This window comes from Balaenoptera physalus (genome assembly GCF_965194825.1).
Source record: "Balaenoptera physalus genome assembly, chromosome: 10".
Lineage (NCBI taxonomy): Eukaryota > Metazoa > Chordata > Mammalia > Artiodactyla > Balaenopteridae > Balaenoptera > Balaenoptera physalus.
This window is the reverse complement of record NC_138889.1, coordinates 11,377,757-11,948,776: the sequence shown is the minus strand read 5'-3', so window position 1 is coordinate 11,948,776 and position 571,020 is coordinate 11,377,757. Positions and strand designations below refer to the sequence as shown.

At 40.8% G+C, this 571,020-nt stretch overlaps 3 long non-coding RNA genes and 1 pseudogene across 25 annotated transcripts; 1 reads left to right on the top strand and 3 right to left on the bottom strand.

Moving 5' to 3' along the window:
• Positions 1 to 109,976: 109,976 nt before the first annotated feature.
• LOC309637018 lies at positions 109,977 to 387,199 on the bottom strand. 22 transcript variants are annotated; one of them, XR_014250347.1, is made up of 14 exons: positions 363,923 to 369,500; positions 299,419 to 299,536; positions 235,866 to 235,943; positions 219,591 to 219,742; positions 208,832 to 209,106; positions 207,858 to 207,933; positions 199,233 to 199,295; positions 175,932 to 176,022; positions 175,406 to 175,492; positions 126,235 to 126,459; positions 122,609 to 126,108; positions 121,494 to 122,309; positions 112,788 to 112,936; positions 109,977 to 112,665 (listed from the first exon to the last, which is right to left on the bottom strand). It is a non-coding gene; the product is annotated as an uncharacterized lncRNA (long non-coding RNA). The 22 variants fall into 22 exon arrangements; XR_014250345.1 differs by having other exon boundaries at positions 207,858 to 209,106; positions 363,923 to 369,505; XR_014250349.1 differs by lacking the exon at positions 208,832 to 209,106 and having other exon boundaries at positions 363,923 to 369,499.
• Positions 227,468 to 235,854, bottom strand: LOC309637032. Its single transcript, XR_014250382.1, has 2 exons — positions 235,436 to 235,854; positions 227,468 to 235,140 (listed from the first exon to the last, which is right to left on the bottom strand). It is a non-coding gene; the product is annotated as an uncharacterized lncRNA (long non-coding RNA).
• LOC309637029 lies at positions 335,651 to 344,482 on the bottom strand. The gene is made up of 3 exons (XR_014250380.1): positions 338,477 to 344,482; positions 336,798 to 338,379; positions 335,651 to 336,498 (listed from the first exon to the last, which is right to left on the bottom strand). It is a non-coding gene; the product is annotated as an uncharacterized lncRNA (long non-coding RNA).
• A 152,374-nt stretch (positions 387,200 to 539,573) lies between the features above and the next one.
• Positions 539,574 to 540,176, top strand: LOC309667823 (transcription elongation factor A protein-like 8 pseudogene; annotated as a pseudogene). Its single transcript has one exon. The product of its transcript is annotated as a transcription elongation factor A protein-like 8 pseudogene (transcript).
• Positions 540,177 to 571,020: the final 30,844 nt, after the last annotated feature.

Here is a 571,020-nt window from a genome sequence, read left to right as displayed (position 1 = left end):
CTCATACAGAGAGAAAGTGAAGGGATGGAAAAAGATATTCCATGCAAATAGAAATCAAAAGAAAGCTGGAGTAGCAATACTCATATCAGATAAAATAGACTTTAAAATAAAGACTGTTATAAGAGATAAGGAAGGACACTACATAATCATGAAGGGATCAATCCAAGAAGAATATATAACAATTATAAATGTTTATGCACCCAACATAGGAGCATCTCAATACATAAGGCAAATGGTAACAACCATGAAAGGGGAAATTGACAGGAACACAATAATAGTAGGGGACTTTAACACCCCACTTACACCAATGGACAGATATCCAAACAGAAAATAAATAAGGAAACACAAGCCTTAAATGACACAATAAACCACACAGATTTACTTGATATTTATAGAACATTCCACCTGAAAGTGGCAGAATACACTCTCTTCTCAAGTGCACATGGAACATTCCCCAGGACAGTTCACATCTTGGGTCACAAATCAAACCTTGGAAAATTTATGAAAATTGAAATCACATCAAGCATCTTTTCTGACCACAATGCTATGAGACTGGAAATCAATTACAGGAAAATAAACTATAAAACACACAAATACATGGAGGCTAAACAGTGTGCTACTAAATAACCGAGAGATCACTGAAGAAATCAAAGAAGAAATTTTAAAAATACATAGAAATTAATGACAATGACAACCCAAAACCTATGGGATGCAGCAAAAGCAGTTCTAAGAGGGAAGTTTATAGCAATTCAATCTCACCTCAAGAATCAAGAAAAATCTCAAATAAACAATCTAACTCTACACCTAAAACAACTAGAGAAAGAAGAAGAAAGAAAACCCAAGGCAGTAGAAGGAAAGAAATCTTAAAGATCAGAGCAGAAATAAATGAAATAGAAATGAAGAAAACAATATCAAAGAACAATAAAACTAAAAGCTGGTTCTTTGAGAAAATCAACAAAATTGATAAATCCTTAGCCAGACTCATCATGAAAAAAAGGTAGAGGATGCAAATCAGTAAAATTAGATATGAAAGAGGAGATATCACAACTGAAACCACAGAAATACAGAGGATTATAAGAGACTACTACAAACAACTATATGCCAATAAAATGGACAACCACGAAGAAATGGACAAATTCTCAGAAAGGTACAATTTCCCAGGACTGAACCAGGAAGAATCAGAAAATACAAACAGACCTATCACAAATAATGAAATTGAAACTGTAGTTAAAAATCTTCCAAAAAATAAAAGTCCAGGACCAGACGGCTTCACAGGTGACTTCATGATCATCTCAATAGATGCAAAAAAACCTTTTGAGAAAATTCAACACCCACTTAAGATAAAACTCTCCAGAAAATGGGCATAGAGGGAACCTACCTCAACATAATAAAGGCCATATATGACAAACCCACAGCAAACATCATTCTCAATGGTGAAAAACTGAAAGAATTTCCACTAAGATCAAGAACAAGACAAGGATATCCACTCTTGTCACTCTTATTCAACATAGTTTTGGAAGTCCTAGCCATGGTTATCAGAGAAGAAAAAGAAATAAAATGAATACAAATTGGAAAAGAAGAAGTATAACTGTCACTATTTGCAGATGACATGATACTATACATAGAAAATTCTGAAGATGCCACCAGAAAACTACTAGAACTAATCAATGAATTTGGTAAGGTTTCATGATACAAAATTAATGCACAGAAATCTCTGGTATTCCTATACACTAACAACAAAAGACCAGAAAGAAATTAAAGAAACAATCCCATTTACCATCACAACAAAAAGAATAAAATACCTAGGAATAAACCTACCTAAGGAGCCGAAAGACTAGTACTCAGAAAACTATAAAACACCGATGAAAGAAATCAAAGTTGACATAAACAGATGGAGAAATATACCATATTCTTGGATTGGGAGAATCAATATTGTGAAAATGACTATACTACCCAAAGAAATGTACAGATTCAATGCAATCCCTATCAAACTACCAATGGCATTCTTCACAGAATAAGAACAAAAATTTAACAATTCGTATGGAAACACAAAAGACCCCAAATAGCCAAAACAATCTTGAAAAAGAAAAACAGAGCTGGAAGAATCAGGTTCCCAGACTTCAAATTATACTACAAAGCTACAGTAATCAGGACAGTATTATACTGGCACAAAAACAGAAATAGAAATCAATGGTACAGGATAGAAAGCCCAGAGATAAACCCACGCACATATGGTCACCTAATTTACGACAAAGGAGACAAGAACATACAGTGGAGAAATGACAGCTGCTTCAATAAGTGGTGCTGGGAAAACTGGACAGCTACGTGTAAAAGAATGAAAGTAGAACACTACCTAACACCATACACATAAATAAACTCAAAATGGATTAATGATCTAAATGTAAGACCCGGCACTATAAAACTCTTAGAGGAAAACATAGGAAAAACACTCTTTGACATAAACCACAACAAGATCTTTTTGATCCACCTCCTACAGTAATGAAAATAAAAACAAAAATAAACAAATGGGACCTAATGAAACTTAAACGCTTTTCCACAGCAAAGGAAACCATAGCAAGATGAAAAGACAACCCTCAGAATGGGAGAAAATATTTGCAAATGAAACAATGGACAAAGGATTAATCTCCAAAATATACAAACAGCTCATGGAGCTCAGTATCATAAAAACAAACAACCCAATCCAAAAATGGGTGGAAGACCTAAATAGACATTTCACCAAAGAAGACATACAGATGGCCAAGAGGCACATGAAAAGATGCTCAACATCACTAATTATTAGAGAAATGCAAATCAAAACTACAATGACATATCACCTTGCACGGGTCAGAATGGCATTATCAAAAAATCTACAAACAATAAATGCTGGAAATGGTGTGGTGAAAAGGGAACCCTCCTGCATTGTTGGTGGGAATGTAAATTGATACAACCACTATGGAGAACAGTATGGAGGTTCCTTAAAAACCTAAAAATAGAACTACCATATGACCCAATAATCCCACTATTGGGCATATACCCTGAGAAAACCATAATTCAAAAAGAGACGTGTACCACAGTGTTCACTGCAGCACTATTTACAATAGCCAGGACATGGAAGCAACCTAAATGTCCATTGACAGATGAATAGATAAAGAAGATGTGGTACATATATACAATGGAATATTACTCAGCCTTAAAAAGAAATGAAATTGAGTTATTTGTAGTGAGCTGGATGGGCCTAGAGTCTGTCATACAGAGTGAAGTAAGTCGGAAAGAGAAAAACAAATACCATATGCTAACACATATATATGGAATCTAAAAAAAAAAAATTGTTCTGAAGAACCTAGGGGCAGGACAGGAATAAAGGGGTAGACATAGAGAATGGACTTGAGCACACGGGGTGGGAGGGGGAAACTGGGGTGAAGTGAGAGTAGCATCGACATATGTACACTACCAAATGTAAAATAGCTAGTGGGAAGCAGCCACATAGCACAGGGAGATCAGCTCAGTGCTTTGAGATGACCTAGTGGGTGGGATAGGGAGGGTGGGAGGGAGGCTCAAGCGGGGGGATATGGAGATATATGTATGCATATGGCTGATTCACTTTGTTGTACAACAGAAACTAACACAGTATTGTGAAGCAATTATACTCCAATAAAGATCTATTAAAAAAAAAGAAAAATACAATAGCTGAAAATAAAATTCGACAGAAGCACTCAATAGATTTGCATCAGTAGAACAATCAATGAACTTGAAGGTAAATAAATTGAAATTATCCAATCTGAGGAAATGGGGTGGGGAAAGAATTTTAAAAAATACAGAGTCTTACAGTCATCTAGGACATCATCAACAATAACGTGAATAATGGGAGTTGCAGAAGAAGGAAGAAAGAGGAAAGGAACAGAGGATAATATTTAAAGAAATATGGTTGAAAACTTCCCAAATTGGATGAAAACCATTAATCTACACATCCAAGAACTTCTACAAACTTCTAGTAGGATGAAGTCAAAAAGAACCATACCTAGACATATCATTATCATATTGTTGAAAGAAGAAAGGAAGGAAGCAAGGAAGCAAGGAAGGAAGGAAGGAAGGAAGGAAGGAAGGAAGAAAGAAAGAAAGAAAGAAAAAGAAATATCTTAAAAGCAGCAAGAGAGAAGTGATTCATTGCTTACAAGGGAGCCTCAATAAGATTAACAGTTGATTTCTCATCAGAAATCATGGCGGCCAGAAGGCAGTGGAATAACATATTCAAGGTGCTGAAAGAAAAACAAATAGAAAAACCTGATAACCAGGAATCTATAGCCAGAAAAATTATTCCTCATAAAAGAGGGAGAAATTAAGAGATTCCCAGATAATAAAAAACTGAGAGAATTTGTTGCTAGATCTTCCATACAAGAAATATTAATTGAAATCTTTCAGGCTGAAATGAAAGAATACTAGACATAATGCAAATTCACATGAGGAAAAAAAAAGACAATATAAATGTATTATTGTTTTTAACTCCACTTTTCTCCTACCTGATTGAAAAAACAACTGCATAGACCAATAATTATAAATCTGTGTTTATAGGCATACAATGTAAAGATGTGTAAGTTGTAAAAATAGCAGCATAAAGAGGCGATAGGAATGAAGCCATACAGGAGCCAAGTTTTTGTAAATTGTATTAGGTCTGCTTAGGTTGCCATAACAGACTGTACTAGGTGGCTAAACAACAGAAATCTATTTTCTCACAGTCCTAAAGGCTAGAAGTACAAGATCAAGGTGGCATCAGAATTGGTTTCTGGTGAAGCTTCTCTTCCTGCCTTGTAGACAGCTACCATCTCACTGTGTCCTCACATATCATTTACTCTGTATACACAGGGAGAAAGCCCTCTGGTGTCTCTTCCTCTTTTTATAAGGATACCAGTCCTATCAAATCAGGAACCGACTCCTATGAACTTACTTAACCTTAATTACCTCCTTAAAGGCCCTTTATCCAAATACAGTTACATTGGAGGTTAGGCCTTCAAAATATGAATTTTGGGGAGATACAATTCATTCAGTTCATAACATATACTATTGAAATTAAGTTACTGTAAATCTGAACTAGACTGTTTAAATGAGAATGTTAATCCCTATGGCAACCCCTAAGAAAATAACTCAGAATAGTAGAAGAGACAAAGGAATTAAAATAGTATTCTACAAAAAATATTTTTAACATAAAAGATGGCATTATGGAGGAATGAGGAACAATAAAATTTATTAGACATAGAGAAAACAAATAATAGAATGCAGACATAAGTCCTGCCTTATCAATAATCTGATTTAATGTAACTAGATTAAACTCTTCAATTAAAAAGCATAGATTGGCAGAATGTATTTAAAAATGATCAAACTAAGCCTGGAATTTGCTGAGCTTATGGTCCAGAGGCAATTCTCCTTTCCCAAGCATGTTCTGCTTTCCATCCAGAATGAATTTTTGATCTCTCCAGTCCTTCAGTTACACATTGAAAACTCTATAATCCTCTAGTTGCCCTTTTTACCACGACTGGAAAAAAGATTAGAACTACATCTAGCATCCACTCAAAGAAATTCTCTTATCCTAGGTCACTGTTACAATTAGTTCTCATTCAGTTGTATTATCTCTTATCTATCCTGCCATGTATGTATGTCTGTATGCATGTATATAACATATATCGAAAGATACAATAAAACTGCATTCTTTATCCCCTGGGCCCATCTTAAAAAAAATGATCAATCTATATGCTATCCACAAAAGACACACTTTAGGTTCAGAAATACAAATTAGTTGAAAGTAAAAGGTTGGGATTTACTTTCTAGCTGTACCTAAAAATGAACAAATAAGCCAAGTTTCCTCCAAGCACCTAAATAATTTCTAAATATATTACTTACAAAGATTAATTTATTGTTTCAGTCTTACTAGTTTCTGTATCTTAAAACTGTTCAGTGTTACTTATCCCATCCTTATATTACACATCCACTGATAACCCAGGATTTTCAGAAGAGAGTGGAATAGAAGAATCTTTAAAGTTTTTTTTTAAAATAAATTTATTTATTTAATTTATTTATTTTTTGTTGCATTGGGTCTTCATTGCTGCATGTGGGCTTTCTCTAGTTGCAGTGTGCAGGGGCTACTCTTCATTGTGATGCACGGGCTTCTCATTGTGGTGGCTTCTCTTGTTGAGGAGCACGGGCTCTAGGCACACAGGCTTCAGTAGTTGTGGCATGCGGGCTCTAGAGCACAGGTTCAGTAGTTGTGGCCCACAGGCTTAGTTGCTCTGCAGCATGTGGGATCTTCCCGGACCAGGGCTCGAACCATGTCCCCTGCATTGGTAGGTGGATTCTTAACCACTGTGCCACCAGGGAAGCCCAGAATCTTTAAAGTTTAGATATACACACGTATATCACATCCACTCACCCCCCTCCACCTCCCCACACAAATGAAGTACAGGACAAATGGGAGTAGAAGAACTAAAATATCTTTTTCAAAAATAAATATTTGAGAGATTCAAATGGCAGAGGAGTAGGAGGACGTGGAGTTCATCTCTCTCCATGGACACATCAGGAATACATCTATAGATTCAACAATTCTCACAGAACACTGGCTGAAAACTAGAGAAGACCTTGGACACCGGAAAGGGCTATAAAGATCCCTGCATAACTGGGTAGGATGGAAAAAAGAAGGGAGAAGGAGGAGGTGAGAAAGCAGGACAGGACCTGCACCCCAGGGCAGGGGAGCTGAAGCAGATGAGAGATTCCTGAAACTCTTTCCAACAGCCGTACAAGCTGCAGATTAAATCCCCATGATCAGCTAGGTAGACCCTGCGTCTATGGAATATTTGAGTAGGCAATGAGTGTTCCCACAAATGAGAATGGTCTAGTTCTGGCAGCTGTGGACTTTGGGGGCAGCACATGCAGGAATTGGGCCAGATCAGAGTCTGAGGTGTCCCCAGAGTGCCCACATCAGGTCCAGAGACCAGCCCAGAGACAGAGGAGAGCCTCTTGGGGAGGCAGAGGTGGGCTGTGGATCATGGCGTGTTCAAGGACACTTATAGCAGAGACCCCAGGGAAACACAATTATTACTATTAATTTTATTATGTTTTGATTCATTCTGTCGTTGGTTCTGGCTTTTTTTTTTTTTTGGTCTTTCTTTTTTAATTTTTTTGTGTTGTTTTAGTAATTTTTTTATTTAGTCTTTTGGGATCTCCATGTTTTGTAACATATTTTTTATTTTTTAAATATATTTCTATTTTTACTTTGCTTTTCTGTTGTACTGTGTTCTTTCCCTTTTTTCTTCTTCTTTTGCTTTAATATATTTTAAATATTTTTTTATATTTCCATTTCTACTTTGCTCTCTTGCTGTGCTGTGTTTTTTTCCTTTTTATTTTATCTTATTAATTTTTTCTTTAATCATTTTTATCGGTTTGTTCTGTTTCCTTGCTTTATTCTTCAGTTGGCACACTGCTTTGGTTTTGTTTTTAGGTTATGTGTTTTTGTTAGTTTTAATCCTAATTGTCTGATTTCGTTTTTGAGTTCTATTTGTCTGGTTGTTCTCATGCTTTCTGTTTTATCTGGTTCTGTTTTGTTTCTTTTACGTGTGTGTGTTTCCTTGTTTCTGTTTTTGTTTGTTTGATTTTTTTTTTTTACCATTTCTCTGGGGTTTTGTTTGTCTTTTTTATTTCCTTTAATATATTTTCTGTTTTTTTTTATATTTCTATTTCTACGTTGCTTTTCTGTTCTGTCTTCTTTCCCCTTACTCTTTTTCTTTTCTTTTTAATCATTTCTGTCAGTTTGTTTTGTTTCTTTGCTTCATTCTTCAGTTGGCACTCTGCTTTGGTTTTGTTTTTTGTTTTTGTGTTTTGTCAGTTTTCTTTTTAATTGTTTCATTTCATTCTTGGGTTCTTTTGTTTGTCTGGTTGTTCTCTTACTTTTTGACTTATTTGGTTCTGTTTTCGTTTCTTTTGTGTGTGTGTGTTTCCTTGTTTCTATTTTTGTTTGTTTGATTTTACTTTTTACCATTTGTCTGGGGTTTTGTTAGTTTTTTTTTTTTTTAATCCCCTTTATTGCCAGGATGAGTGACTTGTGACGTCTTGCTTCCTCTACCGGAAGTTGGGCCTGAGGCTCTGGGGTGGGAGTACCGAGTCCATGACACTGGGCCACTAGAGAATTCCCAGCTCCAGGGAAGATTAATCGCTGAGAGCTCTCACGGAGGCCTCTATCTGAATGCAAGACCTGGCTCCACTCAACGGCCAGAAGCTCCCAGCGCTGGACTCCTCACACCAAACAACAAACAAGACAGGAACACAAACCCACCCATTAACACACAGACTACCTAAAGTCATACTAAGCTCAAAGACACCCCAAAACACACCACCTGACACGGCCCTGCTCATCAGAGAGAAAAGACTCAGCACCACCCACCAGAATACAGGCACCAGCCCCTCCGTGATTCAGGAAGCATACACAAGCCACTGTACCAACCTCACCATTGGGGGTAGAGAACAGAAGCCAGAGGAACTACAATCCAGCAGCCTGGGGAAAAGAGACCTCAAATACTGTAAATTATACAAAATGAGAAGACAGAGAAATACCATGCATGCAAAGGAACAAGATAAAAACCCACAAGACCAAATAAATGAAGAGGAAATAGGCAAACTACCTGAAAAAGAATTCAGAGTAATGATAGTAAAGATGATCCAAAATTTCAAAAATAGAATAAACACAAGAAATGTTCAACAATGACCCAGAAGGACTAAAGAGCAAACAAACAGTAAAGAATAACAGAATAACTGAAATTAAAAATACTCTAGAAGGAATCAATAGCAGAATAACTGAGGCAGAAGAATGGATAAGTGAACTGGAAGATAAAATGGTGGAAATAACTGCCAAGGAGAAGAATAAAGAAAAAAGAATGGAAAGAATGGAGGACAGTCTCAGAGAACTCTGGGACAACATTAAGTGCACCAACATTCGAATTATAGGGGTCCCAGAAGAAGAGAAAAAGAAAGGGTCTGAGAAAATATTTGAAGACATTATCATTGAAAACTTCCCCAACATGGGAAAGGAAATAGCCACCCAAGTCCAGGAAGAGCAGAGAGTACCATACAGGATAAATACAAAGAGAAACATGCTGAGACACGTATTAATCACACTAACAAAAATTAAACACAAAGAAAAAATATTAAAAGCAGCAAGGGAAAAGAATCAAATAACATACAAGGGGAACCCCATAAGGTTAACAGCTGATCTTTCAGCAGAAACTCTACAGGCCAGAGGGAGTGGCAAGATATATTTAAAGTGATGAAAGGGGAAAGCATACAACCAAGATTACTCTACCCAGCACGGATCTCATTCAGATTTGACAGAGAAATTAAAAGTTTTACAGACAAGCAGAAGTTAAGAGAATTCATCAACACCAAACCAGTTTTACAACAAATGCTAAAGGAACTTCTCTTGGCGGGAAACACAAGAGGAAGAAAAGACCTACAAAAACAAACCCAAAACAATTAAGAAAATGGTAATACGAACATATATATTGATAATAACTTTGAATGTAAATGGATTAAATGATCCAACAAAAAGACACAGACTGGCTGAATGGATACAAAAACAAGACTCATATCTATGCTGTCTACAAGAGATCCTCTTTAGACCTAGGGACACATACAGACTGAAAGTGAGGGGATGGAAAAAGATATTCCATGCAAATAGAAATCAAAAGAAAGCTAGAGTCACAATACTCATATCAGACAAAATAGACTTTAAAATAAAGACTGTTACAAGAGACAAGGAAGGACACTACATAATGATGAAGGGATCAATCCAAGAAGAAGATACAACAATTGTAAATATCTATGCACCCAACATAGGAACACCTCAATACATAAGGCAAATGCTAACAACCATAAAAGGAGAAATCAAGAGTAACACAGTAATAGTAGGTGACTTTAACACCCCACTTACACCAATGGACAGATCATCTGAACACAAAATATATAAGGAAACACAAGCTTTAAATGACACATTAGACTAGATGGACCAAATTGACATTTCTAGGACAATCCATCCAAAAACAACAGAATACACTCTTCTCAAGGTCACCTGGAACATTCTCCAGGATAGATCACATCTTGGGTCACAAATCAAGACTCAGTAAATTTAAGGAAATTGAAATCATATCAAGCATCTTTTCCAACTACAATGCTATGAGACTAGATATCAACAACAGGAAGAAAATGGTAAAAAATACAAACACATGAGGCTAACCAATACACTACTAAACAACCAAGAGATCACTGAAGAAATCAAAAAATGCCTAGAAACAAATAAAACTGAAAACATGACGACCCGCTCTTATGGGATGCAGCAAAAGCAGTCCCAAGAGGGAAGTTTATAGCTATACAATCATACCTCAAGAAACAAGAAAAATCTCAAATAAACAACCTAACCTTACACCTAAAGCAATTAGAGAAAGAAGAAGAACAACAACAAAAGAGCCCCAAAGTTAGCAGAAGGAAAGAAATCATAAAGATCAGAGCAGAAATAAATGAAAGAGAAATGAAGAAAACAAGAGCAAAGATCAATAAAACTAAAAGCTGGTTCTCATAATTCAAAAAGAGTCATGTACCAAAATGTTCATTGCAGGTCTATTTACAATAGCCAGGACATGGAAGCAACCTAAGTGTCCATCAACAGATGAATGGATAAAGAAGATGTGGCACATATATACAATGGAATATTACTCAGCCATAAAAAGAAACGAAATTGAGTTATTTGTAGTGCGGTGGATGGACCTAGAATCTGTCATACAGAGTAAAGTAAGCCAGAAAGAGAAAATCAAATACCATATGCTAACACATATATATGGAACCTAAGGGGAAAAAAATGGTCATGAAGAACCTAGGGTCAAGATGGGAACAAAGACACAGACCTACTAGAGAATGGACTTGAGGATATGGGGAGGGGGAAGGGTAAGCTGGGACAAAGTGAGAGAGTGGCATGGATATATATACACACTACCAAATGTAAAATAGATAGCTAGTGGGAAGCAGCCACACAGCACAGGGAGATCAACTCGGTGCTTTGTGACCACCTAGAGGGGTGGGATAGGGAGGGTGAGAGGGAGGGAGATGCAAGAGGGAAGAGATATGGGAACATATGTATATGTGTAACTGATTCACTTTGTTATAAAGCAGAAACTAACACACCACTGTAAAGCAATTATACTCCAATAAAGATGCTAAAAAAAAAAGAAAAATAAATAAAACCTGGTTCTTTGAGAAGATAAACAAAATTGATAAACCATTAGCCAGACTCATCAGGAAGAAAAGGGAGAAGACTCAAATCAATAGAATTAGAAATGAAAAAGGAAAAATTACAACTGACAATGCAGAAATACAAAGGATCATGAGAGACTACTACAAGCAACTTTATGCCAATAAAATGGACAACCTGGAAGAAATGGACACATTCTTAGAAAGGTATAACCTTCCAAGACTGAACCAGGAAGAAATAGAAAATATGAACAGACAAATCACAACACTGAAACTGAAACTGGGATTAAAAATCTTCCAACAAACAAAAGCCCAGGACAAGATGGCTTCACAGGCGAATTCTATCAAACATTAGAGAAGAGCTAACACCCATCCTTCTCAAACTCTTCCAAAATATACCAGAGGGAGGAACACTCCCAAACTCATTCTATGAGGCCACCATCACCCTGATCCCAAAACCAGACAAAGATGTCACAAAAAAAGAAAATTACAGGCCAATATCACTGATGAACATAGATGCAAAAATCCTCAACAAAATACTAGCAAATAGAATCCAACATCACATTAAAAGGATCATACACCATGATCAAGTGGGGTTTATCCCAGGAATGCAAGGATTCGTCAATATACGCAAATCAATCAATGTGATAAACCATATTAACAAATTGATGGATAAAAACCATATGATAATTTCAATAGATGCAAAAAAGCTTTTGACACAATTCAACACCCATTTATGATGAAAACTCTCCAGAAAGTGGGCATAAAGGGAACCTACCTCAACATAATAAAAGCCATATATGACAAACCCACATCCAACATCATTCTGAATGGTGAAAAACTGAAAGCATTTCCTCTCAGATCAGGAACAAGACAAGGGTGCTCACTCTCACCAATATTATTCAACATAGTTTTAGAAGTTTTAGTCATGGCAATCAGAGAAGAAAAAGAAATAAAAGGGATCCAAATTGGAAAGGAAGAAGTAAAACTGTCACTGTTTGCAGATAACAAGATACTATACATAGAAAATCCTCAAGATGCCATCAGAAAACTACTAGAGCTAAGCAATGAATTTGGTAAAGTAGTAGGATACAAAATTAATGCACAGAAATCTCTTGCATTCCTATACACTAACAACATAAGATCAGAAAGGGATATTAAGGAAACACTCCCATTTACCTTTACAACAAAAAGTATAAAATACCTAGGAATAAACCTACCTAAGGAGGCAAAAGACCTGTACTCAGAAAACTGTAAAACACTGATGAAAGAAATCAAAGATGACACAAACAGATGGAGAGATATATCATATTCTTGGATTGGAAGAATCAATATTGTGAAATTGACTATAACACCCAAAGCAATCTACAGATTCAATGCAATCCCTATCAAATTACCAATGGCATTTTCCACAGAATTAGATCAAAAAAATTTACAATTTGTATGGAAACACAAAAACCCCCGAATAGCCAAAGCAATCTTGAGAAAGAAAAACAGAGCTGGAGGAATTAGGCTCCCTGACTTCAGACTATAGTACAAAGCTGCAGTAATCAAGGCACTATCTCCAAAGAAGATATACACATTGCCAACAAACACATGAAAGGATGCTCAACATTACTAATCATTAGAGAAATGCAAATCAAAACTACAATGAGGTATCACCTCACACTGGTCAGAATGGCCATCATCAAAAAATCTACAAACAATAAATGCTGGAGAAGGTGTGGAGAAAAGGGAACCCTCTTGCACTGTTGGTGGGAAAGTAAATTGATATAGCCACTATGGAGAACAGTATGGAGGTTCCTTAGAAAACTAAAAATAGAACTACCATATGACCCAGCAATCCCACTCCTGGGCATATACCCTGAGAAAACCATAATTCAAAAAGAGTCATGTACCACAATGTTCACTGCAGCACTATTTACAATAGCCAGAACATGGAAGCAACCTAAGTGTCCATCGACAGATGAATGGATAAAGAAGACATGGCACATATATACAATGGAATATTACTCAGCCATAAAAAGAAACAAAATTGAGTTATTTGTAGTGAGGTGGGTGGACCTAGAATCTGTCATACAGAGTGAAGAAGTCAGAAAGAAAAACGAATAGTGTATGCTAACACATATATATGGAATCTAAAAAAAATGGTTCTGATGAACCTAGGGGAAGTACAGGAATAAAGATGCAGACGTAGAGAATGGACTTGAGGACACAGGGACTGGTAAGCTGGGATGAAGTGAGAGAGTGGCGTGGACATATATACACTACCAGATGTAAAATAGATAGCTGGGAAGCAGCTGCATAGCACAGGGAGATCAGCTCGGTGCTTTGTGACAACCTAGAGGGTGGGATAGGGAGGGTGGGAGGGAGGCTCAAGATGGAGGGTATATGGGAATATATGTATACATATAGCTGATTCACTTTGTTGTACAACAGAAACTAACACAATATTGTAAAGCAATTATACTCCAATAAAGATATTAAAAATAATAATAAAAAATAAAAAAATAAAAGATTGGAAAATACATATTCCATGCACATATTAACCATAACAGAGCTTGAGTGAGTACACTAATATCAGAAAAAAGTAGACTTTAAGACAAAAACTGTAACTAGAGACAAAGAAGGGTATTTATAATGATAAAAATGTCCATCCATCAAGAAGATATAACAATTATAAACATATATACACCTAACAATAGTGCAAAGACTAGCATAATTTAGGGAGAAAAAGACAATTCAATGATAATAATTGGCAACTTCCATACCCCAATTTAATTGATGATTAGGACAACTAGACAGAGTATTAGCAAAAACGAGATGACCTGAACAGCACTATAAACTGACTAGACCTAACAGATACGTACAGAACACTCCTCTTAAAAATAGCAGAACATATATTCTTCTCTAAGCACATGAAACATTCTCCAGGATAGCCAGATGTTAGAACACAAAACAAGTCTCAAAAAATTAAAAAGGAGTGACATCATTCTCTAACCACAATAGAAATTAGAAATCAGCAACAGATATAAATTTGTAAATTCACGAATATGTGACAATTAAATTACATACACCTAAATAACCAGTGTGTCAAAGAAGATATCATAAATGAAGTTAGAAAATACTTTGAGATGAATAGAAGCTAAAGCACAACCATACCATAACTTACGGGCTGCAGCTAAAGCTGTTCTTAAAGGAAAATTTGCAGCTGTAAAAATCTACATTATAAAAGAAGAACAATCTCAAACCAATAACCTAAACTTCCACTTTAGAAAAACTAGAAGAAGAAAAGCAAAATTTGCCATGTTTTGAGAGACAAACCCCACATGTCAAGGATCAGAGAGTGGCCTTTAGGAACTGAGAGTGGTTCTGATCTATAGCTAACAAGAAAATGGATATCTCAGTCATACGACTACAAGGAAATTCACATTTCCAACAACTAATGAGTTTGGAAAAGGATTTTAAATGTGCCTCAGATGACTTTGTAGCCCCTGTAAACACTTTGCTTGCAGCTTTCTGAGACCCTGAGCAGAGAACCCAGCTAGCCTATGCCAAAAATCCTGATCCATAGAAACTGTGAAGTAATAAATGAGTGTGTTTTTAAGCCATATAGAAAGAAAATCAAATTAAATCCAAACAAAGCAGAAAGAATAATAAAATTAGAGCAGAAATTAATGAAATAGAATATAGAAATACAATAGAAAAAAATTAATGAAACCCCAAAGTATGGTCTTTGAAAAGATCAAGAAAATTAGATAGACTAACAAAGGAAAAAATTGAGAAAATTGAAATTACTAAAATTGGTGCAGATATCACTACTAATCTTTTAGAAATAAAAAGGATTAAAAGAGAATAATATGAATAATCAACATAGATAAAAACCTAAGCAGCCTATATGAAATGGAAAAAATCTTAGAAATGCACTAACTACCAATAATGACTTAAGAAGAAATAAAAATCTAATCTATAGACCTATAACAAGTGAAGAGAATGAATTAGTAACGAAAAAAATTTCCCCCAAAGAAAAGCCCAGTCCTAGATGTCTCTACTGGTGAATTCTACCAAACATTTAAAGAAAACTTAGCATTAATATTTCTTAAATTCCTCCAAAAATAGAAGAGAAGGGAACACTTTCCAACTCATCCTGAGTCCAATATTATTCAGATACCAAAAGCAGAAAAAGACATTGCCAGAAAAAAAAAATATATATATATATAGACCAATATCCCTTATAAATATAGAGACACAAATTGCTCAATAACACACTAGCAAACTGATCCCAATAGTCTATAAAAAGGATTACACACCATGACCAAATGGAACTTATCCCTAGTATGCAGGTTGGTTCAACCTATGAAAGTCAATCAACATTATATCAGTAGAATAAGCATGATAATTTCAATACATGCAGAAAAGATATTTGAAAAAACCTGAACAATTTTTTCATGATAAAAACCTTAAACAAACTAGAAATACAAGGGAATTTCCTCGAACTGATACAGTGCATCTATGAAAAACATGCAGCTAACATAATATTTAATGGTGAAAAACTGAAAACTTTCATCCCTAAGATCAGGAACAAGACAAGAATCTCTACTCTTACCACCTCTATTCAACACTTCTTGAAGCTTCTAACCAAATTAGGCAAGAAAATAATATAAGGCATTCAGATTGAAAAGGAAAAAGTAAACTATTTTTATTTGTAGATGACATGATCTTGTATACAGAAAGCCCTAAGATCTATTAGACTTAATAAATTCAGTGAGGTTACAGGATACATGATCAATATACAAAAATTAGTTGTATTTTTATACATTTGTAGTGAACAATCTGAAAATTAAGAAAACAATTTTAAAATAGCATAACAATAAAATACTTAGGAATAAATTTAGCAAAAGAAGTTTGATAATTGTACACTAAAATCCACAAAACTTTGTTGAAAGAAATTAAAGAACACCTAAATAGATACCTCATGTTTCAAGGATTGGAATACATAATACTGTTTACACAGTAATACTCTCCAAATTGATCTACAGATCAGAGGTAATCTCTATCAAAATTCCAATGTCATTTTAAATAAAAATTTACATGAAAATGCGAAGGAACCAGAATATCCAAAACAATTTGAAAAAGAAGAATAACACTGGAGGAGTCACACTCCCTGATTTCAAAACTTACTAAAGCACAGCTATACCAATCAAGACAGTGTAGCACTGGCATAAAAATAGACATGTAGATCATAAACTACAAATAAGAAATAAATCCACATATCCATCATCAGCTGATTTTCGACCAGGGTGTTAAGTAATTGAATGGGAGAACAAATGGTGCTGGAACAACTGAATACCCACATGAAAAAGACTGAAATTGAACCCCTACCTCACACCATTTACAAAAATTAATCCAAATACATCAGACCTACACATAGAGTTAAAACCATAAAACTCTTAGAAGAACACATAGATGTAAATTTCCATGACTTTGGATTAGGTAATGGTTTATTAAACATGTCACCTAAAGCACATACACCCAATGAGGTAACAGATAAATTAGGCTTCATAAAAATTAAAAATGTTTGTGAATCAAAGGATACTATCCACAAATTGAAAAGACAATACAGAGAATAAGTAAAAATATTTGCAAATTGCATATCTGAAAAGGGTTAATATCCAGAATGTATTAAGAACACTTACAATTCAAGAATAAAGAGACTAACAGCCCCATTTAAAAATGGGCAAAAGCTTTGAGTAGATATTTCTCCAAAGAAGATAGACAAATGGCCAGTAAGCACATGAGAAGATGCTCAGTATAATTAATCATTAGTAAATGCAAATCAAAATCACAATGAGAGGGCTTCCCTGGTGGCGCAGTGGTTAAGAATCCGCCTGCCAATGCAGGGGACATGGGTCCGAGCCCTGGTCCGGGAAGATCCCACATGCCGCGGAGCAACTAAGCCTGTGCGCCACAACTACTGAGCCTGCGAGCCACAACTACTGAAGCCCGTGTGCCTAGAGCCTTTGCTCCACAACAAGAGAAGCCACCGCAATGAGAAGCCTGTGCACTGCAACGAAGAGTAACCCCCGCTCGACACAACTAGAGAAGTCCATGCACAGCAACAAAGACCCAAAACAGCCAAAAATAAATAAAATAAAATAAAATAAATTTTAAAAAATCACAGTGAGATACCACTTCATGTCCATAATTTTTTTAAAAAAGGAAAATAAATGTGGCAAGGACACGGAAAATTGGAACCCTGTACATTGCTGGTGAGAATATAAAATGGTGCAGCTGCTGTGGAAAACTTTTGGACAGTTTCTCAAAAAGTTAAACATAAAGTAACCATATGATACAGCAATTCCACTCATAGGTATATATGCGTGGCAACGGAAAACATGTTCACGCAAGAATCTGGACATAAATTTTAAAATGTGGAAACAAGCCAAAAGATCTACCAACAGATAAATGGATAAACAAATTATGGTTCATCTGTACTCGAAAAGCTACTCAGCAACAAAGAGGAATGAACTATTAATCCATGGAACAACACAGACTTATCTCAAAATAATTATGCCAGTGAAAGAAGCCACCTTAAAAAAAAAAAAGAGTACATACTCTGTGATTCCATTTATATAAAATTCTAGAAAATGCAATCTAATCTCTAGGGAGACAGATCATGTCATTGGTTGCCTGGGGATGAGGGCCAGAGATGGGAGGTGTGGAAGAGAAGAATTATAATGCGTCAAGAGGACACTTTTAGTGGTAATAGATATATTCATTATCTTGATTTTGGTTATGGTTATATACATCTGTCAAAACTTACCAAGTTGTATACTTTTAATACATGCGGTTTACTGTTTTTTTTATTACACTTCATTAAGCTGTTAAAATAATTAGAAGAAGACAAAAGGCTCAATTAAAAGATGGGTGAAATATTTGAACAGATACTTCACCAAAGAATAGATACAGATGGCAAATAAGCACATGAAAAGATGTTCAACATCATTAATCATTAAGGAAGTGCAAATTAAAGTCACAATGAGATACTGCTAGACACCTACAAAATGACTCCCCCAACCCTACCCCTCCGCCAAAAAAAAAAGATAAAAGAAAGGGTTGGCAGGAATACAGAGCAACTGTAATTTTCATACATTGTTGGTGTGAATGCAAAATGATATAACCACCTGGGAAAACAGTTTGGAAATTTCTAATAGTTAAACATACATTTACCATACAACTCATATTTTTCACTTTACACAAAGATCTTTAGATTATTTATAACAAGCTGAAATCTGGAAACATTCCAAAGTTTGTCAGCTGGTGAATGGATAAACAAACTGTGGTACATCCATACAATAGACTCCTCAACAATAAAAAAGAACTATTCATAGATACAATAATATGAATGTATTTCAAAAGAATTATGCTAAAGAATATACAAAAAAGTTTTATATAATTCCATTTATTCTGGATAAAGCAAAACCATGGGTAAAAATATCAGATCAGAGTTGCCAGGGGTGAGGATGTTGGGGAAATGGACTATAAAGTGTCAAAAGGGAACTTTTTGTAGTGCTGAAAATATTCCATATCTTTAATGTGTTCGTAATTAGTAAACTGTATACACTTGTCAAAATTCTCTGAGCTCTACACCTAAAAATCTAAATTTTACTGTATGAAAATTATACTTCAATAAATCTGATTTTTTAAAAATTCATCATTTATTCTTGATTTTAAAAAACCTCAATAAATAGGGGTAGATACCTTCTTAATATAATGAGATATTTCCTTCTTAGCCCCAATCAAGCATTCTTAATTGCAAAAACAGAGAAATTCGCATTAAAGACATAAAGAGGATGCCCATAATCATCACTATTATTAAACACTGTGCAGGAGGTACCAGCCAACACAATTGGAACAGAGAAAAAAGTTAGCAGTACAAAACTGGAAACAAGGAAGAAGACATACAATCAGTATTTGAAGGTGTTTAATGGTAACCTGGAAAACACAAGAGAATAAACTGAATGAAAGTATAAACTCAAGAAAACAAATTAGGGGGGATATACAATTAATATGAATTAATCAATGATTTTCATCAATGTAAACAACAGCCAGTTGGAACATCTGATAGAAGAAAAAAAAATCCCATTTATAATAGCAACTCAAAAAGACAAAATGTCCAAGAAGAAAATTAACATAAAACATATTAAGGAAACTTCATAAAATTAACTAAAGATAGTAAAATTTAACAAATGGAAAGACACACATATTTTACATAGGGAAAACAAACATCAAAAAGATGTCAATTTTATCTAACTTAATTAAAAATAATGTAATCCCAGTAAAATTGACAATATTTTTAAAAAGCTAGATAATTTTTTAAATTCATGTAAAAAAAACAATATTTAGAGAATTTTTGAAGTGGAAAAACAAGGAAGAGAAATGATCTATTTGATTTCGAACATATTATAAATCCATGACACTAATGCATGAAGAGACTGACATAGTCATGGAAAAAAATAGAGAAAGTTCAGAAATAGAGCGAGAGAGAGAGATTATATAACAAAAGTGGCAACTCAAACCAGAGGGGAAAACATAGGGTATTCAATAAAAGTTCCTGGAACAATTGGATTTACATATCACATTTCAAACAAGGATAAATTCCAAATGGATCAAGATTTAAATATAAAGCATGAAACCATAAAAATACTGAAAGAAAACATGGAAGGATTCCATCCTAGGCCTGGGTAGGGAAAAGCCAATCTAAATATAAATCAAAATCCAAAATTTTTTTAAATTGTTATATTCGACTACATAATACTAAAAGAAAATTTCAGTGTGAAGACATACCATTAAACAAAGAAAATATAAATGTTAAAACTGAGTTAAAATATTTGCAACAAATACCAAAAAAGGAGCTTATTTCCCAAGTGTATAAAGAGCTCCTACATTTTGAGCCAATAAGAAAACGGGCAAAGAATATAAAAGGAAATATAAATTACTTTTAAATACATGAAACTACTTATAAGTGAAATGCAGTTTTAAGACTACACTGAGATACTATTTTTCACTTATCAGATTGTCAAAAATCCAAAAGTGTGATGCAATCTCTTGGTGAGGCGGTAGGAAAAGAGTCACTTTCATATATTGCTGGTGGGAATGTAGATTGTTACAACCCCAGGGGAGGGCAAGCTAGTAATATCTATTAAAATCACAAATGCATATACCCTTTGACCCAGCTATTCCACTTCTGGGAATGTATTCTAGAGTTATACTAGGACAAATGCAAAATGATATACACGAATATCTATTGCAGCATTGTTAGTAATAGCAAAAGATTGGAAGCAACCCAAGTCTTCCATCAATAGGAGACTGATTTTTCATTTAGCTTGCTTTTACAACTTCAAAGTGGAAAAAAAAGCGAGGCCCTGCTCCTAAGGCTAGAGATGAGCTGGTCTTAGTCATCTACTCCATCCCTCATTGCCCTGGACTGCCCTCCAGCCCTACGTGCCCTTCCAAGGTAGCAGAGCCCTCCCAAGTGGGAGATGGCCTCAAGCCGGCTTGAGAACATCAGCGTCATGAGAGGCATGGTCCGAAGAGGGAGCAATGCAAAAGAACTCCACCTTCTACCAGTTATTATACAAGAACTTTTCTTTACTGCGTAAGTTGAGGGGAGAATAGAGAGTAGGGTGTGAACTTGCCCTAGATCTAGGATGTTCCACCAATACTTACTTTTTAAAATCTTGATTATCTTTTAATTAGGGCAAGATATGACTAATACTGCTTAAGATTTATGCTTGTCTATTTCAGTAAAGTGGTCCATTTTTTCCTAAAAATTATACAACTGGGAGGAAATGTATGATGGTTATTTTTCCCCAGGTACTAATGTTTACGAATAGTCCATGAAACCATAATCAGGGCAAAAATACTTGCCCACTGACAGCTTACTAACCTCAGACAAAATATCTAGAAGATATAAATAGTGTTCTGAGTGAGGCTGTGCAAAAACTAAGACTACAAAAATGCTGGAAAATGCTAAAGTTAGATGTTTTTCTTCATCTACATTTACTTCCATTTCTTTTTAATAACTACAGGATTTGGGTAAAATTTGTTGCTGTTTGTCTGTTTGTTGTTTGTCTGCTGGGTTTGATTTTTAATTTGGGTAAACAAATTCTTTAAAAGCCGTTCAGAGGAAAGGAGGGGAATCGCCTTGAACCATAGATGCAAGAATTTTGCTGGATGGTCCTAGTCTGAATAGAAACCACTTTGTGTAAAAAGGCTCATTTTAAGTGGGTCAATCTGTATTCGTTGCACCACTTGAAACACTGAAGACACACTTTTGTGTATCTAGTGTTTGGGGACTTTTTGGGAACACACTATATTTATACCCTATTAAACTAGGTCAGCTCCTTTGTTGGGACAATCCCAGAGGGAGCTATACATTTCACCTAAAGATAGCAAGAGCAGTTCTGGTATTTTACTCATTTGTCTATCCCAACTCATCCTACTAAAGTCTAATCTCGTAATGTCCTATGTTCCAGTGAATAAACAGTGACTGATTCATTTAAAAATATTTCTTTAGTGTCTAGTGTGAGTTGTTCATTGTGCTCAGTGTTATGGGAAATATGAATTCCATCTGTCAAGGAGACCTCTCTTTAAAAGGGTAGTAAGGCACATATTCATAACTATAAAAAGGACAGAAAGATGAGTTAGGTAAGGCTGTTGAGTCAGAGGTGCAGACAAGTTACTCAAGAGAAAGTGTCCTGCAGGAAGGTAGAAACTAAGACATGAGAGAGCTCAGTGTGTGTGTGTGTGTGTGTGTGTGTGTGTGTGTGTGTGTGTGTGTGTGTGTGTGTGTGTATTAATTTTTGGTGGTAGCAGAGGAAACTCTAGAAAGAAAAAAAAAAAACACAGTATCTTGACTCGCACATAGATTTTCCTGATTAAAACAAATGACAAACAAGATGTTATTTCTGACATTTTCAGCATACTTTAACTCAAAAGATGATTTTTTATAATATTCATATAAATAAAATATGTGTTAATCACCAGAACACCATCAAAACTATAGTGATGAACTAAACTTTGCATGTAATAGGTTGCAGATTTAGGGAATTAGAGTTCACTGTTTCTTGTGGCATTTAGTTCCACATACTCAGGGAATAATATTGAACTCCAGTTTTGTATTTTAATTAGGTCACTAACAGATGAACAGATTAAAGCAGGTGAAGTGTCTAAAAATCAGGTTATGTGAAGAATGCCAATCCAAATGAGTTGTTCACCTTTGAAAAGAGAAGGCTTAACCCGATGAGGACTATCTTTAAATAACTGTGGTGGATCAGTGTTATTTATCATTATTCCAGAGACCAGAAATAGGGAAGTCATAAGTGAAAGTTCCAAGGAAGCAATGCGCAGCTTACCACGCAGAATGGCTTACTAGCAATTACAGCTGTCCAAGCACAGGCTAAGGTGCTTTGTGTATTTGTGAGCAACTTAAGGAGCAGTTGAATGACATGTGATTAGAGATGCTACAGATGAGATGCTTCTCAAACTCGAAGGTGCCTTTGAATCACCTGGAGTCTTGTAAAATGCTGCCAGTCACCGAATATACTATGAGCACCAAGGAAATAGAGAATTTTCCTTCACTGTATACAAAGTTTTGAATTAGAGAAATTTAAAATCCCTTCCATTTTGACATTTATTTGCATCTCAATGCAAAGTATTTGCTAGGTGCTACGGGGCTAAATGAAAGTCAGGGTCCCTGAAGTATTATGGTAAATTTCAGAAACAGGAGAATGCATAGCACATTTGGAATACAATAACTTGATCACAAGGAATATTTCTGGTAGGAGAAGTGTTGTATAAACGGCTTAGAGGCAGGCCAAGTTTCTGTAGTGAATATTAAGTTAAGAACTCCCTGTATCCTGGAGGTAATGGTATCTTGGTCCAGATTTGCATTCACCTGTAAGTAACATACCCTCAGGATAGTGGGTTAAATATATAAACGTTTATTTGTCCATGTAAATAAAAACAGTACAGAATTAGACAGTCCAGGGTTGGTATGACAGCTCCACGAAGTCATCAGAGACTCAGTCTCCTTCTAACTTTCTGTTTAGCCACCTTCAGAGCTAACTTCCACCCTGGAAGATTATCGTAAGATTCAGGACACTTGCTGGAGTTCCAGCAATAGGGTCACATTCCAGCATCGGAAAGGAGGATGAAGAAATTGCTCCTTTTGAAGGAAACAATTCGAAAGATCCATAACCTGCTGTTTACATCTCATGGGGCAGAACTTGGTCACACGATGGAATGTAACTGCAAGGGATCCTGGGAAAGGTGGGTTTCTGAGCTGAGCACATTGTCTAGGGTTTTGTTTCTAAGAAATAATGAATGGATTGGTGGACACTGGGAGTCATCTAACAGTCTCTACCACAAATTGTGAGTCAAGAAATAGTTTTGAGTTGAAAGATGACACCTGCAAAGGATTATTTTTGAAAGATCAATATGGAAGCAATACAAAGAATGAAATTGAAGGCTGAGAGAGTCTGTAGTCAAGATGGCTGGTTTCTAGATGTAAAGGAATCCTGGGGATGTTGGACTAAACCAGAGTAATAACAGATGAAGTGGAAAGAGAAGGGATTATAGGATGGTTGTTACAAAGCTATGATTGAGGGAACTTTATGGTTGATCTGGGTAGAAAGGGAGAGGGAGGAACCGAGACTACCTGTGAGGTTTAGAAGCTTGGTGACTTGGAAAATGATGAAATCCATAGCAGAAACAGGAATGGCAAAAATAAAGTCAACATGATGAGGAGGAAAATGAGTTTTGTTTCAGATACACTGGGTTTGCTGTGATGATGGAACGTCCAAGGAGAGATGTGGAAATGTCTAGACCTTTCATGGTTAAGACTGTAGGACTCTAGCTCAGGAGACAATTGAGTGCTGAAGGGATGGCTTTTAAGGTTTTTCATATAATCCACACTTCCCCTTGGATGTCTATTAGTCATCTCACACTTTATGTGTCCAAAGCAGAATTCTCAACCACCTTTGCTCCACTCTAGGTGTTGAGAACACAGAGGATGTTGGTCTGTTTTAATATTCATTCCAACAAAAATATTAATGCATAGGCAAATATGCTGAAAATGAGTTAGGATAAAACTCTAAAGCCAAATATAAATATTTGATATTATCTACTCTTTAAGAATAGGCCCCTCTGAATTTTGAATTATTTCCTATAATCCAGTCTTCGGATGCTTCAAATTTAATTTCTCCATCTGCTTAAAGGGAATGATAACCCATGAAAGCAAAGTATACCAATATAACCAGCTTCCACAGCATTTTCCTCATGGACACACTCGATTTTCCAAATATCAACTCTATATGCATCTGTAAATTGAAGTGTAGACAAAGTTTCCTGCCTTTTCTCTGGCTAAGAATCTGATTTTCCCTTGATAATATATTCCTAATGCCAGAGGTCAAGGCTTATATTAACCCATTCTGAACCTGCCTTCAAGTGGTTAATGAAAGATCCCTAGAGCAACAGCCTTGACCTTAACCTGAGCTGCATTTTCTTTAATTGGATTGGATTCTCCCCTTCCTTCCTTTGTTCCTTTCGGCTCCAACCAGAGAAAGAAAACAATTGAGCTCCTGGGATATATTAATTACAACATGTTTTGGCCAGCCATGTCTTGATTTTCCATTCCGTTCATGTCACCTTCTTATTGTCCTACACCACAGAACATCACATGGATCAACTCTCCGGGAGTCTCCTATTTGCTTTTAGCCAGTAGAGGACAACCTACCTCATGTAGATGGGAGAGCTCCTAGGATGTCAGGTCATGAGACAGAGGATTCCCTTTCCACATTCCTAAAGCTGCCAGGTGTGCACGACATCCCACAGACAACTGGATAAATGCCAGACCATTCTCCATAGGAGTTCTGGTCTTTGGGGGAGAGAGTGAAACTTGTTGCCAAACCAGAAAGCTGGAAATGTTTTGAAAAATCTAAAAATACAAGACAGCTTGCTTATTAATAATGATGCTTGCTTATAATGTCACACTGATGCACAGAGCTTTGTGATGAACAATGTGCTCTCACTTTATACTCACTATCCTTTAAGATAGGCATGGTGAGCACTACGTTCGTGTAGAGATGAGAACGGGATGCTGAGGGAGCTCAGTGACTTGTTCAAGGCTACACAGCTGACACTTTAGCAGAACTGAGACAGGTCCTCCATTCTTCACTTCTCTCTTCTCTTCCCTCCACTAAAATTGTCTACCAGTGTTTACTTACCTACCAGGCGGTGTAGTAGACTGCTCTAAGCCATGGTTGTCAAATATGTGGGATTCACAGAATTGAAATGCATGTCTGAATTTATTCTACTCCTTTCCCCCACTCACACAAACAGCATTCCCTCCTCACCCCCAAAACACCTTCAGTCTAGGCTAGGACTTCAAACACTCTCCACTCCCCAGATGGTATATGCCATCTACACATGGCTGCCAGATTGCTCACATTACTCCTTGCCCTGCTTCTTCCTTCCCCACCTCATCTATATGCACCAAAGCCTATTGTGCTCTGTCTCTGTGCCGTGAAGTTGTTGCTCTTTCCTTATAACTCTCCTAACATCGTGTTTAATCATGTACTCATATTAATGAGGTAACAGACCTAGGGAGCTAGCACAGAGTCTAGGACATTGTGTGTATTCAATACAAGTTATCGATGATGACGATGATGGTTCTTCTATTAGTATTTGAACTCAAATGTAAAGGATATTTTCTTTGTATTTAGCACTATATCCATCACATGGTAAGAAGTCATTAGCTATCTTTATTTAATGATACATTATCTATACAGGTATTATACAGATAGTAATAAAGGCAACATTTATATTAGTTTATAATGGAGCATGGAGAGATGGATATAAATAACTGCAGCAGTGATCATTTTAAAGTCATGTAGCTAAATCACAAGTGTTTATGAGTTTGAAATGACGTCGGAGAGCATCTAGTCCAGTGTTCCTCAAAGCATGGGCTCCCAACCAGCAGCAGTGCCTGGGAACTTGTTAGAAAGGCCAATCTCCAGCCTTGCTCAAGATTTCTCAGAACACTAACTCTGGGTGTGGGAGCAGAGATCTGTGTTTTTAAGAGCCCTCTGGGTGACTGTGAAACACAGTAACGTTTAAGAACCACTGATCTAGTCCAATCGTCTAACTTCGACAAGAGAATAAAGGCACAGTGAGTTCAGTGACAGAGTTGGAGGTCACACAGGTAGTTAATGGCAGAAGTGAAGCTAGAACAGTAATCTCCTGACTTCTTGACCTTAATATCCGCCCCCATTACTAGTCTATTCTTTTTTCTGAAGGTTCTTTATCCAGTTAATAATAGAATAATTGTACTCAAAGTTCTGCTGTAGCTATCAGTGCGTGCTAGAACGCCAGGGAGCCTTGGCACCAGGAACCCCGAGTATGTCCCCCAGCTCACCTGTTGCTCTCAGAATAGCTATCTGTGGCAGCCCGTCAACAGAAAACCTGCTGTGAGGAATGCAGTCAGCTGACAACCTCCGGCGGCAGTGCCTTTGGGGGTCCACCTCCGCGTTAGAGCCAAAAACGTGGGTTCCCAGCTGATGACTAAGCGCGGCGTGGGTACTAGGGCCTGGCCATTTCTGCCCACTGCGAGGTTCCTCTCCTGTCGATCTTTCCTTCGGAGCTGCCTCGGGGCTGGCTGAGATCGTCAGAGCTGCTCCGCAGTCTGAGGCTGGCTCTTCCCACCCTCTGTCTTCTCACAGGTGTCAGACCTCCACTGTGGTCTGGAGGCTTCCTGTGCCTGCTCCCTCTTCCCTTTATGTTTCATGGAAACTACCCCCCCTAAATCTCATCTGCTTCTACCTCCACCATGGCATATAACTCTGCGATGACCCGAACTGACACGCTAGCATCTCTGAGCCTCGGTTTCCAGATGAGGAAAATGTGGCTGCAAGAGTTCATTCCTAACACACAACTGGGAGATGGTACATAGTTGCCAGATTGTTGGTAGTAGCTAGAGTATCAACCTTCCAAGGTCATTAGGCTTAAGTGAAGACATTGACATAAAAGTGTGTGGCAGAGACATCTTTTGCTTATGGAATATCCAGGTGACCACCCATATTTTCACCCCAGGTGGGCGATGTGACAGATTCTGGCCAAGGTGCTAGGAGCAGAAATGATGCATTTTCAATTTAGGTCAAAACACAGAAGAATAAATGTCCTCTAAGGCTGGCACAGCAAACTCCAAAGGCATGTGTTAAGATGACGGTGTTTTCATCAGCCTGTGATTTGTGAGCTAATGTAGAACCCAGCGCCCAGCTAACCCACATTGGATATATCATGTGACAAGAAATAAAGCTTTAGTGCGTTAAGAACTGAGATTTGGGGATTAATTTGTTACTACTACTTAAACTATCCTATGCTGACTAAAACAATATGTTTTGCAAAATGTACGGCACTGTGAAAATAAAAGACATTTTCACTTTAACTGCTTACTTTCTAGCATTATTCTTGCTTGTACTTGGGAGGAAATGTAAAACTGAAGATATAATTCAAGACAGAAGAAAAAGAAAACTCGATTTAGGAATAAAATTCTCAAACTGAAGGTAGGAAAAATCAGTCATTAGGGGGAAATCTTATTTGAAAGTTCTTACTGGAAAAAAATCTTAAGAGTTATACTTGAAAAAGAATCCAGAGTTGATTATAAATTAGACATAGTCAGAACCGTTCACGAGCTTTATAATCTCATGATGTGGCAGAGGGTAGTTTTTTCCACTTTAGTTTGCTAGAGTGAAATAATCAGTATTATTCAAATTCCTTAATTTTTTTAATTGCACCAAAACTAGAACAGGATGTTTGTAAAGTGGGGCCAGTGTCTGTGTAAGTTGACGTGTGTACACTGGAGGTGGCTGTAGGGAAGAGCAGCTGTTTTGCCCTTTTCAATAGTTGGTATGTTGATTAGGTGGCGATTCTTCTCTTCCAATCCTTAGAACACAACCAACCTGCAGAAGGGGCTGGCAATGACCAGTCAGTCAGAACAAGGAATAATGAAAAGGTCAAAACAGAAGGGCCAGACTGCACAGCCTGGAAAACATTTGAAGTTTCACCTCCTCATTGCCATTGGACAAATGGCAAGGAATAGAAGTGGTTCATGTTCTGCCTTTCCAGGGACAAGATTTCAACCAGAAATATCTTGGAGGGAGCCAATATCTTGGATTTGGAAGCAGAGAAGTGAATGTTTCTACGCCTCTTTAGATAGAGGATAAAACATGGAACTTGCAAATGACATAACCTAGAAAAATCAGTTTATATAGGTACTACCTTTTAACTACTCTTGGGCACTCATAACTTAACACTGGAGAAAGCAGTACTAGATCACTCACTTTGTGGTCTGCCATAAATTGAGGAATGAACTGCAGTTATTCTTATGGCAAAAGTGGAGAAGGAATGAATTCAAGGGCTCTGAAAGCCAACTGTACTAAATAAATATTGAAATGAAACAAAGATGTAGTAACAACTTTTACACAGTGAAACGGCAGTAGAATGGGGCAGTTGTAAATCTGTTGCTTTTAAGCTAAAAATCTGTACTCAATCTAGTTTCATTTTTAAGAAGTTCTGTATAAAATGTGTAGCATCTTATCTGGGTACAGATTCCACAGAATCTAATATCTTCAGAAACAACTGCTCTCACCATCCCTCTTCCTCATCCCTCCTCCCCACCGTGCCTTCCTTTATCTTTTCCTTCCTTCCGGCAGGATTTATTAGTCTGCACAGCTGTTTACTAATGTGTTTCTATCTTGAAGCCACTGGATAATGTGGTCAAACTATAAAATGGGGAAAAGATGACAGGAAGTTTTGCTATGTTAGATACAAAACAGAAACAAAAATTAAGCTAAACAGAAACAAAACCTGATGATTGGTTGTCACTTTATGTTTTCATTTGTTTCACTTGGTACTATATTGACTTTAGAAGTTAGAAAACATATGCCTAACTCCCAGCTCTTCCACTGATTTCCTAGGCAACTGGACTTCAGATTCAGTGCAAAATTTAGTTGCACTTTCCACGTATGTGCCAGGTATTAATCCAAGTGTTTTCACATATGCCATCTTATTTCATGATTTAAAAAGTTCAAAGAGGTTAGAGTAACTATAGATCCTGGCTTGCCTAGGGCAGGGCCCACTTGCCAGCATCCCATTCGGGGAGCACTCCTTTTACTCTTCAGAGTGTCACATTTGGAAAATGAACAACACAGTCATCCTACATAGGGCAGGTGTTACTAGAACATTCTATTTATAGGCCTCTCTGAGTCTTAGTTCCCTTATTGATAAAAATGGGATGCTTGAGTAGAAAACGTTAAAAGTCCCTTCTGGCTCTAATGTCTATGATTCCTTGCACATTTATAGATATCTTTGCATCAAAGCTTTCTATCTGCTTGAAAAGTCTATTAGGGTAAAGACTCTGCCTCAGCAACCTGTCAACACTGAAAAGGGCAAAGGGATCCTCCACTATGGTACAAGAAATAAGAATTTCTAGGGCAGAATGAATGGTGGAAAAAACGCCTACTGAATTTACATGCATTAATGATGCAGCACTGCCTGTGAAGTCACCAACAGTTTACATAAGATACACGGAAGAGAGTATACCAAAGACCACAGGGCGATATATACCTAAAATAACTGGTTAATATCTGTTGAGTAATCATATGGTAAAATCTAACGCATTTCAGTTTAGAATCGTTGCAACAATTAAGAATTATGAACAGTTTCCACTGTCGGTTACTCGTATTATGTCTTTTTGTCCTTTCATATGTCTGCTAATGCTAAATATCTAGAACATAATTTTCACTTTGCCCACAGGCAACCTCCTGGGAAGCATGTTTTAGTGAAAGAGCTTGGGCTTTGGAGTAAAATATCTGAGTTTTAATCCTGGCTCTGCCAGTTATTCAAATGCATGCTGCTTGACCTTTCTTTGAGACTCAGTTTCCTTATTTATAAAACAGGAACAATCCAAATTTAGAGAATCATTCTGAAAATTCAGTGAGGTAGTGCTGACACACTGAAGGCCCTAAGAAGATATCTGTACTTCTAAACTGTCCCCAAAGAGGTGTCTACATGAAATGCATCAAATAAGTATTGCAGCCTAAATCTTGTCATTATGAGCCTAGATCTCTCATGGTTCAATGGCTGCGCAAATACCAGTAAGTGGAATTTCACTTGATGATGGCTTTATGATTAGCAGCAAGTGGCAGCTTGGTTTTCAGCTTTGTTGTACATGGCAGTTCTTAAGGGAAGATTCTCTGCCTTCTCCAAGGCTGTCTATAAGTTTGTTGATGCTCCAAGGCTGAACATAATGTTCTATTTACAGAGGGTGTTTAATAAAAGCAATCTGTCATCAGTGTCTCAAGTCCAAAATAGCTCCCCAACTGTAATCTACATGACTTTCAAGCTAAGAGAAAGCTAGGATCAGACCTCACCTGTGGTATTGGATTTTGTTCTAGATACCGTACTTTAAAAGCATCACATGTGCAGTCTTAGGATTAATGGGCCTGGAAGGATTAGAGAGTAAAATCATGAACAGCTGTAGCCAGGAAGAATGTTTAAAAGTGTTTTGGGATAAATGTTACTCTGATGGGAGCACTTTTTTTTTTTTGGCCTGGAAATGACCAATTGTGAACTAAAATGAACAGAATATTCTTTCCTTCTGGAAACACAATACAGATAGAACATAGAGGCATCTGAGGAAGAGACCGAGAGACACAGAGACAGTAAAATGCAGAAGCACTTAGGGAGAACAAATCATTTCCAGAATAAAAAGTAATTGGTAGCAGACACTTCACAGGGCATATCAGAAGTATTTCTCTACACCCACTGTAGGTCTTGCTATTTCAAGTAAATGTTAAGCAACTGCTTCAGAGGGATTGATGGCATTTTGCATATTTTTTATAATCAGTGTACACCCAATGCAGAATTGCCTAAGACAAAAGTAACAATATGAGGAATCAGAGTAATGGTGGCTCCAATGTCTTGGTGGGAGATTAGCTTATACCTTCCCAGAATCTCCATCACTTTCTTAAGCTACCCTAAATAAAAATAATAATCTTTGATATGGACAATGGGTAATTTCTTAATCTTAGGTGAAGTGTGACCAAAAGTATCTTTAGAGAACCTTATTACATTAACTATTCTGTCATATACAATGTAGGTAAAAATATAATAAACTATGCAGAGTTTCAAGACAAATCCTCTAGTTTCTCTTTCTAACCTTATTGCCCTCCCCCACCACCCTCGACCCAATCTCCACTAAGGACATTCTGAAACCACTATGGAATCTCCTAGATAATTCTCCAAGCCTCCAACAGCACTCCCACGGTACTGACTGGGTTCCAGACTGACTGGGTTTGATCCTCACAACAAATGACAACTAAGCATGCTCATTATCAAATTTATAGCAAATTGTATGAGATTTTATTCTACTGTATGTATTAGTGGATCCCATTTAACCCCTATCTTTTTTTTAAGATTTTATTGATTGATTGATTGATTGACTGATTGCTATATTGGGTCTTCGTGTCTGTGCGAGGGCTTTCTCTAGTTGTGGCAAGCGGGGGCCACTCTTCATCGTGGTGCGCGGGCCTCTCACTATCGCGGCCTCTCTTGTTGCGGAGCACAGGCTCCAGACGCGCAGGCTCAGTAGTTGTGGCTCATGGGCCTAGTTGCTCCGTGGCATGTGGGATCCTCCCAGACCAGGGTGCGAACCCGTGTCCCCTGCATTAGCAGGCAGACTCCCAACCACTGCGCCACCAGGGAAGCCCAACCCCTATCTTTTTTAATCTTATTATTTTTTTACTTTTCTAAAGCTCCATTTAAATTTAAAAATGTTAGAGATAGCCATATACTCTTAATCATTCCAGTCTGGATTCTGATGCCAAAGTGGAGAAATTTCCTAACATCCCTTCCAAAATGTTGTAGGTGTATAACTCAAATGCATAATGAGTCACCAACTAGAATGATAAGGCAAGTCAAAACTATATTCTATAATTAATGATAGAAGGAACTAGGGATATTTAGCCCAGAGAAGTAAATGTTCCTGGTAGCTATTTTAAATATCTGAAGGGTTATGGAGTAGAAGAAAGATTTGGATTGTTCTAAGTGACACTAAAAAGTGAAACTAGAGTAAAAAGTAAAAACTACATTGAAATATATCTGCTCATGTAAGGTCTATGTAATAGTATTAGCAAAGATAGAACTGGAAGACAGAACTGGAAGGCAATGAGTTTAAGGACAGAGTAGGAATTTGGCAGAGAAGGTGTATGAAAGTTTCAAACATCAGACTGATGCGTGGACCATAAATCGATTGCAACCTGAGAGGCAATAACTCTAAGGGAATAAAATGAAGATGAGGATCAAGGTATATAGCAAGTTCATTTGAGTTACAGAACACAGGAAAGTATAATGTTTAAGGAGGAAATCCATAGAATTGTAGAAAGGTTTTCTGCTAGAGAAGACACAAATCACACAGAGATGAGAAGACTGATGCTCCTCATGAATAACACCTAATGCACTGGGACTGGGCAGTCAGGCTCTAACACTGTATATAAAGCAAAAGCAATTGAACACTAAGAAAGAGACATACAGTGGTCTGAATAATATAAAGTCTGAGCACGTTAATATTTCTGTCAATGCAACCAAGAATGTTATGGCATATATGTTGCTAGGAATGACAGAAGCTATTACTGCAGTGAGATTAGAATCTTTTTGAAATATCAACAGAAGCATTATAGTTGGTAACATTCCCATCTAAAATAGATGACATTGATATCCAATCGACATACTAGGGGGAACAGCATACAAAATTACAGATGAGATTATTTTGTTCTATACTGATTTTTCCCTTAGGAGTTTTAGCTTAGCTGTCAAATCAATTAGCTTTCCTCAATCCCAAGTACAATATCAAATTTCTCTGTTTTTTGTTTTTCTGGGGTTTTTTTGGAGTGAAGTGGGTTATGTCTGGGTTCCCTTTTATGTATTATGACCACCAGGGTGTAAATCGATTGGCCAAGCAAATGGGTAAATGAGCTGTAAGTAATGCCCAGGATTGGAGTGGAGGTGCTCCTTCTGTCTCATCTTCCCAGCATTGGTCAGGGCTATCTTGCTTCTCAGCTGGGTCAGTGCAGTGTGAGTTCTGTGTTCCAGGTTTTACAAACCCCTTAAGAAGCAAAACATAGTAGGAGGATATTTTAAAATTGAAGTCTGTTATCTTCACCATCCTTTAATGATTCAAGCATCATCAAGAACTTGCTATAATGCTGCCTTTAGGTAGAGCTGATAGCCAAGAAAGAGTTAAATTCCTCACTTTGGAGCTCTTATGTAAATTTGGGTAGATCTAAAGTAGGAAAAAGTGAGCTGGAAGATAGAATGGTGGAAATAACTGCTGAGGAGCAGAATAAAGAAAAAAGAATGAAAAGAACTGAGGACAGTCTCAGAGACTCTGGGACAACACTAAATGCACCAACATTCAAATTATAGGGGTCCCAGAAGAAGAAGAGAAAGAGAAAGGGCCTGAGAAAATATTTGAAGAGATTATAGTCAAAAACTTCCCTAACATGGGAAAGGAAATAGCCACCCAAGTCCAGGAAGTGCAGAGATAAACCCTAGGAGAAACACAGCAAGACACATATTAACCAAACTAACAAAAATTAAATTCAAAGAAAAAATATTAAAAGCAGCAAGGGAAAAGCAACAAATAACACACAAGGGAATCCCCACAAGGTTATCAGCTGATTTTTCAGCAGAAACTCTGCAGGCCAGAAGGGAGTGGCAGGATACATTTAAAGTGATGAAAGGGAAAAACCTACAACCAAGATTACTCTACCCAGCAAGGATCTCATTCAGATACAACAGAGAAATGAAAACCTTTACAGACAAGCTAAAGCTAAGAGAGTTCAGCACCACCAAACCAGCTCTACAACAAATGCTAAAGGAACTTCTCTAGGCGGGAAACACAAGAGAAGAATAAGACGCACGAAAACAAACCCAAATCAATTAAGAAAATGGTAACAGAAACATACATATCAATAATCACCTTGAATGTAAATGGATTAAATGCTCCAACCAAAAGACACAGACTGGCTGAATGGATACAAACACAAGACCCATATCTATGCTGTCTACAAGAGAGCCACTTCATACCAAGGGACACATACAGACTGAAAGTGAGGGGATGGAAAAAGATATTCCATGCAAATGGAAATCAGAAGAAAGCTGGAGCAGCAATACTCATATCAAATAGACTTTAAAATAAAGACTATTACTAGAGACAAGAAAGGACACTACATAATGATCAAGGGATCAATCCAAGAAGAAAACATAACAATTACAAATATTTATGCACTCAACATAGGAGCACCTCAATACATAAGGCAAATGCTAACAGCCGTAAATGGGGAAATTGACAGTAACACAATAATAGTGGGGGACTTTAACACCCCACTTACACCAATGGATAGATATCCAAACAGAAAATAAATAAGGAAACACAAGCCTTAAATGACACAATAAACCACATAGATTCACTTGATATTTATAGAACATTCCACCTGAAAGCAGCAGAATACACTTTCTTCTCAAGTGCACATGGAACATTCCCCAAGAAAGATCACATCCTGGGTCACAATTCAAGCCCTGGAAAATTTAAGAAAACTGAAATTGTATCAAGCATCTTTTCCGACCACAATGCTATGAGAAGAGAAATCAATTACAGGAAAAAAAAACTTTAAAAAAACAAACAAATGGAGGCTAACAGTGCACTGCTAAATAACCAAGAGATCACTGAAGAAATCAAAGAAAAATTTAAAAACACCTAGAAACAAATGACAACAAAAACACGACAATCCAAAACCTATGGGATGCAACAAAAGCAGTTGTAAGAGAGAATTTTATAGCAATTCAAGCTCACCTCAAGAAACAAGAAAAATCTCAAATAAACAATCTAACCTTACACCTAAAGCAACTAGGAAAAGAAGAACAGAGGAAACAAAAAGTTAGTAGAAGGAAAGAAATCATAAAGGTCAGAGCAGAAATAAAGAAAACAATAACAAAGATCAATAAAACTAAAAGTTGGCTCTTTGAGACAATAAACAAAATTGATAAACCTTTAGCTAGACTCATCAAGAAAAAAAGGGAGAGGACTCAAATCAATAAAATTAGAAATGAAAACGGAGAAATTACAACTGACACCACAGAAATACAAAGGATCATAAGAAACTACTACAAGCAACTATATGGCAATAAAATGGACGACCTGGCAGAAACAGACAAATTTTTGGAAAGGTAACCTTCCAAGACGGAACCAGGAAGAATCAGAAAATATAAACAGACCAATCACAAGTAATGAAATTGAAACTGTAATTAAAAATCTTCCAACAAACAAAAGTCCAGGACTAGATGGCTTCACGGACAAATTCTATCAAACATTTAGAGAACAGCTAACACCTATCCTTCTCAAACTCTCCAAAAAATTGCAGAGGGAGGAACACTCCCAAATTCATTCTATGAGGCCACCATCACCCTGATACCAAAATCAAACAAAGATATCACAATATCACTGATGAACATACATGCAAAAATCCTCAACAAAATACTAGCAAAGAGAATCCAACAACACATTAAAAAGATCATACATCATGATCAAGTGGGATTTACCCCAGGGATGCAAGGATTCTTCAATATATGCAAATCAATCAATGTGATACACCATATTAACAAATTAAAGAATAAAACCAGATGATCATCTCAATAGATGCAGAAAAAGCTTTTGACAAAATTCAGCACACATTTATGATAAAAACTCTCCAGGTAGTGGGCATAGAGGGAACCTACCTCAACGTAATAAAGACGATATACAACAAACCCACAGCCAACATCATTCTAATAGTGAAAAACTGAAAGCATTTCCCCTAAGATCAGGAACAAGACAAGGATGTCCATTCTTGCCACTATTATTCAACGTAGTATTGGAAGTCCTAGCCACAGCAATCAGAGAAGAAAAAGAAATAAAAGGAATACAAATTGGAAAACAAGAAATAAAACTGTCGCTGTTTGCAGATGACCACTGCACCACCAGGGAAGTCCCCATGGCAAGATCTTTTATGACCCACCTCTTAGAGTAATGAAAATAAAAACAAAAAGAAGCAAATGGGACCTAATTAAACTTAAAGTTTTTGCACAGCAAAGGAAACCATAAACAAGACGAAAAGACAACCCACAGAATGGGAGAAAATATTTGCTAATGGAGCAATGGACAAAGGGTTAATCTCCAAAATATACAAACAGCTCATGCAGCTCAATATGAAAAAGAAAAACAACCCAATCCAAAAATGGGTGGAAGACCTAAATAGACATCTCACCAAAGAAGACACACAGATGGCCAAGAGGCACGTGAAAAGATGCTCAACACCACTAATTATTAGAGAAATGCAAATCAAAACTACAATGAGGTATCACCTCACACCAGTCAGAATGGCCATCATCAAAAAACTCTACAAACAATAAATGCTGGAGAGGGTGTGGAGAAAAGGGAACCCTCTTGCATTGTTGGTGGCAATGTAAATTGACACAGCCACTATGGAGAACAGTATGGAAGTTCCTCAAAAAACTAAAAATAGCACTACCATATAACCCAGCGATCTTACTACTGGGCATATACCCTGAGAAAACCATAATTCAAAAGGACACATGCACTCCAATGTTCAATGCAGCACTATTTACAATTGCCAGGACATGGAAACAACCTAAATGTCCACTGACAGATGAATGGTTAAAGAAGATGTGGTACATATATATAGTGGAATTATTAGCCATAAAAAGAAATGAAATTGGGTCATTTATAGAGATGTGGCTGGACCCAGAGTCTGTCATACGGAGTGAAGTAAGTCACAAAGAGAAAGATAAATATCGTATATTAACACACATATGTGGAATCTAGAAGAATGGTACAGATGAACCTATTTGCAGGGCAGGAATAGAAACACAGATGTAGAGAACAGACGTACGGACATGGGGTGGGGGGAAGGGGAGGGTGGCATGAATTGGGAGGTTAGTTTTGACATAATTACACTACCATGTGTAAAACAGATAGCTAGTGGGAACCTGCTGTATAGCACAGGGAGCTCAGCTCGGTGCTCTGTGATGATCTAGATGGGTAGGATTGAGGGGAGGGTTTGGGGAGGGAGGGAAAATAATAAAAAGAATCAGAGAGGAAAAAACTTCACCTCACTTATAGAGGAAAAGTGGATAAGAAGTACATGAGACTTCTCTTCACAAATCAAACAAGCAAGAAGCAAGTAAAGTGAGATATTTAAAGTATTAAAAGAAAAAAGCCCACCAACAAGAATTCTGTGTCTAGTAAAATTATCCAGAAGTAAAGGAGAAATAAAGACTTTCTCTGACAAACCAAAATTTGGGAAATTTGTTGCCAGTAGATCTGCCTTGTAAGATATGTTAAAAGAAATCCTTCAGAGAGAGGAAAAAGGATAGAGGTCAGAAACTTGGACCTACGTAAAGAAGAGAAAAATATTAGGGAAAGAATAAATGAAGGTAAAATAAAATATTTTATTTTTCTTATTCTTAATTGATCTAAGAGATAACAGTTTGTTCAAAATAATGATAGTGTCAATGTGTTTGGAGATTATAGTTTACCTATAAGTGAAATAAGTGAAATAAATGACAGCAATACTATAAGGGACAGGAGGAAAGAATTAAGAATACTCTGTTATAAGGTACTTGCACTACCCATGAAGGAGTATAGTATTATTTGAAAGTGGATTTGCATTAGTTATAGATGCACTTTGTAAACTTGAAGGCAACCACTAACAAACAAACAAACAAAACCCCACAGTTATATATACCGTAAGCCAGAGAGTAAGGAAGACTATGTGAAGACACTAGGACTCATTATCTGAGAACAGTTTGATCAAAGGAGGAAGAAAGGGTGGATTAACAGGCATGCTCTTCAGTGCCTGAGAAGTAGCCCATGTCCCAGCTGTGGTCGGAAATAACAGGAATAACAGAAGCCCTGACAGAAATACCAGACATGCAGACAAGCTGTTCTGATTCCAAAACAGAAGGCATCATTTTCTAATTTGCCCTATGCAGTCTGGGTGACTGCACACTTCGTAGAGAAATTCCAGGTCCAACATGGCATTTGAGTGATAGAGCAGTGACCACTGAAGCAAATCAACAGGTGGATCTGAGAATAGCTCTGAGTCCCACCAAACAAGACATGGCATGAGAAAAGCGGCTGGGAATTCAAAGCCACCCAAGAGGAGCCTCACTGTTGGGACCAGGGGGACACAGGTGCACAGAATTTTTAACTGGAGGCCATGGAGAGACGGTTGTCAGTCGTCATAAGTAGCAAGTGCTTCTGCTGAATTTCAGTTTCCGTTTGCTCACAACTCCAGGGTATGGCTTCACTCTACTTCATGAGCTCTCTCTGTGTCTCCTTTCAGAATTCAGCTCTTACTGTTAAAAGCTTAATCTTCTCCACAACTCCCAAGACTAACTGCAGAGCTGAGAGGATCTTATTAGCTTAGCTTACTCCTGAGTGGAGAGAGATTTCACAGGCCACTTGCTGGCCTCAAGTCAGTTAATCGGACTTGGTGAACCTGGACACAAGACCACTGCGTTGAGAATATGGCTGTCCAGGGTGCCCCTTAGGTCCTTCAGGAAGTGCTGTGTCTCCCTGAGAAAACGCTGTGGGCATGGCAGGCACGATAGTTGACCCTGACTCACCCAATGATAGACAGATAGGTGGATTTCAGATAGATATCAAATCAAACCTAGCCTGTAATCAATAATCTATAGTAAAAGGAAATCATAGGTACAAAAATAATAATGTAGTAAGGTTTAGAAGTTATGGTGGTAGTACTTTTCTTTATCCTTTTTATGTCGTTCCTTACACAGTTCACGTCAATATTAACGATAATAGAGACTAATATTTGCTGCACGCCTACTATGTGTTTGGCCTGCTGTTAGATGCTTTATATAAAATAATTAGTTTAATTCCCACAACAACCCTAAGAGGTGGGCACTGATATCTCATACCACTAATGAGGAAACTAAATCTGAGAAGCTTAGTAATTCATACATATAACCTTTCTGCTTATAGGAAGCAACATTTGCACTTATCTTTCCTCACAAAATGCCCTTGGTTGCACTTGGGAACAAATTCATTTGCAAGAGCAAAGATAAAAGGGTAATTTAGAGACAAGAAGAAAGAAACTAAAATAAGAAGGAAAAAAAGCCTATCAGAAGCTTATTTTAGATATAGTACTATTATAAGAACAATTAAACTTTGATTGGCTTGGGGGAAAGAAACCTAAGGAATCGTAGGAAGCTTTAACTGAGATTTACAGTTCTACGAGATGTGACTTTTAAAATCTTGATCTGTCAGAAGAAGTTCATTGGGGAACAGAAAAGTTGGAGTTTTTGCTCGGTTTTGTAACTTCCTGCAGAACCTTTAACTAAGTTCTCTAACCCTTCTGGCATCAGAGGCACCACCACTAATAGGCCTTCAGCAAATGCTTTTATGAACATGGAATGATAAATAGGAAGGGATTTGATATTTTAGATGAGCAAGTGTGAGTCCTTAGCTTGAAGACCAGAGACAAAGCGTTATGCATGTCATGTGACAAGGATGCAAAAGTAAGAGTCCTCGTGAGTCCTTAAGGAACCCACTAACTAAGGTCATGAACACAGAAGTCCAATGCATGGCCTGCTATACTGGAAATCTTTGGTAAATAAATAGGAGAGCAGAATCGGTTCCCCTCCTCCTGCCCCGGCCCATTGGTAAAGGCACAAGGGCTGCAAATAGGATTCATCTTGTGTGCCAGTTCCCATCAATTGCCAGCAGCCTGGTGTCATGTGTAGAGAGATTGGTGACTTTGTCCAGGCCAAGCAGGAAAGAATACTGCAGGCTATCAAGGCTGTAGGAGAAACAGGGCTTGGGTATGTGGGTAGAAGAACCTTTCAAACTCCAAGATGGATTTGAAGGTACACAGAACTGGGTTGGAAGTCTTGCTTCGTCACTTAACCATGTGACCTAGGACAGCCCAAGTCTCAGCTTCTTTAATGTATATAACAAAGTATCAAATGCCTACATTATGTGCTATTGTAGGCACGTCATTGTATAAAGCACCAAGCACAGTGTCTGACAAATAGTAGTTGATCAACATATGCTAGCTGCCTTGACTGACATCCAACTTCTTCAACAGATTCCACGGTAGCCAGGACGTTCTTGGTCTAGTGATCATTGTAAACGAGGGTTCAGCAATCATGTGTCTGTGAGGACCCTAGACTCCTCTCATTCCTGAAGACATCCCCTAATACTTAAATTTTTGCCATTTCATGTGCAACTTCACCCCTTAGATTTATGTATTTCCTTATCATCTTCTTCTGCTCTCCTTCCCATACTTTTCCCCTGCTTTTTGGATTTCTATATCACTGGATGGTACTAACCTTTACCTAGAGACTCAACACATAAAACCTGGGGATCAAGGCTGCCTCCCAAGGCTCCCATTTTGATAAAAGGAATCTGAGTACGAAATGATAAAGGAAAGGCTGTCACAAGGTTGCCCTACTAGAAATGTGCTCTATTCTCTCAAGAACCTGTACCCAGTCCCCCTGCAGCTGAGTCACTCACAAGCTTCCAGATCACCATGGAAGTCTCGAGTAGCTATTTTGAAGGCCTTCAAATACTCACTTGACAGTTCAGCTCCATTGTATGATTGAATTAATGGAAACAGCCAAATGTTTCTTTTCCTTTCCTTTACATGTGGGTCCCCCTAGACCTCCTGGCCTCTCCCTGCCCTGTGCTGCATGCGTGAACAGAAACAGCCTCTCAGAGCAGATCTGCAAAGGAATTTTCTGGCTGAGGCAACCTGAGGTCAGGAAACGACGCAGCTGTCAGCTCACAGTTACGGTCTGGGGGGAAGAGAAGCCTGAGGCTTGGGTATGAGGCTCCCACTCGGTCAACCTCCTCACCAACATTTCAGCTGAACAATAACCGTGATTGATATAAGAAAGAACAAAGCGACTTCCCAAATATTTCTTTCTTTCTTTTTTCCTTTTTTTTTTTTTTTTCTTTCTGCCCAGTATGCCATGCTTCCTGTTTCTCTAGTAATGAAAATGTGTTCATCTGTCAAACGGAAAGCTGCCCCACTGTCTTAGGTGCAGAGAACTTCAATCACAGCAGCTGCTGTGACCAGACCCAGAGCCAAGCTCCTCATTTGTTTTGGCTAACGCTGCAGAATCAGTTTAGGCATCCCTCTAGAACAAAATGGTGCATGGGAACAGAGCCAAGCTAGGGAAGAGAAGCAGCAAAGTTGCAACAGATTATTTGTCTGCTAAAACAGAAGGAGAAAGATATCAAAACCTGGATCCATTTGAGTCCAGCCTCCCTAACATATTCTTTATTTGCAACACAGATGATTTTCTCTAATATCATTCAACAGGTGCTAAACTGTAGCTTTTCTAAAGATTAATCATTGCAGCCTTGGCAATGGAGAATTAGGACGGAACAAGGCAGCTCCTGGAATTCTTAGTGTATTTCTGCTGGGTACCATATATATATGGTGCTTGTTAATGGTAATCATAATGAGGAAATTATCATCGCCCTCAGTGTTCCCAAAGCATGCTGCACATACCTGTATCTCAGGTATAAACTACATGGATAGGAAATTATGTTTACTTTTGTGTCTTTTACTTAGACTGTGAGTGCCTTAAAATACGTTTTTTACTTAATTCTAGTTTTCAAAAATTAACACACAGTGGGCACCCAAGAAATACGGGTTAAATGGTTTATTTGTTTAACTAAATTGCATAAGTGTATAACACGTCCGTCTTTCAATTTCATTAGGGAAGTCTGAATAAGTATGTTTCTTTTTGGCAAATGTACCAGAACTGTTTATCTGAAAAGCTCCATCTATATTTCTACTTTCACCCATTTGAGACAAAGACCAAGACTACCCAGACATAAATTATTTAATGGGGTCATTAAGCCAAACCCACTTTGTGGCTCATTTGGCCCGGCTAGCGGAGAAAAGAGTAGAGCTTGGAAACATAATATGGCTTCACGTTTTTTCCCCAGATTTATCAGAAAATGGCTAACCTTGAACGTCCATTTGAATACTGTAGATCTGATTAGAGAAGGGGAATATGAAGTCAAACTCTAAGCAGGCCAAAAATGGAATTAAATGAAAATCTCAGAATATTTAAATGCCTCAACCACTTTGATGGTGTTATCTCGAGTCTGGACAGCTTTTACAGGATTATTCTCCTACTGGTCAGCCTGTGCTGTGTAGTCTTGTGTCTCAGGAAATATCTCAATTAGGTACTTCTCTAGGACAAGATAAACCAGCACCCAGCAGGAGTAGACTGTGGATGGTGTGGTGGTCTGCTGCCTGAATTTCCAAGTCTTAGGTTAAGGTAGTGATGAAAAGTCAATGAAGGGGTCATCCCTAAAGCCTGGAGTGTTTCCAGTATGTGCTGAGACACTGGCTGGAAAACTGAGGGAGGGAGAAACCTTCCCTATAAGTCAGTAGTTAGAACTACCTTGTATGCCTCTCTTCCAAAACCACAGGCCTGGCTGGGTTGAAGGCATCACAAGAGAAGCGTCCTCTGTAGAGTCAAAGATAAGAGTACCAGTGTCCCTGTTCTGTTGCTGGAGGTAGCCAGCTCTGGTCAGACCCTCCTTGGAGGAGGAGGAGAGAATTGAACCTCCTTTGCCTTGCCCAGTATATCTCGTGCTTGTTTCCCTGAGCCCCACGCTCCTTTCACATTATTTCAACAGTAAAATAGTCAATTTATTTTGTTTGGCACATTGTGTTCCACACACAAACTGATCTGATAACATTTGGTTGAGATTATTCAATTGAGCAAAATATTGGAGGAGGGTTGTTTATTTCTGTGGTGCCATATAGTTTGATCAAAATGGTTTTCATTTCACATTACTTATTTCTCTTTTTCTACAACACTGCAGCATCTAGCCATAAATGAAAATAGTTAAACATCCAGGTAATTTAACTCCATCCTATCAAATATTAGATTTAGGAACATTGGGATAATAAAATAAAGGTTTCTTACCTCCAGATGGATATTTGGCATCGTGTAGTCATAGCCTATGTAGGGTAACACTTTAAGAATTAACATTATTGGAGCAGAAATAGAAGAATGATATGACTCTTCAGCATAAATGTGACATTTATGTCAAATAAGCATTGGATTGAAATCAACCAATTCAATTTCCAAGGGCCTATTGCACTTAGCAGAAAATTCTGCATAATGCATGCAAACCTGTGACATTACCCCAGAAGCCAAACTCTTTGAATTACTACTGAAGATTTCCATCCAACCCAACCAAATGCATTGTATGTGCGTGTGTATATGCGTGTAAAAATCTGAAGCCTCTGAGACAAAGGTCTTAAACAACATAGCAGGTGTCAACTTTGCATCAAGACAATGATGGAAACCCTAAGTCAGAATAGTACATACTTAAACCAACTTGTTCCAGCGAAATACACTGGAACAAGCAAGTATCAAATGCTTATTGGAAGAGAGACCACATATGTCTTTTCTCTGGAAGTCTGTCCTGTTTATTTTCCCTCCTTTAAGTATGCCCTGGTGTCCCAAAGTATTTCCTTAAGACTGAAGCTTAGCTATCTGTGGTATGGGGATGGGACTGGGAAGAACTTGACCCAGTTTCTTCAGGGATTAGTTCTTGAACTCCTGAGAAGCGTATTTAAAGTGGCTTACAAACGGGTGAGAATTCTTGCCTGACATTTGAGATTGAAAACCCGTGATGGGAATCAGTTTGGACTCTAAAGCTACAACTCAAGAGTATTAACACTAGGTGCCTCCTCTTAATCACCAGGCGAGAACTGTATGTGAATTCAGTGCTGCAGTGGTTGGCCACATGAATAAAATTTAAGATGCTGGGAAACATATATTAGCCTTGAATACCATGTCTAGAGTAGAGTCTTGCTAAGTTGACCACACAGAACCCTGCAACCATACTCAACTATAAAAGCATTGTAATGACCATTGGCCCTCTCCCCATGTAGGAGCTCCATGACCCTTGGAGTGTGATGTATTATAATGATCAACAGGTTTCATTATCAGTAAACTTTGGTTGAGACTTGACTCTACCTCTACTCAAATCTCAAGAAAGTGACCTTGAAGGATGTCAACAGCTCTGAAGCTTTATGTACTAAGATAGTGGTTCTCAAACTTTTCTGTATCAGGACCCCTTTACAGTCTTAAAATTATTGAGAGCCCCAAAGAATTTTTCTTTATGTGGATTATATACTTTGATATTTAACCATATTAGAAATTAAAATTAAGCATTAAAATTGATTCATTTTAAAATAACAGCAATAAACCCAACATAGGCTACCATAAAACATAATTTTGGAAGAATAACTATTTTACAAAAAAATAGAGAATAAGATTGTTTTACAGTTTTGCAAATCTCTTTATTATTTAATAGAAGACAGCTAGAGTCTCAAATGTGCAACTGCATTCAACCTATGGTGATATCACACTTCATGTCGTCTTGGGTAAACTCCACTGTACATTCAAGGAGTGAAAAAGACACACAACAGTTTGGACCGCTTGGGCTGCCTGCAAAAGGGACCACCAGGGGTCCCCAAACCACTCTTTGAGAACTACCGTCCTTACAAGCAAAATGGAGGATAACAACAGCAGTAATAATTACAGCTAATAGTACTTAAATCCTAACTCCGTGCCTGGCCCTAACTGAAGTGTTTTTCATATAGTATCTCATTTAATCCTTGTAGCAACCCCCTGAGGTAGATATGATATAGCCTCGTTTTCATTTTCCAGATGAAACAATTGAAGCAGAAAGAAGTAGAGTACCTCTCCCAAGATCTTATAGCTCATAAACGGTGGAGTTAGGATAGGAACCCAGGTACAGTCCTGTTATAAGATCAACATTAGCTGTAGTAGTAGTAGTAGCAGTATTTAACAGTTATGAAGTATTGACTATGTAAAATGCTAGATACCATACATTATCTCTTTTTGCCCTCAAAACAGATCTCTGATATACTTAGTATTATTATTATCATTTCACAGATAAGGAGACAGTCTTGACTAAGATCATATTTAGTATACGGGAAAATTATATAAGCTCTCTAACTATAAAGGTTTGCTATTTAAGTAGGGAATTATGCTAACATTAGGTGAGGTGGTCTGATGCTTCATTTAACTAGCATCATCGCAGAATGAGATACAGTTATTTCTGCAGAAGTAAATTTTCCAGAATAGCTCATCTGTACTACTTTGCAGGCCTAAATGTTTGAAGTATCAATAAAACTATACGGAACGAAGGAATCATTTTGAACATTAGCTTTGATTCTGCTCCTTCCTTTGGAGATGCATTGGAGGCTACTGAGGGGGGGTAGGCCTCTATTTCCTTATTAAATAATCCAAGGATGCTTTATGTGTTGTATGTGGGTTTTCTTTTTAGAGTCTGTAGATTTTTACTTTCAAATTTTTTTCTGTCTTCTCTTTGTCAAACCAACAGTATTTTTTTTTTCTCAAAAGAATCCTTGGGCATGTTTCTAGACACCTCTCTTTTGGTGACCTTATACCTTACTGTTCATATTCTGTCCTCTTAAGAAACTAGGCAACCAAGTTTGCTTGTATGCTGTATAAAATAAGAGCAAAACGTATCTGAGTTTCTGGACCCTTCACATCTGTTTTGATGGTTCCAAATGCTTCCTCCGCTCACTTGCATCTGATTGGCCCTGCCCAGATAAATAAGGGTGTGGCATAGGCATTGTTCCTCTAAGTGAGATGTTCCTAAGAGATCACAACTTTTGATAGTTTGGAAGTTTTAATGCCATTTGTTATGAAGACAATTTGCTTATGGGCTTTCTTTTCATGTATTTTTACATTTGGGATCTCTGCTCTTAACTCTACTTTTTAAAAATCCTTTAGAGGAAACCAAATATGCCTTGTTCCAATTCCAATAAGGTTGCTTTGAATGTTTTGAACTTGTAGTCATGGTTGAGACGACCTAATTTAAAACACATTTGGAAGTTCAACTGAGCCTAACCTAGGTAGTTTCAATGTTTTCTCTTATGAGTTCACTTTTTTTGTTGTTGTTTTTGTCTAAATTCATGCCCCAGTGTAGTTTATGTCCTTTGGTAGTTGAGATATTGAGCCGAGGAAAAGTAGCAAAGCCATCAAAATCATATTAGAAAGAGGGAAAAGAAAAATAAGGAAAAAAGAGGAAGAGATAATGTTTGAGAAGGAAAAGAAACATATATCATTGTTGTACTGGACTAAAATCAGTTCAATAAACAATGATAAGTGCTAAGGACTAGTCTAAGGGATAGACATGTCAATCCTTCCAATCACTCTCAAAATAAAGTTCAAGTTCTGGGACCTGTCTCCTGCCTACCCCTCTAGGCTCTTCTCCCACTCCTCCTGGCCTTGTAATATGTGTGCTAGTCCTCCAACGACCATACTGCAGCCCCCCTCCAAGTCTGCAGGTGTGGTTCCTCCGTTTTGAATGTCCTGATGACCTCTGCCTTGTTTGTTAGGCAAACTCTTAATCATCCTTCAAAACTCAGCATCTTTGTACCCTTACTTTACCTTCTGGAGTATTCTTCTCACAAAAAGACATTCATATGTTTGCATGTTTATTTCTCCGCTAATTTGCAAGCTCTTAAATACAAGTGTCTGCATCCTTACTGCTATCATGATGCTGGACGCATAATGGATGAACAAAACATATAGATTAAGTTTAAATTTGAGTTGTAAGAGAGTTCCTGCTCTCTGGGAACTCACAAACTAGTGGTGATACAGATTCATGCATTTGAAACTCTAGCTTGAGATGGGCTATCACCAATGTTCTAATAGCATGAATGCATTGGCTCTTAGATCGTCTATGGAAAGTTTATACAACTTGGGTCTTGATTTGAGAGGCATATCTGCTAATATCAAAACTCAAGCCAACTCAGAAATAAACCCTTACATATATGGTCAAAGATTTTTGATAAGGGTGCCAAGACCATTCAGTGGGGAAAGGACAGTCTTTTCAACAAATGATGTTGGGAAAACTGGATATCCATGTGCAAAAGAATGAAGTCGAACACTTACCTTATACCATATATAAAAATTAATCCAAAATGCAATAAAGACCTAAATGTAAAAGCTAAAACTATAAAACTCTTAAAGTAAACATAGGAGAAACTCTTCCCGACATTGGATTTGGCAACAATATCTTGGATATGACACCAAAAACACAGGCAACAGCAAAAAGAAAAATAGATAACAGCAACTACATCAAAATCAAAACATTTTGTGTATCAAAGGACACTATCAACAGAGTGAAAAGGCAACCCATGGAATAGGAAAAAATATTTGCAAATCATATATCTGATAAAGGGTTAATATCTAGAATATAGAAAGGACACCTACAACTCAACAACCACCAAAACCAAACAATCCAAATCAGAAATGGGCAATGACCTGAACAGACATTTCTCTGAAGACACCAATTAGCCAATAAGCACATGAAAAGATGCTTAACATCACTAGGAAAACACAAATCAAAACCACAATGAGATACCACTTCACATCCATCAGAATGGTTACTACTAAACAAACAAACAAACACAAAACACACAAGAGAAAATAACAAGTATTGGCAAGGATGTGGGGAAGTTGGAACCATTATGCACTGCTGGTGGGAACGCAAAATGGTCCAGGCACTATGAAACACAGTATGGTTGTTCCTCCAAAAATTAAAAACAGAGTTATCACGTGACCCAACAATTCCACTTTGCGATATATATCCAAAAGAAGTGAAATCAGAGACTTAACAGATATTTGTATGCCCATGTTCATAGCAGCATTATTCACAACTGCCACAAGGTAGAAAAAAACTCGTGTCCATCAACAGGTGAATGGATAAACAAAATTACATAAATCAAATATTATTCAGCCTTAAAAAGGAAGGAAATTCTGACATATGCTACAACATGGACGAACGTCTAAGACATCATTCTAAGTGAAATAAGCCAGACGCAAAAGGAAAAGTACTGTATGGTTCCACTTACCTGAGATACCTGGAGAAATCTAATTCATAGAGGCAGAAAGAGGTAGTTGTTGGTCTCTGGAGGGAGGGAAAATGGGGAGTTATTGTTCAGTGGCAGCAGAGTTCCAGTTGGGGAAGAGGAAACAGTTCTGGAGATGGATGGTGGTGATGGCACAACAATGTGAATGTACTTAATGTCACAGAGCTGTTCCCTTAAACATGTGTAAAATGGTAAATGTTATGTTATATATATTTTACCACAATTTTAGAAAATGTAAAAAAAAAGAAAACAAGCAGGCATATCCCTGCCGTTATCACCCTCTTGTTTACTGGTGATCTTATAGGCTGGATGCATACACACACTGGAGAATCTGATAAACAGCTGACTTCAGTTTAATTATGTTAAACAAGGCAGAAAGAAAGGAATCCACTTGGTGCTACCACGCTGGAGATCTGCTGAGAAATCTCAACATGGAACCCAGGTGAACTGGCTCTCAGCCCTGTGCAAAAGCCCAAGAGGCATTAGCATTCCCCAGCGAAGAGCAGGTAGACACTTGGAACGCGTCTAAGCACGCGGCTTTTCCGCTCCGGGCCTGGCCCTCGGGAGAAGACACCTGTGACGCGACTTGGCTACGGCCTCTCCTCCCCCGACTGCTGAGCGCCCGCGCTTACTAAGCGCCTTAAAAGTTATCATTCCACAGCCAGAAAAGGGATAAACTCATCTGGCTGTAATTCAGGACCGAAAAGAAAGTCTCACCTTCACCCTCACCAGCGGGCGTCCTTCCACCTTCTTCCTCCACCCAAGAAATTCAACAAACTAGCGGCTTGGAGATTTCTTTCCTCCCCACCCCCATCTCCTAATGAAGTGCAGGTGCGGGAGCAGTCCATCGAGGGGCTGAGAAGGGGGGTGAAGGGCGACAACATTCCTGAGACATTCAAGCCCTTAAATCCACTTCTCTTCATTTGCCAAAGAGTTTTTGGTTATATTAGGGGATCAGCAAACTTTTCCTGTAAAGGATCAGAGAGTAAATATTTTAGGGTTAGGGGGCTGTAGGGTCTCTCTCGGAACTATTCAGTTTTGCTCTTACAGTACAAGAGTGGCAGAGACGATACGTAAATGGCCATATTTGTGTTCCAATAAAACTTTATTGGTAGAAATTAAAATTTGAATTTTGTATAATTTTCACGTGTCTCAAAATATTATTTAAAAATTTTTTTTCAACCATTTGAAAACATAAAAACCATTCTTAGCTTGTGGGCCTCACAAAGAGGCAATGAGCCATATTTGGCCTATGGTATGTTGTCTGCTCACCCCTAGTTTAAATACTTTTAATCTTCCTCCTTGAAAAAGTTAATGTAGCTCACTTGTTCTTGAAGGGAAGGGAACTAATAGTTATGGGTAATTTATTCAACAAAGTTCAGCAAACATGGTGGTTAAAAGCATAGGCTCTGAGAACAGAATGGTTGGGTTTAAATCCGAGCTTCTGCTGTGTGACCCTGAGGAATTTACTTAAACTCTCTAAGCCTGTGTCTCCTCATCTGCAAATTGAAGCTGACGAAAACAGAACCCAGCTAGCAAGGTTGTTATGTGGCTTAAATGAATGGATACACGTTGAACGCTTGGATCAGTACCTGGTGCCTTATAAATGTCAGCTGTTGTCTGCTCCACGATGCCAAGCCTGGTATTAGGTCCTTTATTTCATGAGCTCATTTAATCCTGACAAATGGATATGCTGACCATTTGATAAATCAACAAATTCCATATAGTTAAGGCAACTTGCTCAAAAGGATGGTTTTAAGCCAGGTGATCTGCTATGGTCCAGGTTCTTCCCTTTCCCTCAAACCGTGCTCCCTTCAAAGATACTTCTGCAGTTTTTGATACAGTGGACCCTATATTTATGACAAATCTCCTTTCTCTCTTGGTTCCATGATTCTTCTTCCGTTAGTTCTCCTCTGATTTTCTCTGCTGTTCTCAAGGGTTCCTCTTCCTCTCCTTATCTCTGAAATGTTGGCCTTACCCATTGTTCAGGTCAAAGACATTCACAACATTCCTCTAGCGTCTCATTCATGGTCGTGGCTTCAGTTATGAACAATCACCTTTCGTAAACGAGTCCCACAGCTAGCCATGACCTATCTTCGCAGCCCCAATTCCATGTGTGCTGGACTCAGATATTTCCAGAGGGCAACATGACAGATGGATTGCAAACTCATGCTGATCTGGCTTCGCCTTAAAGCACTGCCACTCATCACTGTGGCATCCTGGGAGAATCATACCACCTCTCTGAGCCTTGGTTCAGACATCAGAAAAACGGAGATAATATAAAGAACCACCAAACAGAGTTGTTGTAAAGATAAAATACGATGGGTATGATGAAATTGAGGGCTATTCATTCATTCTTTTATTCATTCATTCAACAAACATCTATTGAACACCTCCTATGTCCTACTAAGTGCATTCCAAGTGGTGGATGATATTACTAAAGCCCCAAATCTCCTCACTTCAGCATCTCTCCTTGGAAACGTGCTCTTCTCTATATTTGCCCTTTGCCCACCTTCCGGTCTTCTGGATTTAAGCCCATAGTTCTTAGTAATGCTACTTGCTGTCATCCCTACGTTCCAAACATCAAATCTTGCTTCTCTTATCCTTTCTTTCCCTTTTCTACTGTTACCATTCCCAGAACTAAGCCCAGATCATCTCAAACCTGGATTCTTCTTTCATGCCAATCCTCAAATTTTGACTTTATTTCAATGTGGAAATAGGGAAGGAAAAGGATCAGAGCTTAATTTGTACTCCATGTGAATTTAAGTGGGAAGAGGCCAGCAAGGAGACATGCGAGTTTTTAAAATTTAAATATAAATTGATGAAGTCTTGAAGTAAGGTGCTGACGTTAGGTATGGAAAGGAGAAAGAGGAGGTTGTGAGAGGGATTTGGGAGGCGTCTGGGTGGGAGTGAAGTAGGTGTGGGCTTTCAAGATGTCACCCCAATTTAGAGCCTTGGTAACTAGGAGACTAATGATACTTTTTCACAACTTCTGCAACACCTGTTTTTCATCTCTGCTGCTCATATGTGTCTTTTCACCTACAGTCTGGTGTAGGTTATTTCTTTTGCACGTATTACTGTCTTTCTCTTCAATTTGGTTATGGGCTCCATAAAGCATGGTCGATGTCCCTTCATCCTTTTCTTTTTATTTCAAAATTTGCTTAGCCTGAGTATGGGCAGTGCTAATAAGTGTTTAAAAATATGAATCGCTAATTGGCCCATTCTTGTGAGTATTTGGATGGTGTTCTGGGGTAGGTGGCAATTCTCTTCCCCAGAGAATTAGAGTTAGGTCAGCTATATAAGTTTACTGCCAAACTAAGTCTACTCCATAAAGAAACATGTATATTCTCAGTCAAACATTTAGATTATTTTACAACATTTATTTTTATTAGTGACCTATAACCCTCATGAAAGCTCCCTCAAGAACCTGGTTATCTAGTGATATCGAGCCTCAGAGAGAGGAATTAACAGTGACTTTCTAAAGCCTGAGACCTCAGCAAACCCTCTCGATGGAAAGGGCTGCTCATTTTTCTGTCTCCCTTGTCCTCACATGTATACTCCATCTGCCTGGTGCTTTCCCCTCTTAATTGGAAAATAAACAAGCTCTGCACAAAAAAGAGGCTCGTTCCTTGACCCACTTCCTATAAGACAAGGTCAGTTCATGCTGTATTTAGGTTATGTAGTAGGTCCAGGCAAATGCTCTTATGATTCCTTGAAGCTCAGCTTCAAACAATGTGGCATAGGTACAAGGTCCTGGAAACCCACAGCTGCAGGCAGAGCAGACTGGTCTGTGGCAGGAGAACACGTGGGCATGTCTTTCTGAGCAGCCTTTGAGCAGATGGCCAGTCTAAGCATCCGGGTGCAAATCACTCCAGTCACATCTGAAAACCAAACAAGATTTTTTAGAACTGTGAAGTCTGGAGAGTGTTACGGATTCTGTGATATCAGAGAAATTGCTTCACATCCTTCCTTCTGAGTAGGAAGAATAGAATAAAATAAAACAAGGTAATAGGCAGAATCAAGAAGATCAAGGCTAAGAAATAAGCATGGTATCGGTGGGAGGCAGGGGTCCCAGAAAAGAGAAGGTAGAAGTCTAGATCAAATTAAAAAAGTAAAGAGTTCTCTGTTAAACTAGGAGTAAAGGAGTGTACCCAGGGGTAGAACTAGGCAAAATCACAAGGCAGATAGATTGGGGAGAGAAATGATTTTAGGCTTGCTGGCATCTCCCAAGCTATCTTGGGCTGGGCACCTAGTCAACACGAAGAACTGATTGACTTTCCAGAATGGTGTAATAGAGGAATCAGGGGCCCTCCTAGCAGACACAGGCCTAGGTTTAAATCCTGCCCCTACACTGTACCTGCGTGTGACCTTGGAGAGGCACGTCGCCTCACTGAGCCTAGGATTCCTCATCTGTAAAATGGGTAGGATAATGCCTATTCCCAGGGTTATCGTGAAGATTAAATGAATTAATAGATGACAGGCTCAGCTCAGCACAGTGCAGCTTGGCAAACAGAGGACACTCAATCAACAGATGCTCTTCTTCTCTCACTCCTCTTTTCCCAGGGGAGATAGGGCACAAAGGGCCGAATTCTTGTATCGCTGCCTTTAGGTAGAGAGGAGAGAGCATTGTCAAGAACTGTGAAGGGTCTGAAATGCTACGCTCCTATTAAGCTTACAAGTTAACCTGACACGGTTTCATGGATGCTGAACGAATCCGTGAGACTTCTAGATCAGAGATGAAGGACTTGATCACTCATAGCACAGCAAGCAACATGCGTATCAACATATTGGCATTGTTTCCCTGGACCCAAATTCCACAGGGCGATGGGAAGAGAGCCAGGTGATGGCCGATCACACTGTGGGGTGCAGGCCGGAGAGGAGCCTGAGCTTAGAGAAGCCCAGTTCTGGATAATCGGTAGTCAGCATACCTGCCCTGTGCTCCAGGCTAGCTCTTTCTTTCGATGCTATTTGCTGTAGAAAGAGCCTTGAAAAGATGGAAGGAAAGCAGTCACTGCTCCTGCTTGCCAGACGTAAAAAATGTGAGACAGACACATGGAAAACCGTCTCCCCAAAGGCATAACAGAAATAATCCATTTCCTTTCTGTCCTTTTCCCAGGCTCATTAGCAGAGGCAGGCTTTCTGTACAACATCACTTTGCTCTGTGAACATAGGCATCTCCCACATCCCATATCCCCTGCATCCCACTCCTCTTCACTTCTCCCCATCATGTGGAGCACGCCCCGCCCCCACCCCCACCCCCGCCCAGGAACTTTCGGTACCCATCGTGAGCTGCTTAGAGCAGTGGCAGAGCCCACTGCTGTGTAGGCTGCTGGTGACCAGGACAGGACTCTTCCCTGGGAATCTAGTTTAAGCTTCCATGAAGAACGTGAGAAGAGAGGAGTTGAAGTGAGGAAAGTCAAGGGAGAGAACGAGACATCTCTCCTCTTCTCTCCATACTTGGGCAACATTTGATCCCAGCTTGGAGGCGAAAACTGAGCCAAACTGGTGTCACCGAAATGGAACAGGAAATTTCAAGAGTCTCCGATATCCCCCCTCAGGTGCACGGGCCCAGGGCCAGCTGGATGTCTGCAAAGAGCAACAGGCCACCTACATGGAGTTATTTGAGGGACGACATGAGCTCCACCTGTTTCCAAATATCCTGCACCATTATGGTCTTTCCTCCAGGAAAGACGTGATCCAAAAAGGACCCTGCTCCAGTATAAATATGTTTTCTGAGAGAAACAATCTCGACTATTTATAAATGCTCTCAGAGTGGGCCGTGCATTGAACACACACATTTTGAGTACCAGCTACATGCCTGACATCATGTGAGGCGCTGGCCTTCAAGCGTGATCAACTGTAGTCCTTGCCGTCAGGAGCCTTAGGCTAGTGAGGGTCAGAAAGGGAAGAGGCAATTTAGATGCAAAGTTACATGCTTCAAGATAGTGAATTACTGGGTGACATAGCAGCATAGGGAAGGGGCACTTCATCTTATTTCAGAAGATCAAGAGGTGTTTTTTGATGGGAGTTAATTTTAATCTGAGGCCCTATGAGTTAAGTTTTTTTCATCTCTGTTTTAGAGGTGAAGTAACTGAGGCTTAAAGAATCAAAATGGCTTACCTGATGGTACTTGCTGTGTGAGTGACAAAGTGAAGACTCACACATATTTTGACAACAGTTTTAGTGGGTTTTCCCATAAATATATATTTTATAACATAGTGGTTTGTCGAAGCAGGTAGGAGACAGGATCTATGAAAGCTGAATCTTAATGATGGTGGGAGGTGGAGAGAGATCAGGTGAAGACAAGTATGTGGGGTGGGTGTAGGGAGAAAGGCCCAGAGAATGTGACATTGCTTGGGAAAGGCCAGCCCGGTGGTTGGGTGCTGGGGTAGTGCGGGATTCTGGAGGAGATGTAGATGAAGCCTGAAAACAGTGGAGATTGTGATGGAGGCTCTTCGGGTGAAAAAAAAATAGAATAAGAAAAAGTTTTTAAGAAGTTGTGATAGAAAATTTGATGTGAGCAGCAAAATCTAACTTTCTCTAATTCACAATTTTATCCAAATCACTGCTACAAGTATTAGCCATTGCCACTACTCCAGTAAGCAGGAGGCCAGCACTTTCTGAATACCCAGAGAAAAGAGGGAGAATTCAATCAGAGCAGCCAACTCCATGTTGGACTCTTCACAGGAGCTGAACCAAGGATTTCCCTTAGTCCTTCTCCAACATCCCCCTTCTCCATCCTCTGTCAAGACTTGCTCTGTTCCAGAGGGAATTCAAGGAACATTACTTCTTCACTATACCTTGACCCCAAAGGAGCCCGAAGTTCCCCGCAACTGGCCTTGGCATTTGGAATGAGCATAGTGACCTGTGAATGTTAGCAGCAGATCCAGATCTGAAACAATAACCAAGAAAAAAAAAAGTAGAAACTATTTTGAGTTGGACCAGGGTTTATATCATATACTATGGCTCAAAACTTCCTCCCACTCTTAAAGGCAAGCCAAACTCATTTGAGTTTCAAATATCACCATTTAGCAGTTATGGGCCTGGGCCTCCTTCTCTTCTGACTGAACTCTCAGCCAACCTGGGCAACATTTGGATCCAATTTGAGATAGAAAAATTGGGTGAGCTCCTTGCCAAATTCCTGTGAATCTGTGTCAAACTCAGTGATTTAGGCTAAGATTTGGGGTGTGGCTGAGTCCCCAGAGGAGTTCTGTGGTTGCATAATCCACAGGAAATGAAGCAAAGGGTGTTTTTAAAACTACCTCCAAGGAAGTGGGCTGTAGAATCTCAGTCTTACAGGGCCCTAGATTTTAGAGCTTTCACCACAGAATTTAAGTGTTCCCATAGCACTTAATGGTCTTCTAGGACTTGCTTAGCCATCTGTTCATTTTTCTTCCCCATCACCCCCATCCTATATGTTATTACCCATTTTGAACCAGAAGAAGCGAGTACATAGGAATGCTAAATTTCTTACTCCAGGCCAAGAAGAAAATGATGGAACTGAGCTAAAGACCTGACTTGATGGATTCTGCTGTACAAAATCCACCAAAAATTTGCTCTCTGACCCCTTCAAAGTTTGTGAGTTTTTCTTTCATTATAATGGGCAGGTGACTACAGCAACAACAAAGAAGTCACAATAAATATAGGGTGATGGGAATGTCATACATCAGTTCTTTGGAAAACTGACTCCAGAGGGGAGATTTGCATGTGAGGAGTTCTTTAGGAGTGCTCTCAGGAACGGTACCCTTGAGAGAGTAGGGGAAGCAGGACCAGGCAAAGGGAGAAGCTGAAAGTGCTGCATTCACGAGAGTGGGCCTAACTGATCCCGCAGGGAATTCTGGAGCACGGATAGCTCTGAACAATTGTGTGGAATTGTGGCGATGGATCTGGGCAATCATTAGATATGAGCCACATTCGGGGAGGGGGCATGACCTTGGGCAAGGAAGCTTCCTTTGACAGAGAGCAATTTCCAGGGAAGGCTCAGCTGTGGGAAGTTAGCAGGCAACACTCTTGGCAGCTGGAGCACCTTGGCAGGTCCTAAAAGGCACCCACAGCATCCACTATGGGAGGAAAGGTAGAACTATATGCTGAGGACCCAGAGTTCTGGGGCCAATTTCATTGAGGTCATGTCCACAGTGATGAAAAATTGTTCCTAGACCAAGTAATGGGGCCCATAGACATCTTAAGGCTCCAAAGGCTAAGGAGGCAGAGACCCAGAAGATGGTAATGGTACCTAGAGGTAAACCACTCTATGGGTCCTGCATTTTTAAACAGAGAATAACTCAGGTTTGATGGAGTAAAAGGTGGTGATGGTGGAGAGATGTCAAAGAAGGGATCAAGAGAAGACAAAACAGGGCTTCCCTGGTGGCGCAGTGGTTGAGAATCTGCCTGCCAATGCAGAGGACACGGGTTCGAGCCCTGGTCTGGGATGATCCCACATGCCGCGGAGCCACTGGGCCCGTGAGCCACAGTTAGTGAGCCTGCGCGTCTGGAGCCTGTCCTCCACAACAGGAGAGGCCGTGATAATGAGAGGCCCGCGCACCGTGATGAATAGTGGCCCCCACTTGCCGCGGCTGGAGAAAGCCCTAGCACAGAAACGAAGACCCAACACAGCCATAAATAAATAAATAAAAATTAAAAAAAAAAAAGAGAAGACAAAACAGTCTGCCTGTAAAAAGGAATATAATTTAGCTAAGATGCCTGTGGAAATTTCCAGAAATAACTGAAAATCTATAAGGCTTGAGTTATTTTTGCAGTATCCTGGAGTCCCTACTTTCTTCCCAAAAGCTACTCTGAGGCTTCCTGGAGGATTGACCTCGGTGCTAACATGGTACCCCAAACCCAGCCTGTGCAGTGAAAGATCCCTAGGGTAGGGGTCAGGAAACCTGTGTTTGGGGATCCACTTGGCCAGTTGGGTTACTTTGACCTAACCAATTCTTTATCTTTACCTATTTTCCTCATCTTTTCCCAACACTAAAATTATTGAAAGATGCGTACTCATTGTCCTGCACTAGATAACAAAGTGAGGATTTACATTCTTTAAAACATAAGAAAACATGATGGGGGTTCAAAAACAGGCTTCCCCTGTCCTTTCTTTTCTCTCCTTTTCCTGTTCCCCATGCTGATTTTTTAAGGCACAACTATTATGCTATTTAGACACTTCTTTTTATTTGTGATTATTTTCATTTTTATTAACATCTCTTCACCTTGAGCAGATTCTCTTTTCAGACCAGCTCATGGGTCTCTGAACATGTCTGGTGTTTTCTAACCTGTGTGTACCTGCCAAAGGTATTCCCACCACTGGGAATCCCATCCTGTCCATTTCAGAGCTCTTTAAAAAATGCCATTTGATCATTAGGACCTATCTCAATGGCACCATGTACCTGGTCCTGCAGTAACATCACCCACAGTCCATTGTAATTACCCACTATCTTGTGTTCATTCATTCACTAAACCTCCTTTTTGAAATCCTTTCTGCTTTTTACCCATCTTTATCCCAGACCAGGTGAGATAGTCCTGGGCTCAAATTTAGTCTCTCCCAGGGACTAGCTTTGGGAACTTAAATCAGTAATGGACCTGTCTGAGCCTTAGTCTTCTCATCTGTAAAACAGGACCAATAATGGTAACTACCCTAGTGGATGAGATGGTACTTAGTAGAGAGTCTGGTATTTTATAAACCTATGTAGGTTCAGTTGAAGATGGTTGTAGGATGGAGCTGGAGTGCATTAGCCGAGGACTGAATCCCCGTGGCATTAGCAATAGGTCCTGACTCCTTCACACAGTTCCAGGGCCAATGGCCTGGGAGCAGTAAAGAACGTTGAGGTCATTTGTTTGAACTACCAGTGTAACTTCTCTGAAAAGGATAACCTGGTTTTTCAAAAACGTGGGCTGGAAAATTGTCCACACTAATTTACAAGACCGAATTATATTCCAGTCAGCACTTAATTATTCATATGGGCATTTTCCACTTCTAGGTTATCAGTGGAATTCTTTCCCCTCGATTTCAGGCTCCTTCTCTCTGCCACCCAGCATGTGGCTGGGCCACATCCCCCTTCAGCTATTTAGTGTGGGCTTAGGGAATGCAAACTCATTTTAACTTTTTCCTGAGCACAACATCCCTGGGAAGGAAAATCTGAATCCCCAAAAGCCATACAAAGCATTCCAAAGTAAAATATAAGAAACATTTTGATTGTTTTTCTGTTTCGGATTATCTGTGCCACTATTCATTTCCTTTTTTTGTGGATAATCAAGAACTGGCTGTATTATGGTTAACAGGACTTTCAAATTGCTGAGAAAACTCTGCAGGGCATTGAAAAGTTTTAAGGGTAAATTCATAATCCCCAATGTTTACACTTAATAGCACATACTGCCTTGGACAAGGGGAGTAGAATAGGTAGGTATCCAATAGTTCCAACTTCAGATATCTTTTTTTAAGGGCATTTCAGCCTCAGCTGTTTCAAATCATATTAGGCCAGTGCTGATTAAAATCAGATAAGGCCCCCGAGACAGAGAGAAAAGGAAAAAGAAACTCCATGTTGAACTGCAAAGATTTTCTTTTCGATCAACTTATACAAATGTATAAAAAGAAAGAAAGAAAAAATGAAAGATTATAATTTTTTTAGCCCAGGAATTTCTTAGCAGCATTAAGCCAAATGTAGGCTCCATACCCTTTAATCATTTTAACTCCAGCCATCTGAATGTCCTGGATGTGTGCTCCAAGCTCTGATAAGCACACAGCAAAAATAAGCGAAATGGAACATTCTTGTTGCCTCATGATCATTAGAGTCATGTTATTAAGGCACTTATCCAAATATTGCACATGGGTTATCTTTAATTCCAGCTTCAAGGGACCTAAGGCCACCTAGTCAGTAATGGAGAGCTCTGAGATCCAGAGGCAGCTTGTGGTGGACATGGGGATTTGAGCTGGAATTCCGAGCCCTTGGGCCCTTTCCTTGGTTGTATGCTCCCAAGTCAGCTCCAGCAAGACCTTAAAAACTCTCAGGAAAGCAGACTCATTGCTTTTTCCTTTGAAAGACTGAATTCAAGGCAATATAAACAAATTCATTTCATTTGTCTAGTTCTCTGCTGTACTAAGCACAAGTAATTAAGATATGGGATACAAAGATGAATACAATATAATTCCTGCCTTCAAACAGCTCACAGTCAGAAAAGGGTGTTCAAGAGTACAAACCTTAACCATTAACATTACTGTGCCTCTATCCCAAGCACAGCCAAGCCTCTACTTTCATGAATTCCTTTCTTCAGGGGAAATTGACACCCCATAGGAGAAGTCTTGACTCCTCCAGCCCCCACTGAACTTTGTTTCCTTTGCAGTTATTACTGTTATTTTAAACAACAAAAATGACATGATAATAGTGCAAGTTACTCTGCCCTCCTTAACAATAATAACAGCTAAACTTCTTCAGCATTTATGATATGCTAGGCATTTGTGCTTCACCTTTTACGTATATAATCTCACTCAGTGAATCTTCACAACAGCTCTTTGAGTTATGTAATTTTATTAACATGTCCTATTTTATAGATGAGGAAACTGCAACTTGGAAACTTTAATGTGCCCATGGTCACGCAGCTAGTAGGATTGAAACTCATGTTTTTTAATGCAGAAGCCCAAGTTCTTAACCTCTGTGTTATCCAGTCTTCCCAAGAGTGTCATTCTCCCATAACAATATCATAGTTTTACACAGTGCTCTACAAATGCATATGGAGTTTATTCCTTGTTATCTGGTCATTTAATTACAATGGTCTTGTGTTGTTATTTTAATGTTTTGTTTGGTTTTTCTGTTCTCTCCTAGGCAACAGAGATGTGCAGCACATATGAGTTAAAGGAAAGAAAGGAAAAGGAAAGAAGGGAGGGAGGAAAAAGACAATTTTCTGATGGAGAGATGATAGGTCAGAGAGATTAAGCAGCTGGTCTTGAGTTGTAAGAAGTCAGTTACAGTACCAGGAGAAGAATGCTGCTCTTGGATTCCTGACTGTACCATCTTTTCACTGGGTTATTGATTTGGGGGATAAAGGCACAGTAGCTTTTATTTGAATCTAAGCATGGGGTGAAGAGAGATCAGAAACCATATCATATAGGGTAAGAAAATTAGATTTAGGGCAGCCACTAATTCTCTGCAGAAAAAAAACGGTATCTGACATGATAAATTAAAGTCACATGATTTGGGCAGGGCCTATTGTTGTTCATGGCAACAGTCACATACCAAGCATTACACAAATAGGTGGAGGGGGTGAGAGATGGGGATCTCTGAGAAATGCATGAGAAGAATGTGAGAAGTGCATGAGGAAGAAGCATTAAATATCTAGGGTAACAGCAATGGCAGTGCTACTGTGAGTTGGAATGAAATAGAAAAGGCTGATAAAGGAGTCAGGGAGGAAGAATTCACTCTGAATGCCAAGAGAAAGAAAGCTAATGGTTGTCGCTATTAGTCTAGGACCTTCTGGAAGAATATTCTTTGTCCTGCCCCAATACTTAACCCCTAGAACTACTAGACTCTGAAATTCTTTTATAAACACATCTATAATGATCAAAAGAATATTGTGACAGCAAATTTAACAACAACAACAAAAATCACCCATGCATGATGGGAAGGAAAAAGTAGATGTTGTATTAGCAGTCGGTTTGGAAAAAGTTAAGAAGAATGGGCAGAAACGAACGTAACTATACAAGGAAGAATGAAATAGTCAAGGAGAGAACTTGATTGTGCCTGGAGTATCTACCCTTTTGACTTCCCTCACCAAACCTCAATCAAATAGCTCTTCTAATCCTATCCCCCACCTCAGTTTACACAGCCTAATGATTGTCTTCTTGGACATGAAACTGATATAACTATCCTTTACTGAACTTTTCACCCTGAAAATTTACTTATCTTAAGAATATTAATAAGGTAAACATGACCAATGGAAAAATTCCCTAACCTTGCTCTATTCTCTATACATTCTTTTCATTAGATCCATGTAGCTGTTGTCTGTTTTAGATTATAAAACCGTTGAGTGGAACAACTCTGTAATATATTCTTTTAGAACAACTCCCAGCAAAGATACATAAGCCTTTAGACTGGTTCATAATTAGGCTGAAGCAGAAAATGACTAAGACAATCACCATGAGGGTAGACACTGGGATCCCATGAGCCATGGGGAGGATGGCTAGCTTCTAGCTACCTCACAGAGTATAAGGCAGCATGGTGCAGCGATAAAAGACTGAGCTTTGGATAAGAGACCGAGGTGAATTCTAATCTTGTTCCTCTTCATCCTGTGACCACAGTGTAGGGTTTATTCCATGGGTTTACGACAAGACTGAGGTCCACTCCTAGCAGATAGGACCTATATCCATGCCTAAATATTTAAACTATGGGTAGATTTTTAACTTCGCCTTGGAAAGTCTCAGAAGTATTCTCCATGCTTATTAAGAAGACAACAAAACGAAACAAACGAACAAACAAAAACTTTAAAAAAAGCGAATGGCCACCAACTTAAGGAAAAAACAAACAAACCAAAATCAACCCAGACACAAGTCTAGGAGGGAAAATATCCAAAAGAGCATTTCTCTTTCCCCGCCTGACTTCAAGAGGGGGGTGACAAGTGCTCACTGAAATGCATCACTTCAAGGAAGATTCAGAAAACTGGCGCCCGTTACAAAATGTACGTTTTCCTAACAAAAGTATTCCAGGCAGCCTCTCTGCACATGGCACGGTGCATTTTCTGAAAATCAATCAAGTCCTCTCACTCAGTGGAAGCCCAATCGCATTGTCTGCCCCTTCCTCCAGAAGCCGATTTCTGCCAGGTAGAAAATGAAGTTTCCTTTACTCTTCTTTCAGACACAATGCTGCAGCATCACAGAATTGTTGTTCTGTGTGGGAAACCGACTTCCTGTCTCAATAAATGAGCGCACACAGGCTTCTCTGGACACATAATGGAGCCTTTTTTATTTTATACAAAAATCATTCCACACTTAACACATCAATGAAGCCACTTAAGCTCTACTGCATCTGAATTAAAGAGGAATTGTGTGATCAAAGGGTGTGAAAAGAACCACACAGGGTGTTCTTCAGATCCTCTACTTTTGTTACATTTGATACATAACAAACCCAATAAATATGCTTATCCCGGGAGCAAGTTTCATTATCTCATATCCTTAAGCCTGGTGAAAGTATTCCTGTATTACCCTTCATGCTACAGCGTCCAATTCTATACTGACAATTTTGGGAGAGAAATGAAAAATATTGGCATGTTTCAAGGGGCTGGAGGTGAAGTTGGGGGCATAAGTAATTTTCTCTTGTGGTTTTGTTTGTTCCTGTTTAACAGAATACAAATGTATATGTATATACATGTATATAAATGTATATGTGTGTATCTATATATATACCCTCAATTGGTAAAATATACACACAAATATATATGTTATTATACACACACACACACAAAATAACATGGGAACTTGTTTTTTACCAAATAATGAAATATAAAGCAAAAAAGACATGATGAAAATTCTTTAATTCCCAGAATTGAATAGGTGAATAGGACATTCTATAATCCTTTTATAGCTTTTTGTGCTGTGAACATAGCTTCTGCGAAGGTTACTAGGTATTTAACATTCACTGTATTTTTTTTTTTAATATTGTGCATTCTAGAGAGATTGGAAAATTCCTAAAGAGAGTTCAGGCATCCTCATAAGGAATGTATCACAGCTACACATATCCTGAAGTGTATTTTGTGAATAAGGATTTAAGTACTATAAAAAATGTGTCTTCTATGCCGTTGCATAAAAACATGAAATGCAAAATATGCAGTCAATGAATTAAAGTTGATTGAATACATTATTATTTAAATTTATGTAATCAAATCAATATTGGATTGAGATATAGTCCTTGAGCTATCATCTATATAGCTGGAGTGAACTGTTGAACAAGGATCCCAAACTATTCAGATAAAAATTTTCTTATTGAAGAAAAAGAGTTTAAATCAGAATTAATTCATTCAAATAGCATCTGTGGAGTGCCAGTTATGAGTCTGCCATTATTCTAGGCACAAGAAAGTCAATGATTAAAGAGACATGCCTCCTACTCTGCCCGTAGTCCAATAAGAAAGAGAGATGTGTGGACAAGTAATGACAATGCAAAGTGTAACAGCAATTCTCTTGAAGTGCCCTATAGAAGCATAGTGAAGAAAACAACTATTTAGTATAGGGAAGTCAGCAAAGGCATCCCTAAAGGAGTTAATACTTGAGCATGGTCTTAAAAGATGGATGGGAGAATAGAAAGTTTATCAGTCAGAGAAATTAGAAGAAAAACATGTCAGGGACAAGGCATATGGACAAAGACATGCTGAAATCCTGAAAAAGCATAAGCACTTTTAATGGTGCATCATTTGTGTAGTTGGATTATAGAATCCACTTCGTGAAAAGAAGCAACAGATGAGGCTGGGATGATAGGGTGGGACCAAATAACAGAGTGACCTGGAGGCCCTATCAGGGCCCTTGGATTGTGCTCTTGAAAGCAGTGAGGAACCAGTAGGGTCTTAACAGACCGAGTGATCTGAATTCGATTTATATTTTGTCCCAGTGAGATGTCCATACGAACCAACCTTTGAATCATTACCCAGATCTGGCAGTCTATATATCTCTAAATAATTCAGTCAGTTGCATTTTTCTTTTCTTGCTTTCAGTTGTTTGGCATTGCATGTGCCAGCCACGCAGATGATAGACTGAAAGGTTTAGTTTAAATTCAGATGTTTTCGGTGTTGTGTAGACAATCACAAACATTGAAAGAAAAACTATTCCATGAGGGTGAAAGTCCCTGTACCATGCTTCCCAAATAAATCTTTGTGGAGGGTATCACTAATAGCAGTTCAACTCTGTTTAAACACAGTTATTAAGATCAGATGACCATCTGTCTTCTGCCACAGTTTATGTCATGCAAACATTTCCCATGGAACCTAGGCACTGTTCTCTGTTGCATAGACAAATAAAGCTCAATAAACAACCATAAAAATAACAACGTATTGATTCAGTCGTACATTCTCTTTTTGATTAATTTTGGGTAGGTATATACCCAAGGTCCAGACATAACCTTTTGCTACCCAATCTGCCTTTCTTTGTGGAAAAATAAGCCAGTAAGGCTTTTTGTCCCTTCCCTAATCCTGCCCTGGATTTCCTGTCATCTTCCAATTATACTCACATAAAAAATTGATGTTTCATTTTGCTTTTGAATGATGTACAGAGAGTCCCTTTCTTCCATATTTTCATTTGGGGTTTATGTGTTCATGAATTGTATGGCCTGCCCTTGAGGTAAGATTTAAATGTGGTCTGAGGCAGGATCTTTCACTCAACAGTCTGTAAGAAGTTGAATATAATGAAAAGGGAATTTTCCAGTAAACAAATACCTACAAACATGCCACTTGGATGTGATAAGCACAGAAAAATCACGAGTGTTGACTATGGAGGGAGGGAGGGAGAGAGAGAGCTCATGGAAGGAAATGTATCTACTGTTCACTTTAAAGATAATATGACTCTATCATGGATTTTTCAAGGTCTGACCATGAAGAGTTCCATCCACTCATTCTAATTAACACACTTAAGGAATAGAGAGACAAAGAGAAAGATTTTTAGAGGAAGAAAACAACCAAGAAAGTAAAGGGATATGAGGAACAGTAAAAGGATCTGAGAAGCTTTCATCTAGAGAAAAGCATCCAGGAGATCTCAAGAACCAGGTCTTAAAACTCCCAGAATGATGTTGGATAAAAGGATTCAATGTATGTGTGTATACCTCGAAAGGGAACCCTAGGTGGAAGTAACACAGATAAATATTGATTAAATATAAGGAGCAATCATCTAAAATGAAGAGTCAACTGTACAATGGGCCAGTTGAGGAAAAGGGTTTTGTAAGTCCAGAAGCGTTCAAACACAGGTTGGAGCACCATGAGGCATGAATGGGATGATTCCAGAATTAGATGGGCCCTTAGATTTCTAGAGTCCCACCCAGCAATTCTAATTGATCTGAATCTACTGATTTTCCCTTGGCTCAGCCCAAGATTCTGAACTGCAGGGCCTCCCCTCCTCATCATGAGTCTGACCTCTGCTTCTCCTGGCTTGGTCAGCCCTGTGAAACAGACCTCAGTTCTGGATATCACATTTATTTGGAGGCATCAGCCTTATCCTAGATCCTGATATCTGGATTTTTTGTTTGCTTGTTTTGCTTTGATTTGTTTCAGGCATAGCTAGTAATCTGACACCAACTTCTGAATGATGTTCTCATTTGACGATTTGATTGTAGCATTTTTGATCTTGCACTCTATCACACAGAGAAACAAAAAGAAGGACCTCAGCCAGCCCTTCCTTGTATAGAGGCATTTTAAGGCACTGAAAGTTGAGTATGGGGTTTTTACATAGGTAATAAATAATGCAATTCATGATTTGAATTGATGCGTTCTTACCGCTTTTCAAAACGGTCACCATTTTAGTTGAATGTTTTTCTTTTCAAAGGCCTTTGTCCAGTTTTACAACATTTTAGCCTCATGCCATAAACCTGAAGCCAATTAAGGGTGTACAGCAAATTGGGAAAAGCTTAGAAGTTCTGATTTTGATCATTAATATCTTGGGAAATTTAGTCAATTAGTCAGTGACCTATTTCATCTACAGCACAATAACTCTCTTAATACCATCCACCAGCCCTCCCCACCCCCCACCCACAGGATTATTAACCTTTACTGGGAGAAAGTTGTGGGACCAATTTACAAGCCCTTTTGACTTGACAGGCTTGGAATTTCCCTGTAAGTACCCAAATTTTAGGACGTGAGTTACCTCGCAAAAAACAAACATCCTTGTCAAGAAAAGGAAGCTTGAACAGGCATCAAGCACACTCTTGCACCTAAGCATTTTGATGAATGAACGGTAAATGAATCACAAGCATATGAATTACATTACTTTCTACGCACTTACATGTTTCAACATGAAGGGGTAACAAGTTGAAAGCTTTGTTCTTGATTCTTGAAAACCAAACTTATCTGAACACGTCATTTGAGCCCACTTGAAGGTTAACATTCCCTTATTTCTAATGCTGATTATTACCTTTTGTGGCTTTTCATTACTGGAATATTTTCAAATTTCCAGAAAATTCACTTTGGTGCTGATGGGAGTGGATCAAATGACCTCTGAACATCCTTTCGAGAGATCATTCTTTTTTAATTTAAGTAGGTCACAGTGATTCCACACAAGTCTGCTAGGCCATATCCTTAGTATATGGTGGACGGGGGTGGAGGGGAGATTGTTATCTATTACTGATAGAAAAAGAAATCGAGTTAGAAGTTCTTGCATTTTGCAGAGCTAGAAACAGTACTAATTTCCTTAAGAAGCTTTTACTGAAAGCCTAGTAGGTGCCAGGCACTTAAGATACAAAGCGACAGTCCCTGCTCTAAAGGAGTCCTCTGTCTGGCGAGGAAAACAGACCAGGAAGCAGGTCATGTTAATACAGTATGAGACACCATGACAGGAATATGTGCAGGGTACCCTGAGAATACAGAGGAGGGGAATCTAACCCCCAAGAGGGTTGGAGGAGGACTGGCAAGTCTTCCCAGAGGCATTGATGCTCAGGCCAAAGACTCAAGGATAAGAAGAATTTAGGTCAGGAAGTAAAGAGGAGTGTAGGGTAAGGATGTGCAACGTCAGGCAGCTATGAGATACTGGGTGTTTGGAGAGAGTTCAGTATGGATGTTATATAGGGTTTCAGTTTCCGGTTGGGGAGTGGGGAAAGCCGAGCTGGCAAAGTAGACTGGGGCCAGATCACAAAGGGCCTTGTCTGCCAGGTTAGGAAGCACAGATCAGGTACCGGCTTTAGCACACATTTGTCTTCTACTGTTATCACTCTAGTTGAGCTTGTATACTGTTAGCATCTAGGTTAACCAAGTGTTCTCATACGGTTGCGTTTTTCTTTCACCTATGTGTTTCCCTTAGAAATCATGCAATTTATCCTATAGGAAATAGGGGTAGGAGAGGGAGGGAGTGGGGATTTCCTACTTAGTACTGAGCCCCGACAGAAGCATTGTCTTGTTGGAATCTCTGTTGCTTGTTCAACTTGGCCCAGTCCTTTCCCATTCCCGGGCATTGGTTTCCCATCTGGCAAAGTGAGATCATTGTGATCTGTTTCAGATGTGCTTTATGTCATTTGGAGAAAAGTTGTTATTTGACTACAAATCCTCTCGTGTTCCTCATTAGACCATATGAATAATTCACGACCAACATCATCCGGGGCTGGATAATATTTGGAATTTTTATGTGGACCAATTCTCAAGCCAGACTGCTGTGATTCATCACAACTTTTGATGACATGTTTAAGAGGTAAAGAAAAGGAAACACAAGGAGTTCTTTTAGAGATGAAGAAAGAATGAAGGAATAAAACAGTATTAGGAAGCTATGGATATAGACCAAATACACAGTGGGTGATTGCATATGTGTATAAGGAGCATCAATAAAAAAGTTTTGATCGCAGATACAGAGGAAGATTTTTTGGGGGGGGGTCTGATGCCATGGTTCAAAATCCCTGCCCACCTTTTCCTATTCTGGAGGCAATCTTAGTAAATGGTCATGTGTATTGAATACTTTCTATAAACTAAGTGCACTAGGCATTTGTTACACCATCCTTGCAACCTCCCAAAAGGTAGGTTCTTATTGTCTCCATTTTACAGAGATAATTTTAAGGTTTGAGAGGTTTGGCAATGTTGCCAAGGACTCACAGTTAGTGAGTGGCAGCTAGAATTCAAAATAAGGTCTTCCTCTCGTGTACTGTTGGTGGGAATGTAAATTGGTGCAGCCACTGTGGAAAAGTGTAGGGAGGTTCCTCAAAAAACTAAAAATAGAACTGTTATATGACCCAACAATTCCACTACTAGGTATATATCTGAAAAAAACAAAAACACTAATTTGAAAAAGTATATATATGCATCCCCAATGTTCACAGCAGCGTTATTTACAATTGCCAAGGTACGCAAAGCAACCTAAGTGTCCATCAACAGATGAATGGATAAAGAAGATGTGGTATATATACACAATGGAATATTACTCAGCCATAAAAAAGAATGAAATTTTGCCATTTGCAGCAACATGGATGGACTTGGCGGGCATTATGCTTAGTGACATAAGTCAGACAGAGAAAGACAAATACTGTATGACATCACTTATATTTGGAATCTAAAAATATACAACAAACTAGTGAATGAAACAAGAAAGAAGCAGACACACAGGCATAGAGAACAAACTAGCAGTTACCAGTGGGGAGAGGGAAGGGTGGAAGGGCAAGATAAGGGTGGGGAAAAAAGGGTTATTATGGGATTATATGAAATCATGTTTGTGAAATTTTTGAAAATTGTCAAGTACTATAGAATTTAAAGAATCTTTCGTTCAGGGACTTCCCTGGCGGCACAGTGGTTAAGAATCTGCCTGCTAATGCAGGGGACACGGGTTTGATCCCTGGTCTGGGAAGATCCCACATGCCATGGAGCAACTAAGCCCCTGTGCCACAACTACTGAGCCTGCGCTCTAGAGCCCACAAGCCACAACTACTGAGCCCGCACACCTAGAGCCCCGTGCTCCGCAACAAGAGAAGCCACAACAACGAGAAGCCCACGCACCGCAACGAAGAGTAGCCCTCCACTCAGTGCAACTAGAGAAAGCCCACGCGCAGCAACAAAGACCCAACACAGCCAAAAATAAATAAATAAATAAAAATAAATTTATAAAAAAAGAATCTTTCATTCAATAAAAATAAATTAATAAAATCAGAAGAAAAAAATCATACTGGACTAACTACTACTGTTATTCAACAAAATAATGAATGAGTTAAAGAACTATTTCCCTCTGAAACCACTCCCCCCAAGAAAACCCCCAAAAACACATAATAAGTCTTCCTGGATGCAGAGCTCTTTACTACTCTGCTTTGCTGCCTTCACCAGTTAATTGCCTCAGTGACTGATTTTCCAATAAGGGGACAACTTGGGGTAAGGATATAAGGACTCTACCACACGTGAGATTTAGTAAAAAGATCTGAGAAGTGACATCAGGATTTCTGGGGGAATCACAACTTTCCTAGGCCTTTCCATGGGGAGTAGAAACCATTGAGTAAGATGTCCTGATCATTGGTTGACATTTGTACTGTGAGCCTTACGGTACCTTTCTACCCCAACCCAGCCCAGTAGAATTGTACCACACTCTGGCTTCATGACTAAGTATTTCTTCTTTATTTTGGGGGAGTCAGGGCAGGAAAAGAAAAGATGAGTTTTATTCAGTTGGACTTTAAGAGAAAGTCCAATTATACTTCAAAAGAAGCACTTGCATATTAAGAAGGATTTTTCCCATTTTATGGATGAAAAATCCAAAGAACAGTCAAGTCGGGGACTTGTTTAACTGCCTAGTATGAGCTGTTATCAGAAAAAAGATGAAAATATAGGGACTCTGTAAATGGCGCTAGAAATGTGCATACTGAAAGGCCTAGGGATTTCTTTCTTCTTTTTTAAAAAAATTGTGGTAAAAACACACATAACATAAAATTTATCATCTTAACAATTTTTATGTGTACAGCTCAGTAGTATTAAGTACATCCTCATTGCTGTGCAGTCAACATCACTACCCATCTCCAGAATTCTTTCATCTTATAAAGCAAACTCTGTAACTATTCTAACTAACTAACTAACTAACTCCCCATTCCCACTGTCCCCAGCCTCTGACAACCACCATTCTACTTTCTGTCTTTATGAATTTGACTTCTCTAGGGACCTCCTATGAGAGGAATCATACAGTATTTGTCCTTTTGTGACCGGATTATTTCACTTCGCATAATCTCCTCAAGGTTTATCCATGTTGCGGCGAATGTCAGAAATTTTCTTTCTTTTTAAGACTGAATAATGCATTTATATACCATGTTTTGTTTATCCCTCATTCCTTTCTTCTTTTTATCAGAAAAATATTGGCAACCTGAATCTGAGTATTTGGGCTTCAGGTTGCCTTGAAGGAATAGAGGGGGACAGAGAATGTGTCTCCCGAGTTCATTTCTTTGCTCTTCTACTCATCTATCTGACAGCCAGGGCAGAGAGCAGGACCCCATCTACAGGGGTTTGGGTCAGGATCCCTATCAAGCCTGTCTCTTTCCGTGGGTTTCAACACTTCCTTTGTCAGTCCTGCTACCCAACCAAGTATTTAACGGTGGCTAATACAGAGCCGCATACTACTACCCCAATGCCTTTAGACATTAAGCTCAAGTATCAGACTCTGCTAGGGCTTACGGGGAGAAGGGGGAGAGGAGGAGCCAGAGAACAGCATTCAGACTGTTGGGCCTGGAAGAGGCAGTAGGGGAGCCTTTGCCCGTTCCCATGACCCTCACTCCGGACCACATGGATGTTCCCGCTACCTCTGGCCATTCTCCTCTCGGGACTCTCATCTCCTCTGGCACGGTACTCCCAATCCTCCCCTTTCCTCCCTGCCTCACCTAAATTAAGTCCTCTCTCCTTTATCCCTCAAAAAAAAAAGTGAAGCACAGTAAACACAAAAATCTATGATGAATGTAAACTTCAGTTCCAATTCTTCTACACAAAGGTGAATTGGCCTTAAGTTCTTAAAACCAGCTGGTTGACTTCACCTCTATTCATCTTAATATTACAAGAACAGAGGCCATTCCACTGGCGTTTAGGTACATGTGCCAATGCATGGTCCTCCCGTGCTGAGCTGAAACAATTCTCTTTGATGTCTCCCTCGTTTACTTCACTTACCCATCAAGCTTACTATAAAATGATATTATATGAGCAATATTATAATAAGAGTTGGGACATAAGAAGAAGACATGGTGGGAGGGAGGGAGATGCAAGAGGGAAGAGATATGGGAACATATGTATATGTATAACTGATTCACTTTGTTATAAAGCAGAAACTAACACACCATTGTAAACCAATTATACCCCAATAAAAATGTTAAAAAAAAGACATGATTTTAAAAAGCATATATTTCTAGTGTATTCAATATGCATGTGTTACTTAAAGCTATGCTTTACATCATCTGACTAAGCCTCAGTTTCCTCATCTATAAAATGGAGATGAAACTTAATACTCATCTCAAATTGTCATGAGGATTGAATGAAAGAGCAAAACTTAACTGCATACCACCAAGCCTGACACTTAAGTCCCCAATAAATATCAGCTGCACTTGTTTTAGCCACTTTACTCAGTGTCCCTCTTTTTTGGTGAGCAACTGTCCTGATCTGCCCAGACTCTCCCAGTTTCAGGGCTGCAAGTCCCTTGTTCTAGGAAAGCACTCAGTCTCAGGCAAATCAGGAGAGTTATTCACCCTCCATCATATGTAAAGGAACGACAAACATTGATGGTGTTCATTGCATTTTGCAGCACTACTGGAAGACTTCTAAAAATAAAAAAGATGCAAATTAATGGAAAACTATTGTTTAAAGATACTGACTGTCTATACAATAGTGATTAAAAATTATGAGTATGCCTAGATCATATTCATCACAGGTTGAGGATTAAAGTGAAAGAACCCTAAAAAAACCACTGTGCCTTGTTCATAGTTTCCAAGGGAACGGAAGATGCTACATAATTAATATATCATTTATAGTATGTAATATTTATTTTAAAATTAAAGTATATTAATACTTTAAAATTAGAGTATATTAATCAAAATATGTTGATTTTTTAAATGCTAAAATATAGGACAAAGAAAAGGAAATACGAATTAAGCACATGAAGTGTATCTCTTTTTATGTTTGTGGATAACTTTGGTGTGAATCTCTTGTTCAAAATGCTTATTCTCAGGTGGTTTTTAAACAACATCTGATTATAATTCTCTGTTAATATACTTGTTGGCCTGCTTCTTCCTTTGATTTTATAGGAGTCAACTTTATTTTTCTCCATTATTCTTCATTTTTTAACCTTTTTTCTTTTTCTTTTTTGGTTGTGTTGGGTCTTTGTTGTTGCGCGCAGGCTTTCTCTAGTTGCAGCAAGCAGGGGCTACTCTTCGTTGTGGTGCGCAGGCTTCTCGTTGCAGTGGCTTCTCTTATTGCGGAGCGTGGGCTCTAGGCATGCGGGCTTCAGTAGTTGTGGCATGCGGGCTCAGTAGGTGTAGCTCATGGCCTCTAGAACACAGGCTCAGTAGTTGTGGCACAGGGGCTTAGTGGCTCCATGGCATGTGGGATCTTCCTGGACCAGGGATCGAACCCGTGTCCCCTGCACTGGCAGGCAGATTCTTAACCACTGAACGACCAGGGAAGTCTCTAACCATTTTTAAATTGAACTATAGTTAATTTACAATGTTGTGTTAGTTTCAGGTGTACAGCAAAGTGATTCAGTTAAACATATGTATTCTTTTTCAGATTCTCCATCATTCTTAAGAAAGTATCCTCTAAAGAAAGTATCCCTTCAATTATTTTTATTTTTAAATTTCTAGGTAGACTTTACCTACAGAGAGAGTCTCTATGGAGCCCTCTGGGTCCCTGAGAAACTTTCTTCCTTTACACTAAACTGAAATAATTCTGCTCTTATCTATCCTTTTAAGACTAAAGATGTGCGGTGGTATCATTCTGCTTTCATCAATTTTAAATACAGTCTTATGCTGGAGTTGGATGAATAACTTAACAAGTTGTCTTTTAAGCATCAAGGCTTTTGAAAAAATATGAAATTAGCATGTGTTACATAGCAAGTTAATTATTTAATAATTACAAGCAAACATATTTCTTCAAAATGTCCTTATGATATCAAAACAATTGGTCAGTTTCATGAAAAAAAATCAGCTGAACGAGATTGCCTAAATGGAACTGACTACGAAAAACTTTTACTTTCCAATTAGTTGTATTTTCTTCCTGTTGATATGACATAGCCTGGATATTTGGGCTTCAAGGGCAAACTAATATTTAACAGAATTTTTAAATGCATACATTTACATTTGTGTGTATATATGTATCCATTATTAATGATATATACACATCCCCAGATATCAATGAATTACTGAAGAAAAAATATAGTAAATATTACATCTATAGTCGTTATATTTAATGGACCTAGAGCTGTAATATTTGAAATACCTAGATGCAATTTCTCATAAAGTATTAAAAACCAAATATACATCTGTATTTTTTTTCTGTAATATGGCATCTGTTAAAGTGTCATCCAGGACACATATGAAAGCAGCCTGACCAGGTCTGAATTCTTGCTAATCTCAGGGGAAGAAGGACATTTGTTATTGATAAAGCCAGTTAATCTCCAGAGTATAACTTGGGCTTTATGTATTTTTAGATGAGAATCACAGAAATTGATTGGCATTCCCTTCTCATACAAGCTTCAAGTGCCAGCTGCAATGAGCTCTATGACTATGATTCAACGTATTATACTTTCAGTCTCCATGAAGAAAGAGACTCCAAAGCTGATAAAAATGAATTATCTTCTTTCTTTAATTTTGAAAATGCCTTACCAACATTAACTAATGAACAGGTTCATCTGATGAGAAATATACACCATCCTGTAGTCTATCACTCAGAGGGATCTTCCATTGTATGTGATGCGATACATTGCTATACAATGGAAAATTAACTTAGCTCTTAACAATAATTCTGGAAGCTATGTAGAAACTGAGATTGAGTCCATGCAGCATTAAGAAAAAAGATTCCTGGTAGCAAACTACTTTATCCATTACTTAGGCCAAAGACATTATGGCTTCAAAAAAATAACCGAACCATAGTGTTTCCTCATAGCTAAGACTGCTTTTAAAGGTTAGCAGATATAAAATGCAGTAATGATGACTACCAATGCAACTCTGTTTTAAGGAAAGAGAAAGTTCTCTTTGGCCAGGTGATTTTTTTCCTTGAGATAAGTGACAGCTTTCATGTTTCTGGAATGGGAGATTGGGAAGATGGGTTCTCAAATTCTTCATTTGTCCAATATGTAGATAATGAAAATGGTCATTTATATTTACACCTTGACACAGACATAGGTTTTCTCTAAAAGATATTCTATCATGTGTCTAGAACAGTTCATCATGGTTTTTCTAGCACCTAACATAGTATTTGGTGCCCAAAATGTGTTTGTTAAATGACTAACTAGATTAATGACACCCAATAAATATTCATATTTACATTATCAAGGAAGTCTATGTATTTGCAACCTCAGTTTTGATCATGGTTACTAGGCTATTACTAGGTGCTAAATATTTACAAGGCCTAAGAACTATTCACACTAGGAGAACCCTCCAGACAAATTCCCAAATATGTCTGTATTATAGAAATCAGGTTAAAAAAGTACAAGATAATGTATGGTTCAATATAATGGATATATTTTTGGTTCCAGTTGCTTACAGGTTAATGAATATGGATTTTTATTATCTGAACAATAGGAATCCATGTGAATCAAATAAATCCATTTTTGTTCCATTGACCTGGGCACCCCACCTGGTGTCTCACAGATACTGTGAATGATGTTCTCTCTGAATCAACCATATGAATGCAAAGAACAAATCCACTTTACATTTCCAGTTCGTGTAAAGACTGTTAGGTCTATTAGGGTATAAATGACTCTAATTAATTCTCCCACCAGTAGAATTATTCTCTACCTTAGATGAATAACATTCCAAAAAGAGATATAGTTTAGTATTAAAGAAAATAGAAAAACATGCTTTCATTCTGGTTCTCAAAGGTATAATTCCCACAGGCCTCAATAAGGTCCAAGCTAGCCAAAATTTTTGTGAAAAAGAAAATTGATAAGATTGTATGCATAAAACCAAAGGATTGTTGCCCCTCATGATTGCTGAAATCCCATTATACACATACACACATAAAGACACACACTTATATTTACACAAACACACACACATACACACACACATAAAACAAATTTACTAGAGTATAATTACTAAAGTAGTATCTCTTGTTATGAAGAAAGACTTTCATATCTTTTCTTCAAAGAACTTGATGACCAAAATGATTTAGCATTAAAATACTTGCTTACCAGTGATAATTGAGTAATTGGTATAGAACTATAAAACTAGAGAAAATATATGAAATAACCATTTTCAATTGCTGAACAACAGGCAACATAGAACCATGATTACTGTGTGGAAAAAGCTAAATTAGGTGAGCTCCATGATTTCCCTGGCTTTCTGCTTACAGGCATTTTCTGAACTGTAGTGCAGGGAAAGGGAAGTCAGAAAACAATGGTCTTGCTTGGCTAAAGAGAAAGGGAACAGAGTTTGGAGTTCCTGTGTTGGAAATTGTGGGTCAGGATACCAGCTAAAAGGGAACTGTACAGAGAAGGAGCTTCAGAAATCTATATTGGAAGCCCTTGAGTGTTTGAACATGAAGCTTCCCATGTGCAAAATAAGAAACCATGAGGTCATGTGCAGGACAACTACTGAGCAAAGACAACTACTAGGGAAAGAAAAACTACTGAGGAACTGTGAGTAGAACAAATACTAGAACTTGCACAATGTTGGGGGACATTCAAGTTCTAGCCCCAGAGTGTAGAGACCTCCCAGAGAAGTCACAGTACTTAGAAGAGAGCCCAGAAAGGCCAGGCCTTAGGAGAAGGGCAAATTTATCTCTAGAGTAAAGGCTACCCTAGACCTGCCCTAACAAAGTTTAAAAACAAGACCCAAAAGAATCAAGCTGCCTTGATTTAATTTCCCTCCAGAGCAAAATTCAGTACTCAAGAAAGACAATAAAAACCAAACACTCAACAACATACAATCTATAATGTTTAGCAGCAACTCAGAAATGCCTACATATAAAGAAGCTAGAAAGTGTGACCCATAACCAGGAGAAGAATAAGCCAATAAAAACAGACACAGAAATGACAGAGATAATGGAATTAACAGACATGAACATTAAAACAAGTATTATAAATATGTTCAAAGATTTAAATGAAAATATGGATAAAGTGGGGTAACAAGTAAAGAAACACAATAAAGAATGGAAATTTTATGAAAGAACATAAAAAGACCAAAGAGAAAACCTAGAATTAAAAAAAAAAAATCTGAAGTAAAAATTTCACTGGATGATCTTAACTCAGCAAAGGGAAATATCAGTGAATTTGAATGCAGGAAAACAGAAATTAGCTAAGCTGAAACACAGACAGGAAAAGGTTGAAAAAATTGATAGAGTCTCAGTGTAGACGTTAAACGTATGATAGCAATAGAAAAAAAAACAGTGGGGAAAATTTAAGTTCCTATGTTTTACATGAGGTGGGCTGATATTAATTCAAGGCAGACTATGATAAGTTAAGGATTCATATGATAAGTCCCAGAAAAATCATTAAAAAAATAAATAAAATGAGGTACAAATAATAAGCCAACAGAAGATATAAAATGGAATAATAATCACTTAATCCAAAATTAGTTTGAAAAGAGGAAAAAAGGAACAAACTATAGATGGGACAAATAGAAAACAAATAGCAAGATACCAATCTTAACTCCAACCATTTAAATAAATACATTAAATGTAAATGGACTAAATATTTCATTTAAAAGGTGGAACTGTCATACTGTGTTAAAAAGCATGACCCAATATGTGTTATTTACAACAAACGCACATATAATATAAAGACACAGATAGCTTAAAAGTAAAATTGTGGAAAAAATACATACCATGAAAAGACTAATCATAAGAATGATGAACTGCGTATATTAAAACTAGACAAAGCTGACTTCAGGAAAAATAGTTTTACCAGAAATAAAGACAATGATGATGTAAGTGTCAAATTATAAAGAAAACACAGTAATCATAAAAGGTTATGCATCTAATAACAATATCAGAATTCATGAGGAAAAACAGGATGGAAAAAGAGGAAGCAACAGACAAATTGACAATTATAGCTGGAGATTTCAACACTCTTATCTCAACAATTGATAGAAAAACTAGACAGAAAATCAATAAGCATACAGAAGATTTGAACCATTCTAATGACCAACACAACCTGATTTATATGTATAAAACACTCCTCCCAACAGTTGGAAACTTCATATTCTTTTCAAGTGACCACAAAATATTGCCAAGATAAACCCTTTGCTGAGCCATAAGACAAGTCTAAACAAATTTAAAATAATATAAATCATTTAGAGTAGGTTCTTAGGATTAAATTAGAAATCAGTAACAAAAAGGCATTTGGAAAATCCTCTAGTATTTAGAAGTCAATCAAAATACTTCTTATTAAACCACAGGTCTAAGACAAAATTAAGAGAAAATTTTTAACATTTTTAACTAAATGAAAATAAAAACATAACACATCAAATTTGTAGGATGAAGTCAAAGCACTGCTTAGAAAGAAAATTCCAGTTTTAAATGCTTATGTTAGATGATAAAAATGGTTTAAAAGTTGTAACCTAAGATTCCACCTTAACAAGTTAGAAAAATCCAAAAAAAAAAAAGCCCAAAGCAAGAATACACTAGGAAATGATAAGGATAAGAGCAGAAGTCAATTAACTAGAAAACTGGCAAATAATGAAGAAGAAAATAATAAAATCACAAATTGGCTTTTTAAAAAGATTAATAAAATTGATAAGCTCCTACCTATATTAATCAAGAAAAAAGAGAAAATACAAATTATCAATATTACAAATGAAAGAAGAGATATTAATATAGATCATTCAAACTTAAAAACTTGATAAGTGAATATTATGAACAACTTTATGAGAATAAATTTGAAAATTTACATTAAAAGGACAAATCCCTTGAAAATACAAATTACTAAAGCTAACATAAGAAGAAATAAAAAAATCAGACTAGCTCTATATCCATTAAGAAATTGATTCATATTATAAATATCTTTCCACAAAGAAAACTCCAGACTTGGATGACTTCACTGGTAAATTCTATTAAACAATTAAGAAAGAAATAATACAAATTGTACACAAACCCTTACAAGAATGTACAAGGAGGGAACAGTTCTCAATTCCTTTTATAAGACCAGTATTACCCTGAAACCAGAACCACTTAAATACATTACAAGAAAAGAAAATTACAGATCAATACCTCTCATTAGCATAGATATAAAATTCCTTAAGAAAATGCTAACAACCCCCATCCAGCAATACATACAAAGGGAAATACATCATGAACTAATGGGGTTATCCCGGAAATGCAAAGGTGTTTTATCTTTCAAAATAAAATTGATGTAATTCAACATATTGATGGGATAAATAAAAATTATTTATCTTATTAGTTGAAAAAAAAGCATTTAATTAAATTCAATGCCTAATAATGTAATGGTAATGATAATAATAATAGGAGTAGGAGTAGTAGTAGTAGTAGTAGTAACTACCAGAAAATTAGAAATGGAAAGAAATTTCCTCAACCTCATAAAGGTCATTTACTTTTAAAAACACAGGAAGCATCATATTTACTTAATTGTAAAATATAGAATGCTTTCCCCTTGGATAGGAAACAAACAAAGATGTCTATTCTCCTCACTCTTGTTCATTATTGTACTAGATGTTCTAGTCAGTGCAATAATACAATATAAAGAAATAAAAGGCATTTAGACTGAAAAGAAAAAGCAAACCTATCTTGAATTGTAGATGACATGATATATGTAGAAAAATCCTAAGGAATCTACCCCCCCCCCAAAAAAAAAACCCAAAACAACAAAAAAACCTACTAGAGCTAATAAATGAATTTAGTATTATCATAAAATTTAATTTCTATACACAAATGTCAATTGTATTTCTACACATTAGCAATAAAAAATGAACTATAAACATACCACTTACAGTATCATCAAAAACATGAGATGTTTGGGAATAATATAACAAACATTTCAAGAGTTATGCATTAGAAATTTCAAAACATTGTTGAGATAGATTAAAGAAGACTAGGTAAATGAAGAGTTGTACCATGTTCATGGATTAGAAGGCTCAATGTTGTTAAGGTGTCTGTTCTTAAGTTGACCTATAGATCACACAATCTCAATTTTTAGAATCCAGCAGGCTTTTAAAAAATAGAAATTGATATGTTGATTCTAAAATGTATTTGGAAATGCAAGGACTTAGAATAGCCATAATAATTTTGAAAAGTATAACACAGCTGTAGGACCCACAGTACTTGATTTTAATACCTATTATGAAACTATAGAAATTAAGACAGTGTGATATTGGTATAAATAGTAACAAATAGATTAATGGAACAGAACTAATTTTAGAAAATAGACTCAAACTTATATGATCTATTAATATTTGAACAAGGTGGTAAAGTAATTTAATGAGAAAGAAAATTATTTTTAACAAATAGTTCTAGAATGCTGGCTATCTATAGGGGGAAAGAAACCTCTACTTCATACCATACAAAAAAATTAATTTGAGATTGATTATAGACCTAAACTTAAAAACCTAGAACTCTACAACTCTAATATTCTAGAAGAAAACATTGAAGAATGAATTCATTAATGATTTGGGGATAAATAAATACTTCTTAGATACAAACCAGAAAGTACTAAATATAAAAAAGAAAATTGTTAAGTTGATCATCAACTAAAATATCTATCTGTATCTACATTTCTATCTATCTACCTATTTGTCATACATATCATATACATGTCATATATATGACAAAAGACTTGTTTTCAGAATATATAAATAACTTCAACTCAATAATAATAATACAACCAATAAATTGAGTATAAGGCACTACACAAAGAAGACTATATGACTGGTCAGTTAGCACTTGAAAAAGTGCTCCATATCATTAGGGAAATTTGCATCATGGAAATGCACATTTGTCACAATGAGAACCACTATGCACCTGGTAGAATGATTAAAAGACCAACCATATCAAATGTGAGGATGTGGAGCAACTAAAACTTTTATACATTGTTGATAGAAGTGTAAAATGGTATGGATACTTTTGAAATTAGTTTGAACACTTTTCACAAAATTAAACATAGACGTACCCTAGGACCCAGCAATTTCACTTCTGGATATTCACCCAAGAGAAAGGAAAACATACGTACACAAACGGATATGTACAAAATGTTCATAGCAGCTTTATACATGATAGCCCAAAGCTGGTAACAACCATAATGAGTGCCACTGGAAAATGGATAAACAAATTATTGTGTATCCATCTAAGGTGTTACTACTCAGCCATAAAAGAAATGAACTACTGATGAAAGCAACAACATTAATGCACCTCAGAGACATGTGAGTGAAAGAAGCCAGGCCCCAAATAGTACAGATTGCATGATTCCACCTATACCAAGTCCTAGAAGGGGCAAAACCAATCTATGGTGATAGAAATGAGAACACTGATTGCCTCTGGGAGTGGGAGTTGGCAGTTGATTGGGCAGAAGTACGGGGGATCTTTTGGCAGTGATGGATATGTTCTACACAGTTAGTTCTACTATAACACTTGTTTCAAAATGTGAATTTGTTCCCGTGCAATTGATACATTAGGGAAAAATTTGAGTGTGACGTGGACTTTTCATTTGCTTATGTGTGATGCTGTTTGCAAGAAACACTAGGTGAGGGCAAAAAAACTGCATCCAGCTAAACTGAGCTGCTTAGGAAAACACAAATCTCACACAAAGGAACACACCTCAAACATCTACGAGCTGCCTCAGTTTATCTCTTGTATTCTGAGTCACAACCATCCATGTCTGGTGTTACATATTTCTGTCTCATTTCAGGTAACCCTCTTTCCTTCACTTCATAATAACTCACAAATTGCAACCCTTCTGATGCCCACTTCCATAAACAGACTTCAGGTCTTTTTCAAAGTAAAGTGCCATATTTATTATATGAACTTCTTATAATAACTTCTTTATGAACTCCTTAATCACCAAACATGTGTAAAGCTGCACTACTGTTTTTATTAGGCTCTTATTTATTTATTTATTTTTAACATCTTTATTGGAGTATAACTGCTTTACAATGGTGTGTTAGTTTCTGCTGTATAACAAAGTGAATCAGCTATACATATACATACATCCCCATATCTCCTCCCTCTTGTGTCTCCCTCCCACCCTCCCTATCCCACCCCTCTAGGTGCTGATCTCCCTGTGCTATGCGGCTGCTTCCCACTAGCTAGCTATTTTACATTTGGTAGTATATGTAAGTCCATGCCACTCTCTCACTTCATCCCAGCTTACCCTTCCCTCTCCCCATGTCCTCAAGTCCATTCTCTACATCTGCATCTTTATTCCTGTCCTGTCCCTAGGTTCTTCAGAACCTTTTTTTTTTTTTAGATTCCATATACATGTGTTAGCATACGGTACTTATTTTTCTATTTATTTTTACGTGTCACTGACAAAGTGTTTGAATGTTTTACCCTAGTCCCATTTTTTGCATAAGACTTATGATGTGATGCTTCTTGCATGATTTTGCATGGCAATGTTGATTTTTAGGAATGCATAATTTAGCATTGTAGCAGAATTGACTGTATCTTGTTGGGGTATGGCTCATACAAGTGAATTCAATGGTCAAATCTAATCAAACTGTACATCTAAAATCTGTTCATTTCCTGTTAGGTAAATGATACTTCAGTAAAAGAATAATAACATTAAATTAGTATTAACACACTTATGTTTGTTTAAAGTCTACATATTAGGAGCACGTTGGTCCGAGGCTTCTTGTGCATTCCATTTTACCTCTCAGTAAACAGCAAACTACCCACAGTCCCCTGAATGTGATGTACTCTTGTGGCTTTCTGAACTCAAAATTACTTACATCTGTAATGTTCCCTTCCCCCATCTTTGCCAGGTTACATTCTACTAACTGTTTAAACTTTAGTTAAAATACCACTTCCTGCAGGAAGTCTTCCTGGCTACTATTCCCTCCTCGGTCTGATTAAATGTCTCTCCTGTGTGTTCTCAAAGCCTTATGTGCCTAGCTTTATCATAGTTTTTGCCACATTTTGTAGGAATTATCTATCCTTGCTTTGAGATCATAGTTTTCAGGGTAAGAGCTGTGTGTTTTAACCCTGAATCTCCATTCCTCATTCAGCGCTTGGCATGTATTAGACACACAAAATACTATTATCTGAAAATCATGTGAATAAATGAATGAATGTACTATTTCTTGAACTAGTTTATTAGTCTCTTATTCCTAACGAACAAACTAACACAAAATTCGTGGCTTAAAACAACACACCTTTATTATCTTACATTTCTAAAGGTCAGAGTCCAAAATGGGTCTCAAGGGGCTAAAATCAAGGTGTTGGCATGGCTGCGTTCCTTCTAGAAACTCTAGTGGACAATCCATTTCCTAACCTTTTCTACCATCTATGTGCTTCCTGTGTTTCTTGGCTCATGACATCTTTCCATCTTCAAAACCAGCAATCACATCACTTCAGCCTCTGCTTTCTATCACACATTTCCTTCTCTGACTGACTGTCCTACCTCCCCCTTTCACGTATAAGGACACTTGTGATTATACTGGATCCACTTGGATAATCTCCCCATCTCAAGATCCTTAATTTAATCATATCTGCAAAGTCCCTTTTGCCATGTTAGGTGACATATTTACTGGTTCCATGTATTAGGATATGGACCTCTTAATACCTCTGGGGGCATTGCTATGCTTACCACCACTAGCAAAGTACTTACTCTCCTTTGTGCCTTTGCAATGGCTGTTCCATCCACCTGGAATACTCGTATTCCATGTATTCACATATTTAACTCCTTCTTGCACCTATTGTCTTTGCTCAAAAGTTGTGTCAATGAGACCCCCTTTTTGCATCCTATTTAAAATTGCAGCCTGTACCTCTGTTTCTGTTGTCATTTCTGATTACGTTTATTCTATTCTTTCCCTATAGCTTATTTATTACACTTATTGGGGGGGAGGGGGTTGGTTTATTTTCCCCAATAAAATGTAAGCACTATGAAGGCCAATTAGTTTTGTCTGTTTTGTGTGCTCGTATACCCCAAGCACCTAGGGCATCACCTGGAACACAGTAGGGACTCAATAAATACTCACCAAATGAGCTGATTGGATGGATGATTGACTGACTATGCAAGACCCCCTCCTTCTGCGGCAGAGCACGGCAGAAACACGCAGAGACAAGCATCAGAGCTGCACGCATACACAGAGAAGCTATTCTTCGGCAAAAATAAAATGGCAAACATTTCACAAAGGCCATTAGAAATAAAATAATCGTGACTTTATAGCTACAAAATCTGAGCATGGAGAAATTGCAGACCCAGGGACTGAAACTTACCTGAAATGTTGTGACAAGGGAGCCATCTCAGCACAGACTGTCAGGGGGCAAGGACAGCAAGGGACAGCGAGGCAGAGGATGACCGGCAATGGCCGACTAGGTTCCGCGCTGGATCAGGTGTGATGCAACTTCTTGGTTTGTTTGTTTCATCAACACTTAGTGAGAGGGCGGTGGAATTTAATGATCATATTCACAGATTGAATTATCCATAACCTATTGGATATACAATAACACCTAAACTAACTGTGTATTAACTACATATGGTTTTCATACCAAGATGTATGTTCTACCATTTTCAAGTAATCCTTTCACTGTATTCATAAAGTTTTATGTTAAAGAGAATTTTGAGAAATCCAGGACAAGACGGTGGAGTAGAAGGACCTCAAGTTCACCTCCTTTCACAAAAAATTACACACACAAAATTACAACTAACTGCTGAACAAGCATTGGTAAAAAAGACTGGAACCTACCAAGAAAACTTTGAAATATTCCTACAGATAGCTATGTCAAACTTTTTACTATTTACTAACAAAGGCAGGTAATACTCTTATGTTCAGAGTAGTCATTTTAAGCAGTACTTCTTACAGAATAGGGCCTTGAAAAAGCATACTCTTTTCTGTGAGTGCTGCATATTACAAGTGTGTGTGTGTGTGTGTGTGTGTGTGTGTGTGTGTGTGTGTAGCCTGGTACCCACATATGGAGCAGTGTGTATAGGTCTCATTGGTTATGATTATAGTATCCTGAAGAAAATGGAGTAGAACTTTCTGGTCCAGAGCAACCTGAAAATGTAGTTGATATTATAGAAACTTTAAAACATAGACATGAGCGTTAAGTTGTTATAAGCTTAAAAAGTGAGCTGACCTACAGTCACTAGATATACTGATAGTTGTCCTTATTCTGGTCCAGCCTTGGCCCAAAGAAGGCAAAACCTTTCTCTTGATTTTCTCATTGCAAAACTGTGGCAAGTAGGCCCTTTCAAAATGTTTTCATTATATGATAAGGGATGGCAAAAGGAAAATAAACACAGGGTAGAGGGATATAAACAATATGGCTTTAAAATTAGAAGGTTCTGATCCTACCAGGGCTTATTTCTCTCTTTTCTGAAAGCTGTCTCAAAATAATTACATTCTATAGGCTCCAGGGCAGGCACAATTTTGCAAGCACCAAGGCTGTGTCCCTCACATCTTAGCTCCTAACCCACTTCTTTGCACCTTCCTTTTTGACCTCCTTACCCCAGTGTTATTATCTAATCTAAAGCCTAATATCAGTGTCTGTTCTAAGAGGGATGCTTTTGACTTAGTTGAATGACACCTTTCAGATGAGACCTTATTTTATATCCACAGGGCTGGGGACAGATCCTATAAAATAACAAAGGAGGACTCATCTGGTAGTTAAGTAACCGAAATTCTCGCCCTGGTTTTCTTACCAACTTAACTTCTGAAATCTCAGCTACAGAAATGAAGTGATTGCCTTTGTCTGTCTTTCAGGACCATTCAATTTCTCTACTCCTGCTATCATCATTAACACACACGACTGAGATCCTTCTATATGTACAGTGAATCTATCCTCATTTTTCAAAAGCAGATTAAGAAGCTCAGAAAGGTCCGGTGAATTGCTAACACCACGCTCTAGCCTGGATTTACCTCCAGATCTTACCCACAGAACGAATGTCTTTGCCAATACCACACCATGGTCCTTAAGAAAAATGGCTATGGCATCACAGATAGACAAGAAAAGAGCCCATGTGATGGACACTTGGGTGCCAGCACCGCCACCTGTTCCTATGGTCTCCTCAGAAACTGCCACATTTGATAAGCTATGGCAGCTTAGCCTTGGTTGATTAGTTCAGGGGTAGGCATGACCCAAATTAAGAAAGTGGAATCCTTCCACAGGATTTGGAAATGTGAAGGGGAATCAGTCTGTCTGAGGTGATTGAAACCATAAAATGGAAAATTCAGGAGATGTTAGTGGCAATGTTTCTGGCCAAGTGAAGAAAGCCAGTTGTCAGTGCGAGACAATGATGCAGAGGAGGAGGATGGAGAGTTCTGGCAAAATCTGGACCCTGAGTTTTGGTTGTTCCAAAACAACCAGGGTTCAGCTGCACACTCGACCTCCTGCCAGCTTGGTCGTTCTATTCTCCCTTGTATTCTGTGTGCTAATATGTCTCCTTACTGCCTTAATTGTTGATTCTGTTTTGTTTTGTTTTGCATTAACTTGTATCAGTTTCCTAGAGCTATTGTAACAAATCACCACAAGCTGAATGACTTAGAACAACAGAAATGTATTCTCTCATGGTTTTGGAAGCTAGAAGTCCAGAACGTGGGCTGGCTCCTTCTGGAGGCTCTGACAGAGAATTCATGTCTTGTCTATCTCCTAGCTTCTACTGGCTGCTGGCAAACCTGGGCATTCCTTACCCTGTAGACTCATCACTTTAACCTCTGCCTCTGTCTACTCATGACCTTTCCCTCTGGGTGTCTCTTTGTGTTATCTCTCCTTCTTTTCTCTTACAAGGAAGCCCGTCATCAGACTTAGAGCCCCCATGTAACCAGGATGATCTCCTGTTGAGACACTTAGCTTAGTTATTTCTGCAAAACGTTTTATGCAAATTCACAGGTGGACATATCTTTGGCAGAAGCTGCTATGACACTCCAGAAAAAGAGAATCCCAAATTGTAGTGGTGACTAGTTTCAAGACTTAGTGATATCCATCTCAATGAATTCTTTTATGTCTCTAATTACACTTTCTCGACAGCCACGACTGCCCAGATTTTTCTTGTAAGGTCATTTTGACATTTAACAAATATAACACTGTAATCCGAAAAATAATATGGTATTGCAAACCATGTAAATACACCCATGAATATTTTAGATTTACCTTTTCTTGTGTTACAAAGACAAGGAAGAAGATCAGGTGATCTCAGTTTGCTTAGTTCAAATGACGCTGGTGACAGATCACTGTAGATAAGATTAAAAAAAAAAATGTCCTATTCCACTTAGGACTTCCACAGATACCTGAAAATTCATTTGTGCTTTTGTAATTGCTCCAGGACTAGTACCATGACACCTACAAGAAGAACGGTTTACTGGAGCGTCCTCATGTCTAGACACCACATAGGTGGAGTTTTTTTTGTTTTTGTTGTTGTCGTTGTCGGGTTTTTTTTATAAGTAACAAAGAAGAGGAAGTGTGTTGTTGCTTGGTGTTTTAACCAATATAAATTGCCTTCTTTTCCAGGGAAATGTTCCCTATTATGTGAAGTCAATTTCCACGTAACCAGCCGTTTGTTAGGGTAACAAATTTACCCCATCCTGGAATCTCAAATAAAAAATCCATTGTAATGCCATTATATAGCCGGTTTTATGTTTACTAGCAGCTGTCTTTAAATCTTCACTACTGCGGAGTAAAACTATTATACTGGTATTTTTTTAAAATCCCCATAACAACAACAAAAATACAAAGTCCCTGGTTTATGAGAAGTGTTTTATTGGGAAAATACTAAGGGATGGATTCAATAAAAAACAAAACCAGGCCTTCCGCTCAGTATAATCTTATGGGTACCCCTCCATCTTCCAGATCCATGACTGAGGTATTGTTCTGCCTTACAAAGGAGAGTCACAAGGTTTAAACTGTGCATGTTTTGGGTGTTCTGATCCCTTCACAAGGCAGTTTCCCATGGCATACCACCTTAGAAATAAAGTTTGAATTTCAGTGGGAACCAACCTTGAACCTGTCGTGCAGGTCTTATGTCAGATAATAATATGAAATCTTCTAAAATATATACAATGATACCTCGCTGTCAGCCCCCTTACCTTGCTATATTGTACCCAGTGTCTTATGTATTACAGCATACGACTTAGTGCTGTTTTAACAAAGTAAATCCAAAAACAGGCATGCCAAGCTCCTGCCATGTAAAATCTCTCAGTTTGGTGCTAAAAAAGATATAACTTTCAGAGAGTGGTAAAAATGCTATAAACACGTGATGGCAGATTTGTTTGGGGGAGAGTTAATTACTTCCTTGTTAATTCCTGATAGAACTTAGAAGGCTCTTTAACAGCTCACTTTTGGCTGTTGAGTTATCTTTTTATATACAGAGTTGTAGATTATTAAGCTTTTTTTAAAAAGTACACACTTTTTCTTGTAGGTTACAATTGTATCTGATTTTATAATTTTCCATCTTTAAACTGACTTGATCCTTTTTAATGATGCCCATGCCCTTAATCAAGAGTGTATAAACAATCCATATTACAAATTTCATAAAGACATATGTAAACATTTAACGGGCTTTGGAAGACATTTGCAGTTTAGAATATCTGGATGAATTTTTTTTTTTTTCTTGGAGATTATCCTGTACTAGTAACAGGCAGAGAAAATATTTCCCATGCCTGTGAGTATTTAGGAGTTCCTTTGTGTGCCTAGATCTTTTTTTTTTTCCCCCATAAAGGGGAAGTGGTGTGCACTGGGGGTGGGCAAAAGAAAAATGACAAGAAGCAAAAGCTCTGCTGCTATAGGATCAAATTCCAAGCAGAATTCCTTCATACACGTCCATTTCTGTGAAAGTGCAGTGTGGCGCTCCTTTTCACTGTATCTGCTCGCTTAATTGTTTCTGCCTGTTCATTTCATTCTTCAGTGAAAACATTAGCCTAGGGGACATTTGAAAATCAAAAGGTAGGCTTGAAGTTTAACAGGAAATGAAGAGTGGTGTTACTGCAATATTAAAGTAAAAGTTAGAACCAATAGGAAATAGTCACAATTCTAAACTCAATATGTCTTTTCTCCTTTTTGTTGTTTCCTTTTGCTCTCCCAAATGTCAAGATTAAAGAAAAACATTCCATGGTTTCTACATTTTTACACAGCCAGGATATATAAAGGACCCTGGCAAGTATGCATTAATGGAATTTATCTGCAATGTGACGAGAATCAAGAGATTTGAATTATTATGGAGCAATATTTAAAATCCAGGACAGATTTTCTGACAGCTGTAATTATTTCATTCTTTTAGAATTATCCCTCTCCGCCCCCAAACCTCCTCTTGCCAAAATTATCCAGATAATGAAGTGGTGGGAAGGTTAGAATCTGAACCATCTCAAAACCCAAAACTGACCAGATAATTAACCAACTTCCTGTTTCACTTACAGGTAGAAGTGGGATTTCAGTGTCTCCGTGGGTGCTGGTGAAGTTTGACCTATAGTAGGGATGTTGTCTTCAGACAGACGAGAACTTGAACTTCAGAAGTTCATTATTCCTCACCCTAGTTGCCCATTTATTCTCAAGGTGGGAGGGTTTATTTGAAACAAACATCAGTTATGCCAAATCCTGGTATTTTACCAACTTGAGATGAAGTGTCATTATTGTCCAGTTTCTCTCTCATCACTGCGACAAAAGAGCAAGAAAATATTCAGAAACCAAGCTCACTAGATCTCAACTTCAAATACTGCCTGTTTCTCCACCTTAACAAGAAAGTCAAACAATTCAAGAAGAGCAAAGAAATTAGCAAAGTTGTTGAAAATGGCCCACCAGCTACAGATATTTTAAGAGTTAAATAATGAGGTGGAAAATTTCAGACTTCAAAAATAATAAATAAGGCTAAGTATTTAAATATACGAAATTTATTAGACCATTTATTTTTGGAAATAATTTAGGCTAATTCCAATGGCCATGATGCAGAATAGTTAAATAACAAGTAATTACATTTCCCTGCCTTTGAAGAACAATGGATTTGGGATGGATCCAAATTTGTAGAGAGCAATCATGATCTTATATTTGATTATCTAATGGAAAGATGGTCGTACTTTCGCGTTATTTTGCTAACACTATATTTCATAGGCATTGCAACTTGAAGTCATTTAATCAAAAGTTATATTCAATTATTGATCGATTATGTATCCCACTAATTAGTTTTAGGAATAGCAGGACAAGAGAACTGTGGATTATAAAACAATTTCAGGAAGAAGAAGTGGTTCGTTTAGCTACTTTTACAATGATCATCCTCTGTGGAAAATATAATCTTTGGGCTGTTTCTGTTACTGGAGTGGAAGCAGTGTTTGTGGTGGCGGGGCATGGAGGTGCAACGCTAGGTGTAGGTTTGAAATGGGAAAGCAAGGCAAATGAACAAATTGCAAGTTACATACTTTGGGTGGAGGGGATGTATTTTTACAGGTATCAATGATTGTCGTTACAAGTAATAAATAATGCTAAATAAAACATGTAACTAAACGGGCATTAAAGACCTTTTACAGACATAGAAGAAAAGAAAACCTTTTTTTCCTCCTATGCTGCAGACTGCAGGCATTTTCCTCTCCCTCTGTCAAGTGCAATTCTTTCGTGATGAATGACAAGGCAGGATAATAGGCTGTGGTCGCCATGGCAACCAGACAGCAGCACTGTGTGCCTAGCATTTTTTCATCTGAAAATGAAACCAGAAGCAAAGAAAAGCTGAAAATGTAACCAACAGATTAACTGATACAAAAAAAAAAAGAAAAGAAAGAAAGAAAGAAAAAAGGAACAAAAAGGCAAGTTAGATTACAAGCAATTAAAATTACAGTACTAGTCTCTCTGTCTCTTTTATACACACACTCACACACACACACAGTCACACACACACCGACGAGATATTTTAAAATTCTATTTGATAAACATGTAACCATCATGCTTTATCTTTATTTTTCCAAATGCCTCACTTGTTTTTGAAACCTTGGAATAACTGTGTTTTTTCAAAGCGGCTTTAATTTCACTAGACACTGCAATTGATGGAGCTTTCTGTACTGTGTTTGTACTGGAATTTCTAAATTCCTTTCCTCTCTAGTGCCCAACCCTGAACTATCCAGAGACCCAGAGCTTATGCGCAACAGTTTTAACTGGGGACTGAATTGGTGGGGGGAGTAAGGGCAGAAAGGTGACCAGAGCTGAGAAATAAGAGGACAATTCTGTCTTCACACTTGGGGATTCCATATACTTCATCCACTGTATTTACTAAGTAATCACAGTTGCTCTTCTGTTGAGCTAAAAGAAAGCTGCAGTTCTTTTGCGATCTTCTCATTCCTAAACAGCAGAAGGTTCCTGAATCCCTATTCGGAACACTGTCTTATTTTGCCCATGTAATTTCCTTTCATTTACTGATCTCAAAAATCCTTTAGGGCAGCTCTTTTTTGTAGATGTTCTCTGTCCCTACGAATGCACATATAAAAGAAAACAGACATACAGGAGAACTTTCTGAGAGCAATCGCCCCTCTTCATTGGGTATTTGTGGAGCCAAAGGACACTGAGCAATGAGAGACCAGCCCACGGGACGAGGACAGACAAACCGGCCTTGGAATCCACGGACTCAAGTTTGAATCTTAGCTCCACCCTTTGGTGATATGAAAATAAGTACCAATATCTATAAGGAATGAGCCAGAAAGTTTTTAACTTCTCTGAGCTTCAGGATTTTTCATCTCTAAAATGGGCAAATCGTACCTACTTCATGGGACTTTCGAGAAGATTAATGACATCATCTGTTGAGAGTTTCTGGTATATAAGGGGAGTAAAAGATTCCTCCTTCCTGTAATCAACACAGTTTTCTAATCTGTGTAGGAAAAACGTCTGTATTGTGTGTGTGAGAGAGAGAGAGAGAGACAGAGGATACATAACCACCTGTTTCAGGAGGATGTAGACCGAATAAGTTAATTTACATGAGATGCTTTCGAAGTATGACACACTCACGGAAAAGGAAGGTGGTGTCACCCAGGGATGTTGAGAAACTTCTTTTCCAGGAGAATCCTAAAGAAGGTGTCTGACTCTGACCTGAAGCAGAGGGATGGAAGGACTGACCAGCTAAACTGCAAGGGCTCCTATCTCAGGAACCCTGCCCCTACTGTGGATGAGAAGATTGAAATGTAGGAGGCTCACGGGGCGAGTCCACAGAATTCAGCTGGAACATCAGGGTGTCCAGGTGCTGACACGGATCCAATATGCCAGCTCGGAGCCCTCCCGATTCTTCTCGAACATGCCCGGTGGTTTCACCGGCCACCCACAGTAAGGCCTAATAAATCCTTCCTTTGTCCCCATTTCCCCCAACACACACAAATGCAAAGTAAACAGTTGGATCAAAGCTTTTAATGTGCTTTGTACTGTTTTATTTAAAAAGATCAGGTCTGATATTTGAGAGGAAGAGTCCATCTGGCTAGGCTGATCTCAAGAAGCCTCAGACAAATTGTAAACAAGACCAGGGCACAAAGTTCTCTCACGGCGCGAAGGCTGCTGCTCTGCTATCGCCAAAGCGCTGGCCGGAGCTGGCCGGCTTTCCCTGACCACTCATGCAAACGGAACTTAGTGTATTGAAACTGACCCTCTTTATGAGCTTTGCCTAGAATTTTCTAGCATTTATACTGCCCACTACTATGGCCAGTTCTGTCTAAGCTTCTATTGTCCTGAGACCATACTTGTTCATGTTTTTAAATTTTCTAACAGTCAATATCATAGGGCTTTACATACCATTAGGACCCTCAGTTGTTCAAATAAACTCCTTAGTAATTTTAAAAGATGAGGAATAAAGATTTGAGGGAAGAGAAAAATTGTTTTACTAAATGGGATATGTGTGTGTGTGTGTGTGTGTGCATGTGTATGTGTATATATATATATATATATATATATACACACATATATTTTAATTTAAGGCTTGCACATTGTGCCATTGTGGAATACAAAGAAAGGACACATTGGTTACATTTTCTCCATCGCAGCATTTATCATGCTTGCTACTGTTATTTATACAGTCATCTGTTTTCCTTGCTGGATTGTGAGCTCTTACACACCTATGTTTATATTGTAGATCTACCACTCATCTGGCCACAGGCATCTTTACGTGTCTAAACCTGATTTCTTATCTGTAAAATGAGATGACAATTCTTCAAATAGTTGTTGAGACTAATAAATAAGACATGTGTGTGAAAATGCATAGTTTCTGGCCTAACACAGTAGCATGCGATATACCTTTTTAATTCAATACCTTTTGTTGAATTTTTAAGTGAACCGCTTGCCATTCCAAAAGGTCTTTCCTGATAATCTTTGGAAGGTCATCAATGACTGCAGAGGAAACCGTGGGTTCCTGAAAGGATATTCCCCAGAAAGAAGTTGTGTGGACCTATTCCAAAGACCATGTCTATTGCAAGTATAGAAGAACGAATGCCATCTATAATTCACTAGAAGAGGGAAGGTTGCATTTGGTTGGAAAGACCAAGTTGGAAAGTGAAGACAGACTCCTGGGGTTGGCAGCAGATGAGGGACCAAACATAAACACACAGCAGTAGAACAGTTCATCTCAGGAGGACCACCTGTGTATGAGCATCTGGAGACCAACTCACAGACCACAGAACTGGTCTGTGGCACAGGACAAGTGAGATGCACACAGCATTAGCTGAGATCAAAGAGTGAACTGACATTCAGGCAATACTCGCTGAGCACCTACTGTCTATGGGACAATGAGTAGGTGCTTTCATGTATACACATCGCTTAACTTAGGAGACAGTAGCATAGCAGTAAAATATGGGCTCAGAAGTCAGACTGTCCGGGTTTCCGTCCAGACTATTCTGCTTAGTAGCTTCATGACCAGGCGTGTTCCTTAAATTTTCTTATCATGGTTTTTTCACCTGTAAAAGGAACAATAGCACCTACTTCACAAAATTTTTTGTGGTCATTCAATGATTCAATACATACAAAAGTGCTTAGCAGCGGGCCTGCACATAGAAACTACTTAATAAATTTTAACTATTGTGGTTTGATTTGTACTCACTCATTCTTTTTATTAGTTAAGAGAGACTGTGAACTTATGACAAAAAAGAGGTCTAGACCTGGGATCAGAAATCCTAGAGTTAGAAGTCAGTTCTGGGGGCTTCCCTGGTGGCGCAGTGGTTGAGAATCTGCCTGCCAATGCAGGGGACACGGGTTCGAGCTCTGGTCTAGGAAGATCCTACATGCCGCGGAGCAACTGGGCCCGTGAGCCACAATTACCGAGCCTGCGCGTCTGGAGCTTGTGCTCCGCAACAAGAGAGGCCACGATAGTGAGAGGCCCACACACCGCGATGAGGAGTGGCCCCCGCTTGCCGCAACTGGAGAAAGCCCTCGCACAGAAACGAAGACCCAACACAGCCATAAATAAATAAATAAATAAATAATTAAAAAAAAAAAAAGAAGTCAGTTCTGCCACTTACAAGTCTCAGTTTCATCATCCAAAAATGAAAGTAAGAAGATTACTTGAGATCTCACTCAAAAGATGTGTCGTGAGACACATTTATTAAGAGACCACGATGAAGTGTGTCCATTGAGACCACACAAGTGATAAGCAGAGTTTCAAACTTTTGGCAACCAATATGAGGAATATTCAGCAGCTGATCCCAGGCCAGGGCGGCAGTGGTTAAGAGTCCAGGCCCTCGGGGACTAAGACACAGGGACAGGAACACGAGCATCAGAGATGAGAGTTGCCAGGATCAGCACGACAGCCATCTTAACCCCGAGACACAGTGATGCCAAATTAATCTTCCAAACACACCATTCGCATGAGCTCATCATGCTCACCGGCCTCCAATCACTCAGCACTGGCCTAAGAATAAAAAATCTCAACTCCTGTGATGAACATCCAAGTTCTTCCAGGACCTTCCTTCAGTCTCCACTGTCAAGGTCACTGACACGTTGGCTGTTTCCTCTCCCTGCACAGGGCATTCAAAGGAGAGAGACACAAACTTTTGGTCTCACTCTTCTCTCCATCTAGAACACAGTCCCCTCCATCTCTACTTGTCCAAGTTATTGAGAACCTTCCAGTCTCTGCAAAGGCAACTCCCTCCGTGAAGCCTCCCTCAGTCCTCCAAGCCCTACGTGTTCTCTAGCTCGCTTGCGCACCTAGCAGTCTCTGCTTTGTATTGAATCATTTTGTATCTGCCTTTTCTCCCTTTTGCTTGAAAAGGGGCTTAAGCATAGTATTGATAGTTAAGCAATATATGTTTGTCATTGTTTGTTTGACAGCTGTATTAAATGAATGGATACATGAATGAATGAGTGAAGGAAAATGTAGGTAAATCTATAAATCCCTTACCTCTAGCCAGGTTTTGTTTTATAATAAAAACAAGGCTGATCATAGACCTTGATATTTGCAATAATAATAATAACTATGAATTAACATTTATCAATTCCCACTATGAGCTAGGCATTGAACAAAGAGGGAGGGATGCAGTGGTGAGTGAAACATACCACATCTCTCCCCTCTGGAGCACACAGTCCTAAGGAAGGGTCATACATTTATCAAATCATTGCCTAAATACATAATTATAAACCATGAATGGTGTAAAGAAAAACATTACAGCAAGTTATGAGAACACAAACAAAGGAACAGGATCTAATTGCGGGGAGGTCAGGGGAGGCTTCCTTGAGGAATCGACGTTTCTATTCAGATTTGAATGATGATAGCAGTTGGTCATGGGCAGAGTACTGACTTGACAGCAGGGGATTGAATAGAATGGCCATTTAAAGGCATTTCTACCCTGCAATCAGATGTTTCTAGGACTGTGTGAGGATGACAAGTGGTCCAGCATCAGTGCTAATAATTTTGAGTGTGTGTCGAAAACAAAGTAGACAGACAGTAAGAAGAATGGTCCAGAGAACATGATAAAGGAGGAGAGAGACAAGGCTGAGAGGGGGAAAGATAGCTCAATGAATAAATAATAAACCGGAATAAATAGAGAAATAAACACAAGGCAAAAAGCAGGAAATGACAAGTATACCATCGCTCTCCATCCTGGATGTCTCAAATAAATCCTATAAACGTTTAACCTAAAAACATCTCGTGTGCAGTTAAACTTTTTCCATTTAAAACATAAGGAAAGAATTTTGACTAAGGGAAACCCTAACTTGGCCCTTTATGAGAACATGCATGCTTCTGCCTAGGTCCCGGACCGATGTAATGTTATCACCCTTTTGGATGCATGGAAAGCAAAGAAGAGTAGGGGTTACAGGGGTTTAAATGTGAGAGGTTGGAGTCCGTCTCTCTGTGCCTCTGGCTGGTTATCTATTTGTAAACATGCTCCCAGTTGAACTTAAGAAAAGAAATGGGATGGCTAAAGGTTACATTTGGAAAAGTGGGAGAAGGCAGATAGATGACTTCTAAGGTCCATGCCAGGGGTCAAAATTCTCCAGAACTGAAAGAGCAGAGGGAGATCCATCAAGAACTCGGAGACACTGTGTTCACTATTCAATATCCACAGTGAACCTTTTAGGATACAGAATGGAGACGTCATGGATGTGCCAAAAAGGTAGCAAATTTTCCATACCCCGCCCCGCCCCGTGTGGACCAAATGAGCTTTTCTAGTTCTGCTGACACAATAATGATGGAGATGCTTAATGGGAGAGAGACATCCTGTTCCTGGGGCATCACCATTTAAACGTCAGTGGCTTTGGATCGGAAGGCAGGTGGAAAAAATTGACTGTTCAGAGTCCTGCAAGCAAAGAGTGTGGAAAGGAGAAGCTGTGGGTACAAAAGATAAGCTTTGTCTGTTTCACAGTTTTGCCCAGGCAAGTGATATTGAGAAACATGAATAAAAGTGATTTATCCTGGGTTCCCCTCTTCACCCTGCAAGTCTGCCATGGCGTCAGAAAAGGCTGTGATGGGAGAATTCTTCTCTGAGATGTTAAGTCCTTTCAGTGTTCAAGGCTCCTTTACTAATACCCATGGGAGGAACCCACCTTATTAAATAATACCTTAAAGAAGCATTAATCTATCAGTTGTTTTCTATTAGGCACAGAAAGCTGAGCCTGGGACCATAAAGGGAGGAGACAGGTGACAGAGGCAGGAACTGGGCACAGGCACTGGAGAAAGTTCCATCCAGCTTCACGACGCAGTTCAGCCAGGGTCTTGATTGTACAAGTGTCTCTACTGGCTCCCAAAACACAACGCCTGGCCTAACACAAAGTCACTGTTTTCATAGAGGGGACACCTGCGATAGTCACACAGTCAGAATAAAAACGTGCGCATGCTTAGTGTGTTTGCTCTTTAGTGTTCATGGAATTCACACAGGCACATATTTTGCCAGATGCAAGAAAAAAGTGATTACAAGCTACATACAAAATAAAAAACATGCAAAACTTTCTCTCTGCAAGCATGATGACCTCACCCCATGCTTTTGTGAATGGGCATTACTGACGGGCAGTCAGACCATAAGCAAATTGGCCAATCAAAGCTCAGCAACGCCTTGATCCCAAACTGGTCACCGACACAAGAAATGCCAGTTTTCAGAGCCCGATAACAAAACTTTTAAAGTTCTTGATAACAGAACTTTATAAACAACAACAACAAAAAATCAGTTCGTAAGGTGAATTACTCATGGTTATTAGCTAATAAGAGGACTATAATCATTGCAAAAAATCTTGGAGAATGCAAGATGATGAGGAGGCTGAAAATGGAAACATGCTGTTTAAAAAGGCACAAATGAGTGACTTTGGAAAAAAGTGATTTGTTTTTGGTATAAGTCTCTTTTGGGGTTCAAAAGCCACTTCTAAAATTTTTCTCAGCACTACTTCTAAGAGGGTTATCATTTCCTTTCCAGGGTCCCTTGGTTGAGCATGTAATGCACTTGACACCTACAGACTGCAGAACCTCTTTCCTCTTAAAGGTCTGAGGAAGGCCTCGGTGACCCACCCTGGGGGTCTCCAAATCAGCATTTCATCTCAATGTGTTGTGCTGGGGTTGTGCCTTTTAAAAGATACTAAAAAATTAAAACCAAGAAGATAATCTCGCTCCATACAGCGCTGTACAATCAGCTGGTTTGGACTTCATACTCATGAGGCTACAAGTTCAATCCCTAAATAAACCAGTTTTAGTTTCCACTCCACAAACACTTGTCCATCTTCACTAGTGCTGTGATCTCAGCCCAGCCTGGGTCCAGCTAGCGAGGGTCATTGTTTAAAGGTGATGGGACCATTGTTTAAAGAAAGTGTAGGTGGGGCTTCCCTCGTGGCGCAGTGGTTGAGAATCTGCCTGCCGATGCAGGGGACATGGGTTCGAGCCCTGGTCTGGGAAGATCCCACATGCCGCAGAGCAACTGGGCCCGTGAGCCACAACTACTGAGCCTGCGCGTCTGGAGCCTGTGCTCCGCAACAAGAGAGGCCGCGATAATGAGAGGCCCGCGCACCGCGATGAAGAGTGGCCCCCACTTGCCGCAACTGGAGAAAGCCCTCACACAGAAACGAAGACCCAACACAGCCAAAAATAAATAAATAAATAAATAATAATTTTTAAAAAAAGAAAGTATAGGTGGATCCATGTGCATCTTTGTGCATCTTTCAGCTAAAGTTGGGTCAGTCAAACCCTCTTGATATATAAAGGAAAGAACGTATTATTACCTAATTAAATGGACTATCTTAGGGATAGAGACATAATTTGAAGAATGAACATGTTTACCAATTGCTAGTGATTCCCCTGAAAATGTTTTTAATGTACTTATTTATCCACAAGAACAGACGGAATGGAATCACAGCATTCTAGATAATCCAAGTCATTTCTACTTGACTTTAGCATACAGTGTTCACCACTCCTGCACACGCCCACCTTCCTCTTTATGTTTCGCTTAACCTAAAACCTGCATTTACTTAGAGAAGGTCATTGGAAGGCGTTGAACCTGAACCTTTATGCAAATTCTCATCACTGAGTTTTCTCTAGATATTTTCACCAGTCTCTTCATCTTTTTTTCCCCATGCATAAATCAGGCAGAAACTCACACCATTAATTTTCCTGGGATTGAATGCAGTTTAAAGCCAGAGAAGGGCAATCATTTCCTCACATGTCTTTTTCCCCTTATGAGGTGAGCACTTTGAGGACTAGGATCATGTATTATTCATCATTATATTCCCAGGATGTAGTAGGTCCTCAATTAATGTTTATTGAATGAATTAAGTACAAAGTATGTAACAACCCATTAAAATATTTTGCCAGTCGATTCTATAATTTTTTTAACTGTTGGTTTAGCATAGACATTACATTGCTCTGGGCAAGCAGGTAAGTGGCTATTTACAAGGCAGATTTATATATAATTGGATATAATGTATTCTAATGATCTGAATTGATTTGGTTAGTCTAATTTGGATGAAAGACACTCAGTCCATTGGTGTTATTTATTTCCTTGGTGGTAGTAAATGAGATTCCTTCTAATACTTTGCTGATGGCAATTTGTATGTCGGTTGAACAGTTGGAGTCTTTTGCTTTTGCAACAATGGTTTAGGGACAAACAATAGGACCCTTAAAAACCCATCTAATCCAGCTGTATTGTTTCATAAGCTGTCAGACTCTTCATTTTCTTTGTCATAAGGAGAGGACAGAACAGGATATAAGAAAAGCAGAGAGAGGATCATGGGACATAAGGAGCTAAAAAAACTTTGAGATAATATATATAAATAATAACATTGATATGTTGAGAAACTGCTTTCCCTCTAATCTCTCTTTCTCCCTTGGGTTTTTGGAAACATGTAGTACATAAAGCCAGGTAAATGACAAATGTAGAAATTTCTAATTATCATGTACAACAGTAAGATTGTAAAAAAATCAAACAATGCCAAAACCAATGTGTAGAACCAGGTAGAAGGCTAGTTTTCTGTGGTAGGACAAATTGGGGAACAAATCGCACCAAAATTAATATATTTAGTGAACTGAATACCAAAGGTGGGATCACAGTTAAAAGCCACTATTTGTGATCATAGAAATAAAGTTCCAAGTAAAAGAGTTTTAAATTTTCACATTTTTGGAGTGGAATTCTTTAAATAAGGCTTATTTTGGATCTGAACAGCCAATGACAGCTTCTACTCAAAATTAAGTAACTTTCTAATTTTTTTGACAGTATAGTAATAGATCAGAGCAGTTTACCTTATATCAATGAGATGAACTGGACTCTGGGTTTTAGAAATTAAATAAATCCTTCAAGAATTCAAACAGAGCTGCGAACTAGGAGTCTGGAATGCTGAGTTCAAGTCTTTTCCTGCATATCTTTGCGGTAATTGCCCAATATCTCTTCCTACAACAATCTCTCTTACCAAAATGAGATATTATCACATGGATATTAGGCAGACAAACAAGATAATAGATAAGAAAGTACTGCTCTAACCCTTTGGGAGATATGCATCATAGAAACATAAGGGGTTGTTATTTTTATTATGTCAAAATTAGCTACAGTCTTGTATTCAGTTCTAGCCCTCCAGCAAAATATGGATTTGGAAATAGTTTAAAGAAGAGCCACCCTGATGATTAAAAGTTCTGGAAATACATGTTACTAAGGAAGATGAAAGGAAGTAGTATTATTTATTCCATTGAAGAAATGATTGAAGGAGAATGAAACAGGTTTGGAATTAGAGTAGTCGTTCTCAAAGTGTGGTCCCAGGACCAGTAGTAGCAGTATCACCTGGGAACTTGATAGAAGTGCAAATCCTAGGTCTCTACCCCCAGACCCGTTGAATCAGAAACTCTGGGGATGGGACACAGCAGTCTATGGTTTAACAGCTCTCCAAGATGATTCTGTTGCATGTTGCAGTTTAAGAACCATTCAGAGAATAGGAGTGGTGGTCACAAGGAGAATAATGAAAATGGGTAGTGTTAGAAAAAAAAAAAGGATGAGGGTATCCTTAAATGTTGAGTCTTAACCCCTGTCCAAGAAATCAGAGAGCTATAGAAGAAAGTGAGGAAGTAACTTGGGGAAAAAGCACAGAAACGATCCAGGGAGGGCTCCTTTCTTTTCTTTTTTCTCTTTTTTTTTCTTTTCTTTTCCTTTCAAGGAGAGTTCAGAACCCTGATAACTACATGTGGTTTTATCCTCAGATAAAATCTTAACATTGGTTTATTCAAAGATGAAGTCTTGAGAGGATAGTAGCAGCATGAGAAAGCCAAGTGCAGACACCAAACTCAAGCTGTGGCTCTTAAGTGGTTCATATTTAGTGAAAAGAAAATCAGTAAAATAAAAGGACAGAGAGAGAGAGAGAAGGAATGCCAACAAAAAAAGCAAGGAAAGAAAGAGGGAGAGGAGAAAGGGAGGGAGAAAGGCAAGAAGGAAATACAGAAGGGAGTAAGAAGGAAGGAAGGAAGGATGGAAGGGAGGAAGGGAGGAAAGAAGGAAGAAAGGAAGGAAAGAAAGGAAAGAGCAAAAGAAAATGAGGCACAGAGAAATAATTGCCAAGTCTCAGCACAGGAGGAAAAAGAGTAAGAATAAAAAGAGGACTTTCAACGTTTCTGGATAACATTACCATCAGATAGCACAGTACACTGGAGCCTTGCTATAAATTCTGTCCTCTGGGGCCAGATTGTGAAGCTGTTTTATCATGAATTTCAATTCATTTTAACAATTTGAATTGAGTTGAAATACCTTATTATGAGTATCTTCTGGCACTTTGGTAACTAAACCCCTTGATAGATGCCAGACCATACTCACCTTATATAACTCCCTCTCCTCTACAAAGAATTGTTACTACAGTGAAGAACCAAAGGTTTTGTTTGTTTTTTTAAATCATATTTACTTTTACTTTATTATGTGGGATAGATAAGTGCAAAGATGTATGGACATGTTAATATTCTTATATACTGTGGGAAAAAGTTTTCCAACTCCCTTTACCCTAGATCTCCTCTTTCAAGGAGGGTTGTTTACCAACCCAAAGAGAGCAGGAAAGAGGAAAATCCAGTTATTTAAAACATCAACATATGCAGTAGTGATCTCAATTCTTCACAAATGAAATGTTCCTTCTTTTGATTACCTAAAGCAAACTACTGATCCCAAATGAACTTTCCCTTCCCATCTATCATTCGTCTAGATGGCTGGTCCCCAGCATGAGTCATTAATAAGAAAAAAACTAATGTAAGTATGAGACTAAACTGAACCAAACAACAACAACAAAAATTCCAGATTAACTTCACCTCTTTCTTTGACAGTTATTAGATGGATAGTTTTAGTGAATGACATTCCGGATTCTAACTTCAACAAGTCACTTGACAAGGCTTTATGATCTCTTTTGGGAAAGTTTGAGTCAAATATGTGAAAAAGATGACTCTGAGAGAAATATTTAATATATCAGATATCTTAATTAGGATCAAAAAAGATATTGGGAGACAGGATAATGGGCTGAATCTAAAGATGAAGGAAATGGTGTTTGACAGTAGCACGTACAAAATAGACTTAAGTATTTTAATAGATAGTAAGACGATATGGGTCAACACTGCTAATTGGTTGCCAAGAAGATTAATATGAGGTTTTATACATAGAAATCCAGTACTTAGGAAGCATTTTTTAAAGTGATCATCACCTTCTGCTCTCCATTTGTCAGTCCACATCTAGAAAATTGCATTCAGTTCTGAGTAGCACATTAAAAAAGGCAGATAGACAAATTGAAGTGTGAAGACTAACAAGAATAATCAAGGTATTTGAAATAATGCCGTAGGAGGAGCGCTTGGAGGTGCTAGGTGTCTGTAGCCTAGGGAAAAGCAGACTCTGGAAGGAACACGGTTTCTTCTTTTAAATATCTGTAGGACTGATAAGTAGAAGAGATGAGACTTACACTGTATGATCCAAGGGTAAAAACAGGAACGATGGAAGTGCCTCTTATGATTGGATATGAGAGAAAAGTTTTTAAACTATCTGAGTTGTCCAAAGATGGAATTGCTGATTAGTGAAGTGGTCCATTATAGGCTAGCAGGGAAAATTCAGACAAAAGATAAACTAGATGGCCTTTATGGCTTCTTTGTCGTTGAAAGTCTATGGATTTAGACTCCAAAAGGAAATTTGGCTGAAGCAACATCAAAAGTGCGTTCTGTTGAAATAATGCCATTTGCAGCAACATGGGTTGACCTAGAGATTATCATACTAAGTGAAGTAAGTCAAAAAGAGAAAGACAAATACCATATGATATCACTTAATATGTGGTTCTGTTTCTATGAAACAGAAACAGACTCACAGACATAGAGAAGAGACTTGTGGTTGCAAAGGGGGTGGGGGGGATGGATTGGGAGTTTGGGGTTAGCAGATGCAAACTATTATATATAGGGTGGATAAACAACAAGGTCCTACTGTATAGCACAGGGAACTATATTCAATATCCTGTGATAAACCATAATAGAAAAGAATATGAAAAAGAATGGATATACATATATTACTGAATCATTTTGCTATACAGTAGAAATTAACACAACACTGTAAATCAACTATACTTCAATAAAATAGATTTTGGGGAAAAATAAAAAAATAATAAAAGTGCATTCTGTAAAACTATATTAATTTTTTATAACATTGCTTCCCTTATTTACTTGGGTAGTTAAAAGGCAATGATATGTAATCTTGATCACCAGGCTCTGGTGGCCAGTGGGACTTGCGTTCCTGGGTCTCACAGGACTTTGGCAATTGGAGAGATGGTTCTTGGCAGGCTGCCATGTCCAGGGCACTGTGAAGACAGAAAACTGAGGTGCACCCCTGAGTCCTTCTGTGAAGGAGGCCTCTTTGCTTATCCTTGAGCTTTTGCCTGAGGGGCAGACTTCACGTTTGGCACATTTCTGACGGACACAAAGCTGTTTGCAAGAATCTCAAGGAACACAGGCTGAGGACATCATCTTGGTGCTCTCCCTCTCTGCCTCGGTCTAGCTCACTTGTGTCTCCCAGAAAAGAGCTTACACAGGCATACCTTGTTTTATTGCAGTTTGCTTTATTGCACTTCACAGATACTGTGTTTTTTTACAAATTGAAGGTTTGTGGCAATGCTGAGCTGAGCAAGTTTATCAGTGCCATTTTCCCAACAGCATCATCTTTTAATTAAGGTAGGTATATTGTTTTTTTTTTAGACATAATGCTATGGAACACTTAATAGACTACAGCATAGTGCAAACACAACTTTAATATGCTCTGAGAAACCAAATAATTTTTTAAAAATCAAGTGACTCACTTTATTGTGAGTGGTCTGGAACCAAACCCATAATATCACCAAGATACGCCTGTAAACTTGTCTGTAGCCCCAGTTTTTGTGACTGCCACCCAGGAGACACCACCAAAGCACTGGTCAGTAGGAATTACACTTGTGGTCTGACGGGACTGTATATATTTGCATACTTTTAAAAGCTGATGTATGAGGGTTTGGCTTCCAGCCAGATCTGGGTGCTGAGATCCTCCCCTTAGGGACACTGACAGGTCTTGGCACATCCTCAACTACTGGGAACTATTAAAATTATAATAGGTTGCTTGGACAAGCACAAGGATTTGAGAGACGACAGAACTGGGGCAGGGTTGAACAACAAGGTTCATCTCCTACACAAGGCCACTCCTCCAAGACTGGGAGAGGTGGTTGTTTCATCTGTATAGAAATGAACACAGAATGCCAAGAAAAATGAAGAAACAGAGGAATATGTTCCAAATGAAAGAACAAGATAAAACGTCAGGAAAAATTAATAACATGGAGATAAGTAATTTACCTGATAAAGAATTGTAAGTAATGGTCATAAAAATGCTCATCAAACTGGGGAGAAAAATGGATGAACATAGTGAGAACTTCAAGAGAGACATGGAAAATAGAAAAGAGTACCAAATAGAGGTCACAGAGCTGAAAGAGGCAATAACTAAACTGAAAAATACGCTAGAGGAGTACAAAACCAGACTAGACATATCACAGTAAAGGATCAGTCAACTAGAAGACAAGGCAGTGGAACTCACCCAATCAGAACAGCAAAAAGAAAACAAAAAGTTAAAAAGTGAAGATAGCTTAAGGGGTTTATGGGACAACATAAAATGAACTAATATTTGCATTACTGGAATCCCAGAAGGAGAAGAGAGAGAGAAAGGGACAGAAATCTTGTTGAAGAAATAATGGCTGAAAACTTCCCTAAACTGGAGAAGTAAACAGACATCCAGATTCAGGAAGCCCAGAGAGTTCCAAATAAGATGAACCTAAAGATAACCACACCAAGACACATTACAATTGAAATGTCAAAAGTTAAAGAAACGGAGAAAATATTAAAAGCAGTAAGAGACTTCCTGAAACATTTTATCGTATTTCAATATCTTTGTGAAGTAACAACACATTGACTACCATGTTCCTCATTTTACAGAAGAACTAACTCAACTCCAGAAATTTTAAAGGAAATAATTATCAATAGTGTTAGATCTAGAACATAGAACCTTTGATTCACAAAAATTAAACTTTCAACTGTGCCTTTGGACCTTCACCATCTGACATTCCTCCTAAAATTCTCCCTGATGTTGATTGAGATTATTAGTTGATTAATTCAAGTTCATTAAGTGCCATCAAAACTATAAACCATTATTCTATAATCATGGCAGGACTTTATGAGAGCAAGTGTTTGATCATATTCTAAGTGAATGGGGAAGTTGTAAAGGGTCCTTCTCTAGAGGTCTTCAAGATATTGTGATCATTCTACTATGGGCTAGGTCATACTTTTCCATTAAATCTACCAGTTATCATACTATGGGCAGAGTAAGAGAAAACTCTAGGAATCAAGAAATGCTGATGACCTCACTTGTGCACTACAATGCCAGTGCATGTTGGTTTTCTCCATCCCACTACTATAAGCTATGACATCACTTTCCTCAGCACAGTACTTGACCCCACGTAGTGATAGTGGTATGCTGCCCACAAACTCCATGGTAAACATTTACACTGCTCTAAGCAAGAGCAAAAACCAAATGATTCTTTTTAGTCCTTCAGTCTATTTACAAGTTGAGCACTAATCAGACATACCTGATGTCAGGAAATAACCCTGGTCTTTGGGGAGAAGTCTAAAGTGATAATTTTCTGATGACCTAACAAATAATTTAGGTAATTAGGTACAAAGGATATAAGCAGAGCTAAGTTTAAGCCTCATGTTCTGTTTGATTTTTACTAGTACAGACTAATCTGAATAGTCTTGTCCTTGAAAAATCTTCCTCTCCAGGCACATACCTACCACTTAGGGACCCCCAACATGGTGAGACTCACTCCATCATTACATCTCTGTCACACTGTGAAAATTCAGTGGGCTCTGTCAAACCAGGACAACAAATCTCTCAAATGTTACAACAGTAGGTGGTCAATCTATGCAGGAGGTAAGTTATGCAAATAGGTTAATAATAATCACACACACACACACACACACACACACACACACACACACACACACAGAGTCTTTTTCAGGACTGATTTGCCTGGAATCTTGGCATCATGGAATGTCAAATGACTTTAAAATGTGACCATCTGAGCCTCCTGAGTGGAGAGACAATATACTGGCAAAGAAATAGGCATAAGATGATAATTTAACATTCCGCATTTTACTAGCTCTATAGTGTCATCCTCGGGGTTAGCAGATGTCAGCATTCCTAGATAAATTAAACAGAGCACCTCCTCCCCACAGCTTCCTTTATGAAAACTGAATATACTAACAGAATGTTGATAATAGCCAAGATTTTGCTAAATAGCCATTTTTTAAGAGTATCCCTGTTTAAAATGTAGAAACCTAAAAATATATACAAACCAAATGTGATGCATTGCAGGATTTGCCTGTATGATTTCCTCTGCATCTGGTAACTGCATGCTATTAGCTACACTTGGTACAACTCGATACAGCTTGACATATTCTGGGATTTATTAAAATGTAAATGATAAAGCAGAAAAGAATGTTCAGACAATTGGATTACTCCATTGACTGAATGTTCCAATACTGTATCTATTTTTGTCAAAGCAATGGTGGCTCCTGCTGTGGAATGCTGAATGGAATATTCCATTGCAGGGCATGGGGAGAACTTGCATAAAGGAAATTGAAACCTAATCACTGAATTTTTAATTCCCCTCTCCAAAGCAACAGATTGCCAATACTTTCTAAAAGAAATTATGATAATTTTGGCACATAATTATTGGAAGGTTACCATTCACAACTATGTATTCAGCATCTATTATTGGATCTGAAACTTCATTCATGAAAACAATGATACATTTGCTTGTTTTTGCTCTTGGCCTTGGCTTGTTTCACTTATGAACATTATGTGATGAGCATGAATATACGTGATACGGCTGGAAGTGAATACGCGTGATCCAAGAGAGATATTTTCCTAATGGGGACTGTTATTATTTATTCCAGAAAAGAGAAGGCTGGGAGGTAGGTGTCTTTAAGGACTTGAAGGGATTGGGTTTAGAGAGAATGGAGACCAGCTGTTCTTTCTCTCCACAGGGAACAAGAGAAAATGGGATTAAACTACAGCGTGAGGGATTTGGGATCAAAATAAAACAGAATTTCCCAACTGTGTAGGCTCTCAAACACTGAAACATGTCTCGAAGGAAGTATATGGACATTAGTTTTATTTTGATGCCTTAAAAAATGGAAAGGCACATTTTCACTATGTGATCTTATATGGACAAAGAAGAATGGACTAGATAATGTATGGCTCCTGAATTCTCTTGATCTATGAGGAGAATCTAAAAATGGGGGTGGGGGGGTAGCTAAAAGAAGTAATTTTTTCTTTAATAGTAGTTATTTTTCAAAGTCAACATTTTTCATGGGGACAGACTGGCAACTTTTACCTGTATATAAAATGTTAAACTGAATGGAAGGTCATGTAATAGGGTGGGTGGGGACAGAGAATGTGCACTCTTATTTCTCCTCCCACTACCATTTCTGCTCTTGAGTAGTTCAAGTTTAAAAGCAAAATGTCCTTCCTAGTTATGTGTGGAGTTTAACATATGTATATTGATTTTTGAATTTGTAAGAATGTGGTGAGGGCTCCTGGGAAACTGAACTCTACCTCATTTTATATACATACATATATATATATATATATATACATATACATATACACACACACACATTACATATATAAGTATACACATATATATGTATATAATGTATATTTTTCATTTCAAAAAAGAAGTTGCACTTGAACAAAATGAATCTATAGTGCTCACATTTGATTAGCAGAAAATTTTGAGTACATGGGATTAAAATTGGTCCAAATTCAATTATTGCTTTAAAATATTATGACTATGGTGGATGCTGGTTGTCTCTTGCAGATAATTGTATCTTCCATTTCCTGGAGGCAGCTTAGTGTAGCAAAAAGGTCACGTTAGAGTCAGAAAGCTGGGGTCAAGTCTTATCTGAGTCATGAACTGGCCCTTTGCCCTGGACAGCTCATTGACTCTTAAGTATGAGTTTATACACTGAGGAATAAAGAGTAAAATGAGGATGTTAGACAGATGATTTAAAGGTTCTCTTTTTGTCTCCAATATGCTATCCATCATCAATACCAAAAGCTCTTGAGCTTTGCGCTCACTGTAAGATTATGTTCCCATAGGTTAAGTTTCCAACTTAGGCTGCATCTTACAATCACCCAGGGAGCTTTACAAAAAATCCCAATTCCCAGGCTACACCTCCCACCAATTAAATCAAAGTCTTCTGAGGAAGGACCCAGGTATCACTATTTTTTTAAGCCCACCTGGTGGTAGCAATGTGCTGTCAAGGTTGAGAACTCCTGCTTTGGGTACAATGCAGGGAGAGGAACTGAAATAATGACATTAATGTTGTTTCACTATGAACTCAAGAATTGTGTGCATCTTGATTCCCTCCTATATCTTCAGGACCTAACAAAGTGTCTACCAAAAATATAGCAGGTGCTCAGGAAATCATTAACGTTTTCAGTGAACTTTGGCCAACCCCCCAAAAAATAGGGTTTATCAAATCTGGTATCTACTTTGATCATTTTCACTTTGATCTTATTTACTGAATAAGATCTCAATTCTCTACTTTTGTTTGCCAATGAAAACAAGGAAGGCAAGTAAAATAATGGGAAACCCGCTTGCAGTGACACAATTCAACTATCCTTGGGATGGATGTAAGGAAATCATTTATCTCCATATCCTCTAGAGAAGAGGCTCTTGGGGATCTAAAGACATGTCTCCTACATGACCCCACACATCTAGGTGAGAATAAATAAAACAAAATATCTGAGTATCCAGATGTCATTCATTCATTCTGCAGATGTTTAGGAAGTACTTACATTGTGCCAAACACTGTGGTAAGCTATTGTAGACTTTCTCAATGAGGACTTTATGCTAGAATTAAACCTTAATTCTTAATTAAACCTGGGTATCTTTACATGTAATTAATTAATTTCCTTCCTATGCATACAATTTTAGTTATATATCATCGTTGGGAAAATTGAAAAAACAGTCACTGAAATAATTGTTTTGCTCTGTGGTTCAGATGACAAACTTGAGATAAGAAAGGCTGCAATTTTAGGGGATAAAATGACAAACAAAACACAGTATTTGTCTTTTAGAACAGTACTATCTAACAGAACTTTCTCAAGGACGGAATTGTTCCATATCTGTGCCATTCAACACAGTGGCCACTAGACACAGGTGGCTACTGAGCACTTGAGATGTAGCCAGTGCACCTGAGAAATTGAATTTTAAATTTTACTCAATATTAATTTAAATTGTAGTAGCCATATATGGTGAGTGGTTACCCTACAGTACAAGGCAGCTCTAGAATCTCATATTCAAATGCAGGAGACTGTCACATAAATTCTCATAATCTGGGTGATAAGCACTTATACGAAGTAAGCACAGAATGCTATGAAAGCACCTAGGTGAAGAAGCTAGTCTTAGGGGTAGTGGATGGTTGGGGTGAAGACTTCCAAGAGGAAATGCCTTCTAGGATGAGACATGAAGAACAATAGATGGAGTCTGGAAGGGGTGGTAGAGTACCAAGCAGGAGTAGGTGTGTGAGAAAACTCAGAAGATAAGAAATGGCAAAGATGTACGGTGAGAACCTGCAAAAGCAGTGGTACTTGATGAGTCCAGAGAGGAAAGTTGGGGCCAGGAAACAGGATAGGAAGGGTTTTAGATGCAATGCTATTTAAAGGGCAATGGGAAGCCAGTGAAAAGTTTGAAACTGTGGAATGATATGATCATATTTGTGCTTTAGACAGATTTCCCTGGGTGCTACTTGGCAGTGTGGAAGGGAGAAACTGGAGGCATGAGGCAGGAGTCCAGGTGATACGAGAGTTGTCTTAAATAGTTGGAGGATGGGGAGAAGTAGACACATTTAAAAACAGAAAGAAGGAAAAACCAAAAAGATTTACCTGATTGGCCATGACAGGTGGGAAGAGGAAAGACAAGGATCACACCTTGGTTTCTGACTTGAGTAGGTGATAGTGCTGCTTATTAAAGGCAACATGGGATCATTTAGAAATTGCCTCTAAATTGACATTTTCCCACCATATTAGATCATTTGCTCCTCATAGATCCTGAAACTAGCTTTGATACACACTAGTGAAAACACCCAAATTACGAGAGCACACTCTTCCAAGAAATCAACACGAGTTCACAGTTGATGCAACACCGCTTTTATTGGGGGTTCAGGGGACATATGACAAAGTCTCATAAAATGTCAACAAAGTCACATTTTGTGCTTGGCTATGCTTTAAAAAAAAAAACCAAAACCTGTTTATTTATGAGTTCACTTAATGAGAACTGTGTGAGATATGGCCAATGATCATCATTTTGAAAACAGGACGACCTGAGCCACCAGGAGGTCTAAGTGTGACAATGCCAGATATCTAAGCGGACATTTACAACAGTCAAATATTCAGGTCCTTCAAACATCTAGATGCTTGCCCTTAAGTAGACACAGATTAATTGACTCCTTCAAGACAAAATTGCGTTTTGAACTTCTGTGTTCTCCAGCTGACCACTTTATTAATCATTACTAAATGCCAACTGAAGGCAAAGGGGCTGGTAAAGAAGAGTGAGGTTTCCTCAGTTCTGGTTTTTTATGGCTGAAGTATTCTTGAGTTAGTAACAATTAAAATAGCAAATAACCATTGATATTTTCAAAAAATATAAGGACTACTGGAACAGTCGTGTTTAAATATTCATGCAGAAGCTCTTACAAATATATACTGTCCATAAAACTGGTTAAGAAAATGCTCATTAGAAGATCTGGCTTGTTTAGGTGAACTAAGAATGCCAAATAACTTAAGAATATCATTGAAGACATTGCACACGTAACTTGGGCCATTGTGTGTTCTTTGTGGATGGACCATTGACAATTTCTGGAACTAAAGATGTCAGTTTGTAGCTAGCTAATTTTCACATTGAGGTGAGAAGCCAAAGAAGTGCAAAATTGAAGCAATCTACTAGGTACAATGCTCCCTGGTCACCCAGATAGAATGTTTTCACTGATCAAATTCAAGCTCACACTTCATTTAGACAGGGTGGAGAAGTTCAAGAGCCTCTGAGGGCGGCATGGTTTCTGGTCCTAGCTCTGCTACACTTCAGTGTGTGATCTTCCGTAAGTCACTCTAACTTTATGGATTTATCACATCTGTAGAAAAGGACATTGCAATAGATGACCTTTAAGCTCTCCTCACCTCCTATTTTTATTCTCAAGAAGTTGAGATTTCATGCTGACCGAAGTGAACAGTTTCATCAGAGTCTGGCCCCCTCCCAAAAAAAGGTCTAAAATGCTGATAGGCTCTGTCCCCCAATTTTTTTCAATTTCTTCCATGAAAATACATTCCATCATGCGAGTTTAACCAGAAAACTGAAAAATTTGAGAAGCTAATTAAAGGAAATAGCTATTTATTTACCACAGAAAAATATCAAGGAATATAGAAGCGGTAATATTGCAACGTTGGTAGCAATATTGTGACTTAGTGTGTTAGATCATGAGCTCTGCAATCGCAATTCTGATTGTGAACCCTGTATGTGGCAGTTTGGCAAGTTACTTAACCTCATTAAAACTCAGTTTTCTTTGTGTAAAATGGGAATAAAAAACAACACCTATTTGGCAGGGTTGTTGTGAGGCTTCAGAGAGTTAACAAAGAAAATGCTTAACATGTAGTGAGAACTCAATAAATATCCAGTTACTAGGCTAACAGAAAAATCACAAGTCTTCATGTCAGTTGCTTTAATGGAAGAAATATGATTATAATTCTAGGCTACCCCTAGGGAGGGAGAGGGGAAGTGTGTGTGTGCAAAGTCTTCACCGTATATATATATCTATACATTGGCACTGAAAGTCTGGGATGCAGTACACGAGACATGTATATTCATAATTCCCTAAAACCACCACGTAGATGCTTTCCTCTCTGACTTTTCTCACAATATTGCATCCATCTAAAGGCCTCTATTTTCTCCTTCCTTTCCACTTATCTAAATCTTTAACAGCCTTTAAGATTCATCTTGTATTTTCCTCCTTTGGGAACTTTCTTCCCTAAACAGACCAGTTTGCCCAGCTTAAGGTGACTTCTGAGCTCCTTGTTTATATCTTCTGCTTTGTTTTGGTTTTGCTCTTATCAGTTGACCTGATTTGTTACTTATCTTTTCAAAAGTTTATGTGCCTCTGTCTCACTAGATTTAAACTCTTTAGAGGCACTGACCATGTCTCACAGAACCTCGCTTGCCTGATAAAAAGAATGGTTGGTTGGTTGGTTGGCGTCGGCGGGATCTTGTATTTCTATGCCACGGTCTGAGTTCTCACCATTATTTTATCCTTTGGATTGCCTCCCACTATTTCGTTCTTTCAAAAGAACTTTATATTCCTTAAGTCACTCTGAAGGTCAAATTCGGTGTGTGGCTAACATTCAATTTACTTCTGGCATGAACAACTTTCTATTTTAAAAATTGGTGCATTAATAAGCATATTCATTCATACTAGAAAAAAAGTTTTTTTAAAATGAATGTCACACAGAATTTAAATACAAACAGAGGAATACACATGACGAAGGGAAAGTCCTGGGCTCCTTCGAAATCTAGATGTCATTCTTAAGTGTTTCTGTTTCTTGAAAAGCTTGCCTCTTGTTCTGAGATTCTATTGGCTGAAGCTGCAGCATGTGGGTGTGTCGCTTGGCAGGAGAGGTGTCTTCAGGTGATCGCTTTCTTTGTTTCCACTTCACAGTCGGCTTGAGCGTCCATCAGGACAGCAGTCTCTGTGGTCTGTGTCCTTTCACTGGGGAGACATTCCTGAGGAGGGGGGACTATAGGACCAGCTGAAAGGACATCAACACGACTAAAAAAATAACAGAACACATCACAGAAGGTTATCACATTGACTCTTTAATACAAATAGAGGAATGTTATGATACTTTGAGAGCCATGCTATTTCTAACTATGAGTGAAATGCTGCATCACCAGAAAAACGGAGCTTGCTCATTGTTCATCTTGTTCAGGAATCAGTCAAGCAACAGCATTGCTTGAGAGTGTGTGAGAGCACCACGATCCTCGCTCTGGGAGAACGCGCTCCGTAAGAATAACTTCAGGTTTATCCAACAGGCAACTTACTGAAATAGGACACGGAGGAAAACAACAGAAGAACACAGGACATTAAGGACACATTCAACTAAAGCTAAAGACTACATGCAAAATAAAATAAGTATGGGCACATCAGTGCTTAGCAATGTAGGAGTGAACAGAGTCACTAGAATGGTTAGGAGTCGACGTCAATTCCTTGTATGTGTCTTTGTATTTCTAGTGCCTGGCTCAGAGGATGACACATGGTGTCCCTGAAAGAAAGAATGAAAGGAACCACAAAAGGGAGGGAGGGAAAGAGGAAGGGAGGAAGGGAGGGAGGGAGGGAGAGAGGGAGGGAGGGAGGAAGGAGGGAGGGAGAAAGGGAAGAAGGAAGGGGAGGGAACAAGGGAGAGAGGGAGGAAGGAAAGGAGAAAAAGAGAGAGAGAGAGAAGGAAGGAAGGGAGAAAGGGAGGGGAGAGACAGAGAAAGAATGAAGGAGGAGGGAGGAAGAGAAAGTGAGAAAGAAAAGAAAGGTTTCTGAAATGTAGAAGAGGTGGAGAGGCAGAGCGTGCGGAGAGGAAAAGCTTGGGTGAGAGCGTATTCAAAGACCTGGAAGCCTGGAAGAGTGGGCTCCCTTAATTCAAGAAGAGGTTATACATGGTTTGAGAAAATGGGCAGGGCAATTTTCAGGAGGTTTTGAACACGTTAAGATTTAATTTGGGAAGGGCGGTATGTTAATGTAACGACTGTAGGCTTTTGAAGGGGATATTAACATGATATAAATGCATCAAGTAGAAAGGGGAAAATGAAACTCAAAGATGTCAACCCAATGGAAATAAACCAAAGGATACTGCAAGCAATTAATGAAGGCAAAAGGACTAAAGAATATGGTCTTAAAATAGAAAGGCAGGTGCTCCTCTGGGTTTCTTCTATGTTAATGTTGAAGGAAATGGGCTTAGATCTCAGATCAATAAATTCCTTCTCCCACTGTGTAGCTTTTCTCATTCTTCGCCTGTTCCTCTTTTCTGTCCCTGCCCTTCCTGAAACTTCAGTCTTCACTGTTTTAGCATCAAGGCAAAATATGTTAGTAAGTACAGTGCCTGGAGGTTGGATCAAATATAACTTTAAAGGGCAGCTGTTGGTGCAAATAGACTGCGGATTCAAGGGTCCTGAAATTGTTCTTATACCTCTATAAGAATCGCTTCAAAAATTCCCTGCTGGAGAAGAGTTTAGAGACCAACTAATCCAACCCACTTATTTTACAGACAAGGATATTTGGGAAGAGCTGTATTAATGTTTCTTTCATTCTACAAAAGTTGTTATGAATGCAGTATACTTTGCAGGTGGACCTGAAATTAACTAAAGCCTTTATTGTCAGCTTCTTCATTATGCTAGCACAATGAAGATGCATAATGAGTTAGGTACATCGAAAGGGGTTTACTACCACACACCCCTCTTTCTGCACTAAACGCTTTGGACACATTGAAAATGTTGGTTCTCTTTCTAGATGGCAGGTATAATATATATATATTTCCGAAAACCGGTAAAATAACCTACTGTTAAATATTGTTAATAGATATTTTTCCATTCTGATCAAGCATGCAATAACTGATCCTGGATGAGTAATTAAATATACATCTTACAGATTTTAGAACTTATTATTTTGTGAACATAGAATGGGAGGGTGAGGTGCTAAGCTTTTGATACATGTGTATGAGACTCATTTGTGAATCAACTAGAACGCCATTGCAGCAAGGAAGGACGTGTCACAAAATTCTTGTGTGACTCCTTTGGGTAGCTAATAATGCAAAGCTCTTGTATACATGAGCAGATGAAAAGTAAATCAACGTATTGTGTTGGTGCTGCATAGATATAGCCCATGCATAATGTCTCTGGACCCCATCAGCAAAATGAATTTTGAGGAATAAATAGTATAAACATGCAAAGCACCATACTCCAGGTGTCTATTATGAGTCAAAAGTTTAACAAATCAGCTTTCTTTGGGGCCTGTGACTACTTAATTGGAACGAGTAATATCTTGTATCATCTTAACATGAGCCTCCCTTGGAATCCTCTTTGTCTCCTGAACGTATAAGCGTAAATTGGGACCCTTGCATTGCCTTGCTTGAGGTCCCTCTGTGATCTGATGGGGATGATTCTCCAAATTGATATCAGAAGCATCTCCACCCACTGAGCACATAGGAAGTGCCAAGTGCCAGGCTGACCAATCCCCTCACTGTTTCTCTGCCTGGATCGTGCCTTAATGGCTGGACCTTCAGGGGTCAGCTCCTTGGTGTGGTGGGGTCTCCAGTCCAGGAGACACCATATGGAGACACCAAAAGGGAAAGTGATATGAGTGCATAAATGACCTGAGGCAGAGTTTCAGTTATTCATCATGTGCCACGCAAAGTGGAGGAAAAAGAGAAAAGAAGTTGTTTGTTATTGTTATGATTTTGATTACTTTGATTAAATTAAGATTATTATCTCTGCCTAAGGCCATTTCCCTGGCATTTGATCTCATTATTCTAATAAAGGAAACGGATATCTTATGAATACGATTTACTGTTCTAACATTCTCCATTACTTCAAGTTGCCCAAAGTCAAGATGAAGACTAAATCAGTAAAGAACAGCAAATATTTTACGAATAATGCAAGTATCCACAATGATAACCCTTTTAGTGATCGTTAGTTTCCAACATCTAGGTCAGACACATTCATTCTTGCATGAGAACACAGAGTTCTTTGCTTCTTATATTAATTAACAAGGAGTTAAAAAAAATAAAAGCTGACTTTAAAAACATTCTACTCAGGAGCCATTTCAAATGAGGAGAAATGCCCAAGGGGGGGGGGGAATCTCAAGTAGGCAACATGTAAAGCAACACACAACTATATGCACATTAGTATAATTACACATTGCAAATTATATCGGATGTATCTAATATCTAATTTTTTGAAAGCTGATTCCACTTGAGATTTCAATAACAGCATCAACATTTTGCAGGTGGCTCCTTCTGTATAGTATCCAAAGGGAATTATTCCTCTAATGTGCTTACAGCCCTCATGTAAAAGCTGAAGCTCTTCCTTAAAGGACCAATGAACAATGAACATTGGGAATATTACCTTGATGGATAAAGCAAGAGGGGAGGGGTCCACCAAAGATAGTGTTCAGCATATGGTTATTTATTCTGTTCCTTCTGTGCAGAGGATCCTTATTTGCTTCAAGCAATAAGAAAAAAACTTAAACAAGAGCCTCATTAGAACATGTGGGGAAGGCTCCATACATATTCTGAGGCAATGATATGAAAAGCTAAGGGATTGATGACTTTTTAGATCAACTGCTAAAAGAGAAGTGTGCAAGAGAATGGCAGATTACACCTTGGACTGAAAGCAGAGACTGCCCTACATTCAATTCTGCTCTGTTAAAACATATGACTAATTTGTCCTAAAGACGACACAAGGTCAAAGCTCCGTTTTGAAGAATAGGCTTTTGTCCTCATCTTTCTGTATCAATCAATCAATCATCAAATAACCAAATATATATTTGTGATCTTGGAGAATGGAGCATATTATTCAAGTTGATTGGATCCATTTTCTTGACTCCTCCTTAAAGAACTTTCTGCTAATTAACCAGGGTTACTATTGAATTATTTAATTATCTGCACTTTTGTGCAATGAAATATGTTGTCATATCACATACTTTATCACGCTGTTGCTGCTCATATTTAATGATGTCTCTATAGTTAGCAGTTTCCTTTGTTCTGCTCAGTAAGTGGTTTTAGAAAAGGGGGTGGGCGGGGAAGGAGGAGCCTTGGGGTTTGTAAAATACAATCATACAGTCCTGGTGCACATGCAAAACTTTGTGCATTTACATGAATTTCTTTTTCAAAATCAAGTTGCAATTCCATTTGGAATAAGCTAAGAGGCACATGTCGGTGACTTCAAATGCAGCCAGAGCGATATTCCTATACCTTGAACATCTCTCCAGTGTATTTCCACTGTAGTGCAGTGGTAAAACGACGACTTAATTTTTTTTTTTTTTTAATCAGCAAGGAATGTCTTTAACAAGGAAGAAGTAAATTATGATAATTACCCTGAATGGTCGGATCCTTGAGCATTACTAATTAGCATTTATTGCCTGGATTATAGAACAATACATGTGAAACCGAACTGAGATTGCTCTTTTACGTCCAAGAACTGAAAAAGGCAGTGGAGCAAGAGGCAGTATCATCAGTGGTTGAGTCAGTGGTTTTACATCTCCTCGAGAGTGTGCAGAATTCCTCGTTGTTTTTTTTTTAAATATACAAATGTGGTCCTTGATATTTATGGCCCATTCATTTTGTGTGTGAGGCACATATTTACATATGATATCATAGTCATGGGAGACTAATGAGAGGAGAAACATTTTGGCTATGATGTCATTTTGGGACAATTTTATCCATTGTGAGAGTTTAACAGTAAAGAGCGTAAAACTCGCCGTTTCATAAACGTATGAATTTTTCTGTAGAAATTTTGACTTAAAAAGGAAACAAAGAACTCAGTTCTTAGTGACAAAAATTTTACATTCACCTCCCCACTTTCTCTTAGGAGGCCTACAGTTGAAAATAATTGAGAAAAGGCAATTGGTCTCTGGTTTAAGATCCTTTTTTTCATTAGGAATTTGTAATAAATAGGATTCTGAAATTAGAAATAAGTGAGGTATTAATCAACAGACCAACATCACTCCTGTAAATAAACGCCACTCACATAATTTGGCAACTGGAATTCCTAAATAACCCGGTAGGTAGGAGAGAAAGAGGGAGAATTAACCATTCATCATTCTCGCTGCAGACTCACCGTTCTCCTCCACACCCCATTATAGCGAATGAAGAGAAAAAAAAAAAAATCATAAAATAAAGCTGGTACTAAATACAGTCACTAGTCTTCCGAATACCTTTATGGATTCCCTACCCTGATCCTTTTTAGTTTGAAAGAATAAGTTTGGCTAAATCTGTGAGGAGATTAAACAGACTGGTGATAAAAATTAATTCTGCTGAATGAGCAAATGCATTTGGATTGCAGAGATGCAAATAAGATAATACTTTTCTTTTCCTTTGACATACCAAGCGGATTAGTTTAGAATGTTAAATTTGATTTTATTAGAATATATTAGCAGTGTTTTAATTAATACCAATCAAACATTTTCCTTCCCTGGGGCTTGATGTGCTCCTAACGCTTTCTAAATCATCTGTGCTTTATCCATCCAAAAAAAAGAAAAAGAAAAAAGAAAAAACCAACCACCAAATTACCAAAGCCTTTTGTTACATTCTTCATAATTTTACTGTATTCAACAGAAGACTGTGAGCTGTTTACCTAAAGGTGTCTTGCCCATAAAATTAGTTCCCAGGTGCTGGGTTTAAAATGAGTCCTGTTCACTTGTACAGTTGATTTTTTTTTTTTTTTAAGGTTGAATTAGAGACTTGAAAAATAAACATCTTCTGTGTTTTTCTTTTGGGGAAAAATGTTGCAAAAGGAGTTTTGGCTGGTTCATCTTACTCTTGGCTTTATTCTCTGTAGAGCTTCCTAGAGCTGTTAAATTTCCAACTGCATTGGTTTTAAGCTGGCACTTCTTTGGAAACAGAGGTAAAAAAGGAATGAAAAAAAAAGGTGGGGTGGGGGGAATCTAGTTAAAAATACGGTGAACCAGTGTGCCCGGTGAACTGAATTGTAACTGTGTGCTGCAAGGAAGTGCTGCATTGCATTTCACTCCTGATTCCTCTCCTTTTCTCTCAAGCTTCCTGACCTTCTGTGTCCAAAAGCTCCAGTTCACTTCTTTCTCTTTTCTTCCCGCAATACACACCCCCCCCACCAATTTCCCCGCCTTATTTTTTTTTTTTATCTGCCAAGCTGGATTTGCACTTTTAAAGATCAGTATCAATAATGCCCTGCTTGTTTCGGTGGCACTCTCCCTTTAAAAGACAGCCCCCTCTAATTGATGCGTCTGGGCTAGTCTAGACTGGTAGTGATTGAACCAACCACCAATTATGTTATTCATTTCACTGAACTTCACTGATGGGCTTGGTGAGGAAGAAGGGGTGTTGAGAAATCTGCCCTTATACTGAAGCAGTTCCCTGCTGAAATACAAAATCTCGTGTGTCGTTACGCACTCCTAAATGCCTGTGTGATCAATCCTATGATAGCAACCTTAGGACATGAGCAATCCAGGTGAAAACATGTAAAAAAGCCGAAAGAGTGCCTTGCAATATAAACTGTATCACTTGTATTAAATTACTATGCTGTTATCATTTAAAAATCACAGAAGAATTACATCCAGCATGCTTTTATTGATCCCTGCATACAGTTTCATAGAATAAGATGCAGCTATATTTTGACTTCAAAAAGCACCAAATGTTTGGCAAATACTTGATATGAATCAAGTGGTAATATATATCCATAAGTTAAATAGATGCCTTTCCATAATTTCCAAATGCCTATGCATGCACATCAGCTAAGATGGGGGAAAATCATTAATCCATTGTATAGAAACCAAAAGATAACTTGAAAATCAAATAGCTCTTTTCTCTGACGCATATTCAGGCTATCAAAGGCTTGAAAGTAATATTTAAACATTACAACTACTAGGAGGTTTCAACAAAAAGCACAATGCAATTGTTGCACAATTCGTTTTCTCAATTCAGTTTTCTGATACAAAATGGTTTCTTGACTACGATTTGGAGTCAATGACTAAAATGGCAATAAACACTTAAAAAAAGAAAAGCAGGAAAAGAACAGTTTCCTTAACCTTCGGCGACATATAAAACAAGGTTATAACCGACATAAAGTCTTTAAAAGAAGAAAGCATTTGAAGTCAGGGTTGACTTAGGTATTTTCCAAAAATAGAAGATAAATGTTGGCTCAAGAATACTAAAATGGTTTAAATGAAATTGTATACTGGAATTTTTCACAACAAAGAAAAGGTAAGTTACTGTTTCTCTTCTCTAACTATGAGATAGATCTAAATCACCGAGATTCTCGTGGTATCAAAAGTTACAGTTTTAGAAAACTGCAAACTGGGTAATGCTAACAATTATCTTAAGAGAAGATTATTTTAACTGTACAGTTTGGTGTTATAAATAACTTCGTTGGATTATATAAATCCTGATCAATTTTTTCCAATTTTTAAATAAAAAACAGGCATTGATAACTTCTAAATGATACAATAATTGTGTGCATGTGCTGTTTCCTTTTATATGTTTAAAAATATATATTTCCTTTTATTTCTTTCCTTTTATATGTTTAGAAAACACATTTCCAATCCTTATTACTTTTAAACTCATTGTGTATAACAGTTTAAAATAGATGTCAGGCAAGGAAGCTATAACCTCTCCTTTTATTTTATTTTTTAAAATCTTGCCAAGTAATACAAATTTAATCTTTGTTAACACCATAAATTCCATCCTTCTTGTAAGTCTAGCAAGAGTGGAATTTTTAGCCTACTGGTATTTTAGCTCACACTATTGGTTCGTCCCTATTTGTGTCTGTGAGTTCACTGTCCAGCCATATATGATACACATATGTGGGCACTGAATATATACTCTATCCACATGCCCATTTTAATTGGGCACAATTTTAAGATTAACTGTTGAGTTGAAAAGTTGGAGGCATGGGGCATGCTGGGACTTCGGCTGATATGTTCTGAGGTCAAGCACCAGGTTCTGAGGTGTTCTTGTTAGGCTCAGATCGTACTGCGTGTTGCTCTCAAGGAATAGACCAGGGTAGGTGAGTTCCACAAGCCTCAGGCATCAATAATAAACATGCGTACCCATTGCAGCCGACGCGCTATTATCACACAATATATACCTACTTTCACAGAAATCCAGGAGCTGCCACTTTTCTGGTCACCTGATCCCACCTAACAATGAAAACCTCAGAGGTGCACTCAAGCACTTCAGACAAACTTTCTTTTCTTTTGTTTTTGCTTCAGAGAAAAAAAAAAAGTTCCACCAAATTTCCAGGATGCAAAGGCACGGCTCGCAGCTCCCAAGAGCCTAACCCGTGGATTTAAACGGTAAACATCACAAGTTAGGGTCTCAGGGATTGAGAGGAGCGCTAAATTGTTCTTTCTTGAGACAAAACAAAGCAAAACAGGAATGACAAGCAATTTCTGCTCGAGGTTCACGACTGAAAGACAACAAACAGGTGGCAGGATATTCCCTCGCTCTCTAAGCTGCCTTCCTTCACAAAATTTGGATTCCACGTAAGTATAGTAGATACATACAAACGTACGCAGCGTCCGTGGGCGCATATACATACCTGAACATACAATCGCCAGGCTATCAGAGAAAACTCTTTGAAGCTTTGGGCAAAAGAGTTTACTAAAATGGAAAACAATATGAATAGACTCAGAAATGCCCACGTTTTTCAAACCACGGTCTACAATCAAGATTAAACGTCAAAGCTTTAATTTACAACTAGCACCAATGACGGTAAAGAAAATCCGAGGCATCTCTTCCCCCCTGGGCGAGCATGCCGCATGCAAAACCATCCAAATCAGGTTTCGAGAAGGAGAAGACCAAGCAGTAGGATTTGGAGGCTTGGAAAGTATACATACGAAGAGCGTTTGAAACTCACCCATTGGAAGTGGAGTCGGGCTGCAGCCTCCAGTAGCACCGTCCGGGCCAGGGGGGGAAATGTGAGCTGCAGGGCGCTTTGCCTGGGCGAGGTGTTTCAATAGAGGACTGAGAACTGGGCAGGGAGGGGGAGGCGGGGGCAGGAAGCGATACACCAAATCTAGAGACTGTAACTCTGTAGTTTATGCTTTGACGAGAGAGGGGGGCAAAAAAGGCGATTCGGTGGGAGTGGAGGGAGGGACTGGGACTGATCAAATTTTGAGAATATTCGGTTAAAAATTCAAAAAAAAAAAAATGTTTTTCGAAGAATGAGAACCCTCCCCAGGGCTGCTTTTCAAAATTTCCTCCTTCTTTCTTTAGCGTGCACTTTGCCAGTCCTGCGAAGGGCCTCCTGTGCATCAGCTGCTTGGCTGAAGCCAAGGCCAAATCACCCCGAGCCAGCACCAGGCTGTCACTTGGTCGAGGCGAGTGGGAAGGGGTGGGCGCGAGCCGGGGAGGCGCATCTCCCCCGCCCCACTCCCGCCGCGGATCCTTTGAAGCCGTTTGCCAATATTTCGGAGGAATCCGAAGCACAATTCCCCTCCATCTTCGCAGACAGCTACGGGCTCTGTACCTGATAGATCGTCGCTTCCCCGCGTCTGCCTGGAAGCTGGGCTTTCCTCTGCGGAGATGGCTCCTAGTGCCGCCTCCAAAAATGAAACGAAAGGGAGGGGAAGTGGGTGGGAAGATGACTCTTTAAAAATTTTTTTTCTTCCCCTTTTTTTCTTTCCTTCTGTTTCCTCTCCTTTCCTCCTTCTTTTTCTTCTTTTATTCCAGCCTGAGCAAGGTGGATGGATGGCTAGTCAAAGAGAATGACAAAGCAGCCCCTGCAAGGAAGGCACTGGAGGGGGCCTCGGGCACTTAGGAAAAATGCTAAATATTTTGTATATATTTCCATGTGCAACTAAAAACCGTTAAAGTTCCAGGATCTACCCCCCTCTGCCCCCCCACCCCCGCCTTGCAAAACAGAATCATAGGAGCAAGACAGCTAAATTATGTCTTTTTTCCCTCTGTACAGGGTTATTCAACATCCCACCCCCCCCTCCCCCCATCTTCAAGACAACTTTTTTTTCTCACCTCTGTAGGTTCTTCGCAGGCACAATCCTCTGTTCAGTTCAGGGTCTCTCCTTTTTCTCTCCCTTCCCTTTTCCTTTTCCTCTCAGAAAAGCTAGTCCGTCATCATCCTACCTAGCTTCTCTCTCTCTCTCTCTCTCTCTCTCTCAACCTCTCTCCCTTTTTCTTTTACTGTTAAAAACATAATAATAATGGCCCTTTCGACATAGCAGCGTGAAGTGGCTGCCTTTGAGAAAGCACATTTAATCTTTACTGGCTCCCCTAGGCTTCAGTGAAGAAGGAGAAGGCAAGAAAAAAAGGGAGAGAGAGGAAAAAAAGATTGTAAGGGAGGCTGCTGACGGACAGCAAGCATCGGGCACAAATCAGCGACAAGTTGGATTTTCCTAGACCACACTGCCCCCTTTCTTCTCGGCTCTCTCCCTGGGCTCCTGGAAAGCCCGAGAGTGTCTGGTTACAGGAGGCAATGGGTCTCCTTTTGCCAACCATGGTGCGGATTCCTCGCATGCCTGCTTAAATCTCTGGCAGAGTAAGGAATCAATATCCCCCTCTAATCACCTTTAGCTCTTCTAGGGCTTCTGAGAACCCACTTCGCGCTTCTCACCGCTCCCCCGCCCTGCCAGCCTCCTCCATACAAAGCTTGCCGTCGTCCTGTCATTTCTCACTTCCTTCCATATCTTGGAGGCAAGCCTCTCTTCTAATATCCTCTCGCCCGCTCCTTCTCTCTGCTGTCGTGTGTCTCATCCCTGACTCCCAGCACCGGATGCACTAAGGCTTCTGCCTGACTACTAATGAGACCAAAAATACACCAGCAGGTCAGGGGGAAGGCCAGACACTGTATTATACAAATACAAAAAAAAAAAAATCCTCAGCCCTGCTAGACCCAGAGATCAGGTATCACATTTTCTAAAAGGGAAGAAAAAAGGGGGTGGGTGGGGAGGAGTGAAAACGAGAGACCACAGTGCAGACCTCTGCCTAATTGTTCCACATCCCATGGGCATTTAAAACACGCATGCATGTGTAAGTGCAGGTGATGTAGTTGGGGAAGCTGGGTGGGTTTTCTTTATGGACAGAAAGTCAACAATGCCCAAAGACTTCTTTGAAATCGGCATTTAGAGGGATAAAAGAGCAGTGATTCAAATCTATATTTAAAGTACGCAGACACTCTATTAAGGCATGTGATAACTACAATGCTAAAAATCTCTTTCTTTTCAGTGGCTGGGTTTTACGCGTTGACTCTGTTTGCCATGTGTACTAATTTACCACTTACATTCCCTTGGATTTGGAAATGAACTTATCAGTGACTGTAGCTCATCCTAACCCTTCGCTTCTACTGCAGACATTTTTCCTTATTCCTGAAGCATTTCTCTTCGAACGTCCATCGGTTCTATGCACACTTCATTGATCAGCCTAAAGTCCCTTGATCATGATAAGTAATCATTCAGACGACAAAAAAAAAAAAAAAAAAAAAAGTGGCACAAGAAAAAAAACAAAAGACATCCTGAATTGACCAAGGGAGCATATCCTATCATTTCTGCGGGCACACATCTTAAAAGCTCGGCTACAGGAGGATTTTGTAAAGCAGGTAGCTCTCGAAAATTAGGGTCTCTACCTATCTGTACACACAGTGGGTATACTGCCATCTTCACCCAATTTTCGAGGCTAGAATCATGCAGACAACAGGCAGTGCTGTGTTAAATATAATGCTGGGCTCTGTAAGGAGCAAGGAAGGGAGGGAGGTAGCTGAGGATGCAGGTTTCTTCCAAGTCGATGTTTTTAAAAGGTAGTTTCTTTGTGCTCAACTCAGATATTGTGCTTTGTCTCTGACTGTGAGACCTGCAGAAGCACGGCTGGATGCCAAGGAAAAGGAGAAGAAAAAGCACAAATGAGAAGGAGACGCAGAGAGAAGAACAAGGGAGAGGGAGGAGAGGAGAGAGGAAAGGAGAACAAACTGAGGCAAAAAGAGAAAGACCTACAATCATAGTGTTGGGTTTCCTTTAATACCTTTTTTTTCTCTTTCTCTTTATTGGGAAGGAGAAAAAGATGGTTGGCAGAGGTTGGAGACTGGGTTAGAATCTTTTTCAGATTTGGCTAAAAGGGTGTTTGCACTAGACTGATGGAGAAAAAGAAACATGCTAGAATAATCATAAAGGGTGGAGCTGTCAAAAAAAAAATCTTTGACTCACTGGGTGCCTCCCTGTAACGCCAAAATGAATCATTCCTAACGAGAATCATCAATTGTCTTAGTGTCCTTGTATATGAAGTCCAGATTATGGGAATCATGGTTGTACTCATCTTCAAGAAGGAAAGGTAGACGGAGAATGACATTTCCTGAGATTCTCTGAAACCTCTAGATATTTGCAACAGTGGTTCAGCATGATTTTCACACACTGAGCTAATTTGTCCCTGTCTGTATTCACTCAGGTTATCAAGATATACAAATATGTAACTTATAAAAGTTTTGCTATGAACACATCATTTTCTCTATACAACTCAGCCATGTCTTTGGAGGATACTTATTTCAAGCAGTTAACACCTGACCCCAATTTCTGTGGGTAATTAGTGAGCTAGATAACCACACAAAGTGGGTAATTATTTAGTACCCAAGGGTATGCTAGAAGTGGGTAGTGGTTTTGTTAACAAAAGCACATCTCTAATTATTGTATCTATGATGGGTGTTTCAAAAATACCAGTTACTATATCAAGTGAACCATGATAAATAAGTGAACTATTTTGCTGTCCTTAGCACATATATATGTGTGTGTGTGTGTGTGTGTGTGTGTGTATTCTGTTATGGTTAATAATATTTACTGCTCCTGTATGGGGTGTTGTGAAGATTAATTAGATAACATCTGTAAGACTCTCAGAGATGCAATGTGCTAAGGAACTTCTAAATACAGTATTATTATTGCTCTTACTACGTTGATGAATAATCCCAGGATGGGAGAAGCTGAGGGAGTAGATTTCAACTGGATTGAAAATATGCTGAGATCACAAACGTGATGAGTTTGATTACGGGGAGTGGTCTCCGACCTGACCGAGTGGAACACAGGCGGTAAGAGAAAAGAAAGGTAGATGCCATTTCATTTGGATCGGAGGAGCCAGGGTGGGAGGGGAGGAGCTGAAGGCAGGAGTCAGAGATGGGCCGGGAAGGAAGCTGAATCAGCCGGACCACACCCTCGTTCCAAAGTCTGTCTATCCATCCCTTTTGATGAGCAGCAAATAGGCACAAAAATCCCCAAAGAAGACGTCCATGCCAGTCCTGGGACAAATTCATCACAATTACAATCAATCAGCCGGTTATGTAGCATTTATTCTGGAGAAGAACCAGCAGTACAGATTATTTTCACAAATGCAGATGTAGTTCCAAATATTAGCGTGTTGAGAACAGGCACACACAGATCAACTTTAGGTATCTTTAACCCGGGCTACAAACAGCAACGAAGAAGCGCTTTCTAATGCAATCGCGTTTATGAATCATCTGCAGGATAGGACATTATTAATTTCTGCAGAGAAAGAAAGAAAAATAAATAAAGAAGGAAGGAAAAGAAACAAGAAAAACCCATTGCTTTCAGGGACCCTAAATCTGGAGCGCAATCAAGCCTTGAAAACAAACAACAACAAGAACTTACTGCTTCTTTCTCTGTAAACGTCCATCTCCTTGAGCCCGGTGTCTGGCTGAGGCAGGACAGACAAGAGGCCTCTGGGATCCAAATCTTCAAGTAGGCTCACCACATTTTTTCTTTCAAAGCAAGGTTGTCTTGGGGATTAACCCTAGGAGTCTGGGAGATGTGAAGCATGTTGGGAGGGTGATGGGAAATATGCAAGGATATTGTATTCAGCCCAGTTTACGGTCTCTAGGGAATAGGAAAGGGAAAGGGCCCCATTAGTCGGCCAACAGGTACCACTGCTGAAATCTCTGCTTGGAGGACGGCCTCCAGGACACGTGTTTATGCTGTGATTGGAAGCCAGTGGTGCGATGAGCTCATTTTAAGAGTTTGGGAGCAGAGGGAAAATTTCTCCAGAAGCCACCCAAGCCAGGCTTCTGACCTGAAGCCCAGTATTTGTCACCCCCTCCCTGAGCTCAGAACTACAAAGGCGGACTGGCATTCTCCAACCCGCCCAGCTCCTTTCAAACCCACAGACTGTGCCAGACTGGCCCCACCTCCCACTGCAGCAAATTCTGTAGCCCTGCTCCATGCTGCCCTGTAGGGAGCCAGATTTCCACTTTAATTGTCCTACCTGGCCTTCTCCTCTGCCACTGCCCCTGGCTCTTGGTTCCTGGCATGGTTTCAAAGGCCCAATCAACTGCCTTCCCTCCCCCATTGTCATTTTAAACACTTCTACTTCTCCCCTCCCCAAATTTTTAGGTCTAAAATCTTTTTATGTCTTAGAGCTTCTTTCATCTCTGGCCACCACCATCTCCTTTCTTTGGCCTCTCTCACTCTCTTGTCGGACATTTTTTTTTTTTTTTTTGTCATATTAAAATACAGTCCTATCTCATGTCTTGGACTGAAAACTCAAACCACAAGTCGGCTGCTGGCATCTCCCCCAACCCAGTCTTTCCCCACCCACATTAACATAGCCAGCAAGCCAATGCATCTCAGGGCACTTCCCAAAAGGTCACCTAAAAAGAGCTGAAGCCAGTAGAGAATAGGGTGTGTGTGTGTGTGTGTGTTAACTGATCTAAATACATGAATGTAGCGGGAAAGGGTCTGATGTACATGGGTGGAAGGAAGAACAGAGGAAGGGAGTCTGATATATTTGTGATATTTAGGATAAAAGCAACAGAAGCTAATTATTACGAGAACACACAGGTAAAAATTATATTTTTATGTATGCATGCATGTGTGTGCACACAAACACACACACAAATTGCTTCCACACATCCTAATATCCCAAGACCATGTGATTACCTGCAAGGGTATTTACCATACTGTGAACAGCGACAGGAAGGTGATACCTGGTCCTGTAGCTAAAAGCGGAACATGAAAGCCTTCTGGGACGGCTCTGAGGAGGAAGACAAACCTCGACAAGTCACCTGCCCCCTCCACCCTTGCGTGGGCTGGGAGGCTAAAAGAGGTAGCACCTCTCCCTTGCTTCCACCATGATTTTAAGCTTAGTATTGCTCTCTGACCCTCAAAATATTTGTGCTCTTAACCTTACTACTTAGGTACTTTTGCTTTACTGTTGCAATTCTGTTCTCTGTGACCCCTCTAAGCTGTTATTGGGGTTCTTCGATGGGCCAGACACTCAAAGATAACTAATATCTCATTTAACCCTCAAAACAGCCTTGAAAGCCATCACCAGTGTTTTACAGATGCAAAGGGTAAGGTTTGAAATTGCCCCTAGGATTTGAACCCAGGTCTAACTCCATAAGCATGATCTTTTCCTTTGCATCAGTACACTCTTCTATTGCCTGTCTCAGAGTAAATGACACTTTCTGCAGGTAACCCTCTCAAACTAGCCTAGTTTCTCCTTCTATGTAGTTTGCATAGCACCCTACACTTTATCTTAGCATTTGTTTATTCTTTTTCATTTAGTTCATTTTTTTCAATAAATATTTATTGACTTGACTCTATGTCAGGCCCTGTGCTGGGCAGTGTGATTTCCTTAGCTAGAGGAGAGAAGAAGATGCTATGGTATTGGCACTGCCTAAATACTATGCTATCTCCACCTCCAAACTCGAAGGTGAATGAAGACAGGGGCCGTGACATGGTCACGTTTGTATTCCCAGTATACAGCACCTGGCACACAGCAGGAGCTCGTCAAGCAGTTTTTGAATAAACTTTCACACTCACATAAATGTGAGTTTGATTGTAACTTTTGGAGAGGGGGGATTCATGTCTAAATAACCCTGGGAATAATGCTTAGTAAAATGCTACAGAAAAGTAGCATTTAATACATGGTGAATTGCAGCCTTATTGCCCATGATGATACTCTGGCAGAGGTCCCACCTATACTCATGTTTGTGTGTCTGAAAAAGAGCAGATTGGTCTGTTTCATCTATTCTAAAAGTTCCAAAGGTGTGCTGTTGGAAGCCAGATGTACTTTGTCTGAAATCTCACTGCTCTGGGGATTAGGAGGTAGCATCAACTGATAAAGCATCCAGGATGACATGGTTGTGAAGGACTATTCTGAGCTCCGTGCAGAGAGACATCTTTTACACTTTAGAGGGTGTGGGTAAGTCTAGACCTGAGACTGGCAACCCAGTTCAGATGCCCTCATTTCAGAAAAAGAGGTTGAGAAGCTAGAAGTGGTTCATGACCATCTTACCTAAAGGCTCCAGTGTTTTTCATAATGTGTCTTTTGACAAAAAGATTCGACAATTCCTTCTTTTGCCTAAGGAAAGAATATTTAAGTATGTATAAATGGTATCCCAGGCAGGCTAGCTTCTCTGCTGATCTTCATCTGAGGAATCCCTGTCTCTGAATAGAGGGCAAGGGGAATAGGATGGCATTCAGTCTGTCCTTCGACAGGCATCTATGCATGTTCAGGGTTTAGGCACCACCGATTCAGTTACAATCTTCACTAGGCTGGGGTAATTTCCATTATATTAACCCAGAACACAGTTTCTAAAGATGCATCCTTGGGGGCTGGAGGCACCTCTCACGGGAGAGCTGGATGGAGCTTGTCTACTCCAGCCCATAAACTCTAAATGTGCTTTAGATGTGAACTATCTAACTTCTGTTGGCAAGAGACCCTCGTCAATTGACAAAAACACTCCTTACTGTTCTTCCTAGGAAGGTGAGGAAGAGGAAGCTTAGTTATGCACTGTTTGGTTAGCAATGCCCTTTTCCTAAAGCAATGACACTTTGAACTGGTAGGGAGCAGTGTCTGGTACAGGCTATCTGTAGTTCACGTGGTCTCAAAAGGAGTCATCTGGCAGATTTTATACCTCAAACCCGCTCCAAGGGTCTCAGACTGAGTAATGTCAAGCTAAATAGTTGGATTTTGGCTCAGTGAAAAAACAATTTTTTTTTTGCTTTCCTTGAGCCTTTTAGGATATTAGGGAAAATCAATGGTGAGATAATCCTTCAGTATATATATTTAACAACATTGTTTGATATAAATATATAAAACAATTCTCTTGTCTCCTTATGCCTCATCAGATGAGTTTCAGAGGACTTTTCCAGGTTTCTAGCTTAACTCCACAGAGGGGAGTTTATCTGATGGACCCATGTGGTTTGTGAAGTTCTCTGAAAGATAATCTACTGTCCATTGCCTTGTGGCCCGACTCTCCCAATTTGTAGGAAGTACGTCTCAATAGTCTTTAGGGTCTAGAAAAATAAAAGAGAAAATCTTTCATTCCTGTTAATAGTGGGTAAACTGAGAAAGAGAGAGAGGGAGAGGATCAAGACCCTTCTAAAAGGTGAGATCCCTATTACCTGTGCAGTAAGAGAATTGAACCCAACATTATAAAGATCATTATTCTTGGCTTATGTGTGTCATCTAAGAGCCAAGTTCTATTTTGGTCTAGGCTTCCTGCTATTCAGTCATTAGGTTTAGGCTGGCAAGAAAAGAGGCATATTTCCACCCGCTGAGACTTTGGAAGACTGAGATTGCTAGGCTGAGAGTCTAGAGATGATATGCAACCAAGGATACAGGCTAGGGACTTGGTCTTGAGTTTGCATATTTTTTGAAACTGCTACAAAGCCTGGAGGTTGTGAGGGAAAGGAGAGAGGTGGCGGAAGGGTAAAGCTTTGGAAGCCAAGAGTTCTTATCTCACATTCAGTCCTGTGGATGCCATGGTTCTCAGAGTCATCTTTGCTGACCAAAGTCATGCTCTTTAGAAGACTCGGCCCCTTTTATTGTGTTCTGGATCTCTGAGCACCTCCCAGTATACTATTTTGTACTATACAGTACTTTCTCCCTATAAAGGAGAGAGGTATCCATCCAGGGCAATGACCCATCATCAACAAGAGATTGAACTACGATTCAGATTTCAAGGTTTCCAGTCAAGCTCCTAATACTGCCCCTCACCTTTCCATTAATAGTCATAAAGTTAAGACACACTCCTTCTTCACGTTCAGACTTTTCGGATCTTTTAAAGCTGTTTTAGTTCTAAAGATTTAGGACAAGGCGAGGAGGAAGCAAATATCCTCATGTCATTATTCCCCTTTCATAGTTGGGAACCAAGGGCCATTCGTGGCTCAGTACATTTCCCCAAGAAGGTGTTTAGAGCACCAAGAATAGAATCTAGGTCTCTCAACCCAGCTGTTGAGAATGAACCACCGCAAGTTCAGTCAGAGTGAGTTTGTGTAAACCCAAGGTATCGTTAAGAATGATCATGCCCTGTGCACCTTGGTTTCCCCCATTATTAACTAACGACAGCGCAGTCGGGAAGGGTTTCCAAAAGATACGATTATGTCTACTTGAGCATTTGTAAAATAGATGAGTTTCAAAAGCACTGAGCGTGCAGAATTAGTAAAACTGAAAGAATACAGAAACACTTTGAAACACGTTTTGGGGACTGAGGGGCAGCGGCAGTATCAGAATTCCTGCTGAGATGAAAACAGAGAGCGATGAATAGGGAGTGCTCTGGGAAGAAGCCGAGGAATAATTTAAGGGTGGAAACTGCTACCTCAGAGATTTTAAACTTGGCACATCCAACACTTCTCAAGGAGTCTCTCCATGCTACAACGAGCAATGACATGAGGACCACAGAGAACTAAGTCAGAGGGAGCCGGCTCGCCTTCTGCGGTCTAATGCTTCGCCCTCCAGGAATGTTGGATGGTGCGCTCCAACGCAGGCTGGCCCAGAGAAAACCAACTACAATTTGAGGCCAACCTGCATTCCCAAACTAGGGGAGGTTGAGTAAATTCTTTCGGCCTTCCTAGGTCTTTAAAGATTCACTGTGATATTTTGACTATCTACCCCAAGACTGCTGGACTGTTCAGTTTATGGGCCTTGGGGTCTATATGCCCGGCTCTGCAAGGGATTTACCTGCACATGTGCTGATTTTGTTTCTACTATGCTTAGAACTCTGCCTGCCATGTAATAGGTGCTTTACAAATTACCGTTCATTCTGTACTTTTCTGGGAATTTAATATAGTCTAGGGCCATAATGTCATGTAACACAGACCTATCAACTGGTGATACAGAGACAAGCAACCTCTAGTTGATGATTTTCCTCTCCTGCCATGAGCTTAGTGACTCAAAATCCATATCTTAAAATGTATGGAAAAGAGAAAAACGTTCTAAGGTAAGGAAGGAGGAAAAAGAATTTCAAAAATTAAACAAAAAATCTGGCTGGTGTTTAGATTCTATTTAAAATGTTAATAATGCTTTGGGTGTTTCTCGGAAACATCTAGGTACCTAGTTGTCAATGTCTTTTTAAAAGCAAAGTAAATAGAGAAAACAGATCAGAAAACTAAAGTAGGGAAGGACATACTTGGTGAACAGTATCTTCCCTCTAACCACATACCATATATATATATATATATAAAATAAAATAAAATCTCGGAGCCCTGATGACTATTTTTGACTGTGCAGTAAGAAATGATTGAAGGATCAGGAAACAGGAAACAGCTCTGTTCAGACAATTCACGGAGAACAAGCAAGGTAAGACCTGAGTGGACCTGAAGGTGGGGGAAAAATCCTACATAATCCTCCTCTTCTATTGAAAAGGGAGAGATTAGTCTGGAAAATACCACTGCAGAGAATGAACTTTTCTGTGCTGATGAGAAAGGAGAAGTAACACCCCATCTGCTGTCTTCCTTGACTCCTTTGGATGACTTCAGTCTCTCTTTCCCCAGTGGCCCCCAGCACTGGGAGTGACTGTGGCGCACACTCTGTGTGTACCTATCCCACTGTACCATGACTGTCACAAGGCAATCTCTCAGTAAATGCTGAATATAAAATGAGGAAAGTCAACTGGAAGATCAAATTTAAGAACTATAGGATAAAGTGCAAATGCAACCACGTCCATAATAAACACAGAAAGGCGGGAGTTCAATTGGATCCAGTTTCTGGGCTGGGTCTTATGGGACAAGAAGGGGCAAAGAAGAGGCTCTGGCCACCATGAATCCTCTGTCCTCTGTGAAGATATTAAAGCCCTGCTGGCCAAGATGTGCACACAGAGTTGGAATCTGGCCCTGGGGAAAATCAAAGACTTACACACCCTTGTCCGGTCTGCTTTCTTGAACTTCAGGTTCTATTTCTGGTTATAGGGGTCCTGAGACAGATGAACCAACGGAAAGAATACAGAATTGAAAGTTAAAGAGACATGAGTTCTCTGCTTACCTCTGTCACAGTCACCTCGGACAAGACATTTCACCTCTCAGATCATTAGCTCCCACAACTATAAAATGAGAGGATTGGATTGGATGAATTCTGAAGTCCCCTCCAGGGAAATTCTAGAATTGCCTAGTCCCTCTCTCTGTCTAGATTCTATTACCCTACAAGAACATTGTCTTAATGGTTATGATATACATGGGATTTGGATTTAGAAAAGAAAGAGAATATCTTAGCTGATGTTAAAAACAATTTAAAGTCTGAATATACAAAACAAGAGAAGAAAAATGTTGAGTCTCAATATGGGGGAATTCACCATACCAGACTGGGTCGAGAAAAGGGGATGCCCATTAACTTGTCTCCAAAATCTCCTGATCATTGAGTGGAACAAAGAAATTTTGACAAGATTCTTGGGCAGTAAGAAAGCATGTTGTTGGAAAGGGGCAAGAATCAGTATCCATTCCATTTCATAGTCAAAGAAACTGAAGTTCAGAAAGGATGGATAACTCACTCAAGATCACACTGTGAAGGTGAAGTCATGCCTGACTCCCAGGTATCCTGTCTCCACCCAAGTATGTTGTTCAAATTTGTCCATGAAGAAACCATCACTGCTTCCGATAAACATGAGAACATGGCGCCCCAGCCCAGCAGAACTGTCTCCTGGCCACCTTGACTTTCATGCTAAAATCACACCTGCTAAAAATTTCTGTAATGTGGTCACTAGAGAAAGTGACCACACAAATGACACAGAGACTCTTCAGAAGATTTCTTGTGGTCACAGACACTTCCACTGGCCTGGGGTTAGGAAATCTGGTTTACATTCCTTTTTCTCTCATTTTAGGATCTTGTAACCAATTGCCTTCTTTAGGAGTCAAAAGACTTATAAGAGAAACTTATAAAGTGTAAAATGACCCAAATCAATGTATATAAAACATTATGAGAAGAATTTTTTGTCTGGTATTACTAGTTATCTAAAGAAACTACTCTTATCTACTTTTTAAATGTGTGTGTGTACATATACACACAAACACATATATATTTTAAATGTGTGCATATATACTTACACACACATTTTAAATATATATTAAAATATATATGATAGTTTTAACACACACAATATACCATTCTTATAGAATTATATATCTATGTATGTATATATGTGTGTATATGTGTATGTACATGTGTATATATACATATACACATACTTACATATACATATATACATATTTATATGTGTGTGTGTGTGTGTGTATATATATATATTTTTTTTCAGTCTAGCTGGGAAATCTGTTTCAAAATCAACTCCTGCTCTCCTTGGACTCGATATATAGCCAAGCAAGCCATTCTCGATGAACACACCTCCCTCCTGGAAAAGTCACAGAATAACTTTATTGATTTACCTTTACCCTTCTCCACATTTCTCTGCTGAAATGTTGTCTTAACTCTTAAATGTAAAAGGAAAAGGAAAAGAAAATTAAAATAAAGAGATTTGTTTCTTTAGGAGCATCTTTATCTTCTTATATTCTTATCTTCTAAAAAAATTTTTTTTTAAAGAACAGGCTACTTGTGTGGGGTATCTATGTAGTAAAGACAAGACAGGATGATATATTTCCCAAGGTTTTTAGGCAACAGATTTCTTTACACTGAAACCTGTGTTTTACACACAATGCTGGACCCAGTTCTACATAAACCTCTTCTTCTCCTCATTCTCTTATGACTTGGCCAGCCATCTTTGAAAACTGCCAAGACTTTTTGGCAAACAGTCCCTCCAACGTTTCAAAGAGCGTGCCCAATACATCAGAATATAGGGGATGTTTACCTCTCCTCATAGTGTTCTACCGCAAAAGATCCCAACAAGATTAAGTTTTGTAAATGTAGAAAATTCTTTACTTATTAAGATTTTAGGATCGTTGATGCAATTTAGAAGTTTCCCTGATGCAGTTTTAGAACTGTAAAGAGGAGCTCCTCCAGGCAGAGTCTTTTGGCCTCGATCTTTCAAGATTACTGGGGAAGGATAATCCAGAGCCTGCCTCTTATTCTCCTTTCAGCTTCTGAGCTGGCCTGTGCCCTGGATTCTGACTGTGGGGCAGGGGTGGGGTAAAGGTAGTAGAAAGAAACACAGCAGGGGGACACTGGGGGGCTTCAATTAAAAGCTCTAAAAACACCTTTTCCATTTTCTTCTTTTTTTCCCCTCAGAGTTAGCTCTACTTACTCTAATGGCTGAGTTCATAACAGACTAGCCAAATTTTTATTTCTTTCCATTCTTTTTTAGCATCCACAGCTTTTCCATGAAAGTGAAGGAAAGAGCTGACTTATTTACAACACAATCACAATCTGAGTCTTCACTTTTAAGTGAATAAAGATACCTAGTGAAATAAGTGGATTGTGACACAAATGAACTTATCTAGGAAACAGAGGCAGACTCACAGGCACAGGGAACAGACTTGTTGGTTGCCAAGGGGGAGGGGTTTGGGGGAGGGAAGGACTGGGAGTTTGGAGTTAGCAGATGCAAACTGTTACACACAGGATGGATAAACAGCAAGGTTCTACTGTAGAGCACAGGGAACAATATTCAATATGCTGAGATAAACCATAATGGAAAAGAACATAAAAAAGAATATAAATATATGTATAACTGAATCACTTTGCTGTATAGCGGAAATTAACACAGCATTGTAAATCAACTATATTTCAATAATTTTTTTTTAACTGAAAGCTTATGAGAACAAACCGTCACTCAGAAACTTAAGTACAGAAAGAAGATGAAAGCCTGAGACTAAAAAAAGTTAAAATGATGGCAATGCTGAGTGAACAATTTAGTAGAGCGATTATTAACAATACGACAAATATCTACTTCCAATGTACAAATGAAATACACTCAGAACCACAAAAGGACAGTGATGCTGCCCTGAGGTTTAATCACACGACCTTTTTTTTTGAGCAAAATACTTTTATTTTCCATGAATTTGCAAGCTTAAGTTTTAATTAAATGCCATTTTACTTTTGACTAACCCGTTTATCTTCTTTTCATTTTCTCGTTGCTCTGCACAGTTTGAATTAAAGACAGTAATTTGGAAGTGTTGTGGGTAAAAGTGGGTAGAAAAGCATGTTGAGAATTGGGTTATCTTGTTGAAATCAAGTTCACTTCTGTGTTGTGCAGGATGAAGAATGGGGAAATGTGTCCTAATATCTTGCTGTATCTGTCCCGACTCATTCCTTTCATAGGGCCTCAGCAGGGGAATTACATAGCAATGCAACTTGCATCCTGGTTTAATAGCAAAGTCTCTGGAGGACATTTCTAAGAACAGCCCCCCTCATGGCAAAGGAGCCAAGATTGAACACTGTAAGAGAAAACAGTTTCCTTAGGCAATATATTATAGGTTCTTTGTTGAAACTGGCAACAGTACTCCAGCTGCAGGCAAGAGGGTCCCTTCTGCCTCTGGATAAAAAGAACTGCAGAAGTTGGTCTTGTCCAGGCAGTGAAGAGTACATGTTCAGTTTCTAGGATCTAATAAATAGGAAGGTCTTTCTTGGGCTTCAGCAGCACCCAGATAGAACACAACAAAATCACCACAATTTGAAGCTACCATGTAAGAAAGTTCAGAACCTCACATCCGTCCATCCATCCATCCATCCATCCATCTATCCATCCATTTCTTTCATTTATTCAGCAAGATTTTAGAAAATACTCTCCTATGGACTGTGCTTTGCCTAAGCATAGTGTTAGGTGGGAAGGAAAAAGTGGTTACATTCTGCCATTCTTTTCTTCCCAGCTCCTACTCTTCCTATATTTCCCTTGATTTCAACTGCCTACTCAAAAATCTCAACTGAAAACAGCTTCCAAGGGGTCATGTATTTATGCCATTTTCTTCTTTCTTACCTCCATGTGGAATATCATCTGACCCAGGTTAGCATGATAAACATTATTAATTAATTCTAAGTCTCAACAACATACTTCCCTCAACAAATTTGAAGCTCAGACCACAAAGAAGCTATTATCTACTCCTTAAAGCAAGAAAGATACCCATGTTGATCTCTGACATTTAAAAGGTAGGGATGCTTTTTAGATTTTTTTTCCTCCTAATGTGAACAGCTCTGAGAGTATTTGCTACACTTTTTAGTCTGAAAAAACCTAGAGCTGTGGGTGCCTAAGGGAGTTATTCCAACCAAGACTAGAATTTCGAGAGAATTGATCCAGCTCCCTTGTCTGGTGCTTATAATACACGAAAGCATCACCCTCACCATGGCAGACCACAGGGAATGATCAGTGTGAATTGCTAAGTTGTCACCTCAGTGATGCACTGCAAACAGTTTCCCTGGAGAAGTAGCAAGTTCCTGACCACAGTATCGTATGCAAATAAATAAACAAATGCTATTATTGTTTTTTTTTTTTTTTCACATTGGGAAGACCTCAGAAACATCCTGTTTCAATTGACAGGCTGAAATCACAGATAAACTTCTTCCCGTCCCAGTTCTTTGGCTAAGATGTATTGGTAAAATGGTGCATTATTCATCTTTCTACTTGGGAAGAGCTGTGTTATCATAGGCAATCCAGATCTAGGTGACTTACAGAGTACTGTTGTGTTGAGAGAGAAAATAGACTGAAGATAGAAACATCTTAGTTGGCAGCAGCAGAGACGCTATATGATTGGATCTGGTGTTTGACCTATCTTGTACCAACGCATAAGGAGAAGGACTGCATTGTACAAAATAGCCCACAGATCTTTCTAAACAGAACCAATGTGAAACATCCATAAAGGTAAGATCAGCTGTCAGGAAAGATCCTCTTCTTTCACATCAAGTCATGGAAATTGTTTGAGTTATCATGGTCTTGGCCTCTTAATTTCCCTTATGCTATTTGGGTAGGGACTCAGGAACCAAGGATGCCTCCAATTAGCCAGAATGGTGGTAACTGATATCATCAAAAGAACGACAGGGTTGTAGACAAAAGGCTGATGAAGAATAGTGGGAAGACCACAGGGAGTTATGCAGCATACTTTGAGATAAGTCTCTTTTGGACCTTCTATGCTTCTTCTATTTCATGCCATAGGTGGAACATGTACCCAGGGAATATTTTGTAGTTTTTCCAAACTTACAATGATTCCAGTGCTCAATTAGGGGGACCACAGAATATTCTACTCTAGCAAAGTTTAAAGGGAACTTGGGAAAATCCATCAAGTGTCTTGCAGAAAACCAAATGGGCAAAAGTATGATTGAAACCAAGAACATGGATGATGGGATCATTCAGACTTGGGTCTGAAACCCAGATCTGCCACTTAATAACTTTGTGGGCTTGGGCAAAGTACTTAACTTTTCTGAACTTCAGATTCCTGATCTGTAAAATGAGGATGATAATATCTTCTATCCCTAATTATTTTAAGGTTAAATGAGATAAGGAATATAAACTGTTGATCACAATGTCTGGCACATAGTAAGTACTCAATAATGTTAGTTCCTTTATTTCTCTTCCTTTATTAATGCATGCTTTCCAAGTTTCCATTTAACCTCTCTTCTCTGAGTTCATAGAATACTGATTTTTCTGTACTGTGCAGAGTCTATTCAATTTAATAGTTTAAAAAACTATTCTAAATATAAGACATAGAAGGAATATGAACATTGAATAATACTTGCCATTTTTGCAAAAGATGCTCATTGTCTACTGGGGAAATTAGACACATGCTTGTGTAACTATAAATTAGACAACAACAGATGGAATAATTTGATAACTTAAATTGGGATGGAGGGTCATCTATTATGTGCCAAGCACCATAAAAGGTGGCAAAGACTCAAAGATATATAGGATGCAATCATCGAACTTCAGGGATCTTAATTTAGCATAGGAAGAGATATATGAACAGACAACCTCAAAGGAAGGTGGAGAGGACAAATGATACTAGATAAAGTAGTGGCGCAAAGGATGAGAAATCACTTCTAATGGAGGTATCAGGGAAGGTTTCACAGAAGAGAAAATATCTAGGTTAGATAAATAAAAATAAGTAGGTTAGAACGTAAATAAAATTGAAAAATTCACTGAAAAATACAACTTACCAAAACTGACACAGGTGAAACAGAAAATCTAAATAGCCTTATATCTATTACAGCAATTAAATTCACTATCTAAACCTCTCCACAGAGAAAATGCCAGATCCAAATGGTATCACTGGTGATTTCTATCAAATATTCAAGTAAGAAATAACATTAATCTTAGAAAATTCTTCCAGAAAACAGAGAAAAAGAGAACACTTCCAAACTGAATTTTTACCAAAATTGGATAAATAAATTACAAGGCAATTACAGACCAATATCCTTCATGAACATAGACTGAACATAGATGTAAAAATCCTTAATAAAATTTTAATAAAACAAATCTAACAACATAAAAATACATCATTACCATTAGAATTTATTCCAGGAATGTAATAATGGTTTTATTGATACATTTAAAATTCAATCAATGTAATTCACCATAGTAATAGGATAAATGGAGAAAAGCATATTATTATTTCAATAGGTGCAGAAAAATCATTTGACAGACTTCAACACCCATTCATGACAAAAAAAAAAAAAAGAAAAAACTTTCAGCATATTAGGAATAGAAATAAATTTTCTCAATCCGACGAGGGGCATTCTATAAAAAACCTATTGTCAGCATCATCCTTGATAGTTAATTATAAAATTATTTTCCCCTAAGATTGGGAACAAGGTAAAGATGCCTGTGCTTACCACTTCTAGTCAGCATTTCATTGGACATCCTAGCAATTTATAATAAAGCAAGAAAAATAAAAGGCATGGATAGAAAAAGAAGTAAAATTGCCTCTATTTTTAAGGGGCATGCTTCTTGATGTAAAAAATCCTAAAGGCATCTACATAGCAATGACCAGAACTAATAGCTGCGTTTAGTAAAATCACAAGATACAAGATTAATACATACAAGTCAATTATATTTTTATACACTAGCAACAAATCATTGGAAATGAAATTTTAAAAATCCATTTATAAGAGCATCATAAAACATAAACTACTTAGGAATAAATTTTCAAACATAGGTGCGTAGTGAGTTGGATTGTGGCTCCTAAAATATATGCCCACCTGGAACCTCAGAATGTAGTCTTTTGGGGGGAGAAAGTGTCTTTGCAGTTGTAAGTAAGGTAAAAATATTGAGATGAGATCATCCTGGATTAGGGTGGTCCCTAAATCCAACAACAGTATCCTTATAAGAGATAGAAAAGGAGAAGACACTGAGACATAGAAGGAGAACACGAGGTGAAACGGAGGCAAGAAACTGGCTAAGGAACGCCAAGGATGTCTGGCAGACACCAGAAGCTAGGTATGGAATGGTTTCTCCCTCAGAGTGTCCAGAGGAACCAACCTGCCAATACCTTGATTTTGGACTTTTGGCCTCCTGAACAGCGAAAATAAATTTGTTATTTTCAGCCAAGCAGTTAGTGATAATTTATAACAGTAGCTCTGGGAAACTAATACAATGTGTAAGAGCTTACAGTGAAAATGGCAAAATACTGCTGGGAGAAGTTAAAGACCTAAAGAAGTGCAGAGACATACCAGGTTCATAGACTCGAAGACTCCAATATCACTGACATGTCAATTCTACACAAACCTAGCTAGAGATTCAAAGTAATCTCAGCAAGTCAGCCCCCCCCCCTTTTTTTTGCAAAAATTGACAAGTTTATTCTAAAATTAATATCGAAACACAAAGTTTCCAGAATTTTCAAAGTAATTTTTAAAGAACAGAGGTTTTATACTACTTTATTTCAAGATTTACTATAGAGGTATAATAATAAAGGCAGTGTGGTACTGGAGCACAGAATAGACCTACAAACCAATGGAACAGAATAGAATCCAAAATAGATCTACACTTTATATGGTCAACTGATTTTTTGACAAAAGTGCCAAGGCAACTCAACGGAGGGGGTGGAGTCATTTCAACAAATGACGCTAGAACAAGATAACTGTATAGAAAAGAAAGAACATTGACCCTTATTTCATAACACATACAAAAATGATCTCACAGTAAACAATAGACTTGAATATAAAAGCTAAAACTATTAATCTTTTAGAAGAAAATATAGGAGAAACTCTCTGAAACTTTGGGGGTAGGCAAAGATAAGAAAGAGAACACTTTCAAACTGAATTTTTACTAAAATTGGATAAATAAATGACAAGGTAATTACAGACCAATACCTTTCATGAACATAGATTGAACACAGATGTAAAAATCCTTAATAAAATTTTAATAAATCAAATCTAACAACATAAAAAAAAAACCACATTATTACCAATTAGAATTTATTCCAGGAATAAAAGAACTGTAAGAGAAAAGATTCAATGAATTGGAATTGATCAAAACGTAAATCTTTTGCTCTTTAAAAGACACCATTAACAAAAGGAAAATACACACAATAAATTGAGAGAAAATATTTGCCATGCATATAATATGACAGATTGGTATCTAGTTTGTATATATAAGGACCTCTCATAACCGAATAATAATGACAACCTAATAAAAAAGATAAAAATTTAAACAAACTCTTCACAAAAGAAGATATACAAATAAGGACATGAAAAGATGTTCAAAGTCCTTAGTCATCAGGGAAATGCAAATTAAAATCACAAGGATGGGCTTCCCTGGTGGCGCAGTGGTTGAGAATCTGCCTGCTAATGCAGGAGACGCGGGTTCGAGCCCTGGTCTGCGAGGATCCCACATGCCGCGGAGCGGCTGGGCCCGTGAGCCACAACTACTGAGCCTGCGCGTCTGGAGCCTGTGCTCCGCAACAAGAGAGGCCGCGACGGTGAGGGGCCCGCGCACCGCGATGAGGAGTGGCCCCCGCTTGCCACAACTAGAGAAAGCCCTTGCACAGAAGCGAAGACCCAACGCAGCCATAAATAAATAAATTTAAAAAAAAATTAAAAAAAAAAAAATCACAAGGAGATACTGAACCACTACATGCTCATTAGAACAGCTACCTAAGGTAGGCTACAAGGATGTATTGTACAACACAGGGAATACAGCCACTATTTTGTAATAACTGTAAATGGAGTGTAACCTTTAAAATTGTATAAAAAGCAAATAAAAATTAAAAATTAAAGACTGACAATAACAAGTTGTGACAAGAATATTGAGAAATTGGAACTCACACATGCTCTTAGTGGGAATGTAAAATGGTAAGCCACGGAGGACAACTGGCAGTTAAATATATATATCTACCATACGACCCAGCAATTCTACTGGGAAATAAAAACATACGTCCACACCAAAACTTACACACAAATGTTCAGAGCGGCCCCAAACTGGAAACAACCCAAATGTCTAGCAACTGGAGAATGAATAAACAAATTGTGATATATCCATACTACCATAAACTACTACTCAGCAGTAAAAAGGAACAAACTACTTACACATGCAACATGGATGAGTCTCAAAATCTTTATACTGAATGAAAGAAGCCAACACAAAAGAGTACATACTGTATGATTCCATTTATATAAAACTGTAGAAAATACAAACTAATCTATAGAGACCCAAAGCAGATCAGTGATTGCCTAGGGCCAGGGCCAGAAGGAGAGATGGATTGCCAAGGGGCACAAGGAAACTTTTGGAGATAATGAAGATGTTCTATAACTTGATTGTCATGGCTATTTTATGGATGTAAGCCTGTAGAGACTCATCAATTATATATTTTAAATGGATGCACTCTGTTGCATATAAACTAAGTAAATTTGCTAAACATAAAGATGGGGACTGTCAAGAGAAGCACAGGAACAAAGGCACAGAAGTGTGAATGCCTATGTATCTTAATATCTGAGAATAGCTTTCAAATTCCCTCCAAGTAACAACCCTGTCTTGTATTATGTATACAGTCCTCTCAGTGTCCTGAAAAAAGCAGGGCAATGCTGTTTCTGAATTGCATGGAATCTGTTCACTATACCCACAGGTAGCTGTCTAAAGAGTGCTAGATCTACTACTATTGGAGGACTGAGCACAAATCCCAACCCTCTCCTTATCCTTCTGAGACCTGCAGGAAGTCATTTTACCTCTCAAAGCCTAATCTTCAAACTGAAGCTGAGGGACTTCCCTGGTGGTCCAGTGGTAAAGAATCTGCCTTCCAACGCAGGGGACGCAGGTTCGATCCCTGGTCGGGGAACTAAGATCGCACATGCCACAGGGCAACTAAGCCCGTGTGCCACAACTACTGAGCTCATGCGCCTCAGCTAGAGCCCTCATGCCACAAACTACAGAGCCCACATGCTCTGGAGCCTGCACGCCACAACTAGAGAAGAGAAAACCCGCATACCACGGCTAGATAGAAGCCCGCGCACCACAACAAAGAGCCCATGCGCCGCAATGAAAGATCCCACGTGCCTCAATGAAGACCCCGTGTGCTGCAACTAAGACCTGATGCAGCCAAAAATAAATAAAATAAGTAATAATTAATAAATCTTTAAAAAACAAAACAAAAATGAAGCTGATAATATCCCCATAATACAGTTGTCCTAAGGGTTAAAATAATGCCTATAAAAGTACCTAGTAATATTTAAGTAGATGCTACATGTCCATGACAAATAGTAGTGCTTTTAAACATATTTGCTGATTGACATGTCAGTTGCCATCTAGCTATTCATATACTCAAATCTCTTATTATCTGACTAAGTGTTATCCGTATCAAATGATTTTCTTAATCAGAGACACACTTTTCAATCACTTTGGTCAATGAGGTGCTCTAGAAATGAGAGTTGATTTTAATATTAGGTTGGGCAGAATACAATTACCAAGGTAAATCTGTCCCCACAAAAATCATATAGAGCATTCCAAAGTTGGAGTGACCTGGGGATTATCCATTGTTTCTAGATTATCTACGTCACTTGTCTCTATTGGTGCAGTCAGTGGAGAGTAGACTACTGTCTAAACAAAGAATAAACCAACCAAAAAACAAATGGTCAGTATATGTGGTCCCAGTGTGAAGATTTCAAGGAGAAAGGGGAATAATGGGTACAGCAAGGGCACTGACTACAGAAAGTCAAGGCAGGAAGAGACTGCTTAATGCAGCTGCTAAGAAGAGGAAATGCACGTTTAGGAAAATTTCTAGGAGATCGTTTTTAAGAAGTTACCAGACACATTTAGTAAACGGAACACAGGCATCCCTTCTCCCAGAAATAAAATGGATAATATAATCAAACTTCCAAAGACTACTTCATAGGAATGTCTGACTGAAATGGCAAATTATAGATGAGAGCAGTTATATTTGTTGAGAAATTCTGTGCTTGAAGACCTCAGACGAGCTTTGTCATTTCTTCATATTCCTCTGTCTACGGGTGAAGAATTCTTCATCACATATAGGGAGATGTGGGTTGGTTTTTAACACATTTTTGTTAGTAAACAAACTTCTTTCTTTCAGTTTAGGGGTCAGCAAACTACAGCTCTGGAGTCAAATCCCGTCCACTCCCTGTTTTATTGGAATCTAGTCACACCCATTTGTTTTCTCTTGTCTATAGCTTCTTTGTCACTACAAGAGAGTTGAGTGGTTGTAACAAAGATCATATGACCTGCAAAGTCCATACTGTGATATTGTAATTATTTCCTCTCTGGACCTTTATAGATAAAGTTTGATGGTCCCCTCTTCTAGATAATACAAAGTTAGATGCAGACATGGGGATACCTGCACTGATGCCACATCAGGAATAGGGGAGGTTTGCTTACAAGAAAAAGAATGACACATTGGACTTAAAAGAAAAATATCCATGTTCAATAATAGGAATCAACAACAAAAAAGAACAAAGAGAGAGTCAAATATATTTAGCTCTTGGGTCTTTGAACCACCCTGTATTATACAATCCCATTAGAGCCAAAATCTTTAGGGAGACTGATTAAAGGGAAGCTTGTGAAAACGAGAGAGAAGGTACCCTATCAAATCAAGCAAAAATGTCTTGCCCAATTTCCCTTTCTCCAGAATACGATAAACTGAATCATTGTTCACTTAGCATTTTTGTTTGTCCATTTTACATTATTTTCTCTCTTGCTCTTGTATGCAGCGTCTATATGCCCAGAGAGGGCACCCCCCCCCCCCGACTTTTGCCCAGTGTGCGCATCCTTAGCATAAGCACAATCAGGTGCTTAATGAATAGCTGGTGATGATGATGATCAAGAGCTTAATAACAGGGTCATTTCTGAAGGCTGATTAATGGGGCTTCGAGTTAATATCTTTTCACTCTCTCTTTAGCACTCATTTGTGTGTGTGCATGTGGGTGTAGAGAGACTAAAAATTGAACATTCACTGAAAGAAACAAGTAGAATGTTCCATTAGGAGTAGGTAGATAGCTTTGTCAGAATATCTGCTGATGGTTAAAGAATGAGATATCCAAGATTTTATTCCTATGACTCATTCTATGATTTGGACATCATTTATCCTAGCTAACCTCCATTTCCAAGATTTTCACAACCACATTTACCACTGGCAACATCTTAAATGGACCTGCAAGCTTAAGAGATCCTTGGTTCAACCGGAAACAATATTTACTACTTTTACAGTAGTCCACCAATGCACCAGGAAACCAAAAGGGGCTGACAGCCACGGCGATGCTACAAGGCTGCCATGCCACGAAGGGGGCCATTTAAGTTTTGACTTGAGAATAACAATTCCTCAGAAACCCTCTCTCTTTGCTAATGCGGATGATGACTCCTCAGTCTTAGGTTCTTACCGAAGTGTTACACTAAAACAAGAAAAACCAACCTCACCCGAAACAGGATTCCCTTTACCAGCTCCTTTGTTTCTGTCAACTGGGCCGTCATTCTTCGAGATTTAAAATGTGGGAATGGTCTTTTATTTGTCCCTCCCCCTCCCTCCCCAAATCCATTTTTAGTTACAAAGTCCCATTGCTCGTCTGTGGAACATATGTCTTTGATCTGCTCCTTCCTCTTCACTTTTCACTCCTGTGTGTGTAACTTCTTCACCTCTTCACCTCCCGGGTACCTCTGGTAGCTTCCTTGCTAGCCTCCCATCCTCCAGTTTCTCCCTCCTCTGATCTATCTGGAGTTCCATTAACAGAACACTCTGCTTTAAATTCTGTTTTTATTTTGCCATTCCCTAGCCCCAAATCTTCATTGGCAACTGATAGCATTTCATAGTTACAAGACCGTGCATGTGTGAAAACTCCACAAGCAGTAAAACATTATAGAATTCTTGTCTTTAGCAATTATGGTTCTTCCTGGCTTTTAGGACATGACACCAAGTAACCCACCTTCCGTGAAGTACAACCTGATTTGGAACAGCTGGCTAACATGCCACCTCGGGCTCTGGTTAGGTCAGACTCATCACTGTCAAAGAGCATGCCCTGCTCTCCCCCATACCCGTACCCTGCAGAGAGAGACAGGGAGGCTGAATGACAGCCCAACTGGGAGCTTTTTATATTGTGAAATGACCAGACATATATGGTTTGCCGAAGAGCTCTGTTCTTGATCCTGTCTTGTTTATTTCATTAAAGCCTTGGATAAAAATAGATCCGATTCTTATGAAATCTGTAGATATTGAAAGTGGGGGAAAATAAAAGCTGTGCCAGATGACAAGATCAAAGTTCAAAGAGAACTCCAACAGGAAGTCAAAATAAAGAGCACAAAATATGACAGGAATAAATAAGTTTTGAATGCTAGGCTCAAAACTCCAACTGAATTGTGTGGGAGAGAGTTCATATAATAATTATTCTAAAATATTTCCAGGGGAGGAGATCAGAATAAGTGTAAGGGCATTCAAGGGGGCATGGATTATTTATAAGGAAAATACAAACCAAGCCAACAGTTTTGCCTCCAAAAGAACCAAAGCACACACAGGCTGTATTAATAGAATTATGTTGTCTAGAATAAGGGAGAGACTAGTTACATGGTGTTCTCCACTGGTTGGAAAGCTGCAGAATATTTTCAATTCTGGTTGCCATATCAATTGACAAACAAATACATGAAGACTTGTGAAAGATCTGTATATAGATTTACTCATGTTTAATTTGAAAGGAGGACATTAAGAAAGGATTTAATATCTACTTTCAAGGACTGTCTCCCAAAAAGAGAGAGTAGAAATATTCCCTCATAGCAAAGGAGAAAAGAGCTAGACTCATTGGTGAAAGTTTGGAGGAGGTAAATTTTAGGTCAACAGAAAAAAAAAACAAAAAAACTTTTTCTATCAGTAAAAGATATAAATCTGTGGGATAAGATGCTTTGAGAAATAAACTTCTTGTGACTTAGAAGAGTTTAAATATAGATTGAGTGACATCATCACAGGAACTTTTCTGGCATTCTTAGAGTGCAGAGATTTAGGCTAGATAACATGAAGGTTATGTTCTTTTCATCTCCAAGATGTGGTATCGCTCTGCCACACCTGTAATACCCTCTCCTCTCCCATCTCCACACAACAATGATCATATCTGCTCTCCATTTATAGACATCTATGTCCTTCTCACTAGAATGGGACCTTTTTTTTTTTTAACATCTTTATTGGAGTATAATTGCTTTACAATGTTGTGTTAGTTGCTGCTGTATAACAAAGTGAATCAGCTATATGTATACATATATCGCTATATCCCCTCCTTCTTGCACCTCCCTCCCACCCTCCTATTCTACCCCTCTAGGTGGACACAAAGCACCGAGCTGATCTCCCTGTGCTATGTGGCTGCTTCCCACTAGCTAGCTATTTTACATTTGATAGTGTATATATGTCCATGCCACTCTCTCACTTCATCCCAGCTTACCCTTCCCACTCCCCGTGTCCTCAAGAGCATTCTCTATGTCTGCGTCTTTATTCCTGTCCTGCCCCTAGTTTCTTCAGAACCATTTTTTTTAAAGGTTCCATATATATGTGTTAGCATATAGTATTTGTTTTTCTCTTTCTTACTTCACTCTGTATGACAGTCTCTAGGTCCATCCACCTTACTACAAATAACTCAATTTCATTTCTTTATATGGCTGAGTAATATACCGTTGTATATATGTGCCACATTTTCTTTACCCATTCATCTGTCGATGGACACTTAGGTTGCTTCCATGTCCTGGTTATTGTAAACAGAGCTGCAATGAACGTTGTGGTACATGACTCTTTTTGAATTATGGTTTTCTACATGCCCAGTAGTGGGATTGCTGGGTCATATGGTAGTTCTATTTTTAATTTTTTAAGGAACCTCCATGTTGTTCTCCATAGTGGCTGTATCAATTTACATTCCCACCAACAGTGCAAGAGGGTTCCCTTTTCTCCACACCCTCTCCAGCATTTATTGTTTGTAGATTTTTTGATGATGGCCATTCTGACTGGTGTGAGGTGACACCTCATTTGGTTTTGATTTGCATTTCTCTAATGATTAGTGATGTTGAGCATCCTTTGATGTGTTTGTTTGGCAATCTGTACATCTTTGGAGAAATGTCTACTTAGGTCTTCTGTCCATTTTTGGATTGGGTTGTTTGTTTTTTGACATTGAGCTGCATGAGCTGCTTGTATATTTTGGAGATTAATCCTTTGTCAGTTGCTTCATTTGCAAATATTTTCTCCCATTCTGAGGGTTGTCTTTTTGTCTTATGTTTTCCTTTGCTGTGCTAAAGCTTTTAAGTTTCATTAGGTACCATTTGTTTATTTTTGTTTTTACTTCCATTTCTCTAGGAGGTGGGTCAGAAAGGATCTTGCTGTGATTTATGTCAAAGAGTGTTCTGCCTATGTTTTCCTCTAAGAGTTTTATAGTGTCTGGCCTTATATTTAGGTCTTTAATCCATTTTGAGTTTTTTGTGTATGGTGTTAGGGAGTGTTCTAATTTCATTCTTTTACATGTAGCTGCCCAGTTTTCCCAGCACCACTTATTGAAGAGGCTGCCTTTTCTCCACTGTATGTTCTTGCCTCCTTTATCAAAGATAAGGTGACCATATGTGCATGGGTTTATCTCTGGGCTTTCTATTCTGTTCCATTGATCTATATTTCTGTTTTTGTGCCAGTACCATACTGTCTTGATTACTGAAGCTTTGTAGTATAGTCTGAAGTCAGGGAGCCTGATTCCTCCAGCTCCGTTTTTCTTTCTCAAGATTGCTTTGGCTATTCAGGGTCTTTTATGTTTCCATACAAATTGTGAAATTTGTTGTTCTAGTTCTGTGAAAAATGCCATTGGTAGTTTGATAGGGATTGCACTGAATCAGTAGATTACTTTGGGTAGTATAGTCATTTTCACAATGTTAATGCTTCCAATTCAAGAAAATGGTATATCTCTCCATCTGTGGGTATCATCTTTAATTTCTTTCATCAGTGTCTTATAGTTTTCTGCATACAGATATTTTGTCTCATTAGGTAGGTTTATTTCTAGGTATTTTATTCTTTTTGTTGCAGTGGTAACTGGCAGTGTTTCCTTAATTTCTCTTTCAGATTTTTCATCATTAGTGTATAGGAATGCAAGAGATTTCTGTGCATTAATTTTGTATCCTGCTACTTTACCAAATTCATTGATTAGCTCTAGTAGTTTTCTGGTAGCATCTTTAGGATTCTCTACGTATAGTATCATGCCGTCTGCAAACAGTGACAGTTTTACTTCTTCTTTTCCAATTTGGATTCCTTTTATTTCTTTTTCTTTTCTGATTGCTGTGGCTAAAAATTCCAAAACTATGTTGAGTAATAGTGGTGAGAGCGACAACCTTGTCTTGTTCCTGATCTTACAGGAAATGGTTGCAGTTTTTCACCACTGAGAATGATGTTGGCTGTGGGTTTGTCATATATGGCCTTTATTATGTTGAGGTAGTTCCCTCTATGCCTACTTTCTGGAGGGTTTTTATCATAAACGGGTGTTGAATTTTGTCAAAAGCTTTTTCTGCATCCAGTAAAATGATCATATGGTTTTTCTCCTTCAATTTGTTAGTATGGTTTATCACATTGATTTTTTGCATATGTTGAAGAATTCTTGCATTCCTGGGATAAACCCCACTTGATCATAATGTGTGATCCTTTTAATGTGCTGTTGGATTCTGTTTGCTGGTATTTTGCTGAGGATTTTTGCATCTATGTTCATCACTGATATATTGGCCTGTAGTTTTCTTTCTTTGTGACATCTTTGCCTGGTTTTGGTATCAGGGTGATGGTGGCCTCGTAGAATGAGTTTGGGAGTGTTCCTCCCTCTGCTATATTTCGGAAGAGTTTGAGAAGGATAGGTGTTAGCGCTTCTCTAAATGTTTGATAGAATTCGCCTGTGAAGCCATCTGGTCCTAGGCTTTTGTTTGTTGGAAGATTTTTTAATCACATTCTCAATTTCAGTGCTTGTGATTTGTCTGTTTATATTTTCTACTTCTTCCTGGTTCAGTGTCAGAAGGTTGTGCTTTTCTAAGAATGTGTCCATTTCTTCCAGGTTGTCCATTTTATTGGCATATAGTTGCTTCTAGTAATCTCTCATGATCCTTTGTATTTCTGCAGTGTCAGTTGTTACTTCTCCTTTTTCATTTCTAATTCTATTGATTTGAGTCTTCTCCCTTTTTTTCTCGATGAGTCTGGCTAATGGTTTATCAATTTTGCTTATCTTCTCAAAGAACCAGTTTTTAGTTTTATTGATTTTTGCTATTGTTTCCTTCATTTCTTTTTCATTTATTTCTGATCTGATCTTTATGATTTCTTTCCTTCTGCTAACTTTGGGGTTTTTTTGTTCTTCTTTCTCTAATTGCTTTAGGTGTAAGGTTAGGTTGTTTGAGATGTTTCTTGTTTCTTAAGGTAGGATTGTATTGCTATAAACTTCCCTCTTAGAACTGCTTTTGCTGCATCCCATAGGTTTTGGGTCACCGTGTTTTCATTGTCATTTGTTTCTAGGTATTTTTTGATTTCCTCTTTGATTTCTTCAGTGATCTCTTGGTTATTTAGTAGTGTGTTGTTTAGCCTCCATGTGTTTGTATTTTTTACAGATTTTTTGCTGTAATTGATATCTCGTCTCATAGCGTTGTGGCCGGAAAAGATTTGATACAATTTCAATTTTCTTTAATTTTCCAAGGCTTGCTTTGTGACCCAAGATATGATCTATCCTGGAGAATGTTCCATGAGCACTTGAGAAGAAAGTGTATTTTGCTGTTCTTGGATGGAATGTCCTATAAATATCAATTAAGTCCATCTTGTTTAATGTATCATTTAAAGCCTGTGTTTCCTTATTTATTTTCATTTTTTTAAAACACCTTTATTGGAGTACAATTGCTTTACAACTGTGTGTTAGTTTCTGCTTTATAACAAACTGAATCAGCTATACATATACATATATCCCCACATCTCCTCCCTCTTGCATCTCCCTCCCACCCTCCCTACCTCACCCCTCTAGGTAGACACAAAGCACTGAGCTGATCTCCCTGTGCTATGTGGCTTCTTCCCATGAGCTATCTATTTCACATTTGGTAGTGTATATATGTCCATGCCACTCTCTCACTTCATCCCAGCTTACCCTTCCCCCTTCCCATGTCAAGTCCATTCTTTATGTCTGCATCTTTATTCCTGTCCTGCTCCTAGGTTCTTCAGAACCTTTTTTTTTAGATTCCATATATATGTGTTAGCATACAGTATTTGTTTTTCTCTTTCTGACTTACTTCACTCTGTATGACAGACTCTAGGTCCATCCACCTCACTACAAATAACTCAATTTCATTTCTTTTTATGGCTGAGTAATATTCCACTGTATATATGTGCCACATCTTCTTTATCCATTCATCTGTCGATGGACAGTTAGGTTGCTTCCATGTCCTGGCTATTGTAAACAGAGCTGTAATGAACGTTGTGGTACATGACTCTTTTTGAATTATGGTTTTCTCAGGGTATATGCACAGTAGTGGGATTGGATGATCTGTCCATCTGTGATCGTGGGGTGTTAAAGACCCCTACTATTATTGTGTTACTGTCGTTTTTCCCTTTTATGGCTGTTAGCATTTGCCTTCTGTATTGAGGTGCTCCTATGTTGGGTGCATAAATATTTACAATTGTTCTATCTTCTTCTTGGATTGATCCCTTCATCATTATGTAGTGTCCTTCTTTATCTCTTGTAATAGTCTTTATTTTAAAGTCTATTTTGTCTGATATGAGAATTGCTACTCCAGCTTTCTTTTGATTTCCATTTGCATGGAATATCTTTTTCCATTCCCTCACGTTCAGTCTGTATGTGTCCCTAGGTCTGAAGTGGGTCTCTTGTAGACAGCATATATACGGGTCTTGTTTTTGTATCCATTCAGCCAGTCTATGTCTTTTGGTTGGAGCATTTAATCCATTTACATTTAAGGTAGTTATCAATATGTATATTCCTATTACCATTTTCTTAATTGTTTTGGCTTTGTCATTGTAGGTCTTTTCCTTCTTTTGTGTTTCCTGCCTAGAGAAGTTCCTTTAGCATTTGTTGTAAAACTGGTTTGGTGGTGTTGAATTCTCTTAGCTTTTGCTTGTCTGTAAAGGTTTTAATTTCTCTGTCGAATCTCTGTTGAATATGAGATCCTTGCTGGGTAGGGTAATCTTGGTTGTAGGTTTTTCCCTTTCATCACTTTAAATATGTCCTGCCACTCCCTTCTGGCTTGCAGAGTTTCTGTGGAAAGATCAGCTATTAACCTTATGGGGATTCCCTTACATGTTATTTGTTGCTTTTCCCTTGCTGCTTTTAATATTTTTTCTTTGTATTTAATTTTTGATAGTTTGATTAATATATGTCTTGGCATGGTTCTCCTTGGATTTATCCTTTATGGGACTCTCTGTGCTTCCTGGACTTCATTAACTATTTCCTTTCCCATAAGGAAAACTTAGGGAAGTTTTCACCTATAATCTCTTCAAATATTTTCTCAGTCCCTTTCTTTTTCTCTTCTTCTTCTGGGACCCCTATAATTCGAATGTTGGTGTGTTTAATGTTGTCCCAGAGGTCTCTGACACTGTCCTCAATTCTTTTCATTCTTTTTTCTTTATTCTGCTCTACGGTAGTTATTTCCACTATTTTATCTTCCAGATCACTTATCCGTTCTTCTGCCTCAGTTATTCTGCTATTGATTCCTTCTAGAGAATTTTTAATTTCATTTATTGTGTTGTTCATCACTGTTTGTTTGCTCTTTAGTTCTTCTAGGTCCTTGTTAGACATTTCTTGTATTTTCTCCATTCTATTTCCAAGATTTTGGATCATCTTTACTGTCATTACTCTGAATTCTTTTTCAGGTAGACTGCCTATTTCCTCTTCATTTATTTGGTCTGGTGAGTTTTTACCTTGCTCCTTCATATGCTGTGTGTTTCTCTGTCTTCTCATTTTGCTTAATCTACTGTGTTTGGGGTCTCCTTTTCGCAGGCTGCAGGTTCCCAGTTCCCGTTGTTTTTGGTGTCTGCCCCCAGTGGGTAGGGTTGGTCCAGTGGGTTTTGTAGGCTTCCTCGTGGAGGGGACTGGTGCCTGTGTTCTGGTGGATGAGGCTGGATCTTGTCTTTCTGGTGGGCTGGACCTCATCTGGTGGTGTGTTTTGGGGTGTCTGTGAACTTATTATGATTTTAGGCAGCCTCTCTGCTAATGGGTGGGGTTGTGTTCCTGTCTTGCTAGTTGTTTAGCATAGGGTGTCCAGCACTGTAGCTTGCTGGTCGTTGAGTGGAGCTGGGTCTTAGTGTTGAGATGGAAATCTCTGGGAGAGCTTTCACCATCTGATATTACATGGGGCGGGAGGTCTCTGGTGGACCAATGTCCTGAACTCGGCTCTCCCACCTCAGAGGCTCAGGCCTGACACCCGGCCGGAGCACCAAGACCCTGTCAGCCACACGGCTGGAAACCGGTGGTGGATGCAGTAGTTCGGCGTTCCCTCAGACAGCCTGTAGTAGGGATTCCCGTGGTGCCATCTTGCGCTGGAGGATGCTCTAGACTGGGAGCTTCTTGAAGGTAAGGATTCTGTTTTTGTATCTATACATTCCTGGATCGTAGCACAGTTCCCAAGGAGTTGAAGTACTCAATATACTTCACTGAATTTTAAAGTTCTACCTAGAAAAACCCTACCCACTCTTCAGAGTACAATAGGAGTTCCCGCTTTCCACAGGAAGCCTTCCCTAATCAATCCTATAGCTTTTATATTTTGTGTCGCACAACTTGCCACAATGTAGTTCTCTTTACCTTTCCTTGTATAATGTTGTTTAGTGTGTGCTATTTCTATCTTCCCAACTAGACTGTTAGTCCTCAGTGATGAAAAGAATACCATTTAAAAATTATGCCACCTACTTATCACTGTGTTCAGAATGGAATTGATTGGTGCTAATGTGCTTGCTGATTGAAAAGTAATCTCCTAGAAAATTTTAACGTTAAAAAAAACTTCCTCCACTTACTAATCACAAAGAGAAAAATAGTAACTTTATAGTGGAAAAACACGGCAGACACTACCTTAACCAAGTGATCAAAATTAACATCACCAGTAAGATAGCATATAGACATCATTGACCCTGATATGATGTCATCATCTCTTTGGTGGCATCTTTGCCAAAAATGGATAACCTCAATCTAATCATGAAAAAACATCACATAAATCCAAACTAAGGGACAGTCTACAAAATACCTGAGCAGTAGTACTCTTTAATAATGGTGGGGCCATGGAAGACAAAGAAAGACTGAAGAACTGTCCCAGACTGAAAGAGACCGAGGAACAACACACTAAATGCAATGTGGGATACCAAATTGGTCCCTGGACCAGAAAAATGACATTAAAGGGAAATGGGGAGAAATTCTAATAAGGCCTGTAATTAGTTAGTAGCACTATAACAATGTTAACTTCTTAGTTATGATAATGGTACTGTGGTTGTAAAAATGTTAACATTAGGGGAATCTAGATGAACACTCTACTATTTTGCAACTTGCCCATAGGTCTAAAATTACTTCAAAATACCATTTAAATAAATCATATTTTGGTTTCATCAACAAATTAACAAGAGAATAGTGTCTATGCAAAGTTCATACACTTCTCACAGGGAATGGTCATGAGGGATAAAGAACTTGAGTGGGGATCCAAACAACAAAGACAGCTACCTTTAACAAAAACAAGCCACAGTTGATTTCCATTATTCGTGGCAGTTATCTTCTATAGAGCTGCTGCGAACACTGAATTAGTGAATACTGAAGAATCCCTCCTAGGGGAAATACCGGCTTAGTTTCCTGCAAGCCTCTGGTCATGTTTTCATCAACTAATCAGTACATAATTTTGTTTTATGTGTGTTTCTGTTTAGAGACACCTTATTTAATATATATTGTTGATTCATTAACATTGAACTCATGGCCATCAGCACCGTAACTCATATGTGTGAATGAAGCATATCTAACACACATATTTTTTCCATAAGGCGCATGACAGCTTTCTGTGTTTAGGAACACTCAACAGCACTGCAGCACTGCCCCTGGGGGCCATTTTAAACAGTGAAATCTTTGACAAAATGTGCAAAAATGCAAAAAACATGGCACTAAATAAATCCCAAAAAGGACACAGTAAGAGAGCTTCAACAAGAAGGCAGAGTCGCCTTGTTCAACCCCAGCTAGGAGGTTGTGTGTACCAGCAAAACAAATTTTCGCTGCCTTGCACATGTCTCCAACTGACCACAAAAGCACCGCCAGTATTAATTTGGGTTTACAAATAAATAACTTTTAGTGAGTGGGTGAATTTGCAAATATGAGATTCATAAATAATGAGGACTGATCATACCTTTAAACATGTCCAATGACTGTGAAGTTATGTTCTTGCCTTTAGTGAATAAGTATAATATTTGGATTTGAAAAAAAGAATTGAATTCTCAGAAAATTAGAAAGTAACTGAGAATTCTTCACTTATTAGAACCCGGCAGAAAGAGTGGGGCTTCTTCACTAAGACTTGCCCAATTTCAGTATCACACTTTTCTTAGAGATGGAGACAGTGCATGGACATTTGTCTCTGAACTTTCATTCAGTTTGGGGGTACTTTAATTCTATAATTTCGTTCTATCTCAGTTTATGGTCTTTTCCCCCACCCTGGCTACACTGAGGGTCTTTGAGTACCTTGGCCTCATCAAGTCCAATGATATTTATTTCCTTTCCATTTTAGTCATCAGTACACATGGCCACAACCTGAAATTCATCAAAAGCTGGAACTGTTTCAACCTCAGGAAAGCCTCTCTTAATTATCACATATCCACTCCTCACTTCTACTGAATCTATTCAATTTCAATTTGTGACATAGAAACTCCAAAATTCCAACGAATCCCCCAAGCCAATCATTCTTATCTAGCTCTACTTTAGTCAATAACGCTTGTGAAGTCATTTCAATGATGCTTTCACCAGCACCCCAGGATCTATTATCTTTTGACCTTTTACATCTTTTCATTTTCCAAATTATGATCATGAGTAATCACCATTTGTTTCCTCTGCTTTCATTCCTGGCCTGCAAAGTATTTCTGCAAAAATTCACAATACCATACTGTTAAAATCCAAAATGAATTAATTTACCCAATCAACCTTCAACAAATCTTTACCATTCTTATCCATCTACTGTTGAATCCCAATTGCAGAGACAGGATCTGGCAAGTATTCCCTCCCTTCTACACATAACTGCCAAGACTCTAGTTCAGACTGATACATAGATCACCTGTCTGTGGTAATAAGTTCTTAACTAGTCTCCCCCTATCCTGTCTTGTCCACTTTATAAGCTAATTAATCATCTTAAAGTAGACAGTTAATCAACCTACATGCTCCCTACAGCTACCTGGCAAAATTCCAAACACCTTTATATGGCATTAAAATCCCTTTAAGAACTGATTTCAGATTACTTGTAAAGACTTTTCTTCTATTAAATCCATTTTATACTATGTCTAAGCCCAAATGGACTATTTCCATTCCCAAATAGTTCCTACTTCTCTCTAATCAAGCCCCTTATTTATATTTTCCCTTTATCAGAAATATTTTACCCCTAATCTCTATCCCTCAAAATCTTACCCATTCTTCAAGCCCCAGCTCAAAATACATCTCTTCTATGAAACCTCCTCTGATTCAACCTTTGGAAATATTCTCTTTCTCTGACTCACCATAGCATTTTGGAATTGCACTTAATGCATCTGTATTTGTGAAGTAATTATTTTATTCTCCTCACTATATTTCAAGATCTTTGAGGGCAGGAAATATCATATCTATCTTGCATTCATGACAACACCTAGCACAAATGCTCAGTAAAGTACTATTTAATAAATGAATGAATGAATGTGAGATATATATGCAATATGGGTATGGACATAATATATATAATATATATCTGTCTATATAATATGATCTATGTATAACAGAGAAGATTGAAAACATTGTTAATGGCCCATATTATTGATACAGTAAAACTTGAAATAGACATAGGGGAAAAGAAAACAAAACAGTAGTAAGTTATCAGTTATTTGATAAAGTGACATGAAATTGATTGGAGAAACTGATGAGTGGTTAACTATTGTAACATTAACTCTTTAGGTTGTACTGAAATCCTTCCAGATAGCAAGGTTTATTTATTTCATTCCTGGGATTAAAAACTAAAAGATAACATAAGACTAATTGTATTCTATGAATTCTTAAATTGGATAGATGTTACTGTAATGGCACATCACTTAATTTGAAGGACTTTTAAATTTTGATTAACTTAAAAAAGTAACTTGGTATTTATTGTCGATTCCATTTGCACAGTGGACACGAATGAAACAAATCACCATCATTACCATCACTACCACCAGCATCATAAAATATATTCCTTAGTTTAAAAACACTTCAAAAACTCTACTAGAATGTAGCCCAGTAGGAAGCTACAACAACTGTGGAAGCTTAGTAACATCAAAGACAACCATTCATCATCTTCATGACCACGATGGTTCTATTTACACTCAATGAACAATGCAGAAAAGGGTACAACATCAAGGGAGATTGCGTCCCCAGTACTTCTGTCCCATTGCAGGGAAACTGCATGTGATTACTCTGAAATAAAAATTAAGTAATGAAACTTAGTCAATTTTGTTCTGATAAGCATGCGAATACTTCTCTTTGGGGCTTATTCTTTGTTCCTGTAGCTTAATAAAGCCTTTAATTTCTGGCAACTCCCAACATCCTAAGGAAACTTTTTAAAAGCCAAGCTTCAGTCGCACCCTGTTTTGACTTGGCTACTGACCTGATTTCAGATTCAATCTTGTGCACTGAAACAATAGCAGAATGAAAGGAAAAAACTCTATAGATGTCACAGAATACTACAATATAGAACTTAAATACAGAACCCACATAGGTGGGTTATCCAAGTTTAATATTTCCTAAATCACAGACCTGTCAAAAATTGTTTACTGAAAGAAAATGTGATTCAACTGAACCAACACTTATTAAATAACTATTATGTGTCAGCCTGGGAAGAGAAGGATGATTAAAATGGTGTCCATTCCATCAAAGAATTCACAAAAACTATCAGTAAAACAGACCTGTGTAACGCTCACATCATATGATGGGGTAGCTGTTTGAACAAAGTATTAAGTGAACACAAAAGAAAGAGCTGCCTGAGGGAGGTGAGAGGGAAACAGAAAGAGAGATGATGACCTTTCAGCTAGACCTGGGAAGACACAAACCGTTAAAACAAAGGTATCCTCAACCATGAACAGAGCCCTTGGCAGAAACCTAAGTTTTAGGGTAATTTCAAAGCATGAACTATGAAAGTAATTGAGACCAAAGATAAATCATAGGTAGAATGTGTGATGAGATACTAAACTGAGATAAATTAGTAAAATGAGCTATGTTCCTGAGGGTGATATTCTCACTTAAACCGTGAGACTGCAGGCTGAGGAATATATGCTCCATTCTGTATTGAATTTATTGTGGGACGTGACCCTGACAGCTGTCTTCCCATGACACAGAGGAGGTTGAGAGTGACTTACTGGGGCTTTCAGTATATACTATGAAAGAATCTGTAGAAAAATTATCATCTTTTAAGAAACGCTTTAGTTTAAGGATAAGCAATATAATCAGTTGTGCAATAAGCTATAGGGTGTCAGAAAACAATGAATGATATTTATATGGCCCTGCTCCTCAGGGCTGAAATAAAAGGGATTTCCAAACGATAAATCAGGACTCTGAAAGCAGAAAACACAAGAGAATAGATGGATCGCTCATCAAGCCCCCAGACAGAACTCCCCACCACCACCATTTTCATCAGAAAGGATCAGTACCTGGACACCTCCTCTGAAAATAAAGAATGGCCTGGGGGACTTCCCTGGTGGGCCAGTGGTTAAGACTTCACCTTCCAGTGCAGGGGGTGTGGGTTCGACCCCTGGTCGGGGAGCTGAGATCCCACATGCTTCAGCGCCAAAAAACCAAAACATAAAACAGAAGCAATATTGTAACAGACTCAATAAAGACTTTAAAAAAGGGTCCACATCAAAAAATCTTTAACAAAAAAAGAGAATGGCCTGAAGTTTGTCCAGTGGTCGTAGGGACACAATCCACGGGTAATACTAGGGTTTTGTTATCTGCCTTCTCAATTGGTAGTATCTTAACCACATTCTTCTACCCTGTGTATCCCCTCAGAGTAAGTTGGGCGAGTAATCAGCTGAGAAACTCGAAGCCTTCTGGAAGTAAGATCTCTTGACTGTCCCTATATTTATTTTTAAAGGAGTCCTATGTCGAGTATGGAGGAGATTTGATTAAAAAAAATTTAAAAGCATCAACAACAACAGTGACAACAATTATGATTTTTAGTCCCAGCTAGACTATTCAAAGTATTACCTTATGGAGAAGCATGAAATGTTTGCATAACATAGAGAAAGAAAAGAGACCTCAAAAACGTTCTCTTTGCCAACAAAGTCCTGAGGAAACATTTTTTTTTAATTAAAAATGAGATTCCTTCCAAAGCATCATTTGTCTAGATAAATGTAGCCCAAGACTACAAAAACACATTCTTAATAAAGCTGAAATGCACAGTGAGTATGCTTTATCATGCTTGTATTCTTCTAGCAATTTTTATTTTTCTATCATTCCTAACATTTTTAATTTCCCATGTGCCCAGGACAGAATGTGAAATTAAAACAATTAAACTGAATCTCCACTGAAGAGCTTTCTTGATAAGTACAGCAAAGGTTTCCTGATTTAACAGGGTAATACATTTATAATTTGCGGTGACAGGAAACTAACTCACTACTGGGAAATTCTGACATCTAAGATCTACATCTTGAGATGCTAGAGGAGAACTAGAGAGAACGTCTATGATTTTAATTTACTTATCCTATTTAGAAAAAAAAGTCACTTGAGTCATCCTGGCTCACTCTTCTTACCATTAGTCATACTGCATTTCCTTAAGCCTGTGAGCGTGTTTCTATGTAAATAAACTATGTAGTTCACTTGGGGATAAAAGTCACAGTATTTAGAGATTATAAAGACCTCTTAGATCATCCGGTCTGGCCCACAAGAGATAGTCCCTAGATAGGGGACGTAATTGTTGATCTTTGCCAAGAGGCCAAGAAGAAACAGTTGGCAAAAATATTTTCCGTGTTTTTTGGTTTTAACTTATCTAATAGTGCTTTGGTCACTTCCCAAGTGGACTAGTAAAATTATCATTAAACAGTTTCACTTATCAGGGAGACACAAAGTTTAATTTATCTGAGTTGATAGTGTTTCAACCACCTCCATTTGTTGAAGAAATGATCTTGTTTTCAAAATATGAACAGTGCGGAATCTGCTCTTTGAACTAACCAGGCAGTTTCCCTTCAGTAAAGGAAGTCAAAAGGCAAGTTCTTCCTAACTGATTTTCCTAATCTAGTTTCCCAAATTTTGGAGCAATTAGATGTTAAAACCTTGATTTGCGCAAAGTAGGAAGTGAATACAGTAGAACACAATACGATAACAGCTTACTACTTTATGAGTCAAAGTGTTTTCCATTTCCATTTGCTACATTTCATAGAATTGGGAATAATTTTGAAACTTAAACGTATGGAGAGGTTTGGCACTATGGTAAAAGTCAAATAGTGAATCAGCAATGTGAACCACAAAGAAACAGTGAAGATACCTCTTCTGGTAACTATTCTTTTTATTCCGCAGTTCTTAAGTCCTATTTTAACCATGCCAGGTATGTTCCCTCTACCCAGATTATATTCAGAAAACTGTCATTACAACTGAAGAGGTAAAAGCCAGATAAACAAATATACAAAAACAGCACAAATAGGTAAAACTAACAAATAGGAGATGAGTTGGTAATGTAAAAGAAAAGTTAGATCTAAACATTTTAAACATAATTATTTCTCATCTACTAAACACAAATCAACCTAACCTATGAAGTAAATCTTCTATTTTTATTGAGTTAGTATTTCCAGTGTGGGTATGATATTTGTGTCACATGAAATTATACTAAAAATGTTGTTGAAAAAAGTGTGGTCCTTGATTTTTTGAAGTCTACATCCTAAGTCAAGAGCTTACAATCCATTTAAGCCAATGACAAATTTGAGGATTACAGAGGAACTCAGTAAGACTCTCCATGTTCACTGAGCTGCATGCACCGTGGACTGAGCCCTCTGCAGGTGCTGTCGAGGATTATAAAGGACATTACACATGGTCCCTGCCCTTCCAGAGCTCACAGTACTATGGAAAAGATAAATATCTACTCGCCCATCCCTCACCTCCCACGCAGGACGGAAAGTGAGTGACTAATTTCTGTTTTCTAGCTTGTATTGACTTAGCTAGAAAATCAGAGTCCGGACAGGAAAATGGCAGACTCTGATGGGGAAGCAAAGGGAAGTTTAGTGTAAGGATTATTTACAAAGATTGGGCAGAGTTAAGAGAGATTAAAAAGAAATGGTAAGGTATCTGAGGACTGACAAGAGAGGAAGTCATTACCCACCTAGGCCTGAGAGAACAAGGAGAGGGAGTGGTTATCAGAAGGTGGAGAGAGAAAAGAGGTGCCACCAACTTCAGTAAGGAATGAAGCCAGGTCAACTCCATGGCCTGCAGGAAGAAAGGCAGGAGGATTAAGCTCTAACCTCTCTCTCTACTTTCCGCTGGGTCTCCTGCTGGTGCCTCCCTTTGGTGAAACACATGCAGAAGTCAGAAGGGAAAAGGGATTGTTGAGACAGCCAATGAAGGCCAACCTCCAAGAGCGCAGAACAGGACAGAAAAAGGTAGAGGGAACATCTGTCGAGGCAGAGAAGAGTCAACTGAACTGGCTAAATTTAGAACCACCCAAGTTCACAGGATAACGTATATGCCTTATTCATAACTAAATATTTTGGTAGACCGGTTAATAGTGTTTCATTTGCAACAGAGAATTTTGGCACTTTTCCATTAGATGAGATCACAGTCAGTATTAACACAAGTTTCCAACTTAAACCGTAGAACATAAATGGTAAAATCTAATTTAACCACTATTCTACCAAGCTGAGATCTGTAATTGGCACTTCTACACGTCAACTAACTAAACAACATAAATTTTGCTTTATGATGCTGATCTTGAAGCATACAGGATTCTGAATAACTTATAAATCTTAAAGAAATATTGTATTTAGAATGATCTTAGCCTTAAGCAGAACATAATCTTTAATTTTTTAATCCGGTCGTTCATGAATCTCATACACGACAGTTTTGTTAAAAACTATATTGGTTAACCAGAAAACTCTCCTTCTTGGTGGTTATGAAAGGTAATAAAAAGTTTACTGTCTCCACCCCCCCACTAAAAGTTTACTTCCCATGAATTCATTTTGCACCTTTCTGTTCAGTCTTTGGGGGATATATTCTCCTTGAATTATGCTTGATTTAATATGTGTTTTGCTCATTGGTTCCAGTATATTAGCAGCACTTCATTACTCAACAACAAAAAGCTACAAATAGATTAAAGGCTCTTAAACCCTTAGAGGATTCAGAACACACATCATGAGTGCCCCATTTATGCTCTGAAGTTGCTTATTAGCAGTTGACCAGAAACAACATATCGCTATAACACTGCAGCCTCACCATTGAGCATGCTCTGCTCCAATCTGGAATTCAAGCTATGTTTGGAGTCTATGCTTTTTCCTCAAATTTTAAAATGGCAACCACAGAATACTTGGGGCCTAATTCATTAAACAATGAGTCATTCTGGAAGTCCTTTCCCTCTTTCCTGGACTTGATAAATTTTATCCATGAAATCTGACTGCCCTTGATGCAATGGAATCAACAATTAGAATACTAGTATTGAAGGGCATCAGCCTGGTTTGAAAATACATCTCAGAGTGTCCAGTTCAATGTAAAAGCTGAATGCAAGTCCCCACTCTTCCCCTTCACCCCACCCCCACCAAAGCCAGTGTAGTCATCTAACCAGATTGAGTGGTAATCAGTAATGTATATCCTCCAAATGCTTCAAAAACTACATATAACATTAAAAATTTGATAATTATTTGGTATATCTAAACCTGTGCAGATACCCCTCCCCAAATGGATTCTTGAACCAGAATTTTTGACCACAGAGTGAAAAGTTTTTAGGTCCTAAAGAACGGAACACTCCAATTTTAGTTTCTAATCACAATTCATAAACTGTAAAACAAATTTCTTTTTAAAGTTCTACAGGAACAAGAAGTGACCTTGTCTAAGATTTTCTTAAGGGATACTCTCAAGTGAATGGATAATAAGACCACACTGATCTTTATTTGGCCACAAAGAACATTCAGTCGACTTTCAGGTAATTTTTAAGTAAAAATCTCAGCATAATTATAATGTGTGTGTTTTGGGTTTGTTTTTTTTTCCCCCTTGGTTCCCTTTTACAAACATATTGGTCCACAGTCTCTATACTGGAAGCACACACCAGAGAAAGGGAAGATACACAAGAGTAGGATAAGAAAGTGGCAGCTACGTGATTGTATATCTCTTCCCGCCACATGTTAGAACACACTCCATAAAGCCTTCCACTATGCTTATCCAAAGAGTCCTCTTTCTTTGCATTTGTACCTTGAAAGGTTAAATCTCACTCCCCCCACCACCAGAACTGGAAGAATTAAAGCAACAGAAAGGAAATGAAGGCAACAGAAAACTCCCTCTAGACAAGACTCAAGCCACATCAAGCATGATGTTACATGAACGTCTCCTCTCCCCCATTCTTCCTTAATGCACCATATACAGAGGGCTCTCACACTGTAACCATGTCATATATATTTTCTCTTCACTCAAAGCATCCTGAATAAAGAGAGATCTATTTGTCTCCATGGTGTTTTCACCATTAACAGTATCAGAGCTGCAGGAACACAATGGGAGATGTGTTTTCCGTTAACCTCTTGACTCAGAGATGTCCTGATGCTAAACGTTATTGCATTTTGCATTAGCACAGAACAGTGGAAGTTCTGTGACTGATGTAAGAAGGTTGAGAAGGGCCACAGAAGCTCTCGTGTGCTCCATACTGCTGTTGGCGGTAGAGCACGAAGCACATCATTTTTGTTTAGAAAGAGCACAAACAGGAACCAGGGAAGGAGGTGGTGAATTTCACATGTCCGACATAGCCCCCCTCCTGTTCACCACTGAGCTAATCTCTACTGTAAAATGATATTCAGTGCTTTTAACCCTGTTCACAGACATTAACTAGGCAGAAATTAATTTACTTTTCTTTATTACCCTAATGATCTACAAACCATGGAAGGAACAAGGGAATTAATATTCACTGTTTTCTTAGGCTGTTTTATCCGTCGCCTTAATGTGGCTTTCCGTGTTAGCGGATTGTTGCGGTAACATTACTGCAAATCGCTCCTTACCACTCTGCTCATGTCCCTTTGACAGTATAGACGGAGAATTGGAAATTTCTGTTTTCACGTTATAAGACAGGAGGCCATGGAGGCTAAAAAGTAAGATTCTAGTCACTGCCATCTACAATTCCTGAATGACAGTCTCAGAATTGCAGAATATTCTATACTAAAGGTCACTCAGAAATTGTCCAGGTCTAGTCCGTGGGTTAACATAATTGGGCACTGATGTTCAGAAGGCTGAAATGATTTGAGTAGAACCAGGTTCGGCACCTGCACTCATGCCCCTGGTGAATTCTCTTTACAGGCTCTACTTAAGGATGTGTCTGCTGAATGATCAGTGTAACATGAAGAAGATCTTTGGGACCATACTCCATGTCACAAGGTCCTTATTTCTACAATGCAACTTTCATAGCGCTGCATCTTAGGGTTCTGTATTAGTGAAAGAAACTAAAATATTTGTAAAAGGTAAGCCGTGTGATTGCAATTAAAGGAGAATTTTGCTGTACTTATCTAAAGACGGGGAGCTGTCTCCAAATGTCTTCCCCTCAGCCTAAGTGTCTGGACATCTTGGAATTTAGAAACATCTGATTATGTAAAACTTGGCTACCCAAGAGTGTGCTCCACACACCGAAAGCATCAGCCTTGCTTAAGAGTTGGTAGGAATACCGCACTTCAGGCCCCATTCAGACCTACTAAATCAGAATCTGCATTTTAACAAGATCCCTGGGGGATTCCTGTTCATTAAAGTTTGATAAACACTATTTACAGGAAGCAGTCAATAGAACTTGGAAGGACAAGTATTAGAGAAACAAGCTATTAAAGACCATCAAAGACTGGTCTCAGAATAGAAAAACAAGTGTTTCAGTGGGGTTAGAATTTGGAGGGCAAGAGATGAAGGGAAAATAGTACAGTGGGACAAGAATAGAAATGAGGTGAGGTATTATTCCATTTGCAGTCCAAATTTGCACTAAATATTTAGAAAATACATATTGATTGAATTAATAAAAACTTGGCTTACTTATTCCTCCCTGGGTCTTCTAGTAAGGCTCGGGGAAGACAATAAGCCAAAGCCAGCTTTGAGAAGGCTAGTGTTTGTCCCGACAAGAATGACTGTGGAAATGCGTAATTACCCAGTACCAGAAGGGGGTTGACTGGGTTATCACATACTAGTTAAATGCCTCTACTAATGAACCAAGTCAAAAAGAATCTGGTGAGTGCAAATAAAGAAGTACAGGTGACATGTCTTCAAGAAAGTTTATTAACTTGCTATTCTAACTGGCCAGAGTCTCCATAAACTGTGTCAGCAAAACATTCCTTGATTGATGAAGAAGGTCAAGTTGCCAGCAACACATTTATGTTTTGAAACTTATGTGTGCTAGAAAATAGCTGGTTTAAATCACTGGATTCTGAAAAGTTAAAATAACACTTACATCACCCATTATAGCTATTATAATTCCTTGAGGATATTTTAAAAATGTAGCATGCTGCAACTCTTTTTTTTTTTTTTTCTTTTTAAATCCTAAGATTAATTCTCAGAAGACAAACTATGGTAATTTGTATTAATCGTGTACTTCGGATTTCTGGGGCTAAGAATGATTGTCAGATATAAAATTCAGTGAAGAGTTTCCCTAAGGAAACAGAACCCATACTCACCAAAGATGAAGATAAGGAATGAATTGTTTTGAAGAATGCTTTACCCATCCATTACTGATGAAACTGACACTAAGTTGTATCTAAAGTGGCCTCCATAATTTATTTTCCTTGCAGTTCCCAAACTCTGTGTCCAACCATGAGCTACTGGCCAAAAAACACAAGGGTATGACCTCCTAGACACCACAGCCACTCTGAAAGCAAAGATAGCATGATTTAAACTCTGGTAGATACAACCTTATTACCGAGTCAGTAGAAATTCAACCATATGACAGTTAGTCTGCCTTCAGAAACAGGACCCCAAACACTACTTTGCCCTTGGAAACCATGGCTTTGTGAAATCACTCAAGTTTATGCCACTGAAAAGGAGAGGACATTATTGTCCTGCACAGGGAAGTAATTTGATTAAAAAAAAAAAAAAAGCTTTATAAATGTATAAACAATACTAAGTAGGTCCTTATATGTCAAGTGGCTACAGATGTTTAATACACAAACTCTTATCCAACACAGACACAGGTAATAGCTGTGTTTCCTGTCAATCTCATAATAAATGTGACAAAGTAATGACAGTGTCTTCCAGGGCAAGACCACAGGCTCTTCTAAAGGGTGGATGTATTAGCTAAGAAATGAAGACCATACAGGAGCCTGAGGGTCTTGCTCCTATTTCTCCTGTAGACCTTCAGGGTGCAAGAATTAAATAAAACATGAATTCTAAAATAACTGTACCCAATCTTACCTTTAATAGGCTTTCTTAGGAAAAGAAAAGGCCCGGAGGAACCATGATCATTCTCGGCATGTTGCTTTGTGCAAGACCCAAGGAAAGCTAGGAGGCTGTACAGTTATCTCCCTTGATGTAATTCTAAACTATACAACCTACTACCTCAACCTGGGAGCATGCAGTCACAATGGCTGGAAAGCTACCATTTCTTAAGCAATGAAATTACAAGTTAGTCTTATAATTGTTCTTCGTGCTGTCACTTATTTGGGCCATTCATAAGAGACAGCACATCAAAGGGTCCGACAGTAAAGAAAATAACACAAGAACCTTGGCATGAGATTACTGTGCAGACTGGAAGGAAGGAAATACTTGGGATCGGTCTTCTAGAAATTATTTGCGCATGAAAATTATGGTAAGGTTATAAAATGGCTGTCGTTCTGATCAATCTAATGTCCTCTGGTACCTGTTAACAGAACAACGAAAGCAGGCCAATATTTAAACTCGAGTAGCTGAAGAAAGAATTAGGAAGACAAATGTTTCCCTTGTGAACCTGGAAAACTGGAGCCTCTAAAGGGTTGGTAAACAAGGGGAAATAGTTTAAGCCAAAACATGGTGAAAAGGTAAAGGAAACAGGATTATGAACAAATTAGAGATAAACAAATAATATAGAAGTTACGGTGAACATTCACTCAACAGTATTGATCATGTACATCACGTAATTCACATATTTATAAAGCGCCCATTTTCCAGAGTTGACTGCTTCAGCACTTTTTTCACAAAGTCTATCCCTAACTTTTATTTAGCAATGTATAGAGATGTGACTCTATATTTTTTTCATTATAAGGGATTCAATTTCCCTGTCTGTACTTTTCATTTTTAAACTGGGTCTTTCCTTTATCTTCAGGGCCGGTTCAATGCTGGAGTGACAGACAGACTCATAAGCTTGGTGACTTCCCATCTCTGTGTGTTCCCATGTTTGGTCAGGTTTGTATTTTCCCATGAGGACTGCTCTGTGGCCATCTCTCCTCATCGCTCAAGTGGACTCTGGTTTTGCCTGGTAAAGGCTGTTCCTCAGAGGGGCTGGGCCTAACCGTGTAAGATGGAGGGGTGTCTGAGCGCACAGGGAATCAAAGAGTGATAATTCTATCATGCTGATTGTGTTCAAAAGACAGATCCAAACGCTGAAGAGCTGGTGTTTCTTCATGTTACTCAACGAACTTGGCGAAGGATCACTTTCCCAATTTTTCCAACCCTGTTCCCTCACGCAGCCATCGAGGAGTAAGGCTGCTTTTTCGAGGAGGCTACCTCTCCTTCAATCAATGCTACCTGGTTTGGGGCAAAGACTGGGGCGTTACTTTTACCAAGCAAACTCCCCTTCATCCTTCCAGCCTCAATTCAAAGAGTTCTTTCTCTGATTATCTCGTAACTTCACACACACATTTCTAATCTAGCCCTAACACCACTGCATTACCACTTATCTGTCTCCTTCACTAGACCCTGAGCTATTTGAAGATGAGGCTGCACTACTCACCTTTGCAAATCTGGTACCACCTGCATGCCTACGACCTGGCACACAGTAGAGACTTAAAAGCATGTTCATGAAAACAAACATGTATGAACGAAAGAATAAAGTGGGAGTATAAATGAACCTAAAGTTAAAGGCTAGGTGATTTTTATTTTTATGTCAGGTCCCCTGTTCTTCCATTTACATTGTAACTTCAATCATAGGAAGGTGGCTTTGCTATCAAGATTCCAGAGGGGGGATAATTGTAGAATGACTGAATTCAACCTGACAAGTATGGCTGAAGTCCTGGATCTCATATGGAAATTCAAGAAGTAACTCCAAGTCCCCTGCCTTTTAGATACTCACTTATGCATATGATTTAATATCCACTGGGGCACTAAAAGAAAATATAAGTCATTTCCTTGCCCTGACCATTTGCCTGATTCTATAAACACAGTCAGGATATAACTCTTATAAATGGGAAACAAGGCAGTGGAGGGGCAGGTAAGAGAAAGCAAAAGAAGATACAACAAAGAGAGGTTAAGTTTCAGTGTGCTAGAATACTAGTATATGAGTATAAACATATAGCTTACAGAGCTTTTAAATATCTGGAAATGGAAATATTCACCTTTTCTCCATGTACCTTCTTCTTCTAGGGGTCAAAGATAAAAAGATGTTGCTCTTAGAATACTAATGGTTTTCAACACCCTGCTCTTTTAGTTGTGTGAATTTCCTTGTTTATTTACACTGATTTTAGCCCATTATCATGTATTAGTGCAATTATGGCTCATTACATAATTAGTGTAAATATTTGTAGGCATGTAATAACAACATGCAATTATGATATGGAATGATGTCATAAAAGGTCTTATTGAAAAGGGAAAGTAAAAAAATAAAATAAATAGCATTTATAGGAGGACAGAAGTTACACATCTTTAGGTATAGAGAATCTATTTTACTCTTTAACTTTAAAAAACATATTTTAAAGGTATTCTGAATATATGCAGACAGACTCTCAGACTATGGAACACTGAGGTTTTAAGTGCTACCAGCAGCAATCTTTCCAAATGAAGGGAGGATGAACCTTGAACAATGCTATGAGTGTCTGAGATTACGGAAAAGCAGGGACTCCCCACTAGTAAACATATTCTGTATCGATTTGGTGTTTGGAAGTTGGACAAATGTTATGATTAAAACATATGATTCATTAAAGTCTGTGTCGGTATGGCCGACAAGCAATTCTGCAAAGGGACTCCTGACCAGATAATCAGTTTTTTGAAGTCAGAGTAACGGCTTCACCCTCTAGCAAAGTACTGAACACATAGTAAGCATTCATAAAGGTTTGCTGAATGAACGAGTGGATGCATCTTATAATTTGTCTAGCCATATGGCTACAGCGAAATAAAAAAGTGGCTTTATTCCAACTCATACTTTATTGAGCAACATGTTAGGTGTTAATAAATCTCTGCAAGTTTGGGACAGCCATTCGTATTGACTTCTCTGTAAACTTTCAGCACTGTTACAGGCCTAAGAAACTTTTAGAATCTCAATTAGAGAGGCTAGGTGACATCTGATGAAGTTAAATAACACAGTCAGCGAACAAAGATCCAGAGTACCTAACAAATGCTGGGGAATGACTGGTAAGCACACTGAAAAACAAGAAATCATGTTAACTTAAAATTCAAAGTTAATTTTGTCCTATATGTATCAGTTTCTTCCCATGAAGAGAAATCCATTTATTAATTTTGAAACACAAACAAGAAACCCTTTCAAAATTAAACACCAGTTCCCCCTACTCTCTCCAAACTCTGGTGATAAAGGGTGAACTGCTTTATCAAACACAATTCTTGGAATAATAATTATTTTTTTCTGTTAAAAAAAAGAAATCTAAATTATATCCTCGTGTGACAGCTTCATAAATATATTTTTGATAATTTGAGAATTTTAATAAAACTGGTTTGTTTTATACCCATTCTCTCTACACCCCCATGCAATAATGACTACTGAATATATATTTTAGAGTCTGAGGAAAACCTAAAGTTATTTTACTTTCTGCAGCTTCCTGTAAAATATCTGGTCCACTCTGAGGGAGTCCCAAGGGAATAATTAATATCTACAGAACCACTCATTCATGAACATGGAAGAAGGGAAAAATACTGAATTTCATCATCTTGTAAAACATTTAATATCTTGTTTCTTGTGACCAGTGTCCAGGGGCTTTGGGCTTTCCACTAGAATATTTTCTAGCCAGGTGAATCAAATAATCATGTCCTAGGCCTTTTAGAAACTTTGAAAAGATGGACTGTTCTGCATAATCTTTTTTCTTAGGGTAATGACTGGGTTTAAAAAAACCCCTTAAAAGAAACGATCTGACTGTCACCCACTGGTCACCCTGCAGTCTTAATGTTGTCCCTGTATAGGGAATTTAGTCTGCCAGCATGCCCTAGATTCATGAACTCTATTGGTCCCACTGGTAGCACATTTAATAGCAGGTTAAAGGGATGAGGAGTAGAGACACGATTTTGCCTTTATCAAACGTAAGTGTTTATCCAGGGAAGGTACAGGTTTAATTTGCTAGCAGCTTATCCATTCCAAGTCGACCACTTCAAAGAGGTGTATAAAACCAACCGAGTAGATTGTTTGCTTAATGGGCAGATAAAGGCCTTGGGCAAAGAATTATACATGATACACACCAATGGGGACAGACTTTTTCTTCTGGATGTAATGTTCCATCATTCCAGAACGAAGCAACAATTTCTCAGTAAGCTGGAAGTCAAGATCTACAGACCACCCTCCTCAGTGCTTTGCAGAGCAAACGCAAAGGAAACGCATACACACAACATCCTCAGGGTGTAGCATTTGCAGAGCTTGGTATTCTCCAAGACGTCTTTAAACAATGTCACCTGTCTCTGGGCTTTCCTAATTCCGACATACAAAATTTCATTTTTACATGCTTGATAGAAGAAAGAACTCTAGCTACCCGTGAACAGTGCGGCTCTTATGAGGAGACAGCATTTAGTGAAAAAAAGAAAAAAATGTATCCATTTGAATTTCAAACCTTTTGATGATGTTAATAACGACTTCATATTGACTCTTTTTTGTTAGAAGAGGCTTCACCAAAAAAAAAAAAAAAAAAAAAAAAAAGTCTTAAGGGAATTCCTGGCACTATGTTTGACCAAAAGGGAATGCAAAAGTTTCAGAGTCATCCAAATCTGATCAACTTTTCACCCTGGGTTCTGTTTACAGACTCTTCAGCTCACATTGTTGGAATGAGACAAATATAGCCAATTTTGCTTTGATCTGGAGTCAGTTTGGCTTTCCAATCCTGGCACAATGGTGACATTTAAGAGGCAAGGGGATAAAATTATTTTCATTCCAGCCTTTTAACCATGGTGAAGAGTTATAAAACAGCTCTGGACAAATATGAAGCTGGACCTAAATGAGCCATTTCTTTTTTATAAAAGTTCTTTTTCTTACAGCGCTGGGTACGTCCAGAAGTATAAATAGTTAAGCACATCCATTCCCCTCATTAATTTTATTCTTAAAGGTAAGGACTGATTTGAAGGCACTTGGAGAACAATGGGAAAGGAAGACTTGCTACAAGGTACTGATACAATCCAAACCAGGGTGAAATGGGTCTTGTAAACAAGTCTCTGTCACTTTCCAAAAAAGATCACGATAACTTTGAAAACAAGTAGTCAGGCTCACAGAAAACAAAACAAACCCTCGTGTATGTATCTATTTACTCACCACTCAACAGTAAGTTGTCTGAGTCACCCCCATTCCTGCTGCCTCACCTGTGAGCCCTGGCTCTTTGTTTGACAGCTGAGAGCAGTTAGAACAAAGAAGGGAATTGAGGGGGAGCCTATAAATTAATCATTGAAGAGCCTCATCCATTTCAGGACAAAAGATCTCCTTCCTCCGCACCGGCCCCTCTTTCCGTGTCTACCCCTCTTAGAGGAAACTAAGGGGAAGAGGAGGAGAATCAAGGAACTGGAAGGGATTCTGATGGCAGACAGGCAAAGCCCGCGGTCTGCGAGATTGCCCACAGACACATACCTATAGACACAAGCTTGTGTGGACCATCATCACAAGTTCGGATCTACGGGTTTGTGGCAACAGGCCTTAGTATCTCTCTCGTGTGGGTGTCTGACATGTCTGAAAATGAAACGTTAACACCATTAGTCCAACCAAAGGTTCTGCCATTCTATCATTTCACGCCAGAAACGGGAAGACTTCATCCCGCTCTTAAAAGGGCAAAAGTTAAGCAGCATCTTCTAGGTTCTCCCCCACATACTTCCCTGTTTTCACTTATTCACAGACACAACGGGCTTCAGGTAAACCTCATCATTTTACTGTTTAATATCACAGAAGACTCATTTATTCAGACCTTAACACGCACACTGAGCATAGTGATATCAGTATGGCAAATGAGCAGAATAAAGAAAAGTCTTTCAGTTGTAGGGAGAGAAAGAGAGAAACATTGGAGAACCCAAATTCAAGTTCATTCTTTTAAATACCTGTAATTACACGAAAAAAAGATGGTGAAATTTTCCTTTTTTATTTGCATTCTGGCAAACAGCTGTAATAAACTAGCAAGCACCCCCAATGGGCTTGTTAGTATTTCCTGAAAATTATTCTAGAGGAGATTTCCAGTTATATTAAATTGGAAGATTCATCTTCAGGAAAAGTTTGTATTTCACCCTCACTCTGCCCCCATTATTGGTCCAAATACCAACAATGAGCAAGTCTGGGCATATTTTATATAATCTGAACCAGAAAAGAAATTGTATAGTTGCTCCCCTCAAAACTGTCCCAGGTTGTGGGGATAACTCTATTTCTAAGGACGTCTCATAAAAGGATTTTGTTTGTCAGCGTTAACATCCTTCAAAATCAGGGCTCTACAAGTAAGAAAGGAGCAGCCAAGACAATGTACTTTCATTAATGGCTCCTTCTGTGAATTTTATTGAGGACAGAGTCTTAAGCGTGAGTACTTCAAGGACAAATGATGGAAAGCAAAATAATCATCCATCTCCCTAGATGTGGGGAAAAACATATGCCTCCATCTCTTTGTAGGACCTAAAAAGAGACCTTTTCAACTTTTGTTAGCAATGACCGTAGATCCTGGTTCTCAAAAAAAAAAAAAAAAAAAAAAAAAAAAAACAGATCTTTGCCTTGACAGAGGAACATTCATTCCTATCTCAAGAATCTGGGAGGCTCTCCTAATAACAAAAAAACACAGCTGAATGTGGGAATTATTCAGAGAAAAGAGCAGGCCCCGATGTATACAACTTAAAAGGTGAAAGCGAGAGAACAGGAAACCAACAGTGGGACAAACAGGGAAAAGGAGGCAATGGTTGGTAGACACTCCATTGTCTGCCTGTTTAATCACGATGGAGCCACAAGCGTCACCGCTCAGAGTTCGCTGGTGCTGTGAAGGTTGCCAAGACCGAGAATTTCGTTGCAGCTCCGTGGCTTGACTTTTAAGATCCAAAGAAACAACAATCCCAAGTGGAAGCAAGGAAGATCCAAACCAGTTACCTCAAAATGGTTTGGACTTTCTGTTATTTTAAAATGTTCATTTCCTTTATAGAACAAAAGGTTTTAAAATAAACTCCAAGCCTCTTATTTTTCTTTGATCTCCCTGACAAGGTCATAGGGCCGGAGGTATTTGAGGATGGGCACTTTGCATACTGTTCAGGATGGCTGGAATGTGTGTGACCCAGGAGCTCTTATTAATGTATAAAGGAATAGGCTCAGGCTCCCAAAGTGATGAGAACTGTTGTTATCATTTATTAAAAAGATAGAATGCAATATTTGTCAGCAACGGATGAAGATCTGTCAGAGTGTTACACTGAATCATTCAAGAAGCATCACCTTTGTAAATCTGCACCCTTGAAGTCCATTAAAAAGGAGCTCAATGCCATGTTTCGACTGGGGGCTTCTCTGTGTCTTTTGTGTGTGTGTGTGTGTGTGTGTGTGTGTGTGTGTGTGTGGAAAATACAGGACAGAGAAAAGTTATTCATTCTGAAGGGTTTGTAGTGTTAATTTCCAAACAATCCAGAGTTTTAATTTTAGAAAATAAAAGAGAAATCAGAAGATGCCTAGGTGGCAGAAAAAAGAGAAAGTCAAATACCGACCTAGTAGAAGAATGGTTTATTTGGGAATAGACATTTTCCCCAAAATATCAATTGAATACCTCCTTCAAGAACTGTCTTTGTGTTGAGTAGAATAATAAGGGTTCTTTTCAGAGGAAAGTTTGTCCTGCTTTCTTAAGCAAGATTCTTAGATAGTAACACTAATAATTAAGTTGGAAAATGTAGGCAAATGCCTATAAACAATGGCAAAAGTAGGGTAAGGTAATTAATCAAGCAAATATATCATTTGTGTGTTAAACATATTTACGTAGCACGAAGTCCTCCAATAACACTGAAAGGAAACTACTTATATAATGATAGCTGGGCTCAAATCTTAGGCACTGGACCTGTGTAAGCATAGTTGTATAAAATATGTCTACATACTGTATGTATGTAGACATGCAGTATTACTAATCTAGGACTAAAGTTAAAACATCAACTATTATGCAATTATTATGTTATAAAGCACTAGTTATTATGCAACTTCTATAAGCCATATCTTCTAGGAATTCAGAGCACATGTTAGGCTTTTTAGAGATAATCCTCTAATACTTATATTTCTAAGTACAATGACTAAAGATAGCCACAGAGTTTAAGAACGGCGCCTGATGGTTTCAAATGAGTTTTGCCTAAATCGTTGTCAAAAGAAATAAGCACTGTTAAGTAATAACTTTCAAAATATTTTTCTGAGCTCCGTAGAACTGAATGATCTGCTCATTGGCTACGAATATTATAAAACTAGTTGCTATTGTCAAAAAATCAAGCTTAAAATAGTTATTCTTCATAATTAAATGATTCAAGCACGCCCTAAAAACTTGTAATACTTGAGGAAATGGAAGGTTTGGGGAAATTATAGGAAAATATAATTACCTGAGAAAAGGAACTTCTTATGAATCCTATTTTTTTAAACCTGTTGCCATCTTGCTAGGCCAGCATCTTCGAACAATTTGCCTGCGTCTGGAAAATAAAATTATTTTAAATGGATCAAGATTTTTTGCTTGGTTTGTGGTTGGTTTCTTTTTGTCACCCAACTCTTTTATAAAGCTAAACTAGAATTCATGCCAAAATGAGAGTAAAAAGGAACACAAAAAACTGAAATAAAAGTAATTCTAGAAAAACACTGGGCAGCATTATGTTTTCTTCATTTCCAGAACTACACATGATAGAAAGGTTCTGCAAATAAGTCACTTTCACATTTTTCCTGGAATTTCCCTGGCTACCGATGAATCTTGAGAATGATTTTACCAGAAAAATGATCAAATAGGAATGCGACGTCTCGGAATCCTCCCAAATTCCAATGTTTTATACCAAACCGCTCATTTGCTAAACATGATTAAGAGACAGGCTATCGATAATTAAGCAGGGTTAAGGTATAATCAAGCTGGGCAATCATTACCTGGCATGACGTAGCATCACTGAGACACTGTTTTAACTTTTTGATTCAGAAATGATTCGGGAGTCATTATTTCTCTCTGTTGATGGGACCGCTAAAAAAGAAGTAAAATATCTGATTGTGGTGGATTCAGGAGTCTGTCCCCCTCCACCCCAGCGGGCTTCTTGGCTTCCATTCCAACGGTCTTTCATTGGCCAGGTTTTAGACGCAGGGTTTGCTTTTCCTTCATTGTTCCTTTACTAGTGGAAGGAAAACTCACTGTGCAGCTGCTCGCAAAAGGGAAAATGTACTTGAGTTTTGCCTGGCTGTGGACTTGAACACCAAATCCACGGTGATGTCAGCAGAACGACACCAACAGACAGGTTCCCTGCCCTTCCACCCTCCTTCTCTTTAAAAGAGGTATCCCTTGTACAGAATCTCAGCAGACCTCCTTTGTCCTGGGGGGAAAGAGCAATTCAACTGAACAACCTGTTATGAAAGAAAGAGAAAGAAAGAGAGAAAGAGAGGGAGGGAGGAGAAAGAGACAAAGAGACAGAGAGAGAAAAAGGAGAGAGAATTAAACAGAAAGCGAGAGATGGAGAAAATGGAGAGAGAGGAAGGAAGGAAGGAAGGGAGGGAAGGAGGGAGGGAAGGAGGGAGGAAAGGAGGAAAGAAGAAAGAGAAGGAGGAAGGGTAGGCAGAAGGGTGGGGGGGTGGGGAGAGAGGGAGAGAGAGAGAGAGAGAGAGAGAGAGAGAAAGGAAGAAAGGAGGAAAGAGAGAGAGGGAGAACTCAAATCTATCCCTGGCATTAACCCGACATCACGAAGCAGGAGAAACAGCTAGTCTTGGTCTCCCTATAGCTTTCCAGTTCTCCTGATGTCTTTTCTCTCACCCTCTGCAGCCCCTGCTCTTTGTAGAAAGATCCAGTCACCTCAACAAAAGAGGCACGTCCAGCAAGTGCTCCTCCAAGAGTAATTCACGGGTGCCACGCATCACAGCACATTTTCTCCACCTGCGACCTGGCCACCAGGACACCAGCCCCCAGGGTGCGAGTGTCCCTCAAGCACCCTGTGCAGACAGACAGAGGCTTCCGGCACCAGAGCCAGCTAGCTTAGGTAGAAGGAATTCTTCTCTCCCCAGGAAAAACTGACCAGAAGGGAGCAGGGGAGGGAGGAGACTGGCAAAGCAACGCCATGGTTTTCGCGTTCCTTTCGGGTAGAGGGAAAATTAGGAACTGATATTTATAACCTTCCTACTACATACTCCCTGTATTAAAAAAATAAATAAATATTTTACGTCAAATGAAAAATGAAAGTGTGGCTAGGTCGGCTAAAGAACAAAGACATGAAAAATGGCGTGATAGAATAAAATAGATTGGATGAAAACAAAAGATGCCCTCAGATAATTTGAGTAGTGGGCTTTTTTTTGGGGGGGGGTAATTTAAAAACGATCTTAAACCCACTAAATGTTCACTTACAACAGATGTATAACAGGGACCGACTCTTTAAGAGTGAGAAGTTGGAGGCAAATTTGCTTTTGACACACCCGAGGAAACAAAAGAGAGAGGGGCTGCCAGTAACAAGTTGTTTCGTGTGCAGCTGGCTAAGGAGGTCGCTTTCACTTTTGAAAGCGTTAAGTTTGCTCAGGATGACAATTTTTCTTGCTTTTTAAAATACAGGCAAGGGTGCCAGCCTACAAATTCCTTTCTAGCTATATTGTTAATAAAGCCAAAAAGGCTTTTACGAGAACTAAAATATTAAAAAACATAGAAGACCCTGATTCTGGTATGGAAACACGAGACACATGTTTTTAAAAAATCGGATGTCTGTCATTTCTTGAATATAAACGAATTATATGCTGCACAAAGCTTTCTATATGCCAGGCAACTTTAACACTTTTACGTTCAAAGCTATGTTTTGTTCTTGAGAAAGCATACCACAATTGGATTAGAAAGCTACAAATTAAGTGAGGGTACAGGGTGGCTGGGGGGAATATTGAGGATTAGATCACTTGGATCCTGCAGGAAAGGAGCTATGCAATAGGTAAAGAGTCTGTATTTCCTTAGAACCTTGGCTGTGTAACAGGGGGATTCTTGTTCTGGGAAAAGTACAAAAGAGCCTGGAACCTCCACAATGATACTTACAAAAAGAAGCGCCCATCAAACACAAGAAACTAAGTTCAGCTGAAACAGAGACCTTTTGCCTTACTCCAGGGTAGAGATTCACCCAGGGAGCGCCTGCCAACCCTCTCTGCCTTTCACTCCAGGAGAGCTTAGCCTGTCTCATCCAGGGCTCTCCACATCCACTGATTTCCACATTTCCCCCTTCCTCGGGAACAACAAAAATCAACCAAATGGAATATGATTTTATAAAGTCTCCGTCAAATTGAAATTTGGAAAGAAAAAAGAGGTATGAATCTATATTACCTACTTCTTGCTCTCAACTTTTCCCAAAATCAATCTGGTTTTGCCTTCCGGCCCTCTACCCACCCCCAACACACTCTTTCTCTCTCCTCCAAGCCTCTCTCTCTCTCTCTCCCACCCTCCCTCCTTCTTCTGCTTCTCTCTCTTTCACACACACACACACACACACACACACACACACACACACACACACACACACACACTGCCGCTTGGTCCAATCTGGTGCCTACTTAACACCAACAGAATGACAAGCAACATCTGTTTGTAAAAAAGCCAGAATCAAACCTTAACGGTTTTTTGGCTAGGTTTCTTTTTTTCCTTTTTCCCCTGACTCTAAAAGGGGAGGGGGCAAGAAGAAGAAATATTAAGATTTATATTCAACATCGGCTCCAACGAGGCAGCAACTGTACTTCCCTAGAGTTATTTCCAGGTACAGCAATTGTAGGGAAAACCACTGCAGTATTTACGGCTGTCTCCCCTGAAGCAAGCCCAGTCCCATAAAATCCAACGTATCAGATTCCTAAGAGTCAGGTTTTTTTCTGAAAGCTTTATATTCATCTTCTAATTAGAATTACAGTACCGCATGTGTGTGTGTGTGTGTGTGTGTGTGTGTCAGGAGGTGATGAAAGACAGAAAGGGAAACGAGCAAGACAGAAAAATAAAAGACACAGTTGAGAGGAAAGGAGCTATGCTGTTTCTCCCTTATTTTACAACACGCTGGCGTGTAAACAGGCACCTTTCCACAGATGCCACACACGAGAGCAGGCACCAGGAGCGGGAGGCTGTGGCAGAAACCTGCACAGCTGTGGCCATCGGAAACAGGTCCCATCATTCCCCCACGGGGATGGGAATTTCTGGAAAGCCACCAACTGTCCACAGAGTCACAATGCAAAGGATCAGAGCTACCTAGATGGGGGAGGGGAGGGGTGGGCAGGCGCTGGTAAGGGGGAGAAAGGCTCCCTCAGCAACTCAAGGATTCCACCCTCAGGGAAGAGAAAGAGGGGACTTAGAAACTCCACTCCCCTTTCACTCTGCGTTTGGAAGAAACCCACACACATTAAGGGAAAAATAAATTCAGACAAGTTGCTAAGGAGACTTGTGTAAACTCCAAGCACAGACATATTTCTTGGCCTTTCCCCCTGTGCTCCATCTTGTATTCTGATCACGCTGCTCTGCGGCAGCGTTGCACCAACCTTCTGCATTAATCTTGGCCTTCACCGTGCAGACTGGCAAAGCATGCTGGTTGTATATATCATCTTTCAAACTTAACAAGTGAAAAGGGTGCGCGCGCGCACGTGTGTATGTCTAGTTGGAGGGAGAGAGTGGGTGGGGGAACTTAATTTGGAATTTTAAAAACATAGGTGTTGAACAAAGAAGAACATTTAGACCGTGTGTTTTGGGGGCAGTGGGGAAAGGGGCAGGTAAAGCGCTGGAAATTTCCCTTTGCCTGTGGATTCCGTCCTTTCGCCACTCTGCTGGCCTTTTCTCCCCTCCCATATCGCCGGTTAAAATCCTGTATCCCTGGGCAGAGGTAAGCAGCGCCTGCATCACTGCAGACGCCCAGGAGGGGCCCAGGCTTCTGCAGAAAAGAGTGCGCTGCACAGACTGGAACCCTGGCTCCCTGCTTCCCTGCTCAGGAGGGTGTCCCAGAGAGATCAGCTTTCTGAAAACTAACTGCAACGATTCATAAAACCTCTGAACCAAACCTGTTTAGATTCTAAACCAGCTAGCGCTTCAGAGGACAGACCCCGGCCCGATATCCATGCTCTGGAGCAGAGACCTTCTCCCATAGTGACACATCTTCAGCAGCGGCCGATATATGTCAACATTTGATTTAGGGGAAAATTAACATTTTCTTTCAGGACAGAGATGTTTGTACTGTAGAAGCCAATATTTTCCTTTCTCAGCCTCCTGTATTAGAATTTCTAAAATCTTCTCTAGGACATAGAAGGGGGAGATAATAATAATAATAATAATAATAATAATAATAGCCAAAATCATTGCTCAGGGTGCTGGGACAAACCAGTCAAGAGTGTGTGTGCATGTGTGTGTGCATGCGTGTGTGTGTGTGTGTGCATGCGTGCGTGTGTGTGTGTGTGTGTGTGTGTTTGTGTGTCCCTGCCTCGCTGTCATGAGATTAGGAAGACACACACCAGAGAGTTGGAAGGGGACAGCTACGGGTCCCTTCCCAAATTAGAGAAATTCACAGCATCTGCCCACCGGCTACAACCGAAGAGCCCCAGTGAGGGGCAACCAACCAGGCCCGCTGCTGTTTTCAATCACAATTCTCAGGGGTGCCCATGGGATAAGGAATTGCTAAGGAGACGGGAAAAGTTTCTGCGTTTGCTGCATAGAGCGGAGCGTGTGCCTTCATGCTCCAAGAAGGCTATGCAGCTTCCATCTCTTCCCTTTGCCAACCTGTATTTGGTTTTCACACTTCAAAGCTAAAGCAAGCTGTGCTGCCTCAGTTGAAACAAGGCAGCCAGGCAACCCTGAAGCTAGCAAGATGGAGGGTTTGCTCCTGCCATTCGTAGAGAAAGACAGAGCCCTGCAACCAGCCCTGCTGGCCCAGCCTTTACAAATGACTCCGTGCAAGTGAGCCCTGGATTTTAGGGACGTGGAGATCGCTGGCGTCCTTTCTGACCTTTTCCCTACAAGGCACGTCCTCAGATGTTCTGTGCCACAGAGGCATCGTGGCTCAATCAACATGAAAAATGAACCTGCAGGGAAAAGAGCGGGGTGGGCCTCTCCCAGCGGGCAACTGGGCAATTGCCCTGTGACCCGCCTGGCCTGGGGGCAGGGCAGTGACACCTGCATTTTTTCATTTGTCCAGGAAGCTGCAGTAGCCCAAACCCCAGGAAACCCTGCCTTGTCGCCTGTTGGCTATTTGTCCTGCCTGCTGGAAACAAGAGGGCTGTCTTGCCCTAATATGAGGACATATTTGCTAGGATGCTGCATGATCCTAGAGCATCAAAGACAGGAAGAACTAATTTACAAGGTCAGTGCAACACCTAGTCCTGCAGTGAAGGATTCTTTTCCGTCTAGATTGCCAAAGAAGTGCTTTCCTTCATAAGTTGGCTTACTGCTTTCTCAAATGCCCCAAAGAACAGAAAACATGTCAGATACCTCTCATTACAGCACCACCTGCCCTCCCTCCAACCCTGCCAGTCCTTTGTGGACAACGGAAAGATACCAGTAAACAAATGATCAACACAGCCAGGCTAGTCTGGAAGAAAGACTGCATCAGATGCATACAAAGTCAATTCAGATAACATTCAGATAAAAATATGGTTTTTCACATCATATTGGAAAATCTTTAAGGAGTCTGTCCTTTGAGATGCAGAAAGAAAAATAGCCATATTAACAGTGGCTGGCAAACTAAAATGCTGCCCAGAGACACCTCTCAAAGTATAAAGTAATGCAACTTCTAATTTAACATGGGTATAGGTACATATCTGTGTGTGTGTATATAAACACACACACACCTATATACATATATATGTATACACACACACACACACTTGTCATCCAAATCTCTCACCTCTAGCCTTGAGGTCAAAGACCACATCTTTTTTACATTTTGTAAACTGACCTTCCCTTAGTCCACCCTGAAATTCAGTCTTATACTCCGCACACAGGGTAAGGAACAGAATGTTTGGCCTCTCCATCTCATATGAGCTAATGCTTCAGATTGCAAAATGCTCTACACATCAGTAAGTCTAGTTGATATTATTACTCCATGTTGTGGTAGAGAGCTGACAGAGAGGAAAGTTAAGAGTCTTTCCAAAGCTCATATATTATTGTAATGACAGCATCAGAATTAAGACTCTCCTCCCTACCCCGAAACTGGTGAGAGGGTCCTAGGTCAGGCTGAAGGAATTTCATGGTGCCCCTTCTCTCACTCTGCTTTATTTGTTAGTCAGGCATTTGTATCACATATAATTCCCAAACACAGGAGACCTTGGCCACATGTACTCTAGCAGCTGCCATCTTGGTAAACCCCAAAGAATAAACCACCAAACACTCATATTGGAGGTTGATGTCAGAGGTCAACTAAGTTTGAGAAAGGTCTCTAGCAGTGTGTTCCAGTCAAGCCAATCCAACTGTGTGGTCCTATAACTCTGACCAGGAGTGACAGACAACAGGTCACCTGAGTCCACAAAATGCTTTTAGCATATCTACACCCAGTCTATCCATTTCCCTGTGTAATTGTTAGTGCTTGCTGAAGTTTTATTTGTTTTCACACATGGGGCAGGAACGAGGAGAAGATGAGTTCAAGATTTGAAGAGAGGGCATCAAATGTACAGTGTCCTGTGAAAAATGTTGACAGATTTTCTATATATTCCCAAGGCGGGTGGTTATTAAAGGATAACTGGAAAACTCCTAGTGTCCCTCAGGGGGACTCAAGGTGGTTAAGCTGCTCTTCTTGGGTAGGATTAATATCCATAATATAATGACACCTCTGTGTTTTCTTCTCACATAAATAATTTATTTCTGACATTTAATATGGACCAGACATCACCTCATGGATGGCTCATAAAAGCACGATCATATTTCCCATTTCTTTTGGTGTGATATTTTTGGGGTGGCAGACAAGAATGGGTGGGGTAAGTGGAAAGTCGAGTCTTGAATCCCGCCTAAATGATTGGTAAACAGAAAAGGCTGGCAAAAGCCACAGATATAGTCCAAAATCCCTTCTTGAAACATTTTAATGATGCCATGAAAAGCTCAAGATGACACCTTTTTCTATCTTTATTTTTTAAGAATGAAACCCCTTGTGCCAACTCTGACTGACTGGTAGAAGGTGTCTGGAGTGCAAACCGAGAAAGATTCTGAAATCCTGCCTGATCGCAGTAGGAAAGAGTTTTACGAGCGTTAGGAAGTTGTCACTGCCCTGGGAGAAGGAGGATGATGGTGAAACATATACTAAGTATTTGCCATTCCTGACTGACCCCCAAATCCTCTTGCATTGTCTTCTTCATGACAATGGGAAGAGCTAGCTATTTAGCAACCTCTATGTGATGAAGTTTTTAATTCCTGTAAAGTATAATTGTTATTATTATATTATTTCTGGACATTCTAGCTAATAAAAAAGGAATTCAGGTTGAATTTTTATCTTATATGTAACAGGTCTTACATATTTTATTCACACAATCTTTAGAGTACTCTCTAAGTTAATAGAATAAGGTAGAAAAAAATTGCAAAACAACTCCCATCCTCTTCCCTCAATCACTGAGAGATGCCAACCTCCTGACAGGTAAGTCTCTGTTGAAGGCAAGGAAAATCATGACAAAGAGCAATTTCTGTGCAGCCCGGGATGCCAAATCCATTTATCCTAATTTGGTTCTCCGCAGAATCTATGTGCGATGATGCATTTTATAACAAAGACCTCTCTCTGGGCAATGCAGCTGGTCCAGATTGGCATTACCGTTTCTCCTGGGAAGACTGGAAGGTTCCTGGTGCTAGGTGAGGGCCAACAGGGGCAAGGAGAAGACAATGATGAGCTATGAATGCCTTCCCTCCTACCTCGTTGACTTTGCCAAGCTCCCTGCTGCTAGGAGGTTAGACATCTGTGATGAAACAGGACCTGAAATCAGGAGACTTGCCCTTTCTTCAGGGCACTCAGCCACAGAGTTCACCAGACATCCTTAGGCCCTGAGGAAGCTCCATCATTGTAAACGAGGTCTCACTGTATTTCACAGGTTCGCTAATGGATGTCTGTCCCTTCAAGAAGGCGAAACTTTTGTCTGTGGTCCAAGTAATTAGAGGAAAAGTCCCTTTCCAGAAGCAGAAGCCTAAGGGGACCACATCAAAGACTTCCTCACTCCTAGTGATCTTTCTCTGCCGAACTCCACGCTGTGGGCTATGCAATCCGCTTTCCCAAGAGGCAGGGTAGGAATCTCCCACAGGGAATTAGGTATTGATTCCAACCTGTAGGGGCGCCAAGTTTATTTTCACATTTCTGAGGTGTGGGAGAGGACGTTTTCCTAGCCTCAGCCCCAAGAACTCAGCCTCGCAGCCTGTCAAGGTGCAAATCTTCCAACCAGGGAAGAGAGGTCAGCGATCCTTCTGACTGAGCGGCAGGGCTCACAGGTCCTCCCAAAGTCAGACCTTTACCTAGTCCATCCCTCCGTCACCACGGAGGACCGCAGATGGACTCGCCAGTTCTTCCCCGCTTCAATACATTTGGCAAATGGACACGAAGGGTCGGGACTGCCAGATGGTTTTCAGTGACCTGTGCACAGGCAGCGAAGGATTAAGATCAAGTCGCTGATGACTTTTCCTTGTGGACCTGGAGCCCCAGCAGAAGTGGTGACCGCAGGAATCAGGAGCCTCTACCTTTCAGATCGGAATTTTCAAGGAGACCGAGAGGCTTGACCTCCAGAGGGAAGGCCCGGTTGGAGCTCAGAAATAAGATACAATAAAAACTCTGTCTGGACCAGGTTTACATAGGATCCCCCGGGTAATGGAAAATTACGAGAAATTCCATCCGGGAGTTCAGCTGAGCGTCACAACGTCGGTTTCTGCACATCTGTAAGTCCTATTAGTGCTTATGAAATCCACTTGCCTGTGCCTTGATTTGGAACTGCAGTTACACTGAAGGGGCCGTGAGGATATGAGCGCTGACATATGGCTTCCTCCATCCCCCGCTCTTTGGGGGGAATGAGAGTAAGGGGGCCATGAGCTCCAGGGCACCCCCTGTCCTAAACGATCCCCACTATCCCTGTGTGGGAGTGTAGGTGTGCGTCTCCCAGCATCTGCTTAGCTCCCATGAGTTTGCGGGTAGAGATGTTCATATGTTGCTGCTGAAACCCAGAGCTGGATTTTCTTCTGAGCTTGTTCACAGCTCCCCCTAGACCCCTGGCAAACAAAGGCACCACCAAATCCTCACTAAGCGAACATAAAAGCCCTGAGAAAGAGAAACGCTGGCACCCTAACTGCCTTTCTTACAACATATGGCCTATTGGCCTCACTAACACTAATACGATGAAATTCCTATTTAAACATCTTAGCCAAGGGCTCCAACATGGCCTGGCTCCACTCTGCGTGTTCTTTTTCTCTGTTAGATCTCTGCCTTTACTAGAGTCCCACTTCCCTGCGCACACATACCTCACAAATGGGCTGTGCCAGATGGGCTCTTAAATCACAGTAATCAGCTGGGAAGTTAAATGTTAGAAAATCCAGCGAGTCTCCTGAATTTTCCCACTTGAGCTCCGGCGATGCCCTATATGAGACCCAGGCTCCCTTTTAAAGGAGGGTCAATGTGACGGACCCAGGGTGGGCTTTAGGCTTTGAGGGCATTTCCGGTTTTTTCTCAGAGAACTGCAGTTCAGTTCAGTTCCACCTGGGTTCTGATGGCTGCTACTAATACTTCCTATTTATAGAACACACACCTTGGAGGAGCTCAAAACATTTACAGACATTAACCAAGCTTTGCAACATCCCTGACAAGTAGGCAGGGACTAGACAGTACTTCCTTCGTTTCAGAGGAAGAAACCGAGTTATTAAGAGGGCACGTTTCTTTGACACGCCTTGCAGACAGGACCCCATGGCCCACTCATTTCCAGGGCTCTGACGAGGCTGCCAAATGAGGTGGGTGTTTATTTATACCACGCTCACTAGTTTGTTGTTCTAGTATTTTCTCACACACACACACACCATCATGCTGTAAGATCCCAGTGTGCGAATATCACATCTTTTTTTCTGTGAATCTCCCCACAAGCGTGTATTATAGGTTTCCTTTAGTAGGTGATCAATACGTGTGACTGATTGTTTTGCAATAAACCTGTATCTCCTTCTAGGCTGGCTTTCTCCCTCTGCCCAGAAGACTCCTAAATTCTGCTCAAACATCATTTCCCTGAAGACCCCGAGGTCCTATCAGCAGCTGGGTTTTAGGAGTCCAACGGTACCCACCTCGTCCAGCACGTACCCCATTCTACTGCAATTATTAAAAGGTGTAATAGTGAAAAGGAAGTAACTCTGTGGTCTTTGAGACAGACAAGCCTCAGTTTGAATCCTAATTCTGCCATTGTGAGACCTTGGACAAGGTAACCAACTTTCCTCTATCTCCTCCTCTGTAAAATGGGGATAAAAAGACTTACTTTGGAATCCATCATGGCACTATTTGCAATAGGAGACAATAGAAGCAATTTAATATCCGCCTATATGGGAATGGTTAAATACATCAATATTGGAAAATACTCTGTAGCCATTACAAAGACTAGCATATATAAAGAACAGAGAGAAATACTTCAAATATGTATTAAGGGTGAAGAACAAATTTCAGAGAATATGCATGATTCTATATATACAAACAACTCCCAAATCATGTTGTTATTCTGTACAGGCTTACCTAAACATAAGGAATGAGATAAGCTCTATGAAGGATGGATAACTAATGAGCTCACAGGACTTCCCTGATGGTCCAGTGGTTAAGACTCCTCACTTCCAATGCAGGGGGCATCAGTTCGATCCCTGGTTGGGGAACTAAGATCCTACATGCCGCATGGCCCGGTCAAAAAGTAAAATAAGGGCTTCCCTGGTGGCGCAGTGGTTGAGAATCTGCCTGCCAATGCAGGGGACATGGGTTCGAGCCCTGGTCTGGGAAGATCCCACATGCCACAGAGCGACTAAGCCCGTGAGCCACAATTGCTGAGCCTGCGCGTCTGGAGCCTGTGCTCCGCAACAAGAGAGGCCACGATAGTGAGAGGCCCGCGCACCGCGATGAAGAGTGGCCCCCACTTGCCGCAACTAGAGAAAGCCCTCGCACAGAAATGAAGACCCAACACAGCCATAAATAAATAAATAAGTAAATAAATAAATAAATACAATTTTAAAAAATAAAATAAAATAACGGGCTCAGGAAATGGTAGCTACAACTCCTGCTGTGGATGGGTTCCTTGGAGGTGGAGTTGTGTTTTAATCTTTGTATCTCTAGCACCTGGCACATCAGAGGGGCTGATGGAGTGAGTGAAAGAAAATTACTCAATGAGTGGTGCTTTCAGGAATTAATTGTTGAGTTAGGAAAGAAGAGCCCTAATGTGAGTCACCAGGAGTCTTATGTCTTGTTTGGAACGTTTTTTAATGTGAGGAGGCAGCCTAGTCCTTTGGGAAGAAACTGGACTGAGAGTCATGAGGCCTAGATTCCACAGCAGTGTTCCTTAAAGTGTGGTCTCAGGACCACCAGCCACCAAATCACCCAGGAGGCTTATTAATCATACAGATTCCTGGGCCCCACCTCTGATCTGAATCAGATTCTCTGGGACTGTAATTCAGGAATCTGTATTGTAACAATCTCCTTTTTATCTATAGATTAAAAAGTCTGAGAATCACTGCTTTAGATGCTATTCTGCCTTCCTGTTTGACTCTGGGCAAACCACTAACCTTTCCAGAATTCAGTTCCTTCTGTACAATGTAGAGGTTGGATGGCAAATGCTCCTTTAACTTGTAAAATTCTATGACCATGACTAATCCAGTTCCCTGCCTTTAGGCAGTTCTGTACCTGAGCCATATAAGATGGACTGTTCAGACCTGGTATGAGCTGCCTTTGGGTCCCTGGGCTACCATTTGGATACTTTTCAAATTCAGAAGCTACTTGTTATTTGTTCTTGCGCCTTATATTCTTTAATTACTAAAACCAACTGGTAAGGACATTCTCTGAGCACTGGTTCTTAATGATTAAAATATACAATTTTTGAATTTTAATATATTTGTGTTATAATTGTAATATATTAACATAATGTAATTACTATAAGAAATAATATAACAAACATACACAAACACACACAAGAAAGGGAAGGTGGTATGAAGACCCTGGAACAGATACTGATGACAACGTTAGGAAATATTACTGACAAAAGCCAGTATGAGTGGAATAAGAGTATGAGTGGAATAAGAGGAATGTGTCCAGTCATTTTCATGGAAATTAAAAGCCAAGAGAAGAGACGGCTGAGTTGAAGAGGGACCCTCTAGCATGTCCTATGTGTGGCAGGCCAAGAAATGGCAGGTGATAGCATCCTCTAAGAAATCCCAAAGGTTTTTAGAAGACAAAATCCAACACCAAATTAATCCCTCCTTCAGTCTTCAGATAGAGAAGAGCTTCTTAGACCCACCAAGAAATGGCTCTAAGTCTTAATAAGAATATTCGGAAAGAGATTTCTACCTAAGGCAAGTGTTGGAAGTCAACGAATCTGGATTTAAGTGTTCTCTGTCCTCTTTATTAGGGGTATTGTCTTGGGTGACTGCCTTAGTCACTCAGAGCGCCAACTGCCTTACCTGTAAAATGGGGTTAATAAGAAGACCCATTCCACAAGGTTATTGGGAGAACTGAATGAAATAATGCATGTAAAGTGTCTAGCCTTGTGCCTAAGGCATATTAAGCATTAGGTCAACGTTTAAAAGAAACCACTCTTCTTCCTGTGATAGTACAGAGGGTAACTGTCCTTTGACCCTCTCTTGCCTTCCTCATGGGAGCCTGATAGAGTGCTGATTTAGGATTATTCAAGGGGGCATGCTTTTGGAAATTCTCGAATTGTTTTAATTTTAGAGTTTCTATATTATTCAGCTCTGCTCCATATTCCCTTTAATGATTACAACCAAATCACACACATGTGTGATGAATCCTTTTAACAAAAAATAGTCTAAAGACCCTTCCAGAGGCTCCTTGAAATATACCTTATAAAAGGAAAGTCAAAATTATTGCTGCCAGCACAGGGTCAATGATTTGGGGCTGATGGATTCCTAGGGCCTAGGACGCTGCCTGGCACATGGTAAGTACCAAATAAATATGCACCTGAATGAAATAATGTCATTTGCTGCAACATGGATGGACCTACAGATTGTCATACTGAGTGATGTAAGTCAGACAGAGAAAGAGAAATATCGTATGATAACGCTTATATGCGGAATCTAAAAAGAAATGATACAAATGAACTTATTTACAAAACAGAAACAGACTCACAGACTCAGAGAATGAACTTATGGTTACCAGGGAGGGAAGGACGGGGAGAAGGGATAGTTAGGGAGTTTGGGATTGACATGTACACACTGCTATATTTAAAATGGATAACCAACAAGGACCTACTGTACAGCACAGGGAACTCTGCTCAATATTATGTAAAAACCTAAGCGGGAAAATAATTTGAAAAAGAATACATACACGTACATATATAACTGAATCACTTTGCTGTACACATGAAACTATCACAACATTGTTAATCAACTATACTCCAATGTGAAATAAAAAGTTAAAAAACACACAACAAAAAAACCCCAAATATGCACTAATTGAACACAAGATCTAATAATCATATTCATTGTGAAAGTAGAAACAGACTTAAAACTTTGTTTAAATGGTTGATAGTGTATGGATAGTAGAGATGGCTAAATCTGAAAATTCTTTGGAAATCTTAGGTCAGAGTTAAGTCACCTGGAAATAAGCTAGCCTCCAATAACTTAGACTGCTGGAGTTATTTAGACATTTCTCATATTTCTATTTTTTTTAATTCACATTCTGTCACCTCAAAAGTGTCAAGCTCTTTCTTGAAAAAAAATTTCTAAGGGAGAAAGCTAACATTCCTGAGTTTAAAGCTCCCATCTTTGGAATTCTTTGGACCTAAAAGAAGGGGACTGACCAGGAGCTCTTAGATTTGGTCTCTTTCTTCCCATCCCCATTCCTGCTTTCTTCTCTCTCACTCTCACTTCTGCTCACTCATCCTTACTTCCATTTTGTGTTTTGGCTTGCACCTTCCTATAAGCAAGTTTCACGCTTTTCCTTTGCATTGCCCTGTGCCCAGCCCTGGCATAATATCAAGCACATAGTAGTACAGAAAAAATATTTGTTATATAAATTATGTACTGTTTAAAGGTATCAAGGAGATTTTGTACCAGGGAGAAAAACTTATTATTTTACCTCTGCAGGACACCCCAGCCATTTCTACTGTACCCCACCATTTCCTATTGCTAGGCATATATTATCCTATATATTTCACGTCTTTATTTGTTCACTACCCCATGAGCTGTGAGAGTCTCAAGGTCGGGATCATGTCTTCCTCCTCTGCATCCTCCCACAAACAGCCACTCAAGGCTCCACTCCCCGTGGTTGGTGATTCATCAAGTATGGCTGCCTGACTCAGAACCAACATAATCAGTACAACCCACTCTGGACCTTCCAAGGAGGTAGGGACCATGTCTCACTCATGCTGACATACAGCCCAGTGCCTGACACAGCAAAGACTCTCAATAAATATTGACTGAGGGAGGCAGAAAGGCAGTAAGAATGAATGACACTGAAAAGAAAAAAATCCAAATGGTTCAGTGAAGGTAAACACGCAGCAAAATAAACTAATGTGCTTGTCTATTCATTCTATCTTGCATTCATTCAACAAACATTTATTGAATGCCTAGTTTATGCAAGCCATGTACTTGGCAGATGAATTATATATGAGTGGGAAAACAGGTCTGCGCGGAATGTCCACTTTAGCAGGGAAGACGGATGGTGTACTAGGCGTTGCATGTGTGCTGATGTTGCCAACGGGCAAGGAGAGAGTACAATTCCTCGTGCAGAGGTGCAGAGAGGCATGAAGGAGACAGGAGGTGATCAGGGAGAGACCAGGAAAGGAAACAGGAGACCAAAGAATAGTCGACAAAATTCATCTGCCCCTGAAGCAAGGAACTTCTTGTAAAGACAAATGTGCTCAGGACATTATTCAGTCTTTAAGTTGATGGTTTAGTGTGATGGCAAACGCTGGTACAGCAGACAGACATCTTCTGTACACAGTGATATTGACACGCATCCAGCCAAGAAACCCCAACATTCCCATTTGACTGACTCATTTGACAGACTCAAACGCCTGAGCTTAAGTGTGGGCTGACCTCCTTGACCTTGGCACCAGCCCACAAGCTGTTTCGGGATGTTTTAACAAGTACTGGGAAGTGGTAAGCTTTTGTTTTTCCTGATTTTCACAGAGATACCTGTTGACTTACACCTGGCATTCAGTGTACTATTCTGTACCAGGGATTCACACTCAGTAGAGAAGAGTGGCAGGGAGCGAGGATGAGGAGGAAGGAATTTGAGAGATTATCAAGACAGGAGCACAGGCACTTCAACAATGAATGAAGCTACTTGAAAAAGGAACCCCAAAATGGGTTATATTATTGAGTCAAATTCAAACTCAAGCGCAATGACTCCGAACACCAACATGGGCAAGAGGAAAACCAAAGTGCTCCAGTATCTGGTCACACACAACTCTTTGGTCTGGCACTCACGATCCACCCCGCTTCTACTTTTTCACCTCCCATGACAATCTTGGTCTGCCCGACACCAGAAGCACAGCCATAGATCCTAATCTCCACAGCTGTGAAATGGAACCTTCGCTGTTGTCTGAGTAGGAAGATGGGAGAAGGCTTAAACTCACATATACGGGTACACAAATGAGAGCCTCTCTGTGTGGGTCTGTGTAAAGAAGAAATTCAAGGAAGTAAAAACGTAAATCTTCAAACTGAATGCTCTTTATCCCCAAGCATGTCCTTGTATTCAGTTTCTCGGGATTTTCTATCTGTCCTGAGGAGTTCCATGGAGAAATGCAGAGGCTTGACAGCCAAGGGTTTCAAACCCAGTTTCACCACTTAGGTGGCAGCTCTGGATAAGTTACTTAACTTCCTCATACTTATTTTTCCTCATCTAAAACCTGTTGAGTTGGAGAGTGAGTAAAACTACCTGGCCCCTATAGATGCCCGATAAATGTTGATTACTTTTTCTCAGTCCCTAAAAGAAATGTAAGGTAAGGACCAATGCCATGTGTTTGCTTAGGTGTTTTTGTAAGACAAGGAGGATGAAAGAGCAGCATCAGTGGTGATGTGGGAAAACACACCTGAGATAGAGTACTGAGTAATCAAAGGTGAATACAGAGCTTGGGGTAGCAATAAAAGAGAGAGGAAAGAAAGATACGGTTCCTTTGGGGGATAATTTCTTTCTGTTTCATTACCTTTTACTCTCGTGACCTCCCTATTTCTATGGTTCTCCCACATAACCACTGGCTTCTGGATGCCAATGACGCAGATGCAATTACGCCTCACGAGGAAACTGGCTGCTAGAGGGAGCTCTTCTGGCCACACAGCTACCTTTCCCCTAACTTCTCAGGTGAGTCTCCCCCCCTGTGACGAGAGGCTCCAGAGACTTCTTGCTGAATGCGCTGCTGCACTTACGTGGTCTGAGCCCTAAGTCAGGCAGGCCAGTGCCATTCTGATTCTGCTTGTCATTTCTCTTATGAAAAAGGTAAGGTTGAGAGAAAGAGGGAAGGGGGCACGCCCACAAGACTGCTGTTGGCTCCTTAAGTACTGTTCTATCTGAATGGGTGTAACGGCGAAACTCAACTGCTAACACACTAAACGGCAATTCACACTCACTCAACAGCCTTACACCCATCTTCTCTAAAATTTCTATCTGTCATAGAAAACAGGTGTAGAAGATACTTTGTTTTAATGGTTTATCAGTCAGCTGAGCTTCAGAAATATATGTCCATAAAGATATTACATGGAGAACTACTACATTTTCCTTATTGGAATGATATAAATATAAATAATAAGTTATTTATATTATAATAAAAATATAATATGAATCCATCCATTCAACAAATATTTATTAAGTAACTTCCGTGGATTAGGCAATGAGCTAGACCAACAAAAATGCATATATACAGAAGGAATTTTTACATACCCTTGAATAGTATTTATCGATAGAGTTGAGATATAGATCTCATGGGTACAGAGTGAAATTAACCATCCTGTTTTTCCAGTGCATCACATTTAGCTCGCATGACAGTTTCATAAACACAGCTTTTTTTACTGAGTGCATTCTCTCTTCAAAAAATTTTTTTGGCCAATCTCAAAAAACTGTCATCTCTAGTATAAAAAAAAATGGGGTTCCCCATTTAGGATGATTTTACACTTGCTACAGAAATATCAGTTTTAAAAAGAGAGACTGAGATTGGATACTGTTGGCCTCGAATCCCAAAATGAAAAGCAGCACATGATACCAGGATGATAAATGTCCTCAAATAGAGCCATCCTTTTCCGTAGTTTCCAAGGTGAGTCATGCTTGTGGGGGTCTTTAGAGAAGAAGAACGGGGGAATAAGGATGGACGAGAGAATGACTAGGAAAAGAACTAATGTTCTCATGCATACATCCCTTGTTTTTAGTTTAAGATTTTCTTTTTCATTCATTCAGCAAATATTGACCAGTACTTACTATATGCTAGGAGATGAAGTAAGTTATTGCACATAAAGGTAAGAAAAAAATGTCCCTAGCTAAAATATACATTATATATCCCTTTTGAAGAATCGTTAAAATTAGTAAACTGTGATTTTTCTGAAGAAAGTAACACTTGTAAAATGGGATCCCAGGAGTTTAATGCCAGTTAGTATCACTCTTTTGCCCATAAGAGGTGGGCTAGAGGACGGGAATGTGACATTTCTTAAGAGTGGTGGGTAAACCGTGTTGATGCTTGTGAAGAATATGAAATGGCAGCTAATGACTCAGTGATTAGATAAAGACAGGATATAGGTTTAAACTGCAGCAAGGTAGAAGACTCATGACATTGGGCTTCACCCCACATGCTCTAGAGACATGAGTTCCATGCGACTCCTACCACTGCTAGCTACAGCTGATTGAACAGTAAACAAATGCCAGGTACACCACAAGATTTATATATATTCTCATTTAATTCCCACAATAGCATAACGAAGGAGGTGATATTTTCCCCATTTTATCCGTTGTCTAAATAAGGATGTGAGGCATACAGACGTGGTATGTCTAAGCTCGCACAGTCAGGAAATGTAGAGCCAGGGTCTAAGCCAGAATCAAGGCTATGTGACTCCAAAGCTTGCCTGATGTTGCTACCCTCTGATCAAGTTCCATCTAAAATTCAAAGTGGGAAATCTACTTGAAAAGAACAAAGGACGCTCCAGAACATTTCCTTCAGCTACAATAGTGACTCTTACTACTTGTTGGATCTCAGACTTCTATGATAATTTTATGAAAGCTGGTCTCCTTAGAAAGAGACATGTATGTTTACAATTTGTGTGTGTATGTGCATTTTGGGGGGATTTCCAGAGTCCTCAAAACAAAGGCTAAGAACCTGTGCCCTGAAAGTTGCAGGACCCGACAGGGATGTAGCGGGTAAAAATACCTCCTTAGCCAAACCAACCAGGTTGATGCAAATTCTGTAGTATAAGCAATTCCTTACAAACATAGAGTTCACTCCTAACAACGGTTATTCACAACAGACAAAGACCTCAAATTACAAAGATATTCACAAAGAACACAGATTACCTGATTCTTGTTGGACTTTTGAGTAGAAGTGAGTCAGCAGGAATGTCTAAGGGGGCAGGAAAGAATGTTGCTAGAATGAATGTCAACCCTATAGTTGGGCTGAGCCCCTTGGTCATGACCTTGAGGCTCAAGGAATTGGCTCAGACAGTTCTGAACTGAGTAGCCATTTCACAGACAGCCCATAGCCCAGCAGGACACCACTCTCTAACTCTGCCATCATGACACTGCCATCTGCAGCAAGCGAGCTGAGATGTCTCAAGACCAAATTTATCACACCCGAGATTCCATCCTTACGTAAGAATCACCTGTCGCTGGTGCATAAATTTTACCACCTAGCTGAGCCAAGGGTAATCAAGATTTAAAAGAAAGGGGCCTGAATAAATATCAAGCAGATTTCCTCTCTGTGGGGCTGAGTTTTGAAAAATCTTTGTGCCCTCATATGCCCCTCAAAGGAGACTGTCATTTTTCTACTTTCGGTCTGCCTCACTACTGTTGGGGAAAGGATGCTCTAAGAGCCATAGGCAATCTGTTTTCTTGGAGGTTCTGCTCAAGCTATGACCTCGGTTTGTTCCAACTTATGTCTGTCCTCACAAGTTTCACCTTGCTCTCATCATCAGCTAAATTAACCATAAAGCGAAGCCTTGACTCGCATTACTGAAGCTTGAGAGTAATCAGTACAAGCCCGGAGCTACGCATCACTGTTTCCAAGGCTGCAGGCCTAAGAAGAAATGCAGGAATGGCCCTTCAATTTATATTCCACTTTGGGTAATCTAGAAGATTCCTTTAGCTTGAGACCTTGGAGGGGAGGTTCAAGTGTGTTGTCTGAGAGCAAATAAAATGCCATTGGAAAGTGACAGAAGGCAGTGGAGTTGTTTAAGGAGCAGAGGCATTGGGATAATAACAGATGGGAGGGCAAGGAAGAGGGAGGAGGGAGTCTCCTGCACTAAAAAGGGGCCAAGAAAAGTCCCTACGGCTCTGTTTGGTGAAATTTGGAAAAATTAAATTCAGGTTAACAAACATCTGGGAAGGTCTGAATCTGACCTGGGGCAAATTGTTCCCTCCTCTGGGTTTCCATTTGTAAAATGTAGGAATAGGATGAAGGCTTCTTCCTGCACGAGCACGTCGTGATGGAAGGTAGAAGAAAAGGCCTTTGAAGCCAACAGAATTACTCCTCTGTCCAGAGAAATATAAACAATAACTCCATCAGCCTTCAGCTCTGCTTTTGAATGAGTTCTTTGCTTCTGTCTGAGAGGCAAAGTAGTTCATTCCTTGGGAAAAATTTGAATGTGGAATGGTAGACCATGCCCCTTTTTACTCCGGTTTCATTATGTTATTTTGAATTATTATTAGTACATAGAACACTCAATATAAGTTAACAAGATTTTACTGAGCGTCTGTCACGTACCCAAGGCTGCAGTAGTTCCTCTGGGGTAGATAAAGAAAAACTCTGTGACACGTTCAGGGTCTTCAAGTATCTTAATATCTTTTTAGAGGTTTACATGTTCCATTTTAAAAGCCAAGCAGAAAACAAGCTGTTATATTTTAGAAGTCTAACTTTTAAGATAAATATTACTTTTCTCTATTAATGTAAGCAACTGAGTCTGACTGAACTTGTTTTTATGCTTCTACTAATATATATCATTGTATTTACTAATACATATTATTGTATTATTTATCTTGTTATTCATGTCTACAAAAAGCCTCACTTACAGACTTTACACTGGCTTGAATTCTGGTTGGATGCCTCTAGGTAAAACACAAATAAAAGTCCATCAAAAAAACTCTGAATTTCCAAACAAATGCATACTTGTACATTTTGAAGTTCCACTCAAGTGCACTCTCTATATGATATGAAGGAAAACTTGTGTGATATATTATCTCAATAAAGTGGTTTATAAAAAAAAAAAAAAGAAAGAAAATTAAATGAATCATCTTGGGGAAACTACTCTAATTCCTGAGTGTGCACTTCAGTTAGTATTTCTGCACATCTTGGGACTTCCCTGGTGGTCCAGTGGTAAAGAATCCACCTTCCAATGCAGGGGACACGGGTTTGATCCCTGGTCGGGGAACTAAGATCCCATATGCCGCGGGGCAACTAAGTCTGCGTGCCACAACTACTGAGCTCGCACGCCTCAACTAGAGCCCACGTGCCACAGGCTAAAGAGCCCACGCTCTCTGGAGCCTGTGCGCCACAACAAGAGAAAAACCCGCATGCCGCAACTAGAGAGAAGCCCACACACCACGACAAAGAGCCCACGCAACAAAAGATCCCGCGTGCCTCAGCGAAGATCCCACTTGCCGCAACTAAGACCCAATGCAGCCAAAAAAAAAAATTTTTTTTTTTGCACATCTTTTAAACGCTGACGCTGCTGCCTCAGGTTAATTCCCAGTCATGGACTGTTATCCTTGGTGCGTACTTCTTTCTCAAATACCAAATAGATGGTCAGCTACGTTATCTTCCCCAGACTACCTGGTTTTCCTTTGAAGTTTTCGAAGACAAATCACTAATCCATTTATTGTAAATAGTAATCCTTTCAAAGATATGCCTTGGGTGCAAAACTGAACTTTTCAGGCAGTAAAGATGTTTCAAAGGAGGTTTTTCCAATGCAAATTATCTTTGTCAGTGATGTGAAAGTAATTGTCCTAACTGTTCTGTATGAATACGCCTCTGTATACTTTCAATTACATGCATTTAAACATTTAAGAATGATGTAAAACACGATCTATCCATTAGTGGAATTTGCCAGTCACATCATATATTTCTAAGCAGTTTATAAAATATGTACCAAGAATTAAAGTATGATATTCTTACTTAAGAAACGATATACTGTATTACCATGTTTTCCTTCCAATAACCCATAGCACTATTCTGGGAACTTAGGTGTTCAGATTTGGGTTGCCTATACTGTTCAGCCCATGAAATTTCAAAGCACACTTATATCCACTGCCCTTATGGTGACCCCAGTAAGATGAGAGGCAGATATTCAGGGTGATCCACCATCCCGGTCTCCCCAGGATTGAGGAGGCTCTGGGGACGCGGCACTTGCCATGGGAAAGTCCCAGCAAATGGGGGACGGGTTGATCATCCTGTGGGTATTATAATTCCTCTTTGTAGTTGGGGAAACTGAGGCACAGAGAAGCAAAGTGCTCTGCCCAGTTTACCCAGCAAACCTGAGTTAGAAGTGTGACTCAGTCTTCTGTCTTCCAACAAGAGAACATTCGCAACTAGGCAAATCCCTGCTATTTCCTCTATACCTTACTTCTGCCTGGAACTGTAAGAAAACCAATGTCATCTTTTGTCTTTTTTGTGTGCTACCATTCCAAAAGTGCTAGGATGAAATACAGTGGGTACTAGTGAATAGGACTGTTTGTCAAAATCCCGTATTATTTGGGAGGAACAGCATTGCAGCTTTGTGCTTTAAAGAGAATGACAGAGAGACTGAGAAGTTATGATGATCACAGCTCTTAGGAGCAGAGGAAATACTAGTATAAGGTCTGTCTACCCCACCAACCACCTCTTACGACTGCCAACTATCTCCAGTCTTGACTGAGCCATTTGTGTAATTTCATGAAACAAATCAACTTAAATGAATCTCAGAAAAAATGACCAGAGAACCACCTTTTGAATCACAGCATGGTAACAGCTAACATTTCCTGAGGGCTTACTCTGTGCTAGGTGCAATGCTTAGAGCTTTACATGAATTCGGTCAATTCAGCCTCACAATAATTCCAAGAAGGAGCAACTAATATTCCCACTTTACAGATAAGAAAAATGAGGCTGAGAAAGGTCAAGTAATTCATCCAGTGCCACACAGCTGATAAAGGTTGGAGCTTGGATTTAAACCCAGGCAGTGTGACCCTGGAACCAGTACTTTTAGCCATCCACTGTATCACTTTTAATAAAAGCAGTTAAACAGCACAGTTCCCAATGTCCAATCACTCAGACAGCTTTTTGTTAAGGTAGACCTAAAACTAGTGGACCACATATTCCTCAGGTGCATAGTGGGTGTGTTGGTCTAAAAGCATGAGGCTTTCTGGTCATAGGTATTAAAGGATCTGAAGGAAGAGATTTTAATCTATTGATTAATTCCAGAGTGAGATAAATTGTCCTGCCAAGCTCCTGCTATTTATTCGGGACCTCTATTTCTCTTTTTGGAAAATGTAAATAATATGTCCTGGGCTTCTATGAGAAATGACTAGGTAAAATAATGGACAAGCACTATGCAAACTGTAAAGTGCTGTACACAATTATCCCATATGTTAAGGAGTTTCCAAAATAGCAATTTCTTCCAATGCCCTTGCAAAAGCAAATGAGACACAGCTGCTAGAACACTCTGTAAAGAGAGAGAAATCCAGCTCTTTAAAACTTTCAAGGGGGAAAACACACACCATAAAATTACCCCGAAGATGAATTTTACAAGAAGCACGGAAGTGTCATCAAGTTTTTCCGTGGTTAATTCTAAAAGAGTGCTAGCGTCGCAAAGATCAAACAAGCAGTTCTTCCACAAAAACCTGGGGAAATATGCTGTTTAATGACACTTGCATAATAGTTAGAAATATAAATTATACTCACATGAGAAGCAGAACTGAAGAAGCCAAGTTTACTGGCTCTTCTGAGTCTTTTCCAAAGACAAGTCTGTTGGGGAAAAAAGAGGAGAGACTTGTTCTAAACCAAACAAAAGGAAGACATAAAAAAAAAAAAAAAAAAAAAGGAAAGTTAGAAGGATGAGGTGTCCCTGGAATGCTATGAAGCACTGAGAGTGACTCAGCACTTGCCGAGGGGCAGCAACAATTAACGAGTCTGTTGAAAGAACTCTAATAAAATCGGCATTCCCTATAATCTCAGAACAAGATGGCACCACTAAAGAAAATGTTCAACAACACATCTGGGGACTCTGATTTGATGGAAGTTGCTTGGGGGTGGGGGGAGCTCAGGGATGAGTCACAGACTGCTCAAATGAAGTGGACTAAAGCTGGAGGAAGCTGGGTTGGGTCTCTGCCCTCTTCATTGTTCTTCTCCTCCCCAGGGATTGCAGCCCTTCTGCAATCAGCCAAAAGGAACAAGTGAGTTGGCCACTGGGCAATGAGAAATTGTCAAACAAGTGAAATGAAGTTTCATTTGTAGTATAAAACATATACACTGTATAAACAAGTCCTGAGACAGGAAGGAAGACTTTCCCAGGATCCTCTGCACCCATGAGAATCATTCCTGCTGAATCCTGTCTCCAGGTAGAAGGGCACTTAGGTTATCCAAGATGGAGCCAACACAGATTTTTAAGTTCTTTGGGGAAAAAGAAAATCATGATTCCTCTTAGTAACTAATTTCTGTCTTTATCTACCCTTTTAGCCATTAAGTTCTGTGCTAAAACTAGCTTCAATGTCTCTAAACTGGTCTTTGTGGACATGGATGAATGATTTTGGCTTTGCCCATTGAAAAGTATGCATCCTTCCTATATTTGCACGTATTATCATACTAAACTCATAATGGAAACCCAGGAAATTCTCCTGTCCCTTCTCAAATGAGAACTTCCCAACGCCCCACCTCAGGTTATAGAAAGGAAAAAAAATTTTTTTTGATGTCCTGGCATCATTTTTCCTATTTCAGGTGGCTATAGACTGAGTGGAGAGTTTACACCTTCCTATCTTAAGAAAAAACAAAAAATTGAGAAGGTTAAGAGTTGGTGATTTGACATTTCCATATTAACTTTTTTTCAAAATGCTGGTGTTTTCTTTTTTTGTTTTGGATTAAACTCAGGTGTAAAATATTATATTGCACATATTCATTATTGAGTGAATTTATTGAATTTACGTAATATTCACGAACAGAATTTTGTAAGTTGTTCTGCCAGCTAAACTATTCCTGCTTCCTTCACAAATGGAGCTGCTCAGTGTTAATCAATTGATTACCATGAATGAAGAATTCTCCAGAAAGTTGTTAAAACCAAGATACCACCATTTGGTTCCCCTTGAAAAAAGGAAGTTATTGTTCTACTGGATTTTCTTTTGTTCGAATAGAAAGGTTTTTAAGTTGGGTTGGATATTCTTTTTTTTCTTAATGCTCTTTTTTTTTTTAACATCTTTATTTGAGTATAGTTGCTTTACAATGTTGTGTTAGTTTCTGCTGTATAACAAAGTGAATCAGCTATATGTATACATACATCCCCACATCTCCTCCCTCTTGCATCTCCCTCCCACCCCTCTAGGTGGTCATAAAGCACTGAGCTGATCTCCTTTTGCTAGGCAGCTGCTGCTCACTAGCTATCTACTTTACATCTGGTAGAGTGCATATGTCCGTGCCACTCTCTCATTTCGTCCCAGCTTACCCTTCCCCCTCCCCGTGTCCTCAAGTCCATTCTCTACATCTGGGTCTTTATTCCTGTCCTGCCCCTAGGTTCTTCAGAACCATTTTTTTTTTTTAGATTCCATATATATGTGTTAGCATATGGTATTTGTTTTTCTCTTTCTGACTTACTTCACTCTGTATGACAGACTATGAGACTAGATATCAATTACTGGGTTGGATATTCTTTTTGGGTTTTTTGTTCTTTCAATTTCAGCATTCCTCTAGGAAGAGAGAGCGAATGTTCTCTTTCTCATCAACCAGAGTGATATTAGTTTGAATATGAAATGCAACCAGGTTCCAAAGAAACTATGTTGTAGCTTTTGGGAATGGGAAGAGTTTTTTCCCTCAGGGGACAGAAGATGAGATTTTCCTTTTGTCTTCAACCTTTTAATACCAAAGCGTGAACCATTTCTATATACTTGTTTGGAAGCATGAACTGAATACCATGAAAGACAGCAAAGTAAGCTGACTCCTTGATTCTGACCAAGCCAGCAACAGGCATTTGGATTTGAGTTGGATTTAGATGAGCTATTCAATAACCTGTATAGTAAGACTGGGAGCTTAGGAATCAAATCACATTGTGATCTTGGTAAGGATATTGCTCTTTTGTGAGCAGCTTAGTTGATGGGGTCAGTCTTTTAATTTACTTAAAATTTCGCAGTTTTCCTGTTGTAGCACTTGAACATTTCTCCCCAGTTCAATTCTTCATCCATACAATTGGGTTAATACAACTTACTGTGCAGGTCTTTCGTAAGGACCAAATAAAATGTATACATTAGATGCTTACTATAGGCCCTGGCACATAAAAGCTGAATGATCGTTTCTTGTTCACTTGGCCCCTATATGGTTCTACTGCTAAAGGTTGGTTCTCAATAAAGCAATGTTGGGCTGTAATAACCTTCTGCCACCCTCCCCGACACCCCTAAAAAGAAGAAAAACCACAGCTAACTAAGAACAGTCCCCTAATTCTGACAATTTTGTTGTATCTTTCCAATGGAACCCCATCACCTTATACCTACTATAATAATCTACTGGACACTTACATGAGCCATCTACAGTAACAAGAACTTTACATGGGCAATCTCATTTCATTTTCCCTACAACCCTATGAGTTCAATACTATGGTTATTCTCTTCTGCTTCAAACTCACTTGTTCCCCAATATGAAGAACCCCAATGAGTATTTTCTAACCATCCATCTTACTTAAGTATTTTTTATCATCACTGCAAAACATTACGGAATGCCTTCTGAATTATGTTTTTCAAATTTGTTCAAGCAAAGCACTAAGATACAAAGCATTGATACTGTATACTAAGATACAGTTTCAATCCTCCAGAAAGTGACATATTTTTTTTACCCCAGAGAGGAAACTATTTAAAGGGCCCATTATCTCTCTTTTTTTAATCATATAGGTGTTTCCTATCTCTGATTAAGTTTATGACCTCATCATAAATAAGAATGGCTAAAACTCCTATTAATATCTGCTTAAGAACTGCAGCCAATAGCTACAAAATGTCAAATTGACCCCACTGACAAGATGGTATTGATCACCCATACTGTTGAAATGGAGAGCAAGAGATCACTGTAGAAGAGTTCTCATGGAGACGTTCTACCCACATTCACCATCTGAAAAAATGTCACACGTAGACATTCATGCACACTGAGTTGGCAAATAAAAATTTCTATACAAATACCCTTAATTTTAAATAAATGTGAAGGCCAGTAGAGCAACAAAGAATGCCTATGCTTGATACAGAGACATTCGTCAGGAAGAGTCCCTACTTGAAAAGACATTACATCTCTATTCAAAAACCTCAGTCAATTCAGTTCATTTAGAAAAGCTCCTAAAATGAAACATTTATTGCATACTTTTCATATTGTGTTTGGCTTTGTTTTATTTTCTGAATAAATATTTGAAGAGGCATATATGTGGGCTGTATTTTCTTTTGAATCATTTTTGATATTTTACGAGATAATGTTGGCTCTTCCCTCATGGAAAAAACTGAAACAATCAAAAGGGATTTTACACATGGTCTCAACAAGTACGCCTACTGCCCCACCAGCATTAATCCCCCCAAACACGCCTGCTACCATAGATAAAAATCCCTGATTTCTGGGATGCCGAATCTTCCACCTGGATTCTAGACTCTACCACTATTTGCAGACCCAATGAAATTGCTTAAGGAATCCTTCCTATCTTTCCTAAAACATTAATCTGTCCCTCTTGACTGGATCACTTCCATCATCGCACAACCATATCGTTATTTCTCCCAACCCCAAACAAACACAAACACCACCACTCCCACCAACACACCCTTAGCGGGACCCCACTTTCCTCACCTGTTTCCCTCCCATTTCTGTGCTTTCTTTGGCAGGAACTTCAAGAGTTGTCTTTCCTCACCATTTCCAAGTCTTCTCCTATCACCCTCTTATACTATTTAGCGCAGACCTTAACCATCACCATGCCACCAAATATGTTCTTGTTAAGGTTACTGATGTTCTCTAGTTGTGAAATTCAATAGTAAATTTTCAGTTGTCATCTTACTTGACCCAACAGCAGCATCTGACACTATTTTTCACTCCCCTCTAACTGGTACACTTCCTTCTCTTGGTTTTTAGGACACCAAACCCTCCCAGTTTTTCTCCTTGGATGGTCACTCCTCAATCTCTCCTTGGTGGTGTCTCTTTTCCTTCTTGACCTCTTAGTGCTAGAGAATCCCAGGGTTGAGTCCTTTTCTTCTCCTCTGCTTTATCTACACCCACTCCCTGATCGTCTCATTCAGCCTCACAACTTTCAATACTGACAAGCTGATGACTCTACCTTTAGCCCAAGCATACTCCGCATACTCTCATAAGCCCCATGTGTGCATGACCAGCAACCAACTCTACATCTCCCATCAGGTGTCTAATAGTCATTTCAAACTCAGTATATCCAAAATCAAAATCCCAACATTCTCCAGAAACTTGCTCTTCCTACAGCCTTTTACATCTCAACTGATAGCAATTTCATCTTTGTAGCTTCTCAGGCCAACATCTGGATTCCTTTAACATTCTACATCCAATCTCTCATGAAATCCTGTTGCACTTTACTTTCAAAATATATAGAATTTAACTGCTTTTCACCACCTGTACTGATCAATCAACACATGGCCCAAGTCACATCATCTCTTGCTTGGGTTACTGGCATATCCTTGTAACTAGCCTCTTAGCTCCTATCCTTGCCCTACTCAGTATTCTCTAAACACAACACTCAAACGGGTCCTTCTTAAAAAGTCAGCATTTTGCAATGACTCCTTTTTCACTCAGATTAAAGCCAACGTCTTTTTCAGTGACCTACCAAACATTACATGATCATGACCTCGCCTTGATATTACCTCTCCTATCTATCACTACTTCCCCTTCACACACTTTGCTTCAGCCCCACGGTCCTCTTTGCTGTTCCTTAAATATGCCAGCCATGCTCCTGCCCTTTGGCCTTCACACAGGCTGTTCTCTCTGCCTGTGACACTCTTCCCTAGATAACTACATGCCTACAGTCTTAGACAGTCTACCTGTCTTAGGTTTTTGCTCAAATGGCACCCTGTTTAAAATTGCAAGTGTACACACGACCCTTTCCTGCCAGCCCCTGAAGTCCTGAACCTTATTACCCTGCTTTATTTTCCTCCTTTCCATAGCATCTACTACTGCTTTATGTATTATGTTTACTGTCTGTCTCTGCTAGAATGTAGGCTCTGCAAGGGCAGGAATTTGAGTAGATCTTGGTCATGTCTTTTCCTGAACATCTAGAATAGTGCTTGGCATATGAAATCACTCAATGGGTGTTGAATTGAATTGAATGAAATAGGCTTCCAGTAAAAACAAAAAAAATACACCCCAAAAAACCCCTGAATTGATAACATCGTGCCTATAGGAAATAAGGGCTTGACTTAAAATAGCTTGATAGAGAATTATTGTCTAGGATCCAAGTCTAACCTAAAGCAAGAAGAGAAGATACCTGAATACATACCTGCATACATGGTCTATTTTCTGGGAAAGAGAGTATGGAACCAAAATGACAACCTGGGGGAAAATGGAGACACATCTTCCTTCTTTTGCATTTAAAGATTCAGGTAATATATTTTCAGATGACTCAAGAAGAAGTTTGGAAAAGACCACAATAGTGTGAAGGAGCTAGAAGTTTAACTTAAAAAAAAAAAATCTGGCTTTCTTTTTTTAGTGTTCATCACAGTTCTATATAGACACTCTGACCCATGGATGTCCACCTGTGGTTTGTGCCATTGATGGCTTTTCAAAGTCCCATTTTAGTAAAGTAGGTTGAAAAAGAGGAGCAGTTCGTGGAATATTTGTTTTTATCAGCCTTGGCAATCATAAGGGAGATCAGGTAACTGCTCTCAGTGTGTGGTCCTTGGACCTGAGGCAATAGCAACACCAGGAAACTTGTTAGAATTGCAAATTCTTGGGACCCATCCCACTCCAAGTCTACCTCATCAGAAACTCTGATGATAGTATCCAACTATCTGTGAATTAACAAGTCCTCCAGGTGATTCTAATGCCTACTTTATGTTAGGCATTTGGTTTAAGAAACACTGAGGAAACAAAATGAGAGAAATCATCATTATTGTTCATTTTCAAGTTTACAAGGCAACATTAGAATACAGATTGCCTTCACTGATACATGTGATACACTCGTAGGTCATCCAGCGCCCAACACTAACATTTATGAAATACTCTTTCTGGGCATTCTGCTTCAGATTAACGAGAAAGTAGAAGACTACTCATATATTCCAGGAGCCTAATTTAATGATTTCACAATGCTCTGAGCTACTTGGCTCTTGGCTCTTCCTGTTAAGATTTATGAACCCAGATTGCAGCAAACCATTTTTCAAATTAGCTTCAAGTTGACAATTCCATTTCAACAATAAATTCGCAATGGAATGTGAATTGAGGGAAAAAATAGATATTGAGGGTTGTAGGAATTTGTCAAAAATGACATTCTAATTACAAATATTAATCCACAAGTAGGTCACCAAGAGTCACTTTGCTTTGATTATTTGCTTGATAGAGGATTATGACACAAAGACCATCAGTTTGTAAAGTATTTATTTAAAGAACGGAACTCCGCCTGGTCTGTGAAATCCAAAACCAATATTCTGTAAAGCCCAACTTCCTGTAATTCTCACACTCTCATTAGTTCTTTAAGAGTAGATACATATCCCATTTTACATATGACACAACAAAGCTCAGTGACCTATTCAAGGGCACACTGTTATGTACAAAGTCAAGACTGAGTCTCAGATGTCTGGGATTTTCTTATAGATGCCGATTCAATATAAGAAATATGTATTAAGCACCTGCTCTGTGCTAGACCATGGATTAGGGGAAGGGAGTATAAAAATTTCTGACACAGTCCCTGACTTTAAAGAGCTCAATTCAAGATACCCTGTCTCCCTAATCATTTAATACCCACCTTTGTCAGTTCTAGCAAAGTAAATGAAATAAATGGTAAACTGGTTGATTTCAGCACTAAAGAAATCTTGGACCAGCAAGGACTGCGTCGTGAGGTGTCCTAAGACCGTTACACTGATCATACACCATTTAATCAAGGCACCATGCACATCTTGATGAAGAGTTTAAAAGTGCCCTGTCATGTCCTACTAATAGCTCATGCCCATAACAAAATATGGAGATACTATGTGAAAAAAAAAAAGTGATAAACTTGCAGAAAGGCAGTGGAATTGGAGCTCAGGGTCAGAGGAGACGGAAAGCTATCTGTTGAACAAATCACATTTTACAATGAAAAAATAACATGACGTTCAGATATATTTCCAAACATAGACATGTTAGAACTGGTATGCGCTCCTTCCATCATTCTCTCCATTATCTGAGTATAAGGTTGAGTTTGGGGGTCTGCATTTTTCAAAACCCTAGCAGCTCTGCTTTAGAAAATGTTCAGGTTAAGTCAAGAAACTTATGTGACTGAGAATTGGAGACTTAAGGTCCGGTCTCCATTTTACCACTTACTGGGTTTATAACTAAAAGGAAGATTTTTTTGTTGTGAAAGTAAGAGAACCTCAGACAAATTTTTAAGGAAGTTAAAGTTTTCCATAAAGTATTAGAAGCTATACAAACATGAAGCCATATTTATGCATTCGTTCAACATTTATTTAAGCACTTGTATGCTGAGTGCACTAGGTCCTGGGGGTACCCAAGTGGATATAACGAAGTGTTGGTGTTTTTTACTCTATTATTAGACTATCTGGGGAACACCCTCAGAATAGTAACCCGAAATTATGTTTAGTAGGGAAAAGATTGGACTTAAAGACAGTTTTTTAAATGAGTTGAGACTGCTTAAATAGTAAAATAAAAAGACTAAGGGGTAAGCTTTAATAACTTTTTTAAAAGTTTACAAACTCATTTTAAGATGGACTTAGGCCAGACAATATGAAAGCTAAAAAAGAGTGAAGATTTAGCCTCAAATTATAGCAAAAAAAAGAAAGGGTGAGGGTTGGGGAAGAGAAGAGATTGGGAAGAAAGAACTTTTTCTAGAACACTGGAGCTAGAGATTGAATTCCTCTGCTGGTCTGCTGAAGATATTTTGGAAGTGATTAGCTAATTCTCTCTCTCAATGGGTTTAAAGATGTGACTAAACGTGGGGTGCTGGAATAGCCAGTTTTTGGAGTTCTACTTCTAAAGCTCTGTGAATGGTAACTAGGTGGATTAAAAGTCTGTTTTCTTCTCTCTCCCTTATTTGGCTGATACGTCTTCTTCCAGATTTGGAAACTCATAGACATCGCTATGAAATGTATCACAGACCATGAGTCACTATGAAAAGGACAAGTGTGTAAATTGCCTTACCAGTGAAAAATCCTCTGCCTGTCCTCCCCTTTTTTTCTGGGACAAAACTTCAGTTTTTTTCTCTCTGATTCATATCCTGGGGAAATCAAATCACAAAATAGCTATGTTTAATAAAAAATATCTCCAACCCACCTCCTCACTTTAAGAATGCAAACTCTTTTTAATCCAGATGTTCATGATCTCCCCCGCATAAAAGCCTTTTCTTCAGAAGACTTTGGTGCCATTTAAGACAGGTAAAAGAGTCAGAGAACCACTCACAAAAGTTATGCTGAAGTCCCATTAGCCAACGGGTCTAAAAAGTGTGTCTGCTGGTGGCAGCTATTTTAAAGATGGGAATTAGCAGGAGAAAGAACTAAAGTTTATTTGAGGCCACCAGTGCCAGGTATGCTAGGGGCTCTTCGATAGCAATGGTTGACATTAACTGAATTCTTAGTAGGTATGAGGTACCATTCTAAGTTTTACAGGCATTATTTTATTTAACTCAAACTACTCCATGAGATAAATACTATGATGGACCCCAGTTCTAGCAGGAGGGAAATGAGGCTCAGAGAGGCTCACTAATTTCCTCAGGATCATGTAGCAAGTAAGATGCAGAGATGAGATTCAAATTCAGATCTGTCTGACACCAGAACTTAAACTATTAACTACTATCTTCATTAGTGCTTTAAAAAAGGTAGATATACTATCTCCATTATGTATAGGAAGTGGAAGCTCAGGGAAGTAACCTAATCAAGAGCACACATTAATGTTTCTTTGGCCTGGCATTTGAACTCAGGTCAGGTGGACTCCAACATTTATGTTCTAGGCACAGAGCTATTAAGCCCCAAAGAGGAGCTGCTATCCTCACTCACATTCAACTCCATGGAAATTATTCTTAAATCAATTCAAATAAATGAATGTCTACTCTGTACAGAGCACTATATACGAATGAGACTCTGGAGATAATGCGAAAGATGTAAATATATTGTACCTACCTCCAATAAACTTTAAGTTCTAGTTGGCAGAGAAAATACATATATGAATGGATTGAGGTCAGTTGCAAAGCACTGTGTCACCACAGGTAATATGACATCCTATGAAATGAATAAACTCTGAAGCGATGCAGGGGAAACCAGTGACTGGAGAAGAAAGTTCATCAATGAACGTTGAGAAGAGGAATAAAATAAAGCATATGATGAATGGAGTTGATCCCATTTCCACTATCTTCCTGACTATTTTGTCAGTAGGAAGAAAACATACTTTGGAGAACCTATGGAAAGAGAACACAACCTTAGCACTTACTAGAAAGGTTTCATTAAAGGTATGGCTTGTGGTCACAGAGCAATGGAAAGACTGAAGGAGAGGAAAGGATTTTTCTGTGATTACAGCTAAAACTACTAGTTATTACTCTTTCCCTTGGCGAACAGGTTTCCATACGGTTCCGTCAAATACAAACCATAATAGTTATAAATCAAACCCAGACTTATTCTCTACAAAGAAAGGCAAAAGGGCAGAGGGGAGGGAAGGGCATCAATTTCAACATTTTCAAGGGATTTTCCATGAGATCTATCCAGTCTAACGAAAAAGAAGAAAAACTTTTTTTCTGAATTAATCTTGAAAATAGAGCTTTACTGGATGAACGAACTAGAACGCCAATTGCTTATTTCAGCTCCCCTCCCTGCAAACCTCCAATTTAATAAAGAATGGGCTGTTGAAAAGAATCTTGGGGATGGCAGACAAGTATTCCCTATTTACAAGGTCATATCTAAGCTATGTTCAACTTTTCTTCAAGCTAAGACATAGACTTCAGCCTTTAATAGGAAGATTTACTGAAGCTTCTCTGAAAATAGCATTTTCCAAACTGTACTAAAGAAAAAAAGAGGCACTTAAGATGCTAATGAATATTACTAAATAAAACAGTTCTAGAGTCAAATAACTTTGGGAAAGCTGAGTTCAATTTTTTGCAGCCTTAGACATGTGCATGTACATTTTGTATCTCTACTGGGGACATATTCAGAATTTCTCAAACTTGTTTGACCTTGGAATACCCTGTTATTTTGTGGAACTTGTACTACTATCTCATAGGTCTAAGTATTCCAAAAAGGAGCCATGTTCTCTTTCCTTACATAACTTTCAGAAAGACGAGGTAAATTGAATAATGGGTGGAGAAAGAAAACTACCAACTGGCCATGGTTTTGACCCCATGCCTGGGAGTGATAAGCCTTTACTTCCATGGACTCTGGGTTCATCACTGAATAAGAGTGAGTGACAAATCTCTAATGCCTCGTTCCATGATTTTCAGGGCTACCCTCACAGCAACATGGAGAAGCAGTAGAGTCAATCTCTCCTGTAATGGGCAGCTCTGGGTTGGCCTTGGTGGTGTCCGTGGGAGACAAGGCAGGGGTTCCTACCCAGGTGATGGCCAAGAGCTCTGGAAAACTGGAGGAGCACATGGAGTGAAAGATTATTTATACAGTGTGCCTAAACCACTGGGACAACTAAAATTCAGTATTTCATCCTAGTCTCTGAGATATACTCAAGGACTCAAAGTTCAGACTCCTTTAGCGGGTCATTCTGTATCTGCTGGCTGTACTTCCCTGCCCTCTCCCACACCTGAGCAGAATTTAAGACAAATTCACACAGAATATAATGGGATCACACTTCTTCAGATCCTCTGTGTGAGTGTGACTCTTTACAATACTATCATTATTTATGATTATTCAAAGAGGAGGAAACAGAGGCACTGAAGGGAAAGTTTCACCTCTTAGAGTAGTATAGCTAGAGGGAAATCCTTAGGCGAACCTTCTGTCTACAGAAATACAGTTCACTTGGTGGAGAGAACACCTTATAATCACTACATCCAAACGATTTAATTCCTACCCTGTGACATGGCCAGCTGAGTCAAACTGTACTATCCTCAGAGTCAGAGATACAGGAAAAGTCTGTCAACTCGTTAATGTGTGATGCATTTTGCAACAGCATTAACCACAATGTTTAGCCAGTGAGTAAAATTAACATAACTCTCAACGCGAACACTGTATCTTTCCATGTAACTGTATTGATACATTTTTTCATATTTCCAAATATTGTTGTCAATTAAGAACTCTCTGTTGTAACAATAAACGGATTTGAAGAATAACTTAAGTTTGTATAGTGCTTTACAGTTTATGAAGTACTTTCATTTACGTGTCTTATTTTATCCTCAGTATAACTCTGAGAGGCGGAACTTAGTGTCTTCATTTTATGGTGCAGAAATTAGAGATTGAGAGATTATCACGAAACTAATAGCTGGCAGAGTGAGACTGAAACCCAGCCTCTCTGATTTCAGCACTGTCAACTCCCCATGAAGCGAAGCACTACCCACGTGCTCCAAAGGATGTCCCTTATAAGTTCATGGTAATCTCAATTTTTTCTGTATTGCTTGTGCAAAGTACTAGTAAAACTAGTACTTTATTGAAAACTGTCTTATTTACCGATTATTTAGTGAACATCTGCCTTATCTATCCCACTCAAACATAAGCCTTTGGTTACACTGTACTTTCAGAGACCCCTGAAGAATGTCCCCTCCCTCTAGACCCTATACAACCAGGTTCAATCCTATGCAACAGAACCCAGCACAGACCAGGGGTGGCCCCTTCCTACCTCTCGGCAACTCTCTCTGGACTTCTCGACCCCTGTCCTCGCTTAGGGAGGAGACTCTCCTGTGTGCCGTGCGCTCCCAGAGCACCAGTGCGGTCATCTCTGGAGCGCTCACACCACCACGCTGTACTGCGAGTGTCTGTTTATCATGTCCCCACTTGACCTTGGGCATCTTGAGAACAGCGATCTTGCGTTCCTTCACTTTGAATCCCCAGAATCTAGTACACCGTAGGCTGTCAATAATTAATAAATAAGTAATCTAATAAATACACAAAGTAACACAAAACCAATTAAGGCAGTTATCGCCTTTGAGGAGTTCCCAGTCTCATGAGGGAGAAAGACCGATCAAGAGACCACAACAAGCAACACCCCGGGGTGCAGATGGGTTCAAGGTGCTCTGGGAGTGTAGACAGGTAGGGATTGTGCTGCTCGGCCCCTCAGAGACAGTGAAGTTGGGCAGAAGCTTCAAGAAGAGTAGAAGGTCCCCAGCCAATGGGCGTGGAGCTGAGAGAAAAGGGTGGGAGTGGGCAGCAAAGCGCGACAGCAGGCTTTAGAGCGGCTCTACTTTTGGGCTGTACAGCAGCCCCTTCTCTGGGGGAGCTGCCCCTCTCTCCAGCCAACCTCACGGTTCTAACAGCAGCTACAAGTCATGCACGGTATCTTGTTCCCCTGGCCCAGAGGACTTCCCAGAGGTTTTGAAAATTTCTTCAGGCTCACCGAGGAAGCAAATTTGAGAGAACAGAGCTGACTGGGAGAGAGAAGCCGAGGACAAAGTTGGAGGAAGGGTGTCGTGGAAGTGCTCGAGTCCCTGACTGGTGATGTCTGGAGTTTGGTGGACCCCTGCCTTTGCTGAAGTTTGGTTTTCTACCTCAACTTAGTCAAGCTGGTTTTCTGTCACTTGCAAACACAAGAATCCGGATCCACACTAAGACCTTACTAATATCTCCCACAACATGCAGAGATAGGCGCGAAGTAGCTACTCGATATTTTATTCCTCAAATGGACCTTTTCCCATCATCGAGTTCAATCTCTTTATTTAAAGATGGGGACACAGGCTTGAGCATTTTTCCCCAAGTTACCCATCCGACTCACAACAGAAGCTGAACTCTCTTCCCAGAACAGTGCCGTATCCACACAGACTGCTGCCCTTGTTGCCGTTTGCTGGGTAATTAGCCTCAAGGTAAGAAGTGATAACGGGGTTCACATTTGGTGAAAAAATCACAATGGGCACAGAATTCACGATACGACTATAAAGTGATGATATTATGTTTTCTACTTAATTCTATAACTAGCCCCTGGCATGCACCTGGGAGGTGGGTGTTTTGAGACAAGGCACACTCCTTGACCTCAAGTAGTTCACCAAGTAGAATAAGAAGTTGTACAGCTTACCAGAGCTCACAGACCCTCAAATTAGCCATCTGGGAGAATATGTACTTATCACTTTTGCAAGTGCTGACAAGTCTCCTTTGAACCGGTTACGAGCCAAACAAAAATGTCACCTCATAATTTCATAACTGCATTTAAATTCATTTTTAATCAAAAATGGTATCATTGGGCTTCCTTGGTGGCGCAGTGGTTGAGAACCTGCCTGCCAATGCAGGGGACACGGGTTCGAACCCTGGTCTGGGAAGATCCCACATGCCGCGGAGCAACTAGGCCCGTGAGCCACAACTACTGAGCCTGCGCGTCTGGAGCCTGTGCTCCGCAACAAGAGAGGCCGCGACAGTGAGAGGCCCGCGCACTGCGATGAAGAGTGGCCCCCGCTCGCCACAACTGGAGAAAGCCCTCGCACAGAAATGAAGACCCAACACAGCCAAAAATAAATTAATTAATTAATTTAAAAAAAATGGTATCATTCAGCTGGACCAACTGGATACGGCACTTGGTTTTTAGAAAATGCAAAACAGCCTCCAAAGACAACCATTTCCTCCTACTAAGTATATCCACAAGAATCTGCTATGGGCTCTGAGGTCTGCTGTAGAATAGGAGGCGCAAAGATGTTTCGCCCGAAGCTCGGCAACATCACTGCCCTCAAGGGAACTATACTATTCAGGATGGGTAAATTTTTACGTATTGTTAAAATAATGACTTCTAGAACTTATATTAAATTTCCAGACAGGCATATATCTGCCTAGAGGCAGGTGTCAATATCACCTTAAGTCACCTTGAGTCCCTTCCAGCCCTGTGATTCTGCAGTTGCTTATACTGGATTTCTCCAAGTCTGTGATGGGCTGAAGAGCTATTTCTGCCCTAGTTCTTTTCCTTATATAGGTCAAATCCCATTCCAGTGAGTACCATTACAATAACCACCTCCTGGCCGGCTTATTTTAGACAACCTGATAAAATGAGAATCAAGCATGACCTCCAAGCCAGAGTTGGCTGTGACAGAATTTGACCTGAATATTTAAGCAAGGAGGCAGCCAGTGTCTTAAATTTTTATCTCCATGGCACTGGGCCACTGCAGGACAGTCAGACAAAGGTACAGAAAAATCATCATTGAGTCCAAACCACAGTACTCAGATTCCTGAATCGGTGACCCCAGTAGCCTGCTAGGCACTGCAAACTCAGAATGTCTGGGGATGCAATGCTGTGAGTCTCCATGTAAGAAGAGTCTCCACTTTCTGTCAACTCCAGCCAAAGAACAGCATGGAGACTTGTGCATCCAATTTCAGTTCTATAAATAAGCCCTCTTGTCATATTGGATACCCCCAAACCTGCAGTTCCTTTCTCCATTCTTTCCCAGTAGGGCTGGCTTCATGTTTCTTTTTGCATTTGTTGCTCTTTCTTGGAACGAAGTGTTAGCTGCCACTCTCTGTAATGTTCCTCTACAAGAACGTAAATTCCCTGAGGATAGCAATTTGTTTGTTTGGCTCCCAGCTCTATTTAATATCTGAGTTGTCCTGCTGGAAAGCAAGCGCCATAAAAGTATGAAATCTCTCGTCTAGAACCGTGCCTGGCATACGGTAAGTGCTCGATAATTATTTGCTGAATGAGCGAATACATGATGAACAGTCATTGTGCAGGACCCAACTCCAATGCCACTCTTCCTTTCCCAGAGCAGTTACAGGTCTTTCCTCTGACCCTTTAGTACTGTTTGCATCTCTCTATTATAACAGTTATGGGATACTCTACTTATGTTATATCTGTTTTCCCAGGTAAACTGGAAAATACTTTATGGCAGGAACTATGTTTTTATAACTTCATGTCCCTGTGCCTAAAACAGTAAGAGTTCACTCGATGTTTATTGCTTCAATGATCATAAGAATGAATAAAAATGTTTCTCTTGTAACAATGAACACTGAGGATTTATGATTTAACATCATACCTCACATTCTGCCTGGACTCCAGAGCTTTCCAAACTTAAGAAGCCGTGAGTCACTGGGCTTGGAGGGGAGGGGTGTTTGTTTGTGGAGGACTTGTTTCCCGACCTCGATGAATCACATGTATAATCACCCCAACTGCATCCTGTCTGGGGAAGTAACCAAAACCCCTATTTCTGGCCCCAATGGCTTTTTGGTTTTATGAGTAAATGCCACTGACATGTCATTAAATAAATGCCCTCAGAAAGCCCCCAGCCAGTGCCATAACCTATGACAGTCAGGTTGTAGAGGAGCATTTTTGTGAACACAGCACAAGGCAAAGGAGTTAACGTTATTCGCCTTGCCTGGACCACCGCTCTAGCTTCTAACTGCGACCTTGCATCCAAGTTCTTTTCAAACATCTGTTACACTCTTTTCCAATAAATCACAGGTATGATCATGTAATTCTCCTGCAGAAAAATATGCGATGGTTCTCATCATCAACTGAAAACAGACCAAACTTTTTACTCTACAACTCCCTCTAGATTCTGGCTCTGACCTTCTTCACCTGCCATACCTTCCTGCATGCTTATATAACCATATGCTCCCAATAAGATGAACGATTTTCTGATCACATACAAATCCTACACTTTGCTCTGTGACTTTGTTCCCTGTTTCCTCTTAGAATGCCCACCTCCTACTATTTCCAAATGTCTAAAATCTACGTACTCTTTGAGTCTCACCAAATGCCACTTCCTCCACAGTATCATCAGTGATGTTCCAATAAGGAAGAATAATGTCTCTTTGAGCATGCGCAGATTTTATCTGTGCTCCTTTTCCATTAATTATTTCTAATTGCATTATAGACACGTACACGCATGTTCATTTCTCTGATAAATCATTTCCTGAAGAATATCTGAATCTTAGTCAATGTGATACTCCTTCAGCTCCTAGTGGTGCGTGCCAGAGTGGACACGCCAAACAAACATTGTTAGAGGAAAACCTGAATTAGATCAATTGTTTAAATCCTTATCTTTGGCTCAGAATCTTCAGGAAAGGTTTGACTTAGAATTTTGTTATTCTCATCTCTCTCGTTTTATCCCTTACCTCCTTTCCAAGAAAATATAAGATTCAGAAAGTCTTTGGTCTCTGCAAAGACCTTGGTTTATATCCATAGATCTCAAAGGCAAGGTATTCATCCCAACCTTCCTTCCTCCTATATCCAGTTCCTGTGGCCCACCTTGCTAGTAGATACAACAAGCTCAAGTGAGAAAATATAATTTTGACCATAAACCCAGTAAAAGGAAAACATAGTTGAGAGGTATTGCCATTTCAAAAAGCAAACTTTAAAAAAGATAGCATACTCCAAAAAGACTTTGCTGTGACTGGCTATTTCAGAATATCCGCGCCCCAGTGCCAATTTCAGGGTGGACACATTCCTTCAGTGCGGATAGGCGAGAGTTGAAGCAAGAAAGCTTAGCTTTGTTTGACTGCAAATCACCTTCCTCTCCTTTTTGTTTATTAGTACCATTCTGGTTATGAGAAGAGGGAGGTAGAAGCAGAACAAGGTTAAAAACACCCATGTCAAGGTCAGATAGAGAGGGAGCAGAATGTCAAGAGTTTTGCTTCCTCAACTGTCTTTCAGCAACGAGCACTTCTGCGCAGATGAAAGAGATGGAGGGCCGTCACTTCCCCCTGAGAGCCACCTCCGCAGGCCGCTCCCGTCCAGGCTGCCATCAGGGCGGGGCCCCTCCCTCTCTAGAGGCTAAGTCCTACCCACACCACTTACTGGCTCAATGACCACGGAAAAGTCTGCAACTTCTCTGTCCTTTAAATTGCAAAAGAACGTGGTCAGACTTTATAAACTGCAAAGCGCTGCTTAAATATTAGTTGTTGGCGTAAATTCAAAGACAACTGGTTTTGTTTTCGTTTTCATTACCCTACACCTGGAGTCAGCAAACTTCTTTCTGTAAAGGACCAAATAAGAAATACTTTAGGCTCTGTGGACTGTATGGGGTCTACTGCAACTACTCAACTCTGCCTTCATAGCAGGAAAGCAACCACTGACAATATGCAAATGAAAGGATATGCTTGGTGCCAATAAAACTTTATTTACAGAAACAGGTGGCAGACTGGATTTGGCCCATGGGCCATATTTGCAAATCCCTGCCCTACATCTTTGGAGGAAATGAAACCCCAGAGGCAGACAGAAAGGCTTGCTAAAATCTTTCCCAGTGCTAATGATTTTGTCACTTCTTGTGAGCAACTGTCCTAAGGCTTACAGACATCTCTTTTAGGTACTTTTTGAAATCAGAGTTTTAGTTTTGTGTACTACCATCACCATCTTCATCAACATCATGCTGTACCTGAGAAGTATTACTGAGACAGGCATAAAAGAACCCTAGTTTTCTACACCTACCACTTGACCACACTCTCTTCTGGGAAAGACAGCTCTGATTATTGTTAAAGAAAATATCAATCATACTTGCGGTGAAAGGTCACTACATTTTTTAACAAATTGGTCCTTTGAGCAAGATGAATTTTAATGGATTGGTTTATTAACCTAAAGGTTGAACCAGACTGAGAGTAACTGAATGATTTGCTCATAATTAGTATTATTTATAATTATTTTACTTGGGAAAAAAGTATCACCTTAAATGTCAGGATGTTTTTTAATTGCTTCAGATGAGATTCAAAATAATTGACTTTGCAAGTGTATTTTTAAAAAAAAAACTCATTTAAAATTATCTAAAGCTGCTGAGAGTCTGTCTGCAAGAGGTAAGATATTGATATTCATTACTAGGAACAGGGCAGAAATTGATCCATGATTTTTTTTTAACCACACGAATTGTGTATTGTAGTCACTTCCGGACTCGAAAAGAGCTGGAATGCTGATAGGGTGATGTGTCTTTCCTCTTGCCCATTAAATCTGTTCTCTAAGTAAGTATGCTGTGTGAATGTCAGCATATGTCTTTTACTCAAATATATATTTGCATATATTTTGTATTAAAAAGGGAGTAAGTACATGCTTGAAAATAGAAGGGATACATACGTGCTTGGAGGTTGTAGAAAAATACAGTCTATGTACATATTGTGCGTGTATACACGTGATTTGGATGGGATACCAACTTTTTGAAGGTGAGTAGGTGTATCATTTAGCATCTCTGTAAAAACATGATTTATCGGTCAATTGGTGGAGAAGAAAAGGAGAGTACATTAACATCTGGGGAAAGATAGCTTTTAAAATAATGTAAGTTGCAAAATATGGATAAATCACTAGTAAAAAACCTGCAGCAGAATAACAATGATGATACCTTATAATTATGTAACACTGTAGAGTTACAAACTTTTGGTGTGTTCAGATATAATCTCAGGAGTGCCTCACATCTACATCTGGATGCAGCAAGGAAGGGTAGTAAGGACTTCACCTGACAGATGGGGAAGAGATGGCTCAGTGAAGTCCAAGGATTTGCTCCCGGTCTACACTGCCTTCCCTGTATTCCACACTCATCTGGAACCCGCAGAAAGGGTGAATGTGTCCACAGGTATCAAAGCCAACCTCAGCAGCCTTCATAGGTCACCTCAACCAGCCTGACTCGGAATGCAGACCCCAGTTTCCCACGTGAGGGTTTTAGTGAGTTAAGTAACAAGCGGACTGGAAAGAACATCCCAGGCAGGGAATATGGTGACGGGATTAAAAACACAGCCTCTTATTCGCGTCTTCCAAACATATTCAGTCTGAGCGTGTGCCTGAGACACGGTGTGACACTGACTCGGGCGGCACTGAGTCCAGGACACAGCCAAACCACTCTTCCACGGAGCAAAGCAGACGCCATCAATCACTATCTGCATGTTTGAGACACAGAAAAATGTAGCCGAGGCTGGGAAAAAGAACATTCAAAGATGGCTAAAAGGGAAAGAACACACAGTTTCCCACTTATCTGCCAAAGACACGCATATATATAGACACACACACACAAACACACACACACTCACACAGGTTCCTCCAAAGCTCCGTAAGAAAATACCCTGCTGAGAGTAGTAAGGGTATATTAACTAATTATTATTAATGCCATCTTTTATTTGGCTAGCAATCATAATCTATTAAGAGCATTTATTCACATTATCTTACTTATTCAACCCTCAGAAAAATCCTATAAGGCTCATCAGTAATATATTATTATCTCCCTTTTATAGACAAAGAAAACGGAGACGAGAGGTTTCCTTGCTTAAGCTAATCTCACTAAATGGCAGAATGAGAACTTGACTCCTAGTCATTCCTGAGAGCAACTGTGGGAAACTGGAAGGAAGGAGGGAAAGCCTGAGACATTGGTTCACAGTGGGAAGAACCTGAACACACCGCCGTCAGACCAGAATTCTTCCTCGTTTAGGTCAAAAGGCCGGAGTAGGTGTGGCCCTGTGACACACAACCAGAACGGCTAGAGCGACTTCCAGGCACACTTACTCACTTTGAATTTTCTTGTGCAACTGAGCATTTGCTCTCAAACTCCTGGCCTCCAATGTCCTGTGAAGTTTCTGGGCAGCTGAGTTGGAACCAACTTCAAACAAGTTTAAGTCTCTGATTCAGCCCCCAAGCCCTCCCTCTCCGGCTCTGTGGTCAGTCTTTTGCATCACGACCTACGAGCGCGAGTAGTTTTTCTTTTGCACTCCTTTGGGGCTCCTCCCTCGCTCTCCCTCAATCTCCCAGGTCCTGTCTGCACTTCTCCCCCTCCGTCTCTCCTGTCCATCCACTTTTCCCACCATCAAGGGCTCTGTGCCCTGTGTGCCCCTCCGTCGTCCTCTCCCGGGTACCTACCTGGGCTCAGCAGCCACAGGCACCTTCCGGCTGCCCCTCGGCTTTCTTGGTTCTCTGTCTGATGCTGTCTGAAGCCGCCTGCCTCCGTCCACGGCCTGGGATCCATGAAAGTCTTCAAGCTCTTTGTTACTTTTCCACCTTAGTTGATGATGCTAGGTAAATAACAACAAACCAGAAAAGATGGCATATCAGCTGTGGTTCTCACCCGAAGCTTCCAGAAGTGTCAGCTCAGGCCCCAACATTGCAACAAAGGAATCTAACAGTTGGGTACGTGAAAATCAGTTAGAGGACAGGAGGAGAAAACTTCAGCGCTTCCCAAATTCTGCTGCCCTCCAGGGGCTCCCCCTTGTGGAAGATGCAGGGCATGGCAAGGCGGTACCCAGGCGGGTCAGGGCCTCCAGGAGGAGGGGGAGAGAGAGGAGCTCACACACCCCAGAGGTGCGCCCCCCCGGGGCTGTGGAGTCCCGCTCCAGCCATGAATAACAGCCCCTGTGTGAGCCCCTCTGTAATTAATCAGGGAACAGCTTTGGGGAGAGACAGAGTTCCCCATGCCTGGGGGGTCTCTGGTCCAGGTGAGTATGGCATGAGTCATGAGCTTGCACAGTTTACACTCTGTATGGACGCGGTGATTGGCAACCACTTGCCTCTTCTTCACATCCAGTTCCCTCACCAGCACAAATGTATCATAAAGTCGGACATTCACACAGGGCTATTCTGGTGAGACAGGCATGGTCTCTGCAGTCTGAGGACAGGGAGATGGTCCAGGCTCTTGGACTCTGGCCAGCGTGGGCACCCATCCTTTTGGAGTCCTGGCAACTTCCTGCTCCCCACTTGATGGAAACAGACTGTATGTTCACATAGCATCTTTCTCCGGAGAGATTCCGCCTCATTCATTCCCACCTACCCTGGCAGTCAAGTAGGAAATCAAATATAGCACTCTTTCTGCAAACAGAATGGGAGGCTCATGCAACCTAGAAAGGTGTCCAATGCCCTAGAAAAGCCATCGGTGGAGCTAAGGGCCCAGGTTTCCTGACTTCCTCGTGCCTCCTGTGTCTAGACTGTGTTCTGTCTCTGGAGAGCAGGGGAGGTGGGGCTCCCGGACCTTCCTTAGTGCAGGGCGATGAGCGGCACCCTGAAGGAGTACTGATCGACGCGGTGGCTGTGAAGACCACGTGCTGGGTGTGACACAGACAGCTGGACCCAGACCGAGCCTGCCGGAGAGACTGTGTCATTATGTCAAAAGCTGGGGAAACAACCATTGGGCCTACTGGGATGTTCTTTATTTGCCAGAACCGAGTAAGGAAGCTGCAGAGCGACAACAGTGCCCCGGCCAGAGTTCACATGCCACCACGTGTGTGGTGACACATTATCTCATTTCACCCTTATACCGTTTCTGAGATGGAGTTGGGTTAACCCCATTTTATAGATGAAGAAACTGAGTTCAGAGTGGTTAACTGCCCATAAGATAAGTGGCCATGATAGGGATCAAACCTAAATCTATTTCAGCCTAGATCTCTTCTCACCATATCACATTGCCTCCGTGACTCTTCTAGCTGTCCTGGCCAGGGGACTCGGGCCACGGCATATTAATTTCAGCAAGCCAAATCTCAAGCCAATTCCCGCTGATCTCTATTTAAACTCCATTACCTCCCTGATGTTGGTAGCAGCTCTGTACTGAACCACACGAAAAGACTGAGCTGGGAGTAAAAATATAAAACTCCCACTTACTGAAAACCATTGCTTCTTCATTGGCTCTTTCTCCATAAGCAACCTTGACACTATAGGACCAAAGATAAAACAAACACACAAATACCTTGGGCAAAAGGAGCTGAAATAATGTGATGAAGGAGACGTGTCAAGTCATGATATGGACTCACTAAATATTTCTATCCTATACCTATACCTATACTGGGCTCTGGACTGAATGTGAAAGAGGCAACCCACCCTGAAGACACTTACATGTTGTTATAAACTGAATTCAAGTAAAAAAACAGCAACAAGGATTTGGAGAATTCAAGGAAAGCTGCAAAAACAAAAAAAGATTCCTTTCATGTAATTGGATCTCAACCTGAGGACCTTCAGTGACAGGACTGCTGTGAAGAATGGAATAAAAATCCAGGAATACTTCTCAAGGAGAAGGTATCAGAGGGTCTGGAGCACGCAAAGGACACACGCTCAGGGGTGGAAGAATAGGAAAGTGAGTGGGGTGGGAGGGAGAGTCTTGTTTCCCTTTGGGCTGGTCGGAGCATCCCATTCTGCTCCAAACCAGGCAAAATAGAGTACGCTGATAACAGAGCAACCATAGGATAGAAGGGACCCGAAGTCATCTCAGGAGGAATCTGGAAAAGTGGAAATGTTTAGGCAGGTGAAGATACGACTCCGTACAGGAAATGACTGCTATCTTCAAATATCCAAAGGGCTCTCAGGTAGAAAGGGATGGGATTTGCTCTAGCTTTCAGGGAATACGATGGAACCAATGGGGAGAAACTCCAAAGAGAATGCTTTTTGACTCACAGAAGAAAAATACTCTGCTAGCTCAATCCAAAATTAGAAGGATCACTTCCTGTCTGGAGAAGGTCAGGAGGGCTCTGTCATTGGAAGTTCTTTGGTCAAAGGATGGGCCCAGGCAGGAAGACCTTCTGGACTGAAGTAACCCTTGGGGATCCCTTTAGCTCTAAGCGTGTTGGGGTCTCTGAACAACCTGAGTTCCAAGAGGAGAAAGCGGACAAGAGAAACGCAGGAAATCCTCACACAGAGCGTGTAACTCCTATTTAGGGATCACATGTCCTAATATATTCAATGATCACCTAAATGCAAAATGTGCTTACGCCTTTTCCTCTGTTTCTCTCTTTTTTTTTTTTTTAAACCGTATACATTTATTTATTTATTTATTTATTTATTTAAATTTTTGACTGTGTTGGGTCTTCGTTTCTGTGCGAGGGCTTTCTCTAGTTGCGGCAAGCAGGGGCCACTCTTCATCGCGGTGCGCGGGCCTCTCACTATCACGGCCTCTCTTGTTGCGGAGCACAGGCTCCAGATGCGCAGGCTCAGTAGTTGTGGCTCACGGGCCCAGTTGCTCCGTGGCATGTGGGATCTTCCCAGACCAGGGCTCGAACACGTGTCCCCTGCATTGGCAGGCGGATTCTCAACCACTGCGCCACCAGGAAAGCCCTCTGTTTCTCTTGAACAGAATTATTTATTATACTGTCTCAGGAATTCCAATATTTAAGTACCTCCTAGGTGAGGCAAATGCCCTTTAGAATAGTGGAAAACACAAAGGAGAAGGCCACACTCCCACCCTCTCATCAGTTTAAGGAGAATCTCAGGTTTTAAAAGAGATGTTTAGAAGCCAACTGGTCAAAGACCCCCACCCCTCATGTCTGAATTCCTTCCTTATCTTCCCTGTTTGAGTGTTGCCTGATCTCTGTTTGAATGCTGCCTCCAAAGCTAATTTCACTGTTGGCCATTCCAATGGGGAAATTTGCAAAGATATACACATGTAAAATGCATCAGCAAGACATGGAAACAAAGGCAAAGAAAAATGGTACCTTTAATATGAACTGTATCAGAGTATAACGACAGAACCTGATATTAATAAGGATTATAAAAAGTCAGATTGTAGTAAATTTTTAAAATACCACCTCCAAAACAAATAAACTTATTTACAAAATAGAAATAGACCCACAGACAGAAAACAAACTTCTGGTTACCAAAGGGGAAGTGGGGGAGGGATAAATTAGGAGTTTGGGATTAACAGATACACACTACTAAATACAAAATAGATAACCAACAAGGACCTACTATATAGCACAGGGAACTCAATATTTTGTAATAACCTATAAGGGAAAAGAATCTGAACAAGAATAAATAGAAAGATAGATACATATGTATAAATGAATCACTGTGCTGTACACCTGAAACTAACACAACATTGTAAATCAACTGTACTTCAATGAAAAAGTGAAAAAATAAAGTAAAATAAAATAAAATAAAATACCACCTCCAGTGTGAGTGGCCACTACTTATGACACATGGTACTGGTAAAAAGCACAGGTGAAACTGTTGCTCGTCATGCTATCTTTTGCGTATATGTGCAAGCCTTCCAGTGCCGGGTGGGAAGACAGAAGAATAGGGGCAGGAGAAATTAAAATGGTGAAGGTTGCTAATAAGGAGGAAAGCAAGGTATGGGGCTTCGAGGGATGCTGGTACGTGGTATGTATTTCACTTGCTTGTATGATGGGGACTGGGGCAGAGTTATAAAAATGAGTGCAAAGCGGGTGGGGATGGCGGACAAGAGAAATGGGGCATTAAAGAACTGACCTCTGATTGAGTAGAGAGGATGGAGGGCTTAAGTGGAGGAGGGAAAAGACATAGAGTTTAGGGATGGAGGAAAAGGGAGAAACACGAGATCAGTGAGGGAATTGAGAGGTAGGGAGAAGTGAGGAGAGAGCCTCAAGGGAGATCCAAGATACTTGGGATGTTTCCAAAACCATCGTGGGGTCTCAAGAGATGGTGAGAGGTGGGGATAAGGGTAAATGTTTAGGGGGATGCAAGAGACAAAGCCCTGAAAGATCTCCAGAGTGGAAAGAAGCAGAGAGGAAGCTAGACTCATCATAAGACTTGGTCTCTTCCTGGCTGCAAAAGATTGTTAATCCATCAGAAAAATCTGAATCCGTCAAGTGTTGACTGAACACCTCCTATATGCTCAGACATGTGATAGAAATAGAAATCAAAGTGTTAGTAAAAAGTCATGCTAAAGAATGTCCCGTAGTAATCTTAATTACTATCAGTCAATTAACAATCGTTGATTTAGGAACTACTACAGATGGGGACCATGGTCAGCACGAGCTATATAGTTGGGATCACCAGGCCTATCGACATGGAGGTCACAGATATTATGGAATTGGATTATTTCTACCCAAACATCCCTCCGTGATTATTAAAAAAAAAAAATCATGGGGTGGAGCCAAATGTAAAACTGCTACGAAGAATTATAGGGTGCTTCAGAGAAAGATGACGTACAAAAATAGGGTTCGTGATTTTCACATTTTTAACAAAAAAGAGATGTGAGAAGCCAAGAGAAGCAGGAGGAGTCAGGCCATGGCAAGTTTCTTGCTGGCCTGAGAATGGCAGAGAGCATTGCCTGACAACTTCTCAGGGTCCAGAGCAAGGGGGCAGATGCCGAGCCCAGCAGAGGACTGCTGAGGACTGGCGCGGAGCCAGACTGGGCAAGAAACTGACTCTACTGCTCAAGGAAATCAGGAGCTCATGATGGAAGGAGGAAGCCTTCTGCCTGAACTCCTTCCCCTCTGGACCCCACTCACCCTGCCTGGCGTGACCTCTTCAGCTCGTTTGGCCTCCGCCCATGGCTAAGTGAGAAAACCATCTCTAAGGAGCCTCTCCAATTTCCTGAATTTTCTGTCTGCCTTGCTTTCCTACTTGGGTTCACAGATGAGCCCATGACCCTCAACGACTGTTTTGGGGAAGCTTTTGCATTTTCCTTGGCAAAGGTGCAGCTCGCTGAATTCTTTTAGGCCAGGCCAATAACAACAAGCCCTAAAATCGCTGAGCCAAGTGGTTTCTTCGGGGATCTGCTTACATTCCCTCCCTGAAAAGAGCAGGGGGCCCACTTCGTGCAGTCTCTGCACACAGAAAATGCATGCTCCACTTTTAAGGTGGCGGAGGCATGGGAGGCTTTGACCAAAGAGGGGATGAGGCACAACTAATTTTTGCTTTGGTCTTATATTGCTCGATTGGGTTTCATTCCATTTAAGATGATGGATAAGACAGCTTGGAGTCAGCTCCGTTGAAGACTGTCTTGAGAAAGGGCTAGGGAAGCTTTTAGTGCAAGCCCCATGGGATCCCAAGTTGGCAGAAGAATTTATGTGTGTCAATACCCTCTCTCATTCCTGAACTTCCACTCAGTTCAGGGTTCAATATTGTAATTACATTCTTGTAAGCTGTGGCTTTGGGAAGAAGATGGAGTCAGTCTATAGATGGCTTGATTTTTTTTTTTTTTTTTTAATAATCACGGAGGGATGTTTGGGTAGAAATAATCCAATTCCATAAAGGATTACTCCAAAGTTTTGTGGGTTTTTTTCTGATTTGGAAATTGTCATATGATGCTTTTTCAATCAGTTTACCTCGCCGTTTATTTTCTATCATGCGAACGTTAGAATGTGGTAATGCTTCCCAGGTGTCCCTAGCTGAGGGGAAAACCTTGAGGACTATCTTCATGGGAGCCTGTCAAGCAGTGGCACAGCCACTTTGGAATTAACAATTATCCGTGAATAATTCACAAGGCCTGTAATTCACGTGCAGATCACTGAGAACTGACTGCCTCTGAGAAGTGCCTGCAAGATTAGCCAAATGGCCTTGCAAAAACAACAACAACAAGAAAATGATCATAGAAGTACTTCCTCATTTCTTGGCGTCAGTGCATGGCTCAGGCGACAGAGTTGCAGGTTCATGCTCCGAGTCTGAGGGTATTCTTCAGGTGGGGGAAACAGGGTCTCTTGCAAAGTAAAATTTGAACACATTCTCACATGGCAAGATGACCCACATGCATCCAGAAACACCTAGAGCAGTCATTCAGTACTGAGCTTTCCTACTCAGATGGAAAGTAAAGGGTTCTGGGGTCAAACCTGCCATTTTTAGAAGACGGAAATCAGGGCAAGTCACATTTGCAGATGGGTAAATACATTCTAGGGACCTAAGCTGGCTTCAGTGATTTTATCAAAAAGCCTGGCATCAGAGCAAGAGGGCTGATACCGAGAACCCTCCTAGGACTGGGCTCATCCAACAGTCCACCACACCGGCTGACCCAGAAGCTCTCCAGCAGTTTCCAGCCGCTGTGGGGACCTGGCAATCAGAAGTAACCCCATCTTGGGCTTCCCTGGTGGTGCAGTGGTTAAGAATCCACCGGCCAATGCAGGAGACACGGGTTCGAGCCTTGGTCCGGGAAGATCCCACATGCCGTGGAGCAACTAAGCCCGTGAGCCACAACTACTGAGCCTGCGCTCTAGAGCCCGTGAGCCACAGCTACTGAGTCCACGCACCACAACTATTGAAGCCTGCACGCCTAGAGCCCATGCTCTGCAACAAGAGAAGCCACTGCAATGAGAAGCCTGTACACCGCAATGAAGAGTAGCCCCCGCTCGCCGCAACTAGAGAAAGCCCACGCGCAGCAACAAAGACCCAACGCAGCCAAAAAATTAAAATTAAAATTAAAAAAAAGAAAAGAAGTAACCCCATCTCCATGCTTTGGAGGAAAATTTACAAACTGAGGTTCGCCTGACCTAACAACAGGGATGCTTAGTTTTCCTATATCAATTCATGAAGAGTAGATATTGGCATTTCCAACCAAGAAAAAAAAGGATAGCTTAGGCTAAAAGCAGCCTCAATGTGGGAAACCAAGTGAGGTTGTGAGTAGAGTCAAATTTCTTGCACTTTTTTAAGAATACAGCTGGACCCTCCAGAGATGCTCATCTTCAGGGGATTTCATAGGTCCTTGGCCAGAGACCAACCTGGATCATAAGAGGAAACCCCCTGGGCCTTTCTTTTAAAGAAAGAACTTTTCGTCATCTGGGCTTTGCTTATTGAAAGAATATTCTTTCTTGTCCTGGAGTCAGGGTAAAAGAATGTGCTGCCAGGTTATCTGAGAGGCCCGCCGGGAGATGCCAGTGAGACAAGCCCAGTGGCCCCCTACTGAACTCTTTCATCTTGAAGGCTAATAAGATGCCATCTTCACTACACTTCCCAGGGCCTGCTGTCTTCGGACGGCACGACAGCAATGAACACAGAACTCAATTGCCACTCCTTTCCCATTTCACTCTTAACGCCAAGGAAATCTGGTATCAGAGCCTTGGAATTATGAAATTGGAAAATGGTGACAAGAAGAGTGAGGGTGCGAAGTAATTTAAAACACTGACTGTCACCCAATAATATTAAAATAGGTCATGCAGGATATCGCCATGGAGCTTTCTTTTTTTTTTTTAATAGATATATTTTTTAATTGGGGTATAGTTGCTTTACAATGTTGTGTTAGTTTCTGTTGTACAACAAAGTGAATTAGCTATATGTATACATATATCCCCTCCCTCTGAGACCTCCCTCCCACCCACCCCCCATCCCATCCAGCTAGGTCATCACAGATCACCGAGCTGAGCTCCCTGCTCTATACAGCAGTTCCCACTAGCTATCTGTTTTACACATGGCAGTGCACATACGTCAATCCCAATCTCCCAATTCACCACCACCCTGTGACCACACGTCCGTTCCCTACGTCTGCATCTCCATTCCTGCCCTGCAAATAGGTTCATCTGTACTATTTTTCTAGGTTCCACATACATGTGTTATTATATGATATTTGTTTTTCTGTTTCTGACCTACTTCACTCTGTATGACTTTCTGTTAAATTTTCCCCTCTCAATTCTTTGGGGAATTCTCCCTGCTTCTGTGTGCAGAGAGCCCCACTAACTCACAGTAACCTGAGGGTTAGAGATCATCACCGTTACGAGCGGGGCCACAGCGGTGGCAACGGGATCATATGATCCCACTCACTCTATGTCAAGGCCGTCGTCTACCCATAATGATGGGTTATAGGGGTAAGTTTACACAGTGAACAGGCCACTGCTGCTCCCTCCTTGATTCTCAGCAAGAAAAGTGCGGAAAGTTCAGTTACTCCCACTGGCCACTGGACAAATGCCCAATTGCTCTCAGGGGAAATCTCACAGCGACTGTGTCATTGTGAATTCCTCCCTCTCATGCCCCTCCTTCATGGCCACTTAGTTGCCAAGCTCTGTCCATTCTTTCTCCACTGCACTTCTTGAATTAGTCCTCTTCTTTGATTCCTGCTGCAATCATCCTTGGTGAAGTTCTCTTTTTTTTTTCTCCACTGGGCTTTTGCTCTATCTTCCCGTGTAGCTTCCTGAAACCACTGTAATCCATTTCACACACGACTCTCGGCTGACTCTTCCGGATGCGTGCCTCCCTGATGACGTCACTCTTCTGTGCAAACACTCGTGGTGATACTTTGCTGCCTGTTCACAGTCCAAACGTGGTGATGCTGCCTTGCTTATCGACCAAAATCCAATGAATAAATTGACAGCTTTATTCACAAAGAGGAAACTGTCCAGGGACTCGCATGTCATCCTATGAATAAAGGACTGAGACTCAGAAAGTTGCTCAAACTTCAGTAGCCCATGTACTGGAGGTGAATTTCACTTGTCCTGTCCCAATGGGTTTCTCTCCTATACATCTTCCTTGTCCCAATCAAAAAGTTCTTTTCCTGTGTCCACCCTGACTTATCCCTGAAGCTCTTGAATTCTGCTATCTTTAACTACTACTTCTTTTAATGGTGAGTTCCACTCTCAGAAATGAGATGAACAAAGTAAAAAAGGAACAAGTGACTCCTAAGAAAAACACCAAAGAATGACCGCAGCTTGAGTGGAGAAGAAAGGGGAGCCGATGGGTGTCTGTGACTCTTCTTTGTTCGATTCCCTGCATCTCAGGACCTTAATCGTCCACAGACTATCCTCTTGACTTTGATGGGGATTTCTCTTCTGTGCTCCTGCTTCAGTTACTCAAAACATGATCACCACAATTAGACGGTCATAATACCCCATGATGATAGGAATGGTTTAACGGAGAAACATGCTTGGGTAAAGATCCTTGGATATTAATCAGAGTAATGCATAAAGACTGTAGAAAGCAACTTGGAGAATAACATAGAAAAATTACTCAGTCACTTTGCCCATCTTTACAGCATTGCCATTTCTGGGGCTGAATGCAAGAGCAGCTAGGAGTGGGGGAGAGGGGAAGACACACCACATGACACACAAATCTGAGGATTCCAATTCTGCAGAGTTTCTTGTTATGTGTGAAAGATGGACATAAAGGAATCTCCCTCTACATAAGGCCTATAACAGTCATTCCCCTTTCCCCAGAAGTAACACAGACTACAACAATAACAGCCTAGAAAGGTGAAGAGCTAACTTTTCTTTAAAAAAGAAAAAAAAAAGGAGAAAATGAAGAAAAGAAACAAGCAAATACAAACAGACTCCGAAGGACAACTTATTTTGCCTGATTGTCAATGCACCATGACGCAGAGTTGGGAAGTTCTTCTTAAGATCTAACCTGCATCTCTCTTGCTGTTTTTGTTTGTTTGACCATAGACTGCTCTAGCCTCTTTGCCAACAGAGAAATACTCACAGCCCTTCCCAGCTGGCCACTTGGCTCAGCTAACGGGGCTGTTCTCAAATCCATGGTTAAAATGTCTGTCCCTGAAAAGGGCCATTGAGCTTTGCTCCATAAGAAAGCTCTGGACCACACCTCTCAAGCTAGACAGCCCTGCCATTTGTGTGTGAATGTAGATGCCATCGTGACCACTGCTTCTATCTACTAAGAAAAAAGTCAAAGCAAGATTCGTGCCTGAACTTCAACCTCTGCCCAGAGAGTGCTGAAGAGTCGGCTACTGGGAATTAACCTCTATCCCCTCATTACAGCGGGACGCTAGGCCAGAGCAGGGGATGACCTCGAAGATGAATCCTGGGCTTTAGCCCTCGGGTGGTGTTTGCCTCGCAAAACCTTTCTATTTCCTGGGGGTGAAGGTAGGGCTCTTTAGCAAAATTTTCAAGATGAAGTTCTATCCCAACTTTTTCCTTCTACATCCATAGCTTCTTCTATCTTATAAAATAAAATGTTACTCTTGATTTTTTTTAAAAAGCACAAAGGGGTGACAGTATAAACAAGATGGGACTTCAGAAGGCCAGAAGGCTCTCTGCATTTTGCCAGAACCAGGCTTTGCCTCCTTTTGGGTTTCCCGAGGCGGCCAGCACCCTAGAGGTGGTGATTTCTCAGGGGGTCAAGCATAAAGGGGGCTTAGGACTTCCATGTCTGGTGAGAGACCCCCTGAAAGCTAGGAGGAGGAGGCAAGAGCAGAGACCCATCCAACCTGTGTTCAGAATTACCGGGGAAAGTTCCTTAATATTCCAGACCTTGGTTTCTTCACCTGTAAAATGGGGATAATAATGGGGGCATATCTCATAGGATTGTTGGGAAAATTTAGTTCAAAGGGATAAAACCCTTAACTCAATGCCTGGCACATAAGGAGTGACCATTTAATTGTACCTCTTGGTATTAATATGAGTAGAGTCACCTCTGGGGGCAAAGTAGCAAAGAGAAAGAGTGGGAAAGAGAGCTCCAGGAAGTGACCAAGGCACTGCCATGCCCCTGGCCCTGGTGATGAGCCCACTGTGCAGGGGTGCAGAACATTCTTCCATTCACCCAGGCCCCAGCTTGCTCCCAGATACGGAACAAGCCGGCGGCACAAAAAAGACCTGCCTTCCACAAGATGGGCACCGCGCCGAGCGGCGCCTGGATCCAGAGGAGATATCTCTGTCCAGCATTTCTATCAGGGCTCTTCCGAGCCAGCTCCTGGGGCGCACACAAAGACCCATTCAGGATGGCTGGAGTGCTGAGAGCAAGCAGATGAGCCGAGGGGCCCGGGAAGGGGGTGGAGAAGCAGCACAGTGCCTGGCACCGACCCGGCCAGGGCCGCCTCGGGCGAGTGGGCGTGGAGGGCTCAGGTCCGCAGCCGGGGCTGCACTCTTTGTCCTTCCTCGGATGCCTTTCTCCGGTGGTGGACCAGGGCCTGGAGACACCAGCTGCCATGGCTGGGGCTGAATGACCTCTCTGGAGGAGGCGGGGAACCCCCAACCCCACCACGCCAGCCCAATAAGCCGGGTATCCAGCGGAAACGGGCCACTACTAACTGGCCTGCCATTTCAAAAGCACTTCTTTCTGGGAAAAATGCCTCTCAGAGGTTCCCACCCTGGGGAGGTACTAGCTGAGGCACTGGAGTGACAAACAAGAAGCTAAATTAATACACAGCAGCCACCCGTTACTCCCCAGGGCCTGGGAAGTGGCTTCGTGTTCTTCAGCCTCAGTTTTCCCACCTGTACAATGGGGCCTGGTAAAATAATCTGTTGGAATTCAAAGAGAAGCTGTTGAGAGAGCTTCTAGGCAGCAGTGTGTTTATTCTCTCTGAGCCAGCAGACAGGCCCAACCCCAGCCTTCCTCTCTGTGGCCTCCTGGAACGCATGGAGAATGCCTGGTCTGGAGCTCCCATCGGCATGGCTCTGAGGGCAGCCCCCAAATATGTCAAGTCCGATGCATCAAGGCCTTGCCAGCTCTGCAGTGCTCACACTTTTGGAGCAGAGAGGCTGCTGAAAGGACCATGACCAATGAAGAAAAGAAGATTCCCTCCTTTAGCTTTTCCCTCCTAAAATTACAGAAGGCTATCTTAATAATGTCTGACAGATCAAACGTGGAACAGAAAACTGAGCCCCTTTTTGTCACCAGGTTGGTAAGACATTTCCTATGGCACAATGTCATTTTGCAGATGACTCAACTCAGTAGGACTGAAGGGATTCTCCATCATCTAAAGATGTTTCTACATCAATTAATCCAGTTGTCCGGCTTTCCTGGAATGCACTGACTGCATTTATTCACCGAGATACCACTTATCCAGTGGTAAAACTCAGTACACGTACCACCTCCTCCAGGAAGCCTTCTCTGACGACACAGCTCAAATCAGTACCCCTTCATCATGCTCCCACAACGCCCCGGGCACACCTTTCTCTCGTGGCACTTAGGAAACGACTTGTAATTGTCTGTTTATGTGTCTCAGTCTTCTCTGTGGTCGGGCACTGTATTTTATCAAGCTTCTAGCACAGTGTTGGCACGACGTATGAGCTTAATAAATGTTTACTGAACTAAATGGATGTGTTGCTGGCATAAACCCCCACTTGTAATTTATAAGAGTATCGTGTAACTTTTGCTCTCAGGAAGTTCTATCTCGTAGCTAACCCAACTCTCCCCTGCACACATATGTTGCTACTTATTCTAACCTCAGCTGGTGACCATCCTCATTCTTATGAGAGTAGCAGAAGAAATCACTGCTATCGCTCATCATTTCTTTCTACCAAGTCAGACTTACTTTCTTTCACGCTTAAATCAGGAACAAACAATCAGAATCTCAGATCTGACAGCTTTTACTTTTAATAGACAAATAGAAAAGGACTTTCAAGAAGGATTTTGGCCAGAGAGAATCTGTGCATTTCAACAAGCTTCTGGGAGGCACCTACTATGTGCCAGACTGTGTGTGAGAGAATAAACACATGCTGAAGTCCCGGCCATCAAGAGATCCCTAACCTAGAATAGGGAATAAACAGGGGTACTTAACCTATTAACAAGCAGCACTCCACTTTCTTTGTGGTGCCCTGATTAGAATCACCAAGTTTTGTGAGAATGTAAGAAAGTCCAGACTGCTAAAAAAACAAAGTTTCCAGTTTCTGAGCAACTTGGGAGATAACTAGTGGCCCAGTCAGGGGACACACTGGGGACATGTTGATCAGCCCATGAAGTATCAGTGCCCTGCCTGGGTGTGTTGACACTGTGACAGAAATCTATTTGCATTTTCACTGCTGGGCGGAGGCTGGCCTCCACTGACCACATATTCAGGAAGCTGGCACGAGCCCCTGATCAACCCCTACACTGGCAGCCTCCCTTCTTCTGGCCAAGGAGCTCAGGGTCTGCGTGACTTGAGGCAAGTCATCTGGGGACATTTGGGATTCTGATCGGGTGAGCCAGTGGAGGCAGCACAGATAAGACCAGGACAGAAACCTGGCAGCCTGAGTAACATCTGCTTGGGCTGAGGTTTTGGCATGGGCTCCTGCGGGGAGCCTGGGGCTGGAGCCTGGGAAGGCTGCGGTTGGAGCAGGTGACAGCAGGTGGCGCAGGAGAGCAGAAACCAACCCTTGGTGGGGCCCAAAGAAAGCATGGGATTAATTCTGCCCCCAAGAGAGGCGCTGGGGCTGAGAAAGGCAAAGGGGACCAGGCCCTCCACACGGTGCCAAAAAAAGCAGACTGTCCCCACGGGACATACAGTCAGATACGGGCATTTCTCAGGTAAAGGTAAACCAAGATAGGTCGGAAGAGGTCTGAGTAAATTCCTTGCATGGTCAGCATCTTTAGGAAATGTGCAAAGAAAAGGAAAAACAACATACAATATTAACTTCAGGGGCAAGATAAACACTCCTAGAGTTGAAAGGCTCAAACCACTCTGAACCCTTAGACGGCCGATGGGTAAAGTATAATTCTCCAAATAACCTTCCCCCTAACAACAACAAAATGAAAACAAACGACGACAACAAAAGCACTTAATCTGGTTGGTAAAGTTCTGGAAAGCAACATTTTCAAACATGCACACAGAAAGGGATTATAGCTCCATCTTAAAGCTACTAGACAAAGCCACCTTCTCAATGTTCTTATCTCTGGGTAAGCTGCCTCCAAATCGTACTATTATGGGAATAGGACGGCCAGAAAGTTCCCCTCCCGCGGACACCCAAGGCTTCTCAGTTTCTGTGCCCCAAAGGGCAGAAAGCATGGTCCTACTTATTTATTTACACAGCACCGTAACTTGAAGAACTTTAACTGGGGAATTCTAAGCGGGGGGGTAAAAGTGCCACACACAGGATATAGGACAATCTGTCTCTTCTGAGAGAGAACATTCAAAAGCAGTAGACTGATGAGATGCGCAATAGAGGATTTACCTCATATACTGAAGCAGTGTAGGTTGGCTTGGGGATAAATTTTAGGGAATGCAAGGAATTTTACTTATTTTTCCATTTCGTTTACTTTCATGTTGCTATTTCTCTTGTGGGGAAGCAATCCTAGATGCCTAAGGTCTGATGTTTTATAAATCAATTCTCTGTGTTTACTTAAGTACATACATGTACATATATGCAGCATGTTGCACTGCTTGAGAAAAAACATTTGACGTATTTGTTCTCAATCTTCTGCAAAAAGCAGGGTCTGTTCAAGTCAGTTCGCTGCTGGGTTTACTGCTCAACTAGGACAGTAAGTGAGGCTGTTCTACAACCTACCGCCTGTAACTTGATGGGCCCACATCAGAGACGTCTCAATAGCAGAAAGCGTAAGAGCTCAGCAATGAGGCTCCATCAAAGGGCCAGGAGAGCACAGAGGAAGGGAGGAGGAATTCCTCTGGGTGGGACCAGAAAGGCTTCATGGACCCAGATACTGGAGTTGTTTCATCCTCCGTGCCTTGGATTTGCTTTGTTCTGCCTGGAATGTCCTTCCTCATCTCCCACCATCTTCCTTTTGTGGGTAATTTTCCATCTTCTTCAAGAATCAGTACTGATCCCATCTGAAGCCCTTCCTGACCAGCACCTTGCCCTGTGTGTCCTTAGAAATCCTGTGCAAATCTCAATCCCAGTACATGACGCAGGAATGATGCTGCCGTCACCATCTTCCTGCTATAAAATTCGCTATTGTAGACGCCTGTTCTTCTGCTGCGTCATGTTTTCCCACATCCCTCTCCCCCCAACTCTTTCTAAGTAGGGTTGCCAGACAAAAACAGAATGCCCAATTTAAACTGAATTTCAGGTAAACAACAAATAATTTTTAGCATAAATATATCCCCGATATTCCATGTGTTGCTGTATTTTTATTTGCTAAACATGGTAGCCTCGGCGCTTCCCTGGTGGCGCAGTGGTTGAGAATCTGCCTGCCAGTGCAGGGGACACGGGTTCGAGCCCTGGTCTGGGAGGATCCCACATGCCGCGGAGCGGCTGGGCCTGTGAGCCACAATTGCTGAGCCTGCGTGTCTGGAGCCTGTGCTCCGCAACAAGAGAGGCCGCGATAGTGAGAGGCCCGCGCACCGCGATGAAGAGTGGCCCCCGCTTGCCGCAACTAGAGAAAGCCCACGCACAGAAATGAAGACCCAACACAGCAAAAATAAATAAATAAATAAACATGGTAGCCTCATCCTGAGACCCCTGAGTTCACGCCTGTTCCCTCCTCCCCGTCCCCCTGCGGCAAGGGGTGGGGAGATGCATTCAAAGCTGCAGATGCACTTTCTCAGCATTGACCTCCCTCCCCAGCCAGCCCTCCAGAAGAAAAGGGGTACCCCTTGCACACCCCTCCAGAATACTAGACGAGTAATCTAAGGTCAATTTCAGACCCATTTGGTGTTTTTTCTCCTGTACTGGGTGTATTTATTCAATAGAAATGAAGTTTAAGTGTTTTGTTCAATATAAAAACACTTGCTCAGATGTTTTGAAATAGGAGGGTTACCGCTTGCTTTTCATTTAAATGTGGTTTCATGAATTGTATGAATTCCAGGACACTTTGAAATCTGTTAAGTCCATGTTTAATTTCAAAGTATGGCCAGCTGGATGTAGTGACATTTACCTTGTCAGTTCCTGCTGGTTCTTTCAACCCATTCTGTCCTGGAAGAAGCAAGGGAGATGCAGCTGGCAAGGTATGAACCTGCAGAAACACAGCCAACCCCATCAGACAGTGTCCAGCATTGTGAAATATCTTCAAGCTCAACATGCCCTCCTTATTTCACTATTTTAGCAAATGGAACTTTAAAAGCAAAAATAGCAACATCTTGGATTTCTCTAACAAATCCTTTCCACCAAGATTAACATTCTTTCCACTTACACCCCATCTCCCAGGGTGAAAAATTGCAACAAGAATAATTTATGGCAATGTTGCCCTAACTTTTTTATATCATCACACACAGGAAGCTATAACAATTGCATATTTGGGATACCTTGGAAAAAATCGGGGAGATTCTATTTGAGACTTAGTAATAAAATTAAATTTCATTACTTACTTTTTAAATTAGCAAATGTTACAGAAGATACTAAATATGGACTTTGTATAAACTCTCCCAGTAAAATAAATCATTTTCTATTTAGAAACATCTAATATCTGCTTTTAAAATGTAATGATTAGGGAATTCCCTGGCAGTCAAGTGGTTAGGACTCCGCACTTTCACTGCCGTGGCCTGGGTTCGATCCTTGGTCGGGGAACTGAGATCCCACAAGCCACATGGCACAGCCGAAAAAAAAAAAAAAAAAGAAAGTAATGATTAAAATCACATATGCCTTCTATATTATTAGACAAAATATAAAATATTAGAGCAAATGAAATCAGGAAAAAAATCTAACACTTTATAGGGCAGGCAAAGCAAAGAACATCACTGATGGTAAAAAAAAAAAAAAAATCATGACTAAAAAATAATCAAACTAATACCAGGACATTTTAACAGGATGATCCGAGGAAAGTGAATTGCATGTAGCTTCCCAGGACACTCTGGTGTGTGTGTGTGGCGGGGAGCGGGTGAGGGGGCTATTCACAGGGTTTTAGACACCCAAATAGTCGTTACGGAAGTCAGCAAGTTTACAGATGAAGCCATACAATGAATGTTCAAATAGAGTTAAAAATTTCTAATTAGTTATCAAAACTGCTTTTATATACTTTCCCACTATAAGAAACTTTCAACCATCCATATCTCGGATAAATGCCTTGTAAACTATCCCAGCCACTCCAAGCCTGTCACAGCGCCCCTGGGAAGCTCTGCCTTAGAAATGAGATCATTCTGGTCCATTTCCAGCCCACTGTTGGTGCTACAAGCATAGTGAAAATGAACAGGTACTGAAGAAGAGAAGTATTTTTATCTTTTAACCAAATCAGAATCCTCCCCAAATATTAAGGATTATGAAACACTGAGGTAAGTTCCCCGCAGAAGACTCAGGGGTCGCCCTCCTTCCTTAGCCAGCCTTGGTGTGTGGAAAGGGCCAGTGTACCATCCCACTCCATCATATATTGGGAGCAACTGTGAAATGACAAGCACCGGCACAACCACTACAGATAGAAAAAAAATGCAAAAAACTTGGTCCTAGTTGGGAGCTTACTGTGTGGAGAGTGAGACCAACACATAAACAGAGATACAAGGGCATCTGTGGGTCACCTGAGTCTCGCCCATGATGAGATTCAACAATTCTTAAGAGTCAGTGATTCTTTCTTGCCCATCCTCAATTCATGCTATAACCAGACACATGCTTTTACAGAGCATCTGGCTGCCTTTCCCCTGAATAACTCTATTTGCTCCAAGAACTTGCCTCAAGTTTGACTCTTGAGAGTGTTTTTCGCCTCCTGAAAAGTATGCTGCCTTCTCCCTTCTCGCTCTCCGCCAGCCCAGATGGTTTCAGAGCTTGGAAAGAAGGGCCCAGCATCACCAGTTACCACTGGGTGACTGTATCCCTACATGCCTGGAATGTAAAACCTAGATAACTGGGGAGCGGGGTGGAAAATGAACCTAACAGTTTTTAGGACAAAAGTGTTTTCTCTACTCATCCCACTGCCCAGGGTTCAGCAGGGTATCACTGAGCAAACGGTTTTGAAATTGTCAGCCAAGCCTGTGCCTCTCAAGAGCCTGTCTCTCTAGTTCCATCCCTGAAAGGATCACAGTTTTGAGCCATGTGGCTTCCATGATTCTTTCATGGACGGCACATCCATCAGGGAGTCCCATCTGAGCCCCCCAGCAAAGCAGAATTAACTAATGTGCATAAATTAGCACCAAATGTCTACTCTTTGGAGAAATGCCAAAACCATTCTTTCCTACAACAGATAACTGCCCATCCCCATGTCCTATCAGCCTCCTTCTCCAACAACGACCTGCACCTCCTTCAACTCATGTTTAGTTTTATAGTTTATCAAATGATTTCAAATGCATTTCCTCATTTGACCTTTGACATTTGGGTGGCAGGTGACGTAGAAGTTTTATTGCCATTGCATAAATGAGAAAAATAAAGCTCAGAGGAGTCACATGACAAGCCCAAGTCACACAGCTAAAACCTGAAGGGCTGATTGTGGAACCAAGGTCTTCTGACTCAATCCGGTGTTCTTTCCAGGATACAGTTCACAGCCAGCGAGAGAGAAGGAGAGAAACATCTGAGAAGGCCAGTATTGAAGTTGAAGGAGCTCCCATGTCCTTTCCTTGTTCTCTCAACCCCCAACCCACAGTTCACTGGAAGTCCCTGATAAAGCTTCCATCAATGTCTGAGTCACCTTTGGCACATGGTTGATTCTGAGAGAAACTGCACAGGCACATGCACACACAGACACACATTTACATATGTATAAAATGTATTATCCTCCCAGTATATAAAACGCTTTACCACACTCCACGTTGTTCTTCTCCAAGCAATAAGTGCCCGCAACATAGCGGAAGCTCCATTATCTATTGGTTGAATGAATAAATTAATGCTCTCTCTCTCTCTCATTCCTTTTTACATTTCAGAATGGTCCTTCTATTTCAGCCGGTCTCATCTCCTAACTGCCCCACCAACCAGGCCGAAGGACTGGAATAGGCTCCGTGTCAGGATGCTTTATTTACGTGACTAAGTGGATCAGAGCCAGACACGAATAAAACCATGGTTCCCGTTCTGCTCAAGCACCATTTACAAACTGCAGCTTCAGAGGTGACTGGGGTAAACGACCGTTACAAAACTTTGGGACAGATAATCCTTTGAAACAGAATTCAAATCTCATTTTATAGATGAACCGATACAAGCTCAAGGAAATTAAAAGATTAGCCAAAGATGACCAAACCGGCAAGTGACAGAGACAGAATTTGAACTCACTTCTGACCACTGGGTTACCATGTGCATCTAGTGTCTGGCATGGTAACTGGCCTCCCAGTACTCCTTGAAGGTGTCCAGAACATGACACTTGGGGGCCCTGTATGCTGGCTGTTTACTCAGCCTACAAGGCTCCCCCCTAGAGCTGCTGGGTGATGCCCAGCTCCCACACCTCCTCCAAGGCTTTGCTCATTTTTTACCTGCTCACTGAGCCCTCCCCTCATCACCCTAAATTGCAATCCATCCTTTCCCTCACCCCCATCACTCTAGGTCCCCCCCCATCCTCCTCTGTTTCTTGCCATAGGACATAGCACTTTGCCACATATCATAGAATTTAATTATTTATTATGTTTATAGATATTTTCTAAGTAGGCTTTGCTATGGTGCGAATTTGTCTTTTTAAATTCATTTATGGATCCTGAACACTAAGAATACTACCAGAAAGATAGCAGGTGTTCAATAAATATTTTCTAAATTGAAGGAACAGGGACTTCCCTGGTGGTCCAGTGGTTAAGAATCCACCTTCCAATTCAGGGGATGCAGGTTCGATCCCTGTTCGGGGAACTAAGATCCCACATGAAGCAGGGCAACTAAGTCCGCGCGCCACAACTACTGAGCCTGTGCACTGCAACTGCCGAGCCCACGTGCTCTGGAGCCCACGCACCACAACTAGAGAAGCCCACGTGCCGCAACTAGAGAAGCCCGTGTGCCGCAGTGAAGATCCCACGTGCCGCAACTAAGACCCGATGCAGCCAAATAAAAAAATAATAATAAAATAATAAATTGAAGGAGTAAATGAATGGTAGGCACTCAGTTAATATTTGTTGAATGAACCAAGAGCTTATTATCTAAACTACCCCATGGTCCCACTTATTAAATGCTCCCTATATGCTAGGCCCAGTGACATAAGTGATCTCATTTAATTAGCCCCCAAGCTCTTCAAGCTAGATAATCAAATTCCCTGTTATAAAGATATACATGCTCAGAGAAATTAAATAATTAGCCAAAGATCACACCACTGGTAAGTGACAGAGGCAGCATCTGAACTCAGTTCTAACTCCAAAGCTTGGGGGTCCTTCCATCCCAATACAACACTTCTCCGTGTACTCACAAAGGTATGAGCCACCTAGAAATGCGTTGCCTCTATAAATGAAATATCGCCCCATAAAAAGTAGGTAAATCTTAGTCATTCACAGTTAATATTGCCTCATTCGACTCAGGTTAGACGTGAGAGCTCCATCACCTGAGATGAGGCTTGTTGTTCCCTACTGTTTTGGAGCCAAGAAGCAAGGCCTGTTGCTCAACCCAGTCTGGTAATTTGCATTTTTAATCATTCAAGAATTTAATTAGTATCATGGCCTTAATCAGGTGCACTGCAAATACAGCTGATGTCATCAGAGCTTAATTAGTTTGATAGAGAAGAAAGTTTTTACAGTCTGAATATGTCTCCACTGGTATAAAGGTGAAGGGTCTCAGGAGTTCATAGAAAAGGAAAGAAACCAACTTAAAATCTAGATGCTGTGATTAAAGACTTTTAAAACATATTACCTGGGAAAGGTTTCTGAAAGTGTACCACCACTATAATAAAAATACGAAGGTAGCAAAGTGCCAGTGTCAACCATTTTTACAGCTCTATTCAGGTGTCATTTGCACACCACAGAATCCACCCATTGTAACTGTACAGTTTAATGATTATATGTAAATGTAGGGAGTTGGACAACTGTAACCGCAACCCAGTTTTCAGACATTTCAATCACCCCCCAAGTTTCCTCCAGTTGCAGCTTCCTCTCCTACCCCGCCAATCCTATGCAACCACCACTCTGCTTCTTGTCTCTATAAATTTGCTTTCTCTGGACATTTCATATAAATGGCATTACACAGTATAAATACCTCTGTGACTGTCTTCTTTCTCTTAGCATATTTTTGAGGCTCATCTATGTTGTAGAATGCATTGGTATTCCATTTCTTTTTACTGTTGACTAGTATTCCACTGTATGATATACCACATTTTGTTTCTCCATTCACCAATTCATGAACATTTGGGTTGTTTCCACTTTGGGGGTATTATGGTTTTGCTGCTGTGAATATTCACGTACAAAGTCTTTACGTGTACACGTCCTTTCATTTGTCTTGGGTAAATTCTTAGGGGTGAAGAGGAGAAGTCTCATACTCAATTTCCATTTCACATTTTAAGCAACTGCCAAACTCTTTTCCAAAGTGGCTATTCCATTTCACATCCCCACCAGCAACACATGAGAGCAACCACTGATTCTTGAAATGCCTTAGACAGTAGAATTGAAAATCTTCAACTCTTTGTGTCCGATCTTTGAACTTCAGCCTTGAAAGAAAACGTGAAATGCTCAAATCACACTGTAGACAGAGAGGAGGAATGATGGGAAATTAACTGGAATCAATGAGGTTTAGAGAAGAGAAGGGATTTGCTGCAAGTAAGTCTTCTCAGGGATGGTATTTTCAGATTTCATTTGCTAGGCAATTAAATTAATCAATTAAATAAAATAACTCTCCAGAAAGATCAGTTACATTTGCCATAAAGATTGCTCATTTACCCCAATTTACCCTGTGGTTTACATAACAAAGACACTGGTTTCATTTATTTCATTCTCCCTATTTTTATCTCCACATCATGAAGGGAAGGAACACTCTGTGGGCTTTAGAATGTGTTAGTCAGACTGGATTGAGCCCACTCACATGTGGGAAACTCCAAGTTGTTTCATTTTGCTTGTGATCTTCAAAACTCTTGATAAGATACACATCATGAAAAGAAGGATAATGTGGCCAACTCTTGGGCTGCAAATTTAGTCTGGGAATAAATTTAGGTTCCATGTTGTACAATTCATGGGTTCATTCATTTATTCTGGAAAACATTAATATGTTCCTTGAGATACTAAGAGGAGAAAGACATGGGCTGTGCTTTCAAGGGAGTGACAGACTTGTCAACTAATACTGCAGTGGAGTGCTGTAAGTGCTATCGTCAAAGCAAATACAGACGGGAGGGAGAATGCAGGCACGAAAAGGGAAAAGGACAGAAAAGTCATCTCAGAAGAGGTGACTTGAGCAGTTGTGTTAAAGTAGGTATTTGTCAGAGAGCCAGGAGCGGAATAAGGGGCGGTGGGGGGGCGGGGTGATGGGGGGTCATTCTAGCCGGATGCCAGAAGACGAGCAAGGGCCCGGACCCCTGACGCAGAGTGTATTCAGAGACCCGCCTTTAGCGTGGCTGCAGCATATAAGGGGTACCCAGGGGATGAGGCAGGAGGCAAGGCTGGCGAGAGCCTTACTTGTCCTAGAAAAGAGACGAAGTCATCCTATAGAAAACAGTGGCTGATTGTAGGATCTTATATAGGATCTGACACTGTAAGATTTGAATTTTATTTAGCTTACTATTACTAGTCAAGAGGATAAGTAGGAGGCCAATGAAGAGAGGACTGTAGTAGCCAGGCTAGACGCATGAACTAAGGCAGCGGCAGCACAAGTAATAAGGAGGCCTGGGATAGGATGAATGTTGAAAGGGTAGGATCTAGAGCAGTGGTTTGGTGTGGGGAGCAGTGATCCGAGGCCCACGATCAAACGCAGACTTCCTAGGTCCCACCCCCCTGACTTAGCATACTGGACTCTGGCCTAGGAATCTTCATTTTCATAAGCACCCCAGGTGATTCCAATGCAGGGTGACTTGAGGGTAGTTATCTCGAGAGTGTGGAGACTCATCACACAGAAGAGCCTTGTGGAGAACCACTAAATCTAAAGCTACCACTGGAACCAGTGAAACGGGGGTGGGGTGGCTTCTGAGAACAGACTGGTAAATGCTGGGTGAGCTTTGCCACTGGTCTCTGCTCAACTGGCCCCTCATGGCTCACCGTGAAGAAGAAAACTGCACTTCAAAGAAAAACAATTTACAATTTGTCAACCTAGGCAACAGACTTTAATCAAAGCCTATTGGCCTGTGTACAAGATTCCAAAGAGGCTTACTCACGCTCACCTAAAACGAATTTCTATCTCACCACACAGATAAGAAACTTCACCTTTCTATGAGTTAGCTCCTGGTGCAAAAATTTTTATTCTGCCTTCAGAATCTCCGATCTGTCTTTCCACCTATGCTAGATCTCAGTATCAGGCATACCTCTGAGATACTGTGGGTTCAATTCCAGAGCAATGCAATAAAGCGAATATCACAATAAAGTAATTCACAAAAATTCTTTTGTTTCCCAGCACCTATAAAAGTTATGTTTATACTATCCTATAATCTGTTGTGTGCAATAACATTATGTCTAAAAAAAAATGTACATCCCTTAATTAAACAATACTTTCTTGCTAAAAAATGCTAACCATCATCTGACAACGCAGGGTTGTAAAACCTTCCATTTGTAAAAAAAAAAATCTATCTGCGAGGCGCAATAAAGTGAAGCGCACTAAAACAAGGTTTGCCTGTATTATCTCTTATATACCATGAACTCCAAAAGAGTAGGAGCTGGATTTGTCCAAAATCATTTTGTTCTGGTGCACCTATGGAAAATAGGCACAAAATAAATGCTTTGTGTTGATGAAGCTGCAACTATGTTGATGCTTTATTTGCATATTGATATAAGTGCTGAAGATATAATTTGCGTATTATGCCAATTTGAGAGAGTGGGGACTGTGCTACGTTTTGCTGTGCACAGTATCTTTAAATGCAGAAAACACCAGGGTAATAAATGAAACATTTTAATTAAGTGCTGTGGCACCCTATTCATACACTTCTCTGTTACATGGTTCAGACAACTGTGTCAAATAATGTCCTTATAAACTTCTACATTCATGACAAGCCTAATCAAACATGGCTAGTCTACCCCTGATCAATTTTTTATTGTGTTCCCGAACCAGAATGATAAATACTGACTCATAAGACAGCCTCCACTTATGGCACGATTGTTTCATGCAGGTACCACACTCAGTGCTTTAGTGAAAGATTACATTGAATGTTCACAATGACCTTAAGTAGTGGATGCTATTATTAGCCCCATTTTACAGATGAGAAAACCAAGGCTTACAATAGTTAAGTAAAAAGTTCAAAGCATGTGACAAGCAATCAAGGAGCAGGGATTTTAACTTAGGTCAGCTGAGCAGGCTCTAATAATGAGCCCATCTTGTTTCTCAAGTTTCCATTCCATCTAAGCAATGAAACAAGTGGATTTCACGTGATAGAAAATGAAAAAGGAAATCTAGAGTATGGAAAATCCCATGTTATGATAGTCATCTCAGGAATTACCAGCTGGGAATTTACCCCAAGTCTCTTCTAGGGGTGTGACGGTCCATGTTTAACGTGTCACTCTCCAGGGAGGGAAGAGCCCTGGTCTGTAGCATTTTCAGATTTCCATGCTATACATGTTCTCACCACCCTGCCATTACAAAAGGTGGAGCTGGGGAGAGAACACAGACTGTGCCTGTTTCCTCCTAAAGGTCAGGGTTCTCATGGTCTCTGAACAAGCCCCAGAGACCCTGGACCAGGGAGAAGATACTTGTCCTGTTTTGCGGGAGGACCCAGTGCCAGGGAGAGGGTGGAGAGCGACAGAGTGGGGGGATGCAAGTGCCACCAGGCTATTTTAATTAAAAAGTGATGACAGCTGAATATATTCCCCATCTCTGCGGCTAATAGCTTCCTGACCTAGACCTCACTCGCTAGACCCACTCCCGAAACCAGACGGCATTCGTCCCCATGGGGCTTCTGTTATTGGCTGGCCGTCTCAACAGACGCAGGTCCAACCAAATCCATGTCTAATATGAGCATGCAAATGGGGAGATAAAAGGGAAAATGCGTATGTGTGAATCACAATCCACAGAGGGAGACGTGTCTCTATGCGGCTGCTTGGGAGGGAGGACACCGAAGGTCACTGTCGTGGAGCTCCTCGGCAGCACAGGATTAATTCCGTCCAGCTGTCATTCATAGCTATCACTTTTACCAATTCATTTGACACATTAAAAATATTTGATTGGATGTCTTGTGACGAGGGCCGTGTGTGTGTGTGTGTGTGTGTTGGTTAAAGCATGAGTTTCGCAGTCAAACGTGCCTGCAGCATTTCATCTGCTTCCAATACCATTTAATCCTATTATTGTGTCCATTTTACAGCTAAGAAAACAGAGTCAAAGGACATAAATGATAGTTTCTGAACTAAAACCCAACCTTCCTGCAATGTCTTCTTGGATGATTCTAACCCGGGGTAGACAGCCCATTCCTATTACACTCACTGACTCTGTACAAGTGGGATTAGCTTTGCCTTGCCACACGGATGCCCTGTTATATCACTTGTTTGGCTTCTTCTCTGGCCTAAAACATAAATTGTCATGGGCAGAAACCATGGGCAGATCTCATGAAGCTAGGCTCCAGGGAGATGCTCAATTTTTAAAATTGATTAATAAATAATTGACCTACTAATAAATAATAAATAAATTATTGACCTACTGTATCCGTAGGTCCACTGATGGAATGAAGCTCTGGGAATTCTAGAATTGGGAGGAAGAGTCAACAGTTTTGAATGCTTATTACATGGTAAGCCCTAAGCGAGGCGCCTTACGTACACGGTTTTATTTAAAACGGTATGGTTGATATTGTGACTTCCATCGTACAGATTTCTGTAAAAGGCTCAGTGAAGTTAAGAAGTTTGCTAACACCACATTATGGGGCTGCTGCAAAGCTGCAACTGAAGTCTAGGCCAGTCTAACTCCAAAGCCCAGCTGTGCTGCTCTGGAGGTCATCACGTCCATCCCACGGCACCTGTAAGAGGAGACACCTGAACACAACTCCAGTGGGCGGGGATCATACCTCACTCGGAAAGTAATTCCAAATGTGTACTTGGTAACATCTTCCAGGTTCTGTTAAGCCTAACATTCAGAAACGAGTTCTTCATGTCTGTCTTAATTCTCCCTTGCTTCCATTTCAGGCCATTCCCCTTTGTTTGCTAGGCAAGAAGATGGAAAACAGCTGGCTACCATTTCCTAGACAATAATCCTTCTTGGACTGGAAAATTCCTATGACATGATCTCAACTTCCTTTTTCTCTGGTACAAACTACAGCCACACACCGCTTCCAGTGAAGTCCGTCCCACCTGATAGGCTTTCCTACGCAGACGGAACTATGGCTGTCAGCAGGGAACACGAGGAGCCACCAGCGGGACTGGGTAATCCACGGACAGATGCTCCTGGATCGAAGACTCATGCTGAAAGCAGCTGTCAGAGCAAGGCGGCAAAGTCCTCGGAGGAAAGAAAGATGTTGGGAACCCGTGTGCAGCCCCCCAGTTACCGCCCCCCGTCACCCCTGGCCTCAAAATAAACTCAGAGCCAGGATATGAGGTGGGGGGGGGGGGACAGAAGGGAGACGAGGAGGCCACGGCAGCTACTAATCTGGGGAAACCAAGGGTTGGCAGGCAGCCCCCAAGGCCCCGGCACCTGGGGAATAAGGGCAGCTGCTCAGAAAACATAAAAAGCCAGTGGAGACCAGAAGACGGGAGCCTTTGAAATGACAATGTTAAATGTTGGGAACCCAGTGGCTACGAAAGGCATTGCCAAGTGTCACGCCGAAAACAGGAAAGCTTTCCTGGGCCCTGGCTGTGAAGGCCAGGGAACAATGAAGGGGAAGCCTGTACGGAAAATAACAGCGACACAGAAGCCTGCGCTGGCTTGGGGAAACCCCTTCTACGGTTCTTCCAGAAAGCACAGGAAACAACAGGTGGGCAGTGGGCCTGGCCTCCACGCCACCTCCCTCTCCCCATCTGCATGTGGTGTCGGGAAGGGCAGTGGTGGGGTCGGCTCCCCGACAGGGGTCAGAACAGCCCATTTTGAGAACAAAGCCTGCGCCGTTTACCTGCAGATCAAAGTTGGCTCTTAATAAGATGTGCGTGGGAGGGGGGCAGAGAGAGGAAGGTCGCCCCTTCATTCCATTAAAAAGGGATTATGAGCCGACAGACCAGGTGAGCAGTGTGGCCTGTGAAAAGAAACTGGTCCTTTGGAAGCCAGGACTGTGGCTGAACAAAAGCCTTAAGAGACACAATCAGCAACCGTTCCCTGCAGCAGGGTGGTAAGGCATCAGGTCTGTGTTTGCGCGTGTGTGCAAGGGCGTGTGCAATCCTTCCTGCTGTTGCTAAGATGGTTTCCCCCCTCTCTGGCCTCTCACCCAATCAAAAGGTAGCAGCTGCTCATTGGCTGTCTGGCTTTATCGAATGACCATGACGAGCTGGAGTTGAGCCCACCTCATTGGTTCATTCCTTTGGCCCATTGTCAGGGGAGAGCAAATCAGACACCTAATCAATATTTTGTGAAGTGGCACTAGACTCCTGGCTAAATTTGCATTAACCTCCACCCTGTCTGTGTCTTTGCGCTCAGAGAGCATCAGACTAACTTCAGAGGTAGAGGGAGAGACAAGCAATCAAGCTTTGCCATCCTTCAGCCACTCTGGATGTATTCCTGGGTCTAGGCAAAAATCTTGGAACGCCAAACATGCCACGCAGGAATTAGTTGTAAACAAGATGTAAATCTCCTGAGCAGAAACATATGTTACTAGGCTGGATTAGCAGTGCCTTTTCTTGATGCAAACTGAATATTATCTTCTTGCTTCCTTGCTTCCTTCCTTCCTTCCTGTAGTCATTCAACAAATATTTATTGAACACCTACCTACTTTGAGTCAGGTTCAGGGGTGGCCCTGGATACATCACTGTGGCAGGCACGAAATGCTTCCTTTCTGGGCCACTCCACAGCAAAGCAGGGCACTAGACAGCCAGGGTTCATCATATTCCAAACAAACTGGCTCTAAAGGAAACTGGGCTCTAATCATCATCCATTGGAATGAGAGGACCAAAGTTCCGCGGTTTGATGTGTCTTAGTGGGAGATGCAGATTCTGAATCAAAAGTTGGTCTAGTAACCAGGATTCCCCAGAATTCTACATAAATCTCAGATAAAGTGTAGGTACATAGTCATTCTGAGGAAGAGAAAAATGTGAGGTGTCAATAAATTTCCTCTCTCACAGAAAAATAGAAGCAACCGTGAAAGAAATCCCACACGCCCTCCACCACCACTTGGCAGCTAACGTATGTCTGTGGCCCTCTCCTCTGTGTGCCTTCCTGTCCTAAGGAACAAAGAGATTGTGTTTCAATCAAAACCAACCCTATCGTTTATGCACTAGCCCCATCCTTGCTCCCCAACTCAAGGAGGTCCTGTAATTCTCACCTTGCTCTCTGACATCATCACATTTTCCAATTTTCCCTCTTTTTTGGTCATTCTCAGCATCATGGAAATATGCTGCAATATCCTCAACTTGAAAAATGAAGATAATAAAGAAAAAAAAATTCTTTATGGATCCAAGGCAGATGTTCAGCTGGAACACACTGGTACTACCATCCTGATTATGAACATACCGAAACACTTCTGGACCTGCTGATAAACACCCACTACCCTGAGCTTCCCAAGTACCCCCTCGCCTACTTTTCCAACCCAACCTCTCCGCTGGGACCTCCTGGACATTCCATAGTCCAGCAACCGAAGGGTTAAAGTCTGGATCAGAAGGCCCACCAAGTCTGCTCCAGACCTACAGCCAGCCTCCAGTCTGATCCATCAGAGCCTGCATCATATTTATTAATATCACGCCTGCTTAGACCCTACATTTTCTTTGAATCATTCTCCCCTCCTCCCCCATTACTTTCTTGCCCTTCATAGCAAAGATGTCTATTCTCACTGTCTCTATTTCTCTTCCTCTTTTATTCTGAACACGTTCCAATCAGGTCACCTTGCCAATCTTTCCGGCATCACAGCTTTTGCCGAGGTTAGCACGGAACCTTCACTTTGCCAAATCCAAAAATCAGTTCTCAGTCTTCATCTTATTTAGCTTATTAGCAGCGTTTGACACACAGGTGGCCACTTTGTCTCCTTAAACGCATCTTACTTTTTCACTGCCTTTCGCGTTTCTGATGCACCAATCTCTCTTCAAGTTCTCCTCCTTCCCGTCAGTCTGCCTTTTTAATTCTGTTTTGCATTTTTTAATTAAAGTAGAGTTGGTTTACAATGTTGTGTTAGTTTCAGGTGTACAGCAAAATGATTCAGTTTTATATATACATATTCTTTTTCAGATTCTTTTCCTTTATAGGTTATTACAAAATATTGAGTATAGTTCCCTGTGCTATACAGTAGGTCCTTGTTGGTTATCTACTTTTTATATAGTACTGTGTATCTATTAATCCCAACCTCCTAATTTATCCCTCCCCCCACTTCCCCTTTTGTAACCATAAGTTTGTTTTCTATGTCCCCATCAGTCTGCCTTTTGTTCTCCTTTGCTGGTTCCTTCTCACCTTCTTGACCTCTAAGCAATGACGGGCTCTAGGGTTCAGTCTTGGGGCTTCACCTTCTTTTCTCTCTACATTCAGTCTCTGGTGATCTAGTCCTTTGACACTGAATACCATCTAAACTCCAATGATTGTCAAATTTCTATGTCCTGCTTCAACATTTCCCCTAAAGTCTAGATTCAAACATCCAATTGTCAACCCTGCATCTTCACTGAAAATGGTCCCACTTGCTCCTAGTCTCCTTCATCTCCATTAAGTGGAAACGTCATTCTTCCCATCGCTCAGTCCAAAATCTCCGGACTCAGGCTTGAGTCTTTGAGTTCTTTTTCTCACATCACACTACAATCCACCAGCAAATTCTATAGTTCTACCTCCAAATCAGATTCAGAATCTGACCGTGTATCACCGCCTCCTACCACTGCCACTCAAGACCAAATCACTACCATGTTTACCCTTTATCACTGCAATGACCATCCGAAGGTGTCCCTGCCTTCACCCTTGCCCCTTAACCATCTCTTCTCCACGGAGAGGCAGAATAAGTCTCTGCAAATACAGTCAGCTCATGGTACTCCTCTGCTCAAAATTTTCAAATGGCTTCTATCTCCTCCAGAACAAAATCTAAAGTCTATATGCGCTATACCTAGGCACTAAAAGGAGCCCGTAGTTTATTAACTAGGTTCCAGTTTTAATCTACTATGTGACAATATTGCAAATATGTTGTTAATCACAAGGAAGAACGGGCAAGGATATGAATGATTTATTATACAAATCTAAAACCAAACACAACAACAAACAAAAACAATTTGTGTGCAACTTAAATCTTGTTGGTCAGATATGAACATTAACTTTTTATTTAAGGGCAGCATATTCCCTGTATGTGCATTCACATGATTTCATTTTGTCTCCACTGACATCATAAGCTGACATTAAATCATATCTAATTTCCAATGTACACACTGAACACTCAAAACACCTGTTGAATAAACGAATGCTTAGGAAATGGACTTCTTATTTCTTGCCTGTGATATGATGACGATGATAACAAGAACCGTGATTTGAATATCTACTGTGTAAAGTACGGTATCTTATACATTTACATTACATTTTTACCCCAACAACTTTATTCTCTCCATTTTAAAGGTAATGTCATAGTTCTGTGGCTCAGAAAAGTTGAATACCTTTCTCAAGGTATCATAATAAGTGGGAGGGTTTGAGATTTGAACAATGGTCTGGGTGACTTCAATGTCTATGCTTTTGCCATAGCCGTATCATGATGAGTCACTGTATACCTACGACACTTAACATTATCACGTTCCCATCATCATTTCAACAAACCTCCAAAGATCACTGAAAAGTGAGAGACAGATATTCCTGTCCTTGCTTTATGAGTGGACATGATCATTCCAAAGAAGCTCAAGGTCAAGCAAGGAGATAAAAAGTCCAGTCTTCTGTTCCCTTCTCCCAGTATGTCTGCACTCATGTCTTATGCTATCTTACCTATATTTTTCTTAGCTAAGTGATTTGGACCCATTTACCCATTGAGTTCCAGAACAGATTCCCTAGAGCCTATAATCCCATAATTTTTATAGTTTACTAACCACCTTTCTCATACACCATGCTTTAAAATGCCAATTCCCTAGGAACATAATACTATTTTCTAGAGATGCTCTCAGGCCCATCGGAAGCAGAGTCCAATTTATCAACCTTCTAATGTCATGTTTCAATCAGGTTTTTGTTTGTAATAAGAAAAAAATCTAAACGAATTCAAAATTTGGGCACATGAACTTGCATATTCTGACACAATCCAATAGAAAACCATATTGAGTGTGATAAAAAATCCCCTAGATTTTTGAGAATCAAGCTTCTATTAACTAATCATGACTTACCCCTATTTACACCCAAAATGCCCCTTTTTGTCAGTAGCCTCTGTGTTGAATGATTCTTCTGTGCTCAAGGGGAAGAGCCAAAGAGGGGGACCCTTTCAAGGAAACAGAAGAGTAAAATGACAGTGCATAGCTTCTACCAAAAGATTGATCTGCAAAGCCAGGTAACCATGAAGCCCCAGCTGGCTAAGTGAATCACAATGAGAGTTTAGTTATTAGGAAAAGCATAGCTTTATTTCAGTTCTCCAAAGGAGAAAACAGTAATTCATACAAAGCTCTGTGAAGGGGTCAACTCCATGGAACAAATAAACAAAAGAATGGCCATTCAGTCATTCAACAAGTATGCCCGCTGCCTTTAAGGTGCTGTTGTCAGTGTTACAAAGGGAAATCCTTTGTGAAATGGTCCATTGTATTTACAAGTTGTATGTTACAGAGCCACTTTGAACTTTGCCTCTAGGCACTTCAGCACCTGTATACCTGTACATCCTGCTGGAGGACCACCGCCCTGGGAAAATCAGGATAGTAACTATCCTTGCGAGTGCGGTCCACAGAAAGAATTTAAACGTATATAAACACAACGGAGACAATGAAAACAAGCCAATCTCTTTTAAATGAAGTGCTAAGATTCTAGGCTGCTTAGAAGAAATATTCTGAGACAAAGATAAGTCTAGTGGTTGCACAAGCTATGTAACTCCAGCTCATGGCCCAGGAACCCAAATAAATGCATTTCTCAAGAAGTAGGTTAATTCTGGTTTGGCTTACTAAAATTAATTCTGCAGCTGGTTGTTCAAAAATCAATCCATTTTCTTAAGATGAGGTGTACTCTGGAGATACAATAGATGCTATCACATTTGTATTGTTAATATCCCTTCTTGTAAGTATTTTCCACATGCGTGATCCACGCTCATGGAATTCCTGAGGGCAGCATTAGAGCTAAGTTTTTCCGAAGCCTTCTTATCCTCTAGAATTTTATCAGTGCTGAGTATAGACAGGACTCTTGTAGGAAGTCCAAAATCTAAATCAAAGGCCTCACAAATGAGAACACTTCTGCGGACTGCAAAGAGATTACCATGACACTGAGAACCAAAGGCAGAGACATGTTGGGGACCTACCAACTCACATGACTCAGAGCTGGAAAGGATTTGGGTAGGTTCTGCCTGATGCTCCTGGACCCTCCATGAGGACTGCAGGGCTTTGCAGAGGAAAGTCTGAGGACTACTGACTTAGCCTACCTTCTCATTTCTCAGAGAGAGAAATCAAGACCAAGAAAGACAAAGTGCCTCATCCAAAATCACATAACCGGCTATTGCTGACTCCCAAGACAGCCCTTTTCCTCATACCAGACACCTCTCCATTTCAGAGTCTACTGCAGTCTCTCTACAGCAAAATTTCCTCTCTATTTCAGGCAACCAGAGCAGGCCAGCTTGGGTCTGAGCCACCCAAGGCTATTTGTCAGTGCCAGTCTCCCACCAGGCCATGTCAACCCTGGCATCTGGCCCTGGTCCCTAGCACTTATGCTCTTGTGATTAAAGAGTTGACATATGACATATACAAACAAACTGTAACTTAAGCACGACATGGCTGGCAAGTAGAGGCCTAACGTGGACAAGTGCTGACTCATAAGAAGGAGCCAGTTTGCAGATTTCCAGTCTTGTTTGTCTCTGGTGACAGGGACATAAATATTGCAATGGCTTAAAGGAGTCTTTTATAACTTCACCCAAAATATTCCTCAACCCACGGCAAGTTTAACAGAACTTACGTTATCCCATGTTGGTTAGGTGGGACTGTTTGCAGGCCAGTGGGTTCGAGTTATTTTCAGGTTTGAGTCAGGATTTCATTACTCAGTGAGACTTGCCAGGGGCAGCATGGTGGTAAGATTCTTAGTGGCTCTTTGTAAAACACCAGGACACCTATTGGCTCAGACTATCTATGACTGTATATGACTTTGTCAGCTCTCTTCTTGGGACAGACCCCATTCCCAAGAGGCCCCACCAAGACGAGACCTGAAAGACCTGCAAGACCAGAGCAGCATAATCTGGGGCGTGTGCTGTTTTCCTCTATTGTTGCAATCTGGTTGTGGCTGTCTCACTGCACTACCAAGTTGTATTTCTGGGAATAATAAATAATCTGGAGACTTGCTGCTCGAATTGAGGTCAAGTGCACTGGCATCACCTGGGAGCTTTGTTAAATGGGTGGAATCCCAATCCCCACCCCAGACCCACTGCATCAGAATCTGCATTTTAGCAAGATCTCCAGGTGATTGTGTGTACATTAAATGCAGGAAGCACTGATCTAGAGATGAAGACCTTGCCTTTCTGCCTTCTCCATTAGCTCTGTCTATAAGGTTTCAGTAAGGGGACCACTTCAGGTTCTCTGGGCATTTAAATGGAGAAAGAAAGGACCCCAATAAAATCCAACACTTCCTTAAAATGTATTCTTTTTTTTTGCTCCAGCAGCAAGATCACCTCCATTTTTTTCCTCTAAGAGCAAACAATGGATACGCTTTGGACCATTTGGAGGAGGAATATGCATTGTGAACTGTGATATCCAAGAGTAAATATATTTGGTATTAAAGCACCTCTCCTTCACTTCTAGACATCCAATTGCCTCCAAGTCCTTTTGATTTTACCTCTAAAAGATTTTTTCATCTGAGTCCTCCCTTCCATCCCCACTGCTCTGCTTTAGCTCAGGTCCTTATCATCTATAACATGGGCATTAAACTAGTCTCTCAATTGCATTCCTTATCTCCCTATCTAGTATTTTTGCTCTTGTCCATTGCATCCTCCAAACTGTCATCAGAAAGAACATTCTCAAAGGCAAACCTCATCGTGTTATCTTCTGGTTTAAAGTCCTCTAACGATTTCTGATAAAGTCGATACTTCCAAGTTTTTGAAGCAAGGTCTTTGGTGATATTGTTTTTCTGTACCTGCCCCATCCTATTTCTCCCACTTTTATGCCAACCTCCTAATACACATGTTCCATGCCTCTCCCTTTGCCCAAGCTGCCTCTCTACTGGGAATACTCATTTTTCTCTCTCTGCCAGATAAACCACTTCTTATCTTTTAAGACCAAATAATTCTTTTTATCCCCTCTGTGAGGCTCTTCCTTACCATGACTCTACCACCAAGGGAGAGCTGATCATCCTTGGAGCCCGACAGCACTTCATATTTGCTCTATTATCAGCACTTTCACTGAACTGCGGTGTTTGTCAGCTTGTCTCTGTCCTTGCACTGCTCCATGAGACCTTGAAGCCAGGAACCACGTCACATTCTTCTTTTGTATCTTGAGGATCAAGTGCCATTGTCAACATACAGTAGGCACTCGATGACTGTCTGATGAATTACATGATTAAATGAATACAGTCGCTGTGGAAAATAGTTACCACCTATCTCTGGGAACTGTGAAAAATACACAGCAACCACAGAGCTGTGGAAATATTTTCAGTGGATTAATCTTTGAGATTCTCCAATGATGGATGCTAAGGAATTGAATTGATGTTATTAGTGAAAATAGCTGTGTTAGCTCTGCCACCACCCTAAAGGGAAATGATCTACCTCAAATCATTTATTAAACACCAGATCAGCAGAATTACAGCCTAAAGCAGAGCCGACAGTAAACGTGCACACCAGCCACTCTCTCTGGTGGTCATAGAGCTCTTTCCTTTGAGGCCCGATGGTGTTCTCAAAAGGGGAGAGAGACAAGATGTGAGCTCAACTGGAGAAGACAGTTCTAGAAACTGGGTCTCAGACTGGGCTCCCCCATATGCCCACACTGGGGTTCACAGGATGTTCTGCTTCAAGCTCAGCTCAACTGGTCTCAAGATTAATGAGGCCCTTGAGCGGGAAAGATTTCAGGACCTCCAGCTAAGCATTACTGCTCAGAGCTCAAGCTACACCCCTACCCTGTCTTCCACCTACCCCTCCAGCTGCTGAGGCCCAGAACCCACCTTATCCTCCAGTTTCTGCTGATGAAAACAATAATAATAATTCTATTTCACACATTAATACAACCTAACTATGTGCCAGGCACCAGTCTGGGTACTTCCTGTGTATTAACAAGTTTAATCTTCAGGACGAACCAATTTACAAGGTACTGAATTATTTTACAGGTGACGGAAGTAGAGACCCAGAAAAGTTTCCACCTATTGCTGGCTTCTTGGTTTCTCTTGATCATGGGCTATTTACTGTAGATTCCATGATTTAACTTCTTTGGGTTTCCTTACACCTCAGATAATATGCTCTGAACTTGGAGATGGACCGGCACATCCTCTGTCCCCAGGCCACATGCCCCCTGACACCTCCCAGTCTGGCCATCCTATTTTACAGATTAATCTGCTAATTCTAGTCCTGTCCTGAAGAAGAGAGCAAAAGACCGTCACAGGATCATTTATTTTCCACTCTGTTTAATATGGATACTTAATGCTGATACAATAAAACTCAGGGTGTGTCATATGAATAAAATCCTGAGTGATGACAGGCATCCGCACTATATAATATCTGAATTAGGGAAAGAGGAAAGACACGGTGCTGTTTTCAAGAGGCACATGGAAAAATGTTCAACATCGCTAATTATTAGAGAAATGCAAATCAAAACTACAATGAGGTATCACCTCACACAGGTCAGAATGGCTATCATCAAAAAATCCACAGACAATAAATACTAAAGAGGGTGTGGAGAGAAGGGACCCTCCTACACTGTTGGTGGGAATGTAAACTGGTGCAGCCACTGTGGAAAACAATATGGAGGTTCCTTAAGAAACTAAAGATAGAGCTACCATATGATCCTGCAATCCCACTCCTGGGCATATACCCAGAGAAAAACATGGTCAGAAAGGATACATGCACCCCAATGTTCATTGCAGTGCTGTTTACAATAGCCAAGACATGGAAGCAACCTAAATGTTCATCAACTGAGGAATGTAAAAAGAAGATGTGGTACGTATACACAATGGAATATTACTCAGCCATTAAAAAGAATGAAATAATGCCATTTGCAGCAACATGGACGGACCTAGAGTTTGTCATACTGAGTGAAGTAAGTCAGACAGAGAAAGAGAATCGCTCATATGCGCTATCTAAAAAAAAAATGATACAAATGATCTTATTCACAAAACAGAAACAGACTCACAGACAGAGAAGGAACTTATGGTTGCCTGGGGGGAAGCAAGGGGGGAATAGTTAGGGAGTTTGGGATTGACATGTACACAGTGCTATATTTAAAATGGATAACCAAAAATAAATAGATAAATAAATAAAATGGATAACCAACAAGGACCTACTGTACAGCACAGGGAACTCTGCTCAATATTATGTAACAACCTAATTGGCAAAAAAATTTGAGGGCTTCCCTGGTGGTGCAGTGGTTAAGAATCCGCCTGCCAATGCAGGGAACCCGGGTTCGATCCCTGGTCTGGGAAGATCCCACATGCCGTGGAGCAACTAAGCCCGTGCGCCACAACTCCTGAGCCTGCGCTCTAGAGCCCGCGAGCCACAACTAATGAGGCCCGGGAGCCTAGAGCCCGTGCTCCGCAACAAGAGAAGCCACTGCAATGAGAGGCCCGCGCACCGCAACGAAGAGTAGTCCCCACTCACCGCAACTGGAGAAGGCCCGCGTGCAGCAACGAAGACCCAACACAGCCAAAAATAAAATTTAAAAAAAAAAAAAAAAAAAAAAAAGAGAAAGAATAGATACATGTATATGTATAACTGAATCACTTTGTTCAACTGAAACTAACACAACATTGTTAATCAACTATACTCCAATATAAAAAAAAAGTTAAAGAAAAAAAGAGTGCATCATTTTGCAGACGTTTCCCTAGACATCTATCTAGGCTCCATAAGCGCTCTCTGTAACAAAACACAGGATGTCCATTGACAAACTGAAGTAGCTTTGCATACTAAGACACAAATCATTACTGCTCCATTACCAGGGAGGGGGGCATCAGTGGAAACACCTGGAACAGATTCGGGATTTTTGTCCCTAACAAGCCTTTTCAATGAACTGCACACTCATTTAATCTCACGTTTGTGTAGTTCAGATAATAACAGCTCTCTGTTTCATGCTCACCGCTGAGGTCAATGTCACAAGAAGCTATTCGGCAATGATTGCCATTTCAGACAGTGAGGTGATCAGGTAGGAGAGCAGATTCACAGAAGAGGGAACAGAAGCTGTCCACTGCCCTGGGCTTGGACCTGGAAAGCAGCCTGCATTTCCAAACACGTGTACCTAGAGGGGTGCATATCAATATCCCCTGGGGCACTCTGAAAAACACAGATTAGATTTCATTGTGCTACTACATCTCTCTAAATCAGAACCTGTCCACTATGGCCTGGAGATGTAGATAGAGATTTAGATACATAATTTTAAAAGGAGATCCTAATACATATTACTGATTAGGAAATATCACTATAATTATCACCTGGGAAAAGCAAGAACACTAATGGCATATATATTTTGCTCCAGTAATATCAAGAAATATAAGTGAGATACTGATGAACTAATCCAGAAGACTCAGGAATACAGAAAGTGTCCTTAAATTTGGAGCACTCTGATATGTTGAAATGGGCTCTGTAAAAATCTCACACCAATGACGACTGCTCCTCAAAGAGATCTAATTTGAAAAAAGAGGGAAGAAATGAATATACAGCTGACCCTCACCTAAGACAAACATACTAAAAATTCTTAAATAACAAGAGAAACTAAGAGTATGAATATGAGTTTGAGAGAAGATTCATGGCAAGGTGTTTAACTATCGAGATGTTTGTTACTGATCTGGTACCTTTAAAGTATAATTTCATTTACATTACTTGCTGAGCATAATTTGAGGAAGGACTTATTTATCCATCTATTCTATGAAAATAAACTGATAATGGACTGTAAATGCCCAAATCCACAAAAACGAATTTTCCGAAGTCACAACACTGACCAGATGCTTCTTCTCTTTGGCCCCCCTGCTGGTGACAGCAGTTGCCTGAATCAGGAACACCACCGAAGACAAAGCTCCGACCCTGTGATGGATAGTGCAGGTCTTACACAAACAGGACCCGCACAAAACTGCAGGAGCTTTGGGTCTTTTTTAACCAAGACAGGTCATTAAAAGAAATGAAAAGATGTCTTCTGGAGGCTTAATTAAGGAAGTTAATTCTAGGCCCCATCATAGGCCCATTAACCTTTCCCTGTTCCTAAAATATCTTATGTAATGTCAAAAAGAAGCAAAGATGGGAAAAGGAGCTGTGTAATTAAACCTACTTAACCTTAAAAAGGAAATGTGTCAAGGGATAGACGTAATTGGTATAAAGCTTCTAACCTGTATTTACGACCCCAAAACCCAGAACCCACATGCCTTGTTTTGCTACACTTAGAATTTCTTTGCCATGGTGTTGGATAACTTGGCTAATTTACTTATCGTGTCTGACCCGAACCATGAGAAGTCAGTTCTGAAAATGCTGGAAGGGCAACCCTATCCTGGTATAAAGAACAAATAAATTGCTGATTTCTATAAAGATTTCTTGCGCACAGAACATTTCTAACGTTCTTCAAGGAGGTGGTTTTCTCTGACCCAGAACACTTTTCTTCCCCATCCTGTAAGAATGTGGCCAGGTTGGGGGTGAGTTTGGTTCTAGATTGAAGAGAACCTGACGTATTTGTATTTTCTTTCATGAAAGCACCTAGTTATGGATGTAAATTCTTCCGGAACGCCAATGGAAGCCTGAGTCTGAAAGGGCAGAGGCACAGCATGAACTTGGCAGCGCCTAGCAAAGCAAGTGTTACTCCTGCTCCACTAGGGAACCACCACAGAGCTGGGGACACATTACAGTTGTGTCTGTTCCGCTTAGCCACCTCGCTTCCTCTGAGTTCTGGGTCCTGGGCTGTATTAACAGGGAGAGGAACATTTTCCACCAATCCAAAACCACTCTGAAATGCTCCAAGTTCCAAAAATTACCATAAGCAGCCAGGTCTCTATTATGTGGCGTGCAGACCACGCACACTACACTTATTCCTGATGACTCTGGATTCTCCAGGGGCCTGTCAGTACAACTTCTAATATTAAGGTTGACATAAAATACAGGACACCTGCATTTTCATTTGCTAAGTCTGGCAACCCTGTAATTAGTCCAACTGGTCAACATCACCCATCACCATAAAACAGGACATTTTAGAAAGAACTTGGAACCAGACCTACTGCCTCATTTTACATATGAGAAAATTAAGATCCAGAGCTTTTTGGGGATGGGGGGTAGGGGTAGGGTGGCAGGTGTGTTCTTAAGCCTCACAGCAACTTAAAGACAGAACTCAAACAGGTTTATACCCACTTTTTTTCCATTACCCATGCTGTTTCTCTAATAACAATGCAATACTGTTTTTATTGTAGTTTGTGTTGGTTAACTAGGCTTTCCAAAAATCTGTCCACAAATCTGAAATTTCTTGGGCAGACCCTGTTCAGGCCTCTCTACTACATTCTGTGGATAGACAAAAAGAAGTAAACACACTCTGCCCTGATCTTTAGAGCTTTTATAGGTTTAACTGGTGAAGTGCTAAGGAAAATTAAAATTAAAAATGTTTTTATTACAGGCAAATGGTCGAAAAATATTTTTGAACTCAAATATAAGGATATTCTTGTTTATATTCTATTTTTTAAGTATTTATAAACCACTGTACCCCTTCATCAGTGTGAATGACCCATACTGGTATTCCAGGCAAGGCACCATAAAAATAGCCAAGTCTCAGCCAACCATTAGCTCACTGTTCTGCAAAATCAGTTAGGAGAGATTATTCAAATCCAGCTAGAATACACCTCATGTCTGCAGTCACAATCCCTTCAGAACCATCTTTGTACATTTTTGCCAGGAGAAGACATGATATGAAAATTCAATATGTACATAAGTCGCTCACACACTTATGAAGACATGGGTGGCAGAAACAGCCTTTGCTACTATATTCAAGATAAACCTGTTCCTCTCTGGCCATCCCATGCTACTGTGAACGTCACGTGTGCTAGTACCCTTCTTATTTACCGTAAGATTTCTCCAGGTCTTTCTCTCTTAGGAATAACTGGTTGTGTACCTCTTAATAAAACGTAGTCTTGGGCTTTGAAATAACACAGGCAACACATACTAATACCAATGAGTTCAATCCAGGACTTAGACAACACTGATACTCATTCAGTTAGAAATTCAGATTTTATTCATGCCTCTAAAGAAAGAGTTTACATTTTCAGGTGATCAGTCTTATGGACTGAATCGGATCCTCCCAAAATTCACAGGATGAAGCCCTAATCCTAATATTATTTGGATATAGGTCCTTTAGAAAGTTCATTAGGATTAAATGAAGTCACAGCAGTCGAGACCTCATCCACTATGACCGGTGTCCTCATAAGAAGAGGACAAGACACCAGGGAGATATGTGCACAGAGAAAAGGCCATGTGAGGACATAGCAAGAGAGTGAACATCTGCAAGCCAGTGAGAGAGGCCTCAGAGGAATCCAACCCTGCCAGCACCTTGATCTTGGACTTCCAGCCCCCAGAAGTCTGAGAAGATCATTTTCTGTTGTTTAAGCCACCCAGTCTGCCTTTTGTTATGGCAGCTCCAGCAGATTAATACAGTCAGAATAATGCTCTTATGAGCATTAACCAAATAACCATTGGAGTGCAAGACAGAGGAAAGCAAGGATTCTATCTCAGGCACTGCAATGCTCACAGCACCTCCTATGGCACCCAGCACACACCTGATACTTAATAAATAGCTGACAAGATAGAAGAACAAGTGAATGGATTCAGACCGACGCCCCACAAAGCTCCACTGTCCGTACAGTGAACCTCAGTGTGAGACTGGAAAAGCAGAGGCTTTGGAGACAGATAGATTCATTTCATTCTTTACATCCTGTGATCACGGGGAAGTTTCATAACCTTTCTGGGCTTCAGGTCCTCATCTGTAAACTGACAAGAGTAGTCTTTTATCATTTGGTTGTTGTGAAGATTAACTGAGGCAATGTGCCTGGCACGTGACAAGCCCATGTAAAGTGACAGCTGCTATGGTGGTGATGTTAATGGTGAGCTTCACCTTTTCATTCATTTATTTATTTAACAACTATTTACTGAGCAAGACCCTTCTGTGCACTCAGTATCGTTCCCAGCGTTGAGAATAAAATGCGTAATAAGACAGTGTCTCGGCTCACGTACGCCTTATATTCTAGAGAGAGGGATCCAAATAACGAGGAACGATAAAATAATTTCAGAGAGTGGTTAAGTGCCACAAAGAAAATAAAACAGAGTACGGTAAGCAAACTGGAAAGAGGGACAAGATGAAGTCAAAGACATTAGCTGGAGCTAAGGACTCACGTAAGGACTTACAGGCCAGGGTGAGGGACTTGGGTTTTCTCTAAATGCAATGGGAAACCACCGCAGGGTTTGAAGCAGGGATGTGACATGGTTTGATTTACATTCACAACAATATTCTGCTGCTCTGAGGGGGCTGGTGGCAGGAAGGCATGAGTGGAAGCAGGTGGCTGGTCAGGAGTCCTGCCCAGTGTCCAGGGGAGAGAGCACAGGCTTGGACTAAGATGGTGGTTGAGACGGACAATGGCTGAATGGGACTGTCATGAAGGCAGGTGACAGGACCTCTGATGGACTGAATGTCAGCACAAAAAGAATGAGAGGATCAACGACGAACCCAAGGATGAAACCGAGGGTTTCAACTTAAGGAACCAAGTGGGATGGTGTCGTTTATTGTGACCAGCTGGGGCTAAGGAGAGGAGGGGAGAATCAGCAGAGATGACATTACCCCTAACTGTGTCTCTCTGTATCGGTAGAGTTCATGCAAACTTCATGGCATAGCCAGCAGAAGCCTGCCTGTAGAGAAGAACCACTGGTGCCTGGCCTTCAATATTTCAGATTAATCAGATTAATTATCAATTCATTGATCATTTGCTAAGCCTCACACTTTAAGTGCTTGTATGAAAAATGATCTGGCTGAAGCTTGGGTTTTTCACTGGACTCCTGTTCTAGGCTTTGGTTTTCTTCCCTGTGGAATGAAGCATTTGTGTGTGTTCACTTTTAAGTATCTCCCAACTGAACCACATCATCTCTCCTCACGCTGAAGAATCAAAACCAGAGCAGAGGTATCTCCTAAGAGCTACAAGGATGGAGGAGCAGACAATGGCCAATACTTGGAAATTACCTTCCTTGTGTAGAGTTCAGATTTCTCGCTCTTCCTGATTCCCTCTTTGCTCTGCTCCTGTCTCTCTTACGCATCAGATTCACAGCATTATCTCCTGCACGTAGAGTCATATGACTGCCGCTGGCTGGCTTTAATTAGCGTGTGGTACTGAGCATCATTACGATGTCGGTGGTGTTAAATTTCAATGTATTCAAATACCATGAGCTGAAGTCACAGCTCATGACAGCCACCGGGAAGCTAGCCTTGAACTAAACTGGGAGATAATTAAAACAGGCAGGAGTGGAGATTGTTCATACTGGCCTCTCCTGCACTCTGACCCAACCACTTTCTTTCAGTGTCATGTCTTTCTTCCTTTGTCTTATTTATTTTCTCTCCAGCAAAGGTTGCTCTGCAGCAGGCACCTAACAAGGATGACAATGTTATGGGCAAGAAATAAAGCAAGTGGAAACCCAAAATGTTTGTTCTGAGAAGCTGCCTCTGGTGGGTTTAAAATCATTGTGGAATAAAACCCGAATGAACTGCTCAGAGAGGCAGCAAGTGTGCTTTTTGAGCTCAAAGAACTCATTAGTCTTTATATTGTGTCTACGTGAGGGTGAGCAGAGTTTTCTTTCCATTTTACTAAAGAGAGAAGAGACACAAATAGTAGCTAAGCGAAATTCACTGATAGACGGTTTCGAAATTCACTTGGGCAAATGCCTCAATAATTGGCAGTCGCCAGTCATATTCTTTTTTCACTTATTCTGAAACCCACCCACCCATTAACCTCCCCTGTCCCTGAAGCTTAAGTAAAGCGCAAAGAGCTTTGATTGGCAAACAGAAAACTTGCCTCTTACGTGGCTTGGATAAATCCATTAACCTTGTTGGAAATCAGGGTAAGACTAGATTCTAGAAGATGCCACTGTGGGAGCTATTGATAATAAAAAGGCTGTAGATGGCTTAGCATCTAAGCCCAAGGCAGAGAAATTTGGGAAACTGGCCTGAAACACAGGGAGTACTCCACCTCCAGATGTAAACAGTTTCAGACAAAAATAAGTTCTAAGAAGAAAATCAACCAGGTGTGGTGATGGACAACAAAGTAAAGGGAGGGAGTGTCCAGGAAAGGTTCAATTTAAAACGAAGCACGGAAAATGAAGGGCAGCCCAGCTAAGAGCCAGAGAGGGAAAGAAAGCAATAGGTGCAAATGTCCTAGGGCAGGGAAGAGCGTGGAGTGCTCTGGAAAGTGCCAGAAAGCCAGGGAGGGCTGAGAAATGCTGACAGAGGGGACAGGAGCCTGGAATGAGGTTGGGAGGAGTCAGAGCCACACAGTGTTTAAGGCAGGGCAAGGAGCTGAGATGTTTTCTAAGTAGAATTGGAAGTCATTTAAAGATCTCAGCAGGGGAAAGACATGAGCTGGTTTGGTTTGGTTTTTTAAAGATCTTTCTAGATCCTAGCAGGGGAATGGCTTCTCAGGGATGGGATGGAAGGGCAGAATGGCAGCAGGGAGCTAGCTTAGACAGCCACTACAGTAACCTGGGCAGCACATAATGATGATTTGGGTTGGTATGGTATTAAAAGGAGAAGAAGAGGAAAACAGTTTGAAGTACATTGTAGATGTACAATCAACAGGACTTGTGCACAGACTGGATGTTAGGAATGATGGAAGGACAGAAATGAAGGGTAACTCCTAAGTTTCTGGCCTGATCCCATGAGTGGCTGGTGATTCCTTTTTTCTTTAGAGGCAAGACTTGGGGGGATGGAGGTTGGGTGCAATGAGAAGGAGTTTGGGAGCAGGAGAAAATCGAGAGCTCCACCTTGGATATCTTTACACTGAGATTCCTATGAGGGATCTCATGAAAGGCATCATCTACAGTTAGTTATCTGGTTAAATATAAGAATCTGGAAGTCAAGTGAGAGGATAGGGATGAAGATACAAATCTGGGAGCACCATCAGTGATGATATATGAAGTCACTGGGTTGGATGAGCTCACCTAGGCAGAGAGCAGTGACAAAGACAAGAGGATGACAGAGAGCTCGAACAGAGGAGGAGACTCTTACCTTCATGAAAGGAAGAAAGGGTGATTCACGGCACGGCCCCATCCCAAAGTGAAAGGGACTGAACAGGGAGAGACAGCCAGAGAGAACGTGTCTCCCACTCTAGGGCCCACCTAGAAAACCACCACCCATCCTCATGAGGACTCCGTGCAGTAACGCATCGACAAACACTTAGCGAATTACACTTACTATTTAATGTGCAGAATTGCTAACTGATGGTCTGATCTTGAATTTATTTATGTGTTTCCCGCTCTTCTTCTCATTAAGAGCTTAAAAACTCCTAAGGACGATAATACCATTATGTCCACTGGTGCTTCTCCGGCACCTGGAACCAATCAGTGTTGACTGACCGACTGACTGTTACTCTACGTTCAAGAGAATAACTGGCCAATGCCTGCTTCACGTTGGCCTCTGGGAAACCATCGTTCAGTCCTTCCTATTGCCTGCAATTTCGCACCTGTAGGGAAGACGTCAGAACCCTTCAATCCTGATGAAAGCATGCAGCAGAAGCTCCTTTTCTCAAATCGATGTGAGCAGGAGAGATGCTCATCTGTCCAGGATGGATTTTTTCTTCCCCTTCAGCTTTGCCAAGAAGGTTCAAAATCACACACAAGAATGAGAGAACTCGAACGAAAAGGAAATGAGGATTTAATGGAAACTCTTGTAAGAGCTCTGGACTTCAGCATCCTTCTGTGTGGGGAACATCAATGTGGTAGAACATCAATGAAAGCAGAGCGAATGTTACTAGAGATTTTTGTGAGAAGGAAAAAAAATGAATTTTCTTACTTTTTCCTCTCCCATGTTATTCTTGCCTGGTTTTTAAAAGAAGGCGTTTTCTTCGCTCTGTCTTGTTAAACGCAAACAGTCTCAAGAAACAAAAAAAGACAGTCTCACTTAGATTAGAAATTCACCCTCCCTTCTCATAGGACTTCTAAACTTTCTTCTCCACCTAACTGACTTTCAGGGAAGCCAAGGTAAGAAAAGATTAATCTTTACTGCTAAGGCGGAAGAGGTTTAGAGGTGAAGCCATCTCGTCGGCAAACAACAGAATGTACTTCCAAAACAAGTTTTGGGGAGATGCATAGTACTTGCACCCCGCCCTTCAACAAGAGCAACAAAAACTCAAAGACAGCAGCCAACATCTGAAAGGTCTAGACTTCGAACGACACGGGATATCAGCCTGACATAATGGAAGTTGTCTAGATTTTGTAATTAACGAGAGTCCTGATCTGTTGGCTACAGGCCTTGGACAAATTATTTCTATGTGTCCATTTTTTCTCTCTTAAAGATGGATGGATAACACTTACCTTGCATGGATGTTGTGAGGTTTGGATACAAAGCACAAAGAGCCGGTACAAGGCATGGCAGAAGGTAAGGGATAGGAGACAGTCAGACAAAACATGGATGCCTGCTTCCTACTCTCAGGTGGCTGTAAGGACTTGTGGAAAACAGGGAGATATAATAATGACGGCAGATACTATTTTTGAGCTTTTACTGTATGTTAGACACTGAGACAAGTACTTGCATGAGAATTGAGACATTTTCCTAAAGTGACCCAGTAGGAAAGAATGGACCTGGAATTCATACCCAGGCATTTGGACTCCAGAGTTCCTGGTCCTCCCTGCTACGATACACTGCCTCGTGGATGTAGAGAAAACAAATACATGGAAACCGGGATACTTGAATTCCAGTGTTCATCTCCCACAAATTAAGTTACTTGATCCTGGAAAAGTCACCTAGTTTCTCTGACCCTCAGTCTTCCCAATTGTAAAATGGGGACACTAGATGCTATTGGATTGCTAAGGTCGTGTCTCTTCTACAATCCTGTGGTTCTGTGACTTTTTTTTTCCAGTTTTATTGAGATCATTGACATATAACATTGTATTAGTTTAAGATGTACAGCATAATAATTCAGTATTTGCCTATATTGTGAAATGATCACCACAGAAAGTTTAGTTGGCATCTATCACCTCACACAGTTACAAATTTTTTTGTGATGAGAATTTTTTAAGATCTATTCTCTTCACAACTTTCAAATATACAATACAGTACTGTTAACTATAGCTCTCATGCTGTATGTTACATCCCCAGGACTTATTTATCTTATGACTGGAAGTCTGTACATTTTGATTGTGCCCCTGTGATTTATGCTTGTTTTAACGAACTAAGGTCATTCAGCTTTTCAAAGCTGGTGAATCACCTGGCTGATGGCACAGAAGGCATGAAAATCTGTAAGATGACCCACGTCTCAAGTGAGCTTAAAAAAAAAAAATCCACTGGTTCTCCCTCGAACCTCCAGAAGTGAAAGGAAATGGCATTTTTCAGACATAACAATGGGACATTCTACAGGGCTTCTCCATCTCATGGTCTTGACAGAGTTTCCTGCTACACTCAGACGTGAAATATCTCACAGTGTAAATGCCAAGAAAAAGCGATGGATCTGAAGAGATGAGGCCAGATCTGGGAAGCAGCTGAAGCCACAGTCACAGCCCCATGTGCTAACCAGCTATTCCTGTACCCACGGCACCTGTGGGAAAACAGGGCCAATTCATACCTAGAAAACACAGCAGTCATGGGGCAAAACCAGGGTTGGAACCCAAACGTCTAACACTAACACGCTGAGCTTTTCTTTTGACTTTTCTGTTTAATATCATCACACAGGAATCAAACATCAGCTTTTCTTGATCCAAGATGATTAGGCCTCAAATTTGCAGGTGAGAACGATGGTATCCCCCCGACCCCTGTAAACAGTCATGACGAAGTCCCATCAGAACCGGCTGGCAGAAAAACCCTGTCGTGACTCTAGTCTAAACTGTTGAAGTATCAGAATTATATGGTGCTTTTATTATCTTGTGGAATGCTTATCCCTGGGGTACTCCTTTGAGTTCAACTAAAATGACAGTTTCATTCTCAGTAAATGAGTGCTAATTAAAATGCTGGGGGAAAGACTGTCATAATTGGATAATGAGAATAATGCAGCATACATTTGTTTAAAGGTTCCTGTAAGCTGAATTTAGGGACCCAAAAATGGTCTCTAGGAGCTCACAGGCAAAACCAATTCCCTGAAACGTCTTTACTGTTCAGTGTGTGTATTCACTAGGCTAAGTCGGCCTCTTGAGTAGGAATTGTTTTAAAGCTGCTGTGACAGTCTAACTCTTAACTTTGCCTTTGTCTTTCGCAAAATGTCCGTGGACACGTTCCTCACTCCTAGACTTTGTGAAATGTAGGCTGCAGTGGAACCATGGTGTGGAAATCTATTTCTGATTTACTCTTAGGTAGCTGTGATCAGCCCTCTAGATTCAAGTCTCTAGAAGGGAATGCTCTTTGACATAATGACACTATTATAAAACCGTAGAACTGGACAAGGCCAAGATTATAAGTGTTCAGAAGGAAGCAGTGTGCTTTAGTGGAAAGAGCACTGGATTCTAATCTTAGCCCTGTCAGTAATTCCAAGGCAGGATGTAAGTAACTGAGCCCAGATCCTCACCATTTAGTTAAGCCTGTCTGGAGGATTAAATGAGATAATGCATTTAAAAGTAACTTCAAAAGGCAAATATATATATATATAATATATGTACACATATTATATATATGTATATAAATGAAATAATGCCTTATCTTTAGCAATTGGTTGACTCTAGTATAAATGATATAAGCCTTCTGTTTTCCTAATTCAGATGACTCTGGTATATACATACATTTTAATAGGTTAGAGCCATTTGGCCAAGCTCATTACAGTGGTATATTATTAGGAAAATCTGAGTTATCCTAAAGTACAAAATGTATCCTTCATCCCACACAATGTCCAATTTATATACTAGCCTCCGCCCCCAGTTGCTGAGATAATTGGATTGACTTTCATGCTTCTCAGTTCCTGTGTTTCCTCTGGCTCTTCCATCCTAGTAATAGTTAATTTCAAAGGCTTCAGGATTGTATTGAACCCAACCTATTCAGTGAGTTTCTGTTCTGTCCTTGAAGATCTATGGGAAAAATAAATTCTATAACCTCCTTCTATGCCTGACAACTTTTACAGTGAGTAAATTCTGTACAATCTGAATTCCTCCATCATGAAAAAAGTGTCCCCAGGGCCACCCATTGGGAGGCCTCCCATACACTTACTAATCCAGCACAGCTTAGCAGCCCTGACAGCTCCAGCATTGCTGCTGAGACACCCCCCTTATGAATATGCAAAGACAATCTTTCACTTACAAAAGAAACTGATATAGCCATTATGGCCTGTGGTTAATCAGACCTCCATTCACTTTCCTCTGCTTTGAGAACCGTCATCAAGAAAACGTGTTGCTAAGCAAACTTAGCGGTAAGGACCTGGTTCCTGTAAAAATGATTGCCTAGAGGCCAGCTTGCTTACAAGTAAGGATCAGGGTTTTTTCAGCCTCTAATTTGATTTCCTATAAAATCTAAGCTCATCATTCAGTTAAAGGAAGACTGGAAAGTTGCTCACACATTACTCATTTTAACAACACACACAAATACACATGCACACACACACTCACACCCACCAGGTCCTTCCACTTGCTTCTGTAACTGCTTTTTGGAAAACATCCAAGCTTAGGCCAAGGAAATGCATAATCGAGAAGCTGCTGACTTTCCAAGCATCTGGTGGATTCACAACTTGCATTGAGCCTTAACATAATATATCATCAATATTCATTCTTTCATAGACATCTATCTCAGTCATCCCCACCTCCCCTAGGAAACATGATCAAGAGGAAACATAAAGGACTTTATATCTCAAATTCTTAATGAAGAGGACACAGGAGTGGAAATTCACGTCCTAGCTTTGCAACTAATTTTCAGTGCAACCTTAAAAGATCACTTAAAATTATCTGTGCCATGGATTCCATAACCCCCAAAATGGAGAATAACTCTCTCTCTGACACCGAGATGAGGCTTTAAGCCTGTCCACACAACAGCTTAGTAACTTTCGTAGCTACCTGGATTACCAGATTCCATCAAGCTTAAGCAAAACCTCTGTCCTAGGATCCAGGCACTATCTCCTCCAGTAGGTGGTGGGTCAGAGGTCTCCATTTCCCATTCCAGGCAACAACTGCAGTTTTCCACTTGAAAAAGAATTCAAGGAGATGTGATAGATCCTAGGCTAGGATTGGGATTTGCAATTCCTTGGAAATGGGATTCTGGCATAAATAACCAAATAGATTAACCTCTGAGCTACTACATTATTTTAGAAAAATTGCTATACTAGACGGTGGGTGTAGATTACAGATTATGTCATATAATGTTAACATCTGATTGCTTTATTCCCAATAATATTGCTTATAACCTTTTCCTAGTCTATTTTTCTCATATAAGAAACTTGATTAGAGAATGAACTGGTTTGCTTTAGTATTAATATCATTTGACATAGGATGAGAGGTAACAAGCACTCAGCTGCCCTGTAGGATTTTTAAGCTCCACTAACCTCTGAGCCTCTTAAGGGCAGGAACTGTTAATATTTGTCTCTGGATCCCGGGCACTGTACTTGGCACATGTGAGGTTCTGATTAATCAGTCTGAATTAAAATTTTTTTTAAAATTGGCTAGTATAATGTTTTCCATTAGTTTGATGGTGGCCATAGTTTGGTGTTTCTCAGAATATGGTCCCAAATCATCTGAGGACTTGTTAAAAGATGAGATTCCCAAGCCCTACTTGAGGCTTACTGAATTCCAGTCTCTCTTGGTGAGCCCCAGGAATCTGCAATTTTAATAAACTCCCAGGTGGTTTTTGGCCACATCTTGGTTAGAGAACCTCTGCTTTGCTTTTTTGTCTCAAAAGCATTGTTTTTGGCTTTGTTGGAACACTTCAGTCAACATGAAACAAACAACGGTTCCAATACGTGAGGAACTATTATTCCAAAGGCATGGTGTTCATTCTTGGTTTGAGGATCATATATTTGATATCCCAAGACCTGTTGGTAGTGCCAACACCTAGGTGACTGTTTGCTGCTCAATCTATCTCTGATGTCAGATGCATGAAATCAATTTCTCTTACATCTATTTCGCCATCTGATTGGCATGGATTGATTAGTCAAGGCTTCCCAATAAGGGGAAGCTAATGGATCTTTTAGCCAAGTGGCACGTGTGTGTTTGTGTGTGTGTGCATTTAAATGCTTTTTCTTTTGTTTACTCAATTTATTCATCAGCTTGCAACTAGTCAAGTGTGACTTCTTAATAGCATGGGTCATGATTACTCCTTCAGTCAGCTCTTGGTGTCTAATGCTCCTGTCCTTTTCTTAGAGCATTTGTGTAAGACCTCTATCTACTCTGTCCGTATCTTATGGAAAAGGTTCTTTGTGGGGCACTTGTGGGTTTTCATATTCAGCCAGGAGTAAAACATGTGAAAGTACACACGAATGAATATTTGGGTCTATGTTACTGAAAGACCTGCTCCTCAGGGGTGCCATGGCATAACTTTACGAAGAAGCCCTCCTCCAGTAACAGCTGATATGAATCAGGGTCTCACAGAAGCTTTTGGTGAAGTTTTTCATTCAATCATCTTTGTTAGAATTGACATGTCTGGCACTTCTGTCAACATTGTACTTACAGCCTCTGTGACATGACTGAAATTCCTCAAAGGTAGTAAGCGATGGTATATCTTTTTTTCCTTTCATCTTGTACTCTGTGTCTCCCGAAAGCATCAGGAAAAATGCAAACTGAGATGCTTAATTCTGTGCAGGTGACAATGCAGTCACATGAATTAGTAGTTAAATATAACTCAGTTTCTCAGACCTCAAAGGTTCAGAGAGTTAAAATCAAAGAGGGGAGAGGGGTATACACTGAGTGCCCCTGGCAAATTGGCTGGAACCCCAGCTCCTCCAGGACTACCTCTGGGCCTCTGACAGCTCACGTGTCCAAGGGCCCCCTCCGATGGCGCTTATCAGTCTCTCTGCCTCATGACCTGCATTCTGGCTGTGCTGGGACTTGTTGATTTCATTTATTGACAACCACTGTTGTTAAGCTGCTCTCTTTTATAAGGCCCCTGATTCTGCAGTCACCTTGGCCCTTATATGCTCTGGACCACTACAACATGTACAAGGTACAAGACTGGGGTGGAGATGAAAGAAAAGAGGAAGAAGAAGGTTCTACCTCCCCCAGCATGAGAATAGTTTCATTAAGTCCAAACAAAATGCCATTCTTTCGAGGTCTCTTATTGATATGAAAATTATTTCAGTTGATTTTATTTTTTAGTTACTTTCATAAAACTACATCCCTCAAAGAACGAAAATAAAAATAAACACTGGCCACTGGTTGCCTCTGACTCAGGGTCAGAGGCTGTGGCCACCCCCAAGACCAAGGTTCTCTGCTCCCCATCAACCAGGGGCCCTGGGCAAGAAGAGTGCAGGGGCTGCCCCTGCCAGTTGTCCTGGTCGCAGGGCCGCCGTTGGCACTACAACTCCTGCCTGTCTACTCCTCTATGAGATGCCAAGAAGGAGAGTCCTGCAGCCTGCCCAGCTGTGCCCAAGTGTCCCCGAGCAGTCCTGTCCAGACCCTCTGCTGTGTCCGACTTAGTCACATCTGCCGGAGGTGAAGGCGAGCCCCCTCCAGCTACCCAGTAAAATTGCCAATTACATCAGAGAAACTGAACTGGAGCTAGTGGCTGTCTCTGACTCAGCTGGCCCTGGGGAAAGAGTGACTGCCAGCAGGTGACTCAGAACAGCTCCGTAATATTCATTTCATGTTGCTTAAAGATGTGAAAAAGACCAAGCCGACCAGCTTCTGGTGTTTGACAAACCAGACTGCTGTTGGATCATATTTGAACAGACAGCTGTGTCTGAGTGTGCCAGGGAAAGCCTTCCCAGGCAATCGAGTAAGGCAGCACAAATTCCCCAGCCTAACGAAGAGCTGGGACATATCTCATTCCACAAAAAGCTAATGGCAACTTATATGTGCTGTTGATTCTTTCATACACACGTTGATTCTTTCACCCATCATTCATTCACCAGTCACTCAACAGTTATTTATGGAGTTCTAATCTGTGCCCACGTCTGTCGTTGGTGCTGGGCGCACACTGTCCTGGCCACCACAAAGCCTGAAGGCTAGTGGCCAATTCTGACCATGCCTGTACTTTCTCATGCATCCGTCAGAACCTTTCCCGAACAACCTACAGGCTGCAATTCTTGCTAATGAAACAAGACCGTCCAAATTATTTCATTTTCTAACGGCACAATAAAGGAGCAAAATTAAGCATGTACATCCTTCATTCTAAGTCACATAGAGGTTTCTGTCTAAGCCATGGATGGAGCTAACATTGCCTAATATCTAATCTAGTCCTCCCTCCATCCTTTTGCAAGAGCGAGCCTGTATAAAGCATCGGATTCCTCTAAGTTAGAAAGAATTTAGCTTAGATTGTGCCTAGAAATGAAACAAGTTAACAATAATATCACAATCCTATAAAAGGCAATACTTTGCCTTCTGGATAAAGCCTTAGCCCAGCAATAAATAAGGGCGAACAGTATCTGAATTCTGAGTTAACTGTTATGCAAATGCCCTCCTGACTACTTTGTCCACTGGATGCAAAGACACGGTGGACGTACACACTGTATGTATGGATCACATACAGCTGGTCAGTCAGAGCTTTCCCAGCACGCACTGGCATATAATTCTCAACAGCTTATTTACTTGATTGTTTAGAGTGTATCTATTTATCTAGAGTATATATATTTAGAGATTGTAAACAACCAAGGAGACAGAGGGTGAAAGAGGCCTTTAAGTCAAACGTGATGACAACAGAAGTACAAGTTGATAATATGGCAAAAAGGACTAGCATTAGGCACACAGCTACTCTCGGTAGTTAACCATCTTAATACAACTTGAAATCCAACCTGCTTATACCCCCTCACTCGGATGAAATAAGTGAAATCTAAGAGGAGTTAAGTTTTAAGACGATAACAGAATACATGCTACATTTTTCAGATTTCCATCCGCAAAGAATTTTAAATAAAATTCACTCATGTGTGCATTTTCAAGTAATGCACTTCCAAATAGTACCTTACTCAAGAATGGCAGCTTGTAAAGTCTGTTAAAGTTCTTGGATGTTTATTAAACCCTTCAATCCTCAGAGCAACCCTGTGAGGCAAGTAGATAGGTGTTCATTTATTTTGCCATTGTTGGTTCATTATTTTCATTATTTTGTTCATTTGTATTTTCATGTATTCTGTCAGTCAATGAGCATTTGTGGAATAGCTTCCAGTTCCAGGCACTATGCTCACCTATTATCCTGTTCTCTCCAATATGGCAGCCCCTAGCCACACAGAGTCATTGACATTAACTAAATCTAAATAAAACTACACTTCAAAATCTTTACATGCTGGATATGGGTGCAAGGGAGATGAGGAGGATGAGCATATCTGATTGTCCTGGTCCAGAAGATGCTCAGCATAGCCTCTGCTCCACACCTAATCCTTTCTCTTGTTAGTCGTTGTTGTTCTGTATCTTCAGCACATCCCATCCACCTACCTGCAGGTAGCACACTGCCAAAACCAGTTAGGCAGGTGACCGACCGGCTCTCCTTTTCCTCAATGATTTCTAGGAACCCCACATTTACAACTGGTAACCGACGCTAATGTTCTGCTGATGGTTTAAAAATTGTCTTTATTGTTGACAACTGAAAATGTTCCCATTGAAACAATCTAATTGCCTTTCCCTTCTCTGCCTTGACATCCAGTTTTCAGATGAGAGAGAGCCTCAAGACAATATAACTCTCATTTCTCAAAGATGCGCTGCATCACCTTTCACCCCCTGCTATGCCCATTATTGTTGCCTGCCTCCAGAATAAGACCTGTCTCTTGAAGGCTATCTGATGCACCTTCCCAAGGAACACTCATGTCTTTCTCGCCACCAGGAAATTAGATATTAAAAAGGAACAGTCTTTGGTACCTCAGAGTTTTGTGAAAGTTTAATTTCTTTTTAAGAAGAAAACAGAAAATCAGAATGCAGAAAAAGCATTACCATAGCCCAGCAAGAAAAAAATTAATAGACAAACTAGGGTGGGTATGATGTAATAAGGGTGCTGGAGGTTAACCCTAAGGAAAATGTGAGGATCTTAAAAGGATTGATGTATTTTATGAAAGAAATGAAAAGAGAAAGAAATGTGAAGAGGCGATTCTGTGAGCCAATCAGAAGATGTTTAAAGAAACTACGGGAATGACCCTACTAAGCTCAAAGGAAAACGCAGACTCTCTTGTCACCTTCAAAGGCTTATCATAGATAAGAACACTGGGGAAGCACTGCAGCCTTAGCCAAAAATTGAAACTGCCTGGCCCTGAATGAATGTGAGTTCTGAAGAGGCCCACAGCAGGTGGAGCCCACAAGGGGTCATTCCGCCCTGGGTGTACTTCAGTCCACCAAGCTGAAGACTTCCTTTCTCTTTCCTGTTCCCCGACCACGGGTTTCCAGAACATAAACCCATTCCCTCCTGGACTGGATTCCTATTCCGAACCCAGGTGATTTGTGAACTGTTATGGGGGACTAGACCCTGCCAGGCAGCGCTCTGACCTTACCTGTTACCACCAGCCTAAGGAGTATTGTTGACTGCTTTGAGAACCTCGTTGTAATATCCCCTTCCCAGACTGACCTGCTAAAAATATTGAGTCCAGCCTACACTGGACCCAAATTTGCCATGCCCTATTGATATTGTGACTTGACTACATTCCTACAGCTGTGTTTATTCTAGCTCTGATCTATACCCTCTCCCAGCCAGTTGATCACTGAGATCCTATCAAGTTTCCCAATCTCAAGCAAGTCATTGCAGATCTGAGATGCTAGCACACAATCAAATGAATGCACACACATGAATGCCATGGAGCTGTGTAGACCAAGTAAGGAATCTGGATTTTATTCTAAGTATGATTGGAGAATGTCAAGGAAAAAGAGTGACATGATTTGCCATGCCTTTAAAAATGCAACTCTGGCTACAATATGAAGACTGGATCATGAAGGGGTAAGAGAAGATGCAAGGTGACCAATTCGGAGGCCATCTAGCTGTCCCATAGTCACCGAGTACTCACACAGTGGTCCAGGTGAGAAACAGAGATGACGTGAACGAGGGTGGTAGCAATAGAGATAGAGAGAAATAAAAGGATTAGGGATATATTTTGAAGGTAGAGTTGATTATACAGAAAAAAAAAATGATGGCTGCTACCCTTGTCCATATTAGGGCAACATTGATTAATTTTTTAAAAAAATTTTTTTATTGAAGTATAGTTGATTTACAATGTTGTGTTAGTTTCAGGTATACAGCAAAGTGATTCAGTTCACACACACACACACACACACACACACACATATTCTTTTTCAGATTCTTTTCCTTTATAGATTATTAGAAGATATTGAGTATAGTTCTCAATATCGATTGAGGGGAACATCGATTTAAACCAAAGCACACAAAGAGGGTTTCAGTAAGATATTAGTAAGAATTTCATGTTTATTTAGGACTAATTAGCCCTGACATATTTATATGTAGATGTTGGAATTTTCCAGGGGGACTACTTTGGGATAAAACAAGTGTCTAATTGCCTAAAGTAACCTAAAAGATGTTAATTTTAACAATAATTTCTTCCTGGGATGTAGTGATGCTTTGCTCCAAAAAGTATTCCTTCTCTTAAAAGAAATTTCTCAGTTTGAATTATAAGTGTGACAACAGAAAACTAACACCCTAGCTCCTTTTTGTGACTTTTCAGCAGGACTCTGCAATGGAACTAACAGCATCTTAATCCATTTTGAGAGAGTCTATCAGAATTGTTCCAAAAATATATCTTGAGTGCCTACTATAAGCATATTCCAAAAATTCTACAAAATAATATGGCTTATTGACAAATGTTTCTCCATTCAGTCCCACAGAAAAACAATCTTTGGTAAAATAAGCTACATAGCCTGAAATATGTTACATTCATTGACAATATTTTCAATGGCATAATCAGTTATACATTAACAGACATGGTATCTATTAATGCTCTCATTAGGATTCATTCAGCCGCCTCCATATAGCTCAGCCAATGTAGGGATGGACAACCCTCTAATATATTATAGTAATGCAGTTTCTCCACCATCCTTTAGGTGCATAAAAATCATTCTTACAGCTTGTGAGTAACTTCCGTTCTTCACAGAATTTCATTTGCCTATCCCCTTTTTTGGTTGAAGTTTTAAATCAATCTTAGATACTTTTAAATATGTGACACAAGGTTATCCACTTGAAGAGGTGAGTCTAAGGGTACCAAACGTTGCAACATACCCAAAGTATGGAGAATGTATATTAGATATAGATAACACAACAAAACCTGGGAGTGGTACTGATGACTCAGGGCATCAATATCAGATAAATTTCTAGACCTGGAACCAAGTCTGTAGACACATACTAAACAAAGTCTTCAAATGCAAAGTTTGATTATGTACTTAAAATACTAAAACTTATCATTGAAGGAAATCCCCAAAGAGGACTGTAAATTAGTATAAACTGTATAGACATTGTAGTAACAGTACATGTGGAATTTCTTAAATCCTATAATCAAAGCAAGGGTTCTTCATCAATTTGAATTATGATTCTGTATGTAGATAAACTATTCTCTGGTAGGAAACAATCAGGACCTCAGGGATATCTGTTATTCTGTGGCCTTCAGTTCCAACATTCTATCATTCTATCACCTTGCACCATGTGTTTTGAAGATTCACCCAAAAATACCACCCTTTCCCCCACAACAGAATGGAAAAGAAATTCCCAAATTTGCAATTTGAGACAGATGGCTCGGTTATGCAGTATGAGCACCAATGTCCTAACTAGACTGTTGATTTCATTTGTGAAATTTGTCTCTGAACAATGACTGATGGCTCTTGGATTTTTTTTTAAAAGTGCTCAATAATCCCACTAGTGTATCAAATTATCAAACGTCTTGGTCCCAGATAACGCAAGATCAATGAAAGATAACCATTGTTACATGCGCTTGTATCCCAGAGACCATCAGAAGCTAAACATGCTTGTGCTTCAGATCTTTCATTGTATTTGCTTCAAGACAAAATGAAAGTAGTGTATCACCACATGAATTCCAGAAATGAGGCTAACAAAATCTCCAGCAGTCTCCAAAGAAGTCATTTCAAACACAGGATGTACTAGGTTTCCAGGATGGAGGAAGCATTCAATTGCCCTTGCAGTACCTGAGAAGGAATTTACACTATCAGGACCTGCCCAAATCTCTCCTAAAAAGGTTCCCTTCTGATTGCTGGAAGATGGTGACCAGGCTTTCTGCCAGCATCACTTAATGGAGCCAAGTACTCCAAACCAAAAATAAAATATGTCATAGCATCAACTCTATGAGCTCAAAACAAACAACAGTCTCTACAATGAGCCATAGCATACGTGGCATATATAATGCCTATGGTCTGTCTAGAGGCAGTGAGCACAAGGTCCCTGCCGGCTCTATCCACTTGGTGCAATAGATTTCTGACACTTTTGAAGCTGATATCCAGTAAATTGATTTCTTCTTTATATTCTTCTTTCAGTAGTCCTTTAGAGATAATGAATGCAAAATCACTGCCCTTGAAATGCCTTCATACATTCTTACTTTAGCAAGTTTTATAAATTACGTGATACAAATTCTAAAAAGATTTGGCAGACATCAGTGGGTCTTGGGTTTCATCAAAGCCAGTCACCGGAAGTACACGCCCATTTGGTCTGGGGGGAGGGAGGAGGATTACACTGGTGTCAGAAGTCCTGAGTGGATCCATGGTGCCCCTGCTCATTAGCTGCACAACCCTGGGACAATTCTCTAACCTTTCCATGCCTCGGGTGCCTGAACTAGAAAATGAGAATAAGCACAGTCCCCCAGTCTACCTCACAAGGCTTACTTTCAGATTACTGAAATACGATCATCCTTTTGCAAATTGTAACTTCAATTCATTTAGCTGAATGCATGTTCCATTGATTATAAAATTGGGACAATAGGTAAAATCTCCCTAGTGGACCTCGAAATGAAACATGTCTCATCAACCTCCAGAGTCAGGAGAAAAAAAAATTCTTTTTTAAATTCAGAGAGGTATGTTTGGTAACAAAGCAAATAATAGCTGAGCACTCACTATACGTCAGGCTTCGACCCCTTTGTGCATCATCTCACGGACTCCTCCCAGGAACCTGATGAGAGATGCTCTTACTCCCATTTAACAGGAAAGATGACCGAAACTTAATGAGTCCAGTCTCTCTGCCCATGGTCACCTCCCCAGTAGGCAGCTGAGCCGGCATTCAAACCCTGCCTACTGCGACTGTAAGATCCATGCTCTCAACCACTCTGGAGCCGATCGCCTACAGAGCTGCAGATTCATGAACCCAGCCCCTCAGTCTACCCTCCGCCCCACCCCTCCCGCATCTGCTCAGTGGTTGTCTCCAGCTCTGCACTTTTACTCCTGTTCTTCTCCTTCCTGAATCAGTCCCCTCTGCTTCACCGAATCGTCTGCCTCCTGTCTGGCTCACCGGAAGCCCTGCCTTTGACGTATGTCTCTCTAACGAGATTCCATTTCATACTGATCGCTCTCTACTGCCGCATCCATTGGTCAGTCATGTCTTAGAACCATAATATACTGCTTGGCTTTCCTGCGAAGGCACAGAATACATAAACGCATCTCTTCTCTCTCCCCACCAGTGCCCAAGACAGTAGTAGGTCAACAGAAAACTTCTCAAATAATTACTGGGAGACATTAACAAAACCTGCCCTACTTGAGTCTAGCCTAGCTATCCCATTCCTGATACCATTCCACGGCAAACAGCATTCACAGACACTACACTGTGGGCTGGTGAGCAAGACGGGGTCCCTCCCTTCCCAAATCTGCTCAGTTTATCAAGGAAGGCAGACAAAGAAGCAACTGTGTTAGGTTAAGAGGAGCACAGGTACCACAGAAGCACAAAGCAGCAGCAGCTACCTTGACCTACAGGGTGATAAGGCAGTTATTTGGGGAGTTTGGTGCCTAGCGTGAAGTTTTAAGAACTGTACAATAGTGACTATCAACAGGTATTGAATGGAACACCCCACTTAATGCTCTCACTCCCTCTGTGGAGCAGATGCTCTCATTATTCCATTCTATGGATAAGAAAACTGGGGCCGACGGAGGAGAATTTGCCCCAAGTTACTCGTAAATGGTAAGAGGAAGACCAGACCCAGGCAGCTTGGCTCTCAGAGACCACACCTTTCACCAGTATCCTGTCCTTCCTCTCAAGTAGATGAGTCATTGAAAAGGGAGTGAAAGAATGGTCCAGTCGAAGGCCCCGTGGATATTAGGGACTTGTGCGGAGTTCAAGCAGGCTATGTAGGTAAATTGAAGTAGTTTAATCTGGGCTCTAAAGTTCCAGGTGAGGCTCTCATTACTGTGAGATGGACTTTTCCCAGCTGGGGTGTAGGATAGTGACTGAGCCCTGGGGCAGCCAGCCTATCTGTGAAAGGAGCTTGTAGTTCTGTTACACAGAAGCCTTCGGTGTGCTGGGTCCCCAGGGACTGTGCTCTACTGTCTCCCCTGCCCACCTGCCCCAGGGGCCGGGGGGGTCCTCTCCGCAAGCAGACTGTCCCTGAAACACCAGCCTGCCCCCACCCCATGAAATCAGAGGACACTGAAAGATCCCAAGGGCTATTTTAATTTATCCCTGTGCTTCCAGACAGGATTCTTCTATACTGTCAGACTCTTAAGAAGATTCCCTGACTCACGGTCTCCCATTTCCATGTCAAATGGCCCTGTCCGTGAAGACACGCTTACTTAGGTCTGATATAAACCCTTCATGCTAACAAGGCCTGAATCCCCAGCTCTGCATTCTTGCGTGGTAGAACAATAGGTCATCTCTGAGGAGACTACTTCAAACACCTGTGACATAGCCACACTTGGACTGTGGAGTCAGGATTTACCTCCCAGCTCTATCACTTGGGAGCTACGTGACATTAGGTCAATTCCTCAACCTTCCAGAGATTCAGCTTCCCACCTGTAAAATGGGCACAATAACAGGGCCAACACATGAATTTGTTTTGAGGATTAAATAGAGTTAAAAGGCTTAACACAGTGCCTAGCTCATCATAAATGCTTATCAAAATTTAGCTTAAAAAAGAAAATGAAAAACTAATTTCACCTGGATGTTGGGTTAATCTGTACACAATATAGGGACACACGAATCTCTGGTCAACTTTTCCAGGGTGAACAAAAAAAAAAAATCAAATGCCTAAAAATAGTAACTACACTTTTAGTCTTCTTATTTTCCACCGGTATGCAGGAGAGTAGAAATCCACTTCTAAATGGCAGCTATATATCAGTTATAAAACTGTTAAGTAAATCCAGGAAGGCAAAAAGACAAGACGGCAGAGACAGGAACCATCCAGCAGTTGCCATGGCAACGAGGCAGGTTACCTGGACAAAAATTTTGGAAATCTCTTAAAAGAATAACCAGAGATGTTTCTGTCTATTTTGGGAAGGACAAAGTCTTCCTTTATCCTCCGCTAAAGACAAACATCCACTTGTTTGCTGAATATCTCCCAATTAACGCAGGGCGGGATCTGAGAGGAGTCAGGATGTGGTGCGCAGGCAGGTGGTGGGATGGAGAGGGACTTGGCAGGGAGCTGTAAGGTAAAGGCAGTATCAGTCGAAAATGCAAGATCAAACTGCCCAGGGATCCCCATTGTTTCATTTAAAATGCTCAAAGAGCATTCATTAAAAAGCGTCATTCTCACGCATGAAGACCCCCCAATTGCTGCAGATTACGCTTACAAGAAATTGAATTCTTAACCAATAACACATTTTTATGAACAGTACTGACACGAAGAACGTGATTAAAAACTCCGGTGGGCAAGACTTTCTCTGAAAGTCATTTTCAATACGTAAAGAAATAAAGAGCTTCTGATTCATTACAGGTGCCTTCTCTCCGGCTCCTTGGGTGTTAGACATGGGTCGTGTGTGCCTGTGTGTTTGTGTTGCCCTCCTACAATCTGCAGTTTACACTTAATGTAATAATCTTGCACACCTCGCTCTCATTTTTCAGTTAATCGATAGTATTTTTAAAGCAACAAATAGGGGCTATTTGTAATAGTATTCCTTTAATTGCATATTTTTCAAACATGAGACTATTAAAGTAGCTGCCCATGAAAGCGGTCATTCAATTCTCGTCCGAGGTGCCCCTTCATTCTGAAAGGGCCTCCCTCATCAAACTCAATAGCATCTCTTGGCTGCCTGAGAAAAACCACTGGAGGGAAAAAAAAAAAGAAAGAAAGAAACCTATTTTCCAGATCAAAGTAATCCCTACTCCATTGCCATGGCTCCAGACGTCTCTTTCTTCTTTTCATTGACCAGACAAGGTTCTTCTCAGCAAACCTCCTTCAATTTTTTTTTTTTTTTTTCCTGAATTTGTTTTCTCGTTGGGAAAAGTGGTCATTAAAGTATTAGTTTAGGTTGATTGGTTCTTCAGTGGCAGAAGAGGCTTCTGAGGCTTTGTTATCTTTGACATGATCTCCAAACAGCGGCCCGATTATTATACAATATAGAAATAATAACTCAAGGCAGCAGCCTTCTCTTTGGAAACCCACACGGGGTGCCGGGTATATGATGATGCAGCTCATCTGACAGTATATTCATGGGTGCTTTCAGGACCTGAGTGGCCGGCTGTATCCCTGGCCGCCGTTCCGGACTTGCCCTCCCCACCCTGGCCCTCGAGCCCCCCTCCTGTGGCCCCGAGTTCTCCCCAAGTCATCGAGGCTGCAGAGCACTTGCCCCTATTTATATCGAGCAGCGGTGCATTCACTAAGAAGAATGCGGACAGGGAGGGGGCCAGCTTTGATGTCTCCAGGGGCAGGAAATCACTCGGATGATTCCTCCAGGGCCACTTGGCAGCAGGTAGAGGGCGTGACAGCTGGTGGGAAGGTCGGTGACTGGGATGTGACCACTGGACCATAGCGGGGAACTGCGCTGCCCTTGCAAACAGAAAAGTTTTATTCCTATAGTCTGGTGGGGGTAGGGATGGATGAGGGAAAAAGATTACAGGGCCTGGCACCTACCACCTGGGAAAAAGAGAATTCAAAATTATCTGACAGTGGCACGTCGGAAACTTTCATTCCTTTTCAAGACCAGTTGGCCCAAGTCTTCAAGTCAGTCTAACAAGAATGCATGACTGTCAATACCTAAAAGGTGGGATGCTTGGTGGTTAATCCATGGAGCTTGACTAGACTTGAAGCCTCTCTTTACCCATCTGTTAAAATCGTTTACAAGAGGTTTACTGTGAGAAATAATACTTATACATACTCACTAGGTGCAAAACACTGTACATAACACTTGACATGCATTACCTTATTTCCTATTCACAACAACTCCATGGAACATTTACTATTAAATGCCCCTTTTTCTTATAAGGAAAACAGGCACAGAGAGTTGAAGTAAGTTATCCAGAGTCATGCAGCTGGTGAGGAAGCCAAGGTTCAAATCCAATCTGTCCAAGCTCTAGAGCGCCGTTAGCCACCACTTAGGAATTAAATGGAATAATATATAAAGTATTGATTCTGGTACCAGACACTGAGCAACATTACTGATCGTTCATTTTACTTTGCCGACATTATTATTAAACTCCCTCTGTTGCTCTGTCCAAATGAAAACGAGTATGCAACAATGCTTCAAGAAGGGAAAGGGCTTTATGAAAGCAAACAAGTAAAAAATCATTATGATAACTTGACCTGGCGCACAGGAAAATTAACGATATTTCTTGATCCGAAAGTTCCCTGGAGATAATTGTGCTTAACAGGACTCTCTGGGGGAATAAAGAGAATGAAGGGGTATGGGAACGGGGGCTCGTGTCTAGCGGTAGCTCAGCCAAGGGGTGTGGCGGAAAGGTCCAGAGACACTGGTATCCTGACTGCCGTAGCTGGGTGGGAGTGGAGATGTGGGTGATGTTTCAGGGGTAGCCAGAGAGAGGGGGAAGGAGCGCTGACAGGACAGCCCAGAGAGCCAACTGCAGAACGCCTGACCAGGTGCCCACTGCCCTTCATGCTCAGAAAATACACACTCCCAGGGACTAAATCTTCCCCCACTCCTACCTGAAGCCCCCAAGGAATCAAGTGCTACTGCCACCTGCAAATTCCTAGGGAGACTCAGAAAGCTTCATTAAAAAGCCTCCTTCATTTCTTTATCGGATTAGTATTTACTGAGAACCTTCTACGCTCTGAGCACGGCTAGGCACAAAGGAAATGAACCAGGTTGATAGGTCCCTGACCTGTAACAGGAGTAAGTCACCTAGACTGCAGAGGCCAAGGTGCTCTGTCGTTTAACGGGGGGGTGTCAGGAGTGCTGGCAGTGGGCTGGGCAGACCAGGGGTGACCAGTTCTGACCTGAAGGTAGGAGGAGGTAGGGTGGTGGAAAGGGATGGGACCCGGGAAGTCTTTTCAGAGGAGCTGCTGGTTAGGGGGGAGGGGGAGGGATCCTGTCACCAAGGTCCTTCAAGCTGAATTCGCTTCTGTCAAACCTTCTGGCCTGGGGAATTCCCTGGCGGTCCAGTGGTTAGGACTCCGCGCTTTCACTACCGGTGGCGCAGGTTTGATCCCTGGTCAGGGAACTAAGATCCTGCAAGCTGTTCAGTGCAGCCAAAATTAAAAAAAAAAATTTTAAGTATTAAAAAAAAAAATTAAAGTGTTAAAAAAAAAAAAAAGAAAACTTTTGGCCTGTTACGTGTAAGAGTAAGAAACGTCTGGACACAGGGCTGCCCCAGACGCTACAGAAGACACATGAAAGAAGTAGAAGGCAGTACCCCTTGCCCTCAGAACGTAAAATGTGACAGTGAATCCGAAGAAGCATCGGTAAAATAACTAGAAAACCCAGGTGAAGGCAAGGCAACGCAACTCCAGCTTTGGCTTTGTAACTTTGTAAAATGCCGTAATTCTCAAACTCCACATAGCAACCCAGAGTGGGTATTCACCACGGAGCAATGTTTGACGGCTCTGGACCGTTACGGGGAGGCTGAGGAACATTCCTGAACGTGTCAATCAGCTGGCACTTAGGGAACACCTACTAAGAGCACAGTAGTTAAGAACCATCACTCTCCACCACAGACCAGCCCCACCACAAGCCGTGTGAACTTGGGCAGGCCCCCTAACCTCTCAGAGAAAGTGCTACCTCACCTGCAAAATGGAGATAAAATGGCATCTATTTCTAGGGTTGAAGTGAGGATGAAATGAGGTAAAGCAAGAAAAGGATTGGGCCAAAGTCTGCCAAGAGTAAGCTCTCGGTGGTAATAATGAACTTATGGAATGTTGATTACTTATAATTAATTGTTTATTTTTAAATAAATGTGTACAAGAAATATTAATGTCGCTCATGAGCTGGGTGCTATGGTGGATGTAAATGCAGATAATTAACACTTTTAGACTCTTACCATGTGCCTGTCACTGTTCTGGGCACTTCGTATGTGTTAACTCATTTGATCCTCACAACAATATTGCCAGAAAGGTCTCATTACCCTCGTTTTACAGGTAAGGAGACAAGCACAGAGAGGTTAAGGAATTTACCCAAGGTCACGCAGCAAAGCTAGGACTCAAACCCAGGCTGCTTGACTCCGACTGCACTCCCAACCACTCTGCAATGCTGCTTCTTGTCATCATGAATAAGATACAGTCCTTGAAAAGAACATTATAAAGCAAGCCGGCCTATGGTAAGACCCAGGAGAAACAAAAATCATAAAACTATCGAAGAAAGAGCTGCTGAGCGCTACCAAATCCAAATGGGAAAATCAAGGAAGAGCTAGCAAGGGTGAGAAAGAGAAGTAACAGCAAAGAGAAGCAGCAGAACGCTGCGTCACGGAAGCACGAGGAAAGGAAGTCTTAAAGCAAGCAGGTGAGTCACTGCTAGCTGTGTCACGCGCCACGGGGATGTAAAGGAGGGTGAGCTAGAGAACCACTAGGTGGTGGCACAGTGGGGAGTGCCAGGAAGTGAGCACGCAGATCCCATGAAGGGTGGAGGGTGAAGGCAAGTCACAAGGGATGGTCAGAGAGTGACGCTACTGAGTGCAGGCTTACCTTTCTGAAACGCTGGCAACCAAAGGCAGGCGAGAGATGGATGTGAGTTCAAAGGCGTCGTTCCCCCTTCCAGACAAGGTTGTCTCTTGTTCATGATCAGAGTGGCACTTATAAGTAGAGGAAGAATAAAGATGCAGGAGAGAGCTGTAGCCAATCTGTGAACGCGGAGAGAATCTGGAGAGCTCGTGCGGCTCTGCTGGGAGCTCTAGGGTCAGCTAAGAGGAAGACGCTTCCTCCTCTGATTCAAGGAGAGGGAAGGGAAGGAAGGTGAAGATTAGGAGAAATTCAGATATGGAAAGAAGTTGAGGAGACTCACATCAATCAGATGGTTCCAACCTTCTTAGCAAGGAGGGTTCTAGGCAAGGAAGCGAGGAGGCTGCTTACCTAGGTAAGTCAGAATGGAAAATACCATTGCCCCCTTCGGGCTGCTTGGCAAACTACTAATTCGTCAGGACTCAAACTGCCCCCGCTAGCCTCCGATGTGCCCAGGCAGAGTTGGGGGCTCTGTCATCTGCACTTGTTCAGTTACTCCTCTCTGATGCATCAGACACATGATACTGTAATTATTTTTGTTTATGTCTCTCTCCCCCTCCAGATTGAAGTCCTCCATGGTAGACACCACATCTTACTTGCCTTAGTTCCTCAAACATCTAACCTAGTACAAAATGACATTCAGTAAATGTGTGTTGAACGAATAAACAAATTACTCAGTAAGTCATACATAAAAGAATTGCAATTCAGATCCAGAAAGGCTGGGGGATAGCACTTTAGAACCAGCATCCTAAATGTCTAGGTTCATTTCAGATCGAAACAGCCTGCTGTCGGGCAATCACCCTAACTGCTCTGTATCTAATAACCCAGGCTCTGAAAAACGGGAACCACAGCCCATGGAACCGTGAGCTTCATTAGTGAATGCCAGTAAAGGGCTTTTTAAGTGGCAAAGCAGATGATCACAGAAAATGCCTCTGAGGGAGAAGGATGACAAAAATGTGTCTCCAAGACAATGAAGCAGCTTCCTTCCAGGATTTCCACCACATTTCACTCTAACACAAGCAGTTACAGAGAATGCGGGGCCCTCTCAGAGGCCCTAGCACCACTAGGTCCCGAGGTTATGTGTTCACCGAGTTCAGGAACTGTTGTGAAAGAGTATTTGTGAGAAAGCACGAGAGTCCAGCCATGCAGCGCTTCCCAGCTCGGGGCCACTCTGCTCCCTGATTAACTTCACTTGCAGCTTTTCCTATTGTTCTGTCCTGTGGCTCCTGATTTCCACCTTAGAGCATCACCAGATCACTCAAATGCCTTGACCTTTGGAAATACACTTGTGCTCCCGGGAAGTACATGATCATTTATCACTGCCATTTACCAAGTGTTAGCTAGATAAACAGATATGTGCTAAGCCCCGGAAGCAGTCACCAGCCCATGTGCACAAGATGTGATACAATCTAGTCCAAATGAGCAAAAACAATATTGACACTGAACAATAAGATGTGTTAATATGTGGGTGTGTTCTGAGGATTTAAAAAAATTTATGACTGACGTATTTTTTAGTTATTTCTAAGGCTGTAGAAATCTAAGACATAATGTACTTCAGGTGGGTGGTCCTAATGCAGAGGATCATTGCTATGGAAAAGTTTAGAGAGACGGTAATTCTAAACATCTGTTTTATATATTATTATAATTCCCCTCTACACACATAAATAAACAAATACGCACACACGCAAACCTACCTCTAAAGTTGATTTTGCTTAAGATACATTCATAATTAGTTTGCCTCCCAGTATGCACACTCTAGGTAAGCAGAACCTGTGATAAAAACGGGTAAAGGTGGTCTGGGATTTTTAATTGTCACAGTTAATCACAAGGTATCTATACACTGGAGAACAGATCAGAGTTGTAAAGAACAGGAGGAGGAAAAAAATGGGATTAGAAGGGAGGGAAAGAACATAAAGCAGAAAGACGGATAAGAAGCAGAAAGTTTTAGCAGTTTAGTATTAGTGGGTTTCAGTCAGTGGTCCCAATTCCTTCCCATACTCATCATCAATCCTTATTCAAACACTGCCAGAGTAGGGGCATTTCAGGTTTGAGGAGGGATTTAAATGACTGTATACCTGATACTGAAGATGCTTTGATTTTCTAAAACTGCAGGCTGCTTTATTAACAAAGCAGTTAACAGTCAGTAACTAATGTTACTCGCCAACATTAAATGCAGAATATTTGATACTACCATGATTAAAACTGGTTGGGATCTACATTAGCTAGTTGATCTTCATGTTAGCCACTCAGAGCTCTTTTGAAACTTATAATTAGTTGGGAGAGAGATAAAATGATGGCATTTTCTTATTACTGATATAACTTTGGGGTCCACACAGAGGCTGAATGGCCTTTAGTCAAGGGTACTGTATGTGGAAGCCTTTCAGTTGTTGGAAAGTTAGAGCCAAAGACTTCAAATACGACCTCTAACTGGAAAGTTGTATGATTCAATGACCTCAAAAGAAGATCACCAAGGTTATTCTATGATATGGACATCACTGGGACCTCCCATCCCTGCTGGAAAGCCCTCTTGTTCATTACATGGGAGAAACTGCTGAAAATGGTCAATTCTACTCTCACTCAAACACTTTGCAGTGTTCCTTTATGCTGCCTGGGCCCCAAGGGCCTAACTATGTGCCTTGAGGATAAACTACCCTGGCCCCAGCTCATCACTCAGACACACCTGTCTGTAGTGGGTCTTAGCTTGTGTCCTTTTCTGGCCAAAGTCAATGTAGACATCTTAGAGCTCAGCACATCTTAGACATTTGGGGTCACCTCTCCCATCAACAACCAAACAGAGAACATAAAGCTTCACAAAAAAGAGTAAACTGTTTAACCAATACATCATCAGTGTTACAGATATAAATTAGAAGAGTTGGGAGGCACCTGGCTTTTTTGAGGTCTAGAACTTCATTGAAGTCCGAGCACTGAACCTGAAGAGATTCAAGTCCAGAGAAAATAAAGAATAGGGTGAAAGGAAGACCAGCGCTTAGAGAAAAAGTGGAGGGGAGCAGACAGGCTACATCATGATTAAAACTTCCATAATGCAACTAATCAAATGTGGGGTATATCAAAAGCAACCATAATGAAAAGTAGAAACACTCGGTGTGTACCCTTAGAATCCAAGACCTCTAGAAAAATATGATATGTTTATGCATTTATAGATTTATAGATACGCAGACTCAGGCTGCTAAGTGACTGACTTTTATTTTATTTTTTAAAGAAGCAGAAAATAAAGTGATCATTTTAGGGAAGCCTGTGTTTATTATTTTTTGTCCACGACTTTCATTTTTTTCTTTTATTAAAATACTGACTATTTTAGAGTGAAGGAGAAGCAAAGCCACAACCAAAACTTAAGCGCCAATTTCTGAAAACCAAGTTAAACTATGAAATTCTCCTCTTTTTTTCCTTAAAAAGCTCTCAAAGAGAGAAAACTAATCTCTTATATGGCAAAATGTATTAAAATGCACAGTATTCATAGATAAGGGGTTTTGATCCAATTATCCAAATAACTGCCTTTGTTTCTTCTGCCTGTTTATGCATTTAAATTCATGTTTTGTCAATTATTTCATGCTTGTTGGTTGTGTCTCCCAAACCAATCTCCAAATACTTGAAGGCTTTTCTTTTATCCACCTTAATCTCTTGCCATGCCTACTATGGTTGGCGAGCATCCCAAAGAGTCACTAAAATGCTTCACACAAACCCAACTTCTGCTTTTCCTTAGGTACGACAGATTAGTTGAACAGTGCTTCATGTAAGTGTCATTAGGGAAATTCTCCATTTGAAATCATTACTCTGTACCTTCTTTCATTTGTATTGAAGTCATTATAACTTTTCAAAGCATTTTTAGTGACCATTGCATTTTGGTATTTGTTTCCTGAGCATACCTCAAAGAACATTACAACCACAAATCCGATGACAATCACCTCACCCACCAATGAAAGTTATGTCCAGAGTCTTGGAGCCTTTTGGTAAACTGATAACTGGTCATTCTCACTCCAGGCAATTAGGTGTCCATTACAATTCACCTGGCTAGAACACAATGGCAGTCAGCACTCAAGACAGACAGTGCTCAAGTGACAAGTTATATCAACTCCAACTGTAGAAGAATCCAGAAGGTCAAAATACAGGCCTCCTTAATCCTTGTAACGTTGAGAGAAGAGGTCAGTGTCCTTCAATGACCCCCTCAAGTAATGTGTCCACCGTGTGTTTGGCTTCCTCCCATCCTGACATTTCCTCATAATTTAACATTCCTGCTAAGGCAGAAACGAAAGCTGAATGTTTCACTGGAGCTAGGTCATGCTGACACTGATACCAACTGACAGGAGATCAAAAGAAACCAAAGATACCACGTTGAAAATGTCTCATCAAGGTCACCCACTCGTGATAAGGCAAGTGGAGAGTGAGGGAGAAATACAGGCTTATCACTTGAGAATCAACAGAGACAACTACATTATCTAATTATTCCTCTTCACTCCCATCTCCTCTAGCCTCCCACTCCTACACACATGCTATTAAGCAAGTCCAGTATTTTACAATTACTATAGGGTACATCTCCTTGGCAATCCAAGGTACCACTGTGGTGAAGGCACCGCCACCAACCTCCCCAGTCCTGCCAAGCAGAAGCACGCTCTCCCCGTGGCACTCAGTTCACTCCTTTACTACCGTATGACTTTCTCCCCGCAAGCTGTGAGCCCTTCATGTGTTTGAAGCACACCTTCCTCTTCTTTCTATCTACCTGCACGGTGACAGAGCAAGCCAGCTACCTACTAAAATTCATGATTCTCCTGCTCTTACAGAGTTGCTGCTGAGAAGCTTCTACCACTCCATGGACTAGGTTTTTCAGGTCCATTTACACCTAGGGGTGGCCATGTGACTAGTTTTAGCCAATGGAAAATGAGCAGAAGTGAAGTATGTCCCTTCGAGGTGTTTACAACACACCACATCTCCATGCTCTCTTCTGCCTGCTGCTAGCTAGATGCAGAGGTTAACAGGGCTCAGCAGCTGGCGGAGCTAAGTGATGGAAAGAACTGGGTCTCTGGATCACTGCACTGAAGAAAGCTACTACTGACTAGAAACAATGTACTGGATTATTACAAGAGAAAGAACTATACTTCCATTTTTTTAAAAAATTAATTAATTTATTTATTTATCATTTATGGCTGTGTTGGGTCTTCGTTTCTGTGCGAGGGCTTTCTCTAGTTGTGGCAAGTGGGGGCCACTCGTCATCGCGGTGCGCGGGCCTCTCACTATCGCGGCCTCTCTTGTTGCGGAGCACAAGCTCCAGACGCTCAGGCTCAGTAGTTGTGGCTCATGGGCCTAGTTGCTCCACGGCATGTGGGATCTTCCCAGACCAGGGCTCGAACCCGTGTCCCCTGCATTAGCAGGCAGATTCTCAACCACTGCGCCACCAGGGAAGCCCTATACTTCCATTTTTTAAAAAAATCTTTATATATTTTTGGGTTGTCACTGGAGTGTACCCTAACTAATACATGAGCCTAACACAGTGGCATACATAGACATTCAAAAGACGGTGAATAACTGAATAGGGCATTCACCCATTTGCCTATGAAAGAACCTGATTACTCTGTACTTTTCCAGGAAAGATTAATTATGGATTGCATCTCATGCAATTATATCCAATAATTGTTGTTATGGAAATCATCTCAGAATGCTATATGAAACAGACTGATGTTAGTAGAACTTTATTTAATCTTATAGTTGTTTCTTCAGATTCAGAGATACATATTTAAATTTTGTTGCTGTGGGAGAATGTTGAGGTTGTCATGGCAACAGGTTAAAGCAACAGAGTGTATGTGATGTACTGGGATGCTTGGTGCTAGCCATGCCAGCAAAAACATAAAATAATTATATTATACAGAAAGAACTGTACTAAAGGTAATGGTGTGGTAGTCAACTATGTGTCTTTCACCTCCTAGGAACCGTAATTTAACACACTGATTTGTTAACAATTTTGATAATATTGCCAGTCCTGGAAGGAAATGAAGTTTAGACTAAGGAAGAGATTATTGGTAGAGGATCATCACTCAATTTCCAGCTGCCTAGAAAAATACATATGCACACACACATACACACACACACACACACGCACACACACACACACACACACACAGGAAAAGAGACAGGGAGAGAGGGAGAGAGACAGAAAGGGGGCGGGGAGAAAGAGAGAGAAAGAAATGGACAGAGAGAGGAGATTGGGCCTACACAAGTAAAATCTGATAAAGTTGATGAATTGAGGGGACAATAAATTTAAAGCAAGCAATCAAATTAAACCCCTTCTGAGCAGAGGTTCTTGAGAAAATTTAAGTAATTACCCCAACTCCCTGATTTACTTCACCATGCTGGCAGAGCCTTTATTGATCCCTTCTCTGTGAACCAGGGGCCTATTTCTCTGCAATATATTTGCTACTGATTTAAGTTATCATCATTCTCTTATGAAAATTAAACGCTTCAAGCAGGGCTAGTCTATCTCCCCCAGGGTTATTACTCTTCTCTCTGAGGGACCTCAAGGCTTCAAAGTGTCCAGAAGCAGTAATCGTGAGACAGCACAAACGGCAGGTGTCCTGGGTTATCATGCAGGATCCAGAATAAAAGAGAAAAGAAATGGGCTTGAGTTCACGGGCTGTGGCATGCTGGAGCAGGGCAGTGTGATGGGCCAGAGAGATTTGGGGAGACTAATATTTTTAGCTGTTCTTTGGATGGGTCATATAAAACAGTAAAGAAACAATTCCCCTGACTTCTTTTCTCACTAAAGCCCTAGAGATAATTCAGGAAAACTTTCAACTCTAAGAAAAAAGAAAGAAGATGGCGTCCTTACTTTTAGTCTTTATTCCCCTTTCCTTCTCATCTCATGCTATCATTTCCATTTATATGTGCTCATTAAATAATGTCTTCTCCAGGACCCTCCTAGTTTTATTCAGAAACTATATTGGCCAATTTCCTAGAGAAGAAACCCAAGCTTTGAGAGTTCTTCCCACCCTGGGACAGGCTGATGCATCCAGGAAAGAGATTCTGACCCCGAGAGAAGTCGTTACCATATTGAGAGACGTGACACGAAGGATGCAGGCTCTGGACCCCACCTGCAATGGCACAACCCGTTTCAAGGCAGAACGAAAAAGGCCCATGCAAACATAAAGAGGAACTGAATTCAATCACAATGCCAGACGGTCTCGGGCGGCCCCTCCACTGCTCCTGGTGCAAACCAGGGTCAAAGACATCTGACGTGGCTCAGGAGAAAGAGGAGATCAATAATGCTAAAGAGAAGCATCTGCAGTAAGAAGCAAATCATTGCAAATTTAAATAAAATGTCCTCCACGGGCAGGACTCCTGATGGAAGTCCTACATCTGCCATGTCGACCTTGTCACTGGGACTCCCCCCCACTCCTTGCGGGGACAGAATGAGGGAGAGGCAAGGAAAGAAAAAGCAGGAGCCGGGGATGGTTACCGTATTGTGTTGTCTTCAACCGAGAAGCCCCAAAGAGTGCAGTCCCCATCTGTCCAATCCAAGGAGAAAACACTGATAATGTGAACTATTTTTAGAATGACGGGGATAAACTACACGTCAGTCTCAGAAGAGACTGGGATGTAGCTAAATGAGGTTACTAACAGTAGGATAAACAGAAAGCAAATTTCATGTAATGACTTAAATGTATTGAGAACTTATTACATGAGCCAGATACATCTGACTAATAAGGAAACTAAAGCTCAAAGACTGTAAGCAGTGAGTCAAGGACTCACACCAAGGTCTGCCTCGCTATAAAGTCAGACAGTAATCTAAACCCCAGTGTTAAGGACTCATCTGCAAATACAACATGTTTCGAGGCCATTCTCTTCCTCACGTTCTTCATCGTGTCAGGGTTACTGGCGCACACTTGGCCTGTCTGGATTCACAGGAACAAGAACAAGTACCTCTGAAGGCGAGTGAGATACTGAGGCAGAGAGTGGAGGCATAAAATAATGGATTATACAGAAATGTAGAAAGCAAGGAGATTTCAGCCTAGTACTACACCATTTGCTTCCCTTGACTGAGTCTGCTTAGAGAAAATTGGGTTGTTGAGTTAAAGCAATAAACTGGTAAATTCTACTGTGGGTTACTCAGACCTCGACATCTTTGTTGTCACTTGCTGTTGTTCAATATATGGCCTATCATTATGAGGACCTACACGGACGGAAGCAGGAATAACGTAGGAGCCAGAGAGCCGACTGCCAGGATATAAATTCCACATCAGGAACACATTTCCCAGGGCCCTTCTGCCAAGGGAAATGGTCTTGAGTCTCCCCAGCCCTCTTGACCCATTTCACAGATGCTACCCAAATAGTAAAATGGAAAAATTCTAAGTGACCAATACCCATTTTGTCTTACTTGTGGTTAAATATTAACTTTCTGCTTTATGAAGAAAACTAGCATTTACTGAGCAGGTACAATGCACATTCCTGCACTAGGTGACTGATACACATGCTATCTCATTGACTTTTCACAACGACCTTTTGAGGCACTACATGCCTACCTAGCAGCTGATGGAACTGAAGGCTACAGTGATGGACTTGCCTAGAGCCAGGACCTATGGGTTGCATGGGGGTTCAAGCCAATGTTCTTAAGACTTTCAAAATCAGTACTCTTTCCTTCCATGCTCTTGCTCGGTCCTCTTTAATGATGTATGCCCTTGCCACACCTCTGGGTCATCCTTCTAAACTTTAAAAGTCATAGGTCAATAGAGCACAAGGTATATTATTATTGAGCTGAAAAAAATCATACTGAAATAAATGTGCATCCAAGAAGCAAACGCTTTGTCTAAACTCCTAAACTAAGTGGGTTGCCACTCCTTTTTCTCTTTCAACTAAAACTGAAATATACAAGAATCATTCCAATTACTTGAAGGTTTGGGTTAGCTGACTCCACATTTCCAGAGACTTAATGAGAAGCTTTTCATGTCCAAAGAACTTTTCGTGGATAATGGCTATTTGCTCATCTCAGATGAGCAGATGTAACGCAGCCACGATTGTTCCACCCCTGGGAAACACAGAGTGAAAGGGAAAGAGCAGGGACCCGGGAGCCATCCAGATCTGAACGAGAACCATGACTTCACCACTGGGTGAAGTTGAGCAAGTCCTTTCCCTTCTCTGTACCTCAGTCTCTTCATCTTTAAAATCAGAATGATGCTACCAACCTCAAAGTGCTGCTGTGAGGACCAACTGAGATGACCTACCCAAAAAGCCTGGCACGTACACATACCCACTCAAACTAGAAGCTAAAATTTTAAACTTTTAGAAACGAAAAGCTCAGTTTCTTTCTCAATCCCTTCTGATATAGCTGTTTATTGATACAGCTGTCTACTGTGCTTGAATAAGGTGGGGTGAGGGCATGCACAGTGCCCACTGCTGGTCCAGGAGAGAGTCCATCTTGGGAGGAAAGGAAGTAGCCATTGTTTTGATTCTCACTTTCCGCAATTTTCATTGGGAAAAGAGGGAGGAGAGACCCTCTAACTCCCACAGCTAAACAGAAATGACTTTTGAATTCTCTGCCGTTTTAATATGATCAGCGTTACTATTACGTTCCGGGGATGAAACACAGGGAAAGCTGACAGTGTATCTTTCCTGGATGCCCAAGCAGCTCATAATCAGACATCATCTTTATTTACTGAGCACCTATTACGTGTTCACAGCTCAGCAGCCCAGAAACTAATTCAGATCAGCTTCACCCCAGTGGGATAAAGTTTGAGCCATGCATGATAAAGCTTGAATTAAATGCCTTTTTAGAAGGAAGGAACAAGCAAGCTGCCTCAGAAAGAAGGAAAAGGGCACCAGACCCCATTCGGGGAGGGACGTCTCAACCTCCCCTCAAAGGAAGTCTTCTGTGTGGACCCAGTGCTGCTGAGGGGGGCCTGGTGGGTCGGCGGGGGATAAAAGGCTCTCTGGAGGCCCTCTGACCCCAGCTGTCCCACGGGAAATGAGCGAGGAGGCTGCTGGCTGGCAGACAGGCAGGTGTGCCCTTAAGAAGCCACGGAGATTAGCTGGGGCTTATCCAAACCTCTGCAGGAAGCAAATCTCCCCTGGCTTCTCAGGAGACCCCAGCACTCCTCTGGCGTCAAATAAGCCAGACGCAGAATGGACGTCAACTTGGCCTTTTGTGGACCCAGGGCCCCAGCGTGGAAATCTGGACACGATCACACTTACCAGGGCCCCCAAGGAAAACGAGGATTTGAAGAATATGTTTAGAAAAAGGAAGAGGGAGGAAAAGAAATGACTGCAGGGCAGGAGCACGGGTAGATGCACCTTACTTGTGCTTGCATCTCTGTATTGGGGATCCTTTTTGCCCCACCCCCCAAATTTAACCAAAAGTTACTTCATTTGCTTGAAAATATGGCTTCTGGGGAAAACAGGTGGTATCCGCTCTTCAGCAAAGGTAAAGGCCAGAAGACTCAAAGGCTGAGAGAGCGCCCCTTCTCAGGAGCCCGAAGGGAAGCAAATTAGCACTGTGGGCAGAGGAAGGAGGGGGAGACGGGGCCCCCATTCGTGCAGAACACACTGACTTTACTCTATGTCCAGGTCTGATGATGTGGGGAAGGCACTGGCTTTAGACCCACATCATTGAGATGTGCGCTGGAGTCCTGTTCCTGCTGTGTATAAGCTGTGTGGCTCTGAACAAGGCACTTCAACGCTCCAAGCACCAATTTTCCCATCCTAAGAGGAGTCGAACAATGGCTCCTTCATGGAGCCAACTGAGCATTAAACAAGATAATTTATATAAACATATAACACAGGACCCAGCACACAGAAGGTGCTCAGTAAACGTTAGTTTTGCCCCTTCTTTCGACAACCCAATTCTCTATGCAGAACAGCAGATAAAATCCCTACACTTGTGGAAACGCATTCCCAGTGAGGGTAAGTCACATCCCCAAACCTCATTCAGATGGAAACAGTAGAGGTGCGAACTCAGATTTCCCTGATGCCCCCGCCAGGCCTTGCTGTTTGATTGGCACCGTAAAGATAACCCATTACCCAGACTCAGAAAGGTCAAATGATGGCCACAGCAGAGGCAGGCCTCAGAGCCAGACACTCGTCCACCTCAGGCCACCTCCTGCAGGGGTTGCCACCAGGGAGGCTGCACTTGTAACTGCCTCTCCCATGGCAGAAACCCACCCAGGAAACGTGTGGGGTGTACGGGGGTTGGGGCATAGCGTGGTACTCGTGGTTTCAGCTAATAGTATAAACAAGAGCTCTCTTATCTTTTAAGCTGGTTGTGCCTCACACACATACAGGCACAGGACAACTGGCTCTGGAATGGCTGAGATGCGGAGAAGACGTCCTTGATTCAATAACAACAACAACTATAATAGGAATTTTGTTTTCAACTCAGCCCCTGCCCTCCCTGCCTTCACGTGTGGCATGCGCAGGAACATAACAGCACAGGTGGCACAGCGGTCTCTCTACCCAACTCTCAGGTCGTTTCTGAGGCAGGAAGGTCCTCGGGGAGAGGCCGGATGGGGGTGAATCTTGTCTTTATTTCTTCCCAGAAGTGGCTGAACTTCTACTCCTATTTGAAACGTCCTATCGATCACCAATACCTAAACTTTCATCATTTTAGAACTAGAAGGAAACTTGTACACACTCTCATTTTATAAATGAGGAAACTAAGGGAGACACAGAAGTGTGGAATAAGTCTCCCAAGGCCAGCTAGCAATCCGGTGCCCACCCCCTCCACTGGTTGACGCAGGGTTTCAGGGACCCACATGCACGGTAGAACAACCCTGACCAGTCGTTCTCATCATGATGGGGGCTCACTGTGCACAGAGCTCATGAGAACGGCACTGGGGTCAAGTGTGATGAGAACACAATTAGCGTGACAAATATTCAAATATGCCATTAAACATCCTCAGGAAAAAGTAAATAAGTAAAATGCCAAAAAGCCCTTGAAACGGGTATGACATTTTTTTATTTCAGAGATTTCTTTTTGGGTCCCCAAGACAGTCTGCTATAATTATTATTATGGAAATGGAAAATCACTATAAATATAGTCTTTGATTTAGTCTCATCATGTCTGATAAAGTTGTTCCATTCAACTATAATTTACGGAGCACCTACTATGTGCCAGGTAGATTCTAAGTGCTAAGAATAAAAAGATGAACAGCCACAGTCTCTGTGCTCAAGAAATTCAGTGTCTAGGAAGGGGTAAAAACAAGCACTGCAGAAAATACATCAAAGACCTAAATGTAAGACCGAAAACTGTAAAACTCTTAGAAGAAAATGTAGGGGAAAAGTTTCGAAACAGGATTTGGTAATGACTTCTTGGATGTAACATCAAAAGCCAAACAGAAAAAGAAAAAAAAATAGATAAATTGGACTACATCAAAATTTAAAACTTCTACACATTAAATGACACGATTAACAGAGTGAAAAGGCAACCCACTGAACGGAGAAAAATATTTACAAATTGTGTATCTGATAAGGGATCCAGAATATATAAAGAACTCCTCCAATTCAACCACAAAACAAAGAACTCGGTTCAAAAATGGGCAAAGGACTTGAATAGGCATTTCTCTAAAGATGACATACAAATGGCGGATAAGCACATGAAAGGATGCTCAACATCACTAATCATCAGGGAAATGCAAATCAAAACTACAATGAAATACCACCTCACACCCATTAGAATGGATACTATCAAAAAACCAGAAAGTTTAAGTGTTAGAAAAGATGCGGAGAAATCAAAACTCTTGCACACTGTTGGCGGAATGTAAAACGATGCAGCCAGTGTGGGAAACAGTGTGGTGGTGCCTCCGAAACTTAAAAATAGAACTACCATTTGATTTCACAATCTCACTTCTGGGTACATGCCCAAAAGAATTGAAAATAGGGTCTTGAAGAGATACTTGTACATCTGTGCTTATGGTAGAATTTTTCACGATAACCAAAAGGTGGAAGTGATCCAAGTGTCCATCAACAGATGAATGGATGAAAAAAAATGTGATATATACATACAATGGAATATTACTGAACCTCAAGAAAGAAGGAAGTTCTGATACACGCTGCAATATGGATGAACCTTGAGGACAGTGTGCTAAGGGAAATAATTCAGTCATCAAAAAACCAAATATTATATGATTCCAGTTCTATGAAGTACTTAAAGCACCTGTCATTTACAGAGGCAGAAAGTAGAATGATAGTTGCCAGGGCAGGAGAGGGAGGAATGGGCAGTTATTGACCCACGAGTGCAGAGTTTCACTTCTGTGAGATGAAAAGAGTTCTGTGAATGGACCGTGGTGATGGTAACGTGACAACGTGACTGCAATTAATACCCCGGAGCTGAACACCTAAAAATGGTTGAGATGGTAATTTTTATACTATATGTATTTTACCAAAATTTTAAAGAATACAGGCACTGCAGTCACCATCGTCAGTAAACTCATCAGGAGGTAACTTAAGTCTCTGGTGCCCCAGCTACACTGCAAGAGACCAGGCTAGGTTTAGGGTCCGACAGAAACCACTCACAAAAATGTTAAGACTCTGTGAAAGTGTGGACCACTGAGAGAAGAGGGGAGCCCACGTGGAAGAAAGCTGGTCACCTGCAGAGTCCTGCCAAGTCTTCCTTGCAGACCATAAGCCTCACCAGATGGTTTATAAAACCGATCACGCGAAATTTCCCCATTAACAGTCAGAAATCATTTTAAGCGCCATTGTCATAGGAGAGACATAGTGGGACAAACTAAAAAGTTCCAAATCATTAACTTTTACTCTCGACTGTTAAGAGGTTTTGCTTGGTGTTCTCACATGGGGACAGCGGATACTGAGGTGAACTTTGTAGTTATTTGTTTAGAAAATGGCTGGTAAAGACTTACCAGTTTCTTTCTAAGAGATCCTCCAGGCTCTTGGTTCCCCTTCAGTAGGGAACTTTTCCTGGAGCGCTACCGTCCTGGAGAGATGAGTCCGACAGGATGTGGAAAACCAGCATCTCTACTGAGAGGGCACACGAGAAAGACAAATTACCCGAGGCAAAGGTGAAATGATTTTCCCAAAGTCCCAACATTTAAAAACTTCATGAAACTCATGGATGCCCTTAAAAAGCCACACCTCTACCCACAGCATTTACCAAGCTCCCTTTTTTGTCTCTTCTTTGGGCCAAGTGCTGTGCTGAGCTGGGGGTATAGAGAAGTAGGATGCAAGCCCTGCTTCCGATAACTTGACATCCTCAGGAGTGAGAAAGCATTAAAGTATGAATTACACTGTCATGATACAGGACAGATATACTGTGGTTTTGTCTGCATAAACTAAAGAAAGCACAAGCACCAGCACACCTCCCCTTGTGCCACTTTCAGATGAGAAAGGTAAAGCTCAGGGAAACAAAAGGTTAATCAAGGAGCGAGCGCCACGTCATGCGTTTTGCTTGCTGATGCGGCTGCCTCAAATTCATGTCCCCCGGGACCCAGCATCCTTCTCCCTAGATGCCCAGTCTCTGTCTGGAGTCGGTCGGAGTGCAAAGCTGAGGCTGAGAGCACAGGATTCCCTCCCTTTCCAAGCCTGTCAGCCTCCCAGAGAGGAGACACTCCCTGTCCCTTGGTCACAGAATGTATGGCCATACCTTTGATCAGAAAGGCCAGCAGCTAGCGAGTGCAAAATGGCAAATCCATCAGCACCACCATTCAAATTGCAAGGCTGGCAGCGCTGTCTTCACGAATTAAATATGACACATCACGAGGATCCCGAGGTTCGGACAGACCTCACTGCCTGACATGCTGGGTCAGCCTAATTCCCAGCCTGTTTCAGATACCCAAACAAATGATCACGCGTTCCATGATGATACCAAATTGTGTTTCTGTGTGTGTGAGTGTGTGTGTGTGTGTGTGTGTGTGTGTGTGTTCCAAAGCCTCCATGCAAGTGCATGGTCGTCAATTAAATATTTATCGGACCCCCGCTGACCTACGAGGCACAATCTTCATCCTCCGGCTCTGGGAGCATCAGTATCGGCTATTTTTAAAAGGCTGCTTCTCTTCTTGGTCAGTGGAACCTATTTAAACCTGAATGAAGAGCCCTCACTATCTTTTGTACTGGATCCATCTACCAGGCTGAATGAGGCTTTTAGAACCAACAAGAACCAGATGGCCCTCCAAGAGCATTTTTGAATGTTTAGATCTGAGTCATTTGTATGCGGATATCTTCACAAAATAGCAATCTGGGTAACAGGCTCCAGGCTGAGTCCAGCTTTCCAGACAGCCCATCTTTGCCCACAATTGAGAAGACAGGCACAATATTGTAGGGTTCCACAAAAATATTACAGCATTTCTCTATATGTGTAGCATCAAATACAGGAAGAGTCCCCGTCAGGCTGTCACGACAATGTTAGTTCGCCACAACCACGTCCCTTCCCAATTATTTTTCTTTTTCCCATGGCACCTACCAAGTTCTCCCCTAGCATAGGCCTAAAGCCAGCTTTGTGAATCAGCCAGCAGAGGGCACTACAAAACTGGTGCAATAATCCAAATCACCACAAATTCAGAGCTGAAAAAGATTTAGACTAATCAAAATGGGCTCCAGTTTTATTATGTGCTGGGAGCTCCTAGCCAGAAAGAGGAGGACCAGGGGAGGGAAGAGATGGAACCAGAAATGCACTGGTAGATGGGCCCGCTCATCTGAGGAAGAGGGAAGGCAGCTGAGTGAGTCCAGTATCAGAAATCCAACGGGAGGGGCAAACCTAGTTCAAAAGTGGGAAGTGATCAAAATTAAGGGGGTCAACCCAGCACTGTGACTTCTCAGCATTTACCCCAGAGAAGGGAAAACTTATGTTTACACAAACACCTGTACATGGATATTTATAGCAGCTCTATTTATAACCACCCCAAACTGGGAACCATCCAAACGTCCTTCTGCCAGTGAATGGATAAACCAAATATGTTACATCCATACACTGGAAAATCACTCAGCAATTTAAAAAGGACAAATTATGGATACATACAACAACACTAATGAACCTCGAAGGTTGAGTGAAAGAAGCTATTCTCAAGAAAAAGTTCCATTTGTACAACACGTTCAACATCTCAGCACTGCCAGGGTCTGGGGGTGAGGGGAGGCGATGACTACAAAGGAAGAGCATGAAAGAATTTTCTGCAGTTGATGTAACTGCTCTGTGCCCTGCTTTTGGTGATGATTACATGAATGTATACATGTGTTAAGATTCATAGAACTGTGCAAGCAAGTCAGTTTCACTGTAGGTTAATTAAAAAAATAAATTTTTAAAAAGAAAAAAAAATGAGCCATAAAAAAAATCAAAGGGGTAGAACTCGAGAGGCAGGATGGGATACGTAGATAAAGAGTGAGATCTAGCAATGGTCCTTATCCAGAATGTAGGTAAAGGGCAGAGGCCCAGAAGCAGAGTTGAGGCCCCGAGGACAGGCTGCCGGGGATCAGGTGAGAAGACGGGGCTCCCCGCTGCTGATTGGTTGAGGTGGGGTTTCCGCTGAATACCAGCAGCTCAAGTTGAAGGTAACGGAGGAGCCAAGTGGACCCACACGGCGTTGACTGAGCACAGAGGCTGCCGCTCAATGCTCCTGCAGCCCCAGGGGCTCTGCTCACCCTTAGGAGCCCACATCCATGACGATGCAGAGCCGCCCCAAGTCACTGCCCCAACCCACTCGCTGGTAAGGAGGGGCTCGTCAGCTGTGGGCAGAGGTTTAGCTGAGAGCTCCAGTGACAGACAAAAGCTAGACAGACCTAATCTAACCCTCCCGCTCACAGACAAGAAACCTGAAAGAGCAAAGTCCCCCAAATCACACAGCTCATGAGCATCCCCAGGGGTCCCGAATCCCAGCCCTGGACCCTTTCCACTGTGCCTTGCACCGCTCCCTCATCAGTTCTCTAGCCTGGGATGGTATTTCTTCTCATCTGTCCTGGGTAGGTGAGACCATGTTTTGCACTTAAAAGATAACAAAACACAGGTGACTCCACAGCATTCCATGACAACACGTGGAAAAAGTCTCTACCTCACTTAACCTTTGTTTGTCACTGTTAACGCTTGTTCTTTTCTCATCTGAATTGCTCATTACTTCCTGTGTCTGATTTCTGTGTCAGCCTTCTCTTATTCATGCCATTAAATACAAGATTGGATGGGATGGCTACAAAGACAGTCAAAGTTCTCACCTATCAAATCACCTCTTATGTCCTATCCACATTTTTCATTTCCATCAAGCTTTGGAGAGCTCAGAAGAGGGAGACGTGTTATGGTTCCCTGGGATGGAATGTTACAAGAGAAAAGCCTTGGGTACAGAAGTCGAAGTCAAGGTACTGGCTCAGCTCTGCTAATAACCGGGTGTGAGATTTTAGGTACGTCACTTCCTTTCTTGAGAATGAATTTCCTCCTCTATAAAGTGACCTGGTTGGATTGTAAAATTACTAAGGTACTGTTCAGTCCTATAATGTTACATTCCACATTCAGTCTTAAGTGTAGATGGCAAATAACTAAACTGATACACAAAAGAACTGATTCATTTCCGTAATTCAACAGATATCTTTTGCAGGTCTACTCTATTTTCAGGCTACACATTAGCCAGGAGGTATTTAACAACATATAAGAAATGAACCCTGCCTTTAAGGACACGTAACCCCACGGATCAGAACAAGAGTCTAGGTTAAAGGATCCACTGTTCCACTTGGCCTCATGTGGGTCATTTGTTTAACCTCTCTGAACCCATTTCTTCATCTATAAATTGTGAATAATAATGGCTCCTTCTAGGAGTGAAAAATAAATGAGGGTATATTAGGTTTTATTATTAAGTCATTTATATTACTGTCCTGCCCTTTTGAAACAGCATTTTTCTTTCTTACCCCATACTTTTTGGCACATAATCTCCATTTTTAATCTCTTCTTCTTTGAAGTTGAATTTTCTATTAATGCCTTGAGATGCAACTCATATTCCACTTTTCCACAAAGACGTACCTGTCTGCTCCAGCCAACACAATCTCCCTTGTCTCTGGTTTTCTGTTGCCTTTTAAAAAACACTGATGTGGTGTTTTCTATTGCTGCATAATTGACTTGGGTGTGTGTGGTTTAAGCTCTCCTGAACTCCAGCTTATATGTTACCAAATGCCTCCAGAGACCTCAAATTCTACATACTTCAAGTAGAATCCACAATCTTGTCAAACCTTCTCCTCTTTGTGGGCTCATTTCAGTCTATAGTTTCTCAGTTGCTTGCACTAGATACCTAAGTATTTATCTTGTTTCTTCTCCACCATAGCCTCCTCCAATCCATCCTATTAATTCCAACTCTCACGCATCCCTCAAATCAGCCTTTCTCATCTCCATTGTCTCAGCCTTCCTGGAGCATCTCTTGACTTAAGAGTAAGAGTAATGCAATAGCAGAGGGCAGAATGTATCAGTATCACCCCCCAAGCTTTTTCAAAATACCCCTATTTACCATTCCATCACCTCATATGCCATCAGAAACTCAGCTGAGGGAAAAGACAGAAGACTAAGGAAAAAACTGGGCTTGTGTATCCTGCAAGAGCTTCCCAGGTTATTCTGATACATTGCCCATCACTGCTGAGAACCACTGTTTGAACCTTTCTCCTCTCCAATCCCCCTCTACTGCCCAAATTACTTTTCAAAACCTCCAATTATAATGGTTCCTCACTACCTCTCAGAAACAAGCAAACAAACAAGAGATTCTTTAGTCTTGGCTTTCACGTTCTGGCTACAGGCCACTTTCCTGACTGGGTTTCCCCCCATTCCTTCCATGCCCCATGGGTTCCAGCCAAACCAAACTTGACCTTGTTCCTCTAGACATACCACATCCTTCCACAACCCCGGGTCTTGATTGACGCCACCTCACCTTCTTGGGATTCCCTTCTGTTCTTGTCTATCCCTACCTGGGAAAATCCCACTTGACTTTCAATGTCCAGACTAATGGCATCTCCCCCACAAAGTCTTCACTGATTTTCACCCTCTCCCAGGCAGAGTTAGTTATTCCCTTCTCTACACCCTCATCTCATTGTATTCACAGTGCTCATATATTGAGTAACGGCTCGGGTAGGCCATCTTTCTTGACTCCCTCCAATAGGATACGGGTCCCTTCTGTGGTCCCCTAAGTAACTGTTCATACCTCTGTTATAGTTACACCCTATTCTACTCTGTGTGTGTGTCGGGGGCGGGGGGAGGGGGGAGGTTCATAACCCGTTTGTCTTCTAATTTAGACCGTGAACTCCTCAAAGACAGACACCATCTTATCCTTCTTTGAATCCGCAGCCTCAAGCAAGAGTCTGGAATCTTACTGGGCACTTAATAACACTTCAGTCAAGATCCAGATTATCACGGATGTAAAAAACAAACTTATGGTTACCAGGGGATAAGGGGGGGAGGGATAAATTGGGAGACTGGGATTGACAGAAACACACTACCAAATATCAGATAACTAATAAGAACCTGCTGTATAGGACAGGGAACTCTATTCAATACTCTGTAATGACCTGTATGGGGAAAGAATCTAAAAAAAAAGTGGATGTATGTATAACTGATTCACTGTGCTATACACCTGAAATTAACACAACATTGTAAATCAACTATCCTCCAACAAAAATTTAAAAAAAAAAAGACCCAGACTAGATACCGTCCCCTCGGTAAGCATTTACCAGCTCTAAGAAGCAGCAGTGACTTCCTTCTGCCACCACAGCACACTGCCAGTATCACCTTCTACTGCAAAAGCCTGTTTCTGAGTTCATAACCTTACCTAAGACTGTGAGTACACTAGGGCTGGGAACTATGTCTTTATCTTTTTCTGCCCTGTAGCATGCTGCACAGTGCCTGACAAACAGTTCCACCCACAAAGGTTCTGGAATAACTGAACTGAATTTACTGGTGATTTCTTTGCAGGTGATAAGCTCTTCAAGGACACTCACTGCATCTTTTTTTTTTTTTTTTTTTAAAGTTTTTTTTGTTTTTTTTTTTAAATTAATTAATTAATTAATTAATGGCTTTGTTGGGTCTTCGTTTCTGTGCGAGGGCTTTCTCTAGTTGTGGCAAGCGGGGGCCACTCTTCATCGCGGTGCGCGGGCCTCTCACTATCGCGGCCCCTCTTGTTGCGGAGCACAGGCTCCAGATGCGCAGGCTCAGTAATTGTGGCTCACGGGCCCAGTTGCTCTGCGGCCCAGACCAGGGCTCGAACCCGTGTCCCCTGCATTGGCAGGCAGACTCTCAACCACTGCGCCACCAGGGAAGCCCTCACTGCATCTTTTACCCCTCTCACAATTTCAACAACATCTCCTCTAGTCCTGGACTGACAGCAAACATTCAACAAAATATTTGTCCATCAACACATTCTTTTTTTTTTTTTTTAAGTCAATGGGTTTTTTTGTTTTTGTTTTTTAAATTTATTTATTTATTTATTTATGGCTGTGTTGGGTCTTCGTTTCTGTGCGAGGGCTTTCTCTCTAGTTGTGGCAGGCAGGGGCCACTCTTCATCGTGGTGCGCGGGCCTCTCACTGTCGCGGCCTCTCTTGTTGCGGAGCACAGGCTCCAGACGCGCAGGCTCAGTAATTGTGGCTCACGGGCCCAGTTGCTCCGCGGCATGTGGGATCTTCCCAGACCAGGGCTCGAACCCGTGTCCCCTGCCTTGGCAGGCAGATTCTCAACTGCTGCGCCACCAGGGAAGCCCCATCAACACATTCTTATTGAATATTCCTGAATAAGTTTAGGCCTGCCTTGAGAGGATGCAGTGTCCCTCTCGGCTGTTTTTCCAGGAAAGGAGGGACTTAGTCTTTCAGCGGCCATCCCCCAACTCCAACTGTCATCCTGCATATATCCTGCTCTTCAGCATGGTTCGTCACGTCACTAGAAAGTCTGCATCTGTCACTTTCCAATCCCCAGCTTATTTCTCTGGACCAGCCATCTCCCTCCTCTCCAGTTGTCCCAATGTGTTCACCAGAATGGCATGTGCCATACTAACCTCAACCAGGAGTAAACATAATGTCTACTTATGTGATAAGTTCTAGTCCAACAAAGCTGAGGGTTGGATCACTGTTCAATGCATTCATAATACCTAGGCCTACCGGATAATGAAAAACATTGCTTTATACACAACTGAAGGGTTTTGGAATTTTGTTTTTAAAAACTAAACTAAAATATCATGATATTTATGAAAATAAATCCAAGCTCACATTATTATTAAAATAAAAGTTAGGAAGACACTGTGTGGTAGGTTTTATTTTAGGCAGTAATAATAATTACCATGCTTTTAGAAAGCACAAACATGACAAAAGCTCTCTTTTTCTCCACTGTTTAAGTAAAATAACACAAATATGCTTCTACAAGTTTATAAATTACCCAACGATTCTTGAATGCCTGGGCACAACTTAGCTGACACCATCATCCAAAACATTAAGTTAGGTAATGAGCAACCAATGAGGAAATAGTTTTCCTAGAAGCTGGGAAATTACACTAACTTGAGTTAAATAAAAAGAACAAGCTCAACATTGATCATAGCACATCAACTGGGAGGAGGGATGCAAAGCATGGCCACCATCATCATATATCACAATAGCAGAGATGTCAAAAAATTTTAGGGTTTCTTCCAGGTAGGTTTAGGTATGAAATTACTTGGAGGCAGAAAATAATGACCCTGACACAGGATGTAAGTGAACTTTAATTCACATATTATCACTGTATTTAAACGTCCCCAGAATCATGATTACTCTAAAATTCTATGATCTAGGATAGATCATTTTCTTTCTGCAGTGAGGTCATTTGTATGATTAGTTGCAACGCAGTATTTTAAGGCTCCATCAAGAAGAACAAAATGAAATCAAGAACTGAGGCAACAGTACAGACTAGTTTTGTGAAATCTGACACTAGAAAAAAAGATTGGTCTGGGCTTGAATGATTCCGACTGATTATTCCTACAACTGAAGTTCATTTGTATAAAATGGAGTGGTCTGGAATATCCAGAATAACTAGTCCTAATATAGAAAGGACAGGTCTTAGTTAAGATCACCATGCTACAGACTTGAGTTGCCATTTCAGATCATTTCTCAGATTTGCAAGGAGTGAAAAGAAACAAACATTTTGAGAAGTTTCAACACTTCTAGCATTAACCATCTTAATGTCCATAGGTCCTACCTGGTTAATGCTTTATGTGTAAAGAAAGCTCTAAATTATTCAAAATGTCTCAAGTGGGCAAAAGGGTTGATTCTCTCTACCAGGAAATTGGTTCCAGCCAAGTGCACCATATTGAAACAACTTTTCCTTTTGATTGTTAACTTCTTAAGGGCAGTAGGGTCCCACCAACCAACCCAGAGCAGCCACTGAATTCCTCTAAGATCTCAAGTGTACCCTTGAAAAGTGATGCATGCTGGCACAAGGAGATGAGCTAGGAAGATCAGGTCTTTGTCTCGGGATTCAGCACCATGTGTTTTTTAATGCTGGATAAGCCAAAACTCCCTTTGGTCCTCAGTCTCCCCTTATTTTTTTCCCCTTATGTCAGGGGGGAAAAAATAACAAAACTCTTTCAAAGGTATGACAATGAATTAGATTGTGACAGTCAAACGACTTTAGCTTCTTGGGAAAAGATTTTGCAGCAGTAACAGTAACCTGTTTCCTCCAAGAGGTTGAACAATTATTCTATGAGTTCTTGATTTATGCTTGGGTGAGCTGCTTTCACTGGGGTCAAGGCACTTGTGATTCCTGTTGGGCTTTATTTTAGTTCTACCTTGCCAGTGGCCGGGGCAAGTGTGGGGACAAGAACACCCAAAGGGATGGAGACTAGGTAAAGGGACTGAAGGTTAGAGAGGCATTACAAAATCGCTCACTTCTTGAAGGAAGCCTAATCTTAGACTCTTTTTTATTTTTTTAATTTACTTTACTGAAGTATATAGTTGATTTAAAATGTTGTGTTAATTTCTGCTGTACAGCAAAGTGATTCAGTAATACATGTAGCCTTTCTCATATTCTTTTCCATTATGGTTTATTACAGGATATTGAATATAGTTCCTTGTTAGATTCCCTTTTAATACCCTCCCACAAACTTTCTTGTTAGCAGTTCTGGGGTAGGCATTTTACACTTCCTCTTCCACCCTTCCAGACCTACACTCAGAGAAATGAGTAGAGGAGGAATTGTTGCCAAATCATCACTGTTTCTCTTCCATAGAATTTTACATTAAATGAATATGGAAAAAAATCCAGCCCTGGATTATCACATCACTTCTCTTAGAATATTCTTGGGAGTTTTATGCTATCCTTAAAACACCAACTGTCAAAATAAGATAATTATTTTTCAAGGAAATTCTAAACATGTACAGTTAGCCTAGCAAGTTTATATAAATGGACTAGTGCCTACATGCCCCCTGCCTTAGAAAAATAAATCTGGGGAGAAAATAGAGCTTCATCAAAGCATCCCTCTATCGATGGAATCCTCATTTTTCAGATCTGCTTATTTTAAAACACAACTCCTTGCACATGTAACACCATATCCAAATGCCACCTCTTTGCTAATTTACCGAACTATTAGGAGCTTTCTGTTTGCTTCCCCAAATATCACAAGAACAGTTTGCTGTGCTGGTTGATTAGCAAAATGAAGACTTTCTCCAGTGCTAATGTGTGTCATATTTCTTTTGAGGACTAGGAACCCTACGCTGCAAAGGAAGTTAAATAAGCATTTTCTCTCTGAAGGCCTCATACAGTTAGGTAGGGGAAGGTGTGCTATTTACTTAAAAAGGGGCAGCTCCACTTTGTTCTCCCAATTTGGAGGGGAAAATACAAATCTAAAAGAGTTTACAAAGCGATAAACCCTTGAAAGGTATGTCTGCTACTAAACTGTAGCATCTCAATGGAGTATATGCTTTTGAAAAAGAAACTGTTTTCAATGAACGAGAGGATTGAAAATGACTTTTGTATTTTGGACCATACCCTGCCATTTTAGAGGTTATTTTAAATCAGCCTGAGGGCATATGGGTGAAGAGAAGTAGAAGAGCTATATCCTATCTTCCATATACACACACCTGTGACCTTTCGCTTGATACTTGGTTAAGTTGTTCTTCTAACATGCCAAAGATGCTATTTTTCCCTTTAGTTTTTAAAGATGTTTGTATTTTTAGGGTCCAGGAGATTTAAGGCACAGATAATATTTTGATCACACTGTGCTCAATATGTATAATATTAGAGGTAGGGTTTCCATTTTTGAGAAAAGCCCAGGTTGGGGCTTCTGCATGATTTGGAAGTTTTATATCAACTGGAACAACCATATTGTGAAATATTTGGATTAATGGTTGAACTTGAACCTGTTCCTTTAAAATGTCTGGGGATTGACCTTGGCCACAAGCTTCGCTGTTCCTTTTAAGTTGATCCAGCAGAAATTAGCTATCTGCAGGGGGCACAGGCTGAGAGATGGGGTTCCCTCCAAGTCTGTTCTCCCATCCTTCCCAGCTCCGTGGAGAATTACACTGCTCTGCCGTGCAGGAGGGACTGGGTTAGACGCTACTTCAGTCATAGAGACACTGAGCCTTTCATTAACCTCTTTGTCTTTAGTATTTTCAAGTGGAAATACTAGCCAGCCTTGCGATATCTCTCATTTTCCCCTCATTTCACCCTTTACCAAAGAAGAATTGGTCAAAAGTTGGAGCTCTCCATTTCTTTCTGTCCAAAATGCTCTGAACAAAGTAGCAATGCCAATTTCCCAGTACACAAAGGCATGGAAACATCTGTTTAAATTTGACTTCTGAATCAACCCCAAGTGACTACTCCTTGGAAAAGATATGCTTTATCACAGATAAATTTTCCTTGTTCACAATTCCTGGCCTAGAGTTACTGTAGGTTCATGTAGATGTGTGCTGGAAATTAAACAGTGTGCTACCAGGGTGGCCACAATTAAATTCAGACTTGCATTCAAACCATGGCCCGCTCTGCATTTCTTGGAGAAGTTTGCTTTCTATAGACATTTCAGAATGTCTCTTCACAAAAGAAGGAGGCAGGGTGGCTGGGCCCAAGTCCCCTAAATCAAGGCAATGAAAATGGAAAGGAAGAGAACGTATTTGCAGGGTGCCAAAGTGGCTGCTCATAATAGTGAAGATCTTATACTTCCAATTTAGGGTGTTTTCTTATGGACCCGAGAAGGTATTCTACCCCTATATTCACATGCAGACTACAATCATTATTTGGAAAAGAAAGAAATCATGAGCTCATACTGAACATCAACCCAACAGCATGTGCCATAAAATGGAATGGCTCCTCAAAAGAACAAACTTCTTCCTTTGCATGCAGATGTATCCCCCTTTTGACTTAAAATACATTTTGGAATTGAAATGCTGAATCTTAGCGAATTCTGACAATAATCAGGAGTCCTGGGCTCATGCCAGAAGTTAGATGGAGTGAGAAAAAAATTATCAACTTAGAATAACTTTTTTCTAGATAGTACAGTATTTAGAAGGAAAAAAAAAACTATGGAGAACTAATATAGGTATGTGATTTTTCTAAGCTAAAAGTAAACTTATAAAATTTGCAAATGTGTTTGATTTTTAGCAAAATTTTTGGAAAACGGAATTCAAATTTAATCTGCCTTCTGATTCCTTCTATACAGAATCAGTTTGAATCACTTTTATTTATTTGAAGAAATATAAATTATATGACGTTAAAGTCACTGAGAAAAAGTCCCAGTATTTTCACGCTTATGTCAAATGCCCATTTGAAATACTCTCCTAAAAATCTATTTTGAGAGTGTGCCTCTGTAACCTTTGACAGCTTTGGGATTTATCAGAGGAGTTGGCCTGATCATAGAAGAGAATCACTTGTGCATAAATGTCACCCCAAAGAACAGCTATGGTTAGTTTAGGTGAAAAACAGCATAACCCTAAGATTTATAGCCATACAAATGATAGTCAAAACCATTTTTTGTAACGTACATTGGAAAGTTACCACACACATTTCACATGCCAGCTTAAATGATCTGAAAAAGACAATTACCAATTCAGGCTGAACTGATTTCAACATTTGAGCAAATCACAAACAGCAGATCTGGCCTGGCTTAAAATTTCCATCCAGTTGTTGAGCCGAACAAAAAATAAACAAATGGAAAACCTGAGAGAGGAATGAGACTTTTCTCATGATTTTCTAAAACTGAAAATGCAGCAGGAAACAAATACAACCACAAAAGTCCTTGCAAAGAAACTGCCCTTGGCATCTAGGCTGGAGCAATCTCCGAAGACCCCCGCCCCCTGACTCTCCCACCAGAACCTCCCACTCTTGCTGTATTTCCTAATTTCGAGGAACGTATCCCTGAGCTGTTTATCGAAACAGTGTGCAAGAAAAACGGCTACCCTCTACTACTCTTCCAACTCTTGCAATTTCTCCCTCCTCTTGGACAGAGGCCACTAGTAAGGGAGAGCCTCAGGAAAAAAAAAAAAAGCAGAGCGGTGAGAGCAAAGAAACAGTAGACAACGGTGGCTTTGACAAAGCCTTCCCTCAACCTTCTTTCTGCTCCTGCTGTGACACTTGCATTCAAGAGCAAGGGCGGCTGCCATCGGATGCGCGGACAATGGATGGAGGAATACAAGGCAGGGGGGAAAAAAGGAAATCAGATGAATTCTGAGCTAAGATGGCAGGGCTCTCACCTTTTCCTGTTTTTTTTTTTTTTTTTTGGTTTTTGTGTGTGTGTGTGTGTGTGTGAATAGTCTAGATGGAGGTGTCCTGCAGAGGAGAAATTAAAAAAGGGTGTCTGAATTGTTGGATGGTTCTGAAGGCTTCTGCATTTGCACATGCATTTTAGAACTATTTGCAGGGGTCTACTTGCTGCCAGCTATCTCCCCCCACCCCCTCTTTCTCTCTCTCTCTTCTATGTCCTGCAGTCTCCATCACACCTCTGTTAGTACGAAGACTTTCTGCCCATGTAAGTAAGTGAGAGTGTGCATTCCTTAGTGTTTGAATCAAGACCCATCTCTGTATGCAATTCTGATCTAAGGAGCCTATAGCGGTTACTACAACTATCAATTAGTCAGCAATAGCTGAGACCTTCACTGCCTCTGAAGGAACAAAGGTAGAAAGACAAGCAAATACTCCAGCACTGGGATCTTGCTGGATCCTGGGAACTTGCTGGCTATGAGTAACAGTGCCTTTTCCTGTTTAACGCTCAAACCTACGTAATATTACAGGCTATTAATGTATCCAGCTGCATAATTAGGTACGGAGTGTCTAAAGGCATATATGTTTCTTTGGCATCAGTGGAAATAAAATGTATTAAGCTGAACTGAAAGGAAATACCAGGTGACAGATAAGAGTTTATGACATATTTGATCCATGCTCCATTTTAATGAACTGCCACCAGAACTTAAATTAACTACAGAGTTCTTTGTCCATTTCAGTGGCTTTTATGAAAGAAACTAATAAAATAATGATGAAAGGAGAAGGAAGTATTCAGCCATAGAAAACATATAAGAAGGCTAATTCTTCTCCACAATAGATGAAACTATTTTGGTTTAAATTCAAGTCTGGATTTTGTTTAACATTAGGTGGGTTTCTTCTGGAGTGTGTATAAGCGTGCATGTGTGTGTGTGTGTGTGTGTATTTGTTAATTGCACATGTTGTGAATACCAGCTTACACGGGATGTATCTGCTGTAACTTGCACTAGATATATCCTGATAACCATCTGAAATAATACAAAGAATTCTTTTATCTCATTTTGCAGAAACCTCAAAAAATCAACCCTTTTGAAAAACAAGGCTTTGCCCTTCAGTTTTCAAGGCCATCAAAATACTGTTAACTTGAATATACAAAAGAAAGAGGGAGGAATAAGTAACAGCTGATCTTACTCACTTTTGAATACGGATCATTGCAAAGGGAATGGTGTACTTAGTTTCTGATGTGATCTGTGATTTTGCCCTTCTTTTCTGTTGCATAAAAAGCTGCCTTCTTTTCTGTTGCATAAAAAGCTGCATTTCTTTCCTCAGCACTTGTTGTTAGAATTGAAATTATTTTCTAATAAGGTATGGGAGATATCTTGAAGGTTAATATATTTTCCTAACTCTGTAAATAAGACAGAAAGTCTCCCTGAAGACATGCATTTACAGCCAAGCTGTGGCAAGGGCTGCAAAAGATCCACCTTATTTCCCTCTGCTACGGATCCCTCTTCTTAAGGACTGTCGCTCTAAAGAGCAATTCTGTTTTCCTTCTTCCTGGACAAAATGATTCCAACAATCATTTTACCCCTTCTAACCTCTGAGGCAACTACAGGAGCTGAGAAATTTGGAAATAACACTCAAAGAGAAAACTCCAACAACAGACCCTAAAAACTGAGTTGCAGAGACAGGGATGGAGAATCTAGCCAGCGTTCAAAATGAGGAGAGGTGGTAGAAATCAGGAGAAAACAGGTCCCTAGCAAGATACAGCCGGGTAGAGAGAGAGGCTCAGGAACCACCCCGCCGCCACCGCCACCCTTCAAACCCTGTCACTTAAGACAGAAAAAAATCCCAACCATGTCGAGAGGGGAAGGGAAACGGTGTTAAATAGCTGGCGAGGTGACCCACCGTGCTGTGTGCTCCTTGGCTCTTGCTGAGGGGAGTAACAGCCACAGCAGTGACAACGGAGTTGAAATGTGCAAGTGCAACCTCTGCCCCGTGCTCTCTGCCTCCCAAAAAAGGCAAGAAAAGCATGACTGGGACAGAGCAGAACGGAAGGAGAAGGCGCTGGCGGCGAGTCACAGACCCCATCAGCACCGGCTGGTCTCGAAAGCCCTGCATCGAGGGTCCCCATTCACAGGCGGCGAAGAAGCAGAGACAATGGCAAATCGAAAACTGGCAGGGCTTCTGGGATAATTTAATCTCTCACTCCAGCATCTAGATGGGGATAGCAAGGAACACAGGCGAGAGCTCCTCCATACCGAGGCGCAAGCATATGCCTGCCTCTCCGAGGATGTATTTTTAGACATAATATCAGGGGTAAGGCAGCCTGTCCGCTCAGCTGCAGCGTTCACATCCTAACGTGGGAGCAGTCTCTTTCTCACTCTCAGCGGAGCTGATGATCAGAGGAAACAGCCCACGTTTCTCTCCAAGCCAAAGGTCGGTTAAGAGGACCCCAAACCACAATCCATTGTCTCTGCGCTCAGAAAGCATGAAATACGTTTTCAAGATGTGTTCCAAAATGAGGTCACGCCGCGTGGCAATTTGCTCACTTCCTATTTTTCCACAGATGCCTTATTCTACCATCCAAAAGCACAACCGGGAGAAGTAATCACACCTTGAGAAAGACCATTCCAATACCACAGACTAAAGATAAAAAAAATATTTGGCAGGACATGTATTATTATTAGTAACGTGTCTTAAACTTCGAAACGTCTCCAAACAACGTTTATTAAAAGCAAGAGACAAATGATGTCTTCTGTCATATAGATGTGCTTTGAATCTTAGTATCCCTCCCATTCACGTCAAGGTTCACACATTTAAAATAATAAACACAAGAGAAAAACAGCCCAGCTCATTAAAGCATAAGCAGAAAGTAAGGAGTCCAGCTCGGCCTTTGCAAACAAATTAGACATAATCTGACATGGTTTTGTTCGAGCCTGGGAATTTTTCATTCACATAGAGGATTAAAATATTTTAAAAGATTCCTTTACATTTTTCATATTAGAGTACACTTATTAAATATATATATGGGCATATCCATACATATACAAAATTCTCAAGTTAATTTAAATTTATGGGGGAAATTCAAGGGATTGTAGGTCAAACAATCCAAAAAGAAAATAACTCTAAAAACCAATCCTTAACCACATACCAATCTCTGAAGTTTCACACACCACTAAAATGAGATGGTTGAAATGGTGATGAATGAAAATAATGTTTCACAACCACAATATTCCAAATGAAATTACTTAAAGAGCAAAATGCCCACTTCCTTATTTTTGAGTCAGAATTTGTTTCTGTCAGAACTGTTTTTTTTTTTTAATGTCATATATATGTCATCTATAAAAGACAGGTACAAAATGGATTCTTTCCAACTCTACAGACAAGCATCCTAAGTTTTGATTCTCCTTTAAGAGTAAAAACAGTTTATAATTACACATGGTAAATCTCACTAGGACTGAATGCTCTCACAAGGACTGACAAAGGAAGAAGAATTCACATCAGACCAAACGGCTTCTTTCAGTCAGTTTGCTGCAGCTTTCTTCCAACAGATCTGGGCCAAAACGAATGTAGAATTCTGAGCCGAACTATCCATCACATGTACCTAGTCTTTCAATTAATGACACTGCAATCAGATCGATAGAATGTAATAAGAAAAGAGCTTTGCATTTCTATACCTATTAATTCGCTGAGTAACTCCAGCAGTAAAACGTGACTTGAAAGGAAAAACACTCAAGGAAAATGAATTCTCTTAGCATACTGAGCAAGGACTCCCTGACCCAAAAGTGAACACTGGTGTTTCTACCTTCCAACCAGAGTCACTAGGAGCCAAAGATCAGACTGCTTTGTGAGGAGCAAGCTTCATCTTTTTTTGCAAGATTCTCTATAGTATTCTCACATTGCCACAGATCTAGTTAAATCGGTCATTTTGGGGAATTTTGGAACAAACATCCTTGAAATGAAAGTCAGAGGATCAGCCTGGGCAGCCATTGCTCTCTGCTTCCTATTCCAGCCAAATTGCCAAATTTGTGATCCTCGTTCTCTAGGGCATTCTGTAGAAAGGAATTAGGTTTAGAAAGAGGGGGACAGGGAAAGAATGATGAGAATGCTAAGAAGGTTGGCCCATTCCCAAATCACTGCCTTGGTTCAAGACAATGCAAACAGCGACAGACAACAGTGCAACATGGTGCCTGAATCCTCCATGTTTATCACCAGAGACGGAAGACTGGGAAAGCCAAGTACAAGTTCTCTGTGGGAAGAAGGGAGCAAAGAAAGGCTGTCCTAGGATGCTCTCTGGAATCCTGTGCATGTCCAGATCTTAGTGTTACTACAGGTGAACAGTGACTTGAACTCAGGAACAGAAAGTAGAATGGTGGTTGCCGGGGCCTGGGGGGTTAGGGAAATGGGAAGACATTGGTCAAAGGGTATTCAGTTATAAGTTCTACGGATCTAACGTACAGCATGGTGACTATAGTTAACAATACCGTACTGCATACTGGAAATTTGCTAAGAGAGTAGATCTAAGTGCTCTTACACACAAAAAATGGTAACTATGTGAGGCGATGGATGTGTTAGTTAGCTTGACTGGGGTACCCATTTTAGAGTGTATGCATATATCAAATCATCACATTGAACACCTTAAATACATACAATTTTTATTTATCAGTTACACCTCAATAAACCTGGGGGGGGGCCGGGGGGGGGGAATCAGTGACTTCAGTCCTAAGAAGTAGATTCTATGGAATGAAGGTTACAATATCAACCACTGGTATAGCGGGAAGAGCATAGGTTTTGTTGCCAGACAAACAAGAGTTTGAATCTCAGTTGTATTATATACTACTAAGCAACTCTGAACCTTAGATTTCTATTGATAAAACAGAGATCTTACTGCTTACCTCAAGTGCTGCTACGAGGTTAAATGAGATAATGTATGTAAAGCACATGGCGCATACCAGTTAACCCCTCTTCCTCTGAATGCTCAGATTGCCACATATAAACTAGCAATAAAAATACAAGCTTACTGTACAGATTAAATGAGATAATGTATACAGGACATTCTATAAACTTTTCAGCACTATATAACAGAAGGGTATTATTGTTGTCATAACAATAATGCTTTTAAAAATGAATACGTTATTTAGTGTAAGACATAGAGGATGAGGGCTTCCCTGGTGGCACAGTGGTTAAGAATCCACCTGTCAATGCAGGGGACATGGGTTTGAGCCCTGGTCCGGGAAGCTCCCACATGCCGTGGAGCAACTAAGCCCGTGTGCCACAACTACTGAGCCTGTGCTCTAGAGCCCGCGAGCCACAACTACTGAAGCCCACGTGCCACAACTACTGAAGCCTGCATGCCTAGAGCCCGTGCTCCACAACAAGAGAAGCCACTGCAATGAGAAGCCCGCGCACCGTAAAGAAGAGTAGCCCCCACTCACTACAACTAGAGAAAGCCCGCGTGCAGCAACGGAAGACCCAATGTAGCCAGAAATAAATAAGTAAATTTATTTTTTAAAAAAAAAGACAGAAAGAAATAGCGGATGAGTAATATGCTCCAGCACCTCCTTGTGCGCACAGTCACATATTTCAGACCTACAGGGGAGATCTCAGCAGTCATTTCTACCGGAGGAGGTGTGTCAGGTGAATGGTCACCGCCAACCAGTCTTCCGGTGGATCCTCTCTTCGTTGCAGATATCATTGTTTGAGGATAGAAAACAGGATTTTTAAATTCCCAGGTGAAATTACAAGGAATCATCTACTAAAGTGTCAGAGACACCTTTGCTAAGAGGTAAGAATATCACTACTGAGGGTCCCCCGTGTTTGTAATAAAAGGAGAAAAGACCTAATTATTCATTTAAGAAATATTTATAGGTCAGTAAAATATTCATGAAGAGCAATACAGGTAGGAGGGGTAGTAGGACAATGTTTGTCCTCAAAGAGCTTAGAGTCTAGGAAAGAAAATGTTTAAATCATATCAATAAAATGAAAATAATTACAAAGCATTTAAGTGAGAAAAATACTGCAGGTCTTGGAGTAAATTTCTGTGGTTAATTGCTGTTTGACATCTGAAATATTAGAACTATTTTTAAAGGACCCTTTTTATTACTTTGTCATGATAATTATTAGCTAATGAAAGGAGACGATAGATGAGAGAGATTAAAATAATTGCTACAAAACAGCAAGCTTTATGAAGACATCAAGTTCATTATCTTTGCATGGTTTGGATAGGAAACATTGGGAGGCTTACAGACACCAAAATATACTAATTCGATAGTTGTAGTTAACTGAAGAGAATGTCTGCTGCTTTTCAGAAAAAAAAAAAATAACAGCTACCACTTACATAGCACTAATACTGGGCCAAGCAATGTGCTAAGTGCTTTATGCATAAAAACCCACTTAAGCCTCACAGCAACCCTATGAGGTACATTCCAGTGTCATCATCACTCCTTACAGATGAATAAACTAGAGCACAGAGAGGTCAAGTGACCTGCCCAAGATCACTGAGCTAGCACATGGCACAGTCAAGTTCCACACCCAGGCAATGTAATGCCTGAGCCCACACTCTTGACCACTACATCTAATCGCCTCTCATCCTTTTTTTTTCCCCTTAGATCTTCATCAACTCTGATTTTCAGTTCAAAGTGAGACCAAATGGCCAACAGGTTAAATCAGCAATGGGTAAACTCTGAGAGAAAAAGAGACATAATCTACATAGTCAAGTAAAACTTGTAGCCAGCAAGAAAATATTAACAGTGTGAAGCTGCTACAAAGCTGCCCTTCTATTTATTCTCTAGTTTAGTTCCAAGTCCATTCATTCACATACTCAGTTAAGCAAATATTACTGAGCATGACTCTACCAGACAGCGGGTCCCTACCCCATCAAAGCTTACAGACTAGTGTAAGAGTCTGCCAGCACAACAATTACAATTCAGGGAGGTGAGTGCTTTGCTAGAAAATCTAGAATTGAAAAACCAGATATTCGTTTTGCATCTAGGATAGCTTTCAGGACAGCAGGTTCGTGAGATTAGATATGTCTGGATCCAGAAATTTCTCAGAGAGGAACAGATTTCTGTAGTCTTTTCATCTGGTTTAATGCTAGCAACAATCACACTTTTTGATATCGGTCTTTATTTTCTCTTGCCCTGTGTGACATATGCTGACATATGCAACTCACCAGGACTCCTGTCTACTGCCCTGGAGACGCACATTCCCTGCTTCACAAACAACCTTCTCCGGCCCAGATCCTACAAGGGAAGGAAGGAAGACACCCTCCTGTCTGCCTCTCTCTCCTCATATTGAACAGACACTCAAAAACAAATTTCAAGTAAAGAAGGTACACACATTTTAATAATGTTTATTACTTTTCCTGATTATAATAGTAACACAGTCGCTACCAAAATTTTAGAAAACAAAAATTTAAAGATGACAATTAAAATTACCCATGATAATAGCAATTAAAGATAACCACTTTTGGTATTTTAATAGAGTTCCCTCTAATCTTTTACATATGTGGGTGTTTATGTATTAATATGTGGGTATTTTCTTTACAGCATTTGGATCAAAATGTAAATAATTTTGCTTCCTACTCTAAGTTTAACACCATATCCAAAGCACTTGTGGTGTTTAAATAACCTTCAAAACATATTAAAACATTATGTAATATTCTATTCCATAGATACATTATTTAACTATTTTCCCAATATTGGGCATTTAGGATGTACTTAGGATTTGTATTATACATAAGGTTGTAAAAGACATCTTTTTATATAACTATTTGACTCCTTTTCTTAGTATAGAAAGTGGGATTCTTGGATCAAAGTGTTTTCTTTTTTTTTTTTTTACATCTTGCTAAATTGCTTTTTAGAAAGTTTCTGCCAATTTACGTACTTAACTATTGGAGGAAATTTTTATTTCTCTGCAGTCTCACTAGTTGTTTTACTTATTTTAATACCTACTACATATTTAGTAGTGCTGTTTAATTGTATTTCTTTGAATTCTAGTGAGATTGGACTGATCTTTTAAGGATTCATTGACCACTTACTCTTTTTTATTTTATTAGTTACCTGTTTGCCTTTTTTCATTTCCTTCCTGTCTTGCTACTCTTTTTCTTGAGTCATAAGGTTCATACATGTATATGTATATCTTATACACACACATATCTACATATATACCCTTTATCAACCACTGGAAATATGTTTTCTAAGTTGTTTATGATTTTTTTTTTAGTTTGCAGAACCTTTATATTCTATATATGCAAACTTATTGGTATTTTCTTTTGTGATGTCGTCAGATGGTTTTATACTTTGAAGTACTTTTCACTCACAATTAAATATTCATCTGTATTGTCTTCAAGTTATTTTATGTGAAGAATTTTTGCATGTAATATAACTAACCTTTATTTTGGTGCATTTTGTGAGATAAGGATATAACCTGAGGAGGTCCCCCCCCCCCCCCCCCCCCCCCCCCGTCAACTGGCAATTTCCCTATCTTTCATCCTGATCTCCACTGATATTTTAAGTATAATAAAGTATACATATTCAAACTTGTTTCAGGGCCACCTATTCCATTCAGATGTTTGTATTTAAATTCTTTCTAATAAATGAAACTGTCAAAGCATTTTTCTATTTCATCATCCCTGGGACTGAAAGACTTCTGCTATCACAGTGAGACAAAAATATCCTATTATTAAGGATTAGGCCAAGTTGTACTGCTGATGTTGGGGGTGATAAAGGCAGCTGCTAAAACTAGCTGGGTCTCTGGATGGGCCTTGATGGCCAAAGGGCTGAAATTGAATTCAGAGGGGTTGAGATTAAGGCAGAAGATTCCACCTTAAGGCAACAGGGGAAGGCAGGAGTCATAGGGGTTAATCAAGTAAAACTCTGCAGGAGAAAGCCAAGACCCAGGTACTGACAAGAGCATTTACAAATTAAAGTTTGAAGAGATCAGACCAAGCTTGAGCTCATCCTTACAGAACCAGATGAAGACAGGAGCCAAAGCATCTTGAAGAGAAGAAGACAGAACATGAGGGTGCAGAGGGTGGGGGAATCGGGCTGGCCTCCTGAGCTAGCACATGGACGATGCATGGATGACAGACTGAGTCAAGGTCAAGGAGCACAAATTCATTTGGGCATCTAGTTTGCAGAAACTTAACTACGCTTTAGATTTCCCCAAAGAAATACGTGATGAATTTATTATAGAGAACTGTCTTGGATCATTTAAATTTCCTTATTTTTCATAGGTACAAAGGTAGAGTTTGGTCTGAAATAAAAGGAGAGGCACACCTGCCTCAGGTCACCTTCTCCCTTTGCAACGCCAGCATCAGTTCAAGTGGAAAGGATGAAAACTGAAACAGCGCATTTACCCGAAGTGTGCTAGTATTGGAAATGTGAGGGCTTCCAATTAGGGAAAACAGGTCAATTGATGATGCAGGGTAGTCAAAAGAAAGAACGCTTCCCCCTTTTTAAGGTACAGGGAAAGGAAGGCTGTGGCATAATGGTAGAAAAACTTGTCAGTTTTCTACTGCTTTTGCCTGGCACACAATTAACTAGTCCCTCAATGCCACGACACTGAATGGTCCACACGGGGCGTTTCTGGGACAGTGTAGGGAGCAAGGTACAGTGGCTGGAAATATGGCCTTTAGAGGGAAGCCAATCGAAGCTTGAGTCTAACTGTGCCAAAAATTAGCTGTGTTATCCTGAGTAAGTTCCCTAGCCTCTCTGAGCCTCAGTGCCTTCACCTGTAACATGGGCACAGTAGTTGTATTCACCTCGTCAGGCTGTTATAAAACTAAATAAGAAAACATATTTGGTCAATATATTTGGGTCTGATACATGGGTAGCATTTGAGTATCAGCCTGTGTTAGGAGGCAGATAGGGAACGTGAGGTGGAGAATTAAATCTGGGCTCAAACGCCAGCCCTATTACTTGTTTGTTCTGATGCCTCCCTCTATACCTCCTCTACCAAATGGGCATTTAATTACAGCAATATCTACTCCATAGGGCTGTTTTGAAGATTCAATGAAATTATATACATAGGCACTTGAACAGTGCCTGTCTATAAAAATTAGCTGTTATTGTTATTGTTTTCGTACTCAGAATGGACGGCTGAGCTCCCCAGGTCAAAAGTCCGTAAGAAACTGAAAACATAAGATAAGAGGAAATTTCTTTTCCTCTGGAAATATGCTATAACTAAACCTGGTTTTCCGATCTGATTTCCGCATCCCTAATGGAAAATCCACACCGCAATAAAATAGACTCCTGTGGCAATGTCAGAGGCATCCAGCCTGTAATCACAGAAAAGGTAACACCTCTAAAACAGCTGGGATGCCAGTTCCAAGGATCTGCTGACTTCATGCAGAGGGCACAGGGATGACATTTCTCTAGACTGTCACAGCAGGCTTCTTTCTCAACTGCTTTCTTCGAGCTCCCATGGGTGATTTCAGAGCCAGCAGCCAGAAACCTCCCTGCCTCTGATAATCATCCCAAGGTATCCTAATTCCCAAGACCATGCATCTCTACCCACTCACGCTTTTATTTTTAAATTCATTCCTCCAGCCATCAAACATTTATTTCTGTACCTAGGGTAGGGGCTAAGTATATAGTAGCGAACAAGGCATATTATGTTCCTGACTCATGGATCTTACCTTCTAGTGGGAGACTCAAACGCTACTCTGGTAACCCACACAGGTAAATACATCATCACCAATTGTGATTGAAGTACCATGGTTGAGAAGAGAAAAAGATTATGTGGATTTGCAGGGAAGATCTCCCTGAGGAAGTGGTATTTAAGCTGACATGATCATGATATAAAAGATGCAACGCCAGCTTCGAGTATAAAATTTTCATGAACATTGGCCTGAAGGAAGCAATCCATGAGGTTGAAGAAATTACTGATACTGACCAGCAGAAATTAGGCTGTAATTAGTGGGCCCCATGCTCTATAATGGGAGAACCCTGACTACTTCAGTTTACCAGCCCTTCGTTGAAAGGGATAAAGGTGGAAAGAAACACCAGTCTAGTACCGCCCACCACTAGGAAAGAATGGCAAGGTGGGCATTCATAGAGTCTTTTCCATGGAACCAATTCCTCTACAGCACCTAATCTGCATCTCACAGACAGGGTCCTGTTTGGAGAGCAACCAGCACAAAGCTCTGCCAACATGAATAATAGAAGCCTTGGTTGGGGAAGGATGGAGAGTATGGGTTATAAAGTAGATGAGATGGTCCCTACAGCTTGGATAGGAGCAGCCGCTAAGGAAAAAAGGAATCTTCTATTCCTATACGGTCTACACAAAAGTTAAGATGTTTCTCCCAAACACTCATCCTTCTACCAATTTAAATCCATTCCTCAAAAGCCAATCCAAGACGGGCCTTGTTCCACGAGACTTCCTTCCTTCCCAGAGCTCGTGTCGTCCCCCTGCTCACCGCCTCCCCCTCCCCCAGTGTCATAGTTCCACTGCACCGGGCTGCATTGTTCTCTAGGCACTTAATGAATTACTCTCTTGCCTGTTCAATATGATACACTCCTCAAGGACTAGGACTATTCCTTTATTTCTTTTGTATTCACCACAGTGCTCCGTTTAGCACTGTGCCCACTCTAGGCACTTAACATATCAATACCTGTTGGATAAATGAATGATTCAATTCATCCATATATCTGTCAGATTTCAGTAGGTTAAGAAAAAGAGAGAAAGTGTTCTGAGTATAACAAAACTGAGCCATTCTTGGCTAGGTAGGGCTAGGTAGTCATTTCAGGAGAGTGTTTAATACTGTATACTGGTTCTTATTTAAAGGAAGGACACAGGGTCCAACGGTGGAGATTTTCATCTGTCTAGGGTAACTGAAGGGCTTCTCAGCCCAGCAACGTGCGATGGACAAGAAAGACCTTGCAAAGCCCTTTCCGTGTCTAATTCTGATTCGGTAGATTCTGATTTGTTACCATTTTAATCCAAAGAGTCCATGATGTGAGTACGAGCCAGTCCTTAGAACAGGCCTGAACCATCTCACTCGAGAGATAGATACTCTGCACACATCAGACCCCTCTCAGCTCCGGAATGGAAGACCACCCTCTCCACCACCATCATAACGGCCACCACTGCCACTAAATCAAAGCCTATTCTCAGAGGACCCCAGAGTGAAGCCACTGGTTTACATTCGCTAGTGCTGGGCTGACAAGGGGGGGGGGGGGTTGGGAGAAGAAACTGTTGCCTTAGAATACTTGTTTGAAAACAAAACGAGGAAGATTCAGGCCAGAGTGCAATGCTATTTTACTCTCTTCCTGTTTTCATGGTGCTATTGCATGAGGTAACCTTTTAAGAAAGGCTTGGAGGGTTGCAGTGATTTTACTGTGGTTTTATCCTTATTCTCATGCAAAAGTCTCAGCTCTCACTCCCCCTTAGGATTAAAGGGCTCCTTTCTACTTACTTCCAACAAGCTTTAATAAGAAACACAGGAGCATAAGATTTGCCTCTCGGAAGATGCCAAGACCCCATCAAACCTGATGTCACTGCTTGGAAGACACTGAAACAAAAGGCCAGAGCCCCGCCCCCCGGCCAGTCATCTCACAGGGCCCAGCAGCAGCCAGGCCACAGGACAGGATGGTCTGAGCCTCCTCTGCACTTAAAGCATCCACCACCCCCTGGACTCGAGCCCCCGGCACAAAGGGCTTGGTTTTCTCTCGCGCGGCAGCACGGCGGGCCTTCTCACAGATCCTCGCCACACTCCGTGACCTCCTCGGCTGGTGTGTTCTTTGTTGCCTCCCCTCGCCACAAAATGACTCAGCCGGCACAGCACTGAAGCCCCGCCAAGTTTTCATTTTAAATATTGCCTCTCTCTCGAGAGTCCTGGATGAGTTTTCTGGTAGGCAGGTGCGATGCTTTCAAGTTAGGAAAAGGCACCGTTTTCATACATAGCATCACCTGTAGGCAGCAAAAAAAATACACGCAGCTTTCCCACAAAGAAACGGAACTGCATGTCCCAGGATGGGTCCTACTGGCCCCCCAGCCCGGTGTGGAACTATTTGGACTTCTGTCGTCCCTCTTAGTACCTTCTCCTGCCTCTTCAACCCCTACACACCTAAAACCCCAGTGGAGCCCAAGGAAATCAACTCACTGATGAAGGAGGAAAGTATTTCGAGAGGCAGATTCTACCACCCGCCCCCCAGCAGAAACTGCAGCATAAATCACCAGTAACGGTAGGAAGGGGCGGTGAAAAGCCCTGTGAACTCCTTAATCCATTATGCATTCAGCCCGGAATAATGATCCCTCATTTATTTTAGCTACATCACTCTTTGGTAGGGATGCCCTTAATCTCACTGTGATGTATTTCACAATACTTTTCCGTTGTCCTTCTTGCTTGCTTTTAAACCAGGGAATCTGGCTTATTCTCTATCTGCTGATTAATCTACTCAAACATTTACCCCTGCGTCACCCTCTGCCCCATCTTGCATTTTTCACCTATTCCTACTATCTCAGCCTTAGACTGCCCCTCTGGCTCATTCAGAGATCTTTAATTTCTCCTCTGCCTTTCTGTCTGTTTGCTTATGTTTGGGGGGCAGACAATGGAGGTGATATAGGCCATTATTCATGAGTAGCTTCAAGGGTAACGTGAGAAATGCCTCATCTTCTGACCCCTCTTAGCATAAGAATTGCTGATAAAATTCTGGACTGAAAAGAGAAGTTCTTCCGAGAAAAATATCCAGAGAACTACTGACTCTGGAGCAGCTTTCTGGAGAAAGGAACTTGGTGGGGGGAGGGGGGGAAGAGTGTTTAATTTTTTTTTTTTTAATAAAACAACTAAATTTTATAAAACATGCCTCACACATAAAAGAATACTGACCATAATTAAGATGGTCAGTTTGCCCCCATCCCTAACAGCATCTGGGAATGGAAACACACACTCAAAAATAACACAACAGCATTATGACAACCAACAGTTTAATGGGTTCATCTCCAGTCCTAATAAACTATGGGTCTTTCACATGTAGCCCAGTGCACTCTCTCGTTTCCCTTCTCCTTACCTTTATTTGATTCAGCCTCAGAAGAGCAGTGACATGGCAGAGGTGAGCAGGGGTGGGAGGAGAAAGCCTAAATCACCTCCTGGCTGCCTCATTGCTTCCTGATTATTCTGAGAAATTACTCCTGATTACTCTGCAGACACAGTGATATGCCTGGACCTGTGGTTCTTAGAGGAGCTTTATCCAACAATCTCATTCATGTAGCGAAACTCCCTGGTCTCTGCAAACACAGGCAAAGCAAAACGACTTCTCACTCCCATTCTCCCTGGGCCATTCCATAGCTGAAGCTTCACCCCCTACCCACTTTCCTGACACTGCTCACTCATATTCCTTTTGTGATCCTAGGTTTCTCTCCGGAACACCAGAGAGATATTTTCAAAGTCCCCCAAGACTTGTTTCAATGACCCCCAGGAAACTAAAACTCAACATGGCTAAAAAAGAGCTATCATCAGCACCCTTTTCTCCCCCTAATGCATGACATTCTTTGGCTTTTGCCAATAATGGCCAACCATTCACTCTGTCACCCAAGCTACAAACCTGGGAGTCAACTCCACTTCCTCCCTCTAAATTACTCTCCACTCCCAATAACCAATCCTCCCAAATATCTCCAAAAGAGCTCATTGACCTAGGCAATTTTCCAAGGCCTCTGCTGAAGTCTTAATCTGTATCCAAAGTCTCTCTTGCCTAGACGGTAGCAGTAATCTAAACCCTGCTTCCAGTAATTGTAATCTCCAATCCTTCTCCACATAAACACCAGAATACTCTCTTAAACAGACATGCCATTTTTTGGTTGTTTGAAATCATGAAATGTTACTCCATTGCTTTCAAGATAAATGTCCAGCCCCTTACATGGTATACAGTCCCTTTGCAGTATGACTCCTACCCTCTTCCTCAGATTCAGTTTCTGTCAACCCCTCAGACTCCTGCTGGGCTCCAGGCATAGGGAGGTACTTGCATTCCCTGAGTGTGTCCTGTTCTCTCACATTCTTTCCTCTGTACACGCCATTCCCACTATCTGTAATGTCCTTCCTTCCTCCAGCCTTTTGTCTTGCTAACACCAACTCATCAGTCAGGACTCTCAGCTCAAGCAGAGCTTTGCCAAATTCCCCTGGCACCTAGGTGCTTCCTTCTTTATCCACGCCAAGGGACCCTGCACTTGCTTTCATTATTCATTTGAAATGACATTTGTTGAAAGCCTGGCACACTGTTTGTTTTTTACATATCTGTCTCTCACACTATGTGTGAGCTCTCTGCATACAACGATTGGGCCATCCTTATATTTTAGCATCCTCAGCACCTAGCACAGTGCCTAACCCAGAGGGGGTGTCTGTATATTGACTATATATATCAGCACTTACAGCCCCAAGATTAAAGCCAATGACCCACTCTTTGCCCAGAAGACATTTTCCTTCTAGTTTCTCTCCCAGACCTTGAAAAACAGAAGAGTGCAAGAGTAAGAGCGCTTCTCTTCGAGTTGAGCACTGAGGTTCTAGACCAACCCTGTCATCAGGAACATGCGGATCTGGAGGAAAACACCAGAAAATAGCCGACACATGCTCAACACCGATTATGCTGGCAGACCCCCTGCTAAGCATGTTATGTGCGTGATCTTATTTTTTTCCTCAGAGCCAGTTGAGGAGACAGACGCTGATACCATGCACATTCTGCAGATGAAGAAGTGAAGTAACTCAAACCTATGTTTGATGCCGCCTCTGTTCATCTAGGTTATTGAGAGAGAAAACGAGACACAGTGCGTAACGGAGCCTCAGAAACCACTGAGAGCTACACAAACGTCAGTCACCACGAGTACGGAAAGCATTGAAGGCTGTCTAAGTGTAATTGATGCTTTGTGATTAGAGTGAAAAATAAGAAACAAAGATCTTACAAGATGAAGATCCAGCTTACACACCTGAATTAAGAAGATTCAGCTGAAGCACACTTTCAAATCAGAGGTGTGTTAATAAAATCACAGGCTGAGGAACGTGATGTGTCCAATCCCTTCTCATTTTGCAACTGAGGAAAACCAATGTCCAAAGTTGCAAAAAGCCATACAGCTCATTTATAGATAAGGCAAGACTTCTGAGTCATTATTACACTATTTTTCCACTCACCTTGTAGAAAGAGGACCGATAAATCTGAGTGTTCCCTTAACAGAGCACCTGAGTATTTCAGAGGCACCATTAAACTCACATCATGGTCCTGACATCTTTTCTCCTCATAGGCATTTTTAATAACCGTGTCTGTCTTTACAAGGCACCCAACAGTACCACATTCAACAGGGCCAACGTGTAAAAAAACAGAAGCAACATTTATCCGGAAAACTGAGCTTAATAAGAAGCATTAGGATGTACTAGAGAGAGCAAAGGCTTTTGAGCCAAACAGATGTGAGTGGAAATCCTAACTCTACCACTTACTGACTCCTTGGTAATTGAACGAATCACTTTTCTGAGCTTTGGTTTTCTTACTCCTAAAATGAACAAAATGACGCCTCATCACTGAGGGAGTAAAATTGTTGCCATGGTGCTCAATAAATGTTGGCTTCTCTTCTATTCATTAAGGGCTGTTGATGTAATATACGAGACCTGGCCAATTTGCCAACTCACAATATAACTTTACTTCTCTACTTTTAAGAAGTGGAAATGTTTGGTGTAACTACACATAACTGCAGATATATCAAAGACATAAAACATGTTTCTCCCTTCTCTTATCACAAGTATCGAGGCTACATTTGGGCAACTTGAAGTACCTAGCACATCCTTATTGAATGACAGATTTAGTGCTTGTTTACTGATGCTAAGTTCTCCTGCATGACTCTTTTCAGAAGTCTAGAGAGGATGATCAAATGTGATGAAGAATAATTAACATCAGTTTAATACACTTTAGATGCCAGATTCTACAAAACGTAGTAAATTAGAGTCTGGCTCTGAAATCAGATCAACATGGGTTCAAACTTCACTCCGTTAAATATTTTCTGTCTGATCTCAGGGCAAGTCTCCTCTCTTTAGACACAGAATTTCCTTATCTGTAGAATGGGCAGAACAATGAAACCTGCTTTACAAACATATGAGAATTAAATAAATCAATACATATAAAGCAATTAGCACTAGGCCTGACACACAGTACTTAATAAATGCAAACTTAATACCCACTTTAGATCCATTGTTCAGTAGAGAAGAAAAATATAAAAATAAGAGAAATGTAAACTTGATTCTGTTGAAAGAGTTCTGTTTTTGTCATCCTTTAGTTGTACTACTTTGATAGCTAGTATATAAGACTATATGTGCTTTGCATGGGAGTTTCTCAAGAAGTTGACTTACTCACATGTCCTTCTACATTTCTCAATTTATATCATATGCCTGGGAAATTTCCAAATCTCAGTCTCTTTCTTTCAATAAGAAGCCTTTTAAAAGCCTCCTAAGGACTCTTCACTCCATGAAACATTCCTGGAACCACCAAAGGAAGAATGGCAGCTTGTCCCAAACATGCCTTATCGAAAAAGGAAGCTCCAAAGACTTCACCATTTATCCGAGGTGCCATCAATGCACTCTCCTTTTGCATCCATGCATGTTTAGACAATGTCCTCTGCGTTCATATCTGAAGCAACTGTAGATTTGTGAATACAGCACTCAAGTTGGCATCAGGAGATCTGGAGCTCAACTCTCAGCCCTCCGCTCACTCTGACTTTGGTGTAGAGCCTCACTTTCCTCATATGAAAATGGATATATCATCATCCAGACAATGGAATATTATTCAATGCCAAAAAAGAAAGGAGCTATTAAGCCATGAGAAGACATGGAAGAACCTTAAATGAATATTTCTAGGTGAAAGAAGCCAATCTGAAAAAGGCTATATACTGTATGATTCCACTTACATGACATCCTGGAAAAGGCAAAACTATGGAGAAAGTAAAAAGATGAGTGGTTGCCAGGGGTTGTGGTGAGGGGTTGGGGAGGGATGAAGAGGTAGAGCACAGAGGACCTTTAGGGCAGTGAAAATATCCTGTAAGATACTACAGTGGTGGATATGTGTCATTAAACATTTGTCCAAACCCACAGAACAGACGACACCAAGAGTAAACCTTAATGTAAACTGTGGACTCTGATATGTCAGTGTAGGTTCATCAGCTGTAACAAATGCCCCACTCTGGTGGCGGATGATGACAGTGGGAGATGTTGGTGGGGGCGGCGGGGTATATGGGAACTTTCTGTTATTTTCTGCTCAATTTTGTCATGAACCAAAAGGTACTCTAAAAAATAGTCTCTTTCTTAATGGGTATAATGTTATCACACAGGACTGCTATGAAAAAGATAAAAGAAGATAAAGCATGTAAACCTGCTTCAGAGAGCATCTAGAACATTGTGAGTGCTTACTAAATGTCAACCACATCTAAATGTTCCCTGCATGTATATCCATGTTGCTAGATTATAAGTTCCAAGAAGAGAGGCATCACATGTGACCAAAGCCTTCTGGAAAACACCTAGCAGAAATCTAAAAACAATCATTGTTATTATAAGGATAATGATTATTCCATGATTTTGCAGGCTATATATATGAACTATCTATGTTCATTACCTTCTTAATCTATGCTTCCTTAAGGAAGCACGCACTTTTTTTTTGTAACTGAGACAATTTTTAAACTATTACATTCGCTACTGGTGCACACACAAACACACACATTAAAATCAAATGAATCAGAGCTGGAACTAGGGTCAGATGGGTGAGGCACTTGCCTTGGGCACAGACTTAAGGTAGAGCCAAAAATCTCAGTAATCAAGATAAATAATATTTAATGCAGCATTATACAAATAAAATCAATGCCAAAAAATCCATGATGAACACAGTACATTTTTTTAAAGACAGGATCAGTGTTACTGACTTTTCTTTTTGACTTAGGTTCCAACGTGGCTTGGCATGGCACTCAAGTGACACCCAGACACCTGCCTCAGGTATTCCACAAAGGCAAAATTTAAGCTCTTATTCAGGGGTCTCAGCTGCACCAGTGGTACCAGATGCATCACTGGCCCTTCATTCTGAGGACGAGTCATTTTCAAAATAATGTTCAGAACGGTTCTTTAATCTTTGCAGCGGTGTCCATTCGACGACATGTTTTAGATCACAACTTTAATAAAACACGAAAAATCAAGCAGCACAAAGCTCTCTGTATCCAGTTTCCAACTCTGGCTGTATTATTCCCTCTCCAGAACATGGTGGAATAGTTCATTGGCCTTTGTCATTTTTATCATAACCAAGAAAAGACACTCAGCCCGATAACACATCCTAGGTCTTCTGCTTGGGCAAAGGGTCCAGGGGCTCACCTAAGCACAAGCACCAAAGTAAAATGAACGGCAGATGCTAGCTGTTCGTGGTTCTGCTATTTACTTTCTAAAGCACACTGACAGCAGGGAGAAAAGGAGAATAAGTAGTTGTGAGTGTGAGTATACGTGGGGGTGGGCTTTGAGGGAAGAGGAGCTTGAAAGGAGACTCTCCATGATCTCACATTTCTAGATGATCCCTAGTCTCATTTGTCAACAAACAAACCCTATGAGGACAATGAGCTGGCTCCCTCTCTTTCCTGTGGAGATGATTCATCATTCATTCGAGGGCTATTTCCTGAGCACCTGCTATGTGCAAGACACAGGCTTCAAAGTGCTCAGGATGCAAAGGGAAAGTGCCTGTGTATAAGATGCAGGTCTGACAGACTCTAACTCCATCCACCTCACTACAAATAACTCCATTTCGTTTCTTTTTATGGCTGAGTAATGTCATACAGAGTGAAGTAAGTCAGAAAGAGAAAAACAAATACAGTATGCTAACACATATATATGGAATCTAAGTGAAAAAAAAAAAAAAAGGTCATGAAGAACCTAGTGGCAAGATGGGAATAAAGACACAGACCTACTAGAGAATGGACTTGAGGACACGGGGAGGGGGAAGGGTAAGCTGGGATGAAGTGAGAGAGTGGCATGGGCATATATACACTACCAAACATAAAATAGATAGCTAGTGGGAAGCAACTGCATAGCACAGGGAGATCAGCTCGGTGCTTTGTGACCACCTAGAGGGGGAGGGTGGGAGGGAGGGAGATGCAAGAGGGAAGAGATATGGGAACATATGTATATGTGTAACTGATTCACTTTGTTATAAAGCAGAAACTAACACACCATTGTAAAGCAATTATACTCCAATAAAGATGTTAAAAAAAAAAAGATGCAGGTCTGGCTTTCATAAGAATTGCAACCTAGGGAATTTCCTGGTGGTCCAGTGGTTAAGACTCCACACTTCCACTGCAGGGAGCATGGGTTCGATTCCTGGTGGGGGAACTAAGATCCCACATGCCATGTGGCACAGCCAAAAACGAAAAAAAGAACTGCAACCTAATATCAAAGATAAAATATAACAAGAGCCACCTACAGTTTATAGTACTTTCACACAAATACCATTTTCATACTTGATCTCTGTCATACTCTAACAAAGGTGAGATAGGTACCCATCACCATTCCCATTTCAAAGATGAGTAAGTCATTTTTGTTAACCAATGGTGAAGCTAGAATTAGAACCCAAATGTTCTAGGTCTTCAAGATAATGCAGTATGTGACAAGTTCCAAGTGGGTGGTATAAATGACCTACATGTTGCAGGGGAAGATTAGAAATTGTGGGATTACTTCTGAATGGTGTGGTACAAAAAGGAATCACAAAGTAGATGTGAAAAAAGAAGAGGAAGGACGGGCACAAGGATGGGGAGAGAGGTGTAGTGGTGACGACTGAAATGAAGAGGCAGGTATTTCAAACAAGAGACTGGCCAGGTACGTATCGGCCACAGGAAGTGGTGCAGGTAGCTACAAGAAGAAGCTTCTGCTTGGGAAGTCGTGTTAGATAAAGCAGTTAAAGAAGTTCAGGGACAGATTCTGAAACCTTAAATACATGGCTAAGGAGTTTGAACTTTATTGGGTAGAAAAAGAGAGGTTAAAATTTTAGACAGGAAAGTGGCATAAATAGTAATTTTAGAAAGATTAATCTGCTTACAGATTGGATGCAGAATCGTTTGGTGGAAACTCTGGACCTAGGAAACCTGTTCCAAGGCCATTTCAGGGGTCTAAGTAATAAGAGCCTGACCTAATGATGGAAATGGAGAAACATCAAAGGGAGTGCATGTCAGAAAACCTGGTTTCAATTCTCTTTTGCTGTATTCATTCCCAAATGGGCTGGGGAAAACTAATACTGACATGTCATTCAATGTATATTTTTATTAATCAAATTCTAGAATGAACTGTGTGCCAGACACTAGATTAAGCATCAAGATACTGAGGTGAAAAAGACAAGTCCTTGCCTCTGAAAGGGCCACGAGGAGCTGAAGAGAGAGCTACCAGCTGTCCTGGGGAAAAGTCAGGGAACGTTTTATAGAAGGACTGAGAACTTGGGCTGAGTCTTGAAGCGTGAGCAGAAAGTGTGTTAGGCAGGAAAAAAGGAGTGAGTGTATTTTGTTAAGAAGGAAAGAGAGAGAGTTTAGGGATATTAAAGCAGAAACGGCACAGTGAATTTTAAGAATTCCAAGTAATTTGGTAAGCCTAGAAAAATGGTGAATTTGGGGGCTTTTTTCCGGCTTTACTGAGATATAATTGACATATAATCTTGTGTAAATTTAAGGTGTACATTGTGATGATTTGATATATGTACATATTATGAAATGATTATCACCATAAGGTTAGTTAGCACATCCACTGCCTCACAGTTACTTTTTTTTTTTAATGGTGAGAACATTTAAGCTCTATTCTCATGGCAACTTTCAAGTATACAATACAGTATTGTTAAGTAGAGTCACCAAGCTGTACATTAGGTCCCCAGAACTTACTCATCTTATAACTGGAAGTTTGTACCCTTTTACCAGCATCCCCATGTTTCCCCTGCCACAACCCCATGCAGTCCCTGGCAACCACCAGGATTTCTACTCTGTATGAGTTTGGCTTTGTTTAGTTTCCACATATAAGTGAGATCATCCAGTGTTACAGTAAATTTGGGTAAATGAGAAGTAGGAAGAGGACAATGAGAAGGGGCCTTCCTGCCCACATGAAAGTGTTAGGGGTTGCTTCTGCAAAGGAAGTGGGACCATCACAGCACCTAAGCAAGGCAATGGCACGATCAGAACTCTGTCTTAAAAGGGCAAATCTGATAAGAGTGTAGAGAATGGATGAGAAGGAAATCAAGGCTGGAGATAGGGAGTTTGTTAGGAGACATTTATCAGTCATCTAGGCAAAAGTGAATGAGAAGGCACGGCAGTAGAAGAAGCAGAGGTTGGGTGATATTTAGGAGGAAGAATCATCTATTCTTAAGGGAAGTCGCAAAATCCACGAACCATGGAGGACAAACACCTTCTAACTTGTATGTCACCTTCAACCATCTGAAAATTCCCAGACTTTCCTAAAATTCTCTCCTGAATATCTGGGGCCAGACCTGGCTTCAGGGGAAAAAGTGCCATGGTGATCAGCTTTGTACCGTCTGCTGCGGGTGTGACGTGGAGGGCTGGTGACAGGCAGGCTGTGTATTTGTCATTTCTGACTGCCAGCCCACCCTCCCCTTGGAACAAGGTTAAACTAAACTAAGATAGATAACACAAGCTGAGCTTCCTTTAAGGACCCCCAGACAAGAAAAACATGTCTCATAAAAAGCCATTCTAGGATCTCACAAGTTTGATTAGTAAAAAGAAATCAATCTCTTATTTTCTTCCTCAGCCTTCTTTCCCAAGATGAATAATTCTCAGTCATTCAGCCTTTCCTTTAGGGTCTTATTCTTCCTCCGGACATCTGCCCTGGATAATGGCATCTCCTACTAACCAGTCTGATGCCTCCTACCCATACACCCTGAATCTTTCCTTTCTTCCTAAATCTATCAGAATAACCGTGACCAAGATTTACGCTCTTTCACTATCGGTCCTACTCAATATTGACAAGGAGCCTGATTATCGAAGCCCTCTGCCACCTTGCTGTCTGTGCACATGGCCAGCAGCCTCTTACCTCGTGTTCCCCACACATTATCATGTCCTGCTGTGGTGATGGCCAACCCCTGTCCAGAACTGTCCCTCCTGCTTCCTGTCTGTAAAATCACATTCTCCCTCAATTTCCAAGCCATACTCAAGACTTATTTTTCTGGGGAAGACTCTGCTATGATATCCCACTATACACACACACACACACACACACACACACACACACACACACACACACACACACACACACACACACACACACACACCCCACTTTTGAGTGTGGAATGTAATGTCATTACATTAATGCCACACTTGTTCTGCAGTTATGTATAGAATAAAGGATGGGATAGCTTAATGGTTAAAAACTTGATATCTGGAGCCAGTCTGCCTGGATATAACCCCAGATCTGTCATTTATTGGGCCAATGACTTATAACTGCTGTGACTCAGTGCCCTCAGCTGTTTAACAGAGATCGTAATGCTCAGCTGTTTAACAGAGATCGTAATAGTACAGTAGCTACCTCACTGGCTTGTGAAAACTGAATGAGTTAATATATACAAAATACTTGGCATAGTGCTGGGCACATCACAAGCTCTATACAGATGTCAGCTGGTATTTTTATTGTTATAGTGCAGTGGTTAAGTGTTGTAAATTTCTGAATCTCAGTTTCTTCATTTAAAAAACACACATCCACACAGTGAGTGGGAGTCCTACCGACTCTCAGATCTTCTTTCCACTATATCACGTGGCATTTACTGTTTGTTTTTTTCCTCCTCTGCATACTGTATAATCCCTTCTAAACAGTACACTGCACCAAGAATGAGAACGATTTCTCTGTACCTTTAAAGTGTTTCTCCTGTCCCTGGTCCATATCCCAAACCCTCTCACCAGCCCCCAATAACCTAATACGGTTCTCAGGGCACAGCATGTGCTCAAGTAACACAACCACTTGTCAAACATTTTTAAAATTTTTATTCAATTTATTTAAACAAACAAAAAAATCAGTTTACCCATCTATCCTGCTCCTCACCCCACCTCTTGCATCCACCAATCTATTCTTTTTATCTATGAGCTTGGCTTGTTAGGTTTTTGTTTTGTTTTGTGGGGTTTTTTTGTTGCTGTTGTTCTTTTGGTTTTAGGTTCCACAAAACAAGAGTGATCATACGGTATCTGTTTTTCTCTGTCTGACTTATTTCATTTAGCATAATACCCTCAAGGTCCATCCACGGTGTTGCAAACAGCAAGATTTCATTCTTTTTTATGGCTAAATAATATTCCATTATGTAGATATATACCGTGATTTTTTAATCTATTCATCCATCAATGGACACTCAGGTTGTTTTCATATCTTGGCTATTGTAAAAAATGCTGGGCTTCCCTGGTGGCGCAGTGGTTGAGGGTCTGCCTGCCGGTGCAGGGGACAGGGGTTCGAGCCCTGGTCTGGGAGGGTCCCGCATGCCGCGGAGCAGCTGGGCCCGTGGGCCACAATTACTGAGCCTGCGCGTCTGAAGCCTGTGCTCCGCAACGGGTGAGGTCGCGATGGTGAGAGCCCCGCACACCACGATGAAGCGTGGCCCCCGCTTGCCACAGCTGGAGAAAGCCCTCGCGCAGAAACAAAGACCCAACGCAGCCATAAATAAATAAAACTAAAAAAAAAAAAAAAAAATGCTGCAATGAACTTGAGGGTACGGATATCTTTTTGAATTAGAGTTTTCATTTTCTTCAGATAAATGCCCAGAAGTGGAATTGCTAGATCATAATGTAGTTCTATTTTTAATTTTTTGAGGAACCTCTATACTGTTTCCATAGTGGTTACACCAATTTATATTGCCACCAACAGAGCACAAGCATTCCCTTTTCTCTACATCCTCTCAACAACTGTTATTTCTTATCTTCTTGATAACAGCCACTCTAACAGTCGTGAAGTGAAATCTCATTATGGTTTTGATTTGCATTTCCCAGATGATTAATAATGTTGAGCATCTTTTCATGTACCTGTTGATCATATGTATGTATTCTTTGGAAGAAATGTCCATTCAGACCTTCTGCCCATTTTTTAATCAGATTGCTTTTTGCTGTTGTGTGTCCTTTGTATATTCTGGATACTAGCCCCTTATCAGATATATGAGTTACAATTATTTTCTTCCATTGAGTAGATTACCTTTTCATTTTGCTGATAGTTCCCTCTGCTGTGCAGAAGCCTTTGAGTTTGATGTAGTCTCACTTGCTAATTTTCACTTTTGTTTCTTTTGCTTTTGGTTTCAAATTCAAAAAATCATCACCAAGACCTATATCAAGAAGCTTACCATTTATGTTTTCCTTTAGTAGTTTTATGATTTCAGGTCTTATGTTCAGGATGGTGTAAGACAGTAGTCTAGTTTCATTCTTTTGCATGTGGCTGTCCAATTTTCCCAACACCATTTATTGACGAGACTGTCCTTTCTCCATTGTATATTCTCATCTTTGTCATAAATTAATTGGCTACATAAGTGTGTGTTCAATTCTGGGCTCTCTACTCTGTTCCACAGACTTACGTGTCTGTTTTTATGCCAATACCATACTGCTTTAAGTACTACAGTTTTGTAAAACAGTTTGAAATCAGGGAATGAAATGCCTCCAGCTTTGTTCTTCATTCTCAAGACTGCTTTAGGTATTTGGGGTCCTTTGTGGTTCCATACAAATTTTAGGATTGTTATATTTCTGTAAAAAATACCATTGGAATTTTGATAGGGATTGCATTGAATCTATTGATAGATTGCTTTTTGTATGAACATTTTAACAATATTAATTCTTCTAATCCATGAGCATGGAATATCTTTCCATTTATTTGTGTCTTCTTCAATTTCTTTCATCAGTGTCTTAGAGCTTTCACTTCCTTGGTTAAATTACTCCTAGGTATTTTATTCTTATTGATGCAATTGTAAATGAAACTGTTTTCTTGAGTTCTTGTTCTGATAGTTCATTATTAGCATAAAGAAGTACAGCAAATTTTGTTTATTGATTGTGTTTTTTATCTTGAAATTTTACTGAATTTGTTGATTAGTTCTAACAGTTTTTTGATGGAGTCTTTAGGGTTTTCTATATATATTATCATGTCATCTTCAAATAGTGACAGTTTTACTTCTTTCCTTCCAATTTGGGTGCATTTTATTTTTTTTCTTGCTTAATTGCTCTGGCTAGGACTACCAATACTATGTTGAATAAAAGCAGCAAAAGTGGACACCCTTGTCTTGCTCTTAGAGGAAAAGCTTTCAGCTTTTTACCATTGAGTGTGATGTGGGCTTATTATAATGGCTTTCATTGAGATAGGTTCCCTCTATACCCACTTTGTTGAGAGTTTTTACCATAAATGAATGTTGAATTTTGTCAAATGCTTTTTCTGCATCTATTGAGATGGTCATATGATTTTTACCCTTCATTTTGTTAAGGTGGTATATCACGATTGACTTATTTGTGGACCATTCTTGCATCCCTGGAATGAATCGCACTTGATCATGATGTATGATCCCTTTAATGTATGGTAAAATTCAGTTTGCCAATATTTTGTTGAGGATTTCTTGCATCTACATCAGGGATGTTGGCCTATGAATTTTTTGGTGGCCTCTTTGTCTGGTATCAGGGTGATGCTGGACTCATAAAATGTGTTTGGAAGAGTTCTCCCACTCTTCTATTTTTTGGAAGAGCTTCAGAAGGACTGGTATTAATTCTTCTTTGAACATTTGGTAGAATTCACCAGTGAAGCTGTCTGGTCCTACACTTTTGTTTGTTGGGAAGTTTTTGATTACTGATTCAATCTCTTTGCTAGTAATTGATCTGTTCTTATTTTCTATTTCATTATGATTCAATCTTGGTAGGTTATATGCTTCTAGGAATTTATCAATTTCTCCTAGGTTGTCCAATTTGTTGGCATATACGTGTTCATAGCAGTCTCTTATAATCCTTTGTATTTCTCCAGTATCAGCTGCAACATCTCCTGTCATTTCTGATTTTGAGTTCTCTTTTTTTCTTGGTGAGACTAGCTAAAAGTTTGTCAGTTTTGTTTATTCTTTCAAAGAACCAGCTCTTAGTTTTATTGATATTTCCTATTGTCTTTTTGGTCTCTATTTCATTTATTTCTACTCTAATCTTTGTTATTTCCTTCTTGCTATTAACTTTGGGCTTTGTTATTCTTCTTCTAGTTCCTCAGGGTGTAAAGTTAGGTTGTTTTTTTGAAACTTTTCCTGTTTCTTGAGGTAGGCATTTATCACTATGAACTTCCCTCTTGGAGCTGCTTTTGCTGCATCCCATAAATTTTGGTATACTACATTTCCATTTTCATTTGTCTCAAGGTATTTTGATTTTTCTTTTGATTTCTTCTTTGACCCACTGGTCATTCAATAGCATGTTTTTAAATCTCCACATACTTGTGACTATTCCAGTTTTCTTCATGTAATTAATTTCTAGTTTTATTCCATTGTGGTTGGAAAAGATGCTTGATGTGATTTCAATCCTCTTAAATTTATTAGGACTTGTTTTGTGGCCTAACATATGATCTATCATAAAAAACATTCCACGTGCACTTGAAAAGAATGTATATTCTGCTTCTTTTGGATGGAATATTCTATAAATATGATAAGCCCTTTTGGTCTAACGTGTTGTTTAAGGCCAATGTTTCCTTACTGTTTTGATTTTCTGTTTGGATGACTGACCTGTTGATGTAAGTGAGGTACTAAAGTCCTCTACTGTTATTGTATTCCTGTCTATTTCTCCCTTTAATTCAGTTAATATTTGCTTTATATATGTAGGTACTCCTATGTTGAGTGTATTAATATGTACAAATGTAATAACTTCTTGTTGGATTAACCCCTTTATCTTTATATAACATCTTTCTTTGTCTCTTATTACCGTCTTTGTTTTAAAGTCTACTTTGTCTGATATAAGTATAGCTACTCCAGCTTTCTTTGGTTTCCATTTGCATGGAACTTTTTCCATCCCTTCACATTCAGTCTGTGGGTCTCCTTAGATCTAAAGTGTGTCTCTTTTAGGCAGCATATAGATAGGTCTTGTTTTTTAATACATTCAGCAACTCTGTCTTTTGATTGAAGAATTTAGTCCATTTAAAGTAATTATTGACAGATACGTGCTTATTGCTCTTTTGTTAATTGTTTCCTAACTGGTTTTGTAGTTCCTCTCTATTTCTTTCTTCTTCTCTTGCTCTCTTCCTTTGTGGTTTGATGACTTTCTGTAGTGGTATGCTTATATTCCTTTCTCTTTATCTTTGATGTATTTACTACAGGTTTTTGCTCTGTGGTTATCATGAGGCTTACATGTAACAACTTAAATCTATAACAGTCTATTTTAATAACAACTTAAGTTTGATCCCATTCTCAAGCTCAACATTTTTAATCTTCCCCTCCATGTTTTATGTTTTTGATGTCACATCTTACTTCTTTTTATCTTGTGAGGGTTGGTTTCATGTCATTTATTTACCCAAAAAGTTTTCCTCAGCTGTTACAGTAGAAGTAGAAGCAGCAAAGATCAACTCCAGTCATTGAATAGTGAGTCCAAACAAACCTAGCAGGTTACAGTCTTTGAGGCTAATGAGATCCTTCCTGACCAGATTCTCCATTTCTCTCAATACCTCCTACATACACCTTGGCATTATGCAGAGACCACAGCCTGGATTCAGGTGTCTAAGAATGTGTTTCATTTTATTCTTCTCTTCTGTTCCCTTTCCTTTCCTTCCCCTCTATTCTCTCCCTTCTTTGCTTCCTTCCATCCTTCTTTCCTTCCCTCCTTCCCTCTGTTCCTTCCTTCCTCCCTTCTCTCCTCCCCACCTTCACTATGTCATGGTTTTTTTTCCCAAAAGACAGTGATAAATAGCATTTCCTTACATGTACATAGTTTTTTCAAGTACTTTACACATTTCAAAATATTTCCTTGATTTTCTCACTTGATCTTTTACATCAGCCCCCATGAAATAAAGCAAAGCAACCATTTTTACAACTGTTAAACAGAAAACCCAAGGAGGTCACATAATGAGTTAGCAACAAAGCTAGAAAAGGATCCATGTCACTGATTAACTTATGCATACTGAGAGCTGTGCTGTAAAATTCATTATGAACTCTTACACGCAGCCAGACCTTGTCTAGGTCATATTTCTATACCAGTAGTCCTCACCAGCATCAGGTGCTCCTAAACCACCAGCACTGGGAGGTCGGCTGGCTTGGATGTAGGCTTTTCGTAACAGTTTCTAGGAAGCACTACGAGAATGTTTGAAAAAGTGCAAGTTGCTTCTCAGAGAACACCAGACTTTCCATTTTTATGTTAATTCCTTGGTGAAGCCAGCCAAGGGAAACGCTAAGTGTGCTCTTATCTCAAGCATCGCTCATCAAGCCAGAGGTCCTCTATTTCTACCCATTGTTCTTACATATATTCTATTATAGCATGTATAATGCTTCAGTCCATTTACTTGTGTACTTGTCTATCTTGAACAGCGAACTCTTAGCTCTTAAATGTTGATTTAGCCCAGCATCCGACATACTATAAGCACCTATACAGTGTGTACTGAATGAATGGGTAGACTAATTAATTAATGCACTACTGTACTATGCCATACTTCTTCCAAGATATAGCAGCAACCCAGAAACAGAAGGATGGTCAGTGAGCTGACTGCAGTATCGTCTTTCCTTCTGGCCCTGATGTCTAGACTAAATGAGATGTGGACTGATGTTCACCATCAGACTTAGGAAAGGACTCACTGGGACAATACCAGAGGAGGGCTTGATGTATGGCTCCTCACTGACGTGGAGACAAAGAGGAATCATTCTTAGTGGAGCATCTGATTATCTAGACTTACCCAGGACATAAATTATTCCCTCAAATACCTCTCAATGCTTCAAAAATGTTCAGAGTAACAGGTTTCCACTTACTAGTTAGGATGTTTGAGCATGTTTAAGAACATTCTTTGATCTGAAAGAATTAGCATTGCTTCTAAAGGAAATTAACTTCCTTTAGAAGAACATCTTTTACAGTGGGGGAATCTGTCTGTACACTCAGGCCAATGTTTATGAAGAATCATCATGCTAAGAATAACTTGTGGAGCAGAGAGAAGAGAGAATGGTACTTGGTTCTAAGGCTTTGCTACTGAATCCTTCAGCCTCCTATCATTTCTTCTGGCTCTCAATTCAAGAATTCGAAATGCTCAGAAAGAGGCTAGTGGACGTACAGAAAGACACTTTCCATGTGAGTAAGTGCAGTTTCCTTCCACTCTGAGCACAATCAAATATCTGACTTACAATAGACCTAGGCTGCAGGGCTGGAGAGAAGGGATGTTATAACTCCCTAAGACAGTCCTGTAACAAACAGGAAGCAGGGAGATGAATGCTGGAGAATGCAAATAAGACTGACTGTGTGTTGAAGCCCTGGGAGAACAGGAAGGGATATAAATTATAAAATTTTTTTGCTTAATGTGCAAATCTCTCCAGATGAGGCAGCCCTGAGACATTTCCACAAGTTAGTGAAGGGGAAAAAAATTTTTAAACAACTTTCATGGAAACCCACAAGTGAATACTTGAGCTTACTCAACTCCAATTTGTTTCTTTAAGAACTTTTTCCATAAACGGGGGCCTGGGAGCTGAGCAGTACGTGCATGGGGCCCATCTTCCAAAGGCTTGGAGACCTCCGTGTTCCATACCCAAGCCAAGAAAAACACAGACTGGGAAAAATGATCACCTCAAAGGGGCTGCTTTCCATCATCTGCAACCTCATATCAGGGGAAACGTGCATGCACAAAATCCCAGGGACCCGACTGTACACTGACATCTTCCCTGGAAGAGTCCAAGGAGAGTTAATCAGGTTTTGTTGAGCCACAATTGGCTTCAAACCCAGGTAGGAATACATGAAGGTTTTAGGCACTCCCTACATTCACAAGGATTGTGGTTTTGTGTACTCTCATTGGCACAGGGTCCCCATCGGCCTAAGCCCTCAAATGACAGACTATTTCAAGTGCAAACAACGCTGTCAGCTGAAATGCTAGAATCCTTGAAACTGAGGAACAGTAGATCATAGAAACGGAATTCTAGAGCTGGAAAAGGCTTTAGGAAATGATCCAGTGACACTTAAAGCACAAGGAAAATCAAAAATAAACAAATGCGACTATATCAAACTAAAAAACTTCTGCACAGCAAAAGAAACCATCAACAAAGTGAAAAAACTTAAGGAATGGGAAAAATATTTGTAAACCATATATCTGATAATGGGTTAATATCCAAAACATATAAAGAACTCATACATCTCAATAGCAAAAACAACAACGAATAGCCCAGTGAAAAGGGGGCAAGGACCTGCCTAGACATTTCTCCAAAGAAGATATACAAAAGGCCAATAGGTACATGAAAAGATGCTCAGCATCACTAACCATCAGGGAAATGCAAAGTAAAACCACAATGAGCCATCACCCCACGCCTGTTAGAATGGTTATCAGCAAAAAGACAAGAGATAACAAATGCTGGTGAGGATATGGAGAAAAGGGAACTCTTGTACACTCTTGGTGAGACTGTGAATTGAGAGAGCCTCTATGGAAAACAGTGTGGAGGCTCCTCAAAAAATTAAAAATAGAACTACCATATGATCCAGCAAGTCCACTTCTGGGAACATATCCAAAGGTAATGAAAACACTAACTCGAAAAGATATCTGCACCCCCATGTTCATAACAGCATTATTTATAATAGCCAAGACATGGAAACAACCTGTGTCCAGCAGCGGATAAAAGGATCAGGAAGTTGTGAGATACATATACATACAATGAAGTAGTATTCAGTCATGAAAAAATAAGGAAATCCTACCATCTGTGACATCAATGGGCCTTGAAGGCATTATGCTAAGTGAAACCAAACCCAAACTCATAGAAAAAGAGATAAGACTTGTGGTTACCAGAGGTGGGGGTGGTGGGAGGGGGAACTGAAAAGAAAATGGTCGAAAGGTGCACACTTCCAGCTGTAAGGTAAATAATTACCAGGAGTGTAATGTGCAACATGATGACTATAGCTAACACTGCTGTAAGATGTACAGGAAAGTTAGTAACACATTACTGACCGGGGCATTTTTGCAGAAACTAACGCCTGTGGCCGCAATACGTCTCCGGTCAAAAATGTGTTAAGAGAGTAAATACTAAGTTTTCATCACAAAGGGAGAATTATTTTCTTTATTCTTCTGTCTCTTCTTTTTATTGTATCTTTATGAGAAGATAGATGTTAGACGAACATACTGTAGTGATCATTTCACAGTATTGGTAAATCAAACCATCATGCTGTATGCCTTGAACTTACACAGTGACATATGTCAATTCTTTCTCAATAATCCTGGAAAAAAAAAATAATCCAGGTCAGCACCCAGCACTTTGCTATAGTATTTAAGCAATGCCCAAGAGCTGAGTATTAATCTCATTTTAATAGCCCTTTACAAAGTGAAACTAAAAGAAAGTCACTTTCGGGGCTTCCCTGGTGGCGCAGTGATTGAGAGTCCGCCTGCCAATGCAGGGGACACGGGTTCGAGCCCTGGTCCGGGAAGTTCCCACATTGCCGCAGAGCAACTAAGCCCGCGCGCCCCAACTGCTGAGCCTGTGCTCTGGAGCCTGTGAGCCACAACTACTGAGCCCACGTGCTGCAGCTACTGATGTGCCGCAGCTACTGAAGCCCACACGCATGGAGCCCATGGTCCACAACGGGAGAGGCCACCGCAGTGAGAGGTCCACGCACTGCGGCGAGGAGTGGCCCCCACTCACCGCAATTGGAGAGAGCCCGTGCGCAGCAACAAAGACCCAACACAGCCAAAAATAAATAACTAAATTAAACACACACACACACATACACACACACAATACTGCTGGGCCATAAAAAAGAATGAAATTTTTCCATTTGCAACAGTATGGGTGGACTTAGAAGGTATTATGCTTAGTGAAATGAATCAGACAGACAAAAACAAATACTGTGTGTTATCACTTATATGTGGAATCAAACAAATAAAACTAGCAAATATAACAAAAAAGAAACAGACTCACAGATACAGCAAACAAACCAGTGGTTACCAGTGGGGAGGGACAAGATAGGGATAGAGGATTAAGAGGTACAAACTACTACATATAAAATAAATAAGATACAAGGATATATTGTATAGCATGGGGGATATAGTCAGTATTTTATAATAACTATAAATGGAGTATAATGTTTAAAAATTGTGAATCACTATGTTATACACTTGAAACTTACATAATACTGTAACCAAAAAAGTTCACACATTTGGGATTGTTCAACCCAATTGAACAGGTCCTGTTACAAAGTTACATTTATAGCTATCAATTATTTTTTCTTGATTTTATACAGAACATTGCAAACAGAATAAGACACAATAGAAAAGCTTTAAAAATAAATAAATAAAAAGACGTTCACTGTAAATGAATCCTCAATTCCATAAGAAAATACTAAATGAATGTTCTTTAGAAGGTCACAGGATATGTAAGTAATAAAAAAGAAGAGAACAATTTTATAAGGGACATGGAAAATTGATTGTCAAAGCATTATTTGAAACCTCCCTTGAATTCAGCATAATATCAAACAGAACATCTTCTTCATGGTGATACTAACCTCTTTAAAAAGAGTCAAAATAAAATCCCATTAATTTGTGTCACACCAATTCAAATTAAGGATAATTCAAACCAGACAGCTAAAGTTACTTCTATACTGCCAATTCTCTTAAAAAAAAAAAAAAACCCAAAATGAAGCTTCTGCACAGCAAATGAAGCCATCAACAAAAGAAAAAAGGCAAGTTATGAAATACTTGCAAACCATATACCCAATAAGGAATTAATATCCAAAATATACAAGGAACTCATACAACTCAATAGCAAAAAAACAAATAACCCAATTTTAGAATGGGCAAACGACCCGAATAGATGTTTTTCCAAAGAAGATACACAAATGGCCAACAGGTACATGAAAAGGTGCTTCACATCATTAATCATAAGGGAAATGCAAATCAAAACCACAGTGAAATATCACCTCATATCCATTAGAATGGCTCTCATCAAAAAGACAAAAGACAGCAACCGCTAGTGCAAGTGTAGAGAAAAGGGAACCCTTAGACACGGTTCACTGGAATGAGCCATTATGTAAAACAGTAAGGAGATTACTCAAAAAATTAAACATAGAGCTACCACATGATCCAGCCATCTCAGTTCTGAATACAGATTCATAGGAAACAAAATCATTATCTCAAAGAGATTATCTGTACTCCCGTGCTCATTACAGTGTTATTCACAGTAGTCAAGGTATGGAAACAATGCAAGTGTCTGTTGATGGATGAACAGTTAAAGAAAATGTGATATACACATACACAATGAAATATTATTCAGCCTTAAAAAAGAAGAAAACTCTGTCATTTGCAACCACATGAACGAACATGGAGGGCATTATGCTGAGAGAAGTAAGCCAGACAGAGAAAGACAATACTGCATAGTATCACTTATATATGGAAAAAAGAAGTCGAACTCACAGAAACAGAGAATAGAATGGCGGCTGCTAGGAAGGCGAGGGGAAAAGGGAGAGGCTGGTAAACAGGTACAAACTTTCAGCTGTAAGAGGAATAAGGTCTGAGGATCTAAGGTATAACATGACTATAGCTGATAATACTGTATGTTATAATCGAAATTTGCTAAGAAATTAAAACTTGTGTACTCACACACAGAAAAAAAGGTAACTATAATGATGTGTTAATTACCTTGACAATAGGAATCTTTTCAAATGTCTATGTATATCAAATCATCAGGTTGTATATTTTAAATATATTACAATTTTATTTGTCAATTATACCTCAATTTTTAAAACAAAGTCAATTAGTACCAACAAGAAGAAAATAAAACCAGAATTGGTTTAAAGCACCGTAACAGCAGCCACTTACATATAAATAAATATCATATTATAATTTTTTAATCCATTCATGAAAAGTTATATGAAAAGGGCAACACTTTGTTAAGTCTAAATACAGCACGGATGGGAGCAGACAGCCCTGTTCTGGAAAGACTGGATTCTGGCATTTCTCTGACCATCTGCCAGCTGTGGGAGCTTGGGGAAAATCACTTGATCTCTCTGGTCTCCGTGGTTGCTCTGTAAAAGGACACTTTAGTCTTATGCTACCCAAGGACCAGAGAGACCTTTCTTGAGCCCTCCAGTTTTCTCTGGTGCAAGTTTCTTGTAAATAACAAAAATGTATTTCTTTTAGATCTCTGATTGGGTTCAAATTTCTTTTTTTTTTTTTTTTAATGTTTTGTTTGGTTTTTTTTCAATTTATTTATTTATTTTTGGCTGTGTTAGGTCTTCGTTTCTGTGCGAGGGCTTTCTCTAGTTGCGGCAAGCGGGGGCCACTCTTCATCGCGGTGCGCGGGCCTCTCACTATCGCGGCCTCTCTTGTTGCGGAGCACAGGCTCCAGACGCGCAGGCTCAGTAGTTGTGGCTCACGGGCGCAGTTGCTCCGCGGCATGTGGGATCCTCCCAGACCAGGGCTCGAACCCGTGTCCCCTGCATTGGCAGGTAGATTCTCAACCACTGCACCACCAGGGAAGCCCCAAATTTCTTATTAGATTGTCCTTCCCACCAATTAATTCAAATTAACAAGATTTTGTTATACTACATACACATCTTTCAGGATGCAATGCGAAACATAGGCTGACCAAAAGAATAGATTTATCTTCAGTGCTGCTCTGAGCACAAACAGACCAGCAAACCAAACACCGTTTGATGACGGTGACACCCCTTCTCCTCATCTTGTTCATTTCTGTGGCAAAATCTCTGCAGCTGGCATCTAGGGGGTCCTAACAGTCACGGAATGACATTCCTTGCTGGCTACTACTTGCCTCGTTGCTATTTCGTAACCAATTTATAGTTCATATTTGAAAAACTTCTAAGTAACTCAGCTCTTATATGAATAATTCAAGTGAAACTTTACCCTAAAAAATCTCATATACCAGAGTAAGATTTACTATAGGCTAAAACGCAGGTTTCCTGTGTATATAATAGTATATGGTAATATTCTCACTTTCCTAACCAGGAAAATTAATGATATAATATTACTTATTTCTCGAGGAGGAGAGCCTCTATATCCCATGATTTATAGTATAAACAAAACAAAAAAAAAATGGGGCAGGGGGAAACATGGGATTTGAGTCACAGAAATGTTTTTGAAGTCTAGTTGCCATTTACTAACTGAATTTATTAACTCCACGGTTTGGGGATAATCACTTAATCTCTCTGTGCGTCAGCTTCCTTACTGGTGACGTGGGCATAATTAGACCTGACTCACAATGAAATTTAGGGAATAAATGAGATAATAACTAGGACAGCGCCTAGCACATTATCGGCCACAGAGGAAGTATTGGTAAATAATACCCTCCTTTCATACAGAAACCCAGAAGCCCAAAGAATGTAAAAATATTCATCTTTACCTGTGATAGGCAGCAAATGATACTCAAGCCTTTTCATAAAGAGAGAGGCATTTTCAGAAAGTTTTTCATTAACATAATCAGAAGAATTTAAAATCTCCACAAAGCACAGAGACAAGAAAACAACTTTTCTGACTGTTTTTGGCCCAGGGTGTTGGCATTTCTTTTCATTCCCTCTACTTGATTGTCAGTTCCTAAAGGGTGGACACAGCACCATATCTCCAAGTCCCCTACTGTGCCTTGAAGAATCCTTGCCTATAATACGTGCTATGTGAATATTTGTTGAGCTGAATTTATCTTAGAATTCTTGTGTTCATCAAGACTTAGATTGGTTTTAATAGTAGGGTATTTGGATACAAAATAGTCAACTTCCACGACCCCAGATGGGTCAGTAGACCAGACACTGCACAAGAAAAATACGTGACATCTGTGAATTCCAACTAAGATATTTATATGTCTTGGTCCTGTCAAAATACACTTGTGTATAAATAGAAAAAAGGCTAGTGTTTTGAAGGCATGTTGGAGGTTTCCTATTTGGTCTGTCCCTAGCTCACAGCACTCAATTCGCTGATGACAAAAAGACTGAAACTAATTTGTTACAGAATTCTGAGCTACCAACCACTTTAAAGAGTCAGGCAAGCCATATCTTCCCTTGGCCTTTCAAGCACCCACTTCCATGGGGAAGAGCTTCTGCCCTCAGCCAAACAAGTACCTTTTCTTTTTCAAGTATCATCAAAACTCATATTAATGAAAATTTGATGATGTTTGAAGATCATTCACTGATTCAAAATTCGAGTGACTACTGCATGCCAGGCAATGTTCTAGATGTTGAGGATTACTGTAGTATGAACAAACCCACATACACACACACACACACACACACGCACACACACCATGCGCTTTTGCAGTATACCTTCTAGCAGGGCATGGACAAACAGTAAACAGAGAAGTTAAATATGTAGTAAATTTGATAGTGAGAAATGCTTAGAGAAACAAAAAGAACAGAAGAGGGACCAGGAGAGCAGAGGGCAAGTGAGCTCTGGACCTCTATACATATATATATACACATACAAGACATATTATATACAATGTGTATATTCTATTTATATAATTTATATGATATATACATGTATATATATGAATATATATAGGATACTCTAACTGTATATATATATATAATAAAATAACCCCATGGTGGTTATTATAATAGTAACTATCATTTCTATAAAAAAAAAATCTTTCCAGGAGATGGAACAACTAAGCTTAGGTGCAAAGGATAAGCGGAAGTCTGAATGATGATAATAACGAACACTTACTGAGCATCAGGCATTCTACCATGCAATTCCATGGCGTCACATTAATCTCCACAAGACTAAGGAGTTCCTGTTCTCTTTTAACCAATAAGGATTTTTTTAAAAAATGCACAAGGAAGTCATCAGCCCGAAGTCACAAAGTTGGTGGCAGAGTTAGACGTGGCTCCAAGACCCAGGCTCTTGATACGAAATTGCCCTTTGCCCCAAGCACAGTTATTATTTGACTGATTTAGATAAACATCTCCAAGAAATATAAGTTTCTTATTTTCCATCCGATCCAGTATATTCTTGATGCTCCACTTTTGGAGAAATCTACTAAACTGAATCTCATCACTTCACTCTAAATTACAGTAAATTACATGTACATCTTTCTCGGGTGAAAGCACACAGGATGCCACAGCTTTGACTTCTTCCTTAAGCATCTCTTTAAAAAGAAAAAAAAAAGCTGCTGTAATTTATGAAGACAAGGCAAACCTGAAGAGTAAGTGAATAGTGAGCTTCAGAGGAAAGAAACACAAGGCTGATTAGGCTAAGGTGATTGGCAAAGATTTTGGGAGGACGATAAGCCAAGTCTCTGTCCTCTGCTCCCTGGGCACCCTAAATCCTGGTCTGCCAACTCACAAGCAAAAGCTGTGGTCCTAGGTAAGAATGAGTGAAATTATGTGGACAACTTTACCCTCCAGCAGCAGAAAACAACAAAGCAAAACACTTAAATTTCATGCTCTGCTCAGGTAACTTAAAGAAATTTTAATTATTTATGTCCTGCTTTATTCCAGAAACAGTAAGATAAACTAGATGTGGGAGAGAAAAATAAGGATAATACCATAAAATGGAAACAGGAGTGGAGCTAATATAAAAATACATACCAAAAAGACCTATGGATTTGCAGGGGACATGGGGAGAGGTGGGTAAAAATTTAGCTCAAAACTGGCTGGCAGGGACGTCCCTGGTGGTGCAGTGCTTATGAATCCACCTGCCAATGCAGGGGACACAGGTTTGAGCCCTGGTCCAGGAAGATCCCATACGCTGCGGAGCAACTAAGCCCATGCTCCACAACTACTGAGCCTGTGCTCCACAGCCGAGAGCCACAACTACCGAGCCCGCATGCCACAACTACTGAAGCCCACGCACCTAGAGCCCACACTCCGCAACAAGAGAAGCCCATGTACTGCAATAAAGAGTAGGCCCCACTCGCCGCAACTAGAGAAAGCCCGTGCACGGCAAAGACCCACTGCAGCCAAAAATAAATAAATTTATTTTAAAAAAAACAAAACAACTGGCTGGCAGTCAATCAAAGAGGAAAACCTGATCACTTACACACTTCACAGTATCCAGAAGATAAAATACCTCAGTAGTCTTCATATAAAAGGAACTGTTATTAAAAAAATCTCCCCTCACCCCACAAATCAATGTTTTCCAACTGTGACAGAAGGCAGAAAGAGGGGTGAGCCCCATTCTTCACAAAATAGGAGATAGGATGAGTGAAAAGAACATGGGTTCCTCCTCTCCAGATGATCCTGGTTGTTATGAGGATTAAGTGACCCCATATCTGTAGAGTGCTTGGTAGTATATGACCAATGGCAGAGGCTCAACAAATGGCGGCCATTATTACGAAAATGAAGATGGAGAAGATGATGATGGGGGGGGGGCAGGGAGAATGGAGAAAACTACTTTGAGACTCAATTCTAGCTCACTACTCAAGTAATCCTGGTGAAGTTACCACATCCCTGAGCCTCATCTACAAAATCAGGATAATGTGATCTATTTCACAGGTTTACTGGGAGAATTAAATGAGATAATACGTGTGCAAGTTTTTTTTAAATGAAGGTACTTTTCGCAAGCAGGGAACCACTGATAAGCACTCACTCTGTGACAGCTCACAGAGCCACACAACTGACCCACAGTGAATGTGCTCTTTCCAGGATGATGAAGAGGAGCCGAGGAAAGCTCACTCACCCCCTGCCCTCTCTGCTCTAGTCCCATCTGTCCTCTGTCATCGAAGCCCTTCATACATACTGCTCCCTCTGCTTTCAACTCTCTTCTTCCACTGCCACCCTTCACCTGCAAGAACTTATCATTCAGGGCTCAGCCCACACCACCCTTCTCCCAGGAAGTCACCCTGGCCTTCCTTTCTGGGCTCCACGAATTCCAAAACCACCCTATTTGTCTCTGGTGACGACACTGCCTTATCATTTTCAGTTTTCTTGTCCAGACCCTTCCACTGGACTGTAAACTCCTTGAAGGCAGGGAATTCATTTCTCCTTTATTACTGTGGCTACAACATGCAGCCATGTGCTAGCACGTAGAAGGTACTCAGCAAATATTCACGGAATTGTGAGATAATGAAAGTGGATTCAAAACAGAAGACTGGTCCCATGGGTCTTCCTTGTTTCTTAGGGTGCTGTGATGCTTAACTGACTGCCATTCTTTCTTGCACTAAAGTTACAGTATCCACATCCTCGACTGGAATTATCAAGGACTATTATGATTACACCTATGCTCATTCAAGTTTCAAAGCCTTCTTCTAGAAAGCTTAGCAACATAAAAAAAAAATGAGTTCAGATTTGAATTTTTCATCCAAGAGCATTTAGAAGGTTCAATAAATCAGTTCAACAAACATTTATCTTGAACCGGGTCCTTTTTCTCTAAGCTTTTTACAACTTTGTACAGTTCAAAAGAAATGTAATCCCTTATATTCTCCCTTTATTTGTTCATAAATCATTAATATGCTGGTTTGAATGAGCTTTTTAAGATGAGAAAAATCACCCTCTCATTGAAGTTGTTGAAAGCAGATTTTCCTCTTAAATATGAAGGTCATTTTTTACAGAAGAGAAACCTAAATATATCAAGATATTGTTGCCTGTGAATTTGAACCATCAAATTGGACTAAATACATTTTCCTATTATTTATCTGTATTTCCAGGATATACCTAAGATTGCAGTGAGCCATTCCAAACCACTCAGCAAGTCGATATCAAAGCTTTCAGACAGTGGTGAAATTTTCAGCAGTGAAAAGCGAGTCGATGTTTTGGTCATCTACCGCAACAAGAGCTGTTGAACGGAAAAATAAAATCACTTGGGCTACTCAGGGCAGCTCACACCCAACATATGACCTTTCTTCACAGCCTTATAAATATTTTCTGTATCACAAGTACTGCCAGAATTGAATAGAGAGACTTTAAAAGAAGGCAGTTTATAGACAATAAGCTATTATCCTCTAGGACTTAGCAAACTGGCTGTCAGCCAACCTTATATCTGGATACTCCTGGAAGGATAAAATATGACAGTTAATTGGTTTATGTGAGAAGAGCAAAATATCTTAAACAAAAATACAGCCCATGCCAGTCAAGTGCTGCAGGAAGAGTATTTTCTCAGAAAGTCATGTGAACAGTATCAGACAGATGGAAGCAGAGTATCTGGAATAATAGCTAATGATGTATCTCCTCTGGGTATTCTCTCTATCACCCTCTACTTACTAGCGATGAACATGTACAGCCCCTTCCACTGAATTAATCTTGCAGGTATCCCAAAACCACTGCAGTTGATGGTTAAGAGATCTAATCTACTTCTATAATAAATTCCCATACATGTGTTACCCCAAATCTATGCTAAGTTGGTCTGTCTCACATGGCCATAATCTGTAAAAGAAGCCAGTGTCACATGATTCAGCTCTGTAGTTTTCAGCTAAGATTTCATGAAGGTTGTGACTGTCCACTGTCACACAGCAATGGCTAGTAGAGAACTAGGTACAGAATTCAGGTCTGCTGATCCCTGTCAAGGACTCTGTCCACTACCTCATGCTGAGACTTCTATGCCTATTTTGTGTGAATCAGGAGCTAAAGGACTATTCTGAAGATGTATTTACACACACACACACACACACACACACACACACACACACACACACACACACCTCTAAAGAGTATCTACAACTTATACACTTTCTTGAATCCACCCAAAAGGAGTGGAGTGAAATGTCACCTGAATGGGAGGTGTTGTAGAAGAAGTTTCTAGAAGCAAAAGAATGGATTATTACCTGAAAGCCTGGTGCTCACATTGAACAGGAGAAACAAAGGTAAAGCCAGAGGAAAACCCAAGTCATACAGACGGTGAACAGTGTGCTCGTTCAAAAGAGTGAGGCATGTCCACCACAGGTGTGAACAGTAAGGTCAGCGGAGAAGAGGATTTAGACAATGGCTGGGGCATGGTGAGTGGCTGAGGACCTACAATAACAAGTTCTGGACACATGGTGGGGTGTTCCTTTGAGGGAGGTCCCACGCATCTCACTGCTACTGCAGGATTCCCTAATGCAGGCAAGCTGGTGAGAACATACTCACTGGCCCTGACATAGAGGAGCCCCCCTTTGTGGTCACATCTTGTCACTGCGATTCTGTGATGAATGGCATGGTCCCTGCATCAACAAGCCCCAACTGGAAGAGCTCTTGCCTCCAGCTGGGAGCTCAGGCTTGCTGTTCTCTCTTAGCCCTGTTTCCTCATCTACTGCACAGATCAACATCCAGACTCCACGGAGGCCAAGGCCAAACACCAAGTCTAAAAACCAGAGGCAGAATGGAGTGTAAGACTGCCAAGCCAAGCCTTTGGAGATGGGCTGAGATCAGACCAGAACAAAAGCCAGCTGAGAACAACTCATGAGGACACATTTGCAATGGGTGTTTAGGCTGGAGGGAGGGGCAGAGGCAGGGAAGGTATGCAGTGGGAAGCAGGGAGTGATCAGCATGGTAGGCATGTGGAGAATGCAAAAAAGAAAAAAACTATTTATCGTCATTTTACTACACACTTTCCAGAGAAATGTGAACAGCCAGTAGAGCTGCCTGTTATAGTTACCTTCTGATTTGCAATCTGCAATAGGATAATGTTTTCCCAATTTGAAGAATATTCTTTTTAGTTCAGAGAAACAAGATAATATGCTTAATTTTCTGTACTTCCAATGGCCCCAGTTAGTTCCAGTAAAAAAAATCCTAAATTAACCTAGGGAGACATCCTAGGGTTTCTGTCATTGGTAGTTATTCCCTTCCAAAGGCAGTTGTTCCCCTGATGAATCACGAATTCTGTAATACCCAGGTACTTTAAGTCCTCCTTGCCTCATCTGCAAAGCTAAGGCATCGATTCCAAAGACAGCTCAGTTCTCTTCTACTCTAGCAAACTACATATCTGGGAATATACTCGGGTTCAGCCCAAGTCTGTCTTTACGTAGGTATTTTATCTATCTTACTACAGTAACAAGCACACGTCCTAGATGGGAAAACTATGCTGGAAAAAAAAAAAAAAACACAAGGCTCTGTCAGCACAATGTATGGGTGTGGTGAAAAAAGCCAATTAGATTGTGTGCAAGTCAAATAAAAAAAGCGATCAGAAAAAAAAAAAGCAGATTCTGATAAACAACTCAAGCTCACAGAACATGGTTAAGAAAGATAGCATATAAAATATTCCATAAATTCAGATCTGTTATAGCATGAGTCAGACTGGGTAGAAAAATAAAATAAAATGAGAAGGTAAAAGATGCTCTTAGAGTGACTCTACTGGAAAACATTGCTAATGACTGTACAGCTATTGTTCTGACCCTATATTTTCACTAAGATGTTTTAAAATTTTTCTTAACCCCGTAATACACGGTCAAATCACATTACTTCTCATCCCTCTTACCCTAAAATAAAATTTTGCATTATTCTGGAATGTATGGTTTGCATTTCAGGAAATTTTGAGTCATCAAATGATTAGATTAGATTTGAGTAAACTAAAGGAAAAGACACGTCCCTCCTAGCTATTTCCAATCTAGACGTGTAGAAAGGATAGCTGCAAAGAACATCGAGACTTTCATAATCTGCACTATTATCTCAAAAAGTTCTCATCGCTTATTTCAGAGTTGGGAAGTGAACAGAAACTGCTTCTCACCCCTATTACATGGCTGAAGAATCACAGGTTGAAAGAAGTCAAGGAACTCGTCACACAGCTGAACACAGGAACTCAATCCTCCGGCTCTAGATTTCTCTAAGTCTAGGACTGTGCTGCCTGGCTTGACTCTTGTTTGAAGCAAAATGCTAGGCAACAAAGCTCGCACAGGCAGTGTGTTGGCAGAAACCTGCTTCTGCTGGGGGTGAATGTGTTGAACCCCAATTGCTCAGAATAGCTCAAAGCACCTCGGAAGGAGTGCTGGTTTCTAAAGACATCCCCACTTGGGGAGGCTCCTTCTTCTCCTCGGCCCATCTGTCATTATGAATCTTGGGTAACACATCAGAGATTGTGCAATATATGGAAACATATTGAACATATTATATATGTCAGAGACGTCTTCTCTCTTATTTCCGTTAAAAGCTCCCAGCTATGCCAAAACTTTCGTTCCCAAATGAAGTTCATTGCAAGAAATGAGATGATGGATGAAACTGAAAGGAAGAGGCAGAGCTGCAAAAGGAGAGGGAGGACGTGCCCCCCTCAAAATAATAGTCGTACAGGCATCTCAGAAGAAAGGACGTATTTCTTTGATGATATACTGTCTTTTAAGGCTTAAAACCTATAATGTACAACTTTCTACTCATGTCCCTTCCCCTAACTTCTTCTTCTAAACTAGATAACAAAGATCAGAGGACCAAGAAGTGGACGGAGGTGAGTCTCTGTGGGTGTGCATGCGTGTAGACAGAAAGCCCATGGGCGCTCCTGTGATGGTGAGGGTCCTGTCCATCGGGAGAAATGTAAACGGTTCTAAAAGGGTTTATTTCCAAGGCTTTTTCAGACTAAAAACTAATGGCCTCAGAGTTTTATGAGATACATTTTAGCTTTAGGGAAGACCTTTCTCCAAAAATGATGAAGCTTTTTATTTACTGAATTCCCACTCTGTTTCAAACACAATGGGAGGGCCTAGAGTTACAGTTGACCAAGACAGAGCCAGTCCGGCACTCATGGGGATAACACTCTATTGAGAAAGTCTTAAGATTGTGTCTTAAGGGCGGTTTGTTACAAATCTGTCAGTGAGATAGGAAGTCTGCAAGTTCTAGAGACAGAGGATGGCGGAGCTAACCCATTCAACATCTCTAGTTCTCTAGACAACCTCAATGCTTGCAGCTTGGAACCCGTGCAAGGTCTGAGTATATCTGTGACACCCAAACCGCCAGAAAAGAAACACAACAAAAACGATTTGCATCAATCCTCTTCCCGTTCATCAGAAATGGATCTTGCCACTAAGGCCTTAGTATTTACTGAGCCCTGGTTACTGTTCCGTTTTCATCTTGCTTGATCTTACCCTCTCACTGGCTAATGAAGACTTATTTCTTCACATACACCCAGCACTGTGGTGAGCTCCCACACAGCAGATGTTCAACAAATATAATGTGTGATACAGAAATAGATGATACTAAAGAAATAGAAATGGTCATTTCTTATGGTGGCGATGTGACGTAGTTGTGATGTGCTCAGTGTTTTTAATTGTCCTTTATTTTGGACGGTACACTAACACTATTAAAACAGATGTGTGTGATGTGCTATTATACAAGCAATCCTTTGTTACTCTGAATTTCACCACTCCACTTATTTGATGTCTCTTGACCTTCCCCCTTCATCCTCCAATTCCATGGCTTTCTACTGGAGATTCCACAAGTGCTCATTTGAGCATGTCAGCATATGCTCGGTTCATTTAATGACCATCCAAGAATGCCTAGAACACAGAAGGGGGCTGCTATCAATATAAGGTTGACATCACCACGTATTGTAATATGGCATAGATCGAGCACCGAAAATGCTAACAAAACAAAATGATTTAAACCACCACAGGATATCTGAGTGTAGGATTTATAGTTTTCCAACCTTCCTCTGGTTCTAGAATCTGCCTTTCTGTCACACCCTCCTGAAATTTTCTGACTCCCAGTTGCATGAGGGTCAGAGAGTCTAATCTCCCCTTTCTTTTTCTCACTAGCACTGAAGTCACGATTTCTGTGCAAATCATCAACTGACTATCGAACCAGGAATTCACTGCCCTCTCTACGTTATAGAAGAGCCAGTCATCTATCCAATTCAGACCTATGTTCAAAAGGCCAATTTTTCATTATTATAACCCTGTTTCATAGCGAAGCAGAGGCTCTCCTAATTAACACTGCCAGTGAAGGCATCCAGCCTACCTCAATGTTTGCAAGGTCAATTTAAATTTATTCTTGCTCCTAAACTAATAGAGACAAAGTTACATCATTTCTTAAAAATTCTTCAGTCCTCCCCCATCATTCTTTATTCTGGAAATAAATAAATAAATACATGATCTTGAACCTTTCTTCATTCTGAGTTTTGAAGACCTTGGCTGACCGTCCTCTAGTCTACACAGCACTCTCACAACTATTTGTTCTTCCAAAGAACTGAGACAGGTTTCCTCCTCCTAATGGCAGTAACAGTAGTCCTTTCCTACCTGTAAAGAGGGTCTGCAAAAACTAGAAAATTTCAAAACTATAATCTTTTATTTCATCTTCATTACAGACTATATGAAAAAGGCATTCTTACACCCAATTTTTTTTTTATACAGCAGGTTCTTATTAGTCATCAATTTTATACACATCAGTGTATACATGTCAATCCCAATCTCCCAATTCAACACACCACCACCTCCACCCCCCCGCCGCTTTCCCTGCTTGGTGTGTCCATACGTTTGTTCTCTACATCTGTGTCTCAATTTCTGCCCTGCAAACGGGTTCATCTGTACCATTTTTCTAGGTTCCACATATATGCATTAATATACGATATTTGTTTTTCTCTTTCTGACTTACTTCACTCTGTATGACAGTCTCTAGATCCATCCACGTCTCAACAAATGACCCAATTTCGTTCCTTTTTATGGCTGAGTAATATTCCACTGTTTATATGTACCACATCTTCTTTATCCATTCGTCTGTCAATGGGCATTTAGGTTGCTTCCATGACCTGGCTATTGTAAATAGTGCTGCAGTGAACATTGGGGTGCATGTGTCTTTTTGAATTATGGTTTTCTCAGGGTATATGCCCAGTAGTGGGATTGCTGGGTCATATGGTAACTCTATTTTTAGTTTTTTAAGGAACCTCCATATTGTTCTCCATAGTGGCTGTATCAATTTACATTCCCACCAACAGGGCAAGAGGGTTCCCTTTTCTCCACACCCTCTCCAGCCTTTGTTGTTTGGAGATTTTCTGACGATGCCCATTCTAACCAGCTTACACCCATGTTGTAGATTTAAAAAATTGGATTTCAAGCAAGTTCTGAGACCTGTTCAAGTTAAAACAGCTGCTGAGTGAAGAGAGAGGAATTCCACCCCAGGTCTTTCCGTTTCTCAGCCCAGGCCTTCCGCACTCCCACCATCTTCTCTCCACGTCCTCCTGGTCCACCTCAGGTGTTCGGAACATGCTTTCGCCCTAACATACATGTTCCTGAAGGAGAAAAAAAAAAAAACTTTCTCCTTTCTTCTCAGTAAACTTGCCACCTTCAGGATCTCCTTCCAAATTAGAAGGAAGAACACATATATAAAGCAAAGACCTAAGGCGGGAAATATTGTGTGTGTGCTTTCTTTAGAATGACGCTTCCTAGGAGATATTAACCGTTTCTCAAACGCTCTCCAGGGCTTGGTTATTTGTGGAGACTCGACACGATTTATACCCATGGAGGAAGGAAACGTCAGACAGTATGGCCCTAAGAGAGAGGCTGTTAGGATGGAGGGCAGACCCCAGAGTCTCCCGTCTCTAACCACTAGACCCCTTTCCACCTGGGCTGTAAAATTACCAGCATTCTCAGTTGTCTGATGTAAAGAAAAGCCATGAGCCAGAATCTGCACCACTGCGCTTTGCTCCCCAGAGGCTGCCACCCTCCTCCCTCACCCTCAAGATCTCATCCTCTGGTGGGTCGTACAGCAGAAACTTTCATGGTCAAAGTGCAGAAACTCTCTGCCTGATTTCTGGGCCCAGGGATCATATCGCATTCATTTCTGGGCCTTCGGTGCCTCTCTCTGTGCCTAGAATACTTAAAATTGACATTAAAACTGGTTGGGAGATAATTATAATTTAACTTTGTTGATAAAAGTATTTCTACCTAAGATGAATGAGGCCACACCCAACACCTGGTTTCAACTAGGTCTCAGACCTGGAGCCCATCACACAATAAAACCCTCTCAAACTAACACTGAAATTCAGACCATCCTAGATTAAGAGAAACATAAGGGTCTTGATAACCAAATACACTGGGTAGGCCTTGTTTGTGTCTTGATTCAAGCAAACTCTGTAAAAGCCATTTGGGGTCAACTGGGGCATTTTGAATATAGATGGGATGTATCAAAAAAAGATTATTGCTGGTGGGATAATGTAGTTATACAAGAAAATAAACTTCCTAAGTTTCTAATCAAATATTTAGGGGTTCAAATGCCATGATTTATGGGATTTGCTCTAAAATACCTCAACCAAAAAAACTGTTAAAATCTAAATGATGGGTATATGAGGGGTCACTATACTATTCTCTTTACTTTTATGCCTATTTGTAATTTTTCTTAACAATTTTACATGAATGCAAATCAATCAGTCATTGCAATATGACAAGGTTCTGCTTTTACTTACAAAAGTACTATTTTCATATATGATCCAACATTGATGTACATGTATTCTCACATATTCTCTAAGAAGAGACCTGCGTTTCTGGAGATTTCATACTCAGGGTCTTTGACGTGGATCATTTAGATATTCTGAACAACTAAAAGTGTTTTTAGCATGTACTAAAATAAAATATAAAACTTGTACAATCCCACTGCAGGGATGCCTACTGCAATCTTCATTCATGTCAGTGAGCATCACTGACGACTTCAGACCAGCTGGACAACAAGCAAATTAACCCTTTCAAAAAAAAAAAAAAATCATCCATGTCCTGATCACATGCCAGACACACAGAAAGCTGTTTGCCATCACTAGGCACTAGAATTTTGTGTACTGCCTTCATTTAATTTAACAAACATTTAGGATACTTACCATGAAGCAGACATTATTCTGTGCCCTTCCCAAGTCTTAACTCATTTTATTACTAAGAACAACCTTTGAGGGAGATGCTATTATTATTTTCCATATTACAGATGGAGAAGCTGAAGTACAGAAGGGCTAAATAGCACAGTTTTAAGTGGCAGCGCTGGGATTTGAATCTAGGCACTTTGGCTTCCAGAGTCAGCTCTTAACCACCATGACGTGAATCCTCACTATCACAGAAACTAAACCAAAATAGTCATTGATGTGGTACTTTTATAATAATAGTGAAAAAAATAAACGATCCATTCTTAGTAACTTTTAATAATTTTTTAAACATCCATGAACTGTAGAGAACATAACACAAGCAGTATTTGAATCAAGTGCCCTAAGACAGGATCAGATGATCTGGGGAGAACTTGCCCAGGTGTGACCTTTCTCCAGGGCTCACCAGCCCCAGGACCACCTTCGCCTTCACTCCTGCCCCTTTCTTTCCAGGCTGCTTCCATCTCCCCTTCCTGCCCGTGAACTCCCATTCTGAAAGTCGGCCGCATCATCATTGCCTCTGAAGATATGACCCCAACTTAGACTGGAAATCTTAGTCTCTCCTTCCTCTGCCTTTCTGGAGTTCTGTTTCTCCATTATATCACATCTCACGTGGCACTGCAGGTGGTTTTTTACCCATGTCTCACAGTAGATGAGGGTATCAGTAGGAAGAGAAACTGTCTTTACCTGAGTTGTCACTGACACCTAGTCCATCTCCTGGCATGAAAGAGTCCTTGGCAAAGGTTCGTTCACTGGATCTTACAGGACCTCAGGGTCATCTGGTACCCTGCTGATAGCTCTGCTCTAACACTTTAGAACCTCAACTAGGATGTGTACCATCTTCACCATCAGGCTAATAAGCTCTTTGGGGGCAGGGAGGATGGCATTTCCTTTTTATATCTCACCACACCTACCAGAGTGTTTCGTTCATAGTTGATGTTCAATGATAAATAATTATCAATATTAACCATCATTCTTTCATAAACGTGTGGAAGTGCCATTGACTAAAGTTCCAGTCAACGGAATGACAGACACACCAAATATCTGTGATACTGCTCTCCCCCAGAATGAGATATTTAGCCCAAGAATGGGGTGCCAAGCCTTTGAGAGGTGGTTTTTGGTGCCTCTGGCTCCTTTGGTCATGGCTATCGCCCCTTAGAATTCCTTCAGTTGAGTTCAGGTAAGAAGCTACAAGTATAAAAAGTATCCTTTTTCTTCATGAGAACACAACCACATGAAAATAAGCACAGAACATTACTTTGGAGGATGATAGCATCAAAAACTAAGATTGTGTGGGAACCACTTAAAGTGCAGCTACTGTAAGACTGGGTTTCCATCAAACATGGCCAAATCCTGGGCTTCCCTGGTGGCACAGTGGTTAAGAATCCGCCTGCCAATGCAGGGGACACGGGTTCGAGCCCTGGTCCGGGAAGATCCCACATGCCGCAGAGCAACTAAGCCCGCGTGCCACAACTACTGAGCCTGCGCTCTGGAGCCCGTGAGCCACAACTACTGAGCCCAAGTGCCACAACTACTGAAGCCCGTGCACCTAGAGCCCGTGCTCCGCAACAAGAGAAGCCACCGCAATGAGAAGCCCGCGCACCACAACGAAGAGTAGCCCCTGCTCGATGCAACTAGAGAAAGCCCGCGCACAGCAACGAAAACCCAACGCAGCCAAAATTAAAACTCAGATAAATAAAAAATTTATTAAAAAAAAAAAAACATGGTTAAATCCTAATCACTATCTAAAATCAACAGTCTTGTCATTTCTTGGTTCTTAGGTAGATCCGAGCTCAAGGTACAGCAAAACATAAAGCAAAAGGGGAGGGAGGGATCATAATTCACTGATGCTGTGTTAATTCCAGAGTGAATGGTAGGTTTGAGAAAACACACATTAAATCTTTCTCTGCTGATAAACCCTAGAACCCTCTAACATCCCCTCATTCTTTATGAGAGCCTTGAAGAGAAAACTTAACAGCAATTTATATCAGAACTTGACTGTGTAATAAATAATTCAGAAATGCTTTTTAATTTTAAAATGTTTGTTCAAATACTGTCTACTTATGCCTACAGAGCCGTGCTGTCCAATACAGTAGCCACGAGGCAAACGAAATGTGGCTAGTCCAAACTGAGATGTGCCGTAAGTATAAAATACACATTAGCATTCACCAGTTTGGCTTAAAAGAATGTCAAATATCTCATTAACAATTTTATATTGATTACATATTAAGGTAATAAAATTTTGGATATATTGGGTTAAATAAACTATATTATTAAAATTAATTTCACCTCTTTATTTTCACTTTTTTAAGTGGTTACCATAAAATTTTAAATTATAAATGGCTCATGGTGTGGTTTGTGTTCTGTGTCTGTTGGATAACATTACTTTAGACAACAAGGCAGCAGAAACCCAGTAAGACATAGCTCATGCTCTGAATCAAACTTGTCTTCCTCAAAACCCACGTGCAACTAGAAAAGTCTTGGAGTGGCTTTAAGTATGTGCAGTGCAATTCACCACAGCAGAAACTGTGAGACTCAGAGCCAAGTCCAAATGGAAAGAAGATGATATAGGGGAGAAGAAACATGGATAATACAAAAGAACAGAAAATTCCAAAACCATAACTTTTTGACCCTAGAAATCAGAGATATGAAGTCCATTGGAAACCCATGCTCACACAGACACCACCTTCTCTCAGTTCGACTCTCCACACTCAGCTCCCTGAGAAGACCCCCCAAGGCACCCTTCCAGTTAACTGTCCTCATGAGACACTAAACAGAACAGAGCTTGGTAATGGGAGACAGATATTCCTTCTGCTACTACAGTGAGGTAGTTATAGAAGGTCATTAATATCTGATGCAAATTTCCAGGTGCTCTCTATGGAAGGAATGGTGGTCTTTGGTCCTTTCAAATAAGTAGGTATAATTTATTTCTTGTTTCCATTAGAAGCACGAGAAGGGAGGCCCCAAGGGGAATAATACTTACGAAATAGAAAGCGATTTTCTTTTTCCTCCAACTTCCAAGACGCTGAGGAAAATTCATTGATGAGTATTTATTAGCTAATGATGAAAGAGCACTTCAAAAATGAAAATGGCTCTGAAAGGCACTGCATTATCCTGATTGCAGAAAATGGAGACTCAAGAGAAAGGGCGCTCTATAAAATGTTCTCTGCAATTGGCTCCGTCTCTCATGAGCCTCTCAGATTCCTTTGTCCCTCCCACAATAATAACTTGTCTTCATGGCCATAGCCAAGAACACATTCTTTGTTTGGTTATATAAGCTTCTAAAAATAGCAATTTATCATGGAAATGCTAAATGACCCTTGAAGATAGTGTTTTGATGGGCTATTAAGTTATGGCAGTGTCTTGTTTTCTGTTACATATTAAAATTAAAGAGAAAAATCAATTTTGATGCTTTTCAAACCTTAAAAGTATATCAGTTTCATGCTTTGGGCATTTTTATCTTAAAAAAAACATGAAGAAAGGTTTCCCGTGGTCAAAGAAGTTTTACCACAGACGTGGAGATGAATTTTCTCCTCATTATTGAGGTCTAATGAAAAAGAAGAGGCTAATTCAAAGTGTAATTTATTTTTTTCTATCTGTCTAGCTAGGTTTGATAAATGAATTCAAAGTAAAAGAACTGGAGAAATTAGCTGGCAGAATATTTAAAGGAAACCTAATAATGCATTTCTTATTTCTTAAATCTAGAAATTTAAAGCTGAAAGAATACCAGGAAATGATTTTGTTGATGTCCCCCTAAGACCAGAGAGGTTAAGATACCTGCAGTTACACGGCAGGGCTGCCTAGCCTCTGTCCCAGATCACATATTAATTATCGCTCTCCTTGACACCAGGTGAAGGAATGAGTCAGGGAATCAATGAAAGAAGTGACTCAAACAGAACTTGAGTCCTCGTGGAGGGACAGAAAACCAAGGAGTTCAGATAGGACTACAAAAGGCAGGAAAAAAAAATGTAGGGAAGAAGTAAGAGAGACTGTCTTCACAAACTCACAAACTCTTTATATAGACCAAGACTATATAAAGAGTCAGGAAGGCTTTCTACACAGTCAACTTATTTAGGTGGTTTTCTTCTTCCATAGCATTTTTTAAAACTGCATGTAACATAAAATTAACCATTTTAAAGTGAACGATTCAGTGATATTTAGTACATTCACAATGATGTGCAACTATCACCTCTATCTAGTTCTAAAACATTGTTATCCCAAAAGAAAACCCCATACCCATTACGTTAACCCCCCCCCACCATTTTCTCCCTCCCCTAAGCTCATGGCAACCACAAATCTGTTCTGTTTCTGTTTCTGCAGATTTACCTATTTTGGATATTTCATATATATGGGACCATACAGTAAGTAAGCTTCTGAGACTGACTTCTTCCCCTTAGCATAATATTTTCAAGGTTTATCCACACTGTAGCACGTATCACTATCACGTTTCTTTTTATGGTTGAATAATATTCCATTGTATGTGCATACCACAATTTAGTCAATTCCTTATGTGTACCTAAAGCATTCATGGTAATTTCTGATCTCCCTAACATCAGTGAACACAATCTTAAGAGTCCTCGCTCAAGGACTTCCCTGGTGGCGCAGTGGTTAAGAATCCGCCTGCCAATGCAGGGGACACGGGTTCGAGCCCTGGTCCGGGAAGATCCCACATGCCGCGGAGCAACTAGGCCCGTGGGCCACAACTACTGAGCCTGTGCTCTAGAGCCCAAGAGCCACAACTACTGAGCCCTCGTGCCTAGAGTCCATGCTCCGCAACAAGAGAAGCTACCGCAATGAGAAGCCCGCACACCTCAACGAAGAGTAGCTCTCGCTCATCACAACTAGAGCAAGCCCAGGCACAGCAACGAAGACCCAGCACAGCCGTAAATAAATAAGTAAATTTATATTAAAAAAAAAAAAGTCCTCACTCAGAGGCCAGTCACCACCTGTTCAACAAAATGGAAAACTGAATATTGCGCTGAGTCAGTATAACAACTCTCTTCATATAAGCTGTTATTGCCTATGATGCATTTCTAACAAAAACAACCCTGAGAATTGAGTACTATTATCAGCATCTTTGGTTTTTTTTTTTTTTAATTGGGGTATAGTTGCTTTACCATGTTGTGTTAGTTTCTGCTGTACAGCAAAGTGAATCAGCTATATGTATACATATATCCCCTTTTTTGGATTTCCTTCCCATTTAGGTCACCACAGAGCATTGAGTAGAGTTCCCTGTGCTATACGGCAGGCTCTCATTAGTTACCTATTTTATACATATTAGTGTATATATGTCAATCCCAATCTCCCAATTCATCCCACCACCCTCCCTTCCCCCTTTGGTGTCCATACATTTGTTCTCTACGCCTGTGTCTCTATTTCTGCCTTGCAAACAGGTTCATCTGTACCATTTTTCTTTATTTTGTAGGTGAGGAAACTGAGAAGTAAAGAGCTTAAGTAGCTGTCCAGTGTCACAGCTGGCAAACGGCAAAGCCAGGGTAGGACCCCTTCCCTTTCCATTTCCCCCAGCATCAGTGTTCATCCAGCTGCACCCACTAACCCAGTCACTACTCACGACATTGAGTATAAAGTATTTATACAAATTAAGTTTGGAAGAAAGGATCTCACCTTCAGGACAAGAAAGGCCTCAAGTCACAACGAGGTTTAGCTCTAAATATACGTTTGTAAGTCAGTCCTTGTAATTCACATTTTCCCAAATAAAAAATTGTATAAATGGTTTTTAGATTCTCATACTAGCCCACCAACAAGCTAATCCATCACGCAGTAGAACTCATTATTGCATTATCAGACTTAAAATTCATATGTCCTATTATTTTTATTAGAAAACCCATTCCAAGTTGAGAATGGAGATGTCTGAAACTCAGCACACCCTTCCCGCACTGGTTCTTCTCTCTGCACCCTGCCCAGCCCAGCCCAGCCCACCATGCTCTAGTAGGTGTGCAAATTCCAGGAGCAGTGAGATGGACTCCTAGTGATGAGAAGGCTTAAAGAGGTTCCCAGGTGAACCTCCAAAAAGGAACAGGGCCAGATATGAGGGTTGAATAAACTCCCAAAGCAAAGTGGCAGGATAGTTAGAAAGTGTGGGGAGAGGTGGAGCAGAGAATGGAGAAGATGTGAATTTGATATTTAGTGGTGAGCTGTAGGCTGATGCCAAATCATAGCCCCAAATAAGTTCTAATGTTAAATAATGACATTCTGGATGCCATGATGCCATTATGATCACATGGATAATGGAGATAATACTGATTGCATATACATTTTAAGAACTCAAAATAATAGAGGATAAATTCTTTCCTGTGTCATGCTTTCGAGTTTATAAAACACTCTACCACCCATTGTTGCTTGAGGTCCTTATAACGACCCTGTGAGTTAGGATAGATGTTAATATACCCGTTTTACTGATGCAGAAATTGATCATGACAGTTAAACCCTGTAGCCACACAGCACACAATTTCATTTGTGGAAACAGGACTCAAAAAAAATCAGGCTTTTTAAATGTACAAGTCCTGAGTTCTCTCTGCAACACCATGCCACTTCAGGTTGACCTCAAGGAAGGTACCAGTATCCTAGATCAGTCTGCAAAAAAGCAAAGGAGTGGAGAAATAAAAATTGCTCCAGGCAGGAGAAGCAGCAAAACACATCACACACTGTTGACGTGGAAGCAAATGTGACTTTTTTCTGAGCGTTTCTTATTTTGTACCTTACTCATCCCTTCCCCAAATCCTAAGTCCTGAGGTGAAGGTTACCTCAGAGATGATGGGAATGTAGTTTGCTGACTACAAAGAAAGCATACAAGTTTCTTTTCAAAGTCCAGATCTTTTCAAACCAAAATAATTTCAGTTACTCCAGGGATATTCACAGTTATGTTTCATTTCTACACACTGGACATTTTTATTTATCTACAAGAAGATCCCTTCTTCTTTTATGACAAGCACTTACTGAGGATAGAAATCCTTTCCATAATACTATCACGGTATGTTTATAAAAATGGAATAGCTCAAGTCGGGGGCTTCCTTATGGAGACTCTTGAGGCTCCGTCAGCCTCTGAGGTGGCACGGAGTTGGTTTATTTGGCCACCATCTCCAAGAGGAAGTGGGTTCCTCTTCCCCAAAGTTAGATGGTTCCAGGTAGACTAGGTCCAAACTGTGAAAGACCCGCCATCCCACCATCCCCGCCATCTTGCTCTCCTACTAACTCCCAGAAGCCCCTTTGTACATCACGCTGGGAAAAAGGGAGAGGGTCTCAGAGTGCCTGGGATTTAAAGGCATGAACTCCATGAGCCAGCCTCACAAATAACTGCCATTCTAACGCCCAGCGCAGGGTACATTATAATGGATGGTAATACATGGAGGGGTGATGACTTATTTTATTCCCTATAAAGAGTGACAAAGAATCTCTATGTGAGTTGCGGTGGGGTTGGAGGCTGGTATACGGGAAGGAGGGAGAAAACAGTCACTAGTAAATGTTTTACCCTTCTTCCTAAGGCTTTTTCACATCTCAGACGGACTGACCCGAGGCATAAATCATACAAGTAGAAGCTTAGAAGGCTGCATGTTTGGTTCAATTCAAATTCATTCCATCAGTGTCTAACAGGTGGGTAAATTCTGACTCTTGTGCCTCTGACTCTCCAGCTTCTGCTACTCAGGGGGTGATGTTGGTAGAATATAGTAAACCCTGCACTCCTGGGGTGTCGTATACTGCAATCTGAATCTGGAACCAGAAACCCTAGACTTGAATCCTGTATTTGCTATTTATCAGCCATATGACCTCAGCTAAGAAGCCAGCATTTCTTTAACTATGCACTGAAAATAATAACCCCTACTTTTTAGCATTGTTATAGAAATGAAATAAAGTATATGAAACAAATTTGAAAACTTTAACAATGCCCTTCACATATAACGTACCTACTTGCTTAACAAAGTGAGTCACCATCCAGGTGAAAATAATAAACAACCGACATCCTTCCTTGTGTAAGTTGATAACCAGATTTTCTAAGAAGATATAAGCTGTTTTCACAGGAAAAAATAAAAATGAAGTGGGCATTCAAATAGTTATCTAGTAAAATCATACCATGGAAAGGGTAACTCAGTATGTTCTAGGCACGGAGGGAAAGGAAGGTTTATGTTAACGTGGTTCGATTTGATATCTCACACGTCAGTCATTGTAATCACAGTTCCAGGACCGATACAGGAATGTCCTGAGGTTGAAAATCCCATAATGAAGAAGAGACTAGGACTTCACGAGGTGCCCCCCTGCCCCTGAAAGGGTTTTCCATCATTTCATTAAAAAAGAAAAAAAAACCTACCACATCCTGCTCAATATGGTGACTGGCTCCTGAACAGTCAAGGCGTTATTTCCAAACACATTCTTCCCTTGCTTTTCCATCCCCGTGGGGCCCTGCTATCATGCCAGGCCTCCTGAAACCCGGTGGCTGCAGCCTCCATCTTACTGAGCAGATTTTCAAGCAAAGTCTCCTTGCTGCTGCGGGCACAGAACAGCCCTCTCAAGCTGCAGGCCTGCCTGTCGGGGGTTCCAGGGCTGAATTTATTTCCCACATCTCGGACACATCGCTCTCTCACCACTCTCCCTCCCTCCCCTCCCCCTTCATTCCTAAATCCTACAGCCATGACAGAAATAAATTAGCTAGAGGTACAGGTCACACCTTGGAGAGCAGTAAACGTTCTGTGGGAAATCGATAGAGAAGATGGGATTCTCAAACAGCTGAAGCAGAAGGAATGGTGCATTGACGGCTATACATAAACCAAACAAAGGAGCCTGAGAACAGCCTTCCAGGGAGGGGCCAGTGCGCTCAGGTTCATTCACCCCAACACCTGAACCCGAGATGGCACTGCAGAAAAGACACTTCCCAGACACCTGTGCGTCTGGAGCTTTCTGCCTCAGGAAGGCTAAATGTTGCTCCGCGGGTATTTGTGAAAATTAAAAATGATGTTCAGATTGTGAATGCTAATGCTGGGCTCCCCCCCACCCCCGGACGGCTCTAAGCTGAGTGTGTGAGACATATATCTGTCCCAGGAAAACTTCTCCTCTCTGGCTGCTAACGGCAAAGCCAGGGAGGGATCACCTAGATCATTAACTAAGGAAATGTAATTCCTAAAGCCATAAGTGTGATGAAACACAATAAGCTTTAGGCTCCCACAGACCTGGGTTCCCGTCCTGGCTTCACCACTCTGTAGCAAAAGCATCTTAGGAAAGTCACCTTTATCAAATGCCAACATGAAATTTACCTTAGAGGCAACTGACAGGATTAAATGGGTAATACACATAAAGAGCTGGTGCAAAACAGGCATGTTAACAGATGCTAGTTACTTTTCCTCCCTCCCTCAGCCTGATTATTGAGTAGCTTTTTCATTTCTCTTGAGTTCTGCAACCTTTCTCACCACGGATGGCTCACAAAGGTGAGGCCTGACGAAAATTTAATCCGAGAGCAAATTCAGGGTCTACCAAAAATAGGAAGCTCAAGAAGGCTTTTGGTACCTCCCCATATCAGCTACTAAATGCCACCCCAAATAAACAGCTTAAATTAAAGTGACATGCTTGTTATGTGAACAGAGTGTCAAAACAAAACCCTACCCCTAAGCACATCATGGAGAGAAATTCTGGAATTTCCACTGCTCTGTCCCAAGAGCCTATTTTTCTCCTGTATTCTCTCCCTTATTTGTTCACTTCCACAAACTGCATTTATTGAATGACATTATTCTCTTTTCCTGCTCAGATTGAGCCTAATCTTCTTCCTCATGCACAGCTCAATTTCAGTAACGAAACAAATACTTCCAGAGTCTAAGCCCTCATAACTATCAAATATACTGACTTTTTTATATTCTCAATTCTTTTTCATTTGTAACTGTGCTAAACATAATAAAAATTTTACCATCTTTACTGTTTTTTAATATACAGTTTAGTAGCATTAAGCACATTCACATTACTGTGCAACCATCACCACCATCCATCTCCAGAATATTCCATCTTCCCCAACTGAAACTCTGTCCCATTAAAGAGTACCTGCCCATTCTCCCTCCCCCAGCAACCCCCATTTTACTTTGTCTCTATGAATTTGACTTCTGTAGGTACCTCATGTAAGTGGAAAGTGGAGTCACAACAGAGGCATACTGCATTTTCTTAGTTTTATTGTGCTTCAACTTACTGCGCCTCACAGATATATGGTGTTATTTACACACTGACGGTTTACACCAACCCTGCTTCGAGCAAGTCTGTTGGCACCATTCTTCCAACAGCATTTGTTCACTTAGTGCCTCTGTGTCACATTTTGATAACTCTGACAGTATTTCACTTTTTCATTATTATTACATTTGTTACAGTGATCTGTAATCAGGGATCTTTGAGGTTACTATTATAACTGTTTTGGGGTGCCACAAACTGCACCCAAATAGGATGGCAAACTTAATCGATAAGCCTCCTATGCATTCTGCTTTACCGATCAGCTGTTCCCCAATCTCACTGCCTCTCCTTGAGCCTCCCTATTCCCTGAGACACAACAGTATTGAAATTAGGCCAATTAATAACCCTACAATGGCCTCTAAGTGTTCAAGTAAAAGGAAGAGTTGCATGTCTCTCACTCTATTTTTTTTAATTAATTTTTACTGGAGTATAGTCGCTTTCCAATGTTGTTGCTTTAGCCTCCACTGTACAACAAAATGAATCAGCCGTACACATACCGGTATCCCCTCCCTTTTGGACTTCCCTCCCATTTAGGTACCACAGTGCATTAGGCAGAGTTCCCTGTGCTATACAGTATGTTCCCATCAGCTGTCTATTTTATACATAGTATCAATAGTGTATATATGTCAATCCCAATCTCCAATTCATCTCACCACTCCTCCTTTCCCCCTTGGTATCCATACATTTGTTCTCTACGTCTGTGTCTCTATTTCTGCTTTGCAAATAAGATCATATATACCATTTTTCTAGATTCCACATATATGCGTTAATATACGATATTTGCTTTACTCTTTCTGACTTACTTCATTCTGTATGACACTCTCTAGGTCCATCCATGTCTCTACAAATGACCCAATTTCATTCCTTTTTATGGCTAATATTCCAGTGTATATATGTACCACATCTTCTTTATCCATTCCTCTGTCTCTCACTTTAAATCAAAAGCTAGAACTGATTAAGTTTAGTGATGAAGGCATGTCAAAAGCTAAGCCGCTTACACCCAAACAGTTAGCCATGTTGCAAATGCAAAGTAAACATTCTTGAAGGAAATTAAAAGTGTTACTTCAGCGTACACACAAATGATAAGAAAGTGAAACAGCCTTGTGGCTGATTTGGGGAAAATTTTAGTGGTTTGGATAGAAGACAAAACCAGCCACAACACTCCTTTAAGAAAATGCCTCATCCAGAGCAAGGTCCTAACTCTCTTCAACTCTATGAAGGCTAAGAGAGGTGAGGAGGCTGCAGAAGCAAAGTTTGAAGCTAGCAAAGGTTGGTTCATGAGGTTTAAGGAAAAAAGCCATCTTCATAATATAAAAGCACAAGATGAAGCAGCAAGTGCTGATGTAGAAGGTGGAGCAAGTTAGCCAGAAGATCCAGCTCAGATAATTAATGAAGGTGGCGACACTAAACAAGAGAGTTTCAATGTAGACAAAAGAGCTTTTTATTGGAAGAAGATGCCATTTAGGACTTTCACAGCTCCAGAGAAGTCAATGCCTGGCTTCAAAGCTTCAAAGGACAGTCTGACTCTCTCGTTAGGGGCTAATGCAGTTGGCGACTTTAAGTTGAAGCCAATGCTCATTTACTATTCTGAAAATCCTAGGGCCCTTAAGAATTATGCCAATTCTACTCTGCCTGTGCTCTCTAAATAGAACAACAAAGCCCGGATGACACCACATCTGTGTACATTGTCATTTACTGAACATTTTAAGCCCAGTGTTGAGACCCACTGCTCAGAAAGATTCCTTACAAAATATTACTGCTCGTTGACAATGCACCTGTTCACCCAAGAGCTCTGATGGAGATGTACAGTGAGATGGATATTGTTTTCATGCCTGTTCATATGATATCCATTCTGCAGACCATGGATCAAGGAGTCACTTTGACTTTTGAGTCTTATTATATTAAGAAATACATTTCATAAAAAAAAAAAAATACATTTCATAAGGCTATAGCTGCCATAGACAGTGATTCCTTTGATGGATCTAGGCAAAGTAAATTGAAAACCTTCTGGAAATGAAAAAATGCCATGAAGATCATCTGTGATTCATGGGAAGAGGTCAAAATATCAACACTAACAGGAGTTTAGAAGAAGTTGATTCCAACGCTCCTGAATGACTTTGAGGGGCTCAAAACTTCAGTGAAGGAAGTAATTGCAGATGTGATAGAAACAGCAGGAGAACTAGAATTAGAAGTGGTGCCTGAAGATGTGACAATCGCTACAATATCGTAATAAGATTTTCAGGGACAAGGAGCTGCTTCCTATGGCTGAGCAAGAAAAAAGAGAAGTGGTTTCTTAAGATGGAATCTACTCCTGGTAAAGATGCTGTGAAGATTGTTGAAATGACAACAAAGGATTTAGAATATGACATAAATTTAGTTGATAAAGCAGCAGCAGGGTTTGAGAGGACTGACTCCAAGTCTGAAAGTAGTTCTACTGTGGGTAAAATGCTATCAAACAGCATTGCACGCTACATGCAGTGTTCATGAAAGGAAGAGTCAGTCAGTGTGGCAAACTTCATTTTGTCTTAATTTTAAGAAATTGCCACAGCCAAACCATAAACAAGACGAAAAGACAACCCTTAGAATAGGAGAAAATATTTGCAAATGAAGCAACTGACAAGGGATTAAACTCCAAAATACACAAACAGCTCATGCAGCTCAATATCAAAAAGGAACAAACAACCCAATCAAAAAATGGGTGGAAGACCTAAATAGATATTTCTCCAAAGACATACAGATGGCAAACAAACACATGAAAAGATGCTGAACATCACTAATTATTAGAGAAATGCAAATCAAAACCACAGTGAGGTACCACCTCACACCGGTCAGAATGGTCATCATCAAAAAATCTACAAACAATAAATGCTGCAGGGCTTCCCTGGTGGCGCAGTGGTTGAGAATCTGCCTGCTAATGCAGGGGACACGGGTTCGAGCCCTGGTCTAGGAAGATCCCACATGCCACGGAGCAGCTGGGCCCGTGAGCCACAACTACTGAGCCTGCGCGTCTGGAGCCTGTGCCCCGCAACGGGAGGGGCCGCGATAGTGAAAGGCCCACGCACCGCGATAAAGAGCGGTCCCCGCACCGCGATGAATAGTGGCCCCCACTTGCCGCAACTAGAAAAAGCCCTTGCACGAACCGAAGACCCAGCACAGCCAAAAAAATAAATAAATAAATAAAAATAAATAAATAAGTAAATAAATGCTGCAGATGTTATGGAGAAAAGGGAACTCTCCTACACTGTTGGTGGGAATATAAATTGGTACAGCCAGTATGGAGAACAGTATGGAGATTCCTTAAAAAACTAAAAATAGAACTACCATATGACCCAGCAATCCCACTCCTGGGCATATACTCAGTGAAAACCATAATTCAAAAAGATGCATGCACCCCAGTGTTCATTGCAGCACTGTTTACAATAGCCAGGACATGGAAGCAACCTAAATGTCCATCGACAGAGGAATGGATAAAGAAGATGTGGTACATATATACAACGGAACATTACTCAGCCATAAAAAGGAACGAAATTTTGCCACTTGCAGAGACATGGATGGATCTAGAGACTGTCATACAGAGTGAAGTAAGTCAGAAAGAGAAAAACAAATATCATATAATATCGCTCATATGTGGAATCTAGAAAAATGCTACAGATGAACTTATTTGCAAAGCAGAAACAGAGACACAGATGTAGAGAACAAACTTATGGATACCAAGGGGGGAAAGGGGGTGGGATGAATTGGGAGATTGGGATTGACATATATACACTACTATGTATAAAACAGATAACTAATGAGAACCTACTGTATAGCACAGGGAACTCTATCAATGCTCTGTGGTGACCTAAATGGGAAGGAAATACAAAAAATGGGATACGTATATGTATATGCATAACTGCTTCACTTTGCTGTACAGCAGAAACTAACACAACATTGTAAAGCAACTATACTCCATAAAAACTAATTTAAAAAATTTTTTAAAAAAGAAATTACCACAGCCACCCCAATCTTCAGAACCACCACCCTGATCAGTCAGCAGCCATCAACAGCGAGGCAAGACCCTCCACCAGCAAAAATGATTACAACTCACTGGAGACTCAGATGATGGTTAGCATTTTTTAGCAATAAAGTATTTTTTAATTAAGGTATGCACATTGTTATTTTAGACATAATGCTATCTCACAGTTAATATACTATAGTATAGTGTAAATATAACTTTCATATGCACTAGGAAACCAAAAATTTGTGACTTGCTTTATTGCTATAATCACTTTATTGCAGTGGTCTGGAAGCGAATCCACAATATCGCCAAGGTATACCTATATTTGTTTTTCTGTGTCTGGTTTGTTTCACTTAGCATATTGTCCTCAAGCTTCATCCACGTTGTAGCATGTGACAGAATTTCCATCTTTTTTTAGACTGAATAATATTCCATTATATGTATATACTATATTTTGCTTATCCATTCATCTGTCGATAGTTACTTGGGTTGCTTCCACCGTTTGGCTACTGTGAATAATACTGCTATGAACATGGGTATACAAATATCTCTTTGAGACCCCACTTTCACTTATTTTGATTACATACTCAGAAGCAGAATTGCTGTATCCTATGGTAATTCTAATGTTTAACTTTTTGAGAAACTGCCACACTGTTTTCCATAGCAACTGCACCATTTTACATTTCTACCAACAGTGCACAGGGTTCCAATTTCTCCACACCCTTGCTAACATCTGTAATATTTTTTAAGTAGCCATCCTAATGGGTGTGGCATTTCTCCCATCTTCTCAGAGAGTATGGGGGAAATATATGTGTGTCACCAATTTGTTTGGTACCCTAATTTGTTGTTCATTTCTCACTGTAACTTCTTGGAACTTCGCATGCTCAACCAAATTCTGCTCTGGCTACATTTTCCATCTAGTTTTCCTGTCCTTTCAAAGTCTTCCATGTTTCACTAATTTAGGAAGTGTAAAGTTACTTTGGGCAATTAAAGAGATTTCAGTAGAAAGAAGTGAAATGTCCATCAATAGATGAATGGATAAAGAAAATGTGAGATACACACACACACAAAAAAAAACCAAAAAACACGGAATACTATTCAGCCATAAAAAAGAATGAAATCTCACCATCTGTGACAACATGGATGGATCTAGAGGGTATTATACTAAGTGAAATAAGTCAGACAAAGACAAATACCAGATTATTTCACTTATATGTAGAATCTAAAAAACAAAAAATGAACAAACAAAACAGAAACAGACTCACAGATACAGAGAACAAACTGGTGGTTTCCAGAGGAGAGAGGGGTTGGGGTATGGGTGAAATAGGTGAAAGGGAATAAGAGGCACAAAGTTCCAGTTATAAAACAAATAATTCATGGGGATGTGATATACAGAATAGCGAATATAGTCAATAATATTATAATAACTTTAAATGGTGACAGATGGTAACTAGACTTAGCATGGTGATCATATCGTAATGTATATAAATGTCAAATCACTATGTTATACACCTGAAATTAAAGTAACATTGTATGCCAACTATACCTCATTCAAAAAAAAAAGTTTTTAGTACTCTGATCCAAAGCAGTTTGCCCAGCTCCATTAATCATGCCAACTTCCATCTAAGTAAGTGAGAGAGAAAGCCTTTTCAGAACAGAAAAGGTGAAAACACTAGAACTCTGAGATAACAGCCAGGGGACAAGAGTAGTAACAGGTATTTGCATAGCAGGCTACATTTTTAAAAATCACTTTAACATTTGCTCTTCCCACTTGAGGAAATTCTTGCTTACATTCCAATTTTCAGATGAAAATTTCAGGCACACTGAAGTGAAATAATTAACTCAAAGTCACGCAGCTGGAAAATTTCAGGGTCAGGACCCAAATCCCAGTCATCTCACTCCAAACTGTTTTTAAACTACATGATACTACCTATCATGATACTACATGATGCTAATGATTACTGAGGTCTTCACTTCTGAAGCTGCAAAACTTTTAAGGATCTAATTGTTGGGGAGGAAGATAATTTGCATCTGTTGTTCAAATGGAACACCTCTCCAAAGGCAGGCAGTGCATAGAGCATTAAGCACTACCTCCTCCTGGGGTCAGACTTGCCCAACTCTGGACCATACATGTAGATGGATCCAGAATTACACAAGACACAGGTATCCCCCATCTAAGAAACTTGCAGAAATACTACTCAACAGTCAAGTCTACTGGATCACAGCCATCTTTTCCCACCTCAAATGCCTTGTGGAGACTTCCCTATTACACGTGGCATGGTATGCCCAGTTGGTGGAGCACATGAATCCTCTTTGCCATATGCAATTGGCACTCAGTATCCACAAGGTATTGGTTCCAGGAACCCCCACTTTCCCACAGATACCAAAATCCATGCATGCTCAAGTTTTATGTACAGTGGGTTAGTACAGTTGGTCTCCATAGGCCATCCGTGGTTGGCTGAATCAGCGGATGCTAAACCCGTGGATACAGAGTGCCGATTGTATACTTCTCCCGTCAGACCAGCTTTCCTCCTCTTGAAACTTCCCAGGGATATTGTGAACTTCAATGAATGTTGGTAAAGCATAAAATCTAGGGTTGGGTACATAATAGATACTCAAGAAACCAACACCCAACTAACCCCATCGCCTCAGAGTGACCTCCCCTTCCCAGCAAGGACAAGTGGCTGAAGATCACTGTGAGGCAAATGAAGGAGAACACTGAACTCCAAAGAATTTAAGAGCATTAAATCAACATTTAAAATCTTCACTCACCCTCCACTGTTCCTGAAGTGTGCTTTGTGCTTCTGCCTCTCCACACTTGTTTTGTTGGTCTGCACTTCAGGGCTCTGTGCCTTTATATGCACCAGTTATTCAGCGAGACTGAACGTGCTCTGGGGGAAATGGCCCTGCCCTCCGTCTCGTTTTGCAGCCGTGTGACGGCGGGCTTACACCTCTCTATCCAGAGAATACTCAATGGGTAAGCACTGACTCGGTCAGAATCGGGCCCTTGAGTTCTCTAAGGGGATCTTGGTAACACAACGCGACATTACGCCCAGGAGCTTCAGAGCCCACATACTCCATCAATGTCAACGGCCCAGCTGGTGCTGTTCAGAAGGGCCAAGAAATACAAACTCTTGACAATTCCATGGCTTGCCTGTGTATGTGCCTTCACTCTTTCTTCTATGAGACCCATGAGACCCATGGTCGGGGAATAACTCGGACTAGCCATTCTTCCCTTCATGGAGATTCCTTCCACGCAAGGAGCCTGCTTGCAGCACCTGAAGGCCCCCAGAGGTAAGGAGAGCTGACCCAACAGTACCACTTCTCTCAGACTATCGCCTCCCTCCAGCCTCTCCCTGGACAGAGACCAAGGTGACCCCTGCTCTTGTCTCACTTATCTCCTTAGACCCTTCGGCACAGCTTCCAAGTCTTCAATCAATATGCCCGAGATGCTGCTCATGTGATGAGGTTAACTCACCATCACAACTGTCCTGAGGGTCTGAGAGGTGAGCTAAGAGCTGATTGGGAATCCCAGTAAGAAGAGCTGGCACTTTAGCTTGGGAGACACAGAACACAAACGACACCAAGAGCACGCACCGTTCAAAACATCGGAGGGTTTACTCTACACGGAGCATCATGTCATATAATCCCCACGGCAACCCTGTGCTAGGTATCCCCATTCTACCTACAAGGAGACAGAGACACAAAGAAACCCAGAAAAGTCCGTGCGCTTTGTCACTACACCAGATGGCACACACCTTGGGGTCCCACAGATAGGATTCAAAGCCAGCTCCCCAACACCTCAAGTGTGACTGGGGCTTACGTACATAACTTTTCCAGCCTGAGTTTTCTCCTTCATCGTGGGACTAACAATATTTAAAGTCCCTGGCACTGCCACTCTTCTCACCTTCATGAATCATGGAACTCCTCTTATTATATCCTCCCTACCTCAGGAGCCCAGAGGTTCCCACCTAGATTCAGGATGGTCTAGAACTTCAAATCCTGAGTTGGGCAACCTGAATTCCCATCCTCTATCTGACCTCGGGCCGCAAGTCATTCAATCTTTCGATTTCATCATTTGTCAAAGGAAAATGTCAACACTGGCCCAATCTATTTTAGTGGGTAGCGTTCAAGGTAAGATAAAAGGAAAGAATGTAAAAGTTCCCTGAAAGGTTTCAAGCACTTCTCCAAGTTAAGAAACCATCATAGTAATGGATTCAGTCTGAGAAATTGTTGCACAAAATAACTACTATCGTCCAAAACCTCAAAGTGAATGGGGAAACTGAGTCCAAGATACAGAAACTGACCCCAGATTACTCCTATTTTTATGTAGGCAGAGTCTTGGACTGGAGCCTGAGGGCTCTGTGTGCTGGTTCTAACTCGGCCACTGCTCTGGACAAGCCACTGGACTCCACTGTGAAATAAGGATATGATGCTTGCCTTCCCCAAGCCCAGCTGTTAGGGTGTGGGCAGGATACAAAAACACTTCGAACACTTGAGACAAGAAAACCTCTAGGTAGTCAATTATATGCATTTTTTTAAATGTGATGTCAGCCTTTTTTTTTTTCTCCCACTCACTTTCCCTTGTCACAATCTAAATTTTATCCAGATGTGAACATGAAGAGGCCTGTCTTTGTTCTCTGCCTCTATGCATACCCTTTGGTTTTCCTTTGTGCCTCAAAAGGTTTCAGTGCTATTCTTTAAGACACAGGTCATGAAGGGGGGAACAGGGTTGGGGAGGGGTGCAGCGATAGAAAAGGGGAGTCAGAGAAAAGAGTTACAGGATGCTCCAGAATGCGTGTCTCCTCTCTCTAAATACAGACAGAGTCAAGACAGTGAAAGGGCCCCCGACTCCAGAAAAATGCCCTCTGCCATACAAAGCCTTCCAAGGCAGCACGGTCCCAGAGCCCAGAGTGCACGCGTGCACACATACACACACACACACACTTCCATGGAGAACCGTGCTCTCCCATCCCAGAAAGGATTTGTTGTTTCAATTAAACCCATCAAGATCTACACCACATGTTAGGGAAGAAAGGAATAACCGAAACAAAACTGAATTACTTTGGCTATTTCCTTGGGGATCGACCTATATCAAATAATCCACCATCCATGCGTCGGAGAAGCTTTTACTTATGAAAAACAGAGGCAGGTGCAGAATTGCAGCAATGGTACTAAATCAAAGCCCGGGGAGCAGAAAGAAGTGGATTTAGATGCATCCACTTAGCTCCTCTACTTATGTCTAAGTCACAGTACGGGGAGCAGATCACAGCCCTGGCGGGGTCTGGCCTCTTCGTCCTCGTCTCCCCTGAGGTTCCTTCCCTCCCACTTTGCTCACTGCTTCAGCTGCCCAGTAAGAACAGATGGACAGAAGTTAAAAGAGCAAGGTCAGCCCATCAGCTAAGTCTTATTTCACATGCTGCCCCACCTCTATCATTCCTTGCTGGGACATAAAGATGGAGAATGAAGGGCAGAGGTGCTAATACATTTGATTTCGTATGAAGCTATGGTATTTTCATTTACATCCCCTGAATAGCTGGCCAGTCTGATTTACACATTGATAATATGTGATGCTTTGTATTCCAGCAAATATTTAATCCCTGACTGATCAATAATCCTCGCCTGGCTGTTCTTTTTTGAAAAGAAATAAATCCCCTTTTTACTCTTAAAATTCTTGAATAAAATTAAACTGCTTTAGCCCAGGATGCACTGTTCCTACATGAAGCCATGTGGTTTCATAACCTCAGTCCTCAGATGTTTTAAAGGGGCCGCCTTTGCTAACTTGCTATTTCTGAGATCCTAACACCTCTCGAACCTGAGTTTTCTGTGTTATCCATTGACAGTATAAAGACAGCACTTTAAAGTCTGATCTACTTTTTTAATTAAAAGCTAAACTTATTAACCTAAACTAAATCAGTGAGTATATAGCAGGCAATATTTTTGCATTCACTGCTTATTTTCACCCAGAAGGTCTTAATTCCTTCATTACAAACCTTGTTTCTGCCTTTCTAAATACTGTTTCCCTCCAAAACTACATTAAAAAAAAAAAACACTCCACTCCTACACAGATTCTAAAATAAAATCTGTATCCCTTTCCCCTTTTCTCAGAGTCAGAGTTGAACACTGAGAAAAATGCACATTAAACATAGAAAGAGATGGCTCTCCTCTCTATAAGGGGCTCCCAGTGCAGCCTCAAAGCCCACCAAAAGTTCCAAAAACAACAGCAATGAAAAAACAAACTCTCTTTCATCTTTGGCAGCAACAAAAGCAATAACTTTCACCAAACCGACCCACGCCAAGAATTAATATAACACAGAACACATCCACATTCAGACCATTATGGCTACATCAGCTCACCACAATATTTGTTTGAAAAACACATAATTTGTGGTAGAGAGAGAGAACCTCTAATACAAAAAGAGGTTCTTTCAAATGCAAATTAACCAAAAGACATATTTTCCCTGTGTTTGGAAAATCACTCCAACATATGAAAAACATACTTTTTGTGTGGAAAAAAAAATTTTTGATGTACACCCACTTAGTTGAAAAGGCAATTAAATTTGCTGTAGATTACCTTAACAGTTGAGAAAAGTTAACTCCTGGCTCCAGAAGTCCTTAAGGACTTTATTAGCATTCACAGACCTAAGTAGTCTTCTGTTCCCAGGTAGCAAAGTTTCTTTTCTTCTCCACTGAAATGCTCGTGTGAACATTGAAGGGCATTGTATTACTGAACTGATCGGAAAAGGATATTGTTTCCAATCTTCTGGCAGGAAGAAATGAGAGAGAAAATAAAGAGAAAGAAAGAGAGAAAGAAAGAAAGGGAAGAAAGAGAGAGAGAAAAGCAGGGCAAAATGCAGTCTAATCGAGCATTCTTCCTCGTGGAAAAAAAAAAAAGTAAATCCAGTATTCTGGAACGGGTTCAAACATAGCTTGACAGGCTACAAGAGAATTTACACTGAGCATGCTTAGCCCTGCACGGCTTGCATGAGACACTCTTAATGAATATTACTTCCTTCCCACTGGCTATTCCTGCTGGAAGTCCACACCCACTCCGCTTTCAGAAGTCAGGAATTTAGCTCCAGCCAAAGTCCAGAAAACATGCTTATGCAGAGACAAGGCCTCACGGATCCATAAACTTGCAGGTTGTGACCTGCAGGTCGGTTTGACAAAGAGAACACGGGGCTGAATTTTTTTCTGCCCTTAGTTGTGTTCCCAGCTTTGTGCCTGTCCTAAACTGCAGTTCCCCTGGAGAAAAGAAAAATCGCTTTTTTCCTAAAGAACACCATGTCCTAAATGCCAGTTTAAAGGCCTTTCCGGAGCAAGCTTCCAAACCCAGATCAGAATAAGGGTCATCTACATATTAGAACACACCATGAGGATCCTTAGTTTCTGGGTAAAAAAAATTTTTTTAATTTCTGCCCCAAATGTATCCTTTCTGACAACTTACATGTTATCTCTCTCTGAAATGCTACATGCCAGTAGACAGTCTGAAAATATGTTCAAAATTCAGATTTAATCTGCTGTGCTGTCGAGGTCACACCAAAAAAAATGATTTTTCAAACAATGCTTTCCCTTTCTTTAAATCCCTCTGTCATGTTTCATGACAGGAGGCCTGACATTCTGGAAATTTAAAAATAGACTATTTCTCTGACAGTCTGAGAAGGCAGGATTCTTATCCTGCAAATGAAAAGGGTTGGGGTAAAAAGAGATGGAGGAAAGGTAGAGAGAGAGGGCCTAATATAGACAGCATAGTAATGAAAGGGCATTTTATAATTAAAATAATAACAAAACGTCTTTTGTTTTCCTTCTGGTATTTTCAGGATACCATTTATAAGTTTCTGTTCTTTATCAAATTACAAATTATAAATATTATTAAATACTCATTGGAGTTAAAATACTTATTTGCCTAGACACACACGCACCAATTTGTGTTTGAAAAGAAATGACGTCACAGAGGATGAAAAAATAGAAATTCTCTAAGTGTACAGAGGAATATGGTGTGTCCAGCCTCTAATACAAAGCCTGCCTAGCCAGCATTGATTCCTTGGATTAATAAAAGGGGTTTCTGTGTACCTTATGAGTAAATCCATTGCTTCTCCATACCTGTAACATTTTCAGCAGCCACTGCTGAGCTGCTAGGACACATTTCCCTTACCGAAGATCCTTGCAGCATAAAATATTTCCTTGCCTGCTGTTGAATAAATAAAATTTCCTCAGACATATTTTCCTTCCTGTAATTATGAGGTCTGGGGTAAGTTTAGACATGGTGGGGGGGGGGGGTGTTTTGTTTGCTTCAGGCTTTGCCTAAGGGAAGAATAAGATTTAGTCCCCTATTCCAAGTGTTTATTTGTCCTGTTACAGAGCAAACTAAGTTTCCAGCAGTTAGATGAAGCTCAAGACAAATGGAATTTCGAACAGCGAAATAATCTCACAGCCGGCCATAAAGTAAAATAGGAAGGACATTTATTCATTCGATCTGAAGAGATGGCCTAGAGATCAGAGAAGCCCCAGGACACAGAGGGGAGGGACCCTCTATCAAGGCTGGTGCTCTGACCTGTGGACAGCCTGGCCTCCCGGCCATCACGAAACAGGGGATGTGTTTGTTTGTCTTCTCCCATGAGGATGAGCACTCACCCTGAATCTAAGGGTGTGTTGACGGGAACAGCCATGTCTTCTCCAGCCTGAATGTTAATTCGCCTCTATGCGAAGCTATGATGGTCTTTACAGGGACAGTACGGTCACCCATTCGATTAACAAATCTTTACTGAGCCTCTACTCTGACACTCACCTGGGCCCTAGAAATTGGGTAGTGACTGAGACGGACATGGTTCCCATCCTCAGGGAGCTTACCTTCTGGTGACAATGTAAATAAATAAATAACTATGTAAACGAATAAACAGTGAATGTAAGTGAAAGGAAGGAAACAGAAGGGAAATGATGAGAGAGAGTAAGTTACAGAAACCATGGTGTGTGTGGGTGGGTGTGTCAGGGGGCTCGGAGCCACAGAGTCAGGAAAATGGGACGCATATTTGGGAAACTGTTTATTAGCCAATCCAATATGTGTTTAAAGAGAATGGTGGTACCTTTAGCAGAAGTCAGGAAATCTGGAGAAAGAAAATCATGTCTAACATACGGTAAGCTCAAACGTTTACTGGACTGAGTATGTTGAGTGTAAGGGTGATAAGGATATCCAGCCTACACCATTATTTTAGTCAGGAATTATAGGTAACTCTTAATAGGAACCTGATTACAGTCTCTTAAGTACCTACAGGTTTACTTTTCTCTCATTTAAAAGAAATTCAGAGGTTGACAGTCCAAAACTTGGCCACCCAAGTCCTTCTATCTTTTTGGTCTACCATCTTTAATGCACACTGTCCATCCTCAGGTTTGCTTTATAGTCCAATATGGCGGCTGAACTCCAACCATCACATCTGCTTTCCAGAAGTTAGAAAGAAGCAAGGATGAAGTAAAAAGTAAAAATGACTGCTGTATTAGTCTTCTATTGCTGCTGTAACAAATTACCTCAAACTTATTGGCTTAAAATATATATATACATATATATATTACCTTACAGTTTTACAGGTTAAGAATCTGACCTGGGTCTCACTGGGGTACGATCAAGGTGTCAGCAGGGCAGCATTTCCTTCTGGAGCCTACAGGAGAGAATCTATTTCCTTGTCTTTTCCATCTTCTGGAGGCCACTGCATTCCTTGGCTTTGGGCCCCTTCCTCTAGCGGGTTGAGTCCTTCTTATGTTGCGTTACTTTGAACTCTTCCTCCTCTCACTTATACTTATCCATGTAATGACATTGGGCCGACCTGGATAATCTAGGATCCAGCTGATTAACAACCTTAATTCTATCTGCAACTTTAATCCTTCTTTTCCATGTAAGGTAACATATTCACAGGTACCAGGGATTAGGACACGGACATCTCTGGGGAGCGTTAGTCAGCTTTCCACACTTGCCTGCAGCTGATTTAACTATCTCAACATAGACTTCTCAAAAGCTGTATCCAGTGCCTTTCTCTTACATTCAATGGCCCCTTCTATCTGTAAGGAAGGCTACACACAACACCACATTTGACAATATAGAGGCCCTTCCTATGGAATAAGGGAGAATAGAATTGGATGGGCAATTGGCAGTCTCTGACACAAATATCTAGCATGTGAAGCCAGGACTAACCCTGGATTATTGCAAAAGCATCTTAATTGGCTACCCTTGTTCTAGACTATATGTGTGTCTAAGCCACTGGAAGTTTAATCTTTCTAAATCACATATGATTAAGACAAATTGGTGTTTTTAAATCTCTATCACTTACCTATTTTCTATGGGACACAAGCCAAATTCCTCAGCTGGACGCTTAGGGCCTTTCCCATGCTAGCCCTTAATTATCTTTTCAGACTAATTTCTACCACTTGCTCTAACTCCAATAATCCTTCAACCCCTCAGGAACCTACAATTTGTTGATCCTGCCACTCTTTCACTATCCTCGCCCCAACTTTTCTCCTGACGAAACTTAGAAGCATGGGCAACCATCAGTTATCTTCTGTGCACACCCTCAGTTCTCCTGATCCTCTTTCACGTTATCATACTCATCAAGCAGAGGGGATGCTGTGGTGGCCGGGAAGAGTCCTTCAGTCCCGAAGGCCCCCAGTACAATACCCAAGCCAGGGGGATTTGCTGCTGAGGGCTCACGGCTGAGTCTCTCCCTGAGACCTGTCCTTAGCCAATGGGAGCCACTTCACCAAGGTTATGCCCCATGCCTGGAGACACCCCACATCCACTGATTGGTCCCTGAGGGGGTATAAGAGCTAAGCCCCCTTGGCTTCATTTGGAACAGTGCTGCCAGTTCTATTGCAATAGCACCACACTCCCACCTCCCCTCTGCCCAATCTGCTACCCTCACTCCTTTACAGGTATTTCTCAAAAGCGCAACCCCCAAAGCTTCCTACATGCAAATCTCTACCTCAGAGTGTGTTTCAAGAAACTAAAAACAGAGCTACCATATGATCCTGCAATCCCATTCCTGGGCATATATCGGAGAAAAACATGGTTCGAAAGGATACATGTACCCCAATGTTCATTGCAGCGCTGTTTACAATAGCCAAGACATGGAAGCAACTTAAAAGTCCATCGACAGATGAATGGATAAAGACGTGGTACATATGTATGATGGAATATTACTCAGCCATAAAAAAAGAATGAAATAATGCCATTTGCAGCAATGGCAACATGGATGGACTTGGAGATTATCATACTAAGCGAAGTAAGTCAGACAGAGAAAGACAAATATCATATGATATTGCTTATATGAAGAATCTAGAAAAAATTATACAAACGATCTTATTTACAAAACAGAAACAGACTCACAGACTAAACTTATGGTTACCAGGGGGAAGGGTTGAGTGGAGGGATAGATTGGGAGTTTGAGATTGACATGTACACACTGCTGTATTTAAAACAGATAACCAACAAGGACCTATTTGTACAGCACAGGGAATTCTGCTCAATATTCTGTAATAACCTAAATGGGAAAAGAATTTGAAAAAGAATAGATACATGTATAACTATCATTTTGCTGTACACCTGAAACTAACACTATATTGTTAATCAACTGTACTCCAAGATAAAATAAAAATTTTTTAAAAAAGTAATTCTGACCTGAGACAATTGGTACCATGCGTTCTTGGAAGCAGACTCTAAAATAAGTTCTGGAGACACATCACACACCAGCTAGCTGGCAATCAGGACTGCATCCCTGGGGGGTAAGAGGTAATGAGTAGCTCCTGGCATGCTGTCATGGTACAACTGTTATAACTTCCACCAGTGGTAAACTGGATAGGATACGCGTGTAATGAAATGCACTAGGAAGGATATCTCAGGAACCTGAAAGACACAGACTATGAAGTTGAATAACTGTTGTTGGGGGCTACTGATGCATTGAGGAATGACAATGAAAGGCTGTGGGTGATTAATCATCAATTAAAGGTTAAGTGTGAAAGCCAGTATTTAAAGAGACCTCCTCTTCTGCAGCTAAAGAATCAGAAAGCCGAGGACCAGGGCAACTTAATGACAGGTGTAGCGGAATCCCAGTGGAGGCTGAATTCTCAGACCCTGGGTAGCTGCTACGCCAAGATTAGGACCCTGATTAGGAAGAAATGAAACCCTGAGAACTGGGACTGGGACATCTGTGTTGATGAACTTGAAAATCTATAATCTCCAGATGCCCCTCGACCTCCAGGACCTGCAGCAGGTCCAGGCCCACTCCTCCTTGTTAAGCTGGCATTTATGCCTTTTTTTAAGGACATTTATTCCTTTTTGTAGGTCTTGGCTTTGCAAAAGAATATGTGCCTCTTCCTGCAGGACTGCCATGGAGATGATTAATAAAAGATGGTTCTTATTAATCCTTAGGGAAAGATGATGGGCCGCTAAAAAGGAAGTTGCTTAATTCATAGAACCAAGAGAAATCAAGCGTGGATGACAGGAAACTGAAGGTAGTCACTCCAATCAAGAGTCAAAATCCTCTGAGCACTTTCTGGAACAAATCCAGAGCCCATTACTTGAAAGAGAGGCTGAGTTCCCATGAAGAAAATTTATGGAACACAGAAAGCATATGTGAAAATAATTTTCCCAATCCTTCCAGAAAAGGCAAAGTGAAAGACAGTCATTTATTAAGAAAAGGGGAATGACTAGGTATTGTGAAGACACACTGAAATCTGAGATCTTCATGGTCACCCTGTTAGAGTGGGGGCTTTGGGAACCAGGTAATACATGGAGTCTTGTCCCAGGTCCAAATTACAGTGGCTCCACTTATTCACAGACCCACTCAGTGGTCATTTCTCTGATACCCAAAAAGCATGAAAAGAACATGCTTAAAAATTGGCAGGAGCCACACATGGTTCCTTGGACTGTGGAATAAGATTTATCAACTGAGAAATAAATCCAAGAGGAATCCTCTAAATCTTATCCTCTGGCTAAGATAGTAAATCAAAACAATACTTTATCCCGGGAGGCAATGGCAGAGATAGCTCACCCTCAAGACCAAAAGAATGCAGGGGTGATGGTCCCCATCACATCCCATTTAATGCACCATTCTGACCCCTACAAAAACCAGACGGATTGTGATGGATGACAGTGATATGCAGCAAATTTGAACAAGTAGTAACCCCAGTTGCAGCCACTTTCCCAGATGTGGGATCTTTGCTGGTTACACAGCCTTAAGCACATGGTATTCAGGCACCCAGTTATCTGGCAAATGTGCTCTTTTCCATCCCTATCAAAAAGCAGGATCGGAAGCAGTTTGCATCCATGTGCAATGGACAAAAGTACACATATACACATTTGCCCCAAGGTGACCCTTCCTCTTTAATAGTACTGTCTAAAAGGACCTGAACAGTTTGGACACTTCACAGAACATCACATCATTCCACTATATGGATGATATCTCATTAGTCTGACTGGATGAATAAGAAGTGGCGAGTACATTAATAAGGCACAAGTGCAGGACAGTTGGAAATAAATCTTACAAAGAATTAGGGGACCACCATATCAGTGAAGTTTTTAGGGGTTCGGTTTTGGGTCATGCGGAGACACCCGTCTAAATTAAAGCACACGTTATTGTATATTGTACCTTCTACCACTAAGAAGGAAGAAATGCCTGGTAAACCTCTTCACATTCTAGAGGCAGCTTATTCCACTCCTGGCATGCTGCCCTTGCCCACTTACTGAGAAACATAAAAGTCTTCCAGCTTCAAGTAAGGTCTTGAACAGGAATCAAGACCACAATGCAGGAAAAATCAACCACTTGGGCCATATGACCCAGCAGAATCATGGACTTTCCATCATATGGACTTTATACCAAGCTTTGATAGAAGAATCACAACACAAACTCTTAGGCATCTGAAGCAAGGCTATGCTTTTGCTAACAGATAACTATAATTTATTTGACACAATGTTCCTTGCATTGCTACTGGACCCTGGTAGAGATAAAGAATTTGACCACTGAACATTAAGTGGCCATATGGCAAGAACCACCCATTATGGGCAAGATTCTATTAGCCATCTGTAAGGAATGGAGAGATCTATGTTTTGTAAGGTCAGGAGGGCCCAGCGGCAACTTCCTGTAAGATGGACGTGGTACACCAGCATCAGGCATAAGCAGGACTGAAGGCGCGTACGAGCTGCAGGAGCAGGTAGCCCCGCCCCCTGTGTCATCCACCACAGTTGCACCAACGCCTGTCTCTAAGCTCATACCTATGACTGCATGGGGTGGAGGAGCACTCTGGCAGGGGATGAAAAAGTTTAAGCCCAGATCATGGCTGTGTTGGTTCAGTATGTAGTTACAAGACAAATGAGGGTTGCTGCTGGATTACAGCCTCGCTCAAAGGTGACACCAAAAGACAGTGGTGAGAGGACGTTCTCCCAAAGGGCAGACTTCAGGTGAAAAACCTGTTCATCTACTTGTGTGGAGAAAGCAATGGCACTTGTGTGGAGAAAGCAATGGCCTGAGATTTAAATATACATGGACTCGTGGGCAGTGATAATGGACGTGGCCTGTTGGTCAGAACCTAGGAAGTCTGGAAGATTGTGGACAAGGGGTCAGGGGAAATGATATGTGAATGGAAGTATGGGAGGAATCACAAAATAGGAAAATCTTTATTGCTGGCTATGCCATGGAACAAGCACTAAACAACCAAATGGACAGAATAATTTATCCAGCCACTGTTACTTGTCACCCCAGGGCCAGCATAACAGGCTTCTGAACAGAGTAGCCATGGTAATAGGGTTAGAGGCTATTCATGGACCCAAAAGCATGGAATACCACTCAGCAGTGGGTGGTATCCAATGATGCTGGTACCACTCAGCATCTAGGTACTGATGCTGCCTCCTGAGGCTGCCACATGCTCAACCTGCTAGCAACAAACAACCAGCCCCTGATGTGGCCCTGTCACTAGAGCAGACTAACAAGACATTGGCGGTTAAGTTTATTACACTGAGTCTCTTTCATGCTGGAAGGAACAGCAATTCATTTTCACAGGAAACCCAAACCCAGTGTGGGTTTGCCTTTCCTGCCCAAAAGGTCTTGACCAGCACTACTGTCCAAGAGCATTCAGAATGTTTGATCCGCCGACACGAAATACCATATAACGTTGACTGCATCACGAAACTTTACGTAAAAGTAGGTGTGGCAGAGGGCACCTGAACATAAGATCCACTAGTCCCATCATATACTGCACCATCCCAATCTATGAAACTGATTAAGCAGTAGAATGACCTTTCAAAGGCGTAGCTGAGGCACCAGCTTGGAGACGAGACTCTGAAAGGATGAGGTGCTATCCTCCAGGAGACAGTGTACACCTTAATCCCATGACTGCTTTATGATCCCATGTCCCCAGTGTGTATAATGCATGGGTCTGGGAACCAGGTGGCCCTTCTTACTAGCACTCCCAGTGACCCACTTGGGAATATGTGCTTCCTGTACCCACAGATTTATAGCTCCTCATTCCCAAAATGGAAATCAAACAAGAAACACATTATGTTCCCATTAAACTTTATGCCTGTCACCTGGTCACTTTGAGCTCCTTGTACCAAAATACCAGCAGTTGAAGAAAGGTGTCTCCATACCGGTAGAAGAAATGAACCCTGACCATCAGAAGAAGATAGGATGATTCTTCCATAAAGGGCAAGTGAAAACTGTGTCTGGCAACCAGGTAATCCAATGTGGCATCTCTTGGTACATCCCTGCCCAATTTTGATGGTAAATGGACAAATGCAACAGCCAAAACCTGGGAATGGCTTGGTCCCCAGGGGCTCAGACACCGCATATATGAAAACCAGGTAAGCCATCTAGATCAGCAGATGTGCCGGCCAAGGGAGGAGAGAATCTAGAATGGGTAAGGAATACAGAGCTAATGAATTATCAGTAACAGCATCCAAACCAGTGACAAAGGTACGATTAGTCCCACTAACCTTCTTCTTGCAAGTTTGCCTGGGAAAAGAGATCAGTCAGAAAGAAGATTAGAGGAGTTCTTCCTAGAAGGGATAAACTTAGTACAAAAGCAATCAGTGACAGGGTGAACTGCAGTGGATTGTGTGGTCTTGCACATGTTACCTCCCCTTAGGACTGAGGCACTTATGACCTCAGCTCCTAGCAGTACTGATGGCTTTCATCTCACAGCTAAGTCCTTCTTGAAGAATTCCCTTCACCCAAAGGAAGGCTCCTTGCCCAAGGCAGTGCCTCTTCTCCAGGGGAATCCCATATCTAAATATCTACAAAGGGGCACAAACCACCCCCCCCACTTGCCTCAATCTGGGACAACTCTGAAGGCATCCCAGCCCCACAGCTCCCCACTGAGTTGCCTGAGACTCTGTTACACCTGCATCACCGTTCAACCTCTCCTCTGCCCGGCCCTCCTTCCCTCCCTTCTTCACAGATGTTGTTTCTGAGAGCACTCCTCCATAAACTTCCTGCACACAAATCTCCATCTCAGAGTCTGTCTTCTAGAAACCCAATCTAATCTGGCAAAATCAAAACCCTGGCTAAATCCAACTCTTCACTTACTGTATGCCTGAACCCATGCAACTGAAAATAGCTGGAGAAAAATACACAAGCATGCCAATTAGTCTCATCTTACATTCGTGCTCACTCAACCTCATATGGGTCCTTAACACTTCCCAGAAATCATTCTTTTCTTCCCTAATCCATTCTTTCTTAACTCTCTCCAGGACAACTATTTCAGATTTTCTTCTCTGATTTCCAACACCTCCCTCCCCCGCTTCACTCTCAGCTAGTCAATCTTGCTTTCTACCATAATTTTTTTAAATGAAGCAATTAGAACAGAATTTTAAATACCTACAACTCCATATCTACCTACCTACCAGAACCAGAGTGAATATACTCCACTTTCTCTGTTATTATTTTGAACGAGTTCACCATATGCCCTCCACTATACACTAAATCTTTATTTTCTCTTGCTCCACCAACTCTTCTCTCTTTTCTGTATCATCAAACTTTTCCCTTCCATTAGGTCAACAGCAACATCATAAAATATGCTGGTATTTCTCTGATCTTAAAAAAATTCCTTCCTTAATCCAGTTTTCTTCTTCTACTTATTTTTCTCCTTCCCTCATAGTATGACTTTTTGAGAGAATTTTATTGAGATATAATTCACATACCATAAAATTCACTCATTTAAAGTATACAATTCAACGGTTTTAGTATTCAGAGTTGCACAGTCTTCAGTGCAGTCTAACTTTAGAACATTTTTATCACCCCCAAAGAAACCTCCTACCAATTAGCAGGTCATTCCCTACACATCCCTGTCTCCTACCCCCAGACCCAGGCAACCACTAGTCTACTTTTTGTCTCTACAGATTTGACCATGCTGGACTTTTCATTTACATGGAAATTAATACATGGTCTTTAGTGACTAGATTCTTTCACTTAGCCTAATGTTTTCAAGGTTCATCCCTGTTGCATCATGTATCGGTGAGTCATTCCTTTTAACTGCCAAATAGTATTCCACTGTGAGGATATACCATATTTTATTCATCAGTTAATGGGCATTTGGGTCATTTCTACTTTTTGGCTATTATGAATAAAGCTGCTATGAACATTCATGTACATGTTTTTGTGTAGATGTATGTTTTTACTTCTCTGGAGTATATACTAGGAATGGAATTATTTATTGGGTCATACGGTAACTCTATGTTTAACTTTTTGAGGAACTGCCAGACTGTTTTCCAAAGTAGCAGCACCATTTTACATTCTCACCAGCAGTATATGAAGGTTCCAATGTCTCCAAATCCTTTCCTTGCCAATTCATGTTATTATCTGTCATTTTTATTATAGCCATCCTAGTGGGTGCAAAGTGGTAGCTCGTTGTGGTTTTGATGCATTTCCCTGATGGCTAATGATGTTGAGCATCTATCTTTTTATGTGTTCCCATTCTTTCTTAAACACACTCAAGTCTTTGTCCCCATCACTGCACTGAAATGACTCTTCACAAGGCTACCAATGACCTCCACACTGCTATATCCAAAGGTCATTTCTCAGTCCTCATCTTTGTTTACCCATCAGCCGCTTTTGACGTAAGTGAAAACTCTCCTTGAAACACTTCATATTCTTGGCTTCCAGGACAACACATTATCTTTGTTTTCCTTCTTCATTTCTGGCTACCCCTCCTTATTTGCTTTCCCCGGTTTGTCCTCATCTGACTTCTTTTTTTTTTTTTTTTTTTAAAGAAATTCACGTTCTTTTATTTATTTATTTATGACTGTGTTGAGTCTTTGTTTCTGTGCGAGGGCTCTCTCTAGTTGCGGCAAGTGGGGACCACTCTTCATCGCGGTGCGCGGGCCTCTCACCATCGCGGCCTCTCTTGTTGCGGAGCACAGGCTCCAGACGCGCAGACTCAGTAATTGTGGCTCACGGGCCCAGTTGCTCCGTGGCACGTGGGATCTTCCCAGACCAGGGCTCGAACCCGTGTCCCCTGCATTGGCAGGCAGATTCTCAACCACTGCGCCACCAGGGAAGCCCCTCATCTGACTTAATGTTAGATTCCCCCAAAGCTCAGTTCTAGAATGTCTTCTTTCTTACTATTTATACTTATTGCCTATATAATGTCATCTATGATCTACATGACCTCTTCTAGATTCATGACTTTAAATGCCATCTATATAGTTAGGATGACTCTCTACCTAGTAATGACGACTCTCAACGTCATTTCTTCAACCTGGATCCTGGATCTCTCCCCATATAGCCAAAACTGCCTATTTAACATCACCACTTGGATATCACAATTTAACATGCCCCCAAACTGAGCTCCTGTCATTTTTCCCAAAACCAGTTCCTCTCCTTTCTCAATTTATGGCAACTTAGGCTTAAAAACTTGGAGCCGTTCTTGATTCTTCCTTCTCTCGCACCTCATGTCCAAAGTGTGAATTTCTGTGGCTCCCCATCATAACAAATCTAAAAAGTGACGATTTCTCACCACCCCCACTACCCTACTGCGGTTCAAGTCAATTCCACCTCTCACCTGGACTGTCAAGATGGCCTCCTAAATAGTCCCCCCGTTTCCGCCCTTGACTGCCTGCAGTCATTTCTCAACATAACAGCTGGAGCGGTGCTGTTAAAGCCTAAGTCAGAACGTCTTTCCGCTCTGCTCAGATTCCTCCAATGCTTCTCCATCTGCTCCTAGTAAAAGCCACAGTCCTTACTGTGACCCACAAAGTCCAAATCATCCGCCTCCTCCTTACTTCTCTCATCTCATTGCCTCCTAGCCTCCAGTCCATCCTTCCATTCTTGTCATCCTGACCTCCTTTGTGTCCCTCGAAGACTCCACGTCTGCCCCTAGCTCAGGACTTGGCCCTTTCTGTTTCCTCTACTCAAAGCATTCTCACCTCTGATATTCATAGGATTTGTTCCCTTACTTCCTTCAGACCTTTATCTAGAGGCCACCTTCTCAGGGAGACCTTCCTGGTCCCCCATCTAAAATGTCAGTCCCCCTGCAAACACTTCGTATGTCTCATGCTCCTGGTCCCCCATCTAAAATGTCAGTCCCCCTGCAAACACTTCGTATGTCTCATGCCTGCTTCGTTCTTGCTCTTTACCACCTATCGTATGTAACTTACTGTATACTTTATTCATCTTATTTTCTGTCTCCTCAACTAGACTGTAAACTCTGTAAGCATGGAGTCTTGTCCGTTTGTTCACTGATATACCCCAAGCAACTGGAAAAGCACTTGCCACGTAGCAGGCATCAAATAAATATTTGTTACATGAGTACCTTTGCCACATCTGCCCTCCCTAGAATGTTCTTCCTCCTCTTCTCCATTCAGACATATTTACCCATCCAGACAGAAATCAACGATTACCTTCTCTCTGCAGCTTCCCCAGCTTTGCTGACCTCTCTTCCCCCGTCAGAGTTCACTGTTCCCTCCTGTGTGCTCCACGAGCACGTTATATTTAACCTCTGCCATGATACTCAAAACACTGCTTTGCGACTTTCAGTATCTAACTCTCCCACGAGATAATGAGTTTCTTCAATGCAGAAGCATCACCTTTCTATTTTTTTCCATTAACTCTGGTGCCTGGCCCATAGTAAAATGCAGTAAAAGTGTTGAATGAATCACCAAACACAGTCTCTCTGCTTTTCAGTCCCTCGCTCCCCTTTTCACCACCCCTCACCACCATCCAAATGCCAGCAGCTCCTCTGCTCCCAAGGTACCCATGACCCCCACTCCAACCAGATCTTACAGACAAGGTCTGTTCCCTGTTCCCAGGTTCTCCCCTCTGCCCTCCTACCCCTGGTCAGACGCTTATTCTCTCAGAGCTCTGCTAAGTAAGATACTATGACAAACTCATAAGTGCCAAGATCCTAGTAAGATTTAATGGATTGACTACTGAATATTATATTTTAAAGTTACCACACATTTTTTTTTTAATTCAGGAAATGAAGCAACAAGTGCTGAGGAAGGAAACTGGGGGGTGGGAGACACACACGCTCCTTTTGAAGGTGCTGCTTGGTGCCGGCCTGACTGCTGTGATTTGGAAGGTTTTGAGGGCAGGTGTACTTGGAGCGCTATTAGTCATTCACCTTTGGGTGAATTAACTTATCAGATTATTCCCTAGGAACAGAGAGATTATTTCTTTTTTCTTTTTTTTTTAAAATTTATTTATTTATTTAATTTATTTTTGGCTGTGTTGGGTCTTCGTTTCTGTGCAAGGGCTTTCTCTAGTTGTGGCAAGTGGGGGCCACTCTTCATCGCGGTGCGCGGGCCTCTCACTATTGCGGCCTCTCTTGTTGCGGAGCACAGGCTCCAGTCGTGCAGGCTCAGTAGTTGTGGCTCATGGGCCTAGTTGCTCCGCGGCATGTGGGATCTTCCCAGACCAGGGCTCAAACCCGTGTCCCCTGCATTGGCAGGCAGATTCTCAACCACTGCACCACCAGGGAAGCCCGAGAGATTATTTCTTGAGGACAGAGGAGAAGAGCTGGGACACACTGGACATCCTGCGGGAGAGAGGGCAGCTCCACCAAAGCAATGACATGGGAGAGCTGGGTGATGCTACCACCAAAGACAGACCCAGGAGAGTTCTGGTCCCCGCCCAGCCACGCCACTTTGCCTTCAATGGGACCAATTCCACAGGGAAGCCATGGTCCAAATAATCCAATGCAGAAATGGCCCCATCAAAAGAAGAGGCCACACAATATGAATCCTAAGAAAAAGCTTTGGAAACCAGAAAGCACTATTAATGCAGCAACAAATATTCGCTGAGCCCAGAAAGGTAGAAGCATCTCCAAATATATATTGAGTACTGAGTGCCAGCTCTGTGAAACAACTGGGCACCAGGGCCACAAAGATGAGTAAAGAAAATCCCTGGTTTGAAAGAAAAAGTCTAATAAGTGAAAAATCACTGCAAACTAGTAGGATGAGTACTGGAGAATAGATGTGTCAACACACTATAGTATACAGGCAGCATTCAGCTCTGGTTATATGAGAAACTGTCACATAGTATGTTAACACTCGAGGTAGGTCTTCAAGGATGAGGAGGAGTTTTCTGGGCAAACAGGGAAAATGGTAGAAGGAACAGCATATAAAAGGCACAGCATCATGAAATCACCTGTCTTGGGGGAAAATACTAGTCATATGATATGACTGGATCAGAGGCTTTGAGAATGTGGTGGTAAATGAGATTCAGAGATAGTAAGGGATCAGGTTATGAGGATCTTGAAGGCCATAGTAAAAAGCTTAGACTTTAACCTTTTAGATGATGCTAAGCTGTTTAAGAATCTAAAGCAAGGGACCAACGTGTTCAGAATTTCATTTCTGGAAGACCACTCTAGCTGTATAGCATGCGGTATGGATTGGAAAGTAAAGAAGACTGGACATAAAAAGACCAATTTGTGGAAAACTGGAGTGGAGATGGATGAGGGTCTGAGTTAGGCAACAATAGTAGAGACGGACAAGAATGGGCAGATACAAGATATATGAGGAGACAGTCAAAAAGCCTTATGACTGACTGGCTGTGATGGGGAGGAGTCACGAATAATATGGTCGATTTGTTTTGACTGATCTAGTGGATTTGCTGATGCGGGTGATACTGAATGCATAGGAAGCTTTTTTGTGGGACAGTTACATACATGTGCTGGGGCATATTGAGTTTGATGTTCCTGGGAGACATCAAGGCAGAGGTCTGGGAGACAAATGGGATGTGGACAGTCAATTGGGAGATAGATCTAACTTGAAGATGTAAACTTCAAAATCACATCAATACATGGTTCTGGTGGAAACCCACAGGTATAGCTCAACTGTCCTAAGGAAGTATGTTAAGAGACAACCACAGTATGCCCAAGTATGAAGACAGGCTGAAAAGGGGAGCCATACAAGAGATTTAGATTATCTGGAGACATGCAAACTATTATATATAAAATGGATAAACAACAAGGTCCCACTGTATAGTGCAGGGAACTATTCAATATCTTGTGATAAACCATAATAGAAAAGAGTATGAAAAAGGATAGATATATATGTATAACTGAATATCTGCTGTACAGCAGAGCGATTAACACAACATTGTAAATCAACTATACTTCAAAAAAATAAACTTTTAGAAATAGGTTATCTGGAGATAGAAGAGGAAAATACAGAGAAGAGTCTCAATGAAAGAGTGTTAAACACATACCAAGGCCAAAAAAGAGATCTTAAAGGTCTGAAAATGTTCATTGCATTTAACAACACAGAGGCCATTGGTGACCTTGGTGGGCACACATTTGGAGAAGGGATGTGGACCAGGTGAGACAAGTGAGGCACCCAGGGAACAAAATTTAAGGTGGTGCTTGCTCTCAAAGTCATACACAAGCAGGATCAGCACCTGAGAGTTCTGCCTTAAATCTCTCACCTCAGGTGCCTCATTTTCCTCACCCCAGTCCTGCCCATTCGGAAGAGTAAATGAGAGGGAAGCAAGTAGAGTCAGCAAGCTTAATTTTACTACCCTGACTCAAGTTCTCCATCTCTTTTACAAATCATGGTAGACTTTTAATTTTACTACCCTGACTCAAGTTCTCCATCTCTTTCTTTTACAAATCATGGTAGGCTTAATTTTACCACCCTGACTCAAGTTCTCCATCTCTTTCTTTTACAAATCATGGTAGGCTTAATTTTACTACCCTGACTCAAGTTCTCCATCTCTTTCTTTTACAAATCATGGTAGGCTTAATTTTACCACCCTGACTCAAGTTCTCCATCTCTTTCTTTTACAAATCATGGTAGACTTAATTTTACTACCCTGACTCAAGTTCTCCATCTCTCTCTTTTACAAATCATGGTAGACTTAATTTTACTACCCTGACTCAAGTTCTCCATCTCTCTCTTTTACAAATCATGGTAGGCTTAATTTTACTACCCTGACTCAAGTTCTCCATCTCTTTCTTTTACAAATCATGGTAGGCTTAAGCTACCATGTTTTGTCTTACATGAACCCCAACACAGGCCACATTGGACTGGTCCAGGCATGAACACCTGATCCAAGGGCAGCTAATCCTAAATTCTCAGCATACTGGGCAAAGCGTATTTCCTCTCCTAAGACTCTGATCAAGAAAATATCATGAGAATTTATTAGTTGGCAATAGAAGAAAAGTTGAAGAAAGCTTATCATTTAAAGGCCAGAAGAGCCACAATGGGTCACACACAGACCAAAGCTGCAGGAAGACTGAGTTCTAAGTAAACTAAGGAATTCTATGGTAGAGAGAAAAAACAGAATCCGGTAGTGGAGAGAAGTGGGGCCACTGCAAGAGGACGAAGATATCACTGGTCTCTACAACCCTCTCAGCTCCAGAGAGTTTTTTGTTTCCTGTGCAGACACGTGTACATTAAGTTCCTTTATTCCTCAAGTTAGTTTGAGTTGAGTCTCTCTCTTCTTTGCAACCAGTAGAGCCAGATTGAAGTTATTTTTAAAGAAGCCTTGTCTGTGAAGTGAAGGAAAAATGTACAGCAATAGGAGAACAAGGGTTATATAAAAGAAAGGCCATTTGCGTCCTATAAAATGGAATGAAAAGGTGTTCGTAAGCTACTTTGAGTAACTGGATCAGCTGTTGGTCCTACTGATTTGTTCCTAAAGTATTCTGGATTGGGAAGGGGGCTAATGCTTGCCCAACTCATTCAGACTCATCTCTGTTTCCTTACCTATGAAGTAGTGATGTAAACATCTACCTACTTTTCTCATAGGGTGGATAATTATTATTCAATATATTGAAACACTGGGTATCATATTAAAAAGTGAAAATGTGAGGTGTTAATAATAATCATCAGTCATATCAATTATAGGAGCAATTGTTTACATTCTCTTTAGTAAAATCGGCCGAAGGTTTACTGACCAACGCTACACCCACCCCGTCCCACCTACCTGCCACTTCTTTCTCTCTCTCACAGCGCTTGAAGTTCTACACTTACCCTGCCGTTGCTGTCTTTTACTTCTGGCTGAGTTTTACTAATATCCAATAACTGGATAATCAACACATCTCACCTGGAAACATTCTAACATGTTTATTCACCTGAAAATAGTTATTCCAGCTATGATGGGCAAGACAGCCCTTTAGAAATGGTAAACATTAGGTGGTAATGGCCATGACAGTGATAGTAGTAAGCACTGGTGATGGTAGCTGTTGTTGTCATAGCTACACTATAGGAAATTACATCTGGTAATCTGAAATTGAACTTAACTCTTACATCTTTATACCTCACACAGAACTCTATGTTGACCCTTTTATTTTTTTAAGCCAGTTTTTTCATGCCATGATACCAATTTTAATATAACTGGAGAGTATCATAAACCTAATTCATTAGCAGACAGCGGAGAATAACCTTGTTACAACACAGTCTCATGTACTGCACAGCCCTCTACTCTCTGCCCATGAAGGCCAAAAGCTGGTTCAGAAGGAAGATCTGGGTACTTTAAAAACCTCTGCAGCAGTAGCAGCACTTTGGGATTCTAGTAGAACAGCGGATCCATTTTGTCACCTAATGTGAGAACAGTTTTTTGAACCCTTCTCTTGGTCAACACTGAGAGTCAATCTGCTAGTTCAGATTACTTGATGAGACAGTCTGTAAACAGGGCCGGTGCAAACTAGGGAAAAGTAACATGCGTAACAGCCATCTTTGGCCCCGGACTGGCTGGATATGTAGGTGCTCTGGGCATGCCCAGGCCTTCTGACTGGCTGATGGTGGGGAAAGGAAAGCACTAACAGTCAACACCTAATCCAGTGCTCTAAAGGCACCTGGGCAGCGCCCAGCACTCCCTCTTCTGTGTCAGACTTGAAGAAATCTTTTACCCTGGCTTGTTGAGCCTGGCTAAGGATGAGGTGAAAGAAATATAAGGGCTCCTTTCTGCTCTGTACTTACCTGTCCATTGAGGAGAACGTTTGTAAAGAATGCACCTGGGGGGGGCTTCCCTGGTGACGCAGTGGTTGAGAATCTGCCTGCCGATGCAGGGGACACGGGTTCGAGTCCTGGTCTGGGAAGATCCCACATGCCGCGGAGCAACTGGGCCCGTGAGCCACAACTACTGAGCCTGCGCGTCTGGAGCCTGTGCTCCACAACGGGAGAGGCCGCGACAGTTGAGAGGCTCGCGCACCGCGATGAAGAGTGGCCCCCGCTCGCCGCAACTGGAGAAGCCCTCGCACAGAAACGAAGACCCAACACAGCCAAAAATAAATAAATAAATAAATTTATTAAAAAAAAAAAAAAAATGCACCTGGGATGATGGGTACACGGAATCCCCTGATACTATTCTCCCCACTTTTGTCAATGTTTGAAATCTTCCAGAATAAAGAGTTAAACCAGAAAGAAAAGGCAGTTTTATATACTATTTAACTTTAGGGTTTGGGGAAAAGGGATCTTTCTCCCCCAAACATTTTCCACCACCTCCTAGTCAATGCTTTTCATTTCACAGTTGGAGATAAGATTGGAAATACAAACACAAATAGGGAGGAACAGTGACTAGAATTCACATTCAGATGGAAACGACTGAAAGCAGATCCTTTCCCAGGAGGGAGCAGCAGGGAACCGGGCACCTGGAGGGGGAGAACGGGACACGGAGACGAGAAACCGGGAGTTTCACAGTCATATTTTATTGACTTCACGGTGTGGCCATCTCTCTGCCTCAAAAGGTTCTTTGCGGAGGCAACTGGTGCTTACTGAGATCCCCTCTTCTCCCATGAGTTTGCAATCCTGCCCCATCCCCGCCACAGTTATCCTGGGCTTCAGAGACAAAGTCCTTCGCTGGCTTTTGACCCCTGCCCCCTTAATAATATTAGACCATAAAGTTGCTTAGCAGAGAGGAGTTGCCATGACGACAACACCCCTATCTCTGTAGCAATGCCAGCACCGAGACCCAGGGGCTCGGGCACATGGCAAAAGGACAGCTTGCGAGGAACAATGGAGGGAGCCGACGGCAGATTCTTTTCATGCCTAATTACCCATGAACACATGGCACAATGGCTTATTTAACTCTGCCTTGGCTCAGAATGGAGACAGGTCCTTGTTCCAGTTGGAAAGGATTCCAGCCCTGGCCCTTGCGTCTACGTCAGAGAGGGGCAGAGGGACAAGGAGAGTGAGTGATTGAAATGCACAGACCTTGTCTTCTTAATTATTTTGCATTTGGCTATCTTTCCTTGTCACAGAAGCTAATTATTCCAAGTCAGGAAAATTGTTCCACCGGAGGTTAAGCCGCAAGCTGAATGCTGACAACCGGTGTTAGGAGCAACCGTTTCCCATGGCTTGCTAGGCAGTAGAATATCATTCTTTCTCAGAACTGACCCAGACAGGCAGAGGGTAGAATGACTTAGTAAATCCTCAGGATGTATAAAGGTAACCTTCCTGGCTTCTTTCTCACTGTTCCAGGAACCCTAGAGTAGAATTCAGGCCTCACCTCAGGGAATGTTGCAGACTGTGGAAAAGCAGTCTTGCCAGGACCAGGCTGTAAGGAGAGCCCAGGCAGAAGAGACAGGACAGAGCTGGGGGCAAGGGAGAGTCTCCACTCTGTGCAGCGAGAAGGCACAGGACTGTGCCACTTCCTCCACTTGGGGAGCTCACGACCATCCCAAAGTGCTTTTCAGTCATCAAAGATGATGGGTGAGCCAAAGAGGCTGCTGTCTCATAGGAATGAGGAGGATGAATGGTTTTCAGAGATTCATGACACTGGTTCTCTTCTGGGTTCCCTGCCATAGGAGCCAACTACACGAGATAATCGATTACCAAAACTACACCCAAGTGAACTCAGATAACACTGCTTTAAACATCTGTTTGGATCCCTGCTCCAGCTGTGACCCTTATCACTTTCCTTCCAGTGTGACTTACTATTCTTTATCTCATTCAAATAATCACAGGCAGAGATGGTCAAAGGCTTTCCAGCTCTCTTTCCTGGCTCAGCAAAACCCAGTGGACTCTGGGTTTCTTATATTCTAACTGAACACACTAGAATATAAGATTTTAGAAGCCATCATTCTGGGAGAACCCGGAGCACACTCTCCTCACTAAGACAGTAAGAAATGCACTGGGATGGGATCACTGCCATCTTTGAGAAGCTCAGAGTGGCTGTTCTCTGTAGCACAGAACTGATAGGAGATGTAGTCATGAGATGGAACTTCTTGATATTAAGTGGAGTTTCAAATGAGGTTCAGAGTAAGATAAGGCTTTGCTACAGGCCCAGACTCTAGTTCAAACTCAGGACCAGATACAATTGCCACTCACGACTAAATTCAATGGTACTAGAGGTACCAGAGGTACCAGACACAGATAAAGATGGACAGAATTTCAAGCTCCACTAGGAAACTTAGAGCACGGACCTGTGAAGGTGGCGGGAAACCATGTCTTCTGCAGCAGAAAATGACTGCCGTTTGAAAAGAAGCTTATGGGTAAATGAATGACAATGGGATACCAAGTGGTTGTGTGATGAGGGCTGCCCATCAGAAGGTGGGTGTTATCTAATCAACTGATCATGAGATCAGGTGGGTAAGGAGAAATTCCCATGGAGATGGAAATTGTGCATCAGGCCTATAGAGATTCAGAAGGCATCAGTAAATGACATGAGTGAGTGGCCAGAATTCCATGCCCCTTCTCCCATTTCTCCTTCAACTCACACCTATGAAGGAGAGGACACACAGTTCAAACCTAGTTTAAAAATGGGGCTATACCATACTTGGTGCTAGCAAAAATGGACTGCTGACACTTTTCAGCCTCACCCAGGAGTGACACTAAGGACATTGGTGAAGAAAAATTCTCCCAGAGGTCGGAACTTCAAAACAGTAATCTAGGCCATTCACTTCATATAGAGGAAGGCCTGAGGTCCCAATATGTACATGAACTCCTGAGAAGTGTCCAGTTACTTGGCTGAAAGGGACACCACTAGAATTTTTGTGTATTTATTTCCTATGGCTGCTGTTACAAAGTACCACAAACTTCGTGGCATAAAGCCACAGACATTTACTCCCTCACAGTTCTGGAGGCCTGAAGTCTGAAAATACTATCACTAGATTGAAAGAAAGGTGCTGGAGGCTTGAAAGGAAAATCCATTCCTCGCCTCTTCCAGCTTCTGATGGCTACTGGCACTCCTGAGCTTGTGGCCACATTGCTCCAGTCCGGTCTCCGTCTTCACATTGCCTTCTCCTCAGTTTCTGTCAACCTCCTCCGCCTCTTTCTTATAAAGACACATGTGATATTAAGACCCACCCAGAGAATCCTAGATAATCTAACAATCTCAGGATCCTTAATCTAATCACGTCTGCAAAGACCATTTTTCCAAATAAGATAATATTTACAGATTCCAGAAATTAAGACCAGATACCTTCGGAGGCTACCATCAATCTACCACAATTTGGGAGTAGCAGGTCTTGGAAAGACAGTTGTGAGTGGGCCTATGGGAGGGGGCACAAAAACGGTGAGCATTTTTCTGTCTCGTGTTACTATCCGCCAAATGTATTCACCCCAGAAAATGTTCTCAGTCCCCAGGGAAACAGCATGCCCTCCTGTGGATGTCAGCCAGCCTCTCAGCTTGGATTAGTACCGACTCAGGGCCCCTAAGCCATCCCTGAGCGGCTACGGCGGCAAAGGTGGAGTACTGCAATGGTCACAACAGCATGGGCTCCATCCCACCAGGGTTCTTGATATTACACAACCTGCCAGCTACAGAGACCAATTCTAACCACTTGATAGGGTACCATTCCTCTAGGACAGTGCTTCTCAATCAATCTGTGGTGAGCAACCAGGTTTGTTTGTTTTTAAACTTTTAAATATTATGGAAATTACTTTTATATAATACAGTGAAATAAATTACTAGAAAATTACTAGATGCTTGAATGTGGCAACAATGTCAAATTATTTTAATTTTCTAGACCCTTCCTTTCAATTTCTATACTTATCACAGATTGGTAAAAGGTCCATCACGTCCCACAGACCTCATTTTGAGTAGCACTGCCCTATAAATAGGCCAGCACCTATTGCTGGATCAATTCCATCAGCTCCTTTCCATCCTGAAAGGAGCGGTAGTTCTTCTCTATACAAGGTTATACCTGTTCAGAAAATGGGTTTTCATTCCGTGCATGTTGCTTTCACCAGTACCACAATCCAAACGTCTAATCAATTGATGTGGTATGACACTCAACATTGCCTCAGACCAACAAAAATATTTTACAGCCAAGGAGGTGCAACATTGGACATACGACCGTGGGATTCACTGTGTTACCATGTACCCCATGACACACAGCCAGCCAGCCAATCAGCATGATGGAATAGCCCCTGTCTCCAAAGGTTGGACTACATGAATCTAGGAACCAAAGGAGAGTAGCATGATTGAACCCTCTCAGAATCACTCCCAGTGACTCAACTTGCAAAATGTATGCTCCCCCCTTTCTGCCTCATCAGACTCTGCCAGGTTAAAGGTCCTGGCTCTTTGGAGAGAAGGCTTCCACCAGTTTTACTGAATTGAAAGGGCGGCCAGATAGCCACTTTTCACTCCTCACCTCAATGGACCAGAGGTCAAAGAAAAGAATTACTGGACTCCTGGTGCTAATTAAACCTGATTACTATGAAAAATTAGGATTGCTGCTCTACAGTGAGAGCAGGGAGTCTGAGGGATCCCCTGGAAGCCAGGGATCCACTGAGGCTTCTCTCTGTGTTTTCATGTCCAGGGACAGCAAATCAGCAACTGCAGCAACCGTAACTTAAATGGTCAAGGTAACTTAGTGTGCAAACCCCTCACGGGTGGAGATCTAGATTACTCCACCAGGCTGCTAAAGGGTTAGCTGATGGAAAGTCTAAAAGAAGTGGAGGAGAGGAGAGATGATTATCAAAAATGGCCTTGGGACCAGCTGCTGCTTATTTCCATGATCTTCTTGATGTTAGTCTTATGCCAGATTGCGGCTGCTGGCACCATCCTGAAGGGCTCTTTGTGATTAGGTAGACTTTTACCAGTCCTGTAAGAAAATAAGTGACAGCACTTTGTTCTCACAAAAATGGAGGCACCATATTATAACTGAGAACCAGATGCAACAGAAGGACCCAGAGAGACTTAATGGTGCAAGTGTTACACTGTCAGTCACTTATTTTGCACCATCCTCTCAGCTTCATCAGTTTTGGGGACCCTTGACCACTTGTTCCACCCCAGTTGCCACTGCAACAACAAACTCTCTGTGGACATCAGTTTACTTAATTCCAAGCAGTAGACACCACGGTAACATATCCTCATATTGGCACATCCTCTGCCTCACTCCTCTTTTTCTTCACTCCTCCTTCCTGGTATTATATACCTTAATAAAGTGGTAGCTCATAAGCTCTTGTCTCAGCCTCTGTTTTCTGTGAAGACCCAGGCTAAGAGATTAGCCACAGGTCCTCTGCCAGTGACTTGCAGTTTGTGCTGTCACTACCCTTCTGCCTAGGGTGGGTCACCAATTATTTATACTATAAATAATAAAGTATATTCCTCCTGCTAAAGTGGAACACCTTTCTTTAGCTTATCCAACAGTTAAAAAGAGTTTCTACACAGGTTGAAATATGAAAGTCAGGTAAAAAGAGTTTAAGGAGGCAGAAAGCAGTCACGAAGATCAAGAGGTTGGCGTAGGAAAAACGAAAAGGAAAACGTTCTCCATCATCAGAAGAATACAAAGAATATGAAGGTCTTCCCAATGACACCAAATTGAGATCATCTGAAGAAAAACATTGTGTCAAAAATGCAACATTCCATCTTCCATAAAAAAAGTAAAGAGACTTTAGGAGCATTAGCAATGCTGAGAAAGTCTGTCATCATCTTTAGCTAGAATAGATCAGTTAGAGAGTCCTCTTCAAGATGTATAAATAAAGAAACCTCATTTAAATCTTCTATAGTAATGGGTAAAAATGCTATTTTCCTAGAGTGCATGTTATAAAGTGTATGAATGTAGGGAGAGATCTAAATTTTAGTTTACTACTGGCATGCACAGTCACAAAAGTGTGGAAACTGATGCCCTAGACAGTGAGAAACAATTGAAGTTTTTTTTGAGCAAGAAAGTAATATATGATCAGAGGAAAGTTTTAGGAAGATTAGGAAAATTCTTAAAATGGAGAAAACCACTTGGAGTTATCCTAACAATTAGGAATACCTAATCTTTTTTCTCATATGTGAATTTTCAATAGCATTAACAGGCATCTTTATTTTATTCCTGACTTCAATGAGAATGCTGCTGTTGTGTCACAAGGACAAAATTACTAATAAATGTAGAATAAGCGTTCTTTATTCAATTGTGAAAGTATACTCTCTTACTATTTTTCAAGAGAACAAATAAGAAAAGGTGGAAATAAATAAAAAATCGAAGAAATAATCCAAGAAAAACAAGAAATTTTTTTAAAAAGTGTATTGTGTATTAATTAAAAGGACTGACTACATGCCAGGTGAATAAGTTACTTTAAAAACATTTTTTAACTTACATAACCATGTCCTAGCAATTCTTTAAATTACAAAGAAATACATTCCTATAGTCTCCATGTGGGAAAAATAAAAAAGATTAAAGAAATCAGTGAAGTCTCTGACGTCTCAGCAATTCTAAACACCAGTACAACATCTTATAAGAATTGAAGAGGAAAATATTTTGACATAAAAATGTTTTTCCATCCAAAACACCTTTCATGTGTAAAGCATGGAAGGCAGCAGCTCAGATCTTAGTCAAATTCATGTCCTCTCACCCTGCGTAAAGGCCAAGTCCTAAGCAAAACATAGTACTCCATCTTATAGTAACTGGACATATATCCGGAGATACAGGATCTAAACTCTGTCAATCAAAATCTGCCCTTGGAATTTTATTGACCAAAGTTGAAAGAAAGAAAAAGAAACTCTTGCCTCTTCAGTCATGAAACTAAAATGATACATACTTGGAGTTGCAGGTACCAATGCTCCCACCAAATGGAAAAGAGCATTCTCTCTAGATATAGATAGCTATGTATATATGTTACACATGTGTGTGTTATGTATATGTTACAGACACAGAGAGATACAATAAAACCAAGTAGAGAGAAACACAGATGAGAGAAAAGAAAAAGACAGCATCTTGACAATGGCTGGATCTCTGGTTCCAATTCCTACTTTACTAAGATGTGCCTGCCCTGAAATCTCTTCCTTCTATTCTAGAGTTTTAACAATATTTTTTTCAACAAACTTCTTTAATTTTTCCTTCTGTTTGTTTTTTCCTAAGTTAAATTGAACTCTTTCAGTGGTAAACTTCCTCATAGAGATTTGCTACCAGATTTAGGGTATTACAAATGGCAGACCCTAAAATTGGAATTGCCTACGCCAAAATCAGGTGATGCGCATCTTTTTATATAAGATGACTGACTTACTTTATCCTATTTTCGCACTTCTCAACTCTACTTCCAAATAATATCAAGATAATCTTGGTTGAAAGTCATATCTTGCTATAAAATTGTTATTATTTGTTCCACTGCTAATTTTCTTTTATATTTGCATTTAGTTTTATAATAGCAGTCTTCGTTATGCAGCAAAGTTGCAGATTTCATGTGTCCCTTTGGTGTCTTGAGAATTAAAGAATGCTCCCACCAAAGCTGCTGTTTTAGGAGCTTTGTCACTGATGATTGTGCAGCTAGAGAGACGAGCATTAGTTCAAGGTAGCTGGATGTGAAATCAGAAAGGAACAGCAAAGCAGAGATACAGCTTTATTAAGAGACCCTCTTTCTGCCTGTGGCCACTGACCCAAGATCACAGCACGCCAGAGCATCATGCACCCTGAAGAACTGCAAAAGTTGCCTGCTCCACACTTTAGTGCAAAGAAGAGAACAATATATGAAGCCCCTGAGAGGTAGGCTGAAGGCAAAGAAATGGGGGAAACTTGATTTCTCAGACATCTTTCAAAAACTTCCTGCCTCAGGCTCTGTAAATAAGGCAATAATCCCCAACCCACCCCCTTTGTAAAATGCAACCAACTGGGGATCAGTGAGAGAGCAGAGGTCAGATTTGCTCTGTCCACCAGGCCAGTTTATTACTTCATGCTGCAGAGGTCTATCACTAAGGAAGAGAAACCACAGAGGAGGGGTCCAGATTCGAAGATCACGATTTGAAAAAAAAAATTTAGTGTTTGTTACTAGCTAACATAAAATTTAGGAACAAAAAAGCTGTTAAGTTTTATGTTTTAACAGAAAATCCAAATCAGACAACCAAAAGTTTGCTTTTTTTCTACTTCCCATATTTCCTACATGTAAAATCACTTTAAAAAATAGTTTTACTCTTTTTATGTAAGACGACTGATTTATTTTGCTTTTAGTTACCTACCTCTCACCTACTTCCAAATAATGTCATTATAATCTAGGCTAAAAAGCCATATTCTTGCAATAAAATTGTTCTTACAGTATATTTCATTTCTAATTTTTATATTTGATTTTGTTTTATAATGGTACTTATAACAATTATTTAGTAAATCTGCACTTATTGGTTTGGGTGCTGACTGCACAGATTTTAATTCTTTAATTTTTTTATTGAGATATAACTTACATATAGTACACAAATACTGTGTCCAGCCCCTTAAAATGGTACTTGTGTAAACATATGTGTTACCATCACCTAGATCAAGATTCAGAATATTTTCAGCAACCCACTGGGCTCCCCTCCCCCATGCTTCCTCCCAGGTTGTACCCCCAGCCCTGCATGGCAACTACTATTCTGACCTTTTGTCATGAGAGATTAGTTGGTCTATTTTTGAAATTTACATAAATGTAACCATATAATATATATTCTTTTTTCTCTGGATTCTTTCACTTAATGTCTAAAAGATTCATTCATATCGTGCGCAGTCTTAGCCACTTTAACTGCCATGCAATAGTCTATTGCATGAGTATGCTACAATTTATTTATCCATTCAGCCATTGATAGATATTCAAGTTATTAGAAGTTTCTGACTATTGTGAACATTCTTGGAAATGTCTATGGATAGACAGAAGCACTCATTTCCTTGGGGTATATATTCACTAGTGAATCACAGAATATGTGTGTTTGGCTTTATGAGATTCTGCCAAACAGTTTTCCCAATGCGCTTGTAGCAATTTACTCACCAGCAATGCATTAGAGTTCCATTTACTTCACTTTTTCACCAACACTTAGTATCATTAGTTTTATTAATTTCAGCCATTTTTTGGAGGTGCAGCAGTACCTCCTTGTGATCTTAATTTGTGTTTCTCGGTAAAAATGCAGAGTACCTTTTCACATGCTTATAATCCATTTGAATATCTTTTCTGGTGAAGGGCCTGCTGAAGGCTTTTGCCTGGAAGGGAAAGGTCATCCGTGCTGAAGGAACAGGGATGTGTCAAACCACCGAGGTGAGATATACGGTTTTCTCTTTATTTATTTTACTTGGGGTTCACCGACCTTCTTGACACTTGACATTTTTTAAATCAAATTTGGACTTTTGGGGGCAATTATTACTTCAAATATTTTTTTCTGCCCCAAATTCTCTCTACAGTCAGGTACAGTTACATGTACATATATAAAGGAGAAAAGTTCAAGAAGTGGAAAATTGGCCACTGCAGCTAAAGGACAGGCTCTGTGACAGTCTGTGGTTAGAGATAAGGGTGGATGTAGAAGTCTGGGCCATATTACAGAAGACTCTCTGCCTAGATCTCACTCCCATCTCCCTGTTCAAGTCCACGGTTGTTGTTTTTTTTTTAATGCTGTTTATTAAGTATTTTTCTACATGTAAAGCAATATGCTAGGATATTTAAAGAATGCAAAGAATAAGGCAAGGATCTGGCTCTCCAGAAGGTTATAACCCAGATGCAACGGTGTAGGATATGACATAGAGCAAATAAATAAACCCGTAGATAAAGCTCTACTGTGGGACTAGAGTCTTCTGCAAATGGAATCCAATTCCTCATTAGTCCCATGAGGACAAACCAGGAACAAAGGCAGGTAAACACTTCCAAGAGTGAGAGAAGTGGAAGCAATATTAGGATATTAAAAAATCAGAGCCTGGGAACTTCCCTGGCAGACCAGCAGTTAAGACTCCATGCTTCCACTGCAGGGGGCGCGGGTTCGATTTCTGGTCGGGGAACTATAGAAAACAACCTTATGGTTACCAAAGGAGAGGGAGGAGAGGAATAAATTAGGAGTTTGAGATTAAAATATACACACTACTATATACAAAATAGATAACCAACAAGAACCTACTGTATAGCACAGGGAACTACACTCAATATCTTGTAATAACCTATAAAAGAAGAGAACGTAAAAAAAAGAATATATATATGTATATTAATATAACTGAATCCCTTTGCTGTACACCTGAAACTAATACAACATTGTAAATCAACTATATTTCAATAAAAATTTTTTTAAAAAAATCAGAGCCTGCATATCTCATGCTCTATTCATCCTTTCACTGCCTCTGAATAAAACACAACTGCTAGTCAAAATCTGTGGAATTTTTAATCTGCCACAACATCTTGACCTAGCAAAGGACGGGGGTACTTCTACCTCAATCTCCAATCTGACGGAGAAACTGTTTACTTAAATCATAGACACACATCCTCTGCTAGAACTCAGTGAGAATGAAATAGTAACAAAAAAAATCTAAACTGCAGGCTCCATTCCCTGAAAAGTTTACACAGATCTTTCCCTCATGATGTAATTGTGTAGAAGTCTGCGTCATTAGAGAGTCCCAGGGCACAAGCCATTCAGATGTGACGTCTGTATTTTAGGGGAGAAGGACTTTCAGGAAAATTTACCAATTACAGCTTCGGAAAAGTAAACCTGGCAAACCCAACCCTTCTTGGTATTAAACAGATGTCGGCTTCCCCATGGTAAATGGCCCCCATGACTCAGCCTCGAGCTGCAAGGCAGATGAGGATGCACTAAGGCTATGAGAGCATTCCCTCCACCCCAGCCAGTGCTCTACCAACTCACCACGATACACGGCTGGCCCGTTCCCCTTTGCTTGTGTCTCAGATCAAGACCTACGACCTCCCCCAGCCGACTTCTCCAGTCCTTTCCTGTTCCAGAATTATACTTGCTAAAACTTCCTGCTGATTCTGTTCTCTGCACATAGCAAATACGTACTCAGTCGCTCTTCATGGTAATAAAGGCCGCAGAATCTCAAAGAGTACATTACTGAGAAGGCCGGATCCTGCAGTATGAAAAGGGTTTCCGTACTCTCCGTATCTAAGCAAGTCTCAGAGTTACAGTAGACTTCCATATCCATTCGTCTCTCCTGCACTCAGGCAGGAAGACAGGCCCCACATCTTTATCAGAGCTCTTGTTCCTGTTCTTCTCTTCACATCCTTGTCCTCCTAGTCTGGGCTGATACCTGGGTGGATACTACAGGCTCCTGTCTAGTCTGTCTCCCCACAAGCCCTCCTGCATGTATATGCCACCTTGATCTTCTCAAAATCCTGGTTTTCCCTCAATGCTTTTAGAAAGGAAGATAAGAAACATACGAAGACGTAAGAGGATTTCTTCACGAACTTGGGATAAGCAAAGATTTTAAAAACAGGAACCAAAAAGGAAAAAATTATAAATGGAAATACCTTAAAACTGAGAATGTATGTTGCATCAAAAGCAGCATTAAGAAGGACTGGTGGTCCAGTGGTTAAGACTCCACACTCCCAATGCAGGAGGCCCGGGTTCCATCCCTGGTCAAAAAGCTAGATCCCACATTCTGCAACTAAAGGAGCCCGCACACGGGCAACGAAAATGCTGTATACTGCAACTAAGACCTGGAGCAGCCAAATAAATAAATATTAAAAAAAAAAAAAGAAAAGAAAAGCAGCACTGAGAGAGTTGAAAAGGCAAGTCACAGAGTGGCTTATCTACACAACACGCATATCTGGCAGAAGACTCATAATCAGAATATATAAAGAATTCCTCAGCATTATGCTCAATGAAATAAGCCAGACACGGGAAGGAAAAACTGCATGATCTCACTTATATGTGGAATCTAAAAAAGTCAAATACATGGAAGCAAAGTGTAGCATAGTAGTTACTGGGACAAGGAGGCGGGGAACTGGGGAGATTCTGGTCAGGGGGTACAAAGTTTCAGTTACACAGGATGAATAAATCTAATATACAGCATGATGACTGTAGTTACTAATATTGTATTGAACACCGGATATTTGCTAAGAGAGTAGATTTCAGGGGCCCTCAACATACACTCACACACAAGCTAGTAATTATATGAGAAGGAATTTTTTTTAATTTATTTTGTTTTTGGCTGCGTTGGGTCTCTGTTGCTGCACAGGTTTTCTCTAGTTGCAGTGAGCGGGGGCTACTCTTTGTTGCAGTACGTGGGCTTCTCATTGCAGTGGGTTCTCTTGTTGCAGATCACAGACTCTAGGTGCACAGGAGCAGTTGTGGCTCACAGGTTCTAGAATGCAGGCTCAGTAGCTGTGGCGCACGGGCTTAGTTGCTCTGCGGCACGTGGGATCTTCCCAGACCAGGGCTCGAACCTGTGTCCCCTGCACTGGCAGGCGGATTCTTAACCACTGCGCCACCCGGGAAGCCCAGAAGGTATGTTAATTAGAGTGACTTTAGCAATCATTTCATTATGTATATGTGTATCAAAGCATGTTGTATACCTTCAATATATATAATTTTAATAAACAAATATCCCCAAGTGATAACAATGTGGAGCCAAAGTTGAGAATCACTGCATTAATGGGTCACAATGTGACCCATTGAAAATCACTTGAAAATCACTACTCTTACCTGCTGAAATTCTAATGAAGTCTGTAGGTTACTTCATAGTATTGTGCCCATGTTAATTTTTTTGTTTCATTTACTGTATTATGGTTATGTGATATTAATATTACAGGAAGCTAGGTGAACATTATATGGGAATTCGATACTATTTTTGCAACCTTTCTGTAAGTTCAAAATTATTCCAAAATAAAAATGTTAAAAGAATTCCTCAAAGAAATAATTTAGATGTTCAATAGGAAATGGACAAAAATTTAAATAGGCATTTCTTAAAAGAGGACATCCAAATGGCCAGTAGATCCATGAAAACATACTTAACTTCATTCGTCACCAGGAAAATAAACATTAAAACCACAATGAATTGCTATTGCACACCCCCCAAGAAAGGTTAAATAAAGAAGACAGAAAACGCCAAGTGATGGTGCAGAAGTGAAGCGACTGGAACTCGAAAACCTACTTACTGATGGGGATGTAAGTTAGTGCAACTATCTGGGAAAACTGTTTGCCATATCAGTTCGAGCTGCACATACACATACCCTATGACCCGGAAAGTCTACCCCTAGGTATACACTAACAGAAATGGGCATACATTCAATAAAAGACATACTCAAGAACATTCATTCATTTGGCATCTTTTGTAAGAGCCAAAGCCTAAAAATAACCCAAATATCCACCCAGAATACAATGGATAAATACACTGTGTATTCAATCATACTATGAAATACTCAGCAGCAAGTATGAATGAAATATAACCACATGAGACAACATGGATGAGTCTCTGAAAAATGACGTTGAATGAAAGAAGCCAGGCACAAAAAAGATGCATTCTGCAAAATTCAATTTACATGGAGTACAAAAACAGAACTAAACTATAATGCATGGTTTCCCTTATGGGGCTATTGACTGGTCAGGGCCAGGAGGGGGTCCTGGTGATGTTCTGTTTCTTATTCTGGGCACTAGTTGCATGATGCAAAGTCATTAGACTTTATACTTTGAATTTTTGTCTTTTTATATATAGATCATACTTTAGGAAAAAGTTTAAACAAAACGAAGTACATGGTTTTCTCCTATTATTCAATAATTTGCATTGACTTTCTGTGACCTACCAAACCAAGGCTCACTTTCTTACCCACACACGGCACAGGCCCTCCTTAGCATCTTTACTCGTGCAGTTTCCTCTTATTGAAATATCCTTCAGCCTCCACATGGCTGGTCTGGTAAAGCATATCTCTTTTACACAGAGTGACTATATGCACCAATTTACAAAGTGCAGTCCTGGATGAAATTTTTGCCCTGGAGTAATTATTAAAAAATATCAGGGGCTTCCCTGGTGGCGCAGTGGTTAAGAATCTGCCTGCCAATGCAAGGGACACGGGTTCGAGCCCTGGTCCGGGAAGATCCCACATGCCGCGGAACAACTAAGCCTGTGCACCACAACTACTGAAGCCCACGCGCCTAGACACCGTGCTCCGCAACAAGAGAAGCCACCGCAATGAGAAGCCCGCGCACCGCATCGAAGAGTAGCCCCCGCTTGCCGCAACTAGAGAAAGCCCGCGCACAGCAACGAAGACCCAATGCAGCCAAAAATAAATAAATAAATTTCTTTTTTAAAAAAATTATCTAGGATCCTTCTAGATATTTAGGATATTTCTATTTTTTACAGTTGTCTTTACCATACTTAATTCAAGAACAAATTTCTAGTGACTATTTTCCCAAGTCTTTCCAAAGCATTCAACTTAGTTTTCATAGAAACATTTCATATAACATATAATTACATTATATCTATAGAATAACAAGTAAAATTGGCAGAAACAGATCTGGTAACAAGCACCACTGGTTCTTGGGTCCTCAGCTAATGGAAAAGTGAGCGGGCTGCACTACGTTAGATTTGCATTGATTTAACGCAGTGTGTATTACAGAGAAGGGGAGCCTTAGTCTGTTTAGTAAGTTAATTGGAGGTTGGATAAGAGAATATTTATATATATTTATATTTATATGTACATACATATATATGTACATGTATATGAGGGGTGGAGAGGGAGAAGCAGAGAGAGAGAGAGAAAACTACCAAACGTATCAGGTATAAAATTAAAGATACTATTAACAATGGGGAGAAAAGGCAATTTCTGCCGGTTTGGCTTACAGTGAGACTCTTGGCCTCCTTCACACTGAACATGAATTTAATCAAGAGATGGAAAAGGCTTCAGGTTAAACTAGTTCTCTTGTGGAACCTAAGTCAGCATTTATCTTCAGAGGCATTATTCTTCCTTACACAGCCAGATTCTTGGTCCAAAACCAGCAAGGAGAGCCCATCACTAGGACATGGTTCACCCTGGTGGCAACCGGAGTTCTCCTCTTGCCCGCCACCCTCCAGGAGTTCAATGTTGGCACAAGCACAGAAATCTGCCATTGGTTCATCAGCCAGACCCCTGATGGAGGTGTAGGGGGAAAGGAAGGAAACCTAACAGGATTAAAAGAGCAATAAAGTAGACTGAAGCCAAAGATGACACAGGTTTCTGGGGAGGTAAAGGGAATGTACTGCAAGAAAGGACATTCTTAATTCACACTGTCTTGGGAAGATCCACCCAGCTTGACGCTAAAATCCTTGGCAAGAGCTACACATGAAATTTAGAGAAGCCCTTTCCATTAAATTGCCTCTCCACATTATACATTTAGAGGGAAAAAGAAATCCCAGAGATGTAATTTCTTACCATCTAACTGTCCAATTATCCAGCAGAGGAGAGAGTTGCCCCGTTTGTTTTTTTTTTTTTTTTTGAATGTGGCAATACCCCTTGTGTCCTAGTCAAGCCCATTAGGAACAAACTGTCCCAAAATGTCTCAAAGAGGAAAATTAGATCAAAGTGATCTTCCATCCTAATTGCCTTTCAATAATGTTATCGGATTAAAAGTCTTACAAAGAATGGAATTCAATTAACTGGTTCCTCTTACTATTTTCCTAAAGCAACACTGACTGAATGGTTTCATAAGCCCTAGGACAGAGGCACATCACTTAACCCCGGTTGGAAGGAGAATTCTTTATATACAATTATTTTACTGTGGCAAAGTCCTTTATAATCACTTTTAGCTGTTCCGGAAAGTCTCAGAACCCGGTCAACATACTTGCCCATCATGAATGGAGGGAGTGTGGAAGCAACAGAGGCAGGTGTGTGGTCCAAAGAGGATGGAAGGGGCAAAAGTAATGTGATAGGGAGGTCTCTTTCCTCAAACCTGTTTCTATCAGAATTCACAAAATTCCACCACCTCCACCCCAAGCCCCCAACACACAGACCCAGGCGAGCAGTAGCTCAGCTGCCTCACTGCCAGGACCGACCCATTTGCTGAGGACTCTCATGACATCCTTTGGTAAAGGCTTCGTCTCCACTCACGAAACATTCCTGTTCTGTGTCTCATTACCTTGGGGCTAAGGGCTGTGAATTCCAAACTTATTTCATATTATGATAGTTTCTAAACTTTAAAAAAAAAAACACAGCTAAACCCTTTTCTCCAAATACATACATAAAAAGATAAAGGAGGTCTCCTCTGGTTGAAGCAGGAGAGAGGCACAAAGTTCCCACGAGCCGCACTTTCCTTGCGCCCCTCCTCCCAGCAGCTTTTTGGGACACCGTACAGGGGCACCTGGCTTCTTAGAACACAACATGAACACAACTGACCACAAACCACCTGGCAGGTGTGCTAATGGGAGGGCATGATAGGGCCTCCTTCCTATAGCTCCCAGAGCATAAACTCTGCCCTCAATGGCCTTCTGGGGACAATTAGGGTCAACAGCTCAGCAACTATTTGAAAATGTACAAAAATCCTACTACCTCTTCCCTCTAGGAACAATATTTCTGTTCAAGGCACTGCTCTGGGTGTCAGAGGAGGGGAGAACCAAATTCTAGAACATTCAAGTTACAAACGAATATGACATAGGGCAAAGATGTGTGGTCCTCAGAGCCAGAATAAATAAATACACCCATAATCATCTGGATGGGAGCATCTTGTTGGATATTCTGGGTTGTTTTTTTTTTTTTTTTTGAAAAGCAGCGATGACAAGTCTCAAAGTGCGCAGGAAAAGCTCTCCAGCCTTTGCAAAGATAAAGGTAGGTGAAAGTAATACGGCTTCAGTGGGTGAAGGCAGGTGAAACCATCAGCAGAACTCAACAGTCCAGAGGCCACTTCCTGCTCTGACCCTTCCTCCCTAACTCATTCACACTAAGGGCTTGGGAATTAAAGTGTCAGCCTTGTCAGGAGGATTTGAAAGTTAAAGGAGGAACAGGAAGAATAGCCAATGATTTCCACAAAGAAATGAAGGCCAACACCCGCTGCCCAGCCAAACCCAGAAATGCTGGACATAGGACGTGTGTGAAAGCTGTGAGTGATACTGTTTGTACCCAAATTGTGCCCATTTTCTCTCCTCCAGGCTCATCAGAATATATCCTTCTCAGAAATGTAAGAGTAAAAATGACAAAAATGTATTCTTCATATAATTCTAATTTTCAGTGAGAAGAGTTATGTGATTGCACAGTATGCTTGTTTGACAGTTTTCCCAGTGGGTGTGTTGGCAGAGTGTATGCCTGCGTGTATGGAGCGGGTAGGTAGGCTATTGGGGAAAAATGTCACCTCACCCTCAGAAAAAGAGCTGAAGAACCTCTGACATCCAACCTGTGGGGTCAGTGTTGGCTGAGAATGGTGCCTTGCGTCTTGAGCCATGCAGTAACCTGCTACCCGAGAATGGCCCCATGGCTACAACAGCAGACTCCCACAAAGTCCACAATCCCCCAAAGACTTTGTGTCCTAACTTTGTAGCTGGAGAGTGCATTAGACTGGAGCTAAAGGAAAGCATTAACTCAGTTCTCAAAAGGAAAAACTTCCAAAAACCAATTCTCTAGAGAGTCTGAAGTCTTACTAGTTTTAATAGTTTTATAGATTTTTTTTAAAGGGTAAGGAAATTCATTTTGGCTACCAGAAGCTCTAGGTGCCAAGGTGAATTCTCTCTGTACAGTAATTTTACTCCCTCCTCCTTTACTCTCTCCATCCCCGCCCTCCACATAGGTCCCACCTAAAGAAGGTAACTGATCTCCTTAGACAATGCTCTGGGGCTTGCAAAAAGATGAGGATTGACTTACGAAAAGCATGATGACAACCATCTCTTTATGGGCTTGCTTTGTGGGGTGGCCTTTTTTTCCTTGTGTATTTGGCCTGCAGTTAAAGTAAACAACTACAAGTCTCCTGCAATGTGTAAGCTTTGGTTTTTATTGTTCAAATTTCATGGTTTCCCATTGTGATTAAAGGCAAGCAGGTTATTTTCCTCCTCATCCATCCTTTTTTGAAAAAATGAGTAGTTTGTTGAAAAAATGGAGCAAAAACTAATTTGCACCATTAATTATTTACAAAAAACTAGATTAACAACACTTCTAGGTAGAGAGGAAGAAATTTACACACTGAAATACACATACACTCACCACAAACCCCTTCATACATTTAGATACCTTACACACTAATGCTTAACTACTCCAAACATTGATTAATTTATTTCAACTTCTTCCCAAGTTTACATAGTAACTACAAATGGGGGACTTCCCTGGTGGTGCAGTGTTAAGAATCCGCCTGCCAATGCAGGGGACACGGGTTTGAGCCCTGCTCCAGGAAGATCCCACATGCCACGTAGCAACTAAGCCCGTGCGCCACAACTACTTAGCCTGCGCTCTAGAGCCCACGAGCCACAACTACTTAGCCTGCGTGCCACAACTACTGAAGTCCACACACCTAGAGCCCGTGGTCCGCAACAAGAGAAGCCACCGCAATGAGAGGTCCACACACCGCAATGAAGAGTAGCCCCCCCTCGCCGCAACTAGAGAAAGCCCGTGCACAGCAACGAAGACCCAACGCAGCCAAAAAATAACTTAAAACTTTAAAAATTAAAAATTAAAGTAATTACAAATGGATTTCTTAATTTGAATTTGGACCTCCTCAATGGTCTGTTTCTGGAGTTTTTGACAATTTCAGCAGGTATAGAAACCATGGCAATACTTCTTCTCTTATAGATTTTTTTCCTAAAAGAAGTCATCGGATAGGTAGAGGCTGTCTGGCTCTCCGGCTCTCTTCTCTCTCTCTCTCTGCCTGCCGTGTCCATACATACTATGTAGGCTTCTACCTTGTTTCTTTGCAAGAAGAAATTGCTTTTCATCATCATTTAATTGCATAAAGAGAGAGACCATAGACCCATCGTGTGCATCTGTATCAACAGTTTGACACAAGTCCATCTTCTGTAATCAAAAAAGCTTAATTCCCCTTTACAATAAATAGGGACTCTTTTCCTCCCACCTAACAGGTAACTGATGACGGATCTAAAGGCAATGGCAAGCCTCTTTAATGCAAGACAGAAAAAAAAAAAATCTTCTTTCTTTTAAAGATATATTATCCATTTGGAGTTTCAAATCCTAGTTCATGCAACCACTTAAAATACATTTAAACAGAGCATGACAGAATTTTAGACCTCAACGTGAAACAATTTCACCCCAAGTACGTTAGCTTGAGGTCAAGGTCATCTGGGCATCTGTCTGAAGCATTCCTATAGTTTCCTGGAACTGACATGTTGGACAGTGTAGCAACACTGGTGTCTGTTGACCATTGATAGCATTACCTCATCTAAAAACATCCAGCCTTGAAAGATCTGCCTCAATTAACCCTTTCAAAGCCCCTCCCTTGGAGCGCTGCCAAAGTGACCTACAGTCATTGGGTTTGCTTAACTGACTGGGCATAGGTTATCTTAATTGCTGATAAAATGTGTGATACCAAGCAGGCTTTCCTTTCCTTTCTTTGGGTCTCAGTTTGTTTGTTTGATTTTCCTATTTGTAAATTACAGACATTGACCAGAAGACCTAGAAGGTCTCTTCTAACAAGACCAGAATCCAAGGTTTGAATCCTGACTCTGCCATTTGCCACCTGAGTGGCCTGGGCAAGTTACCTGAGCCATCAGAGGTCAGTTAACTCATCTGTAACATTTTTATCCAAGGTGGTTGTGAACGCTGAGGGAGACTTACATAACACGCTAGGTGCTGTGCCAATTCTTTGTTACTACCACTGAGAGCTGGAGACTAATTTCCCTCCCCTTGAACATGGTCTAGTCATAGAGACTTGCCTGAAAAACAGACCTCTGCAGCCAGGTCATAAGAAGTTTCTTAGCTTCAACCCAGGCCTCATGGAACAGTAGCTTTGGGAGCCCTGAGCTACCATTTAAGAGGCTGAACTACCTTGAGACCACCATGCAAGAGAGGCCCTGTGGAACGACCCTTAGAGAATGTAGAGAGAAAGGGCTTCCTGCTCAGCCTGAGCTGTTTCAGTGCCTTGCTATTCATGTCAGCCCAGCGGAGGCCTCCAGATGTCTGTGTGGAGCAGAGAAGAGGCCCAGGTAACCTCACCCAGCTGCCCAAGTTGCAGAGCCATAAGCAAAATAATGATCGTCACTGTTTTCAGTCACCAAGTTTTGGGGTGGTTTGTTACACAGCGAGGGAACACAAGAGCACACACATAAGTAAAAAAATAAAAAAGAAAATTAATTAAATTTAAAAATTAAAATAAAAAATTGAAATTTTTTAAATTAAAAAATAATTTTTTAAAACATAAAAAAAGAGAAGCCAGCACTTACCCAAGACAGCGCTAAGCCATATGAATGAAGCCTTCCTGATGTTCTCATCTGTATCCCATTTGGAATAGTGCCCTTAGGGTCTTTAGATAGAACTGTGAAAGTCCCCTCTAGAGTTGTGGAGATATACACAAACCCACTAGAGAAAACCTCAAGGAGAATCTGGCAAGGTTAAGATATTAGGAAATGCCTAAGGAGAACACTCACCTTCATGGGATTTGCCCGAAGATGGGATGAAGCATTTGGGCAGTAAAGCGGACCTCAAATTTCCATGAAAGAGTGTCAATGACTTCTGCAACATACATATTATTTGTTGCCAAATCACTAGTAGCCTGATGCACACAAATTCCATTTAGCTGACTTAATAAAACACAGATACGCTGACAGCGTCATTGATCTTGGAGCTGTAGGCAGAGGAGTACAGCACAGTCATGTGGCCTGGCTAGGAGTATTTACCCCTCCCAGAAGCTCAGACGGGACACTAGGTACTCTACATGGATATACTCTTTGTGATTTTCTTTCACTTTCTTTTATTTTTTCCGAGGAGCTCAATGGAAGTACACTCTGAGGAATGATGAAGGGAGAACTTTCAAAAGAAATGATGCCATCTTTCTTCAAAATGATATTTACCAAAGGAAATCACAGTGAGAGGCTATTTTCTCTGGTGAAAAGGATGTCTTCCATCCATTTCTGTTTCTCAGGCTGAGCTCAGGATTCGAAAACACGAATTCACAGGCAACCTCAGGCTCCCAGAATTTCACACTGGCAAGTCAACAAACCAGTCTTAAAAAGCTAGCAGAAAAAAAATGAAACTCACACTCTTCTCTCCTTCCATTCAGAATATGATGTTTTCAGTCAGACTATAATTGATTTTTAAAATAATAATTAGGTTAAGTAGTTTCAAACTAGCTTTTCTAGAATGTTTGAGCTGGAAGGAATCTTAAAGGTCACTTTTTTAAGAATGAGAACCTTTCTTTAAAGAAACTCTGGGGAAGAACCGCCTCCCCTATGTAAAATAGGAGACATGCGGCCCACCCTGTCTTTTTACAAATTAGGGAACTAAGTCCTAGAGAAGTATCATGTGAGCCCAAGGTTCACAGAGCTAAGGGCATGGCATTACCAAAACTAGAACTCAGGACTTCTCAATCCTACATTAGGTGCCACAGACTCCCTCTGGTAAGTTTTAAACTGGCCACTTAACCTGCTGACTGACCCTGAACAAGTGAATAATGGGATGGCAGTATATCACCTACAGAGCCAAGGCAACTGGCCGCCGTGGTCTTGAAGCAGGTACCCACATGTGCAGCAGCCCAGGCATCCCCAACCAATCAGCATCACTCAAAAACAGTGCTCTCCTAATATAAGGCAGAAACTGACACCTTTTAGCTTTAAAAGACCCACTTCAATCTTTTTTCCAAAATCTAGACTCTGTATTAGACAGGCTCCCTTGCTTGATAATACCACTTTTCCTACTAAATATTCCATCTTTGGCCTTTTACTATTTCACTTCTCTTTAATACTACCCTGTATAATACCACCCACATTCATATGGATATGAAACTATAGACTGGTTGAACTGAAGCAAGCACTAAAAAGATACTCAGTGGATTCCAACAGAATAGATGACTATGCTCAAAATACACACCTTTACATATCCTCACCACCATCTCAAATTTTCTTCATCGAGGTATAGCTGATTTACAGTATTTTATTAGTTTCAGGTGTACAACAAAGTGATTCAATATTTGTATAGATTATACTCCATTTAAAGTTATAAAATATTGGCTATATTCCATGTGCTATACAATATATCCCTGTACCTTATTTTATACATAGTAGTTTGTACCTCTTAATCCCTTACCCCTATCTTGCCCCTCCCCTCCTTCCCCCTCCCCACTAGTAACCACTAGTCTGTTCTCTATACCTGCGAGTCTGTTTGTTATACTGTTTGTTTCATTTTTTAGATCCCATATATAAGTGATAAGGTACACTATTTTTCTTTCTCTGTCTGACTTATTTCACTAAGCATAATACCCTCAGGTCCATCCATGTTGTTGCAAATGGCAAAATTTCATTTTTTTATGGCTGAGTAATATTCCATAGAGTGTGTGTATCACATCTTCTTTATCCATTCATTTGTTGATGGACACTTAGGTTGCTTTCGTATCTTGTCTACTGTAAATAATGCTGCTATGAACACTGGGGTACATGTATCTCTTCGAATTAGTGTTTTCATTTTCTTTAGATATATGCCCAGGAGTGGAATTGCTGATCATATGGTAGTTCTATTTTTAGCTTTTTTGAGGAACCTCCATACTGTTTTCCATAGTGGCTGCACTAATTTACATTCCCACTAACAGTGTACCAGTGTTCCCTTTTGTCCACATCCTTGCCAACATTTATTTGGGGTCTTTTTGACAACAGCCATTCTGACAGGTGTAAGGTGACATTCCATTGTGGTTTTGATCTGAATTTCTCTGATGATTAGCAATGTTGAGCATTGTTTCATGTACCTGTTGGTCATCTGAATGTCTTCTTTGGAAAAATGTCTATTCAGGTCTTCTGCCCATTTTTTAATCAGGTTGTTTGGGGGTTTTTGATATTGAGTTGTATGAGATGTTTTTATATTTTGGATATTAACCCCTTATTGTTCATATCAATTGCAAATATTTTCTCCCATTCAGTAGATTGTGTTTTCATTTTATCAATGGTTTCCTTTGTGGTGCAAAAGCTTTTAAATTTAATTAGGTCCCATTTGTTTATTTTTCCTTTGCCTGAGGAGACAGATAAAATTTATGTAGATAGATAGCTATAGCTGTAGAATATATATATATATACATACATATATATATATAGAGAGAGAGAGAGAAAGAGAGGGAGGAGGAGAGGGAGAGGGAGAGAGGGAGAGAGGGAGAGGGAGAGGGAGAGAGGGAGAGGGAGAGGGAGAGGGAGAGGGAGAGGGAGAGGGAGAGGGAGAGGGAGAGGGAGAGGGAGAGGGAGAGGGAGAGGGAGAGGGAGAGGGAGAGGGAGAGGGAGAGGAAGAGGGAGAGGGAGAGGGAGAGGGAGAGGGAGAGGGAGAGGGAGAGGGAGAACTACAATTTATGCCAGAGAGTGTTCTGCCTATCTTTTCTCCTAGGATTTTTATGGTTTCTGGTCTTACATTTAGGTCTTTAATTTTTTTAGTTTATTTTTGTATATGGTGTGAGAAAATATTTTAATTTCATTATTTTACATGTGGCTGTCCAGTTTTACCAGCACCATTTACTTAAGAGACTGTTTTTCCCTCAGTGTATATTCTTGCCTCCTCTGTCATAGATTAACTGACTATACTGGGTTTATTTCTGGGCTCTCTATTCTGTTCCATTGATCTATGTGTCTGTTTTTGTACCAGTATCATACTGTCTTCATTACTGTAGCTTTGTAGTATAGTCTGAAGTCAGGGAGGGTGATACCTCCAGCTTTGTTCTTTTTTCTCAAGACTGCTGTGACTCTTCAGGGTCTTTTATAGTTCCATATAAAAAGTTAAATTATTTAGAAAACTGCCTCTAATTTCACTTCAAATTTTCCATACAGATTTACGACTAATATAGTCTTAGTCATAGTAAGTATTCAGAAGTGAAGACTCAGAGAGTTCTTGAGTTAGAGTCTAAAGAGATTAAAACAAAAATAAAACAGATGGATCCACAGCATCTGAACCTCATCTTCCTCATTCTCCATGGGTTTGGTTCATGTCTTTCTGCTGCCAGTTGGCCAGACCATTAAGCCTCACCAGTACAAACATTTGAGTAATTCTGGAGTTTTCAGCTAAATTTCTCCATGCAAGCCAAACATCCACCCACAATACCCCAGACATGACTTCAGAAAATATTTCTCCATTTCCAATTTGTGAAACAGTACTAATGCCAATTATACTAACTTCCACCCACCATTTAAATGACTGGGTGGTATTATAGAAGATATATCAAATAAGCAACATATTTAGCAATTTAAGGTTTGCTTGGGGACCATACCATGGAAAGACGTGTAAAGGCTAATATATTTGGGTGCAAATAATTTTTATAAATAGGAAATTTTTAAAAGTTGGTGGCCACAAAGAAGCTGGAACTCAGGTTTAACTGAACAGAATGAGCCACGGTCTTGACCTTACAATGTCACTATTCAGCAAAACAACGTGATTAAGCAGGTAGGCTCTGATATTGGACCATTTGAGTTCAAGTTCCGGCTCCACCCCTGACTACTTATGTGGCCCTGGACAAATTAAACTTCTCTGTACCTCACAGGGTGGAGATGAGGATTAAAATGAGTTAATAAGTGTCTGGCTCAGAGTGAGGTCAAAATAACTGTTAGCTATTAGCTATTTTCCTTCTAGGTTTGTTGTATCATAGGGTGGTCGTAAGAATTAAATGGCAGTATTGTGTTAATCATAATACATGACACAAAGAGTATTCAACAAATATTATTATCATTAAATCATAGAAATTTAGAACTGAAAGGAATTTTAAAGATGAACCAGACCAAAACTCTCATTTTAAATATGAGGAAACTAAAGTTCAGAGAAAGGAAACAAATTGCCCATAGACACTCAACCAGTTCATCACAGAACTAGAACTTCTTCATTCATTATATGTTCAACAAATATTATTGATATAAACTTTCAGATATAATGTCAGATATAGGTTTCCAGTTTCAGGTACAGGATACAGTGGGGGAAAAAATGGACAAAGTTTGTGGGATTTGAATCTTGGTCTTAGTCTAGTGCACTTTCCACTATAATGCTTACAGTATGGAGTTAAATTAGATCAATGATAGACCAGACAATCTAAAAATTCCTTGAACTAGCTTTATCTTCTTGGATAAACAGCTTCAGCTCTTTGTGCCTTGATTTCTTCAAAGGTAAAATGAGAGGGTTTTTTTAAGAGTCATCCCAGATACATTATATAATTGTTCTTTCAATGCCTTGGCCTCTTAATTGCTTATCTAATTCTTGATCCATTAGAGCATACCAAAGATCTCCATCTCCAAGAGAGAATGAATTAACACCTATTGATAATCTACTGGATACAGTCAAACCAAGTTTCTGTTTCTACGGTTAGACAAGTTCAGATGGTAAGAAAATATAATAATCCCTCCTGTTTCTGAAACAAACACTACTATTTCCCATGTTGTGAGATGTTTCCCTAATTGTAAAACACTTGGTTCATTTAGTAAAGCTGTTCCATGGAGAGGTCTGCAAATCCAGTTAATTAATTGGAATGAGGCTGACGGCGATACAAGCCTTGCAGTTTTCAAGGGAAACAGGAAACACAAAACACCCTAACTTTTCAGACACTCCTGTTTCGAGACTACCTGGCATTTCATCTGAGAAGAAGGCAGTAACACTTTCAGACAGGTCTGGAATCTTAAAAACCAATGTATGTATTAAATATTTAGCCTCTCATAGAAACTCACGATAAAATTTTAAGAGTTCTCTTTCACTTGTGATTTTTTGGATTTAACTTTAAACCAAAGAAAAACAACTTCACGATAATTTTCAAGCTCCTGTGGCTAATTAGATGCATTGTTTAATTTAGGTATGAGTATCATGTGCAGTAGCCAGTTTTCAAAGGTAGCATTCAAAAGATCCCCACTGGTATTCATATCCTTGTATAGTCCCATCCCTTTGAAATGTGGGCTAGACCTAGTGACTTGGTTATAATTAATACAGCAAAAGTGATAGAATGTCGCTTTCATGATCAGGTTACAAAGACTGGTTTCCGACTTGTTAGATTCTATCAACTTCTCAGTCCTCATCCTTTGAGGAAGCAAGCCGCCAGGTTGGAGAGACCCACGTGGCAAGAGAGAGAGTTGCCTCTGGACAAGATCCAGTGAGGAACTGAGGCCCTCAGTGCAGCAGCCCAGGAGGAACTCTGTTAACAGCCACATAAGCTCGGAACTTCCAATTGAGACTTGAGATGACTGCAGCCTAGCCAATGCTTTGATTGCAGCCTGTGAGAGATCCTGGAGTAGAGGACCAACTGAGAAGTGTCTGGATTCTTAACCCAGAAACACTGTAAGATTCTCAATGTGTGTTGTTTTAAGCCACTAGTTTGGGGATAATTTTTTTATAAAGCAATAGATATCTAATACATTATTCCAGACACACACACACACACACACACACACACACACACACACACACACATATCTCAAAAAAAAAAAAAAATCAATCCTAGTCATCTACAAGTACCGAGACTCTTCATATACAGGCTGGACACTGATTATTTCTTATGCCAAACCAGACCAAGGCAGTAAGTATACTGATAGTTTTATATCTTTCTTTCCCAATAGATTTGTCTAAAACTGATTTCTCTATAAGCCTGGCCTCCCATATCCAGAGTGAGCCTCAGACTTTAGCTTTTCTGGGCTCTTCCCTTACCCCCGGACCTATTTTGTGTAACTCCTAAGACAAGAATTCTTTACTCCTTATTTGGCCACCAAAATAGCTGAAGACTTCTATTAAACACTGACCACATGACTATTAATTAATCTTTACCTGTCCTTTCTGTCAGGGAGCTGGAACTGGCCTCTCTACATCTGGCCACTATGTGAAGACTTGCTCCAATCCTGTATCTACCTGTAATCAGAAAGTTGCCACCTATCTAATATAGAGGATAGAAAAAGAGAATCCAAAAAAAATGTGTTTTCCTTTTAATCCACGGAGGGGATTCTACGATCATGCTGACCTTCCAAAAGACCACCAAACAAAGCTAAGTTTATTGGAACTACTGCAGTAAGACAGACCAAAAGCATCTCAACTGGAGTAATCAGGGGGATGTACTTATAAAGTTTAAGGGCTTGGGTTGCATGATTTTTAGGGCAGGTCTTAGAATGCATGAAACTTGAGCAAAGTTTAGGACACTGGAGCCTTGGAGTGGTGGGCACAGCAAGCCAAGGGTCTTAAAGTGAGCCTTGATAAGCAACCTCATTTGTTTTGTTTGGGGTTGTTTTTTTAACGTGAAATTCACATAACATAAAATTAACCATTTTAAAGTGAACAATTCAGTGGCAACTAGCACAGTCATACTGTTGTGCAATCACCACCTCTAATTCCAAACCAAAACAGAAAAACCCAAACCCACAGCACTTGTGTCCCATTCCCTTCCCCCTCCCCCTAACAGGGGTTTCAGACTTTATGGATTTACCTCTTCTGGGTATTTCATCTAAATGGATTCAAACAACAGATGACCTCTGGTGACTGGTACAATCTGTGAGTTTTGATAAACTATTTCAGTTGGTCTACAGCTATCCTCTTAAGGGCAAGTATTACTTGGAGTAATTTTTTTCCTGGTCCACTATTGCTTGGCACATAGATGTGAAAGTATGCTTGACTACAGAATTATTTAGCACAGGGACAGGAAAGTATGTTGGTTTTACAACTAAATACCCCATTTTGGTCATTGTTCATGGTTATGGACATGATCAATCCAGATCTGCATGGGTGTCTGATGGAGTTTCTGATGGTAGTTATTCCAACCCATCAGGTTTTCTTTTTCTTTTTGTTCTAGAATATCATTCTTGGATCCTTTGACTGGTGCACAGTACCATTTAAGACTCTGGAGATGATAACATTTGACCACTGAAACCAAGACAAATACTAGGAGAACAAATATGATGAGAGTTTATAGTCCATTTTCCAAGATTGCTCAAATTAAATCAAGAAAAAAGTTTCCACCCCCAATCCAAAGAGACTAAAGAACCAGATATAGGAGTATGAACTAATTTACCTAATGACATGATATCTTTGATCCCTAGATCTTGTTAGAGAGGTCTATAGAGACATAAGTAAAACATCTTATAGGACACATTTTACCTCTAGGGGGCTAGTGTTATACAAGCTCTGTGGTCACAGTAATTTTGTCTGACTCTCCTGTTCTTTGCCAAACCACAACATGTAAGATCCTCCCACTTTGGGGAATTCTTGTAAAAACATGAAATGAAAGGGCTTAAAGACAAAAAAAAAGGCAGTCCAGAGTCCCCCCTTCGGTTGTTAAAGTCTTTGAACTCTAAATGAGACCTATTTTTTCTCCTTCTTGAATTGAATTATCTAAAGATCTCTTTTTCTGAGAAGAAAAATTCATGGCCCAAGATAAATCCTGGATGATATCTCAGACTATCCTAAATGCAAGCATCACGTTAGCAAGGTAACAGATCTGTGCCCAATTTGTGGGTAGTCGTCAACAGACTTTTACACTGAAAATTCAATAGCAGATATTAGGGGCCACCCAATGATCTGTTTTCAGGGAAAGAAAATACTCCAGTGGGGTTATCAAATAATACGAGCAAGTGTTGGACCCCTCAGCAAGAGCGATACTGCACCAGGAGACGTAATTTGCGATGTAGCGGTCATCAGGTATGGCTAAATCAAAATAACCTGGGGTTTATCTTAAGTAATGAGCTTTTCTTGTAAAGTCTGAAAAACAATGGAAGTGTCAAAAAATAAAAGCATTGTTCCCTAAAGCATTCCTAAGCTCTATTTTTTCAAAAACATTTGATTACAAAAGCAAGCTCGTACAAGCTATTGATAAATACTAGAGAGTTCTACAGAGATACAAGTAAAAAAATCTTCTTATAGGACACATTTTGCCTCTAGGGGGCCAGTACGAAAGATCCTAACTTTTTCTATTACTCTTCCTTTTACAAAGTGAAAGAGGCAATCTTTGTGCTACCCAATGGCCATACCAGGAAGCCCAAAGATAGATTTTGTTTAACAGGTATCTTAACAGTTTAATTCTTCTGATTTGGAGATTTCACCTTGGAAAGCTAAAATCAAGAAGGGATGTGAAAGGAAACATAATAGGAATATAAATCATCATAACCAAAGGCAAAAAATAGTTACAGGCTGTCTTGTGAGTTTATTTTTCAACTCATAAGAAAAACTAACAATGATTATTAGAAATTTAACTCTGTCAACACCAATGATTCAAAATATGCCAGAAATCTAGACGTTTAGCAGAGTATTGGGGAAATGAAAAGGAACCTCTGTTATCTGGACACAATACTTGGTCATTTTTTAAAAAGAAAGCCCAAATACATCCTAATTTTACATACCTATATTTCTCAAAAATTATGATACCTAATATTATCTCAACAATTTATATTAATCATTCCCTTACTAAAGTAAGCAGCTTTTGTTTTTCCAGATGTAAGAGAAAACTAGAATACAGGAACCAAAAACAGTCCAGCTAATTTTTTCCACACACATTTTAGATCACTTTGGCAATTTTTAAGGTAGAAAAATAAGCATATACATTATACCACTTAAAGATATTTTCATATCTTGTTAAGGTACAGTCACTTACATATAAAATAAAGGTCAATTAAAACTATATTTAATAACTAATATTTACATCTTTTTCTTTCTTAAGAATTGCCCACAAATCCAAAGCTTATGGATTAATTAACTTAATATTAATTAACTTAATGCTAGCCTAAAGTTGACTAAAGATATGGAAATTACAATTTAAGCTAATACATTATGACTATACATATGATTTGCAGCATTACAAGAGTTCACAGGATCAACATTTTTAAAAAGACATGTATTATTACAAGTTCATACAATTAAACATGATTCTATATTTTTGCAATTTTAAATAATTTGTAGCAACAATGATAACTTTCTGAGTTCACAGAATTTATGTAGGAACTTTTAAAGTCTTAGAAAATCCTAAATTATGATAAACTAAATCCAAATCTTGTCTTAAAATATTGTGCTAGCATTACATTTACATGTTGCTAAAATCAGGGAGAAGAAATAGAGTTGTTTCTAAGCTAAAGTTAAATCTCTCTAGTTTGACTACGAGGCATCCGTTTATCAGGAATATCACATAAGTTATTTTTAATATCAAGTGATCTCTGTATCCATGTATCAAAAAAATGAAACTGTGGGACTTCCCTGGTGGCGCAGTGGTTAAGAATCCTCCTGCCAATGAAGGGGACACAGGTTCGAGCCCTGGTCCGGGAAGATCCCACATGCCGCAGAGCAACTAAGCCCATGTACCACAACTAATGAAGCCCGCGCGCCTAGAGCCCACACTCCGCAACAAGAGAAGCCACCGCAATGAGAAGCCCACGCACTGCAACGAAGACCCAGCGCAGCCAAAGATAAATAAATTTAAAATTAAAAAAATATATAACTGTAAGGTGCCTCAGGAGAGAAAAGGTCTGTTTCCCTCAGCTCATAACCCTGTATTGAGTGTGTGTGCAATTCACAGAACTGTCTGCACAGTGTTTCTCTCCTGTTCTTCTCCACCAGCAAGACTTACCATAAATAAGCTTAGAAGTACACCTCTCTCTCAATCTCTCCAAGGCACACATGCATGCACATATACCTACGTCCCTCATCAGTGATTCAGATTCTGGCTGTGCAAACAGACCCTCTCAAACAGCCCTGATTCTTCTTTCAAGGAGCCCCACATTATGTAGGAATCAGGCAATGATGGCTCACTCTGCCTGAAGATGCCATTCCAGAAATGGCCCTGACACCTTGACTGTTCCCTCAGAAACCAATGTCATCTTGAGCTGAGTCCTAACCTGATGACAGAGCCACTGCTTCTACAAGCTTCAGTTTCACTTATGTCAAATGATCTATTTTTTCCTTTGCCAAAAATGTCCTAACTCTTGTCTTCTCACCAGCCCTCACATCTACCCCTGAAAAGATCAGAAGACTTCTTTTTTAGATACCAGAAATCTAACCTTCCTACTCTTTACATTTCACAACAGCCAAGATTGGCCCCTAGCTGCCCCACTGATGAACAGTTGAAGGAAACATGAGCTGAGTGCCTGCTAATACTCGTCAAACATTTACGAAATAACTACCACGTACTCATCATTATCCTCTTAATATATATTGTCACATAGAGCATCTACATAATTTAGTTGCGTAATAACTTCAGAGTAAGCATTGTTATTTCCATTTTTATAGTTAGGAAAAATGAAGGTCAGAAACTAAATCAGAACGCCACTAAGCGTGTAGAGTCCAAATCTGGTTGAAGCCATGTCTGTCATGACGGCAGATGCCTCTTCCCAGATGCTTTGATGTTTTCCTGAAAATAAAAACCTTGAGCTTGCCAACCTGCATCCCGCTGTGCCAGCCATCCTCCCTGCAGAGAACCAAGGGGTTAAGCTGCCACTATGTGTGTGTCCCACACGTGGCACTGCCCCTCAAAGATATGTTTTCTGTAAGTTCTTCTAGAACTTAAAAAAATGCAAATATTCCTGACAGTGCCACAGTGAAACATGTTAAAGTGTAAATCAGGAGTCAGCAAACTAGGGGTCCACTGCCTGTTTCTACATGGCCCAGGAGCTAAGGGTGGTTTTTACATTTCTATATGGCTGGAAAAAATTTTTAAGTAGTAGTATTTTGTGACAGTTGAACATTATGTGAAATCCAAATTTCAAGGTTCATAAATAAGTTTTTATCAGAACATCTGCACTCATTCATTGCAGTGTTGTCTAGAGCATATGCTTTTGCACTACAAGCGGCAGAGTTGAGCAGGTGCATCAGAGGTCCTACAGCCTGCAGAGTCTAAAACACTATCTGGCTCTTAACAGGAAAGAAAAAAAAAGTTGGCTGATTCCTCATGTAAATGATTTGTCATAGAGCCATTTTAGGAGCAAGAGTTTTCGTTTTGTTTGAGAGGACTAAGGAAGGAGGAAGGGAAGAGTACAAGGATTAGTGGATGTTTAAAACCAAGAGAAGTGGTGTCATGGTGAGGGGAAAACAAAGTTCAGCAAGAAAAAGATTTATCAGCCTCCTAATGTGGCTGAAGTCCACTGTAGGCCTGGGAAATAAAATGCCAACTCTCCACTTTAATCAATCAGTTCTAATACAAATAAAAGCAATGGGGCTTCCCTGGTGGCGCAGTGGTTGAGTCTGCCTGCTAATGCAGGGGACACGGGTTCGAGCCCTGGTCTGGGAAGATCCCACATGCCGCAGAGCAACTAGGCCCGTGAGCCACAACTACTGAGCCTGCGTGTCTGGAGCCTGTGCTCCGCAACAAGAGAGGCCACAACAGTGAGAGGCCCGCGCACCGTGATGAAGAGTGGCCCCCGCTTGCCGCAGCTAGAGAAAGCCCTCGCACAGAAACGAAGACCCAACACAGCCAAAAATAAATAAATAAATAAGTTTTAAAAAAAGCAATGATAATAATGAACACAATAAGAGCTGGTGTAATAAATAGCACTTGATACGGGCTCGGCACTGTGCAAAGGGTTGTGCATGCTTCATCACAGAGTAACCCTTACCATGATCCTATGTGATAATACTACTGTTACTCCACTTTTCAGGTGAAATTAAGGAACAGAAAGGTTGAGTAATTTGCCCAAGGTTGCAAGACCTGAACTGACAACCTATGGCATGAAGGAGGAAGTTCAAAGAAAAACTTACAAATTACTATTATCCCTTTAAAAGCACTCATGTTTGCCAAACACGCTAGTGTTGATAGCAAGAGCTATCTACTCTTCTTTCAGAATGGTCCTAGAGCTTGAGACTCAGTATTTGATTTTGATGGCAAAAATTTCCAGCCTTTGAGGGGAGAGTTGATTTTACAGGTCATGTGAGGTCAAGGCTGGTGAGTGATGAGGCTGGATGGTAATGACTTGAGTTAAAAACAAGGTGTTCCTGTCACTTTGAGCAATGACTTTCTTGGAGAGACTCTTTGCCTAATTCCAAAGATAATGCTGGGAGAGAGAACTATTTGAGAGGAAAAAAAAAAAAAAAGACTCAATTCTTGTCTTTGTAGAGTTTCCAAACTATTAGTCATGACTTTAAGTCACTGAAAATTTTAACCCTAACATTACATTCTTTTTTATTCTTAATAGCCCAGTGTAGAATTGTAGCCAATTCTCTTTAATACTACAAGCGATTCAAGCTATCTTGAAAGACTGAATTCTAGAGTCAGAGAGGAAAGGCTCTTACCCCTAGTTCCATCACTGTTGGCTGTGTGATCTTGAACAATTTCCCTGAATCTCAGTTTTCTCATCTGTTAAAATGGATACCTTGCAACTTTCTCAAAAGGGACTCTGGGAAAGAATTAAGCCTAATTAAAGCATCCATTGTATGTAAATGAAACAGCATGTAAAACACTGACCAGCTTAAATTGGTTTTGCTTCCTTAAAATACGTTTTTGATTAATCAAACCTAGAGTTATTTTATAGCGACAGCACTGCGCACGTGCAAGATAGGAACCCATAGGAACCCTTCAGTCAACGAACTTAAAGAACAGAAACATCGCCACTGGAGCCCTTACAAGAAGCCCTTCAATAAGGAAAATCTGGCTTCCAGCAGCAGGAGTAGCTTATATGGACTGATTCAAGACGAGCCAATCAGCTTCCAAGTTTGAAATTCCCCCCATCCCTTAAATTTGGCCCCGAACCCTGGATTGGGGAGACAGATTTGAGCCCTGCCTCCTTGCTGGTCAACCTCACAATAAAGCTCTTTCTTTTCTCAAAAGCTGGTGCCATAGTATTGGCTTTTATGTCCATCAGACAGCAAGCCCCCGCCTGTAACATAATGAATCAATTTCCGTCCGTGCACCTAGAATGGTACTAGTTATTTACCACCCTTAGGATAATGGAGAAAATTATCAACTCAAATCAATTTCTATACTCTATGGTTCAGATGAAGCCAGATACCACGTGAGGAAGACTGCATGAGGACCCAATAGACTACAGATGTAAAAAATAATCAGCATAATGTATGGCACATGGAACGTGCTCAGGACTATTAGCCCCTTTCCTTCTCTACAGCAGGTTAGAAAGAAACTGGGCTGAGATTCTCATCCAAGATGACACCAGTGAAACAGGAGGGAAGAGGGCAGGGCACAACCTTTAAAAGAATGACATAGTCATAGTACATGATGAAAACTAGTGAGAACCAACTAGGTCCAAGACGGCAGAAGATTCAACTTCCAGTGGACCTTGAGCCTCATTATACACTCATTGTAATACATTAGCATATGCTAAATGACACACCCACCAGCGCCATGACAGTTCTCAGGCTAACCATAAAGGGCCAAAAAGTGGGCGGGAAGCCCAATTCCGGGATATCCCCGCCCCTTCCCCCCAAAAAATTGGAATAATCCTCCCACTCATTAGCCTATGAAATTACCAGCCCATGAAAACTAACCACGCCATATTTCGAGGCTCTCTCTCGCCTCCCGTGATGGCCCACGCTGTGTGTGTGGAGTGTATTTCTCCCAAGGCCTCTCGCCTCCCGAGATGGCCCACGCTCTGTCTGTGGAGTGTGCTACTCTCTAAATAAATCCACTTTTTACCTATCACTTCGTCTCCAAATTCTTTCGTGATGAAGAAAGAACCTCAAATTCACTGGGAACACCAGTGCCCTTCTACACTGGGATTCTCAAGGTCAGCTTCCTGGCACTCATCTGTTCCAGAAGGGCAGTTCTTTTCCTGTAAGAAGGCACTTTTGAAGAAGGATAAGAGAAGGATCCTGATTGGCTGAGATGAGAGGGGGACGGATTCCGCCGTCACGCATTTCACAGGGGTCACCTCCTTTCGTGAAGGAACTAGCAGGGATCACACTGGCGGCTCTAATGGAACTGGCGGGACCACAGAGTTACTCCTCCCCTGAAACAGCAGCATCTACAGTTACTTCTCCTCCCCTGAATTTAATCATCTGTTTACTTGGGTTTTTTTCCACTTCTTGATTGAAAGCTTCTGGAGGGCAAGGGCTAAGACTAGTTGGGTTTTTTGGTAACCTTATAGCTACAGTGCCTAGCACAGAGCCAATATTCATGATGTCTGTGATGAATTAACAGTTTCCAACAAAAGCCAGAAGGTGTGAAACTAGAAGAGGACTGTGCAGCAAACCCCTTGCCTTTCACGGAACTTTCAGCCTATAAGGCACCTTGGGAAGAGAAATTCTTCCCAGACCAAGGAAGATGAGTTCCTCACCTCTCTGAACATCTCACGTGTAAGCTTCCTTTGTTAAGAGAAGAGGGGGCGGGCTTCCCTGGTGGCGCAGTGGTTGAGAGTCTGCCTGCTAACGCAGGGGACACGGGTTCAAGCCCTGGTCTGGGAGGATCCCACATGCCGCGGAGCAACTAGGCCCGTGAGCCACAACTACTGAGCCTGCACATCTGGAGCCTGTGCTCCGCAACAAGAGAGGCCGCGACAGTGAGAGGCCTGCTCACCGCGATGAAGAGTGGCCCCCACTTGCCGCAACTAGAGAAAGCCCTCGCACAGAAACGAAGACCCAACACAGCCATAAATGGATAAATAAATAAATAAATTTTTAAAAAAAAGAGAAGAGAGAGCGAGAGGATGGCCGCATCGCCATCCCCGTCAGCTTACGTGCAAGCTGTCTGCAACCTGCAGGGAGACAGGACACCTTTCAATTATGTTCTAGCATTTCACAAGCCTTTGGACAAGAAGTTCTCTAACCTTAGCTCCCCACGTGACTCCTTAAGTCCATGTTTCTCTTCTCCCAGTCAAGATCGGCTAAAAATATCCCACCAACCACCCAAGGAAACCTTGTCTTTTGTCTTTTCAAATGGTGTCGATGATATGTCAATGCACACAAACCCCAAACGGGTAGAGTATCGCTAGCGGGGTCTCCTTAAAGAGGAGGTCTTTGGGAAGGCAGGCCAGTCTACAATAAGGACCTTTTGCTGTGCAAGGTTCAGAGCCGTTGCTGTGGCAACTCCTGCAACCTCAGCTGAGTGCTATCCAAATAAATAGTTTGTTCTTTTTTCCTCCCTAAGTGAGAGAGAGAGAGAGAGAGAGAGAGAGGATTGATGAGCCTTGCCATGGGCATTTTTTGGAGTTCTGGAGTTAGTGAAAAATTATTCCCAAAACAACAAAGAAAACACAGCCTCCGGATCAAGCCCACGCCCCTGAGAGGCAGCGGATGTGAAATAGAAGGAGCTGCGCACAGGAACCTTAGCCGGCGCCGTTGCTTTGGAGAAACGCTCCCAGCCCCAAACACCCAGGCAGCAGAAAGAAAGAAAGAAAGAAAGAAAGCTGAGGGGCAGCCGACCCCACATTCCAGCGGAGGGCTCGGGCCTCCCTGCCGGGGTGCCAGCCTCTCCCTGCCTCTCCCACCTCCCTCCTCCGCTTCCTCCCCAGCCTCATCTAAACAACCCAGGAGCTCGGGTTAGACAAAGGGAGCGGTATGCCTTAAGAAAATCTTTTCCCTTCGTGTAATAGGCGGTATGTGGAAAATTAATTACAGGAAATGCATGGCCAAAAAAAAGAAAAAAAGCGGCAGCGTTTGTCTTTAAATGGATGCGGTCCCCCTCGCCTGCTCTCCTCCCCAGCTCTCTGAGCAGCCAGTGCCGTCCCCACCCCGCCCCCAGCTCTTTTATTATCAGTTGAATCACGTCTCTTGCCAAGCAAAAGGTCATTTCAGGTCATCTTGGAGAGGAAAGGATGGAGTAACGCATGTGAAGGTGCTGGAATTGGCAAGCCAAAAAAAAAAAGAGAGAGAGAGAGATGGGGAGAGGGACTTTGAGAAGCCCCAGCGTTCCAAAGAGAACACAGTTGTGCCAGAAAGACACAGGAAATGTTTCAAAGCACGACAAGCGCTACCCAATCTGTAGCTAATTCCTTATAAAAATAGGAATATGGCTTATATTGTGAGATGCCTGGAGAGTAATTAAAGTTTCTAATCGTTCTCACCCGGAACCTCATTTTTGACCATTCATCAGAGACAGAAATGCTGCCCGTTGCGGAAGTCCATGGTCTGGAAACAAGCGCCTTGTAAACCTGGACTTGGAGGCCGTGTTCAGCCAGGCATAGGGGCAGGACTTAGTGCGAGAATAGATGGGGCGGTTGGGGGTGGAGGCGGGGGCTATGACTTCCTGAGAGAGGTTTAGAACCACCAGGGTATGTGGGCAGTATATTTATTTGCTTTCTTTCAGGAGCAAGCACAGATCTCTTTGTTTGAAGAAAAGAAAAAATAAAGTCAAGAAACCTTGCAAACGGTTTTTTGTTTTTTTTTTTTTCCTGCCATGTTTACTGGGTAGTGATGGCCTGGCTGGGTTTTTTTGTTGTTGTTGTTGTTTTTAAATCTCTCTACTAAAGAAGAGGCCACTACCTCCTTTTGAGTTTTTAATTCAATGCCATTTCAATAAAGACAATTGGCTGTCTCTGAATTCTTGCCAAGGGCATTTTTTCCCTTCTTCTCCTTCCCACTGCCACATTTTAAGGTCCTGTATTTTCCTTTTTTTTTTTTTTTAAAGAAACAACGACTTTTTTTTCTTGCAGTAACACAAATGCCAACAGCAATCTATCAAGGGAGTGGGAGGTTTGGGTAATAAATTGTTTGCTTGGACTGCAATCAGTTTATTTGGGGTGGGTACTGGACACAGTGGGAGGAGGAAAGAATACAGAGTAGTCCGTTATGGTTGGGAAAAATACCTTGATTTAGCGGAAGTCAGTAACGGGCCTAATAAATAACTGAACTGCTAATAAGTAGATGAGGACTGGCTGATGCGTACACCAATCAGAAAATATGGACACCCACAAGTAACCAATGAGAGCTCTCAGGGCATTACTTATTTCCCATTGGTTAAATGCACCACAGTGAAAGACCCTGGAGGCAAATCTGATAAAGGTAGACTGGGGCATGCAGCTGTCACAGAGAGAAGATGGCAATTTTCCTGCTGCTGAGCAGCAATGAATCATAGAAATAAGCAAAGCAATAATACTTGTCCATGTTCGTATCTTCCTAGGTCTCCTAACAAGAGCCTTAAGGTTGACTAGAAGTTCTAACAGACTCAAAATACGTCTCAGTGCCTTACTGGGAAGGAAGAAAGGAAGAACTCTTAACATTTCTTAATGAATCATGTACTTCACGTGACTGAAACTAACTTAGTCCTCACAACAACCCTGTGGGTAAGTATTATCTCATTCACTAATGAAGAAACTGGCAATCAAGGTAAGTAGCAGAGAACACCACTTACTTAACAAAAGAAGGGAAGGAAGCGGACTGAGACTCCTGTTTCAGAGACCATGCTTAGCTTCTTACACATAACTTGTTGATAACCCTATGTTATGACTAATATTGTCTCCATTTTATAGATGAAAAAAATCGAGATTCGAGGAACTTAAGTAGCTTGTCCAGAGTCACAAAGCTAGAAGTAAATAAGGAGCCAGAATTCACACTCACATCAGTCTGACTCCCAAAGCCCCTGCTCTTTCATTACAACTGATGCTTCCAATATTAGCCTGAAAAGGAAGAACGAAGAATCCGTTCTCAGTCTCGTTCCTAATATGATATTGCACAAAATACCTCCAATCTCTAGAAGGCACAAAAACTTCCCCTGGCACTCATCCATGAGAGGGCATCACTACAAAGGCCCACAGGACTAAAGGAAAACATTTTAGACAGTTGCAGGGAGGATGACACACAAATTAGCCTCTAGGTCTGATTTTAAACTAAGACCTCATGAGTGACATTGGTTTGTTTGATATTCCAAAGATACCAAAAGTGAAAGATGGGAAATTCCCAGAGCCTAACTCTCATTCTAGCTTTTTACTGCTAAATTTAAGACCGTTTCTAAATGTAACCATCAAATTTTCATTTTCAACTGATTTGGCCATCTGAGTGAACGGGATCTGTTTATTCAACAAATACTGAGTGCCTACTAGGTACCAGGCGATGTGCTGTATGTTGGGGATACATCAAACTTGTTCAGCTGACTAGATAATGCTGCCATTTACTGTTTATGGACCATCAGAGGAGGAGGAAGAGAAAGAGAGAGAGAGCAGGAGGTCAGCATAGAGTGGGTAGAGAAGTAAATGAATTAAGATTTGGCAGACTAAGTCTGAAGTACCTGCAGAAACACCCACTGAAGAAGCCTAGTAAACATTTGGATTTAGGGGTTTGGCTCTCAGAAAACAGAGCCAGTCTATAAAAATATAGACTTGGGAGGGCCTGACATATTGCAGATAGTAACTGACATCCTAGTGGTAACTGAGATCATCTAGAGAAACAGGGTAAAGTGGAAAGAGAAAGGGACTTAGATGAACAGAGCCCTGAAAACAAGATATTGAAGGGATGTGTGTGATCGCCAGGGACTTTTCCCAATTTCACATGCAGCAAAATAAGCACACTTACGTTCATTCACCTCATTCATTCAGCAGGCACTTACTGATTACCTACTATGGGTTAAGTGCTCATTATACAAAGTACTTATAATACAAATAAGATATGATCCCTTGCCTTAGGAGGATATAACAGATGAATATTATAATTATACACAAAGAATTACCAACACTCTGGAAGAGAAGGAAAGAAATTGATGAGACAGGGGTTCATAGTGGAAATGAGATTTAAACCGGACCTTGCATAATGAATAGGGTGGAAAATATAAAAAATGTGACTTCTATACCTTTTATGCAATACAGATACTTAATAAATGCTAATATTAGGATAGACCAAAAGTGTGCTGAGAAGACACAGAATATAATGGAAGAATAAACTTGGGAACAGTGTAAATGCAGTAGTGTGAAGAACATCAAGGTGATTACACATCAAGGAAATGTGTGAAAGAAAAAGAAAGAGTAAGAAAGCTAAAAAGGAGAAAAGAAGCTCTCTATTATTAGAGGAAATGATTTCATCAACCAATGACAGACGTGGAAAGAGCAGTCTGGAGAAGTTTCCTTCATGGGGCGGTGGGCGAGATAAAGCATCTAATTTGGGAAACTAGAGAGAGCATGTTAGCCAAGGTTCTCCAATCACAACTAATGGAAACAAATTGGAGGAACCTTAAGAAAAAAGAAGGATCAGAAGTATTTGTTATACGAATGGTATGGTATTAATAGAATTCAAAAAAAGGGATAGAGCTGGGTCTAAGGAAGAAATTGGAAGCATGAACTAGAAAGCTGTAAGAACGTGGGTCTGATTCTGCCTCTCTCTCTCTCATCTCTGCCTGGTTTTCTTCAAACTTCTTCCTTTGTTAACCAACTGCTTCTCAGGCCGCATGCTAGAATATGGGCGCAGAACAGTTTACACGCTACAGATCCTACCCCACACAGCATTTAACACACTGCTTTTGAAACCCAAGGCCACATGAGAAAGCAAAAAAATGCAGCAGGCTCACTGTGAGTCAGCTGTCCACCTATGGCACCATCACACAGCTGGGAGACAGGGCACATGGAAGACAGAAAGGAGACAAGGGAGTGGCTTGTTATTGGACATATACCCTCAAGACGTCCAGAAGACCCTGACGTTGGAACTCTGACATGAAACCAGGTTCGTGCATGGAACCTGTCACATCATTTCCTTAAAGAAGACTAAGAAACAACTACGGGATTAAATCAGGTGAAAGTAGGAAGAGAAAACAAACATGCATTAAGCTCTGCAAAGCTGGCCCCTGATGCCACCACAGGTGCCTGTAACAGGTCTCCCACGATTGTTCACATTGGGGAAGACGAGTTTACTGCCATCTCAACAGCAGGGCCAGTACTGGGGTGCAGTGAGTGTGGCAAGGTCACTCAAGTACAGGTGGGATCCTATCTTTATTTAAGATGTTGATATTTTGTTCATCGTTCATTTTTGTGTTTGGTTTTATTTTTAAAATATTACATATTTATGTTGACTACTGAGGGTGCCTCCTTAAATTCTGCACCTGAGGCAAGCGCCACACTGACCTCATCCTAGTCCCCCATTCTGCTAAACAGTTGGAAAAGTATGGGATGATGTAACACCTTGTATGAATAGGATCTTAAAAGAATTGAGAGAGACCAGCGTAAGGGTCATTAGTCAAGATTGTAACTATCACAAACAATTTAAAGGGGAAAAAAAAAAGAACCTTTAATCCTATTGTGGTTGCCCCAGAGCTGTGGTTAACATAAAGCATTTTTGTTTGGATGTAGCTCTAATGTTTTGTCAGAAGTAAACTGACTTCGTATTTATATAAAAAATCTAAAGAATCTACAAAAAGATACTAGTAAAGTAAGATACTAGTAGAACTAGTAATTTAGCAAGGTTGCAGGACACAAGGTGTTGTGGGTTGGATTGTGTCCTCCCAAAATAGATGTTCTGTACCTATGAATATGACCTTATTTGGAAAATAGGGTATCTGCAGATGTAGTCAAGTTCAGACAAAGCCATATGAGGTTACGGTGAGCTGTAAACCCAATAACTGGTGTCCTTACAAGAGGGAAATTTGGACACAGACTCTTTATGGAGGGAAAAATCAATATGACCACATGGGCAAAAACTGGAATAAAGCGAGGAGAGAAGTATGGAACACAAGCTTCCCCAGAGCCGCTAGAAGGAACCAACTTTAACGGCCCTCTGATTTGGAACTTCTAGCCTTCAGAAATGTGAGAAAATAAATTTGTTATTTTAAGCCACCCAGTTTGTGGTGGTTTGTTACAACAACCCTAGGGAAGTAGTACACAAGAGTCAATATACAAAAATTATTTATGTTTCTAAATACTAGTAGCAATGATCAACTGGAAATTGAAATCTTTTCAATACTATTTAAAATAGCCTCAAAACATGAAATATTTAGGGATACATCTAACAAAGTATATGCAAAATTTATATACAGGAAACTACAAAACATCGCTAAACAGTCTTAAAGAGGATTGAAGTCAATGAAGAGACATGCTGTATGCATGGATTAGAAGGCCCAGTACTGTTAAGACAGCAACTTTCTCCAAATTGATGTACAGATTTAATGCTACCCCATGCAAAATCCCAGCAAGCATTTAGAAGTTTACAAGCTGACTCTAAAATTTATATGGAAAGGACCTAGGATAGACTAATTTGGGGGAAAAAAATAATTTGGAGAAATTATACTACCTGATTTCAAAATTTACTACAAAGTTACAGTATTCAGTAATGGTGTTGGCATAAGGATAGCCATATAGATCAAGAGAACAAAAATAGACCTACACATATATGATCAATTGATTTTCACTGAAGGAATCAAGATATTTCAATGGGGATAAGTCTTTTAAGTGGAGATAGTCTTCTGAAGTCGAAGAGTGCTAGAACAACTGGACATCTATATGGGGAAAAAAAAGGAAAACTACCTACACTATACACAAAAATTATCTTGAAATGTATTAGGAAACACAAATGTAAGTGTTAAAACTACATAATGTCCAACATAAAGCAAGGGATAAAATCTCTGTGATCTCAAGTTAGGCAAAGATTTGTATATAGGACAAAAAAAGCATGAATCATGGAAGAGAAAAACTGATGCATCAAAAATTTGAAATATTTGTATTTGATGCATTTTGAAATACATCAAAATTTAAACTTCTGCTTTTCAAAAGAAACTAAGAAAATCAAAAGATTTTCCACATACTGGGAGAAAATATTTACAAAACATATCTAATAAAGAACTTATACTCAGAACATATAAAGAAGTCTCAAAATTCAATCATAAGACAACCAATCCATTAATAAAAAGGACAAAAAATATTTGAATGTACATTTCAAACAAAACATACATATCAAATAAACACGTGAAAAGAGGCTCAATATTTTTTATCACTAGCGAAATGCAAATTAAAGCCATAATGAGATACCATAATATACCCACTGAAAGGCTAACATTTAAAGGATTGACAACGGCAAGGATGGAGAGCAATTGGAATTCTTATACTTTGCTGATAGGAATGCAAAATGGTACAGCCACTTTGGAAAACAGTTTGACAATTTCTTATAAGTTAAACATATACCCACCATATGATCAAACAATCCTACTCCTGGGTATTTACCCTAAAGAATGAAAATACATACATGTACACCTAGGAGATACTGTAGATTCAGTTATAATCCACCCCAACAAAGCAAATATTGCAATAAAGCAAATCACGTGAATTTTTTGGTTTCCCAATGCATATAAAAGTTATGTTTACACTACAGTATAGTCTATTAACTGAGATAGCATTATGTCTAAAAAACACTGTATATACCTTAATTTAAAACTATTTTACTGCTAAAAAGTGTTAACCATCATGTGAGCCTTCAGCAAGTTGTAATCTTTTAGCTGGTGGAAGGTCTTGCCTCCATGTTGATGGCTGCTGACGGATCAGGATGGTGGTGCTGAAGGTTGAGATGGCCGTGGCAATCTCTTAAAATAAGACAACAATGAAGTCTGCAGCATCAATCCATTCTTCCTTTCATGAAGGATTTCTCTGTAGCTCTTTACCCACAGTAGAATTTCTTTCAAAACTGGAGTCAATCCTCTCAAACCCTGCCAACTGCTTTATCAACTAAGTTTATGTAATATTCTAAATCCTTTGTTGTCATTTCACCAGTCTTCACAGCATCTTTGCCAGGGGTAGATTCCACCTCAAGAAACTACCCTGATCATCTATAAGAAGCAACTCCTCATCCTGGAAGTTTACCATAAGACTGCAGCAATTCCGTCACTTCTTCTGGCTCCACTTCTAATTGTAGTTCTCCTGCTATTTCCACCACATCTGTAACTACTTCCTCCACTGAAGTCTTGAACCCCTCAAACTCATTCATGAGGGTGGGAACCCACTTCTTAACTCCTGTTAATGTTGATATTTTGACCTCTTCCCATGAATCATAAATGTTCGTCATGGCATCTAGAATGGTGAATCTTTTCCAGAAGGTTTCCAATTTACTTTGCCCAGATCCATCAGAGAAATCACTATCTTTGGCAGCTATAGCCTTATAAGATGTATTTATTAAACAGTAAGACTTAAAAGCCAAAATGACCCCTTATCCATGAATTGCAGAATGGGTGTTGTGTTACCAGGCATGAAAATGACATGAATCTTGCTGTATATTTCCATCAGAGTTCTTGGGTGACCATATGCATTGTCAATGAGCAAAAATATTTTAAAAGAAATATTTTATTACTGAGCAGTAGGTGTTGATAATGGGCTTAAAATATTCAGTAAACCATGTTGTAAACAGATGCGCTGTCATCCAGGCTTTGTTGTTCACTTTTGCAGGGCACAAAGGGTAAAGGGTAAAATTGGCATAATTCTTAAGAGCCCTAGGATTTTCAGAATGATAAAGGAGAACTGGCTTCAACTTAAAGTCACCAGCTGCTTTTAGCCCCTAACAAGAGAGTCAGCCAGTCCTTTGAAGCCCGGCATTGACTTCTCCTCTCTAGCTATGAAAGTCCTAGACGGCATCTTCTTCCAATAGAAGGCTCTTCTGTCTACACTGAAAAATCTTTTCTGTTGTTGTTGTTTTTGTTTTTTTTTAATTTTTAAAATCTTTACTGGAGTATAATTCCTTGACAATGGTGTGTTAGTTTCTGCTTTATAACAAAGTGAATCAGCTTTACGTACACATATGTCCCCGTATCTCTTCCCTCTTGTGTCTCCCTCCCACCCTCCCTATCCCACCCCTCTAGGTGGTCACAAAGCACCAAGCTGATCTCCCTGTGCTACGCGGCTGCTTCCCACTAGCTATCTATTTTACGTTTGGTAGTGTATATGTGTCCATGCCACTCTCTCACTTTGTCCCAGCTTACCCTTCCCCCTCCCCATATCCTCAAGTCCATTCTCTAGTAGGTCTGCGTCTTTATTCCCGTCTTGCCCCTAGGTTCTTCATGACCATTTTTTTTTTTTTAGATTCCATATATATGTGTTAGCATACAGTATTTGTTTTTCTCTTTCTGACTTACTTCACTCTGTATGACAGACTCTAGGTCCATCCACCTCACTGCAAATAACTCAATTTCGTTTCCTTTTATGGCTAATATTCCATTGTATATATGTGCCACATCTTCTTTATCCATTCATCTGTTGATGGACACTTAGGTTGCTTCCATGTCCTGGCTATTGTAAATAGAGCTGCAATGAACATTGTGGTACATGACTCTTTTTCAATTATGGTTTTCTCAGGGTATATGCCCAGTACTGGGATTGCTGGGTCGTATGGTAGTTCTATTTGTAGTTTTTTAAGGAACCTCCATACTGTTCTCCATAGTGGCTGTATCAATTTACATTCCCACCAATAGTGCAAGAGGGTTCCCTTTTCTCCACACCCTCTCCAGCATTTATTGTTTCTAGATTTTTTTGATGATGGCCATTCTGACTGGTGTGAGATGATATCTCATTGTAGTTTTGATTTGCACTTCTCTAATGATTAATGATGTTGAGCATTCTTTCATGTGTTTGTTGGCAATCTGTACATCTTCTTTGGAGAAATATCTATTTAGGTCTTCTGCCCATTTTTGGATTGGGTTGTTTGTTTTTTTGATATTGAGCTGCATGAGCTGCTTGTAAATTTTGGAGATTAATCCTTTGTCAGTTGCTTCATTTGCAAATATTTTCTCCCATTCTGAGGGCTGTCTTTTTGTCTTGTTTATGGTTTCCTTTGCTATGCAAAAGCTTTTAAGTTTCATTAGGTCCCATTTGTTTATTTTTGTTTTTATTTCCATTTCTCTAGGAGGTGGGTCAAAAAGGATCTTGCTGTGATTTATGTCATAAAGTGTTCTGCCTATGTTTTTTCCTCTAAGAGTTTTATAGTGTCTGGCCTTACATTTAGGTCTGTAATCCATTTTGAGTTTATTTTTGTGTATGGTGTTAGGGAGTGTTCAAATTTCATTCTTTTCCATGTAGCTGTCCAGTTTTCCCAGCACCACTTATTGAAGAGGCTGTCTTTTTTCCACTGTATATTCTTGCCTCCTTTATCAAAGATAAGGTGGCCATATGTGCGTGGGTTTATCTCTGGGATTTCTATCCTGTTCCATTGATCTATATTTCTGTTTTTGTGCCAGTACCATACTGTCTTGATTACTGTAGCTTTGTAGTATAATCTGAAGTCAAGGAGCCTGATTCCTCCAGCTCCGTTTTTCTTTCTCAAGATTGCTTTGGCTATTCGGGGGTCTTTTGTATTTCCATACAAATTGTGAAATTTTTTGTTCTAGTTCTGTGAAAAATGCCAGTGGTAGTTTGATAGGGATTGCACTGAATCTGTAGATTGCTTTGGGTAGTAGAGTCATTTTCACAATGTTGATTCTTCCAATCCAAGAACATGGTATATCTTTCCATCTATTTGTATTTTCTTTTATTTTTATTTTTATTTATTTTTGGGTACGTTGGGTCTGCATTGCTGCGCATAGGTTTTCTCTGGTTGTGACGAGCAGGGGCTACTCTTCGTTGCAGTGCGCGGGCTTCTCATCGTGGTGGCTTGTCTTTGTTGCCAAGCACGGGCATGTGGGCCGTGTGGCTCACGGGCTTAGCTGCTCCACGGCATGTGGGATCTTCCGGACCAGGGCTTGAACCTCTGTCCCCTGCATTGGCAGGCAGATTCTTAACCACTGAACCACCAGAGAAGTCCCTATTTGTATCATCTTTAATTTCTTTCATCAGTGTCTTATAATTTTCTGCATACAGGTCTTTTGTCTCCTTAGGTAGGTTTATTCCTAGATATTTTATTCTTTTTGTTGCAATGGTATATGGGAGTGTTTTCTTAATTTCACTTTCAGATTTTTCATCATTAGTGTATAGGAATGCCAGAGATTTCTGTGCATTAATTTTGTATCCTGCTACTTTACCAAATTCATTGATTAGCTCTAGTAGTTTTCTGGTAGCATCTTTAGGATTCTCTATGTGTAGTATCATATCATCTGCAAACAGTGACAGCTTTACTTCTTTTCCAATTTGGATTCCTTTTATTTCTTTTTCTTCTCTGACTGCTGTGGCTAAAACTTCCAAAACTATGTTGAATAATAGTGGTGAGAGTGGGCAACCTTGTCTTGTTCCTGATCTTAGTGGAAATGGTTTCAGTTTTTCACCACTGAGGACGATGTTGGCTGTGGGTTTGTCATATATGGCCTTTATTATGTTGAGTCAAGTTCCTTCTATGCCTACTTTCTGGAGGGTTTTTATCATAAATGGGTGTTGAATTTTGTCGAAAGCTTTCTCTGCATCTATTGAGATGATCATATGGTTTTTCTCCTTCAATTTGTTAATATGGTGTATCACATTGATGATTTGCATATACTGAAGAATCCTTGCATTCCTGGGATAAACCCCACTTGATCATGGTGTGTGATCCTTTTAATGTGCTGCTGGATTCTGTTTGCTAGTATTTTGTTGAGGATTTTTGTATCTATGTTCATCACTGATATTGGCCTGTAGTTTTCTTTCTTTGTGACATCTTTGTCTGGTTTTGGTATCAGGGTGATGGTGGCCTCGTAGAATGAGTTTGGGAGTGTTCCCCCCTCTGCTATATTTTGGAAGAGTTTGAGAAGGATAGGTCTTAGCTCTTCTCTAAATGTTTGATAGAATTTGCCTGTGAAGCCATCTGGTCCTGGGCTTTTGTTTGCTGGAAGATTTTTAATCACAGTTTCAATGTCCATGCTTGTGATTGGTCTGTTCATATTTTCTCTTTCTTCCTGGTTCAGTCTCGGCAGGTTGTGCATTTCTAAGAATTTGTCCATTTCTTCCAGGTTGTCCATTTTATTGGCATAGAGTTGCTTGTAGTAATCGCTCATGATCCTTTGTATTTCTGCAGTGTCAGTTGTTACTTCTCCTTTTTCATTTCTAATTCTATTGATTTGAGTCTTCTCCCTTTTTTTCTTAATAAGTCTGGCTAATGGTTTATCAATTTTGTTTATCTTCTCAAAAAACCAGCTTTTAGTTTTACTGATCTTTGCTATCGTTTGCTTCACTTATTTTTCATTTATTTCTGATCTGATCTTTATGATTTCTTTCCTTCTGCTAACTTTGCGGTTTTTTTGTTCTTCTTTCTCTAATTGCTTTAGGTGTAAGGTTAGGTTGTTATTTGAGATGTTTGTTTCTTAAGGTAGGATTGTATTGCTATAAACTTCACTCTTAGAACTGCTTTTGCTGCATCCCTTAGGTTTTGGGTCATCGTGTTTTCATTGTCATTTGTTTCTAGGTATTTTTTGATTTCCTCTTTGATTTCTTCAGTGATCTCTTGGTTATTAAGTAGTGTGTTGTTCAGCCTCCATGTGTTGTATTTTTTACAGATGAAAAATCTGTTCTTTAGTGTAACTTCCTTCATTAATTATTTTAGCTAGATCTTCTGGAGAACTTGCTCCAGATTCTACATCATCATTTGTTTCTGCTTCATCTTGCACCTTTATGTTATGAAGACAGCTCCTTTCCTTAAACCTCATGAACGAACCTCTGCTAGGTTCAAACTTTTATTCTGCAGCTTCCTCACCTCTCTCAGCCTTCATAGAATTGAAGTGAGTTAGGGCTTTGCTCTGCATTAGGCTTTGGCTTAGGGAATAATGTGGCTGGTTTGATCTTCTATCCAGATCACTAAAACTTTCTCCTTATCAGCAATAAGGCTGTTTCACTTTCTTATCATTTGTGTGTATGCTGCAGTAGCACTTTTAATTTCCTTCAAGAACATTTCCTTTGCATTCACAACTTGGCTGTCTGTGCAAGAGGCCTAGCTTTCAGCTTAGCTCAACTTTCAACCTGCCTTCCTCACTAAGCTTAATCATTTCCAGCTTTTGATTTAAAGTGAGAGCCATGCAACTCTTCCTTTTACTTGAACTCTCAGAGGCCACTGTAGGGTTATTAAATTTGCGTAATTTCAATATTATTGTGTCTCAGGGAATAGGGAGGCCCAAGGAGAGGGAGAGAGATGGGGGAACAGCCAGGCAGTGGAGCAGTCAGAACACACACAACATTTATTAAGTTCACTGTTATACAGGTGTGGTCCACGGTGCCCCAAAATAATTACAGTAGGAACAAAGATCACTGATCACAGATCACCATAACAAATATAATAATGAAAAAGTTTAAAATATTGATAGAATTACCAAGATGTGACAAAGAAACATCAAGTGAGCAAATACTGTTGGAAAAAGAGCACTGATAGACTTGCTTGATGCAACGTTGCCACAAACCTTCAATTTGTAAAAAAACAAAAAAAACCCCACAATATCTGGGAAGGGCAATAAAGTGAAGCTCAATAAAAAGAGGTATGCCTGTATCCATGCAAAGACCTGCATGCAAATGTTTACAGCAAGTTTATTCTTAATCAGTAAAAACTGGAAACAACCCACTGGTCCACCAACTAGTGAACTGATGAACAAATTTTCGTACTTTCAAACAATGGAATACCACTCTGCAATAAAAAGGAAAATAATACTGATATATAAAACAATATGGATAAATCTCAAAAGCATTAGGTTAATTGAAAGAAGCCAGGCTTGATTTATGTAACATTCTGGAAAAGACAAAACTAAAGCGATAGAAATCAGATCATTAACTGAGGATAGAAACAGAAGCATGAGATTTACTGCAAAGAAGAACTGGGAATTTTTAGGAGTTGTGGGAATCTTCTAGATCTTGGCTGTGACAGTGGTTACACGACTGTAAACATTTATCAAAACTCATTGAACAGTGTACTTAAAGACTGAATTTTATTTATGTAAATTATACTTCAATAAAACTGACTTGAAAATGAAGAAAACTGACTGAAGTGACCAAGCAATGAACTGAATATGTATTTGAGCCAAATACAAACTTAAATACTGTTAAAGACCTATTTTTACTCTACTGTTACAAAATAGGAGCAAGTATAAGAGCAGCCTCACACGTTTTTCATAAATAGATTTGTTGCAGATTTTTCCATTTGTCCTAGACCTGCATGCTGGGCATATCTTGCATTAATTAAAATCCTTCCATTTCCTCTCCTGAGGGCTCTGACCTCCTCCTGCTCCCTAGGCTATGGTATCCAAGAACACAGATGCTTACTCACAGCTCACCCATTCAGAGCTATATTCATTCTCCTCTTCCCAGACCTGGGCACCAGCCCAAGAATAGTACACAAAGAGGAAAATGTAATGAAGAAGGGTTGATTTCATTTCCATCAGATCCACTCTCCGATTTCCTCTGGAGAGTGGCTGATCTGACACTTACTGATGCAGTTTCTCAACACCGTCTACAAAACTCTGGCTTATCTCTTGGCAGTCAGTCCTGTAGTTCAGAACAGGACACCATTTTTCTTTAATGGATCACTGACCCCAATTAAAAATCAGTTATAGACCAGACACCAAACAGATCTTTTGGTGGAGATGAATTCTGAGCCAGGTTCAGAAGGAAGACTGGAACATGAGTTGGCAGAGAGAAAAGGGAAAGAAATCACCCAAAGCAAGGGACCAAGAAGAGAACAGAGAACAGGTCTGCCTGACTAGTTCAACAGGATCTTCTCTTAGGAAATGCAAGTGTCCCACAGAGTCCGCTCATCCATGGAAAGCACAGATTTCCTGTGCCTCCTGCCTCCTCTCTTTTCAAACTTTTCAACTTGGCCAAGCTGCTTTTCTCCCCAGACACTTGTGCATTTTCCTTCCCTACAAAAAAAAATCACTCCCCCACAAGACAGAGTTGAACCACTCATCTTGACATGTAATAATATTTAAATCTGCTCCCAACCTGTCTCTCCACCGAAATCTTTCAATAACTACTACTTTTAACCCACTCTTCTAGCCAAACTTCACAGCCCATCATTTTAGGACGGTGCCAAATAAATTGCCATTTCCATGCTTTTGCTTACATACGCACTCCTCAGGGAGAATGCTTCCTTTCTCAACTATAGTTTTTCTGTCCTGATCTTTCCTTGAGAACTTAGCGTGTCCCCCAGAAAAGTCACTACTTTGGGTGCTTGACATCTGCTATCTTATCCAATCTTCACACCTCTAAGATGTGTAAGAATATCACTATTCACTAGTTAAGAAACTAAGGCAAGTAGTTGAATCGCTTGCTTAAGGATAAGCAGAGAGATACAGAATAAGGATTCAATAGCAAATCTTAATTAAAGTTACACTATTCTATATAGTACTCTGTGTCTCTGCATGGGATCTCAGCATATGTGCATTACTTTGTGGTGATATGTGGGTGATTGCGTAATTTTTCAAATAAGGTGGGCAGTAAACTGACCTTTACATTACCTTTGAGCTTTAAGGATGGCATTATAGAAGTACACAATTCTCTTGGTACACTGTACAGGAATATATTTGATGAACAGCTTCCCTTCACTCCTACCAATAATTTACAAAGTCATGAGTTTTTTCTGAAGATTCATCATTGGTAAAAACATATGTGGATTAAGCCCTGATACAATGTGGTCTTCCAAACGATTTCAGAAGTTACTTTTCAAAAACAGATCCTGTGTTTATGTCCACCAAAGACATGTATAAGAATGTTCATAACAAATTTGTTTGTAATAGTCAAAAACTGGAAACAACCCAAATATCCATCAACAATGGAAGAAATAAAAAATTAAAATTATGGGATATTTATACAATGGAATACCACACAGTAATAAAAAAAAAACCTACTGATATGTACAATAATAAAAATGAATCTCAGACATAATACTGAGTGAAAGCAATCAGACTGAAGAGGATATACCACAGGTAAAGGCTATGGTGGAGTGACAGAGACTAAATCTACCCTCTCACCTTAAATAGAGAGAGGATGAGTGATGGCTGAGAGAAGGGATGAGTCCTATCATTTCCCCTGCTAGTGACCTGGGGAGATCATTTCCAGGTTGTAGCTCACTGAATGGAAGAGACAGAGTTCAGAATTCAACAAGGCAGCTAGAATTTGAGAGACAAAATAGTGGAGAAGAGGAAGCATCTGAGAGCGAGTGCTTCAGAGATCTTTGGCCAGGGGCGGGCGGGGAGTACACGCACGTCTTTCAGTACTGGTCTGCAAATGTGCGGGAGGAAACTGTGAGAGGCCAATTAAAGAACCACCTGAAATCACTAGTCAGAACGAGTCTGAAGCTCACACAGGACCGGAACAGTTTATTTTCCAATTAGCCTGAGTGAAAGACTGCCCAATACATGGAGCATTAGACAGCGTCCTCAAAAGGATGTTGCCTCAGTACTGGGGTCAAATTAGCCCTCAGCATAAGACTGCTTAGAAGCTGCCCTAAAAAAAGTAAAATCAGTTTTAAAATATGGTCAAACTGATTCCAAGTAATTTGTGTGCATCGTAAAGCAAAGCCTCCATCTGTAAAGGAATACAACAAAATCCAGCAAGCAGCAAGGTACAATTTGTAATGTCTGGCATTCAATCAAAAATGACCAGGCAGATAGGATCAAGATGGCAGAGCAGGAGGACATGAAGCTCACCTCCCCCCACAAACACATCAAAAATACATCGACAGGCAGAACAATTCTCACAGAAAACCAACTGGAAACTGGCAGAAGATCTCTTATACAACCAAAGCTGCGAGAAAGATCTCCACATAACCGGATAGGATGGGGGGAAAAAAAGGCATCAGGATGAGACCAGCACCCCTGGGAGGGATCTGCGAAGGAGGGAAGGTCCACATGGGCAGGCACTCACCTTGGGGAGCCACCTTGCCCGCTGGGAGGTCCACCAAGACAGAGAGCGGGCTGGAGGCACCTGGACTCTGCTTGAGAGGACTGAGCGCACGCTGGCTTGCTAGCAATCAGGGCTGAGAGAGACCAGGCCTGACAGCTGCTGCCTCATCTCACTTCCTAGTCTGAAACACGTACCAGGTGGGGCTGCAGGTACACACTGTGGCTAGGCGTTGACTCTCGGGAGGATGCACCCTGGAAGAGGACTCAGTCCAACTGCAGGAAGACAGCCTAGAGGGCCTGGGGTGTGGTCCAGGCCGAACCTCAGAGCCCACTGTCAGCACTCCCATGGCAGGGACGGGTCCAGCCACAGTGGACTTTGTTGCTGCACACACTGGGTGGCACCACAGAAATGCGTGTCTCCTGGGGAGAAGTACGCAACCTCTGGGGAGGAACACACAGTGGTTCGTTTCCCAGTGGGAGCATTCCAGCTCCACCCACCCCACACCACAGCTTGGAGCCGCATCTGGGGCAGACAGGTCCTGGGAAAGCCCAGGTACAGAGGCAGCCCAGCTCCCAGGTGGCAGCAAAACCGCTTCAATTCCTGCAGCCACAGCACCCTGGTCCCCAGAACCAGCCCACTCCACACCAGAGTCTAGCACCAGGTCTGGGACAAACACAACAGAGAAAGGGATAAAACCTTGGGTTGATTCTGGGCAGAGCCATGGACACAGGCACCAGGCGGCACATAGGTTCGCTGTGACCACACAGGCCTCACTTGCTTCAGCAGTCACCTCCTTTGGGACAAAGCATGCCTTCAAAGACCACAGACCCTCCAGGATTCCACTCCAATAAATGGGGAGAAGACCCCACCCCCAACAGGGCTATAATGATAGCCACAGAGCAAAGAAGAGGCCCCGCCCAACATCCAGCACAGGCCCTGGACACCGAAACACTAACCACCCTCCTACCAAGGGGATAACAGCCAGCGCACCATGAGGAAAGACGTGGCTGGCAACCATACCAAAAACAGCCCTTCCACCGAAAATACTGGACTCATACCGTCTACACAGGGACGTTCCCACGTAAAAACACCCCTTCAAGACCAGAGTAGATAACTATTTCGCCTAAATTCACAGGGACAGAGAAAGTTAAGTAAAATGAAAAAGCAGAGGAACTACCCGCAACTGAAATCCCCTGAAAGAACAAATAATGAAACAGACCTCACCAGTCTACTAGAGCCCAAGCTCAAAAAGGGGATAATAAAAATACTAAGGAATTAAGATTGATAGATATGCAGATAATGTAAGCAAAGACTATAAAGATGAACCAATCAAAACTAGACAACTCAATTGCCAAAATAAACAATCTAGAAGCAATGAATACCAGACTAAATAATGCAGAAGAATGAATAAGTGATCTGGAAAGTAGAATAATGGAAATCACCCAATCTGAACAGCAGACAGAAAGACAAATGAAAAAAAAAATGAAAGCAAGACAGGAGATCAATGAGACAACATAAAGCATGACAGCTTAAGCATAATAGTGGTTCCAGAGGAGAAGAGAGGGAGAAGGGAATCAAAAATGTATTTGAAGAAATTATGGCTGAAAACTTCCCAAATCTAAAGAAGGAAACAGATATCCAAGTACAGGAAGCACAGAGGGTCCCAAACAAGATGAACCCAAACAGAGCCATAGAGACAAATCATAATTAAAATGACAAGTTTAAAGATAGAGGATTCTAAAGACAACAAGAGAGGGACTTCCCTGGTGGTCCAGTGGTAAAGAATCCACCTTCCAATGCAGGGGACGTGGGTTCGATCCCTGGTCAGGGAACTAAGATCCCACATGCCGCAGGGCAACTAAGCCCACATGCCACAACTATCGAGCTCACGTGCCTCAAAGAGAGAGCCCACATGCCACAAACTACAGAGCCCATGCACTCTGGAGCCCACATGCCACAACTACAGAGCCCACGCACCCTGGAGCCCACGCACCACAACTAGAGAGAGAAAACCCGCATGCCACAACTAGAGAGAAGCCCACATGCTGCAACTAGAGAGAAGCCTGAGCAGACCGTGCACCCGCCATAACTAAAAGATCCCGCATGCCTCAACAAAGATCCCGTGTGCCATAACTAAGACCCAACACAGCCAAAAAACATAAGGAAAATAAATAAATAAATATTTTAAATAAATAAAGACAACAAGAGAAAAACAAAGAGTCGGTTACAAGAGAACCCCCATAAGGCTATCAGCTGATTTCCCTGCAGAGATTTTGAATATATCATGACACTCCCTTCTGGCCTGCAAAGTCCTAAAAGGAAAAAACCTGCAACCGAGGATACTCTACCCAGCAGGATTATAATTTAGAAGGAGGGATAAAAAATTTCTCAGACAAGCAAAAACTAAAAGGATGTAGCAATACTAAACCTACCCTAAAAGAAATATTGAAAGATCTTCTCTAAATATAAAAGAAGCAAGAATCTATAGGAAAGGGAAAATCACAATAGAAAGCAAATATATAAAAGGTTTCAAGATCACATAAATAAGCCAGTACATAGATTAAAAAACAATCAAAAAATTTTTGTAAGTGTGATTATAACTACAAGTAACAGCAAAAGGATAAACATGAAGATGTAAAATAGGACATCAGAATCACAAAATACGACGGAGGGGAGTAAAAAAAAAATGTACACCTTTTAGAATGTGTTTGAACTTATATGACTATCAGTTTAAAGTGAGTAGATACAGTTATGGGTCAACATACTTGAAAAACAGGGTAACTACAAATCAAAAACATACAATAGATTCACAAAAACCAAAAAGAAAGGAACTCAAATACAATACAAAAGAAAAACATCAAACCACAGAAGGAAAAACAAAAAGAAGAAGAAATGAATAAAGAAGAACTACAAAATCAACTGGAAAACAAGGTTTAAAATGGCAACACATACCAATAATTACTTTAAAAGTTAATGGATAAATGCTCTGATCAAAAGACAGAGTGGCAGATTGGATTTTTAAAAAAGAACCTACAATATGCTGCCTACAAGAGACTCACTTCAGGATGAAAGTGAGATTCAAAGTGAGGAGATGGAAAAAAGTATTTCATGCAAATGGAAACAAGAAAGAGGGGGTAGCAATACTCACATCAGACAAAATTGACTTTAAAACAAAGGCCATGAAGAAAGACAAAGAAGGACACTATATAATAATTAAAGGATCAATACAAGAGGAGGATATTATATTCATTAACCTATATGTACCCAATACAGGAACACCTAAATATATAAAACAAACACTAACAGACATAAAAAGGAGGAATTCACAGCAATACAATTGTAGTAGGAGACTAACACCCCACTGACATCAATGGACAGATCTTCCAAACAGAAAATCCGTAAGGCAACAGAGGTCCTAAATGACACAATAGATGAGTTGAACTTAATTGGTACCTACAGGACACTACATGCAAAATAATAACAATAACACATTCTTTTCAAGCATGCATGGTACATTCTCTAGGACAGATCAAATACTAGGTCACACAAAAAAATCCTCAACATATTTAAGAGGACAGAAATTATTTCAAGCATCTTTTCTGACCACAACAGTATGAAACTAGAAATCAACCACAGAAGGAAAAACAGGAAAAGAAAAACACGTGGAAACACACTCCTAAAAAATACCAAATGGGTCAATGATGAAATCAAAGAAGAAATCAGACAATACGTGAAGACAAAAGACAGTGAAAATACAACCTTACAAAATCTATGGAATGCAACAAAAGCAGTTCTTAGAGGGAAGTTCACAGCGATACAGGCCTTCCTCAGGAAGGAAGGGAGGAAGGAAGGATGGGAGGAAAATCCCAAACAACCTAACACCTACACCTAAAAGAATTAGAAAAAGAACAAACAAAACCCAAAGTCATCAGAAAGAAGGAAATAATAAAGCTCAGAGAGGAAATAAGTAAAATAGCGATTAAAAAACAATAGAAAGGATCAATAAAAGAGCTGGTTTTTTAAAAAGATAAACAAAGTTGACAAACCTCTAGCCAGGCTCACCAAGAGAGAGGATGTAAACCAGCAAAATAAGAAATAAAAGAAGATAATTAACAACTGATACCACAGAAATACAAAAATATCATAAGAGAATACTATAAACAGTTATACACCAACATATTGGACAACCTAGAAGAAATGCACAAGTTTCTAGAAACATACAGCCCACCAAAATTGAGTCAAAAAGAAAGATAATTTGAACAGACTGATCACTAGAAGTGAAATACAAGCTGTAATTAAACACACACACACACACACACACTCACACCAACTCCCTGCAAACAAAAGTCCAGAACAGAAGCTTCACTGGGGAATTCTATCAAACATACAAAGAAGAACTTATACTGATCCTTCTCAAACTATTCCAAAAGACTGAAGAGGAGGAAACACTCCCAAATTCATTCTATGAAGCCACCAATACCCTTATACCAAAACCAAAGACACTGCAAAAAAAGAAAATTACAGGCCAATAAAATATGCAAAAATCCTCAACAAAATATTAGCAAACCAAATCCAGTAATAGATAAAAAGAATCATATGCCATGATCAAGTTGGATTCATTCCAGGGTTTCAAGGATGGTTCAACATACACAAAATCAATGTGATATGTCACATTAACAAAAGACAAAAACCACATGATCATCTCAATAGATGCAGAAAAAGAATCTGATAAAATTCAATATCCATTCACAATAAAAACTCTTTTTTTTTTTTTTTTTTTTTTTTTAAATAAAAACTCTCAGCAAAGTGGGTACAGAGGGGACATATCTCCACATTATAAAAGCCACTTACAAACCCACAGCCAACATAATACTCAATGGTGAAAAGATGAAAGCATTCTTGCTAAATTCAGGTACAAGACAAGGATGCCCACTCTCACTGCTTCTATACAACATAGTCTTGGAAGTCCTAGCCACAGAAATCGACAAGAAAAAGAAATAAATGGTATCCGAATTGGAACGGAAGTGGTAATAATTGTCACTATTTGCAGATAACATGATACTCTATATACAGAACCCTAAACACTCTACACAAAATCTATTAGAACCAATAAATGAATTCAGCAAGGTAGCAAGATACAGGATTAATATACAGAAATTTCTTGCATTTCTTCATACTAACAATGAAATATCAGAAAGAGAAAGTAAAAAATCACATTTAAAATCACATCAATAAAATAGATAACTAATAAGGACCTACTGTATAGCAAAGGAAACTCTACTCAATACTCTGTAATGGCCTATGTGAGAAAAGAATCTAAAAAAGAGTGGATATATGTATATGTATAACTGATTCACTTTGCTGTACACCTAAAACCAACACAACATTGTAAATCAACTACACTCCAATAAAACTTTTAAAAAACAAAAAAAGACGGGCTTCCCTGGTGGCACAGTGGTTGAGAGTCTGCCTGCTAATGCAGGGGACACGGGTTCGAGCCCTGGTCTGGGAAGATCCCACATGCCACGGAGCAACTGGGCCCGTGGGCCACAGCTACTGAGCCTGCGCGTCTGGAGCCTGTGCTCCGCAACAAGAGAGGCCACGATAGTGAGAGGCCCATGCACCGCGATGAAGAGTGGCCCCCGCTTGCCGCAGCTAGAGGAAGCCCTCGCACAGAAACGAAGACCCAACACAGCCCAATAAATAAATAAATAAATAAATAAATAAATAATTTTTTAAAAAAGGAAGAAAATTCTACAACATGAATAAACTTTGAGGACATTCTACTAAGGGAAGTAAGTCCATCATAAAAGTCTAATTCCACTATGTGAGGTACTTAGAGTAGTCAAATTCGTAAGAACAGAAAGTAGAATGCAGATTGCCAGGGGCTAGCAGGGGCAAGTGGGAAATTATTTTTTAATGGGTGTAGAGTTTCAGTTTTATATATATATATATGTGAATATACTTAACACTACAGAAATGTACACTTAAAATAGTTAAAATGATAAGCTTCATGTACTTTACATATCCTACCACAAATAAAAATAATATTTTTATAAAAATGACCAGCATGTAAAGAATCAAGAAATATCTATAACCTGGAGGAAAAATCAGTAAAAACAGACCCAAATGATACAGATGATAGAATTAGCAAACAGTTACATTAAAACAGCTAGTATAAGTATTAAAAATGTACTTCATACGTTTAAGAGGGTGGAGGAAAACATGATCCTGATGAGCAGAGAAACAGAAAATACTTTTTAAAAAAACCTAAATGGGACTTTTAGGGTTGAAAAAAACATCTGAACTGAAAAATACACTGAACGAGATTAGCAGCAGATTAGACAATTTGCAGGGAAAAAAGATGACTAAATATAAAGATACAGCATTATTAACTGCTATGAAACACAGAAGAAAATACTGAAGGAAATGAACAGTTCATCAGTGCACTATGGAAAAATATCAGGCAGTCTAACATATGTGTAATTGGAGTCCCATGGAAAAAGGGGAATGGGGGAAGATAATGGACATAAAAATTATATGAAGAACTAATAGTGGATATTTTTCCAGATTTGATGAAAACTAAAAACTCATGAAGAAGCTTAATTTTTTTTAAGTAGAAGAAAATGAAGAAAACCACACCAAGACGTATCATAATCAAATTGTTGAAAACCAATGTGATAAAGAGAAAATCTTAAGGGCAGCCAAAGTAAAAAGATACATTACAGAGGAGCAAAGATAAAATTGACATGCAGGTGAGAAGACAAGAGAGAAACATCTTTAAAATACTGCAAAGAATTGTCAATCTAAAATTCTATACCCAGCAAAAATATCTTTCATAAATGAAGACAAAATAAAAACTTTTTCAAACAAACAAAACTCAGTTAATGCATCACCAGCAGATCTGCATTACATGAAATACTGAAGGAAATTCTCTGGGCAGAAGGAAAACAATACCAGATAGAAATTGGGAATTGGGCTGCACACAAAGGAATGGAGAACACTGAAAATGGTTAAATATGTGTGTAAATATAAAAGACACTTTTTAAATGATTTTCTAAATTTCTTTAAAAGATGACTCTTTCAAGTAAAAATAATAATGTATTATGAGGTTTATAACATTTGCAGAAGCAAAATGTACAACACCAAGAGCACAAGGGACAGGAGAAATGGAAGTAAACTGTCCTAAGGGTCTTTTATTATACATGAAGTATACATGAAGTAGCTTAATGTTACTTAAAAGTGGACTTAAATATTAAATTAAAATAAACCCTAGAGAAACTACTAGAATAGGGAGTATAGGTAATAAGCCAATAATAGAGATAAAATGTAACATGAGACTGTAAAAAATAATCAGAAAAGAAGACAGTATAAAAGGATAAAAGTATCAAAGAACAGATGAGATGAACAGAGAACAAAATCAAGATGATAAATTTAAATCTCAAAGAGTAACTGCAATAAAATGTTAACGGTAGAATTGGGGTGTAAATATATGGATGTACACTATAAAATTATTTCCACTTTGATGTATGTTTAAATTTTTCCATAATAAAATGTTGGAAAAATGCATTTAAGCCCAAAGGAAAAAAATACATATTTTTTTTAAACCAGGCAAAAATAATCTATGTGGATGGTCAGAATAGTGGTTATCCTCGGGGGTGTGGTCTGGGAGAGGACTTTCCAGGGTGCTTTTTGGGGTGCTGGAAACGTTCTATCTTGATCTTGGTGGTAGTTAATGTGTGTGTGTAAAATTCATCATTAGATTTTTACACTTTATAGTATATGAATTATCCCTCACTTTAAAAAATCCTACCGGGTAGGTTCAGAGGGAATTAATGACTTTTAAAAACCATCATTTTTCCTTACATGTAAAAATACATGGGGACTTCCCTGGTGGCACAGTGGTTAAGAATCCGCCTGCCAATGCAGGGGACACGGGTTCTATCCCTGGTCCGGGAAGATCCCACATGCCACGGAGCAACTAAGCCTGTGTGCCATAACTACTGAGCCTGTGCTCTAGAGCTCGTGAGCCACAACTACCAAGTCCACGCACCACAACTACTGAAGCCTGTGTGCCCTAGAGCCCACGCGCCGCAACTACTGAAGCCCACGCAGCCTAGGGCCCACATGCAGCAACTACTGAGCCCGCGTGCGCATCTAGAGCCCGTGCTCTGCAACAAGAGAAGCCACCGCGATGAGAAGCCCGTGCACCGCAATAAGAATAGCCCCCGCTCGCCACAACTAGAGAAGGCTTGCGCACAGCAACGAAGATCCAATGCAGCCAAAAATAAATAAAACTAAAAAAAAAAAATACATGGGACAGTAGATTCTTTCTCCAGTTCATTATGAGACTAAAATAAAATCTGAATAACTAGTGACAAGTTGGATTTTATATTTTAAAGTGTTTGTCGTCTAAATTATTCAGAATCTCTTAGTTTCACAGTTTCAAGCTGTCAGACAAGGGTTTCAGCACCATCAGAATTCAGATTTCTGTACTTGGCACCTTTATATTTATTTCACTCCTGGCCATCTCTACTTGTATACTTCAACATCACATCAAAAGTCTTAAGACTAAAAGCAAATTTCTTACATCAAAGTACCCTCCTCCTTTCCTCCCCAAATTCCATCTCCTTATTGTTCTATTTTTGTCATATGACCACTAATCTTACTGTTACCCACTTGGAAAAGCATCTTTGCGTTTTCCCTGTCTCTAACTCACAAAGGTTTCTTATCCTCCCTCTTTAACATTTCTTGACACATGTGTCCTTTTGGCCATGATCCTAACAATTTATTGGAATAAACTTCTAACTAGTGTTCTGGCTCCAGTCTCTCTCCTTACTATCTCAGCACCACCAGATAAATCTTCCCTCTGTGTTCATGGCACTCCCCAGCTGCCAACGTTTCAGTTGGTCACCATCCTCTGTAGGACAAAATTCAAATTCCTTTGTACAACATTAAAGGCCTTCTGTGCTGTCCCAATATCCCTTTCCAGACTCATCTCCCTGTGGTCCCCAACATACCCCTAACACTCTGCTAATACTCATTACTAATTAAATGTACTCTGCAAATTCCTCTTAGACCTTTATTCACATTTTGATCCCTGCCTAGAACGTCCCTCCTTTTTATCATATCCAAATATTACACATCCTTAAAGACAAAGATGGACATTCACCATCTCCCTGAGGTATTTTTGGGAAAAAGAATTTTCTCTTTGAAATGCATTTGTGGTTCTATGTATCATTCACCTGGCAGTAATTCTAGGCTATGCTCTTCAACTTTTTAAGTGTACACATTTTTTTGGTCCACAAATCTAGAGGAAGCTCTGTGAGGACAAGAGCCACGTTGAGAATTTGAGTACTTATGAAATAAATATGATGACATTTTGCAAGGGAAATAGTTCCCACGTGGCACTTCAACTGTGAAATGGAAAATGGTTGTGTAGTCATCAGGGCAGACTCAGAAAAGCTTGATTCACAAATGCATCTCCAAATTACGTTTCTAAAATTATTGTGTGGGGACTTCCCTGGTGGCGCAGTGGTTAAGAATCCGCCTGCCAATGCAGGGGACATGGATTGACCCCTGGTCCCGGAAGATCCCACATGCAGCGGAGCAACTAAGCCCGTGCGCCACAACTACTGAGCCTGTGCTCTAGAGCCCACGAGCCACAACTACTGAGCCTGAGTGCCACAACCACTGAAGCCTGCGAGCCTAGAGCCCGTGCTCCACAACAAGAGAAGCCACCACAATGAGAAGCCCACGTACCACAACAAAGAGTAGCCCCCGCTCGCCGCAACTGGAGAAAGCCCATGCGCAGCAACAAAGACCCGACACAGCCAAAAATAAATAAATAAATAAAATTTTTTTAAAAGGAGTTTATCCTCAGAATTTCCTACTTGATTAACTCCAAAGTCAAGTATTTTTTCTACCATTCAAGTGGCTCAACTAAGATCTGTTAAAAAAAAATAAACTGATAAATGAATAGATCAGAAACATTGGCCAAGGATAAATGTTGACCTATTTGTATTGCATTTAAATACTAATCTTGCTATATAATGTTCTTTTTAGGATTCATGCCAATATTAGAATTATAATGCTTTATATTTGTACAACCTTTTATGATCCACCTACACTATTGCATGACTCTTATACTGTTCAAGTGAGAAAAGCAGGCATTATTATCACCATTATATAAGAGAGGAAACCAAGGCTCAGAGCAATTAAGCAACTCTACCTTAAATACAAGGTATCTGGGGTAGAGACAAGAGAGTAGAGAGGTTAAGGCGCTGGATTTCGAAGTTCTACAGACCTAAGCTCAAATGCCAGCTCACTTGCTTATCTATGTAACATCAAGTGAGTTACTTAACCTCTTCTTATCTAGGAAAGGAAGCTGCAGAAGTACCTACCCCACAAGAGTTTTGAGACGAGTAAAGAGAAAATGTAAGTAACTTAATATTACGTCTAGCATACAGTAATAAAAATTAACTTAGCAGTGGCAGAACCCCGACATCTAAATCAAAGCTGTATGTTCTTTCTACTACACCTCTTGAACTCTTGACACTTCCAACAATCTCCTCTGGGTATGATTTAAGACATAGCTTTATACTCAACTCAGTGCTATAGTAGGGTATATTAGCAAATCATTAATGACCTACCCTCAAAAAAAGGTGGACTTTTGAGTTATTTTCCAGGACTGGTGGTAGTTGATTTGCCTTGAACCATTCATAGACTCTTGCCCAGTACCCAAATGACCCATTATTGCACCTGCAAGATGACTCTGCCAATAGGAATGTCTTCCTAATTGAGGATCAGAGCTTTTCCTCCAGGTAAAGATAACCCAGGGACAGAACCCAGGAGTCTAGCCTCATTAGCACCGAATGCTAAACAACTGATTTAACGATTCCAGATTCATATCAGTATTTATTCACACATACCACGTTTACTTTTCGATTTTTGAACAAAGATCCTCAGTCTCAATAAAGAATGAGTCAGGTTCTATTTTTCTTATGTTCCATAATAGCAGCTGGAAAGAAATTTTAGAATGAAAGTACTGTTTTTTCTCTTTTTTTTCCCCACATCTATTCACTATTAAAATACCTGGAGTTTCCAAACAGGAGTGTTGGTAGAGTAACTCTCACTGGTTGTGGGCATGCTGGCAGTGGCTCAAAACCCCAGCCAAGTTTTACAGTCGCAATTTTATTTTGATTTTAATTAGTATCAATTAGGACCAGAAAATAGACACTTTGGATAAACAATGTGAGGTTGGCTTTAACAAGTAAATTAGATATTTTGCAGGGAAGGAAAGAGGGAAAAAATTAAGGGAGACTCCATTTTCTTCCAGCCCCCTGCTTCTCCCCTGTACGCTTTCAGAGTGATATCTATGTTGATGTCTTTAGAGAGATCTGCTGTTTAGATCCCCTATCAAAGGTGGGAAATTTGCACATCTCAGACTGCCTCTCTACATGCTTATGGGGTCTTATGCCGTCTAGCACTGGGTCCCTACCTACATATGAAGATCCTTTTCCTAGGATTTTTCTCAAGGTTTGTAACCCGGAAGCCACTGACAAATTACCCTTTCCCCTTCTTTTCCTGCACCCTTTCCTTTGGATCCAGGTTATCTTGTTAACAAGACTCTATAATGGAAGGCATCTAGTGGTATGCTGGTAACTGTTTAACAGCCCTTTAAAAAAAAAAATGAAGTATAGATGTATGCATGTGTGTTTATTAAAATTTTATTGATACAAAGGATGTATAGTATATAATTGACAAATGATAAATATATAATACTCTATATCATAAATCCTGTGTAACCAACTGCTTCTCGGTATGCTTTCATTCACTGACTCTTCTTAACTCCTGTATCCATAGCTGTTCGGAGAGGCAGTCCCATCCTGGGCTCAGACATCCCGGCATGTCCTTGCTGAGTGTGCCAAACTGCATGACCTAACCATCTTCTGACCCTGAGCCATTTTTGTAGCTAGTCATGTAGGCAATTAAGTAGGTGAAAATCACCATAGTGTGACTATGGGAGAACTGGGTTGTGTAACCTCCACGGTGGCCTGTCATGCTGTCTTATGGCCCAAGGTGGCCAATTTCAAGCTACCAATGTGATGTCACTGAACGCAGAGTTAGGAAGAGATGAACATCATACCAGCATATAGTATTTCCATCATGCAGATATAACAGATATAAATAACCTCATGGGCATAGGTAATAGCAAAATGTAGTAAAATAATTAGGAAGTGGTAAGTGATGGTATTTTTTGTTCTTCATGTAATTCAATATAATTTTATGTGATTTATTGTAAGTTTATATATTTTAAGAATATCCCTGTTTGGGGGAGAGATAAATTGGGAGATTGAGATTGACAAATACACCCTACTATATATAAAATAGATAACTAATAAGGACCTACTGTATAGCACAGGGAACTCTACTCAATACTCTGTAATGGCCTATATGGAAAAGGAATCTGAAAAAAGAATGGATATAGGTATAATTGATTCACTTTGCTGTACACCTGAAACTAACACAACACTGTAAATCAACTATACTCCAATAAAAATTTTTTAAAAAAGAAAATTTAGGTTTAAAAGTATAACATACTACAAAAAATAAAAATAAAAAAAGAATATCCATGTTTAACAACCAACTAGCAAAATTCCTGAAAATGTTAAGTCATCTCTTATGAGCCAGTGTGAGCCAGCCAAGCACATCACTGAATACATCTCAGCCTGGTGGCCACAGTGCTCACCCACTTCTTAATTACACTGTAGATCATTAAGGACTCTGAACATGAGATAACGAGATGTCCCAGAAACTCCAGGGGCCAGCCTGCCCCTTTCACAGAGACCACGTGCCTTCTCCACATACCACGTATCACTCAAATTTTTGTGGAGTGAATCTTACGTAGATATGAGCTTCCAGTCTCAGGGTCTTATACATAGTTAAAATGACTCAATCAGAAACTGAACAGAGTCCAAATCAGAACAGAAATAATGGGCGAAGTTTCCAAACTTGGAATGGGGGAAGGAATTTGCCATTGGTTTCACAGCCTAAGCTGTTCTCTAGGTTTGAGCAAACTTAGAAACCCTGGAAACCATGGGTCAGGACCTAAGACAAGACCAATGGCTTCTTGGCTCACTTACACGAATTCATCAGTTGACCTGCCCCTTGTGAAACATGATTCAAGTTTGTCTCTGTAGACTCCCATGTCTATTTTGGGTTATTTGGCTTTGGGAAAAGGAAATCACAGCAAACCTGGACTCCTATTTAGTGATGATTAGATAACATTCACACACATCCTCTTCAGCAAAGCTGCCTTTTAATCAGATATCAATACTCAGGCCTCCTCCCTCTAGTGTCAAGTACAGGGACTGCACCAGGAAAGACCTCTGCCACTGATGTCATATCGAAGAAAAGAAAACAAAAATACAAACAAAAACACTTGTAATTTAAACTTACCAGTTTCCAAAATAATCACGTAATCTCCTCATAGAAATCCATAATCAAATATCAAATATATATACATATATACGTATGTGGGTGCAGCTATGTAATATACATAGATGCTTGGTATATACATATAACTTTTGTTCATCCACGTTTATAGACCTATAGTATACCTTTAAGCCAAGCTGCTTTTTCTCTGCTCATGTGACTAAGCAAAGTCACACATATTTTGGGCTACAGAAGTCTTCACTGAGTTGTGAGTATATGTATTTGAATTCATAGAAACACTTAAGTCACTTCATCCAGATTAATCCTCTAAGACCAATGGTTCTCAACACATTAGACTCACATATGGAACTTTTTAAAATTCTGATGCCCATGCCACACCCCCATCTAATGAAATCTCTGTACTTTTTAAAGTTATCCAGATGATTCCATTGTGAAGTCACCATCAGAACTACTGCCCTAGATAATCAACGAATTAGTGTTAATAGTTCAGTGCATGACCTCTTCCACCCTTTTTTCTATGCTCATACAATCATACACAAATATATCCCAACAGATCGCGTTTTAATTAAAAATAGCATATTACCATGCACAGTACTCCGCAACATGCTGTTTTAATCTGACAATTTACCAAGGACATCCCTCCAGGTCAATACATATAGTTCTAACTCAAAGAAAAATCTTGTTAGAGGAGTAGCATACTAAAAATAGCATTTTGAGACAAATAATCTGGTGGTATTATATAGGAAGAACTGGAGAGCAAAAAAAGTCAGGTATCTGTTAATAAAAGTCTAACAAAATAGTCCAGGAATGAGCACCAGGGTTTCCAACTAGAGAGGTGGCAGTAGGAATGGAAAGGGATGGACCAATTTAACAATTATCAGGAAGAAAAAAACCACTGACCTTATTAACTGACTGGTATAGAAGACAGGAAGTGGGAAGAATCAAGAGTACCTCTAGGGTTTAAGCTGGTAAACCTTAAAGAAAAATTCAGAGGAAAAGTGATTATGACAGCAAACTAAATGAGGAAAGAATGAGATTTATATGATCCTTTAAGCCCTATGAACTCCAGACTTGCCTAGCTAGCCCCCCCAATTATGTAAACCAATTCTTTGCAATCCATCTCTTACTATATACCTCGTACAGGGTCTGTTTTCCTGGTTGAACCCTGACTGACATGGTGGCCTCCATTTATACAGAAAAATAAGAGGCAAGAAAGGAAAGGGATAAAGGAGAGGCAGAAGGAGAAAGTAAGAGAAGGAGGGACTGAGGACCTAAGAACGGAATAATTTGGAACAGTCACTGGGAGAGGCCTCAATAAATAAACAAATAAGCTGTGTGTTAATCTTGTCTCCCCAAATACATGAGTATGTCACTAGGGGTTAAGCCCTGGATTGGTATATATTTGTTGCTTTACTGATTCTCCCTTTATAAACCTATGGCTGTATTTTCTTACTTCTGCTCTTCTGACTTATCTTTTAAGTAAGGTAGTAGATGAATGATTTAACGAGACAGGTAACTGGTTACCTGTCTTTATTGTCACAGATCAGGGCGAGCCTATGATTTTCTCCAACTGTTTCAGAACTCTGGCTAAAAAAAAAAATAGCGAGAGGCTATTATTTATTGCTTTCCCCAATTGTCCAACAATAAGATTCACAGGGACCCTGTAAAAATGCCATCTAGACTCTTGACTACCTGGTGTCTGCAGAAATGACAATACAATCAAGGTATTGCCTAGAACAGACCTATCAGCGTACAATTTCCATCTGTCATTGTTTTACAGGAATAATGAGGGAATTCCTGTGTGTAATTTAAAAAACAATTAAAAATTATAGTGGACAACTATTGGTCTTATTTTCCCAAGATCTCACTCATTTCTTCTGAGATTCACAGGGGTGGACACAAGACTTCAGCTAAGCCAAAAAGATAATACCTCCTTTCCTTGTCCAAGGAGAGGGCCCAGGACCAAAGCCAGCCCATCAGAATTCCCTGGAATTGTTCGCTCTGGAGCTAGGAGAGAGAAAACTCTTTTCTTTCTACACAGTGGTGAGGCTGTGAGCCCAGAGCTACAGGCTGCCACGCACACCATTCCTGCGAGGAAGTCTGCCTACAAGGGGAAAGAATCAGCCAACTTGTAGAGAAAAATCAGACCAGACCAGGGATGGAGGAGGAATACCAGAAGTGAGGCATCCTTGTTTTAACTGCCCCCAGGTGTACCTCGTCCTTCCTGGTTTTATCATCCAATATAGGCTCCAAACAAAAGTTTAAGCTAGGTCAAGTTGGCCTTCTGTGACTTGCACCCAAAAGAGTCTCAACTAATGCAAATCCTAATCAAGGAGAGAATCCCAAAGATCAGAGCTGTGTAAATGGGATGAAATATCAAGTTCTAGCATGGAGGCAAGCTTGTAAACAGGAAACAAATCTGGGAGTTGGGAGCCAAGGAGATCAGGAAAAGGTCACGGATCAGAGTACAAAGCACATAGGGCTGGTTTTTTCAGCTCTTGCCTCTCAGCTCCAAACCCACCCTCCTGGACTCTGCTTCATGACACTCGGGCAGGGACACAGAACACCTCACTTCTCCTCTGCCAGCCAGATACCTGTTGGGCTCTGTCGATAGACTGTTAGCCTAGAGAAGGGGCTTTTTCTTCCTGCTTACTTGTTGTTTCTGTAAGTGTCGCCCACGAAGTTCTCCATCTCAGCGGTGGCAGTGAGACGCAGGTACAACTGGCCCAGTATCCAGGTCTTTCTCACTTATTACAGGGCCCCTCAGAGGCACCATCACCAGCTGAGCAGTACCCCTTCTTCAGATGCCTGAGTCCCATTTCCAAAGGGTCCCCAAAACAAGCTACTGTGGCATCAGCAAGGCCAGACCCCCTCCTCTCAGTCCCAGCTTCCTGGGGTTGTTTCTCTAAGCTTTGGGTTCTAACCCTCCTAACTTGTCTCTTGTCCTCCCCCAGGGAACAGCCTAGGAATGGTAGCTGCTTCCTGCAGGTACCATCTCCATGTTGCCTCTGTGTCCCTTTTTTGCCTTTTCATTCTTCCAGTATCTATTTAACAAACTCCTAACATTAAATTTTCTGTTTAAAAATGCATTTGGGGGACTTCCCTGGTGGTCCAGTGGTTAAGACCCTGCGCTCCCAAGGCAGGGGGCACGGGTTCGATCCCTGGTCAGGGAACTAAGATCCCACACGCCAGGTGGCATGGCAATCAATCAATCAATAATGCATTTGGTTTCTGTTTGCCAGATCGAAGCCCATTTAGGATCAGGTCTGTGAATGAAGCGGGTTATAAGAGCAACATGAGCACAGGCTCTGGGCTCCAGGTTGTCCAAGAATCTGGGAGGAAATGGAGTGGAATGGACATTTGAGAGTTAGATTTTTGTGGGTAAACTCTCTCTTGTTACTATTTGGGGAGAGGGATGTTATTTTTCTCAGTTCCACTGTGTTCAAAGTGTGTTGCATACACTATCTTATTTAATCTTACAAGGCACCTATTTTCATCATTTCACAGATTAAGAGATGGAGACCGAAAGAAGTTAGGTAATTTGCCCAGTGTAATCCAGCTAGGAAGCGGCAGAGATGGGATCAGAATCCAAATTGATCTTCTATCAAAACTCATGCACCTGGCACCTGTCAGACCCATTGCCGTGGCTTCAGTCACAGGACAACTGAAGTCCACCCTGATGCCCCCTTTGACAGACGTGTCTTGGACTGCTGCCCCTTCAAAGTACTGACTGTATGTTTACTCAAATGCTCTTTTCAAGGACTAAATACCCACTTGGAACGTGCAGGAGCCCCATGCACTGAAGTGATATTTCATGCAGAGAGCTGGGAATGGTAGACAGCTAGAAAGGGTAGAGTGGGTCTGACTGAAGCACCCCAGTGGTGTGGGTGAGGGGAGAGAGTGGAAAATGCGAACAATCAGAACCGTATTAGTTGAATCAACTACAGCGTAACCAAGTGGTTGGTAAGGAAGAAACCCAGTTGTTCTCACCATTGGCATGTGCCTCACCATTACACACAGTGTCTGCCCCCCGCAAGCAACAAAATTCTGTTCCGGTCTGAGCATCCATTCAGATCTAATCATGACTTTAGAACCTTTCATTTCCTGTAACACATTCTGCACAAATGTGGCCCTTTCTGGGGCCCTTTGACTTTCTGGTCTCCGTGGCTCAACCATTTCTTTGCGAGCTAACCAAGGTCAGTGCTGACACAAAACAGGCGCTTTGGAGATGGAGTTCCTGGGAGGGAGACCAACTCTACTGCTTACTGTATGACACTGAACAAGTGACTTCCTCTCTCTGGGCGCCCCAAAAATGAGATGTGAATAAAAACCATCACGTGTTCATTTTCTATTATTTTCTATCGCTATTTTCTAGGCACTTAGCTAATATTTGACATGCACTGTCTCATTCTAATCCTCAACAAAAAGTCCTCTTACTATCTCTGTTCTCCAGATGATAAACTGATGCTTATGGAAGTTAATGACTAGCCTAAGGTACACATCTAGTGAGTACAGAGTCAGAACCAGAAAACAAGTCTGACTCAAATGCCCATGCTCTTGGCCCATGAAAGAGTAACTGGCACAAGACTCGCCCTCCCACTGTAAACAGCTAGAAAGTAAACAAAATACATGAAACAAATATTTTGAGATTGGAATGCCCAGGCAGCACAGAACTGCAATTCATGAGAGAAGGGAAAGAGCAAGGTAAAGCCCTACGATACGCCGTCTCTCTCTCTGGAGACAATGTTCAGGCTGCTGCAGAGGTGAAGTGGGGCAACCCAAGCATAGCCCCAGGGTTCTACCGAGCTGAAGAGTCAGAAGTACTCTGCAACAAAGAATATGGGACCTGTGGGAAAGAGCACGGAAAAGGAAGGAAGCAGGCAAAGAGAGAGATCCAAAAATCTACATTCCTGCCCCTTTGGGCAGTCTCTGGCTCAATACTAATCTGTGCAAGTTTAGAATAAAACTCTACATGGCAGGATAAAATTGACTCACTTCCAGGGAGCTCTACGCTGAGCAATTCCCTGAGCCCACACACACCTAGAAGATATTCCAGTGACGATCAACCAGAATGGAGAGACCTTGTTGAACATGGAGGGCACTGAGGAAAGACACCAGAAAAGTCACACCCTGCTGGTATGGCTAAACTCGCCCCAAAACAAAGCCTCAAAAGGTATTAAGCTGATCCGTAAGTCATTTAACAGGCTGCCAAAGCAAGCCTCAAAATTTTTAAAGACAGACAACAAGATGCAAATATTCAACACCATAACATTCATAATGCCTAACATCCAATAAAAAATTACTAGCCTTCAAAGAAGCAGCAAAGAAGGAAAATATTAGTCAACAGAAACAGACCTAGAAATTACAGAAGTCACAGAATTAGAAAGCAAGGGCCTTAAAACAGCTATTATATGATTTAAATCAGGGATTTAAAGCAGAGATCAGCAAAATCTTTCTGTAAAGGACCAGAAATCAAATATTTTAAGTTTTATGGACCATATATGTTCTGCTGCATATTTTCAATTTTTTAAAATAATCTTTTACAACGTAAAACCCATTCCCAGCTCACAGGCCATACAAAAACAGACCATCAGTTCGATCTGGCCCATAGGCCATAGTTTACTAAACCTTGAATTAAAAGAAACATAAAACATGGGAAAAGATGAAAGACATAAAAAAATGAAACAAAACAAAACATACATATGGGTCTTCTAGAAAAGAAGACTACAATATCTGATAGAAAAAATTTACTGGATTACAGCATATTAGAAGAAATATCAGTAAACTTGAAAACATAGCACTAAAAACTCTCCAGACTTAAGTTTAAGAGAAAAAGAAATTAAATGAACAGAAGCTTGATGACCTATGAAACAATGTCAAACGACTACTACATGTATAGTTAAGAACCCAAAAGGAGAGAAGGAGGACAGAAAATGTACTTAAAGTAGTAGTGACTTAAGTTGTTCCAAATATGATTTTTAAGAAACGTGAATTCACATCATAATCAAACTGCCAAAAACCATCAATAAAGAGAAAAGTTTAGAAGTATACAGAGAGGGCTTCCCTGGCAGCACAGTGGTTAAGAATCCGCCTGTCAATGCAGGGGACACAGGTTTGATCCCTGGTCCGGGAAGATCCCACATGCCACAGAGCAACTAAGCCCGTGTGCCACAACTACTGAGCCTGTGCTCTAGAGCCTGCGAGCCACAACTACTGAGCCTGCACGCCACTACTACTGAAGCCTGTGAGCTCTAGGGCCCACATGCCACAACTACTGAGCCTGCGTGCTGCAACTACTGAAGCCCACACACCTAGAGCCTATGCTCCGCAATGAGAAGCCACTGCTACGAGAAGCCCACGCATCACAACGAACAGTAGCCCCCGCTCACCGCAACTAGGGAAAGTTCGCGCACAGCAACGAAGACTCAGTGTAGCCAAAAAAAAAAAAAAAAAAAAACAAATAAAAAAAATCATGTTTTTAAATCTATACTATTGATACAAAAGCCCAAACTTCTAGTATGGTAATCTGCCCTAAAGGATCTTTCAATTTCATCTCCACTTTCCCCACAATACATTTGCCTATTGGATTATTTCCCTTTCTCTAATCCACTGTTTTCTCACATCCGAGTCTTTGTGCATATTTCTAGCTATCCATTTTTCAAAGCCCATCTCGGTGCCAGCTTCTCTTGAAGTCTTCCATTAGCATCCTTCCGCAAGTCATTTCTTCTTCTTTTATGTTCCCATAATACATTACTCCGGGGTTTCTCAAACTTTAACGTGCCCGTGGACCACCCAGAGTGGCATCTGAGCTCTGCAGTTTTACAGGCTCCCAAGTGCTGTCCATGCTTCTAGTCTGAGAGGACTCCACTGCTGAGTAACAAGGTCTTATATTTTTATCATCTCATCAACTAAAAAGATAACTATTTAAAGAAGAAAGTGAGTTATTCTCACCTTTGTAATTATTGTATTGTACAATACCATAGCACCAAATACAGGGCTATGCAGCTCGTCAATACCAGCTAGATAAAGAGATGAGAGACTCAGAGACATAAAGAGGTATCACCTTAGTCTTCTGCTGCCTAGCGAAAACCCTGACTTCTCACTTGCTGACACCCATGGATATGTATCTAATTTTTAACTGTTCAGGCAAAATAAGATCTAGAGTAACCTTAAAGCCCTAGTACCAAGGTTTAGCCCTCTACTCCACGATAGCTGCATTAGTCATGTATGATTATGAGAAATTCATTAAGAAGGACACTGCCGATAAAAATCGTCATTTATTTTTACTGGATTTTAAAATGCAGATTTACCGAAACTTTCTTTCCACAAACACTCTAAGTACCTACTGTCTCTGGGGTAAAAAAGAAGCACATGTGTGCTATGTCGTGTTCCAAGGAGGAAGATCATTCTAACTAAAAACAGAAAAGCATTCCTTCCAGACTCTCATAAACTTAATGGAGCCTCTATATTTAAATAGCTTCAGAGACCTTTTCTTCCCTTCTCCTCCCCCACACCCCATGCTCCAAAGGCTCCTGGGTAGTGCTGCCTGACCCCCACTGTATCCTGTCATGTGACCTGACAGCTCGGCTATCAGCACCTCAGTATTGTTTTGCACTGCAGATCTCAACATGTGTTTCCCCTTTGCAAAAATTACATCATGTCTCAGGAAGTCTCTTTTCTCCAACAGAACCAGCGGATATTCTCCATCAAGGCTTTGCAAATAAGAAAAGGAGATAAATTAATCCTGGTGCAGTTGTTTAAAGTACACACGCTGGCTGCAGAGTCCTCTTCCCACAGTCCAGCCCCAGCCAATTCATCCACACACTGAGTCCCAAATGTCTTAGTCCCCAACGAGATGAACAAGACCAGGACTAGGAGTAGAGTTTGTATCAATACTTGTCTCCTGTGCATTTCTCTACAGAAGGTGCAGTTGTTTTCTACACTGGCCTTTGCCCAGAAACAAGCCAGATGATAGTTCGACTTCCACTCTGACAAATGCTTTAACCTGTTGCCAAAGAGTTGGGAACTGCACAATTCTGAGAATTCCATTTCTTTCATGATGCCTTCTCTAGTTTCTCAGAGGAAGGCTAACAAAATCCCTTGCATGCCTAGTTTGAAAGTAAAATTACCTGTGACTACTTTACTTTCCACCCAAAATATATTTCCCCATGTTCCTCAGTCTAAAATGCATTTCCCATATCTATACATTATGTAAAAATTTTCCTTTCTAATTCCTTTTTAAAGGATCAGATTTACACCTAACTTTTACTAAGCCCTGTATATTCCAATCATTGCCGTTTGTCAGAGGTTGTGAGCAACCAGATGCCAGAGACACAGATAACATGGTTCCCTTTTGTCAACAGCCAGCAGAGCAAAAAGATGCTTTAGAGCTTATTTATCATGTCATCCTAGTGATCCCTTAAATTTTTGTAACACAAGTTTAAAAAATAGTTTCCTGCCTATGATATCATAACATCATTCTTCATTTAACAAATATTCATCAATATCTGCTCATAACGGGTGCCATGCAAGACATTCATAGGGGTTACAATGGTAAGACAGGTGAAATATAGTCTCTGCCCTCATTTAATTTACATTCACTGAATGTTTATTTAGTTCCCATAAGGTTCTGGACACTCTGTGCTGGTAATACATTTAGAGAAGGTTATAATTTTCTTCATTTTATAGAAGAGAAACCTGGGACACAGAAAGGTTAAGTGACTTTCTCCAGCCCAATGTTAGCTGTGGGTGCAAGGGATGTAACAAATATCAGGTATTATGTCAGAGGCTGACCAAAGCCCAGATAACCAGAGATAGAGCATATCAATGATAATTAGCCTCCAAACCAAGGTCATAAATAAGTTATGATGCCTTGCATCCCAGAAAGAATATCAGACTAGCAATTGTGATTTGGATTTAGGTTCCATCTTATCATTTCCTAATGCACTGAATAAGGTTAGCAGTTTTTAAAGTGCTACTCAGAGTCCTGGGGTCCTAAGGAAATGACCTACGAGTCTTTGAGGGGAGTCGAGGGAGGGCGAGTTGGCTCCAGGCTCAAAGTTTCGAGCTGTTTTAAATATACTGAAGTACTATGTGTAATTGTGCTTTTAAAAGAAAAAGAATTTTTAAAAAATAAATTTGGAAACCAATTAACTGGATTATATCTAAAAGTTCTTTTTCAATTCTGACCATCTATAACTCAGTAATCTTTTCATCATTATGAGGTAAGAGTCCGTTTCTTCTCTATTCGAGATGGTTATCATGGGGCACCATTCCCAACTGATTGATCAGTATGGTAGATTCTAGAGTCTTATTACCTAAAATGTGGTTCATATGTCAGCAGCACTGGCATTACCTGGAAGCTTCTAACAAATCTCAGATTCCAGAACTCCTGAATCAGATTTTGAATTTTACTGAGATCTCCAGGTGACTTGATGAACATTAAAGAACCACTGATCTAGAATGAAATAACGCCATTTGCAGCAACATGGATGGAACTAGAGATTGTCATACTGAGCGAAGTAAGTCCAAAAAAGAAAGACAAATATCATGTGATATCGCTTGTATGTGGAATCCAAAAAAAATGGTACAAATGCACTTATTTACAAAACAGAAATAGAGTCACAGATGTAGAAAACAAACTTCTGGTTACCAAGGGGGAAAGGGCGAGGGAGGAATAAATTGGGAGATTGGGATTGACATATACACACTACTATATATGAAATAGATAACTAACAAGGAGCTACTATGTAGCACAGGAAGCTCTACTCAATACTCTATAATGACGTATATGGGAAAAGAATCTAAGAAAGAGTGGATATGTGTATATGTATAACTGATTCACTCTGCTGTACAGCAGAAACTAACACAACATTGTAAATCAACTATACTCCAATTAATTTAATTAACTGTACTCCAATTTAAAAAAAAAGAACCACTGATCTAGAAGATATTGGAATCTTTCTTCATTGACTAACATCACTGAACCCCATTCTCCTCTCTATGGTTTGTAGCAGAAAGTTTAGGATGGCTGGTCACTCCTGTCCTGTCTCATCTCTCCATGGCTCCAAGGGAAAAGGCAGAGTTAGTATTTGCCATTTTTGCCCATATCCTAACTTACAACTTAACAGTCACCATCTGCCAACTTATCCTTATAAATGGTCCCCCCATACCCATGACCATTTAGAATGTCAGGGATATTGAAAGCAGTTCTTCTCTAGTAGAGAGCTGGGGCCCCTTTGATGAGATCATCTTTCCAATCCAGTCCAATCCTGAGACTCACTAATTCTATAATACAGACATTCATAACAAAAAACTCTCAGATCCTTTACAAATTGCCCCAGGCTTGTCCATGTGTTATTAAAGTTGGGCTGAGTAATAAACGCTATAAATGTCCTAGGAGACAGCACTCATGCCCAGTGAGCATGACATCCCATAATAGACCTATTTGGCTTGTTACCCTGGCGCCTCTCTCCACCCTGATCTCTGGAAACCAGAGAAAGGCAAACATCAGAACGTCAATCCAAAGGCACAGACATGAGTATAAGATGCTTTGCTTGGAGAGTTTTCATAAGATCATATTTCTGGCCAGATTCCTATTACTTCTGAGTTGTAGTCGGGAGGTGATTTTTTTCATTAGCATTTCTCTTCCCAGAAGGAAAACATTATCTCCCAAATAAAACTCAAGTGAACTAAATCACTTCCAACCTCAGCATCATTTCAGGTTTGGTGTCATTTGTAGATTAAAGATTGAGTCCTATTTAATCTGCTCAAGTTCCATTCCTAATAGGAAAAATGCCAAGAAACAAAGAAAAGATGCGTCCCATTTTTCAGAAGGAATCGCCTTCTATGTTTTAGACTGATTATAAAGCAGTTCAATTCATAAGAAAATAAGAAAAACACACCCTAGCACTGGTAGACAGTTCCTGCTAAGTGCCCAATGCATAATTATCTGAAACACATCTAGGGCTAAATGTTGTTGGTGAACTCGTTACAATATCTACCTAGTAATTGAGAGCTATCATGGTGGACTATGGAGAATCAGGCAGGATGGAGGAGTGGATTAAAGCTGACTGTAAAAAAAAAATGGGAAGAATTTCCATCGCGAAAAATAAGAATGGGGATGACTGAGCAGGGAAACTAGTGTGAGAAAAGGCATGCAGGTAGGAAAGCACCTCATCTTCCGCCATCCTGGAGCAACAACAAAGCTTTCACCCTGCTTGGAACAGAGGTTTTATGCATAGAATATGTTCAGTGACAAATCTGGAAAGAAAGAGCAGGAGCCCTGAATTGCATATATAGGAATGTGGATTTTATTCCATAACCAACAAAGAGCTCAGATGCATTTTTGAGCAGCTGAAAGGAAATCCATAGGAAAATTAAATTTCTGGTAGTTTGTAGGATAAACTGGAATAAGGAGGTACTGATGAAAGAGAGGAAATTTTAGAAGTAATTGCTATAAACAGAGCCCCATGTTTACATTTAACAATCATTAATAAGCAGTCCTTGTATGGGGAAGGGGTGTTCATAAGAGGGAATCCAAGGTAAACGGCATCATTATTTCTGAGGAGCGTTCCTTGTACATAATGTAGCTGAGGATCCTGGATTTGAACTTAAGACACCAGCTTTAGGTCATTTTCTTCATTTAAGTTGGTCAAATCCAAGTAGCAAGCACTCTTGTGGGCATTACAAAGGTACCATCTGGAATCTCAGAACACAGTTTAACAGTAGGAAGCTTAGAGGCTATTTTGTCCAATGACTTCATTTTGTGGATATGGACAGAGCCCCCAAACAACAACAGACAAAATTAACAGTACCTAAAATGCAGGAACCTCTAAGAGTTTTATAGTGCCTGGCCTTACATTTAGGTCTTTAATCCATTTTGAGCTTATTTTTGTGTACAGTGTTAGGAAGTGTTCTAATTTCATTCTTTTACATGTAGCTGTCCAGTTTTCCCAGCACCACTTACTGAAGAGGCTGTCTTTTCTCCATTGTATATTCTTGCCTCCTTTATCAAAGATAAGGTGACCATATGTGTGTGGGTTTATCTCTGGGATTTCTACCTTGTTCCATTGATCTATATTTCTGTTTTTGTGCCAGTACCATACTGTCTTGATTACTGTAGCTTTGTAGTATAGTTTGAAGTCAGGGAGCCTGATTCCTCCAGCTCTGTTTTTCTTTCTCAAGATTGCTTTGGCTATTTGGGGTCTTTCGTGTTATAAAACTCTTAGAGGAAAACATAGGTAGAACACTCTATGACTTAAATCACAGCAAGAGCCTTTTTGACCCGCCTCCTAGAGTAATGGAAATAAAATCAAACATAAACAAATGGGACCTAATAAAACTTAAAAGCTTTTGCACAGCAAAGGAAAACATAAACAAGATGAAAAGACAACCCTCAGAATGGGAGAAAATATTTGCAAATGAAGCAACTGACAAAGGATTAATCTCCAAAATTTACAAGCAGCTCATGCAGCTCAATATCAAAAAAACAAACAACCCAATCCAAAAATGGGCAGAAGACCTAAATAGACATTTCTCCAAAGAAGATATACAGATTGCCAACAAACACATGAAAGGATGCTCAACATTACTGATTAGAGAAATGCAAATCAAAACTACAATGAGGTATCACCTCACACCAGTCAGAATGGCCATCATCAAAAAATCTACAAACAATAAATGATGGAGAGGGTGTGAAGAAAAGGGAACACTCTTGCACTTTTGGTGGGAATGCAAACTGATACAGCCACTATGGAGAACAGTATGGAGTTCCTTAAAAAACTAAAAAGAGAACTACCATACGACCCAGCAATCCCACCACTGGGCATATACCCTGAGAAAACCATAATTCAAAAAGAGTCATGTACCACAATGTTCATTGCAGCTCTATTTACAATAGCCAGGACGTGGAAGCAACCTAAGTGTCCATAGACAGATGAATGGATAAAGAAGATGTAGCACATATATACAATGGAATATTATTCAGCCATAAAAAGAAATGAAGTTGAGTTATTTGTTATTTGTAGTGAGGTGGATGGACCTAGAGTCTGTCATACAGAGTGAAGTAAGTCAGAAAGAGAAAAACAAACACTGTATGCTCACCCATATATATGGAATCTAAAAAAAAAAAAAAAAATGGTTCTGAAGAACCTAGGGGCAGGACAGGAATAAAGACACAGACGTAGAGAATGGACTTGAGGACACGGGGAGGGGGAAGGGTAAGCTGGGACGAAGTGAGAGAGTGGCAGGGACATATATACACTACCAAATGTAAAAGAGATAGCTAGTGGGAAGCAGCCACATAGCACAGGGAGATCAGCTCGGTGCTTTGTGATCACCTAGAGGGGTGGGATAGGGAGGGTGGGAGGGAGACGCAAGAATGAGGAGATATGGGGATATATGTATATGTATAGCTGATTTACTTTATTATAAAGCAGAAACTAACACACCACTGTAAAGCAATTATACTCCAATAAAGATGTAAAAGAAAAAAAAATCAAACATAAACAAATGTGACCTAATGAAACTTAAAAGCTTTTGCACAGCAAAGAGAACCATAAAAAAGATGAAAAGACAACTCTCAGAATGGGAGAAAATATTTGCAAACAAAGCAACTGACAAAGGATTAATCTCCAAAATATACAAGCAGCTCATGCAGCTCAATATCCAGAAAACAAACAACCCAATCCAAAAATGGGCGGAAGACCTAAATATCTTCTCCAAAGAAGATATACAGATGGCCAACAAACACATGAAAGGATGCTCAACATCACTAATGATTAGTGAAATGCAAATCAAAACTACAATGAGGTATCACCTCACACCAGTCAGTTATACAGCAGAAACTAACTCAACATTGTAAAGCAATTACACTCCATTAAAGATGTAAAAAAGAAAAAAAAATGCAGGTACCTAATTCCAAATCCAATGCTCTTTCCACTACACCCAACTCTTTCTTAAATATGCCTCCCCTCAAAGAACTTACACACATTAAAGAAATCCCAAACATTGTCTTTCACGCAAGAGAGTATAAAAGTGCATACTCATCCTATTGTGAGACAAATGGGATAATCTTTCTTAAAAACTGATAGAAGAACAAGTCTGTACATTACGAGAATAAAATTTTCTGGTGGGCTTCAAGGCCAGATAGTCCAAAGCCGTATTTCTCCTTGAGTTTCAGCTTCTTCAGGCAAAGTCTGCCCCAGGAGATTAAAGGAGAAGAGATCTCTTTCTGCAAAAAGAAAGCTTTTACTTCATTTGCCTAGTGCTGTCTCCTTTCTGAACAGTGCCCCCAGAAAAGCTAAACCAAAGGATTTGCAATTTGGAGTCACAATATTAAGGGTCCAAGTATTTTAAATAGGTGCAAGAATCAATGCAATAGGTCAGAGCCCTCAAAGGAATGTTCATGAGATCTCGAACAATTAGTCATTTTCTCTGTTAAATCCTTTATGAGAAAGTAAACACACAGTGTTTGGTAACATAACAGAAAGGTAATTACTCATTAAAGCATCTCAACCATGGTCTTAACCCCCCTTTTTTGGCCCAGCTATTATAATATGCATGAACATCAGAAAAGAGTCATCAGGAATGATTCAAAAAGATTTCTATTTTTCCAATATATTTTATTTAGACTAGGTTTTCTACCTACAGATCTTTGTCTGTTTCCTCTTTAAAACATTTTCCAAAACCGTTGATTATGCCCCATAACACACTTCAGATGATTAAAATACACTTTTTTAATAAAACCAAATGTGAATCAAAATTATGGCATCTTATGGTTTATTGGGATGTTACAGGATGTCAAGCCCAAGCCCTCCATTGGCTGCTTAAATGCCATTATACCTTATCAAGTGGCTCTTCCAGCCTCCACTTGAATACAGTGAATGAGAGGAAACCTACTACTTTCCAAAGTCACCTATCAATTTCATGCATTACCACCCAATGAAAGCCCAAAGCTGCTATCCTGTAGTTTTGCCTTTTGAAATACAGAGACCAAATCTACTCCCTCTTCCATGGGACAATTCAAGTCAGACACTACCTGAATGTGCACCAGGCACTGTGCTGGGTACTAGACAGTAAATAACTGAATGAATGAGGCATGGACCTTGCTTTAGGGATATTTACATTGTAGTGAGGAGACAGATGTGTACTAGTATACTCAGAGTGTTCTGAGGTATAGAACAGGGTACTTAATTCAGATTTGAAGGGTTAGAGGAAGTCAAGTGGACTTTTAAAGACAAATAGGAATTAGCCAAAGAAGTAACTCCCTATGGGAAAAAAATTTAACGACACAAAGAAATGAGAAATACTATGGTATATTCAAGGAACTACAAGTAGAATGATATGAGGGGGGAGTGGTAGGCAATGAGATTAGAGACATAAGCAAGAATCTGATAAAGAGACCTGTATATCAGACCTAAAGGCTTTGAAGTGACTTGAAAAAGAGAATAATAAAATCAAATGTACCTTTTTGTTAGGTTACTCTAGTGGCAGTGTAGAGAAACAAGGGTAGAAGAGGGGAGACCGTTTAAGTTTTGTTGAAACTTTTTGGTGAAAAAATGATGAAAACCTGAGTTCCGTATGTACTACTATGTATATATTTAAGGAATATTTATGAAATAAAATTGACAGGCCTGGATAACTCATTTGATGCAGATGATAAAGGAGAGGTGGCAGTTCATAGCTGATTCTGGCTTCTAACTTGAGTAATGAGGTGACTGTTGGTACTGCCAATTGTTGGTATACCAAGAACCAATGAGTTGATGCTGGATTTGTCTGATGTAACTGTAAAATACCAGTTAAGTTGAATGGCTAGTAATTGGACAAGTAAGCAGCTCAGAGGAAAAAAAACGAGCTTGGAGAAATAAACCCAGCATATAAGTGAATAATGAGCTTAAGAGTATGTAAGATCATCCAGGTACAGAACACAGTCTGAGAAACGAGAAGCATAAAATAGAACACTGAGGAACTGTAACATTTAAGATGATTTCCAATAGCTGGAGATAGCCATTGAGGGCCTTCTCTTTCCTAGAATAAACATTCACAGATCTTTCCATTGTTTCTTCTGTTCCATTGCTTCCAAGTATATTTCACTTTGCCAATTTTTCCTCCTAAATGGAATGCTCTCAAATGATACTAATCCACAAACTGGGGACTGGCCCAAGCTGGGACTATCATCTGCACTCTGGATGGCCTAAGGGGGATGAAAGGGGGATGGATGGTGAACAAGTCAGCAATATGGGTCTTCCTACTTCCATAATATAGTTCTGTCACTAGAAGGCAGTTTTGTGGCGGGGTGGGGCGGTGGTGGTGGGATGAATTGGGAGAGTGGGATTGACATACACTAATGTGTATAAAATGGATAACTAATAAGAACCCGCTGTATAAAAAAGTAAATAAAATAAAATTTAAAAATTTTTTAAAAAAAAAGAAGGCAGTTTCCCATCCAAGAACTGTACTTCCTAGTCTCCCTCAATAATGAAATGTGAGAGGAAATGACATGTGATATCTTTGGACCAAGGTTTTTATGAAGCAGAGGTCCTCTCTCCACTCTTTCTTCCCTCTTCTTCACCTGGATGCAAATGACAGTGAGGCCAAAGCTTAGAGAACTGCCTGGCCCCCACATGGACGGAACCCAGGACCTGGGTTTCCACGTGGAAGAAAACACACAGGACGTGCAATATCTGACTTGGATAGTTAAGTGAGCAAGAATTCAATTTCAATTACGTTAAGCCACTGAGATTTAGGAGTCTTTTTTTACAGCAGCTACTACCCTACTACCACACATTTATTGAAATAGCATAAGAAACCATTTATTTTGAAAGAAGGGACATTGTACCAATGTGTGATCACTGAAAACTCCTCATATTGGCAAACTAAGATTTTCCCCATTCTGTAATTCTACATTGCTTTTTTGGATCCAACTGCATAACTTTACATGCATCCCTGTTAAATTTCATCTTAGTAGACTTAGCTGATCTCTGAATATTTTAAATATCCATTTGGAATTTGATTTTTCCAACCAGTGCATTAACTATTTCCTTCAATTCCCTGGCATCTGCAAATTTAATCAAGGTTTCTACCTCTGAAGCATTAATAAAAATAATTGAAAAGTGGGGCTTGGACTAACGTTTCCAGAAATATTCTCGTAACTGCATTCCTTGTGAGCTCTCTACAGACCTTTCCTAACTCTGGCCTCTAATTGGAACCTCCTCTAATTGGAGCACACTTGTATCATCCTACTCAATTACTACTCTGAGTTTTGCAAGACTTGAAGATGAAAGATCAAAAGAACAAAAATGGAATAAAACCACAGGGAGTCTGGTCTCCTTTCCCTCCACCCCCCCCCAGCACAAGCTTTCCACCAGCCCCACATCACCAGTCCCAGATCAGCAGAGGGGCAGTTAGGATGGCCCCTCTGCTGATCTACCCCCAACCCCCGCTACTTATCCTATAGACTCCTCTCTCTCAGTTCTTTTCCTCTAAAACCAATCTGCTTATGTCACTCTCCTGCTAAAGATTTCCAAAGACTTCCCATTAAATCCAAATCCCTTCGTTTCATGTACACAGACCTTTATGACACGGATCCCAACCATCTCCCCAGTCTTGTTTTTCTTCCCTCCATCATAAACTTCTTGTCATTCACAAAATATGTTAGGTCCTCCCACAAGCCTCTGCCTTGTAAATACTGTTCTCCGGCTTGCACGGAGGTTTCCACTCCTTTCCCGTTCTCCCCCAGGCAGAGCTAGGTGCCTGCTCCTCTGTGCCTTCCCATTTCACCTGCTCAACTTCACTGTTTACAGGTCCTTCCCCCTCCTCTAGCCTGGGAGCATGTTGAGGACAGGGCGGTGGCTTTCATCTGTTTCCCCGGTTCCTAGCACAGTGTGTGCTTCATAGTTGGTACTCGGTAAATATTTGTGGAAATAATGAGTGATGAGAGGAAAGCACAAAGGGTGAGTGAAGGAAAAGGTGGTAAAAGGCAGAAGACAGCACTCCCACGTGGAAACAAATTCAATTTGCCAACGTTTATGCGGTGAAACATACATGCATCACTGTCCACCCTATCACCATGCAGCTTTAAGAACAATTTTTTCTTTCCAGAATGGCAGTCACCATATAGAGACACAGCTTTATTATTACAAGTCTGGACCTACGTTGATACACACGATAGATCAGGAAAGTCTCTCTAGAGTTAAATATAAACATATTTAAGAAGCACTAAACTCCCTTAATATTTTAATCTTTAACATTAGTTCTAGAATCATCCTCACACGTGGTCAGGTGAAATCAGTGTTACTATTTATTGTAGTTCTTTTAGTAAAATAAAGAATATCAATGAAAAATGTCCAAATACCTAGAAATAAATTGAGGGAGAAGAATAAATCCAGTAATTAATCTGGGAGTACAAAGCAGGGTTGATTTCATTACATAATAGTTGCCAAAGGGAACTAGCTGTCTTCCTTTTGAATCTTGATTAAAGGTGTACATAGGACGGGTATTCTACTAAATGCTCCTTAGGGATTTCTTCCCATGATTTTGGTTTCCCTTGAGTAGTTGGTATGATTAACTGGGCTGGTTTCTTTCATAATTGTCCTGAAGCCCTTTGTATTTTCAAACTGCTTTGCAATTGTTTTTTCCGTAGGACGCCCTTTGAAATGAACCCATTAGGCGAAGTCGTGAGGCAAGCTCAGCTCGGGGAAGCTGGGGTTGGCAAAGCCAGGGTAAAGCCATAGAAAGTCTTACTTTTTTAGGGCACTCAGGATGCTCTTTTCAAAATGTTTGTATTTCCAAAATTAAAAGATGTCCAAAGGAGCAGCAAGCCTAGCTTTCCCTCTTTGGACTTAGGATGGGGTTGCCAGATAAAACACAGGATGTCCAGTTAAAATTTGAATTTCCGATAAACAGTGAATAACTTTTTTTAGAGCAAGTATATCCCATCAATACTAGGAGTCCTCTATTTTCATTGGCTAACTCTGGGAACCCCAACTTCGGAAGACAACATTTTTCACCCCAGAGCTTAACCTTTCTGGGTTGAAATTTCCTCATCTCTAAAAATAAAATATTGTGCTGCATGACCTCTAAATGACTTCTATTGCTAACCAGGCTATGGTACAACATCTTTCCATCATCCAAGACTTACCTAGGTGTGTTATTCCAGTGTCATATACAGAGAACTGCAATGGAAGAGAAAGACCAGAGTTTGAATCCCATCTCACTAACAATCTACAGTTTCTTTGGCAAATCCTTAGAGGCTCAGATTCTTCAACTACAGAACTGGAGATAATGTATTTATTCTAAGAATCGGATTAGTTAACGTGCAGAGAAGTGCTTCTTTGTCAAGTTGTAAACAAAGGATGACTTATTAGAAAGTCACTCAACTTCTCCCAGAAGTTACTCTCAACCAATGTGGAAATGAGTTATCATGAAACCACACAGCCAGACTCTGTTCCCCTATAGGACTCTTAAGTTTTCAAGCTTGGATAAGGTCTCAGAAGGTGCCCACAAGTAGTCGTTTTACCAACTGTGCTCTTTTTATTTCAAGAGACATAGGTTTGAATGTTGGCTCTAAACCTCTCTCTCCTCAAATAATAAATGGGCAAAATAATACCCACTGCACACATTTATTCTGAGAACTGAGGAAATATATACAAAGACCTGGCACAGTTTCTCAAGAGAAATATCAGTTCTTTCCTTTCTCTGTGGTTCTGTTGGATGCCTCGGTTGACGCCCGGCCCCGGGTACAGTCCATCGGTCGGTGGGTGTGTTTAAAGAGTGGGTCTCGGTGTCCATTTCCCCCTGTACCAGGCAGCTCTGTTGTCACAGCCCAGCAGGACAAGGAAGGCCCCCTCCAACCCCCAGACCTCCCCCAGGATGGAGTCTCAGATGCCAACTCATTTTGTGTCCCCTGACCTCTACGGATCCATAGGACAATAATAACCTTCCTTAACCTCAGCCAGATTCAAACCAGAAAGCAGCAGGAGGAAAGTCGCCTTGACCCAAAGGGGCATCCAGCCTCTCCCACAGCAGACGCAGAATAATGAAGTCCAGACCGACCAAATTCCTCGCCTTTGATGACTGCATAAGCCCTCCCCACACAAGGTCATCCAGCCTCTCTCCCGCTTGCCTCAGACACAGCTCTTCCTCAGCCACATTTTTCAGGTCACCAGGCCAGTCCTCAATGGGGACAGAAAGATGTCTGCCCTAGGGAATTTCCAACCGGCCCGGGAGTTGTCGGATTCACCCTTTGCAGAAGCCAACTTGCAAAGGGCAGCTCGGCGTTGTGCACACACATCTGTGGTGCAACAGTGACCTCCAGTGGCAGGCTTGCCTCTGGCTGAACAAGGAGGACAAAATGCCTGCACCCCGCTCTCAGGGCAACCCTGTCCCCGCCAGGAGGCTAGCGTGCAGGATGAGAACTTCTTAGGAACACTTTTCCAAAAACCTATGCACAGCATCTTTTTAAAAATACCAAAGAAACAACCCGAGTTATGGACCAATTAAATCTAACCATGTCACTCCATCACTTACACATTTTAAATGGCCATTGGTCCCTCCACTGACTTCAGGGTAAGGTCTGAACTCCTTAGCACAGCAGACAGGGGTCTTTAGATCCGGACATGACTACCTGTCATGTCTTACCACCTCCCCATCCTTTAATACACACCAAACTTCTCCCTAATCCCTGAATGGCCTGTGCTGTTTTCCCTACTTTAAATGACCTCCTTCACTTCTCTGCCTGGTAAGATCCTTTAAGGGCTTCATATCAGAAATTGCTGTCTTGGTGACACCTTCAGTATTGTCTCCTAGCCACTGTGGGATGTTTTCAAAACATACAGCAAGTAGAGCTAATACTAATGTATTTATCTATTCAAGAAACAATAACAGGACAGGTGTTATAAGGTCAGTCACTGTGCTAGGGTGTTTGGAATAAACAGATGAAAGAGGCAAGGTTTCTGACCTCAGAACTGGTTTGTAAACCAATGGTAAATATGTCGAGAAATAACTGCCATGCAGTGCTAGTAAGGTGCTATGTGCAAGTTCCACACTTGGTGTAAGAACAAGGGTTATTACTTCAGCCTGGGCAAAGGGCAGAGACCCAGCCCAAGAGCGAGAGGCTTTGACTGGGTCTTGAAGCATGAGTAGGAGTTAGCCAGGCAGGTGAAAGAATTTAAAAGAGAAAAATGAATGCAGCATATTTGGGGCATGAAAGTAACTTACACGGAAATAGAAATGTGTTGCGGGCAGGCAACAGTCCAAATCCGCCGAAGCGTGAGTTCTGTGTTGTACAATAGAGGGGTATAGGGCTAAGATGCAGGCTGGGATCAGAAGTCAGGCCCAAGTGTTTAAAATATTTGCTGTGGCAATGAGAAGAATGAAAGCAACATTTAGGAAGAATGAACTGACACAAGAGCTAGCCACAGCATACAGGACAAGCAAAAGGAGATCAAAATCAGGTTTGTGTCTGACACTCGGACACTGTGGGTGTCAAATCCAGTGTGAGAGGCAAAGGCGAAGTCTGTGGGTAAACAGACGGGGCACAGGACACTGAAGGAGAAGACTTTACAGCACAAGGGCCATCAATGTAGTTGTGAGTAGGAGCAAAAGTCAAGGTCTCAGGGAATGGGAAGTGCAGGTGGAAACACAGGGAAGTCCAGCTTCATTCTGGTGAACAGCATCTTGCTGGACTGTGGTTGCTTTTAAAGGGCTGGGCCTTGATGGCAAGGTAAAGGGTCTGCTCAAGCTGTCCTAAAAGGTCCAGTTCTGACACTCTAGAGAGCCTGTTCATTTTATCATGAATGGGGGAAGACAGCCGTCCCTTGACAGACAGGGCAAGGAAGTAATGGTGGCTGAGATGGGAAATCATGTAGACCAGGAGACCGCTTCTAGGCAGTTCTCCATTCGTGTGTCCCAGAGATCTATTGCACGCAGATGAAGGACCACAATCGATCTCGAAGAGGGCCTCTCCAGGGAAAGGCAGACAACACAATGAAGAGGATGCTGTGGTCCTCCATCCGAGTCCCCACAGCAAGCTGCCCCCTCTGTCATTAGACAACATAACACACCTGCCTGTTTACTTATCCGTCTGTCCCATGAGAAAATGAGCTCCCTGAAGGTGAGACACTCATCCTCCTCAAGTAGCACAGTGCCTGGCATGGTCAGCACTCAATAATAAATACTGGTTTGAAGTAAAGAATAAATAAGCAACCCTGGGATGGGGGAAATTGATTGTGAAGTTCCCACAGACACTATGGCTTAGGGTGAAGCACCAGAAAGTACTATATCTTCTCAGCTCCGTCCTTCATCCTCTTACAAACATTGCTAAAGTGTACTTTAGAAAGACTGTTAATTTTGAAAACAGATGAAAGTGATGTCAAATTCGAGCTGTACCATTTTACTCGCTTGGGCAAATTACTCAAATTGTCTAAGATTCCATTTCTTCACCTAATATATGAAGATAAAAATAACAATACCCTTCTCACTAAAGTATGGTGAGAGTAAGAAATCATACCTGTAAAACACCATAGCACAGGATAAGGCAAATAAATAGCAGGCCTCCAGTAAATGGCAGAGGTGGTGACTATAACACGGTGTGTCTTCTTGTGATGGACTTTGAACCGCCGAAAACCCCTGAAGTCTTAGTGGATATTCTTATCCACCAAGTAGTTCTGTTGTAGGACTCAGGACCTGGAGAAGGCCTGGGCCCAACTCGAGTGCTGTGTCCATGATTCTGTGGTTGGAACACACACATCTGTGCTTGTACACTGGCCTGGCAGTAACAGGGGCTTTTCTGAGCTTGAAATAAGGTCAGTGTGGAGGTCTGACTGTGTTCCTATATCATTCTGTCGTTGCTGGAGCTGGACATGGTAAGCTCTGAAATCCTCAGGACAGAGTCATTTATGGGAGTCACACGAGTATTTTGACATCCAAGACACAGCAACAGTACAACAGATCCAGCTTGCAGGCTTACAGGTGATAACAGAGAGAAGCAGGGGAAAAAATGACCATACCTTGTAGCTGAAGCTGCTGGTAGTTCAGAGGCACATTCAATTCCTTAAAAATCAGGCAAAGCGACCACCTCGCATCAGTCACCTTCACTTAGGAGCACCAAAATCCATGGCTTGGTACTGCTTTTCACATGTGAAATAATCCCTTATAGTTGGATTTTGTTGCTTCAAGAAAGGGGAGTCACATTCAATTTCAGAATCCCCCTGGGTCAATGGCCACATATAAGACACTGATTTCAACTAAAAATGGTTGATCAAGACACCGGTATGCCCTCTGTGGACCCAGGCGATCCAGAGTGTAAGGTCCTGGAAGCCAGTCTGAGGAGCCGGGCACCAGAGAAGGGACCCCTTTTCCCCAGCTACCTATCGAGTGTGATGGAGTGAAGCAAGCTCATTCTCTTTGTGATGATAACGCTAAAATACGAGTCTGCAGCCCAGACCTCTCTAAGGTCCAGAGCCTATATCCAACCTATAAACATGTCCACTTGATTCTCTCTCAGATTCCCAAAATTCAGCTTTTCCCAAATTAAACCATGGCAACAGCATGAATTCCCAAGCACTTTTCTTTTGAAGTATATTTGATTTACAATATTGTGTTAGTTTCGGGTGTACAGCAAAGCGATTCAGTTATGTATGTATTTTTTTCAGATTATTTTCCATCATAGGTTGTTACAAGACCCCCAGCACTCTTGATCCTTTATTCTTCTCCTCCCCCATATCTAGTCAGTTACTGTGTCCGAATGAGTCCGAATACTCAATGCCTGCTGTATGCAGCACGTGCCTGAGCCCTCTACATATGCATGAGTTTTCTACTGCTGCTGTAACAAATTACTACCAAATTGAAGGTTTAATATAACACAAATTTATTACCTCATAGCTCTGTAAGTTAGAAGTCCAACACAAGTCTCACTAGAGTAAAATCAATGAGCTGGCAGGGCTGTGTTCCTTTCTGGAAGCTGTAGGGGAGAATCTATTTCTTCGCCTTTTCCAGCTTCCAGAAGCCACTCACATTCCTTGGCTCACAGCCCCTTCCTCCTTCTTCAAAACTACCAACGTGTATGACTCACACATGAACCTGTCACTCCTTGCTCTAAAGCTCTGGATGATTCCCTTTTGCTGTAGAACAAAGTCCAAACTGCTTAGTACAGACCTTAAGGCCCTCTATTATCTGGCTCCAACCTACTTCCCTAGCCTGATATTTCCCATCTTTCATTTCCACAAATGAATGCTTGATTTACATAAAATAAATAAAATTCTTCTTTATATCTCTCAAAAAAACAAAACAAAACAAAACTACCAACATAACATCTCTCTGACCCATATCCACTGTTACATTGCTTTCTGACCACAGCCAGGAAATGTTCTCCACTTTTAAGGACTTATGTGATTAGACTGAGGTCACTGGGACCCTAACCCAGGAAAATCTCCCCACCTCAGAGTCCTTAATTTCCGTCACACCTGCAAAGTCTCTTTTGCCATAGAGGGTAACATATTCACAAGTTCTGGGGATTATGACATGGATCTCTCTTGGGGACCAGTATCCTGGCTACCACAGCATGCATTATCTCAATCTTCCCAAGAACTCTGTGAGATGGCTACTACTGTTATCATCTCCATTTTACACATTGAACAAAGTTGCCTAAATTGCCGCAGGTCACTTTAATACACGGCAGAGAGGTTTGTCCTGAGCTCTGTTTGGCTTGCTATACTATCCTGCATTCCTGCTTCCTAAATGTCTCTGGACTATCTGGTCCACCATCCTTGTTCAGGCCACCACTACGATTTACGTAGATTACTGGATTATCCTAACTGGTCTCTCTTCCTCCATTTTTATGATCCTTCCACCCATTCTCCACTCTGCAGCCAGAGCTCTTTCTAAAGCATAAATCTAATAAGGTCGCCACCAATGACACTCCATTGCTTTTGGGATAAAGCCCAGACTCTTGGACATGGTGTACAAGGACCATAAGACGCAGCCTCTGCTTAACTGTAGCTTCACCCATCTCTCTCCAGTCCCCCTCCCCCCATACCTCTCTCCAGTCCCCCTCCCCCCATACCTCTCTCCAGTCCCCCTCCTCCCACAATCTGTGTTGAAAGCAACATAGTACTACTATCAGTTTCCCAAACTTATCATACCCTCTCTTGAGTATGATTACCACGTTTCCACATGCGAATCCTTCATAGGGTTGCTGGACAGATTAAATAATAGATACAAAGTGCTTATAACTGTACCGTGAACATAGTAAGTGCTTAAACAAAGGACTGACTGCACAGAAAGGCAATACTTTGTATGACAGTGAAGAAAACATGAGAGACCTTGCCAACACGGATCTAAAATAAACAGGAAGCTTAATGGAAATTATCAAATCTGCTTTTTTTATTTTTTCAATTTGTTTTCATGGGTCACCTCCAAAGATTAGTTTGAGATAGGGAGAACAAAAGCATATTTCAAAAACGACATAGCTAAAAATTACTGAATAACTCATCCTCTCCATTCTGTTGTCTAAGACTAAGCACATAAATGGAACAAAAGTAACAGGAATTCAGAGATTAAACCACAGCTCCCTCTGTTATAACTACAGCAAGTACAGGAAATGGGCTAGTTAATGTGAAGGTATCTTTGTTCTTGAAGCATTCTGTCACACAGCGCAGACAAAGGTCTATGTGGTTTAAGGAACAGGGTGAGTGATCTTTATAAACAATTTGCATTTCTGTGTCAAATAGAATTTTTCATAGTATGATTTAGGGAAAACAGTCAAGGCTAGGTCAGATGTTATCCCAGACCTAAACATGGAGTAAGCTACACTATTAATTCATTTGACAAAGGTTGACTGCACATCTACATGTATTGGGCACTGAGAGACATAAATAACCAATTACCTGCTTTTAAGGAGCTCAGAGGTTGGTGACAGAAATAAGCAAAGCGCAAACTATGGCGATGCACTATAGACCTGTAGATAATCCCATGGGGAAGGAGCTGAGGGAGTTCCGAGGCGATGAATCTCCTGTTTTGGATGGTCAAGGCATCTTTACTAGACGCGGTGATGCTTTGGCTGAGTCCTGCAGAATAAGCCAGGCACCAAGAATAAGCCAGGCCTCAAAGTGCGGGAGCGATATTACTCAGCCATGAAAGGAAACGAAATTGAGATATTTGTAGTGAGGTGGATGGACCTAGAGTCTGTCATACAGAGTGAAGTCAGTCAGAAAGAGAAAAACAAATACCGTATGCTAACACATATATATTGAATCTAAGGGAAAAAAAAAAAAAGAAAAGGTCATGAAGAACCTAGGGGTAAGACGGGAATAAAGACACAGACCTACTAGAGAATGGACTTGAGGACACGGGGAGGGGGAAAGGTAAGCTGTGACAAAGTGAGAGAGTGGCGTGGACATATATACACCACCAAATGTAAAATAGATAGCTAGTGGGAAGCAGCCGCATAGCACAGGGAGATCAGCTCGGTGCTTTGTGACCACCTAGAGGGGTGGGATAGGGAGGGTGGGAGGGAGGGAGTAGCAAGAGGGAAGAGCTATGGGAACATATGTATATGTATAACTGATTCACTTTGTTATGAAGCAGAAACTAACACACCATTGTAAAGCAATTATACTCCAATAAAGATGTTTAAAAAAAAAAAAATAGTGTGGGAGCGAGCAGCGCATGAAATGACACAGAGGCACAGAAGAGTGCAAGGGGAAAGCAGCTGAAGAGGAGGCTGGGCAGGGAGTCAAGAACAAGATCGTGAAGCATCTTGATTGTGATGTTAAGGACTCTGAACTTTATCCCAAGTTAATGGGAGCCCATGAACACTTTTAAGCATAAAGTGACATGGGCAAATTTGAACTTTCGAACTGTTATTTGGGCTGCCATCTAGAGGCTGGATTGGAGGGGGAGGTGGAGGTTTGTTTCCAAGATGTTGTACTAATCCAGGAAAGGGCTTTTAATGATGTCCTGGACATTCAGAGACGAAAATGGAAATGAGGGGACAAAAATGTAAAGGGAATTTAAAAAAAAAGAGTACCCACTAATTGGATGTGGGTGATGTCATTCCCTGACATAAGGAATTTAAAATGAAAACCAGTTTGGGGAGAGAAAAGATTAAGCTGGATTTGGATATTTTCAGTTTAGGGTGTCTGTGAAACATCCAGGAAGAGTTATGCAGCAAACAGTTGGACACCTGAACTTGGAATTCAGGAAAGAGGTCTACAATAGACATAAATTTGAGAGTCATCACCACGAGGTGCTGGCTGAAACCTTCAGAGAGAATAAAGGAAGACTAGGAAAGCCCCTGGGGAAATCTGACACCTAGGATTTTAGGAGGATGAAGAGAAAGTTCATGGAGGGGATTTGGTTGTCATCACCAGAAAGGTTGGGAAAAAAACAAGGGAGATGAGTATCATCAGAGCCACGGGAAGAGGGCAGCTTCAAGAAGGAAGACCTGGCACAGCACTGCCACGCAGGAAAGAGGCGACAGGAAGAACGCAGAGCCTCACCTGCCTTGTCTGCCCCGAACACCCAACCTACGTGGCCCACCCATCCCTCCTGTCTTCCTGCTATGCTAGTCACTTTCTCTTCTATTACCCTGTTGTACTTTATTCATCACACGAGTTCCGGCTAAAAATATCTTGGTTTTTTTTTGTCTCCATCGTCTGTATCCGTCTATAGGGTGTAAGTGCCACGAAGGCAGGAATCTCATACATCTTGTTCACCATTGTCTTCATTTGGATTTCACAAGGGCGGACCCTGAGACTAGGATTTGAATGCAAGGAGTTTATTTGGGAGGTGATTCAAGGAAACACTGGGCAGGAAGACAATAAAGAGTGAGTGTTCAAACCAGTTACCACTGTGGGTAGCTAGTGTGTAATCCCACCTGGAACGTGTGTCAGTCAGTGTGGAAGACACAGTCATGGATTTCCCACTCATGGGGCAAAGGGGTTGGTATTTGGTATTTCTATTATCTGCCTACTCCTATAGGTCACTTCGGGAGGAATGCTGGGGGCTGGGGAAGGTGGGCTTTAGTTTCCCAGCACTTCTGGGCTACTTACGTGTAGGCAGAACTGCCCCAGCAGCCAGAGAAAGCCCTAGCGCAAAAACAGCCCATGCAGGCAAAGGGAAGCGGAAGTTAGGACAGAGGGTCTAGAAATAGTAGGTCCAAGGGAACAGGAGCAGGCCCTTGACAGCACCCACTATAACTCCCAAATCCTGGCACAGAAAAGGGTGCCAGGCACATTGTGAGCTCTCAATAGATATCTGAATGAATATTGCAACCAATTCCTCACCTCAGGAACTTCCCATGAGCTGCTCCCACTGAATGAATGTTTCCTTTGCCATTAAGTGTCACTTCCTTAGCAAATTCTTCTCTAACCTCCTTCCCAATAGTTTATGTCTTCAGGTTACGTATCACTACAGTACCCTGTCACCTCCTTCCCTTTTATAACACTCACCATAACTGAAATCACTGTCTACCTTATTCAGTGTGACTCTAATACCCAGCATAGAGCCTATTACATAGCAAGTGCTCAACATGTATTTATTAATTAATAAGGTAAGATTAGAGTTAGATGATCACGTGGAGGGCTCACATACAAAAGTGAAGAACTGCAACTGCAGCTAAAAGGAATGCAGAAAATTGTTGACTAGAGACACAGAAAGACTCCAGGCAACCATGAAGAGCCAGTAGAGTTTGGAGATCATTAATATACAGAATATACAGTAGCACTGATCTTCACGGTTCTGTGTTTTCCCCCAGTCATGCTCTGAAAAGCAGAGAGTGGGTCTGGAGATGGCGGTTGGGCATGTTGATGCAGCACTGGGGCTTTCTGAGGGCAGGGTAGAGAAAAACTAACATGGCAAAGGAACTCCCAAGGTAACTGGAAGAGGGACTGAAGTGATGTCCTAAACATCTAGGCTGGTCTCCAGGGGAAAAGTAGAGCCAGGATGGTAATGGGTGTGTGGTGAAGTGGCTAAAATGGAGATAAAAGATTGGAGGTCTTGATTGGGGCGGGGGGGGGGGGGGTGGGGGGGTGGGGAGGGAATGGAGGTGTCAAGAGGTGAAAGGATAAAAGAGTGTGGTTGGACAGTAGGATGTTAAAGTTTATGATTTCAGAGGTAGAGGGATACTGTGATAAGGAACATGGAACTTCAGATGCAGCATGGTCAGGACTGAATTCATCTTCAGCTGGAGAGACGGGCGTAAGATAAATTATGAAAGTTATGGCATTCGTTTGTAAGTTATCAGTGAGGGCTCTTGTGATATCCCCTTGAAAACAGACTTTGTCTACCTGTCTACTGTTCACTGCTGTATCCCTAGCATCTACAACAGTGTTTAGAACAATGCAAGAACTCAATGAATATTTGTTTAATGAACAGATAAATAAAATAACAAATGTGACTATCTGGCTTAAACAAGCAAGGAAATGTATTGGCTTACACAAGCTAAAGTTGCAGGGTAAGGCTGTCTTCAGGTATTACTGGGCTCAAGGATTAAATAATCAGCACTCGAGTTTCCTCCACGTATGGACTTTACCTTCCATTTTTGGGGCCTCAGTCCTGGGCTTCATGTGATAGCAAGATCTAAGAAGAGTCACTTTCCCAAAAATTCCAGCAAAACTCTCATTATCCCTAATTGACTAACAAACATGCCCATTCCCAACCAGTCACAGGGTACAAGAGGATGATTATGATTTTCTTAGGCCTGGATCATATGTTCTACCCTGAAGGTTAGGATGCAGTCAACCTCACTCCAGTCCCAGAGTCTGAGATTGAGGAGAAATCAATTCTACTAAGAGTCAAGTTAACACAGACTGTGTAGCAAAAACAGCAGGGGCCCATCTTTTCTCCAGTAGCAGCAGGGAGCTGCTGAAAGATTTAAGGAAAGAGGCACGGTCATATCTGCATTTCAGAAAGATCATCCTGGAGCAGTGTGGAGGGCACGCTACAAAAGGTTGAGGCTAAGAGAAGAACATATAAGAGGACATCATTCAAATTCAAAATCATCAACTGTCAATGGATCATTTCTTCTCTGTCCATAGAGAGAGAAGAAACCTCCATCTGAAGGCACAGCAATGAACAAGACATAGTCCCTGCACTCAAGGAGCTTCCAGTCTAATGAGGAAGACAGACGAGTAAACAGGCATTTATATTACATGTAACTATAGGAAGGCTTCCTGATGTACCAGGAAATGCCATCTAAGTAAGAAAGATAAATAGGCAGTAACAGTGTCTACAACCAGAGACAAGTGGAAACACTGCACACTTGGAAAAGCAGTAAGTTCAACATAGCCAGAGCATGCATTTCCAACAGCGAAGCAGAAAAAGATGAGACCAGATTATTAGCAGGCCAGATCTTGAAGGGCTTTGCAAAGCCAAAGTAAGGCGTTAGGCTTTATCCTCAGAGTCTTGCAGAACCATAAACATTTTAAAGTCTGAGAGTGGTATTATCCAATCAGTACTCAAAAAAAAAAAAAAAAATCTAGCCATGTGGCATATGGATTGCAAAATTACAAAAAACTACACAAGATCGTCATGGAAGTAATTCAGGGAAGAGATGGTGGTGCCCTCTACTAAAACAGTAGCAATGGGAAGAGAAGGGGACAGATTTGAGAGTTTTAAAATCTGGACTCAACTGTACTTGGAAACAAGGATAAGTATATAAAGGAGGTAAAGGAGAATAAGGAGTCAATAACAGCAATTAGGTTTTTTGTTTTTGTTTTTTTTGGCTGTGCTACGTGGCTTGCAGGATCTTAGTTCCCTGACCAGGGATCAAACCCAGGCCCCCCAGCCATGGAAAGCACAGAGTCCTAACCACTGGACCGCCAGGAATTCGCATGGCAACGGGAACTTGCATGACTGAATGGATAGGGATGCTATTCACAGTAGGAGAGAAGTTTTGGGGACGAAGATAATGAACTTGCTTATGGACACACCAAGTTTGAGATGCCTGTGGAATATCCACGTGGAGATGCCTGGCTTGTCACTGGATATGTAGATCTGGGGCTCAGGAGAGAGTTTACATTTGGAAACATACATTTGGGAGCTATCAGCGTAAAAATGGTAGCTGAAACCTCAAAGTGGGCGAAGTCACTCTGGTACAATTCAGTGTCCAAAGAGAAGGAGCCCGGCAGCAAAAGCCTAGGAAAAACTGCCATTTAAGGGATGACTGAGGACTGGGAGCCATCAAGGGAGACCAGAAGAATAAGCCCAGAGGCAGAGAAGCAAGAAAGTGGTCTAAACAAGGGTCAGAAAGAAGTATACAAAGATGGCTTGAGAATTATATTTAAGATGTAGAATGAACAGAGCTCCTCAATATCCTGGATGAGGGGAATGAGGGAGAGGAAGGGGTAGAGAACGAATCCCAGGTTTCTAGCTTGAGTGAACAGTTGGCTGGTAAGGAGAAGGAAGAAGAGGTTAGGTTCTAGAAATAACTGTTTGAGGTGCTAGTGGGAGAGCCAGTACAAGAGCTGTGGGCAGCTGGAATTCAGGGGAGCATCTGGATAGCAGCCTAGCCTTGGAAGTAGTCCATGCAGAGGTGGTATTTACCATCAGGGAGAAGAGGAGATGGTCCTGGAGGAACCATTAGCTGAGACTGGAGCCCCAGGAATGCTCTAAAATTAAAGAGCAGGCAGTGGAAGAGGTACCGGCAAAGAAGACTATAAAGAAACCGAGAACAGGGAGAACTGAGTTTGCCCTTCAGAAGAAAGCTTTCTTATCTGTAGCTCACATAGTGCTTTAGAATACTGGTCCTTATACATTTTTCTGCCATCAATTTCCTCATCTGCTTTGGGTCTTAGAAAGTCTAATTATATAATGATCCCACATATCTTCTAAATTCATCCCAAAGCATATCAAAAGCCCCAGGACTCATAAGGAGTTCTTTATAGTTTCCTAACTTGCCTTTAAATAAAGGACTTCCATGGGTTAAAAGAAGTGGACCACTTAATCCAGAAATGGTTTAAATTTACTTCCATATTTGGAACTACTTCAATCATTAGGGTTGAGCAGAAACACACAGCATCCTTCAAACACTGTTCCTCTTTCTTCACTGGAATTGTGAATGGCTCAGCAAGTGGCCCCATCATTTTCTTGCTAATTAATTTAGGTCTAATTGGTTTCAGCCCACACAACAGTGCAGGTTGTAAGAGAGGGCAATGGCAGTCATATTCCACTTAAAGTACCTGCCAGCATCAAAGCATCCACCGTTAAGCAATTCACTACCAGAGGAAAGAGCGCTTAAGAGCTAAACAAAGTGAATTAAATACTCCCCCCTCCCCGCAATTAGCTTCAAAAAAATCTCAGAGTACTCAGAACTCTGTCAAAGCACCGGGAAGCATTTCATCCTACTATCACCGTTCTAGCATAACAGTCTTGCAAGGAGTTTCGAAACATTTACCAGCCTGCATACTGTGTATTGTTTAGAAGGATTTCAAGTTCTCCAAATGACTGGTACCTCCGTAGGTGCCAAAACTAGGACCAGTTTGGCTTGTTATTTTATCCCCAGAGTAACACAGTGTGTACAGATGGTGCACAATTAATATTCCTTACACAAACAAATGACTGAAAAAAGAGAAAGAGGGAGAGGGAAAAGAGGGAAGGATGGAAGGACTGCCTGATGGGAGTTACTCCAATGCAAAAGTCATAATAAAAGAGCATGACCTCCAAAGCTGGTGAGCCAGCCCCATCACCCACAAGCTGTGTGACCACAAACAGGTCCTTTAACCTCTGAATCATAGTTTCTTCATTCATTTAATGGAAATAATGCCTGCACTACATACTTCAACAAGTTATAATGAAGCTGAATTGATGAGTTTGAAAGCATTTTGTAAACAGTAAAAGAGCCGCTACTAAGACTGGGAACTCTACCTGAAATTGTTCTCTACCTAGAGTTACTGTTCTTGTGTCATATAATGAGGTTTTTAGCTTCACTAAACTTCTGATAAGACTCTTAACCAGGAGTTTATGTCCCGAGTGTACAAAGAAGAATGCAGTCCAGTCCTTAAAGAGCTCCCAGTTTACTGAGGGATCCCAACATGAAAACAGAAACTATAATTCAAGGAGTACGAACCTGCGATGGAAAGCCTATAAATGAATGGCTGTAAGTCATGGGAGGGAGGCAACAACTCTTCTGAGCAAGGAGTCGCGAGGGGGTGGCATCTGAACTGGGTCATAAGGAACAGAAGCAGCCCGCCCGGTGGACACAGAACAGGCTTTGGGGGCTTTAAGTGTTCATAAAGAATATTTCACTAGAATATTTTCTCAACTTTCTTTTGACACTCAACATTATGGTTTTTTTTTTTTTTTTTTTTTACATCTGCCCATGTATTTATATGATGGATACAAAAGGAGCATGTTTTCTGGCTTTTTCCTAGGTTTGGAATGTTCTATGATTAAAACTGATTTTTCAGGAAACAAAGAAAGGTACACAGCTGGGGCAAAGATTATGAGGTGGTTGAGAGGTGGGCTTTGGTAGATCTGGGCCTGATTGGGGAAGACGTAGCAAGTTGGAATGTTTTGTTTCTTAAAGTTTTTGGTGTTTTTTTTTTTTTGACGTGGACCATTTTTAAAGTCTTTATTGAATTTTTCACCATATTGCTTCTGTTCTGCTTTGGTTTTTTGGCCGCGAGGCATGTGGGATCTTAGCTCCCTGAGCAGGGATCGAACCCACACCCCCTGCACTGGAAAGCTAAGTCTTAACCACTGGACCGCCAGGGAAGTCCCAATGTTTTGTATTTCATTGTTTGAACCAAAGGGAATCACATCAGATTATTAAACGGGATTGAAATGATTTTTGTTGTCACCAGACAGCTAAGTTGGGGGTGACCCTAACCAGCTGAGACCTGGCCCATCCCCCTTTGCTGACTGTCTCCATGAACAAAGCCCTCCAGATTCTGAGAGCAAACCAGACAAGGAAAAGATCATTAGGATCTGGGGGATGAAGGGTGCACTTGGCATGTTTAAGCTGGCCCTGGTGCATTCAAGGCCAGCGTCCAAGGAGCAGGCCTCCACCCCAGGTCAAGGCGGGATGCGCAGGCAGGTAAGCCGGGCAGCAGAAACATCTGTGTGTTCACTCGTATTCCCCCGGCTCCACCAGTAAGTCATGCTTCCACCACCCTGTACCACACGAGGTCCCACCAGCCTCAGGATTGAAGGCCAATTGTGTGTTGCTGTGACAGCAAGTATTTAAGAGGAAAACAAAGAAGCGACAAGCTGCGACACGCTATCATTAAGTAATCATAATTTCCTTCCTATATTACGACAATAGATGTCACTCTCTCATCTGGAAGGCAGGCCACATATAGAAACACCGTGTCAAAAACCTTTTCAGACAAAGACAGAGGGAGGCGAGTGAGCTGGGTGTGGAACAGAATATTTTGATGGGTTGCATCCACCCCATTTCCCACCCCCCAACTCCTACACGCTCTGATAAAAGTCAGATTTGAAAAGAACTTCAAAGCCTCCCCAGCCTGACAAACAGTAATAAAACAAGAAATTGGGGGGAAAAATCTGCCAAAGCGCATGGAGGAAGCAGAGCTGACAAGTGTTATGATGGTTCTGTTTTTGTCATCAGTAGACTAACCGCGGGGCACTTCCTCCTGGCCGGGGAGCCAAGCCTGAGCTGTCAGCGATGAAGGAGGACAGAAAGGTCAGGCGGCAGAGGGGTGCGACGGGCCTGGGATAAGCGATGGCACATTCTTCCTGGCTATCTGTCTTCCAGCCCACAGCCGGCTCCAGCCCCACTGTAACCTCAACTGCTCCCTCACCTCCTTCTTCCAAGAAGAAATATGTGAAAAGCAGACTCAGCCTGGGCTCCCCTTCCCTTTCTCCGTTTCATGGAGTGTTGGGAGTGATGGGAAGTGGACCACGAGGAAATCGCTCTGGAATCCAGGACATCTGGCTTCTATTCAGACCCAATCACCGACCTTGGGAGCATATTGAAAGCATCTGGCTGTCTCAACAGTCTAAAAGGAGCTATTTATTTCAGACTCAACAACCAGCCCAAACATATGCTTCCATTTGGAAACAACTGGAGGTAAAACAGAGTTCCTTTTTTTTTTTTAATGGAGGAAGGTGGAAATAACACAGGACTTTAAGTCAGGAGACAGACCTCCATTCCAACCACTGATCTGCCACTTGCTCGAGACAGCTGTGCAACTTTATTTAGCTTCCTTAATCTCTCTGCGATTTTAGTTTCTCGACTGTCAGACCGTGATTGAATTCCTCTCTCGTGGAGTTACTGAGGAGTAAATAACGCAATGCATCCTGAGGGCCTGCTGCAGTGCCTGGCATAGGGTCATTACTCTCCTCAGGTGAACGCTTAGCCATGGTTTACTCACTGGGTATAAACACGCCCGTCTCATCCACCTCACCTGCTGCTGCCATAACCATGTGGATAACGTACATCTGAGTGTTTGGTAACTTTAAAGTGCTTTGCAGACATGAGGGATTATAGTGGGAACCATTATGACGCAAGTAATGTGTAATAACATGTCAAAGCCAAATGCTTTAATTCCTAAGACCAATCCAGGGGAAATTGGGAATGCCAAATTCCTAGACCATCCCTGGACACCATGTGGCCACGCTGAAGACTAACACTGCCTCAGCATTAGACCATCCACACCAGGTCATTATCTGGTTCTCCATCCCTTCCTAGAAACTGCTTCCATGTAATCCCTGTGGCTTCTGCTGTCCTGAGTGAGAAGCAGCCGTCCTGTTGGAGAGTCACTAGAAATATCTGCTAATATATACAGTGTATGCTTGTCCAAGGCATAGTGAGAACTGCTTCTTCCCCTACACCTGTGGGTCCATTCCCTGCGTGTTTTCAAGCCTAGCTAAAGAACACCTGAGCCTCCTTTACTTTGGCCTATTGGTGGAGTCCGATGTGTCCCCATAAGCTTGGCATCACTTCCAGAACATTTCTAAGCCATCAAGCCTCACTTCTCTAATCTCTAAGACTAAAAAATCTCTAAACCCTAAGAATAGGGGCTATTTACACAGTATTTTACAACGTATATGACACTTTCACTAACGTGCTCTCGTTTTATCCTCACAATCACCCTGTAATTGGTGTGTAATATTGCAGACGAGGAAACAGAGTCTTACCCAGGTGGCGTCGCAGGGCTCCTGGCTCAGAATCCTCAGCTTCATGTCACAGCTTCCCACCAAGTCGGCCGGAACTGCCTCTGTGTGTGTGAGAGGTGGGTGTAGGTAATCCCGGGACAGGAAAGAAACCAAGAGGCGCCCTAGAAAACAAAGTATTCAGTGAAGACCCTCAATCACACAGTCCCAAGGATTTGGGCCAGGTAAAATTATTCCCCATTCCAACCCATACTGAACCTTGTGACTGAAACAAAATATCAGCCCTTAAAACTGCGGAGGAAGCAGCAGACCTGCAGTGGAAATATCTGGTCTCCAGACCTGGCTGCAACACCTGCCATCCTCCCCCAGACCTCTGCACGTTTCTGGCTCTGCCTCGGGTTTTGGTCGCCTGGGTTCCCGGCTCGACCAGGACACTGAGAGGACCTGTTGTCTAACCACCTGCCTCTGAGCCCAGCTCACGCCCCAGCGAGACATTTCCTAGGTCTCCTACCAGCTAGCCAACCAAGTCTTCTAGAAGGACTTTTAGTGTCACTAAAGTGTCAGAGTCCTTTAGCTCAGAAGGAAAAGCAAAATAAGGAAGTACTTCTTCACCTGGCTCTAACTTAGATGCTGGCCCCTCCAGGGAGCCTTCTTTGAGGGCTCTTTCTCCCCTCCAACTCCTCCCCCCGGCTGAGTGCGGTGCACACCCATGTACCTCCAAGGCGCCCTCCGCTCTCCTGTAAGAGCACTTGGTCCACTGTTGCCGAACCAGGTTCGTCTTGCCCGATGCACAGCAAGCCAAAAGGCCGAGACCCCGAGGTCTGCAGCAAAGAGGGTTTATTTTCAAGACAGCCAAGCGACGAAACGGGTGGACAAATTTCAAATTCACCTCCTGAAGGCAAGGGGCTCGGGGTGTTTATGAGCTAAGGAATAAAGCAGCAGGGCGGCCTGAGGCGTCCGGAACTTCGGACGCGCTGGGCGCCTGCGGAAAGGGGCGGTGTGTCGTCCTGCGCAGGCGTGACTAAGCCAGAGGCCCCTGCACGTTCTGGGGGTGGAGTTTTCGGCCCTCCGACAGCAAAAGGATGCTGCGCATGCCCAGCTGGAGGGTCCGTGGTTCTATCCCGTCTGAACCGGCTCAACTCGAACTGGATGCAGCTGACTTCAAGCTCCTAGAAAACAACTCAAGCAAACATCTTATAGTTGAGGCTGCGTGCTGCTTGGTGGACTTGCAAGTCTTAAAACAACCTTGATTAGCGAAGACAGGTGAGGTGGATTTAGCTAATCCTTGAGGTTTTTCCACTGTATCGTAAATGTCTGCTTTTTCTGTCATTGCCTTTGCCTTGTGAGGTAGATATTCTATCTGGACCCCTAAGTCCATGGCCCCTAGGATAATGTCTTTGACATGGTAAGCATTCAGTAAATGCTTGATGAATGAATGAATGACCTATGTTAAAAAAACAAAAACAAAAACAAAAACCTCTGTAAAGACAAGGGCTATAATAGTATGTAAAAAGTGAAAATTGTTTTGTGCAATGATATTAAGTGATATCTGTTCTATTATTCGTAAAAAAATATTTATACTCTACAGCCCAAAGAAAAAATTTTCCAAAAATTTTTATGAAGTAGGAATAACACTGACACCTGGCAACAGACATAAAACAAAGCTCAAGAGGCTTAAATTTCAGATTCCCTGACTATCGATGGCTCCTCCCAAAGCCCTGGCCCAAAATTTATATTCATCATTTTCTATTATTTTTCTTAGAGTGCCTCCAAAACTGTATAAGCTTCAGGTCTTTTGAAACTTAGGTCCACTCCTACTGAAACCAAAACCCAATAAAAATAGCACAAAAATAAGACTACAGTACAATTTCACTTATGAGTATCAGTGTAAATGATACTAAATAAAATTTTATCAAACAGAACTCAGCTGCATATAAAATTATGACCAAGTGGGCTGTGTTTCAGGAATGCAAGGACAGGTTAGTATTAGGAATCTACTAATATAGTTTATCATTATAATATCTCTAAGGAGAAAAAGCATGCATTTTCATAGTTGCCAAAAGCCATTAGTTAACATAGAATATTTATTTTTGATTTTAAAAACTCATTAGGAACAGATGCGTTCTTCCTTAATGTAATAAAGGTACATGTAACTTCACTGAAAAGCCAGTGTCCAGTTATCTATTGCTGCGCAACAAACCATTCAGAATCAGTGGCTTTAAAACAATAACAATTATTTATTTTGCTCACAAATCTGGGGGTCTCCCGGGCTCAGCAAGGCAGTTCCTGCCTGGGTCTGTCAGGGCTGCTCTCAGACATGTCTGGGCCTGGACCTTCTGCAAAGCATCTCCACTCCAATGTCTGGTGCTCAGCCTGCAAAGAATCAAACAGCTAGGACCCCTCAGGCATCTCTGTCTGTGTGAGGCCTCCAGGTAGAGACCTCAGGGGAGCTAGATTTTTTAAATGGCAACTGAAGGTGCCCAAAGCAAGTGTCCCAGGATAGAGAAACAGGCATGACCATTTCTAACCTTGCTGGGAAAACCAACAGAGTCTATTTTGCTGAATTATGTTCCCTGAGGCAGCCATAACCTATCCAACTTCAAGGAGAAGAGACAAGACTCCACCTGTATGGGAGACCTTCAAAAACGTGCAAGTACGTTTTGAAAACCACCATGGCATCTTACTTAAATAAGACAACAGAAGCATTCCCATTAAAGTCAGAAACAAAACAAGGATGCCCACTATTAACTAAACTTAGTATTTGACATTGTTCTAGCATAAAGATGGGTAAATTTTTTCTGTAAAGGGCTGGATAGTAGGTATTTAAGGCTTCTCAGGCCATCTTGTCTCTGTCAAAACTACTCAGCTGTAGTGAAAAAGCCATAGATAATATGTAAATGAACGTATGTGGTTGTGATCCTACAGAACTTTACTTGCAAAAACAGGTCACGGGCTGGATTCAGCCAATAGGCTGTCATTTGCTGACCCCTGTTTCTGGCAACACTCATTTAGAAAAAGAAAGTAAGATGTATAAATAAAGGAGGAAATAATTTTTTTTTTTTTGCAGATAGTACAATATATAACTGCAAAGCCCAAAAGAATCAGCCAAAAAACTATAACAAGTAATAAGAGAATTCAGAAGGATGGATGAACACATAATCGGAATACAGAAGTCAATAGCTGTAATATTGTGATACGATAGGAAATACTTATTTGGTCTTCACCTGGGTTCCTGACACAGGAGCTGCCCTTGGAGTCTCCTGAGTGATAGGGGTGGGAGAGAATCTTTTATTATTCATAATAAGCCCCTTTTAATCATACCTGGGTGTATGCTAATGAGGTGACTTGTTGGCCCCCTAGACCTGTTGCTGGAGGAACCAACCACGTGATTAGAGGGTTGGACCTTTCAGCCCCGCGCCCCGAACCTCAGGCAGTGGGACAGGGAATGAAGACTGAGTTCATCACCAATGGCCAATGACTTAATTACTTATGCCTGTGTAATGGAACCTCCATACAAATCCCTAAATGGTGGGGTTCAGAGATCCTCCAGATTGGTGAGTGCACAAAATGCTGGGAAGGTGGCCCTCCCATGGAAGCTCTGCACCCCACCCCGTACCTTGCCCTATGTACCTCTTCACCTTTGTCTTGCCCTGTGTTTCTGTCCTTTATAATTCCCTTTATAATAAACTGGTCATAGTATACTCTTTTCCCTGAGTCCTGTGAGCCATTCCAGCAAATTATTGAACCTGAGGAGGGAGTCATGGGGAAGCCCCAATTTATAGCCGGTGGATCAGAACACCGAAAGACCTGGGACTTGCTACTGGCCTCTGAAGTGGGAGCAGTCATGTGGGACTGAGCCCGTAACCTGTGGGGTCTGCATTAACTCTGGGTAGTTAGTATCAGAATTGATGTGAATCACTGGACATTCAGCTGTGTCTGGAGAGTTAGAGAATTGGTTGTTGGTGTGGGGGAAGAAGAATACATATTTGGGTTCAGAAGTGTTGTGAGTAGCAATAGGTCAGAATAGCACTTAAACATACAAACATTAGAAGTTATAGTGAGAGGTAAGAGAAAACTAAAATGCTTAGGAGCGTACTCTGATACCCAAGGAGCAAGGATTGTGTGTAATTGATGATGGAAACTTAAAAACACTCCTGCAGAACACAACTTATTCTATTAAATACTTACTTCTGAACATGCAAAATGATGAAAATGCAAGGTTATATGTTACCATAGGGTCTGAAATAGCAAAATATTTCAAATAACCAGTCCAACAATAGAGAACTGGTTAAAGTATTGTGTTCACATACAAAGAATACAAAGTATCCATCAGATAAGAATGGGAAAGTCGACTTCTCTGGTGGCGCAGTGGTTAAGAATCCGCCTACCAATGCAGGGGACACAGGTTCGAGCGCTGGTCCAGGAAGATCCCACATGCCACGGAGCAATAAGCCCACGCGCCTAGAGCCCGTGCTCCGCAACAAAGAGAAACCACAGCAATGAGAAGCCTGCGCACTGCAACTAGAGAAAACCCATGCCCAGCAACGAAGACCCAACGCAGCCCCAAAATAAAATTAATTAATTTTTTTAAAAAATGAGAAAGTCTTTTGTGTATTGATGTGGAACATGGGAGTTTAGGTTTGACATAAATACATTACCACATGTAAAATAGACAGCTAGTGGCAACCTGTGGTATAACACAGGGAGCTCAGCTCGGTGCTCTGTGATGACCTAGATGGGGTTGGATGGAGGTCCGAGAGGGAGAGGATATATGTATACCTATAGATGATTCACTTCGTTGTACGGCAGAAACTAACACAACATTGTAAAACAATTATATTCCAATTTAAAAAAAAGGATGTATTGTTAAAAACACACTCACTGTGCAAAACATATTTATGGTCTATACCATTTGTCCAAAAAAGGTAGGAAGAGGAAATATACATAAGCACACGCACGTAGGTATTTGCTAAAATGTTTGTGGAGTGATACATGAGAGACTAACAACATTGTTTGCTTCCAGAAAGGGGAACTGGATGGCTGGGAGAGGCAGAGAAAGTTTGCATCAAATTGCCCCTTTCTGTGTTTTGATCCTTGAACCGTGTAAGTGCATTAACTAGTCAAAAATTAAATGCCATTTTAAAAATATTGTTTATACACTAAATAAAAATCAAATGTCTTTAAATCTTTAAAATTTTTTTTGTCATTATTTACTTTTCTTCACGAGTTATCACATGCCCAAAGTTTTGAAGTCACACAGGTCTGAACAAGCATATAGAATAGTAATTAAGACCATAGATTCTACAGCTCCAGACTGCCTGGATTTGAATCCCAGCCCTGCCAGTTGCGATCTGTGGGATCTTGAGTCAGTTAATTAACATCTCTGTGCCTCAGTTTACATATCTATAAAACAGAAGTATTGATAACTCCTTTATAAGGTAAATGGGATCATCTCTGCTCGGTATTTTATCCAGTGTCTTGATGGAGTGACTATGTAATAAATTATGCTGTAGTGTCTATCAGGACAAATAAAAGATGAAGGAGGGATTAGAAAGGTGGGCATATTTCTGAGGATATTTATCTTGTAGGTCAGAGAACCACAGACTTAGACCTGAAAGTGACCTTAAATTTGAGCAACGCTACTCTGACTACTCCCTCCAATCAGACCTTTACAATGCAGGATAGGATACCTGTTTGACCTTGTTTAAATCCACCTGTTAAATGCAGGTGTTCTCAAGTTTGTTTGACAATGGTACCCTCGACTGACAGAAAACCTATCATTATCTTTCAAGAAACTACTCTTTAGAGCAGAGCTTGTCAAACTTTAATATGCCTATGACTCACATGGATTTTTTTTTTTTTTTTTGGCTTCATTGGGTCTTCATTGCTGCGCGTGGGCTTTCTCTAGTTGCGGCAAGCGGGGGCTACTCTTCATTGCGGTGCACAGGCTTCTCATTGCGGTGGCTTCTCTTGTTGTGGAGCACAGGCTCTAGGCACGTGGGCTTCAGTAGTTGCAGCACTCGGGCTCAGTAGTTGTGGCTCGCGGGCTCTAGAGCACAGCCTCAATAGTTGTGGTGCACAGGCTTAGTTGCTGCACGGCATATGGGAATCTTCCCGGACCAGGGCTCGAACCCGTGTCCCCTGCATTGGTAGGCGGATTCTTAACCACTGCGCCACCAGGAAAGTCCACATGGATTTATTCTTAAAATGTAGATTCTGATTCAGTAGGTCTGGGGTGGGGCCCGAGATTCTTCATTTCTAACTTTTTCCCAGTTGATTCCAATGCAGCTGGTCCACAGACCACACTTTGAGTAGCAAAGCTTCATAGAAGCAGCTTGGGAAATGCTGGTGTGTATAGTACATCTGTAGGTGTATTCATCTCTCCATTATTCAAGTGCATTGACTTGTCAATTTGTGTTTAACTGTATTTTCACCTTTCACAGGACAGGTTTTGTTAATTAAATGTGCCAGTCAGTTTATTATGCAGTCAAGGGAAAAAACCCTCAACCAGTACCAATAATAGTGACAGACTTCAAAATGTGTAACAGTGCATACATTTTGCCTAAAATGCAAACAGCAACAACAACAAATATGCTATTTTTAAATGACATTACCATGACATTTGTTAAATGAACATTTTTTGTATTTTACAAATCTTAGGATAGTGGACAGAGCTCTGCATTTGGAATTGCTCACTTTTCTGAACTTCAGTTTCTTCATCTATAAAATGAAGATAGTAATTCACACGTCAAAAAACTAAACTGAGAGTGTCTTATAGAAAGTGCTCGACATTTAGTAGTTAATACATTAATTTTTAATTGAAATCACTGAAGATTGTATTTGTTTAGGGTCCATTTTATCACATAATACAGGATTTCTCTAGAACAATTATTCTCAAACTTCAGTGTGCAGTAGAATTACCGAGAGGGCTTGTTAAAACATGGAAACTCCCAAATTCTCTAAGATGGTTAGTCTGGGTCCTTACTTTAAGAGCTACCGCTCTAGAAGAAAACAAAAACATGTGAGAAACTGTATACATTTATAGAAAAGGCTGCTACGTTACACAGTGCTTTCCTCCTCCCCTCCACACTGTGTGTGTGTGTGTGTGTGTGTGTGTGTACCATATATATATATATATATATATATATATAGTAAAATACATCTGTTGTAGAAAGTGGGAGAATTACCGGAAACTCAGAGACAGGGGATTCTGAAAATAGTCAGGCTGTCTTGATGTTACACCCGAGCAAGACTGAAGAGTGGACATTTACAGGGCTGTTTGGAAATACTGATGGGGGAAATGGTGACCATGAAGAAACAGAACTGGCTCACCAAGAGCACATCACATCAGATTAACCTTGTTCCTTTCACTGACAGTGTCACCGCACTAAAACAGATTTTATCAAACCGTTTGACAATGACTTTCAATGATATCCTAGAGAGAGAATAAAAAACAAGGAATTATGGATCTATGAAAACATAACTAAGAGGATTAGCAAATAGTGGGACAAATAATCAAAGAATTAGTTTAACATGTCCATTAAGAGGTTCCTGCTGGTAGATCCTGAGCCAACAAGTGAAAACTAGCCTTGATGTCACAGGAACTCAACATTGTTGCCCTTAAATGTTAGGTGGAACCTCATAAGGACATTATTTTTGTAGGTCAAAGTGTTCAAATATTTAACCCAATAGGTGAAGAGTTATAATGGCATCCCTCTCTTCTGAATCTGTTGATCATGTTCAATCCTCACTGACATATCTACATATTTCTCACTCCAATATACAAAGCCCTCTAAAATTTAGCCCAATATTCCGGACCCATGTTCCATTATTGACCCATATATGCTCAACATCTCAGCCAAATTGGATTGCACAATACTCTCCAGACATACCCCAAACTTTCTTGTCTCTGCCTTTATTTGTGCTGCAGCCTTTAAAATTCCCTCCCTCTATGCCATATCCCTCCCCATATGGCACGTGTGGGTGGAAACCTACTCACAGTATGCTCAGATGTGAGAGAAAGTCAGGTTATTTATTTTGTGTCTTACTGATCCAGTGTTCCTCATAAGTCCCCACCCAATGGTTAAGTGGGAAGGAGACTCTGCCTGGACTGGGTTGAATCCAGTCCAGTAATCCAAATTGTCCCTTTAGTGAAGACTTAGTCTCTATATGGAAAACCGAATACCCACATCCTCAGATTGCTCCATCTCCCGAGCTCATTTCTGCAGTGGCATCTGTATGTGGCAGGGAGGTAGGGAGTGACTTGCTGAACCACATGGCGGAAGCAAAGGCTCTGGGATTATTGAGTATCTCAGCCTCAAGACGGGGGAGAAAATGAAAAGGTGGAGTCTGCCTTTCTCCTCTTCCTCTCCCACCCCCTTCTCCTCTACATTCCTCCTTTAAGAATCCTAATCTACCCGTTGGTAGATGGATCCATAAGACCCATAAGAAGAAGGTCATATACTCGGGGAGCCTTAAAAACAAGAACGTGTACTTACCCTCCTTCCTAACTCTTTTATAACACTTTTTACTATTGGAAAATGTGTTGCATGCATGGTGTAGGTGTTTATTGTATCTCTGTAGGAAAGACATCAGCAAGATGCAGAGCAAGAAAAAGGCAGTGGGCCAGACCACTCTAGAGGCACCAGAGCTGGGGTGATGGGATCGGGGGGAGAAGAGTTAAAAATTATTTAACTAGAAGGTTCAAGAGAAGAAGAAGGGAGAATAACAAACGAAGCGGAATGCTTTGGCAGAAAGAACACTCCTTCCAAGAAGACTTGGAGTCTCCAACACTGTATCAGATGCTTCTTGTAACGTTCTTCCACTGTGGTATACTTAAGCAAGCAGTGAGATCTGAAGTTTTGGAAATTTTTCCTATGTTCTACACGTAGCATGGAGACAGCCGGCCAATGGTCCTAAAGGGCCAAACTCATAGAGACTTGGGCTACTCAGCAAACAGTGACTGGCAACCATTGACCGGAAGGGCATCCCCAATGCTTTAGCACCGGGTGACCTTTGGACCTTTGTATGTTCTTGGGGCGGGGAACTCCAATAACAACTGAGGCTTAATTTCCTGCCAGCAAGTTGATTAGAGATTTTAAGTCAGAAGCAATTTGATTTAAAGGAAATTAAGAAATTTGATATGCTTTGCTTTGCACAACTGGGTTTGTAGACTGAGATTCATTCCCACTATAATAGCTTAGCTTATCCCGAGGGAATGTGAACCTGGAGGTGAATGTGAGTTTGCAGAATTTAATATAAGTCCTTACACTCTCTTCCCAGTGGCCAGCCAGCTTGGGCATGTGCCCAGGCCACTCTCCTTATCTGATGATTGTCTTATTATAGAGAATATGAACACAGCAGAGTGATAAACAACAGAAGACTTTCTTTGGCCCTTCCCTTTTAAGGCTTACAATCCACACTAGGCACCACATAGGAACCACAGTACCACACAAGACAGTATCTTGCCTGTTTCCAACAGCGCTGGAGAATTAGTTGACCTTACCCTTGAGTCTTAAGCATCTTCACCAAGTGATTTCTCTCTCTTCTCCATCAGCCCCGTCAGCAGGTTCCACACACATATAAATAATATTAAACAAATGTGTTCAAAAATCGAAACCCCCAGAAGTTCCTAAGACCTTTGGCATTCTAAAGCCCTTCACATTCTTACTGCAAACTGCCTTTCCAGTTTTATCTCCTACCACATGCATACACACACACACACAGTCATTCAGCCATATTCAGTTGCTTCCTTTCCTGAGTGTGCCGTATTATTCATACCTGTGTACTTCTACACGTGATTCCCTCTGCTTCCTGTTGACCTCCCGTTTCACTTAATAACACCAACTAACACATCCAGATCCAGCGGAGGGGGTTGGGGGAGGGATGGAATGGGAGAATGGGGTTAGCAGATGTAAGCTATTATATATAGGATGGATAAACAACAAAGTCCTACTGTATAGCACGGGGAACTATAGTCAATATCCCATGATAAACCATAATGGAAAAGAATATTTAGAAAAATAATGTATATATATGTATAACTGAATAACTTTGCTGTACAGCAGAAATTAACATTGTAAACCAACTATACTTCAATTAAGAAAATAATAAGAATTGGACGTCCCTGGTGGCTCAGTGGTTAAGAATCCGCCTGCCAATGCAGGGGACATGGGTTCGATCCCTGGTCCGGGAAGATCCCACATGCTGCAGAGCAACTCAGCCCGTGCGCCACAACTGCTGAGCCTGTGTGCCACAACTACTGAAGCCCGCATGCCCTGGAGCCCGTGCACCGCAACTACTGAGCCCACGTGCCACAGCTACTGAAGCCTGCGTGCCTCGAGCCTGTGCTCCTCAACAAGAGAAGCCACCGCAATGAGAAGCCTGCGCATCGCAATGAAGAGTAGACCCCGCTCGCTGCAACTAGAGAAACCCTGCACGCGGCAACGAAGACCCAACACAGCCAAAAATAAATAAATAAATAAATAATTTTTTTTAAATACTATAAAAAATAATAAAAATAAAACATCAAGATTCACCTCAGGTGTCACCACCTCCCCTGACTCAGGACATATTAGAACTCCCTACTCTGTGGGTTCAGAGCACTTAGTGAACACTGGTCTAGAGCACATGTATTGTATAGCAATTGGTTTACCTGCCCCAGTCACTACCACATCAGCTCCCAAACAAGGAAGGACTGTGTTCCTTTGTACTGCCAGCATATTACAGTGTCAGTCACATAGTAAGATGTATAGATGAACGGCTGAATAAAGCAGTTATATAGTCAGGAACAAAAGTGATTACAAGACCAGATACAGGAATCCAATGACTGTGGGCAAGATGTTCAAAATCAAGCCTATCTTAATATATAGCCAAAACCATTTTTAAGTTCATATTTTCCATCTGGAAATGCCATTCCTTGGTTTAGTCCTAAAGAAAAAAAAATCACATGCATTTACACATAGCACAGATTAATTTCATAGATCACTCTTGAGCATAGGAAAAAACAAGAAAATAGCTGCAAAATAAATCAAGATATTTCTTAAACTTATTCTCATTCAGACTGCAACTCTTCAGAATGCCTTAGAGATGTTATCGTTATTTTTCCACACACTTTTGCCTCATGTACCATCAATAGCATTGGTCATAAAATGTTTCTTAAAAAAAAAGAAATAACTTTAAAATGTATATGTACAAACACTCTATTTCCAATAATGATGGTATGAGGAAGTTGGGGATTCCCTTCAGGAGAAAACAAGTATAAAACTAGACAAAATTATAAAAGAAGCCATTTCAGCACACCGAAAAACATCGAAAGGCAGACAACAACTTGAGAAGCATTCACTCATGAAAAATTGCTAATGCATTTAGTGAGAATGGCACATTCATGGCCTTACTGCCAAGGAACGTTGCTATTGTCCCCAGATCAGGTGGTATAAACCCACAGCTTTACTAACCAGGAGAGGAAGACTTAGTTACTGACGTTTATCAGAGCTGATAAATATACAGCAGGGAGACTTTGGAAGCCAGAAAGCCACAGAAGGGCTGAAATAACAAACTCTTCACACAGCCCTGGCTGACTGCTAAGCTACATGTGTGCTGGAAATATCAGGGAGTTCAACAAAAAAGGTAAGCAAGACATAAATATTCTGTGCCTTTGAATATTCCCCTCAAACCACAAACAGCTTGGGCAGCAAAGAACAGAAGCTTTCCTGTCTGCCCGTATATCATTGACTGACCCCTAAACTACGTACAAGTACAGGAGAAGCACCTAGAAGTCACACTGAAAAAAATGGGCAGAGACATTAGCAGCTGCACACCACAGAGGAGAAAGATTTGGTAGTTTGAGTCTAAACAAATTAGATGATTGCTATTTATTTAACAAAAATTTAAAAACAACCCGTGGAAGAACAGAACAGAATGCAAAGTCACTGCAACCTATTAATTACAATGTCCCGTTTGCAACAGCATCAACACGCAAAGAATAGGAAAGTACGACCCTTACTCAGGAAATAATATATGATCAATAGAAACTGACTGCCTGGAGGCCCATGTGCTAGATTTAGGAGACAAGTCTCAAGTAGCCATTGTAAATATGTTAAATGAATGCAGAAAAACGTGCAAAAAATTAAAGAAAATTATACCAAGAATGAATGATCAAATAGGAGTATCAACAGGAAAATTAACACTATTTTGTTAAAAAAAAAAAAATGCAATTTCCAGAGCTGAAAAGTAAAAAGAATGAAAAATTCACTAATGGGCTCAAGAGCAGATCTAAGATGGTAGAAGAAAGAATCAGTAACTTGAATATAGAAAGTATCCAATCCAAAGAATAGAAAGAAAATGATTGAAGAAAAATGAACAGTCTTGAGATCTGTGAAACAATATAAAGTATTCCTATACATGTATAATTGAAGGAACAGAGAGCAAGAAAGGGAAATCTATTTAAAGCAGAAAGAATATTTAAAGAAATAATAGCCTAAAAATTCCCAAATTTGATGAAAAACCATAGCTAACAATTCCAAGACACTCGACAAAACCCAAGTAGGATAACTACAAAAAGAACCATAGCTGAACAAAGCATATTACAGCTGCTAAAAGCTAAACACAAAAACAAAACCTTGAAAGCAGAGAGAGAAAAGATAAAACTCATATAGGGAAACAATAGTGTGATTAATAGCTGATTGCTCATTAGATAAAAATGGAGGCTTGAAGACACTGGATGGACACATTCAAAATGCTGAAGAAAAAAACAAGCAAACTACCAAACAAGAATCAACATCCAGTGAAAATGTCCTTTAAAAATAAAGGTAAAATAGAGACATCTCTGGATAAACAATAATGGAGAGAATTTGCTGCTAACAGACCTACACTACAAGAAATTCTAAAGGAAATCCTTGGAGCGGAAGGGAAATGTTACTGGAGGCTAACTCAGATTCTAGAAAAAGAATAAAGAACACTGGGAATAGTATATATGTCGGGAAACATAAAATTTTGTGTAATTTTTTCTTTCTTTTCCTCTCAACTTATTTTAAAGATATATCAGTGTTTAAAGTAAAAATTATAAAACTCTATTGTAGGGTTTATTATGCATAGATATGGATATGAGATAACAACAGCTCTGAAGAGGAGAATAATTGAAGCTCTAATGGTGCACATTTTCTAGATTTTATAGGAATTTGGTATTAATATATGTATATCGTGAACCTTAAAGATACATACTGCAATCCCTAAAACAACTCCTCCACAAAATGCAAAGAAGTATAGCTAAAAAGTCAATAGAATTATAATTGCATAACTAAAAATATTTAACAAAAAAATTCAGTTTAATAAGAAAAGATTTAGTAAAGACAGACAGAAAAGGAACGAGACAAATAGGAAACAAATATCAACAGAGCAGACCTACATCTAATCATAACAATAATTACATTAAATGGGAATAGACTAAACCTTTTACTCATAATGCAGAGATTATCCCTCAGGATTAAAATGCAATATCTAAAAAAACAAACAGCCCAATCCAAAAGTGGACAGAAGAACTAAAAAGACATTTCTCCAAAGAAGATATACAGATTGCCAACAAACACATGAAAGGATGCTCAACATTACTAATCATTAGAGAAATGCAAATCAAAACTACAATGAGGTATCACCTCACACCAGTCAGAATGGCCATCATCAAAAAATCTACAAACAATAAATGATGGAGAGGGTGTGGGGAAAAGGGAACCCCCTTGCATTGTCGGTGGGAATGTAAATTGATAGAGACACTATGGAGAACAGCATGGAGATTCCTTAAAAAACTAAAAATAGAACTACCATACGACCCAGCAATCCCACTCCTGGGCATATACCCTGAGAAAACCATAATTCAAAAAGAGTCATGTACCACAATGTTCACTGCAGCTCTATTTACAATAGCCAGGACATGGAAGCAACCTAAGTGTCCATCGACAGATGAATGGATAAAGATGTGGCACATATATACAATGGAATATTAGCTATAAAAAGAAACGAAACTGAGTTATTTGTAGTGAGGTGGATGGACCTAGAGTCTGTCATACAGAGTGAAGTAAGTCAGAAAGAGAAAAACAAATACCGTATGCTAACACATATATATGGAATTTAAAAAAAAAAAAAATTGTTCTGAAGAACCTGGGGCAGGGCAGTAATAAAGATGCAGACATAGAGAATGGACTTGAGGACAGGGGGAGGGGGAAGGGTAAGCTGAGACAAAGTGAGAGAGTGGCATGGACATATATACACTACCAAATGTAAAATAGATAGCTAGTGGGAAGCAGCCACATAGCACAGGGAGATCAGCTCTGTGCTTTGTGATCACCTAGAGGGGTGGGATAGGGAGGGTGGGAAGGAGACACAAGAGGGAGAAGATATGGGGATATATGTATATGTATCGCTGATTCACTTTGTTATAAAGCAGAAACTAACACACCATTGTAAAGCAATTATACTCCAATAAAGATGTTAAAAAAATGCAATATCCAATTATTTTCTGTTTACAAGAGGTGCACTTTAAATTCCATAACACAAATAGTTTGAGAGTAAAAAACACAGAAAAAGATATATCATGTAAACAGTAAGTTTAAAAGAGATGGAGTGCCTATATTAATATCAGACAAAATAGACTTCAAGATAAGGAATATTACTAGGAACGAAGAGGGTCATTTCATAATGATTGATAGAGCAAGAAGATATATAATTTTTAAATGTATAACTGCCTAGTAAGAGAATCTGAAATGCATGAAGCAAAACTTGTAAGAGTTGAAATGAGAAAAAGAAAATAATAAGCAATTATAGTTGGAAATTTTAATGCTCTTCTCACAGTCATTCATAGAACAAGTACAGAGACAATCTGTAAGAAAACAGAAGACAATATTATTCAGCAAAACCCGGCCCCCACATCAAAAGGATACAAGAGTGTGAATTGGGAGCCTTTGACTCTGGGTGTCAGAACACTAAGTAGTGTGGGCTATCTTGAAAAGGCTGCTGTGAGAATGATTCTAGGGTCCTAGGGCTCCTGGCAAGCTGCTTAACAACCCAAGTGGTCTGCGGCATCAGCACTAGGGCTTCAGGATGGGAGACAAGTGGGTAGAGTCTGGCCAGGCCAGAGGGAAGCCCCTCAGCAGCCCTAGCTCTTCTGAGGCACTGTGTCAATCAAGGCTTTTTCTGCATCTAGCATCTCCAAGGAAACCAAACATCATGAGGATCTACTTGACCCCAAAGTAACACCTTAGAGCAAGAAAAAGAAACGCTTTTAATTAACGAATTGAAAATCCACCAACACGATTAGTTTCTACTGAGGTAACCTAACAGTTAGGAAACATCACCCACCCACCACTCTCCATCAGAAGTGCCAACAGCACAGCCTGGAACCACAGGCCACTGGAACTGGAAAGTCCCTTGTCCCAACATAGCCTTCTCCAGAGTCTCCTTTTATTCAACTCTTTGGTAACAATAATAGTAGCCAGCACCTCTAAGTACAGGGCAGTGTGAAAACTACTTCATCAAGTGATCTCTTGTGATTCTCGTAATTTTCCTATGAGACTTAATCCCAGTAAAGTTCCCGAAGTTTATGATGGAGTCAGGACTGACACTGTGACCTCCATCATTAGCCATTCCTCTTCCTTTTCTTGCTTTCAGTATTGGGCATGGTCCAAAGCTCTCCACTCCTCCGGACATCCCAGAGATGCCTCCCAAATCTATCCTCCAGTCTTGCTCCGACTCTCTCTTGGATTCTATCCACCTGAGTATTTTTCTGGTACCTCGGATCACAGCTAAGATGAGTTCTTCATCTCTTCCCTTTCTGTTCATGGGGCAGGCACTCTTCTAGTTACACAAGTCAGAATCTCTCTGTCACTCTCATTCTGAACCTTCCTTAACGGCCAATTCCATCTTCACACTGTCTCTGGCATCCATCCCCCATCACCTGCCCTGGAGCATTACAGAATGATCCTAACAGACCCCACTCCTTCCATCCTGCCTGGTGGTACCAGACCCACAAAACATTGAGGGCTCCACATTCTCCACTGAATATCACTCCACTCTTTGTCCCACGTCCCCACAGATTTATTTTCTGACAAGTAAATAGTGGGCCTAATGCAACTCATCATCCTCAAGAACATGAAAGTTCCCTGAAGCTCCTTTCACCACATGTATCTTCACCAGAGGTCAGCAAGCTATGGCCTGTGGGCCAGATCTGGCCTTAGCTACCAGGGCTAAGAAGAGTCTCCACATTTTTTAAAAGTTGAAGAAAATCAAAGAAAGAAAAATATTTTGTGACCCATGAAAACTATATGAAATTCAAATTTCGGGGTGCATAAGTAAAGTTTTATTGGAATGTAACCATGCCCGTCTGTATACCTGTTGTCCAGGGTTTCTTCTGCGTCACATGACAGAGTTGAGTTGTCATCACAGAGAATGTGAGGCCCATGATGACTAATATTGACTATCTGGCCCTTTATAGAAAAAGGTTGTCAATCCATGTCTTCATTATAACCTTGCCAATCTTGATTATTATAACTGTTTTAAAATTTTTTTCGGATAACATTGTAAATGTTTTGTAGTTTGTCACTTCTGATATTAATTGTTTAACATCTATAAGTTTTTAATTTTGTGAGATTAACTCTATCAGTGTTTTCCTTTATGGTTCCTTTGCTTTTATGCTTGAAAAGGTCTTACCTTTTGTTAGTATCAGAAAAATATTCACTTACATTTTCTTCTAACGTTTTAATGATTTATTTTCAATCTTTTAACTTTTTAACGAATGTGGAATTTATGTCCATGAGGGTTGCAAGTTAAAGAAAATTAACTATTGCCCAAACCATTATTCATTTCTCCTAGACCATTTGTTGAATATATATTTATTCCCCATTAATTTGAAAAGATGCTGTTGAAATACCGTTTCATTCATTAACATGATAAACATTCTATTCTAACTTTAAAGTTAAAGCAATGCTCTGGGTCTTTTTTATGAATGTATTGAATATTTTGCAGATGAGGAATATGTTTTTAAATGTGTAAATCTGATGTTAAAACTGAGAATGTAAAACTCTTCATTAGGTTTACAGCTTTCTTAAATATTTTGTCAACTTGGTTATAAAACCATAAAACTTTGGGGATGCACAACGAACTTTGCTGTGCTCATCTCACTAAGAAAACCCAAGTTTTCCTGGGTCTTTCCTGTCTCTGAATTCTCTTTACTATGTTACTATTCTATTTTGAAAGTAGCAGCTCACTGTTTTCAGTAAAGTAGCATTAGATGTTTTACTACCTGATAGGAAATTTTCTTTATTGCTCCACTTTTCAACTTGTCCTTAATATTTTCTCCTGCTTCTTCTCCTAGGTAAAATTCAGAAGTGCAAAGTGATTGCTGTGTGATTTTGACTTTATGTTGATTTTTGAAGCATTGCCATCCAAACAGTATTTAGTTTCCCTAACGTGAGGCATGTACTAATACATGTATTATCCTGTACTGAGAAGTGTATTAGCTAAATACTATCATTACGTCCCATTTTACAAATGAGGACATGAAAGTACTGCACCCCGAAAATTGGATTCTAATACTAACTACACTGACTTATCACAGACCCCACAGGGCAAGGGTCACAGTCCCCAACAAGACTGCTCTCACTTTACATGCAAGCCACAAGTACGCTTTATAACATATACAATACGTGATAATACGTTATGAACTTCATAAAATAAGCACACGTAAAACAAGGGATGAATGCTCACACATGATTTTTACAATAAAAATTTAGAGACAACTGAACCAGAGAAACACAACGTGCTACTACCACCAGTAAAATTACTGTGAAAATACTAGGATGATTTATTCTTTTTTTTTTTTTTTTTGGCCACGCCACAACTTGTGGGATGTTAGTTCCCCGACCAGGGATTGAACCCGGGCCCTCAGCAGTGAAAGCATGGAGTCCTAACCACTGGACTGCCAGGGAATTCCAAGGCAATTTATTCTTAAGCCAGGAAAAGATGGAACAAATGTGAAAAACCCACAGGAATCTTTACAACTCAGAAACTGTGAAATAGTGACAATTTTACAAAAGTGTTTGGTTAAAAATAACCACTAAAGACAATTTTGAATATGGTGCTTTAACTCCAAGTCCCTATGTCAAAATATTTCAGAGGCCCCAGATATTTATAAATGATTTTAAATAATTGTGTGAAGTGTTTTATACCAGTGCTTCTCAAACACCAGTCCTTAGACCAGTGCCAAATCTTGATAAATTTTTCACCCCTTTGTAACAAAACTATAAAAATAAGAAAAATATGATTATACGTTCATTAACCTAGGTATGCAATTAAAAGGGCTGCCCTTTTTTTCTGCAAAAACTCTTTCTTTGTGAATTATTGCCCTTGAAGAGTAAGATGATGGTAACCATAGATGCTGGATTTAAAAAAAAAATTACCTGGAAAACTAAAAAGGTGCAACCCTGAGCTGGCTTTATTTATTTACACGGGCTTTTTGTGGGACTTTTTGTTTGCTTGCTTGTTTTTCTTTTTTTATAATTCATAAACATCTAAGTCTGGGAACCATGCAGTTTACAAAGTGCAGGTGCCACTTTGGCCACCAGATGGCAGAGCAGTTCTATTGATATATTTGACGTCTTGAGGCTCCACCTTCTGCTACCTCTGCCCGTTTGCCCTTGGCAAACAGCACCCGTTCATTTTTCGAAAAATATCTTATTTCCTCTTTTTAGGATTTTCCCCTAAGGAATATTTTGAACAGAAGTATTTTACATCTCAGCCTAGAAATGAATTTCCCCCACGGTGTTGTGTTTATACTTGCCATCTATTTTTTTTAAAATTCATTATAAGTCTCTATTAATAAAACAAAGACCTCACCGAGCTGCTTCAGAGGTACAGAAAGATGATGTGAGGAAAGGAGGGGAGAGGAAAGGAGGGGAAGGAATCGATCCTAAACATTTATCCTTCTCCCGTCCAACCCCAACCCCCCGGCATCACACACACACACACACACACACTGAAGCTCAGAATATGTAGGAACAGGGACACTCGGGGAGGGAGGAAGGAAAGGGTAGCTGGTTTAACCCAAAGGAATATGATTCCTTAGGTCTGGAAAACAGAGCCACTTACTAGAAACAAAGGGGCGCGCCATACTGCCACCCAGTGGTGTGTGTGAGCTGCTTCTTTCTAGACTCATGCTAACAAGACCTTTCTGTAGGTGCTTCACGTGGTGGTTCAGGCCATGGTCTGGGAGGACTTTATATGACACCTATTACACCACTCTTCTGTCCCCATCAGCACCTGATGGTGTCAGGTCCAAACCAGTATATTCATAGACCTCTGAGTCACTGGCTTGTCCAAATGCCAGGCCTGTGAGGACTTGCTCTCTGCCACCTTGCAATTCTAGTGAACATCACAAAGGACCACTCGTGCACCCTAAGAACCGAAGTGTTATCCTAGCGCCCCACTGTTATCTGAGCAAGAGACTCATAATCATCTCATGTGGTCAACTTTCTATAAAATCCCCCATTTCAGAAAACCTGAGTAAATCTTCGATTCTCCCCCAAATGCTTTGTCTTAGCAGGAACTGACTGGCTGCAGAAAAAGTCCCAGGTCTTCCTGAGAGCATCTTGCTGAAGCCATCATTTTCTCGTCCTAGGCCAGGAGCACAGAGCCTAGGAAAGGACCCAGGGGCATCTCTGGGTGCAGAAGAAGGAAAAAGCAATCCTACATCAATTTGGCCTGAGATGTTGAGAGATGTTCAGAGTACCTGAGCTTAGTCCCAAATCCCCCTTCCTTCCTTCCTTCCTCACTCCCTCCCTTCCTTCCTTCTACGTTTTTCTTCCACTTCCCAGACCACCCCTCTTCTACACTTTGGAATGTGACATACCTGGGTTCAGATTCAGATTACCTCCCTTTCTAGGTGGGTAACATTGTAATGTTTCTCAACCTTGTTTCTCATCTGTAAAATGAGGATACAGGAACCTCACCAGTGCCCTCTTGTAGGGCTTCACCCTCTCAGTCTAACCTTTCCTTTAAAACATCCCCGTGCTTCCAAATTACATGCTCTGTTTCTGCATTCTCATCAAAACTCATTTTTCTTCAGTGTCAGGCTATGTCAGTTTTGGAGAAAGCAAGTTCATTGAATTAATGTACAATCATGTGAAAATGACTAATAATAGCCTCTCCCTCTTGGATCCTAGACTTACAAAATCCTCTGTCAGAATTGTAGAACTGCCAAATGCTAGAAATGAGGGAGAACTTAAAGGTCATCTGGTTCAAATCCCATATTCTCCAAGTGATGCAACTGAATCCTGAAGACATTAAGTGGATGGTCTGAGTCCCAGAGTATTTCCTAGAGGAGCCCAGACTGGGACACAGTAGATGCAGCGTACTGACCTCTGCCCAGATTCCTTCCAGTATTCCACACTGCCTCTGGGATTCTAGTCCTGCCTGTCTTCCTTGGCTTCTTCCCATTGCCTGCTTCTGAACCCGTTGGTACAATTCTCCTCCCCTCCCCTCTCTTCCTAATTATCACCATCTCACGCAGGTGATGCAAAGACCTCACTCACATTATCCAGACCGCAATACTTGGAATTCCTTAGGGAATGGCCCTCAGCTCCACATTTAAGATAATTTAGAGTTATTTTGTAGGAACAAGTAGAAGAAATTTCTGAAAGAGAGAAAACTACATGAGCAAAGGCATGCAGATGTGGAGTGTTTACACCAGTGAATGTAAGACTGCAAATAACATAAATACAAACTGAAAGGAAATGGATCAGACCTCAGTTTCAAGTGTGAGCATGAAAACAGCTGATAACAGAAGGAGAAGACCAGGAGAAAATAATGTGGTTAAGGATTCAGCTGCCACATCTAGTAAGTCTATTATGGGAGAAAATCAGAAAGGTGGGTTGCAGGTGGGAAGAAAGAATCCATGTAGAGGAATAAGAGTGGTCGGACAACACAGCTTTACAAGGCTTTGTCCTCACCGCTGGTCCTACCTTTCCCCTCCCCACTGCCCCAGGGAGTTTTATAAAACATGAATGCTCAGGCCTTCTTGGCAAATTAAATCAGAATTTCTGGGATTGAGGCTGCTATAATGTTTGTGTTCCTCCCCCCTTGTCCGAAAGTCATATGCTGAAATCCTCATCCTGAATGTGATATTAGGAGGTGGGGTCTTTGGAAGGTGATTAGGTCATGGGGGTGGAGCCCTTATGAATGGATTAGTGCCCTTATAAAAGAGGCTCCCCAAGAGCTCCCTCACCCTTTCCACCATGTGAGGACACAGAGGGAAGACAGCCACCTATGAACCAGGAAGTGGGTTCTCACCAAATCCCAAATCTGCCAGCATCTTGATCTTGGACTTACCAGCCTCCAGAACTGTGAGAAATTAATTCCTGTTGTGTAAGCCACCCAGTCTATGGTATTCTGTTATAGCAGTCTGAACTGACGGAGGTCTAGGCATTGGTAATTTTTTCCCTGACGTATTATGAAAAAGGTCAAAGCTGCAGTGTAGTTGGAAGAATTTTATAGTGAATATGAGTAGATCTACCATCTAGATTCTACCATTAATATTGTTAATTTTATTTTTTAAATCATGGAGTAATATTAACTTATTTTGGTATATAGGTCTTTGAATTTGAGCACGTGTATATATTCATGTAACCACCACCTAGGATGCAGAACAATTCCATCACCCAAAACTCCCTCATGCTCTCCTTTTATAGTCACACCCTCTCTGCCCTTCTAACCCTGGGCAACCTCTGGTCTGTTCTCCATAACTACAGTTTTGTCTTTTTGAGAATGTCATGTAAATGGAAACATACATTATGTAACCTTTTGTGATGGTTCTTTCACTCAGCATCATACCTTTGGGACTCATCCAAGCTGTTACAAACATCAACAGTTTACTCTTTTTTATTGCTGAGCAGCCTTCTATTTTATGCATGTAATATAACTTATCTCTTAACCTGTTGAAGATATTCAGGTTGTTTCCAGTGTCTGGCTATTACAGATAAAGTTGTTATAAATATGTGTAAAGGTTTTTGTGTATACTTAATTTTTCATTTCTCTAGGGTAAATATCCAGGAGCAAGAATGCTGGGTCATAGTAAGTGTGAGTTTAACTTTACAAGAAATGTCCAAGCTTTTTTACAGAACGGTTGTTCCATTTTTCATTCCTACCAGCTATGTATGGGTGTTCCAGTTGTTCTGCATCCTTCTCAGCACTTGATATGGTCGGTAGTTTTTTTTGTTTTGTTTTAAATATTTATTTATTTATTTATTTGGCCACGCCAGGTCTTAGTTGTGGCATGCAGGATCTTTGTTTCACGTGTGGGATCTTTGTTGCGGCATGCGGGATCAGCACGCAAACTCTTAGTTGTGGCACGTGGGATCTAGTTCCCTGACCAGGGATCGAACACGGGCCCCCTGCGTTGGGAGCACAGTCTTAGCCATTGGACTACCAGGGAAGTCCCTGGTCGGTGTTTTAATTTTAACGATTCCAACATGTGTACAGAGGTATCTCATTGTGGTTTTAATTTGCATTTCCTTAATGCATCATGATGTTGAATATCTTTTCATTATCGTATTTGTTGTCCATATATTCTCAATGGTGAAGTGTCTATTCAAGTTTTGCTCATATAAAATTTGGTTGTTTGTTGTCTTACTGATGAGTTTTGAGAGTTCTTTCTATATTCTAGATACAAGTGTGTTTTTTGTCAGATACATGATATACAAATATTTCTTTCATTCTAGAACTTGTTATTCTCTTAACAGGGTCCTTCCCACTTTAAGTAGAATGTAGAAATTTTACCACCATATAGGGCTATTTATACACACTCTTTTATGTTACAGTTGTCTTATACATTACATTTACATACATTAAAACCCTATCAGGCAGTGCTATAATTTTTGCTTTTAAACTTTGAATATACTTTAAAGAACTAGAGAGGAGACTTCTTTCCTCAAAACTATGCATATGATTTTAGAAAACCATATGAGGTGGTTGACTTCCTGGGAAAATATTAATTACTTAAACTAAGAAGTGGAAAACTTAGATCAATTACCATCAAAGGATGAGAGTTAAAGAAAAATGTAGACTCTCTAGAGTTTGGGGCTTGACAGGAATACTATCAAACATTAATGGAAGTGAATGGATACTGTGTACAAGTGATATATCACGAAATAGCTAAATAAGCATGTTGCTTAGAAATATGGATGGCAATCACATAAGAAGCAGCTGAAAATAGTTCAGTGGACTGCTTACCTGGAGCAAATTACCCAAGTTCCCACAAAGACTCCCTCCCCTTTTCTTGGAATACAGATTTCAATCTCCTCTGATAGGCCTCCATTCTTCTTCATTCTTTTCTCCTACAGACTCCCTACTTCATCCAGGTTAATATACTTTTTCTGCACACAAATCACCTCCTACCCCAGGGTGTATGAATAATACCTCTTTTTGAAATACCTTCCATGCCCATAACATTCTCCCGTACCCTCCTGTTATAATGGCGTTCCCAGGTGTTCCTTTACCTAGGTGACTGCACTGTCTCACCTGCCTTAGTGAACGTCTCAGCATATTGAGACTTACAGATGCATTGATATGTCCTAGATGAGTTTGGCCTCTGGCAAAATGCTAGGCAGCCAGCTGGCACTTTGTGAATATTTGTTGAATTTTGCTTCAATAAATATTCTCCTCATGTGTCTTCCACATTTTGTCCCTCCAACTAGACTGTCAGAGCAGCTCCAGAATGGTCACCCTTTTCTCTGGTTGTCCACCATTTCTAGAATCTCCCTGGCTAGACTATTTGGGAGGGATGTGAATAAACCAAAAAGTTAATGCCATGGCCTTTCTGGGGGTGCCTGGTGAGTCCCTGCTTCATGGTTTCTCACAATGAGTTACAGAACAGTGTTGTCTCCTGAAATGTTAGCAGATATTCTGTAGAAAGGATGGGCAGCCTCTAAAGTGACCCCACTGATCACTACCTCTGGTATTCACAGTCCTATGTAATCCCCTCCCATTGAGTGTGGGCTTGATGTATTGACTGACATCTAATGAATGAAATATGGCACATGGGCTGTCATTTCCAAGACTAGGTTATAAAAACACCGTGTCTTAAAAAAAGAACAAGATCAGGGACTCACACTTCTTGATTTCAAAAGTTGCTATAAAGCTACAGCGATCAAAACAATATTGTACTGCCATAAAGACAGACAGACATACCAATGGACTAGAATAGAGAGCTAAGAAATAAACCTACACCCATATCGTATACCTATACCAACAAATGATGTTTCACAAAGGTGCCAAGACAGTTCAATGAGGAAAGAATAGTCTCTTCAACAAGTGGTGCTGGAAAAACTGGATATCCATATGCAAAAAAATGAAGTTGGACTCTTACCTTACACCACATAAAAAATTAACTGAAAATGGATCAAAGACCTAAATGTAAAAGATTATAAGACTCTTAGAAGAAAACAGGAAAAAAAACTTCATGACACTGGATTTGACAATGATTTCTTGAATATGACACTAAAAGTAGAGGGAACAAAAGAAAAAAAGATAAATTAGACTTTATCAAAATTAAAAATTTGTGCATCAAAGGACACTATCAGGGCTTCCCTGGTGGCGCAGTGGTTGAGAATCTGCCTGCCAATGCAGGGGACACGGGTTCGAGCCCTGGTCTGGAAGGATCCCACATGCCGCAGAGCAACTGGGCCCGTGAGCCACAACTACTGAGCCTGCGCGTCTGGAGCCTGTGCTCCGCAACAAGAGAGGCCACAATAGTGAGAGGCCCACGCACCGCGTTGAAGAGTGGTGCCCGCTTGCCGCAACTAGAGAAAGCCCTCGCACAGAAACGAAGACCCAACACAGCCAAAAATAAATAATAAATAAAAATAAATAAATTTTAAAAAAAAAGGACACTATCAAGAGAATGAAAAGGCAATCCACAGAATGGGGAACTATATTTACAAATCATACATCTGTTAAGAGATTAATATCTAGAATATACAAAGAACTTTTATAACTCCACAACAAAAAGCAATCAAAAATAGGCAAAGGGCTTAAACAGACATTTCTCCAAAGAAGATAAACAAATGTCCAATAAGCATGTGAAAAGATGCTCAATATCACTAATCATTAGGGAAATGCAAATCAAAACCACAATGAGATATCACTTCATACCCATTAGGATGGCTATTATGAAACAAAGAAGCAAACAAAAACCCCAGAAAATAACATTTTGGTGAGGGTGAGAAACTCGAGCCTTTGCTCACGGTTGGTGGGAACGTAAAATGGTTCAGCCACTATAGCAAACAGTGTGATGGTCCTCAAAATATTAAAAATAGATTTATCATACAATCCAGCAGTTCCACTTCTGGGTATACACCCAAAAGATTTGAAAGCAGGGACTCGAACAGATATTTGCATACCCAGGTTCATACATAGCAGAATTATTCACAATAGCTAAAACGTGGAAGCAAGCCACGTGTCCATTGACACGTGGATATGAAAGGTTAAATAAAATATGTATATATATACAACGGAATATTATTCAGCCTTAAAAAGGAAGGAAATCCCGACCTATGCTAGAAAACAGATGAAACTTAAAGACACGCTAAGTGAAATAAGCCAGGCACAAAAAGACAAATACCACATGATTCCATTTATATGAGGTACCCAGAGTAGTCACGTTCCTAGAGACAGAAAGTAGAACAGCAGTTGCCAGAGGCTGGGGACAGTGTGGGGTGGAACGGGAGATTACTGTTTAATGGGTACAGAGTTTCAGTTTTGAAGGATGAAATAATATTCTGGAGCTGGATGGTAGTGATGGTTGCACAACCATGTGAATGTACTTAAAGCCACTAAACTGTACACTTAAAACTGTTAAAAGGGGGCTTCCCTGGTGGCACAGTGGTTGAGAATCTGCCTGCTAATGCAGGGGACACGGGTTCAAGCCCTGGTCTGGGAAGATCCCACATGCCGCAGAGCAACTAGGCCCGTGAGCCACAACTACTGAGCCTGTGCATCTGGAGCCTGTGCTCCGCAACAAGAGAGGCTGCGAATAGTGAGAGGCCCGCGCACCGCGATGAAGAGTGGCCCCCGCTTGCCACAACTAGAGAAAGCCCTCGCACAGAAACGAAGACCCAACACAGCCAAAAATAAAATAAATAAATTAAAATAAAGAGAAATAATTTTAAAAAAAGAAAAAAAACTGTTAAAAATGTTAAATGTTATGTATATTTTACCATAATAAAAAAAGTAATTGAAAAAAACACATCTTCCATCTTGGTTTTCTCTCTCTCTCTTTTTCTCATCACTCACATGGAGGGAAGCCAGCTGCCCTGTGGAGAGACAGTCCCGGGGAGAGGCCCTCATGGCAGAAACCAAGGCCTGTGGACAGCCACGCAGGTGAGGAGTGAGTGACAGGTGGATCTTGGAAGGCCTGTGGACCGTGGGCCTAACGTGGACCCGCCCACACAGAGCCTGGAGACGACTGCAGCCTGTGAGAGACCCTGGGGACCACCTGATGGAGTCACTCTCAGATTCCTGGCCCTCAGATAGTGTGAGAGAATGAATGTTTGTGGTTTTCCGCTAAGTTTTAGAGTGCTTTGTCACACAGCAGTAGATAACCAGTGCAGGCCCCATGGTCAAACACATCTGGAGAATGTTCCAAACTGTATACCTTTTTTGTAGATTCACAAAGAACATCAACATGTGGAAAGGAAGGAAGGGAGGGAGGGAGGAAGGAAGGAAGGATGGAAGTGCTGCGAAGAAAAGAAAATCCATTAACCTTTATCTCAGTGATACACAAATTTACTTGACTATCAAACCCTTTCATTACGGAACACCTATTAACATTTCACAATATAATGCTATTCTAAGAAACATAATTGGGTAACTATATATATTTTTTTAATTTGCGTACAACTTGTAAGTTCTTTATAACTATTAAATCATTTCGAGGACCAGAGGGATTCACCTCCCAATAACAGAAAACTCAAATTTTAATGGCTAAATAAATATAGATTTGTCTTTCTGACTTAAGAAATCTGGAGGTAGGTAGCTGGTAGCACTGGTTCAGGAGCTCGGTGATGTCAGGGTCACAGTATTGGTCATCCGTCTCTTTCTCTCATGATGATGCCTCTGGGTGGCAAGATGGACACACCAGCTTCAAGCCTAGTAGCAATTTTCAAGAAGACGAATAACAGTGAGGCCAGTCCTGTCTGCCCTTTTTTATCATAAGAAGCAAATTCTTTCTAAGGACGATTTCTACTTGTATTTTCTTGCCCAGAACTGTGTTTCCTGGCCACTAATATCTGAAGGAGAGGTTGGAAAAGTGAGTATCTCATCTGCGCTGCACACATTTCTGCCTTGGGCAGAATTGGGATTTATTAGCAGAGAACAAGGGGTAAATGGATACTGAGTAGGTAAATTATAGGGTCTGCAGCACAAGGTAAAAAAGGAGCAACAAGAATCTACCCTCACTCCTGGAAAGATAATTCAAGGTTCATGTGAACCCTAGCTGTATGTATTCATGAAATAGTTAAACTACAAAACAGTAATGAGGCAGAAACTACATTTTTTTAAGCCCAGCTGCCGCAGAGGGACAGATATTTGGGGGGGGGGGGGGCAGAGGAAACAATTGTGGGGTAAGGAGTTTATAGTCGTAGGATGAAAATCTCTCAGGAATAACTCAGCTGGGAAGTTGTTCTTTCCCTGCCAAAATTCATTCTAAAAAATCCCCTCACTTAACAACCTCAGAGGGTATTATCATAAAGCTGGAGCAAGTCTGTGAACATCTAAGTAGAGTTCAGAGGCAATCAGAACAGAAACTGCCAGACAAGTGCAAATCCAGGTGGCAAACTTGAAGCAGTTCCAGGATGAATGACCAAGGACCCTTTGCAATTGGTGTGCCCGGAGGTGATGATAAAAGTGAGATGAAGAAAGAATTTGAAAAAAAATAGCTACATGTATATGTATAACTGAATCACTTTGCTGTACACCTGAAACTAATACAACATTGTTAATCAACTATACTCCAATATAAGACAAAAAGTTTAAAACAAAAGTGAGATGGGTACTGTTGGGACTCACAGAAAATAATCAGAAAATGACCACAAAGAGGGGTGGGAGAACCTTAACCAAAATCAAAACAGACATGTACCAGGCATTCCTGACCAAGAGTTTCATGAATATCCTGGCAAGGAGGTATTGGCCAGAATCAGTTCAGAATTGCTGTCATTGCAATTGCTCTGTCCAATGTTGAGCATGTTCCATGGCCAGAAAGGGAATTACACGTTACATCTATTGTAGATGAAGGATGTCGCCTGCCACATAAGTAAACAAAGGATGCTGCAGCCATCAAGCCAGCAGCCTCTGTAGCCACCCCAGCGGTGCATCCTGAGGGGACTTAGGATGGAGAAAAATAGGATACTGGCCCTAGATAGCTAAGATGCATATCAAAGAAATGATTTCTTTAAGCCCAGACTCTGGCATCTTCCCATACATGGAAAAGTGCTAAATTCATTAACTGGAGATATCTAGTTTTCCTTTAATTAACAGTAATATTTTGATGTTCCAACTACCTGGATTTTTTTCCCAAAAACTCCTATATATCCTGGCTCTTCCCTTTCCTCTTTGGAACAGTCCCTCAGAGCTATCTCAGAGGCTGTCTCCTGGGCTTGAGTCCTCAGTATGTCTGCCAAATAAAACATAATTCTCAACTTTTAGGTTGTGCATTTTTTTCAGTCCACACTATGTTATCTTTATCCTCACTGTGCCTTTGCACATAAATCCTATTTTCCCCCAATACACAAATGAAAAGAATAACATTCAGAAAGGTTTAAAAACTTGCCCCAAATGACATTGGCATTAAGTGGCAGATGCAGGATTCTGACGAAAATCTCCATGTCTCCAAAGCCCAAGCATTTTTTACTCTATCCCAGGGCCACTTCTGGTCACTACAACACAGGAAACCTCTATCAATAACATTTTCTTTTCTGTATTTTGTTGAATAGGTTTTAACTGCTCAGTAAATTCGGTTCAATCTAGTCCTTAACACTTTACTATGTGATCATTTTACTTTTTCTTTTTTAAGAGGTGCTGTTTTATTTTTTATTTTTAATTTATTTATTTGGCCACACCGTGCAGCATTTGGGATCTTAGTTCCCCTACCAGGGATCGAACCCATACCCCCTGCAGTGGAAGCACGAAGTCTTAACCACTGGACCACCAGGGAAGTCCCCATTTTACTTTTATAATTTAAAAAATCTAATGGCAGGACTTCCCTGGTGGCACAGTGGTTAAGAATCCACCTGCCAATGCAGGGGACATGGGTTCGATCCCTGGTCTGGGAAGATCCCACTTGCCACGGAGCAACTAAGCCCGTGTGCCACAACTACTGAGCCTGTGCTCTAGAGCCCATGAGCCACAACTACTGAAGCCCATGCACCTAGAGCCCACACTCCACAACAAGAGAAGCCACCACAATGAGAAGCCGGCACACCGCAAAGAAGAGTAGCCCCCACTCGCCCCAATTAGAGAAATCCTGCTCCTGGCAACGAAGACCCAACCCAGCCAAAAATAAATAAATAAATGTTTATAAAATATAATGGCATAAGAACGTATTAGAGACTATTCATTTGCTCTGGCTGCCATAACAAAATACCACAGACTGGGGGGCTTAAATTACAGAAATGTATTTTCTTGGAGTTCTCTTCTGGAGGCCAGAATTCCAAGATCAAGGTGTCAGCAGGGTTGATTTCCTTTGAAGCCTCTCTCTTTGGCTTGCAGCTGGCCACCCTCTTGCTGTGTCCTCACGTGGTCTTTTCTCTGGGCACACACATGTCTGTGTCCAGATTTTCTCTTCCTTAAGGATATCAGGCATATTAGATTAAGGCTCACCCTAATGGCCTCCTTTTAACATAATTATCGTTTTAAAGAACTTGTTTCCAAATACATTCATAGGGCTTCAGCCTATGAATTTGGTGGGGACACAGTTCGCCCATAACAGAGACTCTAAGTCAGATCCTAGAAAACCCTATGGACAGTGTTTTGATTGAATGATTGACAAATATACCCATCATTTTGGCTACCAGGGACCCATCCCCAAAGTTTCTGTCGCTATGACTCTTAAGGGATCCTGGGATGAATTAAAAGACCAAGACCATTTGGTCAGAAGATTTATGAGATCGTGCTGATACAACGCATCATGAAAATCAGGTAATGTTTCAGTTTCAGTCTGAATCACATAGAAAGGTTTTCACAAGATTTTACATTAATTCCCCAGGGCTCTCCCTAATCATGCCCCCAATCACCATGGAAGGCCAGTTGGGGGAAGCCTTGAAGGCCCACTGATAACATCATCATAACTGCTCTTCATTCTGTTGGGAATCAGGCAAGATTTACAGACTCTGATGATTGTCTCTTGCTCCTAAGTACTGAGAGTATCTGTGTTTGCCTTCCCAAAAGAGAAACTGTAGATTTGCAACCAAGAAAAGATCATATTTTGTTTGAGAATTTCCTGTGAAAAGTCGATCTTTGCCCAGAAATTATACATATTTGTTTTCTGAAGTTTTTGTTAAAGAATAGGGAAGGAGGTCCTTGTTCCCATGGTGAGCCACAGCCACCCCTGCCTCTGCAGGAGACCCTCCAACACTAGCAGCTTCAAACAGGCCCAGGGAGCTGCGTGCCTGCTGCCTGGGAAAGGAAAATCCGATTGTAAATATTATCTGTGCTTCTAAGAACATTCAAATGCTGCCTTTGCCGGCTACAGACATTTAAAATACCAAATGTAAAGACAAGATCCAGTGGTAGTTATTTCTAAGGTTGATGTGACTGTCAAAGTCATTCTTAATATCAGCTTTTGATGGAAGAGAGGACTGAGAAACAAGCTCTGCTGAGTTCACAGTTCTGTAGAGAACCTGCTGCATCTTCATTTGTTCCAGGCCCTTTCCAGCCATGTGGCTGACAGGGTCTTGGTTCTCCGGCCGGGTGTCAGGCCTGTGCCTCTGAGGTGGGAGAGCCGAGTTCAGGACATTGGCCAACCAAAGACCTCCCAGCTCTACATAGTATCAAATGGTGAAAGCTCTCCCAGAGATCTCCATCTCAATGCTAAGACCCAGCTCCAGCAATGACCAGCAAGCTACAGTGCTGGACAACCTATGCCAAACAACTAGCAAGACAGGAGCACAACCCCACCCATTAGCAGAGAAGCTGCCTAAAATCATAATACGGTCACAGACACCTCAAAACACACCACCGGACACGGTCCTGTCCACCAGGAAGACAAGATCCAGCCTCATCCACCAGAACATAGGCACCAGTCCCCTCCACCAGGAAGCCTGCACAACCCACTGAACCAACCTTAGCCACTGGGGGCAGACACCAAAAACAACGGGAACTATGAACCTACAGCCTGCGAAAAGGAGACCCCAAACACAGTAAGTTAAGCAAAATGAGAAGACAGAGAAACACACAGCAGATGAAGGAGCAAGGTAAAAACCCACCAGACCTAACAAATGAAGAGGAAATAGGCAGTCTACCTGAAAAAGAATTCAGAGTAATGATAGTAAAGATGATCCAAAATCTTGGAAATAGAATGGAGAAAATACAAGAAACGTTTAACAAGGACCTAGAAGAACTAAAAAGCAAACAAACAATGTTGAACAACACCATAAATGAAATTAAAAATTCTCTAGAAGGAATCAATAGCAGAATAACTGAGGCAGAAGAACGGATAAGTGACCTGGAAGATAAAATAGTGGAAACAACTACTGCAGAGCAGAATAAGAAAAAAGAATGAAAAGAATTGAGGACAGTCTCAGAGACCTCTGGGACAACATTAAATGCACCAATATTTGAAGTATAGGGGTCCCAGAAGAAGAAGAGAGAAAGAAAGGGACTGAGAAAATATTTGAAGAGATTATAGTTGAAAACTTCCCTAAAGTGGGAAAGAAAATAGTCAATCAAGTCCAGGAAGCACAGAGAGTCCCATACAGGATAAATCCAAGGAGAAACACGCCAAGACACATATTAATCAAACTATCAAAAATTAAATACAAAGAAAAAATACTAAAAGCAGCAAGGGAAAAAAAACAAATAACATACAAGGGAATCCCCATAAAGTTAACAGTTGATATTTCAGCAGAAACTCTGCAAGCTAGAAGGGAGTGGCAGGACATATTTAAAGTGATGAAAGGGAAAAACCTACAACCAAGATTACTCTACCCAGCAAGGATCTCAGTCAGATTCAACAGAGAAATTAAAACCTTTACAGACAAGCAAAAGCTAAGAGAATTCAGCACCACCAAACCAGCTTTACAACAAATGCTAAAGGAACTTCTCTAGGCAGGAAACACAAGAGAAGGAAAAGACCTACAATAACAAACCCCAAAAAATTAAGAAAATGGTAATAGGAACATACATATCGATAACTACCTTAAATGTAAATGGATCAAATGCTCCAACCAAAAGACATAGACTGGCTGAATGGATACAAAAACAAGACCTGTATATATGCTGTCTACAAAAGACCCACTTCAGACCTAGGGACACATACAGAATGAAAGTGAGGGGATGGAAAAAGTTATTCCATGCAAATGGAAATCAAAAGAAAGCTGGAGTAGCAATTCTCATATCAGACAAAATAGACTTTAAAGTAAAGACTAGCAGTGGGGGTGGGGGCTAAAAAAAAAAAAAGAAAAAGAAAATAAAAATAAAATAAAATAAAGTAAAGACTATTACAAGAGACAAAGAAGGACACTACATAATGATCAAAGAATCAATCCAAGAAGAAGACATAACAATTGTAAATATTTATGCACCCAACATAGGAGCACCTCAATACATAAGGCAAATGCTAACAGCTATAAAAGGGGAAATTGACAGTAACACAATCATACTAGGGGACTTTAACACCCCACTTTCACCAATGAACAGATCATCCAAAATGAAAATAAATAAGGAAACACAAGCTTTAAGTGATACATTAAACGAGATGGACTTAATTGATATTTATAGGACATTCCATCCAAAAAAAAAACAGAATACACTTTCTTCAAAGTGCTCATGGAACATCTCCAGGATAGATCACATCTTGGGTCACAAATCAAGCCTTGGTAAATTTAAGAAAATTGAAATCGTATCAAATATCTTTTCCGAACACAACGCTATGAGACTAGATATCAATTACAGGAAAAAATCTGTAAAAAATACGAACACATGGAGGCTAAACAATACACTACTAAATAACCAAGAGAGCAGTGAAGAAATCAAAGAGGAAATCAAAAAATACCTAGAAACAAATGACAATGAAAACACAACAACCCAAAATGTATGGGATGCAGTAAAAGCAGTTCTAAGAGGGAAGTTTATACAATCCTACTTCAAGAAACAAGAAACATCTCAAATAAACAACCTAACCTTACACCTAAAGCAATTAGAGGAAGAAGAACAAAAAAACCTCAAAGTTAGCAGAGGGAAAGAAATCATAAAGATCAGATCAGAAATAAATGAAAAAGAAATGAAGGAAACAATAGCAAAGATCAATAAAACTAAAAGCTGGTTCTTTGAGAAGATAAACAAAATTGATAAACCATTAGCCAGACTCATCAAGAAAAAAAAGAAGACTCAAATCAATAGAATTAGAAATGAAAAAGGAGAAGTAAAAACTGACACTGCAGATATACAAAGAATCATGAGAGATTACTATAAACAACTATATGCCAATAAAATGGACAACCTGGAAGACATGGACAAATTCTTAGAAAAACACAACCTTCTGACACTGAACCAGGAGGAAATATAAACAGACCAATCACAAGCATTGAAATTGAAACTGTGATTAAAAATCTTCCAGCAAACAAAAGCCCAGAACCAGATGGCTTCACAGGCAAATTCTATTGCAAATTTTGAGAAGAGCTAACACCTATCCTTCTCAAACTCTTCCAAAATATAACAGATGGAGGAACACTCCCAAACTCATTCTATGAGGCCACCATCACCCTGATACCAAAACCAGACAAAGATGTCCCAAAGAAAGAAAACTACAGGCCAATATCACTGATGAACATAGATGCAAAAATCCTCAACAAAATACTACCAAACAGAATCCAATAGCACATTAAAAGGATCATACACCATGATCAAGTGGGGTTTATCCCAGGAATGCAAGGATTCTTCAATATATGCAAATCAATCAATGTGATAAGCCATATTAACAAACTGAAGGAGAAAAACCATATGATCATTTCAATAGATGCAGAAAAAGCTTTTGACAAAATTCAACACCCATTGATGATAAAAACCCTCCAGAAAGTAGGCATAGAGGGAACTTACCTCAACATAATAAAGGCCATATATGACAAACCCATAGCCAACATCATTCTCAATGGTGAAAAACTGAAACCATTTCCACTAAGATCGGGAAAAACACAAGGTTGTCCACTCTCACCACTATTATTCAACATAGGTTTGGAAGTTTTAGCTTCCAAAACGGCAATCAGAGAAGAAAACAGAAATAAAAGGAATCCAAATCAGAAAAGAAGAAGTAAAGCTGTCACTGTCTGCAGATGACATGATACTATACATAGAGAATCCTAAAGATGCTACCAGAAAACTACTAGAGCTAATCAATGAATCTGGTAAAGTAGCAGGATACAAAATTAATGCACAGAAATCTCTTGCATTCCTATACACTAATGATGAAAAATCTGAAAGAGAAATTAAGGAACACTCCCATTTACCACTGCAACAAAAAGAATAAAATACCTAGGAATAAACCTACTTAAGGAGACAAAAGACCTGTATGCAGAAAACTATAAGACACTGATGAAAGAAATTAAAGATGATACAAAGAGATGGAGAGATATACCATGTTCTTGGATTGGAAGAATCAACATTATGAAAATGACTATACTACCCAAAGTGATCTACAAATTCAATGCAATCCCTATCAAACTACCAATGGCATTTTTCACAGAACTAGAACAAAAATTTCACAATTTGTATGGAAACACAAAAGACCCCGAATAGCCAAAGCAATCTTGAGAAAGAAAAACGGAGCTGGAGGAATCAGGCTCCCAGACTTCAGACTATACTACAAATCTACAGTAATCAAGACAGTATGGTACTGGCACAAAAATAGAAACGTAGATCAATGGAACAGGATAGAAAGCCCAGAGATAAACCCATGCACCTATGGTCACCTTATCTTTGATAAAGGAGGCAAGAATATACAATGGAGAAAAGACAGCCTCTTCAATAAGTGGTGCTGGGAAAACTGGACAGCTACATGTAAAAGAATGAAATTTGAACACTCCCTAACACCATACACAAAAATAAACTCAAAATGGATTAAAGACCTAAATGTAAGGCCAGACACTATAAAACTCTTAGAGGAAAACATAGGCAGAACACTCTTTGACATAAATCACAGCAAGATCCTTTTTGACCCACCTCCTAGAGAAATGGAAATAAAAACAAAAATAAACAAATGGGACCTAATAAAACTTAAAAGCTTTTGCACAGCAAAGGAAAACATAAACAAGATGAAAAGACAACCCTCAGAATAGGAGAAAATGTTTGCAAGTGAAGCAACTGACAAAGGATTAATCTCCAAAATTTACAAGCAGCTCATGCAGCTCAAAATCAAAAAAACAAACCCAATCCAAACATGGGCAGAAGACCTAAATAGACATTTCTCCAAAGAAGATATACAGATTGCCAACAAACACATGAAAGGATGCTCAACATTACTAATCATTAGAGAAATGCAAATCAAAACTACAATGAGGTATCACCTCACACCAGTCAGAATGGCCATCATCAAAAAATCTACAAACAATAAATGATGGAGCGGGTGTGGAGAAAAGGGAACTCTCTTGCACTGTTGGTGGGAGTGTAAATTGATACAGCCACTATGGAGAACAATATAGAGGTTCCTTAAAAAACTAAAAATAGAACTACCATACGACCCAGCAATCCCACTACTGGGCATATACCCTGAGAAAACCATAATTCAAAAAGAGTCAGGTACCACAATGTTCATTGCAGCTCTATTTACAACAGCCAGGACATGGAAGCAACCTAAGTGTCCATCAACAGATGAATGGATAAAGAAGACGTGGCACATATATACAATGGAATATTACTCAGCCATAAAAAGAAAGGAAATTGAGTTATTTGTAGTGAGGTGGATGGACCTAGAGTCTGTCATACAGAGTGAAGTAAGTCAGAAAGAGAAAAACAAATACCCTATGCTAACACATATGCATGGAATCTAAAAAAAAAAAAAGAAAAATGGTTCTGAAGAACCTAGGGGCAGGACAGGAATAAAGACACAGACGTAGAGAATGGACTTGAGGACACGGGGAGGGGGAAGGGTAAGCTGGGACGAAGTGAGAGAGTGGCATGGACATATATACACTACCAAATGTAAAATAGATAGCTAGTGCGAAGCAGCCACATAGCACAGGGAGATCAGCTCGGTGCTTTGTGACTCCTTAGAGGGGTGGGATAGGGAGGGTGGGAGGGAGATGCAAGAGGGAGGACATATGGGGATATATGTATATGTATAGCTGATTCACTTTGTTATAAAGCAGAAACTAACACACCATTGTAAAGCAATTATACTCCAGTAACGATGTTAAAAAAAAAAAAAAAAGAATAGGGAAGGAAAGTCTCTGTGTCAAAATAAGAATTTTAAAAAGCAAGTTGGGGACGTGTGCAGAAGTCCTTATAGTCCAGGGCCTGTTTCCCTGTAGCAGCTCCCTGTTGCTGGAGGAGAAAAGTGCCCTGGATCCTTTCAGGTCTCTTGGTCTTTTGGGAGCGACCCAAATCGAGTGAGGGAAGGGGGAGGAAACTCCCCTGGATCCCTGCAGGGTTAATTTATTCAGGAAGGAAATAAGAGAAAAATACTCAACATGCAAAAGTCTTGTGAAGAAAATGAAGGAAAAGCACAGAACATGCCAAAGGCTGAGGAAGACCGCCCTATGGAAGCTGTACCACAGGAGGCAGAAAGAAATCCTCTACCTTCTGAAGAAGGTGTAAGCCAGGAAGCAGAAGGAAACCTTAGAGGAGGGCTGACTCAGCCTGGTCAGGGATATAAAGAGGACACTCCGGTTAGGCATTTGGACCCAGAAGAAATGATAGGAGGAGTAGATGAGTCGGAAAGGCTTAGGGAAGAGGTAAGAAGAGTAAGAAACAAGTTTGTGATGATGCATTGGAAACAAAGACATTCACGCAGCCGTCCTCATCCTGTGTGCTTCAGGCATTGAATTCTTTTTTTTTTTTTTCTGTCTGATATTAAAATCTGGCCCCTGCTTTCTTTCTGTTAGTATTTTCTGATGTATCTTTGACTTTTGTTTTATTTTTAATCATCTGGTGGAGTTTTGTTTTAGGTAGTGTCCTTATTACCAGCATCTGGATTTTGTATTTTGACACATTCTCCAGGTCTGTTTTTCAATTGGGAAGTCTCACACAGATGCATGAAAATATGTTCATTCCATATTGTAAAGTAAAACATAACAGGTTACAAAGCAGCATATTTAGTATCAGCTCACATATGTAGCAGAAAATCTCAAATTGTGTGTGTGTGTGTGTATACATACATACATATATCAAAAATTTAACTGTGCTTATTTCTGTGTGGTGTGAGTTTTTTTCTTTTTGCTTATATGTATTTTTTAATGAACACGTCACACATACAAAAATAAAGTTTTTTTTATAATTAAGAGTCAATCAAATAATTTGCAACCAGCTTATAAGGGCAATGGGGGCACCTAAATTCTTGATGAAAGAACTATTAAAAAAAATGTAAACCTCAAATTACCTCTGGATCTCTTAGCCAGAGGAATAAAACTGGCAGTTATTACAGAAAAAAAAAAAAAAAAGCAAGGTGGGATGAGAGGCCCCTATAAAACTTGCTTCAAATCATGTAAGAGACTTATGTTTGAACTGCACAAGTAGTCTACAATTTCTGCACTGAGAACAATAAAAAGGGTCAAGACACTTCCCTCCTTCAAGGTAGACCCCTGGGTATAATGGCAGGGACATGGCTACAGAAATGGCAGCCATCTCCTCTGTCATTTGCCTTCAAAGACCAAGTAAATTGAACCTATTGTGAGGCTCTGAACCATTTGTACGCTCAACGACATCCACCTTCAGAAAGCGGGCAGGACCCGTGCTTAGTTTCTTGACACTACATTTTTATGTCCTGACATTATCCTCTCATTGTGATGAAAAGAATCAAATTGTGAGTGGCACTCACAGAGGAGGAGTCCCAGATTTTGGCAGACCTAACACAAGCGCACGTAAGGAAGAGGTGGGAACAGAGATTCTCATTACCTTTTGGTCTAGGAGTCTTGTCTTGCCCTTTGCTCTTCCAAGATACATGGGGCCACTAATAAGTTCAGTCTTTTGGAGAAAAAGCAAGTGTCCTTATGTTATTAGAGAGGAAGTTGTTTATTTTCAAGAAGGTGACACTGGAGAAAAAAAGTAATATACAAGGACAAGGAAAGGTACAAAAAGGACACGCAGAAAGTTTATAATGCAAATGTCTAGCCATCTGTATCCTTCTTCCTGGATGAGCTCAGCTAGCACACAGGGTCTAAGGAAGGCGTGAAAGTTTTCTGCTTCGGTGAATTATCAGAACTCTATGAATTGTCAAATCTCTTATGCTTTTATTACTGCTCAACACTAATATAAGGGGTAATGAGAACTACAGAATGTTAGAACCACAAAGATTCCATTAGCCCAGATTTTTCAAACTTTATTTAGCTATACAATTCATAATTTTTTAAAAAAAGAAAGGAATGAGCAGAAGAACAAACGAATGAATGGAGGGCAAGAGAGAGAGAAGCAAGGAAAAAATGACTACTTAATACATAAAGTGGAGGGAAGGGGGGCTGTTGTGCCTGAAGAAATCAGGGGTAAGGGGACTCACTAAACTCCCACCTTCTTTATAAGAGCCCCAGAAAGTTCTACAGAACATCTCGGTCTTCTGAAGCACAGTTGGTAAACCAATCATTCTAGTCCAGTCTTTTCCTTTAATAGAGGCAAAAACAGAGGTCCTGTGAGGGGGAACCCCTAGTGCAAAACCAGACCTAGAACCCAGATCTCCTGGCCCCAAATCCAAGGCTTGGAGAAAGAAATTTTCCTCCCTCCAACAGCTGCTGATGGAAAGATGAACCCTAAAGATGTCTGCTCCAAACAGTGTACTTCCTGATAGAAAACGTGAGATTAAACCAAACCCTAGCAACAATCAGGAAATTGATCTTCATAGCAAGTAACAAGCATGAGAAGGTGTGGTTAGAAGGTTTTGCTGGTGACCCACGTGCTGCGGCCACCAGAGCTCCTGAACCACGGTGGCAGTGTGCCCAACGGCCAGCCTCGAGTATCTATACGTGGTGTGATGTCTGCAGACCAGCCTGACACAGCTCTGCACTGACACAGAAAACTTTTGTAAGTTTGCTCTTTTGGAGGAACAGGATTAGCACATAAAAATGTAAACGTGAATTAGCACCTAAAGGACAAAAAGCACTTACACGGTATCAGCACATCACACACAACACGGCCAACTCCTGGCCTCTGGGCCATAATGATACACCAAGCTTAGTCGAAATGTGTCCACTGTGATTTGTTTTAAAATGAAATGTGTGGAAGCCCAGGTGAAGTAGGGCTTATGGAAACTTGAGGAGGGGAACCACTGAATTTTGCAGGGAATGGGGATGGAGGTGAATTCCACACCTGCCTGTGGGGCAAGAACTGCTACAGTGACCACACGTAGGGCATTGCTCTGGGACAGACCCTTGAGAGGCACTTTACATGAGTGTTCCTAATTGTCCCTACATTCCCACTGTCCTCATTTTTCAGAGAAAGAGAACTGGATCTCAGAGAAGGTGAGTAACCAGCCAAGTTTACACAGCTGTAATCTAGAAAATCAGTATTCATTCATTCAACAGATCCACGGCATGTCAGGCACGTGTAGGTGCTGACGAGTCCGTGGCCAACAAGAGAAACAATCTCCACCTCCCGGAGCATGTGGTCCATGGAAGGTACAGGTGAGTGAACAGTTACCATGGAGCCCTGGGAGCCATCGGGTGACCAGCTAAAAGACATAGGGTGTCTGCCTGGCTTCAGAGCCTCCCGTTCTCACTGATGGGGAACCATTCGTGAAGAAAGCCTGTGCAACCTCAGAGACTCTCCCCAGAGCACTTAGCAAGCTTCTCGCTAAGCTTCCCAGCAGAAGGGCTTCTGTTGTCCGAGCCTCCAAGTAGAAAGGAGTCATTTTCTCTCTAGGCTTGGACAACACGAGTACCTAGGGGAGGGCATCGTCCAGCAGACTGAAAGCTTAAAATTGTCCTTGTCTAGTAATAAATTGGATAAATTGCACCTCGTGTGTAAATTCCACCTGTGGAACTTGAGTGATGCTTCAGAAAGGATTCCCTTCTCTTAATTAGTTACGAGGAATGAGACCCCAACGCAGACATATCCCCAGGAGTTCCCTACAGGGCAGCGGCTGATGTATTTACCTCTACACACCCACGTCCCACCATATTTCTCAGTGACGCTCTTCTCTTTCCTAGCCCTCCTACCACCTTCTGTGGCATCCCAAGTCCTTTAGCTCTGAAGGTACTGAATAAAAGCACCTTCTTGCAACAGCAGCTGCAGGGTTTCTCCCCTTCTTCTGCCCTCCCTCTGTTTCCTCCCCAGCCTCCCTCCTCCTTTATACCCACTCTAACCCTGGTATCTTCCTCACTCTGATTTCTCCAACTTGTACCTTTCGCAGCTTCTTTCTCTTCACCATCCTCTGTAAAATTCAACGTAAAGGGAAGCAAGAAGGAAGTCGGAAGAGACTGTTCGGCTTTGCTTCGTGGACGTGGGACGTGTCTCCCATCTCAGTGAGTCATAAACTTGCTCCACCAATTTGAAATCACACAGGTTCTTTTCTAGGAAAAACCAATGCCTGGTCCCCACCCAAACATCCTGATCTAATTGGGATGGGGCACAGCCCAGGCACCAGGATTTCTAAAAATCTCCTAGGCTGAGTCTAATGGGCAGCAGACTTTAGGGGTTACTGACCTGTGTAGCTATTCTTCTCAGGCGTGAGACATGGGTATCCACACGAAACGTGGCCTTCTGTCCGAACGGCAGAACCTGAGGGATTTGGAGTAAATGGGGGCCCATTGTGAAGATTCACAGCCAGCCTAACCCCTTCAGAACTGGCCCCTTTTGCCAGTCTCAAATTCAGACTCTCATTCTGGAGTGAATATAAAAACAGGATTATAAGGCAGCATTGAGTCAAAGCTAAAAAGTACCGTGAGCTGCTCTGCAAAAGAAAAACAAGGGGACAGGGAGAGAGCGCATAATTATATTAGTCTGTCAAGTACAAGGTGGAAGCCAATTTATTTTTCGTACAAGAGATGTCGACTCGGTCAAAATGCTATCAGCTCCTTTAACTCCTCTTCTGAAAGGCCACAGCGGAATCTACACTTTAAACATGATAAGCCTGAAGTTCAGGAAAATGAAATCATTGACCTAGCGTCAGACAGTCCATTTTTGGTAGACCCAGAGCTGGAAAAACTCAGGTGGCTTTTTTCTTTTAATATTTATTTATTTATTTGGGTGCACCAGGTCTTAGTTGCAGCATGTGGGATCTTTAGTTGCGGCATGTGGGATCTTAATTGCGGCATGCATGAGGGATCTAGTTCCCTGACCAGGGATCAAACCCAGGTCCCCTGCATTGGGAGCGTGGAGTCTTAACCACTGGACCACCAGGGAAGTCCCAAACTCAGCTGTCTTTTGAGAATGCTCAGGCAAGTTAAGACTACCATCAAAATTCTGCTAACGCTGTTATTATTATCTTATCAATAACTCATTACTACCACTAAGATTTACAGTAAGAAGTACATATGTCTGCAGCACTGCCGTAGACAAGAACACGATGATGACTTCCGGATGACCCCTCCCCACAGAGGAATTCTTGTATTAGTCCTCTCCATCTCTACCTCACCCCCCAGAGCCTCTGATTGGATTTCCTGGTGATGAGATCACAAGGTTTTCGCTGGAAAGTGACACATTAGCCTGAGTGACTGGGTGGTCCGGACAACAGGTAGCCGAGCGCCTTGGTTTTTGGGTGCAGTCTGCTCCCCAGAGGGCAGAAGCCTTCTGTTGAGTTTACCTGAGTCCCCAGAAGGTGACGGACAACCTGCTGTAGAGGGAGGCCCCCTGGTGGGGACCCGAGCCCCGCACCCCAGCCCTGGCTCTCCACTAACGAGCAGTGTGGTCTTGGCCGGCTGTGCCAGCTCCACATCTGGAAAATGAGGGGCTTGCACAGGATCATCTTGAAGGGGACCTCCAGCTCTCAGATTCACGGATTCCACGATCTGACACACAGAAAACCGTGCAGAGACAGGCAGACTCAGAAATTTGCAGCTCCCTGGAGTTCCATAACCATAACTGAATAAGCTTCTTGGAGTAGACTTGGAAGTTGGGGGAGTTGAACGCCTCATTTGATGACAGGAAACCTATGTGTGAACAGATTTTCCAAGATATTTCATATTTTAATTGTTCTGCCCCATAAATATAGTCTTGTCAGACTATAATGCAGATAGTTGGATAAGGAAGGCACAGTATGGGACTTCCCTGGTGGTGCAGTGGTTAAGAATCCGCCTGCCAACGCAGGGGACACGGGTTCAATCCCTGGTCCGGGAAGATGCCACGGAGCAACTAAGCCCGTGCGCCACAACTACTGAGGCCCGCACCTAGAGCCCGTGCTCCGCAACAAGAGAAGCCACCGCAATGAGAAGCCCGCACACGGCAATGAAGAGTAGCCCCCGCTCGCCGCAACTAGAGAAAGCCCGTGTGCAGCAATGAAGACTCAACACGGCCAAAAATAAATAAATAAATAAATAAATAAATAAATAAATAAAAAGAAAAAGAAAAAAAGAAAGGCACAGTTTTCGGGAATTCCCTGGCAGTCCAGTGGTTAGGACTCCACACTTTCACTGCCAAGGGTGCAGCCAAAAAAAAAAAAACAGAAAGCTCAGTTTCTATGGGCATAAACCTTTCAGACCTGCTACACATCCTTGACTTAAACAGAGCAAGTGTACAGTTGCACAGCCTTGTTCTTTGGATTTATTCTGCAGAAAAGACACATTTATGTATTTTGTCTCAAAATAATGCTACTTAGTAGAGCACCGTCACATATATTACCTCCATTTAAAGTTTTAGGAATCGTTTTCTTTGTCTATCAGCCTTTCAAGGTAGGTGGTACTACAGTATGTTATCCTACTTTACAGGTGACAAAATTGAGGCCCAGGAAGGTTAAATATGTTGTTAATAAATATCAGAGTCTCTGCTGACTCAACTCTGGTCTTCCAACTTTATTTCCTGTTCATTTTTAATTCATAACAATAGCAGTTTCTACCCTCAGAAAACTTACCTACCACTTGATTTGGTGTCTTGAATTTGGCAGCTATAAAACAGGTTTACTAGGATGAGACAGGGATCAAATACTGGTTCAGTGTCAGAGTCGATGACTATAAACTAATCTGAAGGTTCAGAGTCAGACTCAGGACTCAGCGAGCAGGCTCGAGGCACTCGTATGCCCTGGGCCCACGATACTGATCTTTACGATCACCTAAAGCTGTGTTGTGCAACTAAGCATGGCTATTTGTAATAGAGGCCAGGCTGGGTGTTGGAAGCAGTGGTCCTTCAGGCTGACTCAGAATGGAATTGGTCTATAGTCTTGCTACTCAAGTAAACTGGGGCATCACCTGGGGCTTGTTAAAATGCAGAATCGGCCCTGTACCCTAGATGCGCTGAATCAGAATCGATATTTTAACAAGGACTCACGTGGATCATATGCCCACTCTACTTGAGGAGCGCTGCTCTGGGCTCCCCTCCATCGTTGAGGTTCTACCAGCAATGATTTTACAAATGAAACTTGTTTTCCAGCACCCTCTGTTCAGCACGCTAGCAAGTGGGGGAGTGAGGGCAAGTCCACTGCCGGCATCTTGGACACCGAGATCACACACATGGGGCTCAGCAAAACAGTGATAACAACTGTAGAGCATCTACATGGGAGCCCTTAAGCATCAGCCTGTTAGTCTGTCCTGTGAGAGGAGTGAGATTACCAGACCTTTTCACTGTCCTTAACTTACACTTGAGACGGTGAGAGGTGAGATTTCAAAAGCCAATATCATTGAGCTTCCCTCTCACTGCCTGGCACAGATTAGGAAGCTGGTTTTTCTCCCTCTGTCCTCCCATTGTCATTGCTCTGTTTCTCATTGTCCCTTCTTCCTGTCTCTTTCCCGTCCCATCCACCCCCAACACACACGCACACACACACACAGAGTTTCAAAGTTAAAGAGATGTGAAGATCATCTCTTCTGATTAGGACCCAGGAGAGGAGCTTCTGCAGAGCCATTTGCATTAATTACCACATTAATTTCTTGTCCCAGGGAAAGCTCAGCAAACCCTACAGCCTTCCTGCAGGCAAACACCTGCAAGACCTGGCAGTGGACTCTGGGGGCTCTGGGTGAGTGAGGTGCTAACGAGAGTGCTGGAAAGTAGCCCTCAAATGGCTTCCGTGCAGGTGTTCGGCATAATAGGGCGTTAATTGGGTAACAGGTGGAGGCGCAGAGGGTGGAGTGAGCGGTGAAGTGAATAGGGCAGAAGCTGACTGCATAACCTAATTTTAACCACAGTGGAATTTTCCTTCCTTTTACTTCAGTTTGGGCTCAGAAAGCTCAGTCACAATAGAACGTTACAGCACAACATCATTTATAACAACTAATATTTAGAGCTGCTTTCTAAGTGCCAGCACTGCATGCTTATGTACATTACCCGCTTTATCCCAGATCATCAAAGCAGTTCTTCAGGACAGGTATGAAGAGCTTATTTTAAGAATGCAGAAGCCAAGGCTCAGAACAAGATGAATAATTGCTCAAGGGCACACAGCTAGTATGGTGGCAGAGCTAGTATTCTCTGCATGAACCCACTGCATGGTACTGTCTTCCCGTATCAGTGTTTTTAGGAGAGGCAAGGAGCCTGTTAGACTGTGTGTGGGTCACCCTCATCTGGAGGTTGTCCTTAAATCTGGAGGCCACGTTTTAACACGGATGGAGGGACAAGGAATCAACTAGACAGATGAGGGTTGAGAAACCACTGGAGAATGAGCTAAATCAGGGCTCAGCAAATTACCACCCACATCCCAACCTGCCCCTGTTTTTGTAAATAATGTTTTATTGGAACACAGCCATGTTGTCTGTGGCTCCTTTCATGCTACAATTGCAGGCCTGAGTCATTGAGACAGAGATTGTAAGGCCCACAAAGTCTAAAGATCTACGATCTGGCCCTTTACAGGAAAAGACTGCCAACCCCTGGGCTAAATAAATTGTTGCCCATAAGCCTAATCGCAGAGACCCTGCTTTGAATCACTGCTCAGTGCTATCAAAGACACTGTGGATATTTTATCCAAAACAGAGAAAACTCAAGGGCACATACCTGACATCGTGTAGAAATGGATTTGCTTGCAAGCCAAGGGGCAAAAATTTCCAGGACATGTTTTTTTGGCTCAACCTAAAGAATTTTCTGTTCCTAATGTTTGAGTTAACTTGTAGGGCAATAAGGTCTCCATCACTATTAGTATTCAAATAGTCAAATGAGCATCCATCAGGAACATCATGGACTTGGTCCCAGATGAGCTCTATGTTCCTTTACAACGCCCGTGATCATAGGACTTTGTGAATTTCAGCATGACCAGTGAGTCAAGGGGACTTTTCCTTTCCTGAGCCGCTGTGCCCTCGTCTACTATGTTAAACTCATCATCCCCTCCTGCTACCCACGAATATAGTAACAGTTAACTTATCAAGTGTCAGCAAAGAATAAGCTATTGTACTTAAGTGGTGTTTCAGATAACTGGAATACAATGTGTGATCAAGACGCACTCACCTTTAAATGTCCCTTTGTCTTTTTTGTTTGTTTTTGGGTTTTTTTTTCACATTTATTAGCAACACTCTTTTAGAGTAACTTCCATCTTTTTGTTTTGTTTTGCTTTGTTTTCACATTTATTAACACTTTAAGAGTAACTTCCATCTTTTTTTTTTTTTTTGTCCTTTTGGTTTTTTATTTATTTATTTATTTTTGGCTGCGTTGGGTCTTCATTGCTGTGAGCGGGCTTTCTCTAGTTGTGGTGAGTGGGGGCTACTCTTCATTGTGGTGCACAGGCTTCACATTGCGGTGGCTTCCCTTGTTGCGGAGCCCGGGCTCTAGGCACGTGGGCTCCAGTAGTTGTGGCTTGCGGGCTCTAGAGCTCAGGCTCAGTAGTTGTGGCGCACCTGCTTAGTTGCTCTGCGGCATGTGGGATCTTCCCGGACCAGGGCTCGAACCCGTGTCCCCTTCATTGGCAGGCGGATTCTTAACCACTGCGCCACCAGGGAAGTCTCTGTCCTTTTGTTTTTTAAAATCAACAATGAAACATAATGATTAAAGCCAAAAGGACATAGCTGCTATCAAAAACAAGATTAATTCATTCATTCATTTAATAAATACTTGTTGAGAGCTACTACGTACACGGACAGAAGTAGGACGGTAAGTAGGGCTGAAGCAACAGGCATCTGATCCCTGATCTGGAAACAGGCAGAAGAAATCCAAGCCCTGCAGGGTTACAAGGAGGGGAGGGGCCAGAGCCAGGCTTACTGGCAGGAAATAGGTGCTGGGAAAGCTGTGACCACTACCTGGGGCAATGGCTTGTAGAAAAGTACCTGTGGTCAGAGGAAAAAGAGACAGGCTGGGAGAGACACACACACAGAACCCGGGCCAAAGCATCTGCTGGATCTGGGATAATTCTCCATTATCACCAATGGGGAGGAGCCCCGAGCTATCAGGATAAGACCTAATATCTAAACTGGAGGTTCCAGGAAAACAAGTGCAGCCAATCACAAAACTACAATCAAGGAAAGAGTGGCTACAGAAAGGAGGGGAAACTCTCCTTTAGAAACCTGCCTCTTCAAGTCATTCCAAGATTGTTCCATTATTTACACTTTACTGAAAGTGAATTCAGCTTCCAAATGTTGATTTTGTTGGCTGGTTTTCAAAGCACATGAGGAAAAAGAGCCAAGAAAATCATTCCTAATAAAATGTAAATAATGGGACAATTTCAACATGATTTTTAAATAAGTGCACATAAAGCCTCAAAAAGATAATAGCATAACATTTCTTTTAAAAAAAGAAATTATGAAACAAAAACATACATGATGCTCCTCCCTTTGTGGTAGAGGAAAAAAGATAGACTCCCGTGTTTCCTGGGACTTGCCCCTCCTTACTTGCTAAGGATTTGGGCTCAGCTCAGCTGTAGTCCCATCTTTCTTGGAGAATTACACCTGGGACATTGTGATGCCAAATCAGGATGAAGTATTAGGTTGGCCAAAAAAGATCGTTTGGGTTTTTCTGTAACATCTTCTGGAAAAATAAAGTAGCCAAGAAGAAAAGAATGAGAATCCAGAAGGAGCCAGAGCTGGGGGGCAGGGGAGGAGGGGAGGGGTAGAGTAAGAAAGGGGTGAAAACCCTTATTTTGAGGCAAGTTATAAGGAGTTAGAAAAGTTTTGCTGCAATCTACACATTCACCCTCTTGTACATGAAACATGCGAGTGAAATGGTATGATTTTAGAACTATTTTAGTTGCTGCGGTGTATCTTTTTAATCACAGAGCTTCCCTGAGTTTGGACAACAACAGTTATGATATTATATGCATATAACCTTAATTTATTTATTTTTAAATTAATTTGGAAATATTTCTAAAATATATCACATATGTTCCTACTTTCTTGAGCAGAACAAGCAATAATTTAACTTCTCTTCATGACTTGGGGTTAAATTAGATGGGTTTCCCCCTAAACAAGATAACGCCTCTTGTTCTTGGGGATGTCACCCTGTTCTTTCTGTCTCTGGCTTTTTTTTTTTTTTTTTGGCCAAGCCACGAGGCTTGTGTGGGATCTTAGTTCCCCGACCAGGGATCGAATCCGAAACCGCTGCAATGGAAGCGCCGAGTCTCAACCACTGGACCTCTAGGGAATTCCCTCTGGCCATTTCTGAGGATGTCACCGTAGGCAATTCCTCACTTCCATCTCTACTGTCGGTACTCCATCACAAGACATCAGACAATCAAATCAACTCGCTTAGGCTACAAAAAAATGTTGGAATCAACAGACCTGAAGGTGGTTCCATTCTCCGCTGAAACAGGAAGTAAAGGATACAAGCTGTGTGAAATCTATTTTCTAGCCATTTTACATTGCTTCCTTCAGGTTCACAGCTACCCTACAAACACTTGAGAACTCTAGCAGTCAAAACTGGATGAGTGAAATATTAGTGCAATGTGAGGACCTAAGTGTGAATCTCTGGCCAAAACTGAAAACGCTTCATCCTCTCCTAGGGTTGGCAAAGGAGATACAGTCAACGCTGTAGAAGATGATCTCTTGAACAAACTCCCTCAAATCCACTTCAGATCACAGCCAAAGCTCCACTGTGGACTACCCAGCACAGGTGGGCAGGTTGGTATCTAGAAGAGAGGTAGGGGCCATTATGCTGACCCCAGAGGATCCCTAGGTGTATACAGGTGGTACCAAGCAGATGCTAAGTAGCCAGGCAGAGTCGTTTCATCCATCCATGGAGTCAAGGAGAACTGAAAACTTAAACCCATCCCATCCCCCCTTCTCTCTTATCTGGTCCTTCCCCTTGCAAATTCAATTTACTGAAAATTTACTTTGTGCCAGTAACTAGGCACTGGAGGAATACAATGATAAATAAGGGGAAAAAAAAACCTTCTTTCAAGGAGCTCCCAGCTGAGTAAGGGAATACAGAGAAGTAAACAGATAACTACAGAACGAGGCAGAGTGAGAGCAATGAGAGAGATGAAGCAACCTGCTTTGGAAGCACGAAAGGAACAACTAATTTTTTAACAGCTTTACTGAGGTGTAATTGATAAAGAACAGCACATCTTTAATGTGTGCCACTTGATGAGTTTGGACATATGCAAACACTCGTGATACCATTACCACCATCAAGGTAATAGACATACCCAGCACCTCCCAGAGTTTCCTCGTGTCCCTTTGTTTTCTGTGGTAGGAACGCTTAACATGCAATCTACCTTCCTAATAAATTTTGAAGTCACAACACCATATTTGTTCACTATGGACACTATACTGTACAGCAGGTCTCTAGAACTCACTCATCTAACATAACTAAAGCTTTATACCCATTAAACAATGACTCCCCATTCCCCCCCCAACACCAACACCCGGTCCCTGGCAACCACTGTTGTATTCTCTGCTTCCATGAGTTTGGCTATGTCTTATACCTCATATAAGTGAAATCATGCAGTGTTTTTCCTTCTTTGTCTGGCTTATTTCATTTAGCAATAATGTCCTTCAGGTTCATCCACGTTGTCACAAATGGCAGGATTTATATTTTTAAGGCTGTATAATATTCCATTTTGTACACATACCACATTTTCTTTATCTGTTTATCTTTTAATTGTCACTTTTGTTGTTTCTATATTTTGGCTATTTGAATAATGCTGCAATTGGGAATTCCCTGGCTGTCCAGTGGTTAGGACTCCATACTCTCACTGCCGAGGGCCCGGGTTCAATCCCTGGTCAGGGAACTAAGATTCCACAAGCTGCGTGGCACGGCCAAAAAAAAAAAATTAATAATGCTGCAATAAATGCGGTATTGCAGATATCCCATCAAGATCCTGATTTCTTTTGGATATATGCCCAGAAGTGCGATTGAGGAACATTTAATTTTTAATAAGGGATCAGAAAAGTCTCACAGAGGAGGTAGCAATGAAGCTTGATCCTGAAGGATGAGAAAGGTTTTGATTTACGGCAAATGGAGGGAAAATGCATGGTGGAATAAGCATGAATGGGACCCTAGGATGTGTCCACAACACTAATCCTATGAGGCTGCAACATTGGATGAATGGAAGGAGGTAGAGACAGAGGGGGCTAAAGAAAGTGGAGAATGAGAAGCTCACAGGAGATCCTGAATTTGGTCTTAAAAAGTTTAAAGTTATTCTCCAGACATGGAATGCTTTGGCAGACCTTAATGGAGGGGAGATATGCCATCTGTTTTGATAGTCCCCCTATGTGGACCATATATGGAGGAGGGGCTAGAGTGCAGGCCCATGAAGAGCCCATTTCAGGAGCCCTCACAAGAGGAAATGCTATAAAATGCTGAAAATTTCCCTCAGCCTTTTCTGTTAGATGAAAGCTCTTGAAAGAATCATCTGCCTTAATATGAAGGGATAAGCTGGTACAGGATGTGAAGCCAAGATCTCGGCAAAGACTGACTCAGGCCTGCTCGCCCATGTTGGACCTTGTTGCATTAATTCCAGGTCCCTCACTGCCTGGAAGGGAGTTTCTCTCACTCCATCCTGAATTCTCTGAACGCTTGTGTTCCCTCCAATATTCCTATGTTGAAACCTAATCCTTAGTGTGATGGTGTTAGGAGGTGAGGCCTTTGGGAGATGATTAGGTCATGAGGGTGGAGCCCTCATGAATGACATTAGTGCCCTTATATAGGAGACCCCAGAGATTTCTCTTGCCCCTTCTGCCATGTGAGGACACAGTAAGAAGACAGCCTGGCTATGAACCAGGAAGCAGGCCCTCACCAGACACCTAATCTGCTGGTGCCTTGATCTTGGATTTTCTAGCCTCCAGAACTGTGAGAAATAAGTGCTTTTTGTTGAAGCCACCCAGTCTGTAGTATTTTTGTTACAGCAGCTCAGAATGACTAAGATGCTGACCAACTCTACTGACCTCTGCTCGTCCTCTCCATGTAGGTACAGCATTCAGAACCATGCCTGGTACAAAGCCAATGCTACACAATGGATTCTTGTGGTCTGGCCATACTCTGGGCCCCCTGTTCTCCCTGTGTGACTGTGTGTGAGAGCCTCCGTCCTCAGCTACAGGCTACATTGTTCCAGCAAGTGACCAGCCTGAGCCAAATAGACCCCAAAATGGACCAAGCCTCCCAACTTGCCAAGCTGATTTGGACCCAGAGGCCTCCACCAGCTGGTTTCTCTTGGGTTAAAATAGGTTTTCAGTAACCCCATAGACAGAGTGCTGATCAGACAGCTCCTGTAATACCTGGGAAACTCCCAAATCAGGAAGGGCCAACAGGTTGTCCAGGTAGTTTCTGAAGTCTTTTGGCTTCAGAGCTCAGTACTTCTTTCCCGCATGGCTATTTTCTCTCTGTCTGCAATCTTCACCCTGCAACCAGAGTGCATTTCTAAACTGCAAGTCCCAGCATGCCAACTGCATTAGTTATGTATTCCCATGGGATAAACAACCGAAAAGAGTGGCTGAAAACAATAGCAATGATCTATGATTATTATTTCTTGGGTCCTGGAGTCGGCCTGGGCTCAGCTGCAATAGGCCTCACTCAGAGCGTCTCCATGGTGGCTGTCACCAGTAGCTGGGACTGGGGGCACCTGAAGCCTTGCTCACTCCCGTGACCGGAACCTGGTCTGGGAGGACTCAAAAGGCTGGGGACCCCCTGAGCAGCCCGCTCTATTTTTATATGGTCTCTACTTGTGGTCCCTCCAGTGTGGCAGCTGCAAGGTAGCCATACGTCTTACGTGGTGACCCATTGCTCCAAGGTCAAGAGCACTGAGGGGGAAAAAAAAAAAGAGTCCTGAGGGAGAGCCAGTTGGAAGCTTTACGGCCTTGGAAATCATTCAGTGTCATTTCCACCACTTCCTATTCAATAGATGTGAGTCACTAAGTCTGACTCACTTACAGGAGGAGTTGAATTAGACTTTCTCTTTTGAAAGGAAGAGCATCTGTCTAGAGTTTAGAGAACTATTCTCTGCCATTGCTGCCTCGGCATCTATTTTATTTGGCCAAGCGTTCTATGGGACGTTAAACGGATATTAGCCCTTCGTGCAAGCTCATGCCCTAGAGAACTGCCCTAGAGAACAGCCCACAGGGTTATATGCAAAGTAAGTTCCTAATATGACTTCCCAAGCAGGCCTTGTGAGCCACAGTCTCCTCCACTTTCCAGGGCCTTCCTCTTGTGTGCCCCCTGGAGCTTAGCAAAATCTCACACGTTTTGGTTTGACTTGTCCAATCCAGCCTTAGCTCAGGAACCCCAAAGCCCTCCCTCTGCACACCTTAATAAAAGCGTGTGCCCGAGGCCCTGCCGCTCTCTCTGCCTGCACCCCGCCTTGACCTCCCTGCGTAGCCCCTCCAAGGGGGCTCCAGGACCTATGAGCAATAAACTTCTCTGCTTCATTTCCTTTGTGGTCTTTTTTGGAACCTCAGCTCACTGACCGACATCCCAGGGCTCTACTGAACAAAGTGTTAATTTTCCAAAGTCACAACAGTGCCACAGACTTTGCAGACATATTTTAAGACTATGACACCATCCCTCCTCTTAACATCCATCCGTTGTCCCCCATCGCCTTCAGGATGAAATGTCAGCCCCCTTAGCAGGCTCTTGGGGCCCTTCTTGATCTGGGCATTGTCAGGCTGTCTGGATTTCAGCCTCACCAATTCATGCACCTTCTCCTCACCTCCTCATACCTAAGCTCCAGTCACATCAAACAACTCTGGGGTCCCTGAGCGAATGTGTCAGGACCTGGCCCGCTTTCATGCTTTTTGGGTGCCCCCTCTGCCTGAAATGCTCCCATCCCCCATTGCAGCCCTAACCCCATGCAGCTGACTTGAAATCATTCATGATGCAGCTCTGCAGAGGCTTCCTCCGACCACCGTCCCATCCTGTCGGTTTGGCGCCAGCCTCAGGTGGCCCAGCATATCCGTGTGCACTTCCACCCCCTCACTTCACTGCAGTCTTTCTGCCTTGTGCCTGCCTGTGCCCTGCTCTCCACGGTGGTCTCCTCGGGCACACGCAACAGGTTTTGCTCATCATCTCCCAGCTCCTATCAAACCCAGCATATTGTAGGCCCTCAAAACATGATCAGTGAATGAATGAGGGCCAAAGGTCTTCAAAAATTCTGCTATGGTGCCTGGAATTAAGACTTATATATTCTAAAGATAGATAGATAGATAGATAATAGATAAGTAGATGATAGATAGATGATAGATTGATAGATGATAGATATAAATAGACATAGATATATATTCTTATATCTGTATGGTTATCCTTACATATGGAAAAATCATTGTGAAAGCTGCTTAGAGGGACTTCCCTGTGGCGCAGTGGTTAAGAATCCGCCTGCCAATGCAGGGGACATGGGTTCAATCCCTGGTCCAGGAAGATCCCACGGGCCGCGGAGCAACTAAGCCCGTGCGCCACAACTACTGAGCCCATGCACCACAACTACTGAAGCCCGCGTGCCTAGAGCCCGTGCTCCGCAACAAGAGAAGCCACTGCAATGAGAAGCCTGCACACCACAACGAAGAGTAGCCCCCGCTCACTGCAACCAGAGAAAGCCGCGTGCAGCAACAAAGAACCAACAAAGCCAAAAAATAGATTAATTAATTTTTTAAAATCTGCTTAGACACTGTATTATCACTTTAGCAGTGTTTAGTTAGAGTTCTCTAGAAAACAAAGCTTGATACTTTGTGAGATATAAATCTAGGGCAGGAAAACTGAGACAAGGAGAGATTCAAGGCAATGTTAACATTCTGGCTACCGTTCATGACAAGCTATGAAGAGACATAGCAGATCTTTGCAGGTGTGTCCATTTGGCACGTGGGATGTCTCCGGAAAGGCTACGTAGAGAAGATGGGGGAGGGGGAGACAACCTGACCCTCTCCTGCCAACCTCCGGTTTCCCGTTGGTTGCAAGTTCACTCCATGGAGAGTTAACTCTCCCACACATTTAAGTTGCAATAAAGGAATTGAGGTTGCAGTAAAGGACTCAGAAAAGATGCCAAAGATGTGTGCTGTACACGAGTAGCACATCAGGAAGTGTGCTATAGAGCAGTGTTCCTCAAACAGTGGTGAATGACAATTTCTTTTCAATCTCCAACTTACGATATACCGATGGTTTCTTAACATACAATAAAGGTGAATTACTGGAAAAATGAAATTTCAAAAAAAAACGTACAAAATACGCTCTATTACTGCTACAGAACATATGAGTCACTCTCGGCAGAGGCCAGAGGGAAATTGCAGGGCCAAATAAATGTGAAAAACACTGTGTGCAGAGGGCATCCTTCTCTCAGAGACTCTCTGTGTGGCCTAGCTTCTGAGATATCCTGCAGTGAAGAAACCTGGTCCCTTGTTTAAGCCCTAGTTTATAAAATATAGTTGATCATCAAACCCAGTCCTCACAAAACACCCATTAAACTTTATGGATCTCAGGCTCATCACATTGATATATTGAGAGTACTGGTTTGTTAGGTATATTCAAGGAGCGAGTTCAATCAACTTATAAGACAGTACTAAGCAAAGTAGAATGTGTCCAATACCGGGAGGCAGTGGGGTCATTATAGTCTAACTAGAGAACTAGAGTGCCTTGTATAAAACATTTAGACCAGTATAGGATAATATAACCAAGCACCAATGAAAATGGCACAGGGCCTTAAAAGATAATACCGAAAATCGAAAATTTTATCAAAGAGCTTCCCATTTAAAAAGCACTAGAACTGGAACTTCCCTGGTGGTCCAGTGGTTAAGACTCTGTGCGTCCAATGCAGAGGGTGTGGGTTTGATCCCTGGTCAGGGAACTAAGATCCCACATGCCATGCAGTGCGGCCAAAAATTAAAAAAACAAAAGGCACTAGATCCAAACAACTTAATTCTACAAAGGTTTAAGAAATTTTACATTGCTCAAACTAATCCAGAAAATTAAAAATATTTCCCAATTCTTTTGATGGCATAATCATATACTGATGCCACCTTTAATAAATCACAAGAATATCAAAACTTAAAGACTAACTTATGAATATGAATTCGGAAAGACCTAAATAAAAAGTAGAAGAGGGAATGCCCTGGCGGTCCAGTGGTAAGGACTCCATGCTCTCCCTGCCGAGGGCCCGGGTTCGATCCCTGATTGGGGAACTAGGATCCCACAAGCGTGTGTGGCAAAAAAATAAAAACAAAAATAAATAAAGAAATAGGGCCTTCCCTTGTGGCGCAGTGGTTAAGAATCCACCTGCCAATGCAGGGGACACGGGTTTGAGCCCTGGTCTGGGAAGATCCTACATGCCGTGGAGCAACTAAGCCTGTGCACCACAACTACTGAGCCTGTGCTCTAGAGCCCGCGAGCCAAAGTTACTGAGCCCACATGCCACAACTACTGAAGCCCATGTGCCTAGAGCCCATGCTCCACAACAAGAGAAGCCACTGCAATGAGAAGCCCGCGCACCGCAACGAAGAGTAGCCCCGGCTCACCGCAACTAGAGAAAGCCCGTGCACAGCAACGAAGACCGAATGCAGTCACAAATAAATAAATAAATAATACTATATAGCTCTTTAACATAGTAAGATGGTGGTATAGTATGTCCATGGAAAGATTTTGAAAATATAATATTAAGAAACCAAACACAGAAAAAGACTGTGCTACCATTTATGTAAAAAAAAAAAAAAAAGTGGGGATACATCTGAAAGAAGAAAAAAATGTTAGTGGTTGACTCTAAGAAGTCGTGGGTCAGGAGTCAGTGAGAGAAGACTCACCTAGGTCTTTCATTATGTGCTTTTATTGCTTCAGAAAAGGAGGGAGGGAGGGAGAGACAGAGAGAGAATGCAATCAAGCACACTTCTCTGTAGAAGGTTGCTGCTAGTCATAAGGAACAGATATCTTAGTTAATGGTTTTGAAACAGGAGGGAAGGGGGCAGAGCACAACCTTTAAAAGAATGACAGAGCTGTTGTGGATACAGCAAAAACTGGTGAGAACAGATTAGGCCCAAGATGGCAGAAGATTTGACTTCAAGCAGACCTTGAGCCTCCTTATATGCTCATTGTAATACATTAGCATATGCTGAACAACTGTGCCATGACAGTTCAGGGGCTGACCATAAAAGGTCAAAAAGTGGGTGGTGGCCCAAATCCTGGAAATCCCCACCCCTTCTCCAAAATAGTTGGAATAATTCTCCCACTTATTAGCCTAAGAAATTACCCAGCCCATAAAAACTAACCACCCCATATTTCAGCGCCCCTCTTGCCTTTTGAGACGGACCGCATTCTATCTACAGGATGTGTATCTCTCTAAATAAATCGACTTCTTACATTTGTCTTATCACTTTGTCTCTCACTGAATTCTTTCTGTGCTGAGACACAAAGAGCCTGAGCTTCATCAAGTCCTGACACCAGGTGAGTGATTCTAAATAAAAGACAGCGGGTTCAAGTCCCAATCTGCGTTGTGTGGTTTCAGTTTCAGTGCTTTTCTAAGTGTGGGAAGGGGCAGGAATCCAGGTTCCTGAAGAATCTCTCCTGAAAATATCTGTCTGAAGTCCTGCTCTGAAAGTTTTCCCAGAGCACAGAGTGCCTCATTCCACCTGGACTTCCTTTCAGAGTGTGTTGAAGGTCAGTAACTGCGGTAGCCAATAACTTAATTCTTGTAGAATCGGGTGGCAAGTGACATTCTTTAGTTGGCAAGTGGGTATAAAGCTTCAATTATGCAAGATGCGTAAGTTCTAGAGATCTACTGTGCAACATTATACCTACAGTTAACCGTACTCTTGCACACTTACACATTTGTTAAGAGGGTAGATTGCATGTTAAATATTCTTACCACAGGGACTTCCCTGGTGGTCAGTGGTTAAGACTCCATGCTCCCAATGCAGGGGGCCTGGGTTTGATCCCTGGTCAGGAACTAGACCCCACATGCATGCTGCAACTAAGAGTTTACATGTCTCAACTAAGGAGCCCACCTGCCGCAACTAAGACCCAGCACAACCAAATAAATAAATAAATATTTAAAAAAAATTCTTACCACAATGGGGCTTCCCTGGTGGCGCAGTGGTTGAGAATCTGCCTGCCAATGCAGGGGACACGGGTTCGAGCCCTGGTCTGGGAAGATCCCACATACCGCAGAGCAACTGGGCCCGTGAGCCACAATTGCTGAGCCTGCGCATCTGGAGCCTGTGCTCCGCAACAAGAGAGGCCGCGATAATGAGAGGCCCACGCACCGCGATGAAGAGTGGCCCCCACTTGCCGCAACTAGAGAAAGCCCTCGCACAGAAATGAAGACCAACACAGACATAAATAAATAAATATTAAATAAATTTTTAAAAAATTTAGAAAAAATAAATATTAAAAAAAAAATTCTTACCACAATGAAAAACATGTTTGATGAATGAAAACAAACAAGCAAATAAATACATTTTTAATAAATAAATAAACTCCCATACACATCAACCGGTTCTGCTCCTAAGCCTACTAACAGATCACAGCACCAGGATCCATAAGAAACCCAAATGAAACACCAATACTTTGATTTCTAAACTCAGTAGGGGCCGCCAAAAAGAAAAATCAGGCCCCTGTAAAAGTATCTCTCACTTTCCTACGTCATCCTGCACAGTGTCTTGAATTTAACAGATATGCAATCAATATCTGCTACGAGTTTCATTAAATGGTTTTCACTACCATTGAACATTCATTTATCTGCATTTGTACGTATAGTATATTTCCTTAGTTAAAAGTCCTGGATTAAAACTCTTTGAAAACGTAAACATCATTAAAATGTCACCCCTCAGCTTTCAACTCCCTGAGGCCAATCGTGCCAGTAATTTTCATCTTTTGCTCAAGTATAAATTGGCTGTTGGATCAGATGGCTGTTGCAGACCTGTGCTCTTCTTTTCCAAAATAATCGTTCAACTGTGATTGGAATAACCGTAGCGGCTCTCCTCGGGAGGGATGGGGGTAAGGGGAAGAGCTGTGAGCAGGCTTCGTGGGCTGGCAGATGCTGTGATTTCCCTCTCGGTGCAGCAGTTGCGCTGAGCTATATGCTTCTGCACAGACACATTTCCTTGGCAAACAGACTGTTCTCGGGAGGGACCGGGGTACGGGGAAGAGCTGTGAGCAGGCTTCGTGGGCTGGCAGATGCTGTGATTTCCCTCTCGGTGCAGCAGTTGCGCTGAGCTATATGCTTCTGCACAGACACATTTCCTTGGCAAACAGACTGTTCTTTTCGATGTATGGCTCCAACAGCCTGGTGGCAGCCTGTGCAGGCTCCCCCGGGGACGCAAGCCCCTAGGGATGCAGGGCCCAGGGCAAACCACAAGGGGTCACTTTTGCACACAGGTGCAACCCACTTCAAAACACCACCAATAGCGGAGGAGAGGAGAAGGTAGCTGGAGATTGTGGCCCGAGGTGTGAAAAGGAGAGACTACTTGTTGTAAACTGGCTGAGTCAATTCAGCCACACGCAACTCGGAGGTCCTTTTGGAATAAATCATAGCCACCCAGGAATTTTAAAGGTGGCAAAAACTAGCTGCTCCCCTACACCCTCGATACCCGATTAAAATGAAAATAAACCTCAAACCAAGTATATACGAGAAATTATTAAACAGACATTAGGAGCAAACTGAAAGAGCACTGTTCATATAACTTGTTTGGTAAACACACTAAATCCCAGCTCTGTGTTCTCTGAGTGCTCCAAACATTCCACAAGTCAGGCACAACGTGCCAAGGGAAGGACTTTGTTACCCTAAGAGGCAATATCAGGTAACCAGAAATCTTCCTAAACCAATAGCTGGACACAGGACCTCATGGGGATCAAGTCTTGCATGTTGTTTCCCAAGGGAGCTGACACAGAGCTCAGGGATTTTTCACACTCTGTTCAAAGTGTGTGTCCATCTTATTCCACAGGTAGGTGAGATCATGAACTCCTTTAGGAAAGAAACTAGGTCTTATTCACATTTTCTTCCCTTGTTGTAGAGTGGCCACCGACATTTCCTACCAGCCCATCAGGAGGTGGAGCCTAATTCCTATTCCGTTGAATCTGGGCTGGCCTCGATTGCTGTGGCCGGCAGAAGGTGGTAGAAGTGACACCGTGCTAATCCTAGTCCTAGACCTTCTGAAGACCGGTGGCTTCTACTTTCACCCTCTTGGAAGCCAGCCACCATGTAAAGAAGTCTGATTACCTTGCTGGAGAAAGAGGCCATATGGAGAGAGCGGAGACCTGGGGGATGAAAGCAAAAGAGACCCAGCCAGCCCTCAGCCATTTCAGCCTTGCCAGCTAAGGCACCAGACACGTGAGTGAGGCCACCCTGGACCTTCCAGCCAGTACCACAGGAGCAGAGACAAGCCATCCCTACCAAACGCTGCCCAAATTGCAGAATCAGGAGCAGATAAATAGTCGTTGTTTCTACCCACTGAGTTTTTGGAGCGATTTATTACATAGCAATAGATAACAGGACATCCCCCTTTCCACCTGCCCCAACACAATGGCAGTCACATTCACAGCTGTGGACCAAGAATGCTGCCTGCCGTATCAGCAAACAAAGGATGTTACGGCCATCAGCCATCAGCCACTACAGACACCATGTCCATGAGCCCTGAGGGAACTCAGGATGGAGACAAACAAGCCGCCTACCATCAAGCCGGTCAGCCACTGCAGCCGCCCCCAACGGTGCATCCTGAGGGGATTCAGGATGGAAACGAACTCGATACTGGCACTAGGTAATTGAGGTGCATTTCAAAGAAATGACTTCATTAAGCCCAGGCTCTTGCATCTTCCCGTACATAGGAAAGTGCTAAATTCATTAACTTGAGATGTCTGGTTTTCTTTAATTAATAGTAATCTTTTGATGTTCTGTTAGTCCTCACTTTACCCCATTTCCCACCCAGCTTTGCTTCTCAACTGCTGGCCCTGTTGACCTTCAGCAGCTTGGAGCCCACCCACCAGAGGCAGAACTTTCCACAGACATCCTCATCTACTGTGTAAGGTCCAGCACCTCCAATAGATCTCTTATTCCACATCACTCATAGTGATTCTGCTTGCTTAAGGGAACGCCAGCTGTTAACACTTAGGTCAGTATTTTTCTGCCTCAAGAAATGTGGTTCTGTGGATGAAGGTGCAAAGAAAAACTGGTACCTACATACAGTGGAATACTAGTCTACCTTTAAAAGGAAGGAAATACTAACACAGGCTACAACATGGATGAGTCTTGAAGACATTATGCCAAGTGAAATAAGTCAGACAAATCCTGTGTGACTTCACTTATATGAGGTACTGAGAATGTCAAATTCACAGACAGAAAGGAGAATGGTGGTTGCCAGGGGCTGGGGTGGGGGGAGTGGGGAGTTATTGTTTAAGGTTAGTGGGTACAGAGGTTCAGTCTGAGAAGCTGAAAACACTCTGGAGGTGAAGGTGGTGCTGATGTTTGCAGAACAAAGTTACTATTTTAATATCATTGAACTGTACACTTTAAAATGGTCCAGGGACCGAGGTCCAGTGGTTAAGACTCCGCACTTCCACTGCAGGGGGCACAGGTTCCATCCCTGATCAGGTAATTAAGATCCTGCATGCTGTGTGGCATGGCCAAAAAAAAAAAAAGGTCCAAAATGTCATGAGTTTTTTGCTATGTATATTTCAGGTTATATTCTACCACAATAAAAAATACAGTACGTATTTGATAATTTTATGAATTTCTCTCTGTCTCCCTCCCTACTCCTCCCTCTCTCTCTGCTGTTTTCCCATATACCTCATCTCAAACTCTCCATTAAATCTAAGCATTTGGCACATATGTGTCACCTCAAATGCTAGATGTAGGTCAAAGATGTCACTATTTTAAAAAGCAAGAAAAAGTAAAGCTCACTACCTCCCAGGGTTTGCAACTCAATGATAAACTTTTCAACAGCTACGCTTCCCACTAGAGAGGTCACAGAGTTCAGTCTACACATTGGCACATGGATGTTCTGTTTTGGCCAAAAGAATCAGTTGGTTGAAAATGTTAATCATTTGAGTAGGCATTTCAGGAAAGCTCTGCAGGGAAAAATAAAATCTGTGACTAAAACCAGGTCAAAAAAAAAAAAAAAGAAGCACTGCTTCCCCTATTTCTATTTGGATTTGCCCAGGGTCCTTAGATTATCAGGTATGACTCTGAGCCCTCACCTCTGCCCTAGAAATCGGAGATAATGTTGACCTTTCTTTGCTTACAGTCTCTCTTTCTCAGTATACCCTGACCCACTGTATACTCCATTCCCAACTTTCAGACCTTAAGTTTCATTTTCTCACCTCACCTTTGGATAATAACACTTGGCATCACATATTGCTTTGGTATGGTTTGGTTTGGTTTTTGCCTCTTTAACCACAATGTAGTCCCCCCACCCCCTGGCATTTGGCCACCATGACCTGGAACCTGCCAAGGAGCTCATGAGTTGTGTCCCAGTGGATTCCCCTTAACTTGCGGGCACCTTCTCACTTCCTTTATTTCTTTGGCCATGTTGCCAGGGTAACTGGAACATCTAGCGGGGAAAAAAATTAATCAGCATTAGGAGGCAAGTAGATTTCTTTAACTACAAACACGAGAAGTGAAACAGAATTTGGGGGAAAATAGGCAAAAAGAATCCAGTCCAGATGAAAAATGAACTGAGGTCCGAGCAGACTGATCCAATTTCATTCAGGGAGGCAGTGAAGTATAGCAGATATGGGTTGGGCCTGGGGATCAGACATTTCTGGATCCCAGTCCCAGCTCAGCTCTTCACTGTTTAGGCAAGTTACTTATCCCCACTAAGCCTCAGTGCCCTCACCTGTGATAGAAATACCTGCCTCAAGAGTTTAGGAGAATTCAGAGACAACATTTGTAAGCAATTCACCACAATGCCTGGTACAGAGTAAATTCTCAATTAAAAATAATGATAATTATAGCCACTTCCAAGTGAAGAACCAAGTGAAGAATCAGCGAGACCTGGATGACAAAGAAATGAACACTGTGTCATGTAATGAACTGAAGTTTTTATCATGGAAAAAAATAGATTCAAGAGCTATCTTTGAGTATAGGATGGGCTGTCCTATGGACAGTTTAAAAAATGTTTTATATTCCTAATGAACTTATCTACGAAACAGAAACAGACTCACAGACATGGGGAACAGACTTGTGGCTGCCAAGGGGGAAGGGGGCTGGGGGAGGGATGGAGTGGGAGTTTGGAATTAGCAGATGCAAACTATTATATATAGAACAGATAAACAACAAGGTCCTACTGTATAGCACAGGGAACTATATTTAGTAATGTGTGATAAACCATAATGGAAAAGAATATGAAAAGGAATATATATATATGTATGTATAACTGAATCACTTTGCTGTACAGCAGAAGTTAACACAACATTGTAAATCAACTATACTTCAATAAAATAAATTTTTTAAAAAACTGTTTTGTATTCCTCCAATGGATAGGTTTTTAGATGGAAGGTGAAAGGTAAAGGGAAACAAATTGTAGCTCAATGTAAAGAAGACTTTCTTTCTGAAATCTCTACCTTGATAACAGTACAACCCCGGGGATGAGACTTGCACCGGCAAAGCAAGAAGGGTCTTTGGCTGGACCGTTGTCACAGAATTCAGGCCTGGACTGGATGCCGGTGAAGATTGCTTGCAGCACTGGAATTCTGGGTCTGCTCCGTTCTATTGCTTACTGTAAATATTATCAGGTATTTACTGATCATTTCTTGAGCACCATCGTGGGGTAAGAGGAGAGAAAAGAAAGTACAAAGAAGTAGAGAATAAAGTTTCTGTTTTTGAAACATTTCGAGTCTCCTTAGCAAACAAGATACACAGTTCAATTTAATTCAGTAAATATTTATTAAAGCTGACTTTGTGGTGAAGCCTGTGCTTGTTGGTAGAAAGTCAAAGAGGAATTGAGACAGCCCCAGGGATCCTGGAGGAGCCTACGTTAAAGCGAGATGCTGTACGCTAAGGGCTGGGTTTTTTGCATCAGTTCTACATGAATTCAGAGGAAGGACAAATCTTTTATTCTGAACAGGAGCGTAATTATGTATAAGACCTCGGTGAACGCTTTGTACACACAGCTCTCCTGACTAATCTCAAGAAAATGTGTCTGTATTTTGATCTGAGGACTTGTTGTGAACAGGGTTATAGGACGAAAGAAATAGACACTTGCCAGATGTCAACAACCAGAAGAAAAGATAGGTCCTTTGCCTTCCGGAGTAGTGACAATAAAGGCAGGGAGCTGGGAAAACAGGAAGTGAGCAAAGGGTACCCTGCTGGGCATAATGATGAGCCGAAACAGTACCACTGACTAATTTTTAATTTTTTTAAAATTTGGTTGCTTTGTTACTATGTAGGTGGCTTAAAGATTACTCAGACCTTTGATGAGTTCCCGACATATCCAATTTGCTTCCATTACATTGTAACTCCTTCTTTCCCAGAATTTCTGTCTTCCTTAGAGAAAGAAAAATTCAATGGGAAAGGGGGTAATATTTTTTGAGCCTTGACATCAGATACTTTACATACTTGTATGGTCAGGCCGTTCAAGATGGCTATTCTCTTGTTCTCTGTACATCCCCTATTTGACCAATCCCTGCTTCAATCCTCTTAATTATGGGGCTTAATTAGTAACTGCCTATGTGCTTGCTCCCTGCCCCAGCTGCTGGTTTCCATAGTAATTGATGAGCCAACCTGACATCGATTGCCCCTATAAATTGCAGCCTCCTTCTCCCCCAAGTGGTGAAGGTTGTTGTCATGTCCTGCCTGCGGTCTGCCACACACGATGGGGGTGTCGCTCCAGGAACCCGCTTCAGATGCGTAAGATCCCCCTGTCCAATAAACCGTTGATGTCTCTGTCACTGTCCTCTGGCTCTTTCTTTGGCTTCAGGCTGGACAACTACAAGGCTTGCAGGCCTGCGGGGCGCAGCCCAACAATATTTCATTCTAGTTTCTCCTGAAAACTGTTATGTGAGTATCACAATCACTTTCACTTAATCAGTGCGGAAACTGACAAAGGTGTGAGTAACTCACCCAAGGTAACACAGCGAAGAGGAAAGAGTTCAAATTCATATCTGTCTGGTTCCAAAGCATGTGGTTTTGAACTACCCTGCACTGTTTTTCCGTTATGCTGTTGCTGATGGTGACGATAAGGACGATGGTGTTGGTGGAGATAATGATGGTGATGAAGATGCAGAGATTGGTTGCAATAAGCTAATGAACTCAAATGTAGAATCATCCTGTTCTAGGGACAGGAGCAAGACAGTGTTAACAATCGACACAAGAGGGACCTGTAACACCAGGCTACAGGGAAATAGAGCCACATTCTAAAGCAAGCCTGCCCACTTCTGAATTCCAGGAGAGAAGCAGTCCTGGCAACACAGTTGCTGCCTCCAATGTAGCCAGTTCAATGTTTCATTTTTATCTTTGATTTAAAAGTTAACCATTATCCTTTGGTTAAATTTTAATGATTCTGTTAAAAAGACATTAAAATAGAGTTTGTGTACTGCCTTCAACAAAACTGCATATGGCTTAATCAGACATGATTTTATTTATCATTTTATTTAGATTTATTTGTAAGTTAGAATAGAGAAACTTCATCTTCATGAAAAAAAATTTTTTTTATTTTGATGAAACAATCCAAGACACCTTAGTTTGAGTGGGAACAAGGAATTCCCTAGTATAATCCCAGTAACAAACCCGACATTTTCGTTAAAGTGAAGGTAGTCAAATGAGGTCACTATGCTCCCAGCTGAGCTGTGTGCTCTTAGGGTGGGGGAGAGGGAGGGAAGAGAATAAAAGAAATCAGAGAAGAGAGGGGAAATAGAATGAGAAACAGATGGTCTCTAATTTCCAAACCGGAAACTTTTTTTGGTTGTTTACCATTTGTAATCTGAACTAAAAACAGGAGGCAGATAGAAGTGCCTTCAAGTGACAACTCACAAAACTAGTGGCTGGAAGTCAAGCCAGCGACTCCCTCTGGTTTGGAGCAGGGGAAGGGGGAGCCCTGGGGCCCTTTGCCCCACCCCACACGTGGTTCCTGGCCACAGGGTTCTCCTGGCCATGGCATCTTCCAATTTAGGGCTTGGGAATCTCTGGTCCTGGGGAACTGGCCTTGCTTTGGGCTCTGTGCATGGTTATCGTAGTCAGCCTGATCTACATTGTAATGAGTGAAGGGGCCATGGGTCCCAAATGTAGTGGGATGGGTAATGTGTCTTCTAGTTCTTCCAAGTTCCAGTTTCATCTTTCCATTTTGCTACCATGCTGGCTTTTCAAATGCAATGTGTCCAAAATTAATTTTGCAAATTTTTGAGAATGGAATTTCTTTAGTCCTCTAGATTCAAATATTTTTCATTCACCTCCCATATCCAAATCATTTTCAATCCTCTAGAAGGAGTAGATTTACTTCCAAAATATCTCTTGAATCTAATTTTTATTTTCAGCTGCACTGCCGACATTCTATTTAAGCAGTTTTCTCACCTGGGTTTTTATAACATCATAAGCAGTCTCTCTGTATTCCTGAAAACCGTATTGACCTTATACCAGAGAGAGAATAATCCTATGGTCCTTCAGTGTTGATGTAATACATTTAATTTAAATATATGCAAGCATAAAATTAACTATGAACTTTTTACCGTAGTTCTTATACTACAGACATTCAATCCTCCATATCTGTGGGTTCCATATCCATGAGTTTTGCATCTGCAAATTGCACATCCACAGATTCAACCGAACACGGATCAAAAATATTCTCAAAAATTCCAGAAAATTCCAAAAAGCAAAACTTGAATTTGTCACACATGGGCAACTGTCCACAAAGCCTTTACATTGTATTTACAACTATTTACATGGTATTTGCATTGTATTAGGTATAATTAGTAATCTAGAGTTAGTTTAGGGTATACAGGAGGATGCATGTGGGTTATATGGAAATACTACATATAAAATACTATTTTATATAAGGGACTTGAGCATCCACAGATGTTGGTCTCTGTGGGGGTCCTGGACCCAATCCCCTGCAGATACCCAGGGACAACTGTAACGAAAACATTTTACATTAAAAGATAGACATGTAAAACTAATGAAACTAAAATACATTGATTTAAAGTGACAGTATATTGTTCTGCTGAAGCTAGTGTTAGAAAGGTGAATTTGTTCATTTTGTGTTTCACTTGCTATTAGCTGAATTCTTTTCATTTTGAGTGTGGTGGGCCACTTTTTGGGTCCTGTCACATTGTTTATTTAACAAACACCCTTGAAACTGTCACTGAATCATTTTTTGACAGTGTACCCCATAATTCTAACACAATTTTTAATGCTTTCTTATTTACTTGCTAACGAACAGTTCCAAGTAAAAATGTACAGAGACAGGATACTCAGGAAACATGCACATCCAAGAGGCTTCATGTATCAAACTGGTTCTTCGGAATCCAGGAGGCCTACACTTCCATGTGCCAGGTAAGGCCTCAATTTCCTCACTCATCTTTGTATAACCTGCTTTGCAATGTCTGTTCTTTTCTGGCACCGTGACATCATATGGCCTTCACTTGGTGTTGATGCCTCATAAGCACAAATTCAAACACTAGAAAGTAAACTCCATAAGGGCAGGGATTCCTTTCTTTCTTTCTTTCTTTTCTTTTCTTTCTTTTTCTTTCTTTTTTTCTTTCTTTCTTTTTTCTTTCTTTCTTTCTTTCTTTCTGTCTGTCTTTTTTTTTCCTTTTTGCAAAAAACATTAAGCATACACAGAAGTAAAGAGAATACTACAATGACTCTTTTCATACCCTTTGTCCAAGTACAAGCATCAACTCCTGGACAATATTACATCTATGTTCTCACCCACTTTTTTCCACCCCACTGGACAATTGTGAAGCAAATCCTAGACACCATGTAAATCCATATATAAACATTTCAGTATATCTCTCCCTGAAAGATAAGAACTCCTTTTAAAACATAAACACACACTGTGATTATGCCTAAAAAATATTTTCTTAATATTGATAAATATCCAGTTAATGTTCAAATTTGCAGAGGGAGACTTTTATCTGTTTTGTCTACTGCTATATGCCCAGTGCTTAGAACAATGCCTAGCACATAGTAAGTGCTCAATTAATATTTTGAGTGAAGGAATGGACATTGAACTTGAGTGGCAGAATTCTGTTATATAATGTGGTCGTTCAAATACTCCAGAATATTATAATATTTTAAGATTCTCATTAGAATAAAAACACATAATTTGAAAATTACTGTAGAATTTTCAGAGCACTGAGAATACATCCACAAATCCTAGTTGAGTAACACTGGTATATAGATACCCCTGCCAATTAATCTTCAAGTTCTTATCTTGGCTCTTCTGATCTTAAAATCCTCTGGTGCTTCCTGTTACTTGCAGAGTTAAATCCAAATTTCTTGGCTGGGCATTTGGGGCCCTTGGGACTCTGACTTCAACCTGCCCAGCTATCCTCCTCCCCCATCCTGTTCTTCCCTGCTCTCCTGCTTTCTCCTCCCCAGTCCTGACCTTCCTGGTCCCTCCCCTCCTTGCTTCGCCATCACTACTGATTGAAACCCTTCCTGTTCTTCAGACAGTCTCAAAGAGCATCTTCCTCATGAGATCTTTGGTGATGATCCAACTGAACTGAATTGCTCTCTTTCTTGAATTCAGCTAACATTTGATTGTACCTCTATTATCACAGTTTTAATATTCTGCCTGGTCTCGGGTTTTTGGTTGTGTTTGTTTTATTGAAGTATAGTTGATTTACAATGTTGTGTTAGTTTCAGGTGTACAGCAAAGTGATTCAGTTTTATATATATATATTCTTTTTCAGATTCTTTTCCATTATAGTTTATTACAAGATACTGAATATAGTTCCCTGTGCTAGACTGTAGAACTTTGTTTATCTATTTTATACACAATAGTCTGTATCTTCTAATCTCAAACTCCTAATTCATCCCCCACCCCAACCTTTCCTCTTTGATAACCTTAAGTTTGTTCTCTATGTCTGTGAGTCTGTTTCTGTTTTGTAAAGATGTTTATTTGTGTCGTATTTTAGATTTCACAAATAAGTGATTTCATATGATATTTGTCTTTCTCTGTCTGACTTACTTCACCTAGTATGATCATCTCATTCATGTTGCTGCAAATGGCATTATTTCCTTCTTTTTTATGGCTGAGTAATAGTCCACTGTATATATGTTTTTGTTTTGTTTGTCTTAACCCTCTTCCTAGACCATGAGATTTTTTAAGGGAAAGCTCTGAGTATTCTTTTCTGCATATTCCCTACCAGGTTTGGCTTAGAGCTTTGTGTGGTTGTTTTCAACAAAT